The sequence below is a fragment of the Miniopterus schreibersii genome, assembly GCF_964146895.1.
Source record: "Miniopterus schreibersii genome assembly, chromosome: 7".
Classification (NCBI taxonomy): Eukaryota; Metazoa; Chordata; class Mammalia; order Chiroptera; family Miniopteridae; genus Miniopterus; species Miniopterus schreibersii.
Window position 1 is genome coordinate 25,006,524 of NC_138108.1, and position 576,716 is coordinate 25,583,239.

Consider the following 576,716-nt stretch of genomic DNA (forward strand, 5'->3'; position numbering starts at 1 on the left):
GCTTAATCACTTTATCATTTTACCAAAAGTGGGGGATTTATTCCTCATGGGATTTGACTTTCCTAAGCCCCATTTATTCCAAATCCCATCCAAAAAAATGCTCCCTCCAAAGAAAAGAAGTTCTGAAGTCTCTAACAAATTACTGCATCAGATTTATTAATGGTAAATTAATTCAAAGTCAGTTAAAGAGAACAACCAAAGATATCAACACAAGATAATGTGGCATCACTTTCAGGAACTCATTTAGTCAGAAAGCAAGTGTTAAAATAGAAAAGACAGTTAGATAGTCACCGATTTGGACATAGATGATATACGAAAATGGGTTCATTCATTCAGCAAATATTACTAAGAACATACCACATGGCAGATATCTTTCTGGGGCAGTGGGATGGCCATGGCGCACATAGTGATGGGGGAACAGTAACTGATAAGTGAAATACCTGGCAGTCAGAGGATGCTCAGTGCTATGGGCAAGAATAATAAAGGCAGAAAGTAGGGACATAAAATGCAGGGTCCTGTAGGGGAGGGCTGCTGTTTCAAACAGGGTAGCCAAGGAAGTCCTCCCTACTGTGAAAATAACACTGGAGAAAGAGTCTGAAGGAGTGGGGGGATCTCCCACCCAAGCCGAGGAGCTGGTCCCAGTTAGGAGCGAGGAGGGAACAGTCACAGAGCTGCATTCCTCAGCTGCGGGACAGGGAGCTGGCCAGGAGGCCAGTAAGAGGTTGAATGTGGAAAGAAAGTCAGTCCCCAACAAGTCAGACTAGTTAATGCTACCGGTTGCTCTGAAAGGTAAGTATTAAAAGCTATAAAAAGCCCAAAGCAGCTGCACCGGCAGCTGATGTGAACCTAGAAGGTGCAGACGTGTGAGAGGCCCCTGTCATTATGTATGGAAAGGCTCCTTAGAATTGCCACACAAGTAGTCTGTTTGGGATGGGGCGAGTGAAGGGAAGACAAAGAGGAGGGAAGGGAGTGGAGAAAAGGCCACACACAATCTTAAATTCAATATTTCACTCCCATTAAAGATAAGCTGTTTATAAGCTTCAGTGTAGGGCATATAATTCTATGTAAAAACTCTGCGGTTCCTCTTCCCAACATAAATCATGATCACTCTACACTCTGCTCTCTGGGAGTCCTCAAGGCAGAGAGACAAGACTTGAGGTATAATAATAAAAGTCTGCGTATTATAAAATCCACCCTGAGCCCCAAGACGAAAAGAACAACAAGAACAGTGCCCTGAAAAGTACGTACTTGCCTAGGCACAAGGCAGGGTTATACATTTTTATTAACATCCTCAGGAATTCAGATGCCCACCTGGGCACCTAGGTGAGATCATTTTTTACCCAATTATGGCTATCCACGCTTTTAAGATGAACTATGAAGTCTTTTTAGACTAAATGTCTTGATAAAATTATGAATATTAAATCCGACTCAGAGCCACAGAAAGGACTGATTGCAAGACTGCCTTTGTGGTAGCTGAGGAGTGCCCCCTACAGTCTGAAGTGCACAATGCAAGCAGATGACAGAAAACAACTGCAATGTTTGAGGACCCCCAAAAAGGAGGCAGTGAAAGGTAAGAAATCTCAGCCAGGAAAATGTGACTTTAAAACCTAAGAACTGTGCCGACGCTGTGAATTCTTATTTTTACATATTTGTCAACAGCCAAAAATGAAAAACTTTTGCATGGATTTTTCTTCTATTTGACTATCATCATTATTAACGTACAAGTAATGAAAATATAACATATTAGTAAAGTCTGATTCTGTTTTTTGGTTATTTTACCTTCATATTTGAATTATTACATGAAAACATTAGGGAAATATAAATGCATTACATTCTGCTATGCAAAAGAAAACTATCTAGAATCAGAAATAATTTGCATCTGATGTTACTAACAGGAAAAAATGCAACATATTTATTAAAATGAAGTTCTAGCTAAAGAACAACTTCTAGCTAATGTTTACTTCTGGGAACATTATCTCTTAAAATGTTAACGATTTTCAAAATAAAAATTACAAGTAGACATGAAAGACATATATCCCATATATTTTATTTTAAAATACTATGTAAATGTATACATAAATATGGCATCATGTTATACTAATATTCAATATTACACACTGTATAAAATATATTACAATATTACTTGAGAGGCATAAAATTTTATGGTATATCAGCAAATTAAAGTTAATAAATTTCACATAAAATAATATATTCCAGTTTAAAATTCCATTTGTAAGAAAAAGGAGAGGTAAAATATTCACCAAAAACTTTTTAAATTTTTACTGGAAATATATTGAATTTTTGTGCAATTTAAATGTACCAATGTATTTGGTGTTTGTAACTATTAAATTAAAACCAAGACTTATATAAATGCTTAGCAATGGACACAGCAGTACTTAAAAAGTTAACAGCCTTTTACATGATCTTTGAATAAATGCAGATCTGGAAAACTGCATTTATCATAAAATGTTTATTTAGACTCAATTTCACATATATTCGTGAGATATATATAAATGTGTGTGATTAAAATGATAAATTATACTTTAAGCATTTTCATAAAGAATGTTTTCCACACTGTGAAAGAGACAATTAGGGTCATATGGTTTAAGTACTTGTTTTTTAATGGAATTTAATAAGATATAATCTAATATTTGTATATCATTGCTTCCTCTAAAATTATTAATAAAATTGTATAATGATGAAATTATAAAATATATTATTTGCTGTAGATAATAAAAGCTAAAATACATAAGAAAAACTACTTGATATGTTAATCTTCCTTAGGATTCTAGTTATTGACCTAATAATCACAGTTGTCTCTTCTTTCCACCTTTTAATAATGCTTTCAGATGTTAAAACACAGTCCTCGCGGAAATGCCTGCTAAAAAATATGAGTGTATAGACCCCATAATAGACATTCAAATTAATAAGCCTGGCTATTTTCATACTTAATTAACCTTTTCAATTCACTTATCCACATTACAGAGTTCTTGCCAAAATGCAGTTTAAAATTAAAGTTATATTTTTAGTAATACGACATAATTAAAATGTTTCAGCACTGCAATGATTCTTCAATTTTTAATTTAAAAAAAAAGAAAGGAAAAAAGAACAGAAGAAAGAAGGAAAGGAAGGAAGGAAGGAAGGAAGGAAGGAAGGAAGGAAGGAAGGAAGGAAGGGAGGGAGGGAGGGAGGGAGGGAGGGAGGGAGGGAGGGAGGGAGGGAGGGAGGGAGGGAGGGAGGGAGGGAGGGAGGGAGGAAAGAAAGAAAGAAAGATGGAAGGAAAGAAGGAAGGAAGGAATAAATCCCACTGATCTGATTAGATGAATTAACATTAAATGTTAACATTTGTAAAATTAATAGCTTCCATAAAAAAGCAATCAACAATTTCCAAAAACAGTATTGGTCCAGAAAGAAATTTTAATAACTCTAGATAACAATTATAATAAAAAACTAAAATGCACCAAAGTTTTAAATATTATATAATGTTAACTATACAGACTTGACTTGTGGAAATGTACCAAAGAGCAATTGAGACAACTTTAAATAAACTTTTATTCAAATTGAAAACACAATTGTAGGTTACATATACTCCTTTGTTGTTTAGAAGATATTATAAATTCAGTCATATCCTCATGCCCCAGAAAATTCGGACATTTTTTAGAAAGGCTATTGCTTTCATACTATTTCTACCATGAAAAATGCTACCTTTTTTTGGCTAATACAAAGAAACCACAATTAACAGTGAAACCATAAATACTTTCTGTGTTAACCACAAATGGCCTTTCCCATAGAGAAATGGCTTACATGTGTTCTAAATGTGTTTGGTTTCATTTTGTAGGGAAGGAGCTGCGGGTATGTTTTTATCTAAGAAAAGAACATGGCATGCACATGCACAGCTTTCTAAAATGAGAAACACTCATTGAATTTAATCGGAGTTCTGTCTGGGCCGGAAATTCAGAATTAAGCTCCATGGGTGATGATTTTGGATTCTCTGGACAGAACTTTCGGGTCTACTTGCCAGACCTCCTTAGGCGCTCAGTGTGACACTAGGCAGGAGGGACCTGCCTGTGTCGGGTTACCTTGTGCGGTAACCATGGGCCATCTCGGGGCCTTCGCATTCCACTCGGGTCGGCTCAGGTGGCCCAGGCGGTCCTCTGCGTGCTGTCTGTGTGCAGCTGCGCCTAGTTTCTGGAGTATTTACCCTTATGCGAACATCAGAAAGTCTCTGGAAACTGCGTTTGTTGATATTCCAAATCCTTTCTCTAGTTGAATGTAACATGTGCTGGGGCGTTTTTGTAAAATGTCCTTACTCTGAGAATACATAGGAGAAAGCGAGGCTTTCTCCAAATGTGACCTTCTGCTCACTCCCATAATTGAGTGTCTTTGGAAAGGGTCTAAATGGAAATTAAATCAAATTTTTTGTTCTGTAGATTTTCAGTAGTCATATGTAAAATAAAATGAGAAAATCTAGCTGAAAATCAAGAATTGTTCAGAATGCTCTGCACCTAATTGAATTTATACCCACAAAATAACCCATCTGAACAGAAGATTTTCCCCATACAAATTATCTTTGGAAACCTTTTGGTAAAAATATGTCCCAATAAAGATAGATCTAATCGTCTATTTTAAATTTATCTTAATAATGTAGAGGTCTGTTCCAAAGAATAAAAATGCAACCTTATCATTTACCAGCTTAAAACAATAAACTGAACACTTGGTTTTTTAATCATTGTTTACTTTAAATGTGCTAAGAGAATTACTAATTTTAAAAGAAGGAAAACTATAATATTCAGTGCCCTATAAATTCTTTTTTTAAAAAGAAATCTGGGTATTCATAGTACTAAAACACATTTTTCTAAAAAAAAACAGTTCAGAAAATTAATAAAACCAAATGTTTAGCATCCCACAGACAAAGCTATTGACTGAGCTATCAGTTGATTGCGCTTTGTAATTTGTGAAGTTGTGATTAATTAGAATATGGTTACGGAAAAAGCAGATGATTTGTAGTTCAAAATCAGAGTTCTTTGGTTGGCTGAATCCTTTTCAGGGGGGTGAGACTGGAGAGGTTGTGGCAGTGAGCAATCGTTGGGGTGCTCCCCACACCAAGCCTGAAGAAAGAGGTAATGCAATTATTCACAACTCTGTCTTTATGTACCAGAACAACTGTCTCCCCTCTATTTTGAGCTATAGTAAAACTTGGGAAACCTTTTATTCTATTTCCACCCAGTTATCTTTTTCAAAAGTGGGTTCAAATATATAAAGTCAAAAAGTCTTGGTCTTAGATATATTGAGAACTAAGCTGATCTGTTTATACCCAGGGCAGCTACTCTATATTTAAAATTGTCAGATGTATACTAATAAAAGGGCGTGTCATGAGAGGTAGTATGATTTTAATTAAAGTTTAAAACTTCAGACAAGGCACTTGAAAATAAAGAATTAACCTAATGAGAAAAGCTGTAAACACTTTGATTAATCCAAAAGTGTTTCTTTAAAAAAGTAAGGCAATTTTAAAAATTCTAGAAATAATTTTAGTACAAGATGGTGCTAGTAAGACAACTTTTAAAATTTCTATTAAGAGATATAACTAATATGATTTGTTACATTATAGCTGACATCAGCATTTAAATCAAAATAGCTTTTAGAAAGATGGCATGGAGCAGGAAACAAACAAGATAAAACTTGATTTTAAATATGTAAAGATCTTTTCTCCTCCCAAAAAATTATCCTGCAAAACTAAAAAACTTTTTATCCTCAATATCTTTCCATCCTCAATACATTTCCATTTGCAATACTAGCAAAAGAAAGAAAACAGATATATTTGTACCCCTTATAATCAAGATTATTTTTACTGTCACAAGAATGTTAAAACAATCTTTAACAAACAGCATCCGTCTTATAAGTGATGTCTTAAAATATACCCTCTCATATTTTGCATTCACCTTATCTATGAAATGACTATAAGAAGTTCCCTTTTAAGAAGATTCTTAAAATTCACCCGAGGGTTGCCATTTATTTTCCAAACACTGAAAATTCTCAGATGGAACACGGGTTCTGAGTCCACGTTCACTTGCTGTTTCTTAAAGTGAGACACATGAAGTACATCAGAATTTATCTCTAGCATTTGCTTAAAAAGCGGATGGGAATATCCCTTGTAGAACCTGGGAATATGATAGAGCCATTCCTCCCTGGCTCCTGCCGCTCACGGGAGGTGGCCGCACCCAGCAAGGCTCCGGGAGCGCAGGGCCTCCCTGACCTGTGTGTCCCCTGCGCCGGGCCCAGCACCGGGCACAGGGCTGCTGCAGGTGAGATGCGTGATGGAACCGCGGCCCTAGGGCCTGAGGCCCGCAGCAGCCCTCTCAGCTCCCTAGCGGGGCAGGGCGACTCCTCCCTTCCCTAAATTCCCGAAGCGAGCTCCGTGCACCCAGGTCTTGGAGTGTGAGAAGCCAGCGCCTTACTTTGCGTGTTACTGAACTAAATTGCCATTCCAATTAGATGACAAATAACGAAGGAGAAGGTTTGGATGCAAATTTTGTGGGTTTTTTTTCCTTTTGCTCATTTGACATTCACTGTAGATTAAATGAGCACTTAGTCTGTGCCAAACGCCATGTCTAGAACTGGATGCAGAGCAAAGAACACACAGGTAACGTCCCCAGACCTCTGGGAACCCCGTGACTCCTGCAATAGTTCTCACCACAGATGACCCACTACTTAGGGGGTGATTTGGACATTCTGATGGGTATTTTTGTCTACTAGCATTTACAAATTATATGCATACTTTACATACATTTTCTTTTTATATTTTCTTTGTATTATAATGATAACATTATAGATTTTTTAAATAATATGCACAGTAGGTAGGTATTATCTATGAATTTCATTTCATTACTAAATTAAGCATCATAAAATATATATTATCAAAAGGGAGCATTGGCTCTAATGGTTAAAAATCACTGACCTGGTGAATATTTTAACATCAACTTGTAGATTCCCTTAAGCAGAGTGATATTTTCAAAGCATTTGCTTAATAAAAAATGTATATCTTAATGGAATAAATAATATAATTTTGCCAACAACCTCCTGATTCTACTGTAAACTTCCCTTTAGTTGGTAAACATTTTCACATAGTTTTCAGACACATACATTAGTGGTCTGTATCTAAATACTATGGCTGCATGACATTAGGTGACCAAGAGATTTAAAGGTACATCACCTATATTAAGTTGGCTGTCGTTATCACCTACTCCATCATTCTGAGGACATTATGACCAACTACTTGGTGATCAGTGTCTAAATGACTTAAAAAAAAAAAACCTTCCCATATAATGCAGCTAAATTTTCTAGACTCAGCCCCAATGAAAATGAAGCAACATTTTTTTCAAAAATAAGTGAGATTTATCCTACAAGTAGGCACATTCTTGATCTTTTCTTATACTTGAAGAAAAAAGTAAAGAAATGAAAATTACTCAGATGCTATTAAAAAGCAATGGCAATTCTAGACATTAGGAATGCTAATAACCAAGTTCTAGAATCTGTGTGAATTATCATCATCCTGCAAAATCTTCAGACACTCATCCTGCTCTGACTTATACTGGTGATAAAATGTACCAATACAGTTCTTGTGTTTGCAAATTTGGGTACAGTAGGGGAAAGCAATCTTTAGCATCAGGAGATACTCTATCGGCAAATGAAGAGGCAAAAATAACACCAAATAGTAATAAAGTGATGACCCAATATAGTTCCAATGAGGTTTTTATCGCCATTCTGGGAGAAGACTGTATAAGAGACGGCCCTTCTCACCCAAGTCATCCCCCTCCAATCAAACCGGCCTCTCCCTTTTAATGAGCAGTAACCATCAGAATGCCTATAATTTGGCTTGCCAGAATGACTACCTGTTTCTAAGAAAGAGGCTAAGATAAACACAAATAAGTTAAAATGCATTAAATAGGAAATGCCTCCTTGGACTAAACTATGTTGTAAATTTTACGAAAAATATTAGAAAATATTTGTAAATTTTATTTTTCTTTTATGCAAGAAAAGTGACATCCACATCGCTTACCTCAGCAGTATGAATAGTTGTACAGAACCAAAAACTTTCAAAAAACGGCAAATACACTAAACTAAGAAGTCTTGAATGTAAATAAAAATCATATAAAAATGTAGACTTTTTTCTTGAAACTATTGTTTTTAGAGTTTTGATTTCCTGGGCCACAACTAATTTAATATAATCATCCCTTTCTATGTAACCAGTAAACAGCTGAAACAATAGATGTAACATATTAAAACACAGGCATAGAACAGTGTGACATGTTAGGCCATAAACATGTCTCTCTGTGAAATAGAGAATTATCCCCTTTCAACGAATGATGTGGAACACAAGACAAACTCCTATATTGCCCACAGCAGTGTCTCAGCCGTGCCATGCACACAATGCTCAGGACTCTGCAGTATTGGATTGGTTTCCAATGATTCCAGGATTGCTTCCTATGGCTTTTGTTTTGATCTGAGCCCCTGTATAAAACAGAGCTGCAAGCAAGGAGGGATGGGCACTGGAACACTTCAGAGCCATTCGAACCTTGTCAGAATGGTGCAGAGAACTAGAAAATGTAGGAACTCTATAAGCCACCGTAAGTCCCATTTCAGCTCAGTCCACCATTCCGTCTGCTTCAGCCCAGGGTTTCCAATCCCTTTCTTTCTTTTCTTCCCTGGGAGAATAAAGGGAGGAAGAGGGCTTATTCATTTCCATGAAAGTTTCCCGAAAAGAGAAAACATAACAAGGGAGAAAATGAGAGGTCGTGGTAATCATCAGCCCCAATCCATTCCAACTTAGATCACTCTGACCCAGAAGCAGGATCCCACTGCTTTAACTGGGACCCAAAGACAAAAAATGACCCACCAGAAAGAGTGTGGCCACGGGTCTTAGTAGCCACACCTACCGCAGAACCCTGGTGAAGGGCAAGAGGGCCCCTTGCACAACAGTGGGCATGGGGCCCCTGACCCAGGCTAAACTGTGTGTAGGATGAGCTACTTAACAAAGAAGTCTTTATTCCTCAAATGCAGTATCCCTGTGTGTTTAGAGGGAAAATGTAAGAAGGCAACCACCTTTTCCATGGTTGAGCACAGAGTTTTCTCTATTGGCTAAGAAATGCTCAGAGTCCTCAAGCCCTGCGATCTCTAACTTAACCTCCTGCCACTTTCTTCCTCCATGTCCATAATGGACACCTTATGCTTCTGAACTCTAGTTTTCCTACACACGTCAACTTAAATCACTTCCTCAGGGAAGCATCCCCAGCTCACCCCACGGCAATGGCTCCCCATCATAAACCCTGCACACCCTCTTTTATAACACTAGGTACACCCGTACTTATTAGAAGTTTATCTTTTCTCATAGACTGCAAGTTTAGTGAGAGCAGGGACCGTGTCCATATGGATCATCTCTATATTGCCAATGCCTATTCCTTGCATGGAATAGGTGTTTAATAAAATATCAATTGAAGGAGTGAATATTTTAGTACCAGCTGATGACAAATTTTTTGCCTTGGGACTCTGTAATAAGTTCTCCAAACAATGAGCAATAGGGCCATGGATGACATGGATTAACTATAACATTGCTCCGAAGACCCAAGTTCTTAACATCAAAGCCTACCAGCTTCTCCAGCCTCATCTCTCGCCAGATTTCTCTTGCTATCTACTATCTAACCACATTATTCTTTTGGTTCTTTGCATGCACCGTGAATTCCTTCACCACTGCAGGTGCTTTAAGGAGCTATTTCCTTTTATTGAAGTGTTTTCCCCACCCCCATCTGTGTCAGTCCTTCACGGTTGAATTTTGCATTTATTTCTATAACCTTTCATTCTCCACCAGATGGTGCACTCCATGGAACTGGGACAATATTTTCTTGTGCTCACTGTACCCCAGTACTAGCACAACACAGGCACCTGATAAAAATTGTTGCATGATTGAATAAATGAACATTTTACCGTGGCTAAAATCCAAATCAAACTACCATCTCCTTATTGGTATTTATTACAATATTGTACTTGAACCTGTAAATTCTTCTAGTTCTTGTAAAGAAAGAAAACCAAAAATGTGCCACCTATTTTATAATTGTACCCTTTTATCAAGAATATTCCACAGATACACATCAGATTTATCATTTCCTAGATTTTACCAAGAGTATGCCAAGCCTATGGGAAAGGTTCGTCTTTGCATCCGTGGCTTTGGGATTATTAACCTTGAGTTGTGGTCTGTCATGCTCAGTGGTCCTTGCTATAGGTTCTTAGCTAAATGACTACTCCTTTAAAAATGGGTGCTAAGAACTAAATGAAGGTGGATTTGTTTAAGAACTGTGTCAAGCCAATGAATTCAGAAACATCCAAGTGACTCTTGTTTTCTGGGAGGCCCACTCTCCCGCCCTTCCACCCACAGCCTCATGCAGGGTGGATGATTAGAATTGGTATTTTGATTTCTTGCCTCAAAACGGTAAGGCCTGACATCACCTCTCATCAGAAATATCTAAAATCGATTTTTTAAAATGGAATGAAAGTGACTTTATGGATTACACAATGGGAGGCTAGACATTGAAGTAGACTCTGAACAAATAGATACAAATTTACTTTGCTGAATCTCAAGAGCCCTCTGGGTGTGAGCCACCTGACCTTATGAAGCTTGTTTGCTAGCTCTCTGCCATTTTTGCTATTTTAGAACACAGGTCATCGTGAAGTAAATGCAATCAGTTAGTCAATCCAACAGCCTTTTTGCTGATCTGGGACCAGTTGTGACAAAATATGTGGGAAGTTGACTTTGGTCACCAAACCCGAACTATTCAAAACTGCTGATGTGCCAGACACAGGTTTACTTACAGGCATGTGTCAGAGGCACACTGCACACTCCGGCTCCCAAACAGGGGAATTTCAGAGCTGTTGGCTCCCGAGCTTACAATTGAAACCCTGAAACAAAAGTATTCTTCTGGGTAGTGTGGGTGCAGTGTTTGCAAGCTTTAAGTTGTTTAAGCTGAGTTGCCCCACAAGGCAATTACTGGCACTGTTTCACTATCTTTCTGCTCTTTTGATGTGGTATTTATTTTGTTTGAGGCATTTGCCTAATTTAGGAGGCACAGGGATTCTGGTAGGATTACCCCCAGCCCTCCTAAGTCTGGGGAATGGGTAGTCTCTGTGCAAACCACAGAGCCCACTGCATAAACTGAAACACTAAAAAAGAATAAATAAATAAAAATTGTACATCTAGAATAATGGAACCAGCATCTAGGGAAAAGGGTGATGTCTGCAGATTATAGACTCTTACTTCTTGAGTTATCATGCTTTGCCCCTCTTCTCTGATGAGACGTAAATAAATGTTTTGAAAAACAGCAAAACAAAACAAAAGCCTGCTTTTAGGTTGACATTTGAAAGGTATATTGGCAGCTCTGTGCCTTCATTGCTCATACTTTACAAGTAGCTTGTGGCCCTGGGAAAAAGTCTTCAAAGTGTGAACACACAAGCCTTCACCTGGAAAAGAGGAAGCCAGGTGAGTGTCCAAGCTGCACGCGCAGAAGTAGAAGCAAGGCCCAGGGAAGGAGCCAACACGCCCTTCGCAGCGGTCAGTGCCTGCTGTTCTCCACCTCTAAGTTACAGCAGGGCTGGGCCTTGTTATAAAACCTGAAATCTTGTGGGCACTGAGACAAGGGTGGCTTTTAAGCTGTATGACAAGGACACTTCAAGGTGGAAGTGGAATATATTGATGCTCAAAAGTAGAGTTGCAGTCAAAGATCAATGGGGGCTATTCCTTAGATATGAATAAAAACAATTTTGCCTTAGATTGGCCTTTTCTTCTTTTCAATGAACCTTTATATTTGGAAAGTAAGGTGTGGACACATAGACTTTTAAAACAAGTTATAAGAAATGAACCCATTTTCTCTATTTCAAAACCATCCACTTTGCTTCACTGGATTTGTACTAGCATAAAGATTCAAGTTATTAACCGAAATTTCTAGAAATATCCTAGTGAGGGGAGCCAGTATGAATGTGTCAATCAATTGTGCACCTTTAAGTTTGGGGCATGCATATTATTCTTAATATACAGTATTAATAATAAAGGTCCAAAAAAGCTAAAGCATTACTTTTCTTTGCAAAATAATATAATCATTCTCACACTAGTACTAATGATATCACTCAGAATAACCTTTTCTTTTAAATTTGTAAAAAAAAAAAAAAATTTAAGAAATTTGTGACTTTTTAAAAAAATCTATGCCTTAAAATGTCTATTTGCTACTAATATGAGTTCAGGAAGCATGGAGTTAAAGAAGTTGGTGTTTTTTTCTTATCTGAACAATTGGAATCAGCAGTTTGCATTATTTTAAAAATGAATGCTGAGAATCAGCAATTTTCTTGGGTGTTTTTTTTTAAAGATCTTGAGGGTTTTTTTTATTTAAAGTGGAAAACTACATTAAGTGCAAAGCAGTCAACAAAGAAGCAGCCATAAAGCCTAAGTATTCCTAGAGTTATAAAATATGTCCATTGTGCCAATTCCACTGCCAACAATGAAGTTTTAAGCATTAATATGCCTTCATTGCGGTTTTAATGCCTTAATATTGACTCTATAGCTCTTTTGGGTAATTCTGCTTTCTCTGGTACTTGAAAGGTGATGATGTCAGCGTTCTTCGCCCTGATTCATATGCAGGTTGATGAAGCTGAGTTATTTATTGAGTTCCATTATATTTTCTATAAACATTAGTTCTCAATAAACAGAGACATTTAGCCGAGGGTTTATTTATTAAATAGGTACTGTACAGATGGTTTTGCCACACATGATGTGCTGCAGAGGATATTACTCAGGAATAATCAGCTGTGTTATAGCTTGGCTAAATTAATAAGATGATAATGATGAAATTGATGCTTTTGAGCTAGGCTTGGTAAATGGTTTTTGCATAAACAAACTGATAAATTTGAGAAGCAATTACTTGCTTGTCAAAGATAAAAACACAACAGGGCCCATTTATAGTTAGGTCCTATTTATTTTTAAAGATTGTACCAGATTTTATGTTTAATACACTGCAATTAAAAAATAATACTTAAATGAAGAAGCATAAAAGCACTAACTTTCTGAGTTCTCCTTCAAATCCGAAGAAGCAGCGTTGCTTGATTAGACACCAAGCAAACTTTTTTTGCTGCGTCTGAAGGGAAAATATGTTTGACAAACAACAGGGCAACATTCAACGTACATTTTTTAATCATGTAGGCATGTTGCAAAAACAGTTGATTGACAGCTCCCTCTACTCCATTACACCCCCTTCCCCAGACACACAAACACATACTTAATAAGGGTCCTTACAAAAACTTTTTTTATCTGGTTCCTAAATAGCAAAGGAGATGTTTAACCTAGCTCAAGTGTTCTATAAAAGGTATATAATTCATCCATTCTCTTCAATCAAAAGTTGTTCCATTTGTTACTTGGAGCCCGAACATGAAAGATACATGCTTATTGATAAAATTTACTGATACAATTTCATTACATAATACTGGCTTTTGCACTGTAAAAGTCAGAATTGACTTCCAAGGTCAGGGAAACATTAGTGCCCCTCCCAGCTTTAGTAAAAATTTTTAAAATTCTGATTAAATCACACCCTAAGGGGCTACCTTTTAGATCTGAATATGCCCATGTATGTTCCATTAGTATCAATGTGAGCTACACATTCACTATATTGTTTACATCTGTGTGTTGGTGTGTATTTTTAACTACACAGCAAGAAGAAGAATCTACAGACAATCTCTATATGTCCTGCAGTATCTTATCAAAAGCTATTCCATACTAAATGACAGTTTTCATGTTTCTTCTCCTTAAAGAGCTCTGATTACCAGAGATAAGTTGTAGGGCATTTTTACCACTTGGGTATAGTTACTGGGATCTACAATGAACTATTGGTCATACAGAAAGAGAATCACATGCAAAAAAAATAAATATCTTAATTCTTAATGTTGGGATCCAAAACTTTTATAATTATAATTCATTTTTTAAATTTCTTTATTGTTGAATGTACTACAGATGTCCTATTTTTTTCACCATTGACTCCTTCTACCCTACACCTGCCCCCCAACCCAGCCCATTTATTTTTTTTTTTAGTGTTAAAAAACAGGAGCAGAGATCACCATATTCAAAAGTATAGCATGAAATCATCAACTGCGAGATGAAATCAGATACTTGTTTCAATAAAATAGTCACCTTCTTTGTCTATTTAAAAGAAGACTTTGAGATCTTTCATTTTAAAATGTTAACTTAAAATAATGTTGTGACTATTAAATGCAAGCTACAGTGTTAGAATGGTTATTTTGCATTTTATTGTTTGTGTGAAATAAACGAGTTACAGCAAAATGCTATATATGTGCAGTTTAGAAATTCTGTTCCTCTGAGCAGCTCAAAAAACAAGATATTTGTCTTCTTAATAATTTCCAATAAGAGCAAAAATGTAGTGATCATGAATAAATAAGAATAGGCAGAATTTATATTACAGAAATTCATAATACATTGGTCTGATATCAGAATGCCTAATGATTTGTTATAAAACTTCAGTTGTGATTTTCTTCTCCTGGCTAATTGGAAACAACTGCTCCCCAGGACTAATTACAACTCCATCAAAAAGAAAAGCAAGCATAAATATGTCTTAAGGGAACTGAAAACTTTAAGGTAAGGCCCCATAAACTGAATTAAGAGATGAAATTTGAAACCATTCTATGAGCTTTGCTTTCTAGAGACTGTTGCAAGGAGCATCAAGGAAATAAATCCAATGAGTTTTTTAGTGATGATATCAAGACGCATGAAAGCATAACATATTGAGATGCCTTAGTAATGAATCCCACATTGATCAGCTTACAAATTGATTATTGTTAATAGAAATTCTATGTTGGGTCTGCAATATCATATGCTTTACTGAAAATAATTTTTGGTAAGTGCTTAGCAGAAACTTCTGCTGCTTGAAACCAATCTGAATTATCTAACACAGCACTAATATGCATGTGAACTCTGCACTGAGCTGTAATCTTGGTAGGAATCTTGCCTTACAAGTACCATTCAGCTCATAATCCAAGATACTTTAAATTACCTATAAAATGAAGGAATGAACAAGGGCAATGTTGCATCTGTGCTTCTTGTTCCGCTATTAAAGACTGCAATATCTGAATTGATTCACCTTGGTTTTGAATATATAAGGTCCAATGTCACAAACCTGAGCATCTGGATATCCTCTTGCCTTTGAGAAATACCATGTCATAGATGGAGATTCCTAGTAACACACAGCACACTCCTGACAACTCATACAAGACTTATTTGGTCCTAATGCTAAAGGATTTATAAAGATTTGCTCTTTATTTACTTGAGAATCTAATGTTATTTGGGAGATAGTCTAAAGATAAACATGTGTAATGTTGAGCTAAGGAAATATATCTCTGCAAATTACAACATGAAATTGTCATATTTGTGAAGTTGTTTCTAATCAATATCCAGGTGACCCTGACCTTTGTTCTTATAAAAATGTCTAGGGAACTGTGCCAGTCAAAGTTCATATGCAGAGAGAGGGAAAGCATCCTACTACTCAAAAGTCTTAACAAGTAATTTTAGAATTTTAAACTCTTATTCAGTCTCTGTACTTTATCACATATTTTTGTCAACATATACCAATTTGTATTCACCATTTGCTACACTTAAGAGTCCTATTTTAAACATCACTTATTCAAATAAATAATCAAAATAAGAATCAAATCAAGCTCTCTTTTAGACATATTTTGACATCTATTTTTAGGTTTATCATTTTAAAATAGTTTATTTTTTAATTTTTATGATAAATTATATTTTGAAAAAAGCAGAACACTTAGGAACATTTACTCTGTTCTAATGTATGTGAGTAAAACAGTTCTAATGTATTTAGTTGCAGTACAAAAATATAGTCATGGTTTTTAATATTTATTAAATTCTCCCCTTTATCTTAAATAATTTTACTGATTCAAATAATCACAAATAATATTCATTAAATTATCAATTACATAAAATGCAGAACACTAAGTTTAGCAGTGGTGAAACCATGAACTCTAATGGAAAACACAGAAATTCCCCTTATACACATATACTGGAGAAGGCTCATCGGCTAGAAAGCTAAATTATCCGAATTACAAAGCAATTGTGTAAAACGGCTTGCATAGATTGGAACACTAAGCAACCATTCAAAATGCGAGTGGGAGAACTTCAAAGGCACCAAGTAAAATAGAATTACAAATTCCTGCCACTTTGTCTCTTAAAAACTGTCTTTCATATTTACTCTTTACTTCATTCTTACTTGTCAATACAGGGTGGGGCAAAAGTAAGATTACAGTTGTTCAGATGGAAAAGAATACAATAATTAATAAATAATAATACAAGAATAAACTCCATGTTTCACAAATTCACAACTGTAAACTTAATTTTGCCCCACCCTGTATATGTCTCCAATAGGCTAAAATGAAATCATTCATTCATTCATTCGCTGTTTCTTTCTTTCATTTGTTTATGTAGTACCAAATATGTGCCCTTCAGGGGACATAGCTGGCAATGCTAAAATGAATCAAGCAAGGGTCCCATCTTCAAGGAGTTCAGACAGCAAGGAAGATGGACAGCAGAGCATAAGAGACGTGTATCCCAGTATAAGTGAGTTAAATATGCCATTGAAGAAAAAAATCCACTAATGGGTCGCCACTGAACCAATCTGCTCAGCTCTTCTTTGTATGTGCAAACAGAGGTATCATAAATGCAGGGAGAAAACCAGGAGCACAAAGATGCCCAGTAAAAGAAGATGGTAGACACCGAAGCAGATGTTCTTTCATCTCAGAACATGTTCCCTGGGCTAAGGAGGGAGAAAGTGGGAACAAATTCCAGCTCTGAAACACATGGGGATGTGGGAGTGAAAACGGAAATGAGACTGACGGCGGGCGTTCAAATAATTCAAATTCATTTTAATATTGGAAATAAAGAGCTCTTCTGAGTATGTTTTACTTCTAGCAGAGAGTATAATTTTCTGCTTATATCTTCCAAGCACTTCTTTATTTTAGACAGAGGAATTTTCCATCATTTGTTGTTGGAAAGGAAACTTTTGAAGGGCGGGACAAGAATAATTTCTCCCCTCCCCTCTCCCTCAGCTTCTCTGCTGAGACTCCCAACAATTGCGTCTACTAGTGACAATTGTCAGGACGTTTGAGATGTAAACACATGTGTTCTAATAACTAGACTGAGACCACCAACTAACTCATTCCACACAGACAGTCAAATAGACATCAACCAGTAATTGCCTATGTTTACTACCAACCTGAACTCTAGCCAAAGAGAAGACAGGAGCAGGTTCAACCTGTGTTCACTCCCTTCCAATAAATGGACCGATGGCTGTGGTTTTCTCTTATTTTTGTTACCTTTGTGGGGAGGAAGAAACTTCCCTCTGCCCCTTTGGGTTCTTTTGACTGGTCTAATAATCAAATTAAAATGAGACTGATTAACAGGAGAGAATAAAAAATTTGATTATATATATATGTATGGAAACTCCACCTACATGAGAGAGTCTGAGGCCCCACATACAGGAGAGGTTCAGAGACAGAAAGGGGGCATGACATTCTGAGCTAAGGGTGAGGTAAGGTGACTTGGGATTTCAGAGGGGAGGAAGGTCATTCGCAGGGTGATGAGAAGAGCAGATGTTCAGTAACTGAAAGTTTTCCCTGCCCTAGAGATGCATCATAAAAAGTGATCTCTGGTGATAACTCTTGTTATGGGCAAGGCCCCTAATTTAAATTATTTGAGGGAGAGGTAAAAGTTTCATGTGAACCCACAGGGTCTCAATTGCCTTCAGCTCCAAATAATTCACACACCAAAGTAGCACATCTTGGGAGGCCTGTTCTGAACCCCTTTACCTCCATATTAAAACTTTGTAGTCAGACTGTCCTAAGCAGGTATTTTTAATACCCATTGAAGTAGAATGCAAATTAAGTTTCATATACAATTTCTTAAAAATATGGAAACTAAATTTATATATTCATGCCCCACCATAAGATGGGGAGGTAAAGAAGGCCTGCTGTATGTTAAATTCCAAGGAGAAAATAAATAGTATCAACATCAGGGATGCATGAATTCCATGTAAAGTATTTTATAACCATCTGCATATTGTAGTTCTCTAAAATAATCTTTAAAGTAACTTTAGAGTACTTAAGTAGAAGTAAAATCTCCAATTCATATATATATATATATCATACTTTAAAGGAGTTTGTGTTTCTTTCTCAAATGTTATCCAAATTTTCAGACACAAAACAAAAAAATTATTTGAACAAATGACTGTATTCAAAGAAATTAAGTGATAAAGGCCTAAAGAAGTACAGGTTATGGAAAAATTATTTTAATTTTATTTTTCAATTACAGTTGATATTCAATATTATTTTATATTAATTTCAGGTATACAGTATAGTGATTAGACAATCACATAATTTACAAAGCCATCCTCCCAGTATTTCAGGTACTTGCCTGACACCATACATAATTATAACATTATTGACAATATTTGCTATGCTGTACTTTACATCCCCAGGGCTATTTTGTAACTACCAATTAGTAATCCCTTCCCTTTTTTCACCTAGCCTGCCAAGCCCTCACCCCTCTGGCAACCATCAATTAGTTCTCTGTATCTATGAGCCTATTTCTGTTTCATTTGTTTATTTTGTTTTTAGATTCCACATATAAGTGAAAGTATATGGTATTTGTCTTTCTCTGTCTGACTTATATCACTTAGCATAATATCCTCTAGCATCCTTGCTGTCACAAGGCATGGAAGCAACCCAAGCGCCCACCAATAGATGAGTAGATAAAAAAGTTGTGGTACATATACACAATGGAATATTACTGGGTCATAAAAAGGGATAAACTATTTTTAGCTCCAGTGATAAGAATAGGGTTGAAGAAACAAGTTAGGGCCAGTCCATAGAGGGATAAAGGATTTGTTGGGGTGGGAATGTTTCAGTGATATCAATTTGACAGTATAAAATATATGTGATGGAGAAAGACTGGAGGCAGTCTTTCTCCATCACATATATGAAATTAGAGTTAGAAATTAATGACAATTGTCCATGCTATGGGGTGTCTTAGAGAGCTTGTTCGCTGAAAAGGAGTGATTGCTGATTTAGGAATAATAGGACTTGTTAATTGATTGACAGAGGAGGCAAAGAGGGAAAGAAGATTAAGTTGACACTACGATGTGCCTGGATGCCTAAAAGATGACACCATAGTAAGACAAAAAAATGTTCTGTTAAAGACACAGGAGGCGCTGATGCAAAGGAAAAATGAATGCAGTGAGAATAATAGTCATTTCAAAGTGCTGGAGAAACAGGCAAGCACAGCTATATTTCTGTCTCCTTTGAGCATCTTCTGAGAAGATACAATAATGAAACATAAAGGGTAAATGAAAATGTGAGAGTCTGCAGAGCTAGAAGAGAAAATGACAGAGAGCCTTAAAAATACAACCCAGTCCCTGTCCTCAGAAGCGCATTGTCTAAACATAAAGAGATGTATGCATTTTCCTAACAAAGCCCCCAAAAGAGAGAAAGTAAAAGTTAGCATGAGCAATACATTAATAATGCGACATTTAAAATATATACCCATTTATTTCTACAACATAAGATCTCTAACTAATTTTACTACCCCAAAATTTTTGGAATTTTGAGTCATAAAAGCTGAAAGTTCTCAGGTATCACTATAGAGCTGTGGCTCGCAAGTGGGGCTAGTTTTTCCTCCCGGGGAATATTTGCAGTTATCTAGTGATATCACATAGAGAGGATCTCAGCTAATGTTTGGTCACCCCTCATTGTATCTCAGAGCTGTGAGTTGACTCTACTACCTATCAGTTTGCAAACATGTCAAGAGGTGTTTGGTGGTGGTACAGGAAGAGACTGGAAACAGATGACCAAGGGAATCTCTTCTTAGTGGTGGAAGCAAATATGGATACATTATTGGCCAAATTCTCTCTCACACACAAAGTCTTCTGTGATCATCCAACAAAGAAATCCATATAATGGAACCTGGTCACATTTAAAATTTTAAGCCAGCAACCTTCTGGAGATGGTCTTTTATTCTAAAGCACCATTTTCTCTGTTTTTCCCTGTTGTTGGCTCTTTTTGCAGCGCTCCAGGTTTCTTGTGACCCATTATGGAAATACATTTTTTATTTTTGTTTACCATTCAGTCTGCAGCTTTCTTCCAGGTGTCAAATATGTGGGCTTTGGAACTACCTGGATTTGACTCTCATTGCAATCAATGAGAGAAATACATTAAACAAGAGATTTAAGTTCCCTGGCCTCCACTTCCTCCTCTTTGGCATGGTGCTAATAGTTGTACCTAATTTAAAGGTGTTTGGAGATAATAACATGAGTGTGTGTGCATGCCAGGACACCACACGCATCAAAGAAAGCACGCGCAGCACCATGCCAGGCACATACTAAATGCTTAGTTAAGTGTCAGCAGTATTTCCAAAAATAGTATATATAATTATCAAAATCTTAGCTATTTAATACATTCAATAAAAAATATATGTCACAAATCAGTCCACTGAATGGGTCCCTATGTCCTTTCTGGGAGCAGGAGCAACACAAACACGATGTGTGGGACGGCAGCCGTTCACTGACCAGCAATGCGTGCCAAGCACAGTGCTAAAACCTTTGGCTGCTTCGTCCTGTTTGTCCTTCAAAGCAACCCAGCCCTGTTTTCCTGTTTCAGATGAGGCTGCAAGAGACAAAGTGACTTGCCCAAGATCACTTGGAGAGAAGATGAGAGGTATCTGACCCCGATGAACTTTGTATCCAAGCCACTGTGCTTGCTTTCTGCCCTGGAGTGTGCCCAGCTCTGCAGAGTTTACCTCAGGTTTCCAGCCTCGGCACACAGAGAAGAAGGAGTGTGATACACAGTCCACAGCAGAAGCTGAAGGTCTGCGTTCCTCTGATGCTTCTGACCCTTCTCTTCACCCAGTTGCCTGAGGACTGGGCCTTTGACATGTGCCACTTACTTGTGGTAGCACGTGTAGTCCACAAAGTTCAGATTCTGTTTCAGACTTTCATTACGTGTCCCTTTGCCATTACTGTATCTTAATGTCTATGCCATTTTACTAAATATGGTTTGAAACAAATGCAGTTAAAAGTCATTATAGGAATCAAACAATTTTTTAAGTTCACCAACTTTATGTTATTCACACAAGAGAAAATTAAGGCATTTTCTTGGTGACTTACTGCTTCCCAAAAACCTCTCCCATCATATGTACTGCTTTTGAGAGGCTACAGTGACACACAATCACACATTGCTTCCATTCTATTCTGTGGACAGTGTCAGTTCACAGGAATGAGGCCTGGGTTTTTTCATAGCATGGGAAGCATAGTAGATGCTGAATAATAACATTGATAGAAATACAATGCTCTAATAAATAATTTTTATTACTTTTCTTCTGGTTAAGAATGAGTGTGTGTGTGTGTGTGTGTGTGTGGTATGTGTTTGCTTTTTACACAGCCTCTAAAATTGGAGAGTATCCAATCCAGGAAGCTCTAATGTCAATCTTTATTTTACAAGCACCAAAATGTATATCACAAGATATTGTCATTCATCATGACACTTCACATGTACTGCATTATTTTAATAGAAAAATCTAAAGTTTCATTATGTTAATGTTGAGCAATGAAAATAAAACATCATAAAAAAATAAGCACTTTTTGGTGATTGGCTATAGCAATTTTCTGTCAGCTTCAAGCACAATAAAAGTGCACTGAATGGAAATGGAACAAATGCTAGGAATCCAACGGCACCAAAATGTTTTACTAGATCCCTGGAAATCTAGTGTTCATAAGTGTCAGTCAAATAAAATACAACTTACACAATAAGCTGTGTAATAATTTAATTGTTGCAGCAAGAATTTATAGAGCCTTCCTATACACCAATGCCGAAAGCAATCTATCCAAACAGCACTTCTCAGTGCAGTCATACAGTGGCTTGTTTAAAATTTGATAACTGATTAAAGTCAAAATAGGTCAAATTCAAAATAGAATGTATCACAGATCAAATGCAACACAATCAATAATTGTGTTCATTTTTCCTTCTGTAGGCCACACAAATATAGAATTGATATACTAACAAGGAAGCCATCTAGCAGATGATCATTATGCAGACAAAGAAAAAAAATAGCCACAGATACAATAAGCTTAAGTATTTTCAGTATCCAGACACATTTATTGGCCATCTAACTACAAACAGAGGTTGGTATAAGAGGGAAGTATAGATTTAGTCTAATATAAAATATCTTAATCTTAGGAAGTAAACTATTTTTTCTTAGGTATCAAAACTTCCAATTTAGAAGACTTTATTCATATGTTTTCCTCTCCACTTTTTGCTTAAAACTCCTTTATTAGAGCAATTAATTCTCTTTAGAATGAAACAAATATTTATCATGTGGTGTCCTAACCAAGATAAAATATTTCTCATATGAAAACATGAAGTAAGAGATCAATAAATAGTAGTTGAAGTGAGTTGCACTTAATACCTTTATACAGAAACCCCCAGAGTAGACCAATACTTGAAGGGGAATGAACACCATTCCCTATAATGTGCTAAAGTCCCAAATGCCCATCCATCCATTTACAAACCACTCAGAAGGAAGAAAGCACACGCAGACTAGGTATCGAGTCAATGATTTTTCTTCATTTTTTTCAACAGGTTATTCAGGTAATAAAATGTATAGAACATTTTCCAGGAGACGATTAAAGGTGTTTTAATCTGCCTTTTCTGAGTCAAGTGAGTATATACTGGTTTTGAATATATCCCACCCTTCAATGAAAAATACCTTGAAATACAGGTCAGTTTTACTCAATTATGTCTATTTTGTGTCAAAGAGTTTAGAAAAAGCCTAGCAAAGCTGATTGTCCTCTAATATTTCAATTTCCTTACATTCCAGAACAGTAACTGTCCAATAAAAGCAAAATCTGAAACGATTGCCCAAATTGGCTTTCTTAACATCTCTTTTCATATACCCGAGTTTGCTTTTGTTCTGCCTTTGGTCAGTACCTGATGAGCATTTTGCTGAACACCTGAATGAATAAACCTCCACTTCCAGTTAGCGTTTGTAGGCAGTGGGGGTCTCTACTATGTTCTGTATATTTTACTATCCACTGGATCGCAAGATATCAGCATTTTCCCAGTCTTCTCAGAGTAGCTATGTTGTTAAAACTTCAATGCTCGAGTATTCCTCACTGGCTCTCTTAAATTCATTTCACAAGAATGGGTACTTGCCGCTCTCCAAGAGGTCAAGCATCATCTAAACTATGTCATATGACCTCTTTTTAAGAGGTCATGTGAGTTGCAGGAAAAAATAAATGCCCATCCACTCTGCAAGAGTCCTAGAATTTCTTTGAGTTTTCAAGACACCTGGATCTTTTTAGTCCCACCGGCCCTGCTCTCTGATGGCCAAGCAGTGTTGTGCCCACTGCACTGGCCCTGCCCGCACCCTTAGCCAACACCCTGCGTGAGTTCATGCAGGTCCCTTTGTTCTGTTCTCTGTGCAGATAACAGTCACCCGATTGTGCAGAAAAAGTGCTAGATGGGAGCTGTGTGCACACAAGTAAAATATTGTTAAATAGTGCCTAAGGAAGTAGGAGAACATTATTTTAAATTATCTCTATCATAAAATCCGAGTGAAGATTTGGCAATATAGCAGCAAAAAAAAATCTCAAAACCAGTTATTCCTTTTAAATAAAAACAAAAATGAGAAACAGTAACTATTAGAAATCCCACCTGGTGCTTTTCCTGTGTTAATGATGCTTCTTAAATTGCATGTGAGTAAATGGTAATTTTGTCTCACACCATTAAAAACTAATGGAACCCTTGATGATAAGAAACGCCATAGCTAGCTTGTTGGAAAACGTTTAATTAATAAAGTAATAAAATTATTGTAAACTAGTGCAGTTTCAGGGAGAATTCAATGGGATATAAAACAGATAAAATATCCTAGAGAGTTTGTATAGAAAATAAACATTACTATATAAAATACCATATAAAGTTAAAGGGGTTTGTATCACAAAGAATTAAAATTAGCTATTATACTAATAAAAAGAGATTATTCTTTCAGGGGAAAAAAAAATGCTAGACAACACTGTTTATAAAAAGCTGTTTTAACCATCTAAGAAAGTATCTAAATTATTTAAAAAGGGAAGATTTTTTTTTTCATAAGTTAGAACTCAGAATTTAGGTGTAATTTTATGTATAACAACTTAACCTTAAAATGATTTAACAATTGGTTAAAATGAAGACATTTTCCTGCCTTTTTTTAATGGAGGTTAATTCTTTAGATTGTCTCTTACACTTTTCCCAGTACACTTTACATTTTTGTCAGTCCTTAGGACTTGTTCAGGAATCCCAAGTGAGCAAGGTTCCAAAATGCTTTGTGTGATTCATTTGCAGGTAGATCACTAACTAATGAACATTCTAATGGTCAGCCAAGTTTCTTCTTGACTCTGCAGGATAGTGTTGTTTCTTTTTTAATTCTCCTATTACCTTAGCTAAGGTTATATTATTCTAAACCAACCCTACAGCTTATAAGGACACAAATTTAATAACCTCACAATTTGGAATCTTCAGTCAAGAAAAAGAGTTTCAAGCTCACACGGCCAGTTTCACAATGATGGTGAAAGTTGCCCTTGAAATGGAGGTGTTCTCTGTCTGCATAGTACTTGAAGAAATAATACTGATTTCCAGATCTTTCTTAATTCAAGTTTCATGTATTAATTCTTGCAAGCTTGTATTCATGCCTTCCATCATTAATACGAAAGATATTATTGAGGTATTTCTGAGTTTCAGGTGCTGTTGTAGGGGGAACACAGCAGTGAAAGAGCCAGAAGTCATGCAATTTACACCCAATTTATATTCCTATTTCCATTTTATTGTAAAATCAAACAAATTTCTCCTTTTATAAATCACTCCACAATCTTTTCCAATTGTCTACATTTTTTTTTGTCACTAAACTCTCTATTTTTTAAATTTTCACTTGACTTTGTACCCCTAGCTTTTTTTTATTAAAACTTACTCTACTTATAATCTTGAAGAAGGGGAGGACTCTCTTAACGAACCTCCAAATCATAAATTGTAAGGATGGATTTGACTTTAATATATGAAGAGCTTTTCATATTAAATGATAATGTATTAGTTAAGTTAGCAAAGAACTTTAAAAAGTAAATTTGTAAAGGAGAATATGTAAAAGGACAATAAATTAAACATATCCAAATTAGAGTATTGGCAATATTTGTTTCCTATCTCATAGAGAAAGAAAAATCAAAAGCTGATCATACCCCCCGGGCAAGCGTGGCTCAGTGGTTGAGCATCGACCTATGATCCAGGAGATTTCTGTTCGATTCCCAGTCAGGGCACATGCCCAGGTTTCAGGCTCAACGTGATCATAGGTTGGGTCATTCAGAAAGCAGCCTTTCAATGACGACTCTCTCATCATTTATGTTTCTCTCTCCTTCTCCCTTCCTCTCTCTGAAATCAATAAGGACATTAAAAAAAAAAAAAAAAAAAGATCATACCAAGGTAGATAATAGCATGTGGAGAGAAGTACCCTCATACTTAGCTGATAGTACACCTTGAGTTGTTAATTTGAAAATACTTATTAAATTTAAAATATATGTAACCTTTGACTCAATGATGCTACTTTGGGAATTTATCAAAATGACAGAATGGAAAAATACATAAAGATATATATACAAGTACACTCACAGCAACATTGCTAGTCAAAAATTTAAGGGAAATAAAAACATTAATAAGGGACTGAGTAAATAAAGTATACATATATAAAATAAAAACATAATTAAATAATAGCTCTCTCTATATTTGGGTGGAAAGATATCCATCACATTAGTAATTGATAAAGGCAGGTTATGGGGGAGGAAAAACTATGTATAATTTGATAACACTAAAAATGTATATGTGTGTATATATGGAAGATATTCCCTAAATTTCATCATTGTTTCAAGAAATGGAATTATAGTAGATTACAAAGCACTTTTGACTTTTTATTTTATGCATTCATCTTTGTTTCTATATTGTTTACAATGAGCATTTATCAAGTTTGTAAGGGAAAAAAAAGGAATAAATATTTTCCCTTTAAAAATTTAAAAACCATTCTACTGTCAAAACTGCAAAGACTAAATATAATTGTCTGGTTCAGTTTTCAGGATGCCAGGTCAATTGGCCAGCATCCAAAAGTGAGGTTCTTTGGCTTTTCTAGTAAGTGTGAAGTGTTCATTGTCATAACTATGAAAACATTCACATTTCTAGGATCAAACATCATACCTGGAAAAAGAAAGAAAATGCCTCACATTTATGTCAACATATCTTCCCATAGTTTGCTGTAACATGGGGAGCAGTGTCCTTGAGAATTCAAAACATTGTTTCTTCAGAGAAAACAGCAAGAAAATTCATTTTAGAATAGCGTTAGCACATGCATATGGTTGACCATTAGTCAAAGAATATAGCTGGAGGACTAGGATGTTTTAAATCCAGGTACCCAGCAGTGCTAAAGATTTTACTGAATAATACTTATTGTCATATGGGAATTTTGTGTATATTGTATATAAGAACTTTAGCTACCTGGACGCTGCCATTCAGTTCTTGAATATTTTCATGTGTATAAACCAGCAGTTCAGATACCACAGGGCACATCCTAGCACCATCAGTTCTAGGAATCCACAGTAGGAATTATGGAGAAGACAGTGTGACGTCACCATTCATAAGGCCCCTCTCTCCTCCATGTTGCACCAAATCGGTCATCAAGCTCGGGTGATTCTATCTTCTTAATGTCCCTCCCTCCTTCCCTCCTATTCATCCACACCTGTAATCTTAGCTCAGGCCAGCATTTCTCACCTGGCTTTCTGATCTCATGACCCCAGCCATACTTCCTTCTAACCCCTTCTCCTGACAGGTATTTCCAAAAGACTGATTGGATTACATGACTCTCTTGCTCAAACCCTCCTGCGAATTTACAAAGCTCTCCTAAAATCCAACTTCCTTAAAAGGCCTTCTTAATAATCACAAAAGTCACAGGGATGTAAAGTGCAGCTTAGGGAATATAATCAATAATATTGTAATAACTCTACATGGTGCCAGGTGGGTACTTGAAATATCAGGGGGACCACTACGTTGAAATGAATACAAAATAATATTGAATGTAAACTGTAATTGAAAAACTTTTAAAAAGTGGAAAAGAACAGCAAGGCCTTCGAGGATCTGGACCCTGTCCACCTCCCCAGCATTACCACTTGCCAACCTTTCACATGCACACTTTACACCAGGCACGTGACGTGCTTGCTCTGCCCATAATGCACCAGGCCTTACTCATGCCTGCACACCTGTGCACATGCTGTTTCTTCTGCCTGGCAGCCTCCCTTCCTTCTCTGCTAGACTCGTTCACCATACTCATCCTCCAAGTTCAGGTGTCACTTTCTCCAGGAAGCATCCTTTGAACTGCTTCTCCACCAAGATGGAGGCTCAGGGTAGGATTTCTCTGGAATTCATGATGAATTCAAGGTATCCTGCCAGTATCATAAAATATTCTAATAATATGTTGACACATCTGTTTCTCTTACAATTCTGAGATCCTCTTGAAGGCAGGGATATGTCTGGAATACTTCTGGGAATATAGCAGACCTTCAAGAAATTGTTGTGGACTGGTTGACTAACTGAATGAATGAATGATTGAGGAATGTATTATCCTGCACCCAGAAAACCTACAGGCAGCCAAATATTTTTTATTGGTCATACAGAAATGAAAACCATCACTGACTTTTGCTACCCATTTAATAAACTTTAGAGATCTAAAGTTTAATAAACTTTAGTTGATCTAAAGATCAACTTTAGAGTTCTGGTGGACCAAAGTCATAAAAATAGTGAAACAAGAAGCACATATACTAGTGAGATTTGCAAGTAGAGTTTGGCGCCAAAACACCATCAATATCCAGGTTAAACTCCAGTTACGTAAAAAAAGAAAATGATTTTGGTATCTATCCTGATGCGTGGCTCTAAGTCCACATGTTGTTTAAGATAATGATGTTTCTAGTGACAGTCATACAAACATATGTCCTCAAAATAGGCCTCTAGACTGGAGGGAATCTCCATTTCAAAATGTCTGGATCTGTGCATGATTCGAAGAGTAACGGCAGCTCTCTTGCGTGATGACGTTGGTTACCACATGACAGAGCTGCGGATTCGAAGGAAGGGACAGCAGCGGGGAGATGCGCAGATAAGCCTGGCCAGAAAAGGGGAGAGTGGAGAAGGCTCTTAACAGCACAGAGCAATCAAGGGGCGGAGGAAATTCCGAGGGCAGGTGCCGGACAGTGGCGAGGGCTCTGGACTAGAAGCAGGGGCCGTGTTTCAGTCTCGGCCCCAATCTGTAAAGTGGGAATTTTCTCCTTTAAACGGCCAATGTACAACCTGTGTGTGTGTGTGTGTGTGTGTGTGTGTGTGTGTGTGTGCGCGCGCGCGTGCGCACGTGTGTCTGTGTAAAGATAACTTTTACCCACCATTTAAACATTATAAGGTACCATATAAATATAGGAAAATATTATCATTAAACTGTAATACGATTGTCAAAGAGATGTGATTGGAAAAGGTGACTGGTCACCTATAGATTTTTCAATTTATACCTTCACCTAGAAACATGAGAAAGTCTTATCCTTCTCAAAAAAAAATATTTTATTATCCAAATTATTTGTTATCCACATCTAGCTATTTTTAACTGCCCCTCTCTCCTTTACTTTAGAACCAGGTTTCACAAATGAATAATATGAAGTTATTTGCTATTTCCCACTGCACCGAGGCTTGGACCGCAGAACCCCGGCAGGCCCTCCCGATGCCTTCCCGTCCCCTCCACTGCCACCCTCTGTGGTTTTGACATGTTACCATGTCCTTCCTCTCAACGCTCTCTCCCTAGACTTCCATGTCCTCCCAGCTTTCCTCCTCTGGGTCTACCATTTCTTCTCAGTCTCCTAAGCTAGCTCTTTTCCTCTGTCCCTTAAGATTAGTCCCTACCCCAGCCACACACACACACACACACACACACAGACGCACACGCATCCTCACTGCCACTTGTGAAAAGAGACTTCTTGTCTCACTTTCCCTACTATACCTGGGCAGACTATCTGAGGTGCTTGAACATACTAAGAAGAGATTTACACTTCTTTTTAAAACTCGGGCATGGATTAATAAGGAGAGAAGTGGAAAAATGGAATCTTCCTAAGATGGTTTCAGCAAGAGAATTGGGGATGGGGGTGTAAACGGGTTAAATTCCTATCTCCCCTACAAAGAAATTAGTAGGCAATATTATTTAAAACTAAAACATGAGAAGTCTGTAGTATACATTATTTTAAATATGGAGGTAAGTCCCGGGGGAATAAAGTCAGCTAGGGGAGTTGGAAGCGTTTCCCTGAGTGAGAATCACAGAAAGTCAGGCGGCATTGGGCAAAGGACTGCTGTTTTACACAATACTCTTGATAATACCATGTGGCTTTTTAAACTTCATGCACATTCATAGAAAGGGTGACAGGATAACATTCCAAAGCCACCAGTTTCCTCATATATAAAATCAGTAATTTGATGTAAATTTCCTTAAATGAAAAAAAGATAACTGGCACCATTCCAAACCAGACCTCCAAGAGTAAAGCAATAAAGCAGAAAAAAAATGCTCGTATGGCAGTTGAGGGAGCAGACGAAGCGATAACTGCCGTCTGCAATGATAAAGAATTAACCGCACACCCCTTTTCTATTAAGCACAAAACGGTATTACAGTAACCAACCCCTAGCCTTCACAGATCCCTGTTATCAGCAACTCCCTAGGTAAATCCCATCCGCCCATTCTTGTTTCTGATGTTAACTCTGTTCTAAGTCTACTTGATTCTTAATTTAGATGTTAGGACAAATATACCCTTATCTTTTAGGTCACTTATTCTGGCAAACAGATCCACTCTTAACTTGACACACTTTAAGTATAAAAATATCCAATAAAAGATTATAAAAGAAGTAAACACGAAACTCTCCACAGAGTCATATGTATTCCCTGTTGTCGCATCCTGTGGAAGCCTCTGGGGTTTTACAAGTGTTATTGGATTCCAGTCCCAGTGGTCTAATGTGCCTTGTTTACAGGCATTCCTGATTACAAAACAGAAGAACAAGGCAGGTAGGGGAGGAGGGACAGGGAAGGAGCATTCATTAGCAATCTCAAACTAAAAGGAAGTCATAATCCATAAACTATTGACCCAATAGACAGAAATTTCTCTTTGTTTTAAATCAATTAACATTTATACATGAGCCATTAAAAAGCCATCATGCTTATAAGCCATTACAGTGTGTACCTATTGTATTGATTAGTGGGCAGTTATTAATTAATGACATCATCACTCTCAAACCTTGTCAAGGCTTTCATGCCTTAAAGAAACACGCCACCCACCAGAGCCAAGTACTACATACCTGGCAGTCTTTGCAGCCCTGAGCAGAATAGTGCATTTTCACAGAACTTCCAGCCTTATAATACATCGGTCAGTACCTACCGCACAGTGTGTCCTCCAAATATCCCATCTCATTTTATAAGTAAGCCATATAAATCTCCAACAACCAAAGTTTTAACATTACTTGTATGAGCAACAGCAGCATATTAACTTCTCAATAAATACCCAACATGAAAAGTACAGTAATTTGTGATGTATGTAGAACTGCTATCTAAAGTTAAACTCCCCTTGCATTGTGAATACAGTTTTACTGTACTCCTAAAGCACCTAAAGTTGTATAAAAGCGTAAACTCTACAATATCAAATATGCTTCCTTTAATGCAATACAAACCAAAAAAAACAATTTTAATATCTTTTTTTCTCTTTATCATTTTCAAAAAGGTTGTCTCTGTAGGAAACAAAGATGTCTTTAAAACTTTGAGAATGAAATGTTTAGTTCAAGTTCGTGCATGATTCAAGAGAACTAGAATAAGACCCTCAATCATACTTGGAAACAGAATCACTGCAGTTTACTTCAGTACTGCAGTCTGTGTGGGGATCACACACTGCCACGATGAGAAAGGCCATATTAAGTGCACAAAAGGGTTATAAAGTAAAAGCTACCCCAGGGAATCTGAAATCTATGAAAGAATGTTAACATCATCTTTCTATCTAAATCAAATTAACCTCGGAAGAAGGCAGACAGACCACAAAATAACTAATTATTATTCACCCCATCCCCCCGATGCCTAATCATGGATAAGCTAGTTATTTGTGTTCTCCATAAAACTGTTTAAATAATACAAAATTCAATTAACATTTCTTCTTTTTTTTCTATTTATTTTGTGGTTTAAAAAGGCCTCCCAATAGAGTTTCATTAAATAAGCACAAAATGAGAAAAAAGCTGAATTAGAATTCTTCATTTTTCCACTATCTTCTCCTCTGGGGGTCTTAGCAAATTATTCACTGTCCCCCTTCAGAGGCATTACAAAAATAAGGTTGGACAAGTTTGTGTTAATTAAGCCAGCTGAGGATGAACTAGTGCCGAGACACCCGAGTATGCAGTATCATCTCCTTGTCTAACATTGCTACACTCATTGCTCAGCCTGAAAGAGGGAGTAGAAAGCATCCTTGTAAAATGATGGTATTTTATTATTTATTATTATTATTATTTGCCACAAAAGAGCCCTCTCTCATTAGGTTAGGGACCAGCCTGAAATCATGATTACAACTTGAGAGGGTAGGGCAAGAGGTAGGTTAATAGGGCTCCAGAGTCTGGGGCGCACAATAGGAATCAGGTATATTTTCTCTGATGGAAGACTCTGGTTGGTGGAACAGTTCCTTAGGTGATTTTTTAAACCACAACCAAGATATGCTTATCTCTCCCATAAAGGAAGACATCACTTTTTTTAATAAAATTGGCAGTGAGGCTTTATGTGTAAGGCAAATTGTGACTGAGCCAATAATCTGTCATTCTTACCATCCAGAATGTTCACATGAAGTTATAAACAGAAAAAGAAGCCACTTTATATGTTAAAAAAGAAAAAAAAAGAAAGAAAAGAAAGCAAGAACAAGAAGGAAAAGTAGAAGTAACGAAGAAGGCGCTTCCTCAAGGTCTCAGAGCCTCGGCTCGCTCTGTCCTGGGAGGGAGAGGAGGTGAGCCCCGGAGCAGGTGGGGGGAGAGGGGACAGTGGCGGCCAGTGACTTCGCAGTAGGGAGCTCGCTGTGAAGGCGAGGCCGGTGCTTCTGGTAGGCCTGGAAACACTGCTGTCCTTTGGTTCCCGACAGAGAATCACCACACGCTATGCGGTCCTGATGCAGGTACAAGCCGGCTTTTCTTCAGAGAGAATCGCGCAGACTCCGGGCTCAGGACCGTGGGATGATTAATGGATCAGAACAGGCTCATGGTTCATCCTCCCCCCTCCCCAGCCGCCCCTCTTCCGGCCCCTTCAATTTTCTGGTCTAAATGAGCGTCCCTCCTTTCAAGGAGAAACCCATCGCAGTTGAAAGCTACCACTCAGTGCTTTGAGTCTGTCTTACCATCTCAGATAATTATAGAGAGGTTGAGTAATTTTAAAAGAATACATTTGCTGACCGGAAAAAATAAAATAAAACCACATATACATGTATATATACTAACTATTTGGAGATCATTTTACTTTTTACTGGCACTTATCTTAGACGTCACAGCCAGACAGTCAGCTTCTGTGTGTCCAGGAGCCTTTCTACATAAATCTTATTTTACCTTAAAGAAAAGCACAGCTAGATTGGAGCTTACCTAGAAAGAATTTTACGGGATGTCTCATTATTTGGAGATCACAAGGGAAAGAGATCTCAAAGGAACAAAATGCATTATCTATTGTGAGTCAAGTGATACAGTTGCTTACACATTGGTCTCTCACCACAGTACCCCTATAGTAGAGATGAGGGTCCTGAGGCCCAGGCAAAACCATGGCTCATAAGTGCTAAAGGCTGGGTTTGAACCCAGATCTTGCCGATGCTGAACCCACTTCCTCTCCACTCCACCAGTCTTCCATAATTGCAAGTGGTTGGGGATATGCCTATAATAGTTATTACAGAATGTCTTGCAAGGCAGAGCTTAGTACCTTGTACCCACCAGGGAAAGCAAAGCAAGGGCCCCTCTGTTTACTGTTATTGTTGCTGTTAATATTGTTTCAAAGCATGGGTCAAAATTCAGACGGTTGTTGTGAATGATGACCTGCTGCATATCCTCTACATAGGACTTCCTGGCATATAGTAGGTGTTTACTATTTATCAACCTTGCTTGACAAATACATAAAATGACAGCCCAGGAGAAATGGGGCACCTGTACATCACTGTTTCTCTAATGGTCAGGAACTTATTTTTCCACTAAGGCTTTGATAGAGCTAAAAAAAAAAATCAGTCAAGATGAAATTGAAAGCAATTATTTATGCCTCTTTAAAAAACTCAAACCTGAAATTTAAAAACAACAAAAATGGCAAAATTAAAATTGATAGCAGCATGAATTTTCATGTACACAAACACATCATATAGCCATGTGTGCTTTAAGGGAAATGTTCCCTGTCTTATGAAAGAGAGGCAACTTGTTATGATTTGTGCACACTTTCATGAAATACCAAAGAGGTGGGGGGAGAAGCTGCCTGTCACTTGTCAGCTAGTTCAGTCACTATTGCTGTAGAGGTACCGAAACATATGCACGGCCCCTTCTGAAAATGTATCCAAAGGGGCTTTGATAAACTCCTATACAAGCATATCATATGTGCTACAGCCAAAATGACTTAAATTCTATTCCCTGACGGATCTGCACATCAGATGCGTAACCGATTAGTGACAACTGACACAGAAACAGAGAAATGTGCGTTCTGAAGACGAGCACATGATGCACGCAGGAGTGCCATCAGGGTGACATACTATGCTTTCTGTACATACAGAGAGCATGTTCTTTCCCTGGGAGAAAATTCTAGTCAAAAAAATGCCTTAAAGTACTGAACCTTCAAATGGACTTGGAAATATTTCTTCAAGAATACCTCTCAATTTAGTGTGTTTATCATTAAAACCTTCAAAAGTATCAAAAAATATTTTACTCTTGAGTGAAGAATAATCCATTCACAAATATTTCTCAAGTGCTTACTCTGTGCGGTGTGCACTTCACTGAAGCATAAGTGCCAGAAGAAAACATGCTGTAGCATAGAGAAGTAAAAACAGAAATTGATCAAATTACGCTCATGGCTAATACATGGAACAAGTCTCAGAGAAGTCAAAGGGCAGGAGCGTCCTGCAGGATGAGTGACTTAGACCAAGAGGGAATTCCGCCTCAGTGACGATGATGTTCATCCTGTAGGTGAAAGACAAATCCAGAAAGCACTGTCTTCTTTTATTTGTAAAATTCTTTTCATTCAGGAAATTTACCATGAGTATTTCACCACTATTTGGAAAACTATGTCATATTACTAAAAATGATAAATAAATTAAGCCAAGCATGAAACAGGCTTAAAGGTAACTATTTTCTTCTTTCAGATAAAGTAAAACTATTAGATGAGTAATTTCCGCAAGTGCTTTCATGTGCCCTTGGCCTTAAATTTTATTTGATTTAAATTTTTTTTTTAGGAGTTTTTCTCTCCCTGAATGTAGATGTGATCACTTCGTGATGTCCTTCCCATAACTCTCAAGGATGTTTCCTAACCCAGAGAGGGAAGTTCCCTCTAAGGTTTCTGTTAGTCAAGAAAAAGACAATCCCAGATCCTGCGGCTCCCCCGCCCCCGCCCCACCCCCACATTTCTTGCTCTGAATGGTTTGTTTAGTTTCTCTTTCCCTGAAAGCCTACCTCCTGACTCCTCCCTACCCTCTCAAAACTCCTCTGGTTTTAGGCTTGTTGGAAGGAAGGCCTCCCTCTTCTGCTATTTCCTCCGCTCCTTCAAATCCACTTACAGAGGTCAACTGAAGGGCATCTTAAGCCCCCCCACCTGAACCCGGCTTCCTTGCCCATCCGCGGGGCTGCCAGCAGCCCGCCTCCCGGGTCCTGCACTGTTACTGGGGAGGGTGCGGGGCCCCTGCAGCATCTTATCTGAGCAGAAGGAGGGGGTGGCAGAGGCAGGGAGCACGCCAGCTTCTTTTAACAAGCCTTGCTAGAGGAGGACCCCTTCTCATTTCCACGCGTATTCATGAAGCCCTCCCCGTCCTTTCCCGGGTTCCCCACGGTGCGCGCTGGAGAGTCGGCTGCCCGCCCCCGGGGCTCCGCACGCGCCCCCGGGGCTCCGCACGCGCCCCCGGGGCTCCGCACGCGCCCCCGGGGCTCCGCACGCGCTCCCCGGGCTCCGCCGCCTGGGCCGAGCGGGTGGAGAGGGAGCTGCGGCCCGCACCCGCCCGCACCCGCCCGCACGCCAGGACCAGGCCTGACTGCCGTGCAGAAGCCGCCGCTCCGGAAGGCCATGTAGTTCAAGCTTTCCATACCAGAAGAACCGCACGCGGGGTGAACAGGCATCTCACCAGCCCCGAGAGAAACAAACACCGAAACAAAACCCGAAGCTAAGGCATCCCCAAAGGAACCTTCTTAAAGCCAGAACCTGAAAAGCCAAAATCCCAGGCCTTCTAGGCCGTTCCTTGGGCTCTCTTGCACAGGAGGTTCTGTTAGCCTCTCTGTAGGATAACAGAAGAAAAGAATTCTTTTCACAGAAGGAAGAGTAAAGTCGTGGGGATTTTATACAAATTTTTTGAAAAAGGAAAACACCTCTCGGAAGGCTGCTCCTCACGGCCCCAGCCATGGACACGCATGTCCTTGGTATTTTCTCCTGGCTCTCTTGCCTGGTGTGTTTTTAGCATGTTTTCGCACTCTCTTCTCAGTACTGTAACACCTAGTGAAGGTTTCCAGCCTCTGCCAACATTATTGGCCAGGGGTGGCTTACGGAAAACACAGCCAACCTGAATAGAGGATAACACCTGAGCAATGTTTGGTACTTATGAGAAAGAAGCTCGCAGGAGAGATTATTGCTATTATTTTTTCCAGCTAAGTCAGGCCCCAGGCCAATTAGCAGCTGACCAGAATGTTACCTTTTTACGAGGGTTGGCTGCCTTTGGCACCGGCCTTATGTTAGTGGAGTGATGAAGAAACTGAAAAATATGAAGGAACCATGTTACAAGCCAACCTGTTGATATTTTGAACAAGAAAGCTCCTAAGACTGCACTACGTTAAACACTATAATACAACATTTGGGGCAATATTCTAATGCACTAAGGAAGGCCCGTAAGGCTCACATCCTGATCCATTCACTTCTGATCATTTTGATGATCCGAAGTCGTCCTCCCTCTAATATAACACGCACCTCCCACCACCTACTCGTTACTTGTATGAAAGCCATTAAATTCTTGCAGATTGAAGGTAGGAAAATAAATTATGTGTATTTTAGACCCTGAATGATCTTCCTATAGCAATTTTAGAACAAACTATGAAGAATTCTGCAATTTTAATCTCCTCAGTAGCTTCCCATTACTAAACAAGCACAGCGCCACGGTACAAATGCAGACGTTACATGTCATCTTGATCTGCTGCTTTTTTCTTTCATTAAAGCTTTAATGCAGCAATTATGGCTACGTTGCCCTATAAAAAAAGGAAAAGGCAGTTTACTTTAAAAAGTGAAATTGCATAGCCTACTATTTAATTATACACAAATGTAAATGGCCTATTTTTCCATAACTGGTTATTACAGCACTGTTTTACTTTCTGAGTTTTCACAATCTCTAAAACCTACAAAGCTTCCTGCTATATAATTGTTTTGTTACATTATTCTTTTCATCTTATTTTTTCTTTTAATGTGAGTGCAGCAGGATAAATCTTGGTTTTAAGCCAGCCACTACTTCATCTACTTAAGCTTTTATAGATGAAGATTGCTGTAATTATCAGAATACCCGCTTATTTCTGAAGTATTATCCTGGCAACCTGCTGGCATTTACAACCAATTAACAAGCTTAGCCATTAGTTGCATCAGGGGTATCGCAGAGTAAACCCATTGTGTGCTAATTTTCTATTTTAGATAATCAATTTGGCCATCCAGAATGGAAAGAAGAAGAAAAGAAAAGGTTTGACACTCAGTGGTAGACAAGTAAAAATTACTGCGTTCCCTCTAGAGACAAAGGTATCCTGCAACTCAATGATTGCTTCGTTGCCTTCGCTATTGGTTCTTAAGTATTTCCCTTTGTCTCTTTTGGAAGAAAAAAAAAAGTGGGGATTCAGCAAAGTAATCATGTCCCGTCTCACATGCTCTCTGTCTTTTAAAGCTGACTAGTTTCTCTTGCTGTCCTGCCCATAATTTGACCAAATTATACAAGTGTTAAACACCTAAAAAAAAAGATAGAAAGAAATTGAGCATGAGTTCTTTTGGGTTTTTTGTTACTTGTTGGTGGGTTTTTTAAACAATGTCTTTCAACCTCCTTTCCCCTCCCCCCCTTCCCCTCACCCCCCACCCCCCCACCCCTTGCTATTAGAGTAAATTAATGCATGGGCTTCCTCCAACTGGGCTGCCTTAAAATTACCTTGCAAGCTGCGTTTAGTTAAAGTAGTGTGTTGTTGTTTTATTGCTCTGTTTAAACAGTCTCTGATATTAATGTCCTGAAATTTGGTCTAAAGGAATACATGAAGTTGTGTTTTGGTCTTAAGGCTCAGGCTTCACCCCAAGAGAGTGCAATGGCATTTAGCCTGTCAGCCTGGGGCCACCGGAGACCTCTGGAGCTAGGGTTCAGAAATAATCTGTCCCTTGAGTCTTGGACAATACTAATAGTTATTTCATCCCAATTCTCTCTGCTTCTACCTGAAAAGTTCTCCTAATTAATAAGGTACCTCCCCGCACTGCTCACCCCCAGATGATTCCTAATTGAAGGTGATTCTGTTCTCTATGAGGGAAAGCACAGATGGTCATTTTTCCAGTAACAGTAGTGATCAGCACCCATAATCAGTATTTGTAATAAAGTTCTCTGGCCACAGATTTTCTTAAATTCCCATACTAAGTTGCACTTCAGTATCATAGTCTGGCGCTTCCAACATGAGTTAGTAGGTTACCTCTATTTGGAGGCAAACTAGTCTTTAGATCAGATCAGTATTCTCACTCTCAAGGGACCTGTCTAGGACAGAAGAGTTATAAAGTCCCCACCTCTAAGAACCCGAAGCTGCTTTACCCTGGATTAATAAAGTGCCTTACACATACACACACACACACACACACACACACACACACACACCCCTATGAGGAGACACCCACTACTATCCCACACATCAAGTTAAAACTTCTAATAATTTCCTTTTGTCCAATAGTTGTTCGGTCACAGATGCAGGTCATGAATGTGTGTAGAGGCAGAGCCATTATCCAGGCATGACCCCACCATAATAGGCTATCTATCTTCATAACAAAATTCAGAACTTACTATGGCATTATATTTGAACATATATTTCTAGCAAATGAAGACATTATTATGCCTCTCACAAATCTGGCTTATTGAAATCAGGAGGAGAGAGTGTTTTTAAGGTTTCACATGTTCTCATACTATTATAAAATTCTCATAAGAAAATCCTACTTTACTTTCCACTTTTGCAGCACAAGGACCTCAATGCTTGTGTTTTGCACACAGCACTATCAAAAAAAAAAAAAAAAAAAGTCAAGCTAAAAGCTTGGAGAGGGACCTAGGAGTCAAAAGAAAATACGGAAGTTCATTTGCTGTTATTCCTCTCTCATAACTTTTCAAGGTAGCTATGTTGGTTAGCCCAATAATAATTTATAGTTACTCCTGTAATCATTTTAATAGACTTCTAATAGTTATTAAATAGCTATTATTACTAAATTTGTTTTCTATTAAAGAAATTCCTGATTTCAAAGTTTAGTGATTTGAATTTTAACCCAGCTGGATTTGTTGAAGGTGTAGTGAGGGAGGAAAGAAAGAAAACAACCCTAAAATGCGCTTTTGGAGAATGTGGTTCAACAGGTGAGTAGGAAGAACCTTCCCTAAGTCTTCCTCCCCCAACAAGAATGAGGGCCACAGCTGTACCGCTGGTGCATCTGAAAGACATTGATTCAGTCTTCTTTCATATGCTCTGTCTGCGTTCCTGCATCCCCCAGTTTCTAGACCTGTAAACGTGGGGTTTTCCTCAGCAAATATCTATCCTCAGGGTTTGGGAGCATCATCTCTGGATTGTAAGTCCTCTCCTTTTTCTAGCTTTGTGATCTTGGGCAAGTTAATTCTCTGTGATCAGTTTAGCCATCTGTAAAATGTGGCAGTACCTCAGAGTTGTTGTAAGAATTAAATGTAACAAGGCATGTAAAAAGCTTAGCACAATGCAAATCACACGGGAAATACAGGTGTGATTTATTGTGAGGAAATGTTATCTGTGTACCAGTGACTATGCCGGCCAATATGGGGCTGCCAAGATTAATCAGGGCAAGGAGTCCTTCCCACATCAAGTCTAAATAGCCAATTAAAAGACACTGGGAGACGCCAAAGAGAAAGAATTCAAGAATATTTACCATTTCCTCCTAAGGACACCTATGGCTTTGATTTTGTGCATTTACAAGTAAACCTTAGATTGCAGCCAACGAGAGCTAATCTCCAGTACAACATACCATTAAGCACATTTATAGTGTTTTATAACCATCTGCTAATTTAAAAAAAAAAACACAAAAAAAAACTCCACTAAATCAAGTGAAACAAATAGTGTGTGGCTACTACCTCTCAGTATTAGGCATTTTAAAAATATATCACAGCTTGAAATCAGCCAAAAGAGTATATCTTATAACTGGAGATTTTATTTTCAAAATTAGCACCATTAGACTCAATGGAAAGTGTTTTCCACGAAAAGAAGAGGTTTCGTTTCTTTGCCTGTAAACTCCACTACAGCAAAGATTCTATTTTCCTTATTTCTGCATCTCAGCCACTGTTTCACACAGTAATTATTTATTGGATGGATGAATGAATTATTTCATTTTCTGTTGATGGTATTTCTATCAATCAGTGGCCTTTAATGAATTATTAACTCAATAAGTGTTAAGCATCTAGTGCTATATTATATTACGGAGCTAAAAATACAAAAAAATTGAGAAAGGATTTTCCCCCAAAATAGTTTATTAAATAGTTTTAGGGTCTCTTTAAAGCCCCTGTGGTAAGGTTGCTAAGTTCAAATACTATGTCCAGCTTTCCTGAACAGCATTCTCAGGCTTCAACTGTTTTATAAACAGAAAGCTGAAACTTTCTGTTTCAGGAAGAATGCAGCAAGACTGAACAAAATCTCATCAAAACCTGAAAGCCTGTTAATTATTCCAAATTTACTTCTTTCAAGGAATGCTTCAAGGTTTTGTGTAATTATTAGGCCAGCCGTGATTGATCTAAATATCCATCATAAAAGTTAGAAAAGAAAAAGTAGCATCTGCATCACAGTTTAAAATGATTAGACAAAGGAGAATTTAAAATTGGATATGAGTCAGTTTCTAAAATCAGTTGACACTCTTTAATTTGAGAATGGAGCCAGAACATACCTTACAACTCGATAACCTCTGAGCCACATTTCCACTGCTGTCAAAAGGTGAAATTGACTTCACCTCTCTACAGACTCATCAAAGTTTTCCAAATAGCAGCCTTCAGCTGTTGAATGTTATTTCAAAATGACTTTTCTAGTGTTTTTTAATTGGCAGGAGCTCAAGAAACACTTTTATATCACCAACACTTTCCTTTTACATTAATGAAAATGAACAAAACCTTGCAAGATCATCTTCTGTCAATTTGAAGTTCATAGTTTTCTGCATGATGTTAAATGAAATAATATCAGATCTAACCATGGGGAACTTTCAGAATAAAAGTACTGCAGTTCAGATTAAAGGCTATAAAATCTAGTCTTATAAAATATATCTTGAAGATATCTGTAGCTCTTAAAGAAAAAGGAAGGAAAGACAATTATAGCCCTGGCTGGTGTGGCTCAGTTGGTTGGAGCGTGGTCCCATACACCAGACGGTGGCGGATTCGATTCCCGGTCAGGGCACATACACAGGTGGCAGGTTCTATCCCAGTGTTTCTCCCTTACATTGATGTTTCTCTCTCCCTTTCTCCCTCTAAAAAAATCAATAAAATACTTTCTAAAAAGACAATTATATTTATGTTTCTAATCCATTAACTCTGAATATATTTTGCCACTGTTTTCAATATTAAATTAAAACATATTTTCAAGGTAATGTTAGTCCACATAAGGATGTAAGGTCATCTGCATTTCTTCTGAGTTCTTCATCTATTACTATACAAAATCATAAGAAATACTCAGTTCAGCTACATATCACCGTTACAAATTTGATCTACGGTACAAAAGAATTCAAGCCAGTTCTGTCATTATAACCAAATTTGTTATTTTTTTCATAACTTATACCCTTCTAAATTGTGAAATGTCAAATTCAAATTCTTTAAAAAGTACAGAAGATATGTAGGACACATCCTTTTTCTCTAGAGTATAATAATTTCAAAAACACATTTAATTTCCTGTTTTTCCTTTAATTTATGGCTGAGAGCTTTTCATATTGCAACCACACACACACCTCTTTATCACTTTTTAACAACTTTCTTCAAAAGCATTTTAAAACAGTCACATATGTAAGACTATGATTTTAAGATATTTGTGAAGGGATCCTAAATCAGAATCAAAGAAATAAATAAAAGCATATATAGACTCAGGAATCTGCTTTACTATGTCACCACTTTTGAAAGGGAAGGGAATAAAGGTCAGGAAAAGCAGCTGCTCAGCAAAACAATCTGGGAAGGAAGAGAAGTGTTGTTTATGACAGAAAAACCATCCGCACAGACTAAGTGTTCTGGGGTTGGAGAGGGAAAACCATCCTAAATGGTTGCTGAATGTGGTGTCAGGGAGGGGCCCTGTCCTTGATCCTATGACCTGGTAAGAGCAGCCCAAGCTGACCCATTCACAGGGGCCCACCCACTCCCGTGCCGGGGGAGAGGAGCTGGCAGGCTAGATGCCACACTCTAATCCAAAGGCGAGGCCACTACATCTGCTTTGGCTTCTCATTTTACTGACCCCAGCCAACAGCCCCAGCCCCCAGTCCTGACTACAGACCCTCGTTACCGACTTCACTGGAGGGCAGAGAGGAGGAGAAGGGGTGATAAACAGCTGTCGAGCAGGAATCAAGAATCAAGAGACTACTCCTGTTTGTTGAGCAACATTAAAGTATAAGGGAACTCTGGGGCTCGGGTTCAAATCCAGCTTAGCTACTTTCTAGCTGTATGCCCTTAAGTAAGTTACTCTCCAACTGTATGACCTTAAGTAAGTTACTTTAATTTTATGCTCTGTAAAATGGAGATGATACTAGCACCTACCTTGTAAACTTGTTTTGTGAATTAAATGAGGCCTGAGGCTCCCATGTGTAGTGGTTGGCACAATGCACAACATATAATTAGTTCTCTATAAATATCAGCTGTTATTATCATTATTGTAATATAAACAATGCCTATCCTCTGACCACTGGTACCATCCCACCTCTTTTCCTGATGTTGGCCCAAACCGCCGGAGATTGCCAAAATAAGTCTGTAACTGGGCACATGAGAACATGTAGACAGCTCTAGAAAGCAGGGTATGATTTTAATCACTGCTAGTTTGGGAACCCACTGGTCTTGCCTAATGGGCTAAGCAGGGTTATTGACAGGGTCCGAAGTGGCCATTATGGACATGTGTGGTAGGGCAGACAGTCCAAGGAGGCAGTCAGAACTGGTTTGAAATTCCTTCTCTACCACTTATCAGCTATGTGAATCTTTAACTTGGTTTATTACCTAGCACACAGAAAGCACTCAATATGTAGTAAAACAATTATTAAAATCCGGAAAAAGGTAGATTGTGGACGCAAGGGAATTTCGATAGGCCCCAATAGTGGTCCCCCAAAGATGATGATGTAACTATCCCTGGAACCTGTGAAGATGTTACATTGCACAGCAAAGGGGACTTTGCTGCTGATAAAAAACAAAACAAAACACACACACCTTAAAATAGGGAAATTATCCCAAATTATCTAAGTAAACCCAGTCTAATCATGTGAACCCTTAAAAGCAGAAGAACACTTTCCCCAGCCGGAGGCAGAAACATGATAAGGCGGAATGGAAGTCAAATTCCAAGCACGAGGAAGATTTGACTCACTGTTGCTGGTTCTGGGAAGTAGGAAACCACTTGCAAGTATCAGGATGAGGCCTCCAGGAGCTAAGGCCGGTCCGCATCTGAGAGCCAGCAAGGAAACGACAACTTGAATCTTAACTTCAAGAAACTGGATTCAGCCAACACCTGAATGAGTTTAGAAGCAGATTCTTCCCAGAGCCTCCAATGAGTCAGCTGGTCAACATCCTGATTTCAACCTTTTACAACTTGGGAGCAGAGAAACCAGCCAAGTCGGCCCAGACTTCTGGCCAGCACAATGTGAGATAATAAATTTGTGTCATTTTAAGTACTAAGTTTTCAGTAATTTGTTATGACAGTAATAAAAATATAGAAATTATTCATATAAATGGATTTTACTATTAGATTATGATGGTCTCAGTTGGAATAAGAGCAGCTGGAAGATTGGGATGTCATCAAATAATGATAGCTGACGTTTTTGATTATTTACTTAGTAGGGCACAATGTCAAGTGCTTTACATGTATTATCTCCTTTTATCTCCACAAGCTTATTAGGTAGGTACTATTATAATTGCTATTTTACAAGTGAAGAGGTAAAGAAACAAAAGCACAAAAGGTGAAAGACCTGACAATAATCACACAGCTCACTCATGGCAGAACCAAGATTCAGACTCAGGGAGTGACTCCAGAGCACATGCTATTAACCACAATACTGTGCTTCTCTCAGCCTAGCACAGGACATTGACATACAATCTACACTAGATATTTTGCTGAGAAGTTGAACAAATTAATGAGTGGACACAAAGAAATAGTTCATCTCTTCTGACTTAACCAAACTTTGCCTAATCTATTTCTAGAACCTAAACATTGAGCTATCTAAGGCAGTATTATTAAATCATTTCACTAATCAACTAAGCTAGGCTATGCTGTGGTAACAATCTCAGTGGCTCAGCACTACCAAGGTTTATTTCTCATTTATTCAAAGTCTGTTCTGAGTTTGGGCAGCATTCAGGACAACTGTCTTCCATTCAGTAACCTGGGAATCTAGACTACATTGATTCTGTGGCTCTGACTTCTCAACAGGAGGTCCTAAAGGATGCTGAGGCAGAAGAGCACCTGAAGATCATACCCACTCTTCCAGGTCTCAGCCTGAAGGTGACATCACTTATACTCACAGCCCCTTGGCCAGAACTAGTCACATGTCACCCTCAATTACAAGGAGACTAGAGTAAGACATTCAGTCTTCTACATGCCATGGAGGAGAAAAGAATCAGATATTGAAGAGTACTAGTACTAGATTGATTACGTCAAATGCCTGTTTCAGTTGGTGTTCTATGTGGTGCTAAAACCACATTTTAACAAGCATCTTTGGTGATACTGTATGAACCAGTACTGCTCACAGTGGTTAGGCTATAAAGCGTTTCTTCTCAGCCTACAATGAAATAAGGAACTAATGTCAGATTATAAATCAATGCATAGCTTCCTTCATCAATAAAGTCTTGCTACACAAAAAAAAAAAAAAAAAATGTTAGTTGAACTTAACAGTGTATTTGTCAAAGATGATTTACATTCTGGAAAAAGCTTCTTGTCTTGGGCAGACAACAGTAGATAGACCAGAACACTCATGCACACCCCACACTCTGAGGAGTGATACCTGGAAAACAGAGCTCTAAAAATATTAAGATTTAGAATTATCAATTCTTATAAAATAAAGTCTTCTTTCTCTTGTAAGTTACTATAAAGTCATACCCTTGAAAACAGAGACCCTGAGGATGGTGTCCACCCTTGTCCTAATTGCTGCTTCCTATAATATATTACAATGTAGAAATACAGCTACAATTCTTTCTAGGTGTTCTGTTACGAGTTATGTATGGGTAGGCATAAGTAATTTTTCCTGGCACTCAATCCAATTGTCAGGTTCATTCAATTTTATCAATATTTTATGAATGTCCAAACTGGGCATCGTTCATTTATTGAAAAAAGTAAGCTTCTAGTATAAAATACAAAATACTGTTTCTACTTTCAAAGGAATCAATTAAAGTCAGAAAGTCAATGAAATATAATATAATTTCAGTTATCCCTGGTTATGAAAGTAATAGGTCAACTCTTAATCCAAGCCACCAGATAACATTACAGAATATGTAAATTTTGACTTTGTAATCAATGTTAATATATTTAGCATTAAATTACACCTATGGTTGAAAGAAGCCAGTCTTAAAGGCAGGGTTCAAATTTATTGTACAATACTATAGTGTCAAAGCCATGGGGGGGGGGAGGGGAGTGCATGTAGAAGAATGAATTTAAATATGTTTCTTATTTCATTCTTTCTTCACTATAAAATTACAAACTTATTAAAGGTAAAGTGTAAAAAGCATGACTTACTCATCTTTATATTCTTCATAGTAACTTGGATATAGTAGGGCTCAATAAATAAAGTGAACTTAGCACTGAATTTAATCAAATGCAATAATTCATTGCTTATTGTGTGCTTAACAATGCCAAATTTAACTTATTTTTTAATACAACTGATAAATATTTATTGAATACCAGCTATATTCCAAGTACTGAGCTAGATGCAAAATTAAGTAGGAGAAAGTTCTTGCAAAGTGTTTATGTTTTATGTCTGTGAGACCGACAAACCAAACAAGTAATTACAATATCATATGATAGCACTAAAAAGAAGACCAAATGCATAGTCCCTTGCATAAAAATTCAACATCACCCAAGACTACCTATAGTAGTGTAGATGCAATTCCCTAAAAGTGGGGGGAAAGTACTTTAAGAAATAGGAGAGATCTGGGCAGCCAAAAATTGACAAATTTCGAGTCAATGTAGATAAGACAAGGCCTAGATTTAGTGTAAGGAAAGAATGGAAAAATAAAAATGTTTTGAAATATGTTAAAGATTTTCCAAACTTGAATTTCAGTTTTCCCCTACAGCCTGAACCACCCAAACGTTTAATAACTGTCTACTGATCTAGAAAGAATAAAACCAGTTAGGCATCCTTTAATGAAACTTATTCATTCATTTAATGAAAAGTTATCCAAAGTCACTTTTGAGGTCAACAGCTATTGTACACAAAATGATATATAAGTACAGACTACTTGGGCCTTTCAGGTTCAAGAGTTTAAAAGCAAATGTAATCATAACATAAGTTATGTCCTCTACTCCCTTTCATAGTAATAATGCCTTGCATTTAAACAACATCTTTTAACTAAGAATATTTCACTGCCCCTAATCCTCACAGTGTACCTCTATGCCCTAAACTGGAAGTATTATTCTTTTCACTTTAGAAAATTAAGTCACTTCTCTAAAGTCGCACTAGACATTTAGAGTGGGACTTACCCAATCATTTCTGCTTATCTTTAAAAGTTACATTACTTCTCAAAGTCTGTTTTTCCAACACACCTACTGCTTTAATAGAGAGTTGTAGTTGAGGAGTAATGGGTAACCTATGTTCCAGGATTTCCTCATTCAGATTTTATAGTATCTGAAAATATTGGATGACAAAGTACAAAGTGACAATGAGTCAGAACTTGAAGTGTTTATAGAACTAATTTTTTTCATGGGTAATAGCGAAGCCTGGGCGGAAGGAAAGACTAAACCACACCTATAAATGGCAGATGAATCAGGCTGTGACTCCAGTCTTTCTTCTTTGCCATCTTCATGCAGGATATGGAAGACCACAACAAAAATAATGGGTGGCAATCAGCATCCAGCACTCACATAGCTGATGAGGAAAAACTGGTCATGTTAGTCATTTATTTCTCCCAGAAATGCCTGCCTTGGGTAAGGAAGAAACATTTTGGGGGTCAAAGGTCATTGGTAAAGATAAAATAATGTATACAAAAAAGGTCTGTAAGTTTTAAGAGAATATTCGGATATGCAGCAGACCAGTGATAAGTGTGATAAAATATCTGAAGGCCAATTAACTAATTTTTTATTAAGTAACCAAGAAATCCAATGGTTAAGTAAAGATTCAAAATAAGCACTCTTATGAAAAGCTTTCAGTTTGGCTAACATTTTTTCATGGCAAAATGAATGTCCTCCACTTTTGTAATGCTGACATTAGAATAGTTTTGCAATATATATATGACATCAGGCAGAATGTTAGCTCATGAATTTTTAAAGCCCCTGAGCTCTGCCTTGTACCACTTCCTATTCCTGACTTTGCCTCACTCTGACCTGTCCCCAGTGTTTGGTGCCCAGTCTTACACTCTTGTATCCCCATTAAAATCCTAATAAGATAGCAAATCACAACCCACTCACTAATTTTTCTTCCCAGTGAAGTGTGGACATTGAAAACATGTGAACTCCGCTTCTCCCAAGAGAATGTGCACACACCTCAGTGGGAACATTGCAATGGGTAAGTCCAAATGATGAAGTGACAGTGGTGGAATTTCAGGCCTCCGAGCAGTGAGAAAGAAAAGATTGTTCTCAGAGCCCTCCTGAGAAGCCTGAATCTGAACACTTCAGGTCATCACCTAGTTGAAATAAATTGAGGATGAACAAAAATAAATTCTAGGGACAATCTAATAATGTCAAGACTTAAGCAGTGACGAGCATCTAATTTGCAATAATCAGAAACCAGCATGGTATACAAAGGTCCTTAGAAAGGTAAGATCTCTTTGCTCTCCAGGGCCACTCACCCTGAAGCTGGTTTGATGTTGCTCTCATTTGCCCTGCCAGGGGGCACTGAGAATACAGTGGCAGTTGGGCCCAGCCGGCAAGGCTTAGTGGTTGAGCATCGACCTATGAACCAGAAGATCATGGTTCGATTCCTAGTCAGGACACATGCCCAGGTTTTGGGCTCAATCCTCAGCAGGAGGCATGCAGTTGAAGGCCTCCAGGAGGCAGATGATAAGTGACTCTCATCATTGATGTTTTTCTCTCTCTCTCCCTCATCCTTCCTCTCTCTGAAATCAATAAAAAAAGTAAAAAATAAAAACATGTATTTTTTTTTTAAAAATACAGTAGTAATTGATTCATGATTTCCTTTTACTTATTTCATGCTCTCACAACATGCATCGAGTGTAAAAAGATCAGAGGCAAAAGAAAGCTATGGACCAAAGCCTTGAAGTCTACCCCTATTTCTTTCAGAATCTTTCTCGCATTCTTGAGATTTGGGAACAAAAGAACATGTAATTTGTACTACTAGGTTATTTGTAAAACATTCAATAGAAGACACAAGGAAAATTCTATCCATTCAACAAATATGAATGGACAGCTAACTGTGTGTCAGACACTGTTCTAGGCAGGCATTTGATCTAAAAGGTAAATGTAAACTCAAATAAAATTGATTGAGTGGAAAAATGTTGAAAGTACTTTGTAGTTGGATCTATAGATTAAAATTGGAAAGGTCTTTGAAATAAACCAAGATCATTACATGCCTGGTCTAACACACCCTACCAGGTTATCTCTGCCTTTCATGGTCTTTGAGCTATTTCACATCTCTGTAACTTGTAGAAATTTAATATTAATGCAAATTATTCTAGTCCATATAAATATAAATGTTATTACCTATAGAATGCAATTGATTATTCCCCTGTAAATGTTGACCAGTTTTGCATCTATTTGTCAATTTATTTCAGTATTCTCTATCTACCCATATGTGCGTGAATGCAAATTTGAATTCTCCTTTGAGCAGGTTATAACATCTTACTGCTTTTCTCATTAATTAATGAATAAATAAAATCTTCAAGCTCATGTTCATTTTGTGTTTATATGAGAATCCTAATTACACATTTTTTAAAATATGCAGTCTTAAATAATTATGGAACCACTTACCTTGAAAGAATATGTTTAGAAAGAAATAGTAAATAATTCTAAAGCCCTTCAAATGCTAAGCTTTAAATGCAAGGACATGGTATCTTCTTAATAGAATTGTAGTATTTAAGGCACATTTGATAAGGTCTCAAAGTACCCCCACATTACTGATCCTAGATAAAGGAATAGAGCTGAGCTGTGGGGAGGAACAAAACAAAAAAATAAAGAATATAAGATCCCTTCCTAGTTTTTGCTTTAAAGAAATAATAAACTGCATTGTTGTAACTCAGTATAAGTAGATTCTAGTAAGGCAATAGAGATGGATGCCAGAAGCTACTCATATCGTTCTTTAAAATGGAAATTTACCGTCTGCTGCATCACATGGACAAAATACAGAACTATTTTTCACAGCTTGTTCACTGAACAGATTATTGTAGAAAAAAAAAACTTTTACATTTTCTGCAGATTCCCAAATCTCAGTCAAAAAACTCTTGGCAATTTTTAGCAGTGAAACAGATTTCACTTTCAGATTGAGATACTCCATTTAGCAGTAGTCAGATGATCTTCCAAATAAATATAGCTTCGTTTCACTCTTGATTTTTATTTTAAAAAAATGTTTTCATGAGGTATCTTGGAGGAAACTTGCACTTATTTGGTGTTCCCAAGCTAAAGCAAAGAAAATCTCAAAGGTCTAAAAATCAGAGTTAAATAAAAAAGGGATGTTAAACTGAAAATGTTATTACAAATGATGCACGTTTATCACAGTCCCAATAAATAAATAACCCCATAAAGTTTTAGACTCAGTGGCAAAGATGCTGCAGCTTTTCTGCCCTAAATCTCAGCTCCCGAAAATATTACTAAACAGAAGTGAATGTGTTCAGTACAATATAACAGACAGCAATATGCTGAGATCCTTTTCACAAAGAGGTCTCTGGGCCACTTTTCTCTCTCTACACTAGCTTTTTCACTTAGGTATAAAGCAAATGCACTTAGCAGTCTATTTCCAGAACCCTGTTTTCCTTACCTACCAATGCTTAATGGCACAGAAAATAACAGGATCTGTCAAATTTCATAAAAAGTTAAACCCAGGAGGAAATACGAAAATGAGAATAGCAATCTATAATCCTATATCCAAGATCTCAGCTCTATAGATTTTATGCCTCCTCCCCAAATTCCTATACTAAATTTTTCCCATGCTCTTTATATCCATGAAAGGAAGTTATATAAAGTAAATCATGAATAAAAGCCAGAAATACTGGTTATGCCTTGCTTTTATACTTATAAAAACATATATTCTATATATGAATACCACACAGTACCCACTATATTTTACACATTATGTTGCTATTTTTAATATTTTTGTAGATCTGTTCAAAGTTCATCTCAGTGACATTAAAGATGATCCCAATCATAGCAAAGCAACCTGAATTTAAAGCAGAAGCTTTACAAAGTAGAGAAACCCAGAAATAGCTCATGCTGTTAAAACCATTTTTTTATTATTCTAATGACAATTTTATTACTTAGGAAGGAGTCACTGTGTCCACTCCCAAAAGCCACATTTTGATGGTTAATTTGACATATGGGATTAAGTTCATTTTTAATCCACTATGAATCATTACGAAGCTTCAAAGGAAAAAGCTATTTTTTTCACATCCTAATTATGATTCTGCAAGTAAAATGTAAATGGATAATGTAAAAGACAAAATTGTTCTTTTCATAAAGATACCCTAATAAAAAAAAAACTAATTAAAATGTGTGAAAATCTGGAAAAAAGGCTACAATGTCCTGATAAAATAAAAAAATTTCAAATGATAAAAACTAAATGGTTTGGTTCCCAGGGACAACTGCATGAGACAAGTTGCTGTGCTTTTGGATTTGAGTTGGTTTTTAGGTCAGTAATTGAGGAATGGGGATGGTAGAACAGAGAGAAATATGTAAAAGCTTTACATTCAGGAATTTTCAATCTGAAAAATACATATATTTGAAATGAATCTAAAAATTTTTTAATTGCAATTCAAACAAATAGGAAAATGAAACCTAATTTTTACAAAAACTTTATCACCATCAAATAATATCTTTTCTTTCCTAAAGTTAATCAGACTGCCATGCCTGCTTTTAAAAGACTTACTAGAATAAAGTAGATTCTGAACCTCCAACTGATGGAAGTGTAGACAACTCAGGAGAATAACTTGGAAGATGAGGAAAGTTAAACACTGACACCCCCAGCTACATACAACCAGTCAGCAATCCCATGGGCCGTGGCCAGTAATGAGCAGGTACCTTTGGGACAGAGCAAAGGACTCGAGTAGCTGCGGGGAAGAGGGAGGGAGCGGTAAAGCACTGCTGCTAACTCTTCTAAGCATGCTGAAGTTTAAAATAAAATTTTTAAAAATAAGAATTATAAATTGAAATTTCCAAAATTTAACCCCAAATTCTGATTTTTTTATGTTAAAGGCAAGGCCCAAAATGGAGTCACTTGTGCTAAGCCCCACATCACCGAATGGAAACGGAACGGAATTACAGTTTACACTCTCCCAGAAATGGAATCACAAGCCAGGCACTCAGGAGCCGGCTGAGCAGCAGAGTTAGGTAATCTGCCCTTACACCTCTGCCGTTCCTTGTAAGGAAAGTAAGTTTGCAATAACCAATTAGCTCGTATACCTTCCTTGTTCCTGCTCCCTTCAGCCTATAAAACCTTTTGCTTTGTAGAGCTCTTCACGGGGCCTTCCTATCTGCTAGACTGAAGGCTGCCCAATTCATGAATTGCCAAATAAAGCCAAGAGGATCTTGAAATTTACTCAGTTGCAGTTTGCATTTAACACTTACAAGAGCTGTGAGTCTAAAATTCAAGAGAAATACTAACCTAAATAATAGTAATACTAATAACCTTTTCTAAAAATAAGGGGTTCTTCTTAGACCTTATATTTAACTTTTGAGTAAGCATTCTGGGGGAATATAGTTTGATGCTGGCCACTAGCCCATACTGCTGAAGCCTACCACCGTCTCAAGAACCCAGACCTGTGCATAGTTCAAAGGCCGTCTTCCTTATTGCTCAGGACCCCTATTAAGTTTTTTAGGTATCACCCCTCCATGGCATCTTTATCAGACAGCAGAATCAAGCTTGTTATTAGAACGCCTTCACTGGGGAACCAGTGAAACCCAAGAATTTTAGTCCAAAAAAAAAGTAGTGATAAAGATAATAATGAGGTTTGAATCTACTGGTGTCTCGCTGCCTGTTAGACACCAACAGCCAATGATGTAACACTCCAAGTATTAGGAGTTTAAACTGCCAGGTCCAGAAGTCAACTGGGATTTTCAAAAACTAGTGCCTTCACAGAAGATCACAACTGTGAGAGTTTTAAAAAGGGTGCTTGGGGTGTTTTGGGGGGAGGGGGTGTTTGTTTTTTGTTTTTGTGGCTGTGGCTGATATTTTTTCAAGAGGACTAAAGGCAGAAAGGGTTTAGGTTACTGCTAAGAAGGGTTAAGATCGTGAATTATTCAAGTTATTTCTGCTACATGGCCCTTGTGCCCTGCTGACCTTTTCTTTCCTCACCGCTCAGCTCCTCCTTACGTTCCCGCTCAGCCACTAGGTCTCTCTGGCATTTCCCTGATCTACTAACTTGTGTGCACACTTGCTCAAAATCTTCTGAGCCATTTTAATTTTTTAAATAAAAATAATTTACACTCATTTTCTTGACATTCTAATAATGTGCATACTGATTTTTAGTTAATACAAAATACAGCACGAGAGAAAGGAACCCCCTGGGTTCCCTTGGACACCTGTGGTGAATCTCCCGTGCAAATACAGATAGCCCACATTTCTCATTCTCTCAGACTTTCCCTCTTCCCTTTTTGTCTCTTTGGCCCCTATTTGGTAGTGAGGAGGGAAGAAAGATTTTATTTACCTTGGTATCAACATTGTTCAGGGAGGGGTAGCTTCTCAGCATTTATGTTTTCGTGGTAATACCTATAAATTTCATTCCAGCAATTGCATCGCCCTCAACAGTCATTTTAGTCTTTGTTCTCTCTATGACCTTTAATTGATTCCTTTGTACACGCCAAAACGCATTTTGTAACTTACTTTACGAAGCCTTGTATATAACACAGTGAGGTGGCATAATATCATTCAACTGAAGAATCTGAGCAGCGCCTCTTGAAATGAAAAGAAAAATCAAATGGCATTTTATTTATAATTTCAAAAGTCATAGAATTATAGAGCTTATCAGGACCCAAGAGATCAACTAACCCCAAATCCTCATTTTACATAAGGAAATTAAGACACAGGGAACTCAGTCAGACCTAGAACTCGATCCTGGGACTCCAGCGATATGTCCCAATACACTGTCTCATAGGCCCATGGCTTCTTTTCACCTGAAACTTTCATTTTTACGATAACTCGACAAATTAAGAAGTAAACATTATCACATTGAATCTGTACTTTGCTTTGCAAGGACTTCCTTACGAAATTCTCGACACCATAAAAAACAGCAACAACCTTCCAAAATTATTATGCATTTGTTTTATGGCCCAACTGTTCATGAGCGCAATACAAGATATTGTCATCCGCTGGTAAGAATATTTATAGTCGCTGACTATGACCCACAGATCAGCCTCTTATGGGTTGATAATTTACAAGAATTTGGGTGTAAATGTGTATTTATTTTGTTATTTAAATTTTCATGGTCTCATCTACCCCCAAAGAATTTTTTACATGAGTTTTTGTCCCGTGGTTGAATGCTATGATTACTATGAAAGGCAGCCTCACCACTGACCCGTCTGACTAAATCGCAGTTCTTCCCCAGCGTTAGGCAGCCTCCTTTTTAAATTGAGCCACAAGTTTTTATTTGAAATTCATAGCCTCTAAGGTAGCTGTCGAACATTTGAGTGCCACCCTTATTGCACCCTGCTCATAAGCAATGGTAGGCAGTAAAAGAAATACGTTAGGAAGTAAATCAAAAAATAACGCATTCATGTGAAACTCTAGGGGAAAACAATGAAGTTAAAATCGTCACATAAAGTTTACAGTAATGAGCCTCTGGCTTCCCAAGCAACCTGGGATTTTGCCAGATTTGGAAGGGGGTCTTGGGTCATTCCATCAAAATTTGCAGAGATAAAAGGACTGACTATCTTGATATCCCTGATTTTTATTAAAAGTTTCCCTTGATCCCCCGGCTAGGTGTACTGTTTTCAACAGATCCAGGTGGTATCAGCCTGGCCCTTTAAATTAACCTGGGGACTGATACCATATTTTGTCTGTGAAGAGACATAATTTATAAAAAGACACAAAGGGTAAAAAGAAAATTATTAATAACTAAGCGTTAGGAAGAAAATTCTTTTAACAGATTTAACTCATTTTTATGTAATTTACTCTTAATTCCATTTAAAGAGTCAGAGGAAATTTCAAAACATACATACAAAAAAAAGGTACAAACATGATGAAAGAAAGAAAATTGAAAGGTGAATAATTATCCATTGGTTATTAAATTCTTCTTTCTGTAATCCATCAGTGACTCCCTTGCCATGAAGTATTCACTGGCCGCAAAAGGAGGCTCAACAGTGTGATAAAAAAGACGTTATATAAAATCTCTGTATCAAATAAACAAAACAAAAATTGTATCTCCTCTTGTCTGTGGTAGAGAAATCTACCTTAGGGAATCAGGAAGATTATTTAGTTTCTCATTCAGAGACAACCTGAGTGTTTACACTCTGTACTACGATTTAACAAGTTAGGTCAACAAATATATTTTCTTCCTGTATTTGTCACTAAATTCTGAGCTTCAATCTTATTACCTTTTTAAAGGCCAATATCTGCTCTTCAATCATTTTGCTATTCTAGTTCCATAACTGTTATTAAGCTACACTTTCCTCTTTTAAAATGCCTTCTTCTGTTCATCTACCACTCAGGCTGCAGATGAAATCTCCATGAATTTACAATTGCAAAGAATTCCATTTACCAAAGAGCAAGAAACAAGTCATCTTTAATGCATTGGGCTTTTTATCATTATACAACACATTATTCTACTTTTAGAGAAAAAGAAAATAATAATATCTTTACATTCACATTGTGCCATGCAATAAAAGTAACTCCTAACTTTTCTTCATCTTCAACCAAGTTTTCTATTAGAACTTCTTTGTGGCTATTTAAATATGTTTAAATGAATGGTTTTCTGTAATTTGTCTTTTTTCCTTTGGAAACATACCGTGCCATTGTCAGTGTTTAAAAAGAAGCAATTTTCTGACTTTTGAGATTGAGTAGGTCAAGGAAAAATTACTACTGTTGAAAACCTGTAATTAAATAGAAAATGCAGCTGCACTTATGAGAAACTAAAATTAAGTTTATTCTATTAATACTTGATTCTGAAATCCTATGTGAATTTTTGGTTAAGGTTCATTTAGAGTCATGCCTTATCTGTACTCTATCTTTGCTGATTATTTTTAATAAGTAACAATGTAAGGATACAATAGTTGTATTCTTATGGACAGACATTTCTGATCACATTTCTCCTTAAAATATCATTTTCAGAAGTATTTCTAAAATGAACTAATGAAATATTTTGTCAGTTTGCATTTATTTTTATTGTGATTATTTTGAATAAGTATATGTTCTCCCAAATGTTAAATGCTGTACATTCAAGAAATACATTTTAAGCACCAACCTTTATGAACATTCTACATAAGGGCTATTAGTATTTTAGAAAATAAAATAATCAAAGCTTTTTAAATTAATTTTTATTAATTTTTCTAAATGTAGTATATACTTTATTTCATTAAACAATACTCATAAAGGAAGGTTCACTAACAATACAAGATGATTGTGAATTTATAAGTTCACCAGATCTATTTTCTGATTACAGCTCCTGTATGAACAATTCATCAAGTTAGGTTACATTTAAAGAGTTAAAATATTTTGTATAAATACAAGCCTAATAAATAAATACAACCATTTAGAACAATTTAAAAAGTCATAATATTTGTCACTGCTTAATTTTAATGGAACATTTTAACAAATCAAGATAAACACCCTTTAACATCCCCTACGAAACTCTTGGATTGAAATCTGAATAACATTTACATAAAATTAGGTATAATGTGAAAGCTTTATTAAAGTAAATGTATGTGTACTATAAAATTATTTATGTATTGAAATAGTTGTATTCTCCATGTAAAAGCTGAAGCTGAATGTCAAAATATACCTAAATATTCGCTATGCCTTTACTCATAAAGCTTATGTTTTTCGTAAGTATATCGTAAGTGGCACAATAATGTAAAAAATAGTCATTAACTGCAAATATATCTGAAACCTTAAGCTTCGAGTGTTATTTCTATGTCAGAAAAAATCTTTTTCCAGGAAAAGAGTGTTCTGGTTTTGTTTTTGCTTTTGTTTAGAATTGTTTTAAACACATCTTCAGCCAATGTGTGGATTTCTTCACCGTGACTGCAGACCTGCAGTACTCTAACACTGCAGTGCAGCGGCCAGGAGACAGATAGATGGAAAAATATACTTTCCAGTTACTACAGATTTACGGAGAGAAAAGCACTAGGAAGTGATAAAAGTACGTGTTTTGAGGGGCGAGATTACAACAGGGCGAGGACTTTAATGAACATATTCTTCTTTGACATTCCAGTTCAGTCCCGTTACCTGTTTTGTTTGGTCATTTCTGCTCATTTGTGAATGTGCTAAGGCTCCTGGAATTCTATTTTCCAGATGCTGATATTCCACAGAGAGAAGGAAAACTGATCCATGAAGTGGCTATTTGCATAAAACGCAGCAGCATCTGTCGCAGGCTCCTTCCTGGCTGAGTTTGGCATCTAGGGATTGTGCAGCTGGTCGGCCTCAGCATTAGGTCCCCATGAAGGCAGAGTCCCCACTGAGGATGGCATCTAGGGGCAGGGGGAGAACTCCCTCGTTTCACAATCGGCATATTGACAATTATATGTTTGATAGGATGATGACATAACCAGCCCTGTCTCACACACACTCACACACTCACACACACACACACACACACACACACACAACTAGCACAGGGTTAGCCCTAGAACCACTGTAATTGACATTTCTCCATAAATATGTCATGTCAAGGTCATGATGAATTTAATCACAATAATGTATATTGTTGCATTGCACAGAGGGTGGAAATTTTAAGGAAAGGTCCAGATTTTTCACAGGCTTTTATTTATTTTTTTTTTTTTTTATTTTTTTATTTTAGTGGGGATTTGCTTCCTCTGGTTTCGTTTTGTCTGGTCCTCTCCTGTGTCTAATTAAAATCCTGTGACTATGGATATCTTTGTGCCCACTTCACACACACGCGCAAAGAAAATTGCTTCTATTGCTAAAGTAAACCGTAAAATCAGGATGGATCAAGTAAACTTTAAAGAGGTACAGTTCAGTTTCCTTCTTTTTCCACACTTATCCGCACCTGACACTCCCACCAACGATTCTAAGGGTCAAGGTCAGTGACCAGCGTGTCTGTAAGTTGCCTATAAATGTCCATTAATTATTATTGCAAAAAACTGGACACAGTGCTCCACAAGGGTGGATATGAACCGATGCAACACCAAAGCCACTTGCAATATTTTCTAAATACATGTTAAATATCTCTCAAAATGTCTGGGGTAATAATGCCATTTATGAAACACTTTTAATGACCAGTCTACCTTCGTTGATCAGCGCCGACACAGCGCTAGTCCCTGTTTCCCGTGGACAGAGTTAATACAGCCTGTCAGACGCAGTCTGTGAGTAAATGGCACAGAGAAGCAGACTTTGGAATAATAACAGTTCTTTACAACAAACGGGTGTAATTGGACTAAAAGTTTCTCTGATGCAAGTTCATCAGTGAGCAGTAATCAGATCGGAGGCTCCTTTGAAACTTTTCTGATTCATAAATAATATAGGAGTTTACAAAGAGGAAGTTTGTGGGAAGCAGCAGTAAACAGTCTCGCAATCCATCTGTTATTGTGGAATCCAGAAGAGCTGAATCAGGATCCACGTTGTTTATGACACAAAAGATGCTTGGGAAATGTTGCTGAAATAATTATTAACCAAAAATGTCATGTTTTCACTTTTTACAAGTGTCGGTTGTATGGGAAGCCGTGAAATGTGCCCACCTGTGTGAGTAAATGCAGGAAATCTACCTGGATTCGTTATTTAACAGAACACCAAAAGCAGTCTTAGAAAAGCTACCCCATGGCAGAACATATCCTTATCTTTTCATTATTAATTTTCAAAGTTCTTTTCACATAAGTTTTTTAAGCATTATGTGATTTTTAAGAACGTAGCTTTAGAGTCCCACATAGAATGTGATTAAATCCGGTATTTAGTGCATGAAATTAAAATAATCAAAGCCACAGTGTTCAACATTTCCATTTTCTGACCTTAGCCTCACCCTACTTTTCCTCCTCACCATATCCCAACACACACACACACACAGTTACAAGGAAAGATTTAGTGTGAGAGTTTTGCTCTTGTAGCCCTTTTAGGTCCAGGAATTACTCCCCAAGTCTAACTTGCTTGACACTCATTTAATATTTTACAAGTTTGGAAAGAACAAACCAAGAAATGTGTTAATGCAAAGGAATTTCAACAGTTTTATTTCAGATTTACTCTAAATGAGATCAAAATTGTTTTTCTCATAAAGCCTTTTGTCCAAAACATGATGATAATACATTCTACCATGGTAAGGTAAGCAACCACAGCTGGGAAACACGGTGATATCCCACCCAACCAGAAGTTTATAACGTCCCGAAACAATAGCAACACAGGTATTTCCACAGATTTTCAATAATACTTAGAGATGTGATACAATTAGTCTATCACATATCCAAAATCTAGAAATAGATTTTACCAGGGTAGAGAAAATGAACTAAAAACCCAACCAAAGTCAAATGTCACTGTGAAGATGTAACTACGCTGGTCATCAGGTAAGCAGCAGGCATCTACCCTGTATCACCTTCCTTGAGTTTCAAATTGCTTTGGAATATATCATTGTACTTTACAAAAACCCAGATAACAAAAAACTTACGCATAATCCCCCTTTGGGTACATTCTGCTGGGCTGAACCACACAGCAACCAGCTAGACACATTCTGTTCTTTATGGGCTCTCCAGACCTGCGGGACAGTTTATGGGCAAACATTGACAATAGTGCCATCTTCTGGCTCTCTGGACAAAGTAAGTCCTGCATCCTACTATTGTCAAACTGCTGGAAGTTCGTTATTTGGAAAATAAATCATCTTCAGCCACGTTTTCAAATATAGCACTTTTAATGAATACATGTGCCGTTGTGCCTTTGTAACTAGTGCTGGACAATTGCCTTTGACATACACCTTTGTATGTAGAAAACTCTTTGTCTCTAGCTGCTAAATGATGCTAATTTCTTTCCCACTCTCCCATTTTTAAATTTCTGGTAGTTTGCCTTAACCTTGGCCTATGCCTACCTGCTCATTCTACCCTAAATGTTCCTCTATACATAGTCTTATGTATATGTCTCTGCCACTTTTATCGTATTTTATCACCCCAGTTGATAGGTGACATTTATTTGGAACTAATTTTATGCTCCAATTTTTTACTCTCCTTTTCAAGTACTTCATGGCTCCTCATTTAAACCACCATTTTATTATTTTAATGACATCCAAATTGCTAAAATTTAACAATCAGTAAAATGTACATGAATCACTATAATTGCTTTAAGAATCTCTATTGCCATGAAATGCTAGCTGTTGTTGATGAACGTTGGAAGAAAAGCTACATCTTTTCATGTACATTCGGCAACAGATAAATAACCAAAATAGTAATGTCTCTTTCAACCTTTCAATATGTTCAGCAGAGTTAAACACCAAATGGAGTAATGGTAACATGCAGGGAAAATTCTGCATCTTCACAATGATTTAAAAACTGCCATGGGAAGAGGGATAGCAGTGCTTTGGACAAGGTGATCAACAGAGACTGGTTGAAAACTAATGAGGTGACCAGGACTGAACCGGGGCACAGGAAGTGGCACAGGGATGAAATACAATTTTATAGAAAGGAGGGCAGAGCATGTGTAAATTTTCTAACCAAATAGCACACAAAGGACACTTGAGCTTTTGTTCTTTAAAAAAAAGTTGTGTTTTTAAATACTGAGCTTGTCAAATTTTAATCAGAGAGATAAGATGAGTGACAGATGAGGGGTAGTAAAGGTTGAGAAAATGTAAGTGGGCCAAAAAGAAACAAGTGAAAACAAGGAACAAAAGCTTATGCAGGGAAGTGAGGTGTGTTTGAGGAGAAATGGGGGGGGGGGCTCAAAAACCCAGACTACAGACTATTTAGCTGCTAGGAAATAAAAGGAACCAACACACCAATTGTTCCTGAGGCTTTTATGACTCAAAGGAATGTTCTATCCAGACACACACAAAAGTCAGATTTGAGGGTCCACTGACCTGACTTGAACGGCAAAGGAGCGGTGAAAACTCCTGTGGAGGTTACAGCTCAGCCGGGCCACTGCGCGCTCACCCCCGCTTCACTAGCAGGGTGCTACAGCCTCACTCTCCGCTACTCCAGCGGTCCCCGAGCTTGGCAGCACTGCTTGCCGCTGCCCAGGTGGCACCGAGCTAACCCCGTGCGTCACGGGCTCCCTGGAGGGCCAGCGGGCATGCTCATACCTTACAGTCCCCAGACCCTTGCAGCCTGCACCAAAGCTTAGAAACCGCTGAACCAGATTAAAAATCTCCCCAAGGGCAGATTTAATCCCTCCTGTTAACCTCGGGGTGCTGGGTAGGTCCTAACCCACCTTTGTTAAATGGAAGCAGCAAAAGCTGGCTGTTTAACTTTCCAGCTTTGTGAGTGCTTCTGGGTCATGGATTTTCATTCCAAACCCGTTTTCCTCCTGACCCTCCAACCCGGTGCAAGCTGCTCGGCCCCCCCAGCGACAGTCTGGGGGTGTGAAGTGGGCTTTACCGTAGGGCTGCTGAGAGGGATAGAGGGAGAAAAGGCGAGCAACCCCCCAGCTCGCAGCCTGTCGATTAGTCAGCTCTGCAAAAATGTTAGCCTTCTTATTACCGTTTATTCAGGAGTTAATTCCCTGCCAGCATAAGGGATTTGCCGAAAGCCTTTTGTGAGAGAAAGTCTCAGCAACTTTATCATAGTAGGCTGAAAAGGGGAAGCCCAAGAGACAAGAGGGAGAGGCGATTCTTCCCAAGGTTAGGGGACTGTTAAAGGTGACCCTTGAAAGGTGGGGACTTTCTTTCCAATCCAAAGGCAAACGCACGCCTCATCCTGTGCCAGACTGAAGAATGTGAGGTTTAGAAAATCAACAGATGACAATCCATCGGGTGTTTGGAGAAACAGGAGCATGCTTCATGGGAGGGAATATTGTTAGTAGTGGTTATAGAGCAAGAGCAGAGGGCCCCTTGCGGACACCTCTGGAATCCAGGATGGACTCGCTGCCAGCCCTGACAGCTATGGCAAGTGCTGTCGAGGCTCAGGCAATGGGGTGTAACAGGACCACCTTTAGGAGAGGCCCACACCCAAAACCACGAGTCTGGACACTGGAATAGGACTCCATCTGGACACCGACATGAGCGGCGACCTCCACTCCCTGGTGGGCCATAAGAACTCAGGGCTTCCACCACCCAAAGCTGGAGCTTGGCTGTACCATGAGTCACTCTCAGAGCCCAGTGGGACTTCAGACTCCCCCGGACACTTGCCAGCGCTGCGCCGCCTGGCTTCACACTGACACCCACCTCTCCACCACAGACCCCCCAGTGAACGGGACTTTGCGCAGATAGATGCTCTGCTTACTTCTCTCACATAAGCTCCCCCTCTGTGTTTTATAACCTGCGTGTGACTATTGGCTTATTGGTGAGGTCTCCCCTAAGAAACCTGGCATTGTGGAGAGACACAAACATGTGTGAGTGACTCCTTTTGGGGGTACTCTCATGCTCACAACAAGTTACAACCAAGCTGAGGGTCCCTCCCTCACTCCTGGGCCCCCAGCCAAGCAAGCCCTTTGAGCCTGGGCAACCCCAGACTGCTGTCTGTGGGCCCTAAAAAATGCAGCTCCTGTAAGTAGTGTGGATGGAAGCTGCCCAGCCTCTGACTCACTTACAGCTGACCCACTGAGGAGACCCAGCTCTGTGTCCATGGGGCCAGAAAGCCTTTCTGAAATAACAGAGCACCTCCCGGAAACAGGAGTCCCTGATTTCTGGCTCTGCTGGCCTCTCTGCTCGAGTTTCAGAGACACTGTGCAAGTGGTCCAATTGCAAAGAACTCAGTTATTACACCTAAGTGAGGGGTGGGCACGGGAGCAGGAGTGTTGGGGCAGGGCTGCTGGGCAGAAAGAACCACACTGTGAACAAGACGAATGCTTATAATTGAGTTAAATGTATTATCCGTAAGCGTTGAAGTCTGAAAGGCAAATTAACCCAGGAAGCCCTGGAGAACCATTATGGTGGGGTAAAAAGCAGCTAGCTCTGGGTAGGAAGGGTTTCATCAAAGGCCAGGAAAGCTAGATGATTGGCCATTATGTGTAAATTGGAATCTGTTTTCACAATAATCAACTTGTTAATTTCCAATGAAATTATTTCAAAGATATTTTAGCGTTTCCTGAACTCTTCTTATTTACCTCGATGCTTTTCTTTCCCCAGATGGACATAATGTCAATGTTTAAAAGGAAGTATCTATGCCTTTCTTTCAGCAGCTAATTGCTACCTGTCAGGCAGTTGAAGACTTCGGGCAAGCCTGGGCAGAATGAAACGTGGAGCTTTCAAGGCAGAAACTCACTTATTCAACAAACGTATATTGAGCATCTGATGTGTGCAGTGTATGGTGATGGTTTCACTCGGAGCCGGTCAATAAACACACCCAGACAGAAGGCAGACGATCACCCCCTCCGTATTAAATTTACACAAGAACTAAGTTGTTACGAGCTGAACTTTGTTGTTCCAAATCCATATGTAAAATCCCTAACCCCTAGTACCCAGAATGTGACTGTATTCAGGGTCTTTAAAGAGGGAGTTAAGTTAAATGAGGCCGTGAGGGTGGGCTCCAATCCAGCCTGACTGCTGTCCTGCTAAGAAGAGGACATCTGGGCACACGGGGACACCAGGGCTGCGTGCACCCGGAGGAAAGGCCGCGCGAGGACGCGGAGAGGAGAGGCCCGCCGGCAAGCCGAGGACAGAGGCCTCGGGAGAGGCCAGCCCTGCCAGCACCTTGATCGGGGACTTCCAGCCTCCGGAACGGTGGGAAAATAAAGTTCTGCTGTTTGGGCTGCCAGTCTGCGGGATTTTGGTGTCGCAGCCCTCACAAGCTAATCCACAGGCCAAGTAGTTACCTGGCAAAAATGCCTTCGTTTTCCTCACCTACTGCAAACTCCAGTTCCTCCAGATACCGCTGGGTGTCCTCTTGTTTTCAGAAGCCTCAACCCTAAATTGGCCCCTGCACCCTCTGGACAAAGACTCACTAGGCTTTGCTTCTGACAAAGGCGTTCGTATGTGGGGTGTGAGGTGTGGGGTGTATGTGTACGTGTGCGTAGTACTAAGCAGCCCATGACCGATAACTGTTTCTTAGCGAGTTGCAAAGAAAAAATGCTTTGAAAAGTATGTGACAACTTGTTACATTCTCTTAATTCCCTTTACAGTGAGGACAATAAAGTAAAACTTCATTATGGAATATAATTTGCACAAAATAATACTACTTGTACGCTGAAAGATTCGTTCTGCCTGCAACCAGTATACGTGTCATATTTCTGGAAAGTCATTTGACATGAATCAGTCTGAAAAATAAAACAAGCAGGTGCATAATATATTGCCCGGAATAAAATAAACATGGCTTCATTTTTAAGTGCCAGAGTTTATTTCGTCCCTTAAATCTCCCTCAGCTACTGCGCTTGTGAGATGGAGGCTTGGCGCCCCCTTTTGTCCACATTAGGACAGGTTGGGTTGTGGAATTTTTGAGCGATTCACCTCCCAGCGTGTCATTCAATCCCTCAAAATTGCAAAAGACCACTCCACAAAAATCAAACTCCCCTTCTCTACAGGAATTATACCAGTTATAAAAATACTACACAGTTAAAATATATATCGTTATAAAATTTCAAATAAAATTGTTCTACCCATTTGACTCTGAATATTTGAGCTGTCTTTTCTGCAGATGACTATTTTTTTAAAAGCTATTTTTATTTTATTTTATAGATAATAGGTACTTATATAGATTTGTTGATTCTTTGACATTTTAGTTTTAAAACATCTCTTCTCCAAGTCATTATTTTAATTTATAAATTTTTGCTCACATTGTCACTGAAAATATTATGCAAAATATTTTTACAAATTAAATCATAAAGCATTGTTTGAGATGCCAATTATAATGCTCTCATTGCAATTCCCATAAAAAAAAAGAATAAATAAAATTGCCAAAACATGACCTCATGCAGACTAGTTTAGTACGTTGACAACTACAGTACAAAACTAATGGCATTGCACATTAAAGTTAATTTCCCCAAATCAGATCTAAACAGGCATCTGCCTTGGTTACTTCTTTGTTTGGTGTACATATCGTAAACTGTGAATTGGCATCTATATCATGAACTTTCTGAGCCTATCCCTATTTCTCATTTCTAAAATTTAGCTCAAATAGCATGCACGAAAATCTAACCACCCAACTTATATTTGCCCTGCATTCAGATACACAGCCATGTGCATCTGTGGCCTGAGTTTTATTTCTCCTAAACCATCATTAAACTCCCCAAGTAAATTCACTAAACTTAACCCCAGAGGCAAGAGGACTGGCAAACTGAAAAATAAGGGCTATTTAAGAAGCTTCCAGAAGATGAAAAAGAAAAGAAAAAAAATACTACTTGTAAGTCATAGGAGAGACTGACAGCCACTGAGAACAAAGAGAAGCAATTTGAAGCTGGTATCAGCAGAGGCTGCTGTGAGGCTAAACAAGAACATTTGGCATAAAAGCAGAGAGCTGGGGTTTCAAACCATCACATGTACCAGCAGGGAACTTGGTCAAACCTGGTCGTTCCCTGACTCCCAGTATCATCACCAGTAAAATAGGGATAATTCTTACTTTATTAATTATTCACAAGATAGCACATAATAAATACTCAAGGAAAAGGGTAGGAGTAAAAAGATACAGTAACCCATCGGTGTAGTTCAGATAGTTAATGCAGGCCTAGACGTGGTTATACTAATAATTCCTTCATTCTTGGGAATGTCTTTATTTTTCAGATTCTAAGAGTTAGTCTGAAATCAGAGATAAGTTCAAAATTATCCAGACAAACCTAGAAAGTTGTGATCTGCATTTTGGAGGACAATTCACCAGGACAACAGTGCTAGGTCATTTCTTCACCCCCCATGAGACACAAACACACACACACACACATATGCACGTACACATGTACATACAAACACACATATGCACACACACATGTACACATGCATACATATACATACACACAAGGCTTTCTACACTTTATAAGTCAAATATTGTAATATAGATATCTTCACAGGATGTCAACCTCATCATTTTTTTAAAACTGCCTTTTCAGAGATTAAAACAAAAAGGGGCATGTGAGGATCTCATTTAATAACTGTTTCTCCCACTCCTTTCCTTCCCAAATAGGAGTTCTGGCCAAGTATTTTAATCATTAAAATTTTCACCATCTGGATAAACAAGTAATAATGCGATTGATAGGTACAGAAAATTGGAGCGCATCCCAATGGGCCTAAAATTCAAAGAGAGATGTTGAATTCTCCAACTCATGTCGGCACTCTAAGAACCTTCCCCTTCCTGGCTAGGATGGATTCTTCCTCCTCAGAGTTTCAAAAAACTTTGCTCTTGACTTTATTAAAATTAAAGTCTGACAGTATTTGTAAACTCTAGCTGAGTTTGACCAAGAGCTCCTTGAGGATAGGAACCATGTCTTTTTCTTCTTATTTGAATTTCCAAGTGCATAGAGCAATGCCATAGAAAACCTGCAAGGTTTGGGGGGAAAGCCTGGGCAGCAGGACCCCACATCCAGGCTAAGGGAGCTGGGTGGGGCTTTACCCCTGGAGCAAGTCAGTACACTGCTCCGAGCTTCGATTTCCTCTCCTGTAAAGTGGGTTAACAGAATCTCTATATCTCTCAAGATAGTTGAGATCAAATGAAACAATGTTTTGTGTATGAAAATTAATTTTAAACTGCACAGCACTAAAAATAATACCCTAGTTTGGCCAAACACAAATATGTAAAATCATCAAATTTCATGACACATCAGAATTCCCCCTATTGTGGGGAAACATGGAAAGAAAAGAAAGCAATAGTCTGTGATGGTAAATTTTATATGTCAACTTCTTGAGGCTCTGGTGCCCTGTTGTTTGGTCAAACACCAGGCCGGCTATTGCTGTGAAGGTATCCCTTAGATATGATTCACGTTAAACAAGTAAACTGTGATTGAAGCACATTACCCTCCATAATGTGGGTGGGCCTCATCCAATCAGTTGAAGGCCTAAAAGCAAAGATTGAAAGTCTCAAAGGAGAAGCAGTTCTCCTCAAGACTGAAACACAGAGCCCCACTTGCTACCCTGCAGAATCCAGACTCAAGATTCAACATCCACCCTTGCCTGATTTTCCAGCTGGCCAGCTTCGCTATAGATTTGGAACTTGCCATCCCACAGTCCTATGAGCCAATTTCTGATGGGACCGCCAGCATTGAGGAGTCAGTGTGCATCTCCCGGGGCCTCCCAGGCACAGCCCTCGGCCCCCTGCAGCACAGTGCTGGTGGCTCTCTGTCCCGCCCCACCAGGCTGCTCCCTTCGGTACCATTGGCTCCTAGTTGCAGGGACTCATGTGGGACTCGAGGAGGACTGTCCCAGGGGTCGTGTCTGAATTGGGGGTGATTCTAGTTCACCCTCTTTGGAGAATATGCTTTCTATTCTCCTCACCTCCGGAGAGTCACAGAGAAAGGAGGCTGAAATATAGCTGAGGAACAAAAGACCATTTCCTTAGTGAACCGATTGGTAAACTTTAGATTATTTTCTGATAGTGTGAGGGCATCCACGAAAATGGGACTTATTTAAGATGTTCATAAGAGATATTAAGTTGTAATATTTCCTTTCAGAAGAGGGGAAATGTACACATGGAATGCATTATATTGGGAAAGAAGTGATTAAGGTAAAAGATACACTTTGTACAACTATCCTGCAGCCTGTTGGTTGCTTATATTTATCTCATGGTTCAAGTTCTGCCTTTTGGAAAAATACTGAGTAAGTCTTTCACTTTTGTGTGTGACAGCCCCTCTGAATATTTGACATTTTTTATGTCTTCAGGTTAAAACACCTCCTAGTTCACTTATTCTGCATTTGTTCAATAACTATTTAATTGAATTCTTAAAAAAATAATGATGACAGCAACAACAATAATTATAAGTAAAACTGAAATGGAATGAATGTAACTGTTCAGGAATAGCGGGAAGGCGGGGGAAAGACAAACACAACTGGAGATGCTTATACTGATGGGAAATAAAGTGCCAACAAGTGGAGAAAAGAAATAACTGGTGAGATATTTTTTTCCTAATCAACAGCGTGTCTTAAAATGGTAAAAAATAAAAATAAATTGCCATTGATTTTATTTTATACTCATTAGAAAAATTTCTTTGAGAATGATGAGCCCTCGTATGACACAATACGATGCTTTCTTTGAAGATTCCGTGGGCCCTTCATGGCTGCCAACATTAGTTATGTTGTTTACCATAATTTTCCTTTTAGGAAACACTCCTAGAAAATTATTTGGAATCTGGTCATGAAAACAAAGCCTTAAATTAATATGAAAGAAAAAAGTAAGAACATTCAAGGAAATACCAAAGAGGAGATTAAATTCAATATTTTTTCACATAACTGTAACAAACCTTAATAAAGGGGTGATTTAAAAAATCAATAATTTCTCTCTGCATTGCCTGTAGAATAAAATTGGTCCAAAAATAAAGCCAAACTTTCTACATTAAGCACAACTGTCATACTAAAATAATTATTTTTAAGTACTAACATGTTCGCCTGAAACTTTAGATACCAGCGTGACTCTCAGGCCCGAAAAATGCACTTGGCCAAGTGAGGAAGCCACTGAAACACTGTGGGTTTGGCATCTCGAGTCGAGACCAATCCCTTTGCTATTTGAGTTCATTTGTTCTTGGCAAAATGGAACTTCCTGCCCCTAAGAAGAAAGATTTTTAAAGTCTAATAAAAATTATTCCAACATTTTCTTGGACTTCAAAAGGCTCTTATGAAACAACATTTTTAGTAGTTAAATTTATAGAATATGGTGCATAAGGATTACATTTTCTTCTATCTTAAATAAGAAACAATTAGGGTGAAACCAATGGGATGTAGAGTTTGGAGATGCTTGGCAAAGAAGAAATCCACAGGGGACCAGTCCACAGTGACTTACCGGAAAACACAAAATCTCCAGGAAGGGAATGTGTTCTCTCTAGGAACTCTAGGACTGGGGCACAGCCCTGCTGTTCTTCATATTATCAAACTCTAAAGCTTACTACCAAGGGAAGCAACCATACCCTGGCATCCACCAGAGTTTTCGAAGGTGAAAGCAAAAATGCCGTCCACTGGCCTTTCTGTTAATTAACATGGCCTGTTTCCACTGCCTCTTCCCAAGGAAAACAGCCTACCAAACCCCTTTTTATGAGGCAAATACATCAGATTCTCTGTGTAATGACAGTCATTAGGCCTGTTCCAATATCAAGAGGCAAAAAGAACCCCGTAGCCCCTGTTGCTGGCATCTTGCTTCCAAAAGCTGGAGAGGTTGACAGTTACCTACCCAGCAAAGGGTGAGCACCAGCAGGAAGAGCCAAGGCCTGAACAGAGAAGCCCAAGAAGTCTGTGACCCTTCCAAGCTCACAGTCTAGGCGTTGTCCAGCCTGAGACACAAGACCAAGGGATGCTGCTCAACTCTCTCAGATTGGCCAATCATGTGGATTATTAATTTTATATTTTGAATAGTGGGTTAGGTTAGACGTCTTAGAATTAAATCCACCTGATTTACTTAATATAACAGATCTTTGCTATGCAAGCATTAATTGTGTCATTTTCTGAAGTTGCCATGTTGCCTAGGAAAGCAAAAGTCATCATAACATTAAATATTTACTAATAACATGACCACTATTGAAATTGCATCCCCCACTCCAGCAGCCCTCCTGGCTGGGTCCTTCCAACACATAAAGTCAAATCTTTGTTCATTAGTTTTCCCCAGATAGTCTGCTGTTGCTGGTGGTTAATAATATAGCACGAAAACACTGCACATTGATTGCAAAGGGAAATGTAAGTCTTGCCAAAGATGCAGGGTTTGACGGAGCCAGTGAAAGTGTTGTGAAGATCTGCATGAATTGCAGGTAGAGCGTTTCACATTCTGCCATGGAAGGTGTCTAGACAGACAGTGGGAGAGTGGGACTGCCTATGGTCACAGGGGTAATCAGGGGGCACATTAGGTGGCTGAGAAGGACAGAGGGGGGAGACAGAGTCGATGGACTAAATGAAAATACTCAGAACGCCCTACCGGGTTCCATGTTTGAGGTGACAGGTGGGAAGCCCAAATCATGCACTGTAATGCACTTATTTGCAAACAAGGTGTCACGATGCAGCAAGCAAGGAAGTCTTTTCTCCAGGAATGGTCCCAGCGTTCCCTAAGCTACAATGAGAGCTACATGCACCATCTTTAACTCCTGCTGAGCCATGGTCATCACCTCCTCCCTCTCCTCAGGAGGCCCTGGCTCCCTTGGCTTTGGAGAGAGTCAGGTGAGCAAACTAGGAGTTTTCCTAATTTTTCCCTGACTCCAAGTTTATATGAATACCTGCTGCCAGTCAGGAGAGCCCTGTGCCTACTTTCACCTGGCCCTGGACTATCGCTCCCTGTCAGATCCACACACATCTGTGACCCTTGCCTTCTAATCCAGGCTTTGACCTTGACCCCAACTCTGTGGGAGTTTCTTGACATTAAAAGAAGTTGTCTCCATCTTCTCAATTATCCTAAGCAATTTCAGTATCTTTAGCAGTTTCAAAATCTATAACTCCCTTAGGTAAAGTGTTGCTGGGAGCAGGATATTCACAGTCAGAGGATCACCACACAGAGACCTCATTCATTCCCAAGGAGAAAGGCTCCTGGGCCCGGAGAAACCTGGTGGACACCATTGCAATGCTCAATTTTATGTGTCAACTTGACTGAGCATAGGGTGCCCAGATACTTGATCAAACATTTTCCTGGGTGTGTCTGTGAGGGTGTTTTTGGATGAGAGAGACTGGGTAAAGCAGTTTACCCTCCCTAAAAAGGGTGGTGGCCCTCAATCTGGTGAAGGCCTGTTCTGAGTCTACAGCAAGCCATGGGAAGGGTGCAATGTCACCATGTAATTATTCTTGTCCAAATGCTTAACCAGAATCTAATCAAAAGGAAGTCTATAAGACAATTGGCCTGGGCTCTTCCAAAATGGTAATGCTATGAGAACAAAAAAAAGGCAAGAGAAATAGTGAAGGAGACACAGGAGGCAAGATTGCTCAGTGCATACAAGACCTTTGATTGGATGCTGAACCAAATACACACACACACACACACACACACACACACGCACACAAGACATTATTGGGACAATTAGAGAAATTTTAAATTGGACTGTATATAGGATAATACTGCTGTATCACTGTTAAATTTATTGGAGACAATAATAATATTCCATTTCCTTAGGGAAATTTTCATAATAAAAATTGAATACATTATATATTAAATACATATGCAACTTAGTCTTTAATTGGCTATTTTTGCTTTATCAGAGTTTATTATTTTATCCCGAACAAGAAATACCAATATCAGAGTTGTTGATCAACATTTAGTGCCCTACACAAGAAAAATGAAGTTATTTTCAAGACATTAGTAGACGGAGGGATGTGTGGTGATCCCTGGATGCCAGGATCTTTTTGACACTTGAAGTGGGAGCAGCTCAGTTGCAAAAGAAGAGAATGGGATGGTTGTTGGCACAAGGATGAGGGGTAAGTCATCGCTTCGCTTTTTCTGGAGTTAACTAAATAAATTACCTTTACCAAACATGACCCTCATAAATTTTGTTTTACCTTGTCTTTGAGGTATTCATCGAGGACATTTCTTAGCAGAACTGATTGATTTAAGTTAGGCTGGAGTTACAATTGGCAGAAATGCAGCTGACTTTCTTCCCTATTCCATTTCCAAAATATGTTCCACTTACTCCTCCCACGAAGAATGCAAGACGAGGATCTGTAAGATGATTGTCCCAGCATCCTAAGGACAAGTTTCCTCTAAGGTAGAAGGGAAACGGCGTCCACTGGAAAGCATACCTAACTGAGTTCTAAGCCTGACTCCGCTAGCGCTAGCCAGTTTGTGACTTTAGACAAATGACTCACTCTCTACAGCTCCCTCCAGGTTTCTTTCTTTGTTTTGGTTTGTTGCTGTTGTTTTTGTTTTTAATAAAATGACTGGAAGCTGAACTGTGCAGTCCCTTCCTACTCAGTGTCTCTAAAAGAGCTGTCCTGGGACAAATACTCTCCATGCTCACTTTTTGAACATAGAAGGAGTTCACTTTGTATTTAAAGAGATAAAGAAAAAAATGGTTGAACTTGAGCACAATACCAAAAACTTGCTGATCCTGAGATTTTCGGATATTTGACCATCTCTTTGCCTTTGATCTTTTCAGGTTTAATTGCATTTCCCACAAAGACTCCAGAAGCGAGGGGGTTTATATTGCATCTGGCCACCAGATGGCAGCACAAATCCACCACAGATTCATTCCTAAAGCTGCCCGAATGCTCAGAGCCGCGGCTCCAACAAAGCCCGCACAATGGATGCTCTGGCATCTTTCCCTACAGACCTTCCCTTTGTATAAGGAACCCGTAGGAGGTTCACAATAGACGGGAACATAAATGCTCTGTGGTTTTGTTAGGGGCAGAGATGTTGACCATGCTCTGTTGACTTCTGTTCTAATTAGAAAAACACTTTCTAACCTGGCTGGGAGTTGCACGCCCCGGGACATGGGAATTACCCTTGGAATGCGGTCCATTCTCCTTTTCCCAGAACTGCCCATCATCACAGAAAGATTAACAACCTTGTTCCAGAAACCATGGAAACCTGGAGGCACCTGCCCTTTGCAACCCTCAGCCCACATTGCCTGTAATCTGGTCCCAGAGGCACCCACCCTGAAGCCCCAGAGGCACCTGCCCTTTGCCCACTTGGCCTACTTCCCCAGGCCTGTAATTCTTACTTTCCCATGTAATCTTTGTTTTTCTACCCAGTATAAGCAGCTGCCTTATATGAGGCAGCAGAGCAGATTTTTGCGGATGACCCTTACTGCTCTCCCATATTACCGGTATATTGGAATAAATGCTCATTTACAATTCAACCTTTCTCTGCTTAATTGGCTCAAGAGGTAACAGGCAGCCTGGACCCATTGTTGTCCGGTTTCAGTTTCAGCTCTAGGATATTGATTCTGCCTTATTTACATTTTTGATATTGTTTTTCATTGTGGATATTTTGCAGTAATTTTTATTTTTTTTAATTACTACATTAAAATATTATTTGTCTTGGTTACTGAGTTTTTTGTCACCCAAAGCAACTGCCTCACTCTCCTCACCTTAGTCCTTAAAAAAAATAAAATTGCTCCTAGCGGCCTACAAAGCAATTGTACAAAGACACCAGGAATAAGCAGCGTGGGAGACACACATTGGTGCACATCAGAGACCTCAAACACCCAGAGCAGGAGCTCCATACTAGACATGGTCTTTGAATCAACAAGAAGTGCTCGGTGTCTAGGTGTCCAAAAATGAACACATGAGTAAACAATTAGATATTCCTTTGTTTGCCCCTCTAACCATTTTATGCTCACTACTTCTTGGTCTTTTATTTTTCTTTGTCTTTCTTTTTCTATAGAATTTTTGAGGTTATATTGGTTAATAAAATGATATAGGTTTCAAGTACACAATTCTATAATACATCATCTGTATATTGTAATGTGTGTTCATGGGCCCAAGTCAAGTCTCCTTCTGTCACCATTTGTTTCCCTTTACCCTCTTCTATTTCCCCCACCCCCCTTTTCTCTGGTAATCACCATGCTGTTGTCCACGTGTATGAGGTTTTCGGGGGCTTTTTGCTTAATTCCTTCATCTTTTCACCCAGTGCCCCAACCCAACCTCCCTTCTGATAGCTGTCAGTCTGTTCTCTGTGTCTATGCTTTTATTTCTATTTTGTTTGTTTATTTTATTTATTAAATTCTACATGTAAGTGAAATAATATAGTATTTGTCTTTCTCTGATTGGCTTATTTCACTTAGCATAATACTCTCAAAGCCCATCCATGCCATTGCAAAAGGGAAGATTTCCTTCTTTTTTATGGCAGAGTAGTATCCTTGGTATAAATGTACCAAAGCCTTTTTATCCACTCATCTACTGATGGGCACTTGGGCTGCTTCCAAATCTTGGCTACTGTAAATAGTGCTACAATGAGCATAGGGGTGCACATATTCTTTCGAATAAGTGTTTCGAATTTCTTCGGATAAGTTTCCAGAAATGGAATCGCTGGGTCATAAGGCAGCTCCACTGAGGAACCCCATGCTGTTTCCCACAGTGGCTGCACCAGTCTGCATGCCCACCAACAGTGCGCTAGGGTTCCCCTTTCTCCACACCCTCGCCAGCACTTGTTTATTGATTTGTTGATGGCAGCCATTCTGACAGGTGTGAGATGATACCTCATTGTAGTTTTAATTTGCATCTCTCTGATGATTAGTGACATTGAGCATCTTTTCATATGTCTGTTGGCCATCTGTGTGTCCTCCTTGGAGAAGCGTCTATTCAGATCCTTTGTCCATTTTTTAATTGGGTTGTTTTTTGTGTGTGTTGAGTTGTGTAAGTTCTTCATAAATTTTGGATATTAACCCCTTATCAGAATATCATTGGCAAGCATGTTTTCCCATTCAGTGGGTTGTCTTTTCATTTTGTTGATGGTTTCATTTCCTCTCTCTCTTTCCTCTTCTTTCTCCCCTCCCCCTCCTTCTCTTTCTCAAGCTCCATCTGCATCACTGGCGCTATATACCTCATACCCCTTTTTAGCATCTTTCTTCTATTCTCTCCTTGCTGTTTTATCTCATACAGAGAAGTTTCTCTCAGTACTCTCTGGATCTATCTTACTTTTTCTCAGAGCCCAGAGGAAAGCAAGAAGATGGGAGTGGGAGGGAATAGAAAAAGGGGAGAGATTCAGAGAACAGGGAACTCAGAGCACTATGTCTAGAGTTCAAGTCTCTCCATTTGGACTAACAGCTCCTCGGGGCCCAGACTGTGACTGGATTTGGCACAGAGCCTGGCACCAATACCACAGTAAACATCAGTTGGTATGGATGATTACTTGTGTTAATTAGCAGTGTGTTCTTACAAATCATGAAAAGTCATAAAATGAAGTACCTTTAAATAGTACCCTATGAATGACTCTTTTAAAGGCTTAACCAAATAACAGTGCCCACTAATATTGTAGCGAACACCCTTGTGTGCCTCTCTTCACCTCCCAGGAGCTCCACCTGCCCAGTTCTTAAAAGCATGAAGGTCAAAGGTTAAGCAGATCTCAGGCTGCCCTGGCACTTTCCCTGAGGCACAGTCAACATCAGGCCTCAGGCACCGCACCCCCCTCTTCTCTGGTGTTAGTAAAGTACTAACTGGGTAAGGTTGGGGACCTGGGTCTGTGTTGTTCACTGGTGTGACCAGTGCCTGGTACTTTGCCCGGCTTTCCAGGTTCACTCGGCACACACCTCTGCCTGCCCTCTGACCTGAGGGGCTCCATCACCATGACTCTCCAGTACTTGCATTCTGGCTGAGGGTCGCCGGTAGGGAGATCTTCTGTCTGCTGGAGGACATGGCCCTTTGCTCCCTCCCAGTGAGGTTATCTGTAGCTGACTGTGTTTCTAGAAAAGTCTTGCTCAAAGGCAGCCCAGTCTACAGACCTCCCTCTTACCTCCATGCCTAGAGTCTGTACAGCGTGGCTGCTACTAACAGATTGAGGCACACGGGGCCCCTGATCACCCTTTACAGAGCTCCCCACTTATAGAACATGCTGGAGACTTAGACCCCAAATTCCCTACCTAAGGAGACCCAAGCCGACTTCCAAGGTCTGTGCAGGTCTTATCCTCAGTGCTGTCTCAGGAGTGGGGAGGCTCTGATTCTCCCGTGCCCATCCCTGGATTCAAGAGTGGCCAAAGGGCAGCTGTGCAACTGCGAACAGAGCGTGGGCTCATGGACTAGGGCGTCTGTACCTGAGCTGGCAACGGTGTCTGCTGTGTGTGCGCTGGAGGAAGGACGGGGGCGGGCAGCTGGCTGTCCCAGACCATCAAGTTCTTGTGCTGTGGTCTGTCACTCAGAAGAATGTGGTCATTCTGCACGCAGACCTGGCCTTCTGGGTTGTTACCCCATTTGTTGAGGCAGGAAAATAAAACTGATTTTACTCAACGTCATGTCAGCTTGAGCTACGACTTTGAAATACTCTGACTTGTGACATGGGGGCCTCTTGCCCAAGACCCCGCAGCTGCTGGGCTGGCCGTCGTGGTTGCCCTGCACTCACACTGCTGCATGTAAACTCTTCCGGATGATCTCATTTGGAATGTGTCCTGTTTTCTACTGACGCCCTGATTGAGGACACATATTGAAAAGGCGTAACTGTCTCTCAATCTGAATTAAATGGGCAGAAAAGGGAAAGAAATAAACCAACCCTCATGCAAAACTAACACAAAACACACCAAGGGGCAACCCAAACAGAACCTGAGGCTAAATCTTTAACACTTGCTTTGAGTGAAATCCAGATTAGCAGGAGTGAGAGACAGGAGGATGAGGCAGAGAAATGAGAACAAATACGAGGGGGTGGGTTACCAAGCTGGCTGTAGCTTCATAAAAACACTGCCAAATACTCCATCTTATGCAAAACTTTGTGAATTACCATGTGGCAAAACAACTTATCTGGAGGAAGAGCTGAAGTCTATGTCTCTTCTTATGAATCTGCATGGGCCTGTGACTGACCGAGAGAATATACTGGAAGTTTCTACAAAGGATTAAGTGATTGGGAACTTCCACTTCCTGGCTCTGGGAATACTTGCCCTTGAACCCGGCGGCCAGGCTCTGGGAAGCTCAAGCGGCCCTGCGGAAAGTCCCCGCGTGAGAGGAACTGAGCCTCCCAGCCAGGAGCCAGCACCACCCTGCGGGCCCTGGGAGCGAGCATCTCGAAGGAGGCTCCTCCAGGCCCAGTGGAGCAGAGCTGCGTCATTCCCAGCAATCCTTGGCCAGATTACAGATTCAAGAGCAAAATTAATAACTGCTGTTCCTGTGAGCCACTGAGGTAATTTATTACTCAGCAATCGATAACCAGAACGGAAGGGAGAATTATTTAACCACAGGCTTGCGTGCTGCATTCGACTGAGTTTACCGTACCAACTGTCAACCTTACAGTCTTATGGTGTGTGGCCATCCAGCCTTTCCAGGTAGAGGGGCAAGATTCCAGGACAGAAACCACAGCCTCTGTCGCATGTGAGCCCAGCGCAGGGTGGGCTGCAGGGTTCTCCACCTGCCCTCCTGCAGCCCGCAGCCTCGAGGGCCTGGCCAGGTGAGCCTGTGAGCGTGCTGCACAGGTCTCTTGCCAAGTCTCGATCCTCAGCAGCAACAAGAACCCCAGAGGTACGAAAGTGTGAGTCATGAGGCAAGGATCTCTCCAGCTGTGCCTGAGCAGAACATGAGGGACCAGGAGCAGCTCTGTCAGAGGGCCCAGCTGCCCAAGGCAGTGACACCACCTGCCTTACCAGGATGGTGGCAGAGCTCCATGAGCCTACTCTCAGGCAAGGTCAAGCCTTTCTCTCTAAGGCCACCACAATGCGGTGGTGCCAGGCGGTCTTCCAGGAGAGTCGTCAGTCACAGTGAGCAGAAAACAGGGCCAATGAATCCAGGAAGGTGCACAGACTAGTTCAGAAGGGTTGCTGTTGCGTGTTAACTGTAATGAATATTTATGAATTATGGATGTGCTGGAATAAGCAGTGAGGGGCCAAGGAAATGCTGAGGCCAGAGGTTTGCAAGTGTAATAGAGCAGTCAGGCAGGACTCTCCAGGAAAGGTCTGAACATTTGAACAAGGGTTTGAAAACATTAGGGAGCGAGCCCAGAGTAGAAACATTCTAGACAGAGATAATGGCCATGAGCTCTGGAGGCAGGAACAGGGAACAATGAAGGGGCAGGAGAAAGGTCAGAGAATAAAGGAGGCTAGGAGTCTGGGAAAGGCCCACGGGCGGTGGGGTGGAAGGTGATCCTGGAAGAAGACTGATCAGAGATGCAAGAGGAGGCACGAGGGTCAGGAGGCTGAGGCAGGAATCCGGGCAAGATGCCGTGATGACTTGCTCCAGACTAGAAAAAGCAGAAGTGGTGAGAGGGACTCAGACCTCAGATGACTCTGAAGGCAAATTCGACAGGATTTGCTGGAGCCTGGATGTGGGCTATGGGAGAAGAAGAGGAGACAAGGAAGACTGTGAAGACACTGGCCAAAAAGCTATAAGAATGAAGTTGTCGTTCACCATGATGGGAAAAATGGGGGAAACAGGCTAGAGGGGTGGAGCAGAAGTTCACTCATTGGACATCCAAGTGAAGACATTAGGTTGTCACTTGTGAATATGACCTGTTCAGGGGAGAAGTCCTCATCAGAGGAGTAATTTTTAGACCTGTCAGAAAATACAGTCATTCAAGCCACAAAACAAATAAGGGAATTGCAGATAGTGAAAAGCTCTATGAGAACAATCAGGGTCATGTAATAGAAGGCATGGCAGAGGAGGGGACTGCCTAGGTTGGATGGTCAGAAGGCCTCTTGAAAGAGGTGAAATGTGAGCTGAATCTTAAACTAATAATACGTGTCCATAATCCCTTACACCACACTCCTGGGAGAAGTTTCAGAATTAGAATTTTGGGGTTTTAGAAATAGAATACAGTGCACATACCACATTGTATTTGACACCCTCAGCAGGGTCTGGGCAGCACCCTATTATCTTATCCAATTTCAAAAGAAAGCATGTATTTATCACACTAAGCAGGATAAATAAATGTCAATGGCTTCATGTCAGTTCAGATCACATTTTGCTACTGAATGAGTGAACTAACCTACAATTCTTTTCCCCACTTTTCAATGCAAGTCACTGTTTTAAGTGTTCTCATACATTACTTCAATTAATTCTCATATCACATGAGGCAAGTGTGCTATTATTATCACCCTTTTATAAATGAGGAAACTGAGGCACACACAGCAAGGTTGTCTGCGATCCCACAGCTGGTCTAGCTCCCAGGTCTGCCTTCTTGCCAGCCACGGCATCAGCAAGTGCAAAGGGCCTGACTTGGAAATAATTTAGGGCGTTGGAGAAGCTGACTGGCTGGAGGTGGCGGGTAAGCTGGAAGCTGCACGGGACGAGGCAGAGGGAACGGGCTGAGACAGATCCTACCAGTTCTATGCAGCTCCCTCTGAAGGGCCAAGAATCCTGAGCATGGTGTCTGTTTCTTTTGACTGTTTCTTTGGCTTTTAACAAAATAATACGATTTACAAATTTATGCTGGCTGCCCACAGGGAAGGCTGGAGAGGGTGTCATGGAAGCAGGTGGACCAGTCACCCCTCCAGGTCACACCAACTCAAACCCGTGTTCTAACTCTGCAGCCCCGGCAAACTCAAACAGCATACCGAAGACTCCAATCTGAGCAAATTCTAAAAACAAGACTGTGGAGATCTCAGCCAAACAAATTAGCCACATTTAATTAAAAAGCCAAACTGACCCAAAACTTTCTTGCCATCTACAATTTTGTTCCATATACATCTTCTCTGAGGTATTTCCTCACATAAATATTTCAGTATTTTTCTTAACTTTACCACACTTTTGGCTTGATGCCACTTTATGCCCTTTGAGTTTCTGAGCCAGCTAGCGCTGTTAAATCACATGACCCTCCCAGCCTTTGACAGCCTGTCTCGCTTTATCATGACAACCCGAGCGGACACAAGTGCATTCTCCTGACCGCCAAGCCACACCGAGGGCCGGCTTCCCTGCGTCCACCCGCAGCCTTTCACAGAACTTGGGGACGCTCAGGTTAAGTTCCTTTGACTTCTGCAGTAGGAACTACTTCTAGATGTCCTGTAAAGATGTGGAGGCAGCTTCCATTCCAAGCTTCAGATTTATGTTCCAAAGTGGTATGTGACATATTATAACATAAAAACATATACAAGGATTTTTTTAAGAGTACGTTTGGCAGACTGAGGCCTAAGTGTGAAATGGCTTTTTTTTTTCCTGATACCTAAGTGTAATATCTGAATGCCCTCTGTCTATAACCATGGCCTGTTTAGGAGTGATTTCTTTGTTATACAAAGGCTTGACAAACGGAACACTTTTTCGTCTCGACTTTGGCTTTTCTCTCCTCCCTTTACAACTTGTGAAAACCTGTAAGTGCAGCACTCGGTGAAAAAATTCCAAATGTGTAATTGAATTCTGTCCTGTTCTGAAAGGAACATTATAAAGCAATTCCCACTGGCACAGGAACAAATCGCTTCCATTTGTGAAACAATGCCCTTCTGGTTTTTAACTCTCCGACTTCCTGAGAGTTATTCCCCAGGAAACAAATCATAAATGCTGCATTCTCTTTGTTCCGATTGCATTGCTGCTTCCTAATGAATTAATACTCAGAAATGTTTACATCTTGCTCAGCAGCCAAAGTTCTGCAAACTGCTCACATAACAGCAGTAGGAAACGGGAAGGCAGGGAGGAAAGGGCTCCACAATCCTCTGCGGGCCGCTGCCTAACCTTGGACCGCGCGCAGGGAAAATTCGGCTGCTAATTGGAAGCATGCACATACTTAATGCTTTTGCCAGCTGGGAAACTGAAGCTTTGCAAATGGGAGCAGAAAAATGTTTTCAAGGACTTTCAAAAACTGAGATTTTTCACACGGCTACTCCTCCTGCACAGCACATAGCTTACTAGTTAAAACAGTAGTTTCTATAAGCTCTAACATGAAACGAATGAGAGTAATGTTGATGTGAAACTTATTTGTTTTCAAGGGAAAGTCAATTCATTTCGCTATAATCTTCTGCAACATGAGAACCAGGAGTGGAATTTTATTTTTCTTGTATTTACTTGGGTTTCCAAATGAGGCTGTATCATAGCTTTCAGCTCCCGTGACCTGACCCAGTAAGTATCCTGCAGCCTCGCTCTGAGGAACAGCAGCCCGTCTCCTAAGAGCTCATGCTCAAGGAACATGTTCTCCACAGGTCAAAAGCAAGGGGTTTTTTAGTCTTAAATAGACATATTTCCAAAGTGCTTTAAAAACTTACTTTAGAATTTTATACTAAATATTTGCAAAGGTAGGAGATGACTTTATGTTAATATTTAAAACCACTACATTGCGATTTTAATTTTCTGCACAATGTAGTGTGACCATCATGGCCGAGGCTGCAGTGGCTTCAGGGGAGGTACATGAGGACTGAAAACAGCACATTTGAGGAAAAGCACTTTGCATTTTGGCTTCGGTGTCACATTTAATAAGTAAAGCAGAAATTAAATTGCCATATAAATGTCCAGAAATGTCTTTTATAGATTTTCCAATGAAGCAAAAATAAGAATTGCTGTTCTGTCCTTATTAGAGACTTATAAATGTTGGACTCTGGTGTGTCTCAGACTTTTATGTGCACATGAACGTCCTAGAGACCAAATACGGGTAGGAATGGATGTGGTTCGGCACCGAGCCTGAGAATCTGCATTTCTAACAACCTTCCAGGGCAGGCCAGGCACCGCATCTTACAAAATGCTGTACTCTACTCATTGTCCACACCATGCATGTGTTTGATAGAAGGTAGTCCCCATTGACTGTTAGGTAAAGAAAGGAGGTTTCTAATTCACATATACTGTGTGATGCCATCTGAGTGAGAAAAGGCATTTCTATGTGCCAAGGAGAGGAAAAAAGCTGCTATTTAATAAGTCGTGGTGATGTAATATACAGCATGGTGACTATGGTTAATAATACTGTATTGTATATCTAAAAGCTGCTCAAGGAGTTGATCTTAAAAGTTCTCATCACAAGAAAAAAACACATAACTATGTGGTGAAGGATGTTAACTAGATATGATGATCATTTCTCAGTGTATACAAATATTGAATCATTATGTTGTGCCTCTGAAACTAATGTTATTTGTCAATTATATTTCAATTTTAAAAATTAACCTGCTATTTAAAACAGTAACCAATCAGAACTGTTTCTGCTCATCAGAGGAGTGGCATGATTTCTCGACAGCTTAAAATTCCCATTTTTGGGAAGGATGTCTGAGTAGGTTTGATGTGGAAACTGAGGCCTTCCAGAAAAGGGTCTGGAAAAACCAACAAAACAGACAAAACATTGCATTTCTCCCTATAAAGACAGTCACAGACCTAGGTCGTTAGAGGACTGAGTGAGGAGAGGCCTGGGTCGAGAGACAGAGACTGCCCCGGCCCAGCCTGCGGCAGGCGGTGAGTGCTCTCGGATACTGGGGCATCTTCAGCATGAAGGAGCGAAAGGATTTTTGAAATCAGAGATGAATTAAGCATGTGCTCTTCTGTAACAGTTCCCAGCCCCTACTCCCCCTAGAAAGGAGAATCATGGAATCAAGGATAAGGGGCTGTGTTTCATATCTGGGTCTACACAAGAGACTAGACACAAGGGAGATAACACAGCAGTGGAAGCAGGAAATTGAAGCAAGATGTGACCAGGGGAACCCTTTGCTCCACCCGAGAATCCCTAGACATGTTGAGAAGGATAATAAGTTTTCCAACGTAAAAAAGTAGTCCTGCTGTGAATTATACGTAAATTTATAGGATAGAATGACTCCCACCAGTGATAGAACTTAGGGCCATCTAAGCAACTGCTATCTATGCTTTGTAGACAGAGAAAAGGTCTGGGGAAATACACAACAAAATGTTAACTATACTTGAGTGGTAGGATTGTAGATGACTTTTTTTTTTCTTTTTTCTTTTTTTTTTTTTTTGCTTGCCTGTATTTTCTAATAAAAAAAGTGAAATGTGTTATAATTACACACACAGAGGCAATGATGCCACATTCCAGGAGAAGGGATACTTAAGCTGAAACCTAAGGAATAAATATGTGTTAGCCAGGTTAGGAGTGGAGCAAGTGAGAGGCTTTCCATGTGCCAAGGTGTTAAAACAGGGATGAGCTTGCTGCACTGAGAGAGCTCCAGAGGGGATGGCTGGACAGGGTGAGAAGGGGCAGAATGGCCCAGGCTAAGACTGGATCAGTAGTCAGGAGAGAGAGGACACTGAGCCTCAGAGGCCAACGAAAGCAGCATGGTTTTGTTCTGCATGTCACTGAAAACATTTAAGCAGGCAGCAACATGATTTGATTTATATTTTAGATACATCAGGGTATGGGAATGGATGAGGGTAACGGAGGTGGGCAAGTGTGGAATCCAGGAGTAGTTAAGAGCACATTGCAGCTTCCAGGCAAGACAGGATATGGCTTTGAGTACAGTAATGAAGTGAGAATTGATAGGTCTTAGATGGGCTGAGGAACAGGAAATTACAAAAATAAAATAAAATAAATAAAATAAAATAAAATAAAATAAAATAAAATAAAATAAAATAAAATAAAATAAAATAAAATAAAATAAAATAAATAAAATAAAATAAAATAAAATAAAATAAAATAAAATAAAAACCATTCAAACCCAAAACAAAAACTAAAACATCTCTAGGGTTTAGAGCTTGAGCAATTAAGTGTGTGGAGGTTCCATTTTCTGCAATAGAGACTAATTAAGAAAATACAGGTTTTGGAAAGAAAGCAAAAGTTAGTTTTAGAAATGTTAAGTTTGAAGTGCTTGTAAAATATCCCAAGAAAGAAGCTAATAAAAAATTCCATAAGTAAGAAGTCATGGATGACCTGGGAGTCGCTGGTACTCAGACAGAGAGAATATATAATTTATCATCCACACTGGGACACTTCTGAGAGTGAAAGGAGATGCTATTAGGACTTTTGCTAAGACAGTTGGTAAAAGAGGGCCACCCATGGGAGAGTATAGAGTGAGAAGAGAAAGGGACCTCCAAGCCAACCTCTGATGAATTCCAATACATATTTTTAAGTAGTTAAGTAGAGGAGGGAGGACCAAAATACAAAGAGAGGAAATCCAGGAGAATGTGGTAGCAGGGAAGCCAAAAGAAGAAAGTATTTTAAGAAGGAGGGAATGTTTAACTAAGTAAAATATGGCTAACAACAGCTCTAATAAGATTGTGGGGAAATGCCCACTGGGTTTAGCGACATGGAAGACATTGATAACCTTAGCAAAAGTAGTTTGGGTGGAGAGGGGGAACGGAAGCCAGAAGAGATTGAGTTGAAAAGGGGTAGACCCTGAAGAAGTAGAGACTGTGTATACAACTCTTAGAAGAGTCCTGTCAGGAAAGGAGAACAGAGATCTAACAGCAGTTGCAAGGTAATTTGGAGTAAAGGCAGGGGCGGGTAAATTTATCATCAGAGACACTAGAGCATGTTTGGTGATGAAAATGATCCAGGAGACTTTCTTCTGAAAGAATAAATCTACTAGAATGTCTATAGTAATATTGTTCATAGTAGCAAAAACCTGGAAATAACCCAAATACCCATCAACAGAAGAGAAGATGAGCGGAGCATGGTACAGTCACACAACAGAATACTCTACAGCAGTAAAAATGAACGACCGCAGCAACGCACTGCACTGTGGATGGATGCTGGCTGTATAAGTGAAAGGAAAAAAAGAGTAAATCCCATGTAATTACATATATTATGACATTCTTTATAAAGTTAAAAATATGTTGAGGTCTCTAAATAGGTGCAATAAAACTATGTTAAATAGGGTAAGAAGGAAAAACAACGACCATGGAATTTTGGGTGATACTCATCGCAGGTCAAGGACACTGAGCGATGGGAAGATGGGATAGAACCTGACATCAGGAGGAAGCGAGTTGCAACTTCCTGACTTCTGTTTCACGTGGCAGGTTTACAGATGTTTACTACATTGAAAAATAAATAAAAATAACTAGCCCAGCCGGGCGTGGCTGAGCGGTTGAGCATCCACCTAGGATCCAGGAGATCGTGGTTCGATTCCCGGTCAGGGCACATGCCGGGGGTGAGGGCTCGATCCCCAGTCGGGGGCGTGCAGCAGGCGGCCAATCAATGATGACTCTCATCATTGATGTTTCCATCTCTCCCTCTCCCTTCCTCTCTCTGAAATCAGTAAAGATATATTTAAAAATAAATAAAATTTTAAAAATACAAATTGTAGGAAAAGGCCAGCAAACAACAAGCAAACTCTGAAGGAGTTGGGTAGCAAGCTTCCCCAGAATCGCAGAAATCCCCTTGAAAACGAGGGAGACATTTCTGACAGGAACTGAAAACAGATCCTTATGGATCTGGGAAGCTTGCCCCCAGGAGGGTTATGGCCTTAAGAACAAATGTGAAGCATTAGCATAAAACAAAGTCATTTGTTTATGCGCATTTTATAGTTTCTACTGATCACTATCCTTCACACCTGCCTTTCTGTAACTCACAATAAAAATCGCTGGATGGCGAGGAGGGTTGTTGCAGTGCTTCCAGAGCCTCAACCCTCTGCATCTCCACCTAAATTCTACATTCTCTGTGTCTCGAGTTTTCTTCGAGTCCCGCGAGCACAATAACAAATAACTAAATTCTAAAAGAAACAATGAATAGATCTATACTGGGAGTGTGTTATGAGTCATTCATGACTGATTCAGGTCTGTGCACCTGAAATCCAACAACCAGGGTGGGAGTATCGAGGAGAACTCAGTTGATCAGTCCTGGGATGATCTCACGATAGTCACAGAATGCTCCTGTTGATTACTCAGCTGAGGCAGACGGGAGACCGCTGCAAAGACTGAAGCAAAAGCTAGAGAGAAAAATTCCTTCTGTCTTTACAATAAGACAGCTCAAGACATTTTTTATAGACAGCAGAGAGATACTGTATCACTCCAAATTCTGATATTTCCTCTTACCTCTTGTTTTTGAGCATCAGAGAATATTCAGTCCACTAATATATGTATGTTGTTTGGGAGTTATTTCATTTTCCAAATCTACTATTCTTGCTTCATTTAACAGCAGCCACATAATTGCTTCATGTATGGTGAAATGTTCTTTCTAAAGTAATTTTATTAGTGATATTCTATTGCTGTGTGACAATATACCTACTGTCACTTTAACACACTCACCTGATTCATCATCATTTTATTAATAGCCCCAAACCACCAAAGGCTCCTTGGCAATATTATTGAAGCTGCATTTTTCCCAGTTGAATACTATACTTGCATTTCTCCCTATGTAAGCTACTTTATTAAATTTCCTTTTACTGATTTCAGCCCATGTCTTTCATTTATCAAGATCAAATTGCATTTTAAGAACATCTAAACTATTTATAATGCCTCCCAAATTTGTATCATCTGCAGACTCATTCCATTTTGAGTACTTTGCACTTGTACTTCCGAATGCTTCAGAAACATATGGGGAAAAATTGGAACAGACACTCAGCAGTAAGCAAGTCAGAACTTTGTTAAAGACAAAGCAAATAGGGTAGGACAGCTTCAAACGATTCATTTCTCACTGCTTGGTTAGCAGCTGCCATGCACACTTGTAAGACAACTTACAGTAGCTTGGCTTTTGTTCTGTCTTGTAACAATCCCAAAACACTCTTCAGGATAGAGGTGGGGGGTTGGTAATCACTGATTTTCTAGGAGTTACATTAACCAAATGTTTTCCCTGGAAACAGCCTTGGCCTTGTTCTCTCCCCTGGAAATTCTTCCAAGTAAAATGCGGGGTTATATAATGCAATGCTTTAATCAGCATCCACAGCAGTCACTATTCAGACTATTTCATCAGGCTATACTACACTCTCTGAACAAGACAGGACAGCTGTCAGCCAGATTTCCAACTCTTCTTCTAGATTACAATTAAGTCATTAATTTAAATAATGACTTAATCTCTTCATTAATTTAAATGATTATAGAGTCTAGCATGCATTTAGTCAATTATGGGAAAAGGTCTAGAAAATCCAAGTTAGCTGGTTAAACTGTGAAGATCTCATTGTGGTTCCCCACCCCCCACATTTCATTGTTGCCTTCCTCCCTTTGAAGAGAGAGGCAATGATCTTACAAGCCAAGACTTGTGATTTGCAAGATCCAGTTTTGGAACTTAAAGGTTGAGACAAAGGAAATTAGGCCCAGAGTTCCTGCCATAACAAAAGTTTGGAAGGAGACTAGAGAAAAGCCAGACCTCTCGGCCTCCACAGATAAAGTGTTCACACTCTGAGCAGGACTGTCAGCTAGGGAAAAAGAAAAGCTTAGATGCTGTGTCCTGCCCCATGCTGGCTGAGTCATCTACTGCTAACTGCCTACATTATTCTAGGTGATCCCTTTACCTGTGTCTACCTCATTATTTTCATTTGTCAGAATGTGGCAACTATGTGGTGATTGCTAGTTGTAAAGTCCTATTACAAAGTGAAGTACAAAACCAGGAGATAATGACACCCTTCAACTTTTTCCTTAGAAGCAACATAATTACTCATTCAAACAATATGTATTGAGCAGCTACTTTGTGCTAGAGCTATGTACACGCACTGCACTAGGTACTGGAAAGAAAGAGAGGAAAAATGGACAAAAGTGATACTTAAGTGAGATGCCTAAGACCACCTTGCAACAAGGAGACAACATGCCTAAGGATGAAACATTTGTCAGGCTAGAGACGGCTGAAGGAAAGAATGGAAGAAGCCCAAGTCACATGGATCCCAACGAGCAGATGAAATAGTTCCTCTCAGCTTCCTACCACCAGGTTTCTGGATAGGTGAGATAATTAAATGCTTCACTGTTTAAGCCACTCTTGGTCGGTTTTCTGTTTTTGTAGCAGACAACATCCTAAGTGGTATATACTCTCTTCCCTCTGTCGGCTACCCCAAGGCTTTTTCTCACTCTTGGCTTATCAGATACAAACCATAATCCAGTGGCATTCAGAGAAAGTATTATTGTGCCCCTAACATTTCTTATGACTGCAGAAGCCCTAACCCCTTGCCACTTACCTCTCCCTACAATGCGACAGCCCATCTGTCCTCAGTGTCCTCTGGCAACCAGTTCAGAACACTCCAGTGCGGGTGAGGCAATGTTCTTTTGGTTCCCTGACCCCCAAGCCACTCTTGTCTGATGAAAGATTTTTCTTTCATCAAGTCTTTAACAATCAGATTTTCTAAATATATTGAAACATTTTTCTTCACAATGCTTTAAGCCATCAAATAGAAGATAACGTAATCAATGTAAAAATGTTCCTTTCACTTCACACAAAATTATTTTGTTAATAAGTCAATACAGATATAGTCTTGGGCAGGCTTTAATACTAATATTATTAATATTATTAAAATATTAAACAGTCAAAAATATTATTTGACAAGTATATAATCTTGTCTTCAGTGCTGATGTATAGCAATGAGACTTGGAAGTGCCAATGGACTTTGAGCAGACAGGGAGTACTGCTTAGGGTTCCCTATCACAACTTCTTCCCTTCCAATCCACACTGTAGTCAGAATTATCTTTCTAAGATGCATATCTGATCGTTACCCATGTAGATTTATAACCATAAACTCAAATATATATCATGTTTATTTAAATCAGCTTAAATTTTATTCTGTGCCCATAGTCATATGTCATATTGTGAAGAAATTCAGTATCAGTCATGAATGTGTCTCCCCCTTTCTTTGGCTCACACAATGGCCCTGCAGCACTGCAGTTCCTTTGGTCTTCAGCCAACAAGCTCACTATTGAAATGCCCAGTGTCTGAGCCATCCTGTTCCTCAGAGTCTGAGGAACCGCTGCTCCTATGCCCTGGGACCGCACCGGGAGTCCCTGTGCTTAGCCAGGAACACCTGGAACATCTCTCGTCCACTTGTCACCTATGCAGGCCCACACGTCACTGTCAGCGGGAATAGGAATCCAGGTACGGTCCTGCTACCCCCAGAGCCCTCTGACCACAGGGCTTTCCCAGACTGGAGAAATTAGCCTCTCCCTCAGTACCCTCCCAGGTCCCTTGCCCCTCTCGCCACTCAAATTGAAGCATTGTTTCTTTGAGTTTAGCTTCTACAAAATCTAGAAATACCTCTCATAATTAAGCAGCTCCTCCCTTCCACATGTTTATAGAGTCTATCAGTTCTTTTAAATAAAATCATAATATAGGAATAAAAAAAGAGATTGGCTTAGGAGAATGACAGTTTTTGACATAATAAATCCGACTTTATAAAACACATGGCTGCGGTGTGTGGCATTTGTGGTAGGAGAACCCTGCATTGTTCTGTTCCCTGGGAACTTGTTCCTACAGAAGCCCTCTTGGATAACTTGAGCTACCTCAAACCTAAAAGGGGTTTTTGCAGGTTAAGTCTAAGGAGGCCCATACCCACCAGACGTCAAAGACTGGGCATTTACTCAGACTTCCTCCTGGGCGTGCACTTTCCCCAGAGAACAGGACAGAAATGGATACCAAAGAAATCAAGCTGCAGACCAGACTATTGCCACTTTGCCAACCTCAATTAAGATCTCTTAGATAAGAAAGCGTGACAATGCTACTCAACCATTAACCTCTGACTTACAAATGTTATTACTCTGACCTAATAGGCCATACACGCAGGCAGGATGAAAAAGGGGACCTGGTGCCGTTGATGGGGACTCGACACATCTCTCAGTAAATCACACAAGACCTTGAGCAAAATAATGGACCCTGAAGTCAACAAAATGGGTGTAACACACATCAAATTATTTGCGCTGACAAGGGCCCATGGTTTTTCCTCAAAAGTATTTAATATAGTATATGCAACAGATTTATGCTCTTTTAATCACACAATCTGGCATACTCTTAAAAATAGCACAAAATATCTTACAAAGTTAGGTCTTCCATAAAATGTTCTACTTCGTTTTGCAGAAATAAAATTATTTAAACAGTAATTTTAATTTTCTCTTAAATGCCTGCTTCCTTCATTGACAGAGATCCCCAAATTCATGTGCCCCTTCCTTATTAGCATCAGAACTCCAGTTTTACTTAGTTCTTGATGCACCCAGCTAAAAGGCTGCAGTTCCAGCCTTCCTTGCATCTAGTTTTGGCTCATGACTCAGTGGTCAGTGCAGTGTAAATAGAACTCTTGTGTGGCACTTCTAGGAAGGCTGCTTAAAGGGAATTAACTCAGCTGGAAGAAGGAAACATTTTTCCTTTCTCCCTTCTTCCTTCAGCTGACTGGACCACAGACAGAGTGAACTGAGATGCAGCTAGGATGGTGGGGTGTTGGAGAAGTTCATTGAGAGGATGTGACCACCAGTTGACCCACAAGCTGGACCTGGGCAATTAGAGGCTTCTTACCCCACCCCCGTCCTTGGAATGTACTTTTCCCCACTGTTCCCACTCTAGGAGCCATTTCAAGGACAAAGCCTTGAATGTAATGTGTTGTTGAGACCATCCTGAACTGTGCATGTGACTGAACCCTGTTATGGCTTCTATATAAACTTTTAAAATTCTGAAGGGTAGGTGTGGAAATCTACTCATCTTGCAACTGCCCAAGACAACCTGGCATGTAAATTCCCTTGCTTATTAAAACTGCCACCTACCAGTCTGGAATGGTTTTCCTCTGTCTTCGGTCTCTCCTTGCCCTCTGTGTATGGGGGTCAGTTTTTATTTCAACCGGAGGAGCTCCCAAAATTGCGAACTAAAATGGGACATAAAGGAAGGAGACCAGGATGTTGATTACCAGGGAGCTGCTTGCTATTCCAGTCATAAGTTGCCTAACTTCAGGCTCCTTATTTCTGAGAAATAAATAGAACTTGTTTTTTTAAACTATCTTTATTTCTCAATAACTATAGCTGAAACATACCTTAATTGATAGACCCCCATTGGACCCAAAGCTCCAATAATATGATCAAATATTTTTTAAGACTTTCGGTTTGTTTGTTTTTGTTTCTCCATTTTAGGCCGTTCTTCTCAGTCCCTTTATTTTGGTTGCTAAAATCTCACCACAAACATTAGGCTAGCACATTGACAGAAGACTGACCTGGGTGACTGGACAGAATGACCAGTTCATTCCTCAAGACGTGCATCACTTCTTTCTTGTCCCTCCACTGACCCCTGGCCAGAAACCAGGGATCCAAAAAGCCAGGTTGTGAGCAGAATCTCTACGGCTTCCTCCATTAGCAAAGGAATCTGCCTACAAATCTGTCACATTCTGGCTCTGCAATTTACTAATTTCCAGTTTGTAAAACTTGGAATTTACCTTGGTGCATCACCACTAACAATTTTTAAAACACACAAACCTATAAGAGCATATTCATCTTTTCTAAAGTCAATTTGATCAAAATGCTCTGTCCTGTAGAAAGAGTCTATTTAAAGCTCAAAACTGGGTTAGTTAACATAGAAAAGGTCCCACACCCTAGTTTGGGCTGATGACCTTCACCAGATGTTGCTTAACTGGTTCGATCCCCAGTGTTCCCTATGAGTTATAAGTTAGATTTCTAATTCAATAACCTAATTAATGTTCATTAATTTTGGGCTTGATTTTTTTGACAGGCATTCCTCAAAAGTGGGGCCATGTGTTTCACCCATCATCAAATCTAAAGGCACCTCTTGCCTGGTTTTCTCACTTTTAGTGATGCTAAGATTGATGAAGGAGTTCAGTTTCCCATCAACACTATATCTATTATTTTGCCATCTATTGATGAACATTATTATCTACATCAGTTACTTCATTAGAGAAAATGGTGATTTTTCTTAATTCTATTTTTCATTCTGCATCTATTAGCTGAAATTCTGTGCAAAAAACAATTCCCTCATCCACCAACACCATTTGATTACACTGGAAAATAGTTTATACCAAAAGCCAAGATGAAAATGTAATTCTTTTCCTTCAATTATCAATTTTCAGAGTAATGAGCTGAGCCCTGGCTTCACTTGTTCTTAGTCAACCTGAAAGATTCCAAACACAGCATCTTCATCATTGCATTGGCCACACATATCAGCGAGTGTTCAGCCACTGCACTCACTGCTCTCCGCAAGACCTGTTCCCTGACTCTCTTCAGCTTTTCTTTATGCTTGAGGAGCATGCAGACAGAAAACAAAGCAGAAAAACCAAGTGAAGGCCAGCCTAGTTAATGTTGTGAAACAGATACCTCCCTGCTTCTCTGTTCAATGCCTGCCTGGTTAGCCCCCTAATTCTCAGCTCTCTGAAAACACCATTTGACGTACAACACCAGGAGCAAGCCCTAATTTAAACTATGGGCTTTGAGTGGCAATGGCGTATCAGTGTAAGTTCATCAGTTATGACAAACGTACCACTCCCATGGGGGATGACTGTGTGTGAGGAGCCAGGGAGTTTAGGGGAAATCTCTGTACCTTCTGCTCAATATTGCTGTTAACCTAAAAATGCTTAAAAATAAAGTCAAAGAAAGAAAAAGAGAGAGAGAGAGAAATAACAGGCCCCCTCGCCGCCCAGAGCTGTATGCATCAGCTTCCCCTCTGAACCTGCTCTACTGTGTGATGCTGATGACCCCAAAGCATCCCCCTCCCCACCTGGGTACAAATTCCTGATGCCCACCTCTTTCTTTCCACTGTCAACTTGTTAAAATTAATACACAGTGGGGTTTTAGAACGGAGTATTGAGGAGACATATGATGTTATCACCTGAAAGCACTCTCACAAGAGCAGTAGCTGGTGCTGACGGGCATGAAATGTTTCCGAAGCCCTTTGCCATCCCACTTCTCACATCAGGTTGTAGTTATGACATGTCTGTGCTCTACTCTCAGCTGGACTGTGTAGAACTTCATCTTACTCTTCTCTGAATCCTCTAGCACCAAGCAGGGCTCCTGGCCCCATAGTAGGTGTGCAACAAATGTGGTGAGGGAGAAGAATAAGTGAAGTGTTTTCCACTTAAAAAAACAACAACCAAGCGCTAGATATTATATACATGCCAATCTATACCAGAGCTTGGGAGGGTAAAGAAGAAAGGAGTGCCCACCCTCTAATCCCTAACCCCTCAGCCAGGACACACTAAGCCTGGAGAAGGGAAGCACAGAAATGGAATGTGTCTCGGGGTGTGCACCCACCTACATAGTGAGGCTGAACTACAGCTATCAAAAGATGATGCTGTTTAGCACCATAGTAGCATTCCCCTAAAGGAAAATGCCACTCACAGCAGCTAGCACTCTAATTATTGAATGCTGGGAAAACTCAAAGTAATGATGCACCGTTTCTTTAAGTTTATTATTTATTACAGATTGATTAGTCTTCTAAAGCTCCCTGACTACACAGCCTCTAAGACAACAACCAAAAGATGTGTAAGAAAATATATCATGCTAAGGCTCAGCATGTGAGTTCCTTTCACCCTCTGGTGCCTTCGACAATACATTTTGAAGCTGATTCATTTTTATATTCTCCCTGAACGGGCAGATAGTTCGGAGAAATTTTTGTTTAACTTAGAAAATACCTAATGTTTTTTTGCCAACTCTCTTTTCATGAATGTAGATGTCATTGTCTATGTTCACTTTCAATGACACTTAGAAATAGAGCCATCACTGCTAAACCAAGTTTCTTGCAATTTCTAGATGTTTGAATCAGTATCAAGCTCACTACTCCAGTTTTAACTGAGGCTGGCTATGGAATTTAAGCAAATCTTTGTTGAGTGCACTGGTTTATACAAACCTGCACATTCAATACCACCAAAACAAGCATGACCGGGACAATATTATCAAAGCAAAGAGATTCTTATTTTTATTCTGAACTCTGCAGGGAGGCTGCTCCTCTTTGTGTGTGTGACTTTATATCCCTAAAAAATAATCTTCAATGTCAGTTGGAGTTGAAAATAAGTCTTTTTATCTGACTGTGCCCTGATAATACAAATATACAATATTCCAACTATTATTTAATCTCCTACATCTCAGACAGATTTATAAAACCAAGCTTTATGAATCTGAACTTTCATATCTGGGTAACTTATTTCTCCCCCTTACATTTCCAATTCACTACTGAGTCATCCTACAGTGACTCTCATTGCAGGCTATAGGAACAAAGACGGGGATACCAGGGCTCCGACTTAGCATCTGCCAGACCAAGATTTGCCTTCTTTCTCCAAACAAGACCTTTCCTGATTATATTTCCTTTGTTTAATCAATATGAAGCAAAAGTTGCAAGTTATTAATAAAGGGATCAAAAGATTGCTTTTTCCTTTTAATCCCTATCACATCCAATGCCATGTTTGTTTACTTTTTAAATGTGGTTATTAGAAATTGAAAAATTACCTATGTAGCTTGCATTGTATCTCCATTGGACAGTGCTGATCTAGCTGCCACTTCTCCTGCCCCTGAAAGTGATTCCTTCAACCATCCACAGAGTTCTGAGCTTGAGAACTGGCGTCAGCACTCAGTTATAAGGAACATAGGGCAGAGGAGTTGCCCACAACTTGCAGCAGAACCTATATGAACAAAACCTAATTGGGCATTTCATGTGAGGATATGGGAGTTGCTCTGACCTCTTTTATCACTTTCCATGGGACAGGAACTCTGGCTCCGGATGGCATCCCATCCCTCAGTAACATCAGTGAGGACATGGAGGGAAGAGGCAGGCTTCTTTTTTTTTTTTTTTTTTAGAAACACAAATAGCAAATGAGCATGGTCCCCAAAGAAAGAGAAAGGTTTAGGTAAGAACTTTGCCAAAGTCACATATGTCGCTCCTTGACACAGATCTTACCTGTGTCTCAGCAGGGGACATAGATGTAGGTAAACCTGGCCTGAAAAGAATAGACCAGCTCTACAGTCAGCTAATGGCACCCGTTTCCATTAGAAGCAGAAACGGTCACATGGTGATGCTAGAAGCACAGGCCCCCAACAAAGGGGGTTTTTCTAAGTGTCTTCCATAAAAGGCTCATTGGCTTCCCAGATTGAAGAAGCCATGGCATCTGTGCACTGGGATCGAAATACCTTGGTAAGGAGAACATAGTGCACCCTTCTTCAGAGGTTTCTTAAAATAGCTCATTACCAAGATTACCTAGGGGGAGCTTTTCAAAAACCACAGATTCACTCACTAAGGATCTCTGGGGATAGATTAATGTGAACCAATGGCCAGAGCCTGAATGGAACTCACTCTTCCTCCAAAGAAATTCTTAAGAGAATAAAATGAGAGGCCACCTTCTGTCTCTTGATTCTCTGATGAGTTCTAGTTCTTTGTTTATATGCTATGAGGGGGAGGAAAAGGGGGAGGGTGAACATTGTACTAAGAGCTAAAATTTGGACATATGTTGAGGAGTAAGTATACTGTAGAATTATTCACAGACTGTGCTCAGTAAGCTTGCAGGATATAATATATCCAAACAGTATTAATTGTTAGATACACTTAGCCATAAATCCCATGTGTTGTTCTCATAGTGTTTTAAAAATACACTAGTGCACATTATGATTCTGTCCTTAAAAATCAATGCCTGGGGATGGGCTATCATCTCTGGGAGATGTCAGCTCCTTCCCAAAGAGCAGAAAACCCGAATATAAGGTAGAGTGGTCATCTGTTGTTTTTACTCATTGGCTGCCCTCTTTCCATTGTGAAAAAGCTCCTTCCTGATCCATGTGATATGAAAGGAAATATCAATTACAGGGCCTTTCCTGAGGTTTGGCATATGAGCGAGCAAGTAACCTAAGCCTTGCCAATAGTGATCTTCCAAACTCTGGTTGGTCCAAGGGTCAAAAGGGGTCAAGCAAGATCAAATCCCTATGTAGAGTCATGGTATATGGAATCTCAGTGACTGTTTCTCTTCTCTCTTAGGGAGAACCTCGAAGCCAAGAGTCCTCCACATCCTTTCACTCTTTCCCAATTAAGTGGCAACCATAGTTTGGTGCAATGGTTCCAGTCCCCAGCTTCAGAGATAGGTAAAAAGTGTCATAAGTGTAATCTGCTCCTTCTGGCCACAGTGATGGGTCGCATCATTAAACATGCAGGACTTCTGTGTGGTGGCTGAGGTAAAAGAGGACCCCTCTCTTGTCCTGGATGACATGATGTACTTAGGTGAAGCCTGAAGCCTCTGCAGCCATTTGACTACCTGGGAGAAGTCAGCGTTAGAATGTGGTCACAACACGGAGGAGGTGAGAGCCAAACAAACACAGAGACACGGAGAGCCCTGACCAGACCGCACCTGAGCCCCATAAACCTCTGAACGCAGCCTCCAGTTTTGTAAACCATGCAACTACTTTGTTACTTAAGCCATTTTGATTCTATTTTCTATTACTTGCAACTCAAAGCTCTCAAACTAATAGAGAATTTGGTCCTAAGAAAAAGGAAATAAACCCCTAAAAGGTAGGCTTGGCTGAGAGGAAGAGAGCCAGCAGAAGGCAGTGTGGAGCCCAGTGTTCCAGCTCCGACGTCGGTCACACTGCCTTTTGTCATCTGGTTGCGCTGCGATGTTCCTCAAAGTAGAGAAAGTTTTCCCTATACCCATGTCTCTATCAAAAGTAGAAAATCAAAATATAGTACTTCTGTTTCGGAAAGGGGAGAGATAGATCTCTGGGTCTGCTTTACTCATTTATATCACAGTCTGACCTCTGCAGGCATTTGAATTTAAAAACCCTGGAGTACCCTTCCACTTGATTTGGGGCAGTGAGGGGAATAGTGGTTGGTGAAGGCTAGGGAGTCGAAATAGATTATCCCTGAGGGCCTAGGATTTTATAACTTACAAATACAGAGTATCCTAAGAGCTCCTATTGGTTTTTCTAGACTACATTTAGTCATTTTTGTCAACGAAAGCATGCATAAAATCAGGAAGGTATCATCATAACAACAGTTTTTAAATTATTAATATTAGTAATATTTAACTGTTCCAAATACTCTCATTCTTGAACTTATATGGGCTCTATCAAAATAGCTCATCCCACTCTGTATTCTGAACTTCTTTTTCTTTATTACACTAATGCTGAACATGACTGTCACAAAAGCCACCAAGACTTGTCAGGATCTTTATAAGGACACTTTCAAATGCAACACCAAGAGAGCATATTACATAAAATGCAGTTCACACGTACTGTGACTACAGAGGTTTTGCAAGATGAGAAATGTGAGGTACAAAGAAATGTAGATTCGTTTTGTGTTTTTATTTGACAGTATAAACTCTAGGAGCAAAGCACTAGGGAAAAATAACTGTACACTTCCCCACAAAGTAACTTTTAAAGAGTGATATTATCAACTCTAAAACAACACCCAAGAGGTGCAATGGTTAAGGTTCTGTGTTAGAGCCGCAGGCGCCTGCAGGCGCCCTGTGAGTCAGAATTTCTGACAGCCTGTGTTCTCAGAGCTTTTTAGCTCCTGAGCCAGGTCTGGCCTGAACCAATTTTAAAAAATGATCACCATCAAAACCAGACAAAAATGCATGCGATTTTATGTGAAAGACAGTGAAAGCCAGGCAAACGTGAACCTGGTAAATTGACAATTCTCTTTAATTGTAAAGAACAGAGGATGAGAGAAGGTGTGACCATAAAAGCCTGAGCACAGGTCTGTCTGCTGAGACAGGGCAGTCACTGCGAGGGGCTCTGCCTCAGACAGATCACTTACCCTGGCTCTACTTCCAGTTTTTCATATGTAAAACAGAGCTGATCATAGTGTCTCCTAACATCGTGAGATTTACACAGACTAATCATGTTAAAGCAATTAGAACAGCATCTGGGGCATAATAGGTCCTCAATAAATATTACTGTGTCCCTGGCACCTATTTGCTGATATTTTTGAAGATTGCTAGTAATACCAAGATATATTATGGGTTCCCATGACTTGTTATTTCTAGAATACTGCTGATCACTTTCTTAGAATTAGTTGACTTCTCCTGCTGACTTGGACCTTTGTTGGAAGATGTATGACATTGATTCCCTAGGCTATTTCTCTGAAATACTTCCTAAAGGTCAGTTTCTGAGAATGTTTGGACAATACTTAAATTTTACAGTTCCATGAATTAAGTTAATTACTTTCATTAAATGATTTTATTATTGGATACTTGCTAGCATACAACATAACACAATGACTGTCAGTCACTTTGCCTTTTTGCATTATAACAAAAATTCTCCTTCAGATCAGGAGATGCTTCTTCGGACTTAGGGATTTTCTTGTACAAACAGGATATATGTCAGGGCTAAAAACTGGGTTACTGTGCAAATAGGGGAAAAGCATTGAGCACATTACTTATAATCCTATTTTTAGTTCCACTGCCTTCTACACTGCTGCCAGAGTTAAATCAGAAACACAGATGGGATTGTGTTATTCTACTGCTTAATAGTCTTCAAATGGTTCCTCACTGCCTAGAAAATGTCCAAACTCCTTGACAAGCCTTAGGCTCTCGACAATCTGGTCCCAGTCTGCCCGTGTCAGCTCATCTCTACTCATTCCCTCCTTTCCATCCATGTTTTGACTTCTGGATACATCATGTACTTACTTGCTTCTATTCCTTTACTTATATGGGTCCCATGATTAGAATATCTTTCTAATCTGGCATATTATATTCCACCAGGCTAAACTAATACACTGTGCTTATGCTTCATGCTTATTACATCTCTCACTGGCTTCCAGGCAGAATTAATAATTTCCTTCTCTGACTTTTGAGATCAAATGTGAGGTCAAAACACACACCAATCAATTAATATCACAAATGTAAATTAAACTATGATAAGAAGGCATGGTACTATAAAATCATTTAGGCACTGAAAACTTTTTCCTAAAAGATCTGAAGAGTAGCAGTAAACTACATGAAGAAAAGTCTTTTAATAAAATCGTGTGCAAAGGTCCTGCGTACATGGAAAGAGCATCAAAATGCAAGAGCTGGAGGCCAGGGTGACTAGAGTGGAAAGATCATTGAGGAGCTTATCATGCACTGACCCTGGAGAATAGCACAATAGCCTTTCTTCTCAAACCCTTACATCATCTACTTTAATCCTTTTGTTTCTAGAGAAAGATAATATAAAATCTCAAGACAATTTTATATGGAGCTTGTCATATTTTCAGTATTCGGGTACTGCTAATTCTTAACGATAAGAAGGTGAGCTATTCCCTAAAGACTACTTCCAGCATTCATAAATAAAATTTATCTATTTTATTCTTTTTAGTTCTTTATATACAGCTTCTAAAAGACTGCTTATGAATTATGCAAGCTGTGCCCAGCACTGTCCCATTGCTCAGAAAATAAGGTAGCAGCTTCTTTTCACTGGCAGGAGTAAATCAGCACCCCTCTGCTGACACCCCTCTGCCACCAGTACCCCCTGACACACACACCCTATATACCCTGTAGAGGGCAAATAAACTAATTGTTGAGGAAATTAACAGCCCCAAGTTTACTCCAGATTGCTTTCTTTACAAGACTTCCAGTTTCGTTGATCTTAGAAAACTGAGCATATTGTTCTGAAAGTCAATTATTTTAAAAAATCCTCAAGAGATTCATTCGCCAGAGCCTTTTCATAGTAAAAATGAGGGAGATAGTTGATTTCTCAGGGTTCATTACAAGACAAAGGCTTCTCTGAGTGATGGATTTAGGATACTTAGTGATTTTTTTTTAAAAAAGACAGTTTTACATATGAATTCCATGTGCATTACAATTGTAGAAAATGCAATGATTTGACATTTATTTCACTTACTCATTCAACATGGCCTCATCACTATGAAAACTATAATCAGAAATACTACATATTTGTAATTCATGTATTTTATTGCCTTAACTCAGATAACTGAGGTGTCATGGAAAACAAAGTAGCCCCGTAAGACTTGCATATCTGTTTGGTTCATCTGATCTACAAATGCATATGTATCAGATGTTCATTTCCATTCTGTGACTGGGGACATCAGCGCGCCATAACTAATGAGAGTGCTGGTCCCAGAGGTGATCGATGGGCAGCAGGAATGGTGAAGATGGGTCCAGGATGAAAGCACTTCATCACTTTTGATAGAATCGGAACAAAACTTTCCGTTCCGCTATGTGAAGTAGATTACCGAGGAGAGCAAAAATGTAACTTGTCTCTCTCGATTCTAAAATTAGAGGATATTTTTTTTTGTTGTTTTTACTAAATGTCTTTGTTGGAGCTTCTCTCTTAACTATTCAGGACAAGAAGTCCCCAAGCTTAAGTCACAAGGGCGGAAAGGAGGCGGGGTTAGGCAGACAGGGCTGTGCTGGCAGCCCTGCTTATTGCTGCAAAAGGAGCCACCACCTGCTTGCTCACAAGCAACTGTCCTCTCCTGGACACGAAAGCGCAGTGTTAGTGTCCCCTACTATGTCCAACTTCATGTTCTCTCTGTTCTTTTCCAACGAAACCTTATTTGACTGTTGCCTGGATACCAAAGGCTCCAAATTGTATTGCAGAGTTCATACTTCTGTCTCCATCTGTCAGGTCTTTAAGTTCTCACAATATCAAACACTCAACCTAGAATTTACGATTATGGGGAAACTGAATGCCCGCTAAACAGAAATAGGAGAGATGGTGACTTGTATTTTTCCCATTAAATCTGTGTTTCACAAACAGTTTTCTTTGTGATTCTGGAGACCATGAACTCCTCAGTGTTTTATTTTCAACCAGTGGTCACACTGCTTCTTGGGTTTGTGTGTGTTTAGATTAACTTTTTGAAAAGAGTGCATCTGCAACAGGGTAACCTCTTCAAAACCAGATCCTTAAGTATTTTGAAATTCTTATAGGTAGAATCTGTAAAGAGACTAAAAACTGACATTTAAAAGCAGCAAAAATATTCCACCTTGCAAAATATAGGAATGTTAATTCTTTTCTGAGACCTGGTATTTCTTTGTTCTTCTGACTGAATGGGCACCCTTCGCTACAAAAATGAAAAATAAATAGTAATCCATTGTCTTTCGGGACAAGTCCCGAAACCCTCACACTGGCATTCAGAACGAACAGCCAGCAGTCAAATGGCTGATACACATGGGATGGAGTCTCTGCAGACATCGTTGCCTTTCTGCTGAGCAGCCAGTTGGGCAGAGAGAAAAACAGAATGTTTCTTTCTCCTTTGGAATTTTGTGTGCACTCTGTGTAAAAATTATCCCTGGTTTGAAGAAATTGTATTCTTGTTTGAGCAGAAAGCTTAGACAAGATGAGGAGTTTAAACCAAGAAACCTGGGGAGGGGATTCATGAGGACTTCAAGTCAAATTAGAAAAAAGACCCAAAAGAAACTGGATAGAACCTCATGATGTGCAAGCACGAACAGTCTGTTAAAGTTCTCCTTGTGCTTTCTTATGAGACAACCCAGACCTTGAGGAATACACTGACATTGGACCATTAGGATCTGAGGTGACTTATTGAGTGAGACTGGAGTGTAAGGTCACAACTACACTCTGCAAGTAAGGTTGGGACTTGAAGGCAGTGGATATCTCACTGTCAATGCCCTGAAAAGAGGTAGTTCCAGCAAGAGGGGAGGAAACACTTGGACTTTAGTAGGGGGAACACTGCTTACCTATTTCTTGCCTCATGACTATGTGCAATAAGCCTACAAGGAAGAGACAAATTCTATTGTGTTGCTTTCCAGGCAATGAAGACCAAGCCATTGCCAGCTCCAGAAAAGTCGTCTGGGAAGCAGCCCTACCTATACCAAGCATGGCCGCCCTCTTCCCAGCAGAAGTCTGGATCTGTGGATTCTGAACGTCAACCCATCTAGTAGCAGTTGAATGTTCTTCTGTGCTACACTTCACTTTGATTATGTCCAAATTTACAGTAAAAGCTAGTTTGAAGTTTGCACCTGATGGGTGACTTACAGAATAGCGGAGTAGGAACCTCTGAAAAGCTGCTATTCTATAAAAGCAATGAGCACACTGACAAAAATAGTCGTAATTAACCCATTCAGAACTCTGGAAATTAACTAAAGACTTGTGACAATCCAAGGAGTTTTATTCAGGAAAATATTCCTGAATCTCAGTAAAAACAAAGATGTCCTAATCCTGTCCATTGTATCCTTGAAAAACAATAGCCTGAAACTATGGTAGCTGTGAATGCCAGCAGCCTAGCAGTTAGTGGTGGGAGAAGAGTGGGCTTGGAGCTCCTCTAGAGACTTGTCTGGCAATTTACTAAAATGCTCCATTCTCAGAACTGGTCTTTATTTGGCCTGACTCAGAGCTCACTCTGTGAGAACAGTTATATCTTTGGGGGTTTTAATGAAAACAATCAGCACCAATTGTATAACATCGCAGCTCCTGGGGCAGCATTACCAGTTGGGGAAAACAAGAGGCTGACCACAGAACTTGAAAGGAGAAACTGGGGAATGAGATGTCCACAAAGAGCCTTGAAAAACTCCTATATATTTGGGAATCCAGAAGACCAGGCCCATATTCAGGAGCTACGTGCATACCTAGGAAAACTTGAGAAGACCCTGATCTTGCACTTACACATCAGAATAGTGGGGATTTTTGAAAGGGTTATTGAGTGAGAGGAAGCATGAGGGAGTCTTCTGGGGCCAGAAGTATTCTATATCTTGGTCTGGATATTGGATACACAAGTATGTTAGGAAGGAACACAGGGATCTTCTAAGTTTCTTTCTCTTAATCTGGGTGGTGTATATATATAGAGGTGTTCATCTATTACTACTTTTTAAACTTCACATATAAACTTATATACTCTTTTCTCTGTACAAAAATTCATAATAGCCTGGCTGGACGTAGCTCAGCAGTTGAGCATCGCCCTAGGATCCAGGAGATCACAGTTTGATTCCTGGTCAGGGCACATGCCTGGGTTGTGGGCTCAATCCCCAGGTGGGAGTGTGCAGGAGGCAGCCGATCAATGACAACACTCTCATCACTGATGTTTCTATCTCTCTCTCCCTCTCCCTTCCTCTCTCTGAAATCAATAAAGATATATTTTTTAAAAATTCATAATAACTTTCTAAAGTTATAGTTAAAAGCAATCACAGAGTTCAGAATTAAGGTAACGGGCATAGGTATAAGTTGGTTTATGCTTGTGATTATGGTAAAGAGTTCAAGCCACTGATTGGTCTTTGGTTGTATCCACATTTTTAGTAATGCCTTTGTTGGGAAGGAATACCATTGCACAAGACCATCAGTTGTATTAAATGTGTGGCTATAATTTTATAAGAATAAAACCTACTTTTTTATATGTTTTTTAAATTGATTTGGGGGAGAGAGGAAGGGAGAGGCAAGGAGAGAAACACCGATGAGAGAGAAACATAGATCAGCTGCCCCCTGCATGCCCCTTCCCAGGAATCAAGCCCACAAGCCGGGCATGTGTCCTGACCAGGAATCAAACCGGCAACCTTTTTGGTGCACGGGACAATGCCTAACCAACTAAACCACATGAACCAGGGCAGAATAAAACCAACTTTTTAAAAATTGCAGTAGGACTTGTTCTTTGGGCACACATATGAAGAAGTTTCAGTTTACATACTGCAGATATATCATGTTATCTCACAAGCAGATACTCAGCTAACACTCAAACGTAGGAGGGAAACGTAATTTCCTTCCTATTCTTCCCTCCCATCCCCTTTTCTTAAAGACAGTGGCATGGCCAGGGGCCAGGGACCAAGAAAGTGACAGTGTGATTGGGAGACTGATTGTGTATAAGTAGGGGAGCAAGTAAGTACATGTATGGATCATAATGGGAGCCAGGTTTTCAATGAAATGTGAGGCAATGTTAGCTGCTATGGTGGAAAAGCTGTGAGAGATTTGAGAAGACAGGAGCCTTGATATACTCATTTTGCTAACACTATGCTGTACACCTGAAACTAATTCAAAATAGTATTGAATGTAAACTGTAATTGAAAAAAATTTTTTAATTAAAAGAACATATTTTTAACAAAAAAAATATTCATTTTGGAAAGTAGTAAAGCAAGCAAACTAAGAGTTATAATAAAATTGTCAGATGGTGATCAGTAGGCATTTGAAATTTGTTCAATGCATTAGTTTCTTATTGGTGCTATAATAAATTACCAATTACTTGGTAGTTTAACACAGAACAAATTTCTTTTCTTAAAGTGCTGGAGGTCAGATCTCTGAAATGGATTTCACTGGGCTAAAATCAAGGTGTCATCAGGACTCTGGAGTCTCTAGGGGAAATCTATTTCCTTGCTTTTTCCAGCTTTTAGAGGGCACCTGTATTCTTTGGTCATGATTTATTTTCCCATCTCAAAGGCAATAGTGTAGCACCTCATCTCTCCCTCTGGCTGCTCCCTCCATTGCCACATCTCCAACTCTGTCATTGCTTCTGTTATTACATCACCTTCTCTGAATCTGAACCTCCTACCTCCATCGTATAATGACCTTTGTGATTACATTGGGCCCACCAGATAATCTGGGATAATCTTCCCCATCTCAAATTCCTTAACTTAATCACATCTACAAATAAGTCCCATATTCACAAGTTCTGGGCTTTGGGACACATGCATCTTTGGTGAGGAGCATTATTCTACCACATACTATAACTGAAGTGAGAACAGTAAAAAATGTTGTATTTTCTATAGCTGCTTGGGGGGGGAAGCATGGAGAAGTAGAAGATTTGATTTTACCAGGACTGGTACCTTGGAGGGAGAAAGGGAGAAAAGGTCATTCTAGTAATAGATCTTCAACACCACTGGATAAGAAAGGAAAAGACAATTTGGGAGTAAGAGGGATGATTGCTAATGAGACTACAGGAAGGCCAGTGGGCTAAAGGTCTCAATGAGGTCAAAGAATTGCTAAATGGAATGTCTAAAATAGACTAGTGGGTGGAAGGAGTCAAGATTTCAGAAATGTGCGTCCATGCGTTGGATAAGGTCAAGGGTGCGAAGGAATACTTGTTGGTTGCAATGGTTCTGTTTAAGAAACTGGAAGAAGAAAACTGAATGAAAAGACTAAGGTTGAAGCTTGTTGATAAATGCAGCCCATGGAACAGAGTAAAAATATATACATATATTTTAAACAGGCTTATTTTTCTAATCCTATAGCTTTGCTTATTAGCAAAACAAACAAAAAAAATTCAGGGGTATTATTGATAAAAAAATTAAAATTATTTCTGTGCTAGATCTCTGTCACAGACTGCTAGTAATCTGGGTTACTCAATGCTATGGGCTCAGTTGTATGTTGAAATCCTAACCCTCAGTACCTCAAAATGTGACTATATTTGGAGACTGAGCCTTTAAAGAGGTGATTAAGTTAAATGAGCCAGAGAGAGTGGGCTATATTTCAGTCTGACTAGTGTCCTTATAAAAAGAGGAAATTTACATACCCAAAGCAAGAGACTCCAAAGAGTATGCACAGGGGAAAGACCATATGAGGACAGAGTGAGTAGAAGGCTGTCTATTTACAAGCCAAGGAGAGTGGACTCAGGAGAAATCTAACCTGACACCTTGATCTTGGATTTCCCAGTCTCCAGAACTATGTGAAAATTCCTGTTATTTAAGCCATCCAGTCCGTGGTATTTTGTGATGGCAGCCCTAGCAGATGAATGTACCTAATTTGTTTTAGAGGTTATTATTTTAAAATTATTCCAAATTTTAACACTACTTTAGAAAGTTCTTTCTATCTGGAGCCTGCCTTTTCTTTGGAATCCAGAATTCCTTCCACCTTGCTTCATCTTGAATTCCCTGAGTCTTGGTGAAGAGCAATAAGAAGTATTCATGTGAGCAGATGAGAGGTGGTGGCCTATTTCCCAAAGGCGCCCGGACTTCGCTTCCACCTGAGTGTAGGCAGGCTTGGGGCTCGGCACATAGAGACTGTGTTGGGAAATGCTCACCAGTAAGGACAGACAACCAAGTCTCCTCCGGGCTGTGCTTGGGAAAGGATGCCTGCAATGTGGCAGTAAATGGAGAACAGCCCAAGAATTCAAGTTCTTTCCTGCCTGCCTCCACCACGTCTTTCCTATGGCAACTGATTTTTTATTGCCAAGCAGACAGAGGTTTTGTCATTTCTGAGTTAAGGTGTTTGTGCTAGACCATCCAGGAAACCAGCAGGAGTGGAAGGAGGGGTTATACAGCCTTAAGCAAGCAAGAAGTGAAACATGAAAATGCAGCACCTGATGGAGGATGTCTTGGCAAAACGACCCACATTCTATTACATGAGACATTAAAGAGGAAATTTTATCTATTTGGAAATATTACAATGGGAACATAATGTTGTGTACCTGTGGAGTCCAATTTTTGTTTCTTAGCTACCTTATTAATTTGTGGATACCTTTCTACTCTTTCTGGTCTTCAAGTATTTCTGGCAACTACCAAACTTTGGGCCATTAAGCAATTTGTGAGTTCCTATAGGGAAAACAGGGTGCAAATGGGTCAGTAAACACAAGCTGGGTTTCTCACGTCACCAATCTGACTCATCATTGGCAGCAGAAGCCATTTGCAGGAATCTATACCTAGTGTGCTCAGCTGAAGCTGGCCACCTGCATGGTCCACTATGACTACGTTGAGAGCAACCTCTGCAGCAGCCACCAAGTAGCACACTCCACCTTTAACCTGTCCTTTAACAGAGGCCTCCCCACTGTTCCATCAGCTAATACAGCAGGTGCAGGGTGGATGCTCTCATCCAGAACATGACCAGATTCACTGATGCTCCATTTGACACCCAAGAGGCTGTGTACAAACTGTAGTCCTGACACAAGTGCCTGCCATTGCCAAAACACGTGGCAAGAGGAGAGCATGTGTTAGAATGCTTATAGCACAAAGGGATGCATGCATGTATTTTGACACCAAGTCAAAGGCACAGTTATTAAACAAAAGCACTTGTTTCCTTCACATTGGAGTCTCCTGCACTGTGAGGAAACAGCCAATCTTAATGTGTTGCATAAAAGTATAGAATTCAAGCCCCTCATTTTATAAATGAAGTCCGAAGACTCCAAAGAGCTATCCATGTTCTTTTTTGGTTTACAGCGGAGAGAGGGGGGTAGAAATACCCTGGCTTCTCCTTTCCTCCTGCTCTCCAGTCTCTTACCAAGGCCCCTCACTGGCTAACCTTACATGAAAGCCAGAGGACAGGGAGGTGGGGGGAAATAGGAAGTGTTGTCTGCAGTGGTCATTCCATCCTTTGTGTAGAGAGCTGCGGAAAGAATGGCTCTGGCTGCATGTAGGTCAAGGCCTGGTACAGAGGACCTGCCAATGAAGGTGTGTATGTGTGTAAACATACACTCACAGAGAAGCTTCTAGAAATTAATCTACATGGAAGAATGTTAGATTTTTCCCTGAGTTATAATAGTTTTAATTTTTTTATTTAATTGATTGTGTTTTCTGATTTTTCTTTAATCAATATATATTACTCAAGTTATTTTTTAAAGATTACAAGTTGTTTTTAAGAGTGATGTATTTAAAAAGATGTAATAATTGCAAACATTTGGCCAACAAGTCACTACTGCTTTCATAAACTCTTCTATATTGTTACTCATGCCCATGTTGTCCAGAGGGCATGTAGGTGTAACCCATCATGACAAAGAGTCACATTCTTCACAGTGGAATATTAACAAAGACAAGTCTTTTTTTCACTACTATTAGCTGCCTTTTATAATAAAACTAAATACATTATTGTGCTAACAGACTAACTCCTTACTCTTAGCAAAGCTCCCACCACCTCCAGGGGTGAGTGGTTAAAGGCAAGAAGTAAAGAAGTGGTTAATGGCAAGAAAATCTCATTCTGCCACCATCTTAATGGTTCAAATATTTTCTCTGTGTGTAAGAGTAGAGTATAATTGCAGCATCCTCACAAGGCTGGCTGTAAGCAATTGACAGAAAGATGCTGATGGACAAGGTTTCCTTTAATGTACTTAAAGGAGACAGCTCTGTGCACAAGAAGACAGAGAGGGAGTTAGTTACACAGCAGCACATCCAAGCTTCCAAATCCCCATGAATACCCCATGACACTGGGGGCGCAAGCGGAGACAGTGGGTCTGGGGGAAGCTCTCCTTCACCGTTCTCACAGTTTTTATGATCACGTGACGCTGTCTACTGTCTACAGGTACTGGCCTCTTGCTTGCCTGTCCAGTAGATACAGGTAATTGCTAACAACCCCAATACCTTCCCAAATGCCTCTGGAAAGTTTGAAAGAGTGAGTGAACTGAAAGTCAGTTTGCCCGGCATACTCCTCCCAGAAGAATGCACATCAATCTAGGCTGCCCGTTAAAATCACCAGGGGAGCTTTCTTTAATACCAATAAGGGGCCCCATGCTTAGAAACTGTGAATAAATGAGTCTTGTGTGGACCTGAAGCATCTGCAGTTCTAAACATTGTCAGAAGCAGCCAGGGGTGAGGATCACAACCCAGAAAGAACCAAGAGTTATTTCTGAAAGTGCTTCTTAATAAGCAGACATGAATTTCCCACTGGGGACGCTATCACAGGTTCTCTGCCTCTCTTCCCCAAAGCAAAGACTAAATGGAATTTTCCAGTTGTTAACTTTAGAGACTTTCAAAAAGCCATCTGCTTAACTATTGCCTTCACTCAAAAGGGGGATGGAAGGAAGCCTGGTCTACTCAGCCGGCTGCTGGGCAGTAGCCGAAGGCCCTTTGGCCCACGTAGAGTGGAGCGTAGGGCTCAAGAAGGGTAGACCATGCACCTGCTTCTCCGCAGGTGTATTGACATATTGTAGCTCTGTTCATTTTTAGTTCCCACATAAGACATGTCCATATTAAAATTTAGATGCACACATACACACATATAACACACATACACCCCACACAGATAAATCTTCTGTCTTAACCCAAGTCCTGCTTTGAACAATGGGCCCTCAGCTACATCACTTCCCTCACTTTACTGATGGAGAAACTGAGGAGGGGGTCACTTTGGGTTTTAGCTTAAATGTCTTCTCCCAAGAAAGGGCCCCAGATCCCCCCTAAGTAAAGTGAAAGCCCTGAGTCTACAGACCCGTCATTCCCTCTGCTTCCTCTATCAGATCACATTGCCCACTGTCCTACAGTATCCTGGTGTTACCCCATCAGTCTCAAGTCCCCTGAGAGCAGAGACCGTGCCCTCCACCCCGTTTTTCATCGTATCCCCAGTGCCAGGCACGGCGCATATACCCGTGTAGGGAAGATAATGGCTCTTCTTTCATTTGTATCAAGCAACTGCCATTTTTTTCATGCATGGAGTCAAATAGCCTAATTTCTCTTTTACAAAAACACATTCCACATTGAGGAACATGATAAGAACATGCATTCTTTCAAATCCATGTCACTGCCATCATACATAACAACACCTTCAGAACTGACTTGGAAGTTTGGAAAGATTCTGATAATCCAAAAAAAAAATCCTAACAGATAACTGAGTAAGACTTAAGAATGTAGCCCAAATTGTGTCAGAAAGAATTACCAAGGTTTTCATTTCTACAAGAGAACACGCGAAGGGAAGTGAGTTGAAAAGTGAGCACAGGCGTCAGAGGCAAATTGAAGGGGAGCCTTCTGGCTGGGGCGCAGGAGAATTTCTAGATGATTACGTGCAGTTTTGGCTGCAATTCCCACACTTACTGGTTTGAGAGGGCTTGAGAGAAAATCAGCAGCCTGTTATTGCTCAAAAAATAAAACCATGAGACGGGAGCCAACAGCACAAGGTACTAATCATGAGTACCTAGAAATCAACTAATTTTTCAGTTAAAAATATTGCGGAAGAAGATGTCTAATGGGCTTTTGGCGGCTGTGAAGCGGGGAGATCCCAGCCAGGCCGAGGACAGCAGGTCTTACTGCCCTCCCAGCCCCTCAACCCTACCCCAAAGGCCCACAATAAAACGGTTCGATCAAAAATAAAAAAGATATCTAATCGAATGTATATTTTCAAAGTCTCATACTTTTCCTAATGTTTTTACTTTTCCCCAAGCAAAGGTACATTTAAGCCGTTATTTTAAAGGAAGGTATTTTCTTGTTAAAAAATGTTCTTTCCCAGCTTCCACATCAACTTTCCATACCCTTGAATATATGGATTTTTAACCTTTGTTTTCTTTCTCATGGTTTTGTTTGTTTTTTTTTTTAAGAAAGCTATATTGGTTTTCTTTAGACACAGGTTTTCTTTAGAGCCAAGTTGATGGGTTGTGGGCCAAGCTAAACTGGGAACTAAAGAATTAGGAGACAGTAGCGGACAGCATGCTGGTGGGCTTAGTCTCAGCAGTCAGCATGGGCCTGACAAGTGGGATCTGTGACAGTTTTTTATCTGAGCTGAACCCCGAAGTCCTTGTTAGAGACTGAGGTTTCTGGCCTGGCCTGGGAGTGATGCACCTGTGAACCCCAGGTCAGACCTCAGCTGCCTGATACCTAGTGTAATGGGATCATATCTTAGAAATTAACTGAGCTTTATCCCTCGGTCCCTTGTTTAACAAACAAAAATCTTTAGACAAATTAGTTATGAGAATATATAAAAATTTACTAACTCTTACTTGAAGAGAAAAGGCTGATAGCAGACCAGTTCACAGATTCAATAAGAAATTTATAGGAAAAGAGAATGGTTAGACCCATGATTCTCAAGCTCAGGACTATTGATAGTTTGGACCTGATGATTTTGGGGGGCGGGAGGGGGGTCTGTTCTGTGCATCACAGGACACTTAGCAGTATCTCTGGCCCTCTGCCCACAAGATGTCAGTACAAACCCTTCTTCCCCCACGAGGTCATGACAACCAAAGGTCCCCAAACATTGCCAACCCTTCCCTAGGGGAACAAAATCGCTTCTGCTTGAGAAGCATGGAGTTAGATTCCATTGTTAGACTCAAGTAAAAAAGAAAAGAATGATTGGTTAAAGGTTTTTAAATTCTTAACTGACATCTGCTGGAGGTAAATGGGTTCCCAGAATAAGTTTTATCCCCATTGAAGTTCCTCAGGAAATGGCTTAAATATTTTATCAGGAATGCAGTTTTTCCCTCTGGAAGGAGATAATGAATTTTATCACACAAAAGTTCTGTCCCAAATCTGATCTGATTTGGGACAATTTTCTTTTACAACCTTTGTGACATACTTTTTTATATTCATTACCCTCTCCCCAAGCATTTAGGCAATAAAAATGAATTTTTCATATGTGCTGTTCTTGAGGAAAGTGAGATACAGCTTGAAAAAATCAGGTAGACAAACAGAGTAAGTCACTTAAAGGGAAAAAAATCAGGTTGACTACATTTTACAACAGCAATGGTTTATGTCAGAAGACAATTGAGTAACATATCTAAGTTGCTAAGAAAAGAAAATGTGAGCCAAGTATTTTATATCCACTCAAACTGACCTTTAAGTATAAAGGCCACAGAAAAACCGTGTGAACCTGTAAGAATAGAATGAATATTGTTCCCATCAGCACTTCCTGACAACTGTTCTAGAAAATGAGTTTTTCTAGAAGCTGGAGAGGCAATGGCAAAAACAAATATTGTTAACCCTTGCATATATATCTCCTGTAGAACTGAATTTTGTTTAATTTTTGTATGATAATTTTGTAAGTTGCTAATTTACTAAATTCTCTATCTGTTCACAATAATTTTCCTATTTATTCTTCTGGGTTCTCCAGACATATAATCATATCATTTGCAAATAGAGATAGTTTTACTTCATTTCAATCCTTATACCTCTAATTACTTTCTCTTGTCTAAATTCATTGCCTGCTGCCTCCAACATTGTGGGAAGGTTTTTGTCTTGAAAATCATTTCAGCAGGAAACTCTTTAATATTTGACCATTGAATAAAACAGACTTTAGGTGGAGAGGTATGTAGTTTATCTTGTTAGAAAGCATCTACTATTTTATATTTTATTGAACTAGTGTTGAGTTTTGCCCAATTATTATTCTGCATTTATCAGATGATTACATAATTTTTCTCCTTATTTCTATTAAAATAAGTTATATTAGCTGATTTTTTAATGTTGGGCCTTTACATTACAGGAAAATAACTTCTTTGGTCATAATATATTATTTTCTTAATGGATTGTTGGATGTGTTTTTCTAATATTTTATTTAGAATATTTTAATTGATGGTCATGAGACTGACCAGCAGTTTTATCTTTTGGTGCAGATTTTGTCAGGTTTAGCAATCAATATACTTCATAGAAAAAAATTGGGGGGAAATTTTTTTAGGCCTGAAGTAGTTTAAATGCTATTAGAATTAACTGGTCTTTAAAGTTTTAGTAAATTCTTAAGTGAAACTATCTGGACTTTATGGTAGAGTGCTCTTTGATTTTTCTATATCTTCTCTATTAATTGGTCTATTAGGTATTCCATATCTACTGGCAGATTAGATTACACCAGAAAATTATCCATTTCAAATTTATTTGCAGAGAGTTGTGCAAAGTAGTCTTTTCTACTTTTTAAAGGTTTCTCTCTTCTGAACTTTCATCGTATGATATCTAATTTTGTGTATTTAAGTTTCCTCTTTTATTTCTTTGTTAGTTTGGCTAGACTTTTGTCTATTTTGTCGATTTTTTCCCCCAAAAGAACCAGCTTTTGGACTTATTTGTCTTTCCCATTTTTTTAAATGTTGTGTTCTAATTCATTATTTTCTGTTTTTATCTTTATTAGTTCCTGTCTTCTGCTTTTTTATTTTCTTTGTAATTTGTTTTCTAGATTTGTGTATAGTGTATAATTTACTTACTTCCATTATGTAGTCTTAGTTATTTTATGTCTTCTTTCCCCCCATTCTGATAGATTAATAGCTACAGAACCACAGACTGAAGATCTAACATGATGTAGCAACTGAAAATATTACAAACTCACATGAGGGACTGGTCAAATTGAATTATATCCATATCATTATGCAGCCATGAAAATAAATGAGTTAAATCTATACAGGTTGCCTGGCAGAAACGTCTATAAAGATGTGTTTAGTGAGAAAAGCAAAATACGTAAGAGTCTATATAATTTTCTCTAAAACAATAGTGACAAGCCTTTAAATACATGTTCCAATATGACTACATGTCCATGGAAAAGGACTGGGAGAGTAAGTATTTTGGGGAGAAGGGAGAACATATGAAGATAAGAATACATACAAGATAAGAAAACATGACCAATAAAAATAATGATATGGCCCTGGCCAGTGTGCCTCAGTTGGTTGGGCATTGTCCCATCACCGAAAGGTTGCGGGTTCGATTCCCAGTGAGGACACATTCCCCAAGTTGCAGGTTGCTGGCTCGATCCCCAGTAGGGGGTGTATAGGAAGCAACAGAGAGGTGTTTTGCTCTCATATCAATGTTTCTCTCTCTCTCTCTCTCTCTCTCTCTCTCCCTATCCCTTGCTCTTTCTCTCTAAAAAAAAAAAAAAAAATTGTATCTTTAAAAAAATAATAATAATGATATGGTCACATTTAAAATAAATTACAAATACATGAAAATAAATATAAAGAGAAACTCTGAAAGAAGGTAATTAAAATCTTAAATCCTGATACCTCTAAATGGTGTGCCTTTAGGTGTTTTTAACTTTCTTTTCTACATTTCTTTAAAGAAAATAAGAGAATAACAAAAAATCTTTTTATGATACAGAGAAACCCTCTCACAATTATACTCACCCCAGCTGAACCTCATTTCCACCAATATATATCTATATATTTCCTATTATCTCTATCTTATTTTCTATAGAGATTAAAATTTCTCAAAGAGAAGCTAATTTTCTACCCAAGTTGACAAGAGCTGTTAGCTTTGCAGTAAGTGGTCAGAGTAACATTTTCTTTTTTGGTCAGTAAAACCAGAAAGATTTATGAGGTGATTTAATAATAATATTTATTTTTTTTAAAAAATATGCTTTAGGAATAAATAATGCTCACATTGATCTCAAAATTGTTTAGGAATATATTAGAGTTCCATGAAAACTAGAACCACACAATTTTAGAGCTGTGCGGTAACATTGCAAAGGATTCAGAGAAGCATCAGAAAGATCATTGAGGGGTCAGAAAAGTAAAATGTGCGGGGCAAAGTTAGAAGACAATATTGTTCAGCAGAGCATTTGAAGAAAAACTGAATAATCATTTTCACATCTACAAAAGCCTCTGTACAGAAGGAGGCCAGCTGGTTCCAATTTCCATTAATGGTGTAACCAGAGGGGAAGGGGGGAGGAAATTGTTGCAGATGAGACATGGACAAACTACAAAGACCCCGGTGGCAAGATCTGTCAAACACGGGATGAGATGCTAGGAGGGCTGTGGGCTTAGTTCCTTCTCCGGGGGCGCTTCTCTCCTCCGTCTGGAACGGCTTAAACGCGACCGGCCTCGGGAGAGGGGAAGGCCTTCGTGACCTACGGGCTCGTCTTGGGCCCTGCGTCTAAGACCAATTTGGACAAGGTTAAATTTAAAGCTAAAACAATTACATTCCCTTCCATCACTCTCCACCCAGTGTCCAATAACAGAATATTTACTGTAAAAGTTTATGGGGCAGCATGGCAAAGATTGGCTCCAGCAGGCAATTTAACAGAGAATGGGCCATGGAACAGCATAAACCTGGCTCCACTACACACGATTTCAACAAAGAAATTTCATTGTGTCCTGTAAACCTAATTAGAATGTTTTTGCTGGTTTCCTAAACAATTTGTTTTACTTTGGACCATTCTATTGATACAGGATCTTGAAAGCAGCTGTAAAGCAGAGCCTTTTGACAAGATGACTGTGTTATTTTGAAACCATATTTCATAGATAGTTGCTTGCTTTTATCATTTGTATCATGAATATTATTAAAGTAACAGTAAAGAAGAGATCAAAGATTAGCCCATAGCTATACGGAGTAAGGATCACAAAGTACTGTGAAGAAACCTATGGAAATTAGGGTCAAAAAGTAGTAAAGAAACCTAAAATAGAAATAGCCAGTACTTATAGGTCCTAAGTTTTTAATAACCCTGGTTAAAAAACAGAACAAAAGATTTACCATTTTAACCACATTTTTAAGTACAGTTCAGTAGTGTTAAATACAATCAGATTATTGTACAACAGATCTCTAGAACTTTTTCATCCTTGCAAAACTGAAACACTATACCCATTAGACAACTTGCAATCCTCATCACCGCCCCCAAATACTTGTGTCTGTTTCTATGAATTTGAACACTTTAGATACTTCTTATAAGTGGAATCATAAAGTATTTGTCATTTTGTGACTGGCTCATTTCACTTAGCTTAATGTCCTCAAGGTTCATCCACATTGTAGCCTGTGACAGAATTTTCTTCCTTTTTTAAGGCTGCATAATATTCCATTGACTATATATACCACATTTTGTTTATCTATTCATCTGTGGATGGACATTTGGTATCAGTCCTAATTTTTTTAAGTAAACACCAAGTATTTTAAGAAATATGTCAGTTATTATGTTATTGTCTCTCAGCTCCAAACCCACCCTTGTACTCCCTTCTGCCTAATAGGTCTTATGACTCTGTCAATCCAATTTCTGCTTTGCCCGCTGACTCATTTGGCTTTGCCAGTAGGGGGCCTTAGAGGGAGCATGCTAGACTGAAGGAGGTGGTAGGAATGCACATCTTGATCCTTACTGCTCTTTGTGCACTTGCAATTCCAGTGTCACCCCAGGGACATTCTTCACCTGGCCAGGCAGTTCCTTCCAGTGTTACATCAGCAGTTGAATGCAGTTTGCAGGGTCAGCTTCATCACACCTCCTCAGGAACAACACCACCAACTCTTGAACATCCCCTTTCCAGCTACCTGAATTGGACCTCCACAGGCCCCTCTTCCCAGCTTCTGCCTTTTTAGTAACTTCAACCTCAGGCTTCTTGCTCCCAGCTTTAGTTAAGGGTGGTAGCTACTTCATGCACTTGCTCCCTCTGAGGTACATCAGTATTCTTTCTCACCTTTCCAGTTACCTAGTTAACAACTCTACTTAGTTAACAATCCTCTATTAAATTTTCTCTGATCGAGTAGCTGGTCTGGTTTCTACCTGCTGACTGCACCTGAACTGATACAGAAACCATGCAAAAGATGTCATCTAAAATTCTCAGAACCTTCCAGAAAGGAAGAACAGCATAGGTGTGGCCAAATAATTGAACAAATCTATTCATCCATGCATAAGATAATGTTAAAAGGAAATGCAAGTTGTTATGAGAGGATAGAGGCAGAGCTACTAACCCTCAGAGGAGTGATTGGGAAAGCTGTGGGAGGACACCACATGCCTGTGCGTGAAGCAGTGTGGTGCAGCTTCAGGCCTGAAACCTACCCTGAATAAAGTGCTGTGACTGCACCCTGCTCTCCTCGCTGGGTGTTTCTCCATGGTCATACGTAAAGTTAGGAAAAAGTTTTAAAAAATATTTGTGTGTGAGTGTGTGGTCTTCTGTCTCCTTTACATTTTGAGGTCCTCAAGAAAACAACAATGAGAATTTTGTCTTTAACTCTGTAACTCTTCCAGCCCCAAGAGGCCCAACCTGAGGAAACTTAGTTACTGACAGAGAACAATCTAGGTCTCTGTTTGTCACAAAATTCATTTATATGGGAAATGTATATGAGCTGTTGTAGGGATAAATCCATGGGTCCCCATAAGAATAATATTAACTAACATTTTCTGCAAAGGGCTATGTGTCAGGCATTATCCTGATTGCTTCTTATGCATTAACTCCAATTCTTCAACAATATTCTTATTATTATAACCACTATTTTGCTGATGCTCAAAGAAATTAGGCTCAAAGACAGTTCATGAGCTTGCCCATGTCTCATAAGCAGAATTTCATCTAAGTTTCACCTGACACAAGAGCCTGTGGTGTTCTCTTTATTGCCCAATGCTGCTGTCCATTTTTATGAAAGAAAATAAAATTTCAAGAAAGTATTTTGTTAATCTACTGAATTATCTTCTATTTATAGTTTCAGACATAATACTTAAGAAATAAAAATATGCTATTGCTTTTAAATACAAATAGGCTCTTCCTTAAAAGTAGAAAAAAATTATTTATATTTTATGATAATACATATAATGTAAAGTTCTTAATACATTAAACTTAGGGGAGTTAGATGAGTGGAACCATTCTGAAGAGTAATATTCTAGTAGTACTTAGTAAAAAAAAGTGTGCATATACCCTATCACCATGCTATCTCACCCTTGGGTATATATCCCAGAGAAAATATCACAGAGTCCAGAGGAATCTTCAGTGCATTTTTAGGGTTGAGAAAGTGAGCAATCTCAGTGTCCATACAGGGGAGCAGTGAGTGAAAATGTGATAGATGCATGCTATTGAGTTCTATGCTGGAAAGCTTTAAACACACACACACACACACACACACACACACATTTTTCAGGCTCCCTTGCAGCTAGGGATCTGAATCTACTTTGTCAGATGTCCCTTTATGACACTGAAGGTAACAGGGAGGTGGAGGCTAGGATTCTGCTGTGTCAGTTGGTTCTGCTGGCAAGCAACGTCTTGAAGATGCCTGTTTTTGCTCTCATGGCTACCTGACCACACTAGTCTCCTGGTTGTAGAAAGGCACAGCACCAGCAGCTGCTCAATTCTGTGGTTTGCTGTTAGCCTTTGGCCTCTTAAAGTAATTCTTCAAGGCTCAATTTTTAACCTTCCCAACAATTCTGTAAACTATTTATTACCCTGTAATAAATTCATTTTTGCTTATAAATAAACTAAGTGGGAAAATTTCTATTCTCTGTCCTGACCAAAAATAAAATCACATTATTGCCTAACATGAAAGGGATGCCTTGTACATAGCTTGTCAGGACCTGTGAAGAACAATCTGCATTTCTGTGGCAGAGTAAACAGTTTTTAGCAGTTTTTTGGCTTCTTTTTTTTCCCCCCCCTAAAAATAAAACTTTAGAGTCTAGTATGTTTCATGGTCAGTAGATTTGGTGTTAAAAATAAAGCTTCTTAAAAATAAACGTGCAATGATATCTCCTACTAGCTATATACACAAAATGTTTAGAAATATGACCTATCTACATCACCAGGCACAAATGAGACTTTATTTATACCAATATTCTTTGTCTAAGACTTGCAGGCACCTCAAGGGAAACCTTGAATCATGGTCTGTTTATTTTTGTTTTACTTTATAGTCCAAGCTAAAGTTGAACACACTTACTTTGTTTGTCGAGTTTTACTTTAGCTTATGTGAAATTAACTATGGAATTTGAGGAACCTTAAAGAAGCTTCTCAGATTCTCCTGTTTGCTACAGCTGTATCACTGAATAGGATGTCTACTGCAGCACCTTTCCAGCTAGAAACAGCAATTTTGAACACTTAAGGAGGGGGCAGCCCATACAGCTAGTTTTACAAAAGGACACATTATTTTATAGAAACAGCACACTCCTGGTCGGCTGCCTGGGATATGATTGAAGCAGCTGGGACTAGTAAGAGGACTGAGAGGCCAGTAGAAGGGGTCTCTACTGAATGGCTACAGTTCCCTAACCACTGCACTACTGACCAGTGGCCCCAACTTCTGGAATGGACGTGAATTTTGGGCACCAAGGCTAGGCTTCTCCCACCTCTGTCCTTAATACTACAACCACTTGTATCTTGGGAAAGGAATTGGAGAACAATATATATGCTTTCATTTGCCAAATGCAAAACGGAAAAGCTTAACTCGACATTCTTGAAAGGGAAAGTGATAACAGCATTTCTTTTATGATTCGTTTTAACTGTTGAATGCTGAACTTGAGAATGAAAAACCTGCCTATGAGTGTCCACACCACTACGCATTAGCTCTGAGACCTTGGTCAAAGCCCTTAATACAGTTTTCTGTGGGAGTCATTGCTTCCTGGTCTAATCCCAGGACTGGGGCTAAGATGACATCGAATATTGTGCATGAAATCTCCTTAAGAACTTGAGAAAAATCACACAATTATCAAGTGTTAGCAAAGAAATACGTTATAGTCTTGTCATTCACATGATAACTACCATGTTTTGAAAGCGGCATCTGCTCCAAAACTGTTGCTAACAGACATTGATCATACTTCCCTTCGTAAACATTTATCAGCCATAAGCAGCTGCTGAGTGACCGTATGTATGAGTGAGCGGGGTGCTCCAAGGGAGGGGGGCCCACTGCAGTCAGCAGGCAAACGCAGCTTCTAGTGTCACCCAGAGCTGGGACAGAGGAGAACGGATGATTCTTGCTTCATCATCGGTATTTTGGACTCAAAATACAGCAACTAAACTGTAATCACTTTTCAAATCCTTTGCAGGTGTTTTACTTGGCTCCTTTGACTTTCCACATTCTGGAATCTGTGGTAGTGACTGATGATATGTGGTGGCAGTAATTAAATTATGAAAGGGAGGAAAATGTGTGTCATGGCTGCTCTCAATGACTACAAAACATAAATCCTGTGTCTACAGTGGCATCAGGGTGGTTAGTAATGGATGCGGTGGTCGTGCCCACTGTCCTAGCAGTCACACTGATTCCTTCCAAAGTCATTTCACTGGCTCGGTGCGCCTGGGTTAGTAACTGCACAGCCCTCTAATGCATGTACACAGTCATTGCTGGGCCACTGAGCAGCGTTAAAACATGAAAGAATGGGGAAACAATTTCATAAGATGAGTACTGAGCATTTTTTAATTTCCTCTTTTTCTAGGATACTGGCAGAAGATTCTCAGATGACACTGAAATATGAACTTGATCGTTTACTTTACATTCATCAGAAATCACTTTTCGAATCCAGTGAATCACAATAGTGACGACACGTTTAATACTCGGGGTCTTATCTGATTTTTCATCTGAATTTGAAGTAAAGTCTGTGAACTCTCGAAGTTCATATTTTATAAAAAGTTTTCTTAAGACTGCAGCATCCCAAAGCAAATATCGTTAGCAATGAGCGAGCTTGCCAAATTTTGAATCTTTGTATTTCGTTGCAGACACTCCAGCTGCCTGGAGAGTGTCCTCCTAAGGATTATGTGAAACACATGCTGCTGCACCGTGCAAAACACTCTCCTTAATACATTTACAAATCTTTGGCTGGAAACTATTTTCTAAGAGAACTTGCTCTCCAAGCCCCATTCCAGACCTGCTAAATCAGCAGCTCTGGTGGGGGAGAAGCAAACTGTGCTTTAACAAGCCCATTGGGTGATTCTGATGAAGTTGTGCTCAAAGTTTCGCCAGCCCAAGAATTTGTATCTCTAAGTGATGCTGATGCTACTGGTCTGGGGACCATATGTTTAAAAAACACACAAAAAAAACACTGCTCTACAGCATTGGTAAAATCCTGCTGTCGCTAGGAGTCCGACAAGCTAAAACAGGCCTTCCCAAGTAATTTGACTAAAATTATCTGTCATGGAAAAAAGCTTCTTTGTGGATTCTCTTTCTGTCATAGAGACAGTATATTGTGAGTGCATAGGAGTATAACAGAACAGCATCTCATCTTCCCAGAGGAAAGCTCCCGATGAATATCTCAATAGTATTGTGCTTTTCCCAACGGCTGGGTCTTGAGACCTCTTGTCGCTGTTCTCTTGCCTTTTCATGTTTCTTTATGGCTCTTCCCCATTAAGCTACTTAAGGCACTGTTTGGCTCCATCACTTTCCACAGGTGGCAGGCATGGGGAGAGGTAAAACTTGGTTCCAGGCTCACTCCAGCCTTTCTAAATGCCACCCAAGTGATTAAGTTCTTAAGCAAAGCAGAGAGCAAGGCTGTCACTTTGCAAAATTCCAGGGGAGCCACATTCACATTGCTGCAGAGCAGCAGTGCCCGGAGATGCACCGTGCACCACCCACTTGCCCTAAACAGTGTACCTAGTGGTGAAGTAGACAATACCCCCCTACCCACACACACACACACACACACACACACACACACACACACAAAGTACTTTCTTCTATTCCTGACCTTTAGTTACAGTGCCTAAAATTCACCATGGTACACTCCATCCTAAGGGGAGAGCTCTGCTAGTATGCTCATGATTTCATGCAATATAGGATAGCTACTCCTATGTTTGAGTAGCTGATAGCTTTTGGGGTGCCTTCCCAGCCATGGTCTTCCCTCTAAAACTGCCTTTTTACCCAAAGGAGTGAATTCCTACAGCCGTATCCATACTACATGATAAATAACTAATTAGATATGGGTGGCACCTAACAAGGGAAAGAGAGTAGACTGGCTGACACAAGGTCAATAAAAATCTTTGTCAGGACTTTGAACTAAGAGATATGGAGACTAAGTGTTGGGAACTGAATCATATCAATGTAAAGCATTAGCAGTAAAGTTCAGTGAAGTGCTAATGTTCCTGAAACCGGCCAGGTCCCCCCCTTTCTGAAGTCTAATAGCTTTCACTGGCTCTACGAGGTGCTCTCTTCTCCTTCAGTAGCGGTTATAGGCCACCCCACCACTCTCCCCAGGTCCCCCGTCCCCTCTCTTATCTGCTCTGGGCTCCGGGAGCTGGCTGAGGCACACCGCATCACTCTGGCTTCCACTGGAGCTGGCCGTGGAGGCACCTGAAAGTCGTCAGAGGGTGGAGAAGAGAGAAGCCCGAGTATTTCCTACTCCCTTTCTCCACGCTTCAGGGCCTTCCCTGCTAGTAGCTGCATTCTCCTCAACTGCATCTCCTACGAGGCATCCCTCCCCTAAGAATTCAGCTCTCACTAGGCTCTGGTAACTCTCCCTTCTCCCTTTAGCCGTAGGGGTGGTACTGGCTTCTCACTGTGACTGATCCCTGGGTTCCTCACTACCTGTCGTTTGTTTTTTAACCACATCCAAACCTTTGTAAACATCTCTTCTATTAATTTTCATTTAACTCTCTGGGTGAGTTCTATTTCCTGCTGGAACCATCACTGACACCTAGCAATTTTTCCCATTACTGGTAGTAGTAGGAATATTTGCTTAAATCAGTTATGATTAGACTGTGGCACATGCAAGCAAACATCACAACTAAACTATGCTCTCCTTTACAAGGGGATTCAAAATTCCAAAAGATGATATCACTTTCAGCTAAACATGATAGATTTATCTCCTTTTCTTCCAAAATTCCATTGGATAGCAGGGCAAAAACATTTAAAGGGTACTAATCCTCAAAAGAAAGGAATGGGAGAGAAGGGAACAGAGAGCTAGAGATGGCAGTGGATTCAGAAGTACTAAGTGAACTGAGGAGTAAGGACCAGATTAGCACAGCCCAGGAAACCGGTCTAGCAGAGGGGAACACAAGAGGCAGGCTATTTCCCTACCCACACCCTTACCAGGGAGGGAGGGGAGATTTTGGCCCTAACCAGGTAGATTGGTTGAAAGCCTGTATATGAGGTTATTGAAATGCCAGGTCTCCTCCCCACTCATCAGATTTTGCTCTCAAAAAATATTTCTGGGTCTCAAGAAATAGAACCAGAAATAGTGGAGGATGGGCCTATGAAGTATAGCCGAACTCAGAGGGACTGTGTGGAAGGCTGAATAAAAGGACCATCCCACCCATCCTGGCTCTTTCACCTACTCTACTGGCAGAAATTCTCCTCTGGAGAAATGACCTACCCAGAGAGAAGATGTCAAAGTGCTAACAACTGAGAATCCAACAAAAAAGACAGATTTATGCCTGTTCAACACAGGCGGAAACCTGTGGGTTGACAAGCCCCACTGGTGCACACAGAAAAATGTCTTTTTAGTGCCCTGCTCAAGTATGAATGGAAAAAACACAACAGAACCACTCTTCAGCCCAGACAGGAGTGGCCCCTTGTCTGGCTCTCCATTTTAGAGATCACCATATATCATAAGCACAAAAACTAAATGCATTCAAGAACACATGAGACCTCTCATCCTGGACTCATCGCAGAGCCAGTACAGCAAACTTCAACCTTAAATAGGCATTCTTAATATCTTGAATAAAAATATATTTTTGACAACATACATGAAAAATATTTTTTTTGTTTTTTCAACCTTCACCTTAACTTACATTTTCTGGTGAAAATACATTCAAATTGCATATACTTTAAGTACAATTATGGTGATTTTTAGATCATTACTGACAACATAAATTATGTAAAATCTTGTTTATAAAAACATAATTAGTATGTTTACTGAAATAAAGAAAACTAATTTAGGGAATATATAATAATTCATAATTTATGTCTTTATTTTATTATGTCTTTATTGTCCAGACATCTATTGATCTATAGAACACTCAGAAATGAGCTACAATAATTAAATTCAGTTGTTTTGTATGTTTTAATGACTTTAAGTCATATGAAAACCAGCTTTACAAAGTCTTTATTATTATTGTCATTGTTCTGAAAATATACTTATCAATGTAGGAAGATTAAATAGTTTGTTACTTTGAATTACAATTTCTAAGTATTTAAATATATGGTATATGGGCTTCTCTTTGTGGTCTTATGCTGGGCCCCTCAACATTAGGGGAAGGCCTGAACTACAAATCACAGGACATAATGAGGAAAGCCTCAAAAGGGAAATGAAGGAGTACAAACAAATGAAAGAAAGGACTACTCAGAATAAAAACACAGTGCAGATGACAAAACTTTCTTTAAAAATTCTATATGATTAATAATCTCAGAATAATAAAAGAAGCCATTGTGCTCATGAAAAAAATAGATCAGGATCTTTTTGTTTATTCTTGGAATTCAGATAAGAAAGAGAAAGATCTCTTGGAAAAAGAGAAAGCCAAAATAAAAAGCAGAGTTCCACACTGAGTCCCCAGTATGGTCCCCTTTCTCGAGGTTATCAGTGGTGGCACGTTGATTACATTGGACTGCTTTCATCATGGAAGAGGCAGCATTTTGTTCTTACTGGAATAGACATTTACTCAGATATGGATTTGCTTTCAAATCCTGAGACCTGAAAATATCATTCATGGACTTATATTCATGATATTCAATGAATATCATTCAATGAATTCACTTTACAGCAAAAGAAGAGCAGCAGTGGGCCCTTGCTCATGGAATTTCCTGGTCTTACCATGTTCCCCATCATCACAAAGCATCTGTCTTGGTAGAACTATGGAGAGGTCTTTTGAAGATTCAACCATAGCACCAGGTAGGGGGCAATACCTTGCGGGGCTAGCGCAAGGTTCTCCAGAAGCTGTTTATGATCTGAGTCGGCATCTAATATATGATGCTGTTTCTCTCATAGCCAGGAATCAAGGGCTCCTAGAAATGAGAGTGGCGCCATTCATTATGACTTGGTATAAACACAGACACAGTGGTAGTAGATAACTGGTTATCTCCACCACAGCGATGATCAATTTTGAGAAAGTCTATCTCAGTTCTTTGTTTTTACATGTTTGTTCCTTGTGCTGCAGAACTGAGAATGCACTTTGCTCTTTCCAAATAAAGTCTTACTCATACCTAAAGGCCTGACAGCACTGCTGATACAGATCGCCTCATGTGTACACCAGACCATACAAGGTGATATTTCTAGCATTGCTTGCCCAGATGCTGTTTTTATAGCAATAATCTGAGCTTTGTGATCAAACTTCAGTAATTACTTAGTCAAATTTCCATCATTTGTAACCCTGCTAAATGTACTGATTCAATACAATATCATGGACACTCTACACGCTACTTTAAACTACTGAGAGCTTGTGATTCTAGCAATTAATTTAAAGGGAATGATACACTGAACTATTTTGGCTACTTAAAGCAGAGAGATTTGATCATGTAGAAGCTAGCTTCTTGCCTCTGGTACGTGTCCAAGATTGTGAGATAACTCTGGGCCTTGAGATGAGGGAAAGCCACGTTTCAGTTCTTTAGCAGCTGTATTTCATTTCACTCATTCACTCCTTTTGGAAGCTATAGGCATGGCCCTAGAATAACCTTTCTGCTGGCACCTTTCCATTTGTTTCCTCCCCATTCTCACTCTTCGTAAAATCTAATGAAGAAGCAAGGAAGGAGAAAGCAGGAGGCGGCCTGGGCGGCACTGCTCTGCCTTCCTTCCGGTTCTGATTTATCCACATGTAGCACCCCAGATATTTCTGAAGTTCAGAGGCTTGAGTGACTCCCGTGTGAGTTTATACCCTATCAGCACACTCCTGTCATTACAGGGTCCCTGAAACATTGTGTGTGGCCATGGATTCTCATATATGTCCTACAGCAATGATTCAAAACAATTATTTACAAATTTATTTTTTTTAATTCTCTATTTTTATTTTTGACATGGTGCCTCTGTATGTTTCCCAAATTCATGAGTTCTTATTTTGCGGGTAAGGTTGTCTGAGCAGCAATCTACAGAGAGCTACCCCTTAGCACAACTCCAGGTACGTGATGCAAACATCATTTTTTAAATGTGTGCCATGAGGTGCAAAGACTGGTGGCACAGGGTTAAGCTTGTCTTTTAGATGGGACACTGTTTGTGACGAAGTCTTGTTTACCACGGTGCCCTTGCCCCATAGCATAGAGCTGTCACCATGAAGAGATGGAAATACTTGTTGAGTGGGAAGCTGATTTAAGAGCCCTCGGAAGCTGCTTTAAGGTCTCTAGTGGCGGTTTTGGCAGTTGGGGTCCCATTTGAGTGCTAGAAGTATTTTGAGTCTGCCAGTCATTTTTGGTTGTGGAGAGCTAAGAGGAACCAGAGCAGGGCAGAGAGGATGGGAAGCTGGCCGCTTGTCAAACTCAAGAGGTGGAGAGATAAAGAGACTTCCGAGATTTTCCTGGAGTATATTCGGCCCAGGCTCCCCAGGGAGGAGAGCTGGCTGGGGGCCCTGGCAGGTCCTGCCATCACGAGAAGATCATACACATGCTTAACTTCCACACATTCACCTCTACCTGCTCCACGACGGAGCAAACAGGGCTTGGGGGGAGGGGGGAGAGAGAGGGAGGGAGAACTGAATGAGAAATTGCCACATACGTTTTCACGCACTGAGCTTTTCCAAGTGGAGATGTGAGCCCACTGTCCCCATAGCACAACGTGAACATCCTGCCGAGCTGTGACAGTCAACCTCGCTGAATCACTCATTATAAATTTAACATATACTAAATGAGAAACTTACTAGGACAGGGAGACAGGCAATAAATAAGCGAGTGAATGTCACATGAGCAGAACAGGGGCTCGACAGTCCATGGTGGTTGTCATTGCCGCTCTCATTCCCTCTGCCACCCAACGCTGCTGTGTTGAGCCTGGCCTGTCGCCATCGCTCAGGCTCTCCTGCCCGAGTACACTTCCAGCACACTCCCCATGGCTCACCTCAGCATCGGGCTTAGCCGTCAGGTCCCTCACTGCTGCCCCAGGCCTCAGCTCCGAGTGTCAGGGCCACAGGCACGCCCAGCCGTCCCTTATGGGACCAACACATGCAAGGTGGGCATGGTGTTGCCACTCGAGGCAAGTCCCAGGCTCCAGCACCCCCCTATTCTCTGAAAATGACTTTCCATCTCTTGGGTCTGTCCACTTCTGCCTTATCTAACCCTCAGGCTCACCTACCTCTGGGAAAAGCCAGGCTAGTCCATCTCAATGATCTAAAAACCCTTAAACTATGCACTCTACTTGGAGAGCTGATGGGGGCAGAGGGCAGGGAGGGGGCTCAGCCTCTAGGAACCAAGGTTGGTCTCTCCTTCCCAGGCTGGGGAGTAGGCAGCGAGAGCATGAGTCCACAGGAAGGAGAGACACAGGTGTGGGGGGTTTTTCTCTTTTTCCAATAGCTTGCCTATTGCACATAGCATTTGAGAAAGTAGAACCTGGTATTCTGGTCCGGGGAGGGACTGGAGGGGGCACTGGGGGGGAGAAGGAGGATCATTCTGAATTCTTGCAGTATATATAAATTGTTTCTTATACTAAAATGATGAAAGAATATATTAGAGGAAAGATTTGAAGGTGAAAAGTTCACAGATAAAATTTTCCTGATTTTTAGCCCAGATATCCCTCAAAATGAAAAATATTTCAGTTTATATTCAGATAATTAATAGATCCAAGAAAGCAGTACTCCTAACAAAGGTGACACTTAAAAATGCCTATTGCATTAAAAACTAAAACATACTACACAGCATAAAGTTGTCTTATTGTACCATTTCATAAATTCAATTTTTCTAAAAAGGTAAAAACAACTTTAGGCTCAGCACTTTGGAAATTTAACACAATGAGCTATACAAGAAAGTAGGTTTTGATATTGACAAAGTGCCAATTTGAAAGCAGGAACATTTAACAAAAAGTGGTAGCAATTTTAAAAGGGTCATTTCCAGAAGTATCATCATTCATCCACAGTTTCTTGCAATAGAGAGAGAGCAAAATAATAACTTCTGGCTCCATTATGAAGGAAATACACCATGGGGACATCATCGTGGCTGGATGAGAAGACCCGGAGCTCCATCTGACGGTGCAAACACCCCTGGGCGCCCTGGGGCAAGTCGCTGCCCAGATGCTCCCTTCCTCACTCCGGCCTTGGACATAACATCCTTCACACTGCCTGCCTCCCAGGGGCTCGAATGAGAAATATGTGAGAAATGTGTGCAATCCGTTTTCAAAATTCTATACAAATGCTGACTGCCATTTGTATTATTGTTGCCAAAGCCAGTCTTGCTGGAGTTGAGATACCGTCCTAGACAGGATGGAGGGATTGTGCTTCAAGAAATTTAAAGAACTTAGGTCACAATTGTGTGTGTGTGTGTGTGTGTGTGTGTGTGTGTGTGTGTGTGTGTGTTGAACATGTCAGAAAAGATGCTTTCATGGATAATTATACAAAGAAATATTTGTTTGGACAGAATTTTTTCCCTGGTTAGCTAAATCCCTTCTTTAGTATTTTTTTAATATCTTCATTACCAAAAAAAATGTTCAGACATAATACAAAAGTAGAAAGAAAGAATAAACTCCTATAAACACACTGGATAGTATATGACACTGTAGGACAAAGATTAGTGAACTTGAAGACATAGCAATATAAACTATCTAAAGTAAAACATCAAGAGAAAAACACAAAACAAACACAACAAATAGTGCATTCACAAACTGTAGGACAACCTCAAGGAGCTAAATGTAAAATGTATGAATAATTCATTTCCTAAAAGGGCAGAAAGGGACAGAAAATATTTTTTAAAATAATGCTCACATTTTTTCAAAGTTTGATGAAACTATAACCCCACAAATCAAGAAACTCAACAAACCCCAAGCACAAGAAATGTGAAGGAAATTACAAGGCACATTGTAATCAAATCCTCAAAACCAGTCATAAAGAGAAATCTGAGAAGCACACAGATTAAAAAATATAAGAGTGACAGTATATTTCTTGTGGGGGAAAACTGCAAGTTAGAAAACAGTAGAGAAACATCCTAAAAGTACTAAAAGAAAAATGGGGGTGGAGGGCAACCTGAAATTCTTTACCCAGGGAAAATGTCTTTCAAAAATAAAAGTGAATGACACCAATTCTATCAAATCTCTTCCAGAAAATAATTTATATTGTGAAGCAGCATTACCAAAACTGGATGAAGACAGTACACACACAAAAAAACAATTCTAGGCCAGTCGGCCTCAAGAACATTAATGCAAAAATCCTCAACCAAAATAGCAAATTAAATCCAGCAATATGTAAAAAGAATACTACATCACAGTCAAGTGGAGTTATCTCACAAATGCGAGGCTGGTTCTAAATTACAAAATCAATTATGTAAACCATTGTATTAGCTGAATAAAAAAGAAAAGCCACATGATAGTAATAATTGATTCAGAAAAAGCATTTGAAAAACTAAACACACAGTCATGATTTTTTTAAAAAATCAACAAGCCCTAGCCAGTTTGGCTCAGTGGTTAGAGCATCAGCCCGTGGACTGAAGGGTCCTGGGTTTGATCCTGGCCAAGGGCACGTACCTCGGTGGCAGGTTCGATCCCCAGCTCTGGTCGGGGCACATGCAGGAGGCAACCAATCGGTGTGTCTCTCTCACATCGGTGTCTCTCCCTCTCCTTCCCTTCCTCCCTCTCCTTTCTACTCTCTCTGAAAAGCAATGGAAAAGCATATCCTCAGGTGAGAATTAAAAAAAAAACAAAAAACTCTCACAAACTATGAGTAGCAGAGAACTTCCTTTGCCTGATAAAGGGCATCTACAAAAAATAAAACAAAACAAAAAGCCCACAGCCAACACCACTCTTAATGGTCAAGGCCTCAATGCTTTCTCTCTAAGATCAGGAAGAAGGATATGGCACAATGTCCACGCTATCTACTCTTTTTTTTTAATGTATCTTTATTGATTTCAGAGAGAGGGAGAGAGAGAGAGAGAGAGACATCAATGATGAGAGAGAGTCATTGATCGGCTGCCTCCTGCACACTCCTGACTGGGGATGGAGCCCGCAACCCGGGCATGTGCCCCGACCCGGAATCGAACCGCGATCTCCTGGATCCTAGGTCGAAGCTCAACCGCTGAGCCACGCCCGGCCGGGCCACACTGTCTACTCTTCTTCGGCATCATACTGAAGTCCTAGGCAGCGTAATAAAGCATTAATAAGAAACCTCTATTTGCAGATGATATAGTGTTTATGATGTTGGGTGGCAGATTTAAGAGCTACCTAAAAATAAAAAATTAAAAAGCAAAAACCTACACCTGACCTGTTAGGAAGAAACTGCATGTTGAATTCAGAAAGAGAAACTGCATATTGATTATAGGTGTGCGTGACTGGTGGTAGGAAGCCAGACAGGCGGGACGCAGGGAGAGGCTGGAGGACAAGAGGCAGCGGCCGGCCGAGGGCCGAGGGCCGAGGGCCGAGGGCCGAGGGCCGGGCTGCAGACGAGGCTCAGCCGCAGGGGGCGCGGGCCCTGCTCTGTGAGTAAGGACAGAATCCCAGGGAACAGTGGCCGCAGCAGTAAGGTTTTGCCAAATACCAATACAAAAAGTTAGCGTGCGACAGGATCAAGAATAGAAACAAGTGACTATGAGTTAGTATTTCTCAGAAAATGAACTGTGAGGAATAAGCTTTAATTAATCAAGGGATAATGTTTTGCCGTGGAGTGATACTGTTTGCAGAGTGTAGAAAAATAATGAATCAGAATTCACAGAATGTTTGAAACGCTGGCCTAGGAAAACAAAATGCATAGCTTTTAGTGATAAAGGAAAATTTCTAGAATTTCCATGGGAATTAAATCAAGGGCCAAGTAGAAATAGTACTGGCAGTGGGGTAATTGGTTAAATAAGCAAAAATATGCAAAATGGGCCTCTGGTATTTTCTCCTCTCCTTCATTGGTGTCATCCAGTCTCTCAGGGGGCCTTGGGGCACTGGCAGCTAATAGCCCCTGTTCCTCCGTGGGGGCCCCCTTCACTTGCTCTGCCCTGATCAGCCCCCACACACCAGCCTCTTTCCAACACACCTGCTGTGCTTATTTATCCTTGAGGACCTGAACAGAAAACGCACAGCGAGAGCCAGAGTCCCTCTGCTAACCGCTCAACAAATGAACCCTAATGTATGTTATCCTTCCAGAAGCATTAGAGTTTTAAAAAGGACTGGAAGACAGTTTCCAGCACATTGGTGGAGGAAACATTTTTAAGGTTGTTGAAGAGTCTTGCAGGGATTCTCAAGCCACACAATGTAGGTAAAGGCCTCTCTGCCTGGGAGTCAGGCTAGCCCAGGGTCTAACCTTTGCTAAGTTTCATATACACCTGAAGACCCTCCCGTCTCTTCTCATCTTGAGGGCAGTATTTTCTTTCCATGACTTGTTTCTTGCCCCTTTTTTATTGTTCAATCTAAACACATAAAAGAGGCAACTGTGATGTAGTAGAAAGAACAAAAAGACCTGGATCTCAATCCCCACTTCTCTACTCCCCAGATGAGGCCTTGGGCAAACCACTTAAACCTCTTTGAATGTAATTCATCTGTAAAAATTGGTGAGAGTAACTACCTTATAGGGCGTCTGTGAGGGGAACTGTTTGATGCTGGGCACAAGGCAGGCTCTCAAAATTAGTTCCTTTTCTCCAAGTCAGAGAGCCACGTGTTCCCCTTTACACGCCCGCCTATGGAGAGGAATCAGATCTCTCCTCCCCGTAAGAAGAATGCCCTGATTTGAGTACCTAGGAAAAGGGACACCTGTTCTCACACCACTTAAGGCCGCCTAACGGAAAGCCAGACCTGCCCTTTACATTTCACCGCACCCCTTTACCTAACCTGTCTGCTCTCAGGTTTCCTGGAATATAATCTGCTTGTCTGATATTGATAAAAATATTAAGTGTGGAATAGTGAAAAAGACATCAGCTTTAGAATCAGGTTGTGAGTCACAAATGTGGCTGAGTCATTGAGTTACACAATGCCTCCCTTTCCTTTTCTGGTCAGGGGAAGTAGTACCTTTCCTATTAATGAAATAATTCTGAGCATTTAATGAGATTCAGTATATATATATATATATATATATATATATATATATACATACACACACACACACACACACACACACACAGACACTGAAATATTTAAAACACCCAGCGCATCTTCATGAAAACTGGAATGTAGGCTCATGCAAAACAAAACATTTCTTTATCAAATGAAACGCTAATCATCTCTAAGGTGATTAAGCTAATCAGTCTTGGTCACACATTGAAAATCACCTGGAGATTATTTTTGTTTAAATATGATTTCCACCCTAGACTAGACTCCAGGGTGGGAGAGGCATTGGGTTTTGTTGTTGTTTAGTTTAGTTTTTTTAACAAGGCTTTCCTTCATGCAGCCTTTCATATTTGTTTCCATTTCACAAGACATGAAATGAAATCTCTGAATAGCTTTTAGCCAGTGTTTCTTCAATAATTTGCTTTCCTGTCACATCATAGCAAATGTGATAAAATAATGAGGTTTCAGGCACAGAAAAACAGTCATACCCTAAACAGCGACCCTTGCTAATGCCCCTAATAGCACAGACATGGGGCGGAAAAGACATGCTGATTACAGCTTTCATCTCCATTGCAAATTGCAGCCAGCAGGGCTGAAAACAAACGTGCCCGCTCTGTTTTGAAGTATGCAGAGCAGCTGTCATTAGCCCTTGGGGCCTGCTCTAGTGTGTTGCGGGTGTTTGTGTGCCCGCAGTCCGGGCGGCAGGGCCCAATCGGTTGCTCTCTGCCCACCCCATTCCTCCTGCGGCTCTCCACTGGCCCCCAAAGCCCTTCCGACCCGCAGCACCGGGGAGCCCTTGCGTATGACCCACATTTTCCCTCCTTTGTAAAGAGGCATCGGTTGCCTTCCCAACCCAAGCGTATGTGACAAATAAGGCATCTCTGTAGTCACAGTGCATCGCAGTGTGTCAAAAAATAAAATTAATAAAGAAGACAGCTTTGAATCTCAAATACAGAGCAAAGCTTCCTAAAGAGGAAAGCCAGCAGTGTCCTTCGCGATGGAGTTGCCTGTTGCCATGGGAATGAATCCAAAGATTCTATGACATTTCGTGGGACCACATGAGCTAAGTGGAAAGGAAGCCTTTCAGACACCAGCCTCATGTTCATGTATTTACCTGGTAAAGCTCTGGGGAAGGGAAAATTCAAGATGAAAGGACTATATGAGTACTTGATTATGTGGCTCAGGCACTGAAAGATTTCTATCTGAAAATTGTTATTTTTAGCAGACACATAAACTGCAAAAAAATTTAAAAGACGAGAAAAAATAACTACAGATCACCAAAATTTTAAATACCGTTAAATCCTGATGTATAATGCATGAGAGGACAAAACTGTCACTGAGGATACCAATAGACTTCTCATTTTCATGTCTCCAATTCTACCCCAAGACAAGAAATACTAAGCTTTGCTGTTCACATGCTCCCGGGCCTCTAGGTACGAGTGTAACAACACCATGGTCTATTTCTCAAACACTTGTCACAGTCTGGGTTTCAAACAATGCTCCGAAAGACTTAGTTGAGTGGTTCTGCTGCAACAGAAACCAAGCCAGGACGCCATTCTGACTTGCTATGTCCCTGTTCTTTAGCATGGAACCCATGTTCGTAAGTCAAGGTAAAAGTTGGCCTGCTCAGCAACCCATGGTCACTGTACAAGACACAAACACCAACGTGTATCTTTGGTCTTCATAGGAGGGGATGTCACTGCCAACTCCCTGCAGCCAACCTTCACCTTAGGAAGGTTCACCCTTTTCTAAAAGTTGCTACTTTCCACATATGCAGAAAACAAACAAAATTGTCAATCTTCAACCATTTTTAGACATAAAGATGACAAGGTCTAATATCTTGCTATTCTACAAGGCTCTACTTAGAACGCAGATATTAAATACTTTGATATAAAAAATTCTGTATTGTAAAGTTTATTTAAGTATGTATAGCTATAACTGCATCAGCTATCTATGATATATCTAATCTGGCTAAAATTTGTTCCTATCAACTCCTATATTTCTAGAATAAGTATTGAACATTTACGATGTGCTAGATACCTTGCTAGGTATCATGTGTTCTCACTTAAGACAATAGTTCTATTAGGGAGCCCTGGCCAGTGTGGCTCAGTTGGTTGGAGCGACATCCTGTACACTGAAAGATCTCAGATTCAATTCCTGGTCACAGCACATACCCAGGTTACAGGTTCAATCCCCTTTCAGGGCACGTGTGGGAGGCAACCAATAGATGTTTCTCTCTCACATCTATGTTTCTCTCTCTCTTTCCCTCTCCCATCCGCTCTAAGATCAATAAAAAAATAAATAAATAATCCTATTAGGTAAATACAATTATTACTTCTATTTACATATCATTTTGATGCTAAAGGAGGTGAATTATTTTGCCTTAGGTCTCATAGACCAGATAAGGTGAGGCCTGTATTTGACCTTGGGCAGTCAGACTCCAGACTTAACTGACCGGGTCCTAGGGGCTGTTAGAGCTGGAAAGGGCCCTGGAGAGCATCTAATCTAGCGTTTTTCCATTTTTTTTTTTTTTTACAGCAATAAAAGCCTCTTGTCAAGTGAAATTTTATGTGGAAGCCTTGGTGACAAAGCAGCTAGAGCAGAGCTGCTTTTGTTGAACTAAGAGCAAGCAAGGGGACTGACTCTCTGAGACTTCTGACTCCACCAGGCATTTCCACCTTTTGTAAATTGTACACCATTGATGTGTTCAAGCTTCAAGGAGCCACCCTGGCCTACTATGATCAGCTTCAAGTCCTTGCGCTCTCCAGGAAGCCTGTGTTACAAGAGAATTCTCCAGTGTGAATATGTATCCTGCTGTGTTCTGCTGGAGAACTCACTTCCCCTCTTGGGATACAAAGAGATCATACTTTACTTACGGGTCTGCAGGAATGAGATGAGGGAGGCGAGGGTGGATCTCAAGGAGACCAGCATCTTCCTCCGAGGCATCTTCCTCAGGTCAGGTGTTTGAATGGGCTCCAGGGCAAACAAGGCTGCTTTCCTCCACTCTCCAGCCAGGGAAAAGGCTACTGCTGTTGGCCTAGAGTTCAGAGACTCTAGAAGTTCAGGCTTTTTTGGATTCATCCATCCAAATGTTCCCATCCCAAGTGTTCCTTATCTGGCCCTTGCTTTTTGCACAGGAAACCTGTCACACCTGTGCATTCAGCCCCCCTTTAGCTCTACAACTAGGCATGATTTTCAGCACAGTCTTCCCTGGGGCCTCAGGAGAAGATCTGTTAAAACGCTGCCTGAAGACACTTCAGCTTTCCTGGCTCACTCTGAGTTCACAGTTGAACTGAGCGTGCTGTTTTCTTTCTGGAAGATTTCCACGGCCAGTGCCACATCCTTTAAATTACCAGTAACCCATGTCATTCAGGTGCTAAAGCAATTACTTTACCTTCTACCTGCACCTTGTCCTAACCTGCCTCAGGTGAGTCTTCCGCGTGTGCGATGCTTTAGCACGCCACAGGTTACCACCAGGAATCGCCCATTCAGCCCCAGCATTAGGTCCTTGCTGCTGTTTGACTAGTGAGTGTTCCAGAATCCCATCTTAAGGGCCTGCTTTCTAGAGCTAATCCTGACATCAACCAGCTTATTTTGGGTTCCCCCCAACTAAGTACCTGATACAAGACTTCTGTGTAATAGTTTATTTAATTGTTGATTCCAGGGAATAGAAGTGAACCACCAGGAAGAGTGAGAAATGGGGGGAAATATATGTTATAAAAAATGTATATATACGTATTATATATAATACACATATAGCATATGCATTATATATAACACATACAAAATGTGTGTGTGTGTGTATATAATATATAATGTCTGTGTGTACTAACTCCATTCACTTGGTCTCATTCTCAGGACTCCACCCAGGCTTCCCTTCTCGTGGGATGTCCTCCCAGGCTCCCTCTAGGGGAGTTGATAGACTAGTTTGGGAGACACCCATGAGCTCCTCCCTCATGACACTTACAAGAATTCACTCTTATTAAGTGCCTATCATGTGCCAGGCATGACTCCCACTTAATTCTCTCAACAAGCCCATGAGGTATATACTATCTTTACATGATTAGCCTCATTTTACAGATACTGAAACTCCATTTTCTATTCAGTAGAGGAGCCTGATTGTGAACCTAGTAAACCTGAGTACAGAGCCTGTGCTCTTTGCACTACATTGCTTCCTTTGTTTTTATATTAATATACTGTGTCAAGGAAACTTACACTGACTGCTGTATTCAACTATCTATCTTCTCCGCTGACTATACACTGGACATGGAAAAACTGATTTGCTTACCACTGAATTTCCACTTATTCCAAGGTCTGCTGTATCATACTTGCTTGATAAATCATTATTGCATTAATTAACTAATGACTCAAATAATCAGATCATGCCTCACTAGGTTTAAAGCCTTTTGGTGGCTTGCCATTAAATAAGTGCAAATCCTTTCTCAAGGTGTTAGAGCCCTTCTCGGGGCTCCTGCCTGATGGAGCAGCAACCCCTCCTCACTTTTCTTTCCCTCACTGAAACCACGCACATTACATTCCAGCAACACTCAGCTGTGTATAACCTTAGGCCTCATCAAGCCTTTTTACCGTAGAAACTATTGCTTGAAATGTTTGTTTCTATCATTTTTACCTAGAAAGTTCTTACCCATTGGAGACCCCATAGGCTCTTTCATAAAAACTTCCCTGACACACCCAGTGCACCCCCCGCACACATGGACCCTGGCGTCCATCGCTCCCTCCTCTGTTCCAGTGCAGCAATTTCCATACCTTTCACTGTTGCCTTATCAAATTGTATTATAACCTTATTTACTAATAGCTCCACTTCCCCTATTTGACTGTAAACACCTTAAGGACATCTTGACCCATTTTTCTTCTTTTTCTTGACGTATCTTTTAGTTGATATACTATTATTGAATTGGTAAGCTTTTTAAAAAAGCTTTAAGTGGTACATAAATAAGGGTGCATCTGATAATTTATGGTGCCTTAAAGCAATAAAATACAGTACACCTAGCAGTACATTACAGGTGTTCAATAATGTGTTTAATAAATGTACCTAGTTCATAATAAATGTTCAATTAATATTTCTGAATAGCATTAAGACTTTTGTGTGATTCAGAGCTGTGGAAAAAAATTCCTACTAATGAATTATTACCTTTCTTTGCTTTATATGAGAGTTTTATTATTCACTCTGTCACACTTTTTGCCCAAGTTTATCTAGAAGCCCAGAGATAACTCTTATGGAAACTTAATTAACTGGCTAATGTTAGCCATTATTCCAAGGTACCAAGTCTGGAAACAAGGAAAAGGAAATTATATTACACTTTGATTAAATAAACATGAAAAACACCAGCTACCCTTATTATAAAGAAGGGGCAGCCTCCTATTGAACTCAGATCATTAAAAAAAAGTGCTTTTTCATGGAGAGAGGATACACACTAACAGGTGCATGTTTGGGAAGAATTTCAGTTTAAAATTTAGAATTATTGGGCCTGGATAACTATCCTTAGGAAATAAAAAAATTCAAGAATAAATTCTTTAGTAAAAGTCAAAGTGTACATACTCTTTCCTACACAACTTCTGCTAGTTCATTTATGATGTGCCAGTTGTTTTATAACATTCATGAAACAGATATTTATAGGATGCTTCCCGGGTGCCAAGCACTGCGCTAGAAACCAGGGGTTAGTGGTGCATAAGATAGGTGAAGTCCCTGCCTTCTCATCAAAGTGCTAGGGTTTCACACTCTCCTGGCCCCATATGCCTCACAGCACTGTATTTTATGAGAAAAAAATCAGAATACATGGTGTCCTAGGTATGGCTATACTGACGAAGAACACTGTGCAGAAAATCTAAAATCTGGCCTCTGTAGCTCACACTGTCAAATTATTTATACTCTAAGTGCTGACAAGCAGCAGCTACATCTTCGAAGTAAAACAGATAAAGAGAACTTTAAGAATATGTGACATTAATATTAGCTACTGAACAAAACCTCTAATCACTGAACAGTTGTGATGTCCTTGAGATTTTATTTGATTGGCATTTCCATTCAGCTGTGCTTCATTGCTTTCTTTAGAGATAAGAAGTTCTGTGAAATATTCTGATAAAAGCTATTGTTATCTTCCCTGTGTCAGTGGTTTGTTTTACCCATCAAGTAATTGTGAATTTGTTGTTGAGAAATGCTAAAATCTGTGGTGACATAAACAAAAGACAGATAAAAAGAACTATTAAGCAATGTGCCAGGAGCTGTTAGTATGTTTGTTTTAGCAATCCTAAAATCTAAACATTTATGCATTGTTTATAAAGAGATTGTACAGAAGAGAGCACAATATTGACATGGCATATTGGAAATGGACAAGTGCAGACACAAATGTATCAATCTCAAACAAATATATATATATATGTACATACATATATATTACATTCATAGATATACACATTCATATATATATAATATGCATTTATATATATATAAAATATGCATACATACACATATATCCCAATATATTCCAATGTACAGTCCAATTAGGGCCTGGGAAGTTTTAAAGACTTTAGAAAGAATTTAAAGCCTAAAAGTCCATTTATGCCTAATGCCACCAGGATGTTAGTAACATGTTCACCAAGATGAAAACTTGAAGGAATAAATTCCCACTGTTGCATCCTTAGGACTTACTTGGGTTGAAACTTAAACCAACTATGACTTAAACATATTTTGGATGACTTACTCTTCTGGTTTCCTTTATCTTGTTGACAAAATACTGCTAAAAATAACCGAAGGAATAAAAAATCACCAAAACGAGAGCCAGTAAGTATAATTTCTGGGGCCGCCTAGACAAGGAAACATGCCTTGGTTTCCCCAACAGACAAGTGAGGACTATAAAACCTGTCACAAACATAATAATGTTGCAAAGCAAAACAATCTGTTGTATTTTCTATATACCATAAATAATCAATTTGAAAATTTAAATTTTAAAATGTTACTATTTCTTTTTTTAAAAAATACAAATATATTTTATTTTATTTTAAATAAACAAAAATGCTCACACAGCTCAACAGGTCACTTGGAAACAAACTCTTGCTTGACTGGATTACTGAGCAAGAACAAAGGTGAAACACAAAAAAAGTTACTCTTCTAACAGCATGGAAAACATCAGATTCCTAAGAATAAACTTAATGAAAGAGGTGTAAGACCTTTACACAGAAATCTATAAAAATATATTAAGAGAAATTAAATGAAACCTAAATAAATGGAGAAATGCACCAGGTGAATAGGTTAGAACACTCAGGTTTATAGAGAAATGCAAAGAGCCAAAAATAACCAAGAAAATGTTGGAGAAAACTATGGAGGTCTACACTCTCTGACAGCAAAACTTTAGGAAACTATAGTAATTAAGGCAAGGTGGTAATGTTGCCAGGCCAGACAAAACAATGGGACCAACAGAGATTCCAGAAATACACACACACGGGTGTTTCATTTCGTATAAGGATGGCGCTACAGAGCCGTGGACAAAGGACAATCATTACCGTAAGTGGGCCGGGCCAGCTGATTATCCACGGTGGGAAAAACTGAAAACGGATCTCTCCCTTACACTACACACGAAAATCAATTCTAGGGAATTAGAGATTTAATGTGAAAAGTAAACCAACGAAGCTACTAATGGGTAACAGAATTATCTTCATGAGCATAGGTAGGCCAAGATATCTTAATACTAACCATAATGGAAAAAATCGTAAAATAAGGATGTGAACATCAAAAGACATTAGCAGCACATGTGACAAACACAGGGTTAAAATTCTTATTGAGTAAATGCCTCTCAAAAATAAATAATAAAAAGATAAAAAGTTACCACCCCATCCAAAAATGATCAGAAAACAAAAATATAGAATCTATATGAGATTATTTATAGTCAGTAAACACAATATGTGCTCAATCTCACTAGAGAATAAAGATAAATGGAAATAAGGGTTTTTTTAACCTCGTAGATTAACAAACATAAAAACTAGAAAAATTAAATTTAGTATTAGCCAAGATTTGAGTACTCTGATAAGCTCCTGGTAAGATTGTAAACGGACACATTTTCTGGAGACTATCTGGCAATACATCTCAAAATCCTGGAAAAAAAATGTATCCTTTGACCCAATAATTCCACTTCTAGAAATTTATCCTAAAGAAAAAGTTAACCACTTTGCAACACTGGATTTTTGTCACTGCAATGCTTACATAACAAGGAATTAGAGAGAAAGTCTAACCATAGGGAATTGGTTAAATATGTTATGATAATCCATCTAATAAGACACCATGTCATTCTTATAAAAAATGATTTGGATCAAGGATCACCACCCAAGACAGTCACAGTAGCAGGTGATACCACAAAGCAGTGAAGAGGCTCTTTGGCAAACTAGGCAGCACGTGCCCCTTTTGGGAGGGCAGCTCCAATGAACTGATGCCAAGTAAGGAGTGTGTGTGTCAGGGAGGTGCCCAGTGTTGTCAGAACACTCGGGGATATTCTAATCTAAAGTTTCTGATCTATATTTAAAAGAAGTAGGAAACTGAATTTTTATGTGAAATCTGATTTTTAAAAGTTGTCTGTTGTTTTAGAAATTTTAAAAAAGAGTCAGTGGACAAATAAAATGCATCATTTGATAAAAACTCCAATGTGTGTGTGTGTGTGTAAAATAGAAAGATACCTGTGATGTATTGTTTTTATTATTGTAAAAAGCCTGTTTCAAAAGTTTATATACTATGATCTCATTTTTGTTAAAAATGAAAGTATAATTTACAAGTATGTATAAATTCTAAACAGTGTCTGAAGGGGTATAAATCTAAATGTAAATAGCGGGTGATTTTTATTTCTTATGCATTTTTATATTAATCATTAATATTTGCTTATCAGAAAATGTTCTTTTCATCTGTAGTTATAGTTCTTTTCATCTGTAGTTATAAAAGACAGAGTTAACAGTTTAGTTGAAAATTTTGAGAAATCAAAATTTTTAAAAATCAAAATTACTAAGTAAATATTCTTGCACATACAATCAGAGAAACCAGAATTCAAAGCCAATTCTTCCATTTACTATGTCAGCGGCTTGGGCGTTCTCACCTATAAAATGCCAGTGATAACACCTTCCATCTCCGCCTCAAATCCCCTTGGTAATGTAAAAATTAATAAACAAAACCAGAATTAATATGTGCCACACTACCTTCCTAGCATCGCCAAAAGCTAGGTGTAGATGGGGGCTTTTCCTGTCGCAGCTGCAGCCTGGAAGGAGACAGACTGCAGAACGTGATCCTGGAAGAGGTCCTGTCTCGGCTGTCCCACCCGGGCAGGGCCACAGGAGAAGTCCTCCCAGTTGCAACTCCTTACCCTCAGCGTCTAAGCTGCTCTGCCCCACACCTCACTCCGTCCAGAAACAGCTCCCAAGGCCGTGGAGCAGAGAGTGGCTGCCGGCCCACCGCCAGGCGCAGTAGCATCAGACGGGGGGAATTCACCTCACCCTCTGAAGGGTATCTGGGTAGGTCCGAAGTGTGAGTAGAGCTCCAGGACAATGGAGTAAGCTAGGATTAGATCCGACCCTCAAGTAAAGGAATATTGGTTGAGAGTTCGTCACCCTTTGTCTTCCCTTCCTTGCTCTCTGCATCACCAGCAAAGCCGTGGGTCTCTGGGAGGTGAAGAGGTCCACGGGTGAAAACCACCGGGAGGCTGATGGAAGGTGGGTTTTGTTTCTGTCTGTATCACCCCTTTTTCATCACAAGGGGCTTGTATACATTCACGCCCCCGTGTCTTATACATACAAGATGAGCGCAATGGAAGGGAAAGAAGTTTTTTCAGGCTGTTGTAGTACCATTTGGAAATCTACCAAAATGAGCTCTTATACCTCCCCAAGTACCGGCTTAAATCCAAGGAGACATTTCATCATAGCTGGTCCATGGACACAGCATACCCTTTTAGGTATTTTTTACACAGTAACCATTTTCATTAGCATTCTTTGTTCAATTAACTCACAATAAAAGGGAACAGTAAAAGTGTTGTTTCATATCTTTACTCTTTCAGTAATGTGCAACATGAACATAATAGTGTTAGGAAGTCAGAAATAACAACACGGTAGCTAAAGAAGATGTTTATATTTGCAAAATTTCAACAATTATCTTCCCTAGGTTCCCCCAAATTAGCATATTTGTTAATCAAATTAATTAAGAAGCTTTTCAAAATAAAAGCAATGTTTTAAATAAATATATTTTCATAACCATAGAACATTTAGTTCTGTTGGAGATAACAAACATTACACTCAAGTACTTTATGAAAATATTAGGGCAAAAATGATCTAGATGCAATTATAAATATACCCTAATTAGTCATTTGCTTTCTTTGTTGTGTTTTTCTGAATGTGTTAAAATCATATCATAGACATTTTGTAATCAATTAGTTCTTAAATCATCAGGAAGATGTTATCTGACCCACATAATTTATATCAGCTTGACATGATGATATATTCTTTGAGCAATGTCATTGAGTTTCAATTAATACTCTAAATTAAATGCTATCAAAGCTGAGACCCCCTAGCTGCCCGTGTCTGCTATAGAAAATGAATGCTAGACTCTCCGTTTGGAAGAATGAGACCTTCCTGCAAATCACAACCTTGAAATTTTGTAACTAAATAATATTGTCACATCAAAATCCTAATTACAAAAGAGCTCTTACTGTGTTTCAGTACCACATAGGTGGGCATAAATTCACTAATGGTCAGCTTTTCCACTGAAATCATATCTGTTTAGTAAATTACATAAAATAAATATTTATTGATTTTATTTAATAAATATTTTAGAGCTCACTAACTGAAGAAATGACTTTTCTGATCTTTTCAGAAATCCTGATCATTTGTTTATCTTTCATTCACTCTTATTTCTACTGTGATTGTTAGGAATTTTGCTAACCTATATGTAATCTATCAAAACATCTAGGCATTGGTAAATTTGGCTTCCTTTAATAATAAGTTATGTTAACATATCTGAATTAAATGACAAAGGTAGAGAAGTAAAATTAAACACAGCAACAGGTCCTAGTGAGTGCTCTTTAGAATTTTAGATTAACAGATTTTCCCTAAAATGATACGTTAATAACTTACTAAATGAATAATTCAGCACAGAATAGATTTTAACAGCATCCCAACATCTCTCTGCCTCTGTCTCTCTCTGTCTCTGTCTGTCTCTCTCTGAAAGACACACACACATACACATTCTACCCACATCCACATATGGGTATGTACACACATCTCAGAATTTAAAACACTGCTACTAAACATTTTTAACTTAGATAAATTAACTACATTAAAATACTGACATTGTGAAAATACCTGTTTATGTCCAACATCCCAGAGATGGCATCTTTTTGTGAACATCTACAAAGCTTAAGGAAAGAAAACCAGAAGGGAAAAACAGTCTTTGACACAAAGGACGGGCGAGCACGTGGCCACTGCTCAGGTCACAGCTTCCCGTTCTCCTCAGCACTTTCCTTCTCCTCTATGGCCTCCAGGCTGCGCTTGCCCTTGGCCTCGGCGCCGCCGCTGGGGGCCTTACTGAGGCCGCAAGACAAGCAGGCCAGCTGGATCTGCTTCATGTTTTCGACAGCTTCATTCTTTGCATTCTTCAACAGGTCTCCTTGGCCCTACAGACAGGTAGACACACCAGAGAAGAACGTTATGGGCAGGCACATCCTGAGTGACCATTGCTCAGCGAGGAAACAGACGCAGACCCGAGAACTCAGTTTCCCAGGGTTCACCCCAGCCTCTGCTCCAGCACTGTCGAGCGAGGGGCTTTGCTCTTTAAGCCCAGTATGTCAACCTGAGCCTTCCCCGTCAGATCTGTGGTTGCTGGCGGCCCCTTGAGCTTCCTGTGGTTGGGAACAACCCCAGAGGGACCCTCCTCTGAATTTGCCGAGAACATCAGCCCTTCATTGAGACTTTGCACAGCGCTGTAGCTTGTCGCACGCAGGCCCAGCATTCCTGGTCGTGGGAGAAAACAAGGAAGGAGACTCTGCCTTCGAGCACTGAAAATTAGATCAGCCCCTCAGTATACAGGAGCTTACAAAGCAAAGCATCTCTGTAAAGTAAATCATACAACCTTATGCTTGGTTAACTGGTTTTTTATATATTGGGCTATCCTTGCAATCTGCCTTTGGATAAATGATTAGCTACCCGCATTCCTCTGTCTGTTCCACCATCCTGAGGACAATGTTTCCATCTGACTGATGGAGAAAGGGGCTCCAGAGGCTCAGCGTGTCAATCAAAACAAAAAGCAAATGGGGATCACAGGAAATCATCAGCTGTCAGTTACAGGGGTGCCCAAGAAATATCTTTTCCCATTATTTTTATTTCTTATTTTAGTTCATTGCTCTGCAAGGCACAGGCCCGAGAAGGGCCGTCGCCCACTTTAAGCAAGGTTCTCCATGGTACACTGTTTCATTGCTTTAATTTGATGACTGCTTTTTCCTTATGTATGAGGAAGCTTGTATTTAAAAATATGCCTCGGAATACATCATTCCTCAAAGTCTATGCAGGCACTTGTCAATGTTATCTTATATATTAATAGTTAAATCCTAATAACAGCCTTGAACTCAATGGGATGAATAAGTAGGGCTTTGCCTAATATTCTTGTTAAAGTGAACATCCCAGTTACCCCCGTCATGGACTGGGATTTTAGAAGTAGACTGGGAAGTGGGATAGTCTGGCCTTCTCACAAGGAGAAACGAAGCTGAGCTGCACGAGGTTGCGCGGCCGACCCAAGGCCACAGCGGGTACATGACTGAGCTGGGACTGAAGTCCCGGTCCTCTGCCTCTTGGGTCAGTGCCCTAGTCCCACTCCATGTTTACAGATTAGACCAAGAACAAAGGCTAGAGAAGGAGCGTTCTGTCAGGTACAGATGACCTAAGGGGAAATATTCGCTACAGCAGCAGAATTTGGGAATCGGTTCTTAACAATACAGACACAGTGAGTCCCCTCTAGACCCTAAAAAACAAAGTCATATCCACTTTGAAAAATGCAATTCTTAAGTAATAATAAAACAAGATGTAAAGTCACTTGGTGCAGGCATTCTTTCTCCTTGGTGCGTTACACGTATGTCATTCATTCACTTTTCATTACATCCCTATGAGAGTGGCACTTTTCTTATTCTGTTTATGGATGAAACACACACACACACACACACACACACACACACACACACACACACACACACACACACACACACTGAGGCCCAGAGCGGTCGCCTTTTCCAGAGTCACCTAGCTGGCAAGTTGCAGAGTTGGGGTTTAAGTCAAGCCCAGCAGTTGGCTCCAGGGTGTGTAGTGTTAACCATGACATGATTCAGCATCTCCTCAAGGCCAATGGTCCACTCTCTACAAAGCACATTTCAGCCTCCTATTCATTGTTCCCCATGGAAGCAACACGGATAAAAAGAAAATCATTACCCACATGGCACAATCTGACAGAACTTAGAGATCAATCTAGAGAGTCAGTACACCAAGAACAAACTGGCAGGAACAAAAGTCTGTGTCTCAGTTTTGCTTTTAGCTCCAACAGCTTCTTCCTGGGCCATTTTCTCTTTTGTAAAAATGAAAATATCCTTCTGCTTTCCTCACAGTTCTAAAGATTAAAGAAAATATGTTGAAAGGCTACTTGTGATTTAAATAACCATAAGTAAACTATGCTATAAGGTGATATGAAAAGCACTTAACATAGCCTTCTATTATAATAAATATCTTGGTACTGTGCCTATTTTAATATAAATGTCACTGACTTGTTTAAAACGCATCTGCAAGAGTCTCTTTAGAGAGATGTATGTTGCTACTGTTTTTACAAATAGAAATATTCCTTTAAAAATCCAAACTGTATTAATAAAGAGATTATACCCAGTCATTCTAAGAGTATTAACTTTTAAGAGCTCCCTTTTCTTTTAGTTTTAAAATTTTTATCAAGAATTTTAAAAGCATCAACAACAAAAAATGGCCTCTTCCTTCATTGCAAGAAAACAGTGAAACACGCAAAAATATCAAGCTTGAAACTACTAGCTAATCCAGAGTGCTCGCACATCCTTTCCTGCAGCAGGTTACTAACGCATCTAATTAGTCAGTCAGAATGTCAGCTCATCAGCCTGAGCGGTGGCATCCCAGCCGAAGTGCCAGGCGGTGCCAGCTCTGCTCAACAGAAGTCAGTCTCTCCAGGAAACAATGGCCCAGAGGAGAAAACACTTTGTGCCAGTGCACAGGACACAACTACTCATCTCGTGATAACGAGGAGACACCACGTCCTGCCGAACGAAGCAGGCAGAAAACAACAGGAAGAGAAAGTAAACTGTTAACTAATAGGACAAAATGAAAGGCTACGTTATGAAGGCTTAACACTGAAAACATTTAGGGGAAAATTTTGCTTTCTATTTTTGTAATAGGAGAGATACAGGTCATCATTCTACTTTGTGGTCCAAGGAATCAACTCCTCGATTCCTGCTGATTAAAGTAGCAGAACCAGAAAAGACTCATCCTAGGAAAAGCTTAGAGGGGGGAAGGGCGTTGTTAACAGCCCCATCCTGGCTGGCATGCCTTCTTGGTGCTGACCTTTCCCATTTTTCGTGCAGTGATTTCCCTGACCGACAGCATCCCTCTCTGCTCTGCTACACTCCTCAAACTCCCCCTAACGAGCCAGCTTGCCCCACGGCTCCTCCCTGCAAACACCGCTGTCCTGTGCATCATTTCCGCACGTAGTAGGCGTTCAGGTCAGCTAAGCCATTTACAAGTATTGGTGTGTAGTATGCGCTTAAGGAGTATTGTAACAGGGTGTTTCTAAAGAATATGCTCCAAAATTCGCAGAGTCTTTGGGACAGGAGGAGGAAGGGGAGAAACCCAGGAAAATTAATTTTACTTAGTGATATATACATTGAAACACCTCTTGGGCTTGTCATGGCCTGGAATGTAAAGGGAATGGACGATTCATACGCACATATGCATAACCCATGGGGAGACAGTAGTGCAGTGAAGGCCCGGGGAGGGGTCTGGCGCGGGGTGGAGGGGCCAATGGGGCGGGGGGGACATCTGTAATACTTTCAACAATAAAAATAAATTTTTTTAAACTAAAAATAAAGTGAATGTACAATCTGATCACTGAAAACTCAACCTGGAAGAAACGTCAGGCAGCTGCCGATGTTACGGTAGACGAGCCATCTCATGGGAATGTGTAGCTCTGTCTCTGGTACTAGGAATGTTTCGCGGGGAAAATGAGAGACTTCTTTAACCCAAAAGAAAGTACGAGTAATAGAGGTATCTCCAGCAGACTGATGCTGATGGGACAACAGGACTATCAAAAGTCTCAAGAGCAATGGTCCTCAATTCGGCCTCCATAGTTATTTGGCTTCGGAATATGAGTCCATGGAAATCCCAACACACTTAAAAAGTAACAATTGGAATTATAGAAATCCATAGAGAGATCACTATACTGATTTTAAAGTAAAAATTAGCAATGATTGATTAATTTTTTAAAAAGAGACATTAGGCAGCCATAACCAAATCCTTCCAACTGCATTAAATTGCAATTAAAATACATTATCTGGAAATCAAGAAATATCTAATGCAATTTAGATTGTAAATGGGGCTGCTGTACATTACCACCACAATTTTTATTACTACTAATAAATGTATGACTGAAAATAAAATATTATCACAACACTAAACAGAAGCTAACATTTATTGAATACAATATGGTAAGTGCAAATCAATTGGCACACATTATCTCATTCCATCATAACCACAAAAGGGGCTGGAATTCTAAATGTAAGTTACTATTAGTCATATATTTGTAAGTTACCTTAGTGATATATTTTATTATCTATCAAAGAGGTTTAGGATTTTTGTTATTCCTGTTCTTACTAAGAAATGCAGTCCCCCCATCCCCAACACACACTGTTTGAAAACAGTCTTGGCTCTACTGGCAGAGTAGCTTACAAGACATCCGCGGCTCCCTCGCAACCACTTTTCCCATGAACTGCACTATCCCCTGTGATGTCAGCGCACGAAGGAGCAGGAGAACATCTTAACCAGTGTCCTTGTCACGTGTGAAGGAAATGCGTGGGTTGTTTCAGAGAACACCACAAATATTTAAAGCAGCTAATTGAGACTCTGGGAATGGAGAGACCCTCACGTATACGCAACTACACACATAAACAAATGCAGCTCTGTCTCCAAGCAGACTTGTGTGGGTATTTTTCAGCACACACTCAACAACAGACTGATGCTGCTGATATTCTTCCCACGTGAGAGTCCACAGCCGCAGCTAGAGTCACCATGGATGCTGCTGCCACAGGCGCAGGCCACAGACAGCGTGGTGGAATTGGCAGCTCTTTATTTTTTTCCAGCGATTATGTGGTGGACAAGACCATACTCTGGTGGGCTGTGTATTATTACCATCTTACTAGTTCAAAAACCTAAAAGATAAATTACAAGTAAAGATACAAAATAATAACAATAAGAAGATAAATGATACAAATAACTAATACAATAATAGATAATACAAGAATAAACTGTTTCATGCACTCATACTGTAAACCTATTTTTGCCTACCCCTGTGTGTGTGTATGTGTATATGTATATATATATATATATATATATATATATATATATATATATATCACATCTTCTTTATATATATCACATCTTATTTAATATGTATATAATGAGAAAGAAGGTAGGCTTGCCATTTTCAACAACATAGACGAATTTTGAGAGCATTGAAATAAGGCAGGGAAAGACAAACACTGGATGATCTCACTTACATGTGAAATCTAAGAAAACAGGACTCATAAAAATAGCACAGATTGGTGGTTGTGAAGGGCTGGGGTCTGGGGGAAATGGGGGAAGGCGGTCGAAAGGACACAAACTTCTAGTTACACAATGGATAAGTTCTGGAGAGCTCATGTATAGCCTATTGACTGTAGTTAACAACACAGTACTGTATACTTGAAAGCTGCTAGGAGAGTAAATCGTAAAAGTCCTCACCACACAAAAAAAGTAATTATGGGAGGTTATGAGTGTGTTACGTAGCCTTATTGTGGTAATCGTCTCATAATATATACATAGATCAAACGATCACATTGTACACCTTAAACTTATACAATGTTATATGTCAATTATATCTCAGTAAAGCTGAAAAATAATAAGATAATCATAATAATAAAATGAATGATAATCCAGTAGCAACGGTGCTGACAACAAAATGATGGGTGATGTCTCATCAGTAAAACCTCCTGCACTGAGATGAACTCGTTGATCAGAGCTTTAAAAAGGGTATGAAATTTAACATCTCCAGTTCCCATTTGTGGTCCCTATAGTATGTTGTTCTAAGTTGTGTATATGTGCCTGAGGCACACCCAACACCTCCTCCCTTTGGTTTAGAAACAGCAGTGGTCTCCTTTAGCTATCGATGAAGACGGGATTTCATCTATCTATCTATCAAGCAAACATTTGTTAAACATTAATCACATACCAGACTTTGTCTGATCTGTGGTTCTCAGCCCTATCAAAACTGAAGTACTTTAAGTCAAATGTTTTCTAAGTCTCTGTTTATTATCCTAAAAGGAAAGTCATAAATAATATAACTTAGTTGTATACATTATTAAAAATTAAGTAAATATAGTATCCTAGCTATAACATAAGGAGATATAAGAGACCAATCATTTAAAACAAAACGATATATGTATTGCAATATGTAAATGTCCAGGAAGGCACACAAAAAACATAATGAAGTAAACAGATGCCTGTGTTTATTTAATATGGATTCATTTAAACATAAAAGAGAAATAAGATCAGATGCCATTCCACACACAAAAAATATATTAAAAAATGAAAATGCAGATGTACCAAATAGACAGTAATATAAAAACAAACAATGGCAACAGACCAGATTTATGTGCATATAATAAAAGAAGGAAGGAAATAACCTTAATTAAGGTAGAAATAACATGCCAAGTACAAACTCTCCCCATGGAAAAAAGTCTGATAATCCCACAAGTGAGAAAGTAAATTATGTTCATACATCCTACCAAAATAGCCAAATCTTCAAAAGTACCTCAAAGGGCATTTTTCTTGTGATTGATAATATGAACTTCTACTTTGAAGGACTCTGTGAAATGCCTACTATGGACTATCAATAATAATAAATAAAGTATCAAATTAAAACCAACATCTCACTTCCCAGTCTGTTTCAGTATTACTGCAATAAAGTAGACAGAATTATACAATAAAGTAGACAGAATTCCCAGAGTGAATAAGTTATTCAATAATTTGGAAACAATATCTTTATTCATTTAGACTTCCCTCTCAGTAACTACCTTTTCTTCATATACTGGGCCTTTCACATAAATTCTTATAACAAAATCAATGTAATTTACTAAAGCACTTCAATTTGTATTTTAGAGAGTTTAGTGAGGCAGGACTTATGAAAGTCTTGCAGGACAGTCTTTACTATGTTGCACTGTCCTATAGCTCCAGACATCCAGCGTTTCTGGCCACCACCACTAAAGGCCAGGTGAATCCTCCCAATCGCCTCCACAATTTTTCAAAATACCCTCTAGGGGGCAGTGCTGCACCCATTAAGAACCACCAGACTACACTCTGGGGATATGTGTTGAGCACAGATGCCCTTCTGGACCGCATGGGACTTAAGTCTAGTTAGGAACACAGGCATAAATCAAAAAACCATAAAAATAAAGTCACGTCTAAACACAAGCTGTGTTACGTGCCTAAGGAAAAGGAGTATGATGCTGTGCGAACATGCAGCCAGGGGATCAGGCCCGGCTTCCCTGGTTAAGTGACAACTGAGCAACAACCTGAGAGACAGAGAAGCACCTTCATTTCTTTCTAGGCATCTTATAATGAGAAAAATAGGATACGAGGATCTTTTGATATTTGCCTTGAGTCCTCAAACCTCCCACAGTCTTACAGATACAGATATAAATAGCATAGGAGAATGTTCTGGAAGAATACTGCCTCCATGGGACAGCACCAAGAATGACCTAACACATTCCATTTTTCCTTATATTTTACCTACTTAGAATTTATTTTGTTTCCTTGAAATTTGTACCTAAAAAAAACACTGAGAGTGGAAAATAATAAAAGATCATTTAATGACAGTACAATTTTGTTCTACTAAGAGTTCTTAGCAATTATTTTAAATTTTTGAGACATTTGAAGAACAGTTACAATGTTTATTTAACTTTATAGATCAAGAAATAGACTCGAGAAAGCTAAGTAAATATTTTGCCCAGTTCACACAGGAAATAAGTGTAAAGGAAATAACTGCTTCCCAGGCCAATAGATGTTTTTCTTCACTGTATTTACATACATTACATGATATGTTGAACATGTCATGTAATGGGTCTTAGAAATACAAAGAAAAAAATAGATTAAGACCTATTTGATTTTTTAAAAATCCTTTGATAGAACCCCATGAATACCCCCCACAAAAATACTTTGATGTCTGATGTTTGCCTTCAATGTGGCAAATTTCAGAGTTTTGAAGAATTTAATAATCTTCATCTGAGCTAATTTTTCAGAAAACTGAAATAAAAAAGCAAAGGTAGAAGATTTGTACGTGGAAGAAGTGTGGAGATGATTGGTTTTCATTGCAGTCATCATAAGTCCTAACAGATCAAATCCAAAAAAGTTTTTATAAGAATGAAATTCATTACGGGCGCCAGCTGAACATTTTAAAGGATATGCTGTCAATGAGAGGACTCCTCAGTTGGTTCTTAGGTCTCTGGACACTGAATCTCCTTGCAGTGCCCACAAGCCCTGAAAACCTCCCACCCAAGTTGGCTGCCCGAGGGGCAGCACGCACAGCCGAGGCGCACAGCCGGACTCCAGACTGATGAAGGAAACCTCTGCTTCTCAGGATTCTACATTTCTCTCCTATAATAACAATTCGGTCTAGAGGCTTTGAATTGTAACCATATTGCTGTTCGATAGGTGAACTTATACTGTGACTTCCACTGTCAGACTACCTGGTTTCAAGTCCTGGCTCCACCACCTCTTAGCTTTTTGACCTTGGACAAGGTCATTCAGTGCCTGTGTTTGCTCATCCATAAAATGGCTATAGTAACTGTACCCATCTCTAGGCTTACTGTGAGATTAATAAAGACAATACAGGCGAATCACTGAGGACAATGCCTGAATACATGACAAATTCTAATGATTGTTAGCTATTATTTTATAAACAGAAAATTTAAAAGTTTCCATAAATGAAATGCTTTATTATCAATAATGACAATGTTATGGATGTCTACTGTACTTTACCTTGTGAAGTCTGAGGAAACAAAATCCCTCCGAACCTTAAAAAAGACAAAGTGGTGAAGTGGGGGGAACAACTGCTACTGAGAATAAAATTCAGGATTGATTACCCACTAGTCCTATAAAAGACCCCATAATAATTAAAATAAAAAGTGTAACAATTGCATTGAGGCAGGAACTTCCCTTGGGGGCCCCAGAACATGTCATCCTCCCAGCTCCACAGCTAATGTTCTTATTTGCAATTTAGAGGTTACAACCTTGTGCAGTGTAAAACACCAAAGCATTGCTCACTATGGGATAAAAAATTTTAAACAGCTGTTTCATTTAAGCCAGATGAGAAAGTAAAAATGAACTGAAATCATCTGTCACCAAAAGAATTTAATGACAAACATTACTTTTTGTGACAGACCCGTTACATTTCTGAAGATACCGTAAGATAGGTTCCTGCGAGGGTGCTCTGGTTAAAAAGCCATCTGCCCGCTTCGGGCAAATGACTGTGAGCCTAATCCACTTACAGGAAATGTCAACAAAATTGCTTCAACACCAGTGAACTGAATAATAGAAAACCCTAAGCTAAACTTTAAAAATACAATTCAACTGCAGAAATCTTTATAAACTTAGGTTTGTGTGATGATGCTGGCATTCTGAAAATTCTCCTGCAGTCATTGTGACAAAAAAACCATTCAGTAAAACAATAAGGAGCCACTGCCTGTTGGTCCCCCTGCTCTCTGCTCTTACCTTCCCATTACTGTGATCATCTGCCTCTACGGCAACAGCTCTAATAAGAAAGGACAGAAGATTAATATCAACCTTTAGCAAGGTGACAAAGGTGATTAACTGCATTTCAGATGCAGCTTTAGTAATGGATGGTCATCAGCACAAAAACCAAATGCTGTTTAAAAGTTCCAATATCTCAGATTAACTTTCCTTGCATCATAAATGACGCTGAAATCTAAATTCATACTGCTATTGGGAGGGCCATAAGCCAAACACAGAAGGAGTTTCTACAGAAACCTCTACTCAGCCAACTCATGCTCTTCCCATTTTAGAAAGATCATTTACAACAGCGTGACAGATGTAGTATGCTCCAAACCCCCCAAAAGACAAAGGCTATAGAGACAGTTGCTAATATTAGAAGGATATTTTTAAAAATGCATTCTGATATTTTCTTGGTAAGATTTCACTTTAAGAAATCTACTGATTCCACTGCTTAAATTATTGGCTACTTGATCCATCCAAAAAATAAATCTGCAAAAATACCAGAATAAAAGTGTGGATGCATTAACAATGGTCGTGAATCAGAATGAATTGATCACAGAATGCCTTAGAGCTGCTTAACCACCTCCACAGTGCTGAAAATTTCAGCAAGCAAGTGGTTTTTGGTGACATCTGGTCCTGTGTTGCACAGCTCCAGGGCACCACTGACACCGCCTTCTATGTGCATGGTGGCATTCCCTCCAGCCTAATGACAGTCATACTGCATCTGGTCGAGATGTGCCCTTTTACCAAGGACATTCATTCTTTATTCTCTGAAAAATCATAATGCTTTTAAATAGGCTGAATCTGTCCCCTTTAGAAGAGCACCGTGGTGAGTGCAGGGCTAGCCCATACAGTGGTCCTGCAGGTACCCATTTATGCTGGCATGAATTCTAGGTCCAGTGTCGGTTGGAGTGGCCAAATAGCTGTTAGCAAGACATTGTCAAAGGGGAAACTTCCCTGCACCCTCCACCCACTGGTCATTGTTTTATTAATAACAGCAAGGCAATTATCAAATGAAATGGGCTACTTCTTATTAATAGTTAAATTGAGGAGCAGCCAACTGGCTCCCTCCACAAAGACTGTTTAGAGATTTGGTCACTGTTGATGCCCCAAATCCAACAAGTCATTTGGTTAAACAGCAGACAACTTGTTAGTCCAAGGAAATGTCAAGACCTGTTTTCCCTAATCTGAGACTCACTCAAGTTTCAGATCTCAAACTCAAACCATCCACAACACCAAACTACTAACAACACAATTTCCCTTCAACTTATGGGTTTTTTAAAAAAACTGTGCTGCACAGAAGTTGAACCAAAAGCATCTATATTTTCCAATTGTTCGTACGAGGTCATGTTGACTTAACTTATCTATTCCCATCTAGCTATCTATTTATATATACATCATCCTAAATACCTCACTAGGCATATTACAAAACTAAGGACATCTACACAACCACAGTACTATTATTAACCCAATGAAATTAACATTTGTTCAGCAATTTCATCTGGTATGAAGTGCAGATCCAATGTCTGCAAATGTCCAAAACATCTTTCATAGTTCTTTTTGAAAATCCAGAATAAAAAAAAAGAAGAAAAAAAAAGAAAATCCAGAATCCAATCAGGTTCACACACTGCCAGTATCACTGAAAATAATGAGAGACAGAAGAGAACACAGGGAAAGTCACCAGCAAGTTCACAGCAGACAAGTGCCACTTCCTTAGAAGATACTTATTTCCACAGCTTCACTCCTGTCCACTTTATGGAACATGCACCATTAAATTATGACATACACTTGTCGAAACATTTCTTCTGAATGTCAAATATCATCATCACTCTTACATTCTTATTTTTAAATCAACTTTGTAAATGTATATACCTGGAAAAATCCACCATCCCCACTCAATTTTGCGAGCGTCATGCTGACACCTCCCTAAATGCTCTTCCAATCCAGGCCTCAGATTTCTTCCCAGAATAGATGACTGAAAATCAACTAACAGAAACTACTGGGACAGAACACTCATATTCAATTCCAATGTTTCAGTGGCTGATATAATTTAGGCCTTAGCTATGTAGACCAAAAAACTCATATTTTTAGAGGAACTTTAAATTATCACCCTGTAGAAAATCCAGAACTTCATTTGACAAGCCTTGTGCAATTCTGTTCATGTGCACAGACTTTGCTAAAGAAACTAGCCCATGCTGACTCTGAACTGGGATGGCCCTGCTATGTACTATGAGAGCCTAAATACCCAAGACATTGTCAAAGGGGCAACTTCCCTGCACCCTCCACCCAATAGGTCATCGTTTTATTAATGATAGTAAGGCGACTATCAAATAAAATGAGCTACTTCTTATTAATAGTTAAATTGAGGAGCAGCCAACCTGGACCCAGCATTCACACATATGGCCCAAGAGTGGCCCATCAGTAGATGTCCAGTGACCTATGAGCTGGCCTGACTCCAGGCAGGAATGACAGTAATTAAACCAATCAGATGAACTCTCAGAAAGCGAGCCTGGGAAATACAAAGAGCTTCAGTCAGTTGCACCAACAGAAAGAGGTGCTAGAAAAATATACAGAGGGTAGAAAGAGACAGGAGTGAGCTGAGCCCCTCTAAAGCCACAGCACCGGAGTGAAAATCCACTAAATCTTGCTCCTCGGGAAGAGGAAAGGACAACAATCTCCCACAGCCAGCTTGAGCTGTGCTCTCCTAGCCCAAGGCTCTGTGAGGCTGCCCACTCTGTGCCTCCTCCAATTCCCAGGAAATACGTTTCCTGCCTCGTCAGAGTCTCACCTGAAGAAGCCTGACTGAGTCCCTGTTTCCTGTGACCCAGCCAAAAAAAAAAGTTTTACTTTGAATGAAAAACGACATGCCCATTAAAATTTTAATCACAGCATTTGATTTGTTGATAACTAAGGTAAATGGAGCTTAAGCCATGCTTCTGCCCCAGCAAAGGCCTTGCAGAGAAAGCTTCTTGCAGAGAAAGCCAGAATCCCGGGAGAGCAGGGACAGGGGTGCGGCTGATGTCTGCAGTGGGAGGAATGACTAAGAAACGATGAGTCAGCTGTGTGACCTTGGGAAGATCACTGACTCCTCTGGGCCGCAGTTTCCTTCTCTATTAAGCAAGAGGACTAAATGAGATGCTCTTTGCCATTCACCGTTTATACTGAAAGCCTATAATTTATTAATTAGGGCTCAGTTTAAAATTGCTGTGTTTAATTAAGAGAGACTGTATAGTGGGAGAGAGATCAGGAAGCAATTAGAGCGTTATGCTGGGGGCAGATGGGGCACTGTGGAGACACAGGGCAGGGCACCTGGCCCGCTGAGCACAGGGGGGGACGGCGGGGTCAGCACGGGCATCCTGAAGGTGCGGTGCAGGAGCCGATGGATCAAGGGCCCCTGGTGCACTGTGTACACAACTGGGGGGCTGCCAGGGGGCAGCCCAGGTAATTGCTCAGCCCGAGAGCACAGTCGGTGCCACTGAGGAACTGGGAAAGGTCAGTGTGGCTGGAGAAGCGCATGGGAGAGGAAGGCGATGAAGCTGGAGAGGAAGGTGGTCACCAAGAGCTCCACAGGGGAAATTAAGAAGCTTGCAGGAGGAGCCATGGGAAACCTTGGAAGGCCTTTAAGCAGGCAGATGGCCACAATCAGATTTAAGTTTAGAAAGGTCACTCCAGCTGCTGAGCTGGGGGCCGGGGGGCTGGGGCACATGGGAAAGGAAAGATTTTTCACTGACTCAGGTGATACGAAGAGAACCAAGGTGATAGCTACAGAAATGCAGTCTCCAGGGAGATAACTGTTTACCCAATAACCACTTATAGCTGGAAATTTAGGGAAAAGATCAAGGACTAACTGCTAGGATTCTTGCTTAGGTAGCTCTGTGGTCGTTCATTCATTCATCCAGGTAAGGATACCAGAGGTGTGCTGAGGGCAGGCAGGAGACGACACAGTCTGAGACACGCTGCTCTCGCTGTGGCTGACAGGCCTCCAAAGTGTGATGGTGCCTGGTGGGTAGCTGAGAGGGAGGGGTGGCGAGCAGAGGTCATCCAGAGACAAGGAGAGACACAGGAACCAAAGCTATACCGTTGGGATTTGATAGCATAGAGAGGGTAACAAAGGCCATCTGCATGGACACTAAGACCCAGAAAGAAAGAATGAAGTAAGAAGAAAACCTAGGTTAGAACCCTAAGGAACACCAGCATTTAACAGAAGAGTAGATGAAGGGTAACCTGCAGAAACTCCTGGGGAGAAAGAGCCAGAAGTGTAAGGGGAAGGCTGTGTAGAGTGAGGTGTCCCAGAAATCCAGGGAAGCAGTGAGACAGGAGTGAGTGACCAGCCCCGTAGAACGAACGTTGCCAAGTAGTCACAGAAGATGGAAGCTGAAAAGTGTTCACGAGCTTTCGTGACAAGAAGGTGGCTGGTGACCTTGGTGAGAACGATTTCATGGAGTGTCAGGGGAAGAAGACAGATTAGAGCAGGTTAAGGAGTGCGTGGGAGGGGAGGAAGTGCATGCAGTCGGAGGAGACACACCTTGTTAGAAGTTTGGGTGTGTAGGTGGGGAGAGAGATAGGAAGTAGGGTAGCTGGAGGGGAGCTGAGTCTCTTATAAAGGCCTTTTTATATGAATAAACACAGGCTGAACAGTGAATTGTGAAAGGACAAAGACAAACTATAAAATGAAATAACTAAAAGCCTCTACTTCTTGAACTGATTGTTCTTAGTTTTCCTAGTGTCCTAATGCTTCCCCCTTATTTCAGAGCCCTGTTATTTGAATGAAGTCAGAAAGTTACAGAGCAATTTAAAATGTAAAGCAAATTAATTTAAATACATAAGTAAATCTACCTAAACTTAAAAGTAAAATATAGGGATTTCATGCGGTCTATGCATTTATGACGACCTCCAGAAAATGAAGAATTCTCACTGTGTCCACCAGGTGATGCCCGTTTTGGGGCTTAGTAACGAGTTTTTGTCTGTCCACAAAAAGCTTGTGTTCCAATGGTTAAAAGAGGCCTCCTAAAATCATTTGGTTTACTCTTCTGTTTCCATGTAGATCTGAATCTTGATCATTCTAATTACGTAAAAGTGACCTCAAACAAATTCTGAAAATGTCCAACTCATCCAAAAACATTAATGTATCACCCTGTTGGTGTGGCTCAGCAGTTGAACATTGATCTATGGTCCAGGAGATCCCAGTTCGATTCCAGGTCAGGGCACATGCCCGGGTTTTGGGCTGGATCCCGGCAGCTGTTAAATGACTCTCTCATTGATGTTTATATCTCTCTCTCACTCTCCCTTCCTCTCTCTGAAATCAATAAAGACATATATTTTTTTTTAAATTAATGTAAAGTAGAAGTGAACACTGCGATGGAAAGTATCTTAGCAAAATCGAAACAATCGTGCCTCTTCAAAGACAAAAAAATCTAGCTATTTGCTTTCACAATTTGATGAAAGAAAAAAGTGATAACTAAGAAATTTCAATGTATGCTTATTTTATATAATAAAAATAGTTTACTGTATAGAACAATATCTTTATATTTGCTGTTTGGAAAATTTTAACATGCAGAACTCAATCTAACATGATGTAAAGCTCTTAGGGTTAAGTAATCAGTTGACAGAAGACATAAAGATCTTTCTTCTACTTGATGGGCTTATTAGTAAGAAGTAGCATAAGAAAAATGTTATTATGCATTTATGAATATTTACAATAAGGAAGATATGTGAGTTGACGGGCAACTGGAAAAGTCTACCCCATAGATTCTTCCCTTTGCCCCTCTCGCATTCTCCTGTGCCTGAGACGTCCACCAGAAGTAACAGTGTACAGGGCAATGGTCAGTGGACAAAGAGACTAAGAATACATGCGAGCACACGCGAGCACACACACCATTCTAGCTAAAACCAGCTTCCCTCGCTTGTAGTCTTCTTAGGACACAGTTCTATCCTTATTAACTTGTTAATAGTGCAGAATGAATGTTAGCACCTCAGGTTTGGAACCCAAGTGAAAATGAGAGAAGGGCCAAGGTGAGGATGGCTCCCTCCAGCCAGCTCCTTGGCAAGTCCCCGTGGCGGGGGGCAGCAGATCATTTTACCCTTACTGTGCCCGTCTTTCCTCAATGTATGAAAAACTTGAAGGAAAAAAATATCCACCAGCGGAGCCACTGAGCAAAATCACCCCAGAAAGCAGGAATAACCGTGGGATGTTTGGAGACTTGCAGAGGAACGCTGTGGCTGGAACATAGTGGGCAGGTGGAAACTAATACAAGAACGACAGCATGTCATTAAGGAAAATGACCTCCTTCACAAGGTGAAGCAGCCTCACTAGCAACAAATGAAAGGAGGTGCATACACCTACACAGGACTTTTAAGCTCTGTTACCCTAGAGACTCGAGAAGCTATGTTCCTCTAAGGAAAATATCTGTTATCAATATTTACTTCATATGCTGATGTGTGTTGGTGCTGTTTAACTATAAATTTACATAATGTCTGTTCAGAGCAAACCCTGAAGCATCCTGACCATCCACGGGCAGGGTCCCAGGGGCCACTCTTCCTTGCTCTTTAACTTTCCATATTTATGTGTTCGAACAGCGAGGCTGACACCTGCCAGAGATGTTTCAGGATGGAGGGAAATCAATGGGCCTGGCGGCTGTCTCAGCTCCCTTCAAAGGGTGACCTTTAGCAGAGGCAGCAAAAGCATATCCCTCACCGGGATGTATTATTATTTTAATCCTCAATTTCGGGCTGCATATTTTAATAAAGTCTTCCGCTAACGTCAACTTTGAGGTATTAAAGCACCATAGTGGGTTTCCTTCTTCTCCGCCCACATAGAATTATCTTCTTTTTGTCTCCTGTCTGTGGAAAAATAGAGACTGGCTGAACTGAAGTTGAAAGTAATTCTCTCAGCTGTGGAGAACACAAATGTTGCTATACTATTTTTTTTTCTTTCTTTTTTTTAAATATGTCTTTATTGATTTCAGAGAGAGGAAAGGAGAGAGAGACAGAGAGGGGGAGAGAGAGAGAGACAGAAACATCAATGATGAGAGAGTCATTGATCGAGCCCACAACCCGGGCATGTGCCCTGACCGGGAATCGAGCCCCCATCTCCTGGATCCCAGGGCGATGCTCAACGGCTGAGCCATGCCGGCCACGTGCTATACTATTTTAAAGTAACAGTCTCCAACTCTCCCATATTTATAAACCACAGGATGTTTATTTTATATAGTCAGGTTTTTATAATAAAAGGACAAAATATATTAAAAATCCCCTAGTTATTACAGGCAACTAATACATTTAAATATACTGATATATTTTGCTCATAAATACAAAAATGAACACTCAAAGAATGATGCAAAACCTCAATATTCATAATACTAAGAGAAAAGGAATTCTGTCTGTAGTTTAAATTCAAGTCTCATTCCTCATTTTGAAGGCCAGACCACGATGAGATTCGTACTGTGGCCTGTAGCCAAAAGTGGACTATTTTGGTATATATATATATATATATATATATATATATATATATCCTATTCTCGAGGGAATTAGCAGTTAAGGATTCTCTTATTTTACTTCATAATTCTGGCATAACTCTATAGCTCAGACTGTTTGCCAAAGAAACTTTCTGTGATGATGGAACTATTCTATATCTTTGATGGCCAATATGATAGTCACCAGCCACATGTGGCTGCTGTGCACTTGAAATGTGACTAGCACCACTGAGGAACTGATTATATAATTTTATTTAATTTTAATTCTTTTTATTACAATGTGGCTAGTGTTTTCCACATTGGACAGCACATGCTAAAAGACGGTGCCAACCTTCAGCAATATATTGAATTAAGTAGAATTTTTTTTCACTCTCTCCAGCTTCTTTCCTGACATAGCACTTGCCACAATTACAATTTAATAACTGATCGTGGCTTGCACTTGTTGACATCTGGATCTCCCACAGGAGTGCATACTCCTGAGTGCAGTGGCTGACTGTGTACTGTGCACAGATGTGTCCCCCACCACTAGCACTGGGCCTTGCCCAAAGCAGGGATCCAAAGCATTTACTGAATAAAGGAATAACCTGGGTGCCACTGAAAACACATTCACCTCAGCTTAGGATGTCCCAGGACTATTGCCATCCACCCCCAGCAAAAATCTCATTTTCTAAACTTTTTAATTATGACAAAAAATAGTCAACTCACCCCAAAACTAGCCCATCCTTTTATAACCAATACACTGTCCCCTACTTTTTATGCAAACCTGTTTTTAACAAGAATTTTCTGGAGGAGGAAAAAAAATCAAAGGACTGACCACGATACTAATAGCAATTTCAAGGTCAGGTAGAGTGGTAAGTATATCTGGGGAGGCAGGAGACAGTGGAGTAATAACTGATATATTTGGTGGGAGATGTGAGCTGGTAGAATTCTTCTAATCATATCAGTAAGGAGACTGACTGTCCTATCTGCCCACATCAAGAACAAGTCACCCACTTCACATAAAAATGCATCCTAATTAAATTATCTTTTCAGCCAATGATCATTAGAAATTGAAGGAGTGGGGGTTTCCTAATGGGTTTTATGTTAGAAATCTCCTTAAACTTTACCTTTCAAACATTTCTCTTCCTGGGTCACTGCTGTGGACTAAATGTTTGTGTTCCTCCAAAATTCATATGTTGAAGTCTTAATGCAAAGTTAAAACCTTGGGAAGGTGATTAGATTTTGATGTGAGGTCATGAGGGTAGAGCCCACGTGCTAGGATCGGTGCTCTTACAAGGGGATACAGAGACATGAGTTCACTGCCTCTCCACCAGGAAGAGGTTCTCACCAGAACCTGACCTGACCTCAGACCTCCAGCCTCCAGACCTGGGAGAATCCGTATTTGCTGTTTAAGCCACCCAGTCTATGGCATTCTTGTTAGGCCAGCCCAAACTAAGACAGTCAGTATATTAGTCTTGTAGGGCTGCCATAACAGTGCCACAGACTGGGTAAACAACAGGAGCATATTTCTCATAGTTCTGCAGGCTCAAAGTCCAGGATAAAGGTGTGGGCAGGGCTGGTTTCTCTCCTTAGCTTGGGGACGGCCATCTTCTCCCTGTGTGTTCACATGGTCTTCCTTCTGTGTGCTTCTCTATTTAATCTTCTCTTCTTATAGGGACACCAGTCCCTTGGATTAAGGCCCACCGTATGACTTCATTTTAACTTACTACTCTGTGAGACCGTCTTCAAAAACAGTCACATTCTAAAATACTGCAGTTAGGATTTCAACATATGCATTTGGGGGGACACGATCCAGCCTGTAACAGTCACCCCTTTTTTAATGTTCCAATTTGTGTCACAGGTAAACTTATTATCTACATCCAACCACACTGAAACCTCTGTGTTTAAAATTCTGGCAAAGTGCACTATTGTATTCTATATAAGAAACGCTTCTCTGATCATCTGGAGACTCTCTTGTATTTATGTATTTGTAATTTCAAGGTTTTAATTATTATTGCAAAGTATGGCTTTACTGTTGTTGATGTGTTTTTTATATATTATATATGAAATAGCTATGTAACAGCTGGGGCAGTCTTGTCATACTATGGACAAGGAGTCCTGTTCAGACTGCCTGGGTTTCAACTCTGGCTCTGCCACTCGGCTTTGACCTTATTAAAGGTAAGCTATTTACCTAAACTTTCTGTCTCTCAGTTTTCTCATGTATAAGTTAGAAATAGTAATATTACCTACATCATATGGTTGTTATTAGAATTAAATGATTTAATAAGTATAAAGCATTTGGAATACTATCTAGCAGAGAATAAGCATTTTATAGCTATTTTTTTGCTGCTGCTAAACTGCACTCTATATGAAGACAAATATCTTCTGAAAGAGAACCAGCTTCATCAGTTCCTATCAGTCATACGTTTAATTCAAGTTTTACAGTGAATATTCTGATTTTCCCCAAGATGTCCCATTTTTTTCTGGTGTACACAAGTTGTTGGTTTTTTAAATAAATTTCTGATTTTGGTTAAAAATAAGATTGATCAAGATTAGAGGATTTTTTCAAAAATATAACTAAGACCAGTGAGAAAAAGTTTGCCTATTTGGGGCACAAGTGAATTCAGGAAGAAGAGCAAACTCCCAAGGCGTTTTCGTACACTTATCGCATTAGGTACATGATGAGCTCTTGATGAATACTTAAAAGTAACAGTAATGAAGACGGTGATGGCTCACAAATGGAGGAAGAAACTCAAAGGTAAAAGTTATCCAGATTTTATAAAAAGATCATCTAAAAAATTCTAAAGTTCAGTCACTTGAATTGTTAATGATTTCTCAACCATGTTGGAAAAAGACAAGAAAACCAAAGAGAAACAAACTATCTTTTTCCAGTCCTCTTAAGAACAACTAAAGACAATGGTGGCTTAAGTCTCATTGCACTAGGACAATATTTAATATTCTTTTCTACGTTTATATTCAAATAATTCAATTCAACAAACACACCTTGAGCATATACCATGTTCTGCTTCTATTGTAATAATAAAAAAAATGAATGTGGGCAGTAGAATTGTAAAATGTAGAACAGGGCCACCAAAAAGTATATAAAATGTATATTCAAAATATTTGTGTATGTGTGCACACACTGCACGTACACAGCATCAGTGGAGGGAAATGGCTGGAAGGAGCTGAAGCAGTGATCTGGAAACCTGTGCATCTCTAAAGAAACCCTGAGAACAGTCACTAGTTGCCTGACAGACAAAAGATAGGTACCCAGAGGATGAAAAAAAATAGAAGTGGGTATTAGGCCTACTGACAGCAAAAGCTAAAACCAAATTACCAGACTAGTGCACATGGGCACCTGCCTGCACTCCGTGAAGGCAGAACAGCCGGCAGGAAAAGATGATCCCGAGTGAGAACAGGCCGGGGAAGGGGGACTTCCCAGAGGCACAGGGAAGAAGCAAGGGGTCAGGACGCCAACCCCCTGAGAAAATGCAGTGACCACACACAGCAGAAATGCGCAGCTCCCCAAGTACATAGCACACAGGCATCGAATGGTGACACTGGACACCACGGCCGTGGATGTCACAAACAGGCGCTAAACACACAGATTGAGGTTTGCATCCAGTCCACTCCTTCACGAGGGAGTTGTCATCTTGACCAAATTGCTTAGCTTCTGTGATCCTCTGTTTTCTCAGTTTAAGCTCAGCACCACGCTCAGGCACAGGCCCCGCTGAAGGGGCTGGAAAAGACGATCATTACCCTGCAGTGAGGCAGGGGGCGGACACAAGGATGGAATTGTGCAGAAGCTACAGATATAGCACTAAGAAGTTGTCGGATTATCTGGTTTTGATGAGAATTGGGAGATGAAAAGCATGGAGAGAAAAGAGCAGGGAAATTTTTCCTGGAAAGACAACAGGTAACACTTGTGCTGGATTTAAGAGATGAGGAGATGTTGGTCAGTTGACTGAGGAGGGAAAGAACATGATAGGCAGGAACAGCATGTGCGAAGGCATGGAGGCCTAAAACAGCCCGCTGTGTTCCAAGACCCACAGGCCTGTGGCAGTGTGGGAGCGTGAAATGTGAAGGTAAAGAGGTAAGCAAAGGCCTCTTCACTGAGGACCTTCTAGCCAAGCCAAGAACTTGGAATTATTTCCTGTAGATGACAGACAAACACTAAAACATTTGCCTCGCTCAAGTCTACTTGAGCCATCAACAAGGCTGGTTTGTTGTTTGTTTTTCAATCCCGTTCAGTGATTTCAGAGCACTTTTTTCTGAATATAAAACAAATTTAATTAAATTTTCTCTCATAAGAAGGTTGTATTAGGCTTGAAAAGAGAACTGGATATTATTCTCCCAATACTTTAAGTTTCTGTCAATTAGAGTTACGAACTGAATCAACTAGGTTTGGTTGTCAAAACCAATCAAAGTTAAGATCTAGCTAAGGCACAAATGAAATTTTCCTCATCTGAAGTATAGAACACTCTGGATTGTGGAGCTTCTCCACCATGCTTCAATATACAAATAAATGACAGGTTCATGAAAAGACAAACCACTGCACGTGGATCCTTTGGAAATTACTAAGACTTCTCATAAATGTAAACTTCAGTAGGTAAACCACTGTAGTAGACATTAATTACAATACAAATAATGAATACTTAAAGTCACTTCCCAAAACTTCATGTAAAACAGAAGGCTAGAGGTAGAAAAAAATGCTGAGGCTGACAACTTCATGTGAGCTATGTGACAAATCGGCGTCACTCACATAGATTCAAAGGGAATGGCGCCCCCTAGAGCCACGCAGAGCACAACTTACATGGTAGTATGCGGCAGCTCTGGTCAATGCAGGGATCAGATTGTTAAAACTGTGTTGCAAAAAATTACTAATAATAATTGTACTGGTGTAGGAGCTAATTTTTGTTGTACTGATGTTTAACTTTAATGAATTTCATAGTCTCATGTATTAATTATCAAGGCCAGCTAGAGGTCAGGGTCTCATGTGAAAACTCTTCCTGGGAAACCTTGACAAAAGAGCCAAAGGAAATGACCTTCCCAGGAGCAGTTATTTTAAAAATTAGGACAGTGGTGATCTTGGCTCCCTCTCTGTCTTACCAGAGAGGAAGTTCTAGAACAAAATTATACTTTCTGAGTCAAACCAAATAATCTGTAGGGTGGTGGTTATTAAGTGAAGGATTACTGAAATAATTCAGTCTGAGTGATAACAACCGTAATTCAGCAGCTAAGAAAGTACTTGCCAAAATTCAGATATGGAATTTCCACCCTCAAAGTGCTTGTAATTATATTGCTATACATATATTTATGTTTTTCACACAACTGAGAAGTTTTAGATAACCAAAAACTCAGAAGAAGATATTTCTCCAATATTGTTATTATTATGTCTACATGTATCATTACAGGGCTTACAATGAGTGGGGTTAAAAAATGGATTATTTAATATACAAACCAGAGGGCTATGTTATAACACACATACACACGCGTGCGTGCACACACACACACAATACATATATATACATACATATAATTGCCCCTTTCAATGACATTCTTCCTCTCCCAGGCAAAATGTTTTAGAGATAAAAGAGAACAGGAAGGAAGTTGCTGGCTCTTTCCCCCTCTGGCTTCAGAATACATGAAAAGACTTGATGGTCTGACTCAGAGGATACACAATACACATTGTTAAGAATCTTTAGTCTCATTTATTCAGATTTAATATTAGAACACGGTTACTACTAAAACACACTTTGCATACACAAGCATTTACATGCCAACTTCATTTTTGGCAAGCTTAGATATAAGTTTCTTGGTTGACATAAAATCTACAATAAACAATAGAGCCTGTTTCCTACAACATGTAAGTTAAGTGTAAAGAACCATCTGGAAGGTGAGAGAGTGAGGAAGGGGTGCATAATCAGCCGTAACTTCACCAGCAAATAAACTTTCAATACCTCTTGAGTGTCAATATCAGATTTTGAAAATGTACTCATCCTAGCAGACTGAAGGAATAAAGTACTGATTCAATAATGAACCACCAGAGAACGCAAGTAACTCTCTAAACCACTCAACCTTCCCTTATATATTTTTGCTTTAAAAGAAAGTGAAACTCAATTAAATCTGGAAAAACAGAATATTACAGTGAGACAAACCCTTGTTTCTGACCCAAGGTAATCAGAATTAACCACTAAAACCCAGGCCGTACTTTTAGGGTTTCTAGTATATTTTAAATATATATTGAGAAATACATCTCTCTTTTTTTTAATTTATCTTTATTGTTGAAAGTATTACAGAGTCCCCTTTTTCACCGCCACTGGGTCCCTCTTCCCCATACCCACCCCGCCCCGGGCTTTCTCCACACTATTGTCTGTGTCCATGGGCTATGCATATATGCATATAAATTCTTTGATTAATCTCTCTCCACCCAGGAAGGTGGGAGTGAGGGGGAAATACATCTCTTAATGCATGTTTTAGAAAAAAAGATCAACTTTCCAAAACTAGATTGGTTAGTAATTTATCAGGAACTTTTTTCTGGCCCAAAAGATTAATATTTCTCAGGCAACAGGATCCACAAACCGATGTTATTCTAGTTGTTTCATAATGCCAGCTGTCGAGCAGTGGACAACTGGAAGATCTATAATATTCTAGTCAATTAGGGATACCGCAGAGAGATTTAGATTGCAATGTTTTTATCCTGAATACATTGTAAAGCAATTAAAGGACTTTCAATCCCCGAGTCCACTGACTCAACCGTCCATTGAGAATAGTATCTTTTAAATAAACATTCAAAGAGCTTGGCTGTTTTTAGAACACATAGCTTTGTCCTGGCAGATTTACAAACCTAAGCATAAGGGGTTAGTGTATTTTCCTGCATATAGAAGAATTTTCTTCAGATAGGAAGAAACCTATACCCTTCTTTGTCTCTGAAAGCAAGCAGCTTCTCCCTAGTGATTTTATAACCTTTCCATAACATTTGATAACGCCAAAGTCTAAGACTCAATTCTAAGTCATAGTTCTGTGATAGTCTTATTCTTTCAGAAGTTACCTTCTTTCAAAAAATTAATATGATTATAATGATAAGAATGGATATTTCTTGACTTAGTAATTCCTGAAGAGTTACGTGTACATTTTTTATAAATCTAAACTTACTTTAAAAAATCCAAGGGGATTTTTCAAAATATATATAACTAATCTTTTCATAAAGCCATGGTTTTTCCTTAAAAGGAAAATTAAGTTCCTAATTATTCTGCTTTGGTGAACAGGTACCTTCACTTATTACAAATGTTTAAAGTATCACTACATGTGGGGAGTGATTTCACGAAGTTGTTTCACAAGCAGTGGGAAATGAGGATGGGGATCTGCCCCACCTCCCTGTCTGTTAGCATGCAGATGCGATCTCACGCATGATGTATCCATGAGCACACTGGATCTGCTTGAAATAAAAGAGTCTCATTAAATTGGAAGGTAACCACTTCTGGATTGAGAAAAATTTTCTTGCTGCCCATTATGAACTTTTCAATATGGCTTTAAAAGAATAACATCTAATTTCATTATTCTTACACTAAATGATCCTTTACATAGTTACATATACAGATAGGTATATACATGCATGCATATATCCACATACCCACACACACATATATATAACCTTTTAAATCCATATTTCTATATGTATGTGTATATGCTGACAAATGTTAAACTTTACTTGAACCCCGTGCTCCTGGAAAACAGGGATGGTTAAGAACCCCCGCTCTTCTCTGTTCTAGAAGATGGCTGACTGAAAGGAACCTCCATTCCCCATATGACCTAGATAAGACTCACGGATGCTCCCCTATTTACCTGTGCCAAGGCCAGACACACACCCTCTTGGTTCCCTTTCAGAAATGATGTGGGTGAGCTGGATAAAATATCTGTTTCCTTCATTTGGCCAAACTTTAGTTAAGCTTCTCTCCCTTCCTTCAAGCCCCTGAACTTGACCCCTCCTCCAGCATACAGCCCTTCTTAATAGTCTCTCAAGTTCACACCACCCAGACACCCACTCCCCATACCTGGTCCTTTCTAGCTTATTTGACCCTCCCAGTAAAAGAAAATTCCTTTTGCCTGACCTCTGAGAAGCTTACAGATTTTATGGAAGGAGTAGTTTCCTTATTTATGGCAATGGTCTCCTCCCCCATATTGCAATAACCTTTTTGAATAAAATATTTCTTTACCCAAATCTGGATTTGCTTTTACTTGACAATGTACACACCACACTTACACATACACTCAGAGGCGTGAGCTCACACTCTGATTTGGTAAAGAATAAAGAAATTAGTTAACTATATTCATTCTTCTTCTCCTGAGTAACAAGGAAAGTAGAGGAGCTTGTGTCTGAAAACCCTGAAAGGGCTATAAGAAATTAAAAATAAAACAGTTTTGTTATCAATGTTTTCTTTCCTCTTATATCATTGTAGAAAATAGTTAACAGAGTTAAGACATCAAACTTGCCTTAATTAAAAACTCTCCTTAGACTAAGACTAGGTGTGTGAGAAAAACATTTTCTCTAAAGAAAGTTTTCCTGCAAGAAATGTAAAACCTTCCAGAACATCCCAAGTTGGCGCCATGTCCTCTGGTCTATAATAGCTATTCATGAAGATTCTGCCACTTGTGAATTATTCAGAATCATTATAAAATGCAGCTTTCATGGGGGGGGTGGGATACCTCCCAGAGACACTAAATTTAGTTGTACTGGAGATAAAGTAGAGTGGTCTGTGCTTCCGTAATCATGTCAACAGCCTGGCTTTTATCTCTCCTAAACTCCTGGGAGGCACAGCTGGGGTGCAGTCACCCAAGGCAGAAATCTGGGTACCGTGCAACCAGCCTGCTTATTGCTAAGAAGCATTAACATTCCATCTGAACCATCTTATATTGTTGGACAAGAGTTGTTTGAAATAATGTTTTAGATTAGCACCTTATTATTATAGATGCATTGATTATACATTTTTTAAAGAATTTACTGTTTTTTCTAGTGCTAATATAGCTAATATTCTATATCATATCATTCTCTCTCGAAATCTTTTCAACTTTAAAACCACAGAAATCTCTCGAAAACCAACCTTACAGCATCCTCCTCTGCAACTATAATCTGTCAAATGAATTTTTATGGATACAGAACATTGCTATAGATTATTTTTTAGAAGGTTGCTGATTAAATTCACAATATGACTCATGACCAGATTTTATGTAATAACAAATTAGCTGTGATGCTAATGAATGGTAATTAAATGAGCCAGGCAGACATTTTAGAACTTCCCGACCAAGTTACGGAGGTCCAGCACATTTATTTTGATTAGTTTTCTTTCACCACTGTTTTCAGATTGTTTTGGCAACCACACTCAAGTATCAAGATACAAGGCAGAGCTTTGGAATCCATGAAAGGCTAAAGATATTTGCTCTCTGCTCAGCTGGTACTTCCTCGTAGACGACCTCCCTGACCTCTCCTATTATATCAAAACCCATTACACATTCTGGGTAAGGCCACGCAATTGCTCCTTCATGGCACTCGTCACAGAGACAAATGGGACATGCAGTGTGTGATTATTGAGTGACTGCCTCCCCCACAAGACTGTCAGCTCCATGAGACCAGGGGCCATGTTTTCATTCACCAGTACATTCCCAGGCACACAGCCCAGCCCTCTGTAGGAACATACAGATACTTGTTGATGGATGATTGCGATTTCACGCACACACACAAAAATTACTGTTTCCCAAATTATGCATTAGAAGAAGCCTTTTTATAGTTTGTATCTTCTTATTTATAAATGTTGGAAGGGAAATAAATAAAATCCCCTCCTTGATATGGGAGAGAAAGGTATTTATTCTGCACTAATAAGCCAAACAATAACAAGGTCCTAAAAATGTGTCTAAGAGTACCTTTCCAGATACCTAGTCAAGGAAAAATATCAAACTTAGCTTATAAAACCCCAGGGGTAGATGCTATGTCTTCTAAATGTATACTCTTCACTTCATAAGGCCTGATAACATTTTTTTTGTAAGAAGACAATGGCACTGACACATGAGAATGAAGTTGTTTTCCTAGAACTGATTCATCCATTCTCTCTCACCTGCACCCTTTTCCCTGGTGACAAATGACAAGCACGGTAAGGCAGCTGGCTGAGATTACAGGTGAGTCTAGGGCTTGCTAGGTTGAATGGGACTAAACCGGCTGCCACCATAATCAGACCCTCCCTCCCTTTTGACATCATTGTTATTTTGCCCTTCCCAGTTCCAGTCACCCAACACTGCCAGCATGACAATACCAGAACTGCTTGCCAAAACTCAAATATTATTTTTAAAACATATAATAGGCAAAAGTTAAAAATCAAGTGAAAATTTTAAAATAAATGTAGCATAGAGAAGATATAGACTAGATCAATACACAACATTCCATTATCTTTATATTTTTTAAAATTTGGTAAAAAAAATCAATTTTAGCAGGCTGCAGGTGTCAAGTAGAGCTACATAAAAATAAGGGAGTGGTGAATGGGGAGTTATGGTTTAATGGGTATAGAGTTTCAGTTTTACAAAATGAAAAGAGTAAGGAGATAGATGGTGGTCATAGCACAACATTTTGAATGTATTTGATACCAGTGAACTGTACATTTAAAATGGCTATTACGGTAAATTTTATGTTATGTGTATTTTACCACAATTAAAACCAAAATCCCACCAAGATACTAAGTATAGATCATTCCATTTGGAAAGAGCAGTTAGAAAGGGAAAAGAGAGCAGTAAGAGGAATCACACTAGGAGACTATGCAAAGAAAAACTAGAAACTTAAAATTAGGGTCTCATAGCACCATGGGTTAAAAAAAATCAAAAGTAGGGGAGCAAGACATAAAAGACAGGATCTATAAGTAGAGAGATCTACGCTATTGATAAGTTTAGTGACAAAAGGACCAATGTATTTAAAACACTGTAATGCAGTGACGCTACAGGAAAAGATTGGGGGGAAAAAACATAATTATAAAATGTGGAGACCAGTTTCATCTGCCCCATTACGCAGCTGGAAAGGAAGAAGCCAGTGAAACATAAAGTGTGTGCCGCACGTATCAGAAGAAGCCACTGATCGCATGATTGAGTCCAAGCACAAGCAGAGGAAAAAGGCCTGTTGCCCTAAAACTGGCTGCAGCGACACCCATGTGACAATGTCTGCCCTCATCCCCGCCGTCTGCAGAGAGAGATCTGTGCTTATCAAAGCACTGAGACTGGCTGCATAGCATACTTTGGGGTAAAATCTGAAGGGTTTTAGGTGCACTTGAAAGCATTTTTCTATGTTACAATAAAAAGTCAAGGAAATTATATTGTTTATTTTTAAGTAATCTATAATTTTAAATAAAACACTTCCCAAATTAACAACTGACTACAATAGGTTGGCTATGCAAGTAGAGTTGCAGTATCTTTTTCTGGGAGACTTAAAGAACAGGAAAAATTCCCATTGTAGGATTTTAATATTATGTTTCACCTTGCTAACTGGTCACAAGATAACTCACGTCTGCACTTACATTAACTTAAGTCATTTTAAGGTCTGAAAGCAATTTAGAGTTTTAAAAGAACAGAAAAGTAGCCGGCCGCAGAGGCGAGTTCTGGCTCGAAATAGCCAGTCAGCAAGGTTAATAAGCAAACAAAACTTATTTTTGAAGGACATCATGGAGAACAGACAGACCAAAGGACGCATTCATGTGGGGGGGGGGGGCTGAGACGGAGCTATCTTGGTCCAGTGATTATCTGCAAAAGATACTGAAGACTGAGTCGTGAGACTCACATCATTCTACCCAAATAAACACGCTGGCTACGCAGGGAGTTGGATTCTGTGCTCAGTAGTGAAAGAGAAAGGAAGGGAGAGGGAACGGATGGGTAGGGTTGGATACTGGCATATGGTAAAAGTGTGGGAAATGCAAAAGGCCTGCTGCACAAGTTCCTGCTCTGGCCCCACGCATGGTGCTGAACTCTGAATTAAAGGAAAACATATGTATGGGAGCTCCCAGGACCATCTTGATTTCAGCCTCGTTGCTGGATTCTAAGCCCTGACCTCTGGCTTAGAAAATCTGGACACTGTCATTACAATTCATATTCATTATATTACATAGCTATTCATCTTTGTCTCTGAAAACTTTTCTCCAGCTTCCCTGGCATTTATTAATATCAGATGAGTATAATACTGGATTTCAGAAAACATATACTAAGGAATTTATTTTGTAGTCTCAGCTCAATTTACTTTAAAACTAATGCCCCTTTCTATAACTCCATGCTGCCAACCCACCATTTACCTGAAGGCACATTTCTCATTTTTGCCAATTCCTTCCTTACTTGTTGGAAATTACATTGGAATTAAATATTTTTAGCTACATGAACCCACATATTCAACCAATATTGATCAGGCTCTACTCCCTCCCCCTAGAGAGTGGGGAGTCCTTGTGTAAATTAGCATGTAAGGAAACCTTTTCAATAGGCAACTTAGAATTTTAGAGGTGAGCCCTGCCACATCCTACTAATTCAGTGATTATATCTTACCAGCGTGGTTATTACTAATTCAACCAGTTGTAACCAATGTAAATTGACTCTAGTAAACTTAAGAGAAGGGGCATGTATTGGAAGACTTTGAGGAGCTCTGAAAATTAATAAGACAGGAGAACAAAGCAGGATCTAAGAGCTCCAAATCTAAGATACAAAAATAAAGGAAGAGTCTTAGACAGAAGGGGATCTTCCCTGAGGCACCACTGGAATAAACAGTCTCCCACAGAGCTCAGTCCCTTTCTCTCTCAGCTAAAATTTCAAATTCCAAGGAGGTAATTTGTCTATTATGTGCAGAAGGGGCACCTGATTGACAAGCCCACAAAATGGTGACTTAGAGCTCTTGTATGTATTATCTCATATAATTCTCACTAAAACTGGGCGTAGATATTATTAGCACCCTCAGAGAGTACATAACCTGGCCAAAGCCTCAGCTCTCAGGCGATCTGCACACGGAGCCTGTGCCCTCACCCCTGCTCTAGGCTGCCTGGACTCAGTCGTGAGGATTGAATTTTACAGGAGGCAGGAGGACAGGGCAATGGTTAGAACCATGGGCATGAGTTAAAATCTCAGCTCTGCCATTTATTAGCTAAAGACAAGAAACAAACCTCCCTAGTCCTCAATTTCCTCATCTGTAAGATGGAAGAGATGAGATATCAGAAAAGACAGGAGCTGTCTCAAGGTGACACGGTTGTTGCAGAGAAAGGGGAAATGTACATCAACTACTTACCCATGAGTGCCTGTCACATATTAAGTGCTGAATAATTAATGGCCTTTATTAGTTTATGCCTGTCACCCTTGTAGACTGGTCCTGGAGGCCTAGGTATTATTCTTTTGCTATTTGGAGCCTAGCACCTTTCTCAAGGACCAGTACATTAATAAGTCCACCTAAATATCTGCTGAACAGAAGGCGTTTGTATCAGGGTTCACACTGCCATGATGTACTCTAGTGTTATAATAAGCTCCTCTTTATATTAATGTGATAGCTCTTCCCTGCCTGTTAAGCAAATGATGCCTATTTTCCCCCATCCCACCCCTTACCCCCAGAGTGTCAATTCATGAGATCAGGGCCTGCATCTCTTTTTGTTTTCCATGGATCTTCGATGCCTAGGACAGAGCCCAGTACACAGTAGGGCTTAACAAATATCTGTGAGTTGAATTTTTAATAAACATTTATGATACTTATAGATCACCTAGCACTTTCACATAAACGTGTGCAGCATCTCTCTGCAGAGCAGGTTAAAGACACAGGCTCTAGAGCAAACCACCTGGGTTCACATCCCAGCTCCACCATTCACTAAGCAAGTGACCTTGGGTAATGCATGTAAGTTTTTAATGCCTTAGTTTTCTTACCTGTAAAATGGGAATAATAACAGTATTGGGTTGTATTAAAATGTTAATTCATATAAACCTTATGAAACAGCACCTGACACATAGGATGTGTTCTTTAAATGTCGGCAATGATTAATTTTATTTGTGGCTATTTTTCTCCTATCACAACGTCAAAAACGAATTATTCCGACTGCTTAAATCATTTCCCCTTTCATATAAGAAAATAAGAAAAGCGTCATCTTTACTTAAAATCCTGAAATTAATTTTCAACAGAGCAAATCATAATCTCAAGAAAATTACTTCCAAAGCTCTTTGCAAAAATAAATGTATTTATAATGTCTGTTCTTAAAATAAAAATAATCCTAAATGGCTCCAGATATTTTATAGCTTAAGGCTCTTCCAAATCACTTGCATTGGAACATTTGGCCTTATTGTTATCACAAACAAGAACGGCTATACTGCCTTGAACAGAAGTGTCCATGTGAGTAAAAACACAGAGGCACGAACACCGGGCAACATATTTAGGCTGTGCTGTGCTCTGCCCCCACCACAAAGCTCACTGCCCTGCTAGGGCAGAAAGCACGCAGTGCCAGGGTGCGTCTCCCCATCACTCAGAGCACGGGCCCGGTGACTAGGCCACTCATTACTTAAAAATGCAAATCATCATATTTAACCATGGATGTTTCTGGAGAAATGAAAAACAAAGGGAAAGGGGGCACCTGGACATTTCACTCACCTTCAGCACTGTAATGTTCCATGCAAAGCTCTCAGTTGCCTTGTTGAGTTTCCTTCCTTTTAAACCTTCTTTTGCCCCCAGATTATGAAGTTCCTCATGGAACTCCATTCCTTTAAAAAAAGAGAACATGTAAGATTTCTTAATATATATTGAAGAAAAATAGGCATTTAATAAAAACATTATCAGTAAATATATAATTTCCCATTCCTGTCTTTCTTTTATAATCTCTAAATCCCTAACTTAAGTTGTCCTTCCCATTCCATTCATCCCCACCAAATGGCTATTCTTAGGGAAAAACAATAATAATCCATGCATTAGACTAAAATACATTTTAAACAGCCAGGAGCCATAGGCAAACACATGAGAAGGTAAGAAGCAATTCTTCCAATAGGTTACATCCATCTTGTTTGTTCTATGCTTGGTTTTTATATGAAATAGTTCAATGTGTGAAGGGCAGCCATATGGGATGGGCATAAATCTCTCTTTTCCTATGAACCACCCATATGCCTTGACAGTAGGCCCTGGAGCCCACATCAATAACAATGGTAATTAATAAATGCAAAATAAAAATTAAAAGATTTTTTTTAAATAGCATTCCTGTAAACACCCAAATGTTTCAGATTTGGGAATAACTTTAAAGTGGTATTTTAGCTCAGTTATTCTCAAAAGCTTGAATACTATAAAAACATCACCACAATCTGTTTCATCAGCCTCTGTCTTAGAACTTCAAGAATGAAAATAATTTTTCTTCTGGACAGTTCATTCCATCTTGGAAGAGCTAAGACTGATATCCAGCCAAAGTCTCTTTTCCCTGGAATTTCGATTCATTCCTTGGTGCTAGCTAGACCCAGATCAACAAGGTCTAATTTCATTTCTGCAGAGTGACCCTTTAAATATTTTTAAAAAGATATTAAAGCCCACTAGAGTCTTCTGTTCTCCAGATTAGACATTCTAACATGTTTCAGCTTACTAATAATGTCTTTTGTTTAAGGATGACATCCAGGCAGGGCCACTGTGTTACCTAACTTCCCAGAGTGAAGCTTGCAGAGACCTGAACCCAGAAACATCTATCAAAGCGGGCTTGAAGCAGCCACTTGAGGGAAGGATGTATCACCACCCTACTTGTTCGAGCTACTCTGCTTTTACTGATGCAGCCTAAAACTACATTAACTTTCCTGGTGCTCACATCTCAAACATAGCGTATGGTAAGAGCATGGCTGTGGAGCCGGGGCTAACACTGGCTCCACCACTTACCAGGTACGTGAGCAAGTCTCTGAAACTCCACCATTCAGTTTCCTTATTGGTTAAATGGTGATAATGAGAACGTTTCCCTCAAGGGATTGTGGTGAAGATTAAATGAGTCAATACATGTAAAGCTCTCAAAGTAGTGCCTGACATCATTTTTAAAGTTTGGTCTGGGTTCAAAGGTCAGCTCTACCACATTTTAATATGGGATCGTGGGTAATTCACTCAATCTCTCAGAATCTCAGATGCCTCATCTGTAGATTGGATGTCATGGTTATTACCTTGCAGAGCTGTTACAAGGACCAAGGAACACAATTCAGTAATTAGTATATCCTATGCATATATATCAAGCAATTGTCATTATTGTCATCATCTTCATCATAATCATTATTGTGTGTGTGTATCAAGGAGACATGGATCCAAGAAAAGTAAGAGTACAAGAGTTTGGATAAAGAGAAACATAAACAGAGGTATGTCCTCACAGATATGTGAGGACCAGTAAATGAGGCAAAGGCCTCAAAGATTAAAAGGATTATGTTTCAAATTGTAAGAGTGAAGTGGTTCTTGAGAGGCAGTGTGGAACCATAGCTTCCATATCAGTAGTAAAAGGTTTTGATAGGCTACCAAACCACAAAAGTTGATTCAGAAATGCTCACCTCTCTAGAAATCTTCAGACATCACCATATATATATACACACACACACATATATATATATATCTGTACTAAACAAAGACTTAAGTGTAACTCAAAATATAAACTATGCCATAAAATATTTAATTTCAAAAATAAGAACACAAACTTTTTTTAAAAATCTGCCAAGAATTATCATTATGATTTCTAAACAACATAGTTGCAGGAGGGTGAGAGTGGGAGGAGATTACCTGCTTTCTGGCACTGCACAATCTTTTCCTGGACTGTGTCAGCCATTTCTATGAGAAACCGGCTCTCTTGAATCATCTGTCACAAAACAAACATCAAAAAGGTGGTTGTCAGAAATCCTTAACCTGGCTCATTGGAAAGAGTACATACAGAGAGACCTACATAACACAGCCAGCACAGAAAGCCATGGTCTTAACCACAAGAAATGGGAGAGGGAAGGATAATCTCTGCTCCAACTCTCACCCATTCTAACACTACAGCTGGAGTCACCTATCTTGATTGCTCTAGTTATGCAACATGCCTCTCACACTATGCGTGTCAAACAAATAACTGTTGAATAAATGCATACACATTCCTTAAGCCACAGGTGGCATTCATGAACACGTTTTATTCCACTCCCTCATCCCAAAGGTTACTACAACATCAAGGCAAGTGTCACTGAAACAACAGCAATGAGATTCAGAATAGGGAGTCACCTAGTGATGAGCTAAAGGACTGTTGAAAATATAAATGAAGTTGCCAGCTTGGATTTGGGTGGCCTAAAGATGGCAGAGGTCTAGTCGTTCCTCTAGTAGGGCTCCAGCTCCACTGTCAATAATGAGGAGTGGGTCAGGTCTCAGAGCTACCAACTCAACAGAGCTTGTAGGCACCAACACTGAAATGGTTGTCCCTGCCCTCCGTATTTGCATAGAAAGCAAGTACGTCCAAGAGGTAATTAAGATACTGAGTGAAGTAGGGGAAATAATACAACTGTTAGAGAGATGAAGAAAAGAAAAATCTGTATGTGAAAATGGGGAAAGATGATAGGTAAAAAAAATTTGATCAGAAAGACAAGGGACGGGAGGCCTTTTGAAAAAATGATTAAAGAAAGTCAATCAATAAGCAAACTAACACTTCCTGAATTTCCAGCACTCTTCTATTCTCAATAAAAATTGTCCCATTTCATCTTACTATTCCATGTTTATTTGTCTGGCTCAATATTCTGAAGGGAGTTAGTTCAAGGCAGAATTCAAAGTGGACATAAAAGGTCTTGAGTAAGACATTTTTCATGTCAGTTTTTTCTTATCTTATATAATCACTTCCAAATATAAAGTGGTTTGTGATTACAAATTTTCAAATGGAAAAGAACATCAAGTCACAAATTTTTAGTGCCTAATAACTCTATAGGAGTAAAATTCTATTATTCATTCATTTAGCGAATACCTATTAAGCAACCACTATGTGTAGGCGTAGTGAAAAGTAGAAGGGATGCAACACATTGCTGAGCGAAAACAGGCATCTCTATCTCCATAGTCTAAAAGGAAGTCTACTCAAATGAATAAAATATGATAATCAATTCAAACAAAATTAATTTACTCATATTTTCTGCTCACAGTGATTAGTCTAAAGTGACTTACTTGAAGGGCAAAATTGACTATCAAAACCATAAAACCAGACACTCAGGAAGGTCTCAACGGAGTCAAACTTTTGAACTGCATTAGTTAACTCTTCCACCTTCCAACAGTTAGTAGAGTGCTTGTGAATAACAATTTATCAATGGTTCACAGTAGCCTGAGTTACTACAGCTTTCAAATGAATGAAATTTATAGGCAGAGAAAAATTAATATAGAGGCAATCTGCTTTAGTCTTTTTTAAGCTTAGCATCCACACCTGTAACATCAAGTGAGTTTTTATAATTCTTTCAAAAGTTATCAGAGGTTCCAATTACTCAAGTAGCAGACAAAATGTTTTCATGAAATTCAAGCAAGGGAAACATTCATTTAAAAAGACACATTCTGTGACTTTACCATGACTAAAGAAGATAATATACCATACATTTTTAGAATTATTTAATTTTAAGGCTAAAAGAATCTTAGCTATCATGACCACTGCTTTAATTTCATTAAAAAGTAAACTAATTTATAAGATCATATGATTTTTACCCTTTATTCTGTTAATGTGGTGAATCACACTGATTGATTTGCATATGTTGAACCATCCTTCTGCCCCTGAAATGAATCCCACTTGACCGTGATGTATTACTTTTAATGCATTGTTGTATTCAGTTTGCTACTATTTAGGATTTTTAATCTATATTTATTAGAGATATTGGCCTGTAGTTTTCTTTTTTGTGTTACCCTTGCCAGGTTTTGGTGTCAGGGTTATGTTGGCTTCATAAAATGTGTTGGGAAGTGTTGCCTCTTCTTCAATTTTATGGAAGAGTTTGAGAAGGAAGTGCATCCAATCTCCTTTGAACGTTTGGTAGAATTCACTAGTGAAGCCATCTGGTCCTGGACTTGTACTTTTTGGGAGGTTTTTTGATGGTTGTTTCAATTTCCTCACTGTTGATCGGCCTATTTAAATTTTCCAATTCTTCGCGATTCAGTCTAGGAAGGTTATATATTTCTAGGAATATATTCATTTATTCTAGGTTATTGAACTTGGTAGCCATAGTCTTTCATAGAATTCTTGTATGATCCTTTGTGTATCTGTGATGTCTGTGGTAACTTCTCCTCTTTTATTTCTGATTCCGTTTATTTGAGTCTTTTCTCTTTTTTCCTTAGTGAGTCTACGGTGCCCAAGACATGGAAACAGCTGAAGTGTCTTTCAATAAATGATTAGATAAAGAAGATGTGGTATATATACAATGGCACATATACAATTGAATACTACTCAGCTGTAAGATGAAACACTACCATTTGTGACAACATGGATGGGCTTTGAGAATATCATGCTAAGCGAAATAAATCAGACAGAAAAAGTTAAGAACCATATGATTTTACTCATACGTGGGATATAAAGCTGAAAGCAACAAATAAACAAGACAAGCAAACAAACAAAAACTCATAGACACAGAGAACAGTATGGTGGTTACGAGAGGGAAGGGGGTGGGGAGTAGTAAAGGGGAAAGGGGGTCAAATATATGGTGATGAAAGAAGATTTGACTTTGGCTGGTGGGCGCACAGAAATGTACACTTGAAATCTAAATCATCTTATTAACCAATGTCACTCAATAAATGTAATAAAAAATATAAATAAATACATAGATGAAGCTAATACAAAATTAAAGGAAACTAAGACTTATAGGAGTTGAGATTCTTGCCCTAAAAACAGAACTAATTAATAATCAAGCTGAAATTCTAATCCCAGTTTCCTGGCATCCCTCTTACTTTCATGAAAAAATAGCGCCCCTCTATTTTTGTCTGGCCAGGCCATGCTCCATATGAGAACACATGCCTTCACATACATGCAATCTTTTCAGTCTGAAATGTAGCATTCCAAAATCACCGGGCCCACCCTGTCAGAAAGAAAATAAGGGCATGCCCATAACCAATCCATTTCAACCATATTAAAACATATCCTTTCTAAGAAAAATGCAAAAAAAGGAATATGATTTATCATTTCCTTTGATAATATCCTTGTTGACATATTATATTCATTTCTCTTCATTTTGCTCTAAGTAGAGAATATATGCTACCAGTCTCTGATAAAAAACTCTCTATTGATTGAGCAGTTTTCTTTGCAGTATTTTACTAAATGTCTTCTCAGTGTTAAGAACAAAATGAATACGCTTCCTGCATCCAAAAACTCTTTGTAACAACCTGAGAAGGAAGTGTCCTCTTCTTTCAATCCCACCTCACCCCACTGCCCTCAGGAACCCATTCCCAATGCCTCTCATCTTTATTTCATCTGCAGCCTCTGCCTCTCCGCTGGCTTATGCCCTTCTCCCCTGGTCAAATCCTACCAGGCCTCAAAGTTCACTTCAATGGCCCCTCTTCCATTGATGTCATGATCCTCTCTTCTCTCCCTCTTTTACCTCCAAATTCCCAGAACATTCTATTTTTTTAGTCTATGATTTTTTTCTATCTTAGATTATAATGAATTGTTTACCTATGTTATCTCCCACCCCTTGCTTCCCCAGTAAATTGTACTTCCAGTAGCTCAGGGACATTATCCTACTCATCCTTATATCCCCAGATTCATCTATCCATTTATATAATCACCTTTTTTTCTATTTTACTTTGTGATTCTTATTCCTTCTACACATCTATTACTCATACATTTATCCACAATAAAATATTTTATTTATTATTGATCACTTCTCAATCCCATAATGATCTTTTTTGAACTCTAATATTTCTTTTTGTTTCTAGTCTTTTTTCTAGGCTCCTCTGTTTTTCTATATTCTTACACACTCTTCTGTTTTCATTTTAAATAAAGGATTTGAATCTTAACTGATAACTTTCAGATTAAGTCCTGAAAAATAAATGTAAATCTTTTAACAGAATCATCCCTATAAAAAATATAATACTCAATATCAGAAAATAAATTTTAAAACTTTATTACTTATTTGAAGTAAAATAAAGCCAGGACCAAAACATACAACAAATCATATGATACAAGTTCCCTTCAAAAGCTTCCAGGTAAGTATTTGTTAACCTCACATCATAAGAAGTTTGTTTTTCCCAGTGTCTAATAGATCACTTCATAAAATGATAGTCAAGTGTGATTTAACCTTCAACATAGAACAGCATCCCTTGGACATTCTCTAGAGGATAATCTGAAATCCGTTAGTTATAAAAGTCACAACTTTTCCTAAAATAGCTCATCACTAATATCCTCAGAATTTAAAATTATTGCTCATATGAACTTTTCTCATAAGAGCATTTGATCTTCTCTATGATAACACTTTCCACTGTATTTAGAAAAACAATTTTATTCTATCTTCCACACTCAGCTTTCAACTATTTGTGGCTGTAGAGAAAACAAATAAGATGGATGGCTGAAATGTACCAATAATTCCAAACCACATTTAAATGAACAGTTTCAACCTTTTCCCAGCTAAGTAATTTATCTAAGTTGTCAGGAAGGAAAAATGGTTGATGTGAGTTTCATCGCCTTCCTAGGTCTCTACAGATCCTGACAGAAATGACATATAGGTGCAAAAGTCAAGGAGAGAAGGTGAGAAGCATGTCCTCAGATAATCCCCTGGCCGGGTACACAGGACACCTAGCCAGCCAACATTTAGTTGACTCAAGCGATAGAATCTGGCAGTAGCCTGATTTACTTATCTGATGTCTCAGCCTCAGCTCCCAGTTGCCTTGGCCTGTTGTAGTGATACAAAGAGCTTTTCTTTGGTTCTGTCACATGAATATCTCCTAATGGATCTTATTTCCTTGCCATAGCTTTGTATCAAAAAGGACAGAGGATTTACCCAGATAAAGGATGGCATTACTTTATGCATTAGATGTCCTCAACGGGGATGTATAAAGTTATCAGTTAAGATTAAAATCCTTTATTTAAAATGGAAACAGTAATGCTTTTACACAGAGATGGATTGAACTGTCCAATCTGGGGGGGGGGGGGGGGGAGAACTGTCCTTCCAGCTCTTTTCTGTAGGGAATTTAACTAATTGCCTAGGATCATTGCAGAGTCCCTGTAACTATTTAATGCTACTAAAAAGATGAGCTTCCATCCCATCATGACTCATAAACCTTTCATAGATTCCAATTTTCTTCTGAATTATATCTAAAGTCTTAGAACCACAGAACTGTATATTTAGAAGTCACTTTAAGGACCATCATGGACAATCCTATTCTATAGATGAAAAAACTGAGCCCCAAACTGACTTGCTTAAAGCCACACAGTTAGTTAGTGAAACAGTTGAGTTTAGAAGCCAGGTAGTCTTGAGGAGCAGACCTAAGCTGGTAAGTCATTCTGTGACATGGATATTATATTGAAGTTCAGAACTCCTATTGCAAATGCAAGTGGGTGATTAACATTTAATAAAGTAGAATTCATCAAGTAAAGCATCAGGAAAATACGTTTTTGCTATGACTGCTTCTCCCTCTAAATCTAACTTACAACATGCATCAATCAATGTAGATACTCCTCCTATGAAATCTAGAAAGAGATATACTTACAACCACTGCTTTTTCAGAAAGGAGTGATCAAATTTGGAAAGTCAAACACATAAGAATATGTGAGTCAATTAAAAAAACAATCTACTGTAGACCTACTTTGTTCTTTCTCCTTGGAAAGAGTGAAATAATTAATCCATGTTTTACCTTCCTTCTAATGAAAATATAGGGTGTTGGTTTTTGGTTCTGTAGTGGCTCAGCTGTTCAGATTGCTTAAAATAAGACTTGAATTTTATTAAACTTGGCACATTTTAGAATCTGATTGCTGTTACACATATCTGCTAACTGGGATGAAGATGATTTCCTTTCATTTTTAATTTCTTAAAAAATTTAAGTCTGATAAAAGCAACATTAATAGATACTGTTTTTAAGCACAGTCAGTCCTATCAGGGCATTAATTTTCAGTGAAACAAGAACACACATAAGGTCAGGACATTTGCAAGCTGTTGGAAGCCCACTGCCTTTGGTGTACGTGATGGAGTGTTCTGTCCCAGGACCAGCTGAGTCACATTTCCAAGCCTGATTTATTGCGGTGCAGGACAAGGGGACTCGCACGGAGTAGGCTAAAGGATGCTGTCTCCGCATTCATGATAGTCACAGGGGCTGCCTCCGTGAGCTGCTTTACGAAAAAACGGATCATTTTGCTTTTTTCCCAGTTGTTCTGTTTCCCAACAGCTGTTGACTATATATTGAGTAATCATTAGAAATAATTTATTTTATCCAGCTATGATTAAAATTTAGCTAATTTATAAAATTACTAGGTGACTAACCTTCGTGAACTTTCTCCAGATTTGCAGGCCAATTTGACTACCTCACACTTCCTTTAACTAAAAGGGTTGCAAGGCCCTAGCTGATCTTGCTCAGTGGTTAGAGCGCCAGCCCTCGGACTGAAGGGTCTTGGGCACATTCCTCGGTTGCAGGCTCGATCCCCGACCCCAGTCGGGGGGTGTGCAGGAGGCAACCAATTGATGTGTCTCTCTCACATCGATGTTTCTCTCCCCCCCCTCTCTCCTTGAAAAGCAATGGAAAAAATAAATATCCTCAGGTGAGATTAAAACAATAAATTAATAAAATAAAAGTGTTGCAAGAACTTGAGTATTCAGGAATATAAAGTGAACTTTAAGGACACAGGCACAATATTCCACAATGAAGCCAGCCTGAATAACTTGTTTACTGATATGTCTCTGATACCTAGTGTCTTTGGGACTCTGGTACCAAGTGGAAATGTTCTCAGTCTTCGAGGTCCTGACAATTCCTACATCATACAGAAAATATTTCAGAAGACACTGCCACATCCACAAATAAAAGAGCTTTCAGTGCATTAAGTGCACAACGTCTTGTTTTTAAATAACAAGCTCTGGATGGGCACATGCCAACAGGTTGTTCTTTTTCTGGGTTACATTACTACACAAGCCAACATAGTTTTGAAATGCAGACTAATATAAATTTCTACATAAATGTCATAAGGAGAGAGAGGGATGGAAAAACATTTTCTTTACTTATCTAATTTCAATATCAATTGATTTCAATAAGCAATACTACTGTAGACATACCCACAACTTTTCCCATCCTGAGGCTCAATATATGTTGGTGTAACTCTGACAGAAGAGAGTGTATTAACCCAACTCACTATGGTTGACTTAACTGGGGTACCTGCCAGTATACTGATTCCATTGCAAAAGTGACTAAAGACAGCAATTAGCTCTTTTTTCTAGATCTTTGGTCATGCTAACACAATGAACTGCTCTCCAAATCACACCCCAAATGACTTAGTAAAAGATTAAGTAACCCTTAACTCGTGTTCTCCAGAATGTTTTGATTTCTTTTTTAACTTCAGAAAATCTGTTGTTCTTACCATAGTAAAGTTTTAACTTTTATGTTAATGATAAATAAGTCGTACAGAAGTCACCTTCAGAAAACGCTTTGGGTTTATTTTTTCCAGTTGCAGTCCTCTATAACTATTCCACCTCTGAATGCTAAATTCAAAACACTACCCAAAAGTTCTCACATTAATTTAAAAGGACCAAATATGTTAGGCAAATATTTCTTGACTATGCATGAGAAAGCAGACAGGTAAGAACATTGGAAAAGTAAAAATTCAGTTTTCTAAAGAAAACGTTATGTAAATGTTAGGCAATATTTTTATTTCAAAGTTATTTGTAAATAAAATTCTGCTGACATGGGGTAAGAATGGGGTTTGGGGGTATATTACAAGTCACTGTGAAAAGTCCATCATAGGACTCAAGGTCCTTAGACTCCACTGAGCTCAGGACATATAACATCATTGGGTTCACTCTCTGGACCCTGTGTGTCTCTGCTCCTTCCCTTTTTTGGGGGTAAGCCCTGCCTTCCCATCAGGACTTTCCACTCCTAAAGCATAGAAATTTTGTTTCTTACCATTTCCTTCCCCCAGCACCCTGCACAGCAACAGGTATCCAGAACAAGTTTGTTGAGCTGACTAATCAAAAGCTTAAAGACATACACAAAAATAATGTCAAAGTGTGTTACAAATACACATGTTCCCATCTCATTTTACTTATATTTCTCTCAAGTCAAAGAGCTGTCCTGCTCTACATTATGGCTATTTGTGCTGACAACTGTCTCCATTTATTCATCTCTGTATGACACAGAATCTACTGCAGTTCTTTATATGTGACACATATTAAATGTCATGAAGAAAGTCAATGAATGAATCTTTTCTTAGTAAGGTCAGTTTTGCTAGAGGTTAGAACAAAGAGCTAGACATTGATGGAGAGGGAATTAAGGCTGGGAAGGTAATCTAGGTGGTATCGAATGGAAAAACAAAGGATGAAGAATGAAAAAAAGTGGAAAATACATCACTCAGTTGAAGGAGGGGGTCCAAAGAGAAGGAAATGGAAAGTGAGGATGGCAGACAGTGCTGGCGGGCAGAGGCTTTGCAAGGATAGCTAAAAATAAAAATAGGGTTTGAGGATGATTGTTCCAATTTTGAGTTAGGAAAAATAGAGACTAAATAGGGGACTCATCAGGTTACTGAAATTTTTAAGCAGAAGGAGAAGGGAGCCTGGTGAGAACCTTGGCCAAGTCCATGTAAAAAATGGATATAAGAGTAATGCCATGAGAAAGGAAGCACTAGATCTCATTGATATTGAATTGTAAATGTTCTTAAAAGCCTTATTGGAGTTAATACGGAGACAGAGAGAGCATTTGGAAAGGATTTGGAAAACTGAAGACCGTTGGCACAGTGGGATTTTTTTGCAGTGGTCAGAAGAGTGAATGACTACCTTAGGAAATAAAAAGATTAACCCAGTTTTAAACCTATTAAATTTCTGTTGTTTGTTTTTGAGACACTCAAGTGATGTTCTATCATCAAACGGAGAAATGTGGCCAGGGTAAAATGTTAGGGCTGGGGCTAGAATGGGTTTCTAAAATAATATTCAATCTACACGCATAAAAACACTATTGTAGAAAGAAAAAAGTCAAATCTTTTCAAACAAATTTTGATAAGTATTCTACTGAAATTGCTACATATTTTCCAGTGTAATCACCCACCATTATGACTTCGTATTAAATGGTGAGGAACATAAGAGGATCACCAATCACAGACTCCTAGGCCTGGGCTGGTCCCTACCAGGTCGCCTGCCCTGACTGTGAGCTGCTGGAACACAGGGCGAGGTGCCTTCCACAGCATTTAACACACTGGCTTGTACATGAGAGGGGGAGGAACTCAGCAAATGTTTACAGAATCAAATATCTCCATTCCTGGCTCTCACACGAGGCAACTCTTTCCGTAACCAAATTTCATTTTTAACAACCTCAAGAACAAGATTCATCTTAAATAACAGCAACAACAACAAAAACCCTCACATTATATCACTTTTCTTTGCAGAGCATAATTATATTACATTAACAGCCTTAAAAGACTTAGCAGTGACTCTATGGCTAGATTACCTACTTCAGTGGGATATTTTCTTAGACAAAGTTTGAAAACCCAGAGTGGGGAAGTGATGCTTGAGACCTGAGCCAAAGAAATCACAGTGAAATAAATGGAAAAGTCACTTAGAAATGGTATTCTGCCCGGCCAGCATGGCTCAGCGGTTGAGCATCGACCTAGGATCCAGGAGATCGAGGTTTGATTCCAGGTCAGGGCACATGCCCGGGTTTCGGGCTCGATCCCCAGGAGGGGGCGTGCAGGAGGCAGCTGATCAGTGACTCTCTCATCATTGATGTTTCTGTCTCCTCTCTTTCTCTCCCTTCCTCTCTCTGAAATCAATAAAGGCATATTTTAAAAAGAAAGAAAGAAATGGAATTCTGATTTTAAATTAAGTTCTTGGAACAGTTTCTGAACAAGCACCCTGATGACCGAGTCACCAAAATAGCACCGCAGCAAGCAGTCTACAGCAGCGCCAGCTCTCTTTGTGTGTCTTTAGCCTGCAAGGAGGTGGCAATTCCACAGTCCACTTTTAGGACCTGTTCTACTTGCCTGAGCTATTGATCGATAATGTTCCCGATTTGCTTTCATGCTTTTCAGAAGCTGTCACTTCCCACCTCTGGCTGTGACATGTATTTGATATCAGGAAAGTCACCTGTGCTTCAGCTGCACTAAAGACCAGCGAGGCATTTACATAACTACATCTCTATTCAGTGTGAAGAGGGCCACTCTCAAGAAAAGTCGAAATTACCTGAGCAACCTCTCCCTCACCTTACCCAGACTTAGAGAAGCCCTTGTCATTGGAATCTCTTACTTTTCCCAGCTAAAAAACTGCTTGTAGGACTGAATCTGTAAAATTCATTCAAAGGTACAAATTACTGATAACCCAATGTGCTATTACTCATGGAGGGGTTTTGTTTGTTTGTTTGTTTGTTTGTATTTTAAAAGAGATTAAAAGTCTTAACCTAAAGGAACTGATTGTCATTTTGAAATTTCAAGTACCAAGGAGCAGATAGCAAACGTGTTTTAAATAAGATATGGAATGGAGGTGGGGAGGTATCTTCTGAAAGTATGCCATGTAAATAAGCCTATTCTATTACAGATATATTTGGCTTTTGGTTAATTGATATCAGCACAGATGCTACAACAGAATTATAATTGCAAGATTACTGTTAAAATGACTTTTTAAACACTGAATGGCTTTTAAAACCCTCAAGAGGAAATATTTCCAAATCTTAAATTAGCCAGAAGTTTGGTAAGGGCTGGGGTCAACTGAGGTCATTAGGAAAAAACTAAGTTTAGAAAAGATCTGTGCAGATGAACACGGGGTCAGTGTTTTCTAGAACATTTTCATTTCTTTCCCTTTGGTAAGTGGTGTAGTTTGATGCAATTTGGTTGGCTTTCAATAAATGTAGGTTACCTGGTTTCCTGATTCACTTCTTTTGATACTGAAATAATCCAAACATTTGCATCTGCTCAGAAGTGAGTTCAAGTTGTTTTTTACTCTAAACATATCCTGTATTTTTTTAGTGGTTACAACTTTTTCCTCTTGGATGGCATATATACAGTTCATTACCATTTTTGAGAAATCTAAACATTAAGCAACTTGAGTCTAGGTTGAACAAGCAAGCTGTTCATTTAGAGTGCCTGCCGTTACCACTACCACCATAAACCCTGGATTTGGCTTCACAGAGAATAGTTTCACTGCCCCAAAATTCCTCTGTGCCACTTACTTATCTCCCTCTCACCCTACCTCTTCCAGCCCTTTACAACTGCGAGTCTTCTTACTGTCTCCATAGCTTTGTCTTAGTCTATAGGTTTGTAACTTTGTGGATAAGACAGGAAATAATTTAGCTAGGGTGGTGTCCTATAGGTAAAAGAGAGGGGATTTAAAGATTTACCATATAACACATTCAGTTACAGCATGGGAGCTACACTACTTTCACTAAAAATAGATGTTTTTATTTACTTTTTATTCAACCAACATAAATTGATAACATACTACATGCCAGCACTGCTTTAGGTGCTAGAGGTAACCATAGGAAGAAGAGAGGCAGGGAGTCTGTCCTTATAAAGCTATACATCCGATTTGAGGGGCAAAGGAGAAGAGCAGAAATTAAACAAAAAGTCAAGCAAAATATTTTTCAGTGCTGCTAAGTAGAATGATTGAAATCAAACAGAGTTATGTGATACCGTGACAGGTGGAGATAGTGTTAGGGAAGGCTTCTTTTTTTAAAAAACTGATTTGAGGGAGAGATGGGGGGAGAGAGGGGGAGACATGGGTTTGTTGTCCCACTTGTTTATGCCTCACTGGTTGCTTCCTGTGTGTGCCCTGGCAGGGGACCAAACCCGCCACCTTGGGGTATTGGGACAACGCTCTAACCAGCTGAGCCACCTGGCCAGGGCAGAGAAGACTTCTCTGAGGATACGACACCCAGCTAAGAATTAAAGGATATGAAGCAACTATCCATGCAGGAGAGAACTTTCTAGGCAGAAGGAACCACAGATAAAATGGCCCGGAGAGGAGAACAAGCTTGGTCTGGCGGAAGGAAGGAAGGAAGGAAGGAAGGAAGGAAGGAAGGAAGGAAGGGAGGGAGGGAGGGAGGGAGGGAGAGAGGGAGGGAGGGAGGAAGGGAGGGAGGGAGGGAGGGAGGGAGGGAGGGGGAGGGAGGGGGGAGGGAGGGGGGAGGGAGGGGGGAGGGAGGGAGGGGGGAGGGAGGGAGGGAGGGAGGGAGGCCATTTGACTCATGGAGTGAGCACAAGAGGAAGTGTGGGGGTGAGGCTGAGAGAGGCAGGTGAGATAGGCAGGTAGGACCAGAGCTCAGATGGCCCCACGGGCCACAGGAACGAGTTTCCAGTCTATTGTAATGGGAATCTGCTAGAGGATTGTAAAGCAGGGAAGTGACATGGTCTGATTTATGTTTTTAAATGATCTGTCTGGATCTCTGGGAGTATCTTAGGAGGCATCCTTAAAATAAATACAGTACTAACATTCATACACTAAGAGTATTAAAGATGCCAACCAATACAAGGCAAACCCTAGAAAGTAAAAATGGCATTCAGGGCCAAGGTCGGCATGACATGTATCTGTCCCTACCCACCCCACTCCCTAAAAAATAGCCAACAGAGAAGTCAATAGTGTTTTCAATCACATCCACAGTCTGCCAAGGTTACCATTTGGTACAAGGATATTTCCATTCAAATCCCTAGCAAATTAAAAAATCATTCCATAGGGAACTATAAATGAAGGCATCATTACAAGTATTTCTGCTTTCCACTGTGGTTTTTTACTTTAAGTTTTGGAAAACCATACTATGCCTGCAATTAGAAATTGCATTTCAAAAATAGAAATGAGAAATGGCTGATGTTCAGATTTGGCTCCAGCAGATAAAACTGAAAAACCAAACATCATTGGACACTCGGGGATGTGAAATGGACGTTGGCCAACCACAGTCCAGGTGCTTTTCTGCTCATTACAGGCCCAGCTCCAGGGGACCAGGCTCCCTCAGTAATAATTTTTTTTCTTCGCTTAAAAGGGAATTGGAAGAATAAGTGATTTCTACTGTCTGTCTCTATGGCAACCAGTACCCTAATTTCACCCCTTAGATGGTAATTATACCTATTCACTGAATAGCTTTCAGTCCCTATTTTTATGAAAAATTGATTTCATGAAAAATGAGATATAGGCCATAAGTGAACTTTTACCCCAGCAACCATGAAGTACAGATTATCAGAGGGACCATCATTCATAACCAGTATACACTCTGTGGGGTATTTTTCTTTTTCAGTTGTAAGATGTTTATCCCAAATGTCTTTCTTCTACTTGTTTTTTAATGATAAAATACTATTATTTTCTTCTTTAACATTTATTTTTATTCAACTATGAAAGCTACTCAGGTTCATTGTAAAAAGAGTTTGGTAAATACAAAAAATATATATTAAAAAGCACACACAAGAAAATAAAATTCACCCTCCTCATTTAAAAACAATCACTAATAATATTCTTCTAGCATTTTAGATGTGTATAAATATAAATACAGTTTAAATACAATAGAGTATATTTTTGGAACCAGAGTTTTCACAAAACATAGTATAAAAAATTCTCTGCATTATTATATATTCTTCCAGTGCATGACTGTAATGGTTTCAAAGGAATCCATAATATGGTTTGCTATATTTTATTTAACCAATCCCTCTATGTTGAAATTTTTAAACATAAATGTTTATGTACAAATCTGCTGGCTTAGAGTAATTCCCTGGAAAGGAAATATTTTTATAGCTCAAATGAGATCAACATTTTAAATTCTATTCCCAAATTTTTCTTCCCCTAAATTATATCAATTTATTTTCCCACTAGAGGTAGAGAGATGGTAGCACCTATTTCCTTAAATTCTTTTTCAGAGGCACTGTTTTCTAAAAAAATTTTTTTTAAATGCAAATTTAATGGAGAGAGGAAGTATCTTACTGCATTTCTTTAATGGCTTTAATCAAAAACTTACTTTAAGGTTAAATATGGTTTTGCATCTCCATTATATTTTAGGGGGTGGAAACACATGAATTGCCTGTTCACCTCTGAAACAAAGAGTGTTGGTTATCCCCTAATACCCATTATTCCTTTACTCTTAGTGACAGAAGAGATGTCTTTCAGTTGAACATCTGGAAATAAGGACACTTCTCATCCTCCTTCCAACTGAAGTGTGTCTATGTGTCCGCTGCAGGCTGAAATACGAGCGAAAATTATCTATGCTCCTTCAGAGACATATCCTTAAAGGGAAAGGATATTCCCTGTATTTCCTCTTTATCATCCCTGGTGGTTGAAATGTAGATATTATGGTTGGAGCATCAGCAGCCATTTGGGACCACAAGGATAGTGTAGGGATGGTGCAGCAGAAAGCTAGAGGAAGCTTAGGTTCCTAAGAACTGTGAGAGAATCAAACTTTGTATTTTTAAGCCATAATTGGCTTGCATTTTAGTTTCATGAAGCTGAACTTGATCCTGACTAACGTAAGATTTTTTTCCCCCATATTTTTTTCTTATCAATTTTTAAGTACTCTTTCTATTTTAAGGATATTTACTTTTATCTGGTTTACACATTACAAATTTTCCCAGTTTTTTATTTGCTTCTTAATTTTTTATGGAATAAGAAAATGCAAAAACATAATTATTCTTAAATTTAATTGCTACATAAATCCATTATATATTCAGAAAAATTAGAGAACAGTGTTAGCTTAAAAATATAAATTCCTAAAAAATGTTTGTCTCAACCATCAGAAGGCAGCACACAGGCTTAAGTTCACTTCCTATGGGTATGCAATTAAATGGTTTTATTATAGGCTAAAGTCATTTAGATGATGAGATGTGTATGCTTTTGAGGACTTAATCAATAATTCATTCTTTGCTAAAGCAGAGATTTTCCATTTGCAATCTGTGGAGCTCTGGGTTCAAAGCATAGCCTCAGAGGTCTCCACTGGGGCTTAGGGAAAGCTGAGCGGGATGGCTCTGCCTGCCATCCCCAATTCGAGTTTCAAAGACAATTACTCTGTGTTACTCATTAGAGTTCCACAAAAGAGCCTCTGCCATATGATTTCCCACACACACAGATAAGAAATACAGAGTCGTAATTTCCTACCAGATCATAAGCAGCCAGCATCTTTTTCTGCACATCTGGAATTGCCCCCAGAGGCTCCAGATAAGGAAAGTTGTCTTTCATCACAAGAGAGACTGAGGGAGTATTGTCACTGGTGATGAGGCGAGAGGACAGAGTCAACAGGCACTGCTTCAGACTGGCAATTGGAGGAAGTCCACACAGTTCCTTAATAGACACTATGGCATTCTGTGGGGAAGAAAACATGGAATTACACTTCGGACCACATGACACATCACCCCAGCACTTCTGGGTTTACACAAAAGTATATTCATTACAAGTATACCCTTAAATACGTACACAATTTGAGGCAAACTGGATTATAACCAACCCAAAATGTTGTGATATGCACAGAGGTAAAACAGAGCTGATTCACTATTATACTTCATCTTCCTCAATTTCTAGCAACTGCCTCAAATATGCCACAAAGCAAAGCAGATTATGCCCCAAGGCTACACAGTGCTTTTCAATGCAGAGCACTGAAATATTTACACAAATTAGCACTGGCTGGTCATGAATATCTGACTTGATTTGCATCATGATGATCATTAAGACACGTCAGTGGTCGCACACTGCAGTGCATCGCCTTTGAGCTTCTCCCCTCAAGGTAGCAGGCTGTTATTACTCACCACCCCCCTATGACTAGCCATCAATGGTATTCCTTTGTCATCCCAACAGAAATGCACCTGACAGGCACACATACTAACATACAGTTCATGTAGAGCTGCACTGGTCCATGTTACAGGCTTTTAAAAAATCATTTGAAATAAGAATTATGACTATTCTGTTTTAGTAATGGTGAACAATATCTAACCTAATATGTGCCTCATGGATTTAGTGACAATAATGGCATTCATTTCTCTACTGATTAGGCTCCAAGTAATCCTTAATCCCAAAGACTTTATGTTGAGTGATATAAATTATCAGTACTCCCTGGAAAAACTTTATCCATAGCCAACTCTTCTTAATATGTATTTTAAATACATAATGTATGCAAAGGATATATTTCAAGAATATATAAGAATATATAAAATCTACTTCTAACATATAAAGTTAGGTATAAAACTGACATAACTAATGCAATATAGGGGTTTATATTAGTTATAAAATTATGTCAGAAAAAGTCAGTAGAAGATGCTGCTATTTGGAGCCTATTTTTAAATAATCCTTACAACCTAAGTATTTATATGTGATTTACACAGCATATTATTTTTTTTGGCATTTTGGCTATTTAAAACTGTCTTAAGCCTACCCCAGAATTTCTCTGTGAAATAATGTAAAAATGAAGTTTTCACCACCTGATGGGCGTGGGGTTCGGCATCACGTGACTAAAAATCATGAATGACCGTGGATTTTCATAGTAGGCAATTCTGATTTAAAGCCCAACACTGCTATGTATTCACTACAATATTTGGTAAAATCCTTAACCTCTTCAAGCTTGTTTTCTATCTTGAAAGTAGGGATTTTTTGGTGAGGGTTACTATTAAAATGTTAGCTAAAGGAGTAAATAAAGTGCATTGAAAAACATTCCTCTCCTGTTTTGCCCTCAGACACAGACACTGCCGCTTCTGCAAACCAACTCCCTGCACACAGTAGGAACTTAGGAAGTGCTTGTTGGCTGATTGCTTCACAGTTACATGAGCCTAGAATAAGCATATTAAATAACATTGAAGAAAGAAGTCTGCAGCCTTCTCTGGTTACAAGCATTAAAGAAAGGAAGGAAACTAACACTGAATTTCTACATGCCAAGATGGGGCAATCTACATACACTCTCATTTAATTCTCATAACAATCCTGTGATGTAAGTATTACCATTTTTCCTACCTTATGTGAAGAAAAGCGATGATAAGAAACCTGAAATAATTTGCTCAAGATCATAAGGAGGAAGAGTTTAATCCGGAATCTATATTCTTTCCATTAAACTATTAAACCACATTTCTAAGAGAAGATTGAATAGTTTTCAACAAGTTCAGTTTTGTTTATTTAGCTTTGTTTGCTCTTGTGGGGAGTAATTTATTACTGTTGTACATTTAAGCAAACAAAAAAATCTAATAGGCATTACACTTGCTTTATATGACTTCAAATTCCCGTCCATGTTTCTATCGGCAAATATTTTATATATATAGTTGTAATTATTATGCATGTGTTTGTATACATATTTTATTACACACACATAATACCTTATATTCTATTCTTTTCACATTTCATATACACATTCCCATATATCAGTTTGGTTATATACTAGGGATATTTAATAGAAATTCAGCATTTTGCTCTACTGATACTTCATTAACTGGTTTATTGCAGGCCAAATTGAACATCGCATTCACAATTAGAAACATAAAATGTATCTGCTTTATCACAGGCAAAACCACATAATTCAGTGGCATCGCGTACATCCCACCTTTGTGATAATGACCTGAGGACTCAGATCACCACTAAGTCACAGTGTTCACTGGTAAGTGTGGGGTCAAAATAAGTAGGGGTGGGGAGGAAAGTATGGGATTTTTTTCCTACCTGCATGTTTTCTCTCATGTCTATGGCTTCTCGCAAGGGATGAACTGCTATTTTGAAGATGTCATCGATGGTTTTAAGACCGATATTCCTGAGCATGGTATACTCTCGGACCTTCTTCCCCATCCTCACCGAAAGGCTGCGCTTCTGCGCCTTCCCTCCTCCGCTCCGATTCGTTATGGCTACGTGGACAAACAGAGTCACATGCTCCATGATGTCACCCACAAAAGAGCGCAGGGGGACGTGCCGGTAGCCGGGCTGCAGACACTCGAACGGTATAGTATACTGCCCTATGAACTCATCCCCGATGTAGTCGTCATCCAGAGCGACAAAGCGGATCATGGCCAGCTCGGGTAGGTTTACTTGAAACTCAAAGGTTTCATCAAAAATAGGATTATCGCTGTTTTGCTGTACAGTTTTAGTTCTTTGCTCCGAGCAGTCCGCCGGTATTCCATGTATCTCTATACAAACATATGGATCTATGACATCCCCCTTGGCACAAGCTCCCTTGGGCTTTGGGAAATTCTGGCCACTGATGATCTTGATGTGAAGAGCTAGAGGAGACACCCCAGGTACAATGCCCTTGGTGTTTGCACTGAAGTAGGAGACTTCGTCCCGCATGATAGACGGCCTCAGCACATAACCGCACCCCCCGTTTTGAAGAAACCAGCCTGTGTGGAGGTCCATCATTGGACCCGGAGTCTGAAAATTCATGGCCACGATCTGACAGCCACAGTTCCAAAAGTCCTGTGGGTTCAAGTTGCTGGAGTCAATCCTCATGGCACTTGGATAGATTCTTGATAAGAACTTCTTATTGTAATTTACAAAATCCTCTGGATATTCATTTGCAATTCGGCTGGCCTCGGATTCACTAAATGAGCACATTTCCCAGTAGTTTTGGCTTTTCACAGACAGTTCGAAATCCCTGGACTGAACGGACTTGCAAATAGACACCAAATCGGAGAGCTCTCTGCAAAGCCAGATTTGCTTCTGCTCCCCGTTGTAATCTACTGACATCCTTCGAGACATCTCGGCCTCCTCCTCTTCATCTGTCACCTCTCCTTCTAAAACATCTGAATCGGCGGGCAACTTCTTTCCTTTCACGATGATCATCCTTTTCAATTTTTCTGGGGACGGGAGGTAGGATTCTGACGGCGAAGGCGCTTCGGTATAGAGCTTGGTGCCAAAGACCTTTGTCATGTGTTGCGCCATCACCTTCTGCTGCGGGAGGGAGCAGTGATTGCCCAGGCACAGAATGAGCGGGTATTCGGAGGCGACGAAGGCAAACTTGTTGATCACCTCTATGACGCTTCGAAAGGAAAGGTGTGTTGTCATGTTATTTCGATTGCAAAGGACCGGTTCATTGTCGGCACCATCGCTGACATCGAGTTCAATGCTTCGACAGCCCATTTTCAAGGCTCTCACATACCCATTAATATCAACCGGCCCCCTGAACTGGTCTTCGATGAGATAGGTGTTGTGAGAGGCGTTGATGTAGTAGTGAGATAACGGCTGGGTCATATCTTGGGCAACTTTTTTTTGCTCAGGGTCAAAAATGTCACATTCTGGTGACAACAAATACTGGGTAAAGCCATCAATTGCAAGAAACCCTTTCTGACGTCCCTCTTCAGAAAGTTCATATCTCCTTATAATGTCTAAGCACATATCCTCAGTGATGTGGGTGACTCCTTGCTCGGCTTCCAAAAAGAGCATCAGATCATTGGCATCCAAATATTCTTTGTTTTTAGATATCTGTACAAGCAAGAAATACACTTCTGGCCGGGTGCAAAGTTCACAAAAAGCTTCACAGAATTCCTCTTCTGTCACTCGGGTGGTTAGCTTTTCTTTGCTCTTCTGGATTTCTTTAAACTTTAACCTGATCTTGGATTCCTTCAGGGTAGGGTTGAGTTGTTTTATTAACTCTACAGCTGTGTCTTCCAACATAATCCCATTCCCATCAACATCTGCCGCTTCAAACACTGTTTTCAACCACATGAATCTTGGTGTGTTCTGGTTGCCCTCCAGGAAATCAAGGGGTTGCTTACTTCGAGAAACCAGGTACCGTAACCCTGACACCCAGATGTTTGCTACGTCTGCTGAGTTAGCAACTAGGTCCAGAGACTCGTAGTTTTCCCCATGGAGAATGGAAAAGGCACAGTCCTCACAAATCTGGTCAGCAAGGCCATTGTTCCTAAATGTTTCCGTGTTCTTCCCCAGGCGGATCTCTTTTATGGCAGAAATGTCCAGCTTAGCTTTCTCCAGGTCCTTCTTGGAAGGTTCCCAGCGAAGAGCTTGGAGGTCTGTGTCCAGAGTGAAGAACCGGTTGTAAATGCGAGAATTCGGCCGCACTTTCTTCAGCTCGCAGCCAGCTTGCATGAAGCTGATGCAGTCGCTCGCACTGCTGATTTTCTTCTCCGATGGCATGCTGCTGAAAGACACGGTTTTCTTTCTTCCGCCACATTTTTGGTTTGAAGGATCCTGTAAGATAATTTGAAAATAATGAATCAATTTCCTTTAGGAAATAGGAAAATTCAGGAACACTCTATGAACTTCTTAGACTCCATTCAGATATGACAGTGACTAGCCTAAAACTTACCTTTCCACTGTTTCAGAAAAGAGAAACTGCTGAGAAAATTCATACTATTAGGCTCAGAAAAATACTTATTTTTCAAATGCCTGTGTGTTCTTTGAAGTAAAGCAAGTCCTACAAAGTTAACTATAAATCAGTCTTATTGGCTCATTAAAGCAGATTTTGTAAGAAACTCTACATGTTGGTACTTTGACAACCTGGCTAGAAATAAAGCTGGATTTCTTTTAAAAGTTTTCCTTATTTACACTTTGCAACAGTTTAAGTTTTGTACTTAAAGCTAGTTCAAATAAAAGATTTTAACCTTAGCATACTTTACATCACAAATGACTCTCACTTGAGCAAATTTTGAGACCAAGGTAAACAATTTAAATGAACATTCTGAGAATTTGCCCCACATCTCGGTCTAATGCTATCAGTAGCCACAGCTTAGAACCAAGCAGATATATAGATAGCTCCAGTAACTTTTAAGGTTCTTCCATTGGAAATTAAATTTCAAAGCCTTTTGCCATAAGATATCACAGGGAACACAGGCACCTTGCCTTTCACTCATGTCTGTAAGCGTCCTTGGAACTTACTCTCAGAATCCCAGTCTCCTCAGCCCATTTTACCCTTCCCTAAACAACATGCTCACGGGGTATCCATTCATTCATTCAGATGAGTGTATCTTATACAGGTTAATTATTTCTTGTGGCTATTTCCTTCTTGATTGTATCTAGGCCTTCTCTATTGTCTTTCCTAAGTTCTAGGTCCAGTCCTCTGAATACTCATAATTATAAGATGACGGATTTCCTCTTAGTCCTAGACTGTCCACTCTATCTCTCCCAATTCATTGACACTAAACATCTGACCAATGCCACTTAAAATTGGGTATTTCTTTACACTTTCCTCTGTTCAGACCATAAACTCAAGTTAATAATGCTCCCAACCACATCATCAATTCAGATAATTCTCCCAGGAACAGATTTCCCAAAAGCACCCTAATGCATGTTTATAGTGCCCAATTTTATAAGCACATCAATGAGGCAGCAAAGTGTAGAGTGCAAAAGGTATTTCCCTTAGGGCAAAAAGAACTAGTCTCGGTTGTGACTATTCCACTCACTAGATATATGACCTTTGTAAGTCACTTAGCTTCTCTCTCTGAAGCTTTATTTCTGCCTTTAAATAGGAATTAATAGTCCTTTTAAATAATAGGGTGTTATTATGGGACTCAAAGGAGAAAATGCACATATATTCTTTGTAAACTGTAGGTGCTTATAAGGTCATTCTTTTTGAAGGAAGAAAAACATTTTCTCATACATCTGGTCATTGGAGGACCATCAGTTAGGCACCATCCAAGACATTGGAGGTTATCAAGAAATTAATTAATTCTGAGCATCTAAGACAAATTTTCAGTGATAAATTCAAAGTATTTAAAAACAGCCAAAATCATCTAGGCTGTCTCCTTCACCAGAATCCTTTTAAAATAGGGTAGAATCTCTTCTCTAAGGCCTCATTTAATTGTGGTCCTGCCTGTAAGAGCCTCCCTATGCTAGGAATTGGGAAAAGACATGATGATTTATTAGTTAATTGACTAAAACCTTGCCTGTGAAAAGGAAACAAATCTTGCTGTAGTTGTAGAATGTTGGTGGATGATTCATTAACTCAAATACATATCTATTTTCAAGTGACAAAGATATAAATTACCCAATTTAGAGTACAGAATCTTGCCTCTTGGTGCCCTGGCATTTAAGAACTTTGCTCCTGCTTTTCCAGAGAGTTGTTATTTTTAATTATCCCATAGTGGTCAAATTCCTCATCCTTATGTTAAAAACAACTGTTTATACACAAATGCACTGTTGCAACACATTAAATTCATCACAAATCACATGCTCAGAAATATCAGATGTTTATGTGTATTTTTCCACACCATCAAGGCAGGCACCTAATGGCACTGCTGAGATGGGATTAATCTAGCAAGTAAAATAAAGAGGAAAACTGTGAATTGTGAGGGTAAATTAGACTGTGACTCAGCTTTTAAAGCTACCATTTGACTAGTCATTTAAGCTAATGGGAGCTTTCACATTAAAAATTATTTTTATATAAACAGATCATGTTCCAAATAAGATTATTGTCAACAGAGTTATAAAACCTTTTAATAGTTCCTAACAAACTTCAAATGGGAAATTAATGTTCCTCTAAGTGCACATGTATAGTTCCTGTGCCCTATGCATTATTATGTGTTATTACACCAACTTCACAGTCTAATGTTTTACTCGACTTGAGCCTCTGTTTGTTTATGAGAATAAAACTACTGCTGTCAGAAGAGATTTCTCTTATAAGCCTCTCTTCTTTCTGGTGATATCTCCTTAAATCTCCTTAAATCAAGACACTTTCTCTACTAGTAAGTTAAACCTTCAAGAGATAAATGTTTTATATCTAGCCTACAAAAGAATCCACCTGCCCTATATCACACATATTTTGCTTTGATTTGCAATTCATGATTATAAAACATATCCCAAAATGCCTTAAAACTTGGAACCAGTGGAAAAGATATGATCTTGGGTTGTCATCTCACAAAGGACAAAATCCAAAATTATTACAAAACCCCAAAAGAGCAAAAAACTGATCATAGCACATTGTGAACAAATAATTAGCTTTTCTGCTGTTGACTAGAGCCAAGATTACTTCTATTCAAAATATGCTAGGAAAGTTTCAGGACTCCAATATTTCTCTGGTTCTTTCAGTGGTCATACTATGCATTAGCTCAGAAAAGTTGGGAGGAGGGAAATGGAAACTGTTAGCATGGACAGGAAAGATGGATGACTCCAAATCTCCTCCTGAGTTTCTTCACCAACATGGCACCTTTGCCAAGCCCTACACCCCCAAATCTTTATTTCCTTCAAGAAGATGTTGACAGATTGTTGGTGGGGAAGGAAGAGCTGTTCAGTAAACAGACAGGGGATATCTCCAACTGAAAAAAGTTGGTGTATTGGTTATAGATCTTCCTTGTTGATAAATACAAAAAATATTTGATGATGAAATGAGAACAAGTCCATTGCAATTATCTGTATATTGAGCAGACAGGTATTTTGTGCACTTTCCTAGAGAAACCAAGTCCATTACCAGTTCAGGTGTGCTCTCGTCAGCTATTAGTTTATCAGATGATTGAACTGACTCCAGTGACCATAAGGTCTATCCAAGAGATTTTTATAAAGTACAAGAGCTTCTTGTTTATCTCAAAGCTAAACTTTCTCACTCTAAAATGAAGGGAAAAGGCGAAAGTACCAATTCCCAGAAAAATTTCTCTTAGAGCAGCTTACCAAAAAAGTGTATATTTATTAGGATGAACAGTATATTGTGATGCCTTTGTCTGCCCAATTCAAGCATAGCCTCATATTCTAGTGGGCCCAAGAATTAGTCAGGCATGGAGCTCAATCCTTTCTATTTCCAAATTATCATTTCACAAAAGGCATCGCCTTTAAAGAGGTTAAATAATAAAACAAATAAACCAAATTCTGTTTAGATGGTCTCTGAACGTTCCCATATACTACTTTCTGATCTATTGTTTTCTTAAATTAATCAATGCTTGATATAAAGGGCTTAATCATCAGAACCAATAAGTCTCATAAACAGTAATATAGTCCACAAATGTCTTACTCTTATTAAAACAGTATAAGACACTGATTTGACTATGAGCACTGTTTCTAATATATTCATATCAGAAAGATAATTTCTATCTAATCTCATGATGAAAAGGTTAACTTCTAACCTTAGAAATAATTTCAAAATACTATGGTAAAATGTACAAGTGTTGTTTTAATTTTTTAAATTTTCATTATTCTCTACATTGTTGCTTATCTACTATTAGAAACAGGAGAGTAATTGTAATTAAATGATATTTCTATACAACAGTGAAAGCTTTACAGTTCCCTAGACATGTTTTTTAAACTAAAATGGGGAGGGGGAACATTCAAATAAACCAAAACAAATAAGCTTGTTTTCCTAAGTTCCCACTGGCTTTTCTCTTTCTAAAGCCAGTTTAACTGGATTTGCTGCAAGTTTCTTAACAAAAACTCAGCAAACAAAATCTTTTTTCTTCACAACACACTAACAAGCCCCAGAAAAAACTCTGCTGCTACTCAATACAGGCACAGCTTTGGGTCTCAATCATGAAACTATTGAATTATTTTAACATAACAGTTTCAGGAAAAAGTACACTGAAGAAGCACAAAAATATGAATGTAGCTAGCACTAGAAACGTACACTTAAAATGGTTAAAATGGTGAATGTTATGCTATATATATTTTATCACAAAAAAGAATATAGTGAATCATTGTACAAAAAATGTAAGAATAAAGAAAACATCATACCCACTTTCCCTGCACTGACCTGATGAGCACGTTTAAACATGTAATTATATTGTCACATATTCTTTTCAATTTTTGGCAAGTTGTTTTTTAAAAGGTGAAGAGTTCTAAAATGATTCTTTGTTCAAACAGAACAAATTTACAGAACCCTACAGAACAGCAATCAAAACACCAGTTGTCAAACTGTGAGCAGAAGGAATCTGTTTTATAAAGCAAAAATCCAGCTGCATAAATTCAGATTTCTCAAAATGACGTTCGCTTTTCCCCTGAGTGTGAGAGGGGGTGAAGACATTTCTGAAGTGTTCTCTTAAGAAAGTCTTCACATAAAAATTTAATAGATTATATCAAAAAGACAAATGAAATAGAGGCAGTAAACCTTATCTTCACTGTAAGGATTACATCTGTCTTTATTATAGACAACCTATAGCACTATACTAATGATATTCATTCTGATTTTATGCACTTCCAAGCAAAACTCAGAAACAGGTTTGGCTGATACATGAAATCTTCCAAGGATTTAACAACATAGTGTACAATCCAAATGAGCCCCAACCTTGGATACTGAGAGACCTCTGGTCTCCATTCTTTATTCATTAATTCAACAAACAATAATAGGGACTAGCACATTGTAGAGTTGAAGGGACTGATAAGGTTGGGTTTTTCTCTCCGATCACTCTGGACATGCACTGAAAGGATATAATATGGATAAAACTGAAGGTGGTGCGGTAGGTGACTACTGTAGCATTAAGGAAAGATGTGTTGATGGCCCGAGGAAGGCTGCCGAGGTAAAGGATGGAGAGAAGTAGGAAGTCTCAAGAAATTGGAGGTAAAGTCAGAAGGTCCTGACTGGGTTTAGGATGACCCCTAGTTTTCTGGTTTGAATGAGAGCGGAATAGAATTATTATTAACTGAGATGTGGAAGACCGGGAGAGGAGAAGTTGAAGAGGACCTAAGCTTACTCTGAACCATGGGAGACTTTAGATGAGTGTGGGCCATTGAGGGGTAGGGGCTGGGGAGAGGGGGAGACCTTAAAAATAAAAAAAAAGGCAGAGGGGTAAAAAAACAGGGAGCATGAGCTCTCACAGAAGCCAAGGCAAAGAATGACTTCTCCTGGAACCTTTTTCTAGACTCCTTCGTCTCTGTGATTCATTCAGTCAGCAAAATCATTAAAACCTAACAAAAATCACTAACCTTTCATTGCAAATCAATGCTCACAGGTAGAATCAAAGACTGTTTCACCTGCTTGAATTTTTTTTTCTTTATTAATGAGGAAATAAGTCCATGTAGGTGAGGAGACCTGGACACAGAGAAAACCAGATCGATGGCGGGTTTGGCAACCTGTCTCTCCAGATGTCCAATTCTTTCTACTGTTCCTTTGATACCTGCCTTTTCTGTTCTCCCCACAGCATTAGGGCAGAAGCCCTGCAAACTGTTTATTGTGAAACCTCACCGACTAATGAGCTCTCTATTTGCAACTTTATTTCCTCTCAGATCCACATGGGTAGATGCTTTTGTATGTCAACTGCTTTCATGGGAAAAGCCTCACTTCTCACTTCAATCCTCCCAATCACGTCTTCCGCCCTTCACAATCCACTTTGTATTCAGTTACAAGGAACATTAACACCCCCACTACTCTAGTCAAAAGCGCGATCTTTTCAACTAACCCTGCTGCTGGATGCAACGCAAGGTTTTGTTTATTATAAGGCCCAGGAGAATACGCCACGGTCGAGTGCCTCCACAGCGCCAGTATGAACAAAATGAGCTAGACACCAATAAAGGTCACCTGACAATTATGCCACGGCCTCTGAGGAACGGCATGCTGCTATCAATCCTGTTCCTCCAGGACAGATGTCCCCCTCACACTCAAAACACACGACATTTAAAATTCATCGGTAGCCTGTGCAGCTCTCAGCAGAGGTGCCAAGAAGCAAGTGGGCCTGGAGACTGCGATACGATTCTGCCCTTTCTCACGAGGCGCCCTGCCCAGCAGGCCCAGGGATCCCGGCTGAACTTATGCCAGCCCCGGCTCAGTCGTCTCTGGTGTGAGGATTAATCAGAGGCACTCTTTGTGGAAGGCGGCATGTCGTGGTCCCTTGATAAAGAAAATCTATAACGAAGAATATGTAATGTATATTTTTAATACCTACGTCTAATGCACCTCTTTCAGTGTATTGTTGTAGATTAAATGTAATGCCTTAGGGATAAGTATATAACTTGATGCCTCATTAGGGCATCCATCAGGAATTAATAAATAGTTAGGTCTTTAAATCTATGCCTAATTTTACTTTTTTCATTCTAACTAATGTTGCACATTTAATTAAAGTACTTTGTCTGAAAAATTAAAATATCAAGAGAACAGTACATTATTAAATGGAGTTCATTTCATAAAAGTTCCTGACAAAATTTCCTATTTTCCTTTGTGTGCTAAATATAAAAAAACCAATCCACAGAATAATCCTTCCTTTGTTGTGACTTTTCAATTGTTAATGGTAGTATTTACTATCAGTTATGGGACACCAATATATAATTTACATTGATTTTAATCTCTTTGGAATTTAAACATATTCTCCAATCATCTAAACTTGAATATAGCATTTTTAAAACTGAGGAGGAAATACCCAATATATTTCAAAACTATGTGAGCTCTACCTTTGTTATTATAGGGAGTTATTGGAGATGAGTTTCAGAAATAGGCATGGTTTATAAAAATAAAATAAAAAATCATTTAGAAACTGAAAGTTGCTAGAAGAGTAGATCTCAGAAGTTTTCATCACAAGAAAAGAAATGTAATTACATGTGGTGATGGATATTAACTAAACTTATTGTGGTAATAATTTTATAATATATACATATATTAGATCATTATACTGTACACCTAAAACTAATAAAATGCTATATGCCATTTATTTCTCAATTCAAAAAATCATTTATAGTTTTATTAACTTAAATGGAAATAGGAAACATATCAGCCTTGCTTCTGAGTATAAAGTTTTATTAATAAAATAAAACTTGGTAAATGGAATTCACTGTTTTCTGTGAAATATTTGTTGAGAACAAGATTTCAGTTTACATATATCATTTATAAATTCTAATTAGGGTATATAAAACATTCTCATTAAGAAAAAATCATATAGGAAAGTTTAAAAGAATGAATGTACTTTTATAAAACATTTTAGCCCTGGGCAGGTGACTCAGTTGGTTGGAGCATCCTCCTGTACACCAAAAGGGTATGGGTTTGATACCGAGTCAGGGCACATACCTAGGCAGTTGGATCACCAGTTGGAGCACATACAGGAGGCAACTGATGGATGTTTCTCTCTCACACCAATGTTTCTCTCTCTCTTCCCCTTCCTCCCTCTATAAAATCAATAATAAAATATATCCTTAGGTGAAGATTAAAAAAAAGAACATTTTATAAATGTGTGTGACTTGGTACATGGAGATTTAATGTCAATTTTATAAAAGCAATTCTATTCAAACTTAAGAAACAACTCATTTATAGTCTAAATTAATTTTCTCTAGACTTAAAGTAGTCTAGTCTACCATTTAATAAACAGATGTATAAATTAACAAATAGAAAAGTTCTTACATTTGTATTGTCTTTATAGATTCTAAAACTTACATTTCAATCGTTTTAAACTTCCCAACTGAATATTTCCCTAAGGGCAATCTCTGAGCTTACCATAAGGTAGATCCCTGAGCCACATATAAAACAGAATGTCAATTCTCATGACCCAGTGTAATGTGCAAACACATCCTTAATATTTTCTTCTCTTATGCTGATAATGGAATATGTCCTTCATGACTAGTTACCATAAACATAAAAGCTTTGGCTCAAATAGCCAACTTGACTTGAAAATCAAGATGAATCTGACTAAAGGCTTCAAGTTTTATCCAAAACTTCTGGGATGGGTTAGAACCATCTAACACTTTAATCCATATTTTATTACCTCTGATTAACTGAACATCAGCTTCTGTCCACATGCAACAAAAAGATGGCAGATCTCAGAGGATGCATATTCTTAGCACAGAGACTCTTTTAGGATGACTGTTGTCCCTCCCCCACTGATACCTAGTGAAAGCTCCATGGTCAAAGTGGAACAAATCTATTGTCTTAATTTAGAAAAAAAATGTAAAAGGAAACTATGTAAGGATGGTTTTATTTGAAAAATTAAAACTCAAAGTCTATAAATACCTTACTGATAGAAATTACTGAAATAAATTCCTTCTTTCCAAAATATTGGAAACATATTAAAATGTTCCTATAGCATTAGTCCTATAATTACCTCATTAATTATCAGAGATGTACTTTGTAGAGACCATTAATGATATATTTTTAAGAATTACTTGAGGCATAACTAAAATGTGTAAAATTTCAAAGTTCATGGGCTTATTTTTATTAAAATAATTACACCAATGTTATTTGAGTTAAATACAATTAAATATTTATTTGTCTTGGGACTGGTTAATGCATCTCTATTACAGTATGACAGAATATCCCTTAAATCTCATGACAAACCTTTGATTTGGAAATTATTTTACAGTCTTATACTTTAGAATTACTGACTTTAATTAGCCCTGGTGAAAAGAATGTCCAAAGTACCATTCAATCCTATAATGTACCTGTAAAATTAACCTTATGAGTACTTAATCATTTAAATTAAAATGTATAGTATGTCTCCTCTTCAATCAAAGCTTTGCTGCCTGTAAGCTTAGAGGGTAGGTGTAAGTAGATGAAGTTCCCAGAGGAAGAAAAGGAGATTAAACTAAGATTTCCTGACCAGTTGTTTAAATCAATTTGATTTCAATTAAATGCACTCCTCTCATAATGAGATTCAAGTCTGCTGTATTAAATTAGGATTTAAATATATTTCAAAGAAATTGGATCCAGCAAGAACTCCATATAGGTTATAAGAACTTTAATCTTTCAGTATACACATCCTAATTATAAAAATTTCAACCATTTTTATCAAATACAAAGTGTAGCCTTAAAAGTTCATCGAGTAGCCTTGGCCTGTCCCTCTATTTTCATGTTTAGATACGTGATTTCACATTTGCCTTTGCATCCTGTCCTCCTTACCACTCTCCCAAGTCTTTTAAAAATATATTATAGTGCACACAAAAAACTGTCTTTCATTGTCTCCTAACCCACATTCTTTTACTTCTTTGATTGTAGTTATGGAGTCCCTTTTTTAATAGAAGCTCCTTATCTAAACTCAACTAACCCCAACTCATGAAGTAATTATTGTCCATCCTTGGAACATAAAACACTCTTCTATCAACTGTGCTTAACTCTCTACATTTAACCTGTGAATCATGAAGTTCAACTAATGAAATCAATATTCTACTTGGATGCTACTTAAAATAGAAAATCCTTTTCTGAATCATTTTTACACTCAGGAAAAATAATGGCTGTTGATATATCAAAACACACTAAGTCTGCTCAGCAACCACCAGGGCTGCTGCCTCATGAGGATATGGTCTGCACCATGAGAATATAATCGTAAGAAGAAAAAGAAATGGTAACTGGAATAAAAATGCTCTCATATGTAAATCTGAGCCAAATCCAGCTGAAATAGTAACAGTAAATTCGAGTGCATATCCTTAAGCATTGGCTCACTGTTCTAAAAAACTGCCAGGTGGCTTGCTTTCTTGGCACTGAGAGAAGTTTACAAAACCCTATGAAACTTGAAATAGTCAGACTTGCTCATCTTAGCAGTTTTAAAAATGGGGTGAACATCACAGCCTTTTACGGGACTATAAATTAACACTACTGATCTCTAGGCTATCAATCTGTCTGAGCACAAAGATATTTAAAACACAATTTGAATTTGGGATGGTTACATAAGGTTCATTAGTTTTACTAAAGGGCTTTGAATTCTCATTTGTTGATGAAACTGACTGGCACAAACCCTAAGAGGATACATTTCTAATACCACTACTAATGTTCTCTGAGAAGGCGAAGATATTTTATCCTAGGGAGTGTGAATCCCATGGGGAAGAAAGAAAAAGGAAAATATTCGCACTACAGATCCTCTTTTAGTAATTAATCATAAAAAGATCATTGGCAGCAAGGATTCCAAGCCATGCTGAGTCAATTAAATTAAGCCTATTTCAAAATAAAGTTTCATCTCTTAGATCTCATTTAAGTTATCAGTGAAAAGGACATTAAAGTCACTTATTACAAAGAACTGGTAGTAGAATAACAGAAAAATAAGGTACTTAATGAAACCGTTTATAATCTATAATTATTTTCCTAAAACAGCATTTCTAACTAAACACTTTACAGTGAAAAGCATAGTAATGTTCAAAGAGCTTAGAGACTAATCCTTAATCTCCTAGAAAAAGATTTGACACCCCAACATATTTAAACTTAATTAGCATGGCTATCAGGAAGCTTGTGAAGAATTAAAGAGGAAATCCATAATGAATTCACTACAGTTACTTACTTTCATATTATCATCCCTAGGTGGTTTCTTCATAGAAACTTGTATAAACTGAGAGAAAGTGACAACTAGGTTTACCTATGAGAGTGACTAAATTCATTATCCTCTTAACAACCTCCAAGTAAATCGCTCTGTTTTCATAAATGAAAATCCAAATAAGAAGAGTAGGGCATCTCACATTTCTGAGAAGTGTTATACCTTTCAAAGGGCTTCCACATTCATCTTCTCATGAGATTTCCACAAGATTTTCAAGATGAGAAAATTTAAGACACAAGGCAACTGAACAACTTGCCAAAACGTATAAGTCGGTGGCAAGGTTGACCATCAAGCCCGGACATTCCTATTCCTAGTTGAATCTCTTTCTGTAAGCTCACACTACCTCTTCTTCTTACTACTGTGCTTTTCTAGTTCCCAGCATATTGTCTCACCCCTTCACCATGGTAAGGAATGCACGTTTTACAACTCTAATTATCTTCTCTCACTGAATATTAATAAAAGGGACTGTCACTTACGCTAGTCATCTCTTCCTCACAGTGCTGTATTATATGGCCAAAATGCCCCCTCTAAAGGGGGGGCTGCAAAAAGAGGATGTGGTCTAAAAAATTCCTCATAATTTTGGAATATTTAAAATTCTTTCAATATACATTTATAGAGCCCCAGTGTAGTGCCCCGCACTGAGCTAGGTATACAGTAGGTGTACTGTAATGGCACTTGTAGTAGGAATATATATATTAAGAAGTAATCATACAAACACGTAAACATGTAATGAGAAATTACAAGAAATGTTCTGAAAGAAAATACAAATATTTTAGTTCGAGGGTGCTAATTTACATTGCCATGGGGTCCTATAGGTGCCCTGAGGAACTAACATTTGAGCTAGACAACCTGCCAGGCAAACAGTATGAGACTATTCAGAAGGAACAGACAGGAAGCTCCTGAAGAACCTGCACGAACGGGCCAGCGTAGCAAATGCACAGGAAGAGGGGACAAGTGAAATGAAGCTGGAGAGTTGGGAAGAAGCCAGGTCAGGTGGGGCTGGGAAAGCCATTTCTAAAAAATCTGGACTTTAGTCTATGGAGGTTTTCAGGCAGAAAGGTAGAAGTTCTTAAATATATACATTGGTATATACCTGCTGGAGAGTGCATTTTGCTATACAAATCTATTAAGGAAGAGACCTCTGAGATGGTGCCTGCAGGGGAGATCAGAGTATAGACTAAACTAGGGTGGAAACAAGAGAAGTGGGTTTGAGGGTTTACTGCAACCGGAGTGGCGGCAAAGAGGAGAAGGGGAAGGAACTACCACGAATGACCCCCAGGTCTCTGGTTTGAGCAACTGAGAGGCTGCAAGAGCCATTGGTAGAAAGAGCAGAGACTAGAGAAGGAACAGATCTGTAAGTGGCTCTGGAGTTGGTGAGAATGCAGTTGCAAAAAAGCGGGGGGACTAGGCCTCAGGATAGATGGCTGGGTTCAAGATATAAATTTGGATTTAGAAACTGTCAGGTTATTAGCAATATCTGAACCCATACGACCGGATGAGCTAACTTAAAGAAAGAAGGCAGCAAAAAAGAGAAGCACAGCTAGCACTGACCTTCCCCCAGACCAGTGTCTGTGTCATGGGTTCTGCTTATAAACATGTAAGTTCTCTGATTACTCTCTCCCCACCCACTCCCACCTCCCCACTTTTTTTCAACAACAATTTTTAAAAGAGTTTTAGGTTCATAGCAAAATTAAGAGGAAGGTACAGAGATTTCCAATATGCCCCTTGCCCCCACATATACATAGCCTCCCATTGTCAACATGAAAGTGGTACTTTGGGGGTGGGATGGATGCGGGGTGGAGGGGATCAATGGGGATAAAAAGGGGACATCTGTAATATTTTCAACAATAGAGATAAAGAAAAAAAAGTTTAAAAAACATTATTTATAACAATATTTTCCTTGTCTCAAGTTTAAATTAAAGGCATAGTCAAATGTAAAAAGGGTATAATATAAAATCATTCAGTGCCTTATCAACATCTAAACTGGAAAAAGGCAAATTAGAAGATGGCTTTCTCCTGTTTGTTTCCAGATGAGGCAGAGACTGATATTTGCTTAAGGATTAACCAAGGGAAAACAGGCCCTATAAATTCTATTAAATTATTTAACAGCCACAAACAAATGCAATAATTCATTCTCAGTGAGACAAATCATTTTCTCTCTCAATACCAATGAAGCAAACATTTGCAGGTGTTCAATCAGCATCCTTGCATAAAGCCAACAATGCAACCCTTTCATGACTAACAAAGGAAACATACTTTAATAGGATGAGAAAATAATGAGTCATTGACAAGACAAATATTCAGAGAAGTTTCAAAAAACTACTCCGAAGGATATGAAAAATTTCTTACCAAGATTCTAAATGTAAAAGTCATTGAAGTGACATTTACCAAGCAACTGTTGGAGAGAATTCTGTAAGAATTAGATTATCAAGATGTGAAATAATTTTTTCTGACTATTTGGACTAGCAAAATCATTAGTCTTACCCATTCTGGAGTGAGAATACCCTTGGACTATAGAATTTCTCTAAACTGAAGAAAGAAGTTTTCTAAAGAGGTTTTCTGGCCAGGTAGCACCTAAACCAATCCAGAGAAGATACCAAATTTCCCTCTATACATTCTCACTTTAATTTCTAAAAAGTATTCCTCATCCCTTCAAATGATGGGAGAGTGCTGCTCTCGGTTCCAATCTTAGAGGATATTGAACACTCACTATTCCCCCGGTGCAGGGTCTACGTATGCATGTGTGCGCACGTGTGGCTCTATTCTTGAAGGAGAAATCTTTGCTGCCCCTCAGTCTTTTCTTTTGCATTTCAAAAATCTGAATGCCTTTCGTTTTCCCCGTGTATCCTATTTTCTGCAGCTTTCATTACCTGTGCAGGTTCCTTCTGAACCAAGCGTTCTACTTGTCTTGACAAATCATTCATGGTCAGACCAGAGCTAAGCGAGGGAAAGATGGCCTCAAGTTTTCCAGGCGCAGGACTTCCTGTTATGTATCCTTCATGACCGTTTTGTTTTCTATCTCACATTCTGATTACCATTCCAACCCTAAATTACTTTCTTTCATATTTTTTCATATCTACATTAAGCTTTAAAGTTTCTAGTATTGTGTTTACTTGCTATCACTATGCGGCTTTTGCCCCCTGATTTGGGGGCTTCTGTGGGGCTCTATGAGTTTTCAACATTCACGTCCCCAGGTAAATCTATCCATGTAAATAAAGTATGCCACTGATCATGCTAAAAATCCTCCAGATGGCTAGACTTTAAAACAAAAACAACGTTACAGTGTCTTCTATGTGTCATAGAGAAACTGATGTTGGTCCCTGGGCCGGAAAGAAATCCACCCAGCCCATAAATGATTGCCTCCATCATCTTCCCTATACCAAATGGTTCCCTGAAATTGTTTGTTCTAACAATTCATGTGCCTGAGGACAAGAGCCTTGTCTGCAAAATATGGACCTTGATTCAGTCTTCACTTTAAATTAGTTACAATCTTACAGAAAGAAGTACAGTCATGAGTCAGGTTAATAATTAATACAATTTTGGCAGATTTTGTCAAGACTAAAATAGCACTTTCCTTTTGGCCCAGGAAAAAAGTTTCACTTAAATTTTCAAACATAAGACTCTGATGAGGTTGGTAGAAATAAAAATGTTCCTAGATTTTGTACTCAAACCTGTCAACAAAATAAAAATTACTAAATTATAAATGATAGAATTCCCTAAATAATTATAAAATGTACATAAATTTTAGAATCATAGTTATAACATTTTAATCGTGCCTAAGTCTTAAATTACAGTCACATCAAATAGAGTTATAGTTTTCTATCTAAAAATACAGGAAGTTCACTGTTACTTGCACTGATAATATAAACAAAATCTATTAATGCCTAAGAGAGGACAGAAATAAACAATTTTTTTAAAGTTGCAAACTAACCACAGTTAATTCATTGAATTAAGGAACTCAGACTAATGGTTAAAGCAAAAAATTCTAGTCAGGAAGTCTAAGCTATACACTGCGGGCAATGAACCAGAATGTGAACAAACTTAAATATAAGGCACTGTGATGGAAGTTTGCAAAGATAAGGACTTTGTTTTTGTTTTGCTTATTGCTCCATTCTTAGCACCTAATATAATTATAGTGATATTATTCACAAGTTTATTGCTTGTCTCCCAGAGCTCCCTGAAAGCAGATGTCCCTGGTACCTAGGGCCATGCCTGGCATTTTGTATGCGCTCAATAAATGTTTATTGAATAAAAGCCTGTAGAAGTTCCATAGCTGCATGTTATGATGATTATTATGAGTTTACTGAGCATTCACTATAGCACAGGCACTGTGCTAAGGGCCCCACTTAAGAGGTAGAAACAAGATTTGAACCCAGGCACTTGACTCCTGGACCTTTTCTCTTAACAGCTCCAGGAGTTCAATTCCACGAGAGCAGTCTCCATACAATATACAGGCTCCTACATTAGCACTGGATTTTTTTACTCAAATTGGCTTTTTTAATTTCTCATATCATGAGGAAAAAAATACTTCTTAAACATCGACTTCAATAAGATTCTATGGAACAAAACATTCATATTTAAATAATGGCATTTGAACCCTGATTGTGATGATTGTGTTTCTTTCTTAGAATTCAACTAAATTTACCAACATGTCATTAGTCATTTGTATAAGGAGAGCAGATAGCAATGATTTTATCTTCACCTGACATGGGAAACAGCTCTCAGGTGACTGGTTGCTCCCTTTCAACATTACTTTTTCTCTTCAGTATCTGAACTTCCAGAATCCTGACAGTAATGATCCAAAGCATTCAAATTCATCAGTGCTATCAAACTCACACCCAAGTGACCTTTCTCTTCTCACAAAGCTAAGTTAGCTTGACTTTTAATAGATTCACTTCGTATTCTTGAGTTGATTTAGATCATGTTGTTCTCCTAAGATCTGGCTATTCTGGCATCCGGGTACTCCTTGCCCACTGCTCCCCTTCCTCGGACCCACCTACCAGCCTCCTCTCTTCCTCCCACTTCTGCCTTTTCCTTCTCAGTCTCCATCTGTACTTCATATTTCATCAATGGAGCTTATATTGCACTTCCCAACATAATATATACCTATGTATGTATAATGTATGTATATATTTTTGTAACTTTAAGTATATGCAAAAAAATGAAAATAGAAAAAGAACAGAAAAAAAAAAAACCCTAAGGGTTAAGTAACTATAATAAAGCTTCCCAGCTAATCAATGATACTGGAGCCCAGATGTATCTCCTCTCAAGTTTACACTCTTTCCATTACATCAGTGGTTCCCAAAGCATGATACCAAGAAATCTGTCAAAAATGGAGATTTTCAGGCTTTTCTCCAGGCCCACTGAATCTGAGGTGGGGTCCAGAAATTTGGGTTTTAATAAGGCAAGGGTGCTTCTGATGTACCCTAAAGGTCTATCGCATTACATCACTGGTCCAAATCTTATATAACCATAAGAATCACCTAAGATTGCTCATTAAAATAATATATTTCCAGGTCCTGCCTGATTCACTAGGTCTGAGATAGGTTCCAGGAATACATATTGTTAACAAATGATACCCTACCTCCATCCCAAATGATTCTTATGGTCAGGGAAATCTGAAAACACTGCACCAAATCAAGATATTCCACTTTGTACACACAGGAAAAAAGGCAGATATTGCACATAATTATGTGATAGTTCCATGTTAAGAGTATCTGTATACTGAAACCGTAATTTTTCAATACTTTAGTTTAAATTCTAGGGTTAGTTCAGGAAGAAGAGGAAGAGTAACACAAAATCAAGAAAAATAATAACGAGCCACCACTTGAAAAATGTTTAGGAAATACTGCTTTAGATAAACAGTTCTAAAGAATTAATATAATTCCAGTGTGCCAGAGATTAATAGTTATGAATAACTGTAAGCAACTTTCAGAAAAGCCCAATACCCATTCAAATGTAGAAAAATTAAGAAAGGATTTCTATTTGCACCATAAAAGGATTTCTTGCTTTAAGAAAGAACTTGTTTTTTTATTAAATAAATTTGCCAGAAAGAATAATCTTTGCCATTTCACACACACACACAAAAAGTTATGTGTGAGGCAAACTCTGTCATAAATCAATCACTTGAAGGGCTGGTTTGGGGCTTACTTTAATCTTCACTTTTATTTCCTGAGCAGTAGGCTCCAGCGTCTCACCGTGTTCTAAATGATTCAAAAATCTGGTTAATGGTCTGTAACTGTTATATATACTCAAATGAAAAGGAAGGAAGCTGCCATTTATTGAAGTCTAAACATGCCAAAGAGAGTGAAATACCTTCTCAGTATCGTGCAATATGTATAAAGTGGAAAAAGTAATAACCAACATACCTAATGACCTTAATAATGCATTCAAAAGAGAGGAATGATTTCATAACTCTTAGACCAGCGTTTCCCACTCACCCAGAACACGGGCCAGTGAAGCTGCCTCGCCAGCCCCCCCCCAGCCCCTTTCTCACCCTCTGCCTCCCCAACAGCTGCTCCTCTGCCGACTCTCCTTCCCTGCTGGGGGCCATCACAGTGGCTAACAGCCTTTTAATATGTGCAGGCGGCACAAATTATACTGGGGAACATTATCTGCAGCCCAAGCATTTTCCAGTGTTCAAGAAGTAATAGCAATTCTACCTGCAGGACAGAAACATACTGAGAGTCACTAATTAACAAAGGGTGCCTCGTAGGCTCCAGAAGAAATGTTCTCATTCCTTAGCCCCCCTTCCTTTATCAGTTGCTTTCAGTAATCATTTCTTTCCCATCTAATCCACTGCCACACACTGAATTCCTAATTATAATTACCCATAATCTTTTTTTCACGAGCAGATGGACCTAGAGTTCCACAATGGGACATTTTTTCATAGCTAATCATTACACTTACTGGGTCAAATTTACAGTACTTCCAATTGGGACTCATTTACATCCAAAATAGCTTACTAAGAAATTTAAATAAAATGTTCCAGATAGTTGTTGACATATTTTCAAAAGTGGGTCTGGGTCTTCTATGCCCAAAAGTATTGATAAATGCTTTCTGCTAATAGTAACAATGTTTGATACATCAATATCAGTGCATTGATCCTGAAGCATCTTATTAATAATCCTTATGTTCATTTTACTTAATGGTACTTTAAAGGAAGGGAACATGAGAAAGGTGACAGGCTGTAGTATCCGGTAGAGGGAGGTAGAACACCTTGCTTATATAGAATATAATTAAAATATGTTATTATTTTTAATATTTTAAACTATTTTTTAAACACTTAAAGAAGCCAAGCCCTAGTCAGTTTTGTTCAGTGGTTAGAGCATTGGCCTGCGGACTGAAGGGTCCCGGGTTCAATTCCTGCCACGGGCACATCCCTCGGTTGCCGGCTCCGTCCCAGTCCCAGTCTGGGCACATGGGGGAGACAACCAATTAATGCGTCTCTCTCACATCGATGTTTTTGTTTCTCTCTCTCTCCCCCCCCCCTTCACTCTCTCTAAAAAGCAATGGAAAAAATATCCTTGGGTGAGGATTACAAAAAAAAGAAGCCAACCAGTTTGGTAGTTGTATGTGTTTGATCTTCAAAATGGCTCTCTTTAGTCCTGAAGATGCTCTCCTATGGTTTGCCTATAAGGTAATATAATATTGTTTAAATGTGTCAGAACTCATGCAGGAAAATGAGTGTTTCTTCCTTCACAGTAGACAACTTGAGAAGGGATATACTTAATTCAGTATGTAGCTTTTTCTTAAAGATATTATTTTATTAAAAATTAAAACAAGATTTCTGTTTATAGAACTGTAGGAAAACAAAGCCAAACAATACAGCTAGACATAAAGTAGAAAGGAAAATTCAACCAACAGCACAAAATGCAGATACCAATATTAGTATTTTAGCCAACATCTTTCCAGAGGCTTATTTATGCAAACATGTTATATAAACCAAAAAATGACAAAAATGTCGTCCTATATATGCAGTTCCATAATTTTTTTTATTCTATAACATATCATAAGCATATTCAAAATAAGCAGTTTTTTAAACCACATACTATTCATCCATTAATTCCTCTTGGGTGGATATTTCTGGGTTTTCACCCCTGTTTTTTCAGTGTTAGGAACAACTCTACAACAAGCTCAACGCATTTTCAGAGCACCATTTTGGAATTCTCTTCTAACACATAGGTGTCCTCAGCTTTAGGAAACTGCACTCCTCTGAGTGTATCTTTCCTTGGAAATAGCCAAGCCTTTCAAAGTCAGGTCTGGGTAGCATTATTTCTAACCACACCCGCTGTGACTGATGGAGGAAATTCCTTGGAGTTCCATTCATCACATGCTTCTTTGGAGGCCATACAATACAGAAAAAAAGGGCCCAGACTTTAGGCCAGGAAGATCTGTTTGTTTTGGTAAGAAAAGTGCACAAATTATCAATATAAATCTTGATGAATTTTCACAGAATACACTGTGTGACCAGAATGAGTATTTTCTTCTCATTTTAATACTTCTTCTGTATTTACTATATAATTGTGGACAAATCATCTCTGAACCTATGAAATGGGCATGAAAATACATGCCTTTAAGATGCACTGAATGGACTAAATGAAATAACATAAGCAAAGCTTCTGGTGCGTAGTAAATAAGTGACTTTCCTCCCTACCACTCCCCACAGAAGGAGCATGTCCTGGAACATCCCCACCAGCTCCTCCTCTCCTGCAACCCACCACCACCCAAAGCCCAACACCTTGTCCCCTGACTGCTTGAATTACAAGCCTCTCCACTGTAAAATAAGTTTTCAGTAAGGTTTGAGAGAACACAATCACATCAAGGATGCCAATTTAGAAACACAAAGTATCAGCTACTAAGAGATAAAGAGGCTCATCTCCATTAAGAAAAGCAGTTGTTAGAATGATTCACAAGTTTAATTCTGCTACTTGTTAAGTATTATTAAATACTTAATGAAAGGCAAAGCCCCTGGGTTTTCACCAGGGCACCCACACAAACCAGGTGCTGTCTTACTCAGAAGCCCAAGCATAAAATCTTGCCTTTATTCAAAACACCAAAATCAAGGATTGCGGGTAGCACTGATTAAAAGGGAATTTATTTTTTTGTCATTGCTGTATCTAAGGGTCCAGATGAGAGTCAGCAACAGCCAACACTTCAACAATTTTATCTAATCTGTGAGGTCTCAAGCACCACCTGGGGACTACTCCATGAAGACAAAATTTAGTAATGCAGTAAGCAGTCTGCCAAATGCTAACCGTCAACAGAAATAAATAGCATAATAATATTATTTTTAAAAACAGCTACTATGGTTTAAACCTTACTATGTGCCAGGTTCTCTGTCATGTAAGCTCTTTATCCATATGACCTATTTTTCTCTCACAAGGTCTCTGTGAAGGTTTTGCTAGCCCTATTTTGCAGATGGAGAAATTGAGGCTTAGAGAGATGAAGTAACCTGCCCAAGATCACACAGCAGAAATGACTTCAGATTCAAGCCCAGGTTAAGAGTTCACTTCTAAAGACCAGATGGCCAGAAAATTTCCCTTTGTCTGCACCGATGTTTCACACAAAGCATTATGCTCTTTCCCTGATGCTGACAGCAATTTAAAACTAATCAACCCCTTTTGGGTGGAAAGGCAGCTTGATAGTGTAAAGATAAGAAAAATTCTTTAACCAAAAAAACTTCCCTGATGAAAAATCTTGTTGCTAGACTTTTTCTAGTTTTGTTTGTTTGTTTTTAATCAGCAGGTAATTAATAATGGGATAAACAACAGAAGACAGAATTGTTACTGAAGTGGTAATTGTTGTTTATAAAAATTCTCTCCCTTTCTTTGAACGCTTTTAATTTTAAAATTGCAACAGAGGCATCTTAGTGTAACTCCCATTCCATCAGAAGCCAAGAAGTGGTGGAAATTTCCTATGGAAATTTTAATAAACCTTCTCTCTCCAAAGGCAATTATTTTTCTTTCCTACTTGGAAGCGGTCCACCCCATTCAACTCCCAGCCACGAGCTTGGAGGTTGGGGAGGAGGCGGTAATGAGCAGAGGCCGCAGCTCGCCAGGTGCCCCTGTGTCTGTGACGGCTGAGTGGGGCGATGACACGGGATTAGCTTCATTCTCACCCCTGGAAATACATGCGATTTTATGACAACACCGGAGCCTTCCTCATCTACTAAAAAGGAGACAAAGAGGTGTAACGGGTTACTCAACCCTTATCAATAGGTCTGCTTGCTCCCTGAGCTCAGCAGTTAATTTTAATTTTATATTATTTAGGTTGTTGTAAATAAAAGCCTATTAATGTAAGCATCAATCCAAAGAGAATTATACTTCATCTCACCATATCGGGGGACATAATAGAAATGATTTTCTCCAGCCATACTTAATTCACTCAGAATAGAAAAAGACCATAGGAAATAAAAGATTAGTTTGGGAAACTATAGAATATTGGTGCATTAGTTTGGGAAACTATAGAATATTGGTGCATTAGTTTGGGAAACTATAGAATATTGGTGCATTAAACATTCAATTGGTTTTCAATTAATTAACTGGAGATTATCTGGAAGTTAGATATAATGTGGCACTCCAAGGACATCTGGAATCTCTCTCTCCTGTGCGTGCGTGCAAGCACACACACACACACACACACACACACACACACACGCTTCAACCAGCAGTTCTTGAGGTCTGTGAATATTAAGAGAGTAAGAGTTTAAATCAATTGTTTTGAGCATTTTTCAGCCCCAAGTTCCTCCAAAACAGGAAACGTCGTATTTGCAGAAGGCAGGTCAGAGCACTAGCTGCTTCTTCCCAGAACCTTCGACCTGCACGACGTGCCTGCAAAGCGTGTGGGGAGGGAGATGAGGAAGAGCTTCCTGTCTGCTCCCCCCATTGACTCTTTCTTTCCCAGCTCACACGCAAAGCGTCACGCAGCCCTGGCACGCGCGCTTTTTTGTTTTTTTAATATATCTTTATTGATTTCAGAGAGAGGAAGGGAGAGGGAGAGAGAGAGATGGAAACATCAATGATGAGAGAGCCACTGATCGGCTGCAGCCCGCAGCCCGGGCCTGTGCCCTGGCCGAGAATCGAACCCTGATCGCCTGGATCCTAGGTCGATGCTCAGCCGCTGAGCCACGCCCGGCCGGGCAGCATGCGCTCTTTCCGATTTGCCAGAATGGTTCCATGTTTGTTCTCCATCTGCAGGCCTTAATATTTCTAGACGTTGTTTCTGAAGATGCGGGTCCTTTCTGCCCCCGAGGGGCTGTTTTCACAATGCCCCCGGCACGCTGGGGAAGCGGGTTCCAGGCTGCGGCAACGCTGACCATCCCCACTCTCAACTAGCTCAGCCCACGGGGAAGCCAGGCCCTCAAGTCCCTGCTGCTCTGCTTATTAGGTCCGGTCCTAAAAGCTGGTCCCCAAAACGTCTCTGATTGTTCTAGGCCATTTGGAAGTCAGTTTTCATCTCCTCCCACAGCACTCCTTTTGCGAAGGCTGCACTGGCAGGAGCAACACCCTGCTCACCTCAGGCCCCGTGATGAAGAGCTGCCGCCCAACTGGCAAAGAGCGGCTCTGCGCGTCCGGCGTCCTATTCCTCGCCCTGAAGAGGTCACAGCCACGGAGCTGCAGCCCACGGCCCCGGAGGGCGTGTTCCAGACTCGGCAGGGCGCGAGGGCCTTCCCTCGGAGCCAGACACTGCTCTCCTCCAGCCTCTGTTCCCTCTGACCTGCCCCCTTCTCCTCTCCCGAGAGAGGCAACCACAGATACGCCTGCCGCCGCGAGGCGCTTAAGAGCGAAGGCAAAGGGCAGAGACACTGAAATTGCGAAGTTTCGTCTCTGACAAGCTCTACATCAACACGAAGCTTCTACCCCAAAGCCAACTCCCCTTCCAGCGACCTACCTCCATCAGTGGCCGTCACCATTCTCTGAACTGCCTGATTCCTCGTGATCTTTGCCTCTCTCACCTAATCGGTCACTGCTCTGTCCCTTCCTCCTTCGGCAGGTCTCTCCCCTTCTCCGTCACGTCCAGCCTGGTTGAAGCTCCGCTCAGCTCACAGCTGGACTACCGACATGGACGGTATCAGTAAGGGTTCGGTCAGGGACCAGAAACCTCTGCAAGTCTTTAAAAGAGCGGGAACTTAATACAGGGCTTTGTGGGGGGGTTTGTCTTAGGGGGAGGGGTGGCGATATAGATTACAGCTGATCCTTGAACAACACAGGTCTGAATTGTGCTGGTCAGCTTATTTATTTATAATTAATTAATTTAAATTTTAAAAATTATTTATTTTCAATAAATACAATTGGCCTTTCACATCCACAGGTCTCGAATCCTTGGATTCAACCAACCACAGACCAAAATTGGTAATACAGGGCCCTGGCTGGGTGGCTCAGTTGGTTGGAGAGTTATCTCATACACCAAAAGGTTGCTGGTTGGATTCCCGGTCAGGGCATATACCTAGGTTTTCAGTTTTGATCCCCAGTCAGGGAGTGTACGGGAGGCAACGAATCCATGTTTCTCTCTCACATTGATGTTTTTCTCTCTCTCTCCCTTCCTCTCTCTCTAAAAATCAATTTAAAAAAAGAAAAACATATCCTCCGATGAGAATTTTGTTTTTAAATGGAAATAGAAAGCTTTGGATATACAAGTGCCAGGAGGGCTGAGAAGCCAAGAGCAAACAGTGAGGTAGCCCAGAGCTGAGCAACAGCAGGTCGCTACTCCACTCCTGGCTGGAGGGGCAAGAGGAAGAGGCAGTGTTACCAGCACCCAGGGCCAGAGACACAGAGGAAGCTGAAGCCACCGTGGAGGCCCTGTCTTGCAGACGCTGGAGCCCAAGGCAAACAGCAGCTGCTGCGCCTCCCATCTCCTACCAGGGCCTCCCACTGGCCAGAAGCACAGCTGGGAAAACAGCATGCAGGGGTCCAACACTCTGCCAAGCAGAGAGCGGGAGTGGGAGACCAAGAATCGATCTGGAAGCAAAAAGGCCAGGGCCAGCTCATAAGCTAACTGTGTTATGTGTAGCTCTCACAATAGATAACTAATACTCCCGTTTTACACACAAGGAAATGAAGCCTCTAGAGGGTAAGTGCCATACTCAGGGTCAAATGGTGCAGCCAAGTTCGATCTTGATCTCTCCAACTCTAAACTTCCTTTCCTTCCCCACCCTCCACTGCCTTCTCTGACCAGCCGCCCTTCAGCTACAATATTTACATCATAATGGGCTATAGCATTTGATGACTTCCAAATAGTAAATGGAAACTACAACTGAAACCTCCAGGCTGCAGTCTTCTCCCAGTCCAGGAATGAAGGGCGAGGAGGCCCCCAACACCTGAGGGTGATGCGTGCACCAGTCAGTCCCTTCTCCTCTCCCAGGCCAAGGCCCAGAGCACGAGGGATTGACTAGCAGAGCCTGGCTTTCCTGGAATAAGTAAATACTTCTCGACTGAGATTTTAGGAGACATGGGAAAGGCCCCACACTGCAAAATTACACTTCGTCTTTTCATTCATTTGTTAATTTTTAAAAACATTTATCAAATGCTGAAATATACATATTCAATGATATCCAAGAAGAAGAGTGGCAACAGTGGGGTGGAGGGGTCAATGGGGAACAAAAGAGGACATCTGTAATACTTTCAACAATAAAGATAAATTTTAAAAACGGGTTAATCAGACTCTGGGTGTATATCCATTTCTTTTAAATGTTCATGAAAAGGGGAGGTAAGTTATAAATGGCCAGGGAACCTGTACTGGTTGGTGCTAAAATTTCACTCCCAAAGTTTAGGTTAGTTAGTTTAACACAGTGTTTTGGGGGTTTTTTGCTTTTTTCCAGTTTTTTTCCTGACATAGCCATAATTCAAGGCCGAGTGAACTTCTACCATGAAAAATACAAAGCTACAAGATGTTAACATCAGAGAAAGCTGGCAAAGGGTGTACAGAACTGTCTATACTATCTTTACAACTTTTCCATTAATCTAAAATTATTGCAAAATTAAAATTTTATGTTTTAAAGCTTATGTATGTTTAAAGTCTCCATATTATCTATGGAATGTCTTCCCATAGATAGGGAAGAACCCTGTGTTTGTTCCTCTTCTTACACATTTTTCAGTCCCATTTCCAATGACTTGGTTCTCCTCATAGGTTTCTTGTCACCCCTGATCTTTCCATTTGATTTCATTTTGTGTTCAAGCCAGGGAAATCTAGCAATTGGAACTTGAAAGAGATTGAACTCACTCAACTTAACTTCCAATCTCTACCTTGTGACTGTGCCAGGTTAAAATGTTTCCCCTTCAAACAATCATACTGTGCAGCACTTTTAAATATAACTATTTGAAGAAAACCAATTCAGAAAATCAAACATCGCTCACAAATGCATCGACTGAGTTACAAACTGCTTAATCGAGGATCATAGAGGGTTCTAAAGAGAGTTTCTAAATCTTCATCAGTATATGAGATAAAATAAAGGAAGAATTAGGGAAGAAGAGGCAAAGGAGAGCAAAATAGTATAAGAAGACGGGGACTTTTTAGGAAAAAAGCTAGAGAGGGGAATTTTTAATTCCAAATCATTTCATATCAGTCACACTGGCCAAGTGAATAATACCTGGTATGTGCAAGTCTTAACTTAAATACCACCATCTAAGTCAAAGGAATGTTATAAGACATATTTTAAAGTCTTCCTGTGGCACATATCAGACAAAATAATCTCTTAACATTCAGCTTTAAACTAACAGAGTTAAGTATTTTCTTGTTTTACTTTTATCACTCCCAAGGTTCCCAAAATGATACCTTTACTAGATCTTCATTTCATACATTCATATAGAAGACACCTTTGTCTTTGGGGGGGGGGGGGTTCCTTTCTCCCGCTCTGCTCCCTACAACCCACCGCCTCCCAGGAATGCAAGGAGAATAAAAGATCTCTAAGCATCTAAATACTAGTCGCATTATTGGGCACTGAAAAGAGTTACTTTATTTTTTTGGTAAAGTCTATTTTCCTCAAGTCTCTTATTTTTTTCCAGATCTCATTGTCTACATACAATAATAACTAAGAAGAAAAATGAAGGGGGGTAAAAAACACAAGCCTTGGCAGATGGAGGCCCTGAATATTAAGCTGGAGCCATTTCCATGGCCCAAGCAGGCAAGTGTGAGCCAGAACCCTTTCCTCATCACACTGAACACAACGGGAAGCCAACTTGCAAGTCCCAAACCCCACCTCGTCGCCCCACCCCAACCAGCCCAGCCTGTGAAGCCCACACTTATTCAGGTGCCAGGGCCTTCATCCTTGCCAATGCCCTTCTCACAGCTTTCATATGAGCTCTTCCAGGAAACAGTGACACTGGGTGATAGATGTGCCCATCAACTCCATATTTACCAGTTTCTAGTTACAAAAGAGACAGGCATCTTTGGCATCCTCTTACTCTCTGCAGACTCGTTCAGGCTCCCAATCCATCATTATTGGCACAGGCCCACCCAGGGTCATTATTCAATGGAAGGTGCCATCCATTAATATTGTCGAAGTCAGGGATGGTGTGACCACCACACAGTAGTAAACTGGAGGTGCCAAGTTTCACTCAAAAGGCGTGAAAGACGCTGTGATTTACAGCAGTCCTAATGAGCTGGGGAATTCTGGGCCTGTAGGCACCTGCTGCTTCGGCAGCCTCTGCCAACGCCACCACCATGCCCTAGAATATTACACAGTACCCCCTCCGACTTGGGAGAATTTATCATTAAACTACATTGAAAAGCTTGCTTTGCCATCCACCGTCATTTAAAAGGCAACACTCATGAGGAAAGCCCATTTGGGGAATCAAGAGAAAGGGTCCTATTTCTGCAATTTTCCTTTCTCTCTGTGACTACTCTTAAAAGAAAAGAGATTCCCAACTAACTCTACAGTGAAATAAAATCAGGAGGTAGTTTTATTTATTTACTATTTATACCCTATATTCTTATATAAAAGGTTTAGCCGGTTTGGCTCAGTGGTTGGAGTGTCATCCTGTGGACTGAAGGGTCCTGGGTTTGAATCCAGCCAAGGGCCCGTACCTCAGATGCAGGCTCGATCCCCACTGGGGTCATGTGGGAGGCAACCAATCGATGCGTCTCTCTCACATCAATGTTTCTCTCTCTCTCTCTCTCTAAAAAGCAATGGAAAAAATATCCTCAAGTGAGGAAGATTTAAAAAAAAAAAAAAGGCTTGAGCAGACTGCCAGAGGGCTGCAGGTGCTGGCTGTTCAGAAGGGGCTTTACGCGGCTGTATTTCGGTACTTGATGTTCCTTCCCTCCAGGAATGTGACGAGTCATTCATTACAACCGAGGGCAAACAAACAATGCCAGCAATTCCCCACCTAGGCAGAGCTGCTCACACCACTTGACCTCGCAGTGCTGTACCTCGGGTGAGGTTTCTTAGCATTAAACACTCAACTCAACGGAATCACCGAAACCAGGTTAACCAAAACGGCTCCTTAGCTCCTTTATGTTCCACCCCCCATCCATTCCCTCCTCTCCCCAGTCCTCTTACTACTCAACTAACCTACCAACTGTAGGCACAATCCATTCACTCTCTCCAAGCTCTTCTTCCACACAAACTATGCTCATTCAAATCCCAGGGTCACCATCCTGGTTCTCTATCAAACCAAATTCATACTTGTTTTCAGGAACTGAGATCAAACCCAATGCTCTCCACTAAGCTTTCCCCAGCTAGCCGAGGCCACCACACTAACCTCTTCTTTCTTTTAATTCATATGACATTTCATAGTCGGTACAGTATCACGAAATGGTTCTACTGTCAAAGGTTCTTCATCTTCCAACATTCCCACCGAAGAGCTACGCAAGGTGAGTGGGCACTCTACTCTCTGATTTTAACCTTCTTCCCTGTAACAGCCATTTCAATGCAAAACAGAAACGCACTCCATTGTTTAAAGCTGGGACCTGCTTTATTATAATGCAAGAAAATCAAGGTACAAAACTAAATGTAAATGAAACACGTTACAGGCACACCTTCTGGTGTTGCTCATGCTTGCATGTAAGTTCCCATCAATTTATAATTGCTTCTAGTGCCCCTTCCAAGCTCACCCTTTTCCCCATACATGTTCGTTTGTGTGACAGGGTATTTCTCTCATTTCCATTTAGTCCTGGAAGATAGAAATCCACTGTTTCCATCCCAAGCCTCCCTACCTAGGTCCTTATTAAAATTACATTCTTCACAAACAGTGTAGGGGCATCCCTCTACACTGATCACAGAACCATCCTGAAGTAACTGCTCTTCTCTAGCCCATACTCAAGAAAGCCTACTACATCATCTTTCCTGACTCTACAGTTTCTAGAAAAGCTGCAGAGGGCTTTAGAACTGGCTAACCTCCATCTGACCATATAACTGTGTGGCAAAAACTTGGTGCTCCCTTTCTAATTCATAAAGACAAAACATACCCTCATATATCAGTGTGCTCAATTGTAATTTTGAGAACTCTGGCTCTGACCAGATTGAAATGAGTTTCACTTCACTTATATTTATGATACAGAATACTCAGAGGAGGTTTTTTGCTACTATCACACAATTTAGTCCTTGATTATAAAGTATCATGTTTTTATCCAGTTATTTCATTTATATATGTCTTGTCTGAAAAGTTCTCCAAGTCAAGAAACTGGTGTTTTACTTTTCTAGATAGAATTAGCATCTCAGTAATTTAATTCCATATTTACCTGTAAACAATCGTGTGCTGTCAGGTTTAAAAAATACTAGAAGAGAAAAATTTGACTAGGAGTTGACAAATATTTTCAGTAAAAAGTTAAATACTTAATATTTTAAGTTCTATGGTCCAATATAACTTCTGTAAAAAACTGTTTAACTCTGACATTATAGCTTGAAAGCAGCCATAAATAACACATAAACAAGTGAGGGTGGCTATACTCCAATAAAATTATATTTACAAAAACAGGGGGTGGCTGGACTAGGCCTGCAGGCCATAGTTTGCTGATCTTAAACTTACACTATAAAAACATCAAAGAGAAATAAGATACGGCCACTGCATCGTTACCACTGTAATGCAACTCAACTCAACAGGGAGCTTTTGACTGCTCACTAAATTAAAATTAAAAGTGGTAAGATTTAAACACCTCAATGTATATCTCTGTCAAATTAGGTGGGGCATATGTGCTTTGGTACATTTTAAAAATTCAAAGGACATTTTAAAAATTCAAAGATTTGTGTCCCCCTTACTTCTTACCCCATCCCTGTGTATTTTATTCCAGAAATAACCAGCTCAAATAGGCAAATATTGACAATTTTTAATTGTTTACATGTTTCATTTGCGTCCAAAGGAGTTTGTTCCCAAGCAAATGTCTATTCATTAAAGATTAATATTTGAGTCTTTGGCTGACCCACTGATTTCTGGCAATTAAAATTCATTACTGCAGAATGCATATGCATGAAAGTCTTCCCCCTTCTCTCTGACTCCTAGTTACTTCTCAAGTGCTTATATTAAACATAAATTCATGCAAGGTAATTATTCTTTTTCATTGTCAATTTCAAAATGGAAATTCTGTAAAACAAGATGAACTGACACACCAAGTATTTCCACAGTGAAAATATCCTATGTAATAAAATAGGACAACATATACAAATTACAAACAGTTTAACTTTCTGCCTAATGTAACACAGTATTGAGTTTCACAGAATTCCTCCTTAGCTGAGAAAAAAGTTTTTTATATAGTTCGATTACAGTTAGGAAATCATGCAGCACTCCATCCGCTATCTCATTAAAGTAGTATGCTTCTTTAAGGACATGTTCAGAATTGTGTTTCATAGAGATCACTAGGAGAAGCCTTTGTGAATGAATGGCAGGTTTCAGCAACACGGTGGGAAACCCAAGACTGAGTCCAGCAAGAATGCATCTGTGGGAAGGGCAAAAACACTGCTGGAATTGGAACAGCAATAGCTTTCTATTCCTAGTTAGGAAGTCTCAGCAAAGTGAGATAAAGCACTAGATTTGTGCCTACCTCACACTCACCTTAAATGTGTTCCTAAGTAAATAATATATCAGTATATTTTTAATAAATGCTGTATAATTTTGCCCGTTTTTTTTCCCCCCTCAAAAAAAAAGGAATATTAGAACAAGAATTAAATTAAATTTCTTCTTGTAACAAGCCACTGTGTCCTCACCATCTCAAGGTCTGCTCCACGTGTGAGATCTGCATTTACTCTTCTCAGGCCACCACCCTTCTTCTGCCACTTCCCCCCACCATGTCCTGCAAACCTGTTCTTTGTTCCCTGGACAATCTTCCCTCTTCCTGGCACACTGGACTTCTCACCCTCCTCCCTCCCGGGAACACTGTCCTAGACTCCCTCACCTCTACAACCCCCCATGAAACCTCCACCAGGTGCTGGCCCTCCTCCTCGGCTCCTGCTTCTCTGCTACAGCCCAGCCTGGGGAAAATTCAAAATCAGGCAGCCTTGCCTTCAGTAGATCCTTACCATATAACTTAGGTTAGGCCTTTGATCTTTGCACAGATGACGCTTTAACACGCACCCTCACAATAGCTAATCCAGAGTGAATCCTTCCCCCTGAACTCCGCCTCCACTTCTTCCCACCACCAGCCCAGCTCCTAACCCCTGACTTCGCCCACCCTGTGGAGAAAGATGCACCCCCTCACTAGTTTCCGCAGCTCTTCGAAGTCCTTACCCTACCTTAAGGGGAACATCTGAACCTCCCTAAAAATAAAGTCTTTCTCCAACACCACCTACAGCTTTTACTTTTACTATGTGCTTGGACCTTTCCGCTAATTTCTTCCCTCCTATACTTCAATCTTTTGCTAAGTCGACTACCCCTGAGAGAATCAGCACTTATTCTCAAGTCCCAACTCCTTAAAGAACGATCTTTCTCTACCACCTTCAGCTTCTACTCCCTTCCCTTCCCACTGACTAGCCCATTCTCTTCTCAGCTATGGAGCAGCTGATACATGGCTCTCATTTCTGCAAATCTCCTCTCTTGGAAATCAGTGGTATCCTATTTTTACCAAATTCACTTCTTCTGTCCACAGTCCTCATCTTCTTTGACCTCCCTAGAGCACTGGATACTGAGGATGACTCATTTACCCCTGCAACGTGCATTCACTGATGTCCCACTATGTGCCCTTTGCTTTGATGGCCCTGCAGCCTGTTTAATCCCCTAAGTCTGGGTTATCTCCTTTTTCTATCTCCAGGTTTATACCAGACATAGTTGGAAGCCACATTTAATGCTTCTTTCCCTGTCCATGCCCAAGGTCATCAGCACCTTACAGACACCTAAATTCAAGTGCTACTTTTCTAGCTGTTTTTCTATTTACAACACATTTGCACTGGGCTGTCCCATAATCATCTCAAACTCAATGTACCTCAAAAGAACATTAATCTTTATCATCATCTACCTATCCCCAAAACTGTATGGCGAATTCCACCTGTCTTCCTGTTTAGAAACTTTGACGTTATCTGGCCTCTTCTCTCCTTCATTGAACCTGTATTGGATCCTTTTGCTTCTTCTCTGGGATGCCTGCCTCCCTTCTAAGCCCGTTGCCATAAGCTTTGTCCAGACCTCTACACCTCAAGCTATGTTATATGACAACCACCTGCATTTTCACCCACTTCTGATTCACCTTACACGCTATTACAGATTAGCCTGCTTAAAATAATGCTAATCTACTACAATAGCTAATTTTATAATTTAAGAGTGTTTTACATAAACAGAGGTTGGTTTTTCTTACATAACAGGAAGTCCAGAAGTAGGTAGCAGTTTAGGGGTGTCAGAGACAACACCTCTTAGCCTTTTCCTCCTGGTCGTAAAACTGCTGTATGGCTCTAGTCTTTGCCTTTCATTCAAGGAAGGGGGAGGAGAGGAATGAGTTCCAGCTCAAGTGAATAAAAACTTTCCCGGAAACGCCATCAGCAGTTTCAGAGTGGCCAGAATGAGCTCACAGAGCTCGTCTATCTGCAAAGGAGGCTGGGAAAGGAGGGAATAGAATTATGAGCGGATTAGACCAATCATGATCCATCACCTGGATAGGCACAGAATTGAGGTACACCTGTCAAGGAAAAGGGGGAGGGAAGCCCAAATTAATTGTTTAATCATTTTGAATACTAAGCTGGTCCTCTGGCCAGCCTGGGGTTTCTTCTCACTGCCCCAAACATAGTCCAGGCTCAACTTCACCTTTTCACCTTTGTTCTCTCTACCTGGAACATCTCCCCCCCCCCTTCTTGCCAAACTCTCTTCATCCTTCATGGCCCTGCTCATATTCTATCTATTCCATGACACACTACAGTCTACAAAGATGCCTTCCTTGAATCAACACTTTTTTCACTCATCCATTCATCCACATTCAGTATTTACTTACATTTAATTCCTACCTATAGTGAGTACTACAGAGAGGAACATTTAATTTTTCTGCCTTGGTTTCACTGCCCCACAAATTATTATAACCTGCATGAAGACATGAACTGTGCCTCAGGGTTCTTTTGTATGCCTCAGTTCCTCGCACAGTGCTGAGAACATAACACGTGCTTAGTAAATTACTGGCTTGCTGAAAAATCCTATAACTGCTTAAAAAGAACAATACATGAATCACTAATTATAAAAATAAATTAAATTAAATTTAAAACACTGTGCTTGGGGACCTTGAAAACAGTACATTACCTACTTATTTTGGACAAAATATACTCCACAAGACAAGAAAATAACAATGATTACATTTGAACTTCAGTGGTGAAGGTGGCAAAATATAATCCATTTTCTTTGAGAAAGCTAAAAAGACCAGCAGAGCTCAGCAAAATTCAAAACTGTCAAGTAGAGACACCGTTTGCAGACCTCTCGAACCAGAGGGTTAGTCTCCTAAGCCCTCCCCTGCAATGTGGGGCAGAGAAAAGTCAAGCGGTTTATCTCAGATCCTGCGGATCCATCTGGGAATTAGGAGATCTTGCCCAACACCGCTGTCAGCCGCAGGGCGGCTTTAGATGTGCACTAAGATTTCAAACTGGGCACAACTTATGCAAGAGACACAATTCCCCAACCCCCACTGACCAGGTTTTCAGTCCTTCTAATTTGCTTGTTGCCCTTCCCTTGTCCTATTTACTGAGTAGATAGCCTACAATGCAGGGGAACATGTTCTCTCCAACAATGGTGCGCCTGCAGCTTCCCCATTCATCAGGGAGCCCGCGGAACTGCAAGCCCTACATTTGCCTCCTTCCTCTTGGCCCTGAATGAGGACAGCCTTTCAGAAGCTGGGAAAAGAAAGCAGCTCACAGGAAAGCTCATAAGCCTCCCCAGGACTTCTTCAGAAGCTGAAATTCCTCCCCCGTGGAGAGGTAGTCTGGATGCACTGTGCCGCTGTGGGCACTTCTCTGCGCATCTCCTGTCTCCGCCAAGACAAAGACGACCCAACAACAGGCTATGGGGCAAAGCGGGAAAGAGGCCTCCTTTCCCTGCTTTCACTGCTCTCAATACCAGCGATAGGTGCATTCTCACAGAGAGCAGATTCTGCTCTATTTCACAGGTTATTAACTCCTGTGACATAATCACTGAAAGGGACCTCTATGTTGATTGTCCAAGAAGCCCAAAAGCCAATTTTTCAAATGAGCCAGTGCTCACCTGATAAAAATCCTATTCTGTTTTGCCTATGTTTTCCCCTATGTTCCTCAACTAGCTCTCTATGCTGGGAACATCAGCATGTTTTATGACTTCTATTACAAAACAAGACTCAAAAAAGGAAACACACCTGGAAGGAACATTATTGCAAATATTATGCTTGGATTTGGGTACTGAGTACTATTTAGGACACAATGTCTATATCTGGTCCAGTCCCTCTTCCTAACTCCAGTTCGTTCCCATGAGAAGTAATTACGTATGAATTCCACAAGGGGTTTGGTAGAAAATTCTGTCACTAGCCACAGGTACAAGATTTCAACATAACTTCAAGAAGGCTCTTAAAAAGTCTATAGGACTTTTAATAGGTTATTTGACAGCAAATAATCAAGGCAGCTTAGGAAAAAGTATGGGTAGATAGATCACTAGAGTTTAGAATAATTTTTCTATGGTGAATCTAAAACAAAAAAATACATGCAGATCCCAAAACATTCATGCCAATTATTGCTCTTCTTGAGAACAAAGAGTTATCCCTCTACTTCTCTATTCAATACCACCTCCTCGTTTAGTCCCTCTACATCCTGACATGGTTACCCTTCCCCCCTAAAAAATGTACAAAGAATCTGCCAAAATAAAGCACACAGGGTATTTTTCTCAAGCATCCATCCAATTGCCCCTTTAATATAAGGGCGTTTTTATGTTTCCAAAAAGCAATATTGTACTGGGTGGAAATATCCTTTTCATATTCAAATATCAGCATAATATGTAGTTTGACAGATTACTATCTTATGGCTCTGTTTCTTGTATTTGTGGGAAAAAAATAAGATAAAAAATAAGTGAATTCCAAGTTGGTCCTAGAGTCCCCCTTTTTTCTTTAATGAAAGGATCAGGCTACATTGTCTCTTTTTGTTGCATTTTGTGTATAACAAAAGCCTTTCCTTGCCTCACAGCTTTTATAAACTACAGATCTCTGTGCAAACACAGTCTTAATAAAAACTGAAAAATGATTTTTGTGTTATGCATTTCAAAAGAAAAAATTGGTCCACAATAGAATAATTGTTTTGTTTACAAAGCATATAGGAATACGAATCTTAAAAATTCTTAAACAGCAACATAACCTTAACCTTACATTGTAGGCTGCCACGGAACCAAGCCTAAGAGAACTCAATAGAAATCGAATGTTATTTACTGCACATTCTTTCAAGAACTTTTACTACAAAGAAATACTGGGGGGGAAAATACACTAGTAATAAATAAAATCTGTTCCCAGCTACAAAACCAGAAACAGAGGACTGGACTCAAAGGGATGCACATGTGTACATGTATGGACTACTCCCCAAAAGAAATTAAAATGCTAACCTTCATTTTTTCACAGCATTGTGGATACTAAGCAACCCTGTAGACTTACAATAAAGCCAAAAACACTGAAGGCAGCAAGTCAGGGGTGGCAGAGGTTATAAAGACAACTGAGCCTGGCTCACAAGATGTGGGCAAAATCTGCACTGAATATTTGAAAACATACAACAGAGTATATATATACACTCCCTTTTATGACATCTCCTCTTGAGTTTTCTCTTGCTAGAACACAAGGTCTTTTATTTGTCACTTAATCAAAAAATCCAGTAGAAGCAGGAAATAATAGAAATTGCTATATATATGTACGTTAGCTATTTTATTTAAAAGTAAGGCTTTGGGTATGGCTCTACTAATTTGAGTTGTCCACTCAATTTTTCCTAAATGATGATACATTCCAGTTTCTTTAAAATGCATCAATAACTTAAAAGAATACCTGCAAAGCAATCTATGCAAGAAATCCTTTTATATTGTTTTTCCCAAAATCTTTAATAGTTGTCCTGCTCTCACTTAATTTAACAACACTTTCAGCAATTCTCTTTTACTGAGTCTTTTCAAAGCATTACTTTTTTTTTTTTTCAAAGAAACAATAACTTTATACTCACAAATCATAGGATTGTGTGTTATTTAATAATGTAATTGTAATTACAAGTAGAAATGAAATAAACAGGTTTTAGGGAAGCTCAATTAACTCTTTTTAAGCCTACAGCTCAAGTGATGGGAGAGCTTGTTATAGAGGAAACCGTTAATCTCAAGTTTTAGGAAGGGAATGCTAAGTGCTAGTTAAGTGGATGTTGACTTAAAGTGTCCTCTATAATCTCTAAAGCAGTGTTTTCTAAAGTATATCCCAAGGAAAACTAATTTCAAGGGTGCGATGAAAACAGGACTCTGTAGTCAACCAAGTTTGGGAATGCAGGGTCAATCAAAGCTAAGAAGGTTGTTTTATTGCAGGACATTGACCTCTAAATAGCTAATGGGTACTTTAAAAAAAAAAAAAAAAATCCCACATATTTTATTGATTTCAGAGAAAGGAAGAGAGAGGGAGAGAAAGAGAGAGAAATATGAATGACGAGAATCATCGATCAGCTGCCTCTTGCATGGCCCCTATTGGGGATTGAGCCCAAAACCCAGGCATGTGCCCTGACCAGGAATAAAACCATTACCTCCTGGTTCATGGGTTGATGCTCAACCACTAAGCCACACAGGCCAGGCTAATGTGCATTTTAAATTTTGAAGATGGCATTATAGAATATAGTGTTTTTCCAATGAATTTCATCATAAATGTCTTGGCGCTAGATTCCTAGGTATATCCTCGTGCTTAGGCCATTTCCTCCTCTCTTAATTCCATTACAATTCATGTAATTTACTTTTTAAAACTTCAGTGTGGACAGTGAGATACTATGTGCATGCTAGTTAATTAAAGTTTTAACTCTGGGCAGCAGGTTACCCTAAACAAGATCCACATTCAGCCCCTATCTTATCAGAAAGGGGACACTCCAAAAGCAACCATTATATGTATTTCTATTGCCTATATTTTTATTACAACATAAGTACTTCTATTATCCATATTAATACCTTAGACTTTGATCATCTATATAATAAATGTCAACCATGTACTTTAATTGGTGAAACTAGTGGCTTATTAACTAATATGAAGAATCTAGAAATGGACTCTCATAAGTCAGATGAAAAATAGTCAAAAATATATGAAGTAGAAAATATTTTAGACATACTCTCACTCTAGTGGGAGCAGAATATACAGATCCAGAGAGGCTTTCCCCATGGACATAGACCTGAGGTTTGACTCTAAAAGGCCCTGAATCCACCTACTGGTTTAAAAAGTTTTGAGGCTGCCTGATAGTTGTGATAGCTGTGATAAGGGTAACAGAATCCAGCCTCTCAACATTGCCCTGTCTGCCCTGAGGAAACATTTGCAAGGTAGTGGAACTGGAACTTCACAATAAGTCATAAAGCAAGCTGTATACATTGTTTTTGCTTAATTGCTTGCTTGTGAATAAGTTTACTTAAATGTTTCTGAGTGTAGCAGTAATTAGTCTTAGAGTTGCTCTTACTATAATATAGTAGCAGCATTTGGGGGAGTAGATAATAGTCACTCACTTCAAGTCTCTTTTGAATTGTGAACCGAGGGGAGGAAAACGCAAAACAAACAAAACAAAACAGAACAACAAAAACAACAGCAACAACTAAGGGCCGTGCATGACCAAAAGTGTAGGTCAATTCTCAAAACCTTTCTTTAAGGTAAAAGAAAAAAGTATCTACAATTCTTGACATAGGAGGAGGCCCAAAAGTCTTATGTGCCCCAATAGACACCCTTTTATCTGCTCCCAGACAGAAGGCTATAATAACCACCTCTTACCTATCTGGATTTTACCAAGACTGTGTTTGAAAATGCGCTCACATTAACTGATAGGGAAAGACACTTCCTGGGCATTTCTCTAGCTCTCATCTTGATACAGACTAATATAAAAATAAGCTAAATGTTTTCTTGGGAAGCCTGAAGAATCTGAACAGACAGAGTAAGATATTAATCCAATAGTGGGAAAGCAGATTATTTCCTGGTCTGAGATACTCAGGCACACGCAGGACGAGCCCTGGGAAGGCCAACGTAAGACAGATTTGACCTAATTGTGTGCTGAAAGCTGTGAATTGAATGATGGAGGAGGGAGAGGGCAAAAAAGAGCAAATCCAACATTATTAAAAGTCAGAAGGATCTATCTAATGTTTGCCTCCGACGATCATTGCTATAGTAGCTGATAAATGGTAATTTTCAATCATTCCTTCTATGTTTATTTGTTAGAATTCTACTATAAGGATCAATCTTCCCTCCTTTCTCTTTTCTTTCCTTCTTTCTTTATTTGTATGAGTATGGATTCATAGATTCATATTTTATTCTATCTATCATTACCACTTATCTGGATGTTCAAATTGTCCCATGTTTGGCCAGCAGGAGTTGCCCCTTCGAGCTGGCTGTGTCTTCTGGACAGATCTCCACCATTCTTACCTTTCTTCCTCACTTTCTGGGGAAACAAGATGCTCCAGTCTATCTTGTTCTTTTCCTTCCCCAGTAAGGAAAAATATTTGGTTGATTTAATCAGAGAATGGTATTTGGAAAACAAGATATGATACTAGTTGCACTCATTGCTAGCAAGTTATTACTTTTTTATGCTCTTAGGAGAGAGAGCTAGGAGGATGGGTGGGTGGACGGACGGACGGACGGACGGACGGACGGACGGATGGAGAGATAGGCACCTGTATCTACATAGATATTAAAAACCATGTGTTCAAACGTTATCTCCAATCCCGATCCAACGGTACATGGGTTCACTCTAGGCTGTTACCTTTCTATATGTATAATCCCCTTCAACAATGCAAAACTTGGCCCTCATTATCCATAACAGATCTATTTATTTTCATAGTCTCTCCCCACAAGATAGTTATTAATTATAAGGGGAAGAATAAATTTACACTGCAGAAATGTTACAGACAGCACATTAACTAACCACAGAAAAATGGCACAAGCAGGTATCATATGCCCCTGATATATGAGACATTAAAAAGGGCACAACGTCACTTCTGTTATATTCCTGCCAAAAATAGATAATCTCAAATCTAATCATTAGGAAACATCAGACAAACCCAAAATAACTGGCCTGTACATTTCAAAAATGTCAAGGTCATGAAAAACAAAGAAACACTGAAGAACTGCTCCAAATTAAAAGACCACAAAAATGAGAGCAAAGAGCAACTTGTGATCCTGGACTGAATTCCTAAACCACAAAACTTGTTTCCCCCCCTTTGCTATAAAGAACATTAGTGGGACAACTCACAAAATTTGAATCAAATGTATGGCTTTGATAATAATATTATTAATGTTAATTTTCTGATTTTGATCATTGTATTGTGGTTATATAAGAGAATGTCCTTGTTTTTTAGAAATATACAAAGGACGTTAAGTCTGTAACTTAACTCACAGCAGGTGACTCCTAGGTGATTCTAATGCACAGTCAGCCAGACAAAAATAAATGAAAAAAGAAGGAAGGGAGGGAGGGAGGGAGGGAGGGAGGGAGGGAGGGAGGGAGGGAGGGAGGGAGGGAGGGAGGGAGGGAGGGAGGGACAGACGGCTATAGGCCTGGGAGCAGAATCATAGGAAATAGCCAGCTTGAGGGGGTGGGACTGGAACTCAGAGGAAAAAAATAAGTAGCAAGAAATCATGTAAAAGGAGAATGGGGAAAGTTAAGAGAGTTTCAAATGGGTGATTCCCAGGGCCACACAAAGGTGAACAAGATGAAGCTGGGTAAAGAGAGAGGTATAGATTTTGGCAGTTTGGGCCTAAGGGGACCTCAGTCAACCACACGTTTGCTTGAATACGAGGCGTGAAGGTGCGTGACGGGAATACAGCCCCCAGCCGCTGTCCTCAGGGGCTCGCATGTACTGGCTCCTGCGAGGAGGCCCGGCCGGTGACATCTGTGGCGGAGAGCACCTGACACCTCCCAGCCTCCACCCTCCGCACTCGCAGACCGAGCGGTCTGGGGGCCAGCTGGCTCCAGGCCCCGCCGCCGGGTTCCCTCCAGCCAAGGCACAATTCTTTGGCAAAAGCAGCCGGGAACGAGAGCCTTTGTGGGGAGAACCTGCACCCACCAGTTATTTCAAGTGATGGGGTTTAATTAAGACAAGGCCCTAGAGAGATGTTCATGTGCTCCTGGTATTTCTGTGTGCAAAGTGCACTGAATAGTCTTCAGGGCTTCCCTGATTGCATTTTATCTTTCAGGTTCACATGCTAGGTCTGTCTTCACCATTAATATTATTCTTTTGTGCTCGTTCGAGCACAGGAATCAAATTGGACCTATTCTACAATAAAACGCAGTTTCAACTTGGCCCGGAAGCTGAGGGACTGGTGACCCGGCTCTGGCCCTGCCTGCTGACCTTGTATTGATTTGCTTTGTAAAGTTCAGGACGCGTGAGCTGGGGTTCCTTGAGCAGTAAACCCCAAGTCCCAGTTCTCAGCTTCTAAACAGACACACCAAAGAGAATTCCCAATCTCCCAAGACAGCAGTGTGGGTCAGAAGGAGGGGTTGAGCCCCCCAGGCATTTTACTTTGTTGTCCAGATCACAGTAATTAAGATGATAAGTAATATTTTACAAAGCTCTTTCAAGTACATTCTTATTTGATCTCACAACCCTGTAGTAACCTGAATAAATAAAATTTCAAATCAAAAGCCACTGAAAAAAGTGATTTCCGGTTCCAGATTCTCTTATCTCCATAAAACAGTCTGTGTTAAAAGGGTCTAGCACACACTGGCTTAAGCCCCCAAACCAGGAAATCCACCCCTAAATTAGATTAGAAAATGCAATAACCGAAAGAAAAAGGCGTTCATCAACTAACAATGTGGTTCGCCTGATGCTTAGCAAACTATTTTTTTGAAGTAATAGCCAGTTTATCTGCCTGTTTGGCTTCTTGAACGCTCCTTTGCCTTCATAAAAGCCAAAGACACACAGTCTTACTTTATCTTTCTGGGCAATCTCCTGCCACCGATGACACACAGAAGCTTTAATTAAAATGACAATTAATATAGGGATTGGAAGGAGCTTGGTTTTTTAAAAAATCTCATTTCTTTTGAGCCTGCTTTAGAAATGTTAATGCCAGTGTGTTTGCCTAGTACAGCCATACCTCAGAGAAAAACGTCCAAATATTTAAAAGCTGACTTCTTTTGGCTTTTGGTTTAAGAAAGAAAGAAAAGAAAAGAAACTGATAGATCTTCAGTCTGTTAGCACACAGACAGATTTGTTCTTACAATATGATGAGTTTTGGGAGCATGTGTGATAAGCTGTCATAGAGATCATGAAGAAATTTTAGTCATTAACTTTCCTTTTTCTCCGAGGAGAATCAATATTGTATGTCTCTCAACACACATGCAGAAGCAAGCCTCATGTCCACTGACTTTTACAGACTCATCGACACACCGAAAGAATGAACGCTAACTGAAGTCTACAGTGCTGTCCTCACGTGACAATGCTGTGTGATTTGCGCTCTCAAATTATTTTCGATGCAATAATTATCATCAGTTTCTGATTGTCACCCAACATATTGAGAGTCACAAGATAGACGATAACAAGTAAATATTTAGTCATTCGCGATACAAACATTTATTCAGGGCCTATGAAATGGGGGAAAGAAACCTCAAAGAGCTTCCAATTTAATAGGGAAAACAATAACATAAAGCCAAAAGTGATGTGTAAGAACAGATCGAGTGCTGCTGAGTGATTCATCCTTATAATTGATAAATATAAAACCTCACCCTTTCCTTTAATGTTGCTGATGTTTCCAAATAAAGTAGATATTATAATTTTAAAACAACCAATTATAATATGAAAAATGCTGTTTTAAACCAAATCCCAAAATCACTCTATTGATTCATCATGTTAAAACCAAATTACATTTTTTAAATTCAATAATGATGCAATCATAAAAAGTAGAATATATTTAACATTACATTACTAAAGCAACTAAGGTATGACATACAGGATTTTGTTTAAACATGTTTTAGGGCACCTTTTTAAGGAATTGATATTTTAATTAAGCTCATCAATTTTGAACCTTTGAGTAAAATGTAAAATGAAATAAAATAGGAAATCTTTGGCAGACCCACATGTGCTATGAACCTGGGAGGTCGTGTTCCCTGTTACAGCACCTGCTCATCCATGTCCAGTTACCTAGCATGCCTCCTGGGTCAAAGCAGAGAAGATGGAGTAGAAAAGGCTTTGGTTGGAGTTCTGTCTCTGTGGTGCACGGTTAAACTTGGCTCAGCTGCTCCATTAAACTCCTCTCCAAGCTGCTATTTTCTCATTAGTGACACTAACAATGCACTTAGCTCATAGCGCAGTTGAGGAAATTAACTGCAATAATGAATGTGAAGCAGTTACACTGTGTCAGGCACACAGCGAGTGCCCAATAAATGATAAGACTACTATTATCATCATCATATTATTGCTAGTATCTTGCATTTGTACATATACGTTTAATAACCACATTAACCCACTTTGTTACCACCTTCTCTGCTTCCTAAACTTCTTGCGCCTTCCTTCCCCTAATTTGAGGAAAGCCTCTTAGTTTTCAGTAATTCTGGGATTCAGCACTTTGGAGGACAGAGTAAGCTGGCAGCACATCAGCAGGCAGTGCTTGCTGTCCCCTAGTTCAACAAAAGCAAGACAGAAAGGGACATGGCTGGAGCAGGACCACACCCAGCCCTGGCTGCAGGGGGCCTCCATCCGCCTGACCTCGGCGAAGGGTCCCCAGCTTCCACTTGGTGATGCCAAGCGTAGCCACTGGCCCGCGTGGTATACCCCTCTGTCATTTGTCCCGCACAGTGCTTTTCCTGTGTTCTGGTTGTTCCTCACAGGTACGGTGGTAACAACACACAAAAATGCCTGCACTGAAGCAACCGAGATCCCAAACAGAATGCATCCTCACTAAGGAAAACTATAATTTCTCATGAAGCCATCTGGCAGAAAGTTTGTTATGTGTTTGTGAAAATCTTTAAATTACACTCTAAAACAATTACATTTTCTGAGTTTGGTAAGACAGAAAAATCAATCTGACTTTCTAGTGTTGGACCTTGCCAATGAAGTAAAGTAAGCAATGGGGCAAGCCAAAAATAATTACACTGTGACAACCATCAGAAAAGGCAGCCAGGGACTATCACCTTCCTGAACATAGAAGTCTTCAGGATGAGTTACTTTTAACCTCAGCATTAGAGAGATCTCAGACACCAGCCAAAACTCATGACCTTGCTGTGAGAAACAAAGTAAATCTAGTTGTCCCTTCATTGACATGCTGTAAATATACCAACTCAAGAATTGTCATTCATTTTATTTGTTCATTTATTTATTAATCTGAATCCAACTGTATACAACTTCAGATGTCTGAAAATCATTATATATTTGTTTGAAATCTCTTCTCTTTAAAGAGACTTAGAATGTGTGTTCAGTAAAAAGAAAAAAGAAGCTCCAAGATGGGACAGTTTGTATGAATACGCCAGATAGAAGCCACTTGATAAGTCACCTCCATCAAAGAAAACAATTCCATGAAATTTCAGGTTCACTGTTATAACTCTGAACATCAAAAGCTAAGGAATCTGGTGAGAAAGCAGGCAATTAATACCCTTCTCCATGAACAGAAAAAGGTCAGCACTGATGGGAGGTGCAGAAGGTACGTGTACAAAAAGTGACTGTGACCTCTCTCTTCCGGTGTCACATGAAGGATGACTAGTTTCATCCAGTCAGGGGGAAAAAATCAGGGAATGGAAAATAGAGTGAAAAAAGGAACTGTGTGAAGAGTAAAAATAATTCCTTCTTTCTGCCAAGTGGAAAACCGGATAAGCCCTCCTAACAGGTTTTGATTACAAGGTGCCTGAAGCAGAGGAACCGCCATCTGGTATCTCTGTGTTCATCTCAAGTTCCACAGAGATGGTGGAAGACCAGTGGGGGTCCCCATCCCATTCCCACTGAACTCATACAGGGCCTAGAAACTCTTTTACTCGTAAAATAAAAGGTCCTAGTGAGGTTAGGAAAATTTTGCGTTACTAGTATTTTTAAGAAAATTACTAAACTCCTTCCAGATTTTTTTGTTTCTTCAAAATGTTAAATATGCGATGATACCAACACACAATCTGAGGATCTACCTTCAACCCACGAGTCACTAACACCTGCACTCAGTTTCCTCCCCTTGTAGCACAGGAATGATAACTACCTTGTGCAACTGATTCCCTCTCTCCCTTCTACTCACTCTCTAAGTCATTTATAACTAAAAGAAGCTTAACCATTACATTCAACTTTCCTAAAATGTGTCCCATGAGAAACAGGCTCCATAAAGAAAAGAAGTCTGTGAAAATCAACATCACATCTTGAAAAACATATGTATATTAGTTATTAAAGGCTCTGAGGAATTTTGCAGAAGAAAGTTGTCTAAGCCAGAATTTTTCAAATTTGTTAGGTCGTGAACTTTGTTCCCAGGAATATACTTTGTTCCCAAGAAGACACTGTGACAAATATGTCATGAGACTATGAAAGCAGTATCTACACCTCCCACCCACCTAATGGCTTCTACCAAGATCTCAGACACGGTGCCCAGGAATCCTTTTTTTTAAAAAAAAAAAAAGACTTTAATGCTAGCCTGTTCCAAACCTATAAAGAGACAACCAATGACCCAATCACAAATATGACAAATTCTATTTGCAATTTGAACAAAATCTTTGGTCCAATGGCTCCAGACAAGTCAACTAAACAGGTTATTAATGACTTTTTTTAAATCTTATAATCTAACATTATCCAGATTTGCAGAAAAGTCATAAGTGATAATTACCAACCCCCAAACACTCATTTATCTGGGCTCTTAATGTTTATATAGGAGTTTTCCCAGGCTACCAGGAAAAGTCCTCACGGGGGAACTGTGCCTTGATAGCTCAAGTCAAATTATATGCAAAAGTCTGGGACTCCAGTGTTTTCCTCAGGGTTGTGCCAAAACTGATATTCAAACTCACACACACACACACTTAAATTAAATATTAGTCTACAATGAGAACTGTAACTACCAATGGGATAGACATTTAGATCAGCTGATAGGCCTACTTAATTTCTCAAGTGGGAATTTCCTTTATGGGAGGGACATCATGCAACATAGTGTAAAAATATTTTACCACTATTGTATTAATTTTTAACCATTAATTTCTTTAAGATATTAAAGTATAGTGTCTATATAATAAGTAGCTGTAACGTCCTAAGTGTAAAAGATGAAAATTTATTTATCTTTGAAATTTCCATATAACCTACAATAGTAAATAGTGTGCACTTAAATAACTGTTTACTGTTGAATGAATGAATATTTGACCAGCATTGTTCATGGAATACATATAAACTTGCTTAAAATCTGTTGTGGGTTATAACTTCGTACAACAAAATTTAGCATTTTGGACAACTATGTTACTCCCAAAGCATTAAAGAGAAGAACACTATTTTCTGTCCCTATTGCCAGAAGCAAAGATTTCCTTCGAGTTGAAAAATCAATAAACCAAATATCATTAGAACATACTACATGGGTCTGTCCAAGTCTCTGTACTATGTTAAAACAATGCCCAAAATCAGCTTGGAAATCTTAGGGTTATATAGAGCTACACAAAGAAAACATTTTTTCCTCCTTTTGTTCGTTAAATAAATATTGAGGGCCTACTATATGGAAGATTTTTCCTAGATTGCTTTATTATGATAGGTAACTGCAGTGCTGACAGAGCCTGGAAACACTCCACCGTAGGACAGAATACAACTTCTGCAGATTAGTGGGACAGGGGCAGTGCCACCCTACGTGCTCAGCCACCCTGGGTCTTCTCAGATATTACAATTTAAAGCAGGCTTCTGCCCCCAACCCAGTTGTAAGGCTGAATCCCGTAACGTAATCCCAGACTCTCAGGAGGAAGCAGATGTCTAAAACCGACCAGGATCCAAGGTCTTGGCCCGTGACTATTGTGAATTCCCACTGTGCTTGGAGCATGCTAAATGGGCATCCCACATCTCATTGTGGTTTTCATCGTAATAAAAGGCATTATGCAATTTTGGCTACACATAGAGGTTATCAAATAATATGACGTGGTTTATTTTCCTATTCACCATCATGACTTTAAGAGTTGATTTCATACGGTGCCACCTTCTGCACCCCATCACCACTGCTGGACCAAAGCCTGCGGGGGAACAGGGTGAGGAAGCGCCCCTCTCCATGCCGTCGGGGCCTTAGTTTTAAGAAACTTTCCAAAGGACAGTCCAGAAGTTGAACATAAGCATCTAGTAAGTGCTGGTTTGGTACTGTGGACTCTGCTAGGCGCAATGGAAGGTAGAAAAGAAGCATGAACTGTGTTTCCTGCCCTCGAGGTTCTCAGCACGCTGCGGGAGAAAGGAGGCTTACAGAGGAACATGGCAACGCCCTGGTACTGAGCTCTGCAGCCTCGCTGCTGTCGGAGTTGAGCCGTAGTAACAAGAAGAACAACTCAGAGCCAGACACCGTACCAGACGCCTTAGCTGCGGCATCCCAGTCAGCTTCACACAACCCTGTGAGGGGGTTATTCTCCCCATTCTAGAGTCAAGGAAGCTGTCAATCAAGGAAGTTAGAAAACTGCTCAGGTCACACAGCTAGAAAGAGCCACAGCTGGGACTTGAATGCAGAGCTGCTCGTGACCCCAACCACTTGGGCAGGTGCTCGCGTGGCGCAGGGGGCTGCGGCTTCCAAGGGCTCCTCAGGGGAGGCAGCGTGTGGGCTCCAAGCGGGGGGGGGGGGGGGGGGGGGGGGGGGGGGGGGGAGAAAGCTCCAGGCGGGGCAACCGCTTAAGGCTTTCAGGTTGGGAGAAAACAATATCCTCACGCAAAACCCATTGGCTTTTTGGAAACAGCACAAGCAGCGTCAGCGTGTAGATCCTTTACTCTTTTTCCAGCCTAGCCTCCTATTAATTGGCTGTTATCACCTTGACCTTGGAAGTGAAAGACCCCATTGATCAGCCAGAACTTTAAATGTGCAGCTACCGACTGGACCCATTCATCTGTCCCTCCCAACAGCATCTGTGTCCCCACGGAGCCAGGCATTCGTGTCTCTATTTTACATGAGATTATACGGGGCATAGTAGCAATTTTGCAAGTAAAAAATTCCTTAATCCACATGTCAGAGTCATTGTACATTTCACATAAATGTTTCCCAACACATTGAATCCATTGTAATCTTGCAAAGATGTCAGGTAAAGTTATAAAATAAGTTTACCTTCATATGTATCTATATCATTCTGAGAAGAATTCCTTTCCCATAAAAAGTGATTTCAGATGGATACTCAAAATTCTGGCTCCGACATTTTAAACAACTGCAACAACTTCATTTATCGGGCACAATGTGCCCACTGTCCTGCCCTACCTGTATCACATATGTAATTATGTGGTAATTACTTGGAACTGTATGTCTTCCCCATTGGACTATAGGCTGTTTTGTCCACCATTTGTATCACCAGTGTTTAAAACAGTATATAGTCTGTCCAATAATTATTTTTGAATGAATAAATCATTTCCATGCTATAAAATACAGTAGATATATCTATTACTTAGTCACTGTTAGCTTAACAACTAATGATTGATTGCTCACCATAACCACAAGATTTACTAGATTTAAGTCTAATATATTATTTTTCAAGTGATTATTTAAATTGTAGAAAAGTATGCTTTACGAAATAATGTTTTCTTTTGCTAAATAGTGACTATTTCCCACTCTTGTAAATATATCTTCTAATGACATTTTTACTCTGCTTTTGGGCCCCTAAAATAAATGATATAGATTAGATAAGTAAATAAATAGATAAGTGGATGGATTTATAGAGAGAGAGAAGGGGGGGCGAAGCAACGGCAGTAAAATGCCCAATGTGTAACCATAATCTCCCTGAGGTTTTAGATTTGATGAAATAAAAAGAAAATAGTATATACATCGTGTCACTTTTTTTTTTTTACTGCCCTGTTTCTAGTGGAATGGGAATAAAGAGTTTTCTTCATTTTATTTTCTTCTAAACCTCTGAGCTTGTAAGTGCCAAGGGTAAAGCAGACATTAAGTTCTGAAACATTAAGACAAAATAACTCAGTGACTCTTCCAGAGAAAGTAATAAGGATAACTTTACTGGCCACAGCTATACACAACTGCACAGGGTTCAAAAATCTTTGGTAGAAAACAATTCGTGTAATTAACAGAATTGATGAAATCAAAAGGACAGCAATTTGCACAGGTAGACCACCTGTGTACAAGGACTATAAAACAATTATCACTTTTATAGCTGGTTTAAATGAATTATTTGCAAAGGCTAATTTACTTGTACATTTTACTGAGTCATGAATCTTTTATTCAAAAATAATATATTTGGGGAAATGCAAGAATTGTTTTGCACGCATTATAGATGCTATCACATATTCTCTATTTTTTAAAAAAAAATCCAGTACCATTTATTATTCAGCACAAAATTTCCCATATGATAATAAAGATAACATTAACTACACAAATAACAAAAGAAGCTAATACCTTTGAGAGCTCAACATATGCCAGGCATTGTGCTAATCACTGCTTTGCACAAATTAGTACATTTAATTCTAATCAAAACCTATTAAATTGTGGTCCTTTCATTATGTCCATTTTATAGATGAGTAAACTGATAATTGGAAAAGTAACTTGATCAAGGTCACACAGATGGTAAACAGAGCAGCCTGAACTTGAACTTCCAATTTAAACCAAACTTAATAAAATGCTCACAGGTAAAGAATGATGGTGACAGTCTCATTTAGTCATAGCACTTACTACCACAGATTGATTTCAATATTGTGGTATAAAATCTAAAACCAGGCCCAAAACTTACTCAAGCAAATGTAATACAGTGTATAAGAACTGGAAGAGTTCATGTAACTGTAAATGAAAATTAACTTTGTTTCTAGAGATAACTAAGACTGGAGGTGGTCACTAACACTTCTAGAACAATCTCAGCTTGGGACAGAGGAAGCGGTAAAGCAAACACTACCTAATGAGCATTATGGCATGCTACAGGACATCCCTTCTGCCGTCGCTGCCGAGAAGAACTCATTCTTAGTATCAGAACTCATTCGCGATGAATAATTAGCCTCGATTCGGAAGGCACAGTTATTTCCCTTTCCCTTTATAATCACTGGAAATTTTCTCTCTAATTGCATATGTCCTTAACAGTAAGCCACTGTATATCAGGTTTGGAGGTTGTCAGGGAGTAAGTTATAAATGAATTAGGAAATATCAATAGTTGCGGACGATGAGGACTAGAATCTGAACTTTAGAACAACTGCCTGATGAAAACAGTTATACAGATCTTTCGTACAGCCGGGTGCTAAACGCATTTTCTTTTAGGTTTTTGATGAAATCCGCATAACTGATTTGCAAACGAAACGGTTAACATTCCACTAATAAAAAGGTTTCCTTTTCTTTGAGAAAAAGTGATATTTAATTCACATCTTTTCTTTGCGTCATTTCAGTGAAACTTCACATCACTGGGCCCCTTCTTGCCTCTAATTTTGTACAGTTGGTATTTTTAATATGTGTGATGAATTACACACATGGATGTGAGTTGTCGCTGTTGAGACTGGTAATTCCAGCTACTCTGCATGGGCTCCTGACTTCCAAAAGCACTTAAAATATAACTAAGTAGCTAGTAGGTTATCAGGAGAGGATACAGACAAATGAAGAGAAGAGAATATTTTTTGGTTAAATTTATAGGTTTCCAAGGAATTTTATTTCCTCACCGTGTATAGTGGGCTGAATGGTGACCCCCCCAAAACATGAGTCCCCTGGAACCTGCGAATACTACCTTCCATGGTAGTTTGTGCAGATGTGAATAAATTAAGGATTTTAAAATGAGATTATCCCGATGATCTTGGTGGATCCTAAACGCCATCACAAGTGTCCTTCTAAGAGAGAGGAGAGGGAATAAGACACACGGAAAAGAAGGCAATGTGAAGACAGAGGCAGAGACTGAGCAATGCATCACAGTCAAGGAATGCCAGCAGCCACCAGAAGCTGAAGAGCCAAGGGACAGATTCTCTCCAGAGCCTCTGGAGGGAGTGTAGCCCTGCTGACAACTTGATTTCAGACTTCTGGCTTCCAGAGCTTTGAAAAATTGTTATTGTTTTAATTCAACAAGTCTGTGTTAATTTGTTACAGCAGCCACAGGGGACACCATGTAATTCCTTTGGGCTATAATCTGTGCTTTATGTGAAATATGCTAAATAACCAACCTGTTCCATGTATGAAAGTTTCAACAACACAGATTTGAGGCCCATAGTGGAAACTTCAAAACTGAGGTAGCCAACTGAAGTAGGAAGAGCAGAGCACCAGGAGATTACTTGGATATCTGGATTCTATATCAGGTTCTAACTAGTCAGGTAACCTTAAGACAAATCATTTGCCTTCTTTAAGTCCTATCAATGAAATAAGGGCCCAGCTGAAATTTAACACCACTTGCTGGCTTTGATGGTCTACAATTGTCATTCAAAATGTCCTAACATATAAAGCAAAAAAATAATTACTCACTTTAGGGCATTTGCTAATTCTAATAACGTGTTGCCTTTAAATTGTAGGAGTATGAGTACTTCATGGTTCACAAAACATTTTTATAGACAGTGTATCATCTGATTCATCAACTCTCATATTAAAAGCCCAGTTTTTAAATTTCTCCTTTCCTCTTTAGAAGAACAGATCGTATGCATATTATAACTGCTTCTGTGTGTCCTAATCAGATTCTGGTTTGTTGTTGTTGTTGTTGTGTGTGTTTTTAATATATCTTTATTGATCTCAGAGAGAGGGAGGAAGAGAGAGAGAGAGAGAAACATCAATGATGAGAGAGTCACTGATTAGCTGCCTCCTGCACACCCCCAACTGGGGATCGAGCCCACAACCCGGGCATGTGCCCTGACGCAGAATCGAACCGTGATCTCCTGGATCCTAGGCCGATGCTCAACCGCTGAGCCCCGCCCAGCCAGGCCAGATTCTGGTTTTTTAATTCATCAACAACATCAATATTCGGAAACATTTTAAAACCCTGCCACCCAAAGCAATAGTTCTCATGTGTGCAGATTACCTTCTAAGCTTTATCTTCATGTGTTGTTTCTCTTTCATGGAATCTGCACACTCTGAGCTGTTTAACTGGTCTGGCAGAGCTACAGGGGTTCCCATCCGTCTCTTAGAGATTTTCTTAAGAGGGAGCAGATGTCTTATGAAACTGGTGAGAGACTTTGGGACCACAGTTCAGTTTCAAGACGGCAGATGAACAATCATTCTGAGAGGTCTTTATAGCAAAGGCACTCTGTTTCCATGCTCCAAAGGGCATCACAGTCAGCAAAATGCTCCAGTCTCAGTCTTGGAATATTAACACTGGAGAGACAGAGGCTGAGAGCAGAGTCTCAGCTATAAATCAGCTGGCTCCCCAGGATCTCCCAGCATGGGGATCCTTCATCATGTTATTACACACTCACCAGAGCTCCCAGATTAAAATTCTAAAAATACATGGAGCAGGAATGAACTGAGAATAAATAAACATAAATATGAACACTGTATATACAATGGTTTAAAATATGGGGAAGTTCTCAGAGGAAATTTGCCTTATTGTAGGGTATTTGGAACATATGTATAATAACAATTATTCTTTGTTTACTTGAAATTCAAATGTATGCAGCTTATATTTTCATGAACTAAATCTGCCAACTCTACCCTCTTTCACCAAAATTCAATTTGGCCTCAAGTATGTCTGTGTACACACACACACACACACACATTTAATGGGAGAAAAGACAGAAAAAAGCTGCCTGTCTTCATAAAATCAATGTCATTATCACTCTTAACAATAATGATAATAATTTCTGAATCATAACATCACTAACTTGATTTTCTCAAGTTTTCTGTCATCAGACATCTCACCCACACTTTTAACAACTCCTCTCCTTTTCTGTTGCTTCTGCTGAAGGGGAGAAACTGTTAAACTGCTTCTCTCTTCTCTCTGTTTAAAATATGCTTTTCTAGCTTGGCCAGTGTGTCTCAGAGGTTGGGCATTGACCTATGATCTAGGAGATCGAGGTTCGATTTCCAGTCAGGGCACATGCCCAGGTTGAGGGCTCAACCCCCAGTGGGGAACATGCCAGAGGCAGTGGATCAATGACTTTCTCATCATCGATGTTTCCTTCTCTCTCACTCCCTCTCCCTTCCTTTCTCTGAAATCAATAAAGACATATTTTTTTAAAAATGCTTTTCTAGACACTCAGGAATCATCTCCGAATGTGTTAAGCATCCTTCAGTTCCTGTCCTAAGTGTCTTAATCAGCTCTCCTATTTCATTCAGTAAGTATTTATTAAGCAGCTATTATACGCACACATGGGCTGTGTCGACCAGATGTGGATGTTCCCATCATATTTGAAAAGGAACAGTCTGAGTCAAGAAAATGTGCATCATTTGCCTGGCTGAAAAGCCACCCTGCCCTCAGTCCCCTGTATCTTCTGGCACTGCTTTGTGGGCCATCCACTTTCCCAGCCCCCAGCCTTGACTCTCCCCCTCCTCAGGGGGGTTTGCTGGGACCCCGTCTCTGCCCCCTTTGCCCAGTTAGCCAGTCTCAGGCTTCCCTCACCACCTCCCGCATCTCTTATACTCTCTCCCGCATGGCACACCTTTCATCCCACTGTGTCCACAGACGTTTGCGGGAGTCTTTAATTCCCACCTGCCTCCCCCTCAACACTTTATTCTTGAGGGCAGTACCCCAGGACCTAGCTCAGTGTCTCCCATAAGGTGGAGCAGTCAATAAATACTCTGTAATGAAGAAATAAAAGAATGAAGGAAACAAAGATCTTCCTCTAGCCGGGGCCTAGAGGGACTCTCAGGGTAAGAATGACGCGCAGTCTCCATTTCAGCCCGAGAGCTCTCCTTTCCCATCGACAGAGTGGATGTGTTCTGCTGAAGGTCACATCGAACCCTGGTACAAGAAGGGCATCTCAACCTTTGAAGTCTGGTGGTGAAAATGCTATAATTTACCCCTTTTTTCACGTATTGCATATGAAGAGATCAAGTGTGTACTTCACTGCACCCATCAGCACTGGGAAGATCCTGAATGAAGTTCTAGGTGAAGACACTTGGCGACGGGACGTAGCGGAAGGATGGAAGGAAGGAAAGTTCAAAAAGAAAATAGCTTAAAGCTCACTTCCCAACCCTTTCGTATCTGAATATTTTATTTCCACTAAGCTATCTTAGGAACCAAAGGCTAGAAAAGGACTATTTCTAGATGTGTAATGGCCTCATGATTTTTTATGTTCTGCAGCAACGGCTAATTTAGAAGTAAGCACTTTTATGTTCATTGGCTAAACAGGACCTTTTTAAAAATTTGAAATTGGAAACAGAACTCAAATTTCAAATTATCAGTATAATATGGCAAATCTATTCTCTTACACAAAAGGATGCAGAAGGTGCCTATGAAGGTAAGCAATGCTATAAGTTTCGAATTTTTGAATATGAGACTGAAACTGATATATGTGTGTAAAAATTTGGGTTTTAAGTATTAAGGTTTTTATAAGAATCTATTTTTTTCTAGTATTTAAGGTTGATTAACAATAAAAAGTTATAAAAATAGTCATCGCATTCTTAAATTTCTTATTTAAACATGACCACCCTAGATTTTATTAACAATACTGACTGTCAAATTCCTGTGTATCTTTCAAAAGCCACAAAAGTTCTTTAACCAAATACACCATGGACTTATTTGGACACACACTCTATGGATTAGTTACCCAGAGACACTTATGAATTAATATTGGAAGCAAGCCTAAAAATGTACCAGTAGGATACAGTCAATATAATAAAGACATTCATTCAAAGAGTACTCTCAAATGATAAGTTCATTCAGAACATTTTAATCAGTTAAATGTTCCTTGGCATTGGTACATGTGAATGATCCATAAGGAACTGAATGACTAATCCACTAAACTTCCTTGTAACTATTTTCAATCCTTCTTAGAAGCAAAAAAAGGAGTAATTTAAATTAGCCAAATGTTTAAAATCTACTGTATCCACAAAACGCTAGCTACTGAGCGGAACACTTCTAGAAATAGGCCCAGCTTCCAGACTTGCTTTAAAAAAAAATGCTAAATATATTACATTGGAGCTTTAAATAATGCTTAAAGTTTAATTTATTTATAGCAATACAGCAGTGAAATGACATTTCAGTTCCAATTTTTAAGTACTCTGTTAGTTTAATAACTTACTAGAACAAGATGACTGGTCCTGCTCAGGCACTGACTAGTATTAATCACTTTTGGAAAAGCATCACATGTATAAATTAAGCTACAGACTAGGTCAGGTTATTTTTAATGGATTCTCTAATTAGGATCTTCAGTTATGTGCCTGTGGTGGAGCGAGATCTTGAAGTCAGCAGAAGCCCAACCTTTTTCAACCACAACACTTTATAATGGTTCCATCTCCAGTTCAGAAGAGCTATGGAAATATTTGTCTAGGTCTGTATGAACAATGTAAAATAGGAATTTATTTGCATAGGCCATAGATTCTTCTGCAAACCACATAGATAATGACAGAGTGGGCACTGACTAAAAATATTACGCATAATTTGGGCCAAGAAATACTCCAGGGGGAATTATCTATAATACCAGAAGGCAAAGCAGGTGAAATACACAGGCCCTCTATCTTGAAAGACTAGAAGCTAAAAGCAAGAGTATAAATTTTAGCTATTACTTCCCATATTACAATTAAACCCACTGAATCAATAAAGGATTCCAGAGAAAGTAACTCCAAGATGTGGCAGTTTCAGGAATAAGTGCTTTTCGTGTCTGGGTTCTGTAAGGAGCACCTCTGCTATATCCATTTTGCCCATTAAGTACAGAACTGTTTAGACTGGTCCTCCTTACTCGCATGAGATTCCTTCCTTAATCAACATTAATTAAACTAGCATAGGCTAAGTCAGCACAAAATGGCAAGGGGGTTCTACCCCTTGTTTTTTTAAGCGATAAAGATGCACAAAAACATTAGTAAGTCTTAGCAGAGATTTGCATTAAGATATCTATTATAAAAAAAAGATTTCATGTTCTTAGTTCAAAATAATGGCTGCTAAAGTTTTCTTATGACATTCTTCTGATTCTGTGTAATCCATCTAGCATCTAATATAAACAAAGGATATCTCTCAACCCCTGAATCTAGAAAGCTAGCTGGTACATGCACCTGCTCCTGGGAATTGATGGGAGCAGGTAACAGTCAGAGGCTGATTGACTTAGGAATGGTATATAGTTCAGATAGAAGGCTGGAAATCCTAACAACTGACTGCACAGAATAGCTCCTTTTCAGTAAAGGTGGTAATCAAGTGTTTACAAAACACATGCCAGTGGAGCAACCCACCAGAACAGATGACGGAGCAGGCAGAATGGGTGCCGGCTCACAGCAGTACCTGTGGTGACTTCCTGCTGGACAGAGGCCCAGAGAGGATGGGCTGTGCCCGGGGCCACAGCACACCTCGCAGGAGGAGGCCAGCCCAAGCTGCAGAACACTCCAGAGCCCACAGCCTGGCCCCTGAGCATTTTTATGACCTTCCTAAAGCGGCACCATTCAGCTTTTTCTAATTGGTGTGCATATGAATCTTTACCGTAACAAACCCCGCCAACAAGCTAAGTTCATGGAAATGAAGCTGTTTCTTCCAATCTAAGAACATAACTAAAATGGGATGTCAACAAAAGAGAAAAGCATATACCCATTTTTCACATGATTCACGCTACATTTTTGTAAAACTATACTATGAATTTAACAGAATTTCACAGATCTTAAAATATATTCTATTTGTGGGAGTGTAAATTGGTACAATCACTTTGGAAAATTATTTGTTAGTATCTATTAAAATCAAATATATGGGCTCTGTTGAGCAATGGAGAGAGCAATAGACTTCTAAAATCAAACATATATATTCCTTGTCACCCAGCAATTTCACTCCAGGATATATACGCAACAAAAATGTACATATATGTTTTCAAAAGACATGTGTAAGAATGATTATGGTAGCACTGTTTATAAAAGCCAAAAATTAGAAACTACTTACACCCATCACTTAAAGAATGGCTGCATAAATTGTGGGTATATTCACACCACAGAACACTCTAAAGCCCTGAGAATGGGCAAACTTCAACGACATGAAATGGAACGGATCAGCCTCTCAAACATAACAGGAGCTAAGGAAGCCAGAAATGAAAGAGAACCTTTTGTATAAATCCATAAGTTCCGAAGTAGGGGAAACTAATCTATGACATCAGAAGTCAGGCCAATTACCCTTGTGGCAAGGTAGTGATTGGGAAAGAGTGCCACGGGTCTTCTAGAGTGTTCTTTAACGCTCTATAACCTGGGTTCTGGTTACACAGGTACGTTTACTTTGTGAAAATTCATAAGGTTGTACACTAATGATGTGTGTGCTTTTCTGTATGCATGTTAAACTTCAACAGAAAGCTAGTATTAAAATAACTAAATAAACTTTTTTTAAAAAGCCCTTCATAAGCGTACAGCATAGCTGCAATGCCTCGTGGTTTACGGTGCCCTTCCCCTCCACAGTCTCACGCAACCACAATGCTGCATGGTGGGCGGGCTGTGTAACATTACCCCCAACTTACAGATGTGGCCGGAAGGAAACAACATCACATACTGTGTCGGTCACCTCCTCTTGTCCTGTGAACAACTCCATAAGGAGGTTATTATTCCTCTATGAGTTGGTTACATGGTAAACAAACAACAAAAAACACAGGATCCAAACCATGCCTTTCTCCTTTCAAAACCCAAGTTTTTACTAATAACTTTGCTGGATCTAAAGGCACCTTAAGGCTCTCCAAAGTTCATTAGATAAGTTCATTGCCTTAACCGCCTAAATTATTATGAGCCCATTCTTCTTATTCTCAGTCCAATGGTCTTTGGAGAACAAAACTGACCAGCTCATATACCACCCATAATGCCTGTGGAGTCTGATCTCAGTCACCCCCTGTGGTTGGTGTTAGAGGCACCTTAACAGCTGATAGCTCGATTGATGTTTCTTTCTTTTCAACCAGACTAAGCTTTAAACAAAGGAGATTCATCCTAAAATGCTACTGGAAGTTTGAAAACACAGTTGAAGTGCAAACACTGCCTTTATAATTATTCAAAATGTGTACACACACTTTAACAGCGGATAACTCACTTAATTTCCACTCCTTTTCAGGTTTAATTGATTTGAAATAATGGGTGAAGCCAGACTAAACTTTGAACAAAGAAAATTTATCCACTAGACTTCTTTATGGGGATACATAAAAGAAAAAGTTTATGGTACAAAACTGTCAAGAGTTGAAGAATTGAGGGCGCACAAATACCAAACTAAATGATCCTTGAAATTTGCAATTCTCCTGTTTGAGTTATCAGTAGTGCCTGGACCAATGCCAGTTTGAGAACAGGCATTGACAGAAAAAATTATTCATTTCTGTAGATTCTTTTAAATTTTGAAAATGAACTGTATATTAATAAGCACTGACTTTATAATCATTCTAAGTGTGTATACATTTCTGGGGGGCACTCTATATAGCACTCAGCTCTTGTTTCTATATTCGTATAACACAGTGCCAGGAATATAGTAAGCTATCAATAAATAATTTATCATGATTATTCTTGTTATAACAAGATAAAATTCATAAATCAACTGTAGGCTCCATGAGAGTAGAAACCACGTATCTTTTTTCACCACTATATGCAGACTATGTACCTAGCTCGGTGCCCAGCATGTAACAGAAGGTTAATAAATATTTTCAAATGAATAACCAAAAGGACACTCAGACCTCATAAATATGAGCCTAAGAGAAAAGTATGAACGGTTCTTTTAATAAAAGTCTCCAAAATAAAAACTCAAAGTTAAACCGATAGCTGATTGTTCTTTAGTTCACCAGCACTGTGACCTTAAATAAGTCAGCCCCTAAGTGACCAGCAGTAGATGATGAATGTAAAAAGATGTGGAAATTACACACACACACATGCATATATATATAATGGAATATGACTCAGACATAAAAAAAAATGAAATCTTGCCATTTGTGACAACATGGATGGACCTAGCAGGTATTATGCTAAGTGAAATAAGTCAGAGGAAGATAAACACCATATGATTTCACATAAATGTGGAATCTAAAAAACAAAACGAATGAACAAACAAAACAGAAACAGACTCATAGATACAGAAAACAAACTAATGCTTTCTAAAGGGGAAGGGAGTGGGAGGAAGGGTGAAAAAAGTGAAGGGAATCAGAGGTACAAATTTCCATTTATAAAATAAGTAAGTCCTGGGTATATAACGTAGGGCATAGGGAATAGAATCAATCACATAGTAATAACTTTGTACAATGGCAGACGGTTACCAGACTTATCGTGGTGATCACTCCATTAGGTATATAAATGTTAAATAACTATGTCGTACACCTGAAAGTAATATAATATTGTTTGTTAACTATATTTTAATTTGAAAAAACTACACTAAAATTACAGTGCATCTCCTTCGGGTAATAAAACAAAGCACAGTCCCTCCATCTCTCCCTCCCTCCCTCCCTCCCTCACTCACTCCCCCTCCTCCTCCTCCCATCCGTGTGTGTGTGTGTGTGTGTGTGTGTGTGTGTGTGTGTGTGTGTGTCTCCTGCCAAGTAAGACTTTCAAATCTGTACTCAGATTCTCCTCCAGTGTCATAATGGGGCCCTAACAGCATTAATGCAGCCTTAAAAGCAAGCAATGTCCTCCCTTCCTCTGTGCAACTTGGGTTACTTTACTAGTAAATTAGAGGAGTTAGAAAAACAGGATGTACTATAGCCTGCACTCTGATAATTACCGATTTGTTCAACTGATTACTTCTCTTTGAGAGAAGTGTTATTTTTTTTTTAACTGTATTATGTAAGCCTGAAAAGAGTATGCTCACCAGAGAGATTCTGCAAAAGTTAAGTTGCTGTGTACATAACTCATCTTCACAGGCACAATTTTTATAATTAATAGACTTTATTTTTTTAGAGCACTTTTAGATTTACAGAAAAATTGTTCAGAAAATACAGAGAGTTCCCATATACTCCCTGCCCCCTATTGTTAACAGCTTGCATCTATTAGTAACAGCTTGCATCTACTGTACGGTACATTTACAAAATTTGATGCATTTTTATTAACTAGAGTCCTTAGTTTACATCAGAGTTCACCCTCTGTGTTGTAGAGTTCTAGATTTGGGCAAATATGTAACGCCACATATCCACCAGTACAGTATCATACAGAATAGTTTACTACCCTAAAAATGCCCTGTGCCCCACCTATCCCTCCCTGCCCCTCACCACACCCCGGGAACCACTGGTTCTCAAAATGAGTGCATTCTTAGGAGACGCACAAGACAGAGAGAAAAGGCTTTACCTGAAATGGCAGCCCATGAAACTACATCAGTAACACAAAGAAGGCTGAGGTTATAAGTGAAAACAGAGCAAAATGACCAAACAGCTGCACCAGAAGGGACACAGTTTAATATCTGTCCTTTATTAACGTCGTGGATGCGTGTCACACATTAAGGCTTCAGAGTTCCACTAAACCCATTCCAAACAAAAACTGTGGGGCAAGTGCTAGGAGAATGCTTTGAGAAATGACAGCTTAATGCCCTGTTTCTGGATGTGGATGACAAGCTACCTTTTCTCCACTGGTCCTCTGGCCAGATGAGGAGATGGGTTTCTAGAACACATCTGCTTCAGTGATCACATACACGAAAGAAGAAGTGGCTTAAAGCTCATTCTAAAATAAATTCACAATTAGAACAAACTGAAAAGTCTAAACAAATCAAATGTGAAATCACTTATTCCAAAAAAAAAGACTCTATTGAACTTACCAGGAATTGAATGAGAAGTTTTCTAGTATGAATAGTATCTTTAATTTAGGCACACCTTTATAAACTTGAAATAGTTTTATTTGCCTAGTTTAGATGTTAGTTTTTAAAGCTAAATAACAATTGGTTATGTTTCATGGAAATCACTGACCTGTGTTTCTACATCAGAAAAACTTCCAAAGAAAGTATGTCTTATATCTCCAAATATAAAGTAATCCCAGATATAAAGCAATCTTCCACACTTTCCACTGAGATGATTGGGGGGGAATATATTTACGTTAACCCAAATATATAAACTTTTAGGGATATGGGCTGCATATGATGGTTGTAACGGGGTGTTACAATAGAACTAATTTAGTCCCAGTTTCTGCTGAAGTCCTAGACACGGTGATATTTCCAGAATGACGTGTGAGACCACTGTGCAGTGTTGTGGCTTTTACCCCTTCACCCGTATTGAAGGCATAAAAGGGGAGGTAGCCGGAAAGTAAAGGAGAATATAAGGAGACAGCTGTCGGTGTGCTGTGGGCTTCACCCTCTGCAAGAGAGAGGGGCCAGCAAGGACTTAACCCCTCACCTCAGGCCTGGACTGAGGACTCTCAACGGAATTACTTAGAGCAGCGATTTTTAAAATATGCAGTATCTGACTATTTAGTCAGGGGCACTGGCCTCTTTTCCCTTAGATTGTCAAATTAAAAACTGACAACAGCCAACACAACAATAGCCATCTGGTGCAAATGAATTAAAATTAGACTTATTGTCTTTGTCAGATAGGCAAAAAATATATTTTTGGTGTGAGGCAGAATTTTAGTAATTAGTTAATGTGTGCCATGAGATGAAAAGGTTGAAAATCGCTGACTTAGAGTAATGTGCGTTTCCTGGGTGCGGGGAAATGGCAGCTGACTCACACAGTCTAAGAACCCTGAGGGGCAGGAGGTTGGCTGGAGCAAAGGAAGGACTGTGGTTAGAGAAATAACTGCACCCTAATGGTGGGCAGAAGGTCCCGTGGACTAAACGGGGGCTTCACAGACGTGCTGGGTATCTTGTTTACCCACAGACATCCAGCCTCCACCTTTGCCGTCCTACTCGGTGCCCGGCTGCACCAACCAGGCTTCCAGCGAGGGCTGGCCAACGGGGAGTGCCCGCAGGAGACCCGACTCTCCATTCTACCCAAACTTAAAGTCATCAAACAGTTTTCCAAAAAGTACATCTGTCTAAATTGTTAGAGAAACATTTTCTGAATCTACCCTCACTGGAAACTTTATTACAAGCCATAAGTTCCCAGTCATATTAGGTTAGAGACTTGTGTTCCTTTTATCCTGAGGTGTATATTTGTGATATCCACAATAAAAATACCTACTGTATTGCTTTAAAAGACATGTTTAAAATTATATCCAGCACCTGCAACTGCAAACTCATACCTCCAGGAACAATAACAGAAACTGTATTAAATTTCTTTGCCTCTCTTTTTACTCACCATGTCAGCAAACTTCTATGAGCAAATAAAAATAGCACTGATTGAGGTCATTTCAGTGTAAAGTGTCTTATCCGAATAGTGCTTTGCCGTTCAAAATAAGGTAATTGAGCTAGTGCCCTGTAACATGAGAGACTTTATAAGGACTCCAATATAAGGTGGCTCCCATAGGCATATACAGAGACTGGAAATACAATGACATTCCAGATTCAATATTATCTTTAGCAAAATAGAATTCTGCAACTGTAATCTGTTACTGGTAGGCACTCCTCTGTAACTTCTGCCCTTCATGTGGTCCTTTGGTCTCTGCACATCCTATATTAGGCGTTGGAGAGTCTCCAAGTGGACTCCAACTGAGAATCTGGGGAGTTATTTCTATGTAGAAAGGTTTGGATTCTCTCATGAGCAAACTGCCTTCTAAATTTCAACTATTAACAAAGGCATTTTATAAGATCCACCGAGAGTTATCCATTCCCAAACACTTGTAAATGTATACCACAATCTTGGCACCGAGCTCCTTTGGTCAACTGTGGAAACCATGTCTGTAAAATGCAAACTCTCTAGCCTGAGAGTCAAGGCCCTTCCCAGCTCAGCACCCTGCAACCGGCCCAGCTCTCTCTTCTGCTCTGCCAGGAAGCTCAGGTACTTCAGTCACTTTTGTCTCCTTACAGCTAGCTGCCACTGGGCCTTGGTTCCACTACTAGCCCTTTCTAAAGCAGTCCTACCATTCCTTTTGGTGTTTCAAATCCTTTGAGGTCTAGTTAAAATCAGTAGCCCTCATCCCTCAGAAAGTCTTTCTCCAGGATCAAGGCAGGAGAAGTGGAGTCTCTTTCCCTAAACTGCCAAAGCATTAGCTCACATGGGTTTGTCTTGGATAGAATTTTTCACATCTTCCTGTCTTAACTCTCAACTTCGCAAGGTCAAAAGCAACCCAAAGGCAGGGACTAGTGATTCTACCTTTGTATATTCCCCACTGCTTAGTATGGTGCCCCGTGCATAGCAAACTGTCAGAAATCAAGGACAACAGTCATAACTACCTGGAAATGTATTCACCTAACATTGAGCTTTATGCATTTTAGAGGTTCATTCAAAACAAGAATGTCAACTATTCATTGCTTATTACAGTGATTTTTTTTTGCAAGTCTGCCAGTTAGTTGTTTCACTCAATAGGATATAATTTATCTCCTTGGGTTTAAACTATATAATCCATTCTCGAAATTACACTTCAGAAAAAAATAAGTGATAAACACTGAGCTTCACTCGGCCCATCTGTATGCCTGACACCCTTTCTTATCGCTGGGTAGGTGCCACCATCAATTCCTTTGAACTGCCTACGTCCCTCCGCCTCCGCATATCCCTCCTGAGACAGTGGCAGTCGGCCCCAGCCCACGCTTCTCTTCCCAGAGTCCGGGTGTGCACTCGGACTATCCACGGCTGTCTCTCTTTCCCTCACTTGACATACACTACGGCCCAGCGTGAGGCCTCCACAAAGGAGGCGCTTAGCACATCACTGAGGAAGCTTCCATGATGCACCCGGGAAAAGCATCCCTCTGCTTCTAACCCTGAAACTCAGTCTCTGTACTGAAGTCCATTCAAACAGGCCCCCTCCTTCCAGCTTCTCCAACAGAAAAAATACACTTCTTCCTTTCAATTTGCACGACCATGTTTTCTGAAACGAAACCTACAAAACATAGTCTGATGCCTGCTCCAATAATGAACTATTTGAAATCTGGCCCGTATGGCATCAATAGGTATAAAATATATAGCAGACCCTAAGCTAAAACATTATCCATTTATTTTGAAAACTGCATGATTTCCTGACTGATTACTATCCCCTTGCTCTTCCATTATTCTAAAGTAATAAAGAATATTAGGAGATAATAGAAAATATGTGTGTGTGTATGTGTGTGTGTGTATGTATGTGTGTGTCTAAATAATGACCTGGTGGCCATCTTGTAACTCAGGAATTCGAATGACACGCGGGGACCTGTGGAGAATGACTGAACCCGCACTGTGTAATGAGAGCTCTGAACAATTCCCATGGCTGCAGGCTGATCAAGGACGCCATATGGTGAGATCCGTATCAGTGTCTCTGAACCTGAACCACAGGTCGGGCTTCAGCCCCGTCCAAGTCCCCTTCTGTAGCTCCCAGACGTGTTATGCCCACTGTTCCAGGGCACCTCCCCACTCATCCCAGATAACCCTTAGACCTCCCTGGTTAACCCCGGGAAGAGCTAAGTAATACTGTCGTCTGCCCCCATGGCTTCTCCCTCAAAGTGGATCCTCCCATTTGCGCAAACCAAGACCCTTCATAATATCAATTAAGCAATCCTGACAGCCACTTGGGCCTGGGATTGGCAAACTTCTTCTGGAAAAGGTCAGACAGTAAACACTGCAGGCTTTATGAGCCACAGGGTCTGTGTCACAACCGCAGTGCTACGGTAGTGTGAACCCAGCCACAGACTGCATCTCCATGAATGAGCGCGGCTGTGCTGTAATGAAACCCTATTTCCCAAAAATGCAGAAGGCCGTAGCTGGCCAGCCCCCAGCTTAGAGTACTTATTCAGTTCAATCTGTGAGCTATATTCAATATCGGATGATTGGAAACTTTTGAAAAAAATTTATTTTTATAAAAAAGGATGCGAAGTGACATTAACAAAACACTGCAAGATGATCTACATCATGGATTTTGCTTTCTTCTCAAAGCAAATCTATGACATGTTTATTTGCTTCCCATTTTACATGAGCAGAAACTGAGACGTGGGAAGCTTCATCAACCGGCTCACAGTTACACAGCAAGCGGATGACAGAGCCAGGATTTCATCCTTGGCTTCTCTGACCCTGTCTGCCCTGTCACCAAAGCACTCCGTGCTCGAGAGTTTCTAAATGCCTCCAAAAATTCCTCAGCTAATCTGAGATATGGATATTCATTAAGCTTTCTTTAAAGAATGTTCATAGTGAAAGCGAGTATTTTTTAAAATGTAGCGGAAATGAATCATGCTTAAATATGAAAGGAAGAGTAAGGCTAAATTCCATTCACTATTTTTTATTTTCGATTCAGCCGGTACATTTTTATTTACAAACTCTTTTGTAGAAGAAGCCAATGAAACAATAACAGGCCCACTTCTAATGCAGCAGACTTTTCTAGATAAGATAAATCCTTTTGCTGGCATTTTCACAGGGCCTTCTCATTCTCTCACTACAATGTCACCAGAAACATGTTCTGCCTTTTTTCTTGTGTTTAAATTTGAAATACGAATCTGTTTTGCAAATCTAACCAAGTCAATATTATGGACCACCCAGGAGACAACCATTAAAAGGAAAGAAACCCATTATTAAAAAATCCAAATATTTAGCAGGAAGAAATTATGCGCATGATCCTCTTTCTATTGAGGATCTGGCAAACCACATTTAAATGGGTTTTTTAATGTATTTTCTTAATACTGAAAATGTTTTCTAAAATATACCTTCAGCTTCCTTGGAAATCAAAGCCAGTCACTGTTGAAGGTTTTGTAACACATCTGAACACTACCATTTTTAGGTGCTAAGAAAAATTAGTTTCCAATGTTTTTATGGTAACCAAATTTTTCTAACTATAAATTACCATAAGGGATAAATATAAAATTAATAAAGTAATTCAAACAAGTTTCTTTGTTTTCTGATTAGTAATATGCCTTTAGCTACTGATACATAGAAAGTTAAACATGTTGAAACAAACCATTAAAACATGTTTAAATTTTCAAGAAATTGTAAAGTACCCATCTTCCACAGAACTGCCTAATCCCAACACTAATAAAAACAAATCTAAAAAGTTCTTAAGCAAAGCAAGATTTCTGTTTTGATAACTAACTAGATGAAGCTTAATATAAATACCACTGGTGGTTGTGTTCCAGCTATGCTCTCCTTGAAGGCATATGAAAGATGCAACTGATAAAGTAAAATCAAAAACCTGGGAAGCAGTAAAACTTTTTAACTAGAGGAACTAGGGTTTAATTCTATGTCATAATGAAAATATTACACTTTAGTCACCCTCTGTAAGGCTTTGTGCATGTTGTAGATCTACATATTATTTTAAAAATAAAATGCATAGCCCGGCCGGGCGTGGCTCAGCGGTTGAGCCTCAACCTAGGATCCAGGCGATCGGAGTTCGATTCCTGGTCAGGGCACATGCCCGGGTGGTGGGCTCGATCAGTGACTCTCTCATCATTGATGTTTCTATCTCTCTCTCCCCCTCTCCTTTCCTCTCTCTGAAATCAATAAAGATATATTAAAAAAATAATAATAAATTTAAAAAATAATAATAAAAAAAATAAAATGCATAGACCTGGAGTATAAGCTGGCAGAAGCTCTGGATCCAACCTACAAAATAGCCAAAATTTTCTTTTCAAAGAACAGTGGTAATTCTAACTCTGTTACTACAGGCCTTATACCAGGCTTTGATCCCTGTGCAATAGTGTCCCTTTATCTTCTTTCTATCTTCAGTGCCTAGCACAGGGTCTGGCAATAATAATAGTAAAAAACAACAACTACCATTAACTCCGTCCTTTCCATATGCCAGGACCAGTGCCAATAAGTCTTTTACCAAAAAATGCTGATTTAAGCCTCAAAACAACCTGATATTACTAAGTGCTAAGTAAATTTAAATAAATGAACAGATATATCAACCTATATACTTGTAATCATACTTTAAATGAAATAAGGATTTCACTCTTGCAAGGGGCTCCTCAGCAGCCCATTTATAAACCCAAGAGAAACTTTACGATGAAAATAATCACTCCCCTCCCTAGCTCCTCATTTGAACAGAGCTGTAATGGGGAAGAAAAATATTTTACAAACAATGAACTTAAATCTATTCTATCAAAATTATTAATTTGTAAGCCAATTTTATATTTCCTCTTGAAAATTAAGCAGCCATTTAGCTTAATTTTAGAGAAAGATTATACCTTAAAAGTTAGACAAGTAAAACTATTAATGGAAAAATACTGATACTTACAAGGTAAGTGAATTAACAAATTGCTGAGGCTCTTCTTGTCTTAAGAGAAACCAGTTGACTTGTAGCCAAGGGTGGGAGAAAGTTCATTCAAGGATCCAACCCTGGCTTATAGTATCCTGAGAAAGTCACTTAACTCATATCTTCCTCTCAACAGCTCAGGCTACCTCACATTTATATCACAAAAGGAATCAAAACAATGGTGAGCCCACTTAAAATATGAAGTAGTATCTTAAAGTTTATCCATGTAAGAGTCCTGGAACTGATTATTATCCAGAATAGTCAATAGTTTTCAAACTTTTGAGATTCATAAAATTCTAGAAACAGAATTTAGATTAAACTGAAAGAGCATGGTATGTGTTGGCCAAGTACCAAATGATACAGACAGAAAGAAAGAAATCAGAAAATAGAGAAAGAAGCTTAATTTCTTAGAAAACATGAGAAAGGGTTTCAATATATGAATGAATGAATGAATGAATGAATGAATGAATGAATGAATGAATGAAGAAAAGAAGAAAGGAGCCAGCCACTCTCTGAGGATATCAGGAAAGGCCTCATAGACAAGGTGATATTTGAGCTGGGTCTTAAATGATCAATGGGACTTGGCAAGGGTAAGAAACTCACACTTCAGAAGATCATGGCCTTTTCTGGGAGTAGCGACACTCTCAGCATGGCCGGGACAGGAGACACAGCTGAGTAAGTGACAAGATCTGAACTTGGGAAAGGCAACTGGGAATCTACAGGGGACTCGAGGTCCCACAAGTGAAACTGACTTAGTTCTAGAAGCACCAGGGAGTCAGAAGATCTGTATAAGCAGAGGAGTAAAATCACCAGATCTGTTTGGAGCGGAGACAACTCTGCTGTGGATAGGTAGCAGAAGAAATTAGGGAGAAATTAGTGGCAGAGAGAGGTGCTAAGGGTCAGAAATGAGGCACAGCAATACAAATGAAGAGGAGATAGATCTCAAAGGTAATTTAAAGGTAGAATCAACAGAGTTTGGTAATGTTAGAAAAAAACCAGGTACCTCAATGTAAACTTGGTGATACTTGTTTAAATCTTTTTGATTTTTCTCAACTAAAACACTGTATGAAAACTGAAAAGACACAAACAACCTCATATCAATAGAACTACATACCCAGGGGAACAATTTTCATTACAGTGTTTGGGCTTTTTCCAGGCAAAATTATGTAGTCCCAGGAGGCCCCAAAGCCAGATGTCTTCTAAGCAAATAACAGATACTATTAGTTTTGGTAGGATCAGAGACAAAAAAACAAAAGAAGTATAAACAATAACTAAAAACAACCAAACACCAAGCACTTGAAGAATTGTTCAAATGATGGAAATAGTGAAATACTAAAAACTAGGACAATAGAGCAATCAATAGTGGAGGTCTCTAAAAATAATTACACAAAATCAAAACCTATCTAAGATAATTAACTTCATAATTCAGAAAATTTAGCCCGGCCAGCATAGCTCAGCGGTTGAGCATCAACCTATGAGCCAGGAGATCACGGTTCAATTCACGGTCAGGGCACATGCCCGGGTCGTGGGCTCGATCCTCAGTAGGGGGCGTGCAGGAAGCAGCCAATCAATGACTCTCTCTCATCATTGATGTTTCTCTCTCTCTCTCTCTCTTCCTCTCTCTGAAATCAATAAAGATAATTTTTTTAAAAAAAGAAGACTGAGGCCAACCTAATAGGAGCAACAGGGTAAGGGGAGAATGGGAAGATCCCAAGTCTTTGATGATGTTATTGAGTCACTGACTTAACTAACCACGTGACTTTGGCTATATGCTCAAATGTAGTAAAAAAGAAATTGGGGTTTATGACCTTTTTTTTTTTACTCAGTAATGTGAGAGCAGGAGTAGAGAAATCAGATGGTGAAGTCTACTCAGAATTGGAGATTTGCAGGGCAAGTAAAATAGGACATGAGAACCAGGGGCTGAAGGCTACAAAGCTAGCAAGAACCAAGTTTAAATGGTGGACCAAAAGGTCCAGTTGAAGAGGGAGACAGGTGAGGCCAATATGGCATGTCAAGGCAATGCATGGGGCAAGGAGCTGCCACAGTGACAATAAAACTGAGATTCAATAGGAGAGAAGACTGAGAAGAGGTAGGACCATAATCGATCTTGTCTGAGATCATTTCAAACAAGGCATATGGGTGCCTAGGTCCAGAGGCCAGAGATCTCTCAGGCAAGGACTGAAACACCAGATAGGTACTCAGGTTCGTGAAGATAACAGAAGAAAGAGAGGAAGTCAGCAAAAGCAGACTCAGTGGGGTGAGAAGCACGCAGAAGGTGCAAGTTGAATCTAAGATGGAAAGATGATGGGATACAAGGATAGAGTAGGATTCAAAACACAATGAACAAGTCTGGGTGTGATGGTGGGAAGCAGGAAATTTGCTAACCTCTGCTCCTCACTCTGAGAGCCAGAGAGAAAGGAAGAAGTGACCACTACTGATGAATTTGGCTCAGAAACTTGTAACTTAAAATAAGGCCAAGACTGAGTTTTGGCAAGAGTATACGGAAATGCTGAAGGGAAAGGTTAAAGAATGTGAGGTTTGTTTAACTAATACAATACTAGAGTGGGGTAGAGGGCAAGGTTGGGGAGAAGGCAGGTATGGCCGGGGAGGTTGGGGCTGAAACCTACAGACAGTGGAAGCATCAGAGGGTGGACATGTGTACCTCGGATGACCATTTTCAGAAAGAGAAATGTGGGTGGTAGCTAACTGGGTATTTGGCTAAAAAGACAAAAAAGGGTTGATGGAGAAAACAAGGCTGGGAGAATAAACTAAGGGGGATTTTTGGTAATTTAACAGCCTGGCAGAATAAAAATTGTAATAAGTTTGGAACCAGGCAGACCTAGATCTTAGTCCTGACTCTGCCATTTACTAGCCATGTAACCTTAGGCTTCTGTTTTCTCATCATCAAAACGGAATTTGAAATGCCTACCTTGCAGGGGGTTTTATATGATTTTGCGATAACATGCACAGCAACCAGCACCGTGGCAGGCATCTGGTGGCCACTCTAAAGCGGAGCATTGCCTACAGCTAGCTTGCAGCCTGCCAGGCCTGCCAGTGAGAACAGCTTCCGCAGGTACAGTTCAGGTGGGAGTGAGTATGGGGTAGAATTTCCCCCAACGGCCTTCCTCCCGAAGTGCACGATACTATGAGAACAAAAACATTGGCTTAGCAATGAAAAAGAAAAAAATTCTGAATTAAATTCTCAACAGTTCAGCAGCCCTGAGCCTACAAAGACCTGAAGAGGCCCTTAGCACACATGGCTGTACAGACAAACCCTGTGCTCTGTATTTTCTTTATTCATTGAGTCAACCTATTCTCTGTACTTGCAAATTAACTCTAATTACCAGATAAAAGTGATGTGGTGATTCGAATTGCCTTATAATCAAACACTACAAAAAAGCACAAGTAATAAGCAATAATTACCGTATCATTTCATAAGGGAGATTTTTTTTTTTTCCTGACTGAAATTAGCACACACTCAAGATAAATTACCGGACTGGGTTAGAGTTTTATTTAGCTTTCCGTGCCAATGATTCCCAAATTTAAATCTCTAATTCGGGCCTTTTCATTGAGGGCCAAGCAACCTCTCTGACTTCTCCCCTTCAATATCTAATAGACGGCTCAAATTTAACGTGGCAAAAAAACAGGACACTTATGCCTCCAAACCTCCTGGGTAAGGGGCACCACCACGCATCCAGTCACGCAAGCCCCAAACGCAGGATCAACCCTGATTCACGCTCTTTCTTACTCTCCTGTAAGCAGCCCTTAACAAGCCCTGTGAGCTCTCCCCTGAAAGATGTCCCGAAGCCATGACCCTTCCCTCCCTCTCGGCCGCCACTGCCCTTGGCCGAGTCACCATCACCTCTCCCCCGGGTTACTGCATCCCTAACCCTACCCACCCCCCTGCTCTTCCACCACCCATGCTCCACCAAGCAGCCAGAGAAACCACGAGAAGCACAGTCAAGGTGGTGTCCTTCTCTTGCTTAACCCCTCCAACGGTTCATTGCTCTCACAAGGAATCCAAACTTTTCCCTGCAAGGCTCACCTGACCTCACACCTGCCCGCCGCTCTGGCCTCAGCTCTGGCCATTCCCGCCGCGTGCGCTGCACCCCGGCCAGCCCGGCCTGCCTCCTGCTCTCTGAACATGCGAAGCTCATCCCCACCTTGCCCTCGCTGTGCCTCTGCCTGCAATATCCTCACGCCAGACCTTCTTTTCTCTGAGGAGGAAATGTTACTTCCTCAGTGAGGCTGTCCCAATCTTAATTAGCATCTCCTTCCAGCCTTTATGGCATTGCACTGTTTTATTTTTGCATACTTGTTATCACCAACATGACATATAGTAAGTGCTCAATAAATGTAGAATTAATGAGTAACCCATACACAGTTGTTCTTCCATTGAAGTATGGTGAACATATCAGATAGACTTAATATCATCCTACGTGGGACAGTCACGTCTCAAGGTCACCTGGACTTCACCTTCAATTCAAAAGTTGCTCAAAGACATGCTGGTTGACTCCCCCCAGCTCCTAAACTGATGAGGAGGAATGGAGGTAAATAGTCCAGAACAAAATGCACTTGTAGCCTTTTACAGCTTCACAGTTCACACCTGCAGGCACTGTTCTGGCTACGAGCCTCTCAAAGCAGCCAGGACTCGCCTGACGAAGACCCAGATTGTGTTCCCTGAAGAACCCAAGCGGATATCCCGCCTCGGGCCAGCAGCGTCACCACCAGCAGGGCAGCTCCAAGAAGACTTGAGGGCCAGGGACATTTGCCCCTACGATGGGGAGAATACTGCTGAATCTTGTTGTTTGTAGGGCCATCTTGTAGATACAGACATAAACCAGTATGGGTCAGATTCTTTCTGTCAATCACCACAAGCCTGTGACAGCCATGCAAAGGCTTTCAAAGTGCGCTGAGTACTCGAAGGTACTTTGGGGGAGGTCAGGGTTCTAGGAAACGCTATAAAGTCACCTACAGTGCTTTTCCCAGCAGAGAAGAATTAGACCTTGATTAAAAAACTATACTGCCCTGGCTGCGTGGCTCAGTTGGTTGGAGCATCACCCTGTACACGAAAAGGTTTGGGGTTCAATTCCCAGTCAGAACACATACCTAGCTTGCAGGTTCAATCCCCTGTTGGGGCACTTACAGGAGACGATTGATGTTTCTCCCTCACATCGATGTTTCTCTCTCTCTCTCTCTCTCTCTCTCCCCCTAAAAGAAAACAACAAATCAATAAAAACATATCCTCAGTTAAGGATTAAAATATATATATTGCTGATCCATATCAAACAGGATATGACTGTGTCAAAAATCATAAAATAGTTTGTTTTACTTTAAAAAAATAAAACCTAGGAAAGACCATAGCAGGTTTTACAACCCAAATCCCCCAGATTAGATAAATGAGAAGAAAAATGGACCTAGGTAGTTTAAATGACTAGTTCAAGATCCCCCAGCAATTCAGAATGTTTTTCATACATAACACCTTATCTTCTGCACAGTTTTGAAGATGGAGAAAAGTGAACCGATTGTGAAGGCTAATTTCTTTACTTTGCCCTTGCTAGGGAGTTTCGGCAATATGGGGATGTTTTCTATGAGGTAGCCAGACACATAATTGAATTCAACGAGGTCACAATTTCTGGGACGAGGGGAGAAAAGCCTTTTTTCATCTCACATCTTATTACACTTTGTTTTTTCTTTCCTCTTGCTGCATGTAATTTTTGAAGTTGAATGCCTTCACACTCAATTCATCTTGGAAAGATTTCCCAAGAAATTAGAGTTCCAAGTTTTCCAGATATTGCAAAACAAACCCCATATTTGCCTTTCTTTGACAAAACTTGGCAGCCTGCCTCGAAAACTGACATTACTCAGCATGTACCCTCATGGCGTAATTCCAAAGCCCTCTATAATCTTACAAAGGCACTTTCTTTTTTTCTTTCTGAAGAAATGTTCACGTTCAGATAAGATGCTTCCATGACCTGAACCATCCATTTCCTTTTTCAGTTAGAAGGTCTATGGGAGCCTAACTCAGGGTCGGAACTTAACTCAGGGAGGAGGCCACCACGCCTGTAAATACGCATATTTAAAACAGTCCCTTATAACCAAAATTAACGCATTCACTTGGTACATTTATGATTACTTCTCTTTTTAAATTTATCACAATTTCACAGTTGTTTTAATAGGATACAAACAAAATAGACAACTTCTGGTTGGGTCCTTAAACTTTGTCCTGATGTTACTCATAAATGCAAAATGCCTGATCAAATTATTTACTCATTATACAAGCAATAAATGCTCACTTGAGAAAAATTTTAAATGTGTAACAAAGAAAGTAAAAATCACCTGAAATTCATCCACCATCCAGAGAGGCTCATCACTAACACTGTGGTAACCGACATGTATGTCTTTCTATGCACATATACATAATATATGATTTTATGCAAATGCAATTACACATAAATTGGTGTGGACAAGTCCCTGCTTACTCGACAGTCTTTTGATGGGGCATCTGTCTCCCCTTCCCCTGTGCCACCTCTCCCTCCTGTCCTTAGCCAATGGGACAGCCTAGTACATGTACTTCCACACCTCCCTTTAGGTTATACATTCTATGGCAATACTTATAATTTAGTAAGTGCTTAAAATGTTTTCCAGAATCTTGTTGCTTTGTGTTTCTCCCACCCTTTATTTTTAAAGATGTGTTGTTACTTTGTAGGGCTCCTTTCACCACCTGCTTTGCTTTCTGTCTCACGCATCTAGAAACCGAAAACCCTGCTTCCTCCCATGACGGGTCCCCCATACCTGACTCTGCAAAAGTCCTCAGGGATGCTCTGTTTCTCCCTTTCTGTTTCCTTCTGATTTGTAGCACAAGGCCTCATACAAAGGGCAAGACAATATAATAAATAACATAAGTGGATGATGTCGGCAAATAAATAAAGGTCACAATTATGACTAAATGCACAAGGACTTCTTGATTATTTTGACAAAGATAAGAAAATGCTAGCCATAAGGAGTGACCACGTTAAAAATTTGATCACAGCGAGTATTTAATGACCATAATCCCAGCATCTTTACAGAGTGCAACATTTTAAAAACACTAACATCACATGAACATAACATAAAAGCATAGCATTCGATTTTCTGGTGGTTTTAAAGATTAAGGGATTTGTTCTTCAGCTAAAGGAACTAAAAGGGAATTATTACACACAAAAATATGAATAAGCTTGCATTATTGTTGAAGATTGCATTATTTTTAATGTTTTACTAAATATGGATGGAGACATAGTTCACTCATAAACTTGTAATTGTTTAACATATCCCATCTCCTGGGATATGTGAGACACTGTTAGACACTGTGGGAAAACAGGTGAAACAGACAGAACTCCTGCCTGCAATAAGCTTATAGTTCAATGCAGCACTGTCCGCAGCAGGATAGATGATGCAAGACACATTGTATAATTTTTTAAAGTAAAAAGAAACAAGTGAAATTAATTTTAATAATATATTTTATTTAACCTAGTATATACAAAATATTATTTCAACATGTAAACATTCAAAAATTACTAATGAGATATTTTATATACTTTTTGACACACTAAGTCTTCAAAATCCAGTGTGGTTTTGTACTTACAGCACATCTCCAATTGGACTAGCTATAGTTCAAGGGCCCAATAGCCACATGTGGCTGGTGGCGATGGTATTGGAAGTGCAGTCTAGTGCATCTGTCAGAACAGACTAGTCTATGCTGTGTACAAATAACCAACACTTTAGTTGCTTAAAGTATATGTCTCACTCAACTACATGTCTCTTGCAGGTCAGGTTTTCACAATCATTCAGGGACTCAGGCTCCATCTCAACACAGATCACAGCTAACAGGCAGGAAAAGTAGGAGTGGAGCACTAGCTGTTAAATGCTTCCACCTGAAAGGGACTTGCTCTGCTCCTGCACCAGAGCTAGTCACGGAGCCAAAGGCGGTGGGAAGTGCGATCTTATCACCTGCCCAGGGAGCTGAGAGATGGAATATTTGCTGCCCAACACCAGTGATTACCACATCTATTAAGAGAATACCGTGAGTCAAACAATGTGAAAAACAAGAAGGGAGATAAAGAGGGAGATAGCTCGAGCCAAGGTACAACAGGGGGCGGAAGGCGATGAGAGAGCTCAGCACGAGACAGATAAAATGCTGAGGGAGTTCAGGGGAGTGCAAAGGCACTTCTGGCTCCAAAGGAGAATCACCTATAAATAGTACCTTCCTGGAACTATCCTACACATCTGGAAGATGGTACCAGCTCATGAACTCAAGCCTAGTCTTTTGAAACCAGATATCTCATCTTATTATAAAGCATGAATTGCCACAGCACGCACTCTATAAAAATGTACAGTACAAAATATACTAGATGCACACACACACTCTTAAGGTAATTAAGTGTAAATTGTCTTTTTAATCCGTTCACTCTGAATTTCTAAAACAGCTATCTCTGAACCAGCTGTAGGTCACCCAAACCATGCTAAGATCTCAGAAAAGGGAAAGGGAGGAGGAATAGTCTATAGTAACTAACAGTGTCTTATGTTCCAAAAGAGTTCTAAAAACCTCCAGCAGAACAAGGGAATGCAATGAAAAACCAAGCAGTATCAAAAAGACAATTTCAATTTCCTAAGCAACATCTTGTGAAGTTATGGAGAGACTGGTTGAGAAACCTTCTTGCCCTTGTAATCTTTCCCTGGCTACTTGGAAAGGTGCTAGCTGTATCTAGGAATATTTTATACATTATGGAGTTGTGAGATTATTGGATTAAAAAGTGTCAAGGAATGTAGAACTGATGAATGCCACCTTTACAAAAATACCTCATGGAAAAGAAAGGACAACCTGTCCTCATATATCTGCATAAGTGGGTAGGTTCAGTAATATAAACTCCAGAAAAAGACAGTTATACCTTGCAGAATATCTACGGATTTGCCATACATTGGATAAAATACATTCTGTCAATTATTAAAGTGAGCATATAAGATATGCAAAATAACATTCAGTATTTCTCTTCAAGTACAATTTTATCCCCCAAATCATATCCACACCCTGAGACCAAATGGCAGACAATTCTCTGCTAGCTCTGGTAACGGTAGGGTCACTAATGTATAATCCAGAAAAGATTATAACAATAAAAATTTGTAGAAATCCACTGATCCACTGTGTTACAAAAGATGCATCTCATTCTGTCATTCATTTAAAGTAAAAGCATATTAGATATTCATAACAACACATGGAATTTCTCATCAGAAGAAACCTTGTCCCCAAATTCTTTTCACACAAAAACCAAATGTTAGACAATTATTTACTAAATCCTGAAGGATTTATATGTGTCAATATTGTCGTCCTTTAAAAATGAAGTAGATACTAGAATTTTTAATATATTTAACATAATTGTCAATGAGGTCATAAGAATCTACAGAATAGCACTCCGATTACCTCCTGCACCTCAAACACAGTCATATATGAGACTATGAAGGATGTCAGAATTACAGAACCCGGTAACACCCATTGCTCTTCCAGCCTTCCGCTGACTTTGACACTGGCATAATAGGACACTGATCAGTTGACACTTTGTAGGTCACAAAGAGCCTAAGATACAGTTCCTGCCTCTAGCTCTGCAGAGAGTAAAGGTACATGCCCCATGAAGACATAACAAGTTAAAATGACAGAAATCACTTCAAGTTAAAGTGGTCAAAGACATGTTACAGGAAGCAGAAGGTGAGCTGACTGAAAGGATTTCAACAGCCAAGAGCATTCTGGGGGGAAAATAAAAGTTCTAAAATGCAAGGTGCATGGTGAAATAACTCTCTCTTCCCCCTCTCTTCCTCTCTCTCTCAAATCAATCAGTAAATAAAGCAGATAATAACAAGGCAAGATAATAACAATAGCAAGGATATGGAGAAATGAGAGCTCTCGGCAACTGCTGGTGAGAATGTGAAGGGATGCAGGTGCTTTGGAATACAGGCTGGTACTTCCTCAAAAGGTTAAACACAGAATTTCCATGATACAGCAACTCCACTTCTAGGTATAAACCCAACAGAAATAAAAACAAAAACCTGTACATGAACGTTCATGGCACATTCATTCATAATAGCCAAAAAGCAGAAACAACACAAATGTCTATCAGCTGATGAATAAATTTTAAAAATGGTATATTCCTACAATAAAATATTATTTGGCAAAAAAGAAGGAAGTATTTCTACATGCTACAACATGGATGAACTTTCAAAACATTATGCTAAGCGAGAGAAGCCAACCACGAAGACCACATATTACACGGTTCCATCCATTTGAAATGTCCGGAACTGGCAAGTCTATAGAGAATAGATTAGTGGCTATGGAAAGGTGGGTAGAGGGGAAAGTGGGAGTGATTGCTAATGGGTACGGAGTTGGTTTCTCTTGGGGGGGATCAGAATGTTCTAAAACCAGTTGTTGTGATTGTTGCACTACTTTGTGAATATACTAAAAACCATGGAGTTGCACACTTTAAATAGGTGAACTGTATGGTTATGTGAGTTATTTCTCAACAAAACTTTTGTTAAATGCAAGGTGTGTTTGTAGAGAGCCATAAATAGACCATTCTGACCAAATAAAATAATTTTTATAGTAGAGAAATCGACACTAAAGCTGGAAAGCTAAGTTGTCGCCACAGTATTTATGCTGGAAGCCCTTCAATGCAAAGAAAAGAATTTTGAACTGTATGCCCTGCTGCCCAGTAGGATGCCTGAGGATCATAAAGAGTCCAAAATCTAGTAAGTATCCCCAAAATGACAGCTCTTCTTGGCATTATTAAGAGGTCTCTGATAATTCTATGAGGTGCATTCACCTTTCTGAAACCTCTGGACTGGCCTCTTGGGGCCTTCACAGTCAGGGTTTTATGTGACCACTTGGGTTCAGCTCTTCCAAGACCAGAAGTCCAACAATCCAACTTACTTGTGTAGATAAAAGAAAACATCTTGATTTTTAAAACCTTAAAAAGCAGAAAATAATTTCAGAACCATGAAACTCCAGAAATAGTCACATAAGCAAATTAGACTTATAAGTTATCTTGGGGTAACAGATTGTCACTGAAATAACAAGTGAAAGAAAATCGAGCTCAATAATAGCTGTGTGCACCAGAGGTTACTCAGCAGACACGTGTCACCCATGGGAAGCTGCAGAGAGTATCCGCGTGTGGAAGAGAGCGGGCCTTACAAGAACAAGGGAGACACTGAAGTCACTCAAGATGACCAGCTTTTCCAGTTTAGATGGGTCAGACCTTGGCGCTGCATGAGGAAGCATGTAATTTATTTCCATACTTCTCTCTATTGAACAAAATAATTCAAAGTACATGTGCATTATAAAGTTCAACATTTTAAAAGCACTGAAATTTTCTTAATACAAAAATAAACCAAGAAAGGAGACGTAATTTTTCCTCTGGGTTTTCTTACCTTTTCATTTAGAACCATAAGGAAGACAGAATCTTTTTAACTGAAAGGTAGATAATAAATACGTATACAAGTCATCGGAGAGTCACTAAAGAAATCCCTAAATAAATTAACAAACAAAATGGAAAGCGGTGCTGCTACCTTTGAGCAGACTTAAGATTTCCGTTCTAACTATTCAGGGTAGATTGTATTCCAGTTCCCAGGATGTACCTGATGATATCCAGGGTACTTCTAACCTTAAGACAGTTATCAATGAATGAGGAAAAAGTGAACGACATCTCTAACATAACACTATCATGCTCCCGCACAGGAAAACAGCAGGTCCTCACAGGACTGCGGGGACAAACCCTCCCGGGGCCCCCGGATGTCAGCACCTGCTCACTCCCTGCCCCTCCGCTTCCCAAGCTGGAGCAGCAACCTCCTCTTCCAAGTTCGGTTCTGCCCCAGACTCTGGCACTACTCTAGGGCCTACACAGGTACAAGAAATTAGTTGGACCCAGCCGGCGTGGTTCAGTGGTTGAGCATCAACCTACAAACCAGGAGGTCAAGGTTCGATTCCCGGTCAGGGCACATGCCCCGGTTGCGGGCTTGATCCCCAGGAGGGGGGATGCAGGAGGCAGCCGATCAATGACTCTCATCATCGATGTTTCTCTCTCTATCTCCCTTCCTCTCTCTGAAATCAATAAAAAAAAATTTTTTTTAAAGAAGTTAGTTGGCATTAGCACAAAAACCAACCAGAGATTTTCAAACCACCATGGGTAATCCACCTGTGGTTAATTAAGTGGTAACACAGACAAGCCATATGTATTTTACTTCTCTTTAAATGCTCCAAACTGTACGTGGCGATCCTCAGCATCAGCAGTGCACTCCTGGGTAACTGGGTGGTCTGTCTGCTGATACCCTACGTGACCCACAAACATATGTACCATCTTTCCTTTTCTGTATATGTATCTCTAAGGGGAGAAGGGGGACAAGAATAAAGATAAAGGCATATGAACAAAATCTGCAAGCTATTCTCAAGACATAGTCTTCCTGTGTTAGCACATAAAGTCTTTTACAATTTATTTTTCTCTCATTAAAAAAGAAAAACTTTACTAAATACTCTGCCATTTAAATTCCAAGGATAATTTAATCACTTCTATTATTCAAACAGAAATTATTCATGCTTCTAATTATACTAGAATGACTTCTTTAAACAAATACGGTCTTCCTCCAAGTCCATTTGTTTACGTTTATGAAACAATACATTTCTTGTGATTTTTCCATCCTTTACCTGAATGGAGAGGCAAGAAAGGATCTCAGCCTTTGGGCCAAGAGAAAGCACCATTATCACCTATCCTTGGAGATCACAAGTAACCCCCTGAGGTCTGAAGTTTCATTTTCAAAACCACGTCTCACACAGAATCTATAATCTGGCTGGAGGAAAAAGATGTTAACTGTCATGGCCCTAGACCCTAGCTTGTTTTGTCTCTGAGCCAAACAAGACTACAGTGCCTCACTGAATGGCGTAATAAGCAATCTCCCAAGAGCTACAGTCAGTAATTTACTAAAATTACTCCAAAAGACAGCATAGGAAGCATAAAACTTTTGCTAAGTATAATATTTCTCTTTCTACGATTTAAAGGAAAGGATTTAGAAATAAACTGCCAGGCAGATTTAAAAATAAGAAAACTACAAATCTAGTCAAGATGAAAATAAGCAACTGGCTGGAGCTAATGATGACCTTAATATGTTCAAAATTAATAGAAAGAGAAAAAAAATAGGAAATGTTCTAAGAATAGAAAATCTAGCGGCAAGCATATGCCTCCCAAGCAGAAAATCTAACATTAGACATTAAAACACATGCATTCTCTCTCTGGATGATCTTCATACCAATTATCTACAGGAATCCAAGTATCAAGGGGAAAAACTATGCACACAAAACTCAATATTCAAATGTGCACTCTGGGAAAAGTGACAGCAAAAACATTCTCACTGAAGTAGAGCACAGTAGCCATTCAGAGCTAGCACATTTATGACTATTATAAACTCTCCTTGATTGGGATTAATAAAGAATAACCAAATGGAGAGTTCCAAAATGAAGTCTGGAAACAATCCAGAATACCTCTAAAATCGTGTGTCCTGTGGAGCATACACACATAATCGAACACTGTTTGCCAAGAAACTGACGAAGATTCTAACATTCCTGAGTTACTTTTATGAAGGATGACTTCTACAGAAACCATAATAATGCTATTCATCTGAAATACATTTTTTTAAAGACAGAAAAGTAGAGCATGTTTGCAAACCATATGCCTGATGGAATTAATTTTCAAGGCCCCGAAGGCAATTTATATATATTTTGTCAAAAGAAAAAGAAGAAAAAAAGCGGCCATAGGCATGTAAACACGAAGCAAAACGGATGTGGCTGGAGGAGCTACACTAAGCAGTCAGTAAAGTCGATCCTGGTTCTCGAAGCCTCTCCTTTTCTATACCCTTTTTCCCTCTACTGTTTTCAGACTTACAAGGCCCCAGAGTTTCATCTTTTCCCTAGTTCCCCATCGAAATACAGATCTAACACCACCACTTGGTTCCTGTGTCAATTCAGGCCATGCTGCTACTCTCAGAGGTCTCTGCTTTCCTTCCCATTGTGAAATAAAAGGCTTTGTCCTGATTGCGGTAATTTCAGTATTCAGAGAGCAACTGGGGAAGCGATGAGGCTACTTCACCTCTGAAACAGCTGTCCATTCTGTTTTCCTATAAAGCTGGCCTTGCTACAGGAAAGGCAACGCTCACATTTTAAACTGCTTGTTAAAACTGATTCCACTCTGTGCAAAATTAGCATGTTCTCTTTTTACATCAATGTTCTTCTGTCTTTTTGTCTGATGACCCGGCTCAGTAACTCTGAAGATGGCAGAAGTATAAAAGCAACCCTTTTATTAATTCAAAAGAAGGTAAACCACCCCACACATCATGAAAAAATAGCTATTTCCCAACCAAACACAGGCTTTCACATGTTTCAGAAATTCTACTTCTCTGTCATTTTTAATCAGGGAGATGAAGCTGCCACAGAAAATAATAAAACAAGGGTCCACAGTTCAAATGCCTACAGGGGCTCAGCAGCTCACAGAAAATAAGAGATAAATGCCATAAACCAAGTGAGTGAGATACAGGAGGGGGAGTGATAGAGACAGCAGACCCCTCCTACAGGTGGCATCTGTGACTCAGCTACACTGTGGCCATGCAATGTTGCTGGATCGGCGATTTTCTTAAGAAACCTGAAATACAGATTTTCATATGAAATTTGTTAGCAACTAACAGAAGTTCAAATTTTTTTTAAAAACTGGGTAGACAACTCTGGGTGAGCTATGCCGGAGCTTTTAGTTGTCAGAGTGTGGTCCCCACTGGTCACCTATTTGGTGTGTCTTTTATGTAGTTATGATCACCTGGCCCAATCTCTGATGATCTTACCAATGGGATTTCACCTATAGAACCCAGAGGGCTTGAGTGATGTGATGGTTAATTTATCAACTTGGAGGGTGTTTTTGGATGAGATTAACATTTAAATCAGTGAATTCTGGATAAAGCAGATTGCCCTCCACAATGTGGATGGGCATCACACAATCACCTGAAGGTCTAAACAGAACAAAAAGAGTAGCCTCCCTGAGCAAGAGAGAATTCTCCAAAAGACAGCTTTCAGACTTCATCTGCACAACCATCAGCTCTCTGGGGTCCAACACCTGCTGGCCCAGACTGCAGATTTTGGACTGCCCAGCTTCTATAATTGCATGAGCCAATTCCTAGTAATCTCTCCAGATTATATATATGCATTCTATTGGTTCTGTTCCTCTGGAGAACCCTGACTAAAACAACTGATTTGGTCAAAGTCACGCAGCTAGTTTGGGGGGGGGGGGGGGGGCGATTGTTCTAACTCTTTGTATAGTATATGTCCCAGTATACTATACTGGAGCAGGAATTCTTGGGAGTGGGAGATGACATTACGAAGATGTCTATGTGTATATATAAACATTATAAAAACCTGAGCTACCACCTACAACAGGTATTTCTCAGACTGTAGTTGCAGCACTACAGAATCATGTAGACATTTATATGCAGATTCCTAGGCCCAGCTCCAAATGGATTGAATCCAGCTCTCTAGGGTTGGGGACCAGGAATCTGCATCTTAGCAGTTCCCCAAGACGATTCCTAGGCAAACCAAAGTTGGAAAACACTGGAGTGATTAAGAAGCAATATAGATTAGTGGTTAAAAGCACAGATTCTAGAGCCAAATTGCCTAGGTTTGAAGCCCAACTCCACTTACTAGCTATATGAATGACCTTGGGCCAGTTACTTAACACTGTGCTTCAGAGTAAAGTACATGTCACACCTCACATCGCAGAGATTATGAGGATTGAAGAAGGAAAGCTTCTAAACACTTGCACATAACTAGCATTTAATTAACAGTACCTATCATTACAAACTTTCTAGTCATAGGTGCTCCAGCACATTTTCAGCATCATGTGAATCTATATTTACAGTGACAATCACAGTGGCACTTTAAAATCCTTGAAATACCTTCGAAAGCAAAGATCAATGTGGTTAGATACTATGTTTTATTTTATGTAAATTCTCTGTAACTTGGTAGTACTCTGTAACTTGGTAATATCTACAATGACTTCCTGGAGATTAGAACATTTGATTAGCCAGAACACCAAATTTGACAATAACATGTAACAGAATTTGTTATATATGTGTAGCATGTAGTGTGAAGACAGTGAGAGAGATTTTCTTAAATAGTGCAGTCTTTCTGCAATCTACTGATCCTTTTCTCTATTTCTGTAAGGATAGAGGCTATATTTTAGTTATATTTTAGCTCTCTAGCCCCTAGCTCAAACAGGTTCCATAATAGTTATTTAAAATAAGTACTTACTGAATTAAATTTTCACACTAGCAAAATGGCTTTGATCCAACACACTTTCACTAACAAATTCTCATGGCAATTTCTAAAGAAGACATACATATAGTATTTTAAAAATTAGGCTGGCAGGAAATTGGTTATACAGAACATTTAAGTCTTCCTCCCACCCTCACCCTCACCCTAAAAAAGTACAATTCACTCATCTTTCAATATTTTATCCCAGCAAACTCTTAACCAGAGAGCACTTATCAGCTAATAAACTGAACCTGAACAAATACAGGAACTAGCACGCAAGTAAAGGGAAAATCATATGAGAGAAAATTGAGAGAGGCCAGAAATATAGTGGTAGTTTTGACCATTTAGAAATGTTTTATAAACTTGGGATCACTTTGCATTTGAACTTGAGGTTAAAAGTAGTCTTTGAACAGAGTGGATCTGCCGTAGGACAACTTAAAAACATGGGAAATATTTTGCAGGTCCCATGTGGCACAACTGAGGAATTAAAAGGGAAAATAAAAATAACAGAAAACAACAATTACTACAGCAGCTGACTTAGCAGAGAGGGGGTATGCCCCAAAAAATAAAGATGTCTACAAAATAAGGCACTGGGCATAAAAAGTATCACTCTTCCATTTAAAGCTTGAATTGGATGAGGGCCTCTCCAGGGGGGATTATCCCGAGTGAACAGAGGCAGATGGCCTAGGGTGGGGTGGTTGCTCCCAGTGGAAGACATGGTCTGAGAATATGTGAGAGGGTCAGCAATCCAAGAACTACATTCAGGCCTAGAATACCCGTGGTTAACAATGTATCAGCCTAACGACAGAATAACACACTTACACATACCCAGTACCACTCAGGACTCAGCAACCTCACAGGAGTGAGAAATTTCTAGATCAAAGAAAGAAACTTCAAGGGAAGGGGCTTCACCGCAAAACCCTTCATCTACTGGCCCATTCAACTGGCAGTTATCAAGGCTAACCCCATACAAAGTACTGTTGAAAGGAAAAAATGAAACCAAAAACAAAAGACATGGCCCCAACCCCAAAAAGTTACAATCCAATAAAAGGATGTAACATAAAGAACATATATATACTGTACAAGAAATAACAATAACACGAAGGAACAATCATAATGCTTTGAGTTTCAGTATCCTAGCATAGTTAAAGGACTGAAAGTTTACTCCAACAGAGTGAATTAGGAAGAATAAATAGAGTTAGGGTTTCTGAGGAGGCCTGAACAGTCAGGCTTGACTTGATTATAAGATGGAAGGGGAGCAATGTATGAAGGGGCACAAGCAGATGTCTACGAAGGAATGAACAGAGAACAGACAAGCAAAGCAGACACCTGAATTCACTAAGACTTAGAGTGCTGGCCGGAGAGTTAAGAAGGACAAGGCTGGAATCCCACCAGACTGGCATGGCCTTCACTGCTAAGAGATGATGTTTGGATATTATTTGCTAAACAACAGGAATTCTCTGAAGGCTTTGACCTGATCATAGCTGGGTTTGGTCTATCTGATGAGGTACAAAGTGGTATTTAGAAGCGTACGAGCCTGGAGAGGAACTAGAAGACTCCTACAATAATCCAGAAGAGTGGTCATAAATGCCTAGACTAAGGTAACGGGAATAGGTATGGGAAGGAGAAGAGGAATGGAAGTGACACCTGTTCCTAAAATGTGGAATGTTCTGATATTAATTAGCATATACACTGCCTAGAAAATGAGTACGTACATGCCCACTGGAATTAGAAACTGCTCCCGATTTTAGTATGGTAACTCTCGACGCACCACTCGCAAATGCTTAAAACATTTCTCAATTGTTTTATCTCAAAGACAAAAATTTTTTCAATACTTTTATCATTATCACCTGTCAGAGGTTTTCCATGAAGGGGAAGAAACAAGGACCCGTTGCATATTGCAGATTGCCAAACACAGTCCCTGCCGTTAATGAACTTAAACACGAAATTCACAGAGGTACGGAGCTGCTCTCACTTACAAAGCACCTCCTTTCTAATATAATCATACTTAAGCAAACAAGTGCTTCTAAAATGATTATTCTCCAAGGCACACCTATTACATGATGCCACAGCATAACTACCTTACCACATAGCTCTTGACACCCACTGTGACACTTCCTCATGAAAGAAGCCACAGATGCTGAAGCACGACAGAGATTAAAATCTCTCCCCATCATTGAAGGAAACGGGAGGCAAGTCATCAGAGAAACTAAGCTGGGGCTCTCTGCAGGGCTTCCTGCCTTCAATGTCTATCCCAACACAGTGAACAACATAATTTGGGGTGTTTTCTTCTATTTCCAAAAGGCTTTGTGATCAGACACCAGCAAACAAACCTCCAATTCTCTGGCATTAGAGAATTCCATGTTTTAAGCTGAAACTAAACCTGCAGATTATCTCTCTCAGTCACCTCGTTCTAAGGCCAAGAAAAATGAGGCCCAAGGTCCTACAGCTAGTACAGCAAACTATAAGTCTTTCCACTGTCCTCTTCACACTGTCTCTCATAAGCCTTCAATTCTAAATACTCATGTTCCTAAGTGGTGGGGTATGAGCCCCAGTATTATATACTGGGTAACAGTCAAAGTAGAAAAATAAAAGACCAGCCATACACATACAGGGCAAGATTGCTTCAGCTTTGTCCCATGACAGAGATGTGTATTGTTTCCAAATTGTGGGCCAGTCAAGAGTCATGCAGCTTTATCTCACTACGGCATTAGTGTCTACTTAAGAAGCTAGCGAAAAGAGGACATTTTTTAAATCTCTGGAATATACAAGTATTATTAAAAACACTTGGAAAAGATTTTAATCCATACAGATTTAATTCAATTCAGTAGGAGAATATCAATACAATCTTACTCTCTTAATTAACCCAGATGCCTCTAAAATGGCGGTAATGATGAGATGTTGATTATTGCTATATTAATGTGTAAGCAAGAGCATGATTCTGGTCCCTTTAGAGGTTTCAGGTCTAAACCCTCTCTGATATACCTCTAAGAAGTCATTTAGAGACCAGTAGGTTCTCAATCACCATAAGGTAACACTTAATAATTCCCAATAGCCCCCAGGAATTCACCTCTGATCAAATGGCAGGCAAGCCACCTACGCTCAGCCTGTGTGCGTCGTTTAGCAGTTCTTAGATGACAGCAAGACCCTTCCACAGCTGGGTTAATCATGATGAATGGGGAGCTGCCAAAAGCTTTACGGTCCCTAGGATGACCACAGCACCACTGCCCACTTCCCACCTAAAGGCAGGTAAGGATGTGACTCATACAAGCCAAGAGCCTAATGTGAAGAAAGCTGCACTGGTCAGTGTCTTCTGAGTTACACTCTCTGAGCCATATGTCCTCAGCCAAGCTGCTTCACTTCTCTGCTTAGTTTTCCTCTCCTGTAAAATAAGGACAATCGTATCTACCTCACAGCATTGTTCTGGAGACTGAATCCAGTAAGATCAGCTGTGAAAGCACCAGTAGGATCTAGCACACGGCGAAGTGCTGTCGCAGAAAGTCATACCCCCCCCTTCTTACTGTGGTACCTTAAATCCACAAACAACTCACTCCAATGAATTAAAAGGTAAGTACTAACTGGAAGGGGAAACAAAATAAGCCATTATCAATTAATTGCACTTCATCCAAAAGTAGTTTATTAAACCTTTAGTTGATCATCAGGAGAGCACTGACAGGGCTGGGAAGGTTTAGACAGGACACAAACTTTCACTTGCCAATAAACAGCCTCAAGTGTATACTCCAAGCCAATCAATCACTTAGTCAATCAATAGGATTTCTACAGACACAAGTCCATGTTCCTCAGTCATGTCCAACAACCAGCCAGTTCAGGGTGTTATAAACCTCAGGATTAGTTGCATGCCGGCAGCCTCTAGACTTTAATAAGAATAGCTTTCCTACGTACAGTGCCTATGTGTTCATCAAGATTCTTTCTGGCATGTGGCAGGCCCTGCTTAGATGAGATTAAGCACAATGAAAATATATGGGAAGCATCCTGAAGTATCCTGTTATTAAGAGAGTGAACACTCAACCCGCAGGAGGTATGCTCTCTCCATGATCTGACCCTCTCAATAGGCTTCCGTCCCTGGGCAGCAAACCTGGATTTCACATCTCATAAACTCCCCAGCCAAAAGGAACTGACTCTTTCCCAATTCGCTTGAAAATTTCAGGAGAAGGACCAGCGCGAGTCAGATGCCCGCTCCAGGCCCGTCCACGGCGGCCCAGGAAAGAGAAAGGACGGGGGTAGGAAAGGAAGGAGACAGTAACCTGGAAGCCTGAGCCATTCCCAGAGGAAAGGGGAGCTGCTCCCTAGAAGAAAGGCTGGGGGAGGGGAGGCTAAAAAGACAGCAGTGGCAGAACACGGGCATTTATAAGCAATTTCCATTTCAACAATCAGCATGGTATGAAAACATGTATGTTTGCTCATTTTGTAAATAAACCTTCACCAAATTTAACTATAGGCCATAACTTTTACAGCTATTCCAGTCAGGCAAACTGCTGTACCCCTGACCTACCCAGCCCACTATTTTCACTGCTATTCCCACCCGCAGACTCTTAGCTGGAACACAACGAACCTCCTCAGTAGCATCATCTGCAGGAGAGAATACATTCACAATGATTTCACAACCATGCTTCTCTGTCTAGAGCAGCCCTCAGGCAAGAATTATTTTGTTATTCTAGGTGTCTAATTTTGGCCACAGATAACCTAAGAAGTTTTTGCAATGCAATTTTATTACTGGAAATAATTTCATTATAGGAGACTATTAAGCAACTGTTAGAGTGAAGTCAAAAGGTCAGTGTCCACATATGAATCACATTCCTACATTACAATTCTGCCTACTTAATATTTAGCAAATTCTCAAAATAGATTCAGTAGAAATATTTTTAAATTTTTTAAATTATCTTATATTAGCATTGGCAGTTATCTCCTCCAGAACTGTGTATGCTGACTTTGATGTTCGCAGTATAAAACCTATTTTCAAGGCACTGGTTCTGGAGGTTAAAATATGGCTAATAATGAATCTCTTATTGATTTCTTTCTTTCCTGAGTTAAATGACCTTTTTAATATTACTTGATATGCCATAAATCTTTACCTATTTAAACCCATGTGATCATGCAGTACATGACCTTTGGAAAACTTCCCCACTCATACTCAGAAAACAATCTCTGAGAATATTAGTCATGTCTCACCTCTCTTCCTGAGTGATCAGAGGTCTCCTGAGTTCAGGTGCTCAACAGGGTGCAATAGGCCACCAGGGGTGGAACTGCAGAACTGGTCTCCCAAAAGGTCACAGGAGCAAGGGAAGGAGGGCCAGATCCAGAACAAAAGAATATTGGCAAAAGGAGCCTGCACCGGCTGGAGAAGCAGACAGTGCATTCTGAAAGTCAGCTCAACTGCTCCACTGCCCTCTCTGCTCGCCACCACGACACTCCTCCATTAGCAGCTCAAGCTTCCTCGATTCTCCGCCCATTACCCAACTCACATGAAGCATCCATGAATATGAGCCTTTGTCAATTATTTAAACGAAAGCATAAAAGGGGTTTACATGAAAACAAGCAATTTCAAATTGAGCAGTGAACATCTTCCTTCTTAAATTATCTTTTGGCCATCCCACCACCGGATTATTTCCACAGGTCCCTTCGCTCAGTTTTGCAGCATCCACCAGCGCCTCTCTCTTCTGTCATTTCTCTGTTTATCTCCTTGGAAAGATCTCAACCAATTCTCCTCCTTATGGCACGGTCTCAACTTAACCATTCTCTGCGACCTTGGGTCTAGCCACCAACATTTTCTCCAGTTTCGCTTTGTGCCCCTCGGTGAATTATCAAGGTATTTTGACAAGTAGAGTTTGCTTCCCTTAAGAAGAACTTCAGTGACAGCTGATGATCATGGAATTAATTATCTTCTAACCCTCATTACCCAAGATTGAAGTGGAATCACTGGTCCCAACATGGAGCTAACAAGGAGAAATGAGTTTGGGTGGCTCTCCACTCCATAACCTAAGGAGACAGCAGCCTGGACTAGGGAGAGATTCTACCTGCTCGCTCACAGGTCTGGGCATCAGAATACAGTCTGGGAACAGATCTCAGCAGCTTCTCTGTTCTCTTTACTTGTGGAACTGACTCTCCTTTCCAGAAACAAATTCTGACTTTATATTTATTTATTTAACCCTCCCATGAGGATATTTTTTCCATTGCTTTTCAGAGAGAGTGGAAGGGAGGTGGGGGGAGTGAGAGAAATATCAATGTGAGAGAGTCACATGGACCGACCAGTTGCCTCCTACACGTGCCCCGACTGGGAATTGAACCCGAGACCCTTCGGTGCTCAGGCAGTCACTCTAACCACTGAGCCACAACGGCAAAGGCTAAATTAGATTTTTAAAGATTTAGACAAGGTTATTCAAAATACTATTAACAACAGGTATCATTTTATAACTCTAGTTGTTACTCAGAAAAATGACTAGAACTTTCAGTTTCACGATGGCAAAGTAAAGACATTTTCACTCCCTTCTACTCTCAAAATTCTAAAACCCCAAAGACAACAGGAAACAAAAACACAAACTCCAACTTCAACGAAATGAAGAGGTGACTATAATCCAACATCTGAAGATGGAAAGCAGATGGAGAAAACATTTCAGCAGCGAGAAGAAAAGTCAAGCCAATGACTACAAGAAGCAAGCCAATTTGCTCCTGGAAATGCTTAAGAAATGGAGACACTGGGTAGTTTGGAAGATGAAATGAGAGCAGTTTCTAAAATGAAGGGGTTTTAGACTCTCAATCATTGGTGGACTTCACGCAGCTTTTCCCAGCAAGAGCCAACCCTGCAGTGACCTCACATTGGTAGGTTGAAATCAACCATAGCGGGAGTACTACAGAAATTGGCAAATGCTACAAATCAGTTTTGTTTTGATTTTTCAAAAGAGCTAGTTGTTAAACATTTACCAGCACAGGATAGCTAACCTTCACCACCCACTAGAAATCTGAGGTTTTTTCTCCAGAGAAAGTGAACCACGGGGGTTGCAGACTCAGCAGGCACAGCAGAAACAAGCGAGAGCAAGTAAGAGGTATGTGCTGAAAACAGGGATAATCTGTGAAAATCTGTATACTGATCACTGAGTTTCTCCAACCCCAGAATAGCAGGCTTCAGACTGCACTCCCCTAACAGGAGACTGGGGAGTTTTCTCTGGGGAAACTAAACTGCCCAAGAGAAAAGATTTATGTATAGTGATTTTTTTAAGGGGCTGGAGGAGGCTCCTCAATGAGAATTCTATCAGACTTATCTGATCATCCTAGAATGAATTAGTCCACCCACACATGCAAAGTCTAAAAAATTTGTTTCCCACAAGCACTCTTTCTCAAGAAGCCACTATTGGATACACCCTGTCAAAACAAAGGAATAAACCAAGAGAGAAGGGGCCGTGGATTTAGGAAATACAGGAGGGACGCAACGGGCATTCCCAGAGTGACAGCTGTACCTCAGGCCTCTTGAACATGGTGCGCCCCGGAGCAGGAGGCAGAGGCTCCAAGAAGCAGGAATAGAAAAGGAGCTGGGGAACTGTCTGAGTGCTTGGCATGTGGGCCCTGTACTGAGAGATATTTCACAGGACTGTTAGAGGACGATGGAAGACGTGGCCTTCAAAGAAAATTAAACAAAGGGGAAATGAGAGAATTATTCATTCCTGGTTTAAAAAAAAAAAAAATGACAACAACAAAAATAAGAAAAGAAATGCAGTTATACAGTAGATAACTGTAGAAGGCACGTACGTATTTACGGTAAGTTATTGGAAAAATATGTAACCAAAAATTTAGACATAATAAATTACATAGAGAGAAAGTGAGATTTTTGTCTTTGCAACACAGACCAGATTATTCAGTGCAGCTTTGAGGTATACACATTTCAGATCAGGGCAGGCTTGGAAATTGCAGCAGTTTGTGTGGGATTTTGAACTTGAAGAAAGAGGAGGCATAAATGAGTAAAGATCCTAATATACCCTAATGAGAAGTAAATTAATTAATCCAGAAGTATACTACTTTCAAATGATGAAGTCAATATCAGAACAAATAGCTAAAAACACTGAAATGGTTCTTCTACATTAAAAAGAAGAAACAAGCCCCGGCCGGGTAACTCAGCTGGTGAGAGCATCGTCCCGACACACCAGCCAAGGTTATGGGTTCGATCCCCAGTCGGAGCACAAACAAGAAGCAACCGATGAACGCATAAGTGAGTGGGACACAAACCAGTGTTTCTCTCTCGCCTTCCTTCTCTCCCTCTAAAATCAATACATAAAAATTTTTTAAATGAACAGACAATGCCAATGATACCAGCACCTAGAACATTTGGCGCACAGTAATTATGTAATAAGTATTATCTGAATTAATACAAAAAATAAAGGGCTCTTCTAGTAAGTGAAACAAGGCAGCAAGAGAAGAGAGAAAAGAATATCGGGTTTTTATATGCTTTATAGAACTAATTGACAATCACTTTCATGGAATACTTTCATCATTTTTTAATTTAAGAAATAAAAATAAAATAGTTATGGGCAACTCCAGAGAATGTGGAAATTTTCTGATATTCTAGTAATAAATGGGTTCCCACATTATAGCAACAGAAACATTTTCCAAATTAGGAGAGGTCTGGTTGAAGCATCTTGCAATAAACTACCTGATTGTCCATCCTTGGGTACCATAATCAAAGCCTTACTTAGTCATGGACCGTTACAAAAGAGAACCTGCACTGAGCATGTCAACGAAAAATCAGGACAGATTTATTTTCCTGCTTTATCATCGGGGGGAGGCCAGAATCTTTACTGGGGCAGCCACGCTTATTCACCAAATGTCCATAATAGATAAAATTCATGCATTCTTTGTATATTTCTAATTTTATTTTCTAAAGAAGATGAAGAAAAGCCTTTTCTTTTCACAGTTCTCCACATACTTGTTATTTCCTGCTTAGAAACACCCATCTAACTGTTAGAAAAGAACATTGATTTCATAATTGGAGAAATTATGAAATTACCAAGGGGGTAGGTTTAGAGAGGACAGAAGAAGAGTCACAAGACTTACTGTTAAGGAAAAAATAAATCATTTTTTCAGGAAGTTTGGTGGTGGGAAGACTGAGAAAGTCCATGGTAGCAGGGCTTGAGGGGGGAAGAATTTTCCAAATAGGGGAAATCTGTGTTGCTCAAATGCTAATAATAAAGATGCAGTTTAAGAAGAGGGGTGGGAAGTGGTTAGGTGGTGATATGAAGGGAACTAAAGGTGGAAATGGGTAAACTGAAAAGCAAAAGTGAAGTTTACTTTCTGACCAGCACCCTTCTCCTGTGAAATTCAAAGAAAGACAGTAACTATCTGGAGTCATGTCCGAGGTGAACAAAAGAGAATATAAAGGATATTTCCTGAGTGGCCTTAGTTTTGGGGTAAAAGAAAGGACCCAGTCGTTTTCTAAGGGGAAAGTTAGGACTGGGAACTTACAAACATGGCTGGGAATGAGAAGAGTCGTTCTCTGAGGGTGGGTCACCAGGGGTACCCAAAGACCAGGGAAAGGCTGACCCCACCAAGAACCACCCAGGGAGGGAGTCAAACAGAAAGATTCCCCAGCCCCATTCTCAGAAACTCTGACTCTATAGGTCCAGGATAAAATTGGGGCTTCCGTTTTTAACAGGCTCCCCAGGGGACCTCTATAAGTAGCTAAGTTTGGAAGCCACTGGATAAGGATCTCCAAGATAAAAATTTCAAAATTCCAAACAGTATTAAAGGTACCAGCGGGACCACAATGTAAAATTTGCAATGAGACATATCTATGAGGTTTGGTTATTTTCTCCCAACAATGAAAGAAGAGAGAGAAAGTAGCATCATGAGGGCTAATGGTCCACACAATAACTTGGATTACAGCAGCATTAAGTTGACAACCAAATCTCACCTTCTGGTTCCATGGTAAAAACGATTAAAACCAAAACACAAAACCTCATTTCTTTTATTTAATCAATTCTTTTTCACTCAATACATTTTTTAAATATTTTATTGTAAAATTGGTTTCAGGCGTATATACCATACAGTGTTCACCACTGTAAGTCTAGTTACCATCCATCACCATACAATCCATTTTTAACCAAAAGCAGCTCACTTCCTTCACTGAGAAAATTATTACCTCAGTGAGCACTTGTGTCCCATCTCAGTGCTTAGTTTGAATAAAAGGAAAACATGTAATTTGGTTCCTCCTTTGGGTACTTTGCTAGTGAACTTCTAGTGCTGTGTTCTTGGGTAAAATATCTAAATTTCATGATATATTTAAGTCTAGTCTAACCTCAGCCCTTGGAATTCTTGTAGAGCTTTCAACAACACATGGGTACCCCACAATTTTAGAAAATGATTACTTAATGGAGAGATATAATAACTGTGCTTTTGTTTTTAAAGTTAAAAGCTCACATACTTTCAAATCTCTATATCAGAAATCAACAGAGAGAAAGGACAAATAAAATCAGCTACTCTCCTAGAAATGTATACTTATATAGTTTAAATGATGTTATTGTGATCTTAAATACTTCTTCTAAATCCCTTGGTTAAAGGCACATAATTCAGTCAAAATAGAAATCATAGTATTTAAAAATAACTTGCTAAAAAAATTGAAATAAAAAATACTATGTAGGCACCATGGAAAAGATAGAGTGTCTGTGTGTAACACAGCACAGTAGAAATGGTCTTTTGTTGTTGAAACAATAATACTGTTTCCTCACCCAAGTGCAGCATTTTTCAGCCCAGAAAGTGAAGAAATGTACCCATAATCAGTTTAAGCAAATCACAATGCCAGCTGATCCAAGGCTTTATAAAATAATCTCTGACACAATACTATATTCTAGGAAGCAGCCAGCTGTTGTCAAGCCTTAATGAAAAATGCCAGATAAGAGGCTTTACTTCAAAACACAGAAATTGGCCTGATTAAATCAATGAAATTTTATCAGATTTCGATATCGTCTGGAAAGCAAAATCTAGCCTCCTTCTGAAAGCTGAAAAACATCATTTTGTTTTTAATCAAGAAATTTCTTCACTCTAAGTTATGACATTTTAGTGAACTTAATCATTAAAGTCTCAGTGACTTCATTTGCTGAGTGATAGGCCCAAGTTCCTTTCATGTATTTTCATTAAGCACAAAAAAAAAAAAAACTGTCAGTTGCATGCAAAACAATATCACCAAGCCCATGCTTGACATTTGAAACTATACAAATGGAAGTATAGTTTCATTGGAAGTATTTAGCTCTTTTTTTAGACCTGAATTCTATTTCATTGGATATACATCTTTCATAAAAAGGAGTGGTATTTCTTATGAAATTTCAAAGAAAAATTTTAGAGAAAGGTAAGAAATATGCTTCCATTTATACAGTTTATGAAACACACCCATAGGACAGCAGTGTTCAACCCTGGCTACACATTTAAATCATCTGGGAGCCTGTGGAAACAAACAATACCTAATCCCACCCAGATCAAATCAAATCTCTAAGTGTGATGCCAAAGGGTTGGTGTCCTTAACCTTTTAAGCGACCTAGGTACTTCTAATGCAGCCAGGTTTGAAAATCCTACTTAGGACACTGACTCTCAAGTTTAGCTGGATATCGGTATTGCTTGGGAGGTAGGGTTAAAAACAGCGATTCTTTGGTCCTGGTATGGGCTGAATTGTGCCCCTACCCAAAAAATTCATATGTTGAAGTCCTACATCTAGTACCTCAGAATGTGACTATACTTGGACATGGGTTCTTTAAAGATGTAAAATGAAGTCATTCAGATGGGCCCTAAAACTTCTAAGAATAGGAGTCTTTACAAGAAGAGGAGATTAGGACACAGACAGGTACAGAGGGAAGGTCACGTGAAGAAATGAAGAGGAAAGAACTGCCATCTATGAGCCAAGAAGAGAGGCCTCAGAAGAAACCAGCCCTGCAGACACCTTGCTCTTGGATTTCCAGCCTCCAGAATTTTGAGAAAATAAATTGTCAAAAATAAATAAATAATCATGAGCCACCCAGACACTGGCACTTTGTTATGGCAGCTCTAGCAAACTAATACAGGTCCATCCCCAGAATTCTGATTTCATAGCATGGATGCAGCTGGGGTTCAGGGCAGTTCCAAGGCTCCTCGGTGATTTTAATGTGCATCCAGAGTTAGGGGCACTGCTTTAGGAAGCCTGAAGTCAGACTTCACCTGTTTTATACTCGATGTTAACTTGAGAGAACAGCTACAGTTTGTAACATTTCCCTACTATAGCTATTAAATGGATATAACCAAAAAATTGAATGGACAATTAAGATTTTTATTTTATTAAGGACTTTGCTCCACTCAGGTAAGATCTCTCACAAGAGATAGTACAATTGACTTTTTGTATCATCTCTGTTCCCACCCCCATCAGTGGAAGGTATTTTTTTTCTTATAATAGTGATGTATTTGTTTCCTATCACTCTCAAGTGTAGTTTTCAAATGTTTCTATGTCTAGTCATCTCTTCACTCTTAATACTGCCATTTTTGTCTCTACATAATTGAAAACATTACATAATCATTTCAAACCGTGGGTCTTAACACATTCAATGTTTATTTGTAGTGCAACAGCTATAAGTTTCTTTCTTTCCCCCTACACGTGGCCTCATGGCTTCTGAGTCACACAAACCTCAGATCTAATCAGCTCTACCACCAAATAGCTGTGTGACCTTCGGGAAGTTATATAAATTCTCCAAGCTTGTAGGCAGTCCCCTAAAAGGACTAGGTGTGTGTTCCCTTGCCCTTTGCCTCCTATCTGCTGATGGGAGATGGTAAAAATGAAGTTCAGGGCCCAAAACAGAAACAGTGTTTTGAGGATAGTAGAACAGCCCAAACAGCTGAACACCTCCTGCCTAACTTAGACGTCACCTGAGAGAGGTTTAGATGTCTATCTTATCTCAAACATTCTATCTCGAGACACACTACAGCAGCATAGCTTGTATCACGTTCTAACCACTGTGTGAGAAGAGGCTGAAGGGAGGAAAACGTGGAAGTTACAAGATCAGTTAGGAGGTTACTGCAGCAGTCCGGGCACAGTGGCTTGGACTAACACTGTGGCAATGGAGGTGGAGATGGTAGGATTAAGGTTCACTTTAGAAACACAATCAATATGACAGTAAGATGCCCTGAATATAGAGAGAGGTGTCATCCCAAAGTTCTAAGAAGATAGACTAGAAGAGAAGCATATTTCTAGGGAAAGTTCAAGAAATTTAAACATGTAAAACTTGAGATGTCTGTGACACACAAACATGAAACTGTCACATCTGGGTTGAAGGTAGGAGTTTAAAGTTGAAACAAGTCTGTTCCAGGGGTCACTGAGGAGTAACTTCTCTATTCATCACCAGCCTTTGGAATCACTGGCTGACCCATCCCAAATGCAAATACTAAGCAACACAGCCATCCAAGAGCTGTATTAAATACTTAGGGAACAGTATGAGCCCAAGTCAGTCATTCTTCTACATGGGAAAATCATAATTATTTTTAGCTTTCCTTTGGTTTTATTTTATAGCCTTTTCTCTTTGGGACTGATTGACTTGAAGTTTTTTAATCCTAATATCAAACACCTGATTAATTTCTATTTAATCTTTCATTGTAACTGTGTGTCGTTTGGGTTTGTTTTCAAAATTCTATGTCTAAAGTTTATTTCCAAAATGTCTTTGTCCAAACGACATCTGCAACCTTTAGGGGCTGGCGCGGCAGAGAACATGACAGGGTGCGTGGTGGCCACAATCTGTGGAGGCAGCTGGTGAGAGGATTGAGATGAGGAGAGAAATGGGCTTTACAAAACTTTACCCAGAGGTCAGAGTTTAAATGTATGCTTCTCTTATCTGAAAGTACTCATTCAAATAGTATCAATCATCTTAATAGTGCTTTTGAGTATAAGAGAGAAAGAGAGAAACCTTCTGATTCTACTGCTATGGTTATGGGGAAGGCCTTGTGGATGTGGGTGTCAACATGCTGCAAGGTCAAAAGCATGAACAGTAATCTCCTCCTCGGCTCTAGTGAACACTCCCCCTCTACGGCTGGACATTAATAACCTTCCATGAACTCACTGAAAGTGGGTTCAGGATCCATTAGATATTTTATCAGAGTATCCCTTCCTCTCTGTGCTTTCAAAAGAGCTCAAGGAAAAAACTCCTTTGGAAGACAGCTTCTTGTCCATTTATAGCCTAGAAAGCATCCTAACAACAAACTACTTGCTGACAAACCAAGCCATTTTTCCTGAGATAAGAGAAAGAACCACATTCATTTTAAAGTATTCATCTTTTAACTATGGCTGCTAATACTGAATGACAGTTGCCAAAACTCTAATTGGCTGAGATGCATTAGAGTTAAGTGTGTTGAACCAAAATGCTCTCACAGTTACCTTACAGATTGCTGGGGACATCTCACAGCATGTAACTCTGCAATTATAACCATTTTTAACCCAGCTTACTCGTCCAGGAAGTTTATTTTAGGCTCAAAAATTTAAATACTGTACATGAAAAAAAAGCATAAAGACTTTACAAAATCATTATATAATGCAGGCCATAGTTCAGAACAATCTATAAGATAAGAAAAACTATGAATATCAAGAACCTTCCTCCCACTCTCGTCCAAGACAGACCTTGATCTTAAGTCACTCAGCAGGCCCAGGCCCATGAACTCCCATCAGTCATTCATGATGAGAATGAAACAGGATGAACGACCAATTCACCAATTACCCTCATTTGGCCCAAACATCCCAGCTTTTTCCTCACCAACCTCTCTAAAGATCTGCAAGTGATCTTTTTATTGTCCTTTCTACCAGCTATGGAGAAATTAATATATAGAAATGACACAAAGATTGGATGAGAGGCAGAAATAAAAGAGAAGAAAAGAGAGCAACTTAGATAATTCTCCAACTAGGTAATGAGCTCCTGAACAACTGAGAATTGGCTGGGCATTGGTATCCACCCCACTCTCTGAAATTTTTAAAAGTTCCCCTTCCAGAACCTTACTCAAGGACAAGCCTTTTAAAAAGCAAAGAGTCAGCAACTGCTTCACTCACATATATGCTTTGTTTTTAGGAGCAGATACATTTAAATATTTTCTTTATTAATCTCTCGCTTTTTATACATTGACCCTGAGCCTCACCAAAGGAGAAAACAAAACAAAACCAGCAGACCTGAGCAAATCAAGGTGCCTTCCCTGTTAGATGTGATCTCCCTTTCCTGTTAACATTCACAGCGAAGTGCTTAAAATCCTGTCTTCTATTTCTCACCATTCTCAACCTCATCTTCCCTCATTTTAATATTAACTCAAGGCCACAGCCCTTGTGACTCACTTTGAACCCCTGCAGTATACCTGGAACAGTGTCTTATTCATAGTAGGTGACTAAAGAATAGCTCTTAAATTAAACTAAATTAAAAACACCTTTCTACACACACACACACACACACACACACACACACACACACATACAAATAATGAGTTATCAAAAAAGCATAAGTCCCTAGAAATGGGAAATAACTGTGTCCAGTGCAGTAGAGAGACATCCTAGGACAGCAATTCCTAGACCATCCAAAGAGGATGAAAATACCCAGGTTCCAGCACAAGTTCCTTCCACAGGTTCTGAGCGCTGAAACTCGCCACATCTCCCCGAAGGTAACTCTGCAGAATGAACAACTGGTATCAGAGGCCCCTGCAATCAGTATACATAGTAATGGCTGAACAGAGAGAGTGTGGGGAAAAATCACGGAAACCTAAAAGAGAAAATGGCATTTGTTTGAATCCTTTAGTCACTCCATGTCTTACTTATTTGCTATTCAAGAGAATTTCTTCTAAAATAGGCCAGTCCTGACCCATGAATGATATTTGATAGTCTAGCCCTAAACAAAATTGGGAACATATATGTAAAGTGTGTAAAAATAACCACAGCCCTCCAGTTTTAAGAACCTCTCCCAACCCCTTTGGCCTCTCCCTTTCCCCTTTCATGTTCAGCTGACCTTGTAGTAGTAAAAAACATTCAAGGGGGGAAAAGGTTCTCATATACCTTTATACTTCACACTGAATTTAAACCTGGGAATAAAGAGCTCTGTCCTCTGGTAAAGATCAGTTGGTGGGTTGGTTAGTTTGTTGGTAGACGGGCTAGCTGGAGGAGAGCAAAGGTGTGTTCTAATGTCTATGAAATCCTGCTCACTAAGGCCATCTCTAAATAGGAAGACAGAAGTCCCACCCAGAGCATTTGTGTAAAGGTACTGGTAGCTTCTGCCATGAAAGGGAAAAGTGGGTGCAATTCGGATGGAAAAGTTAGTAACTTAATTAAGGACCAGCCAGTGTAGTCTGCCTTATAAGTTGTTTCCCACAGCAACAGCTGAGTCTCCCCTGTAATTCTAGCCCATGTCAATGATTTTATCATATTAAAAAAGAAAACCTGAAATGTCCTCAGAGTACTACAAATTAAAGCAATAATTCTGGACTGCTGTCTAAGGTGAGCCAGGCAACAAGAAAATGTAGAATGAAAATGACTTCCACCAGCCAGATCTAAACACTTTTATAGGGACAAAGATAGCCGAGGCTTGGCTGCTTGCAATAGACACTTGGTCTCTACCTTCCCTAGTAGACACCTCCCACTTCCCTTTCCCTGTCAACATGGTCCTGATTTTTATTCCAGCCAGAATTCACCCATGTGAAATTTAAGAAAGCAAGCACAAAATGTGACTTGGCCTAAACCCCTCACTTACCTTCCCTGCCATCCTCCAGCCAACCCATCCCTCATGACTCTGCTGTCAATAGTCCCTGCTCACTCAGAGGTTTGATACAAAAAAAAAAAAGCATGAATATCATAAAGAGCAACTTTCTACATCATTCAGAAGACTATCTTTATATGAAAGGAGATAATAGAAGATTCAATAAACCTATTCCAGATAGAAAGAAAAGTTTTGATAGCATGGGACTCCTCTTTATGTAAGAACTGAGAAAAAGAAATGCAGTTTTTAAAAAATGCAAATATGCCCCCCAAAGTATGTCCTGGCCATTGCAAAGGCTTCCCTGACCATTGTGGAGGCAGATGACCTGCTGGGCTATAAAGTCCCCTTCAGCATTTGTACTTCATAGTTCATCAGACCTTACCACTGATAAAAGCAGCTGTTTGATACAAATCAATAGAATAGATATGTATGAACATGTATCACTTTTCCTAAAGTTACAAGGAAATCAGAAGTATCAAAGAATAAGGCATAGTAAAAAAAAAAAAAAAAAAAAAGAGGTCTCGCCCGGCTGGTGTTGCTCAGTGGTTGAGCATCAGCCCATGAACCTGAAGGTCACGGTTAGATTCCCAGTCAGGGCACATGCCCAGGTTGTGGGCTCGATCTCCAGCAGGCGGTGTGCAGGAGGCAGCCAATCAATGATTCTTTCTTATCACTGGCATTTCTCTCTCTCTCTCCCTCTCCCTTCCTCTCTCTGAAGTCAATAAAAACATATTTTTTAAAATGAGGTCTCTTCACAATAAACTAGTAACAAGGAAAATAAAAGACCCAGTTATTTCACTTTTAACCCCTTGATTTTTACATATTCAAAGTCATCAAATGTAAAGGAACCCAAACATCTTTCCCTCAAGACGCTGCACCAAACAGCTTGACTGCAGAACATCTGAGGTTGAGTCCAGTCCTACCATCTGCATTATTCCATTTTGTGAAGAACAGATCTGGTGGAGTAGTGTTTCAAACAACCAAAATTGCATGGTTTCTTGAAGCAATGTAGTAATTGAAGATTCTCCTTCACTGATATTTTCAAAAGCGTCTCTTTAAAATGGGAGGTTGGGATATGTGGTGAGTCTTACAGGCTAAAAGGCCACTATCTTCTCTTACAAAAGCGTAATCCAGTTAAAAGAACTCAAATGGCACATATTCCATTTCAAACCACTTCAGTGACTTTTAGGTTGTTCCTATTCGTGCAGAGCAGTGCTGATGGAATTTTCTTTCCTCCAGAAGTTCTATTAACTAGCAGTCATTTGCACAAATTATTGCATACTCTTCCATGCAGATTCACCCCATGGGGATGACCTCTCTCACAGGAGAAAAAATGGCAACAGAACAGCTTTAGGCAACGTTTGATTCGATAAAGGGATTGGTATTAAGTGCATTGTTTTCTTTTCTCCCCATTATCCTACCGCCTCACACTGATAGAGCAGAGAAAGGATGAGAGACGATGCAAGTCCCGAATGACAAAGCTGGGACTGAGTGACACAGGGCAAAGTCTTCTGTACCACTCACTTCGCTAGTTACCCAGCACTGTCTTCACCTTTTTACCTGGTCATTCATGAGAATGCACACCTGCCCAGAGTCCCAATGTAGACCTTTCTTGTCCTCTATCCTAAAATCAAAATATATAAAATGCTCAGCTTTCGATTATTCCTGCAGAAGGCCCTCTCATCACTCACATCCCTTCCACCTTACCTCCTGAAGCGTCCGAGAGCTGGTGGAGAAGGGGAAGGAATTCTTGCTGAGGATCCCAGTGAGTCTCTGTGAGTCACAGACATGGGCCAGGCCACTCCTGCTGCTCTGCTAACAGAGCTGCCGTCACTTCCACGTGCAGGATGGAGCCTTGCTGGCCACCCAACAGAGTGGAAGAGGGGAAGCATACGCACCTGCAGTCACCAGAAGAGCAACACGCTGCCTCACGGCCTGGAAGGGGAGCTGTTCCCACCTGAAGTGTTTACAAGACCACTAATGTAAATAGATGTGTAATAAATGTCAGTGTTGCACAAATAAACTAGAAAACTGCTGACCTAGAAACTTTGTTTATTCATGAACATAATTTAGAAACTAACAATTCTGCTGAAGCATAAACATTAGCCATTACAGGATCTCCTTTAGTTATTTGGCATATGCCCATGCTAAAATATTCTCATTCTAAAAATACTAATATTAAATAAAAGTATTTTTTAAATCACCAAAAGGAAAAAATACTATCCAAACATCTGAAGACAATAATTATGGACATGCTGGTATATTTTCTCCAGACTTTTTTCTAGGTATATTTATTTTTACATTGCTGTACCCAGATGTGTACATAATTGTGGATCCTGTTATTTTGTTTTTATTGTAACATCTAAGTTATTGTCCACTGTATGAATATCATGTTTGTGACTGAATTTAATCTTGAAATTAAGCAAAAGTAGAGACAGTGACTCATTAGTGATTTAACACACAAAAAAAGAAAGTTCAAAGGAACATTTGCATCATTAACATTTCATCAGTATTGTCATAAGTACTTTTTATATTGTGGGACCCTGTGGAATTTAAAAGAGAGGGAGGCAGAGAAGGACAAGTCCCTAACAGTGTTAGCAACACTTTCAAAAAATAACCCATTTCAGAAATCTTCAGAGCTATAAACTGTCCTAGTGACAATAATGTTAGCATGGACTCCACTCAGAACATCTCAGATATTTATCAAAAACATATTCCAAGCACTGGCTAATGTCTACCTTGCTTCTTTTAACATCTAATGGGATCAAGAGAGAATTTTTGTATCAGTAATTGCCTGGGAGCTCCTAACAGTTCTTCACAGTTAGGTGAAGCAATATTTGTTTGCTTAAAGCCACTGAGTAAGGATTCAAGGAGATTTAACCTTGACAGTTAAGCCACTTACGTTGAGTGATACCGTACATTAGAAAAAGTTGCTTTGTCCAAAATGAAGGGCTAATATATCATTCTGCATGTTTATCCACAACACAACGTAATGAGCAAACTAAAGGAAAAACGGATACTTATATGAAAGAAAGGTTCTGAAACGGTATACCTTTAATTGAAATATATGCACATAATTAGATGCAGATCTAAAGTAGTATACCAATTCAAAAAAATTTCAGGCCATCATATTTCAATTAAAATGGCCTTTGGTTCCAAATCTAAGTTTAATATTTTGTGCATATGTCAAAACAAGTTCTGTCTTTGTGCTTTTTTTAAGAGAAAAAACTATACCATATTTCCTTTTGTTTGTTTGTTAACCCTTACCTGAGGATATTTTTTTCTGTTGATTTTTCGGACAGTGGAAGGGAGGGAGAGAGGGAGGGGGGAGAGAGAGAGAGAAAGAGAGAGGGAAACATCGATGTGAGAGAGACACATCGATTGGTTGCCTCCCAAACCTGCAACCCTGGTACTTGCCCTTGACCAGGAATCAAACCTGAGACCCTTCTGTCCCCAGGCCGATGCTCTAACCACTTAGCCACACCAGCCAGGGCATACACATTTCTTTATCAATTTTCACATGAGCCTGTCACAACTTTACTAATGCTAACTATAAGTAACTGGATTATTACCAACAAACCACATAACATTACATTTTTCCATAATACATACAGGTATTGATACTCAAATAATTTCATCTTAGAAAAAGAAACACACCATCTCACCTGTGGGGAAAATATTACTATCTCACCCATACACATTAGTATCAGAGATCTGGCTCATGGAGAAAGATGTCTATTGAGAATCCCTCCTCCCAAATAGTCCTTCCAAATGAGTCAGAGAAGTTTCTAAATCTGGAAACCAGTGTAGCCATTTCTCAAGAATTTTTGTAAAGATGCCCTCTGACTTGACTAATTAATATATTACCTTGCTGTTTGCCCTGAAAAAGATAATCCTGTTTGTTACAGTGCTTCTTTTGGCTTTCTACCTTTCTTCTTTGTATTACCACCATTAGCAAAAGGCAGAAGGTAACCCTCAAAATGAGAATATGAGGACATCACAGGCATATTAATACTTGAAATCCCAAAGTCAAGAGACACACAGGAGAGAGTGAGTACACAAAGGAGGGGTTCACCACCATTGGCAGCACCAAGATGTGCTTAAGTGATGAATGGAGGCAGGATTAAATAACATTGAATTACACAGTGAGAAAGCCTTCCCCCTTTCAGTTCTCTTTCAATCTTCCTGATTACATCACAGAGTACAACTAAGTTTGGTGCTTGTCTTTAACACAACTCTAACCAAAGTTGTGGTCGAACAGATGACCACAAGTCCTATGCCATTCTTCTCCTTGAACCTGGGCTGGCCTTAGTGACCCCTTAACCAATAGAAGTGAGAGATACTATGGGACTTCAGAGGCTAAGTCACAGTGTCCATCCAGACCTCTTTGAACACTTACTCTTGGAAACCAGCTGCCATGTGTGACAAGGACAAGTCACCTGAAGAAGCAATGTGTAGGCACTCCAGTCAACTAAGTCTCAGTGAACAGTCAGCATCCATTGCCCAGCAAAGTGAGAAAGCCTTCAAGACATCCAGCCCATTCGAGCCTGCAGATGACTCCTGCCCCAGCCACTGACAGAAATTGCATTAGAGACCCCAAGTGAGAACCACCAGACCCAAGTCAACCCACAAAACCATGAGAGATAGTAATAAAATATTATTTTTAAGCCACTAAGTTTTGGGTGGTTTGTTTGCAACAACTGATAACCAGAACATTTCCTGCCCTCCCTTTTCAAGAAAAAGAGAAGAGGCTCAGGTTCAGGAAGTGCACAGGCTAATAGTAGAAAATCTAAAAAGACTTTTCATCTTATATATGTTTATAGCAATTGATGGGGAGGGGGGGTTAAGTTATAGTAATAATTAAAAAGAGAAACATCATATGAATATATTTAAGTTAAAGAGAATTTTTAAGATCAAGTAAATTATAATTTGACTTTGAAAGCTTATAACAAAAATGTGAATGACTGACATTTATGAAACACTGCACAGAGATAAAGAATGTTAACATGAAAAGGTTCTAACAGAAGAGAATGGATCAGAAAAAAGAAATCTGTTACTTTGCTTAGAGAAGTAAAATGGCAGGGCAAGATCCAAAAGTGAGTTTAGCCTACGCTTAGCACATTCTGATATTCTCTGTTCAACTATCACCATTTATTTCTAAGTGTCCAATGCAGGATCTGAGGACAACTATGATCTCTCCCATAGGGGTGTTTTCAGGGCTCCATAGCATTGCAGCCCTCTTTAGAGGTTGAAAAATATCACAGAGAGCCCACTGGATTTTGACAGGTTATTTGCTGACATGCTGTGAAGAGCAAGTTCGCACACATTAGAGAGCAACAAGTGAGGATGCATAAAGATGAAAGAGAAAACAAGGTCCCTCAAAGGCAAACCAAAAGCCATAACAGGCAAACAACACAGTGTGAATATAATGAATCATGGTCTCCAAAACAAGATTGAATTTGATTCAGAATGTGTTTAGAATACAGAAGAAAAGAAGATGGATGTACTGTGAAAGAAGTGACTTTAAACATTATATACTTAACAGCATTTGAAACAACTGAGTAGAAAAACTAGACCATTGGTTAGAAGAGAGATCAAAATGAGAAGAGACTAATGACAAAGATGTGGGAAGGGTTTAGCAGGAGATTGTTCTGCAGGCACTTGAGGAGGTGTCAGTCAGGAATGAGTGAATGAGTGAATGAAAAAACTATAATTTAAGTACAACTAATAGACCATTAACATTTGTGATGGATGTCCCTGGGTTTTCTTAAGTACCAGAATAGTATATGATTTCCTCTGTTAGAGACTTGAGAAAATGTGGGTACAGACTTTTTCCTTGGCTGTGAGCAACTCCAACAAACCAGCCTTGCATTCTCAATATTTATGATTTGACAGAATCATAAATCACTGCATTGCAGAGCTTACAGCTCATTCCCAAATACTGGAAGCTAAAAATGTTAAATCTGGGAAAGCCTACTGTATTCACTTGGGGAGAAATTTCTTTCCAGAAGCTGAACATGTATGACTGATTAAGTAATCCACTGGCTAGAACTGAACCACCCCACCCAAAATTCAAGCTGATTTTTTAAAAACTAACTGATGTTTAAAACTACCCCAACACATTTCCCAATACACTTTTATAGCATACAAACAAACCCTCCACAACTAAGAATTATTTTATTGCGTTGTGTGTTTTTTACTTTATCACCCAAACAAATACAGATTTTTTCTAAATACTTAAACATTTTCTGTGTGAAAAATTGCATGCATTATTGATAATTTCCTAATCAGTACATTCATAAATTGGAGGTTATTAAGCATTATTACTATTCACAAAAGTCCATCAGGAAAAGTCAGGTGGAATTCTTAATCTTTTTTATTATAAACTACATTTTCTATCTTAAAAAAACATCCATTTTATGCTACATCTCAGGATAGTCTACTGCCCTAATTTGTTTAACAAATTGGTAGGAAAACCAGAGCTTGAAATCTGTATTCCCTTCACCTTATTCTATGTTCATTTCTAGATCGTCCTCAATTATCACGGAAACCCTAAACGTTTAATCTTCAGTCAACCACTTAAATCCTCAGAATATAATGAATAATTTTCTACTTATGACCCACAAAGTGAAAAATGTGTTTAACTGAGCAGCTGCCTAGCCCATGCTGACAGGCAGATCTGCATGGTGCTTGAGAGCAAGTCTCTGGAGCCAGTCCCAGCTCTGGGGACCTTCAGTAAACAGCTTAAGCCCTCAGTCTCCCTCTCTGTAAAGTGTCAGCAAAAACAGAGATCTTGGTGGGTAAGTACACGTGCATTTCTGCAAGATTAAACTAAAAGAATGCTGCTTTATTTATTAAACTTTAACATATTTTTATTTTCAACTTTTATCTATTTGTTTAGTTAAGTTACATTGCCTTTATTAGAAGTTTACATCTGTCAAAATTAAATGTGAGTACATTTTCTGCATGCCGGTATTTACAATCAAGGGATATGTTCTTAGCACATCTATCAGCTTTTCACTTCTAAACTTTGAAAAGGAACCCAATTAATAAATGTGCCTCTTATTTTTCCATTTCATAGGTTCCAGTCCATTATAAGTAACACAACAAGTGACAGATGCCTATAACATTAACATGAGTGGCTTGCTGATACAGACTAAATATTTGTGTCCCCCAAAAATTCCTGTGTTGAAGCCTAACACCCAATGTTATGGTGTTTATAGGTGGGCCTCTGGGGGGCAATTAAGTCATGAGGGCAGAGCACTCATGAATAGGATTATCGCCCTTATAAAAGTGCTCTGCAGCCGTTTGCCTAGTGAGGTTTAGCAAGAAGATGGTCATCTTGAACCAGGAAGCAAGCCCTCACCAGACATCAAATCTGTGGGGTGCTTTGAGCTTGGGCTTCCAGCCTCCGGGATTATAAGGAGTAAATTTCTGATGTTTATAAGCCACCTCAACTATGATATTCTTTTATAGCTGCCCAAATGGACTAAGACACTTGCTATCATTCAATATAAACCAACTTTTCAGAAGCAATATAATCACTAAGTACTTTTAAAAGCATAAATATACTTTCAGTTTTCATCTCTATATACTTTTTCATTGAGCTGGGAAATTAAACTGCTCATAAATCAAAGTATGAAGGGTTTGTGCCCTTTGGTTTGCAATGAACATTAAATTGGCTTGCAAATAATGCTAGATAAGCGTCCGCTTTTGGAAAACAGCTGCAACAAATTTACAGAAAATATGACAACTTATTTTATATACATGGTGTCCCCAAAAAATGTATACACACATTGTGAGTAATTATAAAGGCAGCATTTATTAAAACACATTGCATTTTCAAAATTGACCTATCAGCCGTTAAAGTGTGTATACATTTTGGGGGGGGCACACTGTATATATATTCTTCTAGAGGGCACAAGACCATAGCAGGTGTATCTTTTTAGACTACACACTATCCATAATAACTACAGTAATTTGAGCACACTAATGTAAGTGAGCAACCTTAGGTACTTTTTGCATATTTTATTGTATACTTGTTCTATTTTGCAACCATTTCATTAATTTTGATTGTTCCATTTAGCAGAAATGTTACAATAAAGTGAAGCAGCCATTTGATTAATAATAAAGAAAAGATGAGGATACTGTTTCAGGAGCTAGAAAAATAGTAATAATTTCTCATTCCGAGAAAGAAATGAGTCTCCCTCGGGCGCTCGGTGCTCGGCCTGCCTGATGCAGCCTCTCACTGCGCTGCGGCATCCAGTTTCCCCGTCTCACAAACCTCTCAGCATCAAAAGCACTACAGAGAAAGATGGTCCAAGCGGGCCTCCCTGGGAGCACTCGGAGACAGCTGTCCCTCTGACACTAGCTTCTAGGAATAGCTGTACTAATTTGAACAGCACTGTGCCCAATATATTATATTCAAAAGTACAATTTGTGGGACCGCTGGTATATTTTAAGTTACAGAACCAAAAAGACCAAAAGATAAACAAGGAACCAGTTGTTATTAAGTCTGTGTCAAGGGATGGCATATACATGTATTATTTTATTTAACAGACACAATCTTATGACATAGGTATTACTATCTTCATTTTTCACATGAGGAAAGCAAAGGTTAAGGGGCTTCCCTAGGAACACAGGGATTATTCTATCCCCTGGCTTATTTGTAAACTCTCACTCCACCAGTGAGAAACCTGGCTCCCACCATCCACCCCTCATTTATTTAATTATTCTATTCCAGCATATACAGAGCAGTATCAGAATTGTTAACCCATATGCCCGTTGAAAACAACTTTTCCAACTAGATTAGTGCTTATGTATAGTTTATTTTGCCTTGAGTTTAACACACTCATTTTCAAAGATACTTAGGTCAGCACCTTTTACCAGTAAAGTTGTTTCATTTATTTGTAATAGTTACATTGCTTTGTCACATTCTGCATTCATACCTGAGACCCCTGATCTCCTAAATTATGTTTTAAATTTTCATTTCTTAAGGTTCATTCTTTGTGCTATAAAGTTCTATGAGTTTTAACAAATGCATAGTATAATATATCAATAATTACAGTGCCATATAAAATAGTTTCACCAAACTAAAAAATCCTCTGTGCTTCATCTATTCAATCTTGTCCCTCTCTCCCCTGGCAACCACTAATAGTTTTACTGTCACTATAGATTTGCCTTGTCCAGATGTTGTATAATTGGAATCATACAGTTCGTAGCCTTTCACTTAGAAATATGCACTTAAGATTCATCCATGTGGCTTGGCAGCTCATTTCTTTTGATCACTGAATAATATTTCTTTGTATGGATATACCACAGTTTGTTTGCTCATTCGCCTATTAAAAAATATCTTAGTTGATTCCAGTTTGGGGTGATTACTAATAAAGCTACCATAAACATTCACACGCAGGTTTTTATGTGGACATAAGTTTTCAAATCAGTTTGGTAAATGCCCAGGGATGCAATTGCTGGATTGTATGGTAAGACTATTTTTAACTTCATAGGAAACTGCCAGACTATCTCCCACCAGCAATGAATGAAAGTTCCTGTTGCTCCGTCCTTGCCAGCAATCAGTATTGTCAGTATTTGGATTTTTACCATTCTAGAAGATACACAGAGGTATCACATTATTTTTGAAATGGTCTTATGACAAATGATTTTGAGCATCTTTTCATATGCTTGCCATCTGTATTTCTTCTTTAGTGAGGTGTATGTCCAGCGATAACTATTTAGCATAAATTATTTTCCTAGGCACTAGGTATCAGAGTCCATCCTTGATTTTCCCTTCACTCTAAAATTTTGGCCCAGTATTTGGTATGCAGTTTGAATTGGCCTTCTCAGACCCAAATAGGGTGGCATGCCCCTGGAGGTGAAGGCTGCTGTGCTGGAAATGATCATCAGGCTGTCCAAAATCCTTGCTGAGGATCCGCCAGCCCCATCTGTGAAAGAAGCACCGGCTGCTACGAAGAAAGATGTTCCACCTCCTTCTGAGTAACTCTCAGCGCCTACTACTTAACTGGGTGCTTTGTGTCCTGCTGTCACCAGGACTTTTTTTTTTTTAAATCTCCTTCTAGAAACTAAAATTTTGAGTTTGGGCAAAAACTTCTCATTATCCACAGAGTTCCTGAAAACTGACTTCTGATCATTTCTCCTCTTTCTGTAACATGTGACACTCATTCTTCATTTAAATGTGGGCAGGAAATAAGATTTGGACATCATGGCTTTCTGTAAAAAGAGACTGTTTACATACAAATCCTGCTGCTTAATTTGCATTGTTGACAATGTCATTACTTCTTTACTGAATGATACTTGAGATCATGACTCGATATTGTTTCCAAACATTAAAAAAAAAAAAAAAAATGTTAGATTATTTGATGATTAAATCCCCTTCTGACCTCCAACTGTTTTAATCACTTTGATCTCATTAGAAATATGGGAGTGTTCTTACCTGAACTGAAAGCTGGGGAGTGCAGCCAAAACAAGAACTCAAGCTCTCTGGAACTCTAAACAGTATTTTGGCTCCTTGTGAAGGGTTCCATGTCCTTAACAATGTTTTAAACAAATGCTCCTTTATCCAACCCTTAATTCCCACAAGATGAGTCATGTTCCAGGTTACTTAAGGAGGAAGCAACAAGCTCTGCTCAGCCACTGTGTTGCTTCCTTCCCAGCACTACCTCAGGGCCTGCTGTTCACATGTAACAAAGGGCACCTCCTAGAGTTGTGCAGCAATTGCCTTAGGTGGTGGCCCTACCCACACCAGCAAAAGTGGCCTGAGGGCAAGAGCTGTGCCCTTCACAGTCACCCTCAGACACACAGGGTTCTCCCTGGATAAAGCTACTTAACAGCATCTCTTTCATGTGCTGAGCAAAAGGCTCAACATGAAAATATAATACAAAAGCTGATAAGACCTACGTATTTGCACAAAAATATAAATCAGATATGCACTTTTCTCTTTTCCTTTGCACTCCATTTCACGAAGTCTATAATTTACATTCAAATGCTTCAGCATCATGAATATGTGAATTAACTTGAGCTCCACTAAAGTGTTTCAGTTACCTTAATCAAGGACTCACACTCCTGGGGTAGTTCACTAACATTTAATAAGAAAGGCCACAATATCAGTGGCTACTACAAATGCTTCAAATCTCTTTATCTCTGGTCACAACCAGAGGCTCTACTACTTAGAATAATGAATGTTAGAAATGGATTTTCATAGATAAAAATAATGGCTTACTATTTAGTATAATGAGTGTTAAAAATGGACTGTCACTGGCAAAAATTAGTGATATTTGAAATACACGAATCAGTTAGAAAATATTACAGAGACACTCCCCACCCTTGTACGAAAAAGGCAGAGGAACCTAGGAGACCCTCTGCCTCTACCCTCCAAGAGAGCATTGAGGGCTGACCTAGACAATGTTACGTTCAACCAGAGGTTTGGTGGATTCTGGGAAAGAGTTAACTGAATCCTGCCCCTAGAATATTATTGTCTTACCTGCCTTGGGTAAACCTGTTATGCAATGTGTAGACGAAGCATTTCTTCCCTGGTCACTTGCAACTTCATCAAGTTTAGAGAACAAGCTGTCTAATAAATGTTTATCTAAAATGTGTCTGTGTACCTGATGGAATTTGTTCCAGTCTTACCTTCATTGTAACCTGGTAAGAGATTGTAGTGGAGAAGAAGCTGAACTTTGCCCACCCCTAACTACTGGTAGCTGTTATCTATCAAAAATAACCTAATAGTCACCTGGCCGGCATGGCTCAGGGGTTGAGCGTCAACACATGACCCTGGAGGTCACAGTTCGATTCCCCATCAGGGCACATGAGGGCTCGATCCCCAGTAGGGGGCTTACAGCAGATCGATGATTCTTTCTTATCATTGATGTTCCTCTCTCTCTCCCTCTCCCTTCCCCTCTCTGAAATCAATAAAAACATATTTTAAAAATAAATTTTAAAAAAATAACCTAATAGTCCTGCTAACATATTGGCTTAGGGCAGTTTGCAACAGGCCTATAAACTGGTGGCTGTTTGCTGCTGCCTTCCTTTTAATGTGCACTTTGTGCTAAGAAAGCTTTGACTATGAAGCAGCTTTTCTGCCGCAGGCATCACTGGTAAGGAACAGAATGACCAGCGTCGTTAGGGTATGGGACTCTAACCTGGCAAAGCGGCCCCTGGAGTACCAAATATGATTAACATACACACGAAAACCTTCCAAGTCTTTTCACATAGGCATTTTGCCTCCAGAAGGAAAGAGTGGGGAACACCCATTAAATCATACCACAGGGAGCTATTCACTTCCTACCCTTTATGCTAAAAATGTACAGTTTCAGCTTTGCTCCCATCACCTTATCTCCATGTCTTTCAGCATAATTGTTGAAGTCGAAGGACCTTTCCCAAACCTAAATCTGATGATCCACCAAAAAAAAAAAAAGGTTTTCATATTCCTTGCCTAGTCAGAAAACCAAGTTAATGGTTCACAGACAGCACCCTCTTCATCAACCACTGTTTCATGTGACAGCTAAGGCAGTGAATAGAGATTCAGTATTCCCGCAGCACTGTCCAATGCTGCCGCTCAGATCTATCTTTAATGAGACTTAAAGGAAATAACCGTTCAGTTATTAGGAAATAACCCTGGACGTGTTAAGATATATGACACTGTAGCACCTCTCTCCATTTTCTTCAAAAGCATAACTTTCCAGAGATTGCTGTGCATGCAAGGAATGCATGGGGGAAGGGGCTGGAATGCTCCTCTGTGTGTTCTGGCAGAAACAGCAGATACTGGAGCCTGGGACAAAAGGCACAGGCTGTGCTGCAAGTCATTGAGCACATGCCCAATCATTTACTGAAAACTATTCTCAACCTGTTGTTCCGATCAACATTATAATCTAAGAGTGTTCGGGTACCAGACTCAGGGTATTATGCATTCCGCACAAATCAAGCAGGATACTGCAGAGAAGAAGAACAGGGGGGAATGACTGACAGTGCCCGAAGTCTGGAATCCTGCCTACCTAACACTCACGATACCAGCAAGCTATGGATGATCTTTAAAAGGCAAATAAAATGTCCTGTGCCACTCAGTCCTAATTTGCATTTAAACCTTTATCATCTCTGAAGGACATCTGATTTTTTTTCAGTTCTTGAAGAAAATCTGGGGTTTTTTTAGATATTCTCTCAAAGGTTTCTCTTTTCCAAATTGCTAAACTATTAAAGATCCGCTGAATCAATACATGTGCTCTTGGGGCTTTTTTCAATAAAGTGCATTGTGCCCAAGTTATCAACATTCTGGATCATGATTCATTTTACATTGTACTCGAATTTAGTTTGTTTTAAATGGACACCATATCCATTAATTTTATCTCAAGGTGTAAAGCTTTCGTTTCTGCATGGTCTTTGTTTATTCTAGTTTCTATTGTACAGCCTTGCCCAGCAACAATGAAGACATAAAGTTATTGGCCTCTGAAGTAACTACCAAATGTAACATGCGTTACATTAACCACAAAGCTATTTATTTCTCCAGTAGTTTATTGCAGGATATTTGAGTTGAGTGGAAAATATTAAGACATAAACTCTGAATTAACCTGGAATTTATGTTTAAGAGAATTTAAGGAAATCTTTCCAGGTTACTGGGGGAAAAAGAATAGTAGTTCAATGTGTGAGACCTATTAGAACAAAGAAACAAAGATTATTTCCGAGTAATCACCATCAAGTGGAGAAGAGACTGACATGCGGTGAGGAACAGAATGAAATGAGGTAAGGTTATTAACAAAAACAAAGAAAAAACTGAAAGGGCAAGAAAAGGAATAACTGTATCTGAGGAGTGGGGGGTGGAGGAGGGCTTGGGACAGGCCTTTGGAGAAGGAACGGAGCTAACATTTGCTGAGTGCCTCCCAACTGCTGCCCCCGTGGGGCAAGACGGTCCCCTTAAATCTCGAGACAGTCCTCTGAGGATGACTCAGTTTTGCGCAGAATGAAGTTGAGCGTCACAGAACACGAACGCTTGGGTGCCTTTAGTTAGAGATCATGCAGCTAGGAAAGAGCAGAATGGGATGGAGCCCAAAGAGAATGATTCCAAAGTTCATGCTCTTGTGACTAAAAACACTCGCTTTCCCCAGAAGATTCGTTAACCACTTTATATACATTAACCCACCTAATCTCATTTAATCCCCACCTGAAATCCTGTGCAATAGACATTGTTAACTCTTTTACAGATGAAGAAAACAAGTCCAAAGAAACAAATTAACTGGACCAAAGTTCCATACTTCCAGCGAGGATGAAGGCTCATACACAGGCCTGTTTCACTCGGACTGAACGGCCAGCAGAGCCGTGACGGGCGGGGACGGAAGGAAAGGCACCGGGAGAGCTCCGTCTCATCTCCCTGCTCTGCTGCCTGGAGGTCGCAGTGTGCGCAAGGCCAGAACTGGAGATCCGCTGGCCTTTTCATTTTCCCAAAGAACATTTACTGTATCACATGACCCTTATCAAAGGGCAGACAGCATAAACTTTGTAAGCTGGCTGCTACCAGCACAACTTTTCCCTAGAGAACTCCACTCTCCAAACTTCCAGGCCACCATCCAAAATTCCAAATATCCTGTCCGAGGGGGAACTCTGAGGCAAACAGATCTCATCCTCAGAGAGTAAATGAGGAGCCTGTGACTGTGACTCAGGAGATCAGGCACCACCCTGACTCATCTCTACAAAGGCTGCCCATGGGGTCGGGCTTCCCGGGACCACGAGTAGGAAGTGGGCCAGGAAGGAATCGACAACTGCCACCCACAGACAAACATGTAAGTGCTATGAAGGAGGTGACGGAGGACACTTAGAAGGGTTCTCAGAACACGCAGCCAGTCCTCTGTGTTGGAGTAAATCTCAGTTCTTCCAGGAACACATTTTCAGTGCCTACTGCTGTTCCCTGGCTTTTTAAAAAAAGGAGGTGGGGGGGAGAATTCGGGAATGAACTTTTAGTAACATTCTCTCAAGCCAGAATGGGCGACAAAGGTTTTTCCAGCTAAATATGGAAACATGTCCTGGCTCTGCCAAGTACCTAAAGGAGACTCTCCAATTCTCTTCTGACATATGATTCATGATCTAAACAACAAATTCCTCACTCAAAACAGTTTCCAAGGGAAGAAAAGGGAGATTAGTTATACAAATGTGTGCATACCTTCCGGAATAGCAGCAGTGGGGAACGAAAACGCCACGCTTATCTTTTACAATTAAATTCTCCACAAGAGGAATAACCAAGGTCTCACGTTTGGCCTTTTTAAAGTGACTATAGTCTTCCATAAACTTACAGACTTTTAAATAAACACCGTCTTCACTCTTGAAGCAAAGGGCTCGAGTATTTTTCCACACTGGAATAACTTCTTAAGATAATTATTACTGATCTTTTATTCAACAAAGTATAATGCATTTTATATAAACTTTCAATGTTTAAATTTCATTGCATTTCTTTTTTTTATGTTTTTATTTTTTAGTCCTACAGGAGGATATTTTTTCCATTGCTCTTCAGAGAGAGAAGAAGGCAGAGAGAGAAACATCGAATTGAGAGAAACTCATTGATTGGTTGCCTCCTGCATTCACCCCAACTGGGGCCTAGGATCTAAGCTGCAACTGCGGTAGGTGCCCTTGGCCAAACTCAAACCCAGGACCCTACAGTGGGCGGGCCAATGCTCTAACCACTGATCCAAACCGGATAGGGCTAATTTTTTTTTAATACTATAATGGGTTATATAAAAGAGAAAACCATGTATTTCAGGGGGAAAAAAATCACCCCTGCAAACAAATATAGTGTTTTTAAAAAAGGAGCTATAATATTTAATGTCATTAGGTGAAAAGGTGATCAGGAAATTCTTATTCCCTTTACTACTGGAGTTTCCGGTATTTAATTGGCATTTGGGTTTCAGCTGCCTTGGTAAGAAAACATGTTAGAAAGTATGGCTATTGCAATCATGTTAAATGAGGAAATGATAACCCTGAGCCCAAGGAAGAGAACATTTGAGAATAAATTCCTTTTGAGGCACGGAAGTGAAAGTGGACTTGTTATGAATAGCTCCAAAGTCACAGGGGGAAAAAATCACTGGATAAAGATTAGGAACAAGGCAGATTCAGGGTCAATATAAGGAAGGACATCTGAACTATTATAGCTGTTCAAAGATAACATGGGTAATTCATTCTCTATTGCTAGAAACATATAAGCAAAAGTCAATAAGCATCTGGCAAGAATTCTTTAATATAGTGAGCACTACAGAATAAACCCCTATTCCAATTTTGGTCAGCTCTAATATTTTAGATGTTCTTTCTTATCTTTAAATGCATGTCCCATGGGTTGCTCAAATTATCAGTCTAAAACTGAATCATTATTTTCTCTCCTAAGCACCATGGCTATTTTTGCTATCTCAGTAAATGGCACCATCATCTATCCACTGAGCAATTCCCAAACCCACTCAACTATCCTGGGGAACAAGCTACATACGTATGAAAAAAAAAAATTGGAGCATTTGTGTAAGTAGATTATAAAATGCTTTTCATATAGTCACCAAAGGTATAACCCCCCTCTCTCCACAAAAAATAATTAGATTCTAAAACGATTTGGGTACCTAGAAAGCAAAGAAATGTATCTGCATAAATCATATTCTAATATCTAATATTCACATATCTAGTATTCACAGATATTAAACTAGTTATGTTTTTAATTGTTGACCAAATATGATTCTTTAGATTGACCCTTTTTGTTTATAATATGCCACAAAATTCTTCTTTAAAAAAAATCTCCAATTAGTATAACTTGGAAACATCATGGTACTATCACATGCATTTAGCTCTAAGATAAAATCACTGTCAGACCAACAGACCTTGCCATTCCTAGAAACAGCCCTGATTTACCACAGCAGTTTCCTCAGGAAGAGGGTGGGAGTAGGAAGCCACTGAACTCCCACACTTGTCTGTCAGCCCATGACGCGCTCTGCTCTGGAGCAAGAACCCAAGAATAGGCCATGAAGTGAATTTAAGTCAAACACTGTAGGGACTCGACTCTGGCTTCCTGGGCCTTCACAGCACGCTGCCAAAAACAAACCAAACGAGAAATCTGCAGCTATTCGCTAGGCAAAACTTGGCCATCTTTTTCTCAACTTTCCAGTACTAGAGAAACGTAATAAAACCATCTTAGAATAACTGCTAAACCCTATAAGAAGAATATAAACACACTGGGGTGAAGCCATGGAGAAAAACAGGGAATAAAGAACCCAAAATTCAGGAAGGTGGATGGATGCCTGTGGGGTGCAGGGGAAAGGGGAAGGGCCTGGGTAGGGGCCCATTCAGAGCTTCAAAGGAAATGGTAACCTTCTCTCTCTTAAACTGACTGGGATGGTTACACAGACGTTCATTTTATTGTAACTTCTTATACCTTCCACATCATCAAATGAATATTCTTTTGCAATTATTTAATAATGAAAACAATCTTTTAACTTTTAATGGAGTAGAAATATATTTAGATATCTGTCCCAAGCCTGACATTGTATAACCTTTAGTCACATACTTCTCTGAGATTTAGTAAAATATAGTCACACTTGCTTTTATAAATAAAAATTTATTGGAACATAAGCAAGCCCATTTGTTTATAAATTGTCTATAGTTGCTTTCGTGTCAAAACAGTAGCTACCATTAAGTATTTGCAATAGAGGCCATATTGCCTCTAAATCCTAAAATATTTACTATATGGTACTTTAAGAAAAGATTTCCAACCTTGAGCTACAGAATTATTATGACTTTTCTTAACTTTTTCCTAACAAAGGCCAATGTTAAGAAAAAAAATGGCATCGAAACATGCTAATACCAGTTGGTGCACTAGTGAACCAAAATTTCTTTCTGGTACTTTTCGTAAGTGGTTTGTTTCAGTTAACTGCCTCATACCCTGTAAAATCTCATGAACCCTGTCAACAGCTATTAAACGTAAATTTTGTGCAAAATGTAGCTTCCTCTAGATCAATAGTAACACAAGTTACAATCTCCTCCCTTGGTGCTAAGGTCTGTCTCTAAAACCAAATCTTATAACTGAAATCCTGGTTGGGAAATCTCAGAACCTAAAACACCCACCCCTCTTACAGAGGGTCTCAGCTCACTTAGAATCAGAAAATTTCATTCCCATATGCTGGCCCAAAGATTATCTCTAGGAGATTTTCAGTCTCTTAGCACACACATATGTGCACCTGGAAAAGCCTGGCATTTGCCATTTTTAAATGCCAAGGGTGGTAAGTTCATCCAATTCTTGTCCCAGTAAGTTCATTTTTTACAATTCTTCAGCCTACAAAATGATTGGGGAGCTTCCTCTGCCAGAGATAAAGAACAGGGATATGCTGTCTACCCAAACTTGTTCTTCTATAACCTTAACTTTTTGTTTTCGTCTAATCCCTCATGCAACACCAATGATGCAATCAATGTTGCAGTCCCACTTGAAGCTGACAGCTGCCAACCCTAAACTTGCCAGGCTGCTTGAAGTCCAGCAACCCCACCCTTGGATGATCAAGTGTCAGGAATGGCCAGAAACCATTTTGAATGTCTAACTTCCAATTATGCAAAACTCATGAAATTAACCGAAACTAAGATATGGTTCAAAACTCTCCATTTCAGGGTCTATAGACCCAGAGTTCTCTTTCTTGGTTGTAGCAGGATAGCTGGATACCAAGCCTACAGAAACATTGTGACAGTAAAGATTAAAGGGACACCTACAGTCTCTTGAGCCCCAGCCAGGACACTGGCCTTGTTTAACACTGTGCTTCTGTTGTGGTTTTTCAGTGGAAAGTAATAAATCTCCTGTTTTCCTCTAAAAAATGCTTTATAAGGGTTCATCTGATTTCCTTTTTTAGCCTACATTATCATGTTCACAGATCAAAGTTACATATTTGATGAGAAATGTTTAACTTCAAAATTTAATTTTAGTAGACAGGTCTTTGGGGGATTTTGCTTTTGCAAAGAAAGAACACTTGGAGCTAAAAATCACAGGACCGGGATTCTTGTATCAAACTGTAACTTTGGACAAAACCATAACCTCCTTTTTTTAAGAATAGTTTATTGATTTTTTGAGAGAGAGAGAGAGAAAGGGAGAAGAGAAAAACATCGATGTGAGAACATAACATCGATTGGCTGCCTCCTGCAAGCCCCCTACTGGAGATCGAACCCACAACCCGGGCATGTGCCCTGACCCAGCAACCTCTCAGTGCAGGAGACAATGGCCAACCAACTGAGCCACACTGGCCAGGGCAAGGCCATAACCTCTTAATACATATATCTCTGAAGTAAAGTTCTTGGAACAGGTGGATCTGAAGATAACTTCCACCTCCCTCTTTCTCAACAGATTACTTTGTCCCGTAATCTAATGATCTTGAAGCCATGAAAGAACCTTCTCTATTCCCTTACTGAAGATTGATGTATTTGCCCTGTAGGTCTTTGTTTCTCCCCCTAAACTGGAAGTATCCTTCCTTTTTAATCACAGGTAAATTTTCCACCCTGTCTCTTGACTTTCCCTTCTGCCTCTTCTGAAACACTGCTGTTGCCTTAACATGACCCATAATTTTACACCTCCATGCCTCTGCTCATAAGGATTTCCATTCCATTCATCAGCAAATCTTATTCTAGATCCAACACAGACATCATTTCCTGCCTCTTGCCTTTTCTGAACCTTTTTTGGAGAAATCCTTCTGTCTTGTAAGCCTCACCAGCTTTTATTTTATTCATTTATTTTAGTACTCACTTGTATTGCAGTGATTATATATTTTCCTTGTCCTTTTTCATGGATTATAAACTTATTTCTTACTCAACTTCATATAATAAGGCACTCAACTACCTTATAATGTCGCATACTCAATAAGCATTCAACCTGTACTGAGTGATGATGAATAAAATAGATTGAAAGCCTCCTCATATACTGATTCCAGAATAAATGCTTAACTTACATTGTCTGTAGTCCCTCCCATGAAAAGGGTACTCTATAGAAACACATATTTTTTATTATTAAGTAAATAACCTGCTAGTCACAGATTCAATCCCCAAAACATCATTTTTCAATATATATGTATCTAAGCCATTTTTGTTTCTCTAGTTTAGAGACATTTTTTCAAAATCCCAGCTGGTAAACCTGAGTAAGAGACATTGGCAATGAGCAGGGAGGAGGAAGGGTGTAAAAAAAAAGGAGAGGAAAGGAGGGGAGGGGAGGGGAGGGGAGGGGAGGGGAGGGGAGGGGAGGGGAGGGGAGGGGAGGGGAGGGGAGGGGAGGGGAGGGGAGGGGAGGGGAGGGGAGGGGAGGGGAGGGGAGGGGAGGGGAGGGGAGGGGAGGGGAGAAACTGGAAAGTGCTGGGGAAAGGGCACTATTTTTGGCAGCATGGTAAGGGAGGAAGTAGGGCAGCAAACCTTACAAAAATCTAGGAGCATATTTCTGGGAGCAAGAACTTAATGCCAAAGCCCTGAGGCAGGAGCCTGCTTACTCTACTCAAGGAATATCAAGGGATCATTAGGAAATTCTATAGCTTATCAGATTATACCAGGTCAAAGACTTCCTTTAATTAAGGCTCAAACTTTCTACTATTTTTTAAATTACTTTCCCAACAGCAATGGCCACACCAAATGCAAAATAATCTAAACTGTACTATTCCCCTTGAATTAATTATTGTTGAATGCCAGTAGACATTCAGATAGTTCCAGATGGCCTTAAAACCAGATTCGGGCTCGAAAGCATCCTACGTGTGACATATGACTTTGTGTGGTAGTAATTCAGGTCCTCCAAAGTCTTGTTATTCTCAGCCTTAGTCTGTCTGAGTAAATGACATGACGACCTAAATTTACATAAATTGCTATTCAGGTATCTAAGAATTCGTCACTGAAACTATAACTGCTAACACTATACTTATTTGTCATTTCCTCCACTAGACCGTAAGCCACATGAGAGCAGAAGCTCTGTTTTGTTCAACACTCTCTCCCCAGTGCTGTTTATTAGACACTCAATAAATATTTGTTGAAATAGTAAGTGGTACTTAAAGGAATCAAATGAAGGCTGAAATTACTAAAGTGATAGTAAAAACACAAAAGTTAGTACTTAAAATAAGAAGCATGTCAGAGAGCTAGAGGCCTGCCAGTGTGAATCCCATGTTGCAGGGCAGGGAACAGGTTAATGAGGAGACCCTGGAAGCCATGGACACTAAGGCGTAGTGGGAAGGCCACCCAAGCTAGGTAATGTGGGTTCTACTGCAGACTTCCCACTCCTCAGGCCCTGGCTTGAGTGCCTCAGTAAGTAGCATTCTATTAACTACACTAAAAAAGACCAAAAAAAGTATATAGTGAGTTAATTTTGAACAAATTGAGTCTGTGATGCCCTCAGGACATCAGGTATAAAGAAAAAATGTTAGTCTCATAGCATGTAATTATTACTAGAAGCTACTGGGGGGGAAACGAGATGTGTGTGTGTTTTTTCAAGAACAAGTGAAACAATTCAAATTGTTGTATGAAATCTCTCAATTTTTATAAGCTAACAACTCACTTGAAATTTTTTTTAATTCTTTTCAGGCCAAAAGAGCCCAAGAGCATACTGGGTTTGACATACAGGACCCCAGTTTATAATCTCAGAGAAGAATAAGGGAGGAAAAAATGCATCAGAAATGGAAACCTCAAAAATGATTTAAAGGGCAGACAAAGAAATCAGGTCAATGGTCAGAAAAACAGTCAGAAAGTTAGGAAGAGAATCAGAAGAAAGTGTGGTGTTAGAGCATTCAAGGAAAGAGAGAGTTTAAAGAAGGGAATAATTAATAGTTTCAAATACTACAAAGCATCAAGTAAGAGCAGGACCAAAGAATCCTTTAGATTTGGCAAAAAGGTCCCAGGAGATTTTTGCTGATACAATTTTACCAAAGTAGTGGAAGCAAAGCGTGGTTTCAATGGAGATTCTTGCTCAACACTCTATTCCTAGTGCCTAGAAAACATGACCTGGGCTATCTACTAGATACTCTTTAAATATTGAAGAGTAAATGGGAATGTGACAAAAAGGAGATATCAGTATCTTGGTCATTTTAGTCAAAGAGAGGATATGTTGGAGTAGTGATGACAATAACAAACCTAGTCAAAGAGAGGATATGTTGGTGTGTGAGTCCTTAAGGAATGGCAGCCACCTCTGAATGCTTTGTAGGGCAGTGTGCAACATGCACAACTTTATGGAGTAGATACTATTACTACCCTTATGTGAGAGCCGAGGAGACAGAGGCTGAGAGAGGTGCCCAGGACCAATCTGTAAGTGCCAGAGCTCAGATTTGAACCCAGGAGGTTGGAGTCAAAGAATAAGAAAACACACACACTTACACACACATGCAAAATCTTATTTTAATAAATTATAGATATTATGGGAAATGTTCTATCAGGAACCTGAATCAGGAAAAGAGCACAAAGTTAGGGATGAACAGGTACTTCTCAGCTGGAAGAAGAGTAAAGCATGAGGGCTCTCGGAGTGGTGCCAATATCAGCCTCGCTGTGTCTCTCATAAATGGACTGGAATAGACTGAGTAATCTGATGTTTCAAATTCTGCAAATGACACATTAAGCAACTCTGGGGTGTGAAATGCCAACCTGACAAAAATAAAACAAAGTAAATTTAGTGATGAGCTCTGAGTTCACAGGACCTAAGAATGGGATCTGGCAACCCCATGAAGCAGGTAGGTGTCTCCAGTTTCTGTTTCAGCGCTGCGTCCTGTTTCAGTGTGTTCCCATCCTCCGACCCATCAGCATCCTTGGTAACTTACCCCAAGGCTCAGCCAAGACGAAAGGCCCTGAGGACGCCAGCCAAGAACTGAAATTCAACCTAATTAAAGGCACGCAGTACAGGGTAGGATATCAAGTCCTGTGGACTAGAAAGAGCCTAGCAAGTCCTAGTTCTCAAGGACTAGCCAGAAGGCTGCAGCTCAGCTGCCCCTCCTGGAAGCCTTTTCACTGGAGTGCCTGGCTGCTCTACTAGAGACGGTGCACCTGCTGAACTCTTTACTACAACGCATGGCACAAACCGCAACCAGGAACCTGTTTCAGAGCTTCTTAAATGAATCTAAATGGGATTTAAGGTAAACTAGGGCCGCTGCTAAGATGACAAAGAAAACCAGCTTCAGCTCCCATCAACATGTTTCTTGAGGCAATATTGTACATGCAGTACTAGGACGAAACGCATCACAGGTCTGAAGTGTTCGAAACGTCAGCTAACAGACCTCAGAATAACAAATCTGCCCCTTAAGACTTCTAAACTTACAATGCATATTCACCTGACATCAGAAACCAACAAGCCTATGTTTCAGGTCATTAAACAAGTAATTAAAGCTTTCAAAAAAATGTTCAGTAACAATTATCTCTTGAATTTAAGCCAAAATTAATGATAATTTTTGTTTGTTTTCACTTAACCCATATCAAAGATACAGGAAGTAAGTACTCTTATTATCCTGATATTACACATATTACAGATAAGAAAACTGAGCCAAGACCACACGACTATTAGTGGGTGGAGCACATACTCAAATCCTGGGCAGTTTGATCCCAGAAACCATATTCTGACAAGCAAAAAAATTTTTGCAAACGTATATGTTTAAAGTAAGTATAATGAAATTTTCTAAAGTGTTAATTGGAACTAACAGACCAAAGGGATGGTAGCATTGGATTATATTTTGCAATCTGCTTTATAAATATCACAAAACCAACTGTCTCAGAAAGCAGTCCTCTTGGACTTCATTACCAATTACATGAATTCCTGTCCAACCGTTATGCTCTACAGCTGAAACTAATATAATACTGAATGTCAACTGTAATTTTAAAAATTGAAAAAAATTACATGAATTTCTAAATATAAAAATTTGGTTACCTACATAAAAAAATATACAACAAAAAGAAAAAATTTAATGATCTTTGATTTACCTATATTCTTCTTTTAGATTCACACATCCAAATCAGTGTTCCTCTTTCAAAATGACCTTAGAATGGCACTTTACTTGCTCTGACTCAAGACACCATATGGGTATGGGGACGCAACAGGTTCCATTTTGAGAGAGCACCTTTATCCTGAAGAGAGAGGACCTTTCTCCAATGTGATAACTCAATGATCATTTAATTGGGTATTTGCTTTTCTTTCATTAGACAGGCTTGCTGTGTATTTAATCAGAAGGGAAGTCTACTGGGCCAAAATTTCTAAATTACTTCCCCTTTCTGTAAGAAACAAAAACTAAATGTTTTTATCAAGGGAAATAGATAAACTGCTTCCAAGTTGAACAAGCCAGGGTGTTGTAGGGGGAGCAGGGAAATATAAAGAGGCAGGGGAACTAAAACACAGCAGACACCTTCTCTAACTGCAGCTCCGCGGTGCTGCCAATCACATGTGTCACGTCACAAATGCTCCCTGCACTGCAATGAACACCATTACCCTCACGTGAAAAATGAGGACACTGTATTCAGAAAGTGACCCAGGACTACAACGCAAATTCACCTGACTCCAAAACTCCTCTTCCTACTCCACTAACCTGGGAAAAGCACTATGTGTCATCACTTTGCTGCAACTTAAAGTAGCTTTATGAACAGGCTGGTGCTTCTTTATAAAAATACTCAGTTCTAGGCAAACACACAATCCAAGACCTGCTGATCCTACACAACCACTCTTACAGACAGCAAACATATTTTAATTCCTATTCTTCACTAATATACAAGTATGCAGAAAAACAGATGTTTACAAAGGATGATATATATATATATATATATATATATATATATATATATATATATCACAAATAATCTCATGAAATAGATATGCTAGCAAAGAATTACACACTAAACAAAAAACAAAACACCCAACCTCTCAACCCGCCACAATGTAGTTACACCAAAAAAATGGGAGTTATTTAAATTTTACTTTCCCAGGAGGTGATAGAGAAAAGCTGCCTAGCACTCGGAAGCAATAATCACAAAATTCATTCAGTGGCAGGAATGTATCGGGAAGGCCACTGGATAGTTTATCCAATGCTGTTTGCTCCAAATGGAATTACAGTAGGACTGAGACAGACACTGTAGGCTCGCTCACTCAACACTTTGCCAACTACCTTTCTCCTTTGCCTACCTCTACTTCTAAGGTTGACAAAGCTAAATATTGACTGTCCCTGCCTCTTTTGTAAGGTGTGAGGAGGGGAGAGGGGGGAAGAGACTCAGGGACATGTGCCAACTCTCTAGCCAATACATCAATACCACTTAAATAGAAGTCAACTGGTAGAGTTTCTGAACAGCTTTTTGTTTTCCTGACAAGAGGGAAAATGAAGCCAGCATCCCCACTACTGCACATACACGCCATGCCCTTTCTGCCCAAAGCTGAGGCAGCCATCAGGCAATTACGAGGAGACAAACAAGAGGATGGAAGTCAATGGGTACAAGAATGGCAGAGCAAAGACAAACAGCCTAGTCACTGAAGAACAGAACCAACCCCAACTGCCTACCTCCAGGTGTCTAGTTATATAAAAGCAGTGAACCCCTATTGTTTAAATCACTTTAAGTCAAGCTTTCTGTTGGTTAAAATTGAACACCTCACTAATGAATACAATGTCAGTGTCAAGTACCCACTTGAAGCCCAGCTAACCTAAAGTATTTAAGCACCTAGCCTACTTTGAGTTTGCGTTTTGCATGCTGAGATGAAGAACACACCGGACTCTTAAGTCAGACCTTGACAATGACTTGCCGTTGACCTTAGGCAAGTCATTTCACCTCTCAGAGCCATGGTCTTCTCACATTTCTAAAAGGGGTATGATGATGTCTGCCCTGCCTACCTCACACGATTGTTACGAAGGTCCAATGAAGGACCTGCCTCCGAATAAACCCTAAAGTGCTACGTGAATGTAAAAGTTGTATGCTCAGTGTATATATTTAGTTGCCACCTCTCTTGTCCACAGATCCTACAGCAAGTATACTATGTCACTGAAGTTACTGAAGAAAAACAAGAGAGAATTTAATAAATGTTTTCATTTTTCTTCCCTATAGGATATTATGCAACATAAAATCTGTACACCAAAAATAGTTCAAATCAAATGAGAGATAGGATAAGTATAGTCAAGGCAAACAAAAGAGGTACTCTAAAGTTACAGGTATTCTAAATCCTACTTTTTAATTCATCTATTGGTTGTATGTGATTAAGGAATAACTACTCCAAGAAATAAGCAATGATGGTTTTGTGGCTCAATACAGTCAACCAACTTCAAACCTCTTATTTTGTGAAATCTCAGTAGCACTTCCCAGTTCTTTGAAAAGGTTTAAGATTTAACTCAAAAATTGTATACATATATTGGTTGGCTCTGCACTGAAGCTTACACATAATGAATTGTGAGTAAACGGGATGTTACTTGCCAATTAAAGGGGCCAATTAAAATATAACTTTGTTGGAGGTACTACCATAACAGATTGCAAAGAGAACTTATTGAAGTCCTAAGGTTGTAGGGCACATTCACATGTAAAGAATAAAATAGAAACCCTCCTTAATCAAAAACCCTCTACTAACACATCTTCTATGCTAGTGGTCCATAGGTCATGGCCATCAACATCATCCGGGAACTTGATAGAAAAGCTAGACGTCAGCCTCCCTCCCAGACCTAATGAATAGGAATCTACATTTTAAGATTCCAGGTGATTCATAGGCACATTAAACTTTTAGAAGCACTGATCCCTGCCCAGCCAGTATTTAGTTCTGATTTATTATTGATAAAAATTATCATCAAACCAAGAAGTTAATTACCTCTGCATAAGAAGCTGGGAAAATGCTTCCATAATACTACGCCTGTCAGATTAGTATACCTAAAACACAGTTCTAATAACGACACTCAAAACTTTCAGTGATTTCCCATCACCTACCAAATAAAGTCTGAAATCCTTAGTCTGATGGTCAAGGTCCTCCATCATATGGCAGCAACCCCCTTCCAATTCACTGTTCTACCCTAATTCCTTCACATGCCCTATGCCTATTTTATCTTTACATCACCATTTATCCCCTCTCTGCCCTCTTCCACCTCCATCTCCCCTCCCCTCCCTTTCCCGGCAATCACCACACTGCAGTCCATGTCCATGAGTTCTCTCTCTCTTTTTTCTTTTTGGCTCAATCCCTCTACCTCCCCACCCCCCAATACCTCCTTTCCCACCAGAGCTACCTGTCTACTCTTTATCTGAGCCTGTCTCTATTTTGCTTGGTAGTTTAGTTTGTTCATTCCGCATATGAGTGAAATCATATGGTACTTGCCTTTCTCTGACTGGCTTATTTCGCTTAGCATAATGTTCTCCAGGTCCATCCATGCTGTCACAAAGGGTAAAATTTTCTTCCTTTTTACGGCAGAGTAGTAGTATTCCATGGTGTAAATGTACCACAGCTTTTTATCCACTCATCTACTGATGGACACTTGCGCTGCTTCTAAATCTTGCCTATTATAAATAATGCTGCAATGATTATAGGGGTACATATATCCTTTCGAATTAGTGTTTCAGGATTCTTCCAATAAATTCCCAGAAATGGAATTCCTGGGTCATAAGGCACCTCCAGTTTTAACATTTTGAGGTAACTCCATATTGCTGTCCACAGTGGCTATATCAATCTGAATGCCCACCAGCAGTGCACAAAAGTTCCCTTTTGTCCACACCCTCGTCAACACTTGTTGTTTGTTGATTTATTGATGATAATCATTCTGACAGGTGTGAGGTGACATCTCATTCTGGCTTTAATTTGTATCTCTCTGATGGTTAGTGACGTTGAGCATTTTCTCATATGTCTCTTGGCCATCTGTACGTCCTCTTTGAAGAAGTGTCTATTCAAGTCCTTTGCCCATTTTTTTTCATTGGATATTTGGGTTTTTGGTGTTGAGTTGTTTGAGTTCTTTATAAATTTTGGTTATTAACCCCTTATCAGATGTATCACTGGTGAACATGTTCTCCCATTCAGTGGGTTGTCTTTTCATTTTGTTGATGGTTTCCTGTGCTGTGCAAAAGCTTTATTTGACGTAGTCCTGTTTGTTTATTTTTTCTTTTGTTTCCCTTGCCTGAGGAGATATATCAGAAAAAAATATTCCTACAAGAAATGTCCAAGATTTTACTGCCTATGTTTTCTTGTAGGATTTTTATGGCTTCCAGTCTAACGTTTAAGTCTTTAATCCATTTTGAGTTTAATTTTCAAAGTGGAAAGAGCAAACCATCTGCAACATCACCACCTGGGGCCCTACCCTTGACCTTCTCTAAGAAATAAAACTAGGAAGGAGTGATCTCAACAAGTTTACCCAGGTGATTTTTGGGAAACAGTTGCCCATCCTTTTAGACTAAGTCTCTCAACATTGGTAAGTTTTCTCTCAATGCTCTCAAGCAGACGGGGTCACTCCACCTTTAGTGCAAACACTGACCCCATGTGCAGCTCCATCGTTGTCTATCTCACACAGTATTTCAATTCTTAGATGTTTCCATTCCTATTTCTCCTCTGAGTCCCTGAATTTAAGAAACATGTACTGTGTATCCTTTTATTCCCAACATCTAGCACACTGTCTGGCAAAGTAAGTATTCAATAATAGCTGATTTACTGCAGCATTGTTTATACAGAAAAAAAGAAACTGAAACAGCCTTAAACTCCATCATTTGGGAACTATCTAAATTAATTACAGTATAATTGTCTAGTGGAATGCTGTGCATTCCTTTAAAATGATGACATTGGTTATTTATTGATTGGAAGGATACCCAAGATATATGTATAGCAAAAAAAGAAAATTGGCAACAAAGTACAAAATGCTCTTGAAGAATATATACCAAAATGTTAACAGTGGTTATCTCTGAATGGTGGGGTTAAAAACTACATCATTCTCTTTTTTTAATTTTATTTTTCAATTATAATTTACATTCAACATTATTTTGCATTAATTTCAAATGTACAGCATAGTTATTAGACAATCATATGCTTTACTATTCTCTTTATATCTACCATTTTTTAAAACAGAAATTTTTTTACAATTTTTAACAAATTTTTTACAATTAGAATTTTTACAATAAGCATATATAACTTTTTTAAATTTTAAAGCTATTCCCATTTTAAATGTTTATGGGATGACTGTTGTAGTACATAATGGCTTCACTTATTTGGCTTCCAAGGACAGAGATTTCCTAAGGTTGGCAATGATCCAAAGGTTGGCAATGATCCAAAGGTTGGCAATGTTGTTGCTAAGAAGGGGAAAGCAGAAAATGGGTCGTCCTTGGCAACTGGCTCTCACCAGCGTTCCTCCTATTGTCTGTGATTTAGAAAAACATTTAAATGTCCTTTAATGTCTTCTTACATAATACTTTTATAATAAAAATAGTGGATTCCAGTGGAAACAATGTTGACAATATCGATTATTCTCAGCATAAAGAATCTGTTCTCGATTTTTTCAGATGGGAAAATCAGCTTTCAACCTCATCTTACCTCCCCTGATGGCTCTTCTCTCACTTTTCAGAATGCTCACTGTCCAAGATGAATTTGTTAAACACTGTGTTTTACTCTATTTACCATAATACCAAAGCTGGATGTGCTAGCTAATGGCAATGACTTTCAGATACTATCACCAAATTGAGGCATTGAGTGAGGAGGTTGAAGGGACACCTGCAACCTTTTTCCTTATACTAGAAGAAAAACCTACATGCAAAATTCATTTCAATTAATATTTTACATAAAATCAAGATGGTCTGAAGAAAAAAATTAAAATGAGACCCCCAACAACAGGAAGAATATGTCAATTAACCTGGTAGTTTTCCTAATTTCAACATTCAACCTAAGACAAAAGCAAATCTAAGATTTCCAAGGAGAAAAAAATGGAAATAACTTTATTAGTCACTGGTAGAACTCTATTCCAGTTTGGATCAACTTCGAATGCTTTAAATATATATATATTCGACTTGAATAATATCAACAAAAATACGTATTGTTATAGCTTAATAACTTGAACACATTTCCTACTTTGGTTCTCCTAAAATGAATTATCTTTACCACATAAAAATGGTAGGCAGGATAGATAGCTGCTAGGGCAGGAGGAGGGGAATAGGGAAAAGGGGGACAGTTTATCTCACTCATGAACAAAGAAGTCAGCAGTCTTGGGACTTGCCAAGATAAAATCACCAGATGTTATCCTAAGTTCTGGAGAAAGCAACAACAATGTAAATTCAGTCTGTTGCCCAAGATATCTGGCAGGAGAATCTTGAAATGTACATGGGAGGAAAGTATAAAACTCTTGAACCCCCACCAGGCAGGGCTCTCAGACTAGCTGAGTTGCTTGCTTGTGCTTTATGGCAAGTGTATTCTTAATAAATTCCCTCGATTTGCTTCAACACTGCTTTCTGTCACTCGTCTGAATTCTTTCTCGAGAGAATGACGAGAGCCGAGGAGGGGAGAGCTCCCTGACTCAAGCAGCTCTCTCATAACAAAAACATAAAGTAAATAAAGAAAAAACAACTTTAAAAAGCTTGCTAGAGTTTCAGGTTCAATCCCAGTTGAGCACGTACAGGAGGCAACCAATGTTTCTCTCTCACATAGGTGTCTCTCTCTCTCTTCCCCTTCCTCTCTCTAAAATATATTTTTTTCAATGTCCTTGGGTGAGGATTAAAAATAAAAAAGGTTTGCTAGAATATTAAAATTCAGTATAAATTAAAATATAAGAATTTTAAAGCCATTTTTTAACCTAGCTCAAAATAATCTTTAATAGCTAAATTTAACTAGAATTTATTAACCCCTAGGTTCAAGAAACATATCTGCATTTGACAAGTTTAGAAGTATAGCTATTGTCAAAAATGCCAAACATGTAGACATGCAACCTATGCATCCAAAGTGCCAAAGGATGGTAAAAGGGGTTCTAAGCTGGAAGAGAAGAGACAGAATGAGTTCTTCCCTTTGTTCTGCAGTGACCACATGACTCAAGTTAGTTATCTTATGTCTCAGAATTTCTGACTTCCTCATCTCTAAAACAACAGGCATCTGGTAGACCATGTCTGGGTTCTTTCCAGATCAAATATTTTGAAAGCTCTAATGCTACACATTCTCTCCACACATATACAACCTGAAAATATTATGTTTTTATAATCTATGAAAGTTGCAAATAAAAGAACTGCATTTTAGCAGACTTTTCCCACTAAAATTTTGAAAATAGAAAAAACATATGATTCTACCATTTTAACATAACTATTTCACTTTTCAATATTAGTATCATCTTTACTACTCATTAGCATTTTAAACCATACCTTTTTTCCTAGTCCCATGACTAGAAAAAATTTCTTTCCTAACTACTGAATCAGCAGGAATCATGAGATAAGCTAAAGGCAAAAAAAGTCTGAGATATAATGATAATTAGTTTTGTCTTGCAAAAAGTAACTGAAGAAATTCCAATTTTTCCAAAATATTATATTGCAATGTATAAGATAGCTCAGTTGTTAAATCGGTAATAAAAACTAATAGGTATTTGGTGCTATTTATATAGTACTTTCACATACATGACATACCTGTGGGGGTTCAGAACAAGTTACCCCAAAATGTGACTCTATGGTATGAAGATTGTTTGAGCTAAAGTCAACTTTAGCTTCAGGCTCAGGAAGAATTTCTGCCCCCACACTTAAATGCCTAGAAAAATTTGAATTAGAGGCCTTACACATAAGAGATTATCAGTGATAACCTTTTCCACCCACTTATACGGCAGGGTAAACTTCTATTTATTAGAAGTCTATTCTTCTTGCCTGGCTGGGCGTGGCTCAGTGGTTGAATGTCGACCTAGGATACAGGCGATCAGGGTTCGATTCGTACATGCCCAGGTTGCAGGCTCAATCCCCAGTAGGGGTGTACAGAAGGCAGCTGATCAATGACTCATCATTGATGTTTCTCTCTCTCTCTCCCTCTCCTTTTCTCTCTCTGAAATCAATAAAGATATATTTTTTTTAAAAAATCAAAAGTCTATTCTTCTTATCATCCTACGATGACCTTATAAAGCTCCCAGGGTACCTTACCTCATCCCTAGCTCAAGATGTCTTATATACCCATGTTCCTTTTCTGTCTCAGAACTCTCCTGCAGGTGGGGTCTCTGACTCTCTCATGTATGCAGGATTACAATATATATGTATTAAATCTGATTATTTTTCTCTTGCTAATCTCTCATGTCAAGCCAGGAGGAAACCTTGAAGGTAGAGAAAGTTTGTTCCTCCCCCACATTACTAAATTTTCATGAATCTATGGGGAAGTATTATATCATTTCTACTCTATCACTGAGGAAACTGAGAATCCCTGGCATTAAGTAATTTTCCAAGATCATAAAGCTATAAAGCACTAGATCCATGACTCAATCCCCTGACCTTTTCCTCTGAGTCTCTTTCCCTCTCTCTATGATGCCATTCCACTCCTTCAGAAACCTATAATTTTCAAAGGAAGCACACATTCCCCTAATTTTAGAGTAGATGGTTGCTCATAAACACCATAAACAATTACTTCATTGATTTCCTATCCTTAATATATAATGTGTCCTTTCAAAATAAAAAAAGGGGAGCCAAAAACTCAATAGAAAATTAAGAGAGAAAGATAACCAGAGTTTACAAAAACTTATTGCAAGTAACTTTGAAACACTTGAAGCAAAAAGGCTCAATCTCAGTCAACCAAATAACTGCAAGTAAAAACTAAACTTTTTTTTTCCCTATCTTATTAACAAACTTTAAAAATTGGTCATGTGCTGAACTGACCATCGTGTAGGGAAAAATTTACTCCTCTGCACCAGCAATAGGCAAAGCACAGTTCAAATCTTTTTGAAGGGCAATTTTATGGTATTTAACAGAACTAAAAACATTTGGCCTTTGACACAGAAATTCCACTCCTAAGCATTTATTTATTGTTTATTTATGTGAGCAAAGGAAAAAAATGCTTTTTGTGTAAAGGATGTTCCTGAGAGCATCTGCCATTACAACAAAATACTGAAGACAACCCAAAAGTCTACCCACCGGAAGTAATTAAACAAATTTTGTATACCTCATACAATAGAACATTACACTCCAATGTAAAACACTACATTTTTTTTTAAAAGTAGAATAGTATTGTATACTCCTCATTTGTATATGAAAAAAGGATACAAGGAGATCACACCCTAAGATGGGAGCTGGTGCATGATTTTAAATATATCTGGAAGATATCCAAGAAATTCCCCTATAGGGAAGGGAACTGAAGATTTAGGAGTCTGGTTTGGGAGGGGAACTTACATTTCAGTTATTTGAAATTTTAATACTTTTTGAAATGTTTAATTCTTTGCATGCCTTGTGGTTATTTGTGGGATGCAGGCAGCTTCCATGCTTCTACTCAAGTTCGCTGATGTAACAATCCAATTAGATAAAATAATGTACATGAAAGCATTTTACAAACTAAAGAGAATATACAAAGGTACAATTCAGGAAGACTGTATTGCTCCAGCACCTAGTGCCTGGAGCTAAGCCCAATAAGCACAATTCCTTAATAGCTGTTTCATAATGGATTGAAGAATTCTCTATTAAAATGCAAATATCCACCCAGAAGCTAAAACCTTTAAGCAGTGCCTCTCAAACCTTTCCATCAAATTGTCCCAACGCCAAACAGACTGAGGTGTTACCTCAGAAAGCTAGAAAGTATATCAAAGGTCCTCAAATTTTAAATAGGTCCATACTTTATGGATAGAAAAATGTTTTTTCTCACAATTCTTGAAATAAGATTGATATCCCAGGAAGATACACTAGGTTAATCCTGAAGTATTGGCCCAGGAACTGGGATACGCCAGTTTGAAGAATTTGACTTTAAGGATATGTGTTAACTAACATCTTAGGAAAGGAGAGACCTTAAATATGGGGGAAGGACATGGAGGGAAAAGGGCATGGAGGGACACTTGTGATTTAGTCCTCAGAATCACCATTCTTTCAACAAATTACTGAGCTCTTCCTGCAGCTACAGACCCTTGCCCTTATGGAGCTAGAGTTTTTAGTTCTAATGAGTACTGTAAAATTGCCCTTCAAAGAGGTTTTAACCAATGCATTCTCCACTGGTAGTGTAGGCAACTGCTTCTTTCCCCACACCATGGTCAATTCAAGCACATGGACAAATTTTTTCTAGCTAGCAGAGCTGGGCGGAGGTACACGTCAAGCATGAAATCAAATATAATTTGAAAGTGATACAGAGGGTGACTTAGACATGGGGTTAGAAAGAACTACTTTAGCTGAGTGGTCAGTGAAGGCCTACCTGAGGGAGGGATGCTTGAGCTGAAACCCAACCTGTGGGAAGAGGTTGGCCATATGGAGAAGGGGAAGAATGTTCTAGGGCAAATGTCTGAGGTAGCACTTACTTGGTAGATTTAAGGGACAGAAAGGTGTCTGTTATGATTGGAGCATGAGGACCTGGGGATGATTTTAGAGAGGCAGGAACCAAACCATATAAGGCCTTGTGGGACATGGAAAGACAGTGACATGTATTTTTATTGCAATGAGAAGCTATTAAAGGGCTTTAGGCAAGAGAATAATATGATTTCAGCTATTTTTTGAGACAATCATTCTGTTTGCTAAGCAGGCAATAATCTGTAAGGAGGCAAGACAAGAAGCAGACAGGAGGCCACTGAAATAATCCAGGTGAGAGATGATGGTGACTTGAATTGTGGACTTAACAGTGAAGATGGAGAGAAGATTCAGATTTCAGAATATATTTCAGAGTTTAGGACTTGGTGATAATTTGGATATGGGGTATAATGAAAAGGAAGGACTGGTGAACAAACCCCAAATTTTCAGAATGAGCTATCTGGTAGGAAGAGGAAGGCAGAGGTGTTCTGTGGTCAAGGCTCCTAGGTCCCATCCAAAATGCATTTTCCATTTCTTCCTAAGTAACCAAACCCCATTTTTATTCTAGGTAAAAGACGGCATTTCCCAGCCTCTTTCTACTGCTGCATGAAGTTATGTAGCTAAATTCTGGCCAATAAGAAATAAGTGGAGGTATTTCTGAGACTTCCAGGACAACTGGAAGAGGGAGCTAACTCAGTTGCACCTTTTTTGCCCTGTGCTCCATCTTCCTTCTTGCTGTCAGTAAAGAGGAAGATGCATAAGAATTAAGACAATAAGATACCACCTAGGACGTAAAACCATGGACTATTTCACAAATTAGCTCTGCCCACAAAACTAGGAGGTCTGTCCCCTATAAAACAGAGAAAATCTGATTAGTGAGGCAAGAATTTTACATTTATTTGCATGATTGTTGAGTGAACCTCTGTCTCTCCTAAAGTCACAGGGTTTTGTCACAAGTTGCTGAGACCTACACATCTGAGCAACAGAAATCCTAGTGGCTGAACTGACAAAATACAGCAAGTATTTACTACGAGACAAGAAATGTGTTAGGACTGAAGATACTGCAAGAGACAAGCACAGTCCCTGCCCTCAGGGAGCTCACAAGCTGGAATAAAATTATTAAACAAGTAATTCTGAAGGAGAACCACAGGGTGTTCTAGCAACCTAAATTCCCTAGCACTGGACTCGATTGACTAGCCTTTAAAAGGTACACTTCTGTGCATTTAGACATTTTCTGTGCATAATTTTACAGAAATAAACCCCATAAATAAGTAATTGAGGTATTCTAACTAGTCAATCATCAGGCACTAATAAAGTAAAGGCAATTGCCTATAAGAATACCAAAACAGTGTTGGTAACTGTTTGCTTATGACTATGATACCTATATTTTGAATATTACCCCAGGTGATGTTCCCATAAGGGGGCTATATGAATGACTTCCAAGGAGATTTAAGCTCTTTGCAGACAAATTCCATGTGTTTTAGTCCTTGTAGGACAAACTCACAGAGTAGGCACAGAGTATAAATGTACTTGATTAACATTTTGTGAGTAAAAGAACAAAGCAAGACCAAATTCCATATAGTAAAATGTCCTATTTTTCTTCTACACATAAATGGTTTTCATCTTATGCCAGATAAAATCTTAACCAGGCATATTCTCACCTCTAGTTCTTTTAAAGTAGATTGCCTTTTCTCTAAGACTAAAAAAGGAACTCAATTTTTTCCTTGTATTTTTCATTATACATTAGAACATCTGAAGACAAGTAAAACAATCATATAAGTTTAAAAAGTGGAAAAGCAGTAAAAAAAAAAAATTAAACTCTCAGGTATTTTGTTTTTATTTTTCACATAAAAATAGATGTTTCCTCTGGTCAGTATGAAAAACCACAGAAATAATTACTCTGTACCCAGAACATTCAAATGTATTTCAAAAAATTTCACTGCTGGTAGAAACTTAACAAGTTAAAATGGTTTATTCAAAGTCTTTTGGCTGCCTCTATGAGAAAAGAAAGAAAAAGGGGAAAAAACCAAGACACTTAACTTCACAATCAGTAGATGACTTCTCTGTTCATAAATAAGCATTGCCCAAAATGATTTATAGATACACAAATGTTACTGATTTGGACATTTATAATTTTGTGGAACTTTTATTCCTAACGTTGGAGAATAATTCTCTCATTGTTAAACATTTACCCATTCCCACATTCAAATCCCAAGCTTTTATGCGATTATGCTTCTATTACATTGCCAGTCTAGCAGTACATGAAAACTAAATTGTTTTGAAGGATATATAATTGCTTCCAGTTACCACACCTGGAAAGTTTTTCTTTTTCTTTTAAAAGTTAAATTCTAATTATTTTCACATTCATAACATTACTAAACACCTCATGTTGCTTCAGCCCCTCTATCCTAACTAAACTGCAGAATTTACTGGAATTAAAAATGGATTACATAGGCCCTGGATAGTTTTGCTCAGTGGTTAGAGTGTCAGCCCACAGACTGAAGGGTCCCCGGTTTGATTCCAGCCAAGGGCATGTACCTCGGTAGCAGGCTCGATCCCTGGCCGTGGTCAGGGCACGTGCAGGAGGCAACCAATAGATGTGTCTCTCTCACATTGATGGTTCTCTCTCTCTCTCCCTTCCACTCTCTGAAAAGCAATGGAAAAAATATACTTGGGTGAGAGTTAAAAAAAAAATCGTTTACATAGACCTTAGATAACAAGATAAAGGCCTAGCTTCAAGCAAGCTGAATATGAGTTTTGGCAAGATTTATCTGTCTTCACTAGAAAGTATTATGTGGAAGAACTGGAAAAGAAGGCTGCCTGCATTTGCCTGGCCCTCCACGCTGAACAAAATATTTGAAAGTTTAGAAATTAGAAATTTGCAGCCTCGTGAATTAAACAGACAACCCAAAATCTATCAAATTTTCCCCAGGATTTTGTACATTGTACTTTAAAGCATAAAGAAATTAAAATGTCCTGGAAGTGTACATGTTTCAATGCTTTTTAAATTAATCAACTCCTTTTCATAACACACACACACAAAAATTTCATGATCAAATTCCAAAAGCCGCATGCACAATTTAGTTAGAGCAGTGCTAAAACTACAACTTCAGGCCGGCTTTGAAAGACAACAGACACTGGATATTTGTTAGCAAAGATAAGCATTTTAGGCATTTATGTTCTCTTTAGCTTCACTCACTACCCATCTCAAAATTCAAATTAGGGATTCTAAATCTTTCAGACCAGAAAATGATTAGATTTGATGGCCAGATGTTTATGTAACATGAATAGTAAGGCTCACAAGGACTAAGAAGGTAGCTGCTATACAATACCTGGCTATTATTCATCAAAAAAACAAAGTGGTCTCAAAGGCAGCCTCAAGCCAGTCACAAAGCAGTTTAATGCCTCCGGCAGTCCAGCAGGTAAAAAACTGCGTGATTCCCTGTGAGAATGGGGGGTACTTGAATCAGCTGCAGAAGGAGGCTGCAGCCCAGGGATGGGGAGAGGACAGCTGCCCCTCAGCCCCAAACAATTGTTCCCGTATCTTCTGATTTCTCAAGACAAGCCAGAAATGCAGATTAGCATGTGAAATATTCCTATTAAAATGTTGGCATAAAATTTTTAAAAGCACTGCATGGGCCAAATAAAACATGTCTGTGGGCAGATTCAGCCAGCTGGCTGCCAGTTTGAGATCTCAGGGAAACTATGGAGAAAGCTTGACTCTCCCTCTGCCAACTTGGTAATGCACAGTCTCGGAGACCACTTGGGAGTCTAGTCGGAAGAGTGTTAAAGATGCTTTGGAGACTTCAATTTGATCCTAAGGGAGGCCACTGTTTTTCTACCATACTTTTTCAATGCACTTTACACACACACACACACACACACACACACACACACACACACACACACACACTTCTTCTCACAGATCCAGCCAGGGTCACCAATCATTTCTGAAGCAATTCCATCACTGAGTTAGGGGATATGCTTGTTTGTACCCAAGAAAATGAAAATCCATTAAAACACATGTATATCCCAAAAGATAGACTGACCTTAATTACAGTTGTCTTTGCTCATAACAAAAAAACAAAATGTACATAACAGGTGCAAATTGTTCTCGGGGCTATGAAGTAACCCATTCAAAATCCAGTAAGCTCATTCTCAATGACAAGGCAAAAGCTTGCTGTTCCCAGGTCACCCTTGCTTTGTTTATCATTCAGCCTGTGTGATGTGGTACAAGCAAAGAGTGTTAACAGAAGAGTAAAGAGAAAAAAGTCCAAACTTCTGAGTTGCACACAGCTCTGATCATGGAGCCAGGCAACATGGCACAGAGGAAAATAAAAGTTTTGCATCTCAACCAACAAAATAAAATGATCGATGCAAGCATTTTAATAACATAGGCATCATTTTACTGCATTCCCAGAAATGTAAGCGCCTTTCATCTTTGTTACCATATACATGGATGTATTTTACAGGCTTGTTATGTTTTCCAACTATTTACCCACTATCTCTAATAAACGCACACTGGTCACATTGGTTTTAATCAATGGTTCTTAACTTTTTAAAGAAACTGATAAAAATAGAGGGCCAACCCTGCCCCTAAAAAAGGGCACACAATTCTAAGGAGTTCAAGGACCCCAGTGAAGAAGTCCATCCAAGGGCCCTTGTTTAAGAACTCCAGTGCAAAATCACTACTATTTCATTTTGTTTCATTTATGCTAACCTTTCAAACACATTGACTTTAGAGTATTCTCTAAGAAACTAAGGCAGTTTATTTGCATGCATTTTCTTTTTTATTTACCTATACTTAAATAATCTCTCATGTTTGAGAATTACAATCATTTTTAAATCAGTCGGGCCAGGGCTGATAAATTAGGCTACTGCATTGGCTAAAAATAGGTTACCATTCACTTGCTGAACTGTATGCCTTTTTTACTTCTGGACTATAAGTGCTTTTTCATTTCCATTATTAGTTTGTTACAAATATTTAAGTGGCATGGGAAAAAGGCAAAGTGTAATAGCACCACTTTCAAGAGATCTTCCCTCAGCTATCATGTAAGATGGGCCAATATTTTCCATTTTACTATTTTTTTTAATATGATTGACTTTCAAAATCTATGAATAAACATGGGGCCTTCAAGTATCCTTTGTTCACTTTATCACTAATGCCCTGCTCTGTCCCACTTAAATTTTCAAGGCACTCCTATTATAAAAAAGAAACATGATTTAAGAAATTATCAGTTTATTACCTAACTACTCTAGCAGTAATTATAAAATATTTTAGAGAGCCACCTTATAGTGAATGTCATTAGAGACGCTAGGATATGTCTATTGGGAAATGAAAAATAATACTTCTTAATAAAGGCTTTGATGCTATTACATTCCCCTTCTATAACTGAATCACACTGTTGAAATTTGGTTAGGTCTGACCTCTGTCAACAAACAAGAGATCATGTACTGAACCTAACTGAAAGAACATGATGATGCAGATATCCTGAAAAACAAAAATGTCAACCTTGGGAGGTCACCTGTTTGGGCATTATGTAACATACATGACATTTTGTTTCCTAGGAGGTTAAGCTCATTTAAACACCTATAAATTAGATCTATAGCATAGCCTATTTTAAAAATTATTACCATCAAAAGGCTCTATGTAGCCCAATTGGATTTATTTGCAACTAGATGTTGATATGCATGGTTTGATGGTATTGGAATATGACTGCAATAAAACATCTGAACAACCTTGAACCTAACAGTTCAGCATTTCAGATTTGCTGACAAATAAGGCAAATGTGGTATAAAAATAAAGAAATTACTGTTACCAAAAATAGCCCCTTCCACAGAGAACAGAGGGTTTTTAGGGCAGTAAAAATACTCTGTCTGATGAATACCTCTCTACACATTGGTCCAAACCCATAGCATATACACCACCAAGAGCGAACCTTGTTTAAATTATGAACTTTGGGTGATGATGACACGTCAATGTAGGTTCATCAATTTTAACAAATGTACTAATATGGTGGGGGATGTTGATAATGAGGGAAGTTCTGCATGTGTTGGAGGAAGAAGACAATAAATCTTCCACAACCAGGCCCACATGGTCTTAACAGACAAGCTACTATACTGCTGGATCTTATGAAAAATGCAAAGTATTACTAAGACCTACTGCCTTTAAGGGGCTTACCATCAGCTATCATCTCTAAAAATTCAATCTGGTCTTTCAAATTCTGAAAGATATATATCCTCTGAGAATCTGAAGTTTCCTAAACTTGAGAAGTGGAAATATCAGAAGGGAAAAATATAGGAAATCTAACCTATCTAGTTTCAAATACAACCTTATATATTTAAGATTAGATTTAGAGCCCCCTCCTTTAGAAGACCTCCCAGATATTCTTTTCATCTGAAGCTGGTTGCTGACTCCTCCTCTTGTTCCACAGAATATTGTGCAAACCTCCATCATTTCACTTACCACATTGTATTATCATATCCCTGGGTCTCTTCCCCTGGAGGCTGGCACAATCCCCTGTGCTCAGAAATGTGTGTTGAATCAGTGAGTACCCTTCCCACCCTTGCAATGTGCTTATCCACAGCACTTAGAGCCAAATGTAAATTTAATCTACAAAAACATTTTCATAGTTAGTGCCTGTTTGTGCTCATGGAAATCTTTTTTTTCCCTGAGAGGCCAAGGTTTTTTGAAATTCTAAGATATCTGTGACTGTAGCAGAGCTCTATAATCACACAGCACTGAGGAATGTCAAAAGAACTGCATTCCAGTTCCAGGCTCAGGCAAACATTTACCCTCCCCAGGTCTACTTTCCTTATCTGAACAATGGAAACAGCAATACCAGCCTGTCTCACACATGTGGTGTGCACAAGCGCTAATAAGATTTATCAGTCATCAAGAAAATATTTTAAAAACTTGGAAATTTTATCACAATAAAAAAAATGGTAGCAGTTCTGCCTTTTTCTTTTAACCCCAATGCATTCTTGGAAACCATGAATGAATGACAGTAAAACAGATCATACTCCCCTGAGGAAATAATTTGAAGATTGAATGTTATGTGGCTAGCAAAGAATAGATGTCACATAAATATGCCTTTTTAATAATTGTTTACATTTTTATATTGTATACATATAGCAGAGTATACAAATGTAAATGAAACTCAATAAATTATTTTTTTAATGAATAAACTTACATAACCACCACCCAGGTCAGCACATAAATCATTTTGATGTTCCCTCTTCCTTTCCCAATCACTAACCCCTTTTAGCTCCCCAAAAGTAACAAGTATCTGACTTCCTATCCTGATTATCCCAACTATAGTTTAGTTATACTTATTTTTAAACTTCATATAAGTACAATCACACAGTACATACACTATTTTGTGTCTGGCTTCTTTCAGATATTGTTTGTGAGATATCCATATTGTTGTGCATGTCTGTAGTTAACCTCATTTTCATTGCTGCATAGTATTCCATATAATAATGCAAACCATCATTTATTTTACTGTTAAAGAACATTTTGATTATTTTGACTATTACAAATTTAAATTAATAAAAGTATTCTCCCAACCCTAGCAAATAGGCACAAATATACCACATATTATCAATGTATAAGAAACTTCAGCATATCATATGCAAATTGCATCTCAACACAAAATTATGCTACATAATACAAAAATATAACTATCAAATCACAAACTTAATCTAAATTTAAAACATCTATACAAGAAACACTTAATATTTAATTTGTATTATTTTTGCCTCTTAAAATTTCAGATGAGGTTTTTGCTTAGTTTATTTTAATGGTTTGTAGGACTCAAACCTAAGTTGAAAAATCTATCAAAGTTAGTCTAAACAGATAATTTCATTTTCTGTTAACATATTTCTCTGTAATAAACAGTAATTTTTTTAAAAGATCGCTTCATTATAAAAACCAAATTTTAACACTGGTTGTCTCTGGATGGAAAGATTTTTAATTATTTTATTTTTTTCTTTTTGCTTACCTACATATCCTAAAGTTCCTAAACTATTATAATTATAAAAGTTACTTTTTTCTTTCATGAAAATCATTTTATTAGTCTTCAGATTGCAATATTCAAAAATAATCTAGTTTCCTTTCCCCACAGAATAAAGTATGAGTGTTTGGATGAACCATCAAATAAATGGTTTATCCATTTATATTTATTTTTGAAAAAGGAAAAAATTGAGTTTATGTCAATTAAGTAAATATTAACAAAGTGGGAACATTTAAAATACTAGGAAGGACCTGTGCCTGTATATTAACTATGGGAATGTTCCTACAAGCCACTGAGATTTGACAAGTAGCCATTTTCCTGAGCAAGTACTATATAATACAGGAAATTTATAAGTAAAATTTTATAAGCTTGCTTTGAAACTATGCTTACATTTTGGTTAAAGAACCATTCTAGATACTACTGACGGTATTGTTACTCATGTCAATGCTAGTAAATACAAAAATAGTTCCCTCTAAGAAGAAATGTTATCAGTTAACAACTGAGTGTGAAAATTAAATGAACTACACTGGGAGATCAACAAGAAATAAACAAATAAACAATTATTAAACAACTAGAAATGCTGAGTCATTGAACTTCAAAGGTTTGTTTTTATTTTTCCAGTCTAGTGAAGTCTTGTCCAGAATGCTCTGCATCACAATTTAAGCCGTAATTATGGTGTGCCAAGAATCTGGCAAAGATTAGCATACCAATTTCAGGTCTTTTATTTTATTTTTTTAAGATATTCCTATTCAAGGAAGGTGGTCTGACACAGTGGCAAGACACAGAGGTAGTGAAGGCAGACTGCCTGAATCTGAATGCTTTACTCCCCACTCCCACCCCTGGCTGTGTGACATTGTAGGCCATATGGATGCATGAGTTGTGACTCATAAGTCCCAGGGATAGCCACAAATAAGGGTTCCATTATTTGCATATGCATAAAACTGACAGCCAGATGGGTGGGGGTAGCAGATCCCGAGTGCTTTCTACTTTGCAGAGCCCAATTATAGCCTGGTTGTAAGCAGCCGCAGCCCAGAAGAGCCTCTCTGATCAAGGGAGTTCACCACCAGAGTTTAGGGCCCTGACCATCACAGCTGATGGCACCTTCTGGCTGCAGGGTTCACGCTGTTCCTCCACTGGCAAAGGTCACTGGACTTCATGCCGGTTATGTGTCCTAGGCAGCCGCCACAAAGAAAAAGAGCACTCCATCCCTGCAGGTTCCCGCCTAGGCGTTAAGACGCTGGGGGGCTTTTTACCCCTACCCCAAAGGACATGTGTTAGTGATATATTAATAGCAAAGTTTTTTGAATGATTTTCTAGTGCCCAATTTTTATTAAATAAATGTAAACTTCATGTTAAATAATTCTATAATAAAAATAAATAATTTGGAAATGCTCCCTCCATTATTTTCTACTATTGAAGCCAGTGGAGTGGCTAACATGGTACATGGTGGAAATTTTGAACAAATTACTTAGTCTCACTGTGCTTCAGTTTCCTCATCAGGAAAATGGGGTAATAGTCATAGTTCTTACCATACTATGATGATTAAATGAGCTCATGCATGCAAAGCACATTATAATGGTACTAAAACCTATTAAGAGCCTAATCAATGTCTGTCATTATCCAAATAATTGTATTTCAGCCAATCACCCTGTAGCCATTGGCTTCTTTTCTATTCTGAGAAATCTTTTTTCAAGTTTATCTTATATATATTTTAAACAAAACAGAATAGAGAAAGAGTTTATACAACAGCAACAATAATAAAATAACATTTATTATAATAACAGTAATCACAAAACCACCTAACACTGAGAACTTATTAAGTGCCAAGTACTTTATAAGGATTACCTCATCTAATCCTCTGAAACATCCTGTGAGGTAGGTATTGCCCTCATCCTCCTTGTTGCCGTGTTGTCGTTGTCCCTATTTTTCAGATAGGAATACTAAAGTTTAGCAAAGTTAAATAACTTGATGAAGGTCACATGCTAGTAAATGATAGAGCTGGAACAGCTGGATCTGCAGCACAGCCCTTAGCTATTAGGGTACAATGTCCCCTACCAAGAGGTGCCAGTCCTATGTTTGGTATAAAGTTATGTTTGGCACTGTTGTCTACCAACAGTTTAAGTAAGTAAAACAGAGAGAGGACAGAACTGAGAGGGGAGGGAAGAAGCAGGCAGGCAGATATTTGAAACCCTAAATGCCTTCCACACTTGGTATAAAGGAATTAGGTGATTAGTATTGTGCCAATTTTTCTGTATTTAATGCAAAGAACTTCCTCTACTTGCATGGAGGAGGAACCTTGCTGCCCAGAACTAAATGAAGGTCACTGAAGGACCTGAAGAACTAAGCAGAAAGCGCTTGGATTGGGGGCGGGGGGGGAGGGACTTTACAAGCTATTTTAAAACTGATATTTTAAAATTTTATGCCTCCTGCATTGTAAGTATTGGCCAAAGAGTTGCTCGCAAGATGTTTTTAACCCGGACTAGAATTTTTTTTAATTTATCTTTATTGTTGGAAGTATTACAGATGTCCTCCCTTTCCCCCCAGTGAACCGACTAGAATTTGGTATGGACATCAGTAAAGCTGCAGCACAGCTGAGCAAACTGAAAGTCAGAGGAGCTAAGTACCGTCCCAGCTTCTCACCACTGAAGACAGGCTGCTTAGAAAGGTCACAGGGTTGACTGGCTAAAGAGCTTCTCCCCGCCTTTGTGGGGTGGTTGGCAAAGAGGGGAAAGCACAGATTTCCTCCTCAAACGCATCTGCGCTGCACTCCCAGTTGTCTTAGTAGCTGAATGGTTAACACCAGGCCCAATCAGAGACTTATGCAGAGCACTAGCGGAGGGGGCTACTAATGAGACCACCTAAGTTAATTTAGGTCGTAAATTTTGTTGTTTGAGAGGGCTGGGAGGGCTGGGGGCAAGGGAGGAATTCAAAGAAGGCTTTCTGGGGCAGTTATGCCTGAGATGAATCAGGTATTTGGAGACTGCATAACAAAGTGGTTCACTGTTCTGGCATGGCTATCAGAGGGACCTGGGTTCAAATCCCTACACTGCTACCTACTATACACTAAGAGTTCCTTACCCTTTCAAAATGAGACCACGATATCTCTCTCAAAGCATTGTGAACGTTAAACAAAATCATGTACAATTAAGCATTTAACACAGTGCTCAACAATTAGTGGCCAGTATTACAAAAATTCTAACAATGACTTGCTTTTTCAAATGTTTATAGTGCAAAATAATCCATCCTGGGCAGACCCAGAGACTAACACACCCATCTGAGGTTTCTAAGAGTGCAGTCCTAAGCCCATGTATTAGAATCACGAGGGGAGTTTGTTTAAAAGCAGGTCCCTAGACGCTACCTGTAGTGGGTTAAATACTTACCCTCAAAAGATATTGTCCACCCAGAATCTGTGAGTGTGACCTTAATCGGGAAAAAGGTTTCTGCAAATGTAATTAATTAAGAGTCTCAAGCTCATCCTGGATTAGGGTGGGTGGTAAATCCCATGACTGCCGTCCTTAGAAGAGAAGGGCAGAAGATACACAGAGGACAAAGGGATGTGAAGAAGGAGGCAGAGACTGGAGTGATGTGTCCGTAAGCCAAGGAACACCAAGGATTGCCAGCAGCGACCAGAAGCTAGAAGAGAGGCACAGAATGGGTTCTCCCGCAGAGCTTCCAGAAGGAACCAATCTGCTGACACCTTGATTTCAGCCTCCAAAACTACAATAAGACAAATTTCTGTTTTAAGCCACCAACTTTGTAGTAATATGTTATGGCAGCCCTGGGAAACTAACACACTACTCTTAGTAGATCCAGGTTGGTGTCTGGGAATCTGCATTTTATCAATGATTCTGGTACCCATGAACATTTGGAGAACCTCTGCCCTACACTATTCCCTCTGTCCTCAGGAGACTACCCTGCCCCTCCTCTTAGGACTCCCATTCTGAAAATGGATTCAAGAGACACCTGAAGCCAGGACTGTGGAGAAGACCAAGGACTTCTTCCCTGCCTCAGCACAAGATCTGGTTGGGGTCAACCTGGTGAGTCTGTAAGTCTTCATACCCCTCAACTAACCCTCCAGGAGAAGAAGTCTAGTCAGGGTCTAGAAATTTAAGTGGTCTCCTCATTCCTACTTGAGGGTAAGGGTCAAGCCTCTTTGTTTGGTGGTAGGCTCAGCAAAGTGACCCCCAACTCTAACACCAGTCCAAACATGAATTTCACACAAATATGTTCGCTCTTGGTCATATACTCTTAAGAACTGAATGTGTCCACCCAAAATTAATTTGTTGAAACCCTACCCACCAATGTGATAGTATTAGGAGATGGGAGCTTTTGAAGATAATTTAGGATTCTATGAGGTCATAAAGATGGAGCACTCATGAATGGGATTGGAGTACTTAAAAAGTGACTCTAGAAGACTCTCTTGCTCTCTCTCAGCCAGGTGAGGGTACAAAGAGAAGACGGCCATCTGGAAACCAGGAAAAAGGCTCTCACCAGACACTGAATTTGCTGGCACCTTGATTTTGGACTTCCCAGTCCCCAAAACTGTGAGAAATAAATTTCTGGTGTTTATAAGCCACCCAGTCTATGGTATTTTGTGATAGCAACCTGGATACACTAAGATACACTCTTACCCAGGGATGAGCATCTAAATCAGTTATTGGATATAGAGAATCAGAATGATCAGAATGGGGGGGGTGAGGAAGAACAGAGGCAGCCTGGTTGGTTGGTTTTTTAATATTGTTTAAGAATCACTGCTCTAGGAAGAATGTCATTCCTGTCCACTCCCCCTCGATTCTATACCTGAGTAGAAGAACCTCTATTAGAGCTCAAGGAAAATACGGATCTTAAAGAAACACAGTTAGACCAGGACAGTGGGACTTGGAGGTTCGGAAGTAAAATAAAAAGGTTCAAAGTCCTCCACTATTTAAGGCTGACACTTTTTTCCCATTTTTTTTAATCTATTTTTATTTTTAAAATAAATTACATTAGTTTAATAAATTATTAAACTAATTAGTAAAATATATATTAGTTTCAGACACACAACTCCAAGACTAGACATTTATGTAACTTATGAAGTGATCATTCAGATAAATCTAGTACCCATCTGACATCATATATAGTTATTACAATATTATTGACTATATTCCCTATGCTGTACTTTACATCCTCATGGCTATCTGTAAGTAACAATTTGTCCTTCTAAATCCTTCCCCTTTTTTCACCCATCCCTCCAACCCCCCTCCCACCTGGCAATAAGGTTGACACTTTTCTCTCATCCCTCCCTCCCAACATGGTAACACCCTCAGAGGCTTAGAAGTCCCCCACATCTGGGAGGTGCTACCATACTTAGAAGGCCTATGCAGGGGTTCCCAAACATTCGTAAGATTCACCAAGGGATTATATTCTGATTCAACAGGTCTAGGGTGGGAGTCTAACTCCAGAAAAGGGAAATATATGGTAGATAACTTAGATAGGCCTCTAGTCTATATTTCATGCTAAAGTAAAAAAAAACAAAGTCAATCTGGCTCACCAAGATACAAGACTAGATAGGGGTCTGGAGCCTGCATGAGTACTCCTTACATGATATCCCTCTGGAATCAAATGGATTGATGACAAGATCAGAATTCACAACAGATCAAACCTTCTAAAAACAGGAAGGCATCCCCTTAGAGTTTACTCCAATTTCTACATGCTTTACTGATTCTAATTCTGGCATAAACAAACACTAATTAGTTTTGGTTTTTTTAACTCATTTTATCTAAAGTTCAGTAGAAGTACTAAAACCAGTTGACTCCAGAGAAAAACAAAACAGAAACTCCATAGTGCTTCAAGGGCTCCCAGCCACGCTGGAATTTTTATCACCCTTCCTTTATGTTTGACAAAGTTTGGTTTCCATCATTTATGATTTCTGATAAATAATAACTACCAAAAAATGTATGCTCAAATCTTTTTACTAAATCAGATAAGAAGCTCGAAAATAATGTGGTTTTCTTTCATGTGCTCCTCGAATTATGTAAGAAGTCTCACCATGAAACTTCCTATTGCAGAATACTTTCTACTATGGGTTCTTGCCTCTGGGTGGATTAAAACCAAACACTAGGATACCATCAAAACTTCTATTATTCATTTCTGTCCCCGCTACTTTACTCTCTATGTCAGTGATAGCTCAGAAAAGAAATCACTTTTACATAACTATCTTTTCTCTTTAATTACTGTACCACCAGTGGTGGTTGCCACAATAATCTTGAAAGGGGCTCTGATGTTGTTCTGGCTGCTCCTTCCTTCAAGGGATCCCTCACACAAACATTCAGTGAGCAAGTACCCGACTATGCGAGTCGGGCCTGAGGCCAGAAACAGTATTATCAGAGTCACAAACTGAATATATACCAAGTGGGAAAGTTACCTACATAAATATACCAAAATGACCAAGATTCCTACATATCCATCCAGGGGCAAAACAGATATAAATTCAGGAGAGTCAGAAATGGTTATTATTAAGTCCCTCTAAGGAGTTTATTACTCTTAAAGTGATAATTCCACTAAGTGCATTATGGAATGTTCCATATGAAAGCAACTTAGTATGACAGAAACAGCAGAGGCTTTTAAATCAGACCTTCCCGGGTTTAATGCCAGCCCAGTCGCTTTGAGTAAATCATCTCCTCATATGAGCCTCAGTTGTTTTTTTGTTTTTAAATGGAAAGAATAATGTTTATCTCAAAGACAACGTATGGACGAGAGAGGACATAAAGAGAGCATTGTATTGCTTGACACATTAACAAGTACTCAAAATAAATGGTCAGTTTGAAGCGTACTAACACAATTGTTGCCAATTTTTCAATTAAAATGTGACTAAAATCCACTCTTCCACTAAGTTTAATAATCTAAGTACTGTATTAATATAGTTTCTATGTGATTTTCCCTGGTAATCTATCCTCCTCCCCTTTCTAGTTTATTACTAACCAGAAAATCATATTAACCGAGCCAAACCTGTTAAAATCATGTATAAAATAGAAAAGACCAGGTTTTGCATGGAAGTCTTCAAGAGGTTCTTTAGTCTATCGAGTACACTAGAATAGGTACTACATTGACACTGAGAGATCTCTTAGGTCATCTCAGAAGATAAAATCAGCTTCTTAGCTATTTCTTGGCTAGGTTCCACCTAGTTGAGGTTGCCAGATAAGCAACAGCTGATAAGAAAGATGCTGTGGTAGTCAGCTTGCTTGCCAGTAAATGCCTAACAATGTGTTTAAATAGAAAAATACATATATGGACACTGGTTTGGCTTGAAGCAATATTCATAAGCATATGCAGAGTATGCCAATTTTACTGGACACAAAAGGTTCATAGAACTTCCAGAAGGAATAATAATAGCTAAGTCCACACCCATTTCTAATGTGGTAACAGGGTAAGTACGTTTTTTAAATTATAAAAATCCTTGCCCAGCAGGCATGGCTTGGAAGTTGAGCATCAACCTATAATCCAGGAGATCTCAGTTCAATTCCCGATCTGGACATATGCCCGGATTGCGGGCTTGAGCCCCAGAGGGGGGACTGCAGGAGGTAGTCAATCAATGACTCTTTCATCATTGATGTTTCTCTCTCTCTCTTTCTCTCTCTCCCTTCCTCTTGCTGAAATCAATAAAAATATATATTAAAAAAAAATCCTTGCCCCTTGTTCAATTATAATTTGGAATTTTATCTATAAGATCAATTATTGTCCTATTTAAGTATACAGTACACTCATACAGTTGTCAATGAAATGATTAAGAGCTGTTAAAGAGGTATGACCCTGAACCGAGAAAGGCATTTCATGGCATATAGGAATTCTCTCAATTTATGAGTATTTCTGTGAGACCCCTGCAAAAGTCAGAGTGACATCTCTAAGGAATTGCTGATGAGCACATCTGGTTGGGGATGGTGAGCCATGGTGGGAATCCTTGAGCAGAAGAGGGAAGAGGGGACCCCTGGGGATCCTAGCAAACCACAGCCAGAGAAGCAAGGTGCAGAATGGGGTATCTCAGCAGCATCTGGCCCAACTGCTAACAGTGAAGGCTCAAGATTTCCTTAGCAAATGAAAGTTCCCATTCACAAGACTTTGCACAGGTCTAATGAGAGATGAAACAAAAGATGAGAAGCAGTATTCATTTTACCACTATTGTATCGCTAGTTTTCAAAAATAAATAATTATAAGCAAATCTTGCCAAGGATTCCTTGAAGAGAAAGTGGAATGTTTGACAATGCTCTCTAATGCAATTACGACAAAGACCAGGGACCTTATGATCCAAAAGAGACCCATAGAAGCTAAGAGTAAATCATGTAACGGAATTTGATATACGCCTGACAGCACAATATTCAGGTCACGCAGCCCACTAACCAACAAGTCTTCACTATCTGTGGGTATAGCACTGGGGAAGATTTAGGAATAAAGAATAAGACGAGATCATTGCCAACATCAGTCAGGCAAAGAAGGAAAAGAAAGAGTAAAAGTAGTCATTGCAAAAATCCTCTTCCCTGGGCCATCGCCTCTGCAGCAAATCCAAGCTGACATTGTGTAAGGAAGGCTCACCATCCTAACTTGAGTCTTACTCTCCAGGCTCAGCTCAGGGGCTTTCTTCAAAGGCCAGATCTGCTGTTCGATAATGTATCTCGGATCATGCTAGGTAACTCTTCCAATCCATTAGTGTGCACTGTTGATTCTGCGGGGACTTCTTTAACGGTAAAAACACTTGAGAACTCCTAAACCATGATCTCCACAGGGTTAATCTAGGAGGTGCATAGAAGTTAAATGACAACAATGCCTAATGTTGAGATTTGGGTTCTCCAGAAGCAGACCCCAAAACAAAAATTCAAGTGCATTTCGGGGGGCGGGGGGGAAGAAACAATGGTAAGGAAGAGGGGAAGGAAGACAAAGAAGGGAAAGCATGCAATAAAGGGTGAGCTCTCAAATCAGCTGCCAGGGTGTGTCTAGAGCTGAATTCCTGGGGAAACCTTGGGAAATTGTGCAAAACACAGTCTCAGAATGGTCTCACCTGAGATTGAGGGACCTGGGACATTTTTTATGCCAACACTAGAGAGTTATTAGATGAGGCCTACTGGGGAGAGGGGAATATTAATTCTCTAAACTGACCTGCTGATCATGGATAAATTGATCTTTGAGATACAGCCCTCAGACACACAGGTGCAGATGCTGACAGCTGCAAGTCCACCAGAGCAGAGTGAAAGATCCCAGGGCCAAGGGTGGGTCCTGGCAGCATCTGCTACATCAACATTCAGGTAAATCAGCTCTATTTTTGTTTGTCCAGTAGAATAAGTGACAGATTCATTTAATGTAACAGTACTAGGAAATATAACTCTTTTAAAAAAAAAAAAAAGAAAGAAAACTAGAGCTTTGTTCTTGCTATTTACACAGAACATTTTCAGTCAATGCAAATGTTCAAGATAAATTTAGTGTTTAATCTAAAACAGCTATCATAAATTTCTTCTTATTTAATTTTGTTCATCTTAACCTATAATAAATATTTAAAATATGGAAATACATCATTTGAAGTATGAAGTTTGGTTCCATTGATATGTTGCATTTACTTTAATGTGCTAATTAGCATTTTTATCCATCTTTGGGCCTTATTTTTAATTACAGATTACATTCAATATTATTCTGTATTAGTTCCTTTAGGCTCATTTTAGTCAAAACTGTTTTTAAAGATTTACAGTAGGGTAAACTCAAGATCCTCAGCTAACATCTAGGCTAGCAAATGATGTGTCTAGTGTTGACATTTGTGCTGATATTCCCAGCACTACACTGGACTTTTAAAAAGGGACACAAAAGAAGTATTAGACCCAGCCCCCCTACCTATCCTCAAGGAGATCCCAATCCAGCAGATAAGGAGTCAGGGGGAGACCAATACACAAAACTGTGGAGATGGCCATAAGAACAACAGGAACTCAGAGCAGAATGAGACCAGTATGGGTTATGTTCATTCAAAGTGAGAGAAAATGAGACCTTAATTGGGCTTTCAAGAGTGGAAAGAATTCTGAAACACACAAAGGAGAAATGGAAATATTTCAGTTTTAAGGGGAAACAGCATGAGTAAAGGCATCTTGGAGGGCATGATAAGGCAGAAGTCAGTGAGGAGATTGCCTGAAAGGAAACTGGGGGCATATCGGGTGTTACAGGATCTGACCCTGACTATCTCTCTAATTCCATCTCCTATATTTCTTTCCCTCAGTCTCTACCCTCCAGCCCCTCTGGACTTATTTCTGTTCCTGCCTCAGGCCTTTGTGTTTCCCATTCACTCTGCCTGGACTACTCTTTCCTGGATCTTGGCCAGGCTGCCCCTTCTCTTCATTCAGATCTTAGCGCAAATGTCAACTGCCCCAGCACCCTCTGTCTTAAAATTCTGTTTTGTCTTCCCATGGCATTTAACTGAATTGGAAATATTCTTAACGAATTTAACCTACCTACACCACTAAAAGATAAGTTCTGTAAAATCAGAGATCTCCTTTGCTTTCTTCATCATTTATCACCAGCCTCAGAATAGCACCCGGCACATGCCTGCCACGTGGTGAGATAATGTACTGAATCAATGATGGAAACAGAGTAACAAGAGTGGAAGAAGGCCAATTAATGGGGCCTTGTAAGCCAAACAGAGAAGGCAAAAAGAAACTACTGTAGATGTCTGAGCAGTGTCTTAGAAAGAGCACTACAAGAATAACACCTGCAACCCTGGCCTGCTGGCTCAGTTGGGTGGAGCATCGCCCCATACACCAAAAAGGTTGCAGATTCGAGGAAGACCTCCCAGCAGAGCACTGCATTGGGCAACCACACTTTGGATTTCATTTTGAACTCTGTTCTTCAGTAGGTCACTTATCTTGCTCTACCTTAGATCCTCCAATTATAAAAGGAAATGTGCTGCTTATTAACTTGATTCTAGCACTAACTGAGTGCGTAAGTGCAAATCATACAGAATAAGAGGGTCTCAGTGCAGTGGGCTGAAGAATCAACTAACTTTAAATAAAATGGCTTAATGTTAAGTGGCTCAAATTAAGGTGCAATTAGTATTAAGAGTACGGAAATGACTTGAAGGATAAGTACTATGTGCATTATATTTTCACAAGGAGAATTCCCAACTGTTTCTGTAATTGTTAAGTTTTATCATGTTTTTATGGCTTTTAAAATGCTACTGACATATGAATTCACACCACTAAATATTTATGAAATGTCTATATTAGAACAAAAACTATACTTAACAAAGAGAGCTCACTCTTTAAGAAATAAAAATAAACAACAGAAATAGAGCAACAAAAAAGGAAGAGTTAATATGACATTTATTGTCTTCATTCTTTGGCCCTCTGTTAGTTACCATGATACTAAAATCTTTAATACCACCCAGAGACACGGCTATGAGACAGATAACTTCCTTGTGATATATTGAACTTGGCAAGGTCAAGGTGGGAAACAGTAGCAGACCTCTCAGTGTTCTTCCAACCTCCACAGCCTTATCAAGGTATTGTCAATTATGCCATCAAGATACATATCTTTATCAGGCATTAGTCTCATAGTTTACCTTGTGCAGTCTAAACTAATCTAATTGGTTATCAGGAACATGTTTAGAGAGATAAATCTGTCACTCAAAAAATTAATTCTTCCTATTACTAAATATTCTGCCATAAAAATGCAGAAAGAAGGAGTGGGACTTTGCAACACTATCACAATCTGTAAGTATTTAAAATATTGTTATCTCTTAAAGACAAACAATCCATGCCAAAAAAAAGTCAGATGACTAACAACTCACTTGTCAGAGTGCTTTACAGAATAAAAAATACTCTGACACTGTCCCTCATATAGAGAATTTAATATTAAGTTTACAGCTAATGAAAGTTACACTTTTTATACATAGGGTGACTCTAAGTTCTGGTTTGTATAGATTACATACACTTGGGTCTCCCAGTGTAATTTTTCCCTTTCATTCACAACAATGTCCCGGTTAAAACAATTGGTTATATGATCACCTATTTATACAGTAATTTGTGACAATAAGAGGTAACTTCATGATAGTTTATGGTATAAAATCCCTAAACTTCTTGAACAGGCCAAGCTAACAGGAGCTAATTCATGTCTGACTTGAATTTTACCAACAGGTAAAATAAATAAGAATATCTATTCTGGTTTTCAAAGTAAAATATCAATTGTGTCCAAGATTTCTACAAAAAGTATCATATGACCAGCTACCCAAAGATATGCAATAATATATCACATATATCTATCTGTTATCAGACTAACAGTAACAAACTATATCTTTAAAACTGATTGGGGCAAATATAACAAATATAGTAATCTAGTTTGAGTACTTTTTAAACAGAATTTACAAAATTTCCTAATGGAGAAAACATTTTCTTCTAAGTTTGTCCAATACTACATCAAGCCTCTTCATCATATATAGTGTCTTCCATCTGTAAAATGGGAACAATTATTATTGTTAAATACTAGGTAGAAGAAACATAATCATTAACAAATGCTTTGAAAAATGACCAGAAGGTGCAAATTCTTATCTGCATCTACTCAGCAGAATACTGAAAGCAAAATAACTACATGAAAAAGTACCCAAAATATATTTTGCCTACAACCATCTCTAATTCAAGACATATTATTGAGTTTCTCCTATATGCCAGGAATATGCATGTTACATTTGTAATAGACCTTAACTATGTTTGGCTTGCCATCATAGCTTTGCCCTACTTGTAGCAACAGCCCCCCACTGTTGTTTGGGATCCACTCTTTCCCAACCTGTCAATGCGGTTGGGTGAGGGTCCCCATCCCAGCTCCAGAAGAGCATGTGAAGCATAAGAGAAGGCTGAGATAATTAATGTATTTCACACTTGAGGCCATACTAGTTTGGGGATGAACAGACACGTGACTCACGCCAAACCCAACATGACTAATCAGAAATCTCAGGGGCTTTTCCTAAACACTCACTCTTTCCCACTGTACCTAAACCTAAGAGAATAAAGAAATTTAAACTACTACAGCCAAATTGTTCCCGTATCAAGCCTGAGACTGGCACCAACACAGACGAAGAGACACAAATCAGAGAGAGAGAGAAACTGGGCCCTGATTTCCTACTAGGATCCCTCCATCCAGCTCTACCAAAACTTTTTTCTCTTGACTCTCCTTTAGATGAGCCAGTAGTTTCCAATTTTTTGTTTTCTGTCCCTTGCAACTAAAGAAACTAAAGAAAACAAACAGCTATACTTCCTTTTCCTTTTATTTCTGAATCTCTTTTCACTCATTATTATCTCAACAGTCATAAAGTCATTACTATTCATAAGAGAAACACTTATTATTGTCAACATATAAAGAACAAGTATTTCAAACTAATTGTCCAAATGACTGTTGTTAATTGTGATGCTGATTAATATAATCATAGCATCACCAGGAGGACCTGGTTGGCTCTCATAACCATTTAACAGGCTCTTAAAAGTTATAGGTGCTATCAAAATCATTAAACATGGCATGTAACTCAGCTATGATTAGACTGATTGATTTAATTACCGAACAAGCAGACAATTAACTATCACTTAAAGAAGAAAATCCTAGGAGTTTCTTAATGCCATGTATGTAATTCCACTAAACTAGAAGAGTGCCGTGAGTCTTTATTGATAAACTGCTAAACATATCCCTTTCTCTATATTTTAAATTACTAATTCACCTTTATTTCAAAATCAAACTTTCTTTAGCAAATTCTTTATTTGAGATCAACTGCATAAAGGTTAAAACTTTAATGATTTATATATAAATGTTTTTATTAAAATATTGTAAAAACCCTATGAGGTTTTTTAAAAGGTATGAATAAATTGAAAATTCAATCTAATTTAACTGAAAGATTAAGAATTTACAGGGCAGGGGAATTGAAGGAAGGTGGTCAAAAAGCACAAACTGCCAGTTGTCAGATAAATAAGTACTAGGGATGTCATGTCCAACATGACGACTACAGTTAACACTGCTGTGTGATGTACATGAAAGTTGTTAAGAGAGTAAATCTTAAAAGTTGTTATCACAACGACAACTATATATATAAAACTATATGAGATGACAGATCTTAACTAAACTTATTGTGGTAATCATTTCACAATATATGTAAGTCAAATCCTTATTCTACACCCTAAACTTATACAGCGCTGTATGTCAGCTATATCTCAATAAAACTAGTGGAAAACAGAATTTACAAAATTAAATATCAGGCAAATCAGTGGAAGCCTTATTTATTTTTCTCTTCTTCCATGGAAGCCTCTCTTCATTTTGTGTTTCCTTGACTTCAGCAGAAATAAATTAACTTTATTTAACTTAACTGTTTAAGAAGCAAGGTGGGAAGGGGAAGAACGAAGCTAACATACATCAGCACCTTCTATTTCAGGCACAGATTTTGTGATAGATTAAAAATGCCCACCAATTCTCTGCGGCTCATTCTAGGAGTCTATTCCCACCCCTTAAATCTGTACTGATCTTGTGACTTGCTGTCACAAACAGAACGCAGCACAGTGGCACTGCGGGAATCGTAGGCCTTGCAGCTTTCACTCCCGCCCTCCTGAAATGTTGCCCCATGTGAACAGCTCCGAGCCAGCCCACCGGCCCGGCCACAGGCAGGAGAGACAAGGTCATCTGACTGGCAGCCTGACAACTGCAGGCATTTCAGTGAGGCCATCTCGGATCATCCTGTCCTTGCCAAGCCACCACCTGACTGCTGGGAGTGAGCCCTAGAGAGACCAGCAGAAGAACCACCAAGCTGAGCCTAAGCCAAAGTGCCAATCAACACAAGCAAGAGTAAGCAGCACGGTTGTCGCTCTAAGCCACTACACTTTGGGAGTGGGCTCCTACTCAGTGACAAACAACAGACACGGTGCTCTGCGTGGTTATTTCACTTAATCTTATGCGGTGAACCAGGGCCAACCCAGGTATTATACGGAATGAAGTCTATACAATTTGGAAGTTCTTCTTCAGAAAAAATAGTACGCATAATACAAAAATAAGAAAAGAACACAACTTAAAATACAGAGGACGTAAATATATAATACTAAACCCACAAATGCCCATGGCCACTCCAGTTTCACCCCATACAAGGGGAAGTGTGATAGAAAAGAAATCAGAATGTAAAGAGGCTTAATAAAAACATATGGTATGAGAACACATGGCGAGGGCCCTTCCCAGGGGGCTCCATTAACTAAGCTTCACCAACTTCACAGGAAATTCACTTCAACAGTTAACATTACTGCTCCACTTTACAAAGAGGAGCTACAACCCTGAGTGGCTGTCACCTGTCTTAGGGCACGTGGACAGTGAGCTGAAGCGCCAGGATTTGAGCTCAGGTTCTTTTGTTTGCAAAACATGTGTTCTTTGTGCTACTCTTATGTTTTCATTTTTGCCTTGTGATCTACTTCATACCAAGTTTTATATCAACTGAAAACATTTCTACTTCAATATCCCCAAACATGTCCCCATGGAAATGGAAGTTCACTGAAAGAACCCATCTAAGCATTTCTAATCCCATGATGTATGCTCATCAGGGGCAAGAGGGCCTGGCTTCCAATCCATTTTTCTGATTAGATAAGGAAACTACAGGGTGAGTGCCCTAAATAAGGGACCTTTTCAGTTTCCTTTATTTCAGAATCCTTTCTACTGTACGTCAACTGCCTTATAGACAAGGTTATAAATGCCAAAAGATTGAGTACAGATGTCTTGCTCTCTTGTTTGTTGTATGTCTTTGCCATTTCATTTTTCTATTCATTCTCTAACATGGTCTCCTCCTGCCTGGTCTATTTATATCAAGGTTCTACACATGCATATCTAAACTTGCCTGTGCAGAAAAAGCCCAAAGTGAAGCCAGATTTTAATAATTTCTAATTTTTCTGTGTTCAGCTATATCTATCGCCGCTCCCTCTCCTTTCAAATGACCTCCACTAGAAAACCAGTGAATCATGACTACATGGAAACCAGATTTCTTCTCGTTTAACATTTACATAGACTGTTCGTTGGCAAGGAATTCCTAGCTTCTCACCTCACTAAGCTGACCTAATCAGCTGATCATTTGTTTTGCAGGTCTGTTTCAAGGTCAGAAGTCCTGACCAGCGGTACTGCAGTAGTTTATTCAATGTACTATTCCTATCAGAGAACAAACTTTCTGTGCAAGGTTTGACCTTGGGGGAAAAATTACATTACTGGGGGAAATAGCTAAAGCTCTCTGCAGAGGTAGTACTGGTGGTGATTTAAAAGCATGCCAGGCAGCCTGGTATAGTGGAAGGAATGAAGGAAGAAATTAGAGACAACTGGCCACATGCTGTCTCTGGACCTCCAACTCAGACAGTTGGCCTGGGTGACCTTGCTGGCCCCTTCAGCTGTAAAATTCTATGAATCTACTGACTTTCTCCTTTATCAAAGGCATCTTATTTTAAAAGTGCTCAATTCTCAGTAAATATTTTTTTTAAGTATTGGAATTTTAAATATACACCCTTCTTAAAGTTAAACAAATGTATTTCATCTGACTGTATTTCAAAAAGTAGTTTAAACAACAGAATAAATATCATGAGGAATAATGTAGATAATAAATGCTAAGTCACAAATATTACAAATCATGGCAAAATAATGGCTCGTTTCAACTTTATCTGTATGTTGATTATAGAAATTTGGCAACAAAGCAGTAAAATGTCCTCTAAAGTGGTTTTCATATCTTCTATGTTATATAAACCACTGGGCTAGCTGTAATTCTTTGACTCCCAATTCAAATATTCCAGATTTGATCCTGGCCGGTGTGGCTCAGTTGGTTGTCATCCCATGCACCAAAAGATGGCTGGTTCAATTCCCAGTCAGGGCACACACCCAGGTTGCAGGTTTGGTCTCTGGTCGGGGTGTGTGCAGGAGGCAACCAATCGATGTTTCTCTCTCACATTGACATTTCTCTCTCTCTCCCACCTCCCTTTCCCTCTCTCTAAAATCAGTAAAAACATTTTTTTTAATTGTCTGCTATGTTCTTAAAGGTGAGTTCAGAATCACCTTAGAAGGTAAGGTTAATGCAATGGGAGGAAATGAGTGGTGACCTTTGTGCTTAGATATGGCTGAATTCTGTTTTAGGTCAAAAAAAGACAGCCAAGCTAAAACAGATGTCCTTGCTCAGTAACATTCTGAAATGACATGTTTTATTGTGCTCAAATGGCACATCTGAACAACTGGTTGAAATATAGAGGTTAACAAGGACATTAAATCTTTTAGTGATCAAAAACACAAATATTGATAATTTCTCCACTGAACTGGTCTTTGGTTCTCCAAATCAGGACTCAGCTGAAGCAGGATGGGTCATATTAAGAAAGGCCTGGACACAGAGACCAAATAGACTCACCCAATTGGGGTGGTAATTTGGGGTGGGTGAAGGACATCAAGTGGGCAAGCCTAAGTTAGGCAACTAGTAGAGTTAGAGATCAGAGTAACCAATCTCTTGGTATTAAGAAGACACGGCAGTGGATAAATTAAAACTCAATCAACAGGATGTTCCAAAGAAGACTACAGAAGCCAAGTAAGGACCCAGGCCCAGAATAACTGCACCACCAGACAAGGTGGAAGAACTGCAATGAAGATAAGTTTGCTCACAAGGAACAAGAAAAAAATCTATTATCAGAATCAGGCAAGTGCATTGCAAAACCAAAGAAAGGTTGATTTGTTGTGAACGACCAAACTAAGCCCCTAAGAAGAGGATTGGTACCAAAAATCTAAAACAGCAGAATCCACATGTGCGAGGTTAAGTGGCTCCAGCTCTGAAAAAACAGCAGTATGGGGAAAGAGGGCAAAACGAAAATGATGAGTGGGATTTAGTTAGAGAAAAAAGGGTAAGTATTTCAAATGAGTGAAAACTAATGCCAGGTACCAACCATAAGCAAAGATGCAAGCAAAGATCTTATCCTCTTGGTCCAATGCTCAGTTTATCAAAATTTTCCTTGAACTAAATGAGGAACTAAGTTTATTAACCTGAATAGTTATAGCTTTATTAAGTTATTTGCTCCCAAAATATTAGCTGAAAGAGGGCCTCAGCTATCACAGGAATATTTATCATAGTGCCTGACCAATTCAGTTATCCAAAAGAATATTCACAATGACCATAAGACTGGCTGCAAAAATTCTGTTTTTATCTTAAACAAAATTTTCAGAATGACATTTAGCTAAGCTGTAAACTAATAAGCCAAAAATGGGGAGAACATAGCATTTGATTAATACCCCAAAGTGTAACAAGCCATCCAATTGAACCACTCCATAATTAAGTAGATCCTGTTAGTAATTTCAGGCCCTTAGCTAATTCAAATTAATTTATATCCACCCACCTTTTATCCTTCACACTAATGTGCAAAAATAAACTTATCTCTTCTACACTTCGGAAAAGAAAAAAAAAGTGTAGTCTACAAGTCCTAGTTTGCAAATATTATCCTAGTACATGAGTTTTTATATTATGTGCATATAAACTATTGCTGCATATATAAATGTTAATATAAATTATATCATCCAGAAAATTTAATTTCAAATTCTTGCATGATATACCTTTTCAAGCATTATAATTCTTAATAAAAGCTCATTTGAAAATATTTTTCCCTGGGCACTAAAGAAGCATTAGCCTTGAAAAGACTGGCATAATCTGAGGTGATTTAAGATAAAAATGGCCCATCTCCTTCCTTTAGGAAATGTACAGACAAGGCTGAGGCAGAGAGAAGCAAGAAATCAATAAATGTTTAGAACCCCTGGATTGACTTGGCACTTCACTTGTTGGGAAAAGGTAGAGTTAATCCCCACTCCATACTAGTGCTGTCCATGCCTACTGTGGGACCCATAAAGGGCTTGTTCTACCCTCATTTCAGTTCTAAGTACCCGAATTCTACAATGTTTTCTGCATACCTACTGTGCCAGGAATTGTGCTCAGGGCTAGGATAAGGTGCAGAACTGACACAGAGTTTGTCCTCATGGGATCCCCTAACTCCCATGCCAGTGTGCACAAGAGTCATCCAAGGTGAATATTTAAAATTCAGGTCCCCAGGCCCAGAGTAGGTCCCCAAAGCCTCCAAGTGATTGGGATGCAGGTGGTCTTTTAGAGCACACCCTGAGAAACTAGTCCAGAAGGAGGTCCTCATAGATAGATTCTGTGTATGTCTGTGTCACCACTGAATCCCCAGCCATTTGTACAGAGTAAATATTTCAGTATGTATTGAATGAATCTACAAACAGGACACAGAGGATTAAGGAGACAAAATATGGTAGGTGCAATAATAGAGGTGCCATAAAAGCATAAAAGGGGGCATGTAATACAGCGTAGGGAGAAGCAGGGACAACTTCCTGGAGAAAGCAGCCCTTGGGCAAGTCCTATAGGATAAGTAGGAGGGAGCCTGACAAAGGGAGGAGGGAGCCACAGACAGGCAGCCAAAGCAAAGGTGAGAAACAGCAAGGTTTGGGCAGAAACTACCCATTTTGTTGCTACGGTCTCTTGAAATGATGCTGGAGCTTCATGTACGTTATCCCTAAACCTCACAACCCACTCTAGAATAAGAATTATTATTCCTATTTTACAAATAAGGACAGTGGGCTTAGAGAGATTAAATTTGTCCCAGGTAATAGCTCAGCAGTGTTAGGCACTAAATGGTTGTGCCCTCCCAAATGTACATGTTGCAATCCTACCCCCCCATACGGAGGTATTAGGAGGTGGGCCTTTGGGAGATGCTTGGGTCATGAGGGTGAAGCCTTCATGAATGAGAATAGTGTCCCTATAAAATGAGGACCCAGAGAGCTCTTTCATCCCTTCTGTCATGTGAGGACATAGCAGGAAGATGGCAAATCTGCAACCAGGAAAAGAACTCCACCATGCTGGCATCCTGGTCTCAGACTTCCAGCCTCCAGAATGGTGAGAAATAAATTTCTATTGTTTATAAGCCACCCAGTATACAATATCCTGGTCTCAGACTTCCAGCCTCCTGAATGGTGAGAAATAAATTTCTATTGTTTATAAGCCACCCAGTGTACAATATTCTATTACAGCAGCTCAAACTTACTAAGACAGTCAGCTCCTCAAAAAAATTAAACATAGAATTACCATATGACCCAGCAATTCCTCTTATGGATATATACATACCCGTAAGAATCAAATGCAGAGACCTGAACAGGTTGTTTGGAGGCCCATGTTCATAGCATTATTCATGGTACCCAAAAGATGGAAACAACGTAAATGTCCATCAACAGGTGAGTAAACAAAATGTGATACATACATGGAATATTATTCACCCTCAAGAAAGAGGAAATTCTTTCCCATGCTATAATATGGATGGATGGACGCTGAAGACATTATGCTCAGTGAAATAAGCCAGTCCCAAAGCACAAATATTGTATAATTCCACTTACATGATGTATCTAGAGTAGTCAAATATATAGAGACAGGAAGTAGAATGGTGGTTGCCAGAGGCTGGGGGAAGGGAAGGAAGGGGAACTATTGTTTAATAGGTATAGAGGTTCAGATGGAGAAGATGAAAAAGTTCTGGAGATGGTGTTGATGGTTACACCATAATGTGAATGTACTTAATGCCACAAAACTATACACTTAAAAATAGTGAAAATGTTTAAGTTCTGTTTTGTTTAGTTACCACAATTTTTTTTAAGTTTTTTGAGTTTTTTTATTTGTCCTAGTGACTGCACTGGGATTCAAGCCCAGCCCTGTTTCTTAGAGAAACCAACTGGCTTCATCCTCAGGGCCAAAATAGAAGAGGTTTAAAGAAAGAATTCTGGCCAAAGCTACCAACAACTCTGCCACCTTAGATTCATAATATTATCAGTGACTGGCACCTATCAACATCTCTGTATGTATTTGAACATTAAAGAAAAATCCATGCAAAAATAGGATTTTTGTTACTGAAAAGAAGCAATGTGATACATTAATTCTGAAAGCAAGGTGATTTAAAAAGACAGCTACAGACCTTTATCTCCTCTTTTTCATCTACCATAAATGCAGATGAATGAGCACATTAAATGCTGCTCAACTTTTTAATCATTACATGCACGAAGACTCATTCAAAAGGCACAGTAAACAGATAACAGTTACAAAGGCAGTAAAATAATATGTAATCAGATGACAATCCAGAGCCAAGACTGGTTCTCTCCAGCTGATGTGTCAGAGCTTGGCGGCCCGAGCAGGCTGCTGCACACAGTGGTGCCATCTCCCTGTCATCCTCCCTGCTCCCTCCCCCACCCTGCCACACTGCAGCTGTGCGGCAGGGGTTGCCAGGAATTGAGAGGCACATGACACTTTTGCCCTCATTCTGCATGCTGTTATGTCCCTCCTACCTCCAACTATCACCACTCAGTACATCAAAAACATGGCCAGCGCCTATCGTTGAATTCATTCGCTCCATTTGCTGCAGTTTTCAAGTACACAGCAAAATCAATGTCAACCATCCTTATTTACACATAAGAAGCATCATTTGAAAATCGCCCTGCATTCACCTTTTATTACTAATGGCAAATCCAAATGCCAAGCCAGGAGCAATCTGTCATGTGGCCCCACACTAGTGCAGAAGCTCCATCATAATACACAATCATCAGAGCTTAGGGGAGAGGGAGTCAGGTGAAGAAACCAGGTGACAGTTCTCCTTTGTCACCTTGTGTGGGTTTAAAGGCCCCTGAACTTTGCTCCAAGTCTCCTACCCTCCTAGTCTCCTCTGCCACGCCTCTTATGCACCAGGACCTAGACGTGAGTGCTGAGATAAGTGAAGTCACTTCCCCTGGAGCCACTGTCTTTTCTCCTCCACTGTCTCTGCTGCTTTTCACCACTTTCTCCAGTTCTTGTCTCTTCTCTCTCCTATCACTTGTAGTTGGGTTTTAGGTATCCTTCGGAAAGTCTTTCTTGTTATTACTTGGATCACAGGAAATATTTCCCAGAGCAATAGCCTTAAACATGGTAGTTCAGGTATCACGCCTTCTCAAGAGCACCAATTATTTCATATGCTTCTTCAAATAGACCCCAGCAGCCAAATACAACACTGCTTTCCTTTGCAACAAGCTAATCTATGTTTCCGTCACCATGCAGTTGAAAAATTTTCAGGTTCTAGGCTGGTTGCTGCTTGAAATTCATAAGCCATGTTCATTATCAAAAACATCTATACTAAGTTTTTATGTTATTTGTACTATGTATTTCTATATATAGAACTGCTCTCAAAGTCTGAAGTTTCTAGAAATCCTATCTCCATATAACAAAAAATTGCATTCACATACAACAGAAAATGAAGACCTTGAGTAGCTAGGTGTAGCTGTATAGACAGTGTGATCTGTCTTCTTCAAGATAGGGACAAAGAGAAAATATAATAAAGTAACTGCCCAGAAGTATATACAGCCATCCGGTTTATTCCACTTATGATACCCATATTCTTATCAGGTATTGCACAATCTTAATTCTTTTCACTTCAGATATTACTAAAAATTGAAAGCTTGCTCATTGGTTTCCATCTCTTGTATGTAGTTCTCTATTTCCCACAAACACACGCTCCTATTTATTAAAACAGTTTAGTAATCACACGTTCTGGATTCCAGGCAGAATTTACACCTTCTCTAATCATTCCTGCATTTCTTGAGTTCATATGTTTGAAAAAGCACTTTGCTCACAGTCTGAACAGGGAATAGTTTAATTACCTTGGGGGCAAGAGGAAATGGTGGGGTGAGACAGAGAAGGGGAGTGTGAGACCAATGCCTTATGACAAGGGTTAGAGCTGAACTGAACCTGGGAGAAAAATAGGATTCTATCCCGTCAGGCTCCTAACGAGGGGACTGCTAAACCTCAGAGAGATTAAGTTACTTGCCCAAGGGCATGCCACTGCATGGTGACTGGGCCGGGTTTCCTGGCTGCCAAACATGTGTGTTTATATTTGTTTAATGGAAACACTGAAAATATAGGAGAGAAGGCAATTTCAGATTCATGCTATAACAATTAGGGGCACTTCAGGAGCACTTCGGTGAACTTGAAATCAGTCTCTCAAATGATAATCTCTCATTTTAATGATCTCCCCAGAGAGATCTTTGTTTGATAGATATTTCTACATTCAACCCAAATTAATTTCAGGCCAATTCCACACACCCTAAAGGAGACATGTCCAAACCTTCTTTCGTACTCTTTGAATGCTCTGGATTCCCTGAAGGTCTGTGAAGTTTCTTTCCCTATCCACACCACCCAACCATTAAATATTTTAAGAAAATAATATTTTTCTTTAAAATAGCACTCTTTCACTTTTATGTTTCTCCAAATTTCTTGCTTTGGGCCTGTATTACTTTAGTCATTAGAAGAAAAAAAGTGATACTGATATATTTTTAAATGTCCATTACTCTGTGTCAATGGGCACCTGATAATTAGTTTGATCATATAGATAGGTAAATGTTCCTTTATTCAAGGCAAATTTCAAGAAAAATCTCTCCCAAAAAGACCTGTTTTCTTTTCTATTATTATTTTGTTGTGGTTTTTAAATTATACATAGGGGAGAATGCCAATGGTCCTGTAAACTGTTCCCTGCATTTACTATTCTCCTGCCTCCTACCATCATCCAGGGAATTAAAGGAGACAGGGAGGATGGTTATACTCTGTGGACTGTGGCCTTGGGAACAGAGCCCCGCCTACCCTTTAATTCCCTCAATGTCAAATCTTCCACTTCAACTCAGTCAAGCACCCAAAGCATTAAGACGTACCTTGTGAAATGTATCACAGAGACACAGATCTGCACACGGGGTGGCTGCAGGGACCATACCCTCTGGTTAAAGAAAGGAATTTTCCTTCTCTTTATTTCCTGCTCTATCCCCAGGGCAGGCAGTATTTCTTCTCCCATCCTCATGGCCCTATTTCTCCAGGTAAAAGTCTGGCTTTCCAGACACCATCCCAGGGATCAGGCCCAAACCAATTTCCAGGCAGCAACACAACACCTCTAACTGTGTTGATGGTCGCACTTGCCCAGAAAAATCCTGACCTGTCTATTTCCATAGCCATTTGTTCTAGTTTATCTTCTCCATCTGCTCTTCTCCAGGATCTGCCTTGGATAACTTTCCACAAAGTTTTTTGTTTATTTCTGTTTTCTTTTGTGAGCAGTGTTCTCCTATAGCCATCCATTACAGTCCTCATCAAATGACTTTCCACATTTACATCAAGCATACTTCAGTCCAGTCCTTATCTCCAGGAAAATCAATAAGAAAAACTCTCAGGATAGGAAACCTTTAGTAAGCTATCTTCATGTCTCCTTTTACATGAACCCATTTCCAAGTTTCAAATCCCGAAGTGTTCCCACTTGACCAGGTAAGTTGGATATCTACACTTTCTTCTACTTTCTTTTCAGAAATCTTAGTCTCCCTTAATTTTCAGGATAGACAGCATGCTCGTGTTGGAATTCAGTGGTTGAGTGCCAAACACCCACCTGTGCCAAGAGGTCTGCGTGCTCCCAAATCCAGTGTTTTCCTTTCAATGAAACAGTTCCAAAATTTCAGTTCACCTGCTCACACTGCGCCTACTGGGTTTCATCTGACTTAATTTCACTGCTATACTTTAGTGTAGCAGTGAATTTATATCCTTTAGTCCACATTCATCCATTTCATTATACTGTAGTTCGGTCAACTTTAACACTTCAAAAATCTAATTATGCCCGGCCGGTGTGGCTCAGGGATTGAGCGTCCATCTAGGATCCAGGAGATCACGGTTCGATTCTCAGTCAGGGCACATGCCCGGGCTGTGAGCACAATTCCCAGTATGGGGCATGCAGGTGGCAGCCAATCAATGACTTTCTCATCATTGATATTTCTATCTCTCTCTCCCTCCCCCTTCCTCTCTCTGATATCAATAAAGACATATTTTATAAAAATAAAAATAAATGTCTAATTGTAATTTTACTTCGTTTAGCTCTCTTTAGATAGGAAAAATCATCTTATATTGCACAGCTGTACTCTCTGAGTCAAGCTACTTAGCAACTGTCAAAATACAACCCAAAACCACAAAGGTGTTTGAAGCTATATATGAAAGTTTATTCTAAAAGAGATACTACCAACTTTTCCACTATCTTACATGCAGCTGTCATTTCAGCACAAATACAATGGGAGAACAGCCTTGAGAGTGAGGAAAAGTGTTCTGATGGTCTAAAATTATTGAATATTCTCTCTTGCATCATTCAGAATATAACATAAATGCATAATTATAGCCAAAGCATTAAGCTCCTATGTTTTAGGCATGAGGATGGAAGCTATTAATTTCATTTTTTCCAAGTGTTGGTATCAGTGAGGACATATCTTCACAGAAATCCTAATATCTATGTCTTTTAGGTCAGAGTACTTAATCTGGCTCCTCAAAACTCATGTTTCAAAGGCACCTTGGAAAGAGAAGTTAAAGAGCATTTGCTGACTGCATTGCTGGGGAACTATAGTCACCTTTAAGCCTTCCAGAGATAAAATAAAACTGTTTTCACTAAAAAATAAAACACCCATTGTGTGAAAGACCACGAGAAACTATTAACAGTGGTTGCCTCTGGGCTGCTGGGGATCTGAGGCTTAATATTCATGATATACTCTCTTATATTAACTTTTTTCATGTTCACTTGTTGCTTTTACAATATTAAAACAAGCATTAAGAAATAAACTGACTTAAATGTTGCACAGGTATACTGATGAGATTATCCTCCTGGGCTAAGGAATGGAAACATATTTATGCTGGTGCCTGCAGACAATCACAGGTTCCTACAGTAAACACTCCTCCCCCAGTGCTTCTGACCATATTTAAGAAATACAGCTTTTCTCACTGAGACTACTGAGAAAATAAACCGGAGTTCTATTTTGAGAATCCAAAGTACATACCATTCATGCAAACCAAAGAACACACACATTTGCTCAATGACCTAGCCCATGACTTCATAGTTATAAAATGTGGAAAAGAAGCCATAAGTCTCAGATCAGCAGTACAACTGCACAAGCCCCCAGATCCTTCCTTAAAGAACACGATCTATTTTTTATCATCAATGTATTAAACCCATAAAACATCTTTGAGGGTCTATCATCAGTATATGGCTCTGCCTTGCCAACTTTTACAGTCAAATCACTATATTTGCACAACTTCTTTTTCTTACCCTAAATATTTACACTACTTCTTTCTTATCTATGTCAAATTAAGTTAGGAAATAATTATTTTATAAATTGCTGGGCACTTGTGCATCACAAAATACTTTATTCTTTATCCCAATTAAGTTCTTTACTGGATTTAACTGTCAGCTTCTTAAAGTCAAGGGGATTCCATTTTGTTCATATTTGTCATTCTTCTGAGAAAATTATATGCTATTCTTCAAAGATGGGAATTCAGAGCTCCTGACTCTTTTTTTTCCCCTACATGTTGACTTCTTATCATATGGATACAAATACTACATGATTCAAATCTGAAAACACAGCAATAAGATTGAATAGCTTGTTAATCTACTATAGCCTATATACACAGCACCAAAACAGTCACCCAGCTAATGTGTGCCTTGAGCTGAACTGGATAAGACATATTTATCCATCTACATCTAGATGGATATTTCATCTTTCATCCAATAAAGAGCTTAATTGGGATAAAAGATGAAATATTTCGATGATAGAGAAGATGAGATAAGATACGATAAGATGAGATAAGATGGAGACAGACAGATATTCTATGGACCCAGAGACCAGGACCACTATCCTATCCTTCCTTGCTTTGTGTATATTTCAGGAGAGTTTATTCATCCTATTTTTATAGAAGATGGTGCTGAAAGTGGGACTCTCCCTTTTATCAGAATTTGTTTGGGGGGGAAAAGCTGTGCCAAAATCTCTTACTTACCCACTCTCAGTCTCCCCATAATACACAAAGCAAAGAAGCTGGAAAGAGTGGACTTCAGTGAGCAAACAAAAGCTAACGAACAATTCTACATAAAAAGTGAGATTGGAAAACATATTTTATCTCACCTATGGCATATGTGAACAGATCTGCAAAACTGACAAAACTGTAATTATTTTCTCACCAAAAGGTTGCTATTTGCATTTTAATCAACCAGTGAACTTTTGCAAAACCTCTAAAGATGAAGTCCCTTGCTGAACTGACATGGGCAATGTAAATTGGATGCAAAAGTGCTTCCAAAGAAGGTGAACTGAATTATCTTTAATTCGTCCCAAAGTATCAAGCTCTGTTTCAGAAATACCACCAAGTTTAAGGTTAAAATAAGGAAATTTCCCTTTCCCTCTAGCCAGTTATTTCATTCACCCTTCTTAAAATACATTCTTTCCTTTGAAATACAGAATCTTTTGTATTTAGAGATGACCTTACATTTTCTACTATAATATGTTGTAGACAGGAGAACAGTCTTCCACTGCCATGTTTAAGCAGTTCTTGTAGAAAAGAAAAATACATTCAGACTGAGTTTCTGTTTACATTTATTTTCCTAGAATTCATCTCTAATAGGCATTTCTAAATGTGCTCTCCAAAGGTTAAAACCACAAAATAAATGAAAATGCAGCTTTGGAACATACTAATGCAATTTTAAAAAAATAATATATGAATAATGTTTCTGAATAGTCTAACTGGCTTAAAGTATTCCCTAGAGATATGAACTATAAAACCTGTCTCTTTAAACAACATTTTACTCTATAATGCACTATATTGTTGCATTTCATATTAAAATGGCTTGTTAGAATTATTATTTAAAGCATAAGTTTGTTTGACATGAACTATGAGTCTGGTCTATTTCTAAAGTTTGTTTTCAAAGTTTTTTATAAAACTACCCTGTACACTGTTGACAGGAAGATATTAAATAATAAATCTTGCACTAGTGAAATGCTTTTCTTTTTAAGTATTTAAGATGGTGTTGAGAACAACTGTTTTTTCAAAATTAGGTATAAGAAGAAATAATATTAAATTTTTCTTTTATAAAAGTTGACAATAGAATTAGGGATTCAAAAACTATATAGAGTGGATACATAAGATAATACCTTTTCCATTTACTAGCATTCCACTTAAATGCATATGCACTAAAACAGTGGATTGTTCATCTTTAGATTTTATGCATTTATATTTATAAACGAATAAAAGCAGAGAGAGAGATCATGAATTATTGCAAGGTCTCATATGTGGTACCTGCCTAATTATTAATGAGGGCTAAGTCATAAAAGGCAGCCACTGTCATTCATGGAGAAATAATGTGTCCTATAGCAAGGAAAGAGCACTGGGTGATTGATGGCTACAGCAGAAGAGTCAGAGGCCAGCCAAGCTACAGAAACAAGCAGAGCAGTGTGCAGCTCCAAATTGTGGCTGCTTCCCAGTTGCATGGTGCAAAAACAGTAATTTAGTCTTAACAGGGAAATTAAAAGCAAAGCACTATTAATCATGCAGCAAACAAAAACATTTGGTTAAACTAATGAACACCACTTAAAATAGAAGAGCAAAAATCTACATGTTCTTTGAAAATTCTAAAGTCAAAGAAACCTAACTTTAGAGAAGAAAAAAATTCAATTTATTAACTAAGTTATTTTCTTAATATAAAATAAAAGATGTATTTTATTGACTTCAATGATGCAAAACTTCAATATAATACAGGATGAAATAATGTGGAATATCAGAACTACTTTTAATTTCACTAACACAAACACCAGTATATGAGAGGTAGTGACAGAGCATGGCTCTTGAGGCTAACTCCCTGGGTTTAAATCAAAGCTCCAGACTGACTTGCCAGCTGGGTAACCAAGATATTCTTTATTTAATTCTGGAGGAATTTTAAGGAAAATTTCTGTTCCATCAGTAAAATCTGTTCCTTTACTATATTTTACCCAATCACCTACAGCTAGGGTTGCCAGTTTTAACAAATGAAAATACAGGACACTCAGTTAAATTTGCATTTCAGATAAACAATGAATAATTTTTGCATAGGACATACTTATACTCAAAAATAATGTATTGTTTACTGAAATGCAAATTTAACTGGGTATCCTGTATTTGTCTGAGGACCCTACCTACAGTACTTCTGCTATTAGCCACACTTTCTATTTTTCATTCTTCTATTTAGTAAGCACCCTGTAACAATAGCATCATAAATCATGCTTTGTGCCAAATGGCATGCAATTACACAATCAACTGGCAGCCCATGAAAAGAACGAATGGATTCAATAGGATTCCTAACTTTTGAAAGAAAGTGGTAACCATTTACAGAATTGTTTTAAGACAGTTAAAGACACTCTGTTTCCATCTGTTCTTAATATGCTTCTTACGGGCACATAACAGGTTTTAGTATTTGTTTTTACCCAAATGGCAGTGATTAGAATATTCTATTATGGATATATGTACATAATTATAAAAGTAATTGCAGCAATCAATTTTTGCCCATACAAGTACATTTCACATCACTATGTGGATACTTTTACAAAGGTTCCCTTGACATGGCAAAGCCATGAGAAGTGTTAACAGATTTGTTCTAAACTTCCATATTACCATTACTGAATGTCTTTCCAAAATCCACACTTGATTGTTAAATAGTAGTCATCTATTTAACTTTTTAAATCCTATGCTAGATAACAACTCTACTTAATCAAATATTGAATTAACAAAAATTAAAATTCTGAATCCCTATTTAAAAATCAAAGGCACTAAATAACATGTTTGGGTTTCTTTTTACTGTCAGTTTTCTTAAATTTTTAACTCAAAGGTAATTTTGATCATCAAAACATCTCAACAATATAGGAAAATCTTTTATGTAGTATTTATACTATTCCAAAGATATCTGACAACAATTATCAGATAAACCAACCAATCACCTGCAAAGGGTTTCATTAAATAAAGCAACATCACTGAGATCCTGATGTTTTCAAAAGATCTATTAACTCCAAACTAATGAAAGTGGATCTTCCAACCCAATTATAACAGTAGCGACAAACTTTTCTCTATTCATCTCTAAGGCATGAAAACTTTGATTAAATGATTCAACCTCAAGTTGATAACGCATTTGTTATGCTAGACACAAAATGTTAGCTAAATTTTATTTCCTCTCTTATACACAAATGCATTTGCTAATGTGAGAGTAATAGAAACATAGACTTTTGACCACGTAAAGATAAAGATCAGTAACCTAAAACAGTTACAGTCCCCATGAGTCATCATATTCCATTGACTACAAATCACAATTTAAGGAAATTCTGTAGCCAAGTAAACACTTAGCAACAGTGCCTTGACCATATGCTGGACTTTGAAAAACAATGTGAATCTTGAAGAGTGAATATGGCAACTTTTCTAAACTAGATCATAATCTCAGGAAACAATAAACTTAAGATCCAATGGAGTCCTTTTTTGAATGCTACACTGAACTATTTTTCAAAATCAACTCCCTAAAATTGTTTTTCAAAAATGTAATGGATTTAATAATTTCTTAATCTCTATATCATAGTATCCATTATCCATTTAGTTACCAGCATCTAGAATATTTTATTATATCCTCTTGTGAACCCTCAACTTCTTTCCCTTCCACTTATGTAATGCTCCTAAAACCTTCTTTTCCAGCAGCGCCACACCACTTCCAGAGAAGGCACACTGAGAATAGTAAGAATACCTAACACATAATGAGCGTCTCTGGCAGGGCACTAGGCTTTACATAGTGTTATCTCACAGACTGGAATGTGAGAGGCAGGAAGTTGTAGGAGATGGAGCCCGAAAGATAAGCAGGGTCCCCATTGCACTGGGGCCCCAACCATGTCAAGGGATTTGCACTTTAGTCCTCAGGCAGTGGAAGTCGTCAAAAAGTTTTAAGCAGGAAAATTCTAATTAGATTTGCCTTTTAGAAATAAGACTTCAGCTATTATTCTGGATAATGGATTAGGGAAAAGGAGGCGGTTGGGGGCAGAAAGCCAGCCAGGAAGAAGCCGTGGTGATAAGAGCTAAGTGTGGAATTATCCTGAACTAAGGCAGCAATAGGAACTATTCAGGAGACAGAACTAAGAGAACCTGCTAGTCAACTGGATGTGATGGGAGTGAAGAGAAGGAGCCAAAGATGATGCCGGGGTGCTAGTAAGGGGCACATAGGGGGAAGGAGACTATTATGTGATGGGGAACACAGAGGGGGCAAATCTGGGGATGTGGAAATACCCAGCAAAGAGATAAACAGGCCTGGATTCATTTATTCATTCAATGAGCATTTTTAAGCACTAGCTTGAAGCTTAATCTATATCTGTTTTATAGTACCTCTCTTCTCTGTGTGATTAGTTTTAATACACTGCGTATAAAGTCTGTCTTCCTTACCTTTGAATTTCTATATTACAAAAAATAGTCTTGTTACAAATAACAGAAATACCATGAACAGACAAATGAGTGAATCAGTCATTAACAGTAACTTTGCCAAATGTATTATATCGTGGAAAAAAATTGATGAGCATTGCCAAAAAGGCTGTTAGTACAGTCAAATTTCAATGGCCTTGGCTGCAGAGCAGAGATATTAAGCATATATTTAAAGATTTAATAATGTAAAACATTAAATGATGAGACACAAGGCCCACATCCTTCCCCACCCTGATATATGTATTATATATCAACTCAACTTCCAATATGTGAATGAGTCCAAATCTGTCACAACTAAGAAATTCCTTTATATATAATTACCTAAAAACTTAACATGTTTTTATGTTAGTTGGATGTCACAGAATGAGGTGTAGGTAGATGACAGGGCTCAGATGCCAGACATGGCCCATATTCACATATATTAGTTTAAGAGATTCTGGGCAAGGCACCTTAAGATAACAGAAGGATAATTTGACTAAATGAATGATTAAGATAAAGAGATGGTGTCAGCCAATAGGACTGCTTCTTATAGCACTAGTGCACTGCTGTTGTGAGGTTGGGTGAAAAGCCACTCAGAAGGAAAATACTGACCACAGATGCTGAGAAAGTATATAAACTGTGTCATAAAAATTTTTGTAGAATTATATATTTGTCATTAGTACCCAATAGACAGTATTTTTATTTAGAAGAGTTGCTAGTTAAATGGGTTGTCATGTGCTCTCTTTTTTAGGTATACCGCCTAAAATATATCTTAAGTATATCAACATAGATATATCGTATTCCTCACCTCCAGGCCTACTGCAAACTTGCAGGACGGGCGTCATAATTCCCATTTTACCAGTGAAGGAACTGTGCCTCAGGAAATTTTTAAAACTTGCTCATGATCACACAGAAAGTAGCAAAGCTGAGATTCCAGAATCCCAGACCTAATTCTCAAGTCTGTGTCTTCTTCCCCGCCCAGGTTTAAGTTCCTGTTAAGTAAAGTGAACCTAGCAATGGTAGACGGCATTAACTCAGGTCAAGGATCCTTTCAGAAATGTGAAAGAGAATAGTCATCTTGATTTACTTTGGGGAGAGAAACAAATCAATATGTACCTAACACTTAGGAGCTATAGAGGAAACAAAAAGCCTAAAATGTGTTCCCCCTCTTCAGGGTTTGTGAGATGAGCCTAATAAAGAACAAACAAAGAACACTGTAATAACCCACGTTTATGGGTAGTTTCTAATTTATTTCCTTCTCATCAAAATCAAGGTTATAGCTGATAAGCTTAAAATAGGCCCATTGTCATTCAGGAGCAATGTATTATCTCCAGTTCTTATTACAACCCTTCAGATTGAATGCATGATTGGTTTTCACAAGGATTCAGGCCAAAATTTCAATTGTTTCAGGATGCCTTAATAAAGGAAGCTGTGGAGTCAGCAATTCCACTTCTGAGCATTTATTCTAAGGAAACAAAAACACTAACTCAAAAAAAATATCTAGCCCAGTCGGCATGGCTCAGTGGTTGAGCGCCGACCAATGAGCCTGGACATCACAGTTGGATTCCCAGTCAGGGCACATCCCCAGGAGGGGTCATGCAGGAGGCAGCTGATGGACGATTATCTCTCATCATTGATATTTCTCTCTCTCTCCCTCTCTCTGAAATCAATAAAAACATACTTTAAAAATCAGTTATATTTTTAAGTAATATCTACATCCCCCATGTTCACTGCATCAACATTTACAGTAACCAAGATATGGAAACAACCTAAGTGTCCATGGGCAAATGAGTAGATAATGTGATATATACAGGGTGAGGCAGATGTTCACACAGAAAATAATACATTAATAAATAATTATACAAGAATAAACTGTGTGTTGCAACAACATGGATGGAACTTGGGGGCAGTATGCTAAATAAGTCAGACGAAGAAAGATAAATACTGTATGATTTCGCTTATATGTAGAATCTAAAAAAAAATAAAAAATTAATTTATGGGGTGGGCAAAATGGGTGAAGGTGTCAAAAGGTACAAACTTTCAGTTATAAAATAAATTAGTCCTGGGGATGTAACATACAGCATAGTTAATACTGTACTGTATATTTGAAAGTTGCTTGAAGAGTATATCTTAAAAGTTCTTCTCACAAGAAAAAAAACTGGAACTATGTGTGGTGATGGATATTAACTGAACTTTTTGTGGTGATTACTTTGCAATATATACAAATATTGAATCATTATGTTGTATACCTGAAATTAATGTCATGTTATATGTCAATTATATCTCAATTTTTTAAAAATGATACCAAAAAAATAATAATAAAGAAAGCTATGTTTAAATCTAATGAGATTTCCCTTGAAAGAGACAGAAAATGTTACATTCTTTATATTCTCTTCACCTACTGAATTGCACCTCACCTCTACGAGCCTGGCAGGTGGTAACACCTAAGACAGAAGACTGGAAGGAGGCTCCTCAGATTCTCAGCAGCCTTGGTGGGAAAAGATGCAGAAAAAAGTAGACAGCATTAACCATGCTATTACTCATAATAAATTGAGTAATAGTTGCCAATTTTATGGTTCACTCCTTTCCTTAATGTTAAGGATTTATGTTTTAAGATTGGTCATTATTTATTTAAGGCCCCCATCTTTACAGAGCATTACACTCTCTCCTTTTGTGGTCCCACAAACCAAACAATTTGAAAGTGTTCTTGCTTTTAAGGAATTTGCAGTCTAACAAGGAAAACAGAAACCTAAACGCAGAAAATCTGAGTCTGGGTCAGGAATGGCTTTTTAAATACTCAGTCAATTTTTCATTCTCATTTTGTATATAGTCACAAAATTTCCCACAATGCGCCTGATTCCAGGAGAAAAGTAAGGGGTCTTAAGTAATTAGCTGTGAGAGGTCTTCTATTCAATTAAAAAAAAAACACAAAGATTTAGTTTAACTGTAATGTGAAATCAGTTCAGCTAAATTAATGAGGAAGCTATTTCTAGTAGATGCCTTTAGCAAGTTTTAGGTATCCCTTAAGACTGAGCTGGTGTCAAATGGGTGTTATGGGGGCTTTTTCTGAAATTGTAATCAACTTGAAGCAGAAAAAAAGAGCTTCATTATACACTTTCATTAAGATGAGATTTTAGACAAGAGAACAAAGTCAAACACACAATACTGTGTAAAAGTCACTTGCTGAACTAAACGGAGCAACACTGAATTCATATATAGCTCATTCTTTTATTCCAGTGTTTGAGGACGTTGAAAACCATCTTTGCACAAACTTGACTCTCTAGCAGAAACTAATTATTTCCAAGAAGCAGCAAAGAGGACAACACTTACACTTTGATTTAAAAGTTGAATAATTCATTATAATTTGTGTTTGCTTTTAATTTTAATAGACAATTTTGAATATTCAACTATAAAAATAGAAAAATAATTCAATTAAAAATTTTTTACAGCCCTGGCCGGTGTGGCTCACTGGTTAGAGTCTCGACCAGAGCACCAAAGGGTCTCAGGTTTGATTCCTGGTCAAGGGCATTACCTGGGTTGCAGGTTCAATCCCCAGCCCAGTCGGGGCACTTGTGAGAGGCAACCAATCGATGTGTCTCTCACATCAATGCCCTCCCCCCTCCCTCCTCTCCTCCTTCCCTTCCACTCTCTCTCACAATCAATGGAAAAATATCCTTGGGTGAGGATTAACCCCTCCCCCCAAAAAAATTTACAGTTTTTTTCCTTTTTAAATTTATTTTTACCAAATTCATTGGGGTGACATTGGTTAATAAAATTAGATAGGTTTCAAGTATACAATTCTATGACACATCATCCGTACCCATCACCCAAAGTCAAACCTCCTTCTGTCACCACACACTCAACCCCTTCAACCCATCACTTGGGGTAAATTCTACCCCAGTTTACCTCTGGTATCCACCATTCTGCTGTCTGTCTATAGGTTTTTATTTGTTTGTTTGTTTGTCTTGTTTGTTCATTTGTTACTTTCAGTTTTACATCCCACATATGATGAAAGCATACGGTTCTTGCCTTTTTCTGTATGACTTATTTCACTTAGCATGATATTGTCAAGATTCATCCAGGTTTCCCAAATGGCAGTATTTCACCTCTCCTTGTGGGTGAGTAGTATTATGCATATGTACCACATCTTCTTTACCCAATCATGTATAGAAGGACACTTTGGTTGTTTCCATGTCTTGGCCACCATGAATAATGCTGCAATGAGCACAGGGGTGCATATATCTTTGCAAATAAATGTTTTCAAATTTGGGGGGTAGATACCCAGAAGAGAGGTTGCTGGGTCATATGGTAACTCTATTCTTAATTTTTTGAGGAACTTCCATACAGTTTTCCATAGTGGCTGTACCACTTTGCATTCCCACCAACAGTGAATGAGGGTTCCTCTTTCTCCGCAACCTCTCCAAAAACCCCAAATAGCCAAAGCAATCCTGGGGGGGGGGCAGGGAGTACACTTTCTAAAGGCTGGAAACAGGATAGTTTATGGAGGATAAAAACCTAAATAACCGAAGAAAACTAGTCGTTGAAGAAAAACTACAAAGACCATCCCTCAAGGGTTAAAGCACCAAGATCTATATAGAAATAAGACAAATAATTTACCTTACTCATCTACTTGATCTTTAAAATGTTCAAGCTATTTTCAACTGTAGAACCTAAAAAGCATGGTACCATGAATAAGAGTTCAGAAAGATTTAAGTCATAATCAGATCAACACAAAGTTAAGCTTTTATGTCCAAAGCAATGTTTTTGTAATTTATTTAAAAAAAAAAAGCGGAAACATTTTAAAAGATAATAAGATATTAGGCATAGTTGTTAAAGGGCTTAAGCCACGGTTTGGTTTTCCCCAGGCTTTGCTTGAAGGAGTTCAGAACAAACAAACAAAAAAATCCTATGCAGAGTTTTCATTCTATATAAATAAATATATAACATCTACATTCAGGAAGTTTTATGATTCCAACTTTTCAAATCTTATTTAATGCCACTAAATCCACTACATCCTCAGCTGATCCCAATGTGAATGGAAAGTACTGTTTTTCTTCTCTGGCTTTTAAAGGGCTTTACAAATGGAAAACATTCCACAATCTGGTCTTAGTATCCATGAAACCAGATAGCAATTGGTTCTCTGTGATGTGCGCTTGCATGGGAATTACCCTTTTTATATATGAAGCACTGAGGAAACGATGGGCTTTATTCTTACTTTAACATCTTACATTTCCATACAGGCTGGAAGCCCCCTTACATACAGCACATACAGGAACACAATAAGGACTCGAGGCCCAGGTAAGCATGTTTTGTGTATGGATGCCTCTTATGTGTAGCTTATACAATATGGTCCTTCTAATGAGATATTCAATAAAGTTGAAAAGGGGGGTAAGATAAGAAGTTAATTTTACACATTAGCTACCAGGACTCATCAAAATATTTCTTAAGGAAAAAATAAATAAAATTAAGATTCATCCCAAACAAAACTACCCACACACTTTTAACCATAGAAAATCTTCCTCTGTTTGGAACACCATCCTTTTTTTCCAATTATGATTTGTGAAGTTTTATACTTTTAACAATGAGGATAGAAATGGACATCTGCCCAAATACAGAAATCAGTTGAATCAATTTTCCCAGAGTTTTCAGAGGTATATTCTATTCAGAGTCAAATCAAACATACAAGAACATTGTGTGAAGCTGAAAATTGTCCTTCAATTCTTGTGACGGGTATAATTATGAATAAAATCCAGAAATCTGAATCCCTCCTTTTTAAATCTTATGAGGTCATTAAAAGTTGGAAGATATTTGTACCAGTTCTACAGCAATTTGCTTTATGATTTGAGGAAGTCAGTAACCTCTCTAAGTCTCACTGTCCAAATTATAAAGAGGTAGATTCAAGTATGATAAGGTAAACTCTAAAGATTCTTTCAGTTCCATTTTCTATTTAAGTTCTATATGTTAAAGTATAAAAAGTATATCATGTAAGACTGCAGATGCAGTTAGAAATAAAATGTTCCTAAAATCCATAAACTAATAGTTTTTCTTTAAAACTATCATCAAAATACTAAATCTTAACACAGTGGACTTTTTTATATTTCTTAACAAATTATATTTTCATTTAAAGAATCTAATAAAATTCATCTGTAGTTGAAAAAAAAAATTGCTATAAAATTATCTGAAACTAGGATGTGATAGAATGTCCCCCAAAGATTTTTATGTCCTATTCCCAAGAACCTGTGATTCTGTTAGGTCCTGTGGCAAAAGGGAATTAAGATTACAGATGGAATTAAGATTGCTAATCAACTGATTTTAAAATATCTTGGATTATCTGGGTGAGCCCAATATAATCACAAGGATCCTTAAATAAGGAAGAGGAAGACGGAAGAGTTAGAATGGGACAGGGTCAAAAATAAAAGTTAAGGTGGTGTGATATGAAAGACTCCACCAGCCATTGCTGGCTTTGAACATGAAGGGGCCATGGTCAAAAGAATGCAGGCAGATTCTAGAAGCTAAAAGGGGCAAGAAAATAGATTTTCCCTTAGGACCTCCAAAAAGGAACACAGGCCTGCCAATACTTCAACCTTAGCCCAGTGAGACACATTTCAGACAGAGCTCTAGAACTGTGAGATAAATTTGTTTGAAGACACTAAGTTTGTGCTAATTGGTTAGAGCGGCAATAGGAAACTAACATTTAAGATTTCTAAAATGTAGGTTTCAAAGAGTAAGAAACTTAAACCTCCAATCTAGGAGGTGTGCCAACACGGTCATCTCAGATCTATGGTTGTTTCTTAGATCCCTCTGACTTCCAACTTAAATAAAATGATGTATGTGCACCTAGCTCAATAAATGGTCGTTTCTTTTATTGTAGAACAATGCAAGGTTGAACCACTTTAACTTTGTTTTCTGCCTAGCCTCATTCCAACCAGATCAATATATTCTTAAATCATTGTTTGTTTTTGGAAATTTGGGATACTGGGGGTTGAAGTTTGGGGGGACAAAGAAAATGGGGGACATTCTGTCCTTCCCCCCCACTCCCACCCTACCATCCACACACATACCTAACAGCTGTGAGATCTGGAACAAGTTTCCATACCTCTCAGAGCCTTGGCTTCCTCATCTGTAAATTTATAATGATAATCATAGCTATGTCATGCCAGGCTGTTATAAGAAAGATAATGTAAGATCTTGGCTATGTTCTATTCTATACCATGAAATCTTAAGAGATTTCTATTATCTATCCATGGTATCACAAACAATCTCTCTAATGGCTCCCTGGAAGAATGGGAGAGATGATGAACAGCCATGCTTAGTAAATGAAGATGTAGAATTAGAGAACGACCTCTAAGCTCTCCACTTCTACAAAAATGTAATTAAATAATTAAGCACTCTCAAGTTGTTGGAGAATAAACATGTGAATTGTACTTATCCCACAACTGCTCCCTCCCAACTATGCCATCCCGGATCCCTTACCCTCAGATACTCCAGTTACTAACCAATAAATCGCTCATATTCCGTAATGTTTTATCATCTTTAAGTTATTGGAAGGGTTCTTTCAAGTCCTTAAAAACTCAGTCCTGTTCATTTTATAATTTTAATTTCTTGTTCAATTCAAGGTCCTCTTTCTACCCCATATCCCTCAAGGCTAGATAGGATGGTGGTTGTAGTGGCCGGAGCCAGGAGTGGGTCTACTCAACCCACTTCTCCCTTTTTCTTCTTTCCTGCACTTCCCTTTTAGGGTTGGGCTAGAAGAGGGATAGGAGAAGCCACGATCTCCCCATAGGTGGCCCAATAAGGATATCTCCCACCCCAGTAGGTTGGTTTTCTGTGCTCCTCAAGCTAACACTGAACTGACCATTGGAACTCTCTGTGAGGCAGGCATCCAAATCCTGGCTCTGTGTGGAGCTGCTGGTTCTCCAGAGTACCTTTTTTCCTGCACATTCATCATACTGGTGTTAGGGATCTGACTTGGACACTGACCTCTTCCTCCCATTCTTTACCCAGCTCCCACCCCAGCCTTTTGTTACTAGAGTCCCTCTGCCCAAATGGCCTCTTTGAGCGGGGCATCAGCAAGATGACTGGTCATCTTCTACAGTGTCCTCTTTCTCCACACTTAGGATTGCAGCAGGGGCTCTGATGGTCCAGTAACTCAGTACCTTCCAGAGAAGAGATGAGCTTCAGTCCCAACTTACAGGGAAACCTGGCAGAGAGAAGACATTTGGATGCCACTACCATTCCCTGCCCAATCTTTACACATGATTCTGGTGAGTCCTTTCTTTCTCAACCTCACAAAAAGTCATGAGTTCTTCCCCCCACAATGAGGAAAGTGGAAGAATAGGCTCTCTTCAAGAACCATAACCCCCTTCGAAGGTAACCACTTCCCTCCCAGGCCTCCCCTATTTAGCCTGGGCAAGAGGGGAAGGCAAGAGCAGTAGTGAAGGTCGCCTCTCCATAACCTGGAGGTGGTGGCTGAACACAGCAGTTCACAGTCCCCTAAATCTGTAAAATCTTAGAGTCTTTTGCTTTAAGCTGTGATGGTTAATTCCAGTACTCGCAACTACTTCCATCCTGCTACACCAACTTCTATGATGACTTGTTTGTCAGAAGCCATTTCTCCGTATTTGTGACCCTGTCATTCTGAGGGTGCAACTATGAAGAATTTCCTTGGACTTTCCTAGGACTTAAGTGAGGGGTACAACAAAATAGACAAAGCTTATCTTTTAATACCCAGCATTCCCACCAACAACCCAGACCAATCCTTCCTGGACCAGGAATCTCTATGCTCAAAGAACTTTCTGCCCAGCAATTACTGTTAGGTGTGCTAATGTGTGAGGTGTACATTAGTTAAAAGGCTCTTCAGAAAAAGCAAAAGTAGTCAACATTTTAAAAAATTGAATTCCAAAATGTACAAATTCTGGCAGAATGATCTAGGTAAAGAAACATTTGTTGAGCCATTTACCCTGCCCATTTATAAATATGGTCCCATCTGACTCCATTCCCCTCTAAGCACGCCTTCATTCTTTTCTTTCTCTTCTCCCAAACCCCAGAAATCTCAACTTTGGTCAAACTTAACTGCTAACACTTCTGAGTGTGACTTCTCACAGACCACACAGCTACTTTTATAATGAACTTGTCTTTGGGTAAAGACCATCATTGCAGCAGTAAGACAGAAAACTGGGGATCAAGAGGTCATTTGCTGCTGAAGATTCTGACTTCCAATATGTCTAGCACAAGCGTGCACACACATCACACAAGCACACACTACTGCATTTATCACAAACCCAGCTTGATCCCATACTAACTGAGCATGAGAAAGTACTAGGAAAAAACTTTTTTTAAATTTCAAATGTTTGGGAAAAGTCTTATTTAAAAAAAAAAAAAAAAAAAACCACTATAAGAGAATATGACTAAATACTTCATTGTACAGGTGCTGCAATAGAAAAAGAAAGGAAGGAAGAGAGAAAGAAAAAGCCAAAGTTTCTTATCCTTTCAATAATTTAACATAACTGCAGAGAGATAATTAAAGGTGACTTACAAGTGTTTCAACAAGAGAGCTGACTGGGCCTTAAACAGCTGGCCAGTCTCCAAGTGATGGGAACAAACCTCTGGGTACCATTTGGCCACAACACTGTATCTCTGCACAGCAAAATGGGCTCATTAACCTTCAACATAACAAAGCAGCCACAAGCACAGTAACTTCACGACACAATCATAAATTTGAATTTCCCACATATTGACTTTGAAATTTTTACCAAGAGAAAAGGACTTAAATGATTAAACAGACTTTCAGTTTAATGGAATTCCACAAATATCTACTGAACTCCTGCTATGTGTGAGGAACTATACCTACCTCAAATGTAATTGGGAGTAAATCTCAATCTTATAACGTCATACCCACTGCCACTTAACAAAACTGCAACTTCCTTGGATTAGAAACTGATACTTTTTATTGATTTATTGATGATATAAGACAAAAATATGAAACTACAAAATAAATCACATCAGGTTTAGTGATTAAGTAACTGTCCATCCTTAGCTTGTATAAATTATACCAAAGTTGGATCATAAATTCTTGCTTCATGGTAAAGAAGCTAATTCTGCTCAAAGAGTAAAAATATACTAACAGGAGTCCCACTCCTCTCAAGGGAAAGTGGAATATGTTATGTAAAGTCATGGGTATCTTACATGCAATGTTATAAAACTAAGAAAAATGTGTTCAAATAATCCTTAAGAGAGTTTCCCAAACTACTTTTAGAATTTTTTTGTCAGTTAAACCTAATTTTTAAGATAGCCATAATATGTTTGCTATTTCATCCACAATAGCTAAGGTTTAATTTAATATTACTTAAGAGGATGTATAGCATAAAGGTAAAAAACAACCTTTGGAGCTAGACATTTTGGGTCTATTTCCTGGCTGTGACATTTACTACCTATATGACCTTGGGCAAGTCACTTATCTGTCCATCTGCAAAAGTGAAGGTAATAAAAAAAATACTCACCAATAATGGTTATTGTAATGATTGGCTGAGTTAATACACACGTAGTGCTAAGAATAATGCCAGACTCATAAAACAAATTATATAAGCATTTGCTACTATTATAAAGAAAATTTCTCAACAGAAAAATTTCTTCAAGATGTTACTGTGTGTTTTATCTACTAGATGAAACATAAAAAGAAAGCTATTTAATTATTAATATCATTTCTAACTATATAATATTTAATATAGCACAGAATCAATAAATCCAAAATATTTCAAAATGGGAATTCACCAAATGCGGAAGATGTCTTTGCATCTTGTATGTCAACCTCTAGGGGGAACACAGACTTTGTCCCCCCACCCACACCCCTACTCCTTCCTCCAAAAATTAGCCATGATAAATGATTAAGAAACTTCAAGGTCAAGGATATTGATGGGCTATTTTATGGAGGTGAAGCTTTCAGAGGAGATAAAGGCAGAGTGTACATCACATGGTCTCCTCTCTCTTCAGCCCAACAACCCGGCTGAAGTGGAGGGAAGCAGGTTAGCGCAGTTTGCACTGACTCCTCAGATCCAGCTGCCCTTTTCCTCTGAGCCAGACCCTAACCCAGCCTGAGCCACATGGGAAGAATACACATTCCCCTCCTGCTGACACATTACTCTCTAGCCCTAGGGGGTGGGCTGCCCAGGAGCACAGATCTTCAGCCATCAGATCTGGGGTGTGGGGTGTATGCTTTAAGATGCACAGGCTATTTGGCCTGCTTTGGTTTGAAATCACTTGGGCCTTAGGGAAAAGCACCAATAAAGTGATCAGATCCAGCTTTCTAGAGTTCTGCCCAGTAATCTTGGTCCCAGCTAACAGTAAAGTGTTCTTTTGTCTCTTTTTTCCTTCCTTGTGCATTTATCTCCCTCAATACCTCACAGGGAAGGTGTTCTGATTACAATCTTATCATTTCTAACCATTACAATTATCACACAATAACACAAGTTTGCCTACTTTACATAGTGCCTTGTGCTTAGTCTGCTACAGATTTGACATCTTTTTAAAGGCCCTTGAATAGGTCACAGTGAAAGTATTAACAAAGCAGATATTCTCTTTCAAAGTTATTTTAAACGTTTGGATGCAGAGTTGCATGGTTAAGGAAAACAAGAATTTTTTTCCCTGTAATAGCTACACACGTCCATAAATTTATAAATACAAATTAAGAAAACTTTGAAAACACTTACTGAAATAGTTTAGTTATTCTGTTGTTTTGTTCTGAATGGACTGTATTGTTTTCAAAATTAATTTGCCTTTCTTCTTCCCGGAGTGATAATGATAGTATAAATAATGATTATTTTCTACTCACCATGTACAATCTCACTTTTCTCAAAGTCATGCTAGATTATCAGTGAGGTGAGTTGAAATGGTACTGTTAAAAACAAACTAGATTATATCTCTCTTAAACACATCCACATAAGATTACCAATGAAACTACAAATCAAATCCCATTTTAAATCCAAGGGACTATTTCAATACTTTGTCACACTATGATTTTGTTGCCATCAAATGTTTGCTGAAATACAGGATACACTGTCCAAAACTTAAAACAGATTGTTGTTGTTATAGAAGTTGATCATTTGGTCCTAACTGTTATTATCTCGTTAGAATACTCATTAATTGTAATAAATTTTGTCCATTGTATCCTATTATAGAGGTACAGAAATGAATTGGAATACAGAGATAATTATGATAAATAAGAGATAAATAAAACTACAAGTAAACTTTTTTACATTATTAAAACACATCAAAATATGAGATTTTGTAAAACTGACAGGTTTTACTATAATAAGGTTTACTGATTTACTATCTTAGATTTATTGTTAAAGTGCAATCAAATCATCTTCTCTCCCTACCTAATAACCAATAGTTCATTTACTGGTACTGAGATCCCAATGGGAAACTCAAAAAATAACTTTACCCCTGCCTCTTACTTCTGTTTAGTCATTTTAAGCTGGATAACTTTTTTACTGTACAATCTTATACATGTCTCAGTTTGGACATTGCTCTGAAAAATGGAATTATGTTTCATGCTCACAGTTATTAAAGCTCAACAGAAGTCACTCCAGAAGCAGGGAAGACTGCTGCAATTCTTTCTGTGTTACTCCCAGACCTACTGCCGGCCCGGTTGCCCGGCATTACCTAGAAGCATTAATGGACTGTTTGTTCAGTAGCACCCAAGGTCAAGTCAGTTGTCCCCTAATGTCTTTTCATAGCACCCAATTGTGCTTGAGGTGTTATCTGGCAATACGTGTCCAATTGACATTTTACTATACAAAATTTCATTACCTGTTTTCTCCTCAGTAAAGGGAAAAAGGCTAGGAAAACAACTATTCAAGCCTTAATTGCAATGCACGTTTGTTTAAAGCCCCCAACGCTCTGTAATTCGCTTATATTTTTTGAACTTTAATATATTTTCCAAGGAAAACAAATAGTGAAAATTCTCATAGTAGCAGCAAAAACTAATCAACAGGCACTTCTAAAATCTTTCATCAAAATATGACAAGGCTGTTTATCTAAATTTCATTCCTAATCCTCTTGAGAAGTGCTATAAGAAATCACATCAGCAAGGCACCGCAATGAGAAGTGACCCTTTCTGAGGTGAAATATGACCATGCGTATATGGCAGTTTCAGAGGAAGTAAACACTCTGACAGAAGTTACTGGGATTATAAAATAAATCCACCCCAAGAAGTTCAATGCTATTTATACAGCTTACTCACACCTCAGGAGGAGCACCCTCGACTGAAGCCACAGAACATGCTTATGGCACCCCTCAGAGCAAAGGCTAGCCAGCCCCATTGTACAATCAGGTTGTTTCCCCAAAATCCACCCATAAGTTGATTATTTTGTACTTTTAAAACATATGTCTAAAAGCAACAACAAAAAAAGCCTATAAATGATGACTGATTCCCAGGTCAATCTATAGAAGCCTATTTAACCCATAGTGTGTATAAAATTTTTACATCAGTTTTCAGTCACACTTAACTTCCCTTCATAAGTGTCTCTATCTTTAAAAATGCTTTCAGAGCTCCAATTTAAGATTCCCTACTTCATCACTCCATAGAATAATACATACCCTGAGCCCCAGGTGTTTGTCCCCCTGTCTATCAGTCTACAAAAGAGAATACAGCCCTTCCCAAGCTCACTGTCCCCGGGAGCATGGGAGAAGTGGACCTGGTGTGAAACAACAGGTGTGCACTCCACATATTGATAAGTAGACCACCTGCCACGGTGCTCTCCTTTTAAAATACAATGCAGGCCTAACAGAATGACCAAAGACAGGAAAGTTGGCTGTCCCTTTCTCGGGTCGTCCACCTCCATATGTCCTGATCTGGGGAGGAGTGGGCAGAGAAAGGATAACTTACCCAACAAGCTTTGGGACCTAAGACTCAGGCTCTTCTGCCACTCTCTTACATGTCCATGTTGTTTCTAACCTAGAAAGGATTCATGGATCGTGGAGAATCGGCATAAGAGCTCATGTTCTTCAGTTAAGCAGACACATGAATCCTAACTCTGCACTGTATCAATAGCTCTCTGTGCCTCCCTTCTCTACATTAGAGGGTTTGCTGTGAGTATTAAGTGATATAATGTATGAAAACCCCTAGTTTAGTACTTGACTAATAGTAGGCAGCACTTAATAAGTATGAATAAAATTCCCCTTGCCCCTCTGAGTAGAGCCATAATTTTAATATGGATAAGCAGGTAACCAAGTCACATTTGCAGCTCAGAAAGCCACTACACCAGCCTCACAATGAACATGACAAAATGAGACTGGCCATGATATAAAATAATGAGACATGAACAACACTGAAGCCATTACTTTAGCTGCTTCAGCTCAGGTCTGAGCACCTCATTCCCAGTTCCCCAATCTTCATCCCACGCACCTGTGTCCATGACACAAGTGATAATTTCTTCCAGAGGATTCATACTTATGTAGAATCAAAAGGAAATGAAAAAAGTCGAACCCTTCAATATGTTCCATATAATAGAAGAAAAATCAGCCTATTTTAAAACACATGCATGTATCTCAGTTCCCACCATCTAGTATAGGGTATAAGCTACATTACTTTCTATTTCCAGAACATTGCAGAGTTATAGAGCTATAAACTGTAATCCAAAATGTTAAGTATTTTAAACATATAAGTATGATATCAAGTGCCCAATAGACAAATGGTCTAATGTCTTAAGTAGAAATATATTCAAATGCAGAATAGTACATAATTGTTAGATATTATCAATTTTGCATATAACTAACTTGTCATGTTAAACCACAAGTTATCAAGAAGCAATAAAGATATAGTCTGTTGCAATATTGTGGTATACAATAATGCACTTACCAAAAACATGCAACATTTATCAATGTCAATGCTGTCCAAAATAATCACACAGGGAAAATGGACAAATTCAAGAGAACCTTGTTTAATTCTCATGTTAAATGTTTTTAAATTTAGGACTGGGCATATAAGTGAAGAAACACAATTATAGTAGAAAGAAAACATTCTGAATATGTATGAAGATAAATGTTGTTATTATTTTCAACAGCTATGAAGGAAATTGTTTTCTCAACTAAACACATGTTTTCATAAATTAGAGAGGGCAAATTTGCTAAAAACATTCCTCTTATTAATATACAAGACAGTCTGTTTTCTGGTATGATAGAGAAATGCACTATTCTGATTCATCTAATATTCAGGTTACTAGAGAATTTGTATTCAGACAATTAGAATAGAAACAATGCCTTAATTGAGCTGAAAAGAATTTAATATTTGATGATTCACAATCTTTCAGTGGTTTAAGTGATTATCATGAATACTAATTATTACCGAAGTAAGGCTATTTGGAACAACATTTAAGAGTTTGATTAATATAAAATGTACAAAAGTCTTTCTTTTTGTGTATGTTTCAAGGCCTACTAAAAAGAACTCTTAGCAGCCTGGCCAGTGTGGCTCAGCGGTTGAGCATCGACCTATGATCCAAGAGATCAGTTTGATTCCCGGTCAGGGCACATGCCCTGGTTGCAGGCTCAACTCTCTTATCACTGATGTTTCTATCTCTCTCTCTCTCTCCCTTTCTCTCTCTCTGAAATCAATAAAAATATATTTTTTTAAAAAAAGAACTCTTGGCAAAACTATGAAGAATGCATTATCTGTCAATACAGAACATGTGCTATATATTTCTTATATGATCTAGACCTTTTTAAGAAACTTTCATTTTTACTACACTAAAGTAAACAAACCATGGGGCAGCAGATTCAAAATGTCAACAGAAAGGTCCCTGATATCTGAGAGAAAGTGAAACAGAGCCCATCGCCTGATTCTTTCCCCACTAGAAGGGAATGAAGGCCTCTGGGAACAGACCCCAAGGTACCACCACCTATGACCTAGCAAGTTATACTTGAAGATTAAATGACCTGTCTCAATGACCTTAGACAACCTTCTAAGCATCAAAAATGTTTGGAGCAAATCTGAAGATAAAATGTCTGTAAAACTCTAACCAAATTTTATTATATAAATTAGAAGCTTCAATGGTTCACCACAGATATATATAGATACATGTGCTTATATATGCATGGAATATTTCTGGAAGGATACAGAAGAAAGTGTTAACAACTATGGGGGTGGACTACATAAGTGGGAGTGTGGAGTGGCTAAGAAGTTTCCCTTCATGCTTTTTGGCAACATTTGATTTTTTTATCATATGTATACATTACTTTTTCAATAAAACCTAATTTTAAGTAATAATAATTCACTTCATTCTCTAGCATCTTTAATTTTAAAGGCTGTTTATTAAATGCTTATTTTACTATTAAATAGGGGAAAGATCAAGTTGACATTCTGTTCCTTCCCTTTTTTCTTGTCCAAAACAGAAACTTCAAAACCAAAAAGGCACCATTACCCAGCAAAGACCCTTCTGAGGATATTAAACCAGCACATGGTACAAATTAAAAACTGCAATTTAATTACAAGAATCTGTGTATTTCTTATACTCTGTTCCTTTTATTTATTTTTTTTTTACAACACTATAGATCCCAACTGCTTTTTATGATGGTATATTTTAAACTATTTTGCAGTACTTGTTTTTACACACAGGACCACATTTAGTATCAATCTTAAAATCCAAACTGTATGTTTCCTCAAATACTGCGATCTCACTTTTATGTGGAATCTAAAAGGAAAAAAATATACAGAGAACAGACTGGTGGTTGCTAGTGGGGTAGGAAGGTAGGCAAAATGCATGAAGGGAGTCAAATGATATAAACTCCCAGTTATAAAATAAATAAGTCATGGGGATCTAATGTACAGCATGGTGACTGTAGTTAATACTATAATGTATATTTGAAAATTGCTGAGAGTGTAAATCTTAAAAGTTCTCATCTCCAAAAAAGGAAATTTTTTAACTATGTATGGTGATGAATGTTAACTAGACTTATGGTGATCATTTCGCAATATGTACAAATAACAAATCACATTGTACACCTGCAAATAATATAATGTTGCATGTCAATTACACCTCAATTAAAAAGTATTTTTAAAAAAACAAGAACAAAATGTATATTTCCTAACTGATGTGTTTTAAGCTTCAAAGTAACATGCTTTCTAATCTGTGGATTACAAGGGGAAAAAAACTCATCATTTCCTTTCTACCCACACTCACACCCAGAAAGGAGCACTCCCTTTTCACAAGCTAAAAGTCACAAAATGAGAGAAACTACTACGAGTCATCTGCGACTACCGCCCACTCTTCTTTGGCTATAGAAACCTCCCGGTGGCGTTAACCGCCCAGCCGGGCCCGGGAGCCTGGACGGCGCACCTGCGCGCCCCGAGCTGGGGCTCCAGTTCCCAGCCCTAGAAAGACACAGTCCGCGGTGGGGACGGAGCGTGAGCCGGCCACGGCTTTGGAGTGTCCTAGCCCGCGTGGACACTGAAGTCAGTCCCAGGTCCCTGTCTCGCGGCACACACGCAGTGTCACACCGCTGCCCTACCCAGATCGATCGTATTCTCACGCACGTGACCAGCCCATTCATTCTCGCTGAGGCCCTTTCCGAGGCCTGCGGGGGGGCTCTGCCGTCCAGGAGACCTGGCGGAGATGAAATCGCGACCAGGAAACAAGCCCGGGGGCGGAGGGCAGGAAGAGGTGGGGGGAGGCGAGGCTTCCAGACGAATGGGGAGCAGCCCCGCCGGAGCCGCGGGCTCGGGGTCGCCACGAGCACCCTGGACGGTGCCCAGGGCCTGGAGCGCTTTCGGGTCGCGCCTTCTGCGGTGCAGAAGCTCTGGGCTCCGCCGTTGCTCCAAGGTCCCCTGAAAACTCCGCCTGCCTCCCCGGAAAGTTCACGCGTCTTGGGATTTCGGGACCGTGCGGATCTAGAGGTTACTACTTTCACTCGAGGGTAAACTGCATTTCCTTCACGGTGGGGGAGACGGTCGCCCTTCGCTGGAGAGCGGAGCACCAGGGTCCCGCGGGCCCACATTGACACCGAGCCCTCCCCTTCTCCCTCCACCGACAGTTTGGAGCTTTCGGGGAAATGAGGGAAAGGGCCATCAAAACGCAAAGCCGCCGAGCGGAACTTTCCCTCCGCTGTCAGGAAAAAGTCGTTTCTGTTTCTCAGGGCCAAGAGCTGGGTCTGCGAACCTCCGGGGGGGAAGGAAGGCTGGGTGAGGAAAGGGGTGGGAGAAAACAATGCCGAGCCCGCGACGCCTCGGGACAGCCGCCACCCTGCCCGGCCCGCCGCCCACGCCCGCGGTCCTGGCGCGCGGCTCGCCTACCTTGATGATGCTGCTGCGCCGGGGGGTCGCCCGCGCCGCCTCCAGGAGGCTGGCCTCGCTGTCCGCCGGGGCCCCCGCGGCGACCGGCACCACCACGCCGCAGCGACGGTCCCTCGACCGGCCCCCAGGGGCCGCCGCCACGCCGTCCCCGGAGGCTCCGTCCAGACCCACGCGGGGGTCGTCTTCGCCCCCGGCTGCGTCGGGCAGCGCGAGACCATCCCTGCCGGCCGCGCCCTCGGCCATGTCGGGGCGCGTTTCGGGCTCTCGGCGGGGAGACGGCGCGCCTGGGAGCGGAGTCCAGCCGCTGGGCACGGTTGCGCTCCTGCGCGGAGAGGCGGCCCCGCCAGACTTTGTTTCACCGCCCGCCGGCAGCGGCGGCGGCTGCAACTTTCTGGACAGGAGGCATCGCTCGGGCAGAGCCGTCCGCGGGCTTTAGTCCAGGAGGCCGGCAGTCCGCCGGGGGGCGGCGGCGGGTGCGGGGAGCGGAGTGCACGGGAGGGAGGAGAGGCGAACAGGAGAGGGAGGTGTCCGAAATGTGATGCAAACACCCGCTCTGCGCCAGACAAAAGGCCCCGGGCTCTGGCTGGGCGGCCTCGGAGGCCCGGACGCGCGCAGCCTGAGAGGGGCAGCAGCCGGGCCCCGCGGCCCCGCGCACCGGCCACCTGCCCGCGGACAGCCGCGCACAGACCTCGGGGAGCGCGGCGGCGGCCTCCGCTCCGCTCGGTTGTGACAGGGAGGGAAGACTTGTTTTGACAGCCGTGGGGACTGGCAGGCGTCTGAGCCTCTCAGGAGTCTCGCCCGGCCGGGCGGGGTGGGCCCGACCAATCCCCTCCGCGGAGGGGTGTGCCCGAGCGCGAAGAATGGAATGCGCTCGGCGCCGCAGCCGGCCCGCGGGGCTCGCGGATCCAGCGAGGCGGAGCGCGCGTGTGCGCACCCGCCGCGGCTCCGTGTGTATTTTAGGAAGTTTAGATATTCGAGATGAGCCTGAAAATGCAACAAAACTGCGGGGTAGAAAAAGGAGGGGCCAGGCGAGGGGTGAAGAACCTTTCTTATGCAAAGCACAGCAATCTGGAGGAAAGGGAGCGTTGAGTATTAATGGCAAACCGTTTGGGATGATGGAGTGCAGCTTCGCACCATCGGGGGTTCATTGCAGGCTCTGACGCCAGCCCTTAGAAGTCAAGTCCATGCAGAGATGGACTAGGGTTTACTGGGGCCCTGGAGTTGAAGAATTTGCTTAAGATTTGATGAAGAGCTTTTCAGTTCACTCTGCAATGCGAATAAATGTGGCAAGGCAAGGGCATCAGATAAAACAGGTGAGAGTAATAGGAGGTTGAACTAAATCCCCGTGGAGAGTGACTTTTAACAAAGCACAGATATGGTGGATATTGACTAAATACAACGCGAGGTGGGGGTTTAGTCTATATCCGGAAACATTCCTGTTTGATAATGGTTCAACCTCCTTTCTCTACATAATCCTGTGTAAACATATTTTGCTCGTTTCCAGCAAGCTAGCAACCAAGAGGGGAGATATCCTTGGATGATGCATTAAGTCGCGAAAATTAACCACAACATGCTCAGATAGATGCAAATGATGGTTCTGAGGCTTCCCTGGTAGAACAGAAGACTTGACATTTTAATTTAAAGGCTTTTTAATATTATGACCTATATTAAAACTCACTTATAACATTAAGTTATATTTTAATTATTAATAATTTAATACTTTGAGATGTTACTGTTCCTTTGTCTGGACAAGAACATGAGAAATTCTTCAGCCTTTTAAACCCAGAATTTGTTAAAATCTCAGAATTTTAGAGATGCAAGATTTAAGGATCATATAGGACAGCCCTTTTATTTTGAAGATAAGATGAAGGCTTAGGGAGGCTCAGTTTCTTGTCTACTAGTTAGTGTAGGAGCTGAAATTAGAATCTGCCACTCAACTCCTCCAGTAATCTCTTCAATACTTTATCTGGCTCCTCTGGGGCTGCAACCAGCCAGAACTGGATGAGGCCCTTGGGAGTTTTCAGACTTGACATTTACCAACTTTTAGGTAAAACTAAGAAGGCTTCAGTTTACATTTTCATTTCAAATACAAATGCAGCCCAGTAATGAATGTACTGTATTAGCAACCTATGGTTTTAAAACCAACACTACCCTCTAGTGAGATTCTGAGAACTGCATTCATAATGGCAAATGCTTTCTTCTTTCTTTCTGATACGTAAAAGATTCCGGGAAATTCAATTAGTTTCCTTTTCAGCTGTCTGCCTTTATAACCCATAGAGGAAGGAAGTGAAAGGGCATGCAAACATCAAACCACCATACAGGCCCTTCATCTCCACCAGTTCAGGGAATTCTCATCTATCTTGTATAGGAAATATTTTCACTTGCTATCCTCACAAATATAACATATTTTAGATTATCATATTTTTCTTTTATATTCAACTATTACTATGGTTTACTTCTGGCTTCTACAGAACTCACCATTTAATGAGGAGGCTTTTTTCTCTCCATTGTGTTTTTGGCTCCTCTGTCAAAAATTATTTGTCCATACACATGTGGTTTTATTTCTGGGCTCTCAATTTTGTATCAACTAGATGATACCCAGTTGGACTCCTCTCTTATCTCTTCCCACCTTTAGCAGCCTTCTCTCTCACCCTCAAGTGACAGCAAACAAGCACAAGCGCGCACACACACACACCCCACTCTGAGTGTCTGTTCATAAAGGCTGTTGTCTAATTCATTCTGCTTTGAGAAAACAGTTGGGCCCTGATCTAGCAAGTCTTTCATACTGTTCTCTTCTAGCATAAGCTCAGGAAACGTCTCCTGATATTCCTGTTTACAGTTTAAAAACAAGCCAACAACAACAACAAAAAACCCTCCACTGAAACTGCTCCTACTGGGGGACAGATTCTACTCCGTGGCCACACGCCCAAGATTGAGAAAAATGTTTAGCCAGATTTGGTTAAGTCAGCAGCCATGGACACATTCCTACCCCTCCATTAGCAAGCCCTCTTTTCAAATTACTATCACCCACAAATCCTGCCTCCCAACCTTTCAGCAAGTAACATACTCTAATCTCTTGCTTGGCAAATTGGAAGTTGGGGGCAGTGAGGGGGGGCATGGAGAAAGGATGTGAATAAGAGTAATGACTTGGCAATTCAAATACCGCCACCTTAGAGAGGTCTTCTCTGACCACAAATCTCAAGTTACCCTTTCAACCCCTAACACATACCATGTTACTCATTTTGTTGTTTTGCTTTCTCATAGGATTTTATCACTGTGAATAAACTGTCCTGTCCATGGAATTGTTTACATACTTATATATTCTGTCATACTGACCTATCTCTGGCCCACTGAAATGGAGAATGTAATCTCCATGTGCACAAAGACCCTGTCTATTTTGTTAATTGCTATATCTGCATACAGCTCCCAGAACCATACTTAGCACAGAGTAGGTGCTTAATAAATACTTGAGAACAGAATCTTCACATTTGCAGACCTCTGACTGAATAAATTAACCACCACTTCTAATAAAGAAAAATGGCTCTGGCCCTGGCCATCGTGGCTCAGGTGGTTGGGTGTCATCTGGTGCACCGAAAGGGCACTGGTTCAATTCCTGGTCAGGGCACATGCCCAGGATACAGGTTCTGTCCCCAGTTGGGGTGTGTGCAGGAGGCAGCCAATCAATATTTCTCTCTCACATCAATATTTCTCTCTCTCTTGCTCCCCCCTCTCTAAAATCAATAATAACGCATTTTTTTTAAAAAGAAAAATGGTTCTGTCACTGCCCACTCAACAGGACTTCTCATCTTCAAAGATCCTAGAATTCCTCCTTAGGACAGAAATCAAAGCAATCAGTTGCAAAATTAGGACAATTATATATTGGAGTAATTTGAAATCTAGAACTAGACTAAAAGGCAATTAACTGATAGGAACCTGGCCAGCCTAGCTAACCTGAAAACACCTAGCCCAGAATCAAAGACCAGCTACGTCAATGTAGTCCTTCCAGCCCAGGGATGTCACTCCAGAACCCTGGGCCTAAGAAAAGTCCAGTGAGAATATTAAGACTTTCTAAACATGACCTGGTAATCACAGTTGGGGAACAGAACTGTCGTTCTGATAACTACTTTCTATGTACCAGATAATCTTCTATGGAGTATTCTGATCTCCACTTTACAGATAAGGAAACTAAAGATCAAAAGGGTCAATTAGCTTGCTCAAAGTCAGAGCCAACAGGAAGTGATGGAACCAGGATTTGAGTCTCAGTTGGTGACTTCAAAGCTTTCTCTCTTCCTGCTAGTCCAGTGACAGTCCTGGAAACTTCAACTATCTGAAGAACCACTCCTTCAGAACTGGGACCACTCACATTAGGCATAATGATCTCAACATCAGCATTACCTCTAAGTCATCAAGATGAGAGAATGAGGTTGATTTATCAGTGTGTGAGGAAACACATTTATACTCTCATCCACATAAGTGTAAGAAAGATTATCTTGGTATGTTCTCCTGGTAAGTTCAAAGATGCACTGAACATGAGTACAGCATTTTCGATTGAGTCACATATATCTTTATATTCAGTTATAAGACTCCCCAATACACATTGTAATCATTTCAATTTGTAGTTCCAGAAAAAAAAATTGCAAGGTAATCTGAGGTATAGATATAAAGAGTAAATATATACAAAGTCAATAAAAGAGAAGAAAACTTAAACATACCCTCTTAAAATTCCAGGTGTTTGGGGTTTTTTCTTGAAAGGTATTCCTTTGTTCCTTTAAGTAGAAAATTTTAGTAACTAAACATAAAAATCAACTACTTCTACTTCAAAGTTCAGGTAAACTTTACTCCATGATAACGGTCCTATAAAAATAAAAAGTTACAAATAGTTAAATTTAGATTCTCCAGTTTAATCAATCTTCAAAATACTAAAAGGCGATAAATATAAGAAATCTCTAATCAAGCCAATATTTGTCAGTTTCTGATGGCTGCTGCTTCTCTCAGGTGTACTAGCTACAGGAGAGCAAAATGTCAGGGTCCATTAACACTGCCCCTCAGGATACACCCCGTGTAGAGACCCTGAGGCTAAGGTACACTATCGGGATCCCCAGGCCAATCATCTGGGAACAGTCTTTGTGCGCAGAGCAAATGTCTTTTAAAAGCAGACAGTCGGCCTGATCAGAGTGACTCAGTTGGCTGAGCATCATCCCACGCACCCAGAGGTTACCGGTTCGATTCCTGGTCACGGAACATACCTGGGTTGTGAGCTTGATCTCCAGTCCAGGAGAGATCTACATTTCTTTCTTTCTCTTTCTCTCCCCCTGCCCTCCCCCCTCCGCCCTTCCTCTCTCTAAGCATGTCCTCCAGTCAGGATTACAAAAAACAAACAAAACCCAGACAGTCCATGTTGATTTGTGTATTAACTTCCTTTGATATGGATCCTGGAGTTGGAGGCTCATGTCAAGGTTATGTTCCCCACCAACGCAAAAGCCACAGAGGCATTGTGAAAAGTACCACTGGAATGGCACAATGAGCCCCCAAGAAAACTTCTCTTCTTTCTCTATTTTATTTGATAACTTGGATCTCTTCCAGGTGTGAAGTTATAATAAAAACCTCTTCAAGTCAACTCCCCATGCATGACACTTGCAATGCAGGAGTTAATACGAGGTAGGTTTCTTCTCTTCTCCCCCATCCCAAGTTCATACCCCAAATCTAATTCACCTGCATGTGAGGGAGTTTTTCCTCCAATTTTTGTCAAGACATGAAGTTTATTAATACTTTTCAGAATCATAGGACCCATAGGAAGAAAATACAAAGTCATATTTCTTTCTCTAATACTCTTTCCCTCATAATGTATGACTCATACCTATTTTTTGTTAAACTTATTAATATGACTTTGTTGCATTCTACCTCAAATACTTGGAGAGAAAGAAGCAGAGAGTAATAGTACTTAAATAAACACAAAATCGTAATGCATGTTCTAAATTAAAATATAAGACAAGGGTTGTCCTGGCCAGTTTGGCTTAGTGGTTAGAGAGTCGGCCCTCGGACTGAAGGGTCGTGGGTTCCACTCCAGTCAAGGGCACATACCTTGGTTGCAGGCTCGATCCTCACCCTGGTGAGGGTGAGAGGCAACCAATCGATGTCTCTCTCTCACACTGATGTTTCCCCTGTCTCTCACTGGAAAAAAGATCCTCAGGTGAGGACTAACAAATGACATATATATATATTTAGAGAGAGAGATCCTGAAGCTAAGGTACACTATCAGGATCCCTAGGCCAATTGGGAACAGTCTGAGCGCGCAGGGCAAATGTCTTTTAAAAACAAACAGTCTAGCCCATTCACATATACATGAATGACAAGGGTAAAGTATGGTCTCTTTTGTAATCCCTTTTTTGTTCCCAGTAAGTTTTCAGGTGTACAGGTCTTTTGTTAAGCACAATATAAGTTTATCTGCTTTCCAAAACTTTTTCCAAAAAAAGTTTCCTGTCTTTAAAAAAAATGTTCATTTGACACCGAAGGCCTAGTGAAAGCTAGATTGCTACCATTTGCTGTCACTAACCCCTGTGTGAATCCCACAATTCCTACCCTCACTTGGCTCATATAGCTCACCATGGATACAGCTGCCTCTCCTCGTAATACTTCTGGTAAACCCCTCAGACTTGGGAGGGTCATTCATTACTGTAGTATAACCTAGCCTCTCCTGACTGATATAGGTACATAAATTTACTAAAAGCCCTATGTATTTCACAGCCATGCAATTAGTTCGAATAGTCAGACACTGTTAATTTATATAGCAAATAAACATTTACTAAACCAGTTAACACTAAAGATTTTTATATATCCAGTAAAAGTGTGCAAAGTTATTTCCATTTCTGTGATTTTTTTTTTTTTTTCTTTCCTTGCAAGCTGCCCCTGATTCTGCCTTTCTTATTAGGTTTAGAAATGATAGCATAAATATATGCATGGTTTTTTTTGGTACACTTTTTTCTTATCTTCTTTTATATATCTTGCACATTTCTCTCCTCCACCCACTTCAACCCTCCCACTCCTGGCAAGGTAACTCAAGTTAACCTATTATGGACCTTTTCAGCTTTGGTCTACATTCATATATGTGTATATATACACATATAAACAGAGTGTGTTTCTGTCATCGTTTGATTTACCAAAAAAAAGTAGGGGGAGTGGAAATGTTTTTATACATAATCTTCCTTTTCTCACTCAATACTTGGTAAGAATCCCACCATCTCATTTACAATACCTACTAATTCATTTTTTTTAGATAAATGCATAATATTCCATGGTATGGATATAACGTAATTTATTGGGGCATTGCCCTATTTGGGGAATACAATTTATTTCTGTACTTTTTCACCACTACAAACATTGTTATAATAATCATTTTTGTACATGTCTTTATGAACCAGTTGTTTAATTTCCATCACATAGGCTTCCAGGAGAATTTGGGGGTCTAAAGGTATATGTATTCTTAATTTTAATAGATAATGCTAGATAGGTTTCTCCAAAAATCACACTTTACACTCCACCTTAACAGATTTATAATAATTTCTGCTCATCTTATAGGTATAAAACTATATTCCACTGTTATTTTAATTTTCACTTTCCAGATTACTAAGCATTCTTTCAAATGTTTCTTTGCCATTTGTACTTAATCTTCAGTAAATTGTCTATACATGGGTTTTGCCTAAGATTCCATTGGATTGAATGCCTTTTTCTTTTCAGTTTCTAAGAGTTCTGTGGTAAACATGAAGATGCCACATTCAGGTCCTGCTTCAATAAAGGATTCACTCTCCAGCTGTGAGGCATATGGTTGTTTCACTGGCAGCCTTCAGCTATTTGATTGTTCAGAGTCTATCTCAACTTTTAAACCAAGATCATATTCTTCTGGGGGCAGCCCCTTGCCAATGAATGAGTGAGGCATTGATAGCTGAAGGAAAGCTCTTCTCTTCCCTGGGCAATTTCCAGCCAATGGGCCCTAGCCATTTCCACCACAGCAGGACTCCTCCAACAGGCAATTATTGCTCCAAAGCTTCCCCTTGGGCTGGGTGAGATTTTGTCAGGTCTGTATCTAGGCTCCTGCCCAATTGTGTTCCTCCCTTTCCCCTCTATGTGTGTTACTTTCTAATAAATCTTTTGTACGTCTAACTTCACATGCTTCTCAGAGAACCCAACTGGCATATTATAGATGTAATCCTTATTATGCCACATGATTTAATATTTTTCCCAGAACTATTGTTAATTGGCTTAGTTTATAGTGTCTTTTGCCTAGACATTACATTAATTTTCATATACAATAATCAAATATGTTTCTCTCTTCTTTTCAGCATTGGTTAAGAAGCACTTTCCACCCTGGATGGGCGGCTCAGTTGGTTAAAGCGTTGTCCCAATATGCCAAGGTTGAAAGTTCCATCCCCAGTCAGGGCACACAGAAGAATCAACCAATGAATAAATGAATGGGTTGAATAGCAAATCGATGTTTCTCTCTCCACCCCACCCCCTCTTCACCGAGCCCTTCCTCTCTCTCTCTGAAATCAATAAATTAAGAAAAATCACTTTCTAACCCCTAGATTGTGCATGTAATCTTCTACCTTTTCTTGCAAGATTTTTATTGCTCTTTTTTTAAATTTAAATATTTGTTCTTTCTATAATTAATTTTTGAATTTAGCTTGTATGTGTATATAAGTGTTTATATATACTAAGTATGCACAAATGTTAGATAAGTTTTTAAAAATAAGATGCCCAAGTACCCATCAGTAGATGAGTGGGTAAAAAAGCTGTGGTACATTTACACCATGGAATACTATGCAGCTGTAAAAAAGAAGGATCTCTTACCCTTTGAGACAGCATGGAGGGACCTAGAGAATATTATGCTAAGCCAGTCAGAGAAAGACAATTATCACATGATCTCACTCATATGTGGAATCTAAAGAACAAAATAAACTGATGAACAAAACAAATCCGGAGACATAGGTGTATGGAACAGACTGACAATTCTCACAGGGAAGGCGGGGGGGGGGGGTGAATGGAAACAGATTAACCAAAGAACTTATATGCACATATGCATAAGTCATGGACACAGACAATAGCGTGGTGAAGGCCTGGGATGGGGGTGGGAAGGGATAGAAGGGGTAGGGGGAAGGGGACATCTATAATACTTTCAACAATAAAGATACATTTTTTAAAACTATGGTGATCATCTTTTATTTTCTTCATTAAATAATTTATTCTTTTCTCACTGAATTGAGTTATCCTCATCATATGTTAAAGTCTCACATGTACTTCAATCTACTACTCGTTCTCATACCTACCCACAGTAATTTGGTTATAGAGACTTTTCACGTTGTAGCTAGAGGGATTTACCTAAATTACAAATCTGGCTCCCCATTATGAAGGTTTATTGGCTTCCCAGTGCCAGCTGAATGGAGTCCAGGCTCTTTGGCACATGTGGACACGGCTCTTATCTATACCCCTGACTTCAGTTCTCTTCCTTCATACTCTAGGACTACGAGGCAACTTGAAGGCCACTGAATACTACATGTTATTTCATACTGTCACATTTTGATTATATGAAATATCTTCCCCACCTCTCTTCACTACACTAACCATTACTCTTTCTTCAAAATTCAGACATTATCTTTTCCAGGAAGCCTTTCCAAACCCACAAGTTACAAGTTACACTGCATTAATATGTTTTGTCCCTACTAGATTATATGGATACATCTTATTAAATGTGTCTATCTTCTGCTTTACAGACTGTAAAATTCAGATCTTATTCATTTTCGTACACTGAGAATTTAACCCTATGACGATACAAAACAGGCAGCCAATAAATTTTTCTTAAACTACTGAACTACAGCAGTGGTACTCTGGGAGTCTGGAAAGAAAATATAAGGACTTCTATTTATATTTATCTAAATTTAATAAGAAGTAAATGAAATTTTGCCCATTTTTAATATGCAGATTCCACTTACACCATCACTTGAACCCTACGTGGGTGAAAGAGGTATTTTAAGGAAAGATTGGGAGTTTCAGAACATGGAGAAGTTGACAGCACTAACTCATTGCCTGATACATAAACCCAGTCAAATAAATTTTTAAATTATATTGTGCAGTTTAAACTGAACTAACCTAAAATATATGGAAGGCTTAAAATATTCCTGGAAAAAATCATGAATTAAAAATAAATAAAGATAATTCTAATAGACATTTCAAAAACGGCTGGGCTGACCCTTCTCCTGTTCCCATACAAGGACATCTCCAGCCATATTGTAAGATAAAAAACAATAACAATTGTGGACAAAACAAGGGCCACATACTAAACCTGATGAACTCAGGGGGAGGCCTACATGGCAGGCCTTACTAACTTAGAGACCAAAGTAACTACACAAGTTGGTCTGAACGTAAAAATTCCTAACTAAAAGCAGGGTAGTCAAAACCTAAGCTTATAGCTTCCCTGACAAAGGTCAATCTTTAATTTTCAAGTTGTCTGTTGCCTCTGTGCATCTAAGATAACATACCTTAGAAATGTCAGAGTAATCTTCTTTTCCAGACCCCTAGAAGGCACAACCCCTGGTACCAGAGCACAAGACTACATTATTATCCTGTTGCCCACATATCATCTCTGTGTGCTGTAAATGTTAACTATCCTGCACCCACCAATGTAAAAGTATGTGTCTCTCTGGTTTTATTTTTTACCCAATCTCAGGGATTACCACACTTTACTTTCTCCCACCTCCCTAATCTACCACCAGTGAATTTCATGAAACCCTCCTTACATTTCTTCGTTTGATTCTAACATAAAATAAGCTGTAGAACTGCCATTCTCTCGAGCATTTTCTCAATCCCTTGAAATTTTGCTTCCTGGCAATTGTCATCAACTGGCTTAAATAAACCCTTATAATACTTTTTGGAGGGAGGCTGGGTGTTCTTTCACAGAAACAATACAAGAAGTCTTCCACACAAAAACTGGCCTTTTGATATATGGATGTACACTCACTTCTGAAAACAGAAGGCCCTAAATGGGCACACTGTCTTAAGATATTAGCTAATGGTAGTATGAAGCCATGACCATTAGCAAGACATTTTAAAGTGATGTCTGCTTCCTTTTTAAAATTCTGTTTATATTTTATGATGTGCATAAATACTAGCAGAAACATACATATAATAGATAAATAATAAGTGAAAAAAACCAACAGGAGTGTGCAAACAAAAGTGTGGAGACTCCTGCAGAAAAGTGAGGTCCTCAGAGTCTCCTATTTTATTAGGTCAAGAAGGTGGAGAGCCTGGCTGGCATGGCTCAGCGGTTGAGCATCGACCCAGGATCCAGGAGATCGTGGTTCGATTCCCAGTCAGGGCACATGCCCGGGTTGTGGGCTCAATCCCTGGCAGGGGGCATGCAGGAGGCAGCAGGGGAGTATCTCTTTGAAAGGCTCAAGCACAACTAGGAGCCTTTGGAGCCCAGAGGCCTCTGAGGGGCCCCACTGCATTCCCCTGGTGTCTGGCTTCTGCTTGAGCCTCTCCCTGAAACCACTGGCCATTCTTTTAACCACCCTGGAGCCCTCTCCCATGCATTGGACCAAATGGAAACAACAAAGCTTTCTGCATCAAAAAAACAAACAAACAAAAAGATTGGAATCTGTAGCTAGAAAACTCGAGGCAGGAATGAGAGAGCTGCCAGTAAGGGAAGGGAAGCAAGGAGGGCAAGCTTAGCATCCCTGAAATAGTAACTATGCTCTGAACAGACTGTGCAAAGAATACACGAGAGAAAATGGGATACTAGCATAAAACATAAGAAAATGGGATATTTAGGTTTGCAATTTGTTGTATATGTACTTTTGTATCTCCAGTATCTGAAACTTGAGACTTCTGAATAATCCTCACAATCCCTCTCTATCATCACCCATGCCCAACAGTCCCAGTTCCTCTTAAAAACTGTTCTCTGGTCTGAGAATATCTTCCTAAAATTTTGGCTCTGATCATGCAACTTCCTAATTCAACAACCTTCAATGGGCTTTTATTTGCAAAGGTCCCCAGAATATAATTCTAGTCCTTGTTCCATAGTATAAATAATATGGCAGAGTACACTATGCATTGGCAATGGAGTCAAGCAGAACTAGGTTTTGAAAACTACACCCACCACTTAATAGGAATGTGACTACACAAGTCACTTTTACCTCTCTAAGGCTTAGATTTCCAGAGAGAGAGAATAATGACTAAGAAGATTAAAAGAAAATGTTCCTAGCCCAGTGCTGGGTATATTACAAGGGCTCAGTATCTTTCCTCCCACCTTCCCACCCAGACCAGTATTTCAGCCTTGATGGTGCCCTTACCCAGCTCCCAAGCTGTCCTCCGTGCTCCCACAGACATAGATAACAGTTCATGTATCACTTATCCTATTCTGCTTGTATCTTATTTATTATCAGCATCTTTAAATATAATTATTATTTTGAGTAGTTGGTCTTTTCTCCCCTTCTAGATTAAAAACACCTCAAGGACAGAGGTGTGATTTACTTATCCTCTTATCTCCCATGGCATATAGTATCATGTACTGCACATAACAGGAACTCTATACAAGTCTACTAAGTTGAACTGGATAGTTTTGCATAATTTATATAAGCTTTACCATTTGAAAAACTACTTTTGGTGTGAAAGTTAAGAGTCAGAATTAGAAGCAAAACAGCAAATTGCTATATCTTATATATAGTACATCCCCCTAGCACCCAACACAGGTATTGAAATAAAGTCAGTGTTTCCTAAAATTTTGTTAATTTGTGACTACCGTGGTGAATCTGTCTTCAAAAATAAATATTTTTAGTAAACAAACAAAAAAAGACTTGGGGAAAAGAGAGAATAGTAATATCAAATCCATCACTACTACTACGAAAATGCCCAAAGAAGATCAATGGTATCAAAGAGCATAATTATTCTGCTCTAGAGTATGTTTTAATTTGAATCAGTTTACATTATTTCCACAGATGCTAAAACTTGAGAAAATGAGCTTATGCTGCATGCAGAAATGTATAATGACTTTTAGGGTGCTTTAGCTCAACTGTATTCAATTAACAAAAATTCTTTCCCATTTTATTTCTGGTAAATAATATTAAGAGCTCGTCTTTAAACAGATTAAAATAATCACACTGCTTATTTTTAACCCCTTATCTTGAAAGTAAAATAACACAGTCAAACTTTTACAACAGAGAACAAAAGTTACTACTTTTAACAATTATTGCTGCTGATTCTTTTAAAATATATGGCAAAATGGTTAGTTAAGATCATGACCAGTTGTGAGAGAGGCCCCTGCTAAAGTTTCCTGTAACTTTAGACCTTGACCAAATTATTTAATCTCCAATTCTCCATTTCCTCACCTGTAATATGAAGAATCTCGTACCCTTTGGGACAGTATGGATGGACCTGGAGAATATTATGCTAAGTGAAATAAGCCAGGCAGCGAAAGACAAATACCACATGATCTCGCTTATACGTGGAATCTAAAGAACTTAATAAACTGATGAACAGAATAGATTCAATGACATGGAAGCATAGATGAGACTGATGAATGTCAGGGGGATGGAGGAGGGCGAGTAGGTGGAGGGGGAGAGAGTAACCAAAGAATTTATGTGCATATATACACAACCCAAGGACATGGACAATGGTGAGCCGAGGGACTGGGGAGGGGGAAGGAACGGGGTGGAACGGGTCATTGGAGAGAAAAAAGGCCATCTGTAATATTTTAAACAATAAAAAAAAATTAAAAAATTAAAAATAAATTTAAAAAATAATAAAAAATAAATAAATAAAATATATGGCAAAATGGTTAGTTAAGATCATGACCAGTTGTCAGAGAGGCCCCTGCTTAAATTTCCTGTAACTTTAGACCTTGACCAAATTATTTAATCTCCAATTCTCCATTTCCTCACCTGTAATATGAAGATAAGAGGAGCATCTACTTGAAGGATTGCTATGAGAATGAAATGATTAAACGTACTGATTATAAAGCACTCTGCTTGGCAAAAGGGAGGTCTTGATAAATGGTAGCTATAATAATAACCACCATTAGTACATAAGTTTATCTAGTAATTATTTACAACTTGGTTATGCATTATATTATATATTACCAATACTGTATAGCATATCCTCAGCTATCTTTTGGAAATATTTTTTACACGTTTATCTAGTTACATAAACCTATCTAGTTGTAATTACAACTCAGATATGCATTCTGTTACATATCGCCAATATAACATACCCCCAGCTCTCTTTTAGAAGTATTTCTTACGAAGCAGTCTCCTTTCAAAGGAGAGTCCCAAGTGGCCGGTCGCGCGGTCCTCACCCTCTCCGGCGTGCGGCGGCTTCGTGGGCGCCGGGCTCCCGAGACTGTGCGTGGGCCGGGCAGCGCTCAGCAGGGTCGGGCCGGGGCTGGCGCCGGAGCCCAGGGTGGGCCCAACTGCGGGTCCCGGCCACGCCGCCCGCCCCTCGGGGTGAGTGACGGCGACAACACGTGCAGCGCGGCGTCCCCGGCCTCTCCGAGCCCCCGGGGGTGAGAGTGTGACTCCGCAAACTGCCGTGGTCGCCGTGCGCCAGCCCCCCGACGTCGCCCCTCGGCCCGCTCCTGCACCTTAGTAAAGCCTAAGGTCACCCCCACCTCTCGCCACCCACCAGGTCCCAGAGGCCTCTTCTCCCACGGGGAGGAGAGGGGGAGGCGTGCGGTGCATGGAGCTTAGCGTAACCGTCGGCTCTCCGTCCCAAGCCGTCCGAGAGCGGCCCCTGAACCCAGCCCGCGACCCGCACACGCCACGCCCCCCCGACCGCGGCCCGCTCTGCCCCGCGACGGCTCGGCGGGGCGAACACAGGCCCCCGCCCGCCCGCGCCCCTCCCTGCTTGCGGCGCCCGCCCGCCCCGCCGCCCGCGACGACGTCGCCTGCCCCTCCCCTCCCCCTCCCCTGGGGGCAGGTTCAGGCCCGGGTCCGAGCCTGCGCCCCTGCAGCTGCCAGCGCCGACGCCGCCGGCAGAGGGAGAGCCTCCTTCCCTCCGTCGGGAAACGTGGCGCCTCCTTGGTGCGACGGTGCTCTCAGACTTTAGGTTTATGGTCCTTTCCGCCGGGTTTCTGAAGAGCGTAGAGGAAGATGGAGAGCGAGTCTGGGGCGGTGAGTACAGCGGTCGGGGCCCTGGGCCCGGGGGTGGCGGGGAGAAGGGGCAGCGTGGACTCCGGCCCTAAGGGGCCGGAAGGGAGCCGTCTGGAGCCCAAACGCCCGCAATCTTGTTGGGAAGAAATGTGGCCCCGGTGCCCCAGGGAGCACAGCGAAGAGCGGCGCGTCGGCAAGCCGTCGGATTATGTCGTGGGTTCGGGAAGGCGCGGCCACGGGGCCTGGCCGGGTAGGGGCGGGCTGGGCGACCTCGGAAACGGCTGGGAGGTTTCGGGAGGCGGCGGGGGGCGGGACCCTGTGCACCAGACCCGGTCGGGCCTGAGGAACAGCTTTCCCGCCGAAACTGGCTCGGCCGCGTCTTTGACGGTCGCCCCAGCAGGGCTCAGCCCAGCCGCCCGCTGCGAGGGGTTGTCAGGGCGGCTGACAGCTCCCCTCCCCGCCTGGCCAGTGGGGACCCGAAGGCCTGAGCGACGTGGGAGGAGGGTACCCGTGGCCCAGGCCGGCCCGGACACTAACACCGAGCGCACGCCCGAGCGGATCTGGGCTGAGCGGTGGGGGGAGGGGCAGAAGGCGGAGCGGGCCAGGCAACACGGAGCCCCGCCCCGCGCCGCCGGCAGCCAATCAGCGTGCGCTACACGAGGGCCGCGGGGTTAGCTACGCACGAGACCGACGTCCGGTCGGTGCCGTTGAGGGTTCCCGCCACGGCTGCTGGCGGGTTTGTGGGGCAAAATTTCTCGCTGGTTAGCCTTTTTTTCCCTCCCGCACTTTGGTGGGGAGGGGGTGGATCCTCGTGTCAGTGCCCAAATTCACGATGACCCGAGAGAACCCGAGGAAGTTGTGTCCGCTGCCATTTCCTCCAGCACCTCGACTTGCTGGCCTCTCAGGGGAAGGAGCTTCGAGGCCGTGACTGCGACGGTTAGCCCGCCCTCTTCCTGTTGTCTTCTTTGGCAAAGTAGATGATAGAGTTCAAGGTTAATTCTCAAGGGGGGAGGTAGCGAAGGTACACTACTTTGGAGGAAATTTTTAATAAACTCTCTGGTGCTGGAAGTTGACGCAAAGGGCCCTTATCATAACCCAGTAATAGCACCTACCTACATACACTTGCTTTTTCATACATTTGCAAAATTATTGCCGGTGGGATTTGAGGCTTTAGTGTTTAACTCAGTGCATTGCTGTGCTTCTCTAAGGAGTTTAGGTGTTGCCCCTACCTGAGCCTGGTTGCAGCTACCAAAGTATTTTTTAGGTTATTATTCATACTGTATTCTAAAGCCTGCAGACTACTAGTTGGCATATCATGAGCAAGAAGAAAGGATTCATTCGTTTATTCATTAGTTCAGCAAGTATTTACTGAGTCCCTGCTATGTATCATAACTACTTTAAATGCTGTAGTGAACAAATAGGCAAAACCCCTTCCCTCATGAACATAACGTTATAGTGGAAAGAGACAGACAAACATAAGTAAATTATACATTATGTTGGAAATTGATAAGTGGTAAAGAGAAAAAGCAGTTGGAACCCACAATAGAGCAGGAGCCTTATAAACTGGAGAATGAAGTGTATTGCATGTAAAAAGTTGATGTCTTTCTTTTCTTGGTATCATTTAACTAGTTTCTCAAGATTGGAAATAAAGCACTGTGTTCACTTCTGTTCATGTCATCCCTTAATGAAAAAAATAGTAATAATGGGGTTTACTTTTATTGAAACAAATTTGAGAACAAATGCGCTCATCCATTGAATTAATTTTGCTTTTAAAAAGAATTTCATGACTGATTTTTTTTTTTTAATTGCAAGTAGGTAGTTTCTACACTCTCTAAACAGGCAGAGAGCCAATACTATATCATTATATTATTTCTAACAATACAAATCTGCAGTTGAAAAATAAAATTAAGCATCCTAGAATCATCTATTTTGGGCACTATGTCCTACAAGTAAAGTCACTGAAGTTACATATAACCTCCAAATGCCCAGAGAAGATGCTTATGTTAAGATTGGATTCCCAATTTCTTTAATTGGAAACAACAGTAATTATTAAATGTGACGACTTCTCTGTGGTTTAATAGATGTTTTTATGAACTCCCTTATTAGAGAGCTTGTGTTTTTCCCTCTTAAAACTAGATGGATAATAGAGCCCATAAGGTTCAGCCTATAGCCTCATAGTCACCACTGGCCTAGTCTTTTGTACATTTGCAGAGACTAATTTAGAGATGGATGGTTTTATTGGCTAATGAAGTGAAAGAGGAGAATAAATGTGCAAAAGAACATTCCATTATCTAAAATGAAATTCACTTTATGTATTTGTTTCTCAGAGAACTGAAATTATGAACTTTAAGCTTTTTAAAGCACTCATTTAGTACGTTAGACTGTCCCAGAGGACTGTTTAGTGTTCCTAGAAGGAAAATAATTAGCAAGTTCTTGAATTGGTTTCTCTTCAAAATTCTGTTCTCAAGTCTTCGTTTTTTTTAGATGTCTACTTAAGCATCTACTATCTTGCCACTATGCAAAGGCTTATCTGTTAATGTATATTTATTAAAACCTAAATTAGATCTCCTGACAGAATTGTTAACATATGAATATACACTGAGTGCAATTCTTTGGTATAAAAATTCATACTTATGAGTTATAGGTATATAATTTTTTTAATCCTCACCCAAGGATATGTTTAGAGAGAGTAAGAGAAAGAGAGAGAGAAACATTGATGTGAGAGGAAAACATTGATCAGTTGCCTCCTGTACACATCCCTCACCTAGGATTGAACCCTCAACCTAGGTATGTGCCCTGACCTGGAATTGAACCCACAACCTTTTGGTATAGGAGGTGATGCTCCAACCAACTGAGCAACCTGGCCAGGGCTAGGTATAGTATGATTTTTTAATGAAATCAGTTAAATCATCAAACTGACAAGTGCATTTAAAAATTGAATGTTAGAACTGAAAAACAGTGAATTTGAATGTCATTGCTTATTAACTTGTCAATGTTCTATAGCCAAAGACCACCAGGAACACACCTGTAGTTTAATAAAGTTGGGTCTATTGAATTGTTGCCCTTCGTAGGGCATACATCATGGGGCCTCTCAGTAAGATGGTGTTAGAAAGAACTTGCAGGGTTTAGGCTGGTGTTAAGTGTTTTTAGAGTGGGTTCAAGGAGAAAGGGTTTTGCTCTGAAATACATGTTGTCAGGACGTAGGAGTAATTGTATGATTGGTACCTTAATTCTTGTAGGCAAGAAAAATATATAAAGGCTAAACCTGTGACTGATAAAGAAGGAGCAGTCACTCATAATCCAGAATAGAGGGATATTTGGTCATTCTTATGGTTTCGACAATGCTTTTGTTTTTGCCAATGTTCAGACATGATTATGGAGTGGTCTTATTTTTATCTTGATCCATCACAATCACAGAGTGGCCTTGCATGATCTGATGTTGGTGCTCTTTTAACAAGAGAATACCACAGCCTAGCTGTGAGTTCTAGGCCAACTTCTAACACACCAGGACCTAGTTGGTTATGCCAGGCCAGCTCCTAGCTGCCCAGGGCTACTTTTTTCTTTCTCAAACTTCTTTTTGAGTTTAATATTCCTCCTTAATATTTATAATATTTAAATGGTATACTTAATAATAATTAACTTAAGTATGTTAAATAATATATTTAAGATTTTCCCTGTAGTGGAGTAGATTCTGCATTTCCTATGTTTATGTTGCCCCCAAAACTTATTAGCTTTAACTATAATCTTCATAAATTAGAATAAAATTAAAGTCTAAAATACATTTTATTTAAATGACTTATCTTTTTGAAAGATACATATTTTCAGCCTGCATCAAAAGTTATATCCAGTACTAAAAGTTTAAAAGAATTTTGTTTTACAGCAAACATCAAATCAGACACAAACAGATTCATTATCTTCATCCCCTAATCCTGCATCACCTGTGCCTTTGAATAACCCAACAAGTGCCCCAAGATATGGAACAGTGATCCCTAATCGCATCTTCGTAGGAGGAATTGACTTTAAGGTACCTATTTATGCATACAACATGGTGTGTTTTTTGCATTAGAAGTTATTTTATTTCTCAGAAATTGTTTCCTTGTGCAACCATAAAAGTAATAACACATTTGCTATTTATACAGTGATTAATAAGTTTCAAATTGTCTTAATCTAAAGAATCTTTTCAAAAACAATGGAGATTAAATAGAGCAAATATAATTGTGCAGTTTCACATACATGGAAATTGAGACTCATTGACCTGTCTGTAGTCTCCGAGCTACTTAGTGACAGAGTAAAGACTAGAATCCTAGTTTTCTGACTTGTAGCTCCATATTCTTCATTTCACCATATCACACTAGTTATACTTTCTTGCATAGTACTCTAGTAGCCCAAATAATAAGTGATGATAATTTGCAAAAGAAGACTCAAAAAAACACACATAAGAAATTTGTCCTATGAAATCCTATTTCTTTGCCCCAACTTTTATTTCAGATTCCTGAGTACCCTCCTAGACTTTCATCTTTCGTAAATTGCTTTCTGTCACCTAATTTAAAATTTGATCATCTAATCAGGCCTGTGCTCTTGTCCGAATAAAGCATCCTAATAGTAATATATTTAAATAATATAATCAGCTATATCAGAGAGGCATACTTTGTGATATGTCTTGTAGTATCCCCATATGGAAGGTAGTAGTAAACACCTACAGAAAAGGAATGCATGGACATTTTAAGTGGAATATACCCTTACTTCCAAGTGGATATATGGAAGGATTTTCAATCTTCCATATTTTCTATTGGAAATTACAGGGAGAGTCGCCTTTCTTAATAAAATCCTATGCCATTAGAGTATGATACTTGACCATTATAACTCACTATTTCCCTATAATCAGTGTCACAATTTGAGTAGAATTATTTTTTTCCTGCTTAAGAAATAATGAATCTTAAGCAATTATATAATTGGTTCACTAAAAATAAAGTAAGAAAAATGATTTCTTATGAAATGCTTATTTTTAAAAAGATTTTCTTTTCTGTGGAAAATGTTAATGGCAGACCATAAATATTCAAGTTAATTATTCTTTCTCAGCATTTATATTACAGCAGCTTAGTATATTTTTTTAAATAAATCATCAATAAATGTAAACCTTTGTATGGCTAGGTTACTCTAACTTACTGAAACCTACAACTACAAAATGAATTTTGGAGGCCATTGTTAAAATGTAGTCATAGCGTTGGGGTAACTACTAGAGTTCCCTCCCTTATACTTAAACCTTTTCCAAAATCATAGATAAGTGCCCAAAATGAAACAGTTTACTGTAGCAGCAAGCAGTTGAAACTTTTTAAAACTCTTCTTTTTAGAAGCCTGTAGCTCATCTCTGTAATATTTAATCATCTTGACTTTCTGTCTCCTTAACTTTTCAACAAAGTTGAGTTGGAAAATTGAGCTATTGATTCTTCTACCAGAAAATACTTTGAATTAATTTGTTTTCAAATCTTTAACAGAAATCCTTATTCTGGTGTTGATTCCATTTTGTATGTATTGAAATAAGAGTCATTCATTTATTCTTAGGTTAACTCAGTATTTGTCATCATCCAGTTTAGCAGGTTTAGGTTACTAACTAAAAAAACAATAATATATATAAGTAGTGAGGTAGCAGTGGAACTCAAGAGGCATAGCTGTGCTCTTAGGCATCTGTTTACCTGTGTCTATAAAGAAAATTTTTTTCTAGGGATATTTAAAGCTTCTCTTAAGGACAGTTATAACTGAACCAGAAAATGAAATTGCAATGAATTTAGTACGAATACGGTAGCAAAGGTGGTATGAGTCTATTCTGAGACTAATTAAAACCAGATATGCCAAAACCATCTTTGTAGACATCTTGTACCTTATAGTCTAGTTTTGACTCAATTTTTTATTTTGAATAACATCATAATGTCTGTATTTAGCTGAAATGTATATTGAGTATGATAAAGCATCTAAAAACTTTAAATCTTGTAGCTGCTTCATTGTTATCACAAATTGAGTTCAAGTACTTTTGGAAATACATGCACAGGTGCATAACCCATGGACACAGACAATAGTGCAGTGAAGGCCAGTAGGTGTGGAGGGGTCAATGGGGGATAAAGGGGACATCTGTAATACTTACATTGATTTTAATAACCTAGTGGTTTCATGTACTGTTTTATTGAGAAGTATCCTTATATTCATTCATATTATTATTTATAAAGTTTTCTGTCTCTAAAACAAGCATAAGAGTTATTTTATCAGTTAAAAAATGTTTTTTGTGTTTTCTTTCTATGTCATTAGACAAATGAAAATGACTTAAGAAAATTTTTTTCCCAATATGGGTCTGTAAAAGAAGTGAAGATTGTAAATGACAGAGCTGGAGTGTCTAAAGGGTTAGTATCACTATAGATAGTACATAGAATTAACAATTGTATTTTTATTGGGTTACTAGGTTTTGTATGCTATCTTACTTTGGTTCCATTTTTTAAAAAGAGAATTTTGTGCACTCCTCTTTCCTCCTACATTTTGATCTTAAAGGTATTCTTGCATGGGCTAAGGGACCATTCAGTGTTACATAGCAAGCACTTAATTTTGAGTAGGTATTGTCCAGTAGTTTAAGGAGCCAGAAACTAAAGGAATCAGATACTTTGGGAACTGTATACCTGCTTTAGACTAAAGAGAGCTTTATTTGAAAGAAGCTGACACAAAGGAATAGCTGTAGGTTGTACCTCAGAGACCTAATGATGGGACTGATCTGAGAAATATAACTCAGGAATAATTTTTAATTTATTAATCAAGGAGAATGAAAATTGAGAAGAAAGCAGTAGGATTTTTCTGGAAATGTCTAATGACCTTAGAGCTGTTTCAGGGGCTTGAATGTATATGCAAAAGGCAAATTTCAGAGAATTAAAAGGTATTTATATAGTGTACTCACTTAAGAAATTTGCGAAGTTAAAGAAAATGGTTAAGGCACTTGAGATCAGTGAAAGATTGTAGTTGTTTTCTTGAAAGAAAGACAAGACATACATATTTATAGGCATGAGAGAAAGGACCAATGAGGTGATAGAAAACTAGATTAGTGGGAAACAACATATGACAAATGGATACTTTGGAAGAGATGAGATTCTGCAGAGAGGTTATTTCTAAACAAATGAGATACTTCCTCAGACTGATGAACAATATTAGGATAAAGTGAGATTGTACTTCTTTTGTTTGGCTAATAGAATTTGCAGTATTTTGGTAATGTCCATATTTTATCATTGAAAATCACATAGAAATACATATAAACTATTTTGTGCTTTTTCCACTGGGTGGTGCGTGTGTTCTACCAAAAAATTTAGTGTAAAAACATTTCCTTAACCCTTGTTTAATGTTTAGGCAAATAGTGAAATAGAAATTCATTTGTTAGAAAAAGAAACTTTATATATAATACAATAATTGTGACTTTAAGAAAATAAGATACTTAGCACTACCCAAAAAAGTTTCCTTAAGTTATCTTAAATAGAAATTACATTTTGGAAGGATAGGCTTTTTTATTTCTTTCTTTTTGTCTACCTATTTTGGCTTTTTTGAACATGTATTTGTATCTTGAACATTATATGAATTATACTCTGAAGGTGACAATTATATATGAAAAGTAGATGTAAAGTTTGTATTGTACATATTTCTAATTTAATTTGCTTGGGAAATATATAATAATTATATTATCAGTTTATATGTGCTCATAATAGTAATTAATACCTTTGTATACTTAACAATGTAAAAATGTTTGTTGTGTTGAAATTTTTTAATTAAAAATTTTTTTCCTACTTTGATTTTTATTTAAGCCAAACTTCTATTATTTTAAAAAGAGATTATTGCTCTTGACTAAAATTTATTGCATCCTAATTTGTAAGCTAGAACATATATCTCATGCTCTTCTGCCTTATACAGTTCAAGTCTGAAACTGTTTCAAGAACCCTGAGTTATTTTCTTTTAGTTCCCTGACTGTAAAAGAAGGTGATAGTGTTTAGTTACACTATCCTCCAAAAATTCTCCTAAGTTTTTTATGTTGGTGCATCATAGAAAAATGCTCACTCCTACAGTGGCCCATTCTTAAAAAACAAATTTTTTTTTTAAATCTTAATATAACTGTAAAGTAATGTTCTAAGAAAATAATTAATTCATTTATTTAGGTATGGTTTTGTCACTTTTGAAACACAAGAGGATGCACAAAAAATTTTACAAGAGGTAAGATCTTTTAATGTATTTAACTTTATATTTGGAACTTCTTTCTTTGAAAATAATTGTTTGTGGTATTTGCTTTAATAGTAGGGTTAGTACAATGATCAATTGCTTAAAAAAATTCACTTACTTGCATCTTAAGATTGGCATTGGTCTCCAAAAAAATTGAATTAGTAAAAAATTACAGAGGAACTTTATCTGCAGAAAAACAAATTTCAAGTCATTACATGAGTATGGTTGTGGAGTTGTAATATAACTTTTCACTTTATTTGCTTTAAACTAAGAACTTGAGGATATATCTTTTCTGAGTGTTAATAGCACTTTGAATTCCTCAAAAACAGTACAAATATGGATTTTTTTGAATGAGGTTATCTGATGTTATTTCCCTCCTATGAAAAACTTTATGTGAACTAAGAACAGTTGTAGAAAAAATCTGTGGCCTGCAGTTCAGTATAATAACTTGAAATTTGGCAAATGTAACATTTGATTTTTTAGAAAAAATAGGTTTTGAGTTGTATATTATTAAATCATATGCACTCAATTCTCCTTGCTTGTAGCAACAATATTCTATAAAGTCACTACAAATACTGAATTAGCAAATATTGAATTCCTGTTTCTAGAAGAAATACAGGGCTAGGTCCCACAAGCTTCTACCCACAATATTTTCATCAACCAATCAATACATAATTTTGTTTTATGTATGTTTCTGTTTAAAGATATACTTAATATTTATTATGGATTCATTAATATTGATGTCATAGCCAACAGCACTATAACTCGTGCCTGAGTTAAGCCCATCTAACCTTCTCCATAAGGCACATGGCAGCCTTCTTACACTTAAGAACACTAACCAGCACTTCAGCATTACACTCAAAGGCTGTTTTAAGTAGCAATATCACCAACATGACAAAAATGCAAAACACATGGCACTAGATAGAACACAAAAAGGACACTTATTTACAGTATAAAAGCTGAAATAAGGCAGTGTCTCCTTCTCTGACCTCAGCTGGGACCATGTGTGTCAGGCAACTCAAATTTTTCACCTCTCTCTTCTTCTTGGCCAATAACCACTAAATTGCCACGAATATTGATTTTGGGATTACAGATAAATTTTAATGAGTAGGTTAATTTCCAGAGTTCCGTGAATAGAGGATTGACTGTCTTTCAGGTGAGGAATTAGAGTCAGAGCACTGAAACCAAGATTTGGACCAAGATCTGTTTAAATCCAAAGACTTTTGCCCTTTCCACCATGCCTTGCTGCTGCTATCAAAGAATGTTACAGTCTAAATTTTAAAAAATGTTTCTAACTAATTTTCCTTATTGGTTTTATAAACAATAGTACCAAAATAATAAAATAATTTATTTTTTCTTATTCTAGGCTGAAAAACTTAATTATAAGGATAAGAAACTAAACATCGGTCCCGCAATAAGAAAACAACAAGTAGGGATCCCTCGTATGTATTGACAACTAATGTATTTTTCAGTATTTTTACATGGTTCTTTTTTGAAATATTAAACCTTCTATAGAATTTCATTAAAATGTCAGGTTCCTTTCATTTAATAAAGTTACTTTGGCAGAGTTAGTGGCCAAATGAATATTTCTCATCACAAATTAATATATATTAGATTGGGGAGGCTAGGGGAAAATTAACCTGAATAATGATGCTTAAATATAATCCATATAGTTACATCTTTGAAGAAAAAATCAGATAAAAATAGAATTTGAAATTGCAAAAGTAATTGGAAGTAATTTAGAGTCACTAATTAGAAACTTGTCTAATTACAAAAGTAATTTAAAATTAGACTAAAAGTACTGAACATTAAAATATAGACCCAATATCAGAAGCTTGGTTGCATGATTTATTCTGTGTCATAATTATCAGAAGGAACAGTCCCTAAAGCTTTAAGAATTGGCCAAGTTATGTGCTGTCCTTAAATTTCTGTAATGCTTTAGCTCTTCCCTTTTTTCCCTCACTCCCATTTATTAAATTAGGCATCTTTACAGTTTTTACCTATAATATTTATTAAAATCTCTAACAGAGTCTTCAACTAGAAGGTGCAACTTCACATTAAATTAGTAACTAAATTTTCTTTTAATTCTCAGCCAAGGATATTTTTTCCTTTGATTTTTTTAGAGAGAATGAAAGGGAGGGAAGGAGGGAGAGAGAGAGAAAAAGAGAAACATCAATGTGAGAGACATTGGTTGGTTGCCTTATGCACGTGCCCCGACCAGGGCCAGGGATCAAATCTGCAACTCAGGTACATGCCCTTGACTGGAAATTGAACCCGCAACCCTTCGGTGCATGGGCCGGTGCTCTAACCACTGAACAAAAATGGCCATGGTAGTAACTAAATTTTCTTATTCTTTATCTCTGTCCTGGCGTCTACTGGAATGTTTAAAACATTAGGTACTTATTATATATCTGTTTACAAATTAATAGATTGTAAGTTAACAGATATCTGCTTTAATTTTGATTTGGTATTTATCAATTTAGAAGATAACTGAATTGTCCTCAGTAGGTTGATACTTCAAAATGAAAAGCATTAAATATGGCAGTCTGCTGAATATTTATAAACTGTTGTTAGTTGCAAGAGTTAAGTTGTACTATGTAGTAATGGTTCTTTAGAAGCCCATTATCACCAGCGATAGGTACAGGTTCATATTATGACCCACACGTTGCTAAAAATAGAACATAAATCAGAACTATGGCGAATGCTTTCAAACAGATGAATAGTTATTTAAGAACTATTCAGTGCAAGGGTCAGTGGTACAGGTTTTCCTTTATTTCATTTAATCTTTACAGCAACCCATGAGGTATTATTAGCTCTATTTTATAAATAGAAAATTCCATCTTAGAAATGTAAAGTCATTGTTTTAGACACATTCCTGCTGAAATACTCTTCATTGTAGAGGAGAGTTGATCTTGGCATGTTGTGGGTCTTAACCCAATGAAGCATGCCATAATTACAAATTTTCTCTAAAGTCTCGTGTTGTGTAAAAGTATCATGCACGATTTGCATTCTGTTCCATAATGTTGTATTGTTTATTTTAATACTAAAAAATGTTTCCTAAAAATAATTATTTGAGTAAAACTGATTCTGTAGGAAGATCATTGTTCAGCCTGTGCCTTTTCATATTTCCTGGCATACCATCTCATGCCCAAATTTGAGAAGAGTAGGGTTAAATAACTTAACTAAATGCTAGCCTTAGCCTTCAAACCCAGTACTGTTTGACTCCAAAGCTCTTTTTACTTTTCTACAAAGAAATAATAATTATTGAAAGTCCGTTTGTAAAATAAAAGGGATTCTTATCTCAAATTTTTTTTCAAGTCTTGTCACTTCTTTTTTCTGTCCCCCATTACCAACTTTCTAGTGCCAGCTGCATACCTTGTCCAACCCATCAGACACAAGGCAGCCAGAGCAGTCTTTCAAAAGTTCACATTTTGTCATGTTGTTCTCTGCTTATTTTGAGCCGTTCTTCCCTTTTCTTTCCATGCTTTAGCCATCTCTCCTCCTCTAAGTTTCAGAGCATACCATACTCCTAAAATACTGTTTCTTTGCCATCCCATTCCCATCCCATTTATGTTTTAAATCTCAGCCCAAACATTATTTTCTCACAAATGCTCCATACATACATACATAATATGTATGTATATACACATATATATTAAATGTTCAGCTTAGTAACCTTTACTACCCAGCATAATACCCTGTACTACGTCTTCATGTGTTTATGAAAATTGTATTTAATTAATTAATTGTGTAATTAGCTAATGACTGTCTTCCCCATCAGAACTTCTATGAAGATAGAGACTATGGCATGTCCCTTTTTTTTTTCTTTTTGACAGTATCACCAGGGCCTAGTTCAATGCCTTGTAATATTACTCACTGAAAATTTATTTCTTTCACAGATAAATCTGTGGTTACTTGATGATCTTTGGAGGGGAGGGAAATCCACGAACCTCCTGAATTGTATACAAAATTCTGAATGTATATGACTTTCATCAGAATCTCTATAAAGGATCAAGTTGAGAATCATTAAAATAAGCAATACTAGATGAAATGCAGTGAAAATGTAAAAGTTGAGAAGTAGTAGTACTACTTAAAGTGATAGGCCAGTACTGCTTATAGTGTGCTATACAGCCAGCAACTGTTCACTTGGAATCTGTCAAAATGCAAATCCTTAGGTCCTGTCTCAAACTTACTGAATCAAAATATTTGGAGATGGAGTCTTGGAATTTGTATTCTAATAAGCTGTCTATGCAACTCTAATGTATGTTATATCTTGAGAGCAGAAGGAAGATTGCCAGTTCCCTTAATTTATATAAACTTGCTGGTCAGGTACTTAATCTAACTTGGCTAATATAAATTTTAAAGTCTCCTGGACAAAGATGATAGGTGATGATGGTCGATAGATCATGATGATAGATGATGATGATAGATAGATGATGATAGATAGACGATAGATAGATAGATAGATAGATAGATAGATAGATAGATAGACAGACAGACAGACAGACAGACAGACAGACAGACAGATAGATAGATAGATAGATAGATAGATAGATAATGATGGATAGATGATGGATAGATGATGGATGGATGGATGGATGGATGGATGGATGGATGGATGGATGGATGGATGATAGGTTGATTTTGGGGGGAGAGTATACCTAACTTAGACTGGGAAAAGAGATGAGGAACCCAGAATTAGCCACATGAAGATTTGTGGTTATGTTTGCAACAGCAGCAGTTGTAGCAAAGGAAGATTAGAGCATAAAAGAAAATCATAACATGAATGAATGCTTGCTTATAGTAGATCCAGAGAATTTGTAGAGTGGAACCAAAATATTCAAGAAAGTAGAATCTCCTCCAGGTTTACTGCCTGCCTCCTCATTGGCCTTTTACAAATAAAAGGTCTTACTAAAGTCTTAGGAACTTCACTATAGTGCCTATATAGTAAATAAATTATATATAATTTATATTTGTAAAAGTAATGTCTTTGCTGATAATCTGCTAAGTTTTGTGTTTCATTTTACTGATATTAAAATCTGAATTGGTGAAATTTTAATATTCCTTATTAAACTTGTTTCTTTTTTATTCACCTTAAGCTAATAAAAACTCTAAGATAGTAAGTCAATTTTTACTGTAGCTATATAGGTGGGTTAAGATAAACATTTTTCAGTGTTCAGAAATTACATTTTTTAAAGTTAAATTTAACTTTTCAATTATTACTTAATCTTTACTTTAGGTTCCAGTGTAATGCCAGCAGCTGGAACAATGTACCTAACAACTTCAACTGGATATCCTTACACTTATCATAATGGTGTTGCTTATTTTCATACTCCAGAGGTAACTTCTGTCCCACCACCTTGGCCTGTAAGTAATTTCATTTTAGAGGGTTTCCATCTATTACTGTCAATTTTTTTTTTTTTTTAAATATATCTTTATTGATTTCAGAGAGAGGAAAGGAGAGGAGAGGGAGAAAGATAGAAACATCAATGATGAGAGAGTCATTGATCCAGCCCGCAACCCGGGCATGTGCCCTGACCGGGAATCGAACCCTGTTCACCTGGATCCTAGGTCGACGCTCAACTGCTGAGCCATGCCCAGCTGGGCTATTACTGTCAATTTTTAAAATAGTTTATTTCTGAAATATGTCAACCACAGACAAGTACAAATAATAATATAATAGCCAGGTAGCTACCACTCAAGTTTAGTATATGTTAACATTTTGCCATATTTAAGTTTTTATATTGGGGAGAAAAAATATGATAAATTCAAATAAAGTCTCTTTGTCCCCATTCTCTTACCCTCTTTTCTTCCTCAGAGGTAAGCAGAATGTCTTTCCTGTTTTATATGTTTTTACTACAAATGTAGGTATGCTTGAGCAATATATGGTATTACTTTAGGTTGTTTTTAAACACATACATAAATAAGTCTTTGAGATTAAACCATGTTGAGTCCAATATTTCTAGTTCACTTATTTTTAAATTTTATAATATTCTATTGTATGAGTGTATATTGAGGGACATTTTAAGTTTTTTCTACAATCAGTACAAAAATGAATATGCAGATCTTGTATGTATTGTATAAGAGTTTAAGACTAGTCTTCGAAGCTTTTTGCTTATATATCTTCTAAATTTTTTTTGAAAAATTATGAATACTCTCATTTTTAAGTTGATATCTGAAATTTATCATAATTTTAAATAGTTTAGGCGTATTATATATATATACTGTGGATTTGCTTTAGATACATTTTTTTTAAACTTTGTAGCTATAGATTTTGTTTAAGAATAGAAAATGTCCTCTGTGTGGTGATGGATGTTAAACTAGACTTATTGTGATGATCCTTTCGTATACATATATCACATTGTTATGTTGTACACCGGAAACTAAGATAATGTTATATGTCAGTTATATCTCAATTTTTAGAAAAGGAAAAAGAATGGAAAGTATCTTTTCTATAACTCAGTTAACAAAACTAGTCAACCAAATAATACTGGTTAATCAAAATTTATTTTCTCTTTTAAACTTCTGACTTTATTTTTAAGTTCATATAAATGAGTTAATATGTACCCTTTTGACCGTCATGTAATTTTTTTTTTTTTACTGGATGAAATAAGGTATTTCTCCTTTAATATTTCTTATCCAAAACAAGATGGCAGCATAGGTAACAGGTGTAGCCGCCGCCTCCCACAACCACATCAAAATTACGTGTAAAATACAGAACAACCATCACTCAGAACTTCCTGAAGTCTAGCTGCACAGAAGTCCTACAACCAGGGAACTGAAGAAGCATCAAGACTGGTAGGAGGGCCGGAAGGGCGGATTGGGGCTGAATCCTGGAGACTCGGCCACAGTCCCGTGGTTTAAACCCGGGAGGGATATCTCAGAGGTGGAGGTTTCCCAGAGGAGTGAGGGGTCCCAGCCCCACATCAGGCCCCCAGCCCAGGGCTCCAAGGCCAGGAAGAGAAGTCCCCACAACTTCGGACTGTGAAAAACAGCGAGGACTGTCACTGAGGGACGCAAGACTGCAGGAGTCCCAGGCTTTCCTCTTAAAGGGCCGGCACACAGACTCATTCAGACATGCTCCCTCTGAGCTCCAGAGCCGGGCAAGCAGCGTGAAAGGAACCTGGGACACTTGGGGAGGAACTAACTTGCCTGAAATTGGGGCAAGAGCTGGAGGGGCAGCTTTCTCCCAGACAGAAGAGCTGGCAGAGGCCATTGCTCCTTTGGCAAGCCCTGCCACCACAGAGACAGCAGGCAGGCGCCATATTTGAATCTCCAGCACCTGGCTCACACCTTTGTCCCCACCCTATTGATTCCCGGAGACCGTGCCCCTCCCTACCTGCAAGCTCATCCAAGCCATTTCCAGTGGCTTTTCTATGCAAGTGGCCTCTCAAGCCTCATGCTTAGGATTTTCCTAAAATCTCTCAAGTCACAGCATGTCCTGTACCACTTGATAAGTGGCCCCGGCCTGGCACTAGTGGCAGCCTGTATTGGTTCATGGCTTGGCCTCTCCTGGACACCTCCAAGTCCAGCACAAGTAGCAGCCAACTACAGTTTGCTGTGTAGTTGGGTGGCCCTGGGCAAGGCACTGGCACAGGCTGACTTTGCACCTCCAGGAGCCCCAGAGACAGTGCACCTGGTGGTCAGACTCAACCATGCTGGATTCTAACCCTAACACATCCACAAGTTACACACTCAATGGGCGTACTTGGTGAACACCAAAGCTCCACTGAAGTAAATCCTGCTACATAGGGGTGTCTCTAGCACAGTAGCCCTTTGGCTGTAGCTGCCAAATTGGCCTGGGGGTCAGTTCCTCCCAGTGACGCCAACAGCAACCAAGACTCAACTACAACAGGACAGTGCACACAGCCCACACAGGGGAGCACCTAGAAGGCCCAGCTCAGGTGACTGGGGAGGCTGAGCCACTGGATCCTACAGGACACCTACTACACAAAGCCACTCTACAAATTCCAGGAGACATAGCAGCTCTACCTAATACATAGAAACAAACACGTGGAAGCAGCCAAAATGTGGAGGCAAAGAAACATGTCACAAAGGAAAGAACAGAAGAAATCTCCAGAAAAGGAACTACATGAAATAGAACCAAGCAAGCTACTAGATACAGAGTTCAGAATTATGGTTGTAAGGATGCTCAAGGATATTGGTAAGACTATTACAAAAACAAATGAGAAAATCGATGACATAATAAAGTACCATTCAGAAATGAAGGCTACACAAACTGAAATGAATAATTTACAGGGAATCAACAGTATGGTAGAGGACACTGAGAATCAAATCAGCAATTTGGAACATCAGGCAACAAAAAAACACTCAACCAGAAGATCAAAAAGAAAAAATAATCCAGAAACATGACATTGAAAACCTATTTAAAAAAATAATGACAGAAAACTTCCCCTACCTGGGGAAAGAAATAGACTTACAAGTCCAGGAAGCATAGAGAGTCCTAAACAAGAAGGACCCAAAGAGGCCCACATCGAGACACATCATAATTAAAATGCCAAAGGTTAAAGACAAAGAGAGAATCTTAAAAGCAGCAAAAGAAAAGCAGTTAGTTACCTACAAGGGAGCACCCATACGACTGTCAGCTGATTTCTAAACAGAAACCTTGCAGGCCAGAAGGGAGTGGCTAGAAATATTCAAAGTGATGAAAAACAAGAACCTACAACTAAGATTACTCTACCCAGTAAGCTATCATTTAGAATTGAAAGTCAGATAAAGAGCTCAGACAAGGAAAAGCTAAAGGAGTTCATCACTACCAGACCAGTACTACATGAAATGTTGAAGGGTCTTCTTTAAGAAGAAGCTAATAAACAAAAGGACCTCACAAATGAAATAGATCCAGAGACATTGACGCATGCAACAGATGATCATATTTCAAAAGGAAGGGGAAAGAGGGGTGGAGGGTGGGAAGAGATTAACCAAAGAAGTTATATGCATATATGTATAACCCATGGACACAAACAATAACGGGGTGAAGGCCTGGGGAGGGGGTGGGAGTGAGTTGGGGGGGTCAATTGGAGGGGAAATGAGACACCTGTAATACTTTCAACACTAAAGATAAATTTTTTTTAAAATGTATAACAAGGAAATAGGATGTTGATTATTTATTAGTCAGAAATCAGTGGCAAAATCAGCTATGATTATTCATTCACTTCTAAATGCGATATAAACATCAACTATCTACTGCTGGTCTCCACAATGGAAATAGGCAGTGAATCCTTAAGTCTAGCTGCCATCTTCCTCTGAATATTCTCTTAGAGCTATATTTTTATAATCTTTGGACTAAAAGCAACTTTTCTGGTGGTGGTTTTAGCATTTCTATAGAAATGAAACTGCATAGAAGTAGTCATGCTGTGATGATTTTAACAGACTTAAGTGGAGTTGGTAGTATCAATAAGTGGTGGAAAAATGACATTTCCAATCATAAACTATAAGTTGACTGGGTTTAGGTAACAATTTATTATAAACTATTTTAAAGAATTTTGCCTAAAATAATTTTTCATTTTCTTTCCTCTTACAGTCACGTTCTATATCTAGTTCCCCTGTGATGGTAACTCAGCCTGTTTATCAGCAATCTGCGTATCACTACCAGGTAAACATTAAATTATACAGTGAAAATCCTTGATAATTTTAGTCCTTTTTTGAGTAATTTTCATTTTATTCTTTCTCATGCAAATACTCTAGTAATTAGAAAGAGATGGTTAAGCCTTTGATAGCAGTGGTTTTTGTTTTGGGGGGGTTTTATGAGAGAAGTAAACTATGTCTTACAAGAAGATGGACTACTTGCTTCCTTTTACAAAAGGTAATGAGATTAGTTTCCCTCGCACCCCCCGGCTAGCATTTAATCTAAAAAGTCTTTAGAAATAATTCCTTAGGTAAGACACAGATATTCGACCACAGGCTGAATTTTTAATGTTGCTGTTAACATGTTAGTTTCTTGTTATTATATTTAATATAGAGTTGACCCTGGAACAGTGAGGAGATTAGTGCACTGACTGCTACCACACATTCGAATATCCAAGTATAACTTTTGAGTTCTGGGAATTGGTTCCAGGACCCATCCCCACCCCCCATGGATACCAAAATCCTTGGGTGTTTAAGTCGTTTGTATAAAATGACGTAGAACAATGCCTACAGTCTATCCTTTACATCCTTGGATTTCCAACTACAGATTGTAAATGCTGTTTTCACTCCTCTATTGGTTGAATCCATATATACAAAACCTGGAGATATGGAGGGCCAATATTTATATAAATGGACACGCATTTCAAACCTTGTTGTTCAAAGGTCAAGTGTAATATACATTAAAATAATGGTTATATTGTGATTATATTATGACAGCATCTTTTGGTTAACCTGCATTCTTCTTTTCATTAATTCTTATGGGAGACTGGGATCAGTGAACTGTAATGCCAGACTATTTTAATGTTTTATAAATAAGGCACAGTTGAACTACAGCCATATATGTCTACATACTGTCTATGGCTGCTTTTGTGCTACAGTGGCACAATTGAATACTTAAAACAGAGATATTATGACCGGCAAAACTTAAAATATTTATTCTCTGGATAACTTTCCAGAAAAAGTTTGCCAACCTCTAGTCTGTGGCATTCACAAATAAAACCACATTCTTTCATACCTCTGAAATAGTGAAAGAGAATTCATTTGTTTATTTTTTATTATTCTTTTTGAACTTTTAAAACAGACCCACATGAAAACGTTAAGGTTATTGGAATTCTTTTTAGTATTAGACTGGATTTGGGGGAGGTCACTTATTACTAAATTATATTACTATGCTAAAAATAAAACTATCTGAAGTGTTTCTTTCTTTTACTAAAAATAGAAGTAACTTAGTGGCATTTATTTAAAATATATATGTTGCATGAGTTTCCCTAAACTGCCTCAGAATTTCAGGAGAGGCCCTAAAGACAGAATATTAGGTACCAGACCATTTAACATGAGAAGCCAATTGTGAAACCAGTTTTGCCCACCTTGAGCACATATGAGGGGAGGATGAGATTGATAAGATTGGTAAGGAAGAGGCTTTCTTTAACAAGAGAGTTGTTAAGAGTGCTACGGCATTTCCCCTTCTCAACCAAGTGAAGAAGACTTCCGAAAATGTCTAAGAGAACTTAATATTCCCTTGAAATTTGTGAGGTGGTACTACTTGGACCTGACCTCTCCTAGTTAAAAATATGGAGGGGTCTATGGAGGCAGAGCCCCTAGAGAAGGTCTATAGCGGAAATGTGTTAAACTTCTACTCACAGCAAGCAAAGGTTTATGTTTCCCAAGAGCAAGGTGTGAACTTAACAGAAGAGACCCTTTCCAAAAAAACTTTAAGGTGACCCCAATAGAGAAATAATCTGTGTGAAGTAAACTTCTAGAATCAAGGGCTAGAATTGCAGTCAAAAGTTCTCAGCAGGGAGATCACCAAAGAATCTAGTAAAGTACCTATTTAGAGGGTCAGCATTTGGAATCTACCACACCCCAAAAAGTGATCTGTCCTAATTTTTATCCAAGCACAAGAATGAGCAGCTCAACAATGTTTTTATTTTTTATTTTTTTTAAACATATCCTTACTGATTTCAGGGAGAGGGAGAGAGAGATAGAAACATCAATGATGAGAGAGTCATTGATCGGCTGCCTCCTGCACACCCCCGACTGGGGATCGAGCCCGCAACCCGGGCCTGTGCCCTGACCAGGAATTGAACCCTGATCGCCTGGATCCTAGGTCGACGCTCAACCGCTGAGCCACGCCTGGCCAGGCTCAACAATGTTTTTAAAATAGCATAATGAAAAAGAGTAAAGTTGCTTTTTGTTTGCACCCTATTGAGTCCAGCTCCTTTTTGATTAATTAACATACAGCTGTAGCCCACTTGACATAGCAAATGTATTATGGAAATTTTCTAATACATTTTAATTTTATACTTCAAATCTGGTTTTCTACTTGATGCAAATTATAAAATTGGAAGTATGTTACCTAGATATACTCAGGAAAGATTTCGGTACCAATTTGTAATATATTTTACAATATAAGAAATAATTTCACTTCACATATTTCTTTTCAGTTATATATTCATCATCATTCTGCCCTTAAAATTCCCACTTTGATAAGAATAGTCCCTTGCTCTTTCTTTTTATGAATTCTAAGATTAATAGCTTTATTGGTTTTTGTTAGTCAAATCAGTCAATTCAAGGTTTAATCAGTTTTTATCTCCTTTGTATTTCTCACTTCATAAGTAGATAGTGATTTCATTTATCTAACAAATCTACATATAAATCATTTTATTTCAGATGTTTTCATTAAAATATTTTCTTAAGAGATTATACATTACCCTGCCTTTCTGAATGTAGTATACAGAACATAAACTTCACATTATCTTGGTCATCATTACAGTATAGTGATTTCATTAGCAGTTGAAATGGTCAGCACTAAACTAATAGTGATTTGGTTTAGACAGCAGCTCTATGGGGTCTTCTCATTCTTTTTTTTTTCTTTAGTAATAAAGGACTTTATTAAAAATGGAAAATAAAGATGAAAACATTTATTAATAAGAAATAATACAACTAATTTAAGAAAAAGTCTGTTTTATGTTGTCATATTACAATAAGTACTTTAAAAAAGGTGACCCTCTTTTTTAAAAAATAACAGCTTTATTTAGATATAATTCAAATACCATAAAATTCATCTATTTAAAGTGTGCAAGACTAGTATTTTACTAAATTCAGAGTTGTGCAACCATACCACAATTTTAGAACATTTTAATCACCACATACACACACACACACACAAATACTACCCATTAGCAGTCACTCCTCTTTCCCTTTACACCCAGCTCTAGGCCACCAGTAATCTCTTTCTTTATATATTTGCCTATTCTGGACATTTCATGTAAGTGGAATCTAAAACATACGGTTTTTTCATCATAGGTAGGTATCACTAATAATGTCTATTTATTATTTGGTTGAGTACCCCTTATTTATTATTTATTTTCCCTTTATTTTGATGTTTTCCTTAATTACTGGTTAAAGAAAATGAACATTTTATGTTCTTAAAATTGTCAATTTGGAAAAGCCATTCTTTATTAATATTAAATTATACAAGGAAAAAATGTAGGAAAATGCCCCTCCCAAAATTTATATTTACCTTTTCTTCTTTGATTAAAACAATTTTCTTCAAACATCAACATTCAAAATAAAAATATCATTTAATCCTCCCCAAAAATAAAGTAAAATAAAATGTGATCTCTTATGACTATTCTTTCACCTAACATAATATTTTCACTATTTGTCCATGTGGTAGCATGTATCAGTGTTTCATTCCTTTTTATGGCTGAATAATATTCCATTATATAGATATACTACATTTTGTTTATCTGTCAGAAGATGGACATTTGGATTGTTTTTACTTTTGACTGTTATAAAAATTCTGCTATGAATACCTGTGTACAAGTTATTGTGCAGACATGTTTTCATTTCTCTTAGGTCTTATACCTTGGAGTGGAATTACTGAGTTCATAGGATATGTCTATGTCTAACCTTTTGATGTCACACTGTTTACCAAGAAGGCTGCACCATTTTACACCCCTACAAGCAGTTTATCAGAATTCTGATGTCTTCACATCCTTGCCAATACATTGATTTTAATGTTGTTGAAGTTCAGCTTATCTTTTTTCTCTTTTGTTGCTTTGTTGCTTCTGCTTTTGATGTCATAATTTTAAAAATTTGCCGGATTCAAAGTCACAAAGATTTGTGCCTGTTTTCTTCTAATCGTTTTAAAGCTCTAGGTCTTAATTTTAGTCTTGGATCCATTTTGAGTTAATTTTTGTATATAGTTTGAGATATAGGGGCCCAACTCTATTTTTGGCATTTAGATATCTAGTTTTAACCCTGTTTATAATCCTCAGGGTCTTTTTTCTTTCATTTTAGGCCCCTACACAGTGTCTACCAGGTCAGTGGCAGTGGAGTGTTCCTCAGGTAAATACTAACTTTTTCCACTGTGCTTTTGTGAAGACTGCATGAATATTAAAGGCAGGAGAACTAGATTAGATACCTTTGTGTTATTAACTGTGATAGCTTTGGCAGTTTATTTAATCACTATATTTCTCAGCTTCCCCATTTGTGAAATGGAAGTAATGATGTTACTGTACCTTTGTAAGTTTTCTCATGATTTTTGTGACGATCAAATGAGACTATGTAAGTGAAGACATTTTATAAATGAGTGAGTTTTGCATAAACATGAAAAATTAATTCTTTTTTATTAGTATTGGACATTTTAACATTTTTCTAGCCTTACTTAAATACCATAGGTTATATTATTACAACCTTTAATACTGATCTTAATATAATTATCTGAGTTTATAAATGAGGTTCTGAAGGACTGAGAACTTTTAGTACTTACTAGTGATAGAGTTCTTTTTTTCTTTTCTTTTTTAATCTATCTTTATTGATTTCAGAGAGAGGAAGGGAGAGGAGAGAGAGAGTTGAAAGATTAATGATGAGAGAGTCGTCATTGATTGGCTGTCTCCTGCATGCCCCCAGCTGGAGATTGAGCCCCCAACCTGGGCATGTGCCCTGACTGGGAATTGAACCTCGATCTCCTGGATCCTAGGTGGATGCTCAACCTCTCAGCCACGCCTGGCCAGGCAGTGATACAGTTCTTTAATAACAACTACACAACTGGAATTTATAACATCCCAGAGTTCCTAATTTGTTGCTGAGATATTTCTATGCTATCCCTGAAAAAGAACTTCAGGAAAACATGAAACAAATATTTCATCTGCTGGGTAAGTCATTTGGTTTAATTGAAATAACTAATCATATTTGAATTAGAACTATGGTTTTGTGTTTCAGTCACCTGCCTCTTCTGCTCCATTCCTGTACCTACAACCATCTGAGGTTTTTTATCAACCAGTGGAAATTGCACAAGATGGAGGATGTGTTCCTCCTCCACTGTCTCTGATGGAAGCTTCAATTCCAGAGGTATATATTATTCTCAAAGTAATTTATCTTTACCATCTCATCTTACATTTATTTCCTTTTCTAAAAATACTTGTTCAAGACCCTCACTGAAGCTGCATGTCTTATGTTTTATTTGATCTCTTCAGCTCTGTCCTTTTCTGTATCTAAGAGTGCTTCATCTTAGACTTCTTCACTAACTAGTTCACAATCATTTCTCACGTCAACTGTTCACTTTACTAGGCTAATTCCTGACCCAGCCTCCTTTAAAAGAGGAAGATACCAAATACTTCTTGTGATTTGTCTGTCAATCTATATTATTGCTAACATTCTGTCAATTAAAAGCATATAAAAAGTAAGTCAAGAAAAAAATATTTTGCCCCTCTGGGCATGGCTCAGAGGTTGAACATCAACCTAGGATTCAGGAGCTCATGGTTCGATTCCCGGTCAGGGCACCTGCCCAGGTTGAGGGCTCAATCCCCAGTCAGGGGCGTGCAGGAGGCAGCCACTCAATGAATCTCTCATCATTGATGTTTCTCTCTCTCTCCCTCTCCTTTCCTCTCTCTGAAATCAATAAAGATATATTTAAAAATATATACATATTTTAAAAATTCTTTTTTCAGAAGCTTAAATTTATTTTATAGCTACAAATGGTAAATACCATCTTCAGCATCTTTAAATTATATTCCTGAACCACTATTAATAACTACCATCTATTTGCCAGGAACTGTACATGGCATATTTTAAATCAGTATTGTAAAAGATTAGGAAATTAGCACCCACCTCCCAATTAATGCTTATAATATTATAATTTTGTTCTGGAACAATAAGTTCCACAGTTGGACCTTAGTGTTTACTAAAAATACCTTTACTAGGATTTCTCCATTCTTTGTCTCATCCTCCATGTATCACTTGTTTGACTGAATCTTCAGGTACTCTTTGTTAAAAGAAGGCTTATGGATGCTATGTTCTTTGAGTTCTTATATGCTTCTTCAACATGTTTTTTGACTATAAATCTGAAAGAAAATAAGACTATCTATAAAATAATTGCATCATACTTGTACTAGTTTACAAAGGCTGATAGAACAAAGTACTACAAACCGGGTGGCTTAAATAACAGAAATTTATTGTCTCCCAGTTCTGAAGGCTAGAAGTCTAAGATCAAGATGTTGGCAGGATTGGTTCTATCTAAGGGCTGTGAGGGAATGATATGTTCCAGGCTCTCTTCTTAGCTTGTAGATTGCCATCTTCTCCCCATGTCTTTACATTATTTTTCCTGTCTCCAAATTTCCCATCTTATAAGGATACCAGTCATACTGAATTAGGTTCCATCCTAGTGAACATACTTCAACTTGGTTAACCTCTGTAAAGACCCTATCTCCAAATAAGGTCACACTCTAATGTACTGAGGGTTAGGACTTTCAGCCTGCAAGTTTTGAGGTAACACAATTCAACCCATAAATACAGGGGTGGGGAACATCCTGCCTGTGGGCCTTATTTGGTCTGGCCCTGTCCAGCCATCACATTAAGGGTGATTTAATTGAATGTTTGCCCAAATATAGGCGGCTAATTTTTAAATTGATAATTTTGTATGGCCCGGGAATGATGTTTTAAATATCCAGATCGCCCTTGGCAGAAAAATGGTTCCCCGCCCTTGCCATAACAATACTTTTTTCTCTTAAAATTTCCAAGTTTAGTCTTTTCTGGTGTTCAGTGTAGCCATAACAAAGTTTAAAGCTGCCTGATTTTCCCTCTTGTGAATAATTTGCTTTTCCCCCGTGTGCCTAAAAAGTTCTTCTTAACTTGAAGTCACTTCACCAGCATATGTCTTGGAACTTAGCAGTCTTTATAATATTTTTCCTGGGAAACATTTTGCCCTTTTGATTTTCTAACTAGGTTTTAAATATGTGGTCTTTTTGTTTACTTTCTTTTTCCTGTTAGAGCTTTGGAAAAAAATTTGTTCAGGTTCTGTTTCTTTTATAGATCTAAAAGAAAATAAGACTAGCTATAAAATAACTTCACGATACTTTTATTAGTTTACAAGGGCTGATGAAACAAAGTACCACAGTCTGGGTGACTTAAACAGTAGAATACAAATTATACATATGTTAGATCTCTTTTTGTGTCTCATATCTATCATCTCATAATTTTTTTATCATGGTATTTTATGTTGTTTTATATGATTTTTCAAATAACTATGACTATATTTCTCCTTGTGTTTATTCTATTTTTTATTATGATTAATGAGGCTTTCGTCTCTTAATATTTTTTATCAAAACCTCTGTCACTTTGCTTATTACATCATTGTCTGTAAATGTCTGTTGGTTTAAAATTTCTGATCCCCTTTTTTAGAGATCGTGTTACTATAATTTCTTTAAGATTCAAAAGCATTATATTTATCTCAACTTTTCTACTTTTTCTAGGGTAATTTCTCATCCTTTTCTTCAGCTTTTGTCTTTCCTTGATGGAGTTGGAGAAGAGGTAGTCTGCATGCTTAGGTGGCTCGCTTTTCCTTTCTCCCTAATCTTTAAAAGATATTTGTCAAAGTATAGGGTGGGAAGAGCAGGTTGTTGTCTGAAGCAGCTTTCCACTATGTTGCTAAGTCTCCTGGTTGAAATGCTCTTCCCCTCAGTTTTTAGCATTCTGGGGATCATTTTCTATATTGGGCTGTAGTAATTGCTACTTCTCTTTCTACTTTCACCCTGTTTCACCTCCAACAGTGTTCCTCAGCTATAAGGCAAGGCAGTAGATAATAAAAATGGTGAAAAAATTATTTCTCCTTCAATTCCACATCCCCTGCTATTAAATAATACAAAATTGGATCACGGTGTAGATATTCCCTGCTTCTGCATTGGCCTGACATATCTCTACACTTGAGGCTCTGAATGGGTCTTTTAGAACACTGATCTTTAGGCAAACCTTTGTTCTTCCTGCTGTCCGAGGAGGCTTCAGTCTTCCCTTATATGGGTCCAAATTGCATAGCATTTGTCAGACATTCTATATTGTTTATGGTTTGGAGATCATGGGTATTTCCTTGTTTAATTGATGATGGCACTTTTTTAAAATCTATCTTTGGTTCTTTATTTTGTTTTCTGGTTTTCAAGGAGAGGGCAGTGAGGTAAGAATTATTTTATAGTAGATTTTTAGCCACAATCTACATTTGGCATTAAACCAGTGGACTCTAAAAAAGATTTTTCTGGAACTATTATTTATATTAGCTTATAACTTATACTATTAATTTTTACAATATTTCCATACAGAATGATATATACATGCTTTTATTTTAATACTGTTTCTGGAAGAAGGTATAGGCTAAAATATAAATTGAGTGGGTTACTAAGTAGAAACCACTTTAGATAGAACCATTTAGCTTTCTGTCAACATTATATCACTACTAGAAGTCCTACAAATACCTCATATTTTATACATTATAAACCTAACTTCTCTCCCACCCCCTTATACACAATTACATAAGCATCAAACTTGCTTTTCCTGTATTCCATATCTCAACAAATGGTTCCACCATCTGTTGGACAAGTCAAAAATCTTTTACATGATCTGTTCCCTACCTTTAGCTCTAATGTCTCATCTTTCAGCTGTCTTTAAGTGTATATTCTTCCTTCCTGCCAAACCAGACAACCTGCGCAGATCTTCCAAATGAGATGAGCTCTTGGTTGCCTCTGTGTCTTTGTACATACTATTCCCATCTTCTATCCCTAATTCTTCAAATTCAGGCTTCAGCTTCCCTAGAAAACTTTTCCTGACCAAGTTCCCAACTTTCTTAAGTTAAATCAAGTAGTTAAATTATCTTTTCTCCTATGAATCCCTATACATGTCTCATAGGACTTGTAATTTTTTTAAAGTATATTTTTATTGATTTCAGAGAGAGGAAAGGAGAGGGGAGAGAGAGAGAGAAAAATCAATTATGAGAGAGTCATTGATCAGCTGCCTCCTGCACACCCCCCACTGGGGATCGAGCCCGCACCCTGGGCATGTACCCTGACTGGGAATTGAACCGTGACCTCCCGGTTTCATAAGTTCGCACTCAACCACTGAGCCATACCAGCTGGACTTATGGTAATTTTGACTACATCTGTCCCTGATCAGTCTACAAGTCAAAGATAGGGGATGTGTTTTTCATCTGTGTTTCTCCATTGTGTAGCAAAAGGCCTAGTACTTGTAATGCTGAATAAATATTTTGAATTAATAAATGAAAGGTAATATATTTCTTTTCTTTTCTTGTAATAGCCTTATTCTGATCATGGAGTTCAAGGAACATATCACCAGGTTTATGCCTCAAGTGCCATTGCTATGCCTGCACCTGTGATGCAGCCTGAACAAATTAAAGTAAGAAGTTTGTTTTGACTATTTTTGGGATGGGGGGATTCTTGCTCATATTTTAAGTTTTCCAACTTTCTCTTCTGAAAGGAACAACTTTCGAGATTTATATCCCATGTAATCAGAAGTACATAATTAGTGAACTCTTTCATGTGAAGGAAATAGAATCCCAAATTAACTAATTTCTATTGATTAGTTATTAGCAATTAATAAACCACACATGGTCAAAAATGCCTTATTTACTATGGTAAAAAATATATAACAGCATTTTCTATTCTTAAGTGGAAAACTAAATGGTAATTACTACATCCATATTGCTGTGTAACCATCACAACTATCTATTTCCAAACTTTTAATAATCCCAAATGGAAGCCCTGTACACATTAAGTAGTAACTTCCCATCCCCGCCCCCAGTCCTTGGTAACCTTAAATCTTTCTGTTTTTATGAATTTGCCTAGATATTTCATATACTCAGATTTTTATTATCTATGTTAATCACATGTAAATTTGTGGGGGAAGATCCAAGGTGGCGGCGGAGTATGTTACACTCACCTTCTTCCAGGACTAAACTGGAATTACAACTAAAATATAGAACAGTCAACCTGGATAACTAATTGAAGACAAGCTGAACAGAAGTCTTTTAACCAAGGATTTACTGAAGAAGCCACATCGAGACTGGTAGGAAGGGTGGAGATGCGAAAAGGGCTGACCCTGCTCCCATGGGCAGACACTGAGATTCCAAAGGGATATCTCAGCTGCAAAGGTTCCCCCTGAGAAGAGTGGGTTCTCAACCCCAAACTGGGCTCCCCAGCCCAGAACACTGGATTCGGAAAGAGGCACCCACATAACATCTGGCTGTGAAAATCAGCTGGGATTCTCTCTGCCAGGGAGAGATGGGAGTCTTCCAAGAGACACAGTGCCCTCTTAAAGGACCAATGCACAAAATTTCATTTGCAGCCACTCACCCTGGGCTTCAGCAGAAGGAGGGTGGAGCAGACTAGAGTCTGGTGAGGAGAGACTGGGGTCTTTGGCTCTGGAGAGATAGCAGAAGGGACAGTCACCAGGAACCTTATGCTGAATCTCTTCCCCACACCACCATATTTCTTGGGTGGGGCACTCACCTTCTTGTGGCATCACCCTGGGGTAATGCAACAGCCCTACCCTCTAAACTCCCTATCGCCTCCACCTTATGGGGCTCATGCCCTACTGAGGAGTCAGCTATCTGGGCTGCAGTGTAGAGGTCTGGGCAGACTCAGAGGTGTCAGTGACTAGTAGGGCTTTGGAGTGAGGGCCATTGCCCTCACTTTTCCATGAACCTATACTAGCCCCTCCCAACTCCTTGTGGACCCTCACTGCCAAGGTCTGGGAAGAATCCAGACGGAGTTGTGTGGCTCTGGGGGAAAGAATCCAGACAGAGTTGTGTGGCTCTGGGGAGGAGCCATTCCTCCCACCTTCCCTAAAACCTGACTGGCACCTCCCTCTCACAGAAGACCTACTAGCCCCACCCTCCCAACCCTGGAAAACCCTTCTTGCTGAGCTCCAGCTCCTGCCAGGATCTTGAACAGACTCATTTGTGTGGCTCTAGCACAGGGGCCATTTTTCTTTCATATGCCTGACCAATGCAGAGCCCTCCCATCACACAGCCAAGTCTTGGTCAGCTTGGGCTAATAAACTCTGCAGGCCTCACCCTGATGACTCTGAGGCCCCAACCTACCACAGAGGTCTGCAGGCAGCCAGCATGGTACAGCTAGACTTACTATATCCTGGGATGTTTGCTGAGTGGCCTCAGACCCAGCACTGGCACTGAGTTTCAACATGTATCTGGTGATAACCACTGACCTCTACCTAGTGACTCACTGAGAACCTACCTCATGCAACTCAAGTACCACCGGAGTCTCTTTCAATGACTGAGTCTAATAGGCAGCTGGCAGGTGGAGGCAGGCAGAGGTGGATTTTGGGGTGCATTGAGACTTTTGCACACCTGCCTCCGGGCCTAGTGCTAGTAAAAGCTGGCCTCAGAGCACAGCATGGTCCTTCCCACAGGCCCAAAAAAGGCAGCCACAAACTATATGGCTTTGTAGCTTCAAAGAGATTACCCAGGGCCAGTCACAGAGGCTTCTAACATTCGTCTGCACCAGAGTTCCTCCCAAAGGCCCCAGAACCAGCACAACCTGTAGCCAGCTTTAGACAACAACAGAGTATGATCCAATAAGCTTCACAAGCAGCATATCCACGGGAAGATCTCATCAGGCACCAAAACCTGCTAAGTCAAATTCCACTTCATGTGGTCAGCACCTGCAAGCAGCTTGTACACTAGTTAGGTCGATCCTCACAGTCAGCCAGCCTAAGAGTTGACCCCACACATGAACAGCCAATAGCAATCAGAACTCAATTACAACAGGAGGGCCCACATAATACACACAAGGGACATTCCTGGAGAACCCAGCTGAGGTGATCAAGGAGACTGCACCACTGGGCCCACAAAACAATTACTACCTAAGACCACCCTACCAAGACTGGGAGTCATAGCAGACCTACCTAATACATAGAAACAAACAGAAAGAGGCAGCCAAAACGGGGAGAGAAAGAAACATGCCCCAAATAAAAAACAGAAGAAATCTTCAGAAACAGACCTAATGGTGGTGGAGGCAAGTAATTTACCAGATACAGAGTTCAAAAAAATGGTTATAAGGATACTTAAGAAAATTAGAACTCGACAAAGAGATAGCAAGCATTAAAAAGGACATAGAGGCCATAAAAAAGGATCAGTAAGAAATGAAGAATATACTACAAGGAATAAACAGTAGATTGGATGGAGAGGATCGAATCAGTGATTTGGAAGAAAAGGTAGCAGAAAACGCGATCAGCAGCAAAAAGAAAATAGAATGAGGACAGTTTCTGTTTGTTTTTTTAAAAATATATATTGATTTCAGAGAGAGGAAGGGAGGGGGAGAGAGAGATGGAAACATCAATGATGAGAGAGTCATTGATCGGCTGCAGCCTGCAACCCGGGCATGTGCCCTGACCAGGAATCGAACCCTGATCGCCGGGATCCTAGGTCGACGCTCAACTTCTGAGCCATGCCCAGCTGGGCCGAATGAGGACAGTTTAAGGAACCTTTGGGACAACATGAAGCATAGCAACATCTGCATCATAGGGGTACCAGGAGGAGAATTTGAAGAAATAATGATGGAAAACTTCTCTAACTTGGTGAAGGAAAAAGACACACAAGTCCAAGAAGTGCAGAGTCCCAAACAAGATAAACCTAAAGAGTCCCACACCAAAACAAATCACAATTGAAATGGCAAAGTTAAAGACAGAGAGAAAATCTTAAAAACAGCAAGAAAAAGACAGTTACTTACAAGAGAGCTCCCATAAGACTGTTAGCTGACTTCTCAAAGGAAACATTTCAGGCCAGAAGGGATTGGCATGAAAAACTCAAAAGTGATGAAAAGCAAGGACTTAACAACCAATATTACTTAACCAGCAAGGATATCATTTAAAATTAAAGGAGAGCTGGGCCAGCGTGGCTTAATGATTGAGCATCAACCCATGAACTAGGAGGTCATGATTCAATTTCCAGTCGGCGCACATTGCCTGATTGTGGCCTTGTTCCCCAGTAGGGGGTGTACAAGAGGCAGCTGATCACTGACTCTCTCTCCCTCTCCTTTCCTCTCTCTGAAGTCAATAAAAATAAATTAAATAAAATTGAAGGAGAGCTCTGGCCAGTGTGGCTCAGTTAGTTGGAGTGTCGTCCCCTACACCAAAAGGTGGCAGGTTCAGTTCATGGTCAGGGCATATACCAGGTTATGGGTTCAGTCCCCAGTCAGGGCACGTGTGAAAGGTGGCCAATCACTGTTTCTCTCTCTCTCTTTCTCCTTCCTCTCCTTCTCCCTCTCCCTCTCTTTCTCCCCCCACCCTTCTGTCTTTCAAATCAATAAAAACATATCCTCAGGTGAGGATTAAAAAATACTTTCTTAAAAAAATTTTGAAGAACAAATAAAGAGCTTCCCAGACAAGAAATAGCTAAATGAGTTTGTTGCAACCAAATCAGTATTACAAGAAATGTTAATGGGTTTGCTTGAAGAAGAAAAAGACTTAGAAGAAGAACAACAGATGAACATAGTTAAAATAAAATGGTGGAGATTAAAGGGGACGGCAGACTGAGTGGAAGCTACACTGACACTCTCCCAGGACCAATCTGGATTTACAACTAAAACATAGAAAAACCATCCTGAAAACCAGCTGAAGACAAGCTGGAGAGCACCCTCATAACCAAGGAGGAAAAGTAGAGACTACATAGAGACTGGTAGGAAGTGCGGAGGTGCAAGAGGGCTGGCTAGGCTCCCACAGGCAGCAGCTGAAGGTTCAGAGGGATATCTCAGCCATGGGAGTTTCCCACTGAAGACTCTGGGGCCTAAACCCCAGGCTGAGCTTCCCAGCCAAGAGCACCAGAACTGAGAAAAGTGCCTACATCTAGCTGTGAAAAGCAGCCAGGTTTCTGTTTGCCAGGGAGAGATGGCTGGAAATGCAGGCACTGTCTTAAAGAACCAACGCACAAAGTTTCATGTGCAGCCACTCACCTTGGGCTCCAGCAGAGGGAGGGCAGAGTGGACTGGAGCTGTGTGAGGAGAATCTAGGGTATTGGGCTCTGGCGATAGAACTCAGAGGGCACCTCTCTGGACTACTGCAGAGGCAGACATTTACCTTCCAAGCAGCTTTTGCCTGAGGGGGAAGCAATTGCCCCAACCTGCTGGAAAACCTCTCACCTTACCCAGTGGAGTTTCTACAGCCTGAGGCTCATTAAGAGACTCATAACAATCCCCCTCCCCACCCTGCAGAGTCTCTACAGCCTGAGACTCATTAAGGAATCAGCCTGCAGGCAGAGGCAGACTTCAGAGTGCTTTTAGTCTTTGCCTGACCTGCTGCCTGACCTGGGCCTTGGAAAAGCAGACTTTGGTGGGCATCTTGGTCATGCCCAAATGCACCCAGCCCCAACAGAGCGACCTCAAGCTGTGGGTTGTTGATAGCTGCAAACGGTACTCAAGGCCAGTCACAAACAGCATCTGACATTGGCCTGCACCAGAGACCTTCCAAAAAGACTGAGAGTCCTAGTAGGCATACCTAATACAGTGGTACCTCGGTTTTCAAATGTAATCCATTCTGGAAAACCATTCAAGATCTGAAATGTTTGAAAACTGAGGGATCAAGAGCTGACAGCTAGGCCTCAGGATCTTGCACTCAGCAGAAGCCTTGTAGCATGTTCGACTTCCGAGGCATGTTGGAAACCGAAGCATTTACTTTCAGGTTTACGGCGTTCGTAAACTGAAATGTTCGTCAATGGAGACTTTCAAAAACCGAGGTACCACTGAATATAGAAACAAACCCAAATAGGCAGCCAAAATGGGAGACAAAAAGCCCCAAATGAAAGAACAAGAGAAGTCTCCAGAAAAAGAGCTAAATGAAATAGAGATAAGCAATCTATCAGATATAGAGTTCAGAATACTGATTAAGGACGCTCAATAGCATAAAAAAAGATATGGAAACTATGAAGGAAATTAAGACTGACATAGTAGAGCCTGGCCGGGCGTGGCTCAGCGGTTGAGCATCGACCTAGGATCCAGGCAATAAGGGTTCGATTCTCGGCCAGGGCACATGCCCGGGTTGCAGGCTGCAGCCGATCAATGACTCTCTCATCATTGATGTTTCTATCTCTCTCTCTTCCTCTCTCTGGGGTCAATTAAGATATATTTAAAAATAAATAAATAAATAAATAAATAAATAAATAAATAAATAAATAAATAAAAAAGACTGACATAGTAGAAATAAAGAATACATTGGAAGCAATAAACAGGAGATTAGAGAAAGCTGAGAATCAGATTAGTGAATTAGAAGATAAGATAGAAAAAAATCAGAGATCCAAAAAGAAGAAACAGTTAAAAAACAGGAGGACAGTCTAAGGGAACTGTGGGACAACATGAAATGTAACAATATTTGCGTCATTGGAGTGCCAGAGGAAATGGAAAGTAAGCAAAGGTTAGAGAACCTGTTTGCAGAAATAATGGCAGAAAACTTCCCTAAACTGGTCAAGGAAAAGGTTACACAAGTTCAGGAGGCACAGAGAGTCCCAAGCAAGAAGAATCCAAAGAGGCCCATGCCCAGACTCATCATAATTAAAATGCCAAAAATTCAAGACAGAATATTAAAGGCAGCAAGAGAAAGGCAATCTGTTACCTACAAAGGAGCTCTCACAAGGCTGTCAGCTGAATTTTCATCAGAAACTACAGGCTAGAAGGGAAAGGCATGAAGTATTCAAGGTAATGCAAAACAAGGATCTGAAACCAAGACTACTCTATCCAGCAAGGCTATCATTCAAAATAGATAGTGAAATAAAGAGCTTCCCAGAGTAAAAAAGGCTAAAGGAGTTTATCACCACCAAACCAGCATTGCAAGAAATGTTAAAGGGACTGCTGTAATTAGAAGTAGAAATAGAAGCATTGCAAGAAATGTTAAAGGGACTACTGTAATAAGAATAGAGAGAGAAACATAGGCATAAAGAATTAAAATGGCAATAAATAAGAACCTATCAGTAATAACCTTAAGGACTTTGAGGGAGAGATCAACATCAATACAGTCATAGTCGTGGACTATAACACCCCACTGATTTCACTGGATAGATCTTCCAGACAAAATATCAACACTATCTAACCCTACAACTTAAAAAATTAGAAAGCTCCCCTGTGAAGCCGTCCAGACCAGGGCTTTTGTTTGCTGGGAGTTTTTTTTTATTACTGCTTCAATTTCATCAGTTGTTATTAGCCTATTCAGGTTTTCTGATTCTTTCTGATTCAGTTTTACATGATCTCACTCATATGTGGAATATAATAAATAAAATAGACTGAGGAACAAAATGGGCCCAGAGACATAGAAGCATGGAACAGATTGATGAATCTCAGTGGGAAGGTAGGGTTGGGGGAGTGGGTGGGGAGAGATTAATCAAAGAACTTATATGCATATATACATAACCCATGGACACAGACAACAGTGTGGTGAATACCTGGTGGGGGGTAGGGGGGATATCTGTAACACTTTCAACAATAAAGATAAATTTCAAAAAAATAAAATGGCAATATGTGCCTATCAATAATCACTTTAAGTGTAAATGGCTTCAATGCTTCAATCAAATGACATAGGGTAGCTACATGGATAAGAAAACAGGACTTTTACATATGCATGCTGTCTACAAGAGACCCACCTCAGAATGAAAGACACATACATATTAAAGGGATGGGAAAGTATATTTTATGCAAATGGAAAGGAAAACAAACCTGGGGTAGCAGTACTTACGCTGACAAAATAGACTTAAAAGTTATAGTAAGAGACAAAAAATGACAGTGCATAATGATAAAGGGAGCAGTCCAACAAGAGGATATAACTCTTGTAAACATTTATGGACCCAGCACAGCATCACTTAAAGATATGTAGAGCAAATATTGATGGACATAAAGAAAAAGATCAATAGTAATAGTCATAATAGGGGATTTTTACACCCCATTGACGTCAATGGATAGATAGATGTTCCAGACAGAAAATCAAGGAAACAGGCCTTAAAAGACACACTAGACCAGATGGATTTAATTGACATCTTCAGAGCATTTCACCCCAAAGCAGCAGAATATATATTCTTTTCAAGTGCACATGGAACATTTTCTAGAATAGAACACATATTAGGACACAAAACAAGTCTCAATAAATTTAAGAAGATTGTAATATCAAGCATCTTGTCTGACCATAATGGTATGGTCAATATCCAAAATTTCTAAGGGACATATAAAATTCATCACCAAAAGAACGAAATGGGCAAAGGATCTGAATACTTGTCCAAAAAGGACATACAAATGGCCAAAAGACATATAAGAAGATGCTCGGTGTTGCTAATCATCAGAGAAATGCAAATTAAAACCACAATGAGATGTCACCTTACACCAGTCAGAATGGCTATTATCAGTAAATCAACAAATAAATGTTGGCGAGGATGTGGAAAAAAGGGAACCCTCATGCACTGTTTATAGGAATGCAGATTTGGTGCAACCACTGTGGAAAACAGTATGGAGTTCCCTCAAAAAATTAAAAATGGAACTGCCATATGGCCCAGCAATTCAACTTTTAGGAATATATCCAAAAAAAACAAATCACCAATTTGAAAGAATATATGCACCCCTATGTTCATTACAGCATTACTATAGCCAAGATTTGGAGGCAACCCAAGTGCTCATCATCAGATGAGTGGATAAAGTTACTCTGCCATAAAAAAAAGAGATCATACGTTTTGCAACAGCTTGGCCTGTAGACTATTATGCTAAGTGAAATAAGCCAGACTGAAAGAAGAATACCAAATGATTTCACTCATACGTGGAATCTAATGAACAAAATAAACTAACAAGCAAAATAGAAACAGGCTCATAGATAACAGACTGACAGCTGTTAGAGGAGGAGGGGGTTGGAGGCTGGGTGAAAAGGTGAAGGAATAAAGCAAAAAACAAAAAGCTCATTGACACAGACAACAGTATGGTAATTACCAGAGGGAAAGGGGGGTGCAAGCAGGTAGAAGAGGGTAAAGGGGATAAATTGTGACCGAAGACTTTAGGTGGTGAACACACAATACAACGTACAGATGATGTATTATGGAATTGTACACCTAAAACATTATTAACCAATGTCACCCCAATAAACTCAATAAAAATTGAAAATAAAAAATAAGCCCCGGCCCTAGCCAGTTTGGCTCAGTGGTTAGAGTGTCTGCCCATGGACTGAAGGGTCCTGGGTTCGATTGCAGCCAAGGGCACGTACCTCAGTTGGAGGCTCAATCCCCAGCCTTTATCAGGTCAAGTGTGGGAGGCAACCAATCAATGTGGCTCTCATATGGATCTTTGTGTCTCTCCCTTCCACTCTCTCTGAAAAGCAATGGAAAAAATATCCTGGGATGAAGATTTAAAAAATAAATTTTTAAAAGCCCTGGTCAGGTGGCTCAGTTGGTTGGAGCATTGTTCTGTACACCAATATTTTGTGGGGTTGATTCCCAACCAGGGCAAGTAGTAGAGGCAAACCGATCCATGTTTCTCTCTCACATCGATGTTCTTTCTCTCTTTCCCCTTCCTCTCTTAAAAAAAAAAAAAAAAAAAAGTCAATAAAATGTATCCTCAAGTGAAGATTAAAAATAAAAAATAAAATGTATGGAGAGATGAAAACAGTTAAACTCTTCTAGTTTAGGAATTGTCCCCATGTATCCTATATCAAATCCAGGCCAAAGAATGATAATCAAGTTGGATTTGTGTATATGTTCAATAGATTTCAACTGTCTAGTAGATAGCAAGGAATTCTGCTTATTCCCATATGACCTAGTTTGTTAGTGAAATGCTTGCACCATTACTATAGAGAAATGGGACTATATCTCTAGCAAAAAAACACGCATTGATTAAGTTATAGTAATATGAATCATGCTTGCAGTGTACCTTGGTAGGGAAAGGCATACTCTTTATAGTTAAATGATAGAAATTAGCTATTTCACACTCATATTTATGCTTCTGACCCATCCCAAGTGTTGGAACTCCATACTAAAACGGTCTATTTTAAGAAGCCTTCTCACCCTTTGGTATCACCTCACCATCATTACTCACTGCATGCATTCACTGCTATTATCACTGTATTGCAAACATGAAACAAAACCATAATTTTAGCCTAGACTCAGAGTCTACAGTGTTACTAAAGTATTGAAGTTTAAAACAGACCTCCTTTGATGTTAATATTTTCTCCAAATAGACTTCTCTAGAAATAGCTCCAATAGCCATTTCATATTAGGTAAGTGCTATTTAAGATATATGAAAAGAAGTTTGACCTTAGGAGCATTTAGGGAAATGAAAACCAAAACTACAGTGAGATACCACCTCACACCTGTTAAGAGTGGCTATTATCAATAAGACAAGCAATAACAAGTGTTGAAGAGGGTGGAGAAAAGGGAACCCTTATTCACTGCTGGTGGGAATGTAGACTGATACAACCACTATGGAAAGCAGTCTGACAATTCCTCAAAAATTAAGAATAGATGCCCTGGCCAGTTTGGCTCAGTGGTTAGAGTGTAAGCCCGTGGACTGAAGGGTCCCAGGTTCGATTCTGGCCAGGGGCATGTACCTCCATTGCAAGCTCAATCCCAGCCCGGTTGGAGGGTGTGCGGGAGGCAACCAATCAATGTGTCTCTCTCACATCAGTGTTTTTCTCACTCTCCCACTCTCTCTGAAAAGCAATGGAAAAAGTAACCGCAGGTGAGGATTTTAAAAAAAATTAAAAATACAGCTACCATTCAACCCCAGCAGTAATACCCCAAAAACTCGAAAACCTGTATTTGCAAAGATATATGCACCCCTATGTTCACTGCAGCATTATTCACAGTGGCCAAGACATGGAAACAGCCAAAGTGTCCTGCAATAGAGGACTAGATAAAGAAAATGTGGTACATGTACACAATGGAATACTACTCAGCCATGAGAAAGGATGCATTGCTGCCATTTACAACAACATGGACAGACCTTGACAATATTATGCTAAGTGAAATAAGTCAGAAAAGGCTGAGAACCATATGATTTCACTCATATGTGGGATATAAAACTGAAACTCGTGGACACAAACAGCAGTGTGATGGTTGCCAGAGGGAAGGGGTGGGGATTAAGGGGGGAAGGGGGTTTTAATATATGGTGACGGGAGAAGATATGACTTTGGGTGGTGGACACACAGAGCAATATACAGATCTTGTAACATAGAAACCCACACCTGCAACCTATATGTTCATATTAACTATTGTCACCCCAATAAATTTAATAAAGTGTTTAAAAAGTGCTATTTACTTTCAGTTACATATTTTATATACATATATACAAATGATTGAAGCTTTTCTGCTTGAATAATTCCAATAGAAGATGAAGTGGTACCCTATAGGATAAGAAAAACTTCAAAAGAACTTAAATGTTAAGCATGGTTTTTCAGTGACACTTTATTTTGCTTTAATATTTTTTGTCTTTTTCTGCTTTTGAAATGAGTTCTCAATTACAAAATATCAAACTACACTCAAATCCAGCACTGGCACAATATGAAGAAGCCCACAAGTAAGGACAGATAGCAGCAGCAGGCGGCAAGAGGTGGGAAGTGACTAAAACAGTGGTTACAAACATTCATAGATAAAACTATCCAACAGGTTGTACCTTAATGTAGCACAGGCTGGACTAGTTACTGCCTTGGTGGGTGGGTTCAGATTCTACATGGCAATACAGTTTCTTCCAGCTAAGAGTTCCTGGCTTGCACCAATCAGGGCGGCCAGAGGACACCCGACTAGTCTATTCCTTTTTCAGAATGCTGTTGGAGACCTGGTAGATGTACTGCAAGACTTCAGGAGCTCTACACTTCAGCAACAGTGTTTAATTGCGGTTTCCTGGCTGGATGCATAGCTCAGCCAAGATCCAAATGCCATTGAGCTTCAGAGACTGGTATAGCATGGTCCTGTCCTTCCACATTCCTCTTTGCAATAGTATAAACGTTGTTTTGCAACTTGCTGGAAACAGCATTTAAATGACATTCCTTAATCTGAAACTAAAGTTCATTTTTATTGGCAATAAACATTCTTCCATGTTGCAAGGAAGACCTGATGCCCCTTTTTCCATCTTCTACAAAAAGCACATTGAGTGGGATGAGGCAGCTGAAGTAGAAGACATCAGTATTTTTCATAGCTACCTGCACGTTATTTAAAGGTTCTATTTTCATGACTGGGCCCAACATGTTGAAAGAGAGGGAGACATCAATGCTCTGGTTTGGCATCAGTGGTGTATGGATGGCCAAATGTTAAGCTGAGGATGACACCTGTTAAACTGGATTGCAAAGTTTTGTTGGTGAAGTTCATTTCCATATAGATGTGTCCTTGGTGACAAGTAAATGTTCTGGAAATCTTCAAGCCTGTTAGCCTTTACTGCAGGCAGCCAGACAGCTTTAAGAGCCACATGTCCACCAGGTGTAATGCCTATCCCTGTAGAGAGTTCAGATAGATCATTCATACCATTGCTGACCACAGTAGGAGTATGTGAAGGAGCAGAGGTTGTATGCATTGATGATGGTATAAAAGATTGTTCCACTGCTGGACTTCCTCCAGTGCCCCTCCCCCTAGCCCAAGGTCACTGCCAAGCAGACTATCTAGTTCTCCTTCTGAGAGATCCACTACTCCCATCAGCATGGAAGATACCTGTGGCACATTGACTGGGGGACCAAGATCAAGGTTTAAAAGGTCCCTCAGGTAACCGTGAGAGGGGATAACTCAAGCTGTTCCAGGTTGGTGGCAGTGGTGGTGCCAACAGTGCTCCTATGGTGTATTGGCAAGTGTTTGCAGTGGATTCCATGACTTCCTTCCACAAGAGCATTGGGAGGCTTGTGGTACACAGAGGCCAAAGAACCAATGTGGCAAATTAGCTCATCCAGCAAAGTTGGCTCAGTAAGTTCTGTTTCCTCAGACACCAGTGCCTTCTCAGATACGACTTGCTTCTTTGGCTGTGACAGGGTCCATTGAGAGAAGCCTCCAATAAATATAGCTCTGTCTCAGAGGTCATGATTATCATAATCCTGTGCTACCAAACTCAAGACCTGCTGTACCAGCTCCTATGTTTCTGATGATTTCTTGAGAAACAACTATGGCAGTAAGCAGAGTGAGCTGCACCTGGGTGCTCTCATCATAAACGCCCTTCAGGAAGGTCTCTAGTAACTCAAATTTGTATTGTCAATTCTTTCCGCATATTCTGCCACAATCCAAATCTTAGCTGCCCAGGTGTCTGGCTCACCCAGCGAGCATGTTTCCACACACGGGGGCCATGATAATTTCATATGTGATATATTTGGGGAAGATGTTTCTGATGACAGTGATCGCCTCTTGGACCACATAATTTACTTTGGTCTGGATGAGATCAATCAATGTGCTTACACAGTGTTCTGCAGATTGTTCCACCTTGATGACACACCATCCAATGGCCTGCACAATGTTGCAAGCAAAGTCAGCATCCACCTCTGTGATTATTCCTTCAGTTCGGCAGAAACTTAGCAATATTGGCTTGGGATGCCAAATGAATCATGAGGTCCAACTTCTTTAGTTTAAAACAGACAGGATCATTATACTTCACAAAGAAGACTCAGATTCCCTGCTTCAAGTTTTCAGGCCTTTTCTAGGCAATTAGGTTGATTGTCCTCAGGGCTACATACTGCACCGCTTGCTCCCCAGACAGGAAAGTGACAAGTGACAAGTTGAGGGGCAGCAGCATATTACAGTAGTCAGAGTCCTTGGGTAACAACTCTAGAAATCTCATTAGGACTTTCACTGCTGAAAGCACTGCTGAGTTGGCATGAGATAGGGAGTTATTGCTTACAGATGCTCTGAGCCTCCCTTTCATCTTTAGGGTTGTAATTGGGTAGGCAGCCCAGGATGAAAATCTGGTCCTGTTCAGGGCAATAGGTAGCTTATTAATTTTGTGTGGGTTCAGATCCAGTAAGTTGCTGTTTGGGTGAGATTCACTAAATGACTCTCTAACTGATTTAGAGAAATTATACTGGCTATGCTCTCTGACTAATGATGAGTGTTTCAAGAAGAGCATTGTGTAAGGGAGAAGTATTGAGAGAGTGACTCTCTTGGCAGTCAGGGTGGCCTAGTGAAATGGCAACAAGTGAGTTGATATAGCCTAGATGATAGTGCCATGCTGTCCCCAATATGGTTGTAGGCTCCCCATGAGCCATTTGAGGTTAATTTTAATTTTAGATTAAAATTAAATGCAATTTAAATTTTAGTTCCCCAATTGCAACTAACCACATTTCAAGTGCTAAATTGTCCCATGTGACTAGTGGCTGCCATACTTGATATCAACATAGAAAGTTCTAACAGACAATACTGCTCTAGAGATCCTGGAATAAATAGGGAAAGTTTTGAGCCTATCCAAAATTTAAAATATGTCATACAACAGCTTGATTATTCCCTAAATTAGGAGCTGGCCTATGCCCAAAATGCCAAAAAGCTAGTATCAACTAAGTTGTTTCTTTGACGCAAACTAATCTTAACACACCAAAAAAAACTCAGGATGATAGATATATGGGATTACTCTATTATATGGCATAGATATTTATATGTCTGTCTACCAATGCCAACTTAAAGGATACATTTAGGGTTTGGACAACTTTATAAATAGCATTCTGCCAAACTACTCCCCGTTTAAAATCATGTTTTTAAAAGCCACCTAATGATGTCCCCCAAAATAGAAGGAATATTGTAACAACTCATTTCTGTGTTGACCTCTTCCTTATTTTATATACTAAACATTTATACTCTAACTGTAGAAAAGAGATTGTCTAAGGTAGATTGTAAGCAGAGAGACATGCCTGGACTCTGGGTGTCACCAAAAGCTTTAAGTAATGAATTAAGGTTGGCTTTGGAAGCCAGTAAAAAGCCCCTGGGAGATGGCCTGGTACCTTGCTTATTCACATGGTCCATGGCAGTCTTCTCAGGTAAGGAATGAAGATTGCTTTCCTAGGAGATGGCAAAGAAAGAACATCAAGACATTTTTGGGAACCTCGAGAACTTGAGGAATTCACCCAAATCTATAGGTATTGTAGGCAAAGCCTGATGACAACTTTTGGCTTGGTTTCTTTGCCCTGAGGGGCTAATTAAAGCTCAATCTGGAGGTTCCTTATGAGATTCCAGCAAAGCAGGTTTAAGAGAGCCTATATGATCAATTACTATTCTTGTGTTTATGCAAATAATAACGCCAAATGGAAATTGGACTAATGTGGTAAATAGTTTTGATTTGACTATCTTTGGTTAAAATAAGGGTGATTTTAGGGGGAAAACTGTTTCAATAGAACCTAGCCCTGGCCACATAGCTCAGTTGGATAGAGCATCATCCCGATACACCAAGATTGTGGGTTTGATCCCTAGTCAGGTCACATACAAGGAGCAACCAATAAATGCATAAATAAGTAAAACAAATATCTCTCCCTCCTTTTCTTTCTCTAAAATCAATCAAAAAAAATTTTTAAATAGAATCTATAACGCACAATTGTCTATATTAGATACTAAAGTTTTATTTTTCACCTACAATCTGAACTTGATCCTGAATTTTTCTAGTTTTCTTCCAAACTAATGTTTCATTTTTCTCCCATCCTTTGACTTGGAATTATTGAAAACTAAAAATTGTCTGTCCCTGCCCCCCCAAGTTTTGTACTTGCAAATAGTAACTGGTGTTATGTAAACCATGCAGAATTTACATCACCAGAGATATTTAAACTGCAGATAAGGAGGATCTATCAGATTGTCACTGCTTGCTTTTATTCCAGCAAAAGAAACTTTGAGCCTTGCATCTAAAATTCTTCTCGACATCTTTACAGACTCAGAAACTGACTGATGAACAAAATAGATTCAGTGATACACAAGCATGGAACAAGCTGACGAATCTTAGAGGGAAGCTGGGGGGGTGGGGGTGGGTAGAGATTAACCAAAGAATTCCTATGCATATATGCATAACCCATGGACACAGATAATAGTGTGGTGAAGGCGAGGGGGCGAGGTGGAAGGGGTCAACAGGGAAAAGGGACATCTGTAATATTTTCAACAATAAAGTTAAATAAATTCAGGTTTTCTAGTTTATAGACAAGTAATTCAAATGATCACTTTTGTAAAGTTACTACTTGGACTTTTCAAAATTGAGCAGGACTTTCTAGTTAATGATAAATAGGACTAAGAAATATGCACCATATTTTTCTTGTTCTCTGTTTCCAGTGAGAAGTTAGAGTGTAAGAAATTGGAAAAAGAAACTGGTTTATAATTTGCTGTGATCATTAATCTTTGTTTTTCTTTCTGTTTTCATAGGCATACCTCTTATTAAATACCTGATTGCTTGTTTACACAATATAGGTCTCACTTTAGGAGCCCATCTGCATCATGGCCTCCTGAAATGAGACTTTTTTTATTTATTTATTTATTGTGGTGGTAATGGTCAATATGAACATATAGGTTTCAGGTGTGGGTTTCTATGTTACAAGATCTGTATATTGCTCTGTGTGCCCACCACCCAAAGTCATATCTTCTCCTGTCCCCATATATTAAGACCCCTTTTACCCCTTAATCCCCACCCCTTCCCTCTGGCAACCATCACACTGCTGTTTGTGTCCACGAGTTTCAGTTTTATATCCCACATGAGTGAAATCATATGGTTCTCAACCTTTCTAACTGACTTATTTCACTTAGCATAATATTGTCAAGGTCTGTCCATGTTGTTGTAAATGGCATCCTTTCTCATGGCTGAGTAGTATTCCATTGTGTACATGTACCACATTTTCTTTATCCAGTCCTCTATTGCAGGACACTTTGGCTGTTTCCATGTCTTGGCCACTGTGAATAATGCTGCAGTGAACATAGGGGTGCATATGTCTTTGCAAATACAGGTTTTCAAGCTTTTTGGGTGTATACCCAGGAGAGGGATTGCTGGGGCATATGATAGCTCTATTCTTAATTTTTTGAGGAATCGCTAGACTGCTTTCCATAGTGGTTGTATCAGTCTACATTCCCACAAGCAGTGAAGGAGGGTTCCCTTTTTTCCACAACCTCTCCAACACTCATTGCTTGTCTTGATAATAGCCACTCTTAACAGGTGTAAGGCGGTATCTCATTGTAGTTTTGATTTGCATGAAATGAGACTTAACAATTTAACTGAACTGACTTATTTTCAGTCCTACATAATTGAGTCAATGAAATATGAAGCAATTACCAACTTTGCTTCTGCAATGATACAACAATTCCGTAATAAGATGATGATGCTTTGGGATTCTGGCCTACCCCTACTTTGGAAGAATCAGCTGACAGCCTCTCTGTTGCAGTCTCAAATCCCATTCCCTTGTCTCCCTTAGATCAGGCAGGGAGAGACTTCCATACCTTGTACGCTGGGACCACAGCTCCTGTCAGCAGGGAGCAGTTACGGAAGATGGATCACCCTTTCTCATCGCCCCTAGAAGATTTCAGGGATGGAAGTCTCTGAGGGGAGAATGAGACAGGCCAGTAAGACCTGATGAATAGCATAGGGAAACAGTTCAATGGCCAAGCAGTTCATAGCCATCTAGGAAATTGGAAAATCCTATCTTCTCTAACCAAGGACACTTAAGAGTAAATAGTTTAGACTTCTCCTCCCCAACCAGAGGCTAAATAGCTTAAATCACTCAACTCAGGGAGACAGAGAGCAGAAATCCAATTAGTGCCAATTGCCGGCCAAGGACAAATGAAGTTAAGGGAATAAATCTCATTTTGGTACATCAGCATAAAACTGAATATTCTATTGAGATCCTCCCCTAACCTCCCAGACTTTAAAAACCCTCAAAACAAAGGTTCTGGGGTGTGCTTTCCCTGCAGGGAGCAGGTCTGCACCTTTCCCTTCCCCCTCTTTTTCCCCAATAGGCGTACATCTCCTAAACTCTAAAGAACCCCACAAGACTTCCAACCAGCAGGGCAATGGGCAGTGGCAGCTCGTTCCAGGCTAAGCCCCTGAACCTGTCTCCAAGGCCCCCTTTTCTCTGACTTCTCAGTGAGCCAAAGCAGCCCTGACTAGGCTCTCTCCTGTTGCTGCTTTTATCCTAAGCCCTTCTTCCTTGTTTCACTGTCCCCAACTTTAATAAACATACTAGATAAATAAAATAGACTGTAAGCTCTCAGCAGTGAGCAAGACTTTGCTGAGTTCTGGCCCCCTCCTAATCTCTAGCCTCTCACTTCATAACACACTAATAGAATTGGTATCACATGTTCTGCAGGTGTTCACTAAATGTTCACTGATGTCCTATACTCATCTACTCCAACATACTTATTGCTTCTCATGCAGTTTTTCTGATCTATATTTTATTTCTCTTTCTTAACAGACAGTGTGGAGCATTCATTATTAAGACAAATGGGCAGCTCTAGTCCAGCTCAGCTGATTTCTTGTCCAATGATCCTTGTGTGGCCGAGATCCAACTTCAACCAACCGGCTAGAAGCTGCCCATTGTGAAACTTAGGGTTAGTTATACCTCGCCAACTTATTTATTCCACTATAAACTGTCTAAATTTGATGAAATTTGCTTTTTCAGCTGTTCTACAAAATTATTTAGGTAAATGTGACATGTTGGTTTTTTTAATGTGTTAATCTAACTGTCGTGACATTTTCTACATGTTTTATCCATTCCATAAATAATAACCACAATGAGAATAGTGAGGTGTCTTTCATTTTCTCTGCTTTGTGTTATTTCTTCTCAACCTTTTAGAAGTTATATTTCATATTTGTTGCTATCTATTTTAACATTTAGGATAAGAGTCATATCTAAATGTAATAGAATTTTTAATACTTTAATGCTTTTTAGCATGTCATATATTTAATCTTAATGATTCAGTTCTGCTTTGCTATTTTGTCACTTAATATGCTTTTGTCTAACTTTTTTATTTTTTTGTTACTACTACTCTTTAATTTTGCTCTGCCATGGTTTTCAAGATTTGCATAGTATTTATACTTTTTGATAACATTTTCCAAATATTAGAAATACCATCAACATGATCCGTTTTCATGTGATTATTATTATATTACATGTTTTCTCTAATATTGGAGATAATGCTTCAGGCTTCCTATAACATAAGCCATTTGGTATCAAATTTTATATAATATGGATCACCTAATAGAATTATCTTGATAAAAGAAGGGCTCACCTCTGACATGATCCCATAACACTGGCTAATATTCCACTGTATTTTATTGTTCTTTGAGTGCTTTAATCTTTTGACCTTTTCTTCTTAAATGTTACCAATATATTCAGTTATATATCTTATTAATTCTTAAAGGACAATTAACTGTTTTTGTAAAAAGCAAAACTATTCTTACACCAAAGGAAAACTTTAAATTCTGATTCTAAAACCAAGTCTTATTATAAAATTGGGAAATAGGCAGGGAGGAAAAGCTGTTGTTTAAAAGTTACAGAGCAAATCACAGTGTTATTAAAATTTCTGTAGTAGTATAAAAAAAAATCCTTACATTCATTTGCAGTTCTTTTACTGACTTCCTAATTTTAGAACAGAAGGGGGATATCCATAAATATTGGTATTACCTTAATAAATCTATCTCTTCCCTCTCCTGTTCCATCCCTAAATGTCTTCCATGCTCAGCAGCAGCAGCAGCAGAAATAATAGGACAGAGACCCCAGGTTTTCCTGGTGAGTCAAATAGGGTGTTTCTTTTAAAACTATAATGAACATGTTTGCAGTCAAGTTGTTTCATGAGCCCAGTAGGCCATATGAACATATACTAGCATGTAAGGATCCCATGTACATTAATTATTCTCATTTTTAAATGTAAGTAGACTAATAAATTCCACAATGAAATTTCAAAAGTTTTGTTTTGTAAGTAAAAATTATTAGTCACTGATGTTATAGATCTTCTTTTAATAGCACTATCCTGAGAGCAAAAAAAGTTAATTTTTTAATTTTCAAAATGTTAAACACAATGCTAAACAAATCCTGGACTATTAATAAAAATTAGTGATGCATTATTAGATAATGGGCTTGGATAATAACTGATGACCAAATGTGTTTCTTCCACAAAAGTATATAGATTGTATGTATACACATATATACATATATAAATTATATGCATACATACATATATTACATATATACACATATACATTATTTATATATACACACTTTCTTAGAATTTAGTTTTACTTTGAGAAGCTAGTCAAAACTGGAATTATTGTCAATCTTAATATATAGAGAACATTATCAACCTTCATGGCATAGCTTGATAGCCCAAACATGTTTTTTTTTAAAACATATAGATTAGAAGGATGAAAATTCTCCTTACATATAGTAAGTAAAGCCTGTTTTTTTGTTGTTGTTGTTATATATCTTCTATAGATAATTTGTAAAGTAAGTTTTTACTTCCTTAGTAGTCATTTTGGAAGGCAAACCTAAAGACATCTGAAATTCACTTTGTGTTAGGTAATAGTTTTGCAACCTGTTTCCCAAAGTCTCTGATACAGTCAGAGATAGAAAGATGGTAGCACATCAAAAGATAAAGGATCTTGGAATATTAAGACTTTAACTTCCTCTGTCAGCTGATTTCAGAAAGATGGTTTAGAAAAAGAGGTGCGATTTAGTTTATAACATTGCTTTATAAATGTCTGCCAATAACGGCAGTACAATATTTTCAAACAAATTTATATATAACTCCCATATGTAGGAGTGTGTTTCCTGGATTTATGCTATATTTAACTATAAAGTAATAAATTGGTGCCAAAAATTCTTTGTATCTTTCCCAGAGGTAGTGCTTGGATAGTATTAAAATATAGAATTAAAAGACTAGGAAAGACATTAGGAGGGCATACTAACCAACTTTGATATCATGCTTCAACATGCCCTATTGTTATAAAATAAATTGCTGGCCCCAGCCCTATACTTTGACTAAAATTTATTCTAAATATGTATAGACTTAAAAGAGGAAAAGGGCAAGATTTTACCCAAAGGATGGATATAATAGTCATAATTGGTACTGTTTCAACTCTATTCAGTGTTTTTATTCCTGTGCATAAATTCCTAAAAATGTTACCCACTTTTGCCCTTTTATGTTGAGTACCACTTTCTGATTAGCAACTACAGTTATTGCTATTTGTCAGACCTGCTCTGTGTTTCTGTCTCTTTGTTTATGCAATACATAAATTTGCTAATATTGTCTGCATTCTCCTGGTTCTTCTCAGAAACCAAGTGCCATCCAAGATGACTTGTTTTATTTCACACTGTCATTATTTTTACTTCTCCTTTCCATGTGACATAACCCTTCTTCAGTTTCTGTATAGTTTCAAGGTTATCTTGATGTTACCTACTTTCTGACCTGTAAGGATCTGCAAATATAAAATAGCAGGCATCAATTTCAAACCAGTAAACTACAGATTAAGGATTTCTAGTTTTATCATTCTTTTTAGGCTGCTGCTTAAGACAGTACCAACTAATATAATGTTAAGCATGATTATATTTAAGTGAATGAAGATACATAGTAACAGGCCAAATAGTCTTTAAGACATTTTACTTAGGATAGTGAGTGGTGATATCATATTCACATCTGATTTATTTTTAAAACGTAATTAAAAATTTTCCATCTATTGATTTTGTCACTTTTCCTCATTTTGATACGTATTTCTTAGTTACAAGAAGCCAATACTTGATTATTTACCAATATTTTGGTGCATAATTGCCTTAGGCCAGTATGTTAACCTCAGTTTTGCATTTCTATCAAGGTGTGTGCCCACAGGATATTGTTACTTAGTATTTCTCTAAAGGTGAACATCTTGGTATATTTCTTTCCTTTGGTAAACAGGAGGGTGAGAAGCTGCCTCTCTGCCCTTAGGGACTAAAGCCCTTCCCTGCTTCCTCTCTTCAGCCCTTTTACGTATTGGTTTTTGTTCCTCGTCAGACAAAATTTGGGGGCCCTAGAACCTCACATTTCTTTGGGATATACCTACAAGATTCTAGTATGCCCTTACACCTAAAGAGAGAATTTCTAATAAGAAAGCCCCTTGATTAGATTCTTACTTTTTCTTCATTTCCTCCCTTCGTGGAATAGAGAAGATAAAATAAATTTGTGATAGTTTTTCTTTTCTGGGGAAAATAACACTTGTCAGAAGATAGTAGTCTTTGTGTTATTATTTTGATTTGTAAGGAAAGTCAAGTTTCTGCTCCAAAGTATAAAGCCTTCAAAGTAAATGTCTCAAAGTTTTTAGCATTTATTTCTTCCCATTAGTTACCATCAACAAGCTTTTTGCCATCTTTGTCTTTGATAGGTTTCAGTGCTTTAAAAAGTTTTCCCTTTGGAAAATTCCAAGCTAAAAATCAAGCTATTCTTCCCATCCCATGAATTCCCTAAGCCTACCAGTTGTCCTTTTTCAATCTGGAAAGTATATCTCCTTTCCAATTTGTTTTCCAAGTACCATACATATCCTTGTTGTTTTAATCAATTAAAAAACAAAAATATCCCTGAGTATACTGACAATGAGAAAGACTTCTCTTTATCTGGCTTCCCCTCTTCTGGCTATTAGCATTCTGACGTCCTCTATTTTCTATTTTGGATAGAATTTCTCCAGATTTTTAGAGCCCTTGAGTCTTTCCATATCCACCCAATTCAGTTAACTTTGACTGAAAATGATAGGCTTAAGGATGTTGACTATGTAGCCAGTACTTAAGTGCTGTCATCTCTGCTTTCATTTTCAAATACGGCTCTAAACTGAAGAGAGAAAAAAAGAAATGCAATCAAGCACACTTAATTTTGGAGGAGTTTTGCCCAATTCCAACCATATTACCAGCGATACTTAAATTCACAGTGTATTCTCACAAAAGATGTCTCTGTTGGACTAAGTATATAATCTAATAATACTAACTTGAATTCTAGATTTTGGGAATAAAAGCAAAAGAGAGAAAAGGATCTTTCTGTGCCTCAGCTTCACTTAAGAATAGTGTTAAAGAGCATGCCTACTAACCCAAATACTTAATCCAATTTGGTAGAATTTCCAACAGCATAATGGGAAAGATATTTTTAGTTTAAGGAATCCAACTTAAAAGCAGCTGATTCATACTTAAGAGAGTGTCATTCTTGGTTTTCACAGCTTCTGTCCTTCCCTTTCTGAACCCATTGGTACTCTTTCAAAGCTCCATTTCATTCGCACTGGTTCGAATAATAACAGAGTGAGCATTTTGGAAGAATGGAAAAAAGAGAACCAGAATAGCTTTTGCTTGAACATGGAATGTTATATCCTATTAATCCTCAATTTCTTTTGCTTTATACAAGTATTACAAATGGAAATTTTAAAAGATGATGATTAAGCAAATAGTTACCTTTTTGTCTAATTTCTAAAAATCAGATGCAACTAGAAAGGATATATTAGTTAATACACATCTTTTTTTACATCTTTCTCTTATCTTGATTTCAAAAAGCTATTCTGTTTCCTCAAAAGGTTTCATAGGTACGACCCTAGGTAATAATGAATTGAGACATTTTGTGTTGTACTTTAGCAGATTTGTATTTTTTTGAAGTTAAAAACTTCTTATAAAGATTCTAACTCTGATTTAAAATATAAACCTAACACTATACAATTCACTCAGTCTGTTTGCTTGCTTCTTGAAAATAACTTTTTAACCCATTGTCACCTTTGATTAAATTTTGCATAGCCATTACAGAGAATTCAGCTTTCCTTACTTTCTTCTAAATATTGAATTATTTGGGAAAATATCCAAAATTTATTCTAAAGATCATTTCTTCATAGAAATCATCTAGTTCATCTACTCTGTTAAACATCCTTCAAACCAAACATCTTCATACACTCTAGATTAAGAATATAGTTTTTACTAACATGATTTAATCTCAGATCATGCAGTTCCAAAAGAATCTTGTATCGTTAATAAAGTACAATTTGTTCAATTATAGTAAGACAAGCTTGTATTAGAATATGTCTGAATAGGGTTGTGTGTAAGAATGTAACTACATCTTTTCTCAGAGGTAATTCCATTTTCAGAGACTTGCCAAGTTCCAGTATAAATATGAGCTTAACCTTCTCTGAAATACGAGTATTTGGATCCAGAGTTAGGAATCCTTGTTCTCCAATACATATTTCTTGAATCTCACTTCCACCTTCACTGATGAACAGCAGACAGACTAGATATGATTTTCTTTATAGAAATCAAGGCTACTTACCTATAGACAAATTCCTTTCATGTTTATCAATCATAGCAAGTTCTGCTTTTACTTCTGCTCCTTGTAGTAGTCAGAAAGTTCTTTACTTTGCTGATCTGTGCTCCCAAGTTCTTGTTTGCAGAAATGATACATTTACCATTCAAATCAGGACACTTGAGAGTGAAAGGAGTCACCAAAAATAATTAAAATTACTTTTGAAATACGAACTATTGAACAACAAAGAAGTTTATCATATTAACAAACCTGTAAAATCATTCTATTCAAAGACTATTTTTCAAAAATGAAACACTAATAATAATACAATAGGCAGAAACCTACACTGTCACAGGGAAATTGGAATGTAGGTTACCCTATTAATATATTACAGAATGAATGTAACATTATACTGGGATCCAAAAATACAGTCTGAAAGGTATTATGCCATAAGAGATAGGCCTGAACTCTTCTATTACTTTAACCCTGGAAACTTTATGGTTTCTGGTTTAGCCACTGATACAGCTATATAAATAGAATTGTGTTTAGGAATAAAACTGTTTCCCTGTTATAAACATGAAATCATAGAATCATATAACTTAAGAACTAGAGCCTATAACTGTAAATAATATTAAGATATTAGTTTTAAAATATTGATAACCCTGTGTAACTAAATTTGCTATGTACTTACTAGGTAGTTCTAAAGAGAAGTTTTGGTTAAGTTATTGAAGATTGTTTAAAGTCCATGATAATATTCCTTATAAAAGCTATATTAACTTTGTTGATATTGATGACAATCTATTATAAAAATCATACTTAGAATCGCGTTTTTGCTTACTATATTATTCCATGGCCAGAATAACACCTTATATTTATATAGCACCTTAAAATTTATGATAACTTCACATACATTATCATTTTATCCACTTAATATTTTTGTGAGATAATCAGGCAACTTTTTATAAGAGAAATGAGACTTAGAAAAGTTAAGAGAATTGCCCAAGATGACATAAATATTAAGTGGTAGGACCCAAAACTTCTAATTAATAATAAATTGTCACCTGTGAGGAGGCAAGTGATTCTGGGTAGTGGGGAGTGTGAGAGGGGAAGATCCTTAAAAAACACAATACTTTCAGAAATAATTTTTGTCTCATCCATGAGTTATCTTTTGTTGGATCACTAAAATTAAATCTTAGACAAATTAAATCTTAGACACAAATAAAATGTCTATCCTAATCCCTTAATCATCTGAGTTTGGATCAGAAATTATTTTAATTCTAAAATAAACAAATTGTGATAAACATGAAACTGTTTAATCATGCTTTTATCAAGTAACCTAAGTATGAACAGTTTCCTGACCAAAATAGTGGAAATAGAATTATTCTAGAATTTAGTTTAGATTAGTAATCAAAAATTTTCTTTAAAAGTGTTATAAAACTCATTATTCTGGGAAATATAAGAAGGAAGACAAGTTAAGAAAGGCCTTCTAAATTATCCAGAAAAACATTAATCCCTCTGATAGCAAAAGATAGCGATAGGTGGAGCCATCTACTCTTTATATTTGGGGAACATGGCACATTTCCACATTTTTGAAAGCATAAAGCCCACCAAGAAGAACAAATGAAGCTTTGGTTGCTTTTCTTCTTTCTTTTCATTCTTCTTGCTAATAACTGCAATATAGGTATTTATCAGTCTTTGTATAAACCCTCCATGAAGAGTTTGCTATTTGGGGAAAGGGTTATTGTAATTTAGGGTGTTTTTTTAAACATCCTAATGACAAGTACCAAACTCATGCCACTTTTTATACTGACAAAATGCATGTGGTTTTAAGATAAGTGGGGATCATTAACAGAATTGCCTACTGAAGTCTCCTTAGCTCAAAAATTGCAACAGTGCCTAAGGTTAAAGATAGCCTGATTTCATTGGAGTGAATTTTCTCACAGCACTCATTTTGATAATTATCTTTATTTTACAATAATTCATAAATGTTTCTTTTCTGGTTAGAAGTTTTGTAACTTCACAAAGTATCATGAAGTGATATGAATAAGCTCTGTGTAATTGCACTATTTAAAACATTTTTAACCATAGAAGCATCAAAGTCTCATGGTCCATAAAAAATTACCCATTGTTTTTATTAATTATTCCTGATAGTTACCTATTCTGGCATTGGCAAGTTGTTAAATAGGCATGCTCAGAGTCTTGGTAGATCAACAGAGTGCCAAATGTTCCCAAGTCATGGAAGGTACAATGGTATGTTATCAAACATCCCTCTTTAGAGAAATTTTGCTTTTTATCTTAGACATTTTAGTTAATTTCCCTTAATTTTGGTTGCTAGTTTTTAGAACTACTGGAACACTTGGTATTAGATTTCTGTTGTCATTTTCAGGCTGGGTAATTGATTTGGCCTACATACTTCTTTCAAGTTCTATTCAACTTTGTGAAATAAACTCAGGCTCCATGATGCTTGCATTTTTCTTGAACAACAACATTCAAACTCAAATAATGAATGTTGGCAGGGCAAATGATGAGATTTTCAGGCAAAAGAATCTGGCTAAACACTGATGCTCTGAAGTAGGCATTAGTCATTATAGATGCCTTTGCTGAAATTTTCCTATTTGAGTGTCTTGAGCAAGGCATTATCTCCAGTAATCTTTATCCTCAGCAGTGTGTTGAATAAAAATCACTTGTTGGAACAGAGTCTGTTCATTGGATGTTTTACTTAACACTAGGATAAAATATTACTCTGTTCACGTGAAAGTTTATTAATAATTCCCTGATTTTCTCTGGATGGTTGCTTTCTCAACCATAGGATCTGACTCTAATTTTGTATGTCACTAAGTATATAAATCTTTTTAACAAATCTTTATCAAAGATTATAACCTAATAATTGAGAAATAGATATGGCTATTTTTAGTGAGTCTTTTTATAGCCCTAGAATGCCTGCCTATCCAGCAGCAGGTTATAAGGTAACCTACTCTTCCTAATAGGATCTCCTAAAGCATTCCTTGTCTCCTCAAAATCCAGGCCCAATTAACGTTATTCTTAAAATCCTTCCCTTAAGTAATTATAAAATAAGAGCCATTTAAAATGCATTAAAACCCTGATTTTCTTTAAATCTCTTAATAGGAACCAAGGTTGCATTCTGTGAGAAGACGCTTTTCTCAATCTTCATCCGTAGATCTGAAACCTCGATATTCTCGAAGCCCACACTTCCTTCCTAGAAAAGACCTCAGAGCAGAGGGTGCAATTCTTATTCCACCTTCCTCTGTTGATTCTGTTAAGTAGAGTCTGGGATAACTATTTTATCCAATAATACAAAACAACTAGCCCTATGTGTGGTCTGGTAACAAATATGAGGGTTTTGGATGTGGTTAAGGTTGAATATTTTTGCTTTTTTAAGGGAATTAAATCTTAGTAGGCAGAACATTGGAGGTGTAGGATAAAATCGTGGTTTCCTTTACTACTTCACACACACTAAGTAACAAATAGAACAAAGGATATCTGTAAAACAAATATCTTGGTAAAGTTTGAAAAATTCAGTTGTCATCTATTTCATCAACATGATAATGTAAAAAACAACCACTTAAAAACATCTTTAGTGTTTGCATTTTTCAGTTTTATTCCAAATTTTTCATATATGTAGACATAGCCATGGCATATACAGAATATACATAGCAACAGGCCATTTGTTGTAATGTAGAAAATTTTTAAAAACATAATATATAAAAGATTCTAGCTTCTACATCATTTTGGTTTCACTGTATTTAGGTTAATGTATATTTACCCATATTAAATGTTTTTTATAAACTGTAGGTTTACATTAGAAATTTTGACAGATATTAATACATTTAAAAATAATTTGTATATATAATATATGGAAATCTGTCATATTATGACCATTTATTTTATACAAATTACTATGCACAAAGTTCACACTATTCTTAAGTATACTTAAAGATATCTCCGTATCTATTTGTGGCCCTCTTTTGTCATTCATGCAAGAAGTATAGGGTTCTTATAGCATCTTAGCGAGTATAAGCATTCACTGCATACATCATGTCAGGTTCAACACATATTTCTCCCCTTAACACAGTGACATTGTCAGTATTCCTTTTTATCTTCCATTCAGGTCTTAGTTTGTGAGATTATTTTATTCAGGTTAAATCCAACTATTTGTGAGAACAGTTTTCAATTAAAATAATACATTTAATATCCTAATGTCTATGCAAAAGGAAAAATGAAAAACTCAGCAACAATCCTATGTTTACCAATAGATTTTTATGCCTGTGCCCTAGCTATGTGTCTGTCTTTAGAGAATGACTTGTTTAAAACTTTTGAGTTCAGACTTACCTACCTGCACATATTGGATGTTTTAAAAACATCTACCTCTGCAAACATATCAATGATGAGTTTTGATAACTTGGTTGGATTTGGCTAATGCCCTTCTCACTACTCTCCATGTTAAGCAATAAGTTTTCACCATTTTTCCTTTGTTTTTCTGTCTGAGATCAGGTTGACTTTCAAATTTTTACACTTAGGTACACACAGTTATACATTTATACTGGTTTTTGTGCCCCAGAACTGATAGCTCCACTTTTAGATGGTCTCCATGAATTATGGAAAAAGGAAGTGCTATATACTCTCCTTAGGCTAGAAAACTAATTTAATGACATCAGTTACATCCAAAAATGTTTTATTAAAAATTTGTTATGAATTAACTACTTTCTAGAGGTTGACTTAATGTGGACATTTTAATAAGAAAAAACTTTATAGTTTGAAGACTGATTACTATTTTTTATACTAAGTCAGACAGTGTTATAATGAATGTCAAAAATATTTCCTTTATATTTAGCAAAAAATACTCCTTCCAAATCCTAAAATGGTGTGAAAATCCAACCATCAGCTTTTATACAATTAACTATACATATTTTCAATACTTCATTTTATTTTAGTACTTACAACTTTCTTCTATACCACCAAAATAGGCTTCTTACATGTTGTAACTTGATTTATTTAAATGCATTCCAGTAATGAGTTATAAATAAAACTAAACTCAGAAATAAAAAGTTTTGTTTTCTAAAAATGTAGGGAGTTTCCATAAAATAAGTTTCATAGAATTTTAAATATAAAGTTAGTGCAGTAATTTCAGTTTACCAGGATTGAAGATTCTTTGCTTTATGAAAGTCTTCATAAAGTCATTTACTTAGTGACTTTTGAAGGTAATCAAAAAATACCATATATTATTTATAATACATACATCAGTGTGATTCTATTAACGAGTCATAGTCTGCAGTGCAAAAAATACTGGAAAAGTGCCCTTTGTGCCTTGCTAACTATAGAACTGTGTAGCCTGAATTTAAAGACTTTTGGTGAAATCATTTAAAACATAAAGATATAAGTGTTCTTGGCCTTCCAAGTTAGCAAGAACTTAATACCTTTTGATACATTTTAAAAAATACAATACAGATGATAGCTAAGTTTTATATAAGCATACGTTTTATCGCACTTCATCAAGGTGTACCCCATGTCCAACATAATAGCTACATTTCATAAAACATGTAAAATATGACAGAGTATTCTTTACGCAATTTATAATAAAGTCTCTAATTTGGGGAAGTTAGAATATGTTTTGATCGTCATATATGAGATTATATTTTAGCAGGAATTATCCAGTATGTATCATTTTAGCTAACGGGGTGGTATATGCTTTGGTAATAACTGGAGTCAAAGGCATTTAATCTGGTTTCTGCAGGCTTGTTAGGAAAGATGTCATAAGAATACAGTAATAAATGTTCAGTAAATTCACAGAACTTAAACTGTTAGTAAATAGCTGAGTCTTTTAGTAAGTTCATTTGTATTAAAACTGTATGTATGAAATGAAAAAGTTTCAGTGTTTGTAACCTCTAATAAAATTCTCTGGCCTTGTTACTAAAATAGTTAATTCAAATAAAACTTTTGAATATTGATGTTTTCATGTATAGAGATAAATGTGTACTTTAAGTATCTATTAGTAAAATGTTGTTTCAAAATACTTAGTTTCATGAATATAATATACTTTCACTTAGAGAACTGTTGGAGTCAAGATTAGGAACACTGTTCTGAAAATCGGAAACAAAATAATCTTAAGGAAAAATAAAAATAGAGACTATAGTGTTATTAAAATTTTTTTAAATTTACACCAGGACACATAAGCAGGTTTAGACTAATAAAGGAAACTATTGAAAGCAAAAGAGAAATATATCATATTTTATGATAAAGGTAAGAATTTTTTCTAAGTTTCTATTTTGGCTGTCATGTTTCATAAGCTAGCTTTCAAGAACTAATTCTTCATTTTGAAACAATCATTGATAGATTTCAATTAAGGATTCTTATTTAGACTTTTCATCTTCAGGTCTTTGGATCTGTTATACTACTCCCTCCTCCCCACAGTACAGTGCCTTCAGTATATATACTCACTGATGGATTGTGGTTTTGGTGACAAGGATGGTGCTGAAGCTCTGGCATTGAGACAAGTTTGAGTCTAGGCTCTCCTGTTTTAGAAGCTGTTTAACCTTAGCCAAGTTACTTAATTTCTCTGTGCCTCACGTTTTCACGTTAAACAGAAAGAATACAGAATTAATGGGAAAAATAAATGAGAGAACACAAATAAGGAACATAGAACTTTTGATTCTCTCCCTTCACCTTTGCTTATTACTGAACCAACAGTTTTTAAAAATGGCAAAACTATGGACAGGAGCTTCTCCCTTTTTAATCTATAGAGAGGGTTTACTGAAGGGGTAGTGTATTTGCTGACATTTCTATTCAAAAAGCAATTTGTTATTGTCACAGAGGCATGCATGGAAAAAGACCAAGTTTTAGTCACAAAACATTGCCTGCTATAAAATTGTTATTGTTTTTCACACTTAGCAGTGATTCGCTTGGTAGTGAGCACTGAAGACTGAAGTGCTAATATCCAGTGTAAGCTATTTTTACTTCCTCATTGCATGGTTTCTGAATTCATGAAAGGCAGTTTTTTGTTGGGTTTTTTTGTTTTTTTTACAGACTTAAACACTTCTTGTCATTTTCAATTTTAGCGTTAGCTCTTTACATTTTGAAGCTGTTATTAGATCATACAAGTTCATAATTCTTTTATTCCTTTTATATTGTCTCACTTTATCATTAGTAATGATTTTCCCTTCAATATAGATTGTCTACTATTAATATTATACCAGCTTTCCTTTGGTTAATATATGCCTGTTTCTTCATGTCATATCTTCTTACGTTTAAGTATATACCTTTTAACTACATACAGCTTTTCAAATTTAAGCTTGAACACTGCTGTCTTTTGACAGAGGTTCATCTTAGGATGTTTTATTACAATTACTGATATATTTGTATTTATTTCTGCCATATTATGGGTTTTCTCTTACCAAATTTCTTACTTTTCCTTGCCCTTTTTTTCTCATGTCTTCTGTTGGATTGTTTTAACATTTCATATGACTTGAAAAAAAGACATTCTGTTGGTATTTTAATGATTAACCTAAAGTGTGTAACATGCTTGTTAACTTTATATTTTTTAATATTTATAGCTTTTTAACCAATAGACACTTCTAGACTAGTTCAAAGGAAGCCAAAGTACTGAAACTATCTTATTTAACATGTTCCAAAGTAAAAGATAGTACCTTTTTTAAAAATTTTAATCAAGCCCGGCTGGGCGTGGCTCAGCAGTTGAGGGTTCACCCAGGATCCAGGCGATCAGGGTTCGATTCCTGGTCAGGGCACATGCCCGGGTTGCAGGCTCAATCCCCAGTTGGGGGCATGCAGGAAGCAGCCCATCAATGACTCTCTCATCACTGATGTTTCTATCTCTCTCTCTCCCTCTCCTTTCCTCTCTCTGAAATCAATAAAGATACAACTTTTTTAAAAAGTTCTCTTAAAAAATTTTAATCAAGAAAAAATGTAATTGGTCATATTTTTATTGAATGTGTTGAATTAAGAGATAGAACTATGGTTCCAGTCTATAACAATCATAAATTAGTTTTTGAAGGTTTGTCGTCATGTTAAAGTTACAAATCAGTGATTGTCAACTAATGCGGGTACATGCACAAGGCATAGCCTTAGGAGTGGTATAGCATAAGGTCAGTACCATTTTCACCATACCATACACTAAGAAAGGTGGCATCATCCATTTCCATAGTTATTCCTAAATCTGTCCCCTCCAGTTTACCCAGTGAATCTTCCAGGCCTCCTGCAGACATTTCATCCCAAATCCTTAATGACTTGAAGGCAGGGCTCATCTCTCCTTGGAGCTATAATTTTCTTCTTGCAGATGGCACACTTGGTTTCCTGAAACATCCTGACATCTTTTATATCATCTTGTTCGTAAGTGAGGAAGGGTCATGTACTTTAAAATCCATGGTGAGTTAAACTGTGTCATAAACCAAATGGAGGTTAAACTCAGTTCACAGCCAAGGATGGAACTTCTATACTGTAGCCTCACCTTACTTTGGTAAAGATTCAAATACAGCTGAACCTCCCAATAGCAATTCGTGGGAAGAGGCACAGACTATATTATTTCTAGTCATCAAGGCATTGAAGGATCTTCTTAGTGGACAGCTCTTCCCAATTCCCTTTCCTCATCATGAAAATATAAGTAAAAACTGATTGATGTAATATAATCTTAAGCAGGTATTTTAAATGTGGTCGGTGATTCCTATTAGTTTCCTTAATTCAGAGGATCTATACTGGGTAATCCAGGACTACCTGAACATGAAGGAAGAGCCAATTTCACCTCCAAATGGGTTAGTGCTATAGAGGAAAGCTTAGGCTGGGCTGCTTTTTTCCTTTGTCTCAGAAAAGAATAAGACACTCTTCTTGAGAAGTTAAAATCCCTACTAAATAACCTTTATTAACTTGGTTGTTACTGTTCTGGCCCTTCCAGCAATATTAACCTTCAAATTTGGTGTGTTACTATTGATAAAAGCTAACCAATCCTATCCCCAAGTTCCTGTTAGAGAAAGGGGCAGGACTAGCTGTGTTATACTGAGATGACATATTTGATACTGTCTTAGTTTTGCAAGGGACTCAAAGGCTTTATTCTAGAACTGATCCCTGTAACCTGTGCTCTTGGTTACCCTAACCTGTCCCGTAGCTCCCCTTAAGCTCTACGAACTAGTAAACCTTTGCTGCAAAAATAGACACATTGCTGTCCATATGTCGACACCCTTTTAGGTCCTCTGATATTCACTCTGGCAAAAGAGAGCGAGGATCTACCAAGGTTTATAGTACCCCATATCTCACCAACAATAACAGTTTTATATTTGTTTTTTATTTTTAATATATCTTTATTGATTTCAGAGAGAGGAAGGGAGAGGAAGAGAGAGAAACATCAATGATGAGTCATCATTGATTGGCTGCCTCCTGCACACCCCCGACTGGGAATCGAGCCTGCAGCTGGGCATGTGCCCTGACCAGGAATCAAACCACAATCTCCTGGATCCTAGGTCGATGCTCAACCACTGAGCCACTCCCGGCCGGGCACACAGTAACGGTTCTGTATCTGGTAGAACTATGGAGGCATTGCCTCCAGGAGGCAGTTATAGATTATCATACAGCAACTTTATGGACGAAATCTTAGTGAAGAGGCATGGCTCCCCCATAACTCAGTGTTGCACTAATGCAGGCCAACAATGCAACTATAATCACTAGGGGTCAGGCAGAGTTCTGGGAAACCATCCCTACCATAATGCCCAAGGAGGAATCTGCTGAATGCTTGGTACTGCCACATGCTGCCCAAGTTACTTTATAAGTTATCCTAGTTGGAGCCCCACACCTGACCAACTAGACTTTATTTTGGTTTTAGAACTTCCCAAATCTAAAGAACTATGTCCCTATCACAAGTACAACTACAAAAAAAATTTAAAAATTGGCCTGTGCCCCAGGGCCCATGTTTCAGCCTAGGCCTTCTTGAGTACTTCAGCAATCAACTTAATAGTCAATTTATCAAGCTCTTGGCCCCTACAGTCACACAGGTCCTTAGAAAAATAATGAGGCCTACTTCCAGAATAACAGATTTCAGTGAAATCAGATTATATTTATTTCTTGTTCCTGCCTATTCTTGACCTCCATACAGCCACAGGTCATCTGACTTCAGAGATGCCTGATCTATGAGTTCACTTGTGGAACAGCCCTCTAATATAGAATGATGCCTCTTGACATACACGGTGCGTTGCTCACAACTTCTTGCATGACTTCATAAATAGAACTGTAGTCTACTGAGTTGACAGCTTGTTATTACTGTAATGGACACTCTATGAATACCTGATCAGTGCTCTATCATAACCTTCTGCAACACTGTCTCCAAGAATAACCTAAAATGAAAACTTGAGAGTTTCAATAGTAGTATTTGAGAGAAACCTTTCTGGTAAAGGGATCCAAAGATGCCAGATAAGGTGTTAACAGTTCTGGCGTAGGGGGATTCTTAGATGCCTACAAGTTTATCATCTCCCAAAAGTGGTTAGGATGCCCTCTCTCAGGAGTGCATGCCCTCCAGTTTTGAGTTTTACCTATCCTCCACTCACCATTCTTAAAGTGCTGGGTCAAACTGAATACATCCAGTACCTAAAGGATATCTGCTTTACCTCCTACAGAGAGAATCAAACTGGTTCATCTTCCGTATCACCACAGAATAGGCCAGATCCAACTTACCAGTTTTTCATTCAAAATAACTTATCTTCTGTAATAATTATGCCTTCTCCTCTTATAATCCCCTATTTCCTTGTGCCCTCCAGTACCACAAATATTCTGGTAGCCAGTTAAATGCCTGCACAAATGACAGACTGCACAAAAGGAACTCCATTAACACCCAGCAAGCAAAGGTCCAGTGTACTGACCAACACTAGGCCATAGGAAAGCTCAGTCAAGTGGAAGACACTCTCTCCATTCATGACAGGAACTGTAAGACTGCTTAAAGGGCACTGCAAAGGCAGAGGTTATCATTCCACTGGTTTCCCAAGTCTATTTTCCATCACCCATATAAACACATCCCATGTCTTTCACCACTCTGCTCCATCCAGGGTATTCTCAATCCTAGGCCCCAGTAATCTGCCCTAATAATCCCAGCAGGTAACTGGAATATGTCATATAGAAAGCCCAGGATTCCAGTGTAACGAATAAGGAGGGTCTGAAGGAACATTTGTAGAAACAGTCATTCCACTTTTAGAATGCCTTCCAGCATTATGTTTTAAGCAGTGTTTCCAAGCAAACAGAAACCTCTTAATGGAAACTGGAGCCAAATAGCATATAAATTAAGTCTGGGGGACTAGCAGCCTAATAGTTTACTTCATAGTGAGCCCTCTCTACTTGCTACTATGCTTAGAATGGATATTTCAAGGCAGGTTCTCATTTTAAACTTTGGCCTAGCTGTCCAGTCAATCACCTATCAGATACAATGCTGGCTTACTGTGTAGTCATTATATAAATTAATACCTTAACATCTTCTTTGTGATGTTCCTATGGAGCCTTGGAGAGATCCCTAAATCCAGTTTGAGATTCTTGGAGCACTGATCATTCCTCCCTTCACCATCACCTTCAACAAATGCAACAGTACATATCTGAATAAGGTACTTATGAACTCCTAAACTTTAATTACAACTTAAAAGAGCAAAAGAAATAATCAGTAAAAACACTTAAAAGTAAATGTATTAACATTTATAACTATTCTACAATTTATTGTATTATAGATCCTGACTGATGAAAATAAATGGAAGACAAATTATGTATGTGAATAACAAAATTGAGACTAATATAAAGAAAACACTGCCCTTTTGAACCATTTATAGATTTTTTTAATCATACCTCTAAATCTGTTATTAAAGTTTAAAATTTTAACATACCAAGTACCTCAAGAGAGCTTTAGAATTTATCATAGATAGTCCAAACAAACTTAATGGATACATTTATTTATTAGCTTACAAAACATTTAGAGTAAATGTCCTTTTTCAGTAGTCTGAAGAAAACTGAGGATTCTGATCTTTTTTTATTGCTTTCTGTAAAACAGCAGTGGTTGCAGTTATCACTCATTTTAAAGCAATAAAATTTTTCTTTAAATTCGGCAAAATTCTAAAGATTCTGAAACCTCAATGCTCAGTAATTCAACATGTGAGACTAGAGCCATCTACTGGTTGAAGTGTAATATTACAAAGCACAACTACTAGACTATTAATATTAATTAACAAAGTATAGGGAGTCATGGTTGTAAGAAATGAGACCCAACATATGTAACAAAGTAGGGCTAAAAGGTAGGGGGCCTCCAATCCCCACTCTTAATTTGCCAGCAGAGGCTAGACCAATGGAAAACAAGGCAATAGAGGTAGTCTGGGCAAATAACCTAACTGGTTTAGGAGGTACAATAAGAAGGAATAGTATCAGCAAAGTTGTCTCTTAACCATCTTTCCCCAGAGACGTCTTAGAGACAAAGGACAGTAGTTAATGGACACAGAGGTGGGCATCTGAAAGGTTTTTAACCTCTTCACAGGGACATCACTTAATGTGCTCATTTGATGCAACATTTTAGAAAACATTAATATAACTTTCCTGAAAATGCAAAATAAAATAACATATTTGCTTTTTTACCACAAGTCATAAACCATAAGAATGAGTTTCTAGGTCCTATGAGCTTTCACCAGCCAGGCCCTGGACTGGTCCAATCGTGGAAACAAGAGCCCAGTTTCAGGTCCCAGACTCCTCCCTTCAAAAGGGCAAGGATGTCCATAGAATCGAGGCAAGAAATTGAGCTCTCCAAGGCCCCTCTCTGTGGCAGAAACCCCCAACCTGGACAGCAGCTTGTCAGCTAGGCTTGGGGTGACAGGCTGGAGCAAAGTTCCAAAGACTCTCAAGCATTCCAAGGCCACATGAAGCACAGTACCCAGCCAGGGAGCATCCACTGGGCTCTCCCAGTTCAATTTCCATGGTGTATGCCTTTGGACAAAGCCATTAGTTTGTCGGACACAGCTGGACACTGCCTCCAGAGCCTTATAGATCTGAAAGTTAGCATAGTGGTCTGCTACCTGCTTGGGCAAAGTGGCCACTGCACTCACCAGAGCATAGTCCTCTGCCTGGGCACGAACTGATGGCCCCGCCAACCCTGGCTCACTGGGAAAGCAAGTAGTGCAGAAGGCTGGGTAGGTGCCAGAAGGGTTTATCCTATTGGCAGTGCATCGGTTCAGGAGACCTCCCAAAGCATCTGCCAGCTCAGAGTCTAGCAACTTAACCACCTTTTCATCATAGTAATCACAGTCCCAGTTGGGGACACCCTGACGGAGGAGAAAGTAGCGGAAGCCATCCACAGTGTAGCGTTCAAGGCAAGTTCTGGGATCCACGACGTTGCCCAAGCTCTTAGACATCTTTTGGCCACAGACTGTCCAGTGAGAATGGACATAGATGCGGTTTGGTGGGCTCATGCCTGCCCCTAAGAGGAGAGCAGGCCAATAAATAGCATGGAACTTGAGAATGTCCTTGCCTATGATATGAGAGGTGGTCGGCCACCATAACTTGAACTCAGCATTCGGGTAGCCAATTACAGTAAGGTAGTTGACCAAGGCATCCAGCCATACGTAGATGGTCTGCGAATCGTCCCCGGGCACTGGAATGCCCCAGTGCAAGTGGCTACTCCTGCGAGAGACTGACAGGTCCGGCAGCTCCTCCTCCAGCCACTGAAGGACAGCGTGCTGGAAAGGCTCGGGGGTGATCACCTGCGGGTTGTCCCGCAGCCACCGCTGGAGCGGCTCCCGGAACTGGGAAAGCCTGAAAATGTAGTTTTCTTCCTTGGTCCAGGAGACGGGGTGCCCGCTCTCGACAGATACAGGGCAGGGCTCCCCCGACGGGCCGGGCTGCCGGCTGACCTTGGTCTCAGGCAGGAAGCACTCGTCAGAGGCGCAGTACCAGCCTTCGTAGAGCCCCTTGTACAGCAGACCCCGCGCCTTCAGCGCGCCCCAGAAGTGCTGCACCGCCGCCCGGTGCCGGGCCTCGGTGGTGCGGAGGAAGTCGGTGGAGGAGATTCCCGAGTCCCGGAAAAGCTGCTGGAACTGGGCCGAGACTCGGTCGCACAGCTCGCGCGGGGCCAGGCCCGCAGCGGCGGCTGCCTGCTGAATCTTCAGGCCGTGCTCGTCGGTGCCGGTGGAGAACCGCGTGGCGCCGGCGCCGGGAGCTTGGAGGCGACGGTGGCGGCACAGAGCGTCCGCCAGCAGCGCCGAGTACAGGTGCCCGATGTGCGGCGCCGCGTTCACATAGAAAATGGGTGTGGTGAAGTAGGCGCGCGCTTCGCGAGCTCCGTCGCGGGCACCGAGAGAGCCGGAACTGTAGAGACGCGGGCTCGAGGCCTCCAGGAGCGGCAGCCCGCTCGCCCAGGAGCGTCCCAGCAGCCGCTCGGCGGGAAGCCGCAGCATGACGCCGAGAGGGCCCCACCGGCGGAGGGGGCGTTCAGAGAGCGCGTGGGACGGGCGCATGCGCAGCCGGCCCAGCCGCTGCTTCCGGCTCCGAGCGCCGGCCCCGCCCGCCGCCGCCCGTCCCGCGCCTGCGCCCGCGCCCGCGCCTGCTCCTTCCGCCCTCTCGGACCGCGGAGCTTTCCGCCGCGAGTCCCGGCGGCGTGCGGGGCTGTCGCTGGTTCCTCTAAGCCCTAGAGGACCTGGGCTCGGGGGGCTGTGAAAGCGGGCAAAGCTGTATCTTTGTGTAACTTCCTGTATGCCCTGCCTTGGGTGGAAGTTTTAAATTTACGGATCTGTTTTCCTCTCACGGCCGAGCTGCTCGTGGGCGGGGACTTTGCGTTCGGGCGTCTCCGCCGTCGGCGGCCGGCGCGGGGGGCGCCTCTGCGTGGGCCCCGCAGCTCCTCAGTTTAGTCTCGGGCCCTCGTGGGCACGTCCGGGGGGGAGGGGGAGGGGCCGGAGGGAAGGGCGAGGACTGGAAAAGGAAGGGAAATCTTCACACGCTCAGGGTTTGTTGAATGAACAAAAAAGGTAGATTTGTAGTGTGTCAAGCCTTAGCCAGAGATTATTTAGAGCCAGAGAGGTGGGATGGACTGTGTAGTCACTGTGCGCAGAAGGACTTGTAACTCTTCCAGTTTATTTCCCAAAGTAGTTAGTAATTTTCTTTTAAAATGGCCTTGGAGTTGTTCTTGGAGCAGTTTTTTCAAGTTTGCTCTTATTAACGGAACTCTAGCTTTACTGGAGGGGATGTTTCAGGAGCCCAGAATTGGATTAATATTAATCCTTGTTTTATGACATGCTCTCACCTTTGGTCTATGACTAGCCGTCTTTTTTTTCTTTTTTCATTTAATTACCATAGCCATTTCGTAATAAAATGGAATAGAACACCTGTGAGCCCACGTCTCGACCTAAGTCCTGGAAGTGGTTCCCCCGCACGGCCCGGAAGAGCAGCTGGAGCAGCCCCCCACCCGCTGAGGCGCATATTCTTGCCCTGCCCCACCCAGTGCCGAGTCAGCCTGGGGGACCCGGCCGCCAGGGGGCGTTAATGAGCTCTCCAGGTGATTCCGAGGCACGCGAAGTTTGAGAACCGCTGAACTCCATTACCAGGGACTTAGTGTGTTCCTTTCTCCTGGGCTTCCTGTTCTCCCGGAGGTAATCATTGCCCAATTCTGTACTTTTTTTCTTCTCACTCATGTTATCACATATGTAGTATGTCTAAGCAACATACTGTTTCATTTCGCTTGTATTTAAACATTTTTAAGAGGATATCATGCTACATGTAGTCTTCAACTTGCCTCTTTTACTGAGCATTTTGTTACTAAGATCATCCATGCTTTTGCCTGTAACTCTAGTTAATTCATTTTGACGGCCTTGTAATAATTCATGAATGGAGGCATACAGTAAGCTGGATCTGATTTCTGTGGTGACGTATAAAGCGGACCATCAAATTATAGATAAGCACAACAGATATCCTTTGGGTATTTAGCTGATGTCCTCCATGTGACCCAGCAGTTTAAGAAGGGCAAATGAAGGATAGGTAAAACTTTGAACTGGAGGGTATGTACACCCTCCAGAACTAGGCAACAAATCCAGGCTAAGTGTCAGAGAAATCAGGTTCTCCAACAACTCGGCCCCCCTCCTCCCTGTTCCCTCACGTTGCATGGAATCTATTCTTCAGCATACAAACATACTTTTTTTTCCTATCTTAAGAAGAAAAAAATTCTCAACCACTGCTGCTCCATTTCTTTCCTTCCCTTTGTAGCAGAGCTCCTTGAAACAAATGGCTGTTGATGCACATTTGAGTGGTTCAGGTTTTTCCTGTTAGTAACGTTCTCATATATATTTCCTGGGACTTACATGCTAACGTTTATCTTGCATATATATCTAGGGGTGATATTGCTGGATCATAGGGGATGTGAATGTTCGATTTTGAAAGATAATACCAAGTTGTTTTCCAACATGGCTGAACAAACTTACATCCCCATCAGCAACGTACCATTAAAGAGGCCTCTCCAACACTACTACTTAATTTTTTTGCCAAACAAGTATAAAATACTATCTCGCTAATGTTCATAGAAACAATATTCACAATAGCCAAAAGGTGGAAACAACCCACATGTCTTTCACCTGATGACTAGATAATCAAATGTGGTGTAGCCATACAATGGAATATTATTCAGCCATAAAAAGGAACAGAGTACTAATACCACCACATAGATAAACCTTTAAAACATTATGCTAAATGAAGGAAACCAGACACACAAGACCACATACTGTAGATTCCATTTGTATGAAATGTCAAGAATAGACAAATGCATAGAGACAGAAAGATTAGTGGTTACCATGATGTGGGACAAAGTTGGGAGAGTGAATGCTTAAAGGATATGGGTTTTCCTCTTAGGGCGATGAAAAGTTCTGGAGCTAGATAGTGATGACCATTGTACAATATTGTGAGTATACTTAATGCCTGAATGGTACACTTTAAAATGGTAACTTTTATATTATGTATATTTTATGACAATAAAATGTTATCTCACTGTGGTCTTGATTTGCATTTCCTTTAATAGAAGTGAAGTTGAGGCATCTCTCCATATTTTTATTAACTATATATGTTTCTTTGCCTGTGAAGTACCTATATATATTTTGTGTCTACTTTTCTATTGGCTTGTATTTTTCTTCATTTGCAGGAGTTCTTTATATATTCTTGGTACTGTTCCTTTATTGGTTGATATTTTGCAAATATCATGTACCAAATAGTATCTAGTCTCTTCACATTAAAGAGTGGAAGTTCAGTCATCAGCTATGAACTAGACGTCTGCATTTTTCTCCTCACTGACTGGCCTCCCTCCATTCTTGCTCCCCTGCAGACCGTCTTCCTCAAAGCAGCCTTAGTGACTCATGGAAAATATAAACTGATGTTACTTGCCAACTTCAGACTCCTCCTTGAGTTTTTTTCATTTGATTATTTGATTCTCCTTTGTTGCCTACAAAATAAAGTCCAAATTCCCTTTGTATGGCACGGCCCATTACAGCGTAGCTCCTGCCTCCCTAACAGCTTAGTCTTCTTTCACATTTTATGTTCTGCTAATTTTTAACTGCTTCATGTCCTTCAAGTGTATGCCATACTGTTTCATGATTTTGTGATACTGCTCATGCTTGTCCCTTTTCCTGACACATGCTTCCCACCTTTTTTTTTATTTAATTGATTTTAAAGAGAGAGAAACACCGATTTGTTGTTCCACTTACTTATGCATTCATTGGTTGCTTCTTGTATGTACCCCAACTAGAGATTGAACCTGCAACCTTAGCGAATCAGAATGACGCGCTAACCAACTGAGCTACCAGGCCGGGGCACTGCCCATCTTTTTTTTTTTTTAATCCCTACCCAAGGATATTTTTCCATTGCTTTTCAGAGAGAGTGGAAAAGGGGAGAGAGAAAGAGAGAGAAACATTGATGTGAGAGAGACACATCAATTGGTTGCCTCGCACACGCACCCCAACCAGGGCTGGGGATTGAGCCTGCAACCGAGGTATGTGCCCTTGTCTGGAATTGGACCCGGGACCCTTCAGTCTGCGGGCCAACACTAACCACTGAGCCAAACCAATAGGGCCACCTTTATCTATCTTGTGCCTACCGATCCTCAAGACAGTTCATATATCATCCTCCAAGTTGAGTTGGAGGCTGCTTCTTGGGTTCTATAGCATCCCACGCATGTTTTATCTCAGCAGCTACCAAGTCAAATTGAAAATATCTGTTTATAACTCTGCTTTCACCATTAAACCATAAGTTTCTTCAGTCATCTTGTATACCCAGCCTGCATCTAGTTCAGTACCTGGACGATAACAAGCACTTAATATAGTGAGTACTTAAATAATCTTTAGGCACTGCAATAAAAACTAGTGAACTTCAAATATTCCATTTTCTACCATCCGGGAGCTCTCAGCCCATCATACGAAGAGAACATAAAAAATGGCAGGTGTGAAAGCACTGTGAATAGTCTAACAGGTCATACTGGGTCAGAGTCTGCGGTCTTTTTAGCCAAGTTTACCCAGAAATTGCTTACCACGAACCATGCTCACCCTTGAGACTGACGGGCTATGAAATTTTCCTCTGTTAAAAACATTTCTGAGAAGTAAACTATTTAAAGACAAGTAGGCAGAAGGAAGAGACAAGAGGTCATAGTGATCTACAAACTAAATAATCCAACCCCTCCTTTTGAGAGTTTTCACGTGCACTCTTCAACGTGATTGAAAAAATCTTTTCAGGCTGTGTTTCTAGAATCCAAAATGTGATCAGGGTTTGTTTTGTAAATAATGGGAGTGGTGGTAGAATCCCTTCCTTCCTATTACTACTCTCAACCCTGTTTTATAATGTAAACACATTAAATTTATTTTGTGCTATTAGGCAGGCATAGTGTTAGGATGTGAGATAAGATTATCTCATTTGACTGTCATAACAAGCCTATGAAGTAAGTACTATTGTTAACTCCAATTTATAGGGGAGGAAATTGAAACTTGAAGAGGTCAAGTAACTTGCCCAAGATCACATCTCTAGTAGGCGTTAGAAGCAGGATTGAACCCAAACCGTCTGATTCCAGGGCTCTCAGATTGGATGAACGCATCATACCACCTGACCTGTAAATGCTAAAATGCAATAAGCACTCATTACAATTGGCCCATCATAAATTGTTTTTGACTTCAGGCAAATGACAGTTTATAAGACTGAATGAATCAAGTTGTCAGTTTTGTTGTGGTGTGTTTTTTAAATTACAGCTACTTTGGGACCTGCAGAGTGTTCTTAGTTACTATCATAAGCCTTCTAAAAGCAGAGTATTTTAAACTTTAAGGATCTTAGGAAAACTATCCACATATCTGCCTCTCCTTTGCAATTAAAGTATTTTTATTAAAATATTTTAATATTTCCTTTTTATTTGGCAGTTGTAATTATTATATAATTTTTCCAGCAAAAAGAACCTTTGTGTCAAAAGAAATCCTCAAAAGTGCTACCTAAAGACTAAATTGTTTGCTTTAAAAAAAACACACAACTTTGCTTTCTCCTTTTAGAGTCCAGAAAGTTTCCTCATAAAACTGACTTCCGTTCTGGAAATGATTTTTGTTTCCAATCATGTTGAGAATCCATTTCTTCATTCTCTCCCTCTCCCTCCCTCTCCCTCCCTCTCCCTCCCTCTCTCTCCCTCTCTCTCTCTCCTTTTGCTTTCCTGGTAGTAGCGGGGAGGAAGGAGGGGTGGGCACAGGAAAGAGGGGAAAAGAGAAAAAAGAAAAAGAATCGCATGCCCCTGTGTCTGAATATATCCTCTGCTCGTAGATATTTCCATCTGAGTTGCACTTTTGCGTTTTTATTTCCGCTTTGGGACACCTCTTTTATCATCCAGCCAACTGGAATAGACAAAGCACAGTTGGTGCCCTGAGCGACAGAACTCTGGTAGGGGGCTGGCTGTAAATTGACGTGGCAGGGAAATTCTCCGCTAAGTTGTAGCAGCTCGCATGTTTCTCCTAAGATCCAGCCCAGCCTCCCGGAGCTGGGGCTTACTCATGATGGGCTCAACGACTCTACAGAAAAATGGATAGAAAAAGTCTTCAGCTCCTTTCCTTGGACTCAAATGTTTTCTGTTTGAGCATCTATGGTTTAGCTGAAAAAATCAAAGCAGTTAAGTCCATAACTTTCTTTTTGCAACTTAAACAACAGAATTTGCTGCTCTCCCTCCCCTGTCCTGCAGTTTAATTCCTTACAGATTTTGCAATGGGGTGCGGACTTCGAAAGCTAGAAGACCCTGATGATAGCAGCCCTGGAAAAATATTTTCTACCCTGAAGAGACCGCAAGTGGAAACAAAGACAGAAATTGCTTACGAATATGTATTGCTGGATTTTACTTTACAAGGTACTTTTTCCTTCTATTTTACTTGTTAAATGAAATGTTTCAAAGATAAGGGACTGCTAGTTTTTTGGGGTGTTGGTTTGTTAATTTTTAAAGTGTTCTTCATAATCAGATTGCATAATCAATCTAACAATAATGCTTTGTCTCTTAATTATATATGGAAAGATTTTGTTTTGTTTGCTTTGTTTTTTGTAACATGGTTCACATGTACTTCATAGAATTAGAAAAACTGCTTAGAAATATTTCTTCATTTTTAAATCAAATGCTTATTTGTAGAAGGGTACATGGAAAATGTTTGATTTCCAGGCCAAATAGCTGTAGCCTTAATGACAGTCTGTGTTTTGAAAAAGACCCGAAAGGCACAAGAAGGTAGCATGTAGGAAATAATACTTGCATCGTGTGGGAGTTTTTGCTAAGCCAATTCTGAGGTTTCCAGCTATGTTAAATTTTGTGATTGTGCTAGTTATTGGATATTTTTGACCAAACTAAACTTGAAGTTTGAACATACAGTAAAAAAGAAGAAAAGACAGCCTTCTGTAAGAGCAGTTCCTTTGCTTGGTGCCCTGTCCGAAACAGAGAAACTCCCTGTTCCAGAAAGTTGGAAACACAAATAAACAAGCCCAGATGGCAGCCCTGTGGAAGGAACAGAGGCAGCTCGACCTCACAAATACTTTGCCTCGCTTCTTTCGGAAACTTAAGAGTACTGTACGGCAGCCTGGATAAAACTAAGTGTTTAAAAAGCAGAACTGTATCTTTAATAATGGGATACTAAGCATGGAACTTAGAGTGTCTTGCTTACCGTTAGAATTTCCAGATATCAGTATTTTAACTTCTTATTACAAAGTTATACCTGTAATTTTAAAAAGCCACACATTTTACCAGTGACTAGAAAGTTTATACTTTCTAAGCATATTATCACATTGGGTATCATCTTAACTTCTTTTCAACTTAAACACAAATTCTCCATTTTTGGGGTCGCTCTGTGAACAGTGCATCTTTGTGCGAGAAACAGGAGCAGCCCATTTTTCTTTGTCAAAAACTGAGCTGGCCAGCAAGCAAGATCCCTTCCAGGGACATACCCAAAATCTGTACTTCTGCTTTACCATACTCACATTTCCATTTTTATCTAAAGCTAAGGCTACCAAAGAAAAAAGTGTCAGTATTCTTAATTTTCTTTATAATTATGAAAATTAAAAGTCGATTAAGATAATGGTGACCAAAGAAGTAACCAAGCATGTAAATTTGTTTATACTTTTCCAAAAACCATTATTTGAGAAAATTTCTGTGATGTGGTGCTATGTTTTCTCCATTGATTGTCCATGTTGATTATTTTTTAGGACTGGTTTCTATAAATTCATAGGACACAAACACACACTCTCCTTAAACTTATAACCTTGTCTATTCATAAACTTTAGGCCAGAGCCATTTTGAGCTGCACTTTAAGGTTTGCTGCACCATCCCCCATAGGATCATGGGGCTTAAAGTAACTTGAATTTTTTTCTGATTTATTTCCTCCCCACAATGTTAAAAATCTCAAGCAAATTGGTATAAATGCAGTCATCCTTAAGTCAGGAACCTCTATAGCATTTCTTTAGAAGTCATTTTGGTTTTGTTGTTATCAGAAGTCCTTCTCTCTGTGAAAGGAATGTAATTTCTACCTTCCACACTAGGGGTTTGGAGGAGGTAACAGATTACTATGCTATATATAAAGTATAAGTATGGCATAGTTTGCAAATGTTAACACACAAAGCAGGCACATATTTTAAACTTGCACATGGTTCCTATCTGGTCCAGGCGCCTGTCTCCTGGTGTCCCTGTTCTCTCTAATTATTCCACATGTTTTTATTTTGTTTTGTTTTGTTTTTGACTTTGGCCCAGAAGCCAAAACTGTGCATCACCCAACTCCACACCATCTTCCTCTCTCCTCTCTGACCTCCACCTGCCACTCCAGCTTCCAGGGGAGTGAGTCAAGGGGAGGCAAGAGCGTGCCAGCCTTACATTCAGCCCTGGCGGTTCTGTCCTGGGGTCCTGTGAGGAGCACAGAATAGTGGCCCCTCCTGCCTCTCAGAGGCCACTGTGCAGTGAGCAATCTTTCAGGAAACAAAATGGTCTGGTGACAGCTGTGTGTACTCATGACAAGCCTGTCTCTTACTTTGTCTTCCTCTGTTTTTCCAAACACGGGACATAAGACAGAGAGTAGACGTTACCCAGTAGGGCAGGAGGAGGAGACTCTGAGATTCCCAGTGCCCTGTTATGGGGGCTGTGATTATCTGAACTTATTTATTTTCCGTTCAGTTACATCTCCCTCCCTCCCTCCTCCCCCTCCCCTCCCCCACACTTGTTTTTTCATGGGGGGGGGAGGCATACTTTGAGCCATTGTTTACATCTCTATGGGAGAAATAATATCATAGTCATTAAGCATATAAGGCTCTGGAATCAAAATTCCTAGGTTCCGAATCAAGGCTCTTTCGCTCACTAACTGTGGCAAGTTTTAAACTTCACTATATCTCAGTCTCCTCATCTGTAAAATGGGTGTTCCAATGGTGCTTGTGTAAGAGAGTTGTTCTAAGGATTAAAGGAGATAATATAAGATAATCTACTTGAAAAGGTACCTGGCACTTTAGTAAGCACTTAATCAAAGGTTAACTATTATTATACCACCTGGCTTTATGCCTGGTCTACCAACTGCACTGCTGAGATTCCAGTACATTTTTTGTGATAAATGTTCTGTTTTACTGTATAATAATCTATATGTGTGTTTTTATCAGAGTGTGTGAGTGTGTATATATGTGTGTTAAATATAATTTATTAATGAAAAGTTAAATTAACTCTGCAAATTATCCAAAAGGGTTAGCTTACCTCCCTGTACAATCCTAGAAAACAATCTAAATAATAACAGCCTTAAGGATTTTTAGAGCATGTATATCTTTATGAGTAAAAGGGGTTTCTAAAATACTAAAAACCCAACAGGACAGATGGTAGGCTCCTCACTGGAATTTCGAGTAGAATTATGTGAAATATATTAAGTAAAATGTTGCCGGTCTCTAGCTTGCTTCCTTATTATTAGAACAAGAACCTCTCATTGTCTTTTATAATCACTGTTAACAGCAATGAACACAGACAAGGTATGTCTTCTGTGGAAGACGCCGATGAGTACTGGAAATACAAGGAATAAGGCATGGTTCCTGCCCTCCTGTGTTTTATATTCTAATTGGTCAAACTGGACAAGATCTTGAACTCCTCAAGGTCGGGAGCTGTATCTTAACCACCTTTGTTTCTAGCACAGTGTTTGACACATGGCCAACGGCCAGTAAGTTGTGTTGAATTAATAAATGAAAAATTGCAATACATGATTCGGGAGGTGTCAGGAAAAGGAAAAGTCAGTTTTGAATATGATTAGTTAGAACTCGAGTTAAGACTGTAACTGACCTGAAGAAAAAATAGGGCTTCGACACCAGAAAAAGACTAAGAGGCTGAAGCATGTTCAGGGCTATTGAATGGAGCAGTGAGCTGGGGCTGTAGGAGGAAGCGGAACGTGAGGCTGGGAATAAGGGCGGATGGGACGCTCTGACTTGGCCAAGGAGGGATTCCTTGATTCTCTGGGGAATAAATAGATGTGAAGGCCTTTGAACAGTGGTTGATAGACACGGAGAAGTGTTTTTAGGACGTTCGTGTGCGATCGCAATGGGGAGAGATGGGAGGAAGGAGAGAAGTTAGAAGGCTGCTTGTAGTGGTCAAGGCTGACCCAGGGCCTGCCTGAGGGGCGGCGATGAGGGCCGAAGGCAAGGGGTCAATGTAACGTCTTAGGAGGGAGGAACTTAGCCTGTGGCTGGCTGGATGTGAAGGGACAGAAAGAACGAGGAATCCGGTCCTGAGTCTGAGTAACTGGAAATAATGACGCCCCCGACAGTCGGAGGCGTCCCAGAGTCCACGTGCGGTAGACAGCAGTTCCAGTGCCCGCGTGTCGCACTGGAGGTGGCCGAGGGACTTCCTGGTGGAGACTCTCCCAGAGGCAAGCTGGAAATGATTTCCAGGAGGAACTGGAATAGGTGTTAAGAGGGAACACGGGCAGAGCACGGGCGTCTCGGGCTAAGCGTAAGGCATATTTAGCATATGGCAGAGAAGGGACGGAGAGCACCAGAGAACTCAAGGAAAGGGGGTTCAAAACCAGAAGCGGTGGTAACGTTAACTACTAGAGAACTCTCGAGAATAATGAAGATGCAGCACTGAAGAGAATGCATTTTTTAAAAATCAACAAGTGGTGAATAAAGGATCAGAAATAAGGGGGGAGGAAGGAAGGGAGGGAGGGAGGGTCCAGCTAAATTTTCTATTTCTGTCTAAATCTAATAAGTTCCTGGGCATTTCCTCAAGCAGTCAAAAGTGTCCAGGGCTACATAAAAAGAAACTAATAATAAAAAAATGACTAAATTTACTCAAGCAGCAACATTACCGTGGTGCCCAGCCTAAATTCCTACCAGGTAAAAAAAACTATGTAAGGAGTTCCGTTTTGTTTGAAATGGTGAGATATTTTGGTTTAGAAAAAAATAATAAAACCTCACAAATTCAGACTATTGTGGAGGAGAAATATCCCATTCTGAACGGAGGGAGAGGACAATCTCTGATAATAGCATACAGTTACCCACTTATGTAAATATTGATGTTGGGAGAAAATGCATATACATTTCTATCAGCAATCTACACTATACTGGATCTTTTTCCTATATATGCTTCTTACATCTGGTTGGACATACATTCGTTTGAACTAACAGTGAGCATGTACAGAGCCTAGATAAATAGAGCCTAGTCCCTGTGCTCTATGAACTCACATCCTGAGCATCCTACTGAGAGACACCAATAAAAGAGCGTCAGTTACAACACACGCACTACATGCTGGGGTACAGGCTGTGCTAGAGGTGCGAGGGTCACAGAAGCAGGGAGAAGAGCGCATCCCCCTGACTGGGAGGATCCAGAAAGACTCCTTTAAAGAAACGCCACCTCATCTGAGATCTAAAGAATGAGTGAGACTTAGACAGAGGTTTGTATGCAGAATATATAAAATATAACTGCAAATAAATCGGTAAGGAAAAGACAAACAACCCAATAGAAAATGGACAAGGAACTTAGGCAGTTCACAAGACAGAAAATCCAAATGGTCAATAGACGTACAAAACTGTGCTCGATGTTGTTAATAATCAGAAAAATGCATGTTAAAACCAGTGAGATACCACTACAAATCATTCAAAATGGCTAAAATTTAAAAAGACTGCTATCAACAGGTGTTTGTAAATTGGTTCAATCATGTCGGAAAAAGGCTTTGGCCTACCTGGGTGTATGTTAGCTGAACATACACCCAGCAGAAATGCGGGCGCATGTGCACTCTGATACACATACAGGAATGTCCACAGAAGCATTTGTAATAACCCAGAAGTGGGAACAACTCAGAAATCCAAGAACAAGAGACAGGAAAAATAAACTGGTATACTCACACAGTGGGGCACTGCCCTGCAGAAGTCAGCAAACGTTTTCTGCAAAGGGGCGGAGAGTAAGTCTTTTAGGCTCTGCAGGCCATGTGGTCTGTGGTCTTTGTCACAACTACTCATCTCTGCCATTGTGCCAACATACCATGTGGAACCAAGCAGACCACAGGCAGTACTTTGCCGACCTCTACTATACTGCAATGAAAATGAACGAACTACAACTGCACAAGCTATGCCAGATGAGTCTCACGAACATAATGTTGAGTGAAAGAAGACAGACACAAAAGTACACAATGTATGATTCTATTTATATAAAGCTCAAAAAATGGACAAAAATGAACAATAGTGTTCAAGGCTGCACACTGGATAGTAAACTAGAAAGAAGAGCAAGGAAGTGATGACCATTAATGTTGAAGTAGTACAGAGAGGGAGAGGGGTTGTCATTGGAAAGGGTGAAATGGGAAGCTTCTGGAGTGCCCGCCATGTTCTGACTTTTTAATGGATGGTTGTTGCCCAAGTGTTGGCAGTTTTAAGTATGTTTTGTATGTTATATTTCTACACCCACCCAAAATTTTTAAAAAATGACCGAATAGCCCTGGCCAGTGTGGCTCAGTTGGTTGGGCGTCACCCCATGCACGAAAGGCTGCTGGTTCAGTTCCCGGGGGGGCACATGCTGGGGCTGTGGCCTAGATCCCCGGTGGGGAGCATGCAGGAGGCAGCGGATGTCTTGCTCTCACAATGATGTTTCTCTCTCCCCCTCCCTCTCCCTTCCTCTCTCTCTAAAAATCAATAAAAACATATTAAAAAAACAAGAAACAAGACTGAGTAGGAAGTGGGGGGTAAGGGAAACAAGGCTGAAAGACAAGATGTACAGACTCAGAAATGAGAGAAAATGTTAGGGCCTGTCTGGGGAGTCGGAATGAGGCGAATGGACGGGGTGGGGCACTCACAGGAGGCAGCGGTGAGACATGAGGCTGCAGGAGTTTGAAATGGTCATAATTTGGTCCTGTATCTGCCTGTAAGAACGAACTACATAGTGCAATAGAGTTTTAGTGTATTTTAAAACTGCAGTTATATTGTTTCAATTAAATATATTAATGAGTGACTACAAAAAAGGCAGCTTTCATTGAAAACAAAGGATTACACATTTGGATGTTGTTTATATAGTAGTTTATGGTTCTAAGTAATTTAAAACATTTTAAAAAGTAAACCAGATACTCTTTTTAATGCCCATACATTAATTGCTTTACAATTTATCATAGCCCAAAAGCTTTACCCCAGCTCATGTCTGAACGTTCACAACTTCTGAATTAACATAATCCAAATCAATGAAGTTTTTCTTTCCTGTAGGTACTAGAGTGTCCTTAGACGGGAGCACTGGCTCTGCAGTCTGTTTGGTTCAAGTACAGTCTTACCACTTACTTAGTAGCAATTTAGGCAGCTTAACAAGTCTCTATCTTCCTGAGTTTCCTCATCTGAGAATAATAATAATATCTACCTTATGGAGTGCTGTAAGGATTAAGAATAGACATGTATAGCCATATTTATTATATTACATAATCAGCAATAAACCTTTGACAATTGCAACAACAGAAAAGATGAGGTGTGTAAAGCATTTCTCATAATCTCTGGCACAAAATATGCACTTGGTATATGTTACTTATTATTTTTTACTATAATTCCTAGATAGAATATGGAGATTGACAGTCTGTTTCCTTTTGAAAATATGGTAAAATTTCTTGCCAGTGTTTGCACGTTGTATTTTTATCTGAGGAAACAATGTTTCATAAATACTTCAAAAATACATACTAATGTTCAGAAGTAAATTGGTAGAAAGAACATATATATGTCATGGACTATTTTCATAGAGTTACGTCACGAGAGCAAAGCTTCTGGCATTGAACAAGTTCTTAGCTTTATATTAGAATGTGACTTTCCCTGTTTTTAAAAGTTGGCCTTTGTCTATGAAGACTTTAAGCAAAGGAGCATTTAAAAGTCTGTTATTTTATTTTAGAAACTATAAGGATAAATATAGATTATTGCTTAACCTTCAGCATGTTTTGATTTTAATCATAAAAAGCCACTTTGCATTTGTACCATTTTCAAAGCAAATTACAAAATGCTTTCTTTCCATCAGTTCTTCACAGTAGCCTTGTAAGGTATAATAAAGCTTTTACTAATCATGTAGCATTAATTTAACAGTAACCAACCACACCCATTAATGCTATAAACTACACCATTCGTTCCTTCCCCAAAGAACTGAGAAAGAATGGTGGTGGGGAGCTACGGGCAGGATGGTTGCAGCTGCTGCTAACCGCCGGTGCAGTTCAAATTCCAGCCAAAACAACCGCCGCCTCCCCCCTAATTTCCTGTGTTTAAAAGTAGTAGAGCCTCTGATATCACTGCCCCAGTGTAAGGACATCAAATCAAAGGCCTGGCCTCCAGCGTAATTGAGCACTGACGGCAGTGCCTCCTCCGTGTGCACAGCTCTCCCCTTCCTCACGGTTCTAAGCCGAATCAGCCTTCCCGCCTCGTTTCAGCTCAGTGCCAAACATTATTAAGAATCAAGGGAATTACGTGGAGGACAGTTCTCCACAAAATTCCCAATTTATTTTTCCTCTTCTTGCTCCTGGGTTTAACTTTCTTGACCGATGCTAGCACGTTTAAAGCAAGTCCCGATGTCGGATAAGAAGGACAATTTGTCAATGGAGTGAACCACAGCCCTCCTGTTACCATCACCCTCCTACCCCACTAGTGAGGACGACTTGGACCCCTTTTTCTGTGTCCTGGGATGCTGAACATTGTCTAAGACAGTCCAGGTGGTCTGGTCAAGGCCTGGGAAGGCTCTGGCCTGCAGAAAGCAGGAGGTGACCCAGAGCACAAGTCACACACCAACGAGACATGGGCCATATTTCAGCCATCAGACAGGTCTCACTGGGTGTGTACAGTGTTAAAGTATTTTAATTAACTGTCACTTTTAAAAATTGAAAGACATTACGTAAGAACCTGGATTTGGGGGGTGGTGGTGAAAAGTTTAAGATCCTGTAACACCTGGCCCACATGTCCATAAGGCAGCACTCAGCTGGGGCTGCTGCACTCTTTGATTGAGGTTTTGAGTACTCTCCGGGCCTCACCACATATCAAGCACAGCAGCTTTCTTTGCTTTATCAGCCTGGTTGGTACTTTTGGACATTTGAGTCCATGACACTCAACATGGTAGATCAGTGTGAGTTAGGGACTCCTAATTCTACAGTGTAGGTTAGGGACCTGAGATTCAGAGCATGCGTTAGGGACCTCTGATCTACAGTGTGAGTTAGGGGCCTTGATTAGAGTTCTACAGGTTGGAAGCCAGGCCATGTTTTTGGAATAAATACAATGATCTTCTTGCTGGGGATTGTTTAAACCAGCAATGACTTATCTCTGGGGACAACTTCATTTGAAACGATCTTTTTTAGGGCTCGGCCACCAACAGACAGGAACATCTCTGATGTTTGAGTGTTTACTTTGTGCCAGGTACTGGGCTCATGTTTTACAGTTACTATCAAAGCAAGTCTGTGAAGTTAATGCAATTATTTATCCACGTCTCAGAGAGGTACAGAACTTGTTTCAGATCACATGCCTAGTAAGTGTCATAACCAGGATTTGAACCCAGGCGATTTGCTTCTAGAGCCTCGTGCTCCTCCTGAGAGTAGTGCATTCCCACTCTAGACAGGGGGGACCTTATCTGACAAAGCACTCGCCACACGCCAGATTCCTTCTAGGAACAAACATTAATTTATTTAACCCTCCTAACACTCTAAGGTAGATTCTATTCTTATTCTCACTTTGCAGATGAGGAAACTGAGGCACGTGGATGCAAAAGTACCTTGCCAGGCTAGTCCGTGGCAGAGCTGGGCGTTGGAGCCAGACAGTCTGGTCCTAGAGTCTATTCTCTAAACCCCTCCCCCGTGAGCACCCTGGACCTCTGTTCGTTGAATAGGCAAATGTTACATCCAATTTTTCTTTCAGTTAGTATTTAATAAGTCTTTCTTAAGCACTTACCATAATTGTCATGTCTGTGCTGAGCGCTGTTTATCCCAGGACACAGACCTCCAGGTAGGAGAACATTCACACCTGAGACAGTTAAATAATTTACGTAAAGCACCCCGCCCAAAACAAACGTGATCTTTACATATGTTTGTTAGGATATGGTTATTAGCGCCTGTTTGAAAGCATTAAATGCCTTTAAGTGTGGGCTGCTGCACTGCCCCCTCTCTGGGAAAGTGATAAGATCGCAACAGGCTGCCTCAGTGCTCTGAACCCTGACCCGGGCTCCAGGAGAGGGCACGCTCCCCAACCCTGAGTTCTTGATTTCTGGGGGTTCCTTATAAGCAGTGCAGCGGAGCAGACTGGCTGCGACAGGACAGGGCCCAACAGCGACTCCAAACAAGTCAGCGGAGAAGCCAGGCAAGCAGGGCCCCGAGGCCCTCCCAGAGCTCGTTCTTTGCGTGCGCCACAGTCCTCTCCAAATTCTCCCCAGGTTTCAGTCCAAGGTGGAGCTAATCCCGCCCAATGTAGCTCCACCGCTCATTACTTTTTACCTCATTTGCAATGCGGTATGTGTGTGTTTTTAATATGTTTTTATTGATTTCAGAGAGAGGAAGGGAGAGGAAGAGAGAGAAACATCAATGATGAGAGAGTCATTGATTGGCTGCCTCCTGCAGGCCCCCTACTAGGGATCGAGCCTGCAACCTGACCAGAAATCGAACCCAGACCTCCTGGTTCATGCGTCGACGCTCAACCACTGAGCCATGCCGGCCGGACTGTAATGTGGTTTTTTTCATTATAATATCATGAACTTGAGGAACATAAAGTGGGGCCTAAAGCTAGAGCCTCCTGAAGTGAGTATGACCTTTAACACTACCTGCTTGGATTCTCGCTAGGTTCTTGACCACCTTCACCTTTGTGATCAGGAGAATAAGAATTCCACACACTGCCTGTGTGTTGTTTCCCTGTGTGTCTCTATCGAGGCCTAGATAACCTGTACAGTTCCTGAATTTGCTGACCTCACTTTATTTCCACCAGCTAACCTTGATAGCTTTCCCGCCTTCCTGCAATCATTTCACTTCTTAGTCTCCTTATGAATAGTGTTTCCAACTTAACACAATGACCTGGGAAAATGGTAGGCACAGAAAGAGAAATAGGGAGGTCCCTTGTCCTTAAGGAATTAGCAGTCTAACAGCAGAGACAGACCTATAAACAAGTAGCTACCATGCAGCCTGAGAAGGAAGAGGTCGAGCACACAGCACAGAGGAGGGATTGACACGGCTCGGGGAGCAGGGAAGAAACGAAGGCCTGGCGTCACGAAGCAGCCGGCCAGCATCAGGAGCCAGCGGCTCAGGCCTGCGGAAGCGAGACGCGCGAGAAGGGTAAGAGCGAAGGCTGACAAGCAGGCAGGGGCCAGACGATGAACCACCTTTCGTGTCGTGCGAAAGCACTTCCACTGTCTGCAGTAAGCCACGAGATCCATTCAAAACTGAAATTTTCTTTAAAACTTTGTAGGATTCATATATAGCTCTAAAAATAAGTTCAGGTTATGTTTGATTCCTAATCTCAACAGTTTATTCTCCTTTATAGTTTTTCAGTTCCTTTGTTTGGACATCAGGGTTGGTAGTTAAAATACTGAAAAGCGGTAAAAGCAAATGACTCAGAGGGCGATTGCCACACACCAGGCAGAACTGGGTCATTTCACAATGAAATCCAACTGTTTCTACAAAGTCCGGGATGGTTCTCTTTTTATTCCCATTCCTGATGATGAAGAAAACACATTAGGAAGAGATTAGTTTAAATCCAAGTGAGGATGTAACTTTGAGGAAATGGATTCACCCTGGTCTGTGTAACTTTCCTATTGAGTGCCCTGCTTTCCTTTGAGAAGCTGCCGTGACTGCCACCGGTGTGGTTTTCTGTTCCAGGCGTGGATGTTAATGGAGGAGGAGGAGGGGATTTCCTCTGACCCTCTCCTTGCCTGCTCCCTAACCTCCTTCCTGTGCCCAGGCCATGAGCCGCAGTCCTTTGCTGGATGCCACTGACCACACTGACAGTGCTGCCCAGAGCTGGAATTAATCTCACGGGTTTTGTTACTCAAGCGATACTCACACGGCAGGGCTATTGGTAGATGTTAATTCTTGATTGTTTCCCAGAAAATGAGAAATACTGTTACAGAAAGCTGTTTTTTAAATTAATACTGCTGGAACACTCAGCACATTTTCCCAAGTAACACACCCTACTCCTTTTACTAAAAACCATACAGATGGTATCACTGTATAGTTTCTGCAGATTTACTCTGCCTCAGAGGGATGGCTGAGTTGCATATCAATGTTGCATTTCAATTTCCTATACATTCAGAATTCTTACTTATTAAAAAGAATTTCTGGATACCTTTACTTTTTCAATTCCTTTACTCTAACATAGATATAAGAGCCATAAGAAATCATATTTTTAGCTTCCCAGAGAAGCAAAACACGGTGGCTTAGTCCTGGCCGGGTGGCTCAGTTGGCGGGAGCATTATCCTATACAAACCGAAACGCTGCAGGTTCGACTACCGGTCAGGGTGCACACGGAAGGCAACTATCGATGATTCTCTCTCACGTTGATATTTCTCTCTCTCTAAAATCAATAAAAACATATCCTTGAGTGAGGATTAAAAAACCAAAAAACACGGTGGTTTAGAAGTGTAATTGGAAATTGTAATTCTTGTTTAACAAATACCACTTCTCCCATTTTTAATTTAGATTTGTATGAATTTTATTCTTAAGAAATTATGCATCTCATCTTGTTCAGAACCATAAAAACAATTGGCTCTTCAACTTAATATTGTTTCTCTTGTGTATGTCTTCAATATCTATTAATGGAAATATAGTCAAATGAAATCCTAAGAAATAAAGCTGCCTTAATTGAAAAAAAAAATCATATAAGGCATTGTATTTTTACTTTAAGACATATTGGTAACATTATGTATCTACCAGCTGACAAGGTTACTGTTGCTATTTTCTGAAATTAATTTAGGAAAATGTATGTTTCCTAGTTATTAGTATTATCACACATAGATAGAAATAATGTGTAATTCCATTTTATGAATGTTCAAATTTCTCTTTGCATTTGATATTTCAGCTTCACCAAACCCAGAAGTCATCAAGATAAATTCAATCCCAGATATAGTAACAAAAGTGGAAGATTACTATCTTAAAGGATATATTGTTGGGGCAATTCATCCTGTCATACAACCTGTGTGGCAGCGAAAACACCTACCTGCAAGTTACCTATACAGGGTGGTGCTATCGCGCCTGAAATTAAGGTAAGCCTGCTGCCCAAGAAAACAGTCACACTAAGGAGCTGCTGAATGGCATTTCTTTGGCTAAAAGAACAGAAAGTTTGAACAAAGTGATAGAAATAAAAGATAAGCCAGGGTTTTGGTTTAAGGCACATTTCCCACTGTTTGAACCGGATTCTGGGAAGGAAACTTACGTTTCCTCCTTAACACTCCTCTTTGATTTGGGCCCCTTGCAGATAAGCAGGTCCTAGGTGAGGATGTCAGTGAACAAAGGGAAAGGGAAACAGACTGGAGAAGCACATGGGAGCTCCTGCAGCAATTTCAGCAGATGAGGGCCTGGCTGATAGCTCTGAGTCCTCGAGGGGCTGAAAGAGCTGGCTGGACTGAAGTCCACTTTCTCCAAGCATTTTTTTTAACTGTCCTATTTTGTTTTATTCATAGTGACAACAGAAACTATCTCTACCTTCTAAAATTTTTACTTCTAAAAGGCCTACATGCCTAGTTCTCACAAATTGGATAGGCCTCTTACCAGCTTTTTTCAAAAAATAGGATGTAAAAGCTGTCTACTTTAGTTTACTTTTCAAAACTTTTTGAAATAGCTACTTTCCCAAACAATACTGCAACCATTTTTGCCAGGTTAGCTTGTAAGTTTGAAAGTTTTCAAATTCTGTTGCTCCTTCTAATGATGAATAAAAATCACCAGACCGGTTTTCTTTGACTAACACATTGTGGTTTTTTTAAACCACTCCAAGTATATCAAAACCATTTCAAAGACCGGGGTAAAAACTGTGTTTTCTCTTTATCGTAATGGGCTACTAATCGGTCACTTGAACTATAGAAGGGGCTAAGCAGAGAAGCAAAAAGCTAAATAAGAAGAAAAGAGAGGAACCAGGAACACTGAAGAAAAAACTGTTCTGAAAAACCTCTGGGTGTGCTTTTAAGGGACACTGTCTTCACCGCGTAACTGTGCCCTTAGCCGCGTCTGAGAGGGAGCGTGCGGCTCATCAGACTGGCCCAGTTCTGGCATTCCCAAGTACACGTGCCATTTATCACACACTAGTAACACGTTTCCTAATTACAAGCTTACAAACCATGTAGACGTTTTTTCTCGTTTAGCGTTACTGAAAATAGACTTAGTAGTTCCCTGACAAGGCTAGGAGCAAGTAAGGAGTAAAGGTGAGAAAAGGGAAAAATACAGGACACCACTGATCTGCATTTTAATACGATTTCTACTTGTGCTTTTGTGCAATAATGAGGTATGACAGTCATCTAAAATCATTTCTCATAACTTTTGTTAAAACGACATGAAATTTTTCTTCTATATTAAATTAGAAATTAATTTAATAGAGATTTAAATTAAGGAAGGTTAAATTAATAAAAGTGACTGTTTTTCTGGTATTTTTGCACAAGAACATAACCACTAGGCTTGAAATAAAACAAAAAAATTATTGCCTTATTTGTGAGTCGCTCACTCATTTCATGTGAGCCTATTAGCTTAACATCAGCACATGGCTTCCAACCATGAACATGTTCTCTGTTGCAGCCCGAAGCATTCAGCAGCACCCAGCGGACAAAGACGCCCACGACTTGTGATTGAGGAATGTCCTCTAACTTATGAGACACAAACAAATGACGTAGCAAAAGAGCTGATAGAAAAGGTACTAAATGTGTACATTTTTCATGGGGTATTGAGAAATATTTGGTATTTCTTCTTCGTCAACTTCCTTTCTTGTTTTAAAAAGAGCAAGGAAATAATAGGAGCCATTCCACCAGAATCTAAAACATATGGAAGCACATATATCAAACTGTACCAAGTTAAAAGCAGAAATATAGGCCAAGAAAATGGAATGGAAATGCCAGAAATAAATTTACACACATAATAAACCCAATGAAATAAAAGGGGGGAGCAATCATTACTTCACAAGTGCCGTTGGGAAAGTGGGCAACTGTTCTGTAGGAAAGACATGCCACTCATTTCAATGAGATAAAGAGATAATATTTTAGCCCGGCCAGCATGGCTCAGCGGTTGAGCATGGACCTAGGATCCAGGAGATTGTGGTTCGATTCCTGGTCGGGGCACATGCTGGGATTCTGGGCTCGATCCCCAGTAGGGGGCGTGCAGAAGGCAGCCGATCAATGACTCTCATCATTGATGTTTCTCTCTCTCTCCCCCTCTCCCCGCTTCTCTCTGAAATCAATAAAAACATATTAAAATATATAACATAATTGAAACTTAAATGAAAAGTTGAATACCAAATGTATATTGATTAACATCAAGAAAAAATTTTACATTTATAAGTGTTCTAAATTGATGAAATTTATTCTGAAGTTTTCTTTTTAGTTGCACTGACTAAAAAGAAACTTAAAAGGTTTTAGCTTTTATCTAAATGAATGCAACCAAAGGCCTAAGGCATTTCCTTTCAAGGCAGAAACTGTGGAACTTGCTAGCTGTTTCTATTATTGTTCCTAAACTGTCAATGACTGTATGTGTAAGATTACCTGTGGTTTATGCAGAGCCAGTTATAGCTGTTAATGATATTTCCTATTTCGGTATAAAGTCACCATTCAATAAGGTTTTTCAGGAACAGCCTTTGAGACTACATTTTTATAAACAAGGTACACATATTGTCTACTATTACTATTCTGGGAAATTTCCTTTTTTTTTTTTTGTCTGGGAATAAATCCACTCCAGAAAATTTCTTTTGAAAACAAAAATGTAACTACTAATTTAGTCTTAATAGATCACCATCAGAGCTCTTGTTTTGCATTTGATTTCCTGGAGACGGTTAAAGATCTATTTAAACAGGAAAGTACTGTTATTTCAGCAATTAGAGTAAAGGGGTTATTTCATAAAGGGAAAAACTTCAGGAAACACAGCGCACAAAATATCTGAACGTTGCCCCATGTATGAACAAGAGCAATAGATGAACGCCAACTGTTACTTTTGAACGGCTGCCTTATATAAAGAGCTGATTGTTAGACAGCTAGATTTTAAGTCATTTTAACATTGTATCAATGTTTGCTCTATTTTTAAAACTAGGTTTACGAGTGTTTTCCCCCCGGGATTTTTAAATAAAAATAACATTGGAAAATATCAATCTTCCAACTTAAAAAATGAAAAAGACTAAATAATATAGTCTGTTTGTAACCAGACTTTTCCAGATAAAACTTTCCACTAATAGAAAAAGGCTTCTGCACCTTTTCACCCGAATCAACTAATAAGGCCCGGAGAGAGCCCTGGCGGTGCATGTTTGTTTCCGTCCGCAGAGTGCTTCCTTGCCGCCTCCCTCCCTCTCCCAGGACGCCTGGTGGGAAGGACAGTCTGTGATTGTTTTTAAGGCTCCATGCACTGTTACAGCGCCAGTGTGTTAACTCAGAGGAGTGAATAAACGATACTGTGTCCGCACAGGCCTCTGTCCCCAGCAGTGCTCCCCTCCTCAGCGGCGGCGGCAACAGCAGTTACCCCTTTGGCTGGACCCGCTCTCTGGCTCTGCCCCCCCCCGCCCTGCCCTTTTCACTCCATTCCGTTTCTGACTGCAGAGGGTTTTGCTTGCACCCTCCGTCATCACTTACTCTCCCCTCGCAGGTGGCATCTAAAACATTTGTTTTTAACAGTGCCCACGTAAAAGACGTCGCTCTTTAACTTATTGAACAAGTACTTACAGGGCACCTGTAGGTACAAAACATCACCCTGCGGAGGTGAGTAAGACACCGTCCTGCCCTCAAGATAACTGTCAGTGTAGCCCGGGGGGGGGGGGGGGGGGCGTGGACGCAAAAGGGACAGAGACATGGAGAGGAAGCCGAGCGGAGGCCCAGGGCCGAGTGGGCCGCCCCCGGGCCCTGCCCTCCGACGGGCCTGAATCTCCCCCGCCGGCGGGCAGGCGGGCGGCAGGAGCTGGGGGCGGCCGACCCGGAGCCTGGCGCGCGGAGGGTGCGCTGGCGGGCGCAGTGCACGCGCACTTTTGTCCGGAACTCGTCACTTAACGTTTCCCTTTCCCCACAGCGAACAATGTTACTTTTGAACGACTGTATTTTTTTTTTGCTTTAAAATTCATATCTCTTTTTTTATTAATTAAGATGTGTTTGGTAATGTTATTTGGGGGGATTCCTTGGAATAGTTTTTAATTTTGCCTCAACTGGAGAGACCACTGGTTAACAGGTCTGCAGAAACCATGCAGCAGAATTACTGGTTCTTCTCCAATAGTAACCTTCTGAAAAGCCCGTGGCTCCGGCTCGCGGTTTCTGGGGCTCCGCGGGACCGGGTGGCCCGCCTCGGGCGCGCTGCTCCGCCGGGGCTCGGCCAGTCCCTCCTGCCGAGCTCGGCCCGCGGCGTCCTGGGCTCGCTGAGACTTCCTCTCGTTCTCCCCTCTTTGAACCCCAGGTGAACGTCGCTTCGGAAAGAGGAATGAGGCTCGTCGGGCTCGTGCGGCAGCCCTGCCCGCCCTGCGGCAGCGGGACCGGCGGGGACGGACGCGCGGAGGCCGCGCCGCCCGCGACACGCGCGCCCCACGGGGCCGCCGGCGCCTGCGAGACGGGGCCCGGGGACCCGCCCCCTCGCGAAGGGGGGCGGTGGCCGGCGCAGCGGGACGGCAGCCCCGGGGCCTCGACGCCCGGAAGGGGAGAAGGTAACGGGCCGGCGAGCGGAACGGGCTGAGTTTAGCAAAGTGAATTGTTTAGTAGTGTGAGGCTGTCATAGCTCTAAGGGTTGGGACGGCCCAGGAAGCGGACTTAGACCTGCCCCGAGTCCTTAAAGTCCCCGGGGCGGGAGCGAGGGGGGGCCCCCCGGCAGCGCCGCCCTCCGCGCACAGCGGGAAAAGGCGCCCGCCCCCCGCCCGGGGACCCGCCCCGCCCCTCGCCCCGCCCCCTCCAGGGGACCCGCGGCCGCCCCGCCCCTCGCCCCGCCCCCGCCCGGGGACCCGCGGCCGCCCCGCCCCTCGCCCCCTCCAGGGGACCCGCGGCCGCCCCGCCCCTCGCCCCACCCCCGCCCGGGGACCCGCGGCCGCCCCGCCCCTCGCCCCACCCCCGCCCGGGGACCCGCGGCCGCCCCGCCCCTCGCCCCACCCCCGCCCGGGGACCCGCCCCGCCCGCGCCGCCCTAAGCCGCTCTGTACGGACCCGCCTCTGGCTCAGGCCGGTCCCCGAGCGGTGCGCGAGGACGTGGGTTGGGCTTTCCCCTTTCCGGGGGTGGTTTCCACCCTCGAAGCCAACTCGTGTCTGTGACCATCCACCAGAACGTGGAAGTGGGACGCCGGGTGCAGCATGGGGGTGGCGGCGGCGCGCGCGCCCTGAAGACCTCTGAGCAGCAGTGTCCCCCCCGGCCGACGGGCAGTTCCCTCGGGGAAACCGAGCGCTTTCTCCTCGTGCTTCCGGGCCCTGCAAAGTCTTCCGATACCGTCAGGAGCGCTTTAAAAAGTGCTACTAGAGGAAGTAAAAAGCTGCGTGTAACTTAGAGTTAGGGCCGTGCCGGCTTCCGCACGGCGGGAGCGCCCCGACCTCTGTGGGGAAGGGGGGTTGCGAGCGGCAGCGGGGGGTGCACGGAGCGCCCGCAGAGCCCGCGCTGCGGTTAGTCCGCTGCCGCCGCTCAGACGGGGCCGCGGCTTCCCGGCCGGGCCGAGGTGTGCGTCACACCCCGGACACCCCGAGGACCCCCTGACCCAGGTCGGCACGAAATGCTCCTTTAGAAAACCAGCGCGTCGCCTCGCCCGGCCTCGCCCACACCGCCCTCCCCTTTCTTCGCCCGTCCCGGGCTAACCTCCACCCTGGTTTTCCGGCAGCGTGTGAAATTTGGGAATGTCCGTGTGGGCCAGGGTCCGAGCCGCGGCTGGATTGCTGCTCGCCCCCTCCGCCCACCGCCCCGTTTGAACGGCTGGGTCCCATCCTTGCCGTGATTAGATCAGCCGTCTGTTTCCGGTTCTTTAATTCTAAACCCAACATGCCACCCGCTTAATTTAAGTATCAGTCTTTAGATTCCACTTTCTGAATGGTTTGTTTACCTCTCAATAACTCTTCTGTGGCAGTGCTCTTAGGACCACTGAGGGGTGGGGGGAGCAACACCAAAGACCTTAGAGAATCTGATGAAATCCATGAGACTCAACCCAGAAAAATGCACACAACACACATACCCAAATACCTGTGTCTTAAGGCAAGTGGTGGTAGACTTTCTAAAACACAATCACAGGTGTGGGTCCATAGGCCCCCCAAAATTAAGAATTTGCCAGTTTACAGTAAAGTGTAAGATATGACCCAGCAATTCCATGTCTAAGTAAGTATTCTAGAGTCTAAATGTTCAAATATTTGCAGGAACAGAAATTTGGAATATGTCAGTGTATACGTCCATCCACAGAGAACAGTAAACTGGAATACTATGTAAACTAAATGCATAAGATCTATAAAGTATTAATTATGCTTCAAAAGCATAATATTGAACAAGAAAATCAATTTATAGATTGACATGTGTAAGTATGACACCACTTTTTAGAAATTTTTTAAACTACAAAACATTGTATATAATTCGTGGGTATATAAGTCTATATTAAAAGAATAAAAGCCTGCATGAGAGTGTTAGACACCAAATTCATTACAGTAGCTATTTCTGGAGAACAGGATAAGAGGAGGTTACGGAGTGAGCCTCAGCTACATCCATTTCTCAATTCCTTGAAAAAGTCTGAGGCAAACTTGGCACAATGTTGACATTTGATAAAGCTGAGTGGTAATTCTATTCTCTGTGCTTGTTTATCACTCTCATGCTTGAAATAGCTCGTGATCAATAAAAAATATTTTAGGAATCTTGTCAATGAAATTATAGTTTCTCTTTTTTTTCCCCCCTTCTGAATACCTGTCCTCAGATAACAAGCTGTACATAGTCTTCAATGTGTGTGATGATGAATCAGGCTGCTGGACGTACCAGGAGGGCGTCCTGTCAGTAAAAGTAACAAGAAAAGGGTCCGTCATCAGTACGCTTGATGCCGACTGGCTGGAGTTGACTACGTTCTATTACAAGCAAGGCTTGTCTTTAATTGATTCCTTTCTATGCTGGGAAACGCCGAAAGGTAAGTTTCAAATTATGATATATTGATATCTAAAAAACTGACCTTGTGTTAGGGTTGGTGGAAATGTTTTTCCTCTCAAGTTCAGTGGCTAAAAGGACTACATATCTCTAATGAAACACATTCCAATCCTTAAATAGCCATGTAGCTTTAATTTAAAAGCTTAACCATCCTGGGTGGTGGAATTCTAATGTAACGTTTGCTGTTGGATTGTAATTGTCAGGACTAGACAAACCATTGTGTGATCGACTAGTAGGATTTTCCAAATATGATACTACAACAACCCAATCAGGAGGCTTACAATGGCGTTTGAGGATTACTGTCCAAATTTATTACACTATCCCCATTTTGGACATTACCTACCTGACTCTAACTATACTTTGTTTAGAAAAATAATCTTTGCTTCAGAAAATGATGTTGATCTCATATCTATTCCTGCTTCCCCCCATCTTTCACCTGTCTCCAGCCTTCCTCTTTTAGGAAAAATGGAATCTGTAATCATTCATCTATATCACAAAAACAAACAAACAAAATTTTCCAAAAATGACTTTCTAGGCAAAGTGTTTTTAAAAAGAGATTAGTGCTAAAAGAAAAGAAAGAGAAAGGAGGCTGGAAGCATGGAGGACGGAGGCATGGAAACCAGAATAGCTGGGGACCCTAACCGGAATAGCGAGGTTAGAAAAAAGAATGGAAAAGTGAGTAAGATGAGACCTCAAAATACCTTATTATCTTTAAGTCAGTCTAGTGATACCTTCACTAATGCAACTCCAGACTTTGGATGAACATTTTAAGTTAACAAGAGTCACGTTCCAGTGGATCCTTCTCACTTGCAGCCAGGATTAAGGGTCGAGCCCACGGGAACACCTAGAAGTTCAGCACCTTGCATAGTGCTTGGCACATAGCAGGTGCTCAAGGAATAATTTTTAGTATTTTTTGGTTATTGGAAACTTCTTCCAAGTTGATCTGATCGGAAGAGCATGGGCTTTAAGGTCAGACAGACCAGTGTTTAAATCCTGTTCTCTTTATTAGTTGTGTGATTTAAAGAAGTCAGTTGAGCTCATTGAGCCCCAGTTTCCTCAAACAGGGATAAAAATAGTCCCACTTTAACTCACAGAAACAGAGACAAAAGGCATGGTGACCAGAAGAGAGGGGGTGGAGAGATGGGTGAAAAAGGTGAAGGGGAATATAGTCGATAATACTGTGACAAGTGTGCACTGTGACAGACAGTCACTAGAATTAGTGGGGTGATCACACTGTAAGGTATAAAAATGTCAAATCACTATATTGTACACTCGAAACTAACATAACCCATATGAGATTGTATACCAACTGTACTTAAATAAATTTAAATTTAAAAAATACTCCTCCTTTATTGTGAGAATGTAATAAGATGTAGTACATGCAAAGTGACTCCCACAGAGCCCCGCCCACCCTCAGAGCTCATTTCCTGCGGTTCGTTTTCTTTCCCAACACTCCCCACGTGCAGTTACAGTGCCTTCAGTCCGGATCTTCCCTTTGGAGGTCGGTTCATGCTTCATGTTCCCCCCCCCCCTTCATTTTCCCTCCAAAGAGCCTGAGTTGGAGCCATTTCAGATTCTGGTTTGCGACTAACTGCTGAAGGAAAAACAAAAAATACTCTTTTCACAGTCTCTTTCAGGCATTTGCCCGATGAAAATAAAATTAGCTGCAGCAGTTGCCAGTTAGAGGCTCTGAGGGGCTTTTGTTCTCAGAGCCTCAGAGGCCATTTAGAGCGCCCAGGGGAGGCTCTCCAGCGGCTCTGGAATGTGTTGCCAGACGCTTTGCACTGTGGCCCGAGCCCCTGCAGCCACCTCAGTCTGTGGGGTCTGGCGTTGGGCGTGTCCCTCGGGACTTCCCTGGGAGCCTGCAGGGAGCTGCAGAGGGGACACTGTGACGGATGCCTGTGCCACTGTGGGCGGCAAGTCGAGAGGAAGCGGGGCTGAATCGGCCGCTTTGCTCTGGGCCCGCTGGTGCCTGACAGCAAAGGCTCCCAGGACAATGCGTTTTGCTTTGTCTTGCTTCCACCCTCTCCCAAAACAGTGTCAGAAGTCAGCCATCGCAAGGGATAGAAGCACAAAACCAGACGTTGCTCACAAACTTAAATACATTTCTCCACAGATCTCATTTTATAAAATAAACAGAAACAGAAGGAAGAAAAGATTTTTAAGCGTTTCCTCCTTTGGCAGGGTCATGGTGGAAAGTTGTAAGGCTGTGAAATTCCTCTTCGGTGCCCTTTCCCAGCCACCCCCAAAGCCTTTTCTGCCTGGAGAAGCCCCACAGGAGGCGCGCCCTAGGCCCTCGTGTGTCCTTGCAGCCTGAGGGCTCTCACTGCCTGGGCTCCTGCACCTGACCTCCAGCATCCCGGCCTCCACCAAGCCAGGCCTCAGCTGGGTGACCGCACGCTCTCGTGGGCCTTCCCCAGTGGAATAAGACCTCCAAGTGGACCCAGGAGAGCCAACCAAACTGAGACAGGTTCCCACCAGAACATACAGAGACTCAGGGGAGCTGACATGGGCCAGGATGGGCAGCTTTGCCCACTGGTACAACACACACGCGTGCACACACACACTTCACCAGCCCCCATCATCCTCAGAGCGCAGTCTCTTCCCAGCTTTAGTATTTAGTATTTAGTAAGGCTGCAGTCTAGTTCCTTATGAATTCTCTTCAGACTTCACTTGATATTCAGTTCAACCTCTTCACCTCTATAAAAAAGCTGGTATAGAATTGGGAGGAGACGTGTCAGAATGAGGAGCGGAGTAAAGACACTGAAATATGCATTTACTCACTTCACATACATGCATGTGCCAGGCCCTGGGTTTACAACAATGAACAAAACGGACATCTTCCCTGCTCTCGAGCTGGCCATGCGGCATCAGCAGTAACAGGGATTAAAGCAAATATACTGACTTTCAAAATCTCGAGAAAAGCGTTGTAATGTTACCCAGCAGGGTAATGTACTGAGACTAACAGGAAGAACCCACCTAGAGGGGTGGTCAGGAGGTCTCGTCTGACAAGGGAACAATCCCGCTGAGACTGGAAGGCCGGGGAGAGCAGAGGCAGGCAGTTCTAGGCAAGGAATCGGCCCAAAGGTACAAAAGCTCTAGGGCAGGAAAGAGGAACCAGGAGAAGGTCTCTGTCGCTGGAGAGAGCATGGCTGCAGACGAGGTGGGAGCGGTAAGCAGCAGCCCCTCCGCACAGTCTTATCACACAAACAGTGCAACAAGGGTTAGCGTGTTTGGATGTACTGCGCGCCAACATTGTTCTAAGCACTTTACGTTTACTAACTCACTTAAACCCCACAGCAACGCTATGAGGTAGGTACGATTATTCCCCTTTACAGATGACAAAACTAAGGCACAGAGCTATTAAATAATGTGCCCCTGTTCACGCAACGGGGGGGGCACCCGGGTGGAGTGTATGCTCTCAAGCAGTTTGCTATCCTTTCAGGATTTTTATTCCAAGTCATTGTTTAAAAATTTAAAGGAGTTGTGACCTGATCTGCATTTTAAAAAGAACCTCCCTGGCCTCACTTTAGGAAATGGGTCACAGAGGACACGAGTGGACATGGGAAGCTGTCAAGAGCTGTGGCAATGATCTGTACGGAGCTGACGGCAGAGATGAGAGCAGTGGGCAGGCTGAGATTCGGTCTGGGGACAGAGTGTCATGAACGAAATACAGAATGAGAATCCCCGTATGTGCTTGCCCTCCACTTCTCAGAGGTGGTCCTGGGCCCACCTCCCGGCAGTTTAATGCCAACAGTGACACGTGGACCAAAAGAACTAAAATGGAATATTACCCTTCCTTACATTTACAGGAGTGTCAGTGTCACATCGAGCTGAAACGAATGTGTAGGATCGCATGTCCAGACAAGTAAACTATTCCCTGGGAATTCTTTAAGCTTGTGCTTCTCAAACCGGGGTCAGGTACCCTGGGGCTATGCAGCCTCGTGCCAGAGTCCAAAATTCACAGATAAACCTCCTCCCAGAGTGTCAATCTTACTTCAAGGGGGCAGAGGGGAGAACATTGCTTCTTTACATCATAGGAACATATTTGAAAAGAATGCAAAGTTTGCATGGGTTTTTAAGATACAACATTAGACTTTAAAGAAACTTCATGATTGCCACAAATCACTTCAAACTGTGCCTGGAGGCCCTCCTTCATCCATACAAGTGTACTGTCCTTTGCTATGGGTGGTATTTGGCTTTTTAAAAAAATTTCTTTTGAGCAGCAGTATGCCAATGCTTTGCAACTCTTTATACTTTGCACACATAGAAGAAAATGGTAATATTGTAGGGCACGGTATAGGTGGAGAAAGCGGCTCTGGGCAGGAGGGGGCGCCCTGTGCCTTGGCACACCTGTGCAGGGTTCTCAGCACACTGACGGGCCAAGGCACACTGGGTGGGAAGTTCTGGGATATGTAACGTTAAGAGGTGACTCAGCTCGGGGGCAGTTATTAAGTAATTGTTCAGAATGATCACCTCACCACATTGCCTGGAGGATTTAACACACCGAACACCCAAATGGTCACTCTCCATGAGACCTTCCCTGCCACCCTCCCTAGCTGCACGTCTGTTATGGGGAATTTCTCAAAAGATATAAATACTCCCTCCTGTGAAGTGTCAGTCTTCTACGGCTCTGGCTCTGGGGACTGGCATGAGCCCTAAGCCAGCCAGCCAGCCAGCCAGGGGTGCTGGGGAGCTCTAAAGTATAACGGAGGTATAACATACATATACACAGTGCGTTTATTGTATGTGTACAGCTGGTCAAGATACAGAACATTTCGTTATCCATCGATTATATGCCCATAAAGCCAAAAAAAATCATGTCTATTATACCTCAATGAACCCAGGGAAGAAGAGAAATGCAAAGATAAAAACAGAAAAGGTACAGAATATTCCCAGCATCCCAGGAGGACCTCCTCATGACCCCTCCCAGCCAAAATCCTCCCGCCCAGAGATAAGCATTAGTCAGACTGCCACCACCATAGAGTAATTTTGCCTGTTCTTGAACCTCACATATGAGGTCTAAAGTACATGGTCTTTTCTTTCTTTTATACCTGGCTTCCTTTGCTGAAGAGGGTATCTCTGAAAGGCATCCATGTTGCTGCATAGCAGCAAGATTTCTTTTTTATCCTAGTAGTGCACTGTACGAGTCTACCACACTTTCTTTCTTTCAAACGAAAAGAAATTTATAAGTTCTAGGGATCCCCAATACTGAGAACAAGAAAAAATATATGCAGAACTACAAAACCTATGGTTCTCACATTCTGTAATCCCAAAGTAAATGGATTATAGTTACATTGTTATCAAAGTATATAATTGTTTTTAAAGGTCATACCCCAATTCTAAAAAAGGGCTTAGGACATAGACGTGTTTAATGATAATTAGTGATGCCTTGAACTTACAATCAGAAACAGATTGGTCACCTTGGTGTGACAATGGTCAAGCACTTTTAAAGGAAATGGGGCATATACTGTAACTAGAAAACCACTTCCAACTAGTAAGTTAAACTTTACTGGTTCTTGGAAACCACTCTGAACAACGTCAATTCTTGGTAATATTTTGCCTTAACTGTAAGTGGTGTAAAACTGATAATAATTTTCCCTGTTTATAAAAATTAAAAATTTATATTGGAAGCATTTTTGCCTTTTTTGTATTTAAGTTTAGTAGAGCATTTGAAGACTTTGTAGGCCTTCGTTACTTAGCTAACTGTCACCCAGGGAAACTTTGGTGTGACATTGGGCCGTATAAAAACCAAAATGTTTAACCCACGTTTGACCATGGGAAAGTGTCTCCTGTTGCTACATTGGAGACAAAAGAACTTCCATAAAGTCAGGTTCATTGTGGCCAGATGGCTATTGTCAGCTATTCAAGAAAATGTCAGAAAGCCGCCCCCCTTTCCTTCCCAGCAGGAATTCTTTTCACAATGACTTCTGTTTAGAATCTTCCTGTTACCATTCTTTTTTTTTTAAGCATCATTGAAGTAAAGAATTGTTCTGTGTTTCTAATTTTTAAGTGATCTTACCTCATATTAATTTTAATTTCACACCTGTAAATTTCAAGGATTAACATTTTTTATGTTGTTTCTCATAATGGTATAATTAACATGCACACTACGTGTAGATCAGATCAGAAATCAAAACTCAAGGTGAAGTTATTTCTAGATGCTTTTTAGGCTTAGGAAATTGCCTCTTGGTGTATGGTATTATTTTACCTTGTTTTTGTTATTGTAGTTTTCGTGTTTACAATTTGATTTTCATTCACTGAAGTATAAAACAGTCTTGACCTTTGCAAAAAAATAACCTTCGAAGAGGAGTAGGATGTTGCTGATTGATCCATAACAAGTGTACATTAACGGACCTGTTTTCCTTTCTGCTTCCTACAAGGGTTATTTAAGGACTGAGATGATCTTAAGAAATACTTAGTATTTACAACTCTTCTTAATTGTACCCTTTTCCTCGCAGGGGACCATTTGCCTAAATCTCTGGAAGGATTCTTTATCTATGAAGAAGGGTCTGGAGTTCTAGGTTCCAGCAGAAAAGGAAATGATGCCATCGTAGTGGAACAATGGACTGTTATCGAGGTAAACGGCAGTTTTCTGACAATTTAGCTTTATTTTTATGTTTAGTTTTACGTGTTAGAGGTCTTCACCGTCTGACACAGTGAAGTCTCCTTCCAGCTCATTTGTGCCGTGGTCAGAATGTCATCACAGATGCAGGAACGAACGTCTTTCAGATTTGTGAACATGGAATTCCCCCAAGTCCAACTTTGTCCTAAGACAGCACAACTATCTATACATAAATAGCAGTATATTCCCAAAGGCTGGCATTCTAATCCTAAACCGAGGACCTTGGCACTGAGATTCTCTTTACACAGTGTCGTGACAGCCGGTTGAAAGTGAAAAAAATCTCAGTCAATAACTAGCATTTTATCTCCAAGCAACTAATGTGACTGACTTTCTACCTTGTGAACTATCAAAGGCAAAAGCATCCAAAAGGTGCTCCCTCTCACCAGGCCAGGTACGCACACGCAGCATGGGCCGCCCTAAGCGGCGATGGCGTTGCTGCCGATGTGCACCTCAGCTCGGAGGCACCACTTGAGGCGGACAGGCCGAATTCAGTAGATTGTGCTGCGTGTCCGAGGCCCTCACGGCAGGCCCTTCCATGGACACTTTTGCCTTTCTGGTCTTACACGGGTTAGAGACCATTTTCCAAAGAAGCTAGAAATCCCATCAAGAGGAATGAACAGGATTTGGGGGAAGAGGTAAAGCTCCAAGTAAAAATCGATTCCAGTTTCAAGCTCAAAAAATATCAAAGCCGATTCTAAGCGCCTCTCACCCTTCACGCCCCAGTTCGCACTCCCCACGTTTGTCCTCGGGTCCCACTCCCTAGACGGGTGTTCCTGAAAGAGTGGTCTGCAAACTGCTTGAATCCAAATCACCTGGGGAGCTTCTCTAACGTGCAGATCCCCCTCCCCCATTAGACCAAGGAAACCAGACCCAAGAAAAGCCCACACTTTGGAGGACAGATGGAAACCCCTGTCCTCTCTGATCCCAGTGTTCCTGCCCTGGCTCGGGGTTAGAAAATGCAGCCCAAGAAGGCGGCGCCAGTGCAACTGTGCCCGACAGACTGCAAAGCCCCCTCACCAGAAGCCCGCAGCTTTGCTGTAGTCACCTGCGCAGCTGGTCGTCTTTGCGGGAAGACTGAGCTCTTGTTCCTCACGCAGGGCTGTGAAGTCAAGACGGACTACGGGCCCCTGCTGCACACCCTGGCCGAGTGCGGGTGGCTCCTGACGAGCGTGTTGGCGACGCCTATCCTGAGACGCGACAGGTAACGCCACAGTCTCCTTTCAAACGCTCTTCTAATTCCGAAACATTATTCATTCGTTAGCTAATTCAGTGTCGTGAACTCCTGCAAAAAGCATTTCACTGACCTCCTGATCTGATTTCACGGACCTTGTGAACCAGCAGATCTAACCCCCCCCCCCCCCCCCCCGTGTCATATACACACAAGCTATTCCGCCTCCTCCCCAAGGGCACGGACGTTGACGAGGGCAGAGCCCGAGCAGGGGCACGGAGCCTGCCTCCCAGCTCGGCTGCCTCGGCACCCCACTGGCAGCCCACTGCGAGGCCTCCCTCTTCTAACTCAGATGCTGGTTCTTCTGCTGTTACTAAGTGTCCTGACTTCCTTTCCTGGGAAGGAAAAAATGCAGTTGTACTTTTATTTTTTTTGAGAGCGTGAGAGAGGCCACGTGTATAAAGTGCTTTCTTATCCCTTGGACTCAGAGTCGTGCCCTCTGCCCTAGTTGGCATCCAGAAAGTGATTGACGGCAGGGCTGTCCTGCTGGGCCGGTGACGACCTGCAGAGGACGGCATGGCACCACCTGCCTGGGCTGTCCCTTCAGCGGAATCAACTGCGCTCTAACGCTGTCCTGGTCGCTGAGGAAGGCAACTCCTCAGTCTCATTTACCCGCCTGCCTGCTCTGGTTTCCCCGGCTCAGCAACTTACCAGTATCCCAAGGGCCCCACAAGCTCTAAAACCATTTGATTGACGTGGCTTTATAAGAAAGCTAGGCCTTCTGCAGGTGCGGGAGGGATGAAGGTGGATACAAAGTAAACTTGTTCAAGCTTTAAAGGAGGGATTAGAAATAAGCAAAGCAACTCATCCGCTTTTCTTCTCGGAGATCTACTGTGAACTCCTCAGGCTGTGAGTGGCAGCTCCCTGAAGCATATTTCCCATCTTTTTAAAATCCGTGACATACCTGTCAGATCACAGTACAGCGGTAACTCTCGGGATGCGGTCTTCACAGCAAGCAGTGTGAATCCCCTGGGAGCGCTCCCCCGCGGGCCAGTCAGAGCTCTGGGGGCGGCCCCTGGATCTGCGTTTCACAGGCTCCTGAGGCTCTTTAACACGTGAGGGGCTTGCAAGGGGTAGTGAGAGAGGGACTCCCCTGCCCTGTCCTGCTCCTACCCATCTCCTTACACCTGCCAGCCACCGGGCTATCCCACTCCCCACCTTCCTCGGAGCAGCCTGTGCGTTTGGCCTTTGCACCTGTTTTCGGTGGTTCTCCTCAGTATATAATTTAGAGTATCGTTTGGCCCATTACAGTTAATCTTTCCTGAAAGTACTCTGAGTTCTCAGCCTTTCATAGTTATTCCTCCCTGGCATTCACTCGGGGCCTCTGCTCTCATGGGTCTAGACAATTCCTGAAGGGGTATGAGTGACTGCCGGGCACTAGATTAGAGAGCCCAGCAGGCTAGACGCTGAGCCATGAACCCCGGCCAAAGTGCCTTCAGGTCTGGGCGTGAGGACAGGACTGAGACCAAAGGCGGGAAAGAAGAGGCCTCAACTATGTGAAGGGGAGGGTGGAGGGGCCCGGTCCTGCGTGACAAACTGCCTAAGGTCACAGGCCGTCCCCAGGGACAAGGGAGCCCACTCGAATGAGGAGGGGCTGTGTACTGGTTTTGGAGCCGAGGTTGCCCCACTGCCTCACCAGCACTCCAGCTTCTCCCGTACCCCTGGTGCCCACCAGGGCACTGTGGGGTCATGGGCCCTCCCCGTGGAGGCCCATCCTCATGTGTAATTAAAGTAGCAAAGGGGCTAGTGAGAGAGGGACTTCTCATTAAACTACTGATTGTAACAGTGAGACATTGGACATGATATAAATGTCTGTCAAAAAAAACTGGTTAAATAAATTATGGACTATCCATACAATAGAATAATATCAAGCAGACTTAAAAAATGAGAACATAGATCTATACATGTATTGTCATAGAATTCTCTGTTGATAATTGTTGAGTTAAAAAAAAAAGATTTCAGGACAGGATGTAGTGCAATCCCAATTTTTTAAGTTTATACATTGTGAATGTATCTAGCAAAATTCTGAAAGGATACAAGTGGCTAGCTCTTGGGGTTATGGGTAGGGGAAAGGGAAAAGGGGTTTCTGCTTGGTCTTTATATGTTTTCTAAGATTTGACTTCTTACAAGGAATACATGTTTATTCTGTGATTTTTTTAAAAACACAACAGTTTTAAAAGGCAAAGATACAAATAATGAAACGATGTGGAAGCTATATATAGTGTCTGCCCTGAAGGAGCTTGTGGCTGGTTAAGCTCACATTCAGTACAGAACCAGGGGCTTGCATTCGGGTTGGGACAGTTCAATTTTATGTATTGTGTAGTACAATAGAGTCACTAATCAAGGGCTATGAAGTACTTTATAGGTTCCATAGGTGTATTAAAAATAAGAGAGAGGAGAGACTGTCCAAGTTAAATGTAATCCTCAAATAGTGATGAGATTAAAAGGCAATATTGCCCTTTAGCAGAACACCAGTTAGGAATCTGCTGTTGACCCTGGATAGAAGGTAATAGAAAAATGTATTTTAACAGTAGTTGCCCTTAGGCAACACAGTACGTAGAGCACCCAGTGTCAACTGTTCTCTGGTGTGCCAGGAACATTTTGCAACATTGATGCCTCCTTCGTTCCTTTACATTTTGTAAGTGCCTGCAAGGTAGACAATATAGGATGAAGGTAAAGGTTCACTGTGACCTGGTAACAAAGGCTGTTGACAAAACCTGCTTGTCCTCTGCCTGTTGATTCTTGTTCAAATACGCTGTCCCTGTGACAGTCTTCGGTGCACACAAAGACAACGCTGACCGTCCGCCATGTCTTTATATAAAGAAAAATATTACATACAGTTCATCTTGGTCCAGGTGGACAATAGAGCCTGAAAGACTGTAGTCTCTGAAACTAGAAGAATAGCCCTGGCTTTGAGCTAAATGAATCTCGTGTGTGTGTGTGTGTGTGTGTGTGTGTGTGTGTGTGTGTGTGCCCTTACTAGGGATCAAACCCACAACCTTGGCTTACCGGGATGACTCTGTCCAACTGAGCTCTCCAGCCAGGGCTAAATGATTCTCATTTTAATTACAGTTTCACCATTAACTAGCTGTATGATTTGGGAAGTCACCCAACCTCTTTAGGTTTCCGTTTCCTCATCAGGAAAACAATACAGTAATATAATATCAACTTTCCTGGATTGGTTCCATAGCGAGTGAGATAACATATGCAAAGTACCTATGCAGGGCCTATGCATCCCAGGCTAATCAATTAGGGCTAGTCTATGAGACCTAATTCTTTAGCAGAGCCAAAATCCCTAAAAAGCTGAAACCGACTGGGCAAGGATAATACCTCGGCCAGTCCTAAATCATGATATTTCAGAAAATGTAAATAGCATAGTTCACTCCGTACAAAATCAGCACTGAGGAGTCCAAGCCAGTAAAGGAAGAAGCAATAAATAATGACCCTTTAAAGATATATGCGCACACGTATGCTGACACCCACAAAACGCATAGCTGTCATGCTTGCTTTTGGAGCCCACGCGTCTGAAACATAGCTCAGATCCACCACCCGTGACATGTTCATCCTTAAGTATTCTTGTCTCGTGTACAATAGTCTTAAACAGCGTGCACTTTTTCCTCCTATTACCTAAGCCTAACTTGGATCTCTCCCTCTCCCTCTCTCTGAAATCAATAAAGATATATTTAAAAGAAAAAAAGAGAGAGAAAGAAAATGTTAGAATCAGGTGATATACTTTCACTGAGAATATAAAATTCTGGTCCAGAAGGACAAGGTACACATAACAAAAAGAGAAAGTTGTCTTCTCGCTGTGATGTCGGCCCCCACTCCCCAACAAAAAAGGCTCCCAGCCTTGCGTCCCCACAGCCCAGAACCGGCAGAAGTCTGTAGCTATTTGAGACACTTCCTCTAAATCCTGGAGCTGCACATGTGTACAGCGGGGGAGAGGCCGGGTTTCATGCTTGGCCCTGTTGGTGCTCTCCTCTCCCCTTTCTGATTTACCTTCTGAGCAAGCAGTGTTGTGTAATTCCGCCGTGACCTAAACTCAGAGTAATCTTGCAGCATTTCGATAAGGCTACGTTTTTCAAAATAGCCCCTTTGTCTGTCATACACCACTCTTCCTCATCTGACCTTAAATTTTTAACATTTTGTCAGGGGGGAGGGGTTGGGAGGAGCTTAATTGTGGTGGTAGAGGCCCTTTTGTGTCTTTCACACACACACATGCTAATACCTGAGAGACAAACTGGGTCATACGGCAAAGGAACTTTATGATTAAACACATAGCTAGCTATAAAGGTGCAAGATAAAATTTAACTTTATAATTTTGCTTTTAAAAAGTTAATTTTTATTTCATATCTTATTTCCGAGTTGCAATCATTAAACCATGGCAATTCATTAATGTACAAGATGATATAAGACTAATCAGTAGATAAAAATTAACTGTTCCCTCTAATCTAATGGATTTTGAAACTGTAACGGAAAGTTTTTTATGAGTATTTGTATTTCCCACGTGGCAAAGCAGTGGCTAATCAGCCACTCATTTGAAGCCAGCTCAGCTGTATCCAACCTGATTCACACTCTTGCATTTTATTTTAAACAGAATGTTTTTTCACTTCAACTCAAATATTTTTTTGAGTGCCCAGTGTATACAAGCAATATCTTACCACCCTAGGGACAGACTCTGGCTTGCAGGAACTCACAATCTGCTCGGAGAGAAAACAGTCACAAATCACTAATGCAGAACAGATCGTGAGTCCTGCAGTGGAGTCCAGAGCATGTGCTCTCAATAGGGGTGAAAATACTTATGGTGGGGTGAGAAAAATCTTAGATAGAACAATGGTTTGTGGTCCTCTAAACGGTCACAGTACATAAACAGATACACAGCACATCTTAGGTATTAACATTTAAGGGGGGAGGGGGAGATCTAAAAAGGCTCCTGGAGGCAGCAGTGATGACAGCAGAGCTGAGTGTCAGGCAGGAGAACGTGGTAGAGGCCATGGGTGAGGAGGAGAGCGGGTCTTGAAGGATGTGACGTCTTGTTATAAGAGAACAGAGCTTCTAAAAGCAGCTTTAGAGAGGAGAATGCTCCTGGTGGCAGACGAGGTGGGCCAGGAGCAGTCTTCATCTCACGTAGCAGCACGGCTCTGTGTACAGTGGCCTGGGCCACCCTAAAACGAAGGCCTCGGAGACAGGACCAGGCTCAGCAGAGCAAGATGTGGTGGTCAGTCGGCGATGTCTGCTCTGCACACAGAAGGTGGAAAGTGGAAGTATAAACACTGCAGATTATTTCCCCTCTCTGGCAACCTTAAGCAAAAAGCAGTCGGGAAGGTGCAGGATATATTCGAGGAAAAGTGAGTACAGCCCTGGCCGGGGCACATTCAAGAGTAGACCCACGAATGCATAAATGAGCGGAACAGGCCAGTGTCTCTCTCTCTCTCTCTCTCTGTCTTCCATGGACATGGACTTAGTTATTCTTCTTCACCAGGTCCCTGATAGGAAAGTCAGAGAATTTAAGGACTTTGCTAAAGTCATAAGCTATTAAGTGCTATGACAGAGTCAGGATTTGAACCCAGGAACTTCTGGTTCCAAAGCCACTTCTGGTTCCTTTTCCAGTACCCCGGGCCTCCCGGACACAGACAGGGCCGTTCTGTGCACTGCTAGTCCCTTCCCTGTACACCTGCATCCTACCTGAGGTCTCCTGATGACTTAAGTTGTTCCTAAAACAACTTGATATATTTCATGCCAAGTCTTTTCTTCCAAGATCAAACTGAAATGAGATTAGACTAGAAACAGTCTTTTAAAAATAAAAATTAAAAAGCAGCAATCTCACCCTGGCCGGTGTGCTTGAGCATAGGCCTGCATGCCCACACCGGAGGGTCTCGGGTTCAGTTCCCAGTCAAGAGCACATACCTGGCCTGCAGGTTCTATCCCTGCCCCCTGTGGGGGTGGGAGTGTGAGGGTGACAACCAATCGGTGTGTTTCTCTCACATCCCGTCTCTCTTCTCTCTTTCCTCTCTCCCCCCCCTCCTTTCCACTCTCCCTAAAAATCTATGGAAAAAAATATCCTCACTCCTTGGGTGAGGATTTTTTTTAAAAAAGGGGAGAAGAATCAGTCTCCCATGACCACTTTGGGGGAAGATTTGCTTGTTTCTCAAAATTCAACAGTGTCATTAAGTTTGGGCTCTCAAATGGTGTGAGGTTGACATATACCTCTGAGGGCCAGGGTTTCAATGTTGCATTTGTTTTCCAGAAAAAGAGCTCAGCATAAAACGCAGCTAATAGTGAGGTTTTGTTTGGGGTTTTTGCATAATAAAAGTCGTAACTGAGCAACATTAGCTACAGACTCCTTCCGTAAATCCACAGAGACTCTGAAAACACTTCAGAGAAACCCAGACCCCAAGTAGTCTTTGGCAAAGGGAAATTGGCCGTGATGGTAGTTAAATGAGGAGAATACTGAGTAGCTGCCTACAAAGGAGCATCTGAAAAGAAAACTAGCTGTGGCTCAAGTCCCTCAACTGAAAATCGACATAAAATTTCTCACGCCCAAATTGGTCTCTTCTTTTTAAAAGGCAAATTTGACAATGCAAACAAAAAGTTTAAATCATACACTTTTGACTTAATAATCTCATTCCTAAGAATCTACCTCAAGATTTCCTTGAGTCATAAGAATAGGAAGAGTAGACATATTTCTATAGCAGCATTATTTATAATTAGCAGAAACTGGAAACAACCTCACATTTCAATAACAAAAAAACACAGTACATTTTGCTATCTTAAGTCTTTGAGATACTATGCAGCTATTAAGGATATGATCACAGCGTACAAACAAGAAAAGGGTGTTACGAGAAAAGCACAGAACACGGAAATGCACAGAACACAGAATGCACATATGCAATGGTTGCAGACATGCAGAAATACATTATGCTGATAAAGACTAAAAGGGGACAGAGATGAAAATAGTTATGTTAGCATAGTGATGTTGCAAGTTTTAAACGTTAACCTTTCCTTTGTAATGACCACATTCAGTTTTTAGGGACTTTTTTCCCCTTGTTTTTCCAGCTGCAACTTATATAAATTATTTCTTAATTATTTTTGGACCAGGAGATTATTTTACAAAGGAACATTCTGGCCAAGTGTGAAATACAGAGAATTACTAATTCACAAATACTAATGCTGTTGTTTTAATTTGCAGTGAAGGGAATTTGGCTACAAAGCAGGTTGTGTTTCTTCAGAGACCAGTTATATGGAATTCAGTGGCTCAGACACCAGAGGTGAGTAATTTTGATGCTTTATGAGCTGAATGTCGTATTGAAGCATTTAATCCTGAAACTCTCGTTGTCATCCTAAATGGTGGATACAGGTGGGGCAGTGTGTTCTGATGTGGAAATAGTCTTCTTAACCAACACATAACGAGGAAAACCAGGCCACTGACACAGTTCTGAAGGGGACCAGGATGTGCCGCCTCAGAATATGCCACTTTGGCATAAGGATTATTTTGAGCTGAAGGCAATTAAGAAACAGCAGGCAGGAGGAACACTCAGCCGCCCTCCTTTCTGACAAAAAGCAGGGCATGCATTTCCCTTAGTAAGGTGACATACATTTCCCTTTATAAAGTTGTCTCCCTCTCCTGCACCAGAAGAGCAGACAGTCACCAGAGAAGAACCTATCGCTGGGCACAGCACTGACTTGAGTCTTGAGTCTGCATAAACAGACCTCGCTCAAATAACCCTTTCACTCAACGCCATGTCTTGAAGATGTTTCCAAGATAGTAATAAAGATGTACAAATTCACTGTACAGTGGGGGGGGAGAAAAAAAAAGGAAGGCATTTTCTTTTATCATTAATGAAGGTCTTCATTCTAGGGAATGCTGTCCACTCAAAGCAACTCAGCCTTTTCCTGGTGTGGGCAGACGACGAGTGGCCACTGCTGCCGTAGGGCAAGGCTCAGGCGGGACAGCCGCCCTTCCTGGGCCACCCACGCTGTTTCTATGTTACACGTGCCCATCAGGGTGTAAGGGACAGAAACCCTGCTCAGATTAGCCTGTGTGCATAAGGGGATTTGTTGGCTTCTGGGTAGGATGGATGCTGGCATAGCTCAAACATCAGAAAAAGGGCTACAAGAGCCAAGGCCTCAGTACCAACACCAGCAGTTCACCATCTCCGGGGGGCTCCCTCTCATGTTTCAGTGTTTGTGTGTGTGCAGAGGGCCTCATGCGGTGAGCGTGGCCCCATCAAAAGCGAGCACTTCTTTACCCTCTGGCCGGGAGAGCGTCCCGGGAAGGACTCTGGTGGGACCTGACGGGGCCACGTGCCCACAGTGCAGCAGCGAACACAGTCGATAAGAAGGCTGGCTGCACTGTCCACACCTCCGGCTCCCAGGTGGGATGATCCCGGCATCCCCCGCCTGCGAGGACCCAGGAGGACATTCTGCCCGCAGACGGGAGCGCTGTGTCTCTACGTGTTTAAAAACCTCTAGCTTACATTGGTACTAGAGCTGCACTTAGGTTTCCTACTCCTCCCCCAAGCCTGAGACAAACAGGGAATCCTGAACATCTACACCATGTTTCTATTGCTTTATAAACTATATATTTTTAGCTACTCTTTCTCTCTGTACATCATAACACTGTCCAAGACAACGCAATGTCTTATAGTTGGTGGTATAATTCTGATTTTGTTCTTTTGCTTTTGTTTTGAAGACACTGACAGCGAAAAGTGATAGAACAGTAGGCCATCCTAAATTCAACTGACGTCACTGAGTCTCATGTATTTGAAATGGGTCACTCATTTTTAGTAAATGAGAATGATTCTCAAAAGTTAATATATTTTGTCAAGGCTGGCATTAGATCTGCATCTAAATTCTGGTATAATTTCCCCCAAGTTTATAGTGAAATATCGAATGAAAGTAAGAAAATATATGACTAAGCCTGGCAATGTAGCATGGAAAATCTCTGTGGACATGAAGAAATATTCAAAATATACTGCTAAGTGGAAAAGTGAGCTGCACACATCTATGTGTGCATATGCAAATACATAGTTATTTAGAGAAGAAAACAGTAAAATATATGAAAGATGGGATTGTGGGTGGGTTTTGCTTTTTTCTCTGTTTTTGCCAAGTTTTCTACACTGAATATGTATTTTGTAAAAATACACAGGAATTTTTATCTGGGAACACACAATCTTTGACCACAAATCTGCTCATATTGTTTGCAGATGTGGTAATATCAGTGTGAAAAGAGTAAGGTTAGACACACAGACTCCGGTCCAAGGCCGGCCTTGCCCCTGACCTTGGACAAGGCCCAGCTTCTTTCTGGGCCGGGGTCCTGCCTCTGGAGAAAGAGTGGTTCAAGGAAATGATCTCCAAAGACTGGCCGAGCTTCAGACTTCTACACTCTAAGTTATAAAAATACTGCAACTTGATGTATTGGAAAAGCTATTATTTCATGTGGAGTGAGGGTGGTGTAGGGAGAGCATTATTCCTGAAGGCGCTTTTATTAAGAGTCACATTGGTAAAAAAGAAAAGTGTTCTGAAGTCACTTTTAGAGTTCACGTGTGAGGTATCTCTCATCTTCTAATACTTGACATTTACATTTGGTGGCTGCTTAATACTCATCTAAAAGTGAATTACTATGAATATCTTATTATTCTGAATAATACCCAGTTTTTACTAAGAAACTTCTATGTGAGAGGTGGCCCCCGTTGGCTGGTATACAAAAAGGAATTTATTGCAAAATGTACCTTTAACTCTGGTGCTGATGAGGGAGGAGAGACCCAGGCAGCCAATGCTCGCGGGCACCCTGCCCTCCTCCCATTTTTGTGCATTCAGCGCCGAGAGGCCATTCCAGGGAGAATGAGCTCTTTATGCACGTGGGAACGGGAGCCAGCAGCCAGGCTTGAGAAGCCCCCCGTCTGGCAGTACCCACCCCAGCTGCCTGCGGCCAAAAGGCTGGATCCTCACTGGCCAGCGTCCCAATGCCAGGAGAACACGCCATTCTCAGATCCTACATCCTTTTAGAGGAAATCTGTCAGGTTCCACTCCTCGTAGTAAATCCAATACACTTTGTGAATGAGAATAACAAAGAAGAGGCTTTGCGATCTGCTCTTTGTATTTGATGAATGCAAGGGGGCCGGTGACAATGTCATCACTGGCCCTGGCCAGTGTGGCTCAGTGGTTAGAGTGTCGGCCCACAGGCTGAAGGGTCCTGGATTCGATTCCAGCCAAGGACACATACCTTGGTTGCAGGCGCTGGTCGGGGCTTGTGTGGGAGGCAACCAATCAATGTGTCTCTCTCTCACACTGATCTTTCTCTCTCTCCCTCCCACTCTCTCTGAAAAGTGATGGAAAAAATAGCCTCAGATGAGGATTTTTAAAAAACACAAAAAAAAACAGGAAAATGCCACCACCACCGAGCTGTCTGATTCGGGACCACTGTAGACTTGTTCCTTAAACTGGCCCAAGGACTCCAGGAACACTCCTTAGCAGGCAGCATGCTCAGGGCTGCGTCTTCCTGCACAAACCACGTCATAAACGGCGTTTACATTCCCCAGGAGCCCAGAGTCCACTTTAATAAAGCTGTTTGCTTTATATATTTGCCTTGAAAGCCAGTAGAGATACTTTTGTATTTTATCCACTACAGTTTAACAAACCTATGGGTTAGCAAACTTGTAAGACTAGCCTGGGCATCTGACTTCTATGGGTTTTTTCCTAAGAATTTTATAATTTTAGCTCTTACATTTAAGAAAATGTAATCCTAGTTCCCAAATAACATATAAATAAACTTTCAGCAAATAAACTCTTTGTAAACTGGGAAATGATGGTGCTTTTTAAATTTATGCCTTTTCCGTGGCCGGTGTGGCTCAGCTGGCTGGAGCGTCGCCCTGTGCACATTCCCAGTCGGGGCACATCCCCAGGCTGTGGGGTCAGTCCCCGATCCGGGCACATACGGGAGGCAGCCGATCAGTGGTGTGTCTCTCTCCCCTTCTCCCTTCCTCTCTCTCTAAAAAAAAGAAGAAAAAAAATCAATAAAACATTTTTAAAATTTATCCCTTTTATTTATCTTTTTAAATTTTATCTTTTTTTTTTTTTTTAATTTCCCCTTGTTTCATTTTTTCGTGCCTAAGAGTATAGGACCGTATTCTAATCCATGTCATGTTATCAGTATTAAGGGAGCCCTTGGTGGCAATCTCCTCGGGAGTCTGAGCAGCCACACGCTGAGCTGCTACTGCTCTCTCCGAGCTTCCCTTTCACTGCCTTAGACTCACGTCTTCCGACTTACGTCTCCTTGGCCGAGACCTCTCTGTTCTGAGCTGCGCCACGATCACTGCCGGCCCTCAGGAAATACTCTGAACTGTGCCGCTCGGTCTGAACCACCGATGACTCTTCTGTGCAGCCCATTCTAAGTGAAATGGGTGTAAGGTGGCCACTAGAACAATTTTTCTGTCCTTAGATCCAATTAACACCAAGAAGAAAAATGGAACCTTTAATGTATTTCTACCCCGCTTTGTTCCCCAGAGTGTGATCTCAACAGAGTTCTCCTCCAGTTGCCATTGAGGGCCCAGCCATGTATACACCCAACGTGCCAATGACCAGAATAACACGCCAGGAAGCTGCAAAGGGCTGTGAACAGAGAGGGGGGCTCATTCCCCCCGGGGCCGGGGGACGTGAAGCTGGTCCTTGAGAGGAGCAGGGCCTTGGAGAGAAGGCGGGGGGACATTCAGGGCAGCGTGCGCTGGATCAGAGGGACAGGACCGCGCCGGCTCTCTAACCCCTGCTTGCCGCCTGTTTCAGAGGAAGGCCGGCCGGCCCGCCAAAGGCGAGGACAGGAGCAGACTCACCAGCAGGAGCGTCGGGCTGGACACGGCCGCCTCGCAAGCCCCGGAGACCAGAAGGCCGCCTGAGGGCCTCGCCGCTCCTTCTCGGGAGTGCTGGGCGGAGGGGAGCCCAGCCCACTGCAGCGGCGCCCTGCGGGGCCTGGACGACGCGCAGCTTGATCAGGAAGACGGCGTCCCTCAGGTCACCTGCATGTGAGCGGCGGCGAAGCAGCAGGGCCTGTACACAGCCGTTACAACAGCTGCCCGCTGACTTCACTGTCACTTTATCTGCTTTTAGGTAATCCTCTGAATTTTCCCAGGCTCAGGCTTTCTTCTAATCTGCGTAAACTTTGGCTCAACCCCCCAGGCGACGACGAATTATCAACATGTTTGTAAATTTAGACTCATGTTTACACTTCTCTCAAATAAAAACATCTGCTTAAACAGATGTGTCACTAGGTTATTGACTGATAATCTACGTCATTTTCTCATGAATGGACAAGGTATACTTTTCTTACCATTCCTGGTAAGAAAACTAAGTATCTCCGCCAGTATTTTACCTACTTAGAAAGTTCTCAGGAAGTTAGAGTTTTACTTAAACTGAAAAGTAATGAGTGCTCCCCCCCACACACACACACATAGGGCTAATTAATGAAATACCCATTTCCGGAATATAACAAGGAATCCAAATTTTTGTCTTTAACCATGGCGTGTATATACAAAGCAAACCCTTATTTGTTAAAATATTTTTTGAAAAAAATCTTTTATTGTCTTTGCTTTTAAAGGGTCACCATGTTACCAGCCCTGTACTAATCCACTGAGCTTAAATTTATTTGTTTCCAATAGCCTAGAAATAGAGCAAAGCAGCTTCCCTTACCATTCAATATGGAAAGAACCCAATCTCAACCTTTAAAAACTTTAGTAGACAGAAAGAATTTTATTTATATTGTAAATAGTATGAAAAGGGAAAATCATCAACTTTGAATGGAAATCGAAGCCTCTTACATCTGTCTAGATGTGAATTATGCTTTTATTTCGATGGCTAAATCACAAAGCAGGTGGAAACCCAGAACTTTCCATCCCGCAGGAATGAGACGTGCTCATAGCACAGTGATGGGTCCCGTGACCTCGCTGCCCTATCTCTGCCTCTGTGCTCTGCTAACGGATGCCTTTGCCTTGCCCAGACTTTAACAGGTAAAGGTGAAAATTCTACTGAAGAGAGGATTTGCATTTCTCTGGGAAATGCTTACTTTGAAATGCGGGAGCCTTCAAGTGAATGACAACCGATTTTGCCATTGATGAATTCAACATCTTATATATTTTTATTAGCATTGGTGTTGACATTGTAAGATCATTTGAATAATAAAATGTCATTTGTTATTGGGCTATCATTTTATTGAATACAAATGTTCATAATGTATTTTATACATTTATGTATTATATGTTATCAAATATCTAGTGTAACTAACTAGGCCAGTCTCCATGACCTGTAGATAATTTAACATGGTGTTATTCTACTTCTACCATGTCGAAGCCTTACCTTTATCGGTATAAAGGAACTTAAGAATATTCTGCTCAGCCCTGGCCAGTGTGGTTAGAACGGTGACCCTCACACTGAAGGGTCATGGATTTGATTCCTGGTCACGGACAAGTACCTGGGTTGTAGGTTTGACCCCTGGCCTGGTCGGGACGAGGGCAGGAGGCAACCAATTGATGTGTCTCTCTCACATCGATGTTTCTCTCTCTTTCTCCTCCCCTTCCCTTTCCTCTCTTCCACTTTCTCTAAAAATGAATGAAAATGGAAAAAATATCCTCAGGTGAGGATTAACAAAACAAAAAAAGAGTGTCTTCTCAGAATTATTCTGTGGAAATAGTTATCAATAATATTTGCAGAAATGTTTTTTGTTTTGACTTTTAGATGACCCTAAGTTCCATATTGAAGAGCTGGTGAATTTTTGGTGGAAACAAGCATTACTTCTGGAGCCTACAAAATGCCATGAGTTATGAAACACAGGAAAGGTACCCAGAAAAATCAGACAGCTTTCCCAAGGCCAGGGTCCACAAAGGCAGGGACTCCTGGGTCAGTCTGTCAGTACACCAGGGATTTGCAGTATTAAAAGCAGAGAGAGAAATTCATATTTGCCTAAAGGAAAACTGAGGAATATATCAATCACTTTGAATTTTTTAAAATTTGTGTAAGCTTACTTTCTTTTTGCAGTTTGCTTTTAATCTGTGATTTCTTATTAAAAAAAAGTATTAGAATAAACTTAGCAAAACCTATCTCATAAGCATTAAGTTCAACAATTATTAGGTTACATGGCAAATTGGTATTATAGTGAATAAATAATGACCGAGTGGTTATTATCTTTGAGACTATTCTTTAAAAAAAAGTAATGAAACTTAGACTCTATGTGCCTAAGGAGTTACTTGTGACTAACCTTATCATCAGCTAGCTGTATACTCAGTTCTTTTCATAACACTATGCATGTGAATTTTTAATACAAGAGCACTCAAGATCGTAGATATGGGGGTGGAGTTCTGCCATTCCCCTCGGTACAGTATCTGTGGCATGTCAATGTTAGGTTTCAGTAACTCCTTGCTGGTTCCATCCCATTTGGATTGAATGTCACCCTATTATTTTTCATGGACAACATTAACACCTAATCACCAGAGAAATCACCATTGAGCCAAGGACCAGCTCTATCAATGTCACTACAGTTCTCTTCATGAGAGATAAACAAAAAGGTCACTCTTTTTAAGAGACTCTAGGGCTTTCAGGAGTCTTCAGATACCCACACAAGCAGGGGGCAGAGGGAGCTGTAGTCCATCCGAATCACAACTATCTCCAAATGGTTTGTTTTTCAGACCGTCTTCTCAATATAACTTCACAGGGTGAACCAGGCAGGGGAGCTCTCAGGGGTTTCTTTTATATGGGCATGAATCCCATGCATGAGGCCTCCACACTCGTGACCTAAAAACCTGCCAAAGGCCCCCCATCCTAACACCATCACATTGGGGATTAAGATTTCAACATAGGAATTTTGGAGGGACATATTTAGTATATAGCAACTGTACAGGGGCATGGGGAACTTTCTGGGGTGATAGAAATCTTCTGTATCTTTATTTGGTTGAAAATAACACAAGTGTACATACAATTGTCAAAACTCATTGAACTGTACACTTACGATATGTATTTTTTACTATGTGTAAATTATACTTTAAATATATTTTTAATGTTTTTTTAATTGATTTTAGATAGGAAGGGAGAGGGAGAAATAGAAACATCAATGAGAGAGAATCATTGATCAGGTGCCTCCTGCACGCCCCCTACTGGGGATCAAGCCTGCAACCCAGGCATGTGCCCTGATGGTGAATCAAACCGTGACCTCCTGGTCCACAGGTCGATGCTCAACCACTGAGCCATGCCTGCCGGGCTTTAATTGATTTTTTTTTTCTAGAGAGAGAGGAAGTAAGAAGGAGAGAGAGACAGAAACATTGATGTGAGAGCAAAACATTGATCAGCTGCCCCCTGCATGCCCCCTCCTGGGGATCAAGCCCACAACCTGGGCATGTGTCCTGACCAGGAATTGAACCAGCAACATTTTGTGCACGGGCCAATGCCCAACCAACTGAACCACACCGGCCACGGCTAAATTGTATTTTAATAGAAGAAATATTTTTTGGAGAGTTCACAGAATTGGTGGGAGAACCAAGTTCAATGCTAAGCTGGCAGGAGCAATGTGCAAACCTACACAAGAGAACAAGCCTGCTGTTGCTGGTACCAAGCCCCGCAGCTAGGAATCCAGCTTTCCAGTGCACAGCTGCAACTTTCTGCAGGACCTTGCACCCTCCACAACCCAAATGCTTCTGCTGTCACCTTTCCAGCCACCAGGCACCCTTTGCTCAGTTTTCTTCCTCTCATGACACTACTTGTGAATCAGTCTCACATGGGTGAGCTTGTGCTCTAGCTTGGGAAAGCGTATTCTGGATTCTGCTGACTATGAAGAACATGAGTGTTCTGGGCAGGCAGAACTCATCAGGCTCAAGATTCCCCAAACACAGCCCACGTGTTTATTCATGTTGCAAGTCAAGTTGTGATAGGACCTTAACCAAATGATCAGAGTTAGCATCACCAATAATGGAACAAGCCAACATCCTGTGACTCCTGTGATGATGTGCTGAGAAGGACACGTCACTTCTATCGTATTTCTGGCAAAAATGCACATCCTGAATGTAATCATGAGAAAGCATTAGACAAACCCAAACTGGGGGACATTCTGTAAAACAACTGGCCTGTATAACTTTAAAAATGTCAAGGTCATGAAAGTCAAAGAAAAGCTGAGGAGCTATTGCTCATTAAAGACGACTAAAGAGATAAGAGAAGGGACTGCAATACATCACCTTGGATTGGATGCTAGATGGAGGGAAGGGGTGGCTGACGTGTAAAAATGAATATGACCTCTGGGATTCTGAAGTGTTGATTAGGTATTAATATTGTATTAATGTTAAATTTCTTAATTTTGATTACTGTCCTGTGCTATACAAAAAATTCTTATGAAATATACATGAAAATACTTAAGAGGACTGATGATTCAGAAGAAAAAGTGTGTGTGTGTGTGTGTGTGTGTGTGTGTGTGTGTGTGAGGGAGAGAGACAGAGACCAAGCATCTGGGAAAGCAAATGGGCCAAAATGTAAACAACTGGTGCATCTGGACAGAGGGGATAGGAGAGTTCTTTTCACTCTCTTGCAACACCTAAGTTGAAATTGTATCAAATAAAAATCTTCAGAAAAAGAAAAATGGTGCCAGGCAGCCAGAAAACGTAAGCCACGTGGACTACGACAGTAGTAAGTGGCTTTCAATCAGGTTTGCTATGAAGAAGCCAACTCGTGACTTAGGTCTTTAGGGACCGACACCTGGTATCATGCCTGATAAAGCTCAGCCTCCCCACCAGCCTGGCTAAGGATGCTGCTGATTCTACCCAGGATTCCTCGAGCGTGTTGAAAGGACACTGAATATTGGAAATGCTATAAAGCGTTTGGCACACAGCTCCAAAGTGGGGCAACGAGAATGCAGACCCTGCCTTGATTCCAAGTTCCCTGATCCTTGAGAAGTGGTTAGATTCTCCCGCTCAAAACAGGATCTCCACGCACTAGAGGGTCCTCTGCCCCTCTCTACTCCCAGCATTCAGGCTATGGGGTAACCAGTGGATAATACGGAGCACTGACTAACCCCCCAGAGCTTTCCTCACTGCTACCAAAGCGTCTGCAAACCCATGTTAACAGAAACCTGAACTCAGGAAGCTCCTCTCATGCCTGGATCCTTCCAGCTCCCTCACACACCACCAGGCCACAGCGAGACAGCCAGGAGAGCAAGACACTTATTGAAAAGCTACTCATTACTTTTAAATTATATTTTGGATATATTTAGACTAAATAAAGCAATTATTGAAATGAAAAAAAAATACTTTTGATTGATTAGGAAAAAACTCGATGTGATTGGTCACTCCCTAGCAGTAAAGGAAAAAGAATGAAGGGAAAGCCATATTTAGGACATTTTTTTAAAAAATAGCCATAGGAAAAGTTAAAAAGATCACACCTGGGAACACACTTCAGAGGTGATGATAGGTGAAAAGTCCTTATCTCGGAGGCATCCACTCTTTGCCAGCCGTGTGATCTTGAAAGAGCTGCTAACCTCTCTGGGACTTAAGTAAATCTTATCTGTAAAATGGGGATGGTAAGAGTACTGATTTTAAGGGGCTGTACTGAGAATTGCACAAATACAGCATCCACCACATTTTGTTGCTGTTTATCTACAGAGAAGCTTCAAAGGAAAATTATTAGTTCCAGTAACACGAGAACAACTTTTTTACCTTCCTTCACCTATTGAGTCACTTCCCTGAAAAACATTAGTTGCTAAAACAAAGAAGCTCCACAGGGTGCCCTAAGGCATAAAAGATCCATGGAGCAAACCAATAAGAAACGGAAATCAAGTTATTCTTATTTTCTCATCAAAAATGGAATCACTCATTAAAACAGCTAGGGCAATAAAGAAAACTTGCCTGCATGGGAAGAAAGTTTGAATCAACCATCCAAGTTTCAGTTCGGTGTTCACTGTGCCCTCCCAGTTAATCACTGCTGTCCCTGAGCCAGCAGCGGTCCTGGCTCCCGGGCTTGGCTGGCGAGAACCACCCAAGTGGACAGCTGGGAAACCTGAAGTCTAATGTAAGAATTTCTTTTGTTGGTTATGCAAAAAACAAAAACCAAAAACAAAAAAAAACTAAATCCACACATTTAATCTTCTCTGTGTCTTAATGTACAGACTAATCCTCAGAGACAGAGTTGTTTTCAACACATTAACGTTTCAGGAGAAGCACTCAGGCACTGTCATAGATGTGCTAAGTAAAATGACTTTTTATTTCTTACAGCAAGAGAATAGCATGTCTTTAATTTCAATGATTTATATAAAACTGAAACACACCAAATTTGGATATTTTATTTATATTTCCCTTTTCTTTCCCAGACTAGAAGCATACAACTTAATGTTTATACCACACATACAAAATGTGGGTTTTAACATTTCAGTATTTTTTCTGTAAACATTAGATCCTTAATCACATCACTCTTTTGAATTTGTTCTTCTGGGAAACCATGTGTCTCAAGATTTTTCTCCTTCTGTAACTCCCTCCAAAAGTATTTGTTCTAATTCCGTTTTTTAAAACTTCTAGCTTCTGAAACAATTGCAATCTGACATCCTACGTTCCTCCCTTTCTTCCCACCTCTTCACGTAAAGAGAACTATGAAGTTAAAATGAATGAAATTCATTCTTATTCCAAAATACCTTACAGATGAAATATTTAAATGTAAAAAACAAAACTATAAAATAGTGAAATAATATGAGCAAATATTCAAAAGCCAGAGGCCATAAAGACTGCCTAAATACTAAGACTAAATATTTAAACTTCTACACAGAAAAGCACTCCATAAACAGCCTAAAAGGTAAACAAAAACTGAAATCAAGAAACAATCACAGGACGAATGGCTAATATTCTAAGTACACAGAGATGTTAACAAAAAACAATGTAGAGCCAAGCAGAAAAAACTGCCAATGACATATTTTTAAAAAACCTTAAACGATCAATAAACATTACAAGATTTCAACTCAATAAAAACTGCAAAACAAAAAAAAACAAAAAAAGATGCCTTTTTTTTCTCTCATTGAGTTAGCAGTTTTAAAAAGATTGTTAATACCCAGTGTTGAGCCTGGAGGGGAGCGGCCTTCTTGTGACCATGAGCCAACTGGCCTTGAGAACGGAGGCCGCGTCCCAGGGACAGTGGATCAGCCGGAGCCTGGGACACCAATGAAGGGCCCTGGAACTGCTGCACTAACCCGGGATTACTGACCTGGTCTTGTTGCAAAGAAAAGGAAAGCCTTGTCTGGTTAAGGCGCCTCGTTCCAGCACAGCCGCCTAACCCAGCCCCACGCATGGGAGAATGAAAGGCGCTCTCCGAGGAAGTCACAGCCCCGCTCAGTCACAGCCCCGCTCAGACACGGCTCAGCCGGCGCAGTAGAGCGAGCCCGGGAGCCGGGCCTGGGCTCGGCCTGCGCTGCTCCTGCTCCTGCGGACGCACATTAAACTACGAGGATGAAGGGGAGAAGGCGGGACTGTGCTTACCGCAGTTGGCGACACCCAGTTAGGTGCTCAGTCGATTGAACCCATTATTTTTTTAAAGGTCTAGTTTTAAGTTTGTGAAGTGTGGTGAACAAGATTATTCCTGGGGGAATGCCAGAATAAATACAGCCACCTTTAAAATTTGAATATAATATTCACTAACATGTCAATATATTTCTATGTGGTTAATAAAAAGATTCATCACTACTTTGCCAAATATATTGGGTAGTTCACAGATCTCCAGAAGAGCCAGAGACCAAAACCAGATGCTCAGCAGCCAAGAACAAATCGTGTCTGCAGAAGACCACGCTGCTCTCACTGCAGGCACAGACCCGTTAAAGGCAGATACGCTGAACAGAAGATGGAGGGGGGACATCTATTTATTAAGAGTGCTTTTTAGTTTTCAGTGCTCTGGCGCTTGACAGCAATGAAGCCCCCATCCTGAAACAGAATCCCTGTGAGAGGATGCAGGTTCACTCTCTTCTCATTCATTTAACAAATTTATTGACTCCTAGTCAGATGCCATGCCCGGGACTAGAGAGAGCACAGCCTTGCCCTAATGGACTCAATAGGCTATCAGAGGAGATAGTAGATGAGTAATAACAGAAATAATTATGTAATTGTAGTTCATGGAAATACTCTTAGAGGAAGTGAAGTTTGCTAGGAGAGCATATAATAGACAAATCTAATACATTCAAGGTCAGGGAAGGCTTCCCTGAGCAGTATTTGATATAATATTTCTAATTACAGCATGTGTTTGTTATAAAATTATAAGCAGATCATTTTAAACATGAGGACCTATGAACTTTTCAGGGGTCCCAAAAAAGGTTTGAGACCTGTTAAAAAATACGTTGGCTCTAAAATATGAGAATTGCAAAACTGATATAATTAAATAGCTATAAAATATAATATATACCAACATTTCTTTTCATATTCATAAAAATGTCATTCATGTTAAAAATAATTGGTAAATTAGCTTTTCTCAATTCAAAGGACTTGCAGAGAATATGTGATGAGAAACCATGGCCAACTGTAAACTAAGTAACCAACGGAAAGCCCAGTTGTTAAAAATCAGTTACAAAAAGATGTTCAAATTTATGTTGTAAGTATAAAAATTATATTTAATGTGAAATGGGGCTCCATTTTAATATATTTGATCTTATGTGGGTAGAATCTGGAATCTGGTGCCTACAGAGACCTTAAAGTTGTCTGATTTTAAGATCTCAGGACAACCAGGGCAGAGGATCTCAGACTGTGCGGAGCAGATGGCTGTGTCAGGGCCTGAGATTAGGGGGTACAGATGGGTCCTTATCAGTAGGTATAGGGTGTCACAGGCATTGGGCAAGAGTAGGTAAAAGGAAACTCACAAGCTGAAAATTTCTTGTCCTGTAGGTCCAGAGAACATTTGAATCAAGAGAAATCTATTCCTGTCTGTGGCCCTCCACCTGGCCTCCCTTCCAGCATCAAATTTCCAGGCCACAATGTTGGTCCCTTTTCACACTCCATTCTGTTTCTGAGTAATGATTTTTATTTCTGTGAGTATATAATGAGCTCTAAGGTTCTGGTGAACCCTAGAATCTTGTGGAGTCTGAGGAGTGGCAAAGGACATAATGCCTTGGATTTGGAAAACCTTCATGGCCAGAAAGACACACTCGAGAGGCCCCGCCTTCTGACACTTCTCAGGCTGTGACCTCTCCCAAAGCCTCGGAAATGTGACACCAATCAATATGGTCATATTCCACTTATTACCCTGTTAAATCTGAGCTCTCCACTCCCTACTGACAGGTTCTTCCCACAGGACTGCACTGTACCTTGGCGCTGGCATTTAACTAGAATAACAAGAACTCGGTCTCTACCCTCGCTCTGAAAGCTGGCATCTGATTCAGAATTAGTGAACCCCGTGCATTTCACACACGCTCCTCTCAGCACTAACAAACAAGCTCGTTTTGTGTTCACACATTTCCGCTGCTCCAAGCAACGCTTGAAAAGTCCCTCTCTTCCCAATTTCCCCAAATCATTACCAGTTATTTTAAATCTTGTTGTATTGAGACGTTTAACTATGTTCAGGTGTTCAAAGTAACTACATAAATACAGCACCAAAGGAAAATCTTCATTGATTGCTAAAGGGACCCATTAATGTAGACTTAGAAAAAGCTTATTAATGTGAATATGCAAAAAGGATGTTTCAATAGAGGTCATTGCCAAGACTTATAGCCTCTTTATCTCTAACATTTTTTAACTTCACAGAATTTTAAAACTATAGATTGTAAAATATTCCGAATTTACTTAGGGAGAAGTTGAAAATCTACAAAGAGGCATTTTCCATGATTTATTCCCCTCCTTTTAAGGCCACAAATAACGCATTTCCTTTATTCTCCATGAGTCTCACTTCTAGTGTCCAGAGAGCCATGCTGTTTACATAGCTGTGATCTAAATTTACTTTCTAACTTAATTCCAAGATCACAAAATACTGTCCTTGAAACGCTTCATTGACTTAACTAGACAAGATGCAAATGTATTACCAGGAGAAACTCGTCTTTTAAGAGAAACCATCCAGGAAGTATGTCATCCGCATTAATAGCTAAGTTTTTCAGTTTACCCAACTGGCTCTAGATGACCATAAATTGAGTTTCGTATTTTAGATAGATCACTTGATAAACAAAAGGCGAGGGCCAAGTGACAGCTGCAATGCGCAACGCTGACTCAGCAGCACATGTGGCTCGGACCTGAGAAACCTGCCAGGTTAGTACTTGGTTGCACAGGAAGCCCGGGAGGAATGGGAACGCTGTGGGGCTTCTGGCAGACTGGTACGGTCCCCGATGTAAGCTAAAGGGGACCGACTGAGATGAGATTTCAGTCAGTTGATGACTGGCCAATTTTTATTTCTTTTTAATCCTCACCCAAGGATATTTTTTCCATTGCTTTTCAGAGAGAGTGGGAGGGAGATGACGAAACATCGATGTGAGAGAGACACACCACTCAGCTGCCTCCTGCATGCACCCCAACGGGGACCGGGGATCGAGCCTGCAACCGAGGTATGTGCCCTTGTCTGGAATCGAACCCAGGACCCTTCAGTATGCGGGCCGACAGTCTAACCACTGAACCAAACCTGCTAGGGCTGACTGGCCTATTTTTAAATTTAGAATTGTAAGCAGGACAAGGGATTGTTTATAATCAGCCAAAATCACAGAATTGATATGCCTGGAAATAAATCAGGGGTTTTGGAAGTCCCCAAACATCCCTTAGTGTACTGCACACTGATACACCAAATACTCTATTAGATGAATAGATTTCACACAACTCCTAAACTCAACCTACCAGAGACTCGGCTGTTAAGCTCCAGCACCAAGAAGCACTTTTGGGCTTAGAGAACCCTAACATGTGAGCTAACTTGGGTGTTTAAGAACGGAGACCACCAGATGGTACATGCACCTTCCCAGTGCTGGTCCCACTGAGAAGTCATATGGGAGGGAACCTTCCTCCTTTCTTCACCTCTTCTACATACATTAACTCCCATACCATTCAGAGCGTTGAGGCCCCAGTTCTGCACTATCTATGGGAATTCTGGGCAATCATTTAATCTCTGTGGCCTTGATTTGTTGTTTTAGTTTGTTTTCTAATCTGTAAAACAAGAGAAAAGAGAGGCTTAACTCAATGATCCCTAAGATTCCTTTCCTAGTTCAAAATTTATTTTTATCTTTTCCTTGGGATTTGCTAAATAATACCAGCACAATGAAGCCCTTTTAGTTGCATTAAGAGGTTGCCAATTCTTTAGATTCAGTTCCCCAAATAAAGCAAACCCAAGTGATTCAAGAGTGGTGACGTAAAGGCTGTATTTAGTATCTGTACTGCCCCCAAACAGATAAATGTGCTCCTCAGTCTAGAATATGCTAAACATGGCTGAAAAATCCTGATGGCAAAAAATTACTTTCCTTACTAAGTGCCCTAAAGATTCCAGACCAGCTGGTATGGGGCATACTCATTTCTTAAGAAACACTAAACAGCACTTCCCACTCATACCCATCTAAGGATGCACTTAGAAAGTCTGCACTGGCAGCATTCTCACTTTAAAGGAACCAACACATTACAGATGTTAGAATTTACCCGATTTCCTTCATCAAATCAAACCAAAACACAAAAGGGTTACCTTCAATGCCATGGTTAAAGGTCCACACAAATAGTATTAGTCTCACATTGAGGCTTTTGAATTCATCAAATTGTGGGATTTAACGTGTCTCAAACAGGCTCCCACATTTAAAAAACAAAAGATTAACTCTGGCAACAAAGCTGGCTAGAGGCAGAGGGTCAGCTGAGGAGCCACCCTTTCTGTTTTGCTCTATGTAGCCTGCATCGTCCTCGGCAACCCTGGGCGAAGCAGATAGTATGTCCCCAACGGGCTCTTCCCCTAGGAACTTACCTTAGAGGTGGCTGTTTTCACTATTGTCAGATTTATCTTCTGCTGAGAAAATGCTGGCTACAATTACTATTTACTGGATTGAAAAAAGTGTACCTTTGATCTCATCTCCTAAATTTCCCAGTGGTTTCCGAAACCGATGAAAAGCTTTTATTTATTTTAAATATTTTTATTAATTTTTTTTAAGAGAGAGAGCCAGGGAGAGAGAGAAACATCAATCTGGGGACTGAGCCTGAAACCCGGGCATGTGTCCTGATCAGGAATCAAACCAGCAACCTTTCGGTGAAGGGGAAAATGCCCAACCAACTGAGCCACACCAACCTGGGACCTGATGAAAAGCTTTTAAAACCCAGATTAAGCAGAGAGCTATCACTGAAGGAGAAGGCAATGTGATTATACAAGTACAGACTGGAATGATGCAGCCACAAGCCAAAGAGTGCCAGCAGTCGCTGCCAGCAAAAAGAGGCAAGAACAGATTCTTCGCTGGAGGCTCTAGTCTAGAAAGAACCAGGAACCTAATTTTAGCCCAGTAAAACTGATTTCGAGCTTCTGACCTCAAGAACTGTAAAAGAATAAAATTATATTGTTTTAAACCACTAAATCTGTAGTAATTACTACAGCAGACATTGAAAATGAATACAGTCACTAATATGGATCTCGCAATCAGAAACCAAGACCTGCATTTGTTTTGTAAAATGATATTTTAAAAACCAAAAGCACCAAATATTTAATGTGGTTTAAATATCGCCCAAATCAGGGCAAGCATAATCTCTCTACATAAATAAATACCTGGCTTTAAAAACACACAGACTTTTTTTGGGCAGTGAAGTCTATCCTATCTCTGAAGTGGAGGAAAACACAAGGACAGAATCCTATAGCTACCTGATTCAACCTCTTACTTTTAGAACAAGGTATAAAGCATTTTTTAAAAATAAACATTTTCTTTTAGATACTGATACTAAGGAAAACCAAAATATTAAAATCAGCAAATGTACATGTAGAATATTCTTTTACATAAAGAATCATTTTGTGAGAATGTTCCTTTGAGTCACAAAAAAGGCAGAAAAGCCTATACTCTGCAACAAACTACAGTATTTAAGTGAAATTTTCTAATTGTTATATAAGACACAAATGGCTCTCATGAGGTCCACCCAAAATAAAGTGGTAAATACATTGTTTATGGAATTATAAACTGCTTTTACCAAGGTTTATAGCAAAAATCAGGTCAGGATCATCCTAGCTGGTTTGCGCTTAGTGGTTAGAGCATCGGCCTGCAGACTGAAGGGTTGCCGTGAGGATTAACAAAAAAAACCAATCAATCAGATCAGGATAAAATGATTTTTTTTTAAATGAGTATCTTACTAATTTTGAAGGTTGATGCTATAATTAATGCTAAAATCAGTATCAGGCACTTAATTGACATACTATCTTCACAGATGCAAGTTCAGGTTATTATAAAAATTTAGTATTTGCTTAATTACATTAGGTTCCCAGCCCACACAAAATATCCTAAAAAATATACATCCCAAATGTTAAGAGTGAGGCTCCCAACTGAACCTTTTGGTTGAGTAATATAACCCTCTAATAGCAATTTTCAACCTTTTTTATCTCATGGCACAAAAACTATTAAAATTCTGCGGCACACCAAAAAATATATTTTGTGCTGCTCTGACAAAAAAATAGGTATAATTTTGATTCATTCACACTGCACGGTTATTGCTGTGTTGGCTGTTGTCATTTTTTTTTATTTGACAACCTAAGGGAAGAGAAGTCAGTGCTCCTGACTAGTCAGGTATCACATGTTTTAAAATTCTACAGCACACTACTTTTATTAAAACATTTGCATAGCATGGAAGAACTACACAAAGAAACCATCAGCACATCTGAGAAGTATGCAAAAACAAAGTATATAAAATGTGGAATTTAACTCTGCAAATAAAATTATAGGAAGCCTTCAGGCAAAAAGGTGTCATCTTACAGTGAGTAGAGCAAAGTACACAGGGAACAAATAATTAGTTCTATTACAATAAATTTGGGATTAGTCAGTAATGTGTTTAAACCATAACACAGTCCTTGCTAACAATGTAATCATGGATTTTTAGTATTATTCTGTCAATAAAAAGTGTTAACTCATTAAGAATTTGAGAAACTGTTCTAGAAATGCACATTTGACCTCAAGTCAGAGAAAAGAAAACGTACACACACAAGAGAACTATGATACCTACAGGAACATTTAAGTTAGCTCCTTTCCCAGATATAATAGGAGAAAAAGAATGAATTAACTATATGGTCAAAATAAATTTTTTAACCTTTTTAATCCTTACCCAAGGATATTTTTTCCATTGCTTTTCAGAGAGTGGAGGGGGGGGGGCAGAGGGAGGGAGGGAGGGAGGGAAACATCAATGTGAGAGACACATTGATTGGTTGCCTCCCACACACGCCTCCACCAGGGTTGGGGATCCAGCCTGCAGCCGAGGTACATGCCCTTAACCAAAATTGAACCTGAGACCCTTCAGTACAAGGGCCGATGCTCTAACCACTGGGAAAAACCAACTAGGACTCAAAATAATTTTATGGGAAGAAAATTTTAACTTTTGGACTTATAGTGGATAATCCAAACAAAAGTGGAGCTTAACATCCTCATTACACAGAACTGCAAATTTTCTATTCCCCTCTTTTTAGAACACTTTATAAATCAGTGGTTTGCCAGGGTCACTTAGGTACATATGTGTATATTTTCAAAAGTCTGTAAATAATATTAAGGGAAAACAGTAACTGTTTCATTCAGGTCTGCCTAGTACAGTGAGTCAACTTCACATCCAATGAGTATAAAGGAGATGTCAATATGAATACAAAAGCAAGACTGCAAACTGATGCTTCCTTTTGTGTGTGTGTGTGTGTGTGTGTTTATGATCAATTCCAAACACAGCACAGGGAAGATGGAGTGAATAATTAAAAAACCATATTTTATTTCCCCATTAACACTAAACCATATTATTCAAAATGTGTTTCAAAATACTTATAGCCAGATTGCCAATCTCAGCCACTGCAACAGAAATCCACTGAGACACAGTCTAGAGAGAACGGCTACATTGCTGTATATAATTTACTTAGTAGTTTAGTCTCTCAATATTTAGCAAGTTTGTTTAAAAATTAATATGTCCAATTAATTTATGCTTAAATTAATGGTTTATAGTGACATTAATATAAATGTATAATTTCAAAGTCAACATTCCTTTCACTATGAGAATAAAACTTCTTAAAGGATAGTTGTGGGTTGGGGTAATGACTGGCTGCTAGGACAGCACTGTTTCAAAATCAAATATACTGGCAGGCTTGGAAAGGCATAAGTAGATATACACACACTCTCAGTATGCTACCATTTCCCAAATTTTTGCCGTACAGACTTGTCTCATTATGTGATATAAAATTTTTCCTCAAATTTGAAAAGAACAAGATGAATACATTTTCATCTCCATTTCAAAATAACCATTTTAAATGAAAAAAAAAGTTGCCCATGTTTGTTAACTGTTCAATAGACGGATTTATATATTTTCTTCACTACATGTACATTTTTTCAGCCTATCTTATTGCCTCATTACAACCAGTTTAGCAATCAGAACTCCAGTGCCTTGTTAAAAACTGCATTCAGTAAATCATAAGATTGCAAAATCTGCAGTTGAATCCTTATTAAGACACTGAATTCTAACAAAGTCCAAAATATGTATGACCTATCATCAACACCCCTGGAACTTGTAAATTATTGCAAAAAATATCGCATGTGCATAAAATTCAAACATAAACTTTGTAGGGAGGGGTCATAAAATAAATACTACAATATTTTTCAACTCAATTTAAATGCTGCCTTGATGGTTAGATAAAAAGATTAATATTACTAACAGACAGAGTCAAACTATTTTTAAAATGTTTCCAAGTAGTTAGAACAATTTTGCAAAACAAAAGCAAGAGCCTATGCCAATACATTTTTCCTGTAGTGTAATTGCTAGTATGAGGTATAATCTGTAAGCAATTAATACAATATAAATAGGTATAAGCCACCACTATATCACAGTCTGGTGAAAAGCTTCTCAACTAATGTAGTTTGGGGCGGGAGGGAAGGGAAATGAGAAGGACAGGGTAGGTGTCCAATGGCATCATTTATGCACCTCATTATCACCATCTTGTATGTAACAGTCCACTTTTGCAAAAGGTAATCCTTTCCAAGTATGTGGGTCTAGAATTTACTTTATATAGTATTAAGATTATTTCAGTATTACTAATGCTTCATTTGATTTATATTTGGATATACACATAATCATATATGTATATCAAAAACTATACACAGAATTTTAAAACACTTTTATCTCATTTTTGAAAAGTTAACGGTTAAGACTAAATTATGTACTACAGAATTTTCTAGACTATCTAAACTCAGGGGTAAAACCAAAGGAAAACATTACTATTTCTTTAGTAAACGGCTTGTTCGAAACCTCAAGCTCACTCATCTTTTTATAGATGGGTTTATTTGATGAGGATTGTGATCCAATGATTGTTTAGCAGCAATTTTACCAAACTGTAAATTCTTTTATTAACAGGCATTATAAACAGATAATACTAATCTTATTTAAAAACCATGAGTGCCACACTGGTGAATATACAGCTCATGAATAACTTAAAAAGTATTTCCCATTTTAAAAGGCAACACTCAGCATACAAAAACCTATACTAAACAAAGAGGCTATAATATGGATACATGATTGATGTGTCTAAAATGATATATATACAGTACATAATTACTGTTAATTATGTGATCAGTACATTTTTTTCTATATGATTCCCTTCATGCTTCACTTTCCCCAGAAACTGAATTCTGAACTTCCTCTTCTAAAATTGGTACAATCAGGTTATCCTTGGACATCAAATTATATTTCATCACAAATTTAGTAAACCGATGACACAAAAATGTTTCATTCTGTAGAGAAGAAGAAAAAAGTGTTATTTTAATTTACTAAACAAAACAAAAAAAAGAGACATAACATCAGCATATATTATTGTCATTCTGATAAGAATGCATCAGGGTAATTTGTAAAATACACTTACTTCATATTCATCAAATATCTGCCGATGATGAAAATAAGCATGTGAAAATATTCTGTAAATCCTACGGCATACTGATCCTAGTTTTGCTACAGATGATTCCTTTATGCTAACCCTAGAAACAGAAATCAAAGATTCATAGAGCTGGACAGATCTTAGGAATAATATACAGTATTCCAATCTCTTCATTTCACAAGTGTGAAAACGGACACCTAGGGAAAATAAGTTCCCAGTCCGAGGTCAAAGTGCTAGTAAGTGGCAAGAGCAGGACTAGAAACCCTGTTCACTCCTGAGACAGTGTACTTTCTATGTAACCACAGTGCCTCTGAAATTCAGTATCATAGTTTTGAAACATTGCAGTTTAATGCAATTAAAACAAATCCCTGGCAAATCAAAACTTACTAAAACATACACATACAACATTAATACTTTGTTCTCTAGAGATGATTAAAACTACTAACAGGAATTATTTTATTCCATAGAACTTGATTTTTTTTTTTGAGAAATAAAAATTGCCTGCATATTTCTAATATTCTTTTTTTTTTTTTTTTTTTAATTTCTATAGGATACTGAGGCAAAACCCAGTATTTTTTACATATTTTAACTGAGCTCTTTGGAGTTAATGATATTTGGGGAGAAATAAAATTTCCAAATCGATCAACCTGGTAACAAATATCTTAATAGAATAAAAGACCAGTCACAAACCTCACCAATAATACATTACAGTATACACAGGCTTCTTCCTAGATCTTATTTGATAAGAACTGTAATAGGCAAGGATAAGGAATCCTTCCAAAACAAGCAGTCCAACTAAGAAAGTCTGCATGCTAAGAGGAGGCTGTCACAGAAATTCAAGTAAGCAAGTGTGTACATATCCCAGCTCTAAAGCATCAAAGAGAGAGCCCTAGACAATGACTGAACAGGGACTACTCTTGACTGAACTGGCCCATGAGGTTTGGGAGCTAAGTCCTGCTACCTTTAGTTTAACCATAACCCTAATTTCAAAACTTGAATAAAAGAAAAAGTTGAAAGAATACAATGCATTAACCAGGAATCTAGTTTTAGTTTTAAAAACAATCTTTTAAAGTAAATCCAAAAAGTTTAATACCATGTTTAAAAGTTTTGTTTACCTGCTGGGAAAATACTTATTGCTATTCAGAAGACATGCAGCACCATCAAGTGTGTGTCTAGTATAGTCTATAGCAGGACACTATAAAAGAAAGGATATAAAAATGTATCAACAAAAAGCTCTACCTCTTAGGTTAGGTGTATTTATTACATATGTGTCTTATTCCAAAAACTTGAATATATTCTAAGAAAAAACTGCCTTACAATATCAGAATGACTGTAAAATTCAATATTACATCAATTAATAAGGCTTTACTATCCCTATGAACTATATCAGACCTCTAGAAGATACATGAATCAATCTCCTAATTTCTCACTCTCAACACTGTACCTAGAAGAAAACAACATTTAGAGCTGAAAAGAACACCTAAGTATCTAATGTAACCCTCCGACTTAACAAATAAGGAGACTGAGGCTGGTCAGTTTGCAGAGTATGCACAGGCTTCTTCCAGTTCTTAAAATTATCTGTGGACAAAGATAAGGAATCTTTCAAAACAAGCAGTCCAGCTTAGAAAAGATCACAGAGATTCAAGTAAGCAAGCATGTAAACATCACAACTCTAAAGCACACGAGGGAGAGTCCAGGAGAGTGACGCATAGCAGTAGGGACTATTGTGAACTGATAGCCAATGACTCAGGCAAGATCACATGGTTAGGAAGGACTGAAAAACATGCTTATATACTGACTCCTGGTCCACTGATTTATACTTTACCAAGAGGCCCAGAAGCCTCCTCCTCTTCACAAACACCTCAAGGAAGGGGTCACTGCCTTCCAACATCCTAGAAAGCATCCTTTATTATGTGCCTTGCACCCTATTACCCTAACTGCTCTCTACAGAATTTTCTCCTTGAACCTCCTTTGAAATTTAACATGAAATTTATATTTACATTTTAACAAACCTGTCTTATCCTATTTCATTTATCAGAAACAATGAAACCTACTGTCTCATGGCAAATCAGCAAACCTATTAAAGGAAAAATAAAACTGCAAAGTAATCTCCTCACTCAGTTCTTTTGAGGACAGAAGGGAAAAGGGTGAAAGGAAAGGAGCAGTGAGAATGAACCAGGGATCTCCTTGAAGGAAAAAATGAACTGATATTTAGAAACGTAATTTCTAAATTACATTTAGAATTGTATTTAATAATTACTAAATATGGCTTATTATAGTGCCATGGTAAATACACAAATATTATCTAAACAAAAAGAAGTGTTTTTCTAACTATACATCCACAGGAATTTATGATTAGTGAACTCACTGCTTAAAACAGAACCTTGAGCAGTATTTATTGAAAAAATTATCTTTCTCCACATATATGATTACAGGTGATTTGGTCAAAAGCAAATACCTAAGTCACTGTGTTTCTCATATTGGTCATTTGGGACAGTTGTAACCTTTAAATCAGCACTGTCCAATAGAAATATAATACAAGCTATACATTTCGCTTTAAATTGTCTAGTAGCCACATTAAAAAAGTAAAAAGAAACAGGTGAAATTAATTTTAATAATGTGTTTTAGCCCGGCCAGGTGTGGCTCAGCCGTTGAACATTGATCTAGGACCCAGGAGATCGCGGTTCGATTCCCGGTCGGGGCACATGCCCGGGTTGCAGGCGGCTCGATCCCCAGTTGGGGGTATGCAGGAGGCAGCCAATCAATGACTCTCATCATTTATGTTTCCATCTCTCTCTCTCTCTCTCTCTCCCTCTCTCTTCCTCTCTCTGAAATCAATAAAGATATATTTAAAAAATAATAATAATAAATGTGTTTTATTTAACTCTATGTAGCTAAAATTATCATTTCAACATATAATTGATATAAAAATTATTGAGTTTTGGAGAGTATTTTTAAATTAATATATAATCCACTTATTTATGCATTCATTGGTTGATTCTTGTATGTGCCCTGATCAGGAACCAAACCCACAACACCTTGGTGCACTGGGATGATGATCTAACCAACTGAGCTACCTGGCCAGAGCCTAAAATTTATGTTTTACAAGTGCACAATTCAGTAGTTTTTAGTATATTCAAAAAATTGTACAACCATTAACTATATTCCAGAACACTTTCATCACCCCAATACTAATTAGCATTCACTTCTCATTCTTTCCTCCTTAAACCCTAAGCAACAACTAATGTACTTTCTGTCTTACCTGGATTTGCCTATTCTGGCTATATTTCCTAAAAATGAATATGTGGCCTTTTGTGTCACTTAGCATGTTTTCAAGGCTCAGCCATAGTGCAGCATGAATCAGTACTTCATTACTTTTTCTTATTCAAAAACTTTTTAGATTTTGATGTTTTTAATATATATAAAAATGCTGTAAAATATTTCTCACACTATAGACTTAATTCCTTTTTATGGCTGAATAATATTCCATTGCACATATTTACCACAATGTTTGTTTTTTTAAATTTTATTGACAGTATTACAGATGTCTCTTTTAAAAATGGATTTTGAAAGAGAGAGAAAGTGTGAAAGAGATTGATTTCTTGTTCCACTTTTTCATGCATTCATTGGTTGCTTCTTGTATGTGCCCTGACCAGAGATCGAATCTACAACTTTGGAATATTGGGTCGACACTCTAATCCCCTAAACTGTCTCTGGAACGTGCCCTGAGCTGGTATTGAACCCAAAACCTCGGAGTATGCCTTGATGGGGAATCAAATCAGCAACCTTTTGGTGTACAGGTCAATGCTCCAACCAAGCCACTTGTCCAGGGCTGTATACCTTTTATTTTTTTAATCCTCACCAGAGGATATTTTTTCCATTGCTTTTCAGAGAGAATGGAAGTGGAGAGAGAGAAATATCGAAGTGAGAGAGACACATCAATTGGATGCCTCCTGCATGTGCCTCAACCACGGCCGGGAATCAAGCCTGCTACCGAGGTACGTGCCCTTGACCGGAATCAAGGACCCTTCAGTCCAACAGGCTGATGCTCTAACCACTGAGCAAACCAGCTAGGGCTGTGTATCTTCTTTAAAGAGTCTATTCATATCTTTTGCTCATTTTAAAATTGGACTGTCTTTTTTTCTTCTCTGTTTTTTTTTGTTTGTTTTTTTATTGACTTTACAGAGAGAGAGGAAAGGAGAGGGATCAGGCCTGAAACCTGAGCCTATGCCCTGACCAGGAATTGAACCAGCGACCTTTCGGTGTATGGGATGATGTTCAACCAAGCCACACTAGCCAGGGCACAAGTTTAATATTGCTTCAATTTACTCACACACAAAAAAGTAACACCCCCTAATGAAATCAGTCTTCCAAATATATTTGCTTAGACAGGTACCAGATACTCCTTATTTTGGAGAATTTATTAATTTTGCAACTAGAGAGTCAAATGTCTTCAAGCCTTTATGTCTTCAAGCCTTAGAGGTCTGTCAATATAATGATATTTGAAGGTAATTCCAAGACTGGCCTAACCCAATTATGTTTAATCAAATCAGTGTCAAGTAAGAAGTAATTTACTACAGATTAAAAGGGAATGCAGATCAAGGGAAAAGCAACACATGCTTTAAATAAACCAGTTGTAAACAACATTTTTGAGATAACTAAGGAAAACTGAGTATGTACTAGGATATCATATAAAGCAATTATTTAAAACAAAAAAATTACATAAATAATTTTTCTTCTATACGCTCACCTTGACAATAACTGAGAAGAAAACAACATGAATAACTTTTACAATGTAGGACCAAATATGAAAAGAAAACTCATTATGGTGGGTTCCAAGTTAATAGTAAGAAACATTAATGACATGTAGAGAAAAAATATTGGCCTATAAAGTTAAAAAGCTCAAAAGTAACATTTCTACCTATTAGACTAAGCATCAACTAGTAATCACCAATAGTTGTTCCTAGTAAAAGAAATTATACTGTAAAAAAAAAACAACAAAAAAAGAAAAATTATACTGAACCAAAAACCTGAACATGTGTATCTAATCCATTATATATTAGGTATTGGCACGATGTGACTGATCTTTTTCTGTGACAGCCAATGAATCATAAAGTGAGTTCCAGCCCACATAATTGCCCAATTATGAAAAATGATACTAATTATAAGAAATCGTAAAACACCACTGTGGCAATAACCTTGCAGCAAAGAACACTAAACCAAATGGCAAAACAGGGAACTTAAAATTTGTCTACCATAGTCTTGGAGAAATTTATGTTATGACCATTTTATTAGTCATTCTATGTGATATATTCTCACCTCTTTTGGAGTTTTATGAGCTGCACAAAGAAAAATCCATTGTTCAGTTGCTGTCATCTGAGTACATGTATCTGGATGGCATTCGCTCTGTTAAAAAGTTACATTTCTTAATATGTAAAATAATTTTAAAGTTTATCATTTATCATTTTACATTTCCATGTAAAATTCTAGATTAGAAATTTTAGATAAGTCTTTGTAAGCACATTAATTAAGTCATAAAAATACAGGGGAAATTAGAACTTTCAATTATAACTTTAACTTGAAAATATTACCTGAAGTTTGACAGCAAGTCCATTGAGCTCAAGACAGAATTGCCTAAAAATTCAAATATATAAATGAAAAGGCTTATCTATTTTCCACATTTAGAATATTAATTTGAAAAACAGAACCCCAACAGTACCAGCCATTCTCCCTCATCACCATTATCAACACCATATGAATTAACATGGCACATTTCCTACAAAGACCTACAAATTAATACACAAAACTCAAAACTAATGACCCTAAAAAGGTTCAATATCAGAGTTCAATAAACTGGTCATCTTTACACTGGAAATTGGTACAATTTTTCTGAAAAGTATTTCAGACATATTTACCAAGACACTTAGGAAGTGTACATTTTTTGACTATGTCATTCAAACTATATATGTAAAAAAACCCTTACATTCTATATGATTAGCAACTGAAGAGTAGTAAAATGTTGGCAAAGGATATGCAAAGGTGTTTATATTCACAGTAAGATTCCAGTTATATATAAAATTATGTACGTTTATATATTCACATACAAACAGATACACAGAAAAGACTACACTTTTATACTCCTACATATTTTACAAGCTTTGTTATGATTACAAACAACATTCTCCTTATAAAAACTTTAAACATAACATAGAAGAAAGTCTGTCTTCCATAATTCCACCACATTTTCCCAAAAGATTCTTGTTTACAGCAAATTTGATTTTATAGTCACAGGTTAAAGTATACTGGGATCCTATATACAATTTTGTAACTTGCTTTTTTGTCACTTAACAGGTCATGGGCATTTTTTCATGACATACTTTCCTTCTAAAATTCCCAAAATGAGAATTACAACGCCTACGACAATTCTTGAACATTGCTAAGTGCTCAAAAAATATAATTTTTTTTAAATGTAGTCAGGAGATATTTATTTATTTATCCTCACAGGAGGATATTTTTTCCATTGCTTTTCAAAGATTGGAAGGAAGAGAGAGAGACATCAATTGGTTGCCTTCTGCTTGCACCTTGATTAGGGCCAGGGATCTAGGCTGCAACCGAGGTATATGCCCTTGGCTGGAATCAAACCCAAGACCCTTCAGTCTGTAGACCGACACTCTAACCACTGAGCCAAACAGGCCAGGGCTCAAAAAATATTTTTGAATAAATGAACAATGGAGGAAACTATATGACATTGAGATAATCATTTTTAAACAGACTTGTTACTTGATATGAAAAGGTAACTTATACTCTATGACACAAAGGTAACTTACTTTATAACTGTCAAAATACTGAATGCATTCCCTCTAAAAATCCTATCAAATTAGTCAATCACTAGTGTTTCCCCATCAAACAAATAAGAACACTTTAGTTTTTAAAAATGCAAAACTGCCTAATTGGTATGGCTCAGCAGTTGAGCATCAACCTATGATCCAGGCAATCTTGGTTCGATTCCTGATCAGGGCACATGCCTGGGTTGCAGGCTTGATCCCCAGCGGCGGGTGTGCAAGAGGCAGCCGATCAATGACTCTCATCATTTATGTTTCTCTCTCTCTCTCTCTCTCTCTCTCTCTGAAATCAATAAAGACATATTTAAAAAATAAATAATAAAAATAAAAATGCAAAGCTAAGCCCTGGTCAGTGGGGCTCAGTTGGTTGGGTGTTGCTTTATGCACATAAAGGTTGCCAGTTCCATTCCTGGCCAGAGCACAGATCCCCAGTAGGGGTCATGCAGGGGGCAGGAGACTGATGTTACACTCTCACACAGATGTTTTTCTTTTCTTCACCCTTCCTCTCTAAAAAGATCAATAAAAATATTTTTAAAAAATTAAATGCAAAGCTAAGGCTCTGGCCAGGTAGCTCAGTTGGTTAGAATGTCATCCTGATACACCAAGGTTGCAGGTTCAGGGCACGTACAAGGAAGCAACCAATGAATGCATAAATAAGTAAAACAACAAATAGATCTCTCTCTCTTCCCCCAACTGTCTCAAATCAATTTTAAAAAAATGCAAAGCTAAAACCTAAATAATTGATAGATAAGAGTCCAAATAGAAAGAAGAGAAAAAAACTTGCACATATGTAAAAGAAAAACTATATTTATTTACTTCTTTAAAGTATATTATAATAGAAGAAAACAAATAAAAAGACAAGGTTCAAACTTTCAGTTGTCTATAATTTTACTTCCTTTTCAGGTGCCCAATAATAATGCTGTTCTTAGATTACAAAAACAACATTATTTCTGAATCACCACATAACCCTCTCCTGGCCCTTATCTGTAGGCTGAATGTTTTATGTTTTAGTTATTTTCCACTAAGTGGTAATAAAGACTGATGGTTGTTGCGCCATCTCCATCCCCCTTCTTCCCTCTGAGGCGACCCATTAGACTTGCAACCAGGGGAGCAATGGGCAGCAGCAGCTCCTCCTGGGCTTATCCCCTGAACTTGTCTCTAAGACCTCCTTTTCTCTCTGACTTCTCAATGAGCCAAAGCAGCCCAGCCTAAGTTCTCTTGTTGCTTGTTCTGTGCTTTCTGTTTCAATGTCCCAAGTACAGTTTTGCATCCATCATGGACCCAATACCCTTTGGCTTAGTGTTGTGTAGTCCTTCCCTTTGGATATTCCCATCCCCCACCCCCTTTTCCTTAAATAAAAATAAATAAAAAATAAGAAAGACAGATGGTAATAAACAAGTTTCCCATGTAGTTCAACCCACTTATGGCCAATAGCAAAATTAAGCTATCTGATTTGGCAACGTTTACAGGTACCATCTGTGGTAAATAGTGCAAACCTAACAACTCCAAGTTAATTCAATACAGGGCTAACACATAAAGTTGTATGGCTAAAGACACAGCCAGATCTGAAATCCAGTCATTAAGTGACTCTACTCACTAAGTCAAACATGAGACTGCATCCACTCAAATGAAGGGATATCTTTTCCTAATTACACAGATTGTGAGCTAGTGGAAGATTTGACTGAATCTCGAATGACCCAATTTCCATTAACATCATTATATACTTAAATGCATTAACTAATAACAACATATTAAGCCTTATATCAGTAACATCAAGCACATGCTCTTCATCAACTATAAAGATCTATACAGTAAGATAAACCAAAAAAAAAATACATGTGATGCATAAATACAAAACCAAAAAAGTGGCTAATATTTAGAAAAAAAATAACAAAAGTAAAAGCAATAGCACCAGGACAAATAAAATATGCATGAGAAAAATTTTGTAAGTTTTGTATAGTCTAAGTTAAATAGGGAGGAAAAGGTTTTCTTAGATCTAAAATTAAAATCTTATAAATTAAAATCAGCCCTCACTTACTATGAATTATGCTACCAAAAAAACCCTCACTTATTTTCATCATTAATCCTATCAGACTGTTATTTTCAAAGCTGATTAAAATAAAGCAGAGGATATATTATATTAAAGTGTTCTAGATCTTGACTTATAAGAATGGGGAAGTATCTACATATTCATACTTGCAATTATACATTGAGATGTATTTTTAAAAAACTACATGAAGTAGTCAAGTGATTTGTCCAGAAACTGGCAGAGTACAAACAAGTCTTAGCATCTTTGAAATTGCTGAACTGTTATGACAAAACATTATGTCTTTGCAAAATCTAGACAACATGCCTGCATCATCAATTTTAAAAGTACCTTATCTACAAATTGAGGCATTCATCACAGAAAATGTGGTCTAATTTACTGGGGAAAAGTCATATTTCTACTATATTTATTAATTTAAAATCAACTCAAAAGTAACAAACTCCGATGAACATACACGCATTCTGCATTCTCCATATTTAACCTATCAACTCATCCCAGCTCCCATTTATACTAGAAAGTTTATAACTTCAAGAAACAACCTAGTAATTCAGGATACAGCTGCTTCTAAAGTTAACTCTAATTAATTATCATCACTTGTCATTAATTTTCTCATTCAAAAGATATTATGAAAAGCTCCAAAACTCCTAACTTCAGGATTACAATTAATCTCTATTTACCAAAAGGAAGACTGGAAGTTCACAGAAGTTAATAGGTAACTCATCATACCAAGCCTATACTGGGAACTTGACATGACCCTCTAAAGAGAAACAGCTATTCACAAGTAGGTAAAAGGAAATAATGGATTTGTGGTTAAGAGGTATGACTAAGGAAAACTGTGTAAAACCATAGTAAGGCCCAAATCCATAACTGCAGAAAACAATCAGTAAATATCAAAGTTGAAAATATAAAAGCTTCAGAATTTGCTTTTTGATCTGCAGTTACATAATTATTTTATTTATAATTCATAATCATTAATATTAAAGATTATTTTTATTAATAAGTACTATTACTATTGTGATAATATCATAAGGACCTACCTTAAATGTTCATACTTCCATACACCTTCATCTTGGCCTTCAGGTGGTTCAAGAATTTTGTCAATATTGGAACAATCTGCTCTTATGTTCTGTTGAATATACTATAAACAAAGAGGTTCTTATAGTTAATTAAAAATATTATACAATATGGTAAATCTTATGCTAAATTATGTAATTCTGAATATATAAAAACTGCTCTTATGGTTCAATTTTTGGGTTATAAACAAAATAGGAAACAAAGTACAGAATCAAAATCAGTACAGCAGGTCCTCGAATAACACCATATAATGTTGATGAAATGCCACAGGATCTTAACTCTTGTTTATATTAATTAGTCTATGGTAAAACTGGTTTCCTTACACGTCATTTCACCACAGTTCCAAGAACCTATCAACAGTGTTAACTGAGGACTTAATGTAACTCAGAAGAAAGGAAGTAACCATACCTATTCTCCATCTTAACTTCTTTGGGATAGGATTTACTACAAAAATGCATATGGTATTTACCAGGAGTGAAACTAGGATCAAAACTTCAAAGCATAATTTTCGTATGAACATAAAATACAGACAATGTAAATAGCTTTGGTAAATATTATATGATTCCATTACTGCTAAGTATTTAGAATAGACAAAATTCTATAGAGACAAAAAATGCATTAGTAGTTGACTAGGACTCCTGGGAGAAGGGGAGAGACAAAGGAGAATGGGGATAAAACAGCCAATGGGAATGATGTTTCTTTGGTGGGGGATGAAGATGTTCTAAAATCAGATTGTGGATTATGGTTGTACAACCCTGTTAATATGCTAAAAACCAGTGAATTGTATATTTTAAGTAGGTGATTTCTACATATGTTAATTATGCCCAAAAAATATGACTAGCAGCCTGGCCAGATACTAAGCTGGTTAGAGTGCTGTCTCAATACGCCAAGGTTGCAGGGTCGATCCCCAGTCAGGGCACATACAAGAATCAACCAGTGAAAGCATAAATAAGTGGAACAACAAAATCAATGTTTCTCTCTTGCCCTGTAAAAGTCAGTAAGATAAATAAACTAAAATAAAAATGACTAGCAGAAAAACTAAATTTTAAAAAAGGCAAGGAGATTCAGTTTCAAGTTAAATTGAATTAAACTTTAAATTTCAGATCTTTTTAATGTTTCATTCAATCTATGATTTAAATAACCTAAGCCCAGCCGGGCTTGGCTTAGCGATTGAGCATCGACCTAGGATCCAAGAGATCGGGGTTCGATTCCCAGTCAGGGCACATTCCCGGGTTGCAGGCCGCAGGCCATCAATGACACTCTCATCATTGATGTTTCTATCTCTCTCTCTCCCTCTCCCTTCCTCTCTCTGAAATCAATAAAAATATATTTATAAATAAATAAATAAATAAATAATAAATACCCTAAAATTTGAATAGGCTAGATTAGGCTAAAATGCCTGATTATAAAAACTTAGTAACTACAGGGCTCTCTTAAGCCAATCTATTTTTCCTATTTTCAGATAATCTTTCTTGAGTATCACTCTCATGTCAAAAGGTTGCTCAAAAGCTCTGAATGACTCCTTAATTCCTATAAAACAGCTCTCCTTGATTTTCTGACCCTCATCCTAATGTTCCATGTTTGCATGGAATTGATTCTTTCTCACCTCAGATAACAACTAAATTCTATACCTTTTCCACTGGCCACCTCAAATTCCATGCTACAATTCTTTCCAAATTCCCTCTCTCCCAACACACTCGTCTTCCCCAATTATTCTAATCCTCACAGAACTCCCTCTGATTTCCTACCACATTTGTCATGTGTATAATTTTTTTAAAAAATGTCTTTATTGATTTCAGAGAGAGGAAGGGAGAGGGAGAGAGAGAGAAATATCAATGATGAGAGAGTCACTGATCGGCTGCCTCCTGAACACCTCCGACTGGGGATCGAGCCCACAGCCTGGGCATGTTTCCTGATCGGGAATTGAACCTCAATCACCTGGATCTAGGTCGACGCTCAACCGCTGAGCCACGCCGGGCCAGGCTGTCATGTGTATAATTTAAATTAGCAATTTGTCTATTCACTTTTATCTTTCCTGCTCCCATTGTGCACCCTACAGAGTTGCTATTAGCATTATTCAAACTTAATAACACTTACTTTCATGTGTCTCTCAAATATAAAACAGACTTAATTTTATTTTGAACTTTGGTATTAGCACCTGGCACACAGGTTTTTAATAAATGTTTACTGATCACCTAAACTACAGTAGTTGAAGTCAAGGATGAAGATAAGCAAACCTGAAATGTTAAAGCCATATCGAGATAGGGGTGAGAAAAGTTACCAAAAATATATTATAGACCCCGATTCTTCTCCATCCTTTGGTGATCCCCAAATCATATTTTAGACACAGAAATATATTTTGTGCAAAATGGTTTGCTCATAATCAATATTAATTCTTTAACCACATATTTGGTGACTGAATTTACTTATTAAATTTTGTTATTAATGGAATTGCAAGCTGTCATTCTTTAAGGTCTCCAGAATCCTTTTATTAATGAGAGTTTATATAAAACATAAAAAAGAAATCCTTAACTTACAAAAATAAAACAAAAATGTGATTTTTTCCCCTGAAATGAGTCCTTGATACTTTTATGTAAAAAGAGGGCAGCTATCATTATAAAATGAGCTAAGAAAAATAAATGTCCTCATGCTCACTACATATAACTTTTGGGATATGGAAATTTTTACATTGTTTCTGAGTTACTACTATCAGCAATTTCTGTTCATTGTGATAATTTATTTTAATCACCCTCACAAATGTCTTGAAAACTAAAGGTTTACAAAATGCAACATGTTTTCTCTGTCCTGGCACACATAATAATGTAATGTAAATCTAAACTATGTGCAGTATAAGATGGGCAAATATGAAAATAGGAAAAAAGCAAGAACTAGCTCTATCATGAAAAGTTGAAACATTCTTAAGTACCTTTTCAACATTATCTTTAATCTTAATAATTCAGTTAAATGGAAAAACAGTACTATTACCACTTAAAACTTCTGCTGGTGAATTTTAATGCTAAGAGTTTTTGAAACTAGGTAAACTGAACAACTATTATTTAAGAAACAGGCTTTGAAATCTTTAATGAATTCTGCAGAAAAATCCAGAAGACAACCTCATAAAAAGTGTTCTTTATGTTTCTAAGAACTTGCTAATTTACTACTACTCTTGAAGAGAATCTTTTTCAGTAAGTTTCCAAACACATCACATCTACCAGATACTACCACCTAATCAAACTCTGCTAACGCTATTAGTATACACTCACTTCCCAGGCCTTGCACATCTCCTCTACAAGAATATATTACACCAGTTTTAAAACTAAATTCAAAAGGAGGTATGAAATCTTTCTTCCTTATCTTATGAAAAAGGCGGAAACATATCTTCCTAGTGGTTTATTCCTGTGGGCTATAATTATTAGTAATTATAATAATCTAGTACTATATTTTACATAAGACTTTTCCTAAAGTAGTTTTTAGAAATCATTTGGGAAAAGTAAAGTACATAGTAATAAAACACCATGCAAAAAAGCATTTCATTATTTCCAGTTTTGGGTAAGATGGAGTAAACATATCAACCTCTCCCACTGAACAAAACTATAAAAATCTGGTCAGAATGCATAGTGCAGTTCACACTGGCCTGTCTGGCTCAGTAGTTAGAGCACTGGCCCTCAGACTGAGGGGTCCCAGGTTCTATTCCGGCCAATGGCATGTACCTCAGTTGCAGGATCAGTTCCCAGCCCCAATCAGGGTGCCTGTGGGAGGCAACCAGTCAATGAGTCTCTCTCACATCAATGTTTCTCTCTCTCTCCCTTCCACTCTCTGTGAAAACCAATGTAAAAAATATCCTCCAGTGAGGATTAGCAAAAAAAAAAAAAACCAGAAAAGAAAGAGAACACACAGTGCAGCTATTTGAGATCTCTGAAAAGCAAATATCAGAAAGAGAAGCAGAAAAAAAAACCCCATCAGAATTCAAAGTACCAAGGAACTGGCAGTAAGTTTGCTGTGTTTCTTTTCCTCTCTGATATCCTCTGGCTTGAATTAGGGATGAAACCCCAAAAATGACCACTACTGATGCAGACAGATACAGGAGAAACTATTTACTTCTGGCTTAAGGGGTAGAAAAAGGAACTCCTAAAGCTCAAAAAGAGTAGAAAAAATCACCTGGATTTCCCCCGCTCTTCCTTTTTCTCCACTGCCTAGGCCTGAGATAATTCTACACGGCAGCAAAAGCAGCTGGCAACACAAAAATGCAAGACAAAATTCTGAGGAACAGAACCTTTCCTCTCCATTTACTGCTGAGATATAACCCTGTATCTTTTCTTTTTTTCTTCTTCTTTTTTAAAAATATGTTTTTATTGACTTTTAGAGAGAGGCAGAGAAAGGGATGATGAGAGAGAAACATCATCATCAATAGGCTGCCTCCTGCACGTCCCCTACGGGGATCGAGCCTGCAACTCAGGCATGTGCCCTGACTGGGAATAGAGCCGGTGACCTCCTGGTTACTGGGTCAACACTCAACCGTTGAGCCACTTTGACCGGGGATAACCCTGTTTCTTTTTCTCTCTTTGCCTTCCCACAACTGCAGCACAATTCCAGTTAAGAGTTTCAGGTTGGAGGGCCAATGCAGTAGGACCTTAAAGTATCAGAGAGATATTAGAGAGAAAGAAGTTCAAAAAAGTAATCCCACAGTCCTGGCTGGTATGGCTCAGTTGGTTGAGCACTGACCCAGGAATTAAGAGGTCACAGGTTCGATTCCGGATTAGGGCACATGCCCAGGTCTCGGGCTCTATCCCCAGTCGGGGCTGTGTAAGAGGCAGCAGATCGATGTCTGTCTGTCTGTCTCTCTCTCTAAAAACCAATGAAAAGATTTTTTTTTAAAGTAAGTAATCCCATAAAGCTGTTTATGAACTCCTGGGCGCAACCCTGATCTGTGTATGAGTGCATGCATGAATCTAATCCTAATTAGTATCTGACAGACTTTGAGAACTGAGCTAATGGATATACCTCCACCTAGGCTGAGTACAAGTTGGTGCACACACAAAACAGATTCAAGGAGTAATGCAAAGGTTTTGAAAACCAAACTGACATTGGAACCTCAGTTCGGTTAGAACTTGCAGCCTATTTCTAACCAGGTCAAATACCTTCTATGACAAAAATATCCCATTCTCCATTGGGTTAAACAAGACCAGAGTATAAACATAATAATATTCAAAATGTCCAGGATATAATCCAGAATTACTTGGCATACAAAGAATACATGAAAATCTCAATTATCATGGGGAAAAAAAAAACAATCACAAGACACCAATGACAAGAGGACACAGATGTTGGAATTACCTGACAGAGACTTTAAAACAGCTATTACAAAAATGCTTGAATGTAAAATTACAAACACTCAAAACAAAAGTATCAGCAAAGAGAGGTATAAGGAGCCAAATGGAAATTTTAGAACTGAAAAATACCACCAAAGTAAAACACTCACTGGACTCAATAGCAGAATGGAGATGGCACACCGAAGAGTCAATAAACTTGAAGATAGATAAATAGCATTTATCCAATCTGAACAACAGAAATAAAAACAACAATAAACAGAGCCTCAGAAACTTGTGAGACAATAAGAAAGGATTTAAAAGTCATGCCATCAATGTCCCACAAAAAGAAGGTAAAGAATGAGGTGCTAAAAAATATATCTGAAGAAATAATGGCTAAAAAGTTTCAAGTTAGGAAAAGACATAAACCTACAAAGTCAAAAAGTTGAATGGGCTAATGGGGAGTTGTTACTGTTTAATGGGTACAGAGTTTCAGTTGGGAAAGATGAAAAGTTCTTGAGATAGATGGAGGTGGTAATGGTTGCATAACAATATGAATGTACTTAACACCACAAAACTGTACACTTAAAATGGCAAAAATGATAACTTTTATATATTTATCACAATTTTTAAAAAGCTGAGTAAACACCAAACAGGAAAATTCAAAGAAATCCATGCCCACACACATAATCAAACTGCCAGAAACTAAAGATAAAGAAGTCAGATAAAAAAAGGTATATGACCTATAGATAAAGATTCAAATGACTACAGCTTTCTCATCAGAACGCATAAAACACAGGAGGAAGTGACACACTTATTTTATTTTTAAATATGTTTTTATTGATTTTTAGAGAGAAAGGGACAGAGAAAGGGAGGGAGAGAAAGACAGAAACATTAATGAGAGAAAAACATGGATTGGCTCCCTACTGCCATGCCCCCCACCGGGGACTGAGCCCACAATCTAGGCATGTGCCCTGACCAGGAACTGAACGGGTGATCTCTTGGTGCATGAGATTACGCTCACACAACTGAGCCACACCAGCTGGGTGGAAATGGCACATTTTTAACATGCAGAAAGAACCATCAATCCAGAATTCTATATCTAACAAAAACACCTTCCAGAAATAAAAATATATTGTCAAATGAAAGAAAGCTAAGGAGAATTCCTAGCCAGCAGACTGACCAACAAGAATTGCTAAAGGAAGTACTTCAGACAGAATGAAAAAATAATACCAGAGGAAACTTAGAATACCAAGAGCAACCAAAATTATAAATATTTGGGTATAAATATAATAGACCATTCTCCTCTTGAATTCTTTAAAATACGTTTGTTTGGCAGTCCTAGCCAGTTTGGCTCAATGATTAGAGCATCGCCCTGCAGACTGAAGGGTTCCAGGTTCATTTCTGGCCAAGGGCATGTACCTCAGTTGCAGACTCAATCCCCAGACCCCAACAGGGGTGCATGCGGGAGGCAACCAACCAATGTGTCTCCTTCAAATCAATGTTTCTCTCTCTCCCTCTCCTCGCCCCGGCCTTCTACTCTCTCTGGAAAGCAATGGAAAAAATATCCTCAGGTGAGGATTAAAAAAAAAAGAAAGCTGCAAGGAATAAAGGGTAGTTCAACATTAAAAAAAAAAAAAATCAATGTACACCATTTCAATGTATTAATACACCACATTAAAATACAAAGGGAAAAACACACAATCATCTCAATTCATGCAGACATTTGCCAAAATCCAAAACTTTTTCATGATAAAAACACTCAGAAAACTAGGTATAGAAGAGAACTTCCTCTATATGATGAAGGGCATTTATGAAAAAGCCACAGGTAACATCATACTCAATGGTGAAAGAATGAAAGGTTTTCCTCCAAAATCAGAAATGAGACAAACACACCTGTTTCAATTATTGCCATTCAACACTGTACTGAAGTTCTAGTCAGATTAGACAAGAAAAAAAATTAAATGAAAGGCCATCTTTATTCACAGAGTACATGATCCTTACAGAAATCCCAAGAATCCACAGCAAAGCTAATAAATGAATTCAGCAAAGTAGCAGGATATTAAGATCAGTTTACAAAAATCAGCTGTGTTTCTATACGTCTTCAACAAACAATCCAAAACGGAAATTAAGAAAGCAAATCCATCTACACTAGTATTCAAGCCCAGCAGGCGTGGCTCTGCGGTTGAGCATCAACTTATGATCCAGGAGATCGAGGTTCGATTCCCAGTCAGGGCATATGCCCGGGTTCGGGGCTCAATCCCAGGTAGGGGGCGTGCGGGAGGCAGCCAATCAATGACTGTCTCATCATTGATGTTTTTATTTCTCTTTCTCCCTCTCTCGGCCTCTCTCTGAAATCAATAAAGACATATTTAGAGGAGAAAAAAAAAGTACTAGAAAGAATAAAATATAGACCCTGAACCCACTTCCACGCAGATTTTTTCCAATAAATACAGTAAAAATATTTTCTCATCCTTATGATCTTCTTAATAACATTTTCTTTTCTCCACTTTACTTTATTCTAAGAACACCGTATATATAATACAAATAATACAAAATATGTGCTAACCGACTGCTCAAGTTATCGGTAAGGCTTCCAGTCAACAATAGGCTATCAGTAATTAAGTTTTGGGGGAGTCGAAAGTTACAAGTGAATTTTCAACTGTGCCCCTAACCTCCACGTTATTCAAGAGTCAACTGTACCCAGGAATAAATTTAAATAAGGTTAAATACTTGTAGACTGAAAACTACAAAACATTGCTGCAAGTAATTAAAGAAGACTTATATGAATTGAAAGACATCTCATTCATAGGTAGGAAGACAATATTAAGATGTCAATACTACCCAAAGCAATACATGTTCTATGCAATCCCTATAAAAATTTCATGTCTTGATTTAAGTTTGATTATAGTTTAATACACCATTTTAAAACAAAATGAAGGTTGATAAAAGTTTTAAATGGTCGGCCATTCTATTAATTCCATGGATTCTGGTTTGTGCTAAAAGATATAGGAATACTTAAAAGGAAGATCAACTGCTTAGTTTATTGTTATTACCTGCTGAACAGCTAGTGTACTGTCCATTTCATCAAAGGATTCATCAGGCCAATTATAGAAATCCTATAAAAAAAATTCATGGTTAAAATACAAGATGCAATACCACTATGATTAATTTCAATTCTTAATAAAAACCCAAAGTTACACTGGAGGAGAGGAAAAGCCCTCATACTATAAGCATTGTGATTATCAGTAAATAAGTTAAAGGGATTTTATTCAATGTTTTTAAATGAACATCAAGATTTTATTTAACTGAACTACAAGTTACATTTTTTTCAACCATAAATCCTTCAATATGGCTCCCATAAACCTTTCATGTATCACTTGAGGAGATAAGTCTATCACTTTTTTGTTTATGGTGGTTAAATATCTTCTCAAAAAGTTACACTTAAAAATCTCCGGGTACAATAAAACTTAATCCATTTTTACCTAGAGAAGAGCTAGTGTCAGTAATAATACAAGTGTTATTTTAGACAGACATTATAAATTATTATTCCAATTCCAAATGGTGTTTTAAATATCTAAATCAAAATATGAGCTCCATCAAAAATAGAATAGCCACCAAATAGAACAGCCTTCTTATAAAGGGGATACTTTTGTGGACCATCTTGCATTGGTTCTGAATTCCTCTGTAGATAATCCAGTTTGTAGACATTCTCCTAAGTAATTAAGAACCTTCCATTTGACTGATTTTTCAGCAAAGTTTACCTATGTATCCTTTGTAGGTAGCACAATGCCTGATACATAGTATGTGTTCAATAAATGTCTCTGAGAAAAAAATAGGGGAGAAAGTAGTTATAAACAAATGACCTATAACCCTTTATCAATCAACATGGGTAAGTCTCCCAAAGTCTTGAGCAAAACTGGAGCAAACTGAAGAATACAGTGTATGATACCACATGAAAAAAAGTTTAAGAAAGTCCAAAGCATGCTTATGGATATAATGCATATATAGTAAAAGTATAAAGAAAAGGAATGATGATGATTATTGGTTGGGAGGAGTGGGTAGAAGACAGAAGAATGTATTCCAGAGGGATTCAACTATATTAGTAATGTTTTAATTCTGAAGGTAGGTGATGGGTATACCTTTTTAAGTGTTTTAAAATGTTGTTTTGTTTTTAATAGTTGCCCACCCGGCCAGGTGTGGCTCAGTGGTTGAGCATCAGACTAGGATCCAGGAAATCAAAGTTCGATTCCCAGTCAGAGCACATGCCCTGGTTGCGGCTGGTTCCCAGTCGGAGGCGTGCAGGAGGCAGCCAATCGGTGTTGTTTCAACTCTCATCATTGATGTTTTAACTCTCTCTCTCCCTCTCCCTTCCTCTCGCTGAAATCAATAAAGACATATTTAAAAAAAAAAATTTGTTTCCCTATATGAATGAAAATGAAATAACTTTATTTTAAAATGTCAAGAAATTTTAGGAAACTTTCTGGAAATTATTCCAGGATATCTTTTCCTAGACATAATCTAAATATTATTGCCTGGCCGGGCGTGGCTCAGCGGTTGAGCATCGACCTGGGGTCCAGGTGATCGGGGTTCGATTCCTGGTCAGGGCACATGCCCGGGTTGCGGGCTCGATCAATGACTCTCTCATCATTGATGTTTCTATCTCTCTCTCTCCCTCTCCTTTCCTCTCTCTGAAATCAATAAAGATATATTTAAAAAAAAATTTTTTTTTTAAATAAATATTATTAAAGAATAATTTTAACAATCTCGTCTGGCTGGTGTGGCTAAGTGGTTGAGCTTTGACCCATGAACCAGGAGGTCATGGTCTGATCTGGGTAGGGACACAGGCCCCTGTTGCAGGTTGGGCACTGGATACCCAGTAGGGGCATGCAGGAGGCAGCAGATTGAGGCTTCTCTCATCATTGATGTTTCTCTCTCTCCCTCTTCCTTCCTCTCTGAAATCAATTTTTTAAACATTTTTTTAAAATTTCTTCCTCTATGATTTATACTTTAAAAAAATATTTCTATCAATACAGTTGGCATATACTTGCCTTTAAAATTTTGTTTGTAGAATATTTGTTATTAAAATATTAGAAAACATATAGTAATATACAGAAAAGACAAAAAAAGTTCATTGGGAATTGAATATCCTACCTCATCATACTTGTGATATACTTTAAACACTGAAAGGAGGAACCAAAAATCCAGTTTAATGGATGTTCTCATCTAATTCAGTCAATAAACATTTATTGAAAACCAACTATGTGGCAACATCCCAATCTAACCAATCTTAAAAAAAAAAAAGATACTCCACATACTCTATTATAATTCTAAATAAGTCGTCTTAGAATAGACTCATTTCACTGAAGGAAATTAGTGTGATAGACAAAGAGACAGGACAGAATGCTGTGTAAGCAGTCTTTTTTTTTTTTAACCCTAATCTTTTCTGTCACATTTTATTTAACAACCTTGATCCAGGACAATGTGAAAAAAGCAAAGGAGCTTTCTTATAAGTGACTTACTCATGACACAGCAGACAGATGTATTACAATATTAACTTAAAATATATTATTTTCTTTCCTTTCAAAAGTCATAACTTTTGAGTAAATAAAAATGGATGACAATTACCAGAACGGGAGTACAAAAGTCCACTTCCAACTTTATATAAAAATATAAAGTTGACCACTCAATAAAAGAAAAAAACAGTTTCCACAGTATAAGAAGTAAAGGTACCTAAGAGAATATTTGTAGGTAAAGAAAGTTTGGAAAAGGTAAAAAGAAAGCCTAAATAAAAAATTTCCAGTAGTATGACCATGAAACTGCCAGAGCAGCTGACAGTTTAGTGTGACTCTAATAAGGACTTTCAAATTAAATCCTCTAAACGTCAATACTAGAAGCAACTTGTTAAAGAGAAAAAGTCACCAGTGAACTAAGAATGCAAAGCAATGTAACCTTGAGCAAATGCAGTCGATTCTCTGGGCTTCGGTTTTCTTATCTGCAACAGGGATCTGGGAAGGTGTCCGGATTCAAAAGACCCCTTCCAAAGGACTCTCTTTCCAAAATTCTGTGCAAGACAGTAAAAGCTATTCTCTGACATACATAGCTCCATGGTTTGGGGGTTTTTTTACTTATCTCACTTTTCCTTTAAAATTACATTTTAACACCTCTCTCCTAATTTTAGAGCATCTACTCAACAGCAAGCCATTTCAGCTGGCAGGTGAGTCAGATCAAGTCTAAATGCCTACTTGATTTTTTAAAGAACATGAGGCATTCCTCTCTTGCAAATCCCAAGAACCAAGGCCTAAATAAGCACCAACTCACCCAAATATCGCCCTACCGAAAGCTAATAAAATTATAATCAGTTCATCCCCTGTGCTTCACACGTAACAAGAAAATCCACAAGGAATGATATCTAACAAGTCGCAGCCTGATGATAAAAACTTGCTGGACCAGAGAACAGCTGCAGCGAGAAGCGGCCCAACGCAGACAGCAAGAGGAGGGGTACAGAGTCAATGATCGCCACCCGGATCCGGCTAGACCAGCTGGGTGGGAGAAGCCGAGCAGGTACGTCACAAGCCAGGTGGGACAGAAGCCAGACAGGCTGTTTACACGCCCTTCCGCCCTGGCAGCCCCGACCCTCACGAAGCCCCCGGGGTCTCCACCTGGCCCTGCGCCCCTCCAACGCAGGTCAACTGGGGTTCACGGGGGAGGCGAGAACAAGCACAACCCCTGACTGGTTCCCAGCCCCCGTCCTCGGCGATCACCGCGCCGGCCCCCACCCGCCCCTCACGGCCACCCTCCTAACGAGGCTCCGCAGGCCTCACGGGCCGCCGCCGCCGCCGCCAGACTGAGGGGCTGTGGCTCCGGAAGAGCAGGCCGGGCACCACTGCCCCCGCCCGCCTGCCTGCCGCCTCGGCCCAACCTCCTCTCAGGGGCGGCCAAGTTCCAGGCGCGCCGCTGCTCCGCACCGAGAGTCCCCCCCGCAGAAAAGGTGCAAAGGTGGTACCTGCGCCTTGGTGCCCGGCCTGTTCCGCCTCAGCACTGCCGTCCCCTCCGCCATGACCATAGTGCCAGAGTCTGGGCGGCTGGAGTCGGTACCCGGATGTGGGGGAAGGCTGCCTGCGCGGGGGGCGGGGCCGAGCGGCGCCCTTAGTCAGGGAGCTGGGGAGGGGCGGCGCCTGACCGAACAGCGGTAACCCGCGCGGGGCAGGGCGGGAGAATGGGGAGGAGTCCGGGAAAAAGCCAATTGACCGAGGGAGGGGGTTGAGAGAAGGAACAGCGGACGACCAGCAGGCGGCGCAAGGACGGAGGGAGACCGGGTCACAGGGACCGATGGCGGCCTGGGGAAAAAACGCCGGCGGGCGCGGAGGGCGGGTGCGGGAGTGTGCCCGCTCGGCGCCTGTCTCCTCGGGCTTACGTTAGTTACTTCAGAAGGTCGGGGCTTGCAGAATGGCGGCCGTTTCGGCAAACCCGGGCGCAGACGCACACCTAAGAAGCGTAATTCTGTCCCGAAATTCACCTAGGCGTGCAAAGTGGAAAACGGACCAACGGGCTGTGAAACTTCCGAAGACGCTGCATGAAATCGACCAAATCTCAAATCAGACTGGCGCTTAGAGTGTCGAGTGATATTCCCACCATCCGCTGACTTCAAAGCCAAGGACTTTCTCAATGACAAGTTTGTTTGCGTAAAGGACCCAGATGCCAATTATCCGAGAGAGCGGACGTCTGGTGGTGTGCGTGAGATGCACAAAATTAGCTCGCGTATTTCGCAAGTCAGAAAGCGGGAGGGGAAATGAATGCCTCTTGATAAGTGGTGGAAGTTGTTCATCTAACAAGATTTCAAATTTCCTTTGTTGCACTTTTAAGTGTTCTCTTTAGTCATGAAATCATGGCAGTTGTTGACAGACTTTTTTTGTTTCCTGCTTAGAAACCTTAAGTCTTTGACCTGAGTTGACAGAGGCCTTAGGATACCAGATGGGAAGACGGCGGGCGAAGAGTGCGTACAGTGGGATGATTTGCAAGAGAAGAAAACATCAGATACCCATTACACCTACAGGTGTATTGACAGTGCTGAGAGAACTACGTCACAGACATAATCCAAAGATGTGAGGATTGGAGGAGAGGTTGGTTAAACCGAGTGGGTGCAAAACTGAATGATTGTTAGATACTTGGAACTTTAGGAAGTTGGTTCGCCTTAAGATTCCTTTTTTCTGGAAGATGTCTGTATAGACTGGTAAGTTTTCAAGAGCAAAGACTTAATTCTTCATTTCATCACTATCTTCTAGATACAAAAGGTTTATTCATTCAACAAATATTTATTAATCCCCACTATGTGTTCAGCACTGAAGTAGGGGAATGAAAAGACCCTGTCCGGAACCATAAATTGCTTATTGTCTAGCAATGGAGACATGTGCAAATCACCAGTTCTCTTACTAAATACAGTGAGAATCTAAGATAGTGGCACCCAAATGTTGCCTCCCTATGCGAGACATGGGGTGAGTGTGAAGAGCCCAGTTCTAAGTAGGTCTCTCAGTCTGTGGACAACCCACCTCCCAGGATTAAGTTAAAATTTCCCATAAGTTAATATTTTTCTGAGCAGTAAATATCAGTTACCTATAGTTGAGGGGCTCACCTTAATGTTTTCTTACATTCATATTTTGTTATACTGTTTCAACGCATTTGAAAAGAATAAGAGAAAAAGGGAATAAGTTGATTTTAAATTCAGGAACAAAGTACACATTCATCTCTTTGAAAAGTCCAATAAAGTTGCATTGTGATGTCAACTCTGGCCTTGTTCAGAGGAAGAACCTTGTTCTTTAGGGTTGAAATGTTTCCAGCTCATAACCTTCACATTTTACTTCCTTTCTCAGTCTTCAGATTATGACCTTTAAACAAAAATTATATAACCAGAGTTAATTTGAGGGGGGAAGAAGAAAAGAAAAAAAAAGAACATGATCAGTAATAACAGTCACATTAATAATGTAAAAACTGGAATATTTTGGTTAAAGAAGTATGCTTCTCAAAGGCAATGCAGACAAATGAAAATAACTGGGCTGGGATTAGAAAATCTAGATTCTTTTGCCTAATGATTATAAGACTTTGAACAAGGTATCAAAAGTTTCCTTTTATAATAATAAAAAAGTAATTGATTTGAGAGAGAGAGAGAGAGAGAAACATCAATTTGTTGTTCCACTTATTTATGCATCCATTGGTTGATTCTTGTATGTGCCCTAACCAGGGATCAAACCTGCAACCTTGGTATATTGGGACAACACTCTAACCAACTGAGCTACCCCGCCAGGGCTAAAAGTTTCTTTTTTGGTAATGAAAACAATGCACAGGATTTCTTCCCCTCTACCTCATAGAGTATGAAAGCAAATATAAAAGTAAATATTCCTGTAAGTCTCTTGAAGTTTTAGAAGAAAATATTTTATAAATCCAAATATCATAAGTAATTTCAAAAGTCTCTATCCGATATGAAATTCTCTTTGGGAATTTTTTTTTAAATGAATACTAAGGCTTTTTCATCTGGAAGTTTTGTATTTTATTTTTTAAATACATTTTTATTGATTTCAGAGAGAGGAAAGGAGAGGGAGAGAGAGAGAGAATCGTCAATGATGAGAGTCATTGATCAGCTGCCTCCTGCACTCCCCATACGGCATTGAGCCCAAAACCCCGGACAAGTACCCTGACCCATGAATCGAACTGGTTCATGTGTCGAAGCTCAACAACTGAGCTACGCCAGCTAGGCTCTTTGGGGAATTTTTAAATCCAAGTAAAATAGTGAATGCCCATTATGTGTAGTAAGGCACTGAGCAGGTGCTGAGAAACATGAATAAGAGGTATAAGCTCCTTTCCTCAAAGAGTAAAAATGAATGGGAAAGGGGGATGTGTAGACTACAATACTACAAAGTAAAATGTCTTAAGTGTTGAAGCAGCCCGTGTTGGTTGCCTACTTGCTATCGTTCCCCTTACACATGTTCTTTGTAAGTAGACTTTGGTCTTGTTCAGTATCCATTTTTCTCTACATGCCCGGGGACAGGTAAACCCATCTCTAGCTGAATTATAAATCCCCAATGGTCTAAGCCAGTGATTTTCAACTTTTTTCATCTCATGGCACACATAAACTAATTACTAAAATTCTGCAGCACACCAAAAAATACATTTTGCTAATCTGACAAAAAATATAGATATAATTTTGATTCATTCATATGGGATGGCTAGGGATGGCTATTGTTGTGTTGGCTGTTGTCATTTTTTCATTTGACAACAATCTAAGGGAAAAGAGGTCAGTGCCACTGACTAAATAGTCAGGTATTTTGTGTTTTAAAAAAATCTTGCCGTTGCACACCAGTTGAAAATTGCTGGTCTAAGCCAATGTTTAGTTAAAGAATAAACATGTCCCTGGCCAGGTAGCTCAGCTGGTTAGAGTGTCATCCCCATAAGCCAAAGATGAAGGTCCAATCCCCAGTCAGGGCACATACAAGAATCAACAAGCAAATGCATAAATAAGCAGAACAAATTGATGTTTCTCTCTCTCTCCCCCTCTCTCTAAAATCAACTTTTTAAAAAAATAAACATGCAACTCTTAATTTAGCCTAAAGAGATATGAAAGGTTATCTGATGGAGCTCTTAGGAGGAAGTTTTTTTTGCTCTTGAAGAGATAACAAAAGTGGTGGTCCCTTTTTTCTGCCACTGAACATTTCCAAGTCTGTGACTCCATCAGCCATCATGGAGATGCAGGAGATTTCATTCTAGGCCAAGCAAAGTTGAAGACGTAGGGAAGCATGGGAATATATGTTCATCGTTGAACAAATTAGTGCCTATATATGGTTTTATATGTTTTCAACATATTCGGAAATTATTTTCTCTTTATAAAAACTGTTACAAAATTATTTGGATTTATAGAGTTCAAACTTAGACAACTTTGACTACAGATGACTGAAATATTAAACTTCCATGGCACTTCATTTTCCTCTCTAGAATTCTAGAATACTTGACCAAATTGGTGATTGTGGTAGCCAGCCATCAAGATGGCCCTCAATGATTAGTATCTTCTGGTATTTACACGTTTGTGTGGTTTGTCTCACACTGACTTGAGCTGACCTGTATAACCAATAAGGATACTGTGAAAATGATGTGACTTCTGATTTAGGTCATAAAAGACATTGTGGCCTCTGCCTTGCTTTCTTAGCTCACCTGCCCTGGGTGAGAAAGCTACTATGTGTGAGAGCACTCAGGCAACCTTATGAGGGTTGAGGAACTGAGGTTCCCACCAAAAGCAAGCATCAATTTGTCAGCATATTAGTGAACTATCTGGGAAGTATAACCTCTGGCCCCAGTTAAGCCTTCAGATGATGGCAGCCTCATGAGAGACCCCAAAATTAGGACCACCCAAATAAGTTGCTGCCAAATCTCCAATTTACAGATACTATGAGATGTTTATTGTTGTGTTAAGCCACTAAGTTTAGGGTGATTTGTTGTATACAGCAATAGATAACTAATACAGTATTTCCTGGACTTTTAAGAAAGGAAGATGTGATCAGAAGAGAACTCGTAATAGACTACTATTATTTCCTCTTTTCAATAGGGCAGCTAATGTCTCTCATAAAGTTAGCAACATTTTCTATATTTTCTTGACACTGCCTACTAAAATTATGCTATTAATTTAGTTGCTTACTTCTATCTCCTCCCATTTTATTTATCTCTCTATCTCCAGGACACATGTTCAAAAAATGACTTAAAAGTATTATAACAAACTGGCCATTTTGAACTGATACTCAAGCCAGGTAAGTACCCATTGATAATTTTTCCAAGTCAAATCTCCAGGCTAAATGAGACTAAAAGAGCATTTTACAAGACTTGGGCTAAAGAACTAGGCTTAATCTGTAAGAGGGGAAAGAGTATCTATCTCTTACAACAGGAACAACTCCAGATAAAGCCAAGATGAAATGCATACATATATATTTTTAAATATGTCTTTATTGATTTCAGAGAGAGGAAGGGAGAAGGAGAGAGAGAGTTGAAACATCAATGATGAGAGAGTCGTCATTGATCAGCTGCCTCCTGCATGCCCCCAACTGGGGATGGAGCCCGTAACCCATGTATATGCCCTGACCATGAATCGAACCGCAATCTCCTGGATCCTTGGTTGATGCTTAACCGCTGAGCCATGCCTGGCGGGGCTGTATATATATATTTTTAACTGTAAAAATACTTAAAGAAACCAAGGAAGAAACTTTAAGTATAGGCGTACCTCATTTTATTGTGTTTTGCTTTATTGCATTTCACAGATGTTGTCTTTTTTTTACAAACTGAAGGCAAGACCCTCCACCAACAAAAAAGCTTTATTGTACAACTAACTTTATTGTAATACTCACTTTGTTGTGGTGATCTGGAACCAAACCCTTATTTCTCTGAGAATTGCTTGTATTGAAGAAGACCTTTCAGAGTTTAACATAATACCCAGAAGCCATAATGGAAAACATTTATTAATTCAACTACACCAAAATGACTTCCTGCAAGTTCAAAGCATAAATGAAATCAAAGCCAAAATGACAAACTGGAGGAAAAAACTTATCACAAGGAGCCAGTTTCCCTAATAAAGATATCACACAAATCATAAAAGGCCAATCACCCAGTAGAAAAATGGGCAGAAGATACTAGCAGTCAATAGGAAAAGCTAACAGTAAAGGAAATAAAGACGGCTCTTAATCACATGAAATGCTCACCCTCATTCATAATGATAAATTAAAAGTAAAATCTGATTGACAAAATAAAACCTTTGTAGCTTCCTGTATTATTAAGGGTGGGAATAAATCAGCTGTCTCATACATTGCTGGTAGGACTTTTAATTGATAGAACTTCTATGAAGGGCAACTTGGAAGTATATATGTGTGTACATATATGATTAAAATTCATATACCCTTTGGCATATCAATAACGTGTAGGAATTTAGCTTACAGATATACTTATTTACATGTACAAAATAATTTATGCAAAATTTTATTCATTGCAGAAGTGTTGCTAATAGCATAAGATTAGAACTTAAATATATATCAATAGGGAATACATAGGTTATACTTCATCCATATAATGGAACATTATATAGCTATAAAGAAAATGAAAAAGTTCTTTATGTACTTTATAGATTAATTCCACATATAAATTGTTAATACAAAAAAGCAAGGTGCCAAATGGTATATATGAAATGTTATTTTAGTTTTTACAAAAGGAAAAAAAAATATGTATTTCATATACATGCACACACAAACACGCACGCAAGCACACACACATACATATGTATACATAAAGTACCCTGAAAGGAAGAATATAAACTATAACACTTGTGGTCTCCAGAGATGAAACTGTGTGTCTAGGGGACAGGGATGGGAAGGACTCTGTTTTCAGTGTATATCTTTTTTAATCTTTTCAGTGTACATTCTTTGGAATTTTTTTTTTAATCCTCACCCAAAGGTTGAGAATATCTTTTCTATTAATTCTAGAGAGTGGAAGAGAAGGGAGGGGCGGGGGAGAGAGAAACATCAATGTGACTGACACATATCAACTTGTTGCCTTCCACACGCTCCTCCACCTACTGGGCTATCAGATCTGCAACCCAGGTACCTGCCCTTGACCCGGAATGGAATCAGCAACCCTCTGGTGCTCAGGCTGACTCTAACCACTGAGCACACCAGCCAGGGCTCATTTGGAAAAATTTATTTTAATTTATCTTTATTGTTGAAAGTATTACAGGTGTCCCATTTTTCCCCCCATTGACCCCCTCCACCGTCCTCCCACCCCCTCCCCAGGCCTTCACCCCATTGTTGTCTGTGTCCATGGGTTATGCATATATGCTTATAATTTCTTTGGTTAATCTCTCCCCCCTATCCCTCTTCCCTCTTCCCTCTGAGATATGACAGTCTGTTGCATGCTTCAGTGTCTCTTGGTCTATTTTGTTTGTCAGTTTCTTTTGTTCATTAGCTTCTTAAAGAAGACCCTTCAACATTTCATGTAATACTGGTCTGGTGGTGATGAACTCCTTCAGCTTTTTCTTATCTGTGAAGCTCTTTATCTGACCTTCAGTTCTAAATGATAGCTTTGTTGGGTAGAGTAATCTTGGTTGTAGGTTCTTGATTTTCATCACTTTTACTATTTCTTGTCACTCCCTTCTGGCCTGCAAAGTTTCTATTGAGAAGTCAGCTGACTGTCGTATGGGTGCTCCCTTGTAGGTAACTGCTTTTCTCTTGCTGCTTTTAAGATTCGCTCTTTGTCTTTAACCTTTGGAATTTTAATTATGATGTGTCTTGCTGTGGGCCTCTTTGGGTTTCTCTTGTTTGGGACTCTCTGTGCTCCCTGGACTTGTAAAGTCTATTTCTTTCCCCAGGTAGGGAAGTTTTCTGTCATTATTTTTTCAAATAGGTTTTCAATTTCTTGCCCTCTTTCTTCTCCTTCTGTTATCCCCATAATGCAAATGTTGGGCTGTTCGGAGTTGTCCCAGAGGTTCCTTACACTATCTTCATATTTCTGGATTCTTTTTTCTTTTTGCTCGTCTGGTTGGGTGTTTTTTGCTTCCTCATGTTCCAAATAGCTGATTTGATTCTTGGTGTCCTCTACTATCGATTCACTGTAAATTATTCTTCCTTTCAGTTAGTGTAGCTTTCCTTTCTGACTGCTACTTTATTATGTAATTTATGATCTCATTAGTTTCCTTAATACTCTTACTAAGATACTTGAGCATTCTTATAACCATTGTTTTGAACTCTGTATCTAGTAGCTTGCTTGGCTCCATTTCATTTAGTTATTTTTCTGGAGATTTCTTCTGTTCTTTCATTTGCAACATGCTTCTTTGCCTCCACATTTTGGCTCCTTCCTGGTGTTTGTTTCTATGTATTAGGTAGAGCTGCTATGTCTCCTGGAATTGGTAGAGAGTGTCTTTGTATAGTAAGTGTCCTGTAGGGCCCAGTGGCTCAGCCTCCCCAGTCACCTGAACTGGGCCTTCTAGGTGCTCTCCTGTGTGTGCTGTGTGCACCGTCATGTTGTAGTTGAGCCTTGGTTGGAGGAATTGACTCCCAGGCCAAATGGCTGTGAGGACCAGCTGCAACTACAGCCAAAGAACTGTTGTGCTGGAGACTCCCCTATGGAGCAGGATTTACTTCAGTGGAGCTTTAGTGTTCACCAAGTGTGCCCCTTGAATGTGTCACTTGTGGATGTGGTAGGGTTGTAATCCAGTGTGATGGAAACTGACCACTGGGTGCACTGTCTCTCGGGCCTCCTGGGAGGTGCAGAGTCAGCCTCTCCCTGTGCCCTGCCCAGTGCCACCCAGCATGAGCTATACAGCAATCTATAGATGGCTACTACTTGTGCTGGGCTTGGAGGTGTCAAGGAGAGGCCAAGCTATGAACCAATGCAGGTTGCTGCGAGTGCCAGGCCTGGGGCCACTTATCAAGAGGTATGGGACACACTGAGGCCAGTTGCTGCTTGTTTGAGAGATTTTGAGAGGCTACTTGCATAGAAAAGCCACTGGAAATAGCTTGGATGAGTTTGCAAATAAGGAGGGTTGGGGTCTCTGGGAATCACCAGGCCCTGGTGAAAGGTGTAAGTCAGGTTGCTGGAGATTCAAATATGGCACCTACCTATTGGCTCTGTCTGGGGAAAGCTTGTCAAAGGAGCAATGGCCTCTGCTAGCTCTTCTGTCTGGGAGAGAGCTGCCCTTCCAGCTCTCGCCCTGATTCCAGGCAAGTTAGTTCCTCCCTGAATGTCCCAGGTTCCTTTCAAGCTGCTTCCCAGCTCTGGAGCTCAGAGGGAGCATGTCTGAGTGAGTCCATGTGTGGGCCCTTTAAGAGGAGCTGCCTGGGGCTCCCACAGCCTCTGCTTCCCTCAGCCACAATCCCTGCTCATTTTTACAGCCTAAAGTTGTAGGGACTTCTCTTCCTGGAACTAGAGCCCTGGGCTGAGAGAGCCTAATGTAGAGCTGGGACCCCTCTATCCTCCAGGAAACCCCCACCACTGAGATATCCCTCCTGGGTTAAACCGCAGTAGTTGGGCTGTGGGACCACAGCCACTTCTCTGCGATTCAGCCCAGATTCCACCCGTGTCTCCACTCCTCCTACTGGTTTCATTGCTCCTTCAGTTTCCTCATTGTAGGACTTCTGTGCAGCTAGATTTCAGGAGGTTCTGAATGATGGTGGTTCTGTATTTTAGTTCTAATTTTGATGTGCTGTGAGAGGCGCTGGGTATGGCAATTACCTACGCCGCAATCTTGTTCTCACTCCACCTTTGGAATTTTTAATGACATGAACACGTTATCTGTTTTTAAATTCTAAAAATAAATTTAAGAAAATAATAACAGGCTTGACTCAAAATGTTAAGGGGTATCTAGTGCCTTTTACAATTAATTCTTAAAATAAGAGGGGTTAGGTCATTTGTCAAATGTCACAAAACTAGCATGTAAGCAACACGGGATCAGAGCCTTGTTTTATGACTGGTCTCTCTCATGTGGGTTGCTTAAAGGTAAAGGAAAACATGCAAATGCTGGTCACATAAATAAAAGTTCAAAACTCCATTTTGGTGTGGATGGTGTGAAAACAGCAATTAAGTTGATAGGAAAGGCATGACTCAGGATCACTCTGGAGAGCCAGCTGGCAGTCCTTACCCGGAAGCTTAAAAGTGCTCACAGCCAAGCAAGCACATTGCAAAGAGTAGAGGGAAGACTTGCCTTGTCATACATCAAACTTTATGTTGAAAACAATGTGATGGAATAGATCAATGGAACAAGACTATAAAACCCAGGAATAGACTTGTTTTAAAATTTAATGTACAATAAAGATGATAGCTCAAATTTTGGGAGCAAAAGCGTGGTGGTGGTAAGAATGGATAATCCAATAAATGAATCTGAGACAATAAAGTCATCATTGGTTAAAAGAAAAACAAAGACACATGTACCATACACTAAAATAAATGATGGATCAATACTCATGTTCAAAAGAAAAAAGTACTGGAAGAATGAGATTTGACTGGCTAATAAGCAAAAACCTGCACATCAAATAAGGAAACAAATGTGACAAGTTGATACCGCTAATATGTAAAACCTTCTGATCCATGGTGGGAATGCAAAATGGTGGGGCCACTCGGAAAACAAGACGGAGATTTCTCAAAAAGATTATAAATATAACTCTCAGATCTACCCAGCAATCCTACTTTTGGGTATTTTACCCACAAAAATTGAAGTGAGAATCTCAAAGAGAGATTAGCACTTGGGGCTTCTCGCAGCACCATTCCCCACGGCAAAGCTGAGGACTCGCCTAAACGTCCAATTCACCGCAGCCACGACGTGGAAACGATCTAAATGTCGGTCTACTAGATGAGTGGATAAAGAAAAATGTGGTATAAATTTACAATGGAGTCTTTATTATTCAGCTGAAAAGGGCATTGCGGGCAGGGCGGGAAGGGCCTCCTGGCCGCCAGGTGGGCCGGCGCGCTGGGGACGCGCCCCTCGGGCGCCCTGGGTGCGCAGGGCCCGGGGCGGCGAGCGGAGCAGCGCGGCGGCGGCGAGCGGAGCGCAGGCGGCGCGGCCGCGTCCCGCGCCCGGGCGGTTCCCGTGGCTCCGCGTTCTCCCCCGCCCCCGCCTTCATTGTGCGCTGGCAAGAATGCAGCCTCCTCCCTTGTTTATGTCGTTGGGGAGGAGGCTGCGCCAGGGGCTCGACGCGGAGGCTCCGGTCCTTTATCATAGGCCTCGGTTTCCCCAGGCTTCGTTCCTCAGGTACTTCGGGGTCCTTTCTCGACTCTCCCAAGCGTACGCCCTGGGAATGTGGAACACCTGGGCCACACTCCTGCAAATGAGCCGCCGGACCGCAGCAGCTGTACCCCCCGGGGCCTCCAAGTGCGCGCCGTCCCGGAGGGTGCCCACGGTGGCCGGCACCACAGCGTCCAACCACGACTTGGCCAGCCTTTTCGAGTGCCCCGTGTGCTTTGACTACGCGCTGCCACCCACGCTGCAGTGTCAGAGGGGCCATCTTGTCTGCAGCAACTGTCGCCCAAAGCTCACCTGTTGTCCAACCTGCCGGGGCCCCTTGGGATCCATTCGCAACTTGGCTATGGAGAAAGTGGCCAACTCAATACTTTTCCCTTGTAAGCATGCAATTTCGGGATGTGAAATAATTCTGCCCCACACAGAAAAAGCAAACCACGAAGAGCTGTGCGCGTTCCGGCTGTACCCCTGCCCCTGCCCCGGGGCGTCCTGTAAGTGGCAGGGCTCCCTGAACGCGGTCATGTCGCATCTGGCGCATCAGCACAAGTCCATCACGACCCTGCGGGGAGAGAATATAGTCTTCCTTGCTACAGACATCAATCTTCCCGGGTCTGTGGACTGGGTGATGATGCAGTCGTGCTTTGGCTTTCACTTCATGTTAGTCTTGAAGAAACAGGAGAAGTATGACCGGCACCACCAGTACTTTGCAATTGTGCAGCTGATAGGAACACGAAAGCAAGCTGAAAATTTTGCTTATCGACTTGAGCTAAGTGGTCATAAGCGGCGAATGACGTGGGAAGACACCCCTCGATCTATTCATGAGGGAATTGCAACAGCCATTATGAGTAGTGACTGTCTAGTCTTTGACACCAGAATTGCACAGCTTTTTGCAGAAAGTGGCAATTTAGGCATCCATGTAACTATTTCCCTGCGTTGAAATGGCAGTCAAACATTTTTTGGCCAGTGTTTAAAACCCATTGCCTTCAATTTCAGAGAATAGGCACCCTTCTGCCTGCCAACCTGAAACTTTTGGTAGTCACATGAAGGTAAATAAAAGGAAAGGCTGTTAATTACAGGAAACAGTTGCATGTAGTTATTGGCGGCAATAACAGCACCAGGTGTTAGACTGGTGAAGTCCGACCAGATTTTGGTTCAGCAACCTCCCTACTTGAGTTCTGGCTAAGAAATAATTCAGAGTCAAGACTCAAACTATAAGAGTTTATTTTTAGAAAGTCACAGAGGTAGGAGTGAGCTGTAGAAGAAATGGGCTTCAGGAAACAAGTTACAGAGGCAAAAGAAGAGCCCTTTGAACTTAGAAAAAAGAGAGAGGCAAGGAAATCACACCTGGGTGAAGGGGGTAGAGAAAGGCCTGGTGTGCTCCCCAAAGATTGCCACACTAGGTCCTCCTCCTTGAGAGTATCTGGAGGTCTCAGGGGAGGATCCCAATATTCATCAGCTTTCCAATTGTGTCCTTTCAGGGTCTGGTCTCTACTGACTGATCAGCATCAGGACAGGGGGTCATTAGTCAATGCAGCTGGTGTTGATGTCAGCCGTGGTGTCGCTTGCTGGCTGCTTTCCTAGGCCCGGAGCTGAATGAAACACAGCTGAGGTCTAGGTGTATTTGATGTGGGTCAAAATCTCATTGTCCAGGGGCTTAATACTTAGGGGCTATTCTCTGGCCCCCTTGTTCATTCTCCCTCTAAGAGGGTCTAACCGGCATGACTGGCAACATGGCAGGGGAGGGAAGGTCAGGGGAGGGTCTGAACCGAATGACCAGTGATATGAAAAGTCAGAGGATCTAAACTGCATGACAAGCAATAGGCTAGGGGAAGAAGGGTTTCCATGGAGATGAGGCTCTTGTATTTCCAGTTTTGCCGCTTGCTAGGCACCCAGGGCTTTGTGCCCTGGTGACCTTCTGTACCTGGCCCATTGTCCTTGCTCTGCTTGTGTCTGCCGACCACATAGTAACACTAATATATTTAAAATAAGTCAACAGTAAACATATAGGATTATACCTATTTTGTTTACCTTTCTCCATTATTATTTTTCTGTTGAACAAAAGGTACATGATAACATACTGTTCTGAAACATGGTCCCATACCCCCAATGTCCTTATTTTGGGCCTGTCTCATGCCAATTTTTTTTTACCTATTCCCAATATAATCTCAGCATAAAATTATTTCTTTACTAATTCTGCTAAACAAGCATCACAGGACTACTTCTGTGGTACAAAAAGTAAAATAAGTTCTCTCATCCTTCTAATTTAGGTTATGAATGGAACTCTGAAATTTTAGGTACGCCAGGTAATTCCAAGGATGAACCAAGGTTTGGAAACTGTCATCTTAGGTCTCAAAACTCACTTGGGTCTTCAGGAAACAAAATCTGGGAATGGGGAAACCAAGGCCTTTGGATTAGATTCCTAACTCTGCAAGTTTCCAGCCCCATGGCCTTGAACAAGTTTCCTCATCTCTTCCCAGGCAATTTTCTCACTGGTAAAACAGAGGGAAATCGGTGCTTACAAGGTTAGGATCTGCGAATCCCATTATCAAGCTTTGCACGGAAGGAAATTGATGACCCACTTGCATGCTGTAAAATTAGAGCTTTTAATTATAATTCCTGTACCTAAATATAACAAAAATTAAGCCTTAGTATAACAAATGCCACCCAACACCTTGTTCATAAATGTAAATACGTGCACATACACTTTACTGATGGGAGCATTGTCAAAAGCTGAGACCATATTACATGCCATTTATAACTTCATTGAGATTTCAATTTTACAAGGTAAATATGGGACACAACTTTTAAGACGTGATCAGACTAGTTTGTAAGGAACTTAAATAAATTTGACCACCAAGACAGAAATAGCTCATAGCTGGTTTTAGGGGGTGGTAATCAACTCTGGAGGATTGTCTGGGTTCAAATCTTAATTCTTCCTAGCTGCTATAGCTGAATCAAGCTGTTTATCCAGTTCTATATCTGCTTCCTTTGTTAAATTCAACAAACTATATACCAGATACCTACTAACTGCCAGACATTTACACACACACACTCGTCCCATACCACAGTGGTTAGCACCAGGATCGAAATGTGTATCAAGTGCTTCGAATTAGCTGACAAAGTAGCAGAGTCTGTAGAGGTTTAAGTTTTAGACAGCGTCGCCTGGAGGTTGATTGCCTAACTTCAAATCCTGGCTTTGCCTCTAGGTGATCTTGATTATTACTTAACCCCGGTGCCTCACCTTCCTTGTCAGCAAAATGATAGTTACCTAGCTCATAGAGTTGTTGAAAGATTAAACCAATTGATATATGTATTTGCAACAGTAGCCAGGACCTAGAAAGTGCTCCTGAAGTGTTTTATCACACAGTGCCTAACCTGACATATAGAAGGCACTCGGCCAATCAGCTTACATACCTTGCCTTGAAATTTTTTTTTGCCAAGTAAATTATGTGGTAGTATTGTTTTAAAAACTGGAAATGTTCATTAAAATTTTCGAAATATGAAATACTAGATTCCATAAATGAACTATAGTGCAGGATAAGCTTGTTATAGCTAAAATGTTGCTACTTGACTTTTTATCTAAAGAATTTTTTTTATTGATTTTTAGAGAGGGAGAGAAACATTGATTCATTGTTCCACTTATTTATGTATTCATTGGTTGCTTCTTTCACATGCCTTGACCAGGGACTGAACCTGCAACCTTAGTGTATAAACCACCTGAGCTATCTGGCCAGGAACTATTGACTTTAAAAAAAAAAAAGTTGAGACACTTTCATGGTTCTCTCTCCCAGGAGTAAAATTTTAAACCAATCAGTCTGGAATTTCCTGATTAACACTAAGGAGGTATGAAGTACTCCATTTCGAGACCTGGACCATAAACACCTCCTATATGAGTCTCCATGGAGTGGCTCCAAACACCCAGAGGGCAGTAGGGCTGGTAGGTAGTCTGGGACCCTAAATGATTGTGTGTAGCAGTGCCCTCACCAGTCAACATCATTAGGCTGTAACATTTTGAAAAATAAGATAAATGGAGGTACTTTTTGAAGTTGGAGCTGCCATCCCAGTGGAACTGCCTTGCAAGTCTTCCTCTTTAAACCTTTAGAATATTCCAAGTAGGCAAATTAATCTTTGTATTGGGCCTAACGCAGCACTGTATTTAAACTGTTTGCAAAGCTAACAGGAAAATACACTTCACTACCCCACTGATTAACATGCTTTAGAATTACCATCATTAGCTTATCTGCACTTATAGAAATGCCTTCCTTCTGTTCAAGTCATTATTCACCTTCCCTTTCTCATATACCCTTTGCTTTCACCTTCTTAATGGGACACTATTTGTGTTTCTGCCTGAATGGGTGTACAGCAGCTTTGTGGACAGAAAGAGTGGTTCTACGGAAAGAAACCTCACAGGGTACCTGATTATAAATTCCTAACTGAGCAGGTAATGGTGGGCAGTCACACCCCAAGCATGTAATAGGAAGGTTTATCATTGCCTTAAGCAAGCTGTGTCCTTTCTGTGCATCTAAATCAACACACTTTTTAAATGCTTTAGACCCCTCCTTCTAAAGCCAAACACTCAAGACCAGTCTTAACTATTTTTTAATTCAATACCCATCTTGCTCTTTCTCACCTTCATGTAATCTTCCTTAGTTTCCTCTTTAATCTCAACTGCATAAAAAGCTCCTGCAAAATGCCATTCTGGGGAGCATAAACTTTCACTACAGGTTTGGACATTTCTTATGTTGACTCATTCTGTTAGTTTGGATCTCAAATAAATGCCTGTTGTCTCTCAAAAAAAAAAAAAAGTAAGTGTAAATCCATGGCGTTGTCTCAGCAATCATCTATATAGTAAGGCTAAATTCAATGTGAAAATTGAAGCCCCTTTTCCCAGAATTCTCTGCAGGTTACTTAAGAAAAAAAGCATAGACTAGAGAACCCTAAAACCATTTATTTATATACTTTTATTTGGAAATGTTTATGTCAGTACAGTGAAACTAAATTTTAAGAGACACTAGATGTCATTAGTTTGGATACCATTAGTTTATTATAAAAGAGACACGGAAATTATTTACATGATGAAAGATTTCAGAACTTCAATGGAATGGGCAGCTTCACATGATGCCATTTCAGTAGTGATTTATTTCAGTCTACATACTTTCCAAGAATGTCACCATCTCTAAATAAGAAATAGTCCTGCAAATAGAGAAACCATTAGTTAAGAAAAAAATCAGCAAACACTTAACTTTTAAAAATTAAGTTTTTTAAAATTTTTTTATTAAGTTTACACACCTTGTCATCTAGAACTACTTTGGTGCCTCCATATTCTGGAAGAAGAACTTTATCTCCAACTTTCACGCTAACTGGTTGAATCTCTCCACCCTTAAGAAAATAAGGATATTTATTAGCAAAAACATCTAGCTCACCAAATAGTTACACCTAACCTTTGTTAATTAAATGTGCTCACTCAAATAAATTATTAAAAAAGGACTTGGCAGTGAAGTGATATAATAATATATACAACTGTAGTTCTTTATTCAAAGGTATCACCAGACAGTTACATTTTGAAATAATACCCACCACCCAATGGCCTAAATTAAAACCTGATTTCTGTGTAAAAGTTTAAGAAGTTATACAGGGAAAGCTAACTTAGGCTAATTTTTTAATGGTTAAATATTAACATAGCAACCTATGGACTGTGTGAAACCAGTTTCTAAAACCATGTATACATGGTCATGTTTCACTTCAGCAAACATTTAACAAAAAATTTCCTGAATTTGAACATATGTCTTTTGCGATTCAATTTCCTTTCCTCAAAAATAGATTTGGAAAGAGGGATTGAAGCATAGGGCCCACTTCTGAAAGGCTTCCTATTCCTGGCTGTGCTAGAACTTTCTTGGAGGCAACTGCAACAATGCAATTAACATATTTGACTCCAGGGGCATTTATTGTATATTCTGGCTGCTACTTTTAGAGGTCTGAGATCTCACCAGTTAATTGGACATTATCTGCAAGGATAGTCCCACCTGTTCCTCTCATAGGGCTGCCGCATAAGGTAAAGTGGTTAATGGATTAGGGCAATTTCGGTGTTAGAGATAAGACCAATTCTTAAAAGCCCCCAGCAATTATCTTCAAGCGTAATTTTTTGTTTTATCAAAAATTCAGAATTTGAAGAAAACACTGATCATACCAGGCTACCAAATAGCTATTGGTTTTAATATTCTCAAACTCCCCTTCATATAAAATGAGCAATTTTATTTTACAATCATTTCGTTAAAGAGACAGATCAGACATGACGGAACTAGGGAATGATCTGAAAATAATACAAACTACTTAAAAGGCTACTTTTAATAAAAACCAAGCACTTTTATTCTCCTCCACCTCACATAAAAAATAGTTCCATTTTAGCTCCCACTTACCTTTCCTTTAGAGCCCGATCCAACAGCTACTACCGTTGCCTGTAATACTTTTCCTTGAGATTTTTCTGGAAGCATAATGCCCCCTTTGGTGACAGTTTCCGCAGCACTCCTTTCAACTAATACTCGGTCAAAGAGGGGAAGAAACTTTCTAAACGCCTGTCCTGCCTGCAGGGAGAGATATTTTATGTGAAACAAAAACCAGTATGTGATTATACTCTACACGGGCAATGCCATCCTAAACGTTACAGATCAACCACCACACGTGGTTTCAAAGACAACCCAACGCAGGTTATTCGCTCAGGAAACGCACTTGAAAGCTCCGCGTTACACTCCGAGTTACTCTGCATTCCCTACGTACGGTCGGCAGCTAGACGAGCTGTAAAGGCAACCTTAGTTTACCCCAAGGTCAAGTATTTTCCTTCCTTAGGTTCTTCAGGGCATTTTCCGCAACACTGAAACCAACCTCTGCGCCCAAGGCCACGCTCTCTCCACCCTGTTACACGCCGACAGAGGCCGCGCGCGTCCGGGCGCCCGCCCCTCCACCACACGCCCGCCGCGCACGCCAGGGCACAGCCCTCGGCGCAGGGAAAGGTGAGCGAGCCTGGTGTCCCCAGATTTCGGCAGGTGCGGGCCCCAGAGTGACCCCTCCCCCTCCCGCTGTTCTCAACAGAACCCTCTGGGCTCCCGGTACGCCTGAGGCCGACCGGGGCCCGCGGGCCTCCAGCCCACGCGCGACTCACCATGACTGCGACCGCCACAGCTCGTACTCCGCTCTCGCGCCGCGGCCGCAAGCAAAGACCCGCAGTCCGGCCCGCTGGCCACGTGAACTTGGGCAAAGGCCGCCCAGCGCGCAGGCGTGCTCGCCCCCGCCCCCCGCCCCCAGCCCCTCCCCGCGAGAGAGGGCGGCTGCAGCGGCGCGCGCCGCGATTCGTGCGGAGGGCTCGGCGCGGGCCACTTCCGCGACGACCGGGAGGCGGAAGGAAAGGGGAGCTCTTTCTAGGCTTTTCTAGGCCTTCTGCCCGGGGAAAGTACTTTCCCTTCGCCCCGTTCCGGAAATGACGCAACTTGACCCTTGACCCACTGGGAGCGCGGCACCTTCCGGAAAGTTCTAGAACCGAGCGCCGCCCGGGAACCAGCCTAAGTCGGCCGAGACGGCTGAGGCCGCCGGCCTGGCCCAGCGCGGGTAGGGAGGTGGGGGGGCTGGCGCGCGGCGCGTGCAGATTGCGGGGCCGGGGCCGACGGGAACGGGGTGGGAGGTGCCCGCGGCTGCGCTGCCGCGGGGCGGGGGCGGCGCTGGAGGGCGGGGACACTAGCTCATTGCCGAGTGCGCCCTGCACTCTGTCCCTCACTCGCCACCGACGGGCCGCCTCGCCGCTCGCACGCCTGGCCGCTGCCCCGCAGGTACGCGGCCTCCGCGCGCCGCCGCACGCAGGCGCCGCGGAGCCCGGCGCGGGCCTCTCCCGGCTGCGCTAGTGCCCGAGTGGGCCGGCCGTGGAGAGCCTGCGCTTCCCCCGAGCGCCGCAGGCCCGGATCCGCTAGCCCAGGCCTCGCGGCTTCATGCGGGTGCCTGTCACGTGCGCGTGGATCGCTCGCGGGGCAGGGCGTAGGAGGGAGGGCTTGCCCCGGAGGGTGCGTGGAGTCGGGGGAGTGCGTTCACGAGGGCCTTCCGAGGCAACTCGCTCCTGGCCGACTGCAGGGCTCCGGGGAGGGTGGTCGCAACCGCGTGGGAACCGCCTTTGGCCCCTCGGACTCCGCGGGGTGCGGCGCCTCCACCCTTGACCTTGCTCGGGGCGTTCGGATGGAAAGACACGTGGGGCCGCGCGGAGTGGGCCGGGCCGCAGCCGCTAGTGTAGCGGCCTAGCCGGCTGCTCTGAAGACACATTGACGAAACAGATTTTTGCACTGTCAGGAATATTTCGACTCCCCTGATCGCCGGGTTTCTAACCTGCCCCTTTCCTGCAGACTTGGTTTATCAGAGGCGTGTTTGGAATGGGTTGGCTCTGAAGGCCATTTTAGCAGTGAAAGATTAACAAGTCCTTAGCAGGGGTGGGTGGCCTGAGGAGGAAGATGGGTGTGCTTTGTGCTGGTGCCGTAGGTCAGGCGTGGGGGCGGCCCTTTCTTCAGACTTGTGCTGGTTCATGGCGTTCTGGAGCCGAGGCGCATTCCATGGCCCAGGTCAGCCCAGCTCACGTCTAACACTTGTCTGTTGCTCAGGTGTCACGTTGGCATTATAACGCATCCCCGGTAATGCTAGTATTGATGTACTGATGATATGCTTGTTTCCTCCTCTCCCCAGAAATGCTTCGACTACACAAAGTCCTTCGCCAGATTAGGCCAGTGTCCAGCGCACTGGCTCCTCACCTCACTCGGGCTTATGCCAAAGATGTAAAATTTGGTGCAGATGCCCGAGCCTTAATGCTTCAAGGTGTAGACCTTTTAGCCGATGCTGTAGCTGTTACTATGGGGCCAAAGGTATCAGTATTTTTATTTTGTCGCAATTTATAGTAATGTTAATTAAGGAAAAATATTTTACTGATGGCAGTCACGCTGAACTTGAACAGTACATGGGTATCCATTTTTGATAGAACCAAATTTGTATGTAAGTAACACAATGGTTTTTATTTTTTGCTTATATATAATAGTCTTAAAACTTAAACTGTTTCTGCTGAATTTGTGAAACTTCATTTTGTACAATACGTGATGTAATCCACTGGTAACTCATATCTCAAGATGGATTCTTAAACTCAAGGTAGTTAATCTTGCTTGCCTACCTTTGTTAAATTTTGGATTGTTTCCCAGTAGTTAGTACCAAGCATAAAGGGAAGAATGTTACTTATCTCCTATAATACCTCAGTATGTTCTTGAAGGTGCTAGTCGTAATCTGATTTTTTCTGCTGTCCCTTCTTTTCCAAAGCACATTTAAAATTTTGTCTCATTTAACATGAAGAGATTGGTGAGTGAGTGGTAACAAATGAAGAGGCCTTGAAGGTTGTGCACACTTGAGTGATGGTTCATTTTAGGTTGAAAACAATTCAAATAATCAAAGTGATCCAAACTGTATAAATAGGGCATTGGCATGCCTCCCAAGTAGCAGCTTTGGTTCAAACCAAAAGCTGCCAGTACTCTGCACCATGTTTGAGATTTAAGGTTGAACAACCCTAGGAGAGTGCACTGTGCTTGTCTCATAGTTTGTATTTTAGTAACTAAATTTTAAAGCAAGTTTCAAATCTACCAAATTAATATTGGTTTATTTATGTTCTTGTTTTATAACATCTTTTTTTTTTTTTTTGAGAGTTTTTATGAGTTTATTTGAGCCAAACTAATGACAATTGCCAGGAAGTAAGATTTCAAATGCTCCTGTTTTATAACATCTTTTAGTCTCTAGAATTTTTATCTCCTATAATACCTTATCCAAAGTTATGCATTTGGCAACACAGAGGTGATTTTGTCTGTAAACTAAGACCATTGATGAATTTACCTTTGAGGTTTATGCTGGAGATCTGATAATATGTTGAGGCTTTCAAGTAATTGCCTTATTATAAAGACTGCTTGTTCTTTTTTAAACTAAGTAGTACTTCAAATGTGTGATTCAGTAACATTTTTTCTCTCTGAAATTATAGGGAAGAACAGTGATTATTGAACAGAGCTGGGGAAGTCCCAAAGTAACAAAAGATGGTGTGACTGTTGCAAAATCCATTGACTTAAAAGATAAATATAAAAATATTGGCGCTAAACTTGTTCAAGATGTTGCCAATAATACAAATGAAGAGGCTGGGGATGGCACCACCACTGCTACTGTACTGGCACGCTCTATTGCCAAGGAAGGCTTTGAGAAGATTAGTAAAGGTGCTAATCCAGTGGAAATCAGGAGAGGTAGGACTGTCTCTTCATTGTCACCACATTATTTTGAACTATCTATTAAGTTATATTAGAAAGTTGATTCTTATTTCTCCTCTCTCCTAAAAATCCTCATGCTGAGTATTCCTTCAGCAAACAGTTATTGAATGTGGTGGGCACTGTATTTGGTGTTAAAGAGGAAACTGTGACTAAGACATTTCCTGTTGTCAGGCTTTCTTATACCTCTACCCACCCCCACCCCCACCCCCACCCCCACACAACACCCCCCCCCACCCCCATAGCCACTAGTTGTAGTGGAAGATACAGCATGTACTGTGTACCTTGAAAATAGAAAACTTCTGGGGATTAGAGCAGAGAGAGATTATACAGTTTTAATGTTTTACTTTAGTAAGTAGGGCTTAAGAAGCTAAGTCACCCAGGATGTCACCGGTTTTTTAAAGCAGTTTTTTCTTAACGCTCTCTTTTATTTTTATTTTAGAGAGAGGGAGAAACATTGATTTGTTGTTCCACTTACTCATGCATTCATTGGCTGCTGCTTGTATGTGCCCTGATCGGGAATCAAACCTGCAACCTTGGCATATGGGGCCAATACTCTAACCAACTGAGCCACCTGGCCAGGGCCTTTTCTTACCTCTTAACAGTACATACTATGTTATTGGTCTGCATTTTATTATTGCTTGTTTTGGGAAGCTAGACCATTTTAAAGATCTGCTCCCCAGCATGAGCTTCATAGTGATAGAGACTTAAGTCCGGTTGGTTGGTTGGTTGGTTGGTTGGAGCATCATCCCATACACCAAAAAGATTGCTGGTTCGATCCAGTCCCTGGTCAGGGCACGCACAGGAGGCAACCAATCAATGTCTGTCTGTCTGTCTGTCACTCTCTCTCAAATCAATAAACATATCTTTGGGTGAGAATTTTTTTTTAAGAAGCAGTTTGACTGTAAATCACTAACAATTATTAACTGAGGTTATTAAGATTATTTCCCAAAGATGGTCATTGCTACTACACATCTTCCTTTGAATTTTTTTCTTGAAGTAACGTCTCAAAGAAGGAAAGAGCTAGCGCTAGTCCCAATTGAACAAAATGGGTTCCTCATAAATCCATATTGTGGTGTTATTGACTGTTAAAACAATATTTTGTAGGTTCATAACTACATATTAAATGAGCACATTTTGCATAATTAAAACCAGTAGGGGCATAGCCACAAGAAATTCCTTATTCTTGAGAGTTATTCTTGCTGAAAGTAAAGGACTGTAATCCATTTTGGCCCTTTTTTGTGTTATTCAGTTGAGGGGAGAAGTGTTGGGTGACCCTGTTGGAAACATGCAACATGATTGGATTGGGAATGACTTACACAGAATGAGTTGAACAGTGAGATTCTTACAATTGTACACCTCAATTTTTTTTAGTCTTAGTTTCAAAATATTTTGGTGTTGTGGAACTTGATTAAAGTTCCTGTTTCAGTGCATGCCATCCAACTGTGTGATTTGGAAAAGTACTGGCATGGCAGTGTAACACTGTTAAGGGGTAAAAACATTTAAATCACAAATTTCATGTGACTTGTAGCCATTAAAGAATAAGTATTGTAATGACATTTATTCTTTACCCAGGTGTGATGTTAGCTGTTGATGCTGTAATTTCTGAACTTAAGAAGCAGTCTAAACCTGTGACAACCCCTGAAGAAATAGCTCAGGTAGGGATTTTTTAATAACACTTTATTTTGTGGAAATCATACACCAGTGACAGAATAACAATACTACTCAATCATCAACATTGGAAGCATTTTTCTTACTAAATGCTTGCTAAAACATTTAAAAATAATTTCATGATCGTGATATGAGTCTTAATGGGCTGCCATTTTATTTCTACATACTGTGAATGAGTAGGACTCATTTGTATGTATACAAAATGTTCTTCAGCCAGCCATTGTTATGTTGTGGTATTGCCATGTTTGCCAAGGGAAAATAATAATTGGGGGGCGGGGGTCAGGCTTTTTTATTCATTGTTTTTGTTTAAAAGAATAATTGCATGTTTGTTTCATGTCTTTTGAAAGTAATGTAGCCAAATAATGAGTTGAAAAACAATTTAAAACATAAGTCCCCTTCCCCTGTTGTCCCACCCCCATGGATGTATCCATTTGGAAGTTACTAGAAAAAGGCAGGGGAGTTGATTGAGGGACACTAGCCTTACCTTTTAATTTGGAAAGGTAACTTGATTATTTCAGGTTGCTACAATTTCTGCAAATGGAGACAAAGAAATTGGCAACATAATTTCTGATGCAATGAAAAAGGTTGGAAGAAAAGGCGTCATCACAGTAAAGGCAAGTGTTTTCCATGATTGCTTGAAATGAAATGTCTGATGATAAAAGCTTGAGTTTTCCAAATACAAAAATTTGATCTGTATGTTTCAAAAAGTATATTCTATTTTATTCCTTCATGTGTAATAGCAGCACCTATATAGAATAGAGTCCTTGACTGTGCTTTGTGTGAATTACCAGCTTTTGCTGTCAGGAATGAATCCATCCTAGCTTAAATGATATTGTCTTCTAACTGTAAAAGTTAATTAAAATGTGGGTTCTGGGGAATTTTTTCAGAAGTAGAGTTGGATGCTCTGGGGCAATTACATACTCCTACCTGGATTACTTAAGATAAGTCAGGTTCATTTGTTAAATCTGGTCTATAGTTACAGTTTTTGTGTTTCTTTAATGAAATTCATACAACTAATTATTTGATTCTTTTCATAGGATGGAAAAACACTGAATGATGAATTAGAAATTATTGAAGGCATGAAGTTTGATCGAGGTTATATTTCTCCATACTTTATTAATACAGCAAAAGGTAAGAGCAGGTCAATAACTGAAATATTTTAAAAATGTTATTTGCTAAGTGTCGGACTGTTGGCATTAGTCAGTGTCATACCTCTGAAAACATAAGTCATATATTCCGAAAGTTTAAAAGTGTATGAGAAATGAAGAGGAAAAACATGAACTTATCAGTGACTTTTAAAATGTACCGGAACTTTGATTTATAGATTTTTCGTTTACATAAATTTCAGTCATTTCCAGAATGCTAATGTTCTAAAGTTGGATTGAAATATTCTTTGTGTTTGCAGGTCAGAAATGTGAATTCCAAGATGCCTATGTTCTACTGAGTGAGAAGAAAATTTCCAGTGTTCAGTCCATTGTACCTGCTCTTGAAATTGCTAATGCTCACCGTAAGCCTTTGGTCATAATCGCTGAAGATGTTGATGGAGAAGCTCTAAGTACACTTGTTTT

The 576,716-nt window shown here is 39.6% G+C and overlaps 6 protein-coding genes, 1 long non-coding RNA gene and 2 pseudogenes across 14 annotated transcripts in view; 5 read left to right on the forward strand and 4 right to left on the reverse strand.

Moving 5' to 3' along the window:
* Positions 1-140,039: 140,039 nt before the first annotated feature.
* PLCL1 (phospholipase C like 1 (inactive)) lies at positions 140,040-386,878 on the reverse strand. The gene is made up of 6 exons (XM_081142679.1): positions 386,621-386,878; positions 193,274-195,748; positions 190,742-190,945; positions 175,305-175,380; positions 173,178-173,287; positions 140,040-141,679 (listed from the first exon to the last, which is right to left on the reverse strand). Exons 1-6 carry the CDS (start codon positions 386,861-386,863, stop codon positions 141,497-141,499), a joined length of 3,291 nt encoding a protein of 1,096 aa, XP_080998805.1. The 5' UTR covers positions 386,864-386,878; the 3' UTR covers positions 140,040-141,496.
* Positions 386,879-401,754: 14,876 nt separating this feature from the next.
* Positions 401,755-456,373, forward strand: BOLL (boule homolog, RNA binding protein; the record flags this gene model as incomplete). Of its 2 annotated transcripts, none has more annotated exons than XM_081142145.1 (11): positions 401,755-401,775; positions 405,635-405,778; positions 408,055-408,146; positions 409,929-409,983; positions 411,356-411,431; positions 415,229-415,356; positions 419,531-419,602; positions 423,940-423,987; positions 424,864-424,992; positions 429,217-429,315; positions 456,215-456,373. In XM_081142145.1, 11 exons carry the CDS (start codon positions 401,755-401,757, stop codon positions 456,371-456,373), a joined length of 1,023 nt encoding a protein of 340 aa, XP_080998271.1. The 2 variants fall into 2 exon arrangements, with proteins under 2 accessions (XP_080998271.1, XP_080998272.1); XM_081142146.1 differs by lacking the exon at positions 456,215-456,373 and adding an exon at positions 447,274-447,297.
* On the reverse strand, positions 440,691-442,979 carry LOC308559740 (AP-1 complex subunit beta-1 pseudogene; annotated as a pseudogene). The gene has a single exon. The product of its transcript is annotated as an AP-1 complex subunit beta-1 pseudogene (transcript).
* Positions 456,374-459,255: 2,882 nt separating the features above from the next.
* MARS2 (methionyl-tRNA synthetase 2, mitochondrial) lies at positions 459,256-467,571 on the reverse strand (the record flags this gene model as incomplete). Its single annotated transcript, XM_081142147.1, has 2 exons — positions 459,256-461,495; positions 464,555-467,571. One exon carries the CDS (start codon positions 467,569-467,571, stop codon positions 465,730-465,732), a length of 1,842 nt encoding a protein of 613 aa, XP_080998273.1. The 3' UTR covers positions 459,256-461,495; positions 464,555-465,729.
* Positions 467,572-472,754: 5,183 nt separating this feature from the next.
* Positions 472,755-515,222, forward strand: RFTN2 (raftlin family member 2). 2 transcript variants are annotated; one of them, XM_081143343.1, is made up of 9 exons: positions 472,755-473,447; positions 486,071-486,254; positions 487,774-487,888; positions 490,612-490,855; positions 493,075-493,278; positions 499,757-499,875; positions 501,018-501,121; positions 508,338-508,416; positions 512,930-514,332. In XM_081143343.1, the coding sequence occupies exons 1-9, from the start codon at positions 473,309-473,311 to the stop codon at positions 513,167-513,169; spliced, it is 1,428 nt and encodes a 475-aa protein (XP_080999469.1). In that variant the 5' UTR covers positions 472,755-473,308; the 3' UTR covers positions 513,170-514,332. The 2 variants fall into 2 exon arrangements, with proteins under 2 accessions (XP_080999469.1, XP_080999470.1); XM_081143344.1 differs by lacking the exon at positions 512,930-514,332 and adding an exon at positions 514,871-515,222 and having other exon boundaries at positions 472,756-473,447.
* A 14,378-nt stretch (positions 515,223-529,600) lies between these two features.
* LOC308559963 (MOB-like protein phocein) lies at positions 529,601-570,408 on the reverse strand. Of its 3 annotated transcripts, XM_081143349.1 has the most exons (9): positions 570,324-570,408; positions 569,584-569,748; positions 548,475-548,537; positions 540,076-540,176; positions 535,741-535,783; positions 535,469-535,555; positions 531,265-531,344; positions 530,138-530,249; positions 529,601-530,009 (listed from the first exon to the last, which is right to left on the reverse strand). In XM_081143349.1, exons 1-9 carry the CDS (start codon positions 570,324-570,326, stop codon positions 529,878-529,880), a joined length of 786 nt encoding a protein of 261 aa, XP_080999475.1. In that variant the 5' UTR covers positions 570,327-570,408; the 3' UTR covers positions 529,601-529,877. The 3 variants fall into 3 exon arrangements, with proteins under 3 accessions (XP_080999475.1, XP_080999473.1, XP_080999474.1); XM_081143347.1 differs by lacking the exons at positions 569,584-569,748; positions 570,324-570,408 and adding an exon at positions 552,425-552,889; XM_081143348.1 differs by lacking the exons at positions 548,475-548,537; positions 569,584-569,748; positions 570,324-570,408 and adding an exon at positions 552,425-552,533.
* On the forward strand, positions 552,684-558,647 carry LOC308559964. Its single transcript, XR_013999229.1, has 3 exons — positions 552,684-553,651; positions 557,138-557,207; positions 557,712-558,647. It is a non-coding gene; the product is annotated as an uncharacterized lncRNA (long non-coding RNA).
* Positions 563,067-564,238, forward strand: LOC308559962 (E3 ubiquitin-protein ligase Siah1 pseudogene; annotated as a pseudogene). The gene has a single exon. The product of its transcript is annotated as an E3 ubiquitin-protein ligase Siah1 pseudogene (transcript).
* A 57-nt stretch (positions 570,409-570,465) lies between the features above and the next one.
* The window catches only part of HSPD1 (heat shock protein family D (Hsp60) member 1), a 10,239-nt gene continuing 3,988 nt past the window's right edge, over positions 570,466-576,716 (forward strand). The window contains exons 1-7 of one of the 2 annotated variants that reach the window (XM_081143346.1): positions 570,466-570,766; positions 571,880-572,055; positions 573,204-573,456; positions 575,053-575,135; positions 575,667-575,762; positions 576,186-576,279; positions 576,554-576,716. The exon at positions 576,554-576,716 is cut by the window's right edge and continues 6 nt beyond it. In XM_081143346.1, the coding sequence (XP_080999472.1) occupies positions 571,882-572,055; positions 573,204-573,456; positions 575,053-575,135; positions 575,667-575,762; positions 576,186-576,279; positions 576,554-576,716 (863 nt within the window). In that variant the 5' untranslated portion in view covers positions 570,466-570,766; positions 571,880-571,881. Of the gene's footprint in view, positions 570,767-570,829; positions 570,985-571,879; positions 572,056-573,203; positions 573,457-575,052; positions 575,136-575,666; positions 575,763-576,185; positions 576,280-576,553 lie in introns of those variants that run through there. The other variant, XM_081143345.1, reaches the window with a different exon arrangement.

Bases quoted from the DNA above. Each gene is read 5' to 3' on its own strand.
- PLCL1 (XM_081142679.1), bottom strand. From the start codon at position 386,863: ATGGCCGAGGGCGCGGCCGGCAGGGATGGTCTCGCGCTGCCCGACGCA. The intron at 190,946-193,273 runs GTAGGAAAAAAA...TCTTCCCCACAG, and splicing joins ACATGAGAGAAAACATGCAG to AATGCCATAGTGTCTATTAA. The intron at 141,680-173,177 runs GTGAGTGAAATG...ACCTGTCTGTAG, and splicing joins GGAACATTACAGTGCTGAAG to GGCCAAGGAGACCTGTTGAA.
- RFTN2 (XM_081143343.1), top strand. From the start codon at position 473,309: ATGGGGTGCGGACTTCGAAAGCTAGAAGACCCTGATGATAGCAGCCCT. The intron at 487,889-490,611 runs GTACTAAATGTG...TTTGAACCCCAG, and splicing joins CAAAAGAGCTGATAGAAAAG to GTGAACGTCGCTTCGGAAAG. The intron at 490,856-493,074 runs GTAACGGGCCGG...ACCTGTCCTCAG, and splicing joins GACGCCCGGAAGGGGAGAAG to ATAACAAGCTGTACATAGTC.
- LOC308559963 (XM_081143349.1), bottom strand. The intron at 540,177-548,474 runs GTAATAACAATA...CTTTGTTTATAG, and splicing joins GTACACTAGCTGTTCAGCAG to TATATTCAACAGAACATAAG. The intron at 530,250-531,264 runs GTAAACAAAACT...TTCTGTTTCTAG, and splicing joins AATAAGTATTTTCCCAGCAG to GGTTAGCATAAAGGAATCAT.